Source organism: Hypanus sabinus, chromosome 28, assembly GCF_030144855.1.
Source record: "Hypanus sabinus isolate sHypSab1 chromosome 28, sHypSab1.hap1, whole genome shotgun sequence".
In the NCBI taxonomy this organism is placed as follows: domain Eukaryota; kingdom Metazoa; phylum Chordata; class Chondrichthyes; order Myliobatiformes; family Dasyatidae; genus Hypanus; species Hypanus sabinus.
In genome coordinates, this window is record NC_082733.1 from 43934293 (window position 1) to 44344978 (window position 410686).

At 41.2% G+C, this 410686-nt stretch overlaps 1 protein-coding gene across 1 annotated transcript; it reads left to right on the forward strand.

Annotated features, from left to right (window-relative positions):
- Positions 1-8297: 8297 nt before the first annotated feature.
- Positions 8298-406553, forward strand: megf11 (multiple EGF-like-domains 11). Its single transcript, XM_059953080.1, has 24 exons — positions 8298-8380; positions 66967-67089; positions 70936-71037; positions 72041-72141; positions 112597-112689; positions 273301-273547; positions 283103-283223; positions 284762-284898; positions 307838-308050; positions 316297-316471; positions 326524-326644; positions 328282-328445; positions 330043-330145; positions 356511-356657; positions 357402-357536; positions 377954-378082; positions 382205-382333; positions 384968-385096; positions 388522-388650; positions 389989-390222; positions 392473-392591; positions 394888-395002; positions 398368-398568; positions 402955-406553. Exons 2-24 carry the CDS (start codon positions 66977-66979, stop codon positions 403122-403124), a joined length of 3327 nt encoding a protein of 1108 aa, XP_059809063.1. The 5' UTR covers positions 8298-8380; positions 66967-66976; the 3' UTR covers positions 403125-406553.
- Positions 406554-410686: the final 4133 nt, after the last annotated feature.

Genomic DNA, 410686 nt, shown 5'->3' on the forward strand with positions numbered 1-410686 from the left:
TTACAACCCTATTTACCTGTGCGGCCATTTTCAATGAATTATGGACCTGTATTCCCAGATCCCTTTGTTCTACTGCACTCCTCAATGCCCTACTGTGTCAAATCTTCTACCACATTCCTCAGTGCTCTACTGTGTCCCTCTCCCGAGTAAACACAGATGCAAAAAATTCATTTAAGGTCTCCCCCTTCTCTTTTGGTTCCACACATGGATTACCATTCAGACCTCCCAGAGGACCAATTTTGTCCCTTGCAATCATTTTGTTCTTAACATATCTGTAGAATTCCTTAGGATTCTTCTTCACCTTGTCTGCTAGAGCGAATTAATGCCTTCTTTAGCCAGAGAATGGTAAATCTGTGGAATTCTTTGCCACAGGCAGCTGTGGAGGCCGTCTTTATGTATATTTAAGGCAGAGGTTGATAGATTCCTGGTTGCTCAGGGCACAAAGGGATACAGGGAGAAGTCAGGAGTGGGGTTAAGTGGAAAATTCGATCAGCCATGATGGGCCAAATGGCTTAATTCTGCTTCATTATCTTATGGTTTCATGGTCTTATGGTCTTTTACCCTTCTTGATTTTTTAAGTGTTCTCTTGCATTTCTTTCACTCCATAATTACCTCATTTGTTCCTAACTGTCTATACCTGCTATGCACCTCCTTTATTTTCTAAACCAGGGTCTTAATACTGCTTGAAAACCAAGGTTCCCTACACTTGTTATCTTTGCCTTTTATTCTGACAGGCACATATAAGCTTTGTACTTTCAACGTTTCATTTTTGAAGGCCTCCCACTTACCGAGTACACCTTGGCCAGAAAACAGCCTGTCCCGATCCACACTTGCCAGATAATTTCTGACACCATCAAAATTAGCCTTTCTCCAATTTAGAATCCCAACTCGCAGACCAGACCTATCTTTTTGCATATTTACTTTGAAATTAATGGCATTGTGGTCACTAGATGCAAAGTGTTCCCCTACACAAACTTCTGTCACCAGCTCTGTCTCATTCCCTAATAGCAGACCCAATAGCACACGTTGTCTCACTGGGACTTCAATGTGCTGATGAAGGATATTTTCCTATACACATTTGACAAACTCTATCCCATCTAGTTCTTCTACAGCATGGAAGTCCCAGACAATATGAGAACATTAAAATCACCTCATGTTTTATTCAGCAGGCTGTGATCTCTCTGTAAATTTGTTCCTCTAAATGCCTCAGACTGTTGGGTGATCTATAATATAGCTCCATTATCATGGTCGTACCTTTCTTATTCCTCAGTTCCACCCATAATGCTTCACCAGATGAGTTCTCCAATCTGTCCTGACTGAACACTGCTGTGACAATTTCCCTGACTAGGAACATTGGTCCTTCCCCTTTAACCCTTCTCATTCTGTCATGTCTAAAACAAAGGAACCCTGGAATATTGAGCTGCCAGTCCTGCCCCTCCTGCAACCAAGTCTCACTAATGTCTACAATATCATAATTCCATTTATTGATCCATGTCTTGAGCTCACCCAACTTCTCTAGAGTACTTCTTGCAGCTCAGGGTATTAGTTGCACCATGCTCAACCTTTTGATTCCTGACTTTGTTTGAGGTCTTACCAACATTTGTGTCCACAAACTCTCCACTAACCATTCTGGCACTCTGGTTCCCATCCTGCTGCAGCTCTAGTTTAACTCTTCACCCCCCCCCCCATGAAGCAACCCTTCCCACTAGGATATTAGTCCACTTCTAGTTCAGGTGCAAACCTTCTCTTCTGTATAGGTCCCACCTTACCTGGAAGAGTGTCCAATGAACCAAAAATCTGACACCCTCTCTCCTGCACCATCTCCTTCACCACATGTTAAACTGTATGATCTTCCTGTTTCTAGCCTCAAGCACATGGCAGTTCTAAGATCACAATCCTGGAGGCCCTTCCCTTTAACATTACACCCATCTCCCTGAACTCTCTTTGTAGGACCTCGTCAATCTTCCTACCCATGTCATGGACTGTGACCTTTGGCTGTTAAGAATGCTGAGGACTTGATCTGAGATATTCTGGACCCTGGCATCCCGGAGGCAACATAACATCTGGGAATCTCGTTGACATCCACAGAACCTTCTTTATATTCCCCTAATTAACAAATCCCCTATCACTACTTCTCCCCCATTCCCATCTGAGTCTACCGCTGTGACTGTCCCCAGCTAGATCACCCCCACCAACAATATCCAAAGTGATATACCTGTTGTGGAGGGGGTTGTCAGGGAAACCCTCACGGACTGTTTAACCCTTCCTGATTGTCACCCACTTTCCTGTGTCCTGCACCTTGGGTGTAACTACTGTCACTTACCCCGTGACCGGTTAAAGAACCAGCAGAAATGGAAAACGCATTGGAGTCTGGTATTGCTATAAACTAATAGTGTTTATTGGTAACCACGCAATACAGTACTATAAATGCAAATATATTGAACAGGTTAGCAATGATGTATATACACATAAGTGTGGAAATATGAACAAAACTAGGCTCTTTCAAACCTAGGGGTGGATGGATTTAGTCTTACGATGATGAAGAGGGTTCAGTTCAGTTCGAGGTAGTTAGTTGAGTAACATTGGAGAGAGAGAGAGAGAGAGAGAGGTGAGAGATGAGCTGATGTCGTCGACCTTCCTGTTGTTTTCCGAAATCCTGTTGTAGTCACCGACTATGACCATAACATGTACGACCGTTCTTCAGTGGTGGAATTATCACCCAGGTGAGGGTGGACACACAAATAATTCCCCACTGGTCGCACCTTTTCACACTGCTGGAGCCACTGATCGATTTCCCAGAATCGATTCTACAAAAACCCCACCTGCCTGTGGGTGGAACAAAGCTCGTTCAGTGCCCAAAACTGTGTGTCTGTCTGTGTCTCAGCGGACCTGGTTTTTATCTCCACATGTTGGACATCAGCTGTCCATCAACCTGCTCCACCCTCCTCTCTCTGAAAGAGTTTTACAAGTAGGCAAGTGTCCTTGTGGAAAGGTAAACAACTTATAGAGAAACCATAACATCAATCTTTCAAGCAGTTTCTGTCTCTCCCTCTACTCACTTAATAACAGCTCAAACAGTGTCCAAAAGCCAGTCTCATTCTCCCTACATTTTAAAGTAATTGTCCACAGAAAATATGAACCCTAGGGGTACATAACACACCTCTTTATACATCCTATCTGACATTCCCTCAGCCTCCTGCATGACCCGGAGTTCATCCAGTTCCAGCTCCAACTCCTTAATGCCGATTGTTAGAAGCTACAGCTGGATGCTCTTTTCACAGTTGCAGTCATCAGGGACACGGGAGGCCTCCCTGTCATAGAAACATAGAAAATAGGAGCAGGAGTAGGCCATTCGGCCCTTCAAGCCTGCACCACCATTCAGTATGATCATGGCTGATCATCCAACTCAGAACCCTGTCCTCTCCAACAGTGCCCTTCATATACTACAAAACCCCCACTCTAACACTGTCCTCTCCAACAGTGCCCCTTATGTACTTCAAAACCCCCACTCTAACACTACCCACTCCAACAGTGCCCCTCATATACTTCAAAACCCCCATTCTAACACTACCCACTCCAACAGTGCCCCTCATATACTACAAACCCCCACTCTAACACTACCCACTCCAACAGTGCCCCTCATATACTTCAAAACCCCCACTCTAACACTACCCACTCCAACAGTGCCCCTCATATACTACAAACCCCCCCTAACACTGTCCTCTCCAACAGTGCCCCTCATATACTTCAAAACCCCCCCTAACACTGTCCTCTCCAACAGTGCCCCTCATATACTTCAAAACCCCCCCTAACACTGTCCTCTCCAACAGTGCCCCTCATATACTTCAAAACCCCCCCTAACACTGTCCTCTCCAACAGTGCTCCTTATGTACTTCAAAACCCCCATTCTAACACTGTCCTCTCCAACAGTTCCCCTCATATACTTCAAAATCAATGAAGATGGGCATTTAAGATAAAAGTTAGTGCTGGTTCATTCTTTTCACTCACAGAAATTCTCATTGTGACAACTTTTCCCCACTTTAGTGGTCCTGCTGAGCAAAGTCAACATCAAAATCGGGTTTACCGTCTCAGGCACAGGTGCACTGAGAAGCCAATTCGCAACAACATCACAGGGTCAGAGCATCAGATAACCAGCATTCACACGGAAACATAAACGTACATTATACAACATTTTACAAGAAAGAACAATGTCCTTGTTTCTTTTTCCAGCAACTTTGTTTAATGTATCATTTCCTTCTGAATTTGCAATACTGCTCATAGAACATGGAACACAGAGAGTAGCGCCCAGGAACAAGCCCTTCTGTCTGACGAAGTTTAATCCCAATTTAAACCAGTTGATTCTGTCAGCACATGATCAATATTGTTCAATTCCCTGAATATGCATGTGCCTATCAAAAATTATTTATTCACACAGTCATGCAGCATGGACACAGGCCCTTCTGCCCAAATGGTCCATACTAACCATAATTCTGATCTGAGCTCATCTAATTTGTCGGCATTCCACCCATGTTGGGATCAGGTTTAATATCACTGGCATATGTCATGAAATTTGTTGCCTTTGTGGCAGCAGTATATTGCAATACATAATAATAGAGAAAAAACTGTGTGTTACAGTACTTATATATGTGTGTGTATGTATGTATGTATATATATATATATATAATAGTTAAATTAATGAAATAGTGCAAAAATAAAAATGAAAAAAGTAGTGAGATGGAATTCCTGGGTTCATTGTCCTTTCAGAAATCTGATGGCTGGGGGGGTGGGGTGGGAGGAAGCTGTTCCTGAATCATTGACTGTGTGTCTTCAGGCTCCTGTACCTCCTCCCTGATGGTGACAATGAGAAGAGGTTGTGCCCTGGGTGATGGGATCCTTATTGATGGATGCTGTTTTCCTGAGACATCATTCTGAATCTTTCCTATTCAGGTACCTGTCCAAATGTCTTTAAAATGTACTAATGTACCTGCCTCAACCACTTCCTCAGGCATATACAGACTATCCTCTGGCTGAAAAAGTTTGCCTCTCAGGTTTCTAGTAAAGATCTCCCCACACATTTTAAACACATCATCATTATCTCCATGACACTGGTGATCATGGTCTTTTGACACTGGTTCTTCTTGGCAAATTTTTCTACAGAAGTGGTTTGCCATTGCCTTCTTCTGGGTAATGTTTTTGCAAGACGGGTGACCCCAGTCTGCCTGGCGTCAATGGTCGCATAACCAGGACTTCATGTGACCCTGCTCAGTGGCTAAACAGGTGCTTCACCTTGCCCAAGGGAGACCTGCAGGCTAGCGGAGGGAAGGAGCGCCTCACACCTCCTTTGGGAGAGACATATCTCCACCCCACCACCTTATTAAACCCATGCCCTCGAGATTACCCAATCCTGGAAAAAGACTGCACATTCACTCTGCCGACGCCCCTGGTAGGCATTGTTCAATAAATAATCTGGCCACGATCGCTTTCCTTTTGCAATGATTACTTTTTTTTAGTCCATAATCGACTTCACCTTTTATGTTTCCGTTTCCCCTTTTGCCAATAGGAGATTTATTTATCCGCTGGTCTTCTCCTCATATTCTCCTTATGTCAGTTTGCTCCCCTTTTCCTTCCCCTTGACAAATCAGTTCAGTTTTATCGCACAAAACGCGTCCGGATATTCGACCGTTGTTGGACACCCCGGACCAAAGCGCAACCTGAAACAAGGGCTGCGCATTTAAAATCCCTTCGTGTTAACACAAAAGTCTCATTACAAACACAATACTGTACACCCTTAGGCTCAAGGGGCTCGGTTAGATACTACTTTACAAAGCGATAGAATAAAACACGGCAAAAACCGAAACGGCGGAATATTAAACATTGAGGCATATGCGTCTTACAAGCACAAAAGATTCTGCAGATGCTGGAAATCCAGAGGAACACACACAAAATGCTGTAGGAACTCAACAGGTCAGGCAGCATCTATGGAGAAGGAATAAACAGTCAACGTTTCGGGCCTAGACCCTTCTTAGTTTATTTGGACACTAGGTGGAATTTCTAGGGCAAGTCTTTGGAGCTTGGCGTGAACATTGACATCAAAGTCCAACAGCCGGCAGCCGCGTTCTGATGCACGAAACGTAATCAACCTACAAATGCATAAATTGAAATTGTCCAAGTTATTCCATCAAAGGAGCAACAAAAACCTTCCTTCCTTAAATAAATTTCCCAGTCAGTCGTGCTTTTCCCCCGAGACATGAGCGGGCTAAAGGCCTATTCCCGTCCACTGCGTTCCAGATGCGCGGGCAAGCGGCGTCCAACATCAGGGACCCCCACCACCCAGGTCATGCTCTCATCTCGCTGCTGCCACCAGAAAGAAGGTACAGGAGCCTCAGGACTCACACCGCCAGGTTCAGGAACCGTTATTAACCCTCAACCACCAGGAGGGATAACTTCACTCACCTCTACACTGAACTGTTTCCACAACCTATGGTCTCACTTTCAAGGAATCTTCACCTCGATATTGGTTGCTTGTTTGTTTATTATTTCCTTTTTTTCCTTTCTTTTTGTATTTTCACGGTTTGTGTCTTTTGCACACAGGTTGTCCGTCCCGTTAGTGCGGTCTTTCTTTGATTCGATTACGGTTATTGGATTTACCGCGTATGCCCGCAAGAAAACGAATCTCTGGTCGTATGTGGTGACATATGTGCATAATATTTGAACTTGGAATTTGAGATTGAGGAGAAATCGGAGCCGGGAAACAATCCTTCGGCATTATCTAGCTGCATTGTCTATGTGTGCTCAAGTGAACTATTTTATATCACGAGGTGGGAACTTCACTCCTTTCGTCCATTACACTGAATTACATTATTTAAGAGGCGCTGGGAGCTTTTCAGGAATGATTCTGGGAATGCAGATGTTAACACCTGAGGAGTGTGATGGTCTTTGCTGGGGTTTAGAAGAATGGGGGCGGGGTGGTGTCACTGAAATCTATCGAATATTGAAAGGCCTAGACAGAGTGGATGTGAAGAGGACGTCCAGTAGTCTAGGTACAGAGGGCACAGCCTCAGAATTTTCCTTTAGAGCAGAGATGGGGAGGAATTTCTTTAGGCAGAGCGTGGTGAATCTGTGGAATTCATTACCCGAGACGGCTGTGGAGAATGAGTCATTGGGTGAACGAAGCAGAGGTTGCAGGACGTCAAAAGTTATGGCGGGAAGGCAGGGAAATGGGGCTTAGAAGGATAATAAATCAGCAATGGTGGAATGGCGGAACTGACGCCATTGGCCGCAAGACCTAATGCTGCTCCTATGTCTAAAGGCTGAAGAAATTGCTCCTCAAATTGGTTCTAAGTGAATCCAGTTCAGATTTTTAGAATGTCCCCTGGTTCTAGGCTCAGTAGGTATTGGGACCCTCACGCCCCCACCCCAACCCTCGCCGAATCTAATCCTGGTAGAATTCCATAGGATTTTTATGAGATCCTCTTTCACTCTCACCATGAGGTCGCAGGTCTAATTGACTTAATCTTTCCTCGTACAGTCAGTAAATCCTCAGTGCCTACTCTGCTCCTATGTCTTATGGTTTTATTAAATTATTACAAAATATACGGGCTGCGGGATTGCTACCACTGCATGTTAAAAAAGTACTTTAAAGCAATTCGCATCAATGTTGTTTGGCAGATATTTGGGTTTACATTTAAATATCGATGCATTGATCATTCCCGCGCGGTAAGAGAAGAAAGGTTCTTTTTTTGACCAACCCCGAAGATGGATCGTGAGTCCAATTTTAACCTTTCTTTGCGAAAGAAAGCTTGGTGTAATCTGATGTTTAGCCGCGTGGGGGCGCTGAGTGCCCAGAATCGCGCAGCTCTGTCCAATACTAAAGTAAATCCGTTAAATCTAACTTCTATTTTTTTTCGGGAAAGTATTTGTTACAAAATCAGAATTGCAGGAGACTAAAAGAGAACTTGGGAAAGTAAGTTCTTCGTGTTCCGCGGTGGTAGAGTTTATGCTTGTCGGATGATACATTGAAACCACGCTGTATCCGCGCTGTGGTCCTTCTATTCTTGTCCGAAGCTTCAGAACGCAGTGCACTTTTTGAAAATCTTCAAAAAATACATATGATTTTCTCCTCATCCAACCAGAAGCTGACTAGATGGGCAAGTGCCAAGCACCAATAGGAACTCACTGCGACCAGTTCAATGGAAAATAATTCCCCGAGGCGTTTGCAGTGTAAGGAATTACATGCAGAATGTATAAATGCATCAATGCAATGGCCGCGGCATAGCGTCCAGGGACTGACATATATCCCGGACAAGCTTACAGTGGTAATATCAGGATCCTCTTCTGATTTCATCCAGTTTAGAAAAGCTATGAAGACGTGAAGTGGAGCGTGAGTACTATACTCTTACTTACTGTGTTTGTGTGCGCACCTCCCGTTCCTTCTGCTCCGCCTGGGAACTTTAAATCATATACGTCATTTCAAATAAGATAACTTTAAAGTAAAGGTAAAAGATCGATGTGTCTTTTTTTAAAGTTCAGATGTTCTTAGTGCACTATTGAACACCTCCGGGTTTATCTCGTGTTCGCCGCTGAAGATTCCTATAATTAATTCTATATTATCCTATATGAAGATGCAATAATGATCTCGAAGTGATTACAACAATTAAACTTACAACGTTTATAATTTTTGACCCGGGAACCATCGAATTATCTAGTTATTTCTGGAATAAGTGACCAGATACAGCGGGGCTGAACTACCTAACTCTACCTCAGAGTATGAGGTGAAGTGATAATTGTCGGTGAAAATCCCCCGAAGAAGTGACTTTTTCTGGATCGTTTTACTGTTAATTTCCAACACAAGGTACAGACTTACTAACTATTTTACTAACCTGCGTTGCTGCATACATTGGGACGTCCTGAATAGCGAAAGGCGCTAGTGAAATACAAATACGTTCGCATTTTTTCCTTGCAGCGTGTTGTGCTCGTTGGTATATAAAAGAAAAGGATGTTTTTATTTAGTAATATCTAAATCCATCAAAGGGTTGTGATCAAATATTGAAAATATAATCCGAAATTTTCAGCTGCAGCGTTCAACATGGTGCATTTGGCGGAGTGTTTTAAACTGGTGTATTGGATTACTATCGCCACATGCACAGTGAAAAACTTGTCTTGTCATCCCGTCTGCTCCATCACTCACTCATTATAATAGCGCGTCGAGATGGTTCACAGTATCTTACAGATTCTTCACAACTGCTCCACAAACAGACAGTGTAAGGGTTGCGCATACGGCGCCAGCGAAAGGTGCAGACGATCTCTGCTCTTTACCGCTCTGTCAGGCCTCTCACTGTTCATTGTACAGCGTTGCGCTGCTTACGCACCCCGCCAGCCTTCCTGACGGAGCAGTAATTCATTCTTTCCCACCAGTCACACGAATGTTCAACCTAGCGGGACGTTAGTGGCGGAGAGGGGTGCGTGGCCGATTAGAGATATGGAGGTTTAAATGAAGTTAACGGGAGATGTTAGAGGGGGGGGGGGGGAAGGTAAGAGATATAGAGGTTTAAATGAAGTTAACGGGAGATGTTAGAGGGGAAGGTAAGAGATATAGAGGTTTAAAAGAAGTTAACGGGAGATGTTAGAGGGGAAGGTAAGAGATATAGAGGTTTAAAAGAAGTTAACGGGAGATGTTAGAGGGGAAGGTAAGAGATATAGAGGTTTAAAAGAAGTTAACTGGAGATGTTAGAGGGGAAGGTAAGAGATATAGAGGTTTAAAAGAAGTTAACGGGAGATGTTAGAGGGGAAGGTAAGAGATATAGAGGTTTAAAAGAAGTTAACGGGAGATGTTAGAGGGGAAGGTAAGAGATATAGAGGTTTAAAAGAAGTTAACGGGAGATGTTAGAGGGGAAGGTAAGAGATATAGAGGTTTAAAAGAAGTTAACTGGAGATGTTAGAGGAGGGGAAGGTTAGAGATATAGAGGTTTAAATGAAGTTAACGGGAGATGTTAGAGGAGGGGAAGGTTAGAGATATAGAGGTTTAAATGAAGTTAACGGGAGATGTTAGAGGAGGGGAAGGTTAGAGATATAGAGGTTTAAAAGAAGTTAACGGGAGATGTTAGAGGAGGGGAAGGTAAGAGATATAGAGGTTTAAATGAAGTTAACGGGAGATGTTAGAGGAGGGGAAGGTTGTGTGGGCGATCAGAGAGCGCTTTGGAGGTTTCTATGAAGTTAACAGCGGATGCTAGTGGCGAGTTAACGGGAGAAGTCAGAAGCGGGGAGGGATGTGTGGCCGATCAGAGAGCGCTTTGGTGGTTTATATGTAAACTCAGAGCGAATTGGGATGGGTTGCGAGGCGTGAGACCGACTCCTGGTTCAAACTAAAACGAGCACAGGAAAAAGCGTAAATTCTGGAAGTTGGAAATTGAAGTGGATGGTGTTAAGAATGAACTTGAGTAAAGAATTGTTCACGTAAGGGAGCTCAAAAATGATACAGGCTTTGGGACAATTTTAAGTGGCACGAATATTGACAGATTGTGAATATTATAACGTTCAATATTTAACATAAAATGCAGCTGTAAGTGGGCCCAACACAAAACAACAGTTATAATTAACTGTATCACAGACAATAGTTCTATAAAGGTGACGAATAGGTGTTGAGGAACCGAAGGGGCCGATCGGAAGTATTGACGGAAACTCGCTCTAACAGACAGACCGCTCTTTCCAAGCGAGCCCTGTTGGTCTCGGCGCGAACCCTCTTTCGCGGAGTTACCAGTTTACATCCTCACCCAAAGAACACTCCATTGGATATTTAAGTAAATTGTGAAGAAGCGTGTTCCGTCACGATGCTCTCCATCCCTCACCTTCTTCAATGTAAACGGGCCAGGCCTGACGATGGGACGAAGCCGGTATTGAGGTTTGCTGCCTCTCGCGGTCCGGTGGTCGACAGCAGCTGGAGAAAGACCCAGGCCCCGGTCAAACGGCACCGTTGTCGTAGCACTCCTCGATAAAGTGAAAGGCGAACTTGTAGTAATTAGTAAGCAGTCTTGAGTGTTTGTGTAAAAGTGTGTTAGCAATAAGGGGGTGTGACAAATCTGAACATTTTAGACTTTGATGTGCGGCGCATTGATTCAACGCAAAAAACACTGGATTCTGTTCTCCCCCCCCTCCTTTGGACCTCGACCCGAAGCTTCCGCTGTTTTTTTCCCCTCCATAGATGCAGCCCGATCTGATGAGTTCCTCCAGCACTTTGAGTGCATTGCTCTAGATTTCAATACATTTCCTTGTCTAAATTCCAATTTAAAGATACGGAATGATTAAAACCACCTCTTCTCCAAAAGTACAATTACATGCAAATTGAGATAATAATGAAATTATCAACATGCTGATAATATCAACATTATCAACTATCGTTTGTGTTAAATACTGACTCCACTATCTCCGTTTCTGCAAGTAAAACCTGACAATGAAAGAATGTTTACTGGTACGTTGTAGATGCACAAAACGAGAGTCGAACACACAACATGCCGGAGGGGTACAGCAGGTCAGACAGTATCTATAGAAACGAGCATAGTCGACGTTTCGGGCCGAGATCCTCACTCCTGAAACGTCGACTGTAGTCTTTTCCATGGACGCTGCCTGGCCTGCTGAGTTCCTCCAGCATTTGTGTGTGTGTGTGTGTGTGTGTGTGTGTGTGTGTGTGTGTGTGTGTGTGTGTGTGTGTGTGTGTGTGTGTGTGTGTGTGTGTGTGTGTGTGTGTGTTGCTTGGATTTCCAGCAGCTGCAGATTTTCTCTTGTTTGTGATGGGTCCTAGCGCTGAACATTTTATTTTAATTAAATCTCCCAAACCATCCGAAAAGAAAACCAACATCAATGTCAATAATTCGGCCGTCGACTTCAGCAAAGTTGACTCAGTTACCGCCAGTTGGCTCGGCGTGGCAGCCAACCTGATTCGCAAACTCTACATCAGACACTCCAGTCCGAGCCCCGTCACTGGAGGTGATAGCCAATTGAGGAGAGGGAACGAAAGAGTTTACTTAAAAGTACGCGCTCTTTGTCTTTGGATATTGTTGCACAGTGGCCATCCAATGGGGAGGAAAATTCGAGATTCTCTGAGAACCTAGAGTCTGTAGCGAGAGGGTGGCGAACTTGTGGAATTTATTACCGCAGGCAGCTGTGGAGGCCAGATCGTTGGGGGCGTTTAAGACAGAGCTTGATAGGTTCTTGATTGGACACGGCATCAAAGGTTACGGGGAGAAGGGCGGGGAGTGGGGCTGAGGAGGGGAAAAAGAACGATCAGCCATGATTAAATGGAGGAGCAGACTCGATGGGCCAAAAGGCCTAATTCTACTCCTCGGTCTTAAGGAGAAGCCCATTGTCCACTGGCACCTCCTGTGGATGGGCTTGCCGTTTCCCCGGTGGACTTATCGGTCACTGTAATTGCAGCGAAAGGCAGATCTTCTCCGTCTGGGAGAATCGAGGAGCTGAAATATATTAATAGTTACTACTATCCTTCCTACAAGTTTTCCAAAAGTGAATGATTGTGACTTTCGGCCGCTGAAGACGCGGTTACGCGAAGTATCCCAGCGGGCCGAAGGGCGGCCGGCGCATGCGCACGGGTGAAGGGCGGGAGGGAACTCGCGAGGTCACGAGGTATCGGGGCTCTCGCGCTGCTGCCATTGGGTGAGAGCGAACCTCCATCACCCTCCTCCTCTCCCTCACCATCACCTGCCTTACCTACATCTCCCTCTCATTCTACCCACTCAACCTTCCCTCTCTCCCCACTCCCATTTCCCCACCCTACCTTCCCCACTCCATCTCCCCTTCCCACCCCATCCCCACATCTCCTGACCCCACCCCTTCCCCATCTCCACTCCCCAATCATCCCCACCCCATCCCAATCCTCCCCTACCCACTCAAACACGCCCTTATCCCCACTCAATCCCAACCCTCCCCTCCCCACCCCATTACAACCACCCTCCCCTCATTCCCACCCTATCCCAAACCTCCCCCTCTCCGCCCCATCCCAAACTCCTCAGCCCCATCCCATCCGAACCCCCTCATCCCCACCCCATCCCAAACCCCTCATCCCCATCCCCTCAAACCCCTCATCCCCATCCCATCCGAACCCCCTCATCCCCACCCCAATCCCTCACCCCCACCCCAACCCCTCACCCCCATCCCATCTCAAACCCCTCATCCCCACCCCATCTCAAACCCCTCATCCCCACCCCATCTCAAACCCCTCATCCCCACCCCATCCGAATCCCCTCATCCCCACCCCATCCCAAACCCCTCACCCCCACCCCATCCAAAACCCCTCACCCCATCCCATCTCAAACCCCTCATCCCCACCCCATCCGAACCCCCTCATCCCCATCCCATCTCAAACCCCCTCATCCCCATCCCATCCGAACCCCCCATCCCCACCCCATCCCAAATCCCTCACCCCATCCCATCTCAAACCCCTCATCCCCACCCCATCCGAACCCTCTCATCCCTATCCCATCTCAAACCCCTCATCCCCACCCCATCTCAAACCCCTCATCCCCATCCCATCCGAACCCCCTCATCCCCACCCCATCCCAAACCCCTCACCCCATCCCATCTCAAACCCCTCATCCCCACCCCATCCCAAACCCCTCACCCCATCCCCTCAAACCCCTCATCCCCACCCCATCCGAACCCCTCATCCCCACCCCATCCCAAACCCCTCACCCCCATCCCCTCATCCCCATCCCATCCCAAACCCCTCACCCCCATCCCCTCAAACCCCTCATCCCCACCCCATCCGAACCCTCTCACCCCCATCCCATCTCAAACCCCTCACCCCCATCCCATCTCAAACCCCTCATCCCCACCCCATCTCAAACCCCTCACCCCCATCCCCTCAAACCCCTCACCCCCATCCCCTCAAACCCCTCACCCCCATCCCCTCAAACCCCTCATCCCCACCCCATCCGAACCGCCTCATCCCCATCCCATCCGAACCCCTCATCCCCACTCCATCCGAACCCCCCATCCCCATCCCATCCCAAACCCCTCACCCCATCCCCATCCCATCCCAAACCCCTCACCCCACTCCATCCCAAACCCCTCATCCCCATCCCATCCGAACCCCTCATCCCCACTCCATCCCAAACCCCTTATGCCACCCCACCCTGTCCTGATATCCGAGGCGCCAGCAGCAGTGGATTTGCGGACGGGTCAGTGATGAAGTGCCTGTTGCGGGCCCGGGGCCGCAGTGTGCTCAGCCGGCTCGTTTCCCGGTGACTGTAACCGTCTGGAATTCGCACACCGCGTGTGTTCAGATCCAGCACTTCAATCTCTAACTCACAAAGCGACCGCTCCCCACTCTCACTACAGTTACCTCCCAAATGTGAGTACTAGTTAGCAATCGATGTATCGTACTGATGCTGTAATTAAAGATACAGTCAGGTGCCCGCAGGCAGGACATTGCGAAATACGTTCATTTAATTTTTCTTGACATCAGATGGAGGCGTCATTTATGTTGGTACTCTTTAGGTGTGGCATTGTGTAGACAAATTAAGAGAGCGTTGCAAAATAAAACAATTTTATTTTGTTCAATTATTCCATATTTAAAAAAAAATAAGAATAATCCCGTTGAAGGCTGGTCTTATGGATCTATCAGATGAAATCCACTACACACCGTCACCACTATCTTTCAATATCAGTTTATGAGATATGTTTGGGGGTGAGAGTGTGGGGAAATCAAGCTATCCTGCAAATTGACTGGCTCAGGAATACAGAATTGTGAAGTATATTACTCTTGAAATATCCAGGCACCTTAATGTTGCAAGTTGGAAGGCTGCCATTCTTTACTTGAGCTCTCATTGTAGCTACCGTTTGAATTTATGGGAATGTTCAATCGAAGGTTGTTAATTCAATTTAAACTGTGAGACAGCTTTTTCAAGGAACTCTGTTGATTGCCAAGAGCTCAGGGTTATTTTAGATGAGTCAAATACAGCAAGATGTAACTTTGTCACTCAACAAGGAAATTAGAAAGAAGATCTACAAAGGGCCAACAGGAAGGAAATTGAGTGGGATGGAGAGTGCTTTGTAACTAGTCATGTGTTATTCCCTCTTTATAGATTCATGGCATAAGCACTGTAGATAGATGCCCATGAGCTAGTTTATGTAATTTAAAATATTACAGTAAGTGCAGGAACCAAATAATAAATTGAGAAGGCGAGTTGAATATATCTGTTTTCTTGTAGTATGAGTGATGTTATTGTGTAATGAATAATCTTTATAGTGTTCTTGGAAGTCCGAAATAGACCCCTGTGATCCTGTGCTGTGCAGTGTTATAGGTTCACTTTGCATTATGAAAACGTCATGATAGGAATGAAATCCCATCATATTCAATTAATTCCAAAGTAATTGTAGCTAACACTATTTGTTTGACATTGATTGGGATTTATGTGTTGAATAAACTGCAGAATAATTTGTGCAAACTGTAAAAGATACATGAAAAATGTTTAAAAAGAAAAGTCGCATTGCTTAGAGGGAACTCAGTTATTGTCAAATGAAGGGTGTTAGGCTGAGTAAGATGTTAAAGATGTTGCATACAGTAATTTTAAGGTGCAGTCCAATGCTGCATTTAAATTATGGTAAATAGTTATTGTTACCTATTTTAGAAATTTTGTACTCTTCAGATTTCCTTTAATGTGTATTCTCAAGCAAAAAGGACAGTTATTATTCCAAAAAGAACAGAGTAGAATGGAAACGAGAAAATATGCAAAAGCAGGAAATCCAAATAACACACACAAAATGTAGCATCTATGGAAAAGAGTACAGTCGATGTTTTGGGGGTCCTGATGAAGGGTCTCAGCCTGAAACATTGACTGTACTCTTTTCCACAGATTGTGCCTGGCCTGCTGAGTTTCTCCAGTATTTTGTGAGAGTAGAATGGAAGTCAAGACAAATTCAAGTTTATTGTCGTTTGACTGTACATACATATAACCAAATGAAACAATGTTCCCCCGGACCACTGTGCAACTACTAAACGTATATCCACACCTAGCACATAAACCAAAATATTATCCCGAATAAGTTAATAAAATATAATTCAAAATCCATGTGAATTGCCCACCACAGGTAAATGTAGGCAATAAACAGTAAATGGTTCACTATCCTAGAGACAAATTTTCAATGGTGGGAAGGTATACATTAGTCTCTCAGCCTGAGGGTAGAAGTTGTTACCCAGTCCGGCGGTCCTAGTCCTGATGCTTCTGTACCTTCTTCCTGATTGTAGTAGGTCAAAGAGATTGTGGGATGGGTGGTAGACAAAGATTTTGCGGATATTGGCACACATCAATTACAGAAAATGTAGGACTTCCATTAACTTAAAGGAAAATTAGCTAGAGAATGAAAAAAAATTGCCTTTTCCGGCTGGTTCCTTGTTACAGTTTGGGACAAGCTCAGAGAGGTGTTTTGGTTGATATAGGCTATTTGGCCGAATTGCCTGTTTACATGCTCTGTAACCCAGTGACTCAATGAAGCAGTACGGTGAAGCTGAATTAAATTTGTACCATCATTAGGACAAAATTATGGACTGCCCTCATGTTGTTCGCTGCTGTCTTTTGTTACAACACAGCTGAGGTCCTGCTGGTTGATGCCTTTTGGTTGTGGGTGCTTGATTTATGCACAAATTCAGCTGCTTCAAAGTTGCTGGTTCACCAACACCACATAACGCTATCTTCAATTACTTCATCATTTGGTGTTTAAACAAGAGTACTTTCATCAAAAATATGTAAGTTTTTTTGGGTAGGCTTTTTTATTTTCTGAGCCAAAACATGAAAATACTGGAAGCACTCAGTAGTTCAAGCTGCATCTGTGGGAACAGTACAGAATTATTATTTTCAGATCAGGGACTGGAAAAATCAGCAAACAAAGGTGCTTTAAGTTGCAGGTGGAGGGAGAGATGTGGAGAACAGAAGGCATGTCTGTCATATGGGGCAGACCAAAATGGTCCAATAACAATTACTTTGAAGAATGCCAATCAGAGATGGAAAGGAAAAAAGTCATATATTGAAACAGAAAATTATAGCTACATGTTTGGAGGAAATAGATGGTTATCTGAAATTGATTATTTCAGTATTGGAGTTCAGAAGGTTGTAAGTTACCACAGAGAAGATCTATTTCTTGAGCTTGTTTTGGGTATTATTCGAGCTACATAGGAGGCAGAAGATATGAGTTCAGAATGGAAGTGGGATGAAGAGTTAAATGTGACAGGCGTCTGAAAGCTCAGCATTGCTTTTGTTCTAATTCTTTATTCTTTTCTTCCTTGTTTTGATAACTCTCCATGGAGCATTGTCAGTGAAGCGGATAAATTAAGTACCCGCTGTTAAGCTAATACTCTGCCACCTTCTGAACTAGTCTTCAAAAGATACAATTTTCCCATTATTTTTCTATTCTTATTGGCATGGGAAGCTCTTGATCTTTGCACATTGTGCTCCCTTAAGTGCAATGTTTAAAACTAGTAGTTCTGGATTGAAGGAGGTAATTGATGATTATAATGATACATTTCCATTTCTTTGGATTTGATTCTGAGTGATGGGATCAAATGGGCCCCTGAGATCGCTAACTGCAGTTAATTTACAGTGTACCAGTTTCAGTTACAAATTTCCCATAGTTAGCAGTGTAGTATTGTGAGATTTGTACTAAGGCAAATTTATACTGCTCCACAAGTACCATGATTTTTATGAAATTTTGAATACAGTAAGGTATGTCATCATCAAATTTGAATTATTATTCTGCAGCAAAATCAATTGACAATTCAGGACCAATCTACCTGAAATTAGTAAATTTATCATAAAGATTAAGAAATTTTTACTATGAAAGTGGAAATTCATGATGGTGTGGGAGGAAGTGTAATAGGTCAATTGAAGGTATTCTCTGATTTTGTGTGCTCAATATGGTTACTTTGTCCTAAAAGTGGGAAAAAATATTCTTCCTCAAATTAAAAGAAAGGCTAATTATGGGATTCACTGTTTATTTAGAAAATGGAACATTAAACAGTACAGTACTGTATGGGGCTTTTGGCCTGCAAATTTGTGCTGACCTATTCCACAATCAATCTAGCCTTTCCATCCTACACAGCCCATAACTCTTATTTTTTCTCATATTCTTGTGCCTATCTAAATGTCTCTATTGTATCAGCCTTTACCAACACACCCCAGCAGTGCAATCCAGTGTTACGATACGGCAACAAGGAATATAGAATTGAGACAGATTTTTTATAAACAAAGAAAACATTTATTAAACACTGCTCAATAAAAATGAAAAGTAAACAAACAACTAAGTTAACTGCTATACGTCAACTCGAACAGTTCTTAAAGTGACAAATGCAAACACAGTTCTTAAAGCAATAAGTGCGAACACAGTCTTAAATCATATGGACTTTTGCATTTATTGCTTTATACAGTCAATTAGGAGCAACTTTCCTGAAGTAAAAAATTCCTCGATGACGTGATGTTATTGCTGTTCCCAGCTGAAATATGGCTTGCCTGAAGGATTTATGACAAAGGAAATAAAAACGGCTTAAAGGAAATGACTTTTTCCTTTGCGAGTGAACACGGCAAACCCTTTCTGCTCTCACAAAGCAGGGGTTATCTCAGATACAGGTCTGAACAATCCTTCTGATTCAATAAGGTTGATTCTGTATTCTGTATTAATAAGGATTCAATAAGGTCGATCCTGTATTACCGATGGCAACACCAATTTTACTCGATCCTTTGGGTCTCCATATTTCAATAAATTCTTCACTCTCCGACTGGACTAAAACTGGCAGTGTTGTGGTGAAACTGCCAGCGATAACTTTTGAGACTTAAGATAGAATTTAAAACTCCACTTTAAAACAAAACTGTGTCATGAGACGAATACACAGCATAACGGAGTAACTGATGAATTAAATAACGAATTGACCTGCGTCACAACAAGGCTTTCCCGTTTTATACCTGTTGGAACAGGCCATCACATGATCTCCCACTGGTGGGAAAATTACATCATGTGACCTCACATTGACGGGAAATTACATCACCCCATTATCACAAGACCATTACATCATGCTCACCAGATACTCAATTACATCATGGTCATAAGATAGTCACAAGATACCCACAGGGTATGTAACACCAGGCATATACCTTCCTCAGACATCTCCCCTAAACTTACCTCCACTCACCTTAAATACATGTCCTCTCATAATGGACATCACCACTCTAGGAAAAAGGCACTGGTTGTCCTTTGTGCCTCTCATGATCTTATACACCTCTATCAAGACACCTCTTATTCACTATCGTTCCAAAGAAAGAAGGCCCTACCTCACTCAATTTATCCTCGTAAGACATGATCTGTAATCTAGTGAGCATTCTTTTACATAGAAAAGTTACTTCACAGAAGAAATGCATTCTTCCGGTTGACTGAATACCAGTACCATATGTGAGTAGTCTAGCTAGACCATCACAGAGGCTGGACTTGTTCCATGGATGGTGGGTTGGGAGTATGATGAGAGAGTGGGTAAACTGTGACTGTATTCTAAAATCGAATCAACTCTTCTTGGACTAGTATTGTTCTGAAGATTGAGAAACTATTTCAGTGAAATGGACAAAATTCTTAAAAGGTTTTAACAGGCTGATGCAGGGAAGGAGGTTTTTCCTTGTGGTGGTTTAACATCAGCATGCACCATTTCAGAAGTTAATTTTTTTGAGTGTGGTGTATCTTAGGAATTCTCCACCCCAAAAGGCTCAAATATTATTTTCATTTAAAACATGGATGAGTAAATTAGATCTGAAAGGGGTTTTCAGGAGAATGAGAAACATTCTTTAGCATTGAACATGGTGTCATTGTGCATTGTTATCTTAAGTATATTTCTCCACCACTTAGGATAATGAAGTTCATATAAAGGCATCATCTGTGATGTCTGTGGAGACACCTAGCAAACATTACACGATTTTGTCTAATGCATCTATCTATCTATTTATTTATTTATTTATTTTTACTTATTGAAATACATCATGGAGTAGTAGGTCCTTTTGGCCCTCCAGGCCGTGCCACCTAGCAAACCCTGATTTAACCCTAGCCTATTTACAGGGCAATTTATAATAACCAATTAACCTACTAACCAGTACTTCTTTGAACTGTGGGAGTTGTGGTGAGGCTTATACTTTGGTCATGAAAAGTAATCAATATTCTCTCTAATTAACTCTGTAGAATGAGAATATAGACTTCTAATAAAATGATTTCATTTACCCAAATCTTAAATTTAGCTCCATTCTGATAATGGGAATAGTTCATTTAAAATATTTTCTTTTACATTTAATTGCAGTTTCACACAGGAATCCATATTTTTTTGTTTTACCTGACAAGAATGTATTATCAAACTGTGCAATATGAGAAGAGGATAGATTTTGCCTGAGGTGAGAACTGGAGGGTTAGATATTCTGGATTAAAAAGACTCATTCCCTAATGCCATCATTTGACACATGGGACATTTTTGATGGACACAATATAAAATTTTCATGCATTTCACTTATGCAACATTCATAAAATATTTAAATTCACCAGATGTAATAATTAAGATTTGACAAAAATGATGATAGTGTATAATTTAATGTAATCTTCTATTCAGATAGTGCAAGAGATTTTATGTTTCCCCTGTATATTTGGAGCATGTTTGCTTTTTTGTTTAATTCTGATAGTTCCCTGAGAATGAGCTGCAAATTATTAAGTTGTACTACTTATTTCATAATTATTAGTCCTCAGCAAGGTTATTGTATCCTTTCCAATATTTGTTGCACATTTTATAAATTAACCTGTGGTTATTCTGCTTTAATTTTCATGTTCCTGTTCTGCAGTGCTGTGAATGAGGATGCATAGTCTGTACGTACAGCCTGGTGGGCCAGATTTATGGTGGTGGGGTGGCGGGTGGAATTAGAAGGTAAAGGGAAAGGTTTATGCATTTTATTTGTTAAAGTGCATGTTTGAAATTAGTTTTAAAAGTGTTTTTAATTTTTATTGACAATTTCTTTTTTACTTCAACTTTTTTTTTTGAAGTATATCTAGGCATTAGATCTATGACAGGAGATAAAACCCGTCCTCAGATTTAGGGATGAAGCTTTTGAACTATGTCGCCCATGATCTAATTGCTGTTTGGATTTGGCATTGGACTTGAGGATGCTCAGAGCCAGGAAATAAAGTCTTCTGCATCTTCTTCAAATAGTTATGACTGTGTTGATAATTCTGGAAAACTGGCCCAATCAATGTTTGCAGACCTATGAAATCGAGCCACTGATACCAGATGAAAGAATATCCCAGGCATGGGACGAAATGCACTGCATGGAAATAGTGAAGAGCTAGATGTCAGAGCTATTGATATGCAGAAAAAAATGACTTTCTGTTGACTGATTTGGGAGGAAGTTGAAAAGAGAGCTTCCAAAGTTAGCAATCCCTTGATTTACTCCCAATGTCACACATCATTGACAGTAGAAATACAATGTGCTGAGTTGATGAATAGCTGGAAATGTGAGTCAGCGACTTCACATTTCTGGTATATTGAGACCAGGCTTGTGCCAAGAGGGACCTGTTCATGATGGATGTGTTGCACCTGAATAGGGTTTAATATTTTTGCAGCAGGTTTATTTTGTTCTATAATATCTTTGAGGAGGAAGATTGTGCACCAGGATATTGTGGTAATAGCCCTACAGCAGATGTGGAGAGGCAAAAGTTAGAAATGATATGGAATTCAGGGGTTCTAGAAAATACAAAGAGGTCCAACTATCTTTAGGATGTTGGATAAATAACTGGAGATTTAAAAAGAAAAGACTGAGCAATGCGGAATATAGTTAGGCCTTGGAATGTGTTTAAGTAGATTGCCCAGTGGAAGAATTGTTTCAGACATGATGTACTTATGGCATCCTGAGCTGTATTCTGTTGTTTGATCATTTTAAGGGTATTTCACATAGTATTCTGAACTTTACAAAAGTATTACAGAATAGCTTTAGTAGCAACATTTCTTATATGAATACATATTGCTAGACTGATCTACTTGTTTTTTATAAGTTGGCCTGTAGTTAAAAACTAGTTTGCTAGTGTTGACCATTCCTGGATGGAAATAGAAGAATAAAAATTTCTATGATAAATATTGCAGTATTACTTTATCCCCATTGGGAAATTACCTTCTGGCATTTATACCTGTTTTAGTTGTTTATGTCAATAGCTGGATGCCACTTATGTCAGAATGCTATTTCTGGATTTCAGTTTGGCATTCAATACTATTGTCCCACAGACCTTGGTGAACAGACTCATAGTTTAAATACACCACTGTGCAACAGGATGTTAGACTTCCTAATGAACAAACCTCAGATAGTCAGGATGCACAACTGTTCCTCCCTCCCCATCATCCTCAACACGAGTGCCCTCCAGGGCTTTGAGCTGAGCCCATTGCTGTACACTTTGCTCACACATGCTGCATGGCCAAGCACCCAAACAGTCACATCGTCAATGTTCACTGATGACATGACAGTGGTTGGATTCATCACCAACAATGATGAGACAGCCTCCAGAGAGGAGGTGGAAGAGCTTGAGGCCTGGCTCTAGACAAATAATCTTTTCCTTAACGTTAACAAGACAAAGGAGATGGTTGTCGACTTCAGGAGAATTGGTACCACTTCCCCCCCCCCCCCCCCCTTTACATGGGTGGCACAGCAGTGGAAACTGCAAGCAGTTTCAAACTTCTGGAAGTGCACATCACACACAACCTCTCATGGTCCCAAAACACATCCTACCCAGTCAAGAAAGCTCAACAATGCCTCTACTTTCTGAGGTGGCTGAAGAGAACTGGACTTTGCACATCCATACTAGCCTCATTCTGCAGATGTGCAGTAGAGAGCATCCTGACAGGCTGCACGGTACGGAGACTGCACTGGGGCAGACAGGAACGTTCTATAGTGGGTAGTTAAAAACTGCCAAATGCATCACTGGCACGAGCCTACCCGCCATCAAGAATGTATATACAGAAAAGGGCCAGTAACATCATGAACAATCCCACTCACCCTCGTCATGGACTGGGAGCATCAAGGAGGAGGCTGTGTGGCACCCTGGCCAGGACTACCAGAATGAGAAACAGTTTCTTTCTCTAAGCAATAAGACTGATTAAGACTTCCACCCACTAACTCCACCATTAATTTATTATTTCCCATCATGTCACCTTATGTACAGCCTAGTGTCACTTTATGGGCATACAATCAATCTACAGTATGTCTATAATTTTTCATATATTTATATTTGTTGTATTTTATTATTAATATGTTTATTATCTTTTGTGGTTTTGTTTACACTGCATTGGATCCAGAGTAACAATTATTTCATCATCCTTACATTTGCTTGTAGGAAATTACATTAAACAATTTTGAATTCTTCCTAACAATTTAACCTAAATATGTTTCACAAAGTAATCTTTTTCAAGTCCTTACTTATAGTTTTCATACTAGCCAGTTGGTGCATTAGATATTTTCTTTGTAAGAATACATTGTAAGAGTTCATAGAAAGTTACAGTGTATTTGTGAGAAAGAATCATTGTTATCACCTCTGTTATGAACAGGGCAAAAACTGAGAAATTTATTATGTGATTTCAACTCTTCAATTAGATCGTTGCTTTGAAATAATTCCCTTGGTTTTTATATACTAAGTACAATATTTTATGTGGGTGTACCTAATTCCATTTGCTTTCGTTTTTGCCTGCTGCAGCTGTCATTGCTGACACTAGCTGGCAATATAGTATATGTTAGCTCTTGGTTCACTGCAAGGATTAATGACTGTGATATGATTACTCTAGTTTATCAAGAAATAATTTGCATCTAATTACCAGGAAATGGACGTTAGATATGATATAATGGAAGTAAACTATGAACAAAAAGATTGTGATTTTATCCAGTGTACTGGTTGATGGAATATATTATGTTGAAACTGCACTTGGGGGCGGGGTGCAGTAGAAGCTGAGAAACCTGAAGATAGAGTCTTGTTTTAATTCAGTGGAATTGAGACAAAAAAGCCTCCAGCTCAGCAAAACATTGATCTGTTTTTAGATTCTTATCTCTGAATAACCTTGTTGGTAAAAGTTATGGAAAATTATTATTTCAACATTCAACAGACACCATGACTGACATGAAGAATCACAAACATCACTGGTCATTTGACAATCCTGATTTATCTATTGCAAAACTGTATTATCTTGATCTTGTGTAAAATCTCAGTCTTGCGTGTTATTGAGACCATTGTGCGCATTAGAACGACACCTTGTTTTTTCTGTTCATCTGAGCAGACCTTTCTCATTGATTAGCACTATCTGTGTCATTACTGGGCTTGAAGAGAACGTGGCAGATTGAGTACAGGAACCTGTATCTGATGCTATTGTCGTGTGAGTTTGGAAAAGTTAACTAATTGTAGAATCTACTAGGAAACTGCATTAACCTAGTCCTTTCATACATCCTAGAATCTAAGATTGCATTTTTAAAAAGCGAACCGGGAAGCATAACATCTATAGTGTAATATAATGTAGAAATGGGAAGTTTTGTCCATTTCACTAGTGCTACGTCATTAAGTCAATTCATTTCATGTTTCTGAAGTTTATTTGAGCCACTGCCACCCCCACCCATAACTCTTCCCCCTTTATAAACATGTACAGTGAGTGGATTCCAGTTAATTGGGACACATCATCAATTGCACATCTTGGCCCAATTAAGCAACTGCCCAAATTAGCCAAAGTTTAATGGAAATAGTTGAAAAAAGAATAAAAAAAGACAAATTGATTAACAAATTAATTATCTAAGAAAAATATTAGAACTACAAATTGTACTACAGTAGTATAAATCTGTGTATCAGTTCCTAGAGTCATCTAGTGTACGCAAGGAACAAAATCAGCGCAGAGATCTAGTGCAGATAGTGGACTGTCTTCATACAATGCTATCGATGATTTCATCCTCCAAATCTTCATTTTCATAGTGACATTCTAGATGATGTTGATATCTTCAAATTCTTCATAGTTTCTAAATTGCTGAAGTAGTGAAATCGTTTCATTTTCACTCCAGGCCATTTCTGGGATCTCCAAGCCTGAATGCTGAAACCACAGTGAGCAAAATTGTTCTGAATTGTCTGACTGCTTATTTCTCACCAACTATCTGTGACAAAAATCACTGCTCTTTCAACACAAATGCTGACTATGGCCTATTTTTTTATTTGACAGAACCATTCCAGAATTGAGTGATATTTAAAAGATCATTATTAATGCCTCCATGATCTCTTCACCTCTTTCAGGACTTTGGAATGTCCACCATCTGGTCCAGGTGAGTTAGTAACCTTCAGGCCTTTCAGTTTCCCAAGAACCTTCTCCCTAGTTATGGTAACTTCACACACTTCATGCCCTCAGACACCTGGAATTTCCACCATACTGCTGGTGTCTTCCACAGTGACTGATGCAAAATACTTAGTTCATCTGCCATTTCATTGTCCCCCCATTACTACCTCTCCAGCATCGTTTTCCAGCAGTCTGAGATCCATTCTCCCCTCTTATACTTTATATATCTGAAGAAACTTTTGGAATCTTCCTTAGCATTATTAGCTAGCTTACCTTTGTATTCCATCTTTACCCTCTTAATGACTCTTTTAGTTGCCTTCTGTTGATTTTAATACATTTCCAGTCCTCTAACATCACACTAATTTTGCTCTATTATATGCCCTCTCTTTAGCTTTTATATTGGCTTTGACTTATTTTGTTAGCCATGGTTGTGCCCTTTTTCCTTTAGACTATTTCTTCCTCTTAGAGATGTATATATCCTGTGCTTCTGAATAGCTTCCAGAAATTCCAGCCATTGTAACTCTGTCGTCATCCAGTGTCCTTTTCTACTGAATTCTGGCCAACTCCTCTCTCATGCCTCTGTAATTCCCTTTACTCCACTGAAGTATTGATAGATCTGACTTTAGCTTCTCCTTCTCAAATTTCAGGGTGAATTCAATCATATTATGATCACTTGCTCCTAAGGGTTTTTTTTTTAGCTTAATCTAATCAATTTTGGTTCATTGCACAACACCCAATCCAAAATAGCTAATCCTTTTGGCTCAACCATGAGCTGCTCTAAAAAACCTTCTTGTAGGCACTCTGGAAATTCTCCCTCCTGTAATCCAGCACCAACCTCATTTTCCCAATCTACCCGCATATTGCAGTCCTCCATGACTATTGTAACATTTCCCTTTTGGCATGCATTTTCTGTCTCCCATTGTAATTTGTAGGCCACATCCTTAGTACTGTTTGGGGTCTGTATACAACTCCCATCAGGGGCTTTTTACCCTTGCAGTTCCTTAGCACTATCCACAATGATACCACCTTCCGACCCTATTTCACCACTTTTTAATGATTTAATTATATTTTTTACCAATAGAGCCTTCCAGCCTATCTTTTCACTACAATCTGTATTCTTGGACATCCAGCTATAATTTTTTAGCCATGATTCAGTGATGCCTACAATATTATACGTGCCAATCTGTAACTGTGCTGCAAGTTCATCTACCTTATCCCGTATACTGTGTGCATTCAAATGCAACATCTTCAGTCCTGTATTTACCCTTTTCAGTGTTGTCCTCCTTTTACGTTGCAGCTCATCCTGTGGACTACAATTTTGCCCTGTCAACAGCCTCTCCTTACAACACTTTGCCTCTGTTTGTAAACTAGCTACCTGATCTTCAGAACTATTATCATAGTTCCTGTGGTACTTCTTGCATTGAAATAAAGGCAGCTCTTACTATAATATTACTATACTATTACTATAATATTTGTATGGCTAGTTTGGTTTCTAGTCTATGGTGACCCTAAAAAAAGTAGAAAGCGAAGGTTTAAAACCACAATCAAAAAGCACTTTCATTGCACCTTTAAACTCAGCGCGCATCTTTAAGGTTTGGGGTGCAAAATCTTCCACAAAGCGAATGGTTGTATCCTGGAAAATAAAAGAACCTCTGCGACGTGCCTCTATGATCAGACGGTGTTTTACCTGGTATTGATGGAAGCACAAGATTACTGGTCGCGGGCGGTTGCCCAGAATTCCAGCGGGAACATGGACCCGGTGTGCCCGTTCGAGCTCAGGCGGGTTCGGGAGCAAATCTTTCCCGAATATCTCACAGAGAAGCTCGATCCCTGTTCGGTGGCCTCTGGCAATCCAAGAATTCTAAGATTGCAGCGTCAGCTGCGATTTTCGAGATCCACCATTTTGAAAAGGAGTTTGTTACACTTTTCCTCCAAGCTGGAACAGAGAGTCTCCAAGTATCGAACACGACTTTCTAAATCTTCAGAAGTCGAATCGATGCGAGATAAGTGTTGGGCATGTTTGCCCACCTTGTCGTTGATCTGATCAAGTTTGTCCTCCAACTGTTTGAAAGCGGTTTTGAATTCCTTTAAAATTTCGTCTCGGAGCTGACCGAGTGCAGCCAGGGTCTTGTCTGAGAGAGCCGGAGCTTCCTTTCTCCCGGATTTAGAGCTCTTGCTAGACATTGTAAGTTAGATGTGCTCACAGGCAAGTAAGAGGTACCGAAAAAGTTCCCAACTAAGGTTTAAAAAATGGAGACATTTAGTGCAAAGATAGCGAAAATAACGGAACAGAAGTTCGGAGCAGCTAAGCAATCGCCATCTTACCGGAAGTCCAACATTTCAGAGGATCTATCTTAGGCCCAACAACTTGATGCAGTCACGAAGAAGGCACGCCAGGACTTTGAGGAAATTTGGTATGTCACCAAAAACTCTAGCAAGTTTTTATAGATATAAGTGGAATGCAATCTGACTGGTTGCATCACCACCTGGTATGAAGCTGCCAATGCACAGATTTAAAGAGACTACAGAGGATTACAGACTTAGCCAGCTCCATCATGGGCACAACCCTCTCTACTATTGAGGACATCTGCTAAAGGCAGTATCCATCATTAAGGACCCTTACCATCTGGGACATGCCCCCTTCTCATTACTACCATTGGGAAGGAGGGTCAGGAGCCTGAAGATCCTCACTCAGTGTTTTAAGAACAGCTTCTTCCTGTCTGCCTTCAGGTTTCTGAATGGTTCAAAAAGATTACATTACCATTCCTCTTTTGCACTATTTATTTGTTTTTCATTGGAGCTTACAGTGACTTTTTACACTTTGCACTGTACTGTTGCCACAAAACAACACATTTCACGTATCATGTTGGTACGTTAGAAATATAAGGTTACGTTATCTTTAATGACTGCCTTACGGTGGCACTGACATCTAGCATCATGAGATGCTTTCAAGAGGCTGGATATGACATACATCATCTTTAACATCCCAGACAAAATAAACCTTCTACAATTCTACTGCCAAAACAAGTCCATAGTGGTCATCATCTGGCTGGCCCTACACTATCTCTGGGCATTTGGACAGTAAAGGCATCCAACTTAGACTGTTTATTGACTACAGCTCCATTTTCAATACTATAATGCCAAGCAAACTTATCTCTAATTTCTTAGACCTGAGGTTCAACACCTTCCTCTGCAACTGGGTCCTTAACTTCTTGACCAACAGACCACAATCTGTAAGGATATGTAGTAACACTTCTACTACAATTATTGTCAATACTGTTGCCCACAAGGCTGTGTCCTCAGCTCCTTGGTTACTCTCTATACACTTGCAACTGTGTGGCCAGATTCTGCTCTAACTCCATCTCCAACTTTGCAGATGATACCTTTGTAATGGGCCACGCAACACACAAAATGCTGGAGGAACTCAGTGGGCTAGGTAGCGTCTATGACGTTTCAGCCGAAACTTTTCAACAGGACTGGAAAAAGAAGCCAAAGAGTAGGTATAAAAGGTGGGGGGGGGGGGGAAGGGGAGAGAGGGCCACCAGCTCTTAGGTGAAACCTGGAGGGGGAGGGATGAATTACAGAACTGGGAAGTTGATTGGTGAGATGAGGTGAGAGAGGGAAAAGGGGATGGAAAATGGAGGGGGGGGGGGTTCAGGGTACATTACTGGAAGTTTGAGAAATCAATGACTGAACATCAAGTTGGAAGCTACCCAAACGGAATATAAGGTGTTGTTCCTCCAACTTAAGTGTGGCCTCATCACGACAGTGGAGGAGGCCATGGATAGACATGTCAGAATGGGAATGGGAAGTGCAATTAAAATGGATGGCCACTCCATTGATCCTGCTTGTTCTGGCAGACAAAGCATAGGTGCTCAGTGAAACGGTCTCCCTGTCTATGTCAGGTCTCACCGATGTACAGGAGGCCACACCGGGGGCACTGTACACAGTAAATGATCCCAACAGATTCAAAGGTGAAGTATCTCCTCACCTGGAAGGACTGTTTAGGGCCCTGAATGGTAGTGAGGGAGGAGGTGTAGGGGCAGTTTTAGCATTTGTTCCACTTGCAAGGAGAGGTGCTGGGGGGAGATCAGTGGGGAGGGACAAATCAGATTGGAGGAACAACACCTTATATTCGTTTGGGTCGTCTCCATCCTGATGGCATGGACATCGATTTCTTAAACTTACGATAATGCCCCCCACTTCATTTCCCTCTCTCACCTCATCTCACCAATCAACTTCCCAGCTCTGTAATTCATCCCTCCCCCTCCAGGTTTCACCTATCAGCTGGCGGCCCTCTCTCCCCTCCCCCCCCCCACCTTTTAAATCTACTCCTTAGCTTTTTTTCTCCAGTCCTGCTGAAGGGTTTCGGCTCGAAATGTTGACTGTATTTTTTTCTGTAGATGCTGTCTGGTCTGCTGAGTTCCTCCAGCATTTTGTATGTGTTGAACATAGTTGCATGGTGTCATGACAACAACCTTTACCTCAATGTCGGCAGAACACACACTCCTGTTTACGTCAAATTTTCAACCTTACTGAGGTTGAGAGGGTTGAAATCTTCAATTTCTGAGGAGTGAATATCACCAATAGTCTGTCCAAGTCCAACTGTGTAGGCACAGTGGTTAGCAAAGTGCACCAGTACCTCTTTTTTCAAATCAAATCAGATCAAGTTTAATTATCACTCAAACCATATGTAACCCTGAGGTTTGGCCAGCATGCATTTGTCCAGGGTAAGACAGCCTCTGGCCCAGCCAAACTGAGAAATCTCGTTTGTGTGGATGCTGCATGATGTGTTGTCCGGTTACAAATCTGAACCGCAAAATATCAGACAGTACACCGTATACAATTTAATGATTGAACTTTATAAATCTTAATCTGACTGTAGGGTTAGTAAAGACAATAAAAAGAAAAAGGGTTTCATTTTAATGAAACAGTCTAAAGGCACATTGGACCCCCATCGTTGACTGTCGGACCCTCGCTCCAAGCCCACTTTGTCCGGCGGTCTACCAACTCTTTCCATTCACATCTTCTCTCTTCATCTCTCACCTCCAAAGACTGCAAAATCCTTGCTCCCAGACCCACAAGAAAGAACGACATGCCTCTCATTGGCTAGCATACATTCCTTTTCTTTTTCAATCTTTTTATTAAATTTCATATACAAAGAAAAACATAACATAATATTAAATAGGTTATAAATGCACTAGGCTTGAAGTTAAATTAGTAATAAGATAACAATATCTTATTAAAATATCATCAAAAAAAATCGTACAATAATCAATCAAACCTATATTGATTATACATGAAAAAGAATAAGAATAGTCACCAAAAGAAAAAAAATATAAAAATGCAAGAAAAAATGTATATAAAAAAAATATATAAACCTAAACTAACATGGGCAATAATAACAGTTTATATGTACATGATAGTGTCAAAAACTCCGGAACTCCATACCAGAACAAGAATAAAAAGAGAAAAGGTCCGGAAGAGGCCAAATTAATTCATATGAAAGTGTCGAATGAACGGTCCCCAAGTTTCTTCAAATTTAATTGATGAATCAAAAATAGCACTTCTAATTTTTTCTAAGCTCAGACAAGAAATAGTTTGAGAGAACCACTGAAACGTGGTAGGAGGATTTACTTCTTTCCAATTTTGTAATATAGACCTTCTGGCCATTAATGTTGCAAAGGCAATCATTCGTCTAATTGAAGGGGAAAGTTGACTACCATCCTCATTTGGTATACCAAAAATTGCAGTGATAAAATGAGGTTGTAAATCAATATTCCAAATTGAGGAAATGGTAGTAAATATGTCCTTCCAATAGTTATGTAAGGTGGGACATGACCAAAACATGTGGGTCAATGAGGCCACATCTGAATGACATCTGTCACATTGAGGGTTAATATGAGAATAGAATCGAACAAGCTTATCTTTAGACATATGCGCTCTATGTACAATTTTAAATTGTATTAAAGCATGTTTAGCACATATAGAAGAAGAATTAACCATTTGTAGAATTTTTTCCCATTTTTCTGTTGATATATTATATTGAAGTTCTTTTTCCCACTCTTGTTTAATTCTACCTGATATTTCTGGTTGTATCTTCATAATCATATTATAAATAAAAGCCACTAATCCCTTCTGACAAGGATTCAAGGTAAAAATCATGTCTGAAAAATCTATCAAAGTTGAATTGGGAAAGGACGGTAGAACTTTATATAAAAAATTTCTGATTTGTAAATATCTAAAAAAATTAGATTTAGGTAACTTAAATTTGTTGGAAAGTTGGTCAAAAGACATCAAACTACCAGCATACATTCCAAAGCCACAGTTATGTGTAGTCATAACCCAAACACTGCTGCTACAGTTATCTTAGCAGTGAAACATTACAGAGAGGCCATTACATTAGCAGTGAAACCTTACAGTGTGTTACACATATATATAGATACAGCTGAACAAGACAGCATTTCTCTGGGGCCAAGGTACAAAACATACAAAATAGCAAGCAAACATTCAAAAATAGCGAGTAATGTAATTCAAAATATCAATCAAAGAAGTATATTCACTTGAAAAAATAATATAGTCTTAAGACCCTGAGTGACACTGTCCAGCAATCGATGGTACAGTCTTCTGGCAGTGTACAGATGCACGAAATCCAGCCTGTCATTCCACCGCTCGAACACAGGAGGGCAGCACCGACAGGAGAGCCCAGGACCCAGCTGAGCTCAACCACAATGTAACACTTCTGCTCTCACCTGGTCTGCAGTAGCAGGTAAACCCACAGCTTGAGGCCTAGTTCTTGCTACAGCTGAGGCTACACAACTCCCATATAGACTGTCCCTCCACCAGGCAAGGGTAACAGGACTGCAATACCTTATATTATCACTGTCCAACAGAGTCTTGTGATGACAAGTGAAATGTCTGGGATTATCTCCCATGGTTATACTGCTGCAATTTTGTTGCTTCCAAGAAACGAGCAGCAACACGGTCTGCAGCCAGTTCAGCTTCTTTGAACACAAACCAGCTCCACCTACACATTGGCGGACTCCTCCTGTATCCCAATGGGCTTCCCTGATATTCTGATGAGCTCCAACACCTCGGCCAGCTCCACCCTTGACACCAGTCCAGCTACTCTGATCAATGAGAAGTTCACTGATGGAGGAGCCCTGCACTACCTGATGTTCTTGGAATAGAATTGTCTGGATCGTAAAAAACAAATTTCACAGGAAAAATAGCACCTTTGGTTGGCTACTGAGAGGCCTCTGCAGTTGGAAGTGTTGCAAACTTTCCTCAAGAGGCTAATGAAATTTGGCATGACCCCTTTGACCCTCATCAATTGCTGCAGGTATTTCCTTTAAAGGGAAAAAATATTGCTTCGTGAATGCTGAACCATTAAAATCTCCCTTTTGTGAAAAAGAGAAAAGCAGACTAACCCAAGCATCACCAGAGGCTTTCCAATTCAAATGTGAATGCTGACTTATATTTGCAGCTTCTTTTATTATCCAGCATTAAAACTCTTTTTGGTGGCCACAGGCACTCTGGATTTGTAAAGCAGAAAAATAGACATAACAAGATGAATATTCTTTATTGATCTTAATGGAGTAAGGCTCACAAAAGTACAGGAAATCAATGGTCCTTTGACTTGGATCCCAGAGCCCTTTGAAGTTGAATAGGGTTTAAGTTAAACCAATGAATATCTTTTCCTTTTGGAAACCTCGAGGATTGGTACTTTTATAATGAAAGAAGAACATCATGAAAAACTCAATTATTACCTCTAAAGAATACAAACTGCAGGAATTTTTCATGCCCTTATAGTATGCTGGCAGGTGTACAAGTTTGACTCGATAGTCTTAATAAGGATTATCTGTCAAACTGTATTAGTGATAGAGGTTGGAAAATTCTGCAGGAAATAGAAACCAAGTCTTCAGATTTTGACTTTAACCTTGCCACTCATGACAAATTGACCCTGACTAAAGAGGCCTCCTGCAAAGTTACGAGCTGGAGGAAAGACTTTGGTATTAATTTTTTTCGAAAAGATTTTTCTCTTTGCTTCTCAGCATAAAATTACTTAACAGTACTTGAGGGAGTCCCAGGAAGTGGCACTCATCAGTATGAGATAAATGTCAGGTTGCTTGTTTGCTTGGCAACATGCAAAATGCTGGACAAACTCAAACAGGTCAGGCAGTATCTATCAAGGGAATAAGCAGTTGATGACTTGGGCCGAAAATCTTCAATAGGACTAATGAAGGGTCTTTGCTCAGAAAGGCAACTGTTTATTCCCCTCAACTGATGCTGCCTGACCTATTGAGTTCTTCCAACATTTTGTGTGTTGCTCTATATTTGCAGCATTTGTATCATCTCTTGTGCTCTTGATTGTTTGTATATGGTTCCCAAATTAAACACTTGGTTGTGGTGAGCTCGAGAACTCCCACACTTGAGTTGTCAATCTTCTTTTGAGTCTGGAGTTTCTGGGGGCAATTCGGAAGGTGCAGGACAGATGCATCCAAAATATGAAGATGTATTCTAATGAAAGGACAAGGGAAGTCAAAGAGCATAAAAGCAAAAGGGAGGGCATATAATATAGGAAAAAACTAGTGGGAAGTCAAAGTATTGGCAAGCTTTTGATAGACATGACCTACCATGCACAAAGCCATGTGGACTATCCTTTATCATTCCCTATCTATCCAAATACTTAGATATCTGGTCCCTTAGAATACCTTCCAATAACTTACACATTACTGATATCCATCCATCTATAACTCATCTATCTATAACTTTCCGACTTATTCTCAGAGCCTTTCTTAAACAACGGAACAATATTAGCTATCTTCCAATCCTCTGGCACCTCACCTGTTTCTTAGGACTTTATAAATTTCTCTCTAAGGCCCCTGAAATTTCTGCATTAGCCTCTCACAAGGTTGGAGGGATCACCTTGTCAGACCCTGGGAGTTTATCCACCCTAATTTACTTCAGGACAGCAAACACCTCATCCTCTGTAATCTTAATATATCTGTAGAAGTCCTTGGTATTCTCCTTCATCTTGTCTGCTAGAACAACCTCATGCCTTCTTTTAGCTTCTGAAATGTAAGTGTTCTCTGATATTTCTCATACTTCTCAATTACTTCATATGTTCCTGTCTGGCTATATCTGCTATGTACCTCCTTTTTCATAACCAAAGCTCCCTAAATCTGTTATCCTTGCCTTTTATTTTGACAGGAATATACAAACTCTGTACTCTTAAAATTTCACCGTTCTCCCACTTACCAAGCACACCTTTGCTAGAAAACAGCCTGTCACAATCCACACTTGCAAGATCCTTTCTGATACCATCAAAATTAGCCTTTCTCCAAATTAAAGTCTCAACCAAGGAGAAAGACCACAACTATTCTGTTACCTGTGGTAAAATTTAGAATAATAATTTGAGAGTAGTAAGCATATTCATTCTCTATTCATTGGAGCGTAGAAGGTTGCGGGGGGATTTGATCGAGGTATTTAAAATTTTGAGAGGGATAGATAGAGTTGACGTGAATAGGCTGTTTCCATTGAGAGTAGGGGAGATTCAAATGAGAGGACATGATTTGAGAGTTAGGGGGCAGAAGTTTAAGGGAAACACGAGGGAGTGTTTCTTTACTCAGAGAGTGATAGCTGTGTGGAATGAGCTTCCTGTAGAAGTAGTAGAGGCCAGTTCAGTTGTGTCATTTAAAGTAAAATTGGATAGGTATATGGGCAGGAAAGGAGTGGAGGGTTATGGGCTGAGTGCGGGTAGGTGGGACTAGGTGAGATTAAGAGTTCTGCACGGACTAGGAGGGCCGAGATGGCCTGTTTCCGTGCTGTGATTGTTATATGGTTATATGCAAATAAGGCAGAGATCTGATGTTTTGAATTTCAACTAAATAAATCTTTATATTGTAAAAAGCTGAGGGTGTGTTTATGCTGCAGATATTGTTGTTGCTTGACGATCAGAAAGCAATTTATTTACCCATTATTGTTAGCACAAAGTTATCGCAGAGGTTAGCAGCTTCTTTTACTTAGCTTAAGCAAATGATTTTGTAATCAATGCATGAGTCAGTAATATGAATTAAACACCACTTCACTAACAAGCTAGGATTTAGCTCCTTATAATTGAGTTCTCCAAGGTGCTTCATTGTAAATAATTGAGCAGTTTGTGACTGGGTAGATATGTTCAAACTAAGTATTCCAGTTAAAACACTGTTTAGCTTAACTTATTGCATTCTCTGGTATCCTACTTCAGACAACCAAGTCACGTCAAGTCAATTTTATTACCATTTAACTATATACACGTATACTGGCAAACAAAATAACGCTTCTCCTGACCAGGGTTTAAAGCACAGTAGTACACATAATACACAATAACTTTGAAAAGTAAGAATTAAATTTACAAATGGATTATGCATGGATAAACTAAGTAAAGTGCATAAATTAAATATTGTAGGGTACAGTGCAAATTATCAGTGACACTTCAAATGTACTGGGGTAGGAGTTCAGAAGCCTAATGGCCTGAAGGAAGAAGCTGTTTTCCATTCTGACTGTTCTTGTCTTTATGCACTGGAATCTGTTTGATGGTAAAATGTCAAAGAGGATACTGGATGGATGGGTGGGATCTTTGATAATACTAATGGTCCTACGTATGCAGCGCTCCTGATAAATGTCCCCAGTGGATGGTAGGGAGGCCTCTATGATCCTCTCAGCTGTTCTCACAGTCCTTTGTAGGGACTTCTGGTCTGATGTTCTGCTGTTCCCATACCAGATGGAGATGCAGCTTGTTAGGACATTCTCAATGGTGCTCCTGTAAAATTTAGTTATGATTGGCAGGAGATGGAGAGCTTTGCTTCCCTCAATCTCCTCAGGAAGTAGAGGAGTTGCTGTGTCTTCTTATTTAGGGAGGTAATATTGAGGGACCAAGTGAGGCCATCCGTGATGTGAATTCCCAAGAACTTGGTGCACTTCACTCTCTCTACGGAGGAGCCATGTTTGTACAGAGACGGATGGTTCATTTGCACCTTCCTAAAGTTCACAATCATTTTCTTGGTCTTGCGTTCAGACTTCTCACACCAGTCCATCAGCTGCTGTACTTCAACTCATTGTCATTGCCAATGAGGCCAACCACTTTTGTTTCATTTGGTGATGAACTTGATGATGTGGTTTGAGCTGAATCCTGCGACACAGTCACATGTCAGTAGTGTGAACAGCAGCGGGCAGAACATACAGCCCAGGGAAGCACCAGTTACTCAGCATAATGTGTCTGGAGATATTGCTGCCTACACAGTGAGTGTGGTCTTTCTGCCTACACAGTGAGTGTGGTCTTTCTGTTAAGAAGTCCAGAATCCAGTTATAGAGAAGTGCAACACAGAAACCAGGCCTTTGGCTCATTTAGTCCATGCCAAAACCATTTAAACTGCTTACTCCCAACAAACTGCACCTGGACCATAACTTCTCTTAAACATTGAAATTGAGCTCTCATGCACCACTTGTACTCGAAGCTCTCACCACCCTCTGAGTGAGGAAGTTGCCCCTCATGTTCCCCTTAAACTTTTCACCTTTCACATGTCAATTAACCTTCAAGCCACTGAGCAATTATTTACCTACCGCCAAAAGGATACGAGTGTTCTTTTGCTTTTGTTGACTGTGGGTATACTGAATCACAAACGAGAGAAAATCTGCAGATGCTAGAAATCCGAGTAACACGCACAAAATGCTGGAGGAACTCAGCAGGTCAGGCAGCATCTATGGAAAAGAGTACAGTTGACGTTTTGGGCTGAGACCCTTCAGCAGGACTGGAGAAAAAAAGCCGAGGAGTAGATTTGAAAGGTGGGGGGAGGGGCTCACCTCCCTCTGGTGCTTCTCCCCCTTTCTTCTTTTTCCATGGCCTTCTGTCTTTTACCAATCAACTTCTTTGCTTCATCCCTCCCCTCTAAGTTTCACCTGTCACCTGGCTTTTCTCTCTCCCTACCTCCACCTTTCAAATCTACTCCTCAGCCCAGTACTGCCGAAGGGTTTCGGCCCAAAACGTCGACTGTACTTTTTTCCATTGATGCTGCCTGGCCTGCTGAGTTCCTCCAGCATTTTGTGTGTGTTGGGTATACTGAATGTGGCTTATACAGTCCATCTGTTGGATCAGTACTGTTTTGCTTATCAGGGAAGTCACCAAATCGGAGGTGGACAAGGATTAATGACACCAGATGCTTACTGTTTTTACTTCTGGCATGGGTATGTGATGTACTTGGAACCATGATTTTCAATTTGCTGAATAGAACATTGTGTACGTTCACAGTCTGCTGAGTAGAACAAGCAATCAGCCCCTGTAACTCTTTCTGAAAAAACGTCACCTGGTCATTTTATTAGTATTAAAGAATGAAGTACTTTTATATTAAATGTTTATTTGGGTTCCAAAGCTTCTTAAGTTTAAAATTCTTTGCTGAAATAGGTTTTACTTACAACAAAATTTGATAGTGTTTGGTATCTATGTCCAAAATCAAGATCAGTTGTTGAAACATTTCCAATGAGACGTATTAACACTAGTGATTAAACTTTAGTCTTTTATCAAGAGGGTAATTATTTTCAATTGAATATTTTGTTGGAATCACAGTCAGTGAATTTATGTTGATAGAAGCCTAGAAGAGAAAAAATATTACTCTGTTTCAAAAGAGCAAATCCATTCCAAGTTTCAAACAAAAAAAAACACAATTAAGTGAAAGTAAATTCAGGAATCGGAATTGAATATCCTGAAGGTAACTCTCATGGGTAAATTATTTAATTTACAATATCATCCACAAGATGTCTAGGCCAGGACCAATAATAAGTTCCTTTGGGTCTGGGAAGGCAGGTTTCTGCATACTGTGCTTAAGTGCAGTGCAGAGACGTCTTCTCAAATTATAGTTTGTGGGGACAGCATCACCATTACTTCTGCTGAGTAGTAAATGAAATGCAGGGAGGTCTCAATGCCTGAGTCTTACAGTATATATAGTAGCTCTGAAGGATTGCAGATTGTTCTTCAGCGGCAATTCATGATGAATATAGCTGCAGCAAGAAAGAAGCCAAACATCTGAGGAAGCAGGTTCTGCACTTTTACTATGAAGGTTGAATTTTTTAGTGAACCAACGTTCTCCTTGGAAGTACTGCAAATGTATGACTGCAAGTTAGTGCTGTCTCAGCTGTACATAGATCCTGGGAGCAGGTGAGGAAGAAATTTGTTGGTCTCAGGAGGATTGCTCAAGTAAGGATTTGTTTAGGTTTACAATATTGCTTTAGCAAGCATGCTGCAGGTCATACAGGACCAATATATAGTAAATTGACAGCCAGTCATGTACTTTCACAATAAACAGGCCTGCCAGTTATATCAGGGACTTTGGATTTCTACCAATGACAATGCATGTGTTAAGTATTGCAATAAGTGTGACTAGCAGCAAATATTAAGCATAACTATTTGTAGAAGATAACCATTGTAAATAACTATTTGTAGATAGCCGTGGAGGCCAAATCATTGGGTATATTTAAAGTGGAGGTTTATAGGTTCTTGATTAGTCAGGGCGTCAGAGGTTACAGGGAGAAGGCAGAAAAATGGGGTTAAGAGGGAGCAAAATAAGTCAGCCAATATGGATTGGCGGAATTGACTTGATAGGTTGAATGGCCTAATTCTGCACCTATAGTCCAAGATGGATGCATGTGCATGCTATAAGTATATACAATGTGGTAAATAGGAGCAGGTCTGAAGTACTCTGGGTGAGTAATTTCTTTCTATTTTGTAGGTAGTGAATACTGCAGACACTGTGCACCAATCGTGGAGTGAATTCACACTTAGAATGACTGTATTCTGTTCACCTTATTATAAGAAGGATGTGGAAGCTTAAGAGAGGGTGCAAAGGAGAATTACAGGATGTTGCTTGGTTTAAAGAGTAAGTCATATGAGGAAAGGTTGACTGAGCTAGAGATTTTTTTGGAGCAAGGGAGGATGAGAGGTGACTTGATAGAAGTGTACAAGATGCTAAGACATATTGATTGAATGGATAGCCACTTTTTCCTAAGGCAGAAATGGCTAGTAAGAGGGGGCATAATTTTAAGATGATTGGAGGATATTATGGGGAGTGGGGTGTCAGTGGTAAAATTATTACACAGAGTGGTGGGTACATAGAACACACTGCCAGGAGCAGTGTTGGTGCAGATACAGTAAGAACATTGAAGAGATGTAGATAGGCACATGGATGAAAGAAAAATAGAGGGCTATGTACAAAGGAGAGGTTAGAATTATCTTAGAGTGGGTTAAAGTGTCAGCACAACATTGTGGGCTGAATGGCCCTGTGGTAAACTACATATACCTGTCTGGACACGCCCCCCCCCCCCCCCCCCCGGCTGACTGCTCCTGTGGTTCCTCCCACTGACCCCGGTATAAAGGCGATTGGGGACTCCGCCCCGGCCTCAGTCTCCAGGATGCAATGTGGTGGTCAACTGCTGCTTGTTCTTTCTTCCAGCCAGTAAAAGCCTTTATCTCGCCTCACGTCTCGGAGAGTTATTGATGGTGCATCAGGCCCGTACTGTGCTGTGGTGTTCTATGGTCCAAAAAATACTTAAAGTTGGTGGGTGAGGTAGCAATCGACCATCTGAGGCCCATCTGTTGGTTAGGGTCAACCATGGATGTTGTGTCCCAGCTATCAATATGATATGCAACTCAGGGCAGTATGATATGCAGAGCAAGCTGTTGCTCATGTAGCAAACTTCGCCTCTCCGCATAGCTGATGAATCCAAAGGAACGGCAGAGACCGGTACAGTTTGGCACCAGCAGAGTTGTCAGTCAGCGTTGAACTCAACATGGGACTACCTTAGGGACTGCAGTACAGGATTATTCCTTGGGATTTACTCCCGAAGCCTTCCCCTTGAGTTGGTATAGTTGCAAGGCAGTGGAAGTTTAAGATCAGAATTTTCTTTCTCTTGCAACCAAAGTATATAGAAAAGATCAGAATTTGTGTCCTCTTCTGAGGATTGATGCTTGACAACCTGTTAGTGACATCAGTATGGGCTTTGTTTTATTTACAAGCTGTTTATTATCAACATGTTTATCTTTCCCTGATGGGATGATACTGGAGGAGAAATGAACACTGGAAGTTAAATGCTCTTTTTACCATGAAATATAGAAAGACTATGGGAGTCGACATCAACTCCCTCACCCCAGCACAAAAATGAAGAAGAACGAAACTTGCAGACCCCAAAATCCCTCACCCCTCCCCTGTAGACAAAAACCCAGTGACAATAGTATCAGATCTCCTACCCCTCCCTGCAGAAAAAGCGATAACAATCCCCAACGTCCTCACTTGCAAAAAAACAGTGACAATAACAATCCCCGACCCTGTCAATTGCAGAACAAAACAGTGACAATGACAATCCCTGACCTTCTCACTCATAGAAAAGAACAGTGACAATAGCATCAAAACCCCCAACGTCACCCACTCACAAAAAATTAACAGATCACCCACCCATCAATTGGCCCTAAGAAAGGAAACACCAAAAACTGAAGGAAACCAGTGTACAGTCCAATAATCACATAAATCTCAAAATATAGGTAACATCTTTTCATCTGCGTACAGAGAGAGCGGCCGCATGAACTCAGTCCTTCCATAAAGAGTGACCGCCGACCCAAGTCTGAATGTGCCAATTTGGCTGCCAACCAACATGCATGGGGAGCCACCACTGACTCCTCTGCATTCACTTCAGTGTTTCAATCTTCCTTGCTGCTTTGAGTTAGAGTCATTCATGACCCTGTGCCTCCTCTCTGCTCTTTTCCAAGAGTCAGCTTGTGTTGTCATCTCTAATCTCCACAAGGCAGCTCTCTGGACACAGTGTAGCGCTGGATCCTTTGATCGAGTTCCAAACTATATGTCATAGGCTCCAACAGTTTCTGTAGCATAAACAAGACAAAAAGAACAAGCAGAAGGTGTAGACAAAGTGAAGTAATCTGTAAGATGTTGCCTGAGGACTCGTTATTCCCATGTGCTATCTTCACTGGAATCATTCATTCTCTTAACAGTAAACTCTATTGTTAAGGCTCATGCTTATCATGCCAAATAACTGGCAAGATCAGACTGATGTTCAGGAACAGCATATCCAGAAACTAATTGTTCTACCTAAGTGCTCTCGATGATGGTCAGAAGAGATAATATTATTGTTGTATTTTTCATTAACACAACAAAGTTGTGACATAATGTTTTAAAAGCTCTCTTTGCTTACTTTCAGGTTCTCTACAACAGCCTTACAAAGTTACTTGCATTGTTGTTGCACGAGATGGACTTTTGATCTCACAATCTAACTTGTTATGAGCTTGCACCTTATTATCTACCTGCACTGCACTTTCTCTAACACTTAATTCTGCACTCTGTCTACTATTATTTATCTTGTACTACCTTGGTTCCTTGTTGTAATAAGATTATAACACCATATGATTTAGAAGTAGAATTAGGCCATTCAGCCCTTCGAGTCTGCTCCACCATTCCATTGTGGCTGATCTGGATCCCACTCAACCCTGTACACCTGCCTTCTTGCCATATTCTCTGATGCCTTGACCGATCAGGAAACAGTCAACTTCTGCCTTAAATATACCCACAGTCTTGACCTCCATCACGGTTTGTGGCAGAGCATTCCATAGATTCACTACTCTAGCTAAAAAAAAATCCTCTTTACCTCTGTTCTAAAAGGTTGCCCCTCAATTTTGAGGCTGTGCCTTCTGGATCTGTATCCCCCATCATAGGAAACATCCTCTCCATACCCACCCTATCTAGTCCTTCCAACATTCACACAAAATGCTGGTGGAACACAGCAGGCCATTCAGCATCTATAGGGAGAAGCGCTGTTGATGTTTCAGGCCGAGACCCTTCGTCAGGATCAGAATCAGGCAACACACACAAAATGCTGGTGGAACACAGCAGGCCAGGCAGCATCTATAGGGAGAAGCGCTGTCGACGTTTTTGGCTGAGACCCTTCGTCAGTCCTGAAAAGTCGACAGCGCTTCTCCCTATAGATGCTGCCTGGCCTGCTGTGTTCCACCAGCATTTTGTGTGTGTTGCTTGATTTTCCAGCATCTGCAGATTTCCTCGTGTTTGCCTTTCAACATTTGGTTGATTTCAAAGAGATCCTTCCGCATTCTTCTAAATTCCAGTGAGTACAGGCCCAAAGCTGCCAAATGCTCCTCATGAATTATATTGTATGAATTTGAAAATCATCTTTTTAACACGTTTGCAATAGCATCAAGCTATTTATATCAAAAAATAGAGAATGCTGGAAACACTCAGCAAATCAGGTAGCATCTGCGAAAAGAGAAATTATTAATGATTCATTTCCAGGGTCACTTGTCAAAAATGGAAAAGAGAAAGCCATTAATTTTTTTGTCATAGTTTCTCGTTTCTGTAAGAAATTGCATAGTGCATGTACTCATCATTCTAATTTTCTCCCAATGGCAAAAGGACAAAACAAAATGGAGACTTGTAGTTTTTGGGAAGTATCTATACTTTGATATTTTTATCAATGAAAATGAACAATAATATCAATGTGATCAGTAGCTAGTGTTTGTTAACTTTTATCAAAACAATGTTTTTGCATAATTATGGTGTAATTGCAGGAGCATAAATTATTCAAGTCACAGGGGCTCCCAACCTGGGGTCACAAACCTCTCAGTTAATGGTAGGGGTCCATGGCATAAAAAAGTTTGGGAACCTTGTCCAATAATCTGATAAGCACATTTCAGGTAAATTTACAAGAAGAATTCTTTTAAATTTATTAAGTATCAGCAGTTATCATTCTAACATAAAAACCAAATAACTCCCAGAGACAGTGTATAAATTGAAACAGAAAATTGTTGGTGATACTCAACAAGTCAAGTAGCATCAATGGAAAGAGAAAAAGTTAACATTTCAAGTTGATGACTTTTCATCTGACAGAGGATGAGGTGGATTAGAGTTCTAATCAAATTCTGTACAAGTACTTGCAAGAAAATGTAGTCAGTTTATACAGTACTTTAGTTGTTCCTTCCAGAATGGTTTCTCTTTAGCTTTTGTAGAATGAAGGTAACTCTAAACAATTTTAACTAATAGTGCTAATTTCTTGATCCATTGAGGTAGCTTAGGAAGATAGCAGGGTTAAATGTTAACTCTGCCTTTCTTCATAGCTTTTGCTTCACCTGCTGACTGTTGTGGGTATTTTCTACTTTTCCTTTTGGCTAAAGCTTAACTCCTAATCTTGGATTCACATGATTGAAGTGCAAAAAATGACAACCTTGCTGATTCTGCTGTTAGAACATAGGACAGTACAATGCAGGAGCAGGGCTTTTAGCCCACAGTGTCTGCATTGACCATGGAGCCAATCTCAATTAATCCCATCAATATTTTTGATAGAGGGGAGGTGAAAGGTGGGCTGGAAATCTGTTTGGAAGAGGTGATTTTCCATTTAAATGTTATACTAATGTCTGCCGTTATTCGATAGGCTGCTGCATTTATCAAAAGCCTTGGGAAATCATTAGGTTCGAAGGAGTGAGGAGATGTCAGTCTGGAGGTAAATGCCTTCACAATACTGTACTGCTATAGGCCAAGTGGAGTAGAAGTGTTCTGCAGTCAACTGAGTTGCACAGTTACCATCCTGCTTCCCCCATAATGTACTGAATGTGCTCACTTTTCTGAATATACCACCCTACCCAGTCATATTATGGCATTGTCTGCTCCACCATCCTAACCTCTCCACCACTCTCCATGTTCTTATTCTATCCCAGTGGGCCAACTTGACTCCCTTGTCTGCAGCCTGGTGTGACAGGAGCTATGCCCAGTGCACCTCTACTCTGTCAAATGGGTTGACATGTGGATAGAAACTGACATGAATAAAAGTGTCCTGTAGTTTAAAAGAAACAGGATATGAGGAAATGATTTCCTGACCCCAAAAACCCACGTCACTGTTCCCCTCAACCCCAGATCCTGCATTCAGTTGAATGAGTATAGATGAATCAGCCATTTTCTGGCATTATTTACTCTGGACTTCTGTTTCAGCTCCTTAGTGTTTTCAAGTATGTGATTTACCACCATACACAAATCCAAGATTTTTAGCAGAGCTGGTCTGAATATCTATTCTGCTTCAATTTTTAATTTTTAAATGGACCCGTCATAAATTGGGGATCTGCTTTGTCAAGCACTACTGCTCCATCTGCCAAAGGAGGAACTTCCTGCTGGCCCAACACTTCAGTTCTGATTCCCATTCCCATTCCAACATCATGATGAGGCCACACTCAGGATGGAGGAGCAACACCTTATGTTCTGTCTGAGTAGCCACCAACCTGATAGCATGAATATCGATTGCTCATGGTAAAAGGTAAAAATATTTTCCCTCTTCATCCCCTCTTCTTCTATTCCCCACTCCTCCCCTTTCTCATTTTCTTCATCCCCTCTTCTTTAACCCTTTATCTTTCCCGCTCACCTGACCTATAACCTTCTAGTTATTCTCCTTCCCCTCCCCCATCTTTTTATTCTGGTTTCTTCCCTCTTCCTATCCAGTCCCGAAGAATGGTCTAGGCCTGAAATGTTGACTTTTTGTTTATTTCCATAGATCCTGCCTGACCTCCTGAATTCCTCCAGCATTTTGTGGGTGTTGCTCTGGATTTCCATCATTTACAGAATTTCTTGTGTATATCAATTTTTAATGTTTTTTAAATGCTATTTGATTCTTGGAGCCATAGAGTGATGGAACACTACAGCATAGAAACAAGCCCTTCAGCCCATCTAGGGTGCTGAACTATTAATCTGCTTAGTTGCATCAACCTGGACCTCCAAAAGCCCTCCATGCCCCTCCCATCTACATACCTATCCAAATTTCTTTTAATTGTTGAAATCAAATCCGCATCTACCACTTCCACTGACAGCTCGTTCCACACACTCAGCACTCTCTGAGTTACCCTTAAATATTTCACTTTTCACCCTTAAACCGTGACATCTAGTTCTAGTCTCACTCACTCTCAGTGGAAAAGGTCTGCTTGCATTTACCCTAACTACACCCCTCATTATTTTGTATACCTCCATCAAATCTCCTCTCATTCTCCTGTGCTCCAGGGAATAAAGTCCTAATTGTTTCAACCTTTTTCTATAACTCAGGTCCTTAAGTCCTGGCAACATTCTTGTAAATTTTCTCTGCATTTTTTCAATCTTGTTGATATCTTTCCTGTAGATATGTGACCAGAACTGAACACAATTAATTTTCACAAATGAAATAAGGCATTTTCCAGATTTCTTTTAGATTCACTTAAATGTGGTGGCAGAGTCAACAACTTTCAATCAGCATGTCAAATTTCATTGTATTCATCAGTAGGGAGTTTTTTTTACAATCCCTCTGCATGTGTATTGAGAAACAATGCTTGCCAATATTATTGACATGTACCTAGTATTTTTTTAGACCGTACACATATAGAGACATCAGTCATTCTGCTGTGGACTTATGGTTACTTGCCCAAGGGTTATAATGCTTGATACTGGAAACATTGCACCGGGGCCTCATAAAAATACGAGTTCTTATTTACTCTGTTACTATCTCAATTTTTTTTTCCCTTTAGTAGGTTATTCTTTTCATTAAGTCAACACACAGTCTTAGCAGGGATTATACTTTTAAGTAATTAAAATTTGCTTTTATAACATGAATAATTATGATTCAGATATGAAAATATTGTGCATGTGGAAAATTGTCAGTAGATGGGAATTAGTATGAATGATCTAACATGTAATTGTAGCAGTTACTGAGCTGGGAACAACAGCTTTGATTTTTCATGATCTTTCATGTAATTCCAAATATAAATACTTTATATGTTGCTTCAAAGAGAAAACCAAATCCCATCTTTTAATATTTCCTTTATTTGTTCTTATGGAGTTTTGTTAAAAAAAGTGTAAAAATTGATAATGTTTCTCATTCTGATAAGCGAGCTTTGTACAGAAAGCTGGCAGACTTGAAGGAAAATGAATGAGCTGAGTAGCCAATGTGCGTCATCCTTCCCATCTCAGTGTAACTTTCTTGTACCAGCCTAATGGCCTTTAATATCCTGAAATCTGTTGTTTCCTCTTTGGAACGAACTCTTTGACAGTTCCCAAAGTTTATCACCTTACAAATGCAGAAATTTTCATCATCACTATCCTAAATGGCCTACCCCTCAGACTGAGATTATGGTTATAGACTCCTCAGCAACTGAAAACCTGCTTCCTGCATCCACTCTGTCAAGCTCTATAAAAACTGTAGAATGCTGGCCCAGTCAGTTTCACCCCATACAGCACACTTGCCATTTCAGGGAGCAATCTTGTAAAACTTTGTGGGATTTAATGTGTAGGAAGCATGTCCTTTTTAGGTATCACAAATGAAATGATCCATATGATTGAAGTAATACATCTTTATGACTGTACTAGAATCCTCTCGTAATAAAGGCCAGTATACCATCCATATTCCTAAATGCTTTGTTTTGCTGACATTGAGTTTAAAGTTGTTGTCATGACACCATGTTACCAAGCTCTCCGTTTCTGTCCTGTACTCCAGTGCATCATTATTTGACATATAGCCCACTATAGTGGTATCACCTGCAAGCTTTTCGATGGGGTTAGAACAGGTCATAGAGTTATGAGTGTACAGGGAGTAGAGTAGGGTGCTGAAGACACAAACTTGTGATGCACTAGTGTTCAGGACAAGCGTGGTGGAAATGTTGCTACCTGTCCTTACTGAAGGGACAGTACAACAAACTGCTGTGCACCTTCATAACTCTGAGCATCCTCCATATACTTCCAAACTTCATTGACAAAAATCTATCCAACCATTGCAGATACATTAGTTTTCCACATGCTGTGTCTATTGGTACTGTCACCATTTCATCTACACTATGAAGCAGATTGCTTTCATGTTTTCAGTCAGCTTCATCTTCTAAATGATTCCAACTTTTACTCAGTTCCATCAACTTAACAATAAGTATGAAATCCTACTGCAATTTGCTTAACCATATGATCCCAAGATTCTTGTCTCATTCTCAATATGAAGTGATACATTTCCATCGAATACATTTCCAATATGAAGTAATACATTGGCAATGATGTTGATTGCGTTATGTTGATTAATGTTTGCTTATATTTATATTTTCTACTCTGTTGTTACTGTTGCATGAAGTTCTTCTCCCATGAAACCTTCCTTAAACTTTTGCCTTTTTATTTTGCCACCGTATTGTGCCTTGGGTTCTCTCTGAAAGAACCAACTTTGAAAACCTGTAACACAATGAATAGATTGAAAGGCATCAAATGTCTCATTCAACAATGGCTTTAATCAAATACAAGTCAGTGGTTAAGATCAAGCTCAGCAATAGCTGAAATTTAGATACAGGTGAATTTTATAATTTTGAGATTCCGGTGGCCCAGTCAACGGCGGGAGGAGTGCACAGTGAGGAGGTTACTTGCAGTTTGGCAGCACTTGTTTAAAAGGAGAGCTTCGTGGGTGTTCAATGTCATTCCAGCAGTCCAATCAGCGGTGGGAGCATTGCACAGCGAGGAGGTTTCTCGCAGGTAGGCGGTGCTTGTTTAAAAGGAGAGTTCAGCAGGCATCCTGTGTCATTCTGGCAGCCCAATCAGCAGCGGGAGCAATGCAGAGAGGAGTAAATAAAAAATAAAAAATAATAAAATAAAATAAAAAATAAAAAGTGGGGGCAAATAGTTTAAATGGCTGTTGTATGTTCTTCATATAGGATGTTGGAGTCTCCCAGGGAACTACATCTGCGCGAAGTGCATCCAGCTGCAGCTCCTTGAAGACTGTGTTAGGGATCTGGAGCAGCAGTTGGATGAACTTAGGCTTATATGGGAGCGTGAGGAGATCATCGATTGGAGTTACAGGGAAGTGGTCACCCCTAAGTTGCAGGAGGTGGGTAGCTGGGTGACTGTCAGGAGAAGGAATGGGACGGTGAATGGGTGGTTAGCACAGAGCACCCCTGTGGTCATTCCCCTCAGTAATAAGTATACCACTTTGGATACTATTATGGAGGATCACCTGCTAGGGGAATGCTAAGGAGACCAGGTTACTGGCAATGAGCATGGATCTGTGGTGCAGGAGGGAAAGGGGGAGAAGAGGGGAGTGGTAGTGAAAGGAAGCTCACTACTCAGAGGAACAGACTGGAGATTCTGTGGTTGTGAATGAGACAGCTGGATGGTATGTTGCCTCCCAGGTGCCAGGGTCAGGGACATCTCCAATCATGTCCACGGCATTTTGGAGGGTAAAGGAGAGCAGCCAGATGTCTTGGTACATATTGGTACCAATGACAGGAAGGAAAAACAAAGAGGTCCTGAAGTGAGAATTTAGAGAACTAGGCAGAAAGTTGTGAAGCAGGACCTCCAGGGTAGTAAATTCTGGATTGCTGCTGGTGCCACGAGCCAATGAGGGTAGAAACATGATGATTTAGCAGATAAATGAGTGGCTGAGAAGCTGGTGCAGGGGGCAGGGCTTCAGGTTCTTGGATCATTGGGCTCTCTTCTAGGGGAGGTATGAGCTGTACAAAAGGGACGAGTTGCATCTGAACCCAAGGGGACCAATATTCTTGCAGGCAGGTTTGTTAGAGCTGTTGGTGAGGGTTTAAACTAATTTGGCAGGGGAATAGGAACTGGAGTGAAGGCACTCAGGATAGGACAGATGGTAAAAAAGCAAAGGTAGTGTGCAGTCAGACTGTCAGGAAAGGTAAGGTGAGTTTCTTTGCATAAGTGATGCAGAATCTTAAAGGGTAGCAAATACAGTACTCAAAGTGTTATATCTCAATACATGGAGTATAAGAATTAAGGTGCGTGACTTTGTTGCACTTTTACAGATTGTTGAGTATGATGTTGTGGCCATCACTGAATCATGGCTGAAGGATAATTGCAGTTGGGAGCTGAATGTCCAAGATTACACATTGTATTGGAGGGATAGGAGGGTAGGCAGGTGGCTTGGCTCTGCTGGTAAAGATTGGCTTCAAATTATTAGAAAGTTACAACATAGGATTGGAAGATGTTGAATCCTTATGGGTTGAGTTAAGAAACTGCAAGGGTTAAAGAATCCTGATAGCAGTTATATACGGGCCTCCAAACAGTAGCTGGGATGTGGACCATAGGTTACAATTACGAAATAGAAAAGGTGTGTCAAAATGGCAATGTTATGATAGTCATGGGAGATTTTAACATGCAGGTAGATTGGGGAAATCAGGCTGGTAATTGACCTCAAGAGAATGAATTGGTAATGCCTACGAGATGACTTTTTAGAGCAGCTTGTGTCGTTTAGTCTACTAGGGGATCAACTATACTGGATTGGCTGTTATGTAATAAACTAGAGGTGGGTAGGAAGCTTAAGGTAAAGGAACCCCTAGGAGTCAGTGATCACAATATGATTGAGTCCAACTTGAAGTTTGATAAGGAAAAAGTGAAGTCTGATGTAGCAGTATTTTAGTGGAGTAATGGAAATGACAGTGGTATGAGAAAGGAGTTGGCCAAAGTAAATTGGAAGGATGCTGGCAGAAATGTCAGCAGAGGAACAATGGTGTGATTTTCTGTGAAAAAAGAGGAAGATGCAGGATAGATGTATTCCAAAAATGAAGAAATACTCAAATGGCAAAATAGTACAACCATGTATGACAAGGGTATTTAAAACTAATGTAAAAGCAAAAAAGAGGGCAAAAATTAGTGGGAAGATAGAAGATTGGGAAGCTTTTTAAAAACCTGCAGAAAGCAACTAAAGAATCAATGGCAGGGAAATGATAGAATATGAAAGCAAACTAGCAAACACTATCAAGGTGGATAGAAAAAAGCTTTTTCAAGTATATAAGAATAAAAGAGAGATGAGAGTGGATATAGGACCACTAGAAAATGAGCCTGGAAAAATAATAATGGGGAACAAGGAGATGGCAGATGAGCTAAATTAGTATTTTGCCTCACTCTTCACTGTGGAAGACATTAGCAGTGTGCCAGGTGTTGAAGAGTGTGACTGAAGAGAAGTGAGTGCAGTTACTATTACAAAGGAGAAGGTGCTCAAAAAGCTGAAAGAACTAAAGGTGCATAAGTCACCTGGACCGGATGAATTGTACCCTAGGGTTCTGAAAGTGGTAGCGGTAGAGATTGTGGGGACACAATCTCAGAAATGATCTTTTAAGAATCATTGAACTCTGACGTGGTTCTGGACGAATGGAAAATTGCAAATGTCACTCCATTCTTTAATAAAGGAATTTATAGACCAGTTAGCCTGACCTCAGTGGTTGGGAAGATGTTGGAGTGAATTGTTAAGGATGAGGTTATGGAGTACTTGGTGACATAGGATAAGATAGGACAAAGTCAGCATAGGTTTCCGTAAGGGAATATCTTGTCTGATGAACCTGTTGGAATTCTTTGAGGAGATTACAAGTAGGATCGATAAAGGGAATACAGTGGATGTTGTATATTTGGATTTTCAGAGGGCCTTTGACAAGGTGTCACATATGAGGCTACTTACCAAGTTAAGAGCCCATGGTATTACAGGGAAGTTACTGGCATGGTTAGAGCATTGCTGATTAGTAGGAGGCAGAGAGCGGGAATAAAGCAATCCTTTTCTGGTTGGCTGCCAGTGACTAGAGGTGTTTTGCAGAGGTTGGTGTTGGGACCACTTCTTTTTATGCTGTATATAAATGATTTAAATGATGGAAGAGACGGTTTTGTTTCCAAGTTTGCAGATATGACAAAGATTAGAGGAGGGGCAGGTAGTGTTGAGGAAACAGGCTACAGAAGGACTCAGACAAATTAGGACAATAGGCAAGAAAGTGGTAAATAAAATACAATGTTGGAAAATGCATGGCCATACAATTTGGTAGAAGAAATAAATGTATAGACTATTTTCCAAATGGGGAGAAAATCCAAAAATCTGAGATGCGAAGGGACTTGGGAGTAAAAGTTAACTTGCAGGTAGATAATGGTGTGGAAGATAAATGCAGTGTTAGCATTCATTTCAAGAAGTCTAGAATCGGATATAATGCTGTGGCTTAAAAGGCATTGGTGAGGGCTCACTTGCAGTATTGTGAACTGTTTGGTCTCCTTATCTAAGAAAAGATGTGCTGGCGTTGGAGAGGGTTCAGAGGAGGTTCACAAGGATGATTCCAGGAATGAAAGGTTTTTATATGAGGAATATTTGGTAGCTCTTGGTCTATACCTGCTGGAATTTAGAAGGATGGGGGGACAGGAATCTCATTGAAATCATTCGAATGTTGAAAGGCTGAGACAGAGCAGATGTGCAAAGGATGTTTCCCATGGTGGGGGAAGGTAGAACAAGAGGGCACTGCCTCAGGATAGAGGGGCATCCATTTAAAACAGCGATGTGGAGACATTTCTTTAGCCAGAGAGTGGTGAATTTGTGGAATTTGTTACCAAAGGAAACTGTGGAGGCCGGGTCATTGGATGTATTTAAGGCAGAGATTGATAGGTTCTTGATTGGCCACAGCACCAAAGATTACATGGAGAAGGTTGGGGAGTGAGGCTGATGAGGGGAAAAAATGATCGTCCATGATTGAATGGCAGAGCAGACTCGATGGGCCAAAGGGCCTAATTCTGCTCCTTTGTCTTATGGTCTTATGTAGATTAATCTTATTGTGTTGCTTACATAAAAGTGAAATAATATATAAGCTTTTGGTAGCCGAAGAGTACTATTTCATGACATTGTTTTTATTTAGTTGCTGGAGGGGTGTGATTAGCAACTAAATATTCCTGGATTTCGTTGCTTCATGTGTGATAGAATCGGAGGGGCAAGAGGAGGAGGTGTTGCATTGCTTGTCCGAGAAAATATTACAGCTGTGCTTTGGCAGGATAGATTAGGGGGCTCATCTAGGGAGGCTATTTGGGTGGAATTGTGGAATGGGAAAGGTGTACTAACACTAATAGGGGTGTATTATAGACCACCTAATGGGGAGTGAGAATTGGAGGAGCAAATTTGTAAGGAGATAGCAGATATTTGTAGTAAGCACAAAGTTGTGATTGTGGGAGATTTTAATTTTCTACACATAGACTGGGAAGCCCATTCTGTAAAAGGGCTGGATGGTTTGGAGTTTGTAAAATGTGAGCAGGATAGTTTTTTGCAGCAATACATAGAGGTACTGACTAGAGACGAGGCAGTGTTGGATCTCTTGTTAGGGAATGAGATAGATCAGGTGACGGACGTATATGCTGGGGAGCTCTTCGGGTCCAGTGATCACAATACCATTAGTTTCAATATAATTATGGAGAAGGATAGGACTGGACCCAGGGTTGAGGTTTTTGATTGGAGAAAGGCTAACTTTGAGGAGATGCGAAAGGACTTAGAAGGAGTGGATTGGGACAATTTGTTTTATGGGAAGGATGTAATAGAGAAATGGAGGTCATTTAAAGGTGAAATTTTGAGGGTACAGAATCTTTATGTTCCTGTTAGGTTGAAAGGAAAGGTTAAAAGTTTCAGAGAGCCATGGTTTTCAAGGGATATTGGAAACTTGGTTCGGAAAAAGAGGGAGATCTACAATAAATATAGGCAGCATGGAGTAAATGAGGTGTTTGAGGAATATAAAGAATGTAAAATGAATCTTAAGAAAGAAATTAGAAAAGCTAAAAGAAGATACGAGGGTGCTTTGGCAAGTAAGGTGAAAATAAATCTGAAAGGTTTCTATAGTTATATTAATAGCAAAAGGATAGTGAGGGATAAAATTGGTCCCTTAGAGAATCAGAGTAGACAGCTATGTGTGGAGCCGAAAGAGATGGGGGAGATTTTGAACAATTTCTTTTCTTCAGTATTCACGAAGAAGAAGGATATTGAATTATGTAAGGTAAGGGAAACAAGTAGGAAAGTTATGGAAACTATTACAATTAAAGAGGAGGAAGTACTGGCACTTTTAAGGAATATCAATGTGAATAAATCTCCGGGTCCTGACAGGCTATTCCCTAGGACCTTGAGGGAAGTTGGTGTAGAAATAGCAAGGGCTCTGACAGAAATATTTCAAATGTCATTAGAAACAGGGATTGTGCCGGAGGATTGGCGTATTGCTCATGTGGTGCCATTGTTTAAAAAGGGTTCTAAGAGTAAACCTAGCAATTATAGGCCTGTCAGTTTGACATCAGTGGTGGATAAATTAATGGAAAGTATTCTTAGAGATGGTATATATAATTATCTGGATAGACAGGGTCTGATTAGGAATAGTCAGCATGGATTTGTGTGTGGAAGGTCATGTTTGACAAATCTTTTTGAATTTTTTGAAGAGGTTACTAGGAAAGTTGACGAGGGTAAATCAGTGGACGTTGTCTATATGGACTTCAGTAAGGCCTTTGACAAGGTTCCACACGGAAGGTTAGTTAGGAAGGTTAAATCGTTAGGCATTAATATTGAAGTAGTAAAATGGATTCAACAGTGGCTAGATGGGAGATGCCAGAGAGTTGTGGTGGATAACTGTTTGTCAGGTTGGAGGCCGTTGACTAGTGGTGTGCCTCAGGGATCTGTACTGGGTACAATGTTGTTTGTCATATACATTAATGATCTGGATGATGGGGTGGTAAATTGGATTAGTAAGTATGCAGATGATACTAAGGTAGGTGGTGTTGTGGATAATGAAGTAGGTTTTCAAAGCTTGCAGAGAGATTTAGGCCAGTTAGAAGAGTGGGCTGAACGATGGCAGATGGAGTTTAATGCTGATAAGTGTGAGGGGCTACATTTTGGTAGGAATAATCCAAATAGGACATACATGGTAAATGGTAGGGCATTGAAGTATGCAGTAGAACAGAGTGATCTCGGAATAATGGTGCATAGTTCCCTGAAGGTGGAATCTCATTTGGATAGGGTGGTGAAGAAAGCTTTTGGTATGCTGGCCTTTATAAATCAGAGCATTGAGTATAGGAGTTGGCATGTAATGTTAAAATTGTATAAGGCATTGGTAAGGCCGAATTTGGAGTATTGTGTACAGTTCTGGTCACTGAATTATAGGAAAGATATCAACAAAATAGAGAGAGTACAGAGAAGATTTACTAGAATGTTACCTGGGTTTCAGCACCTAAGTTACAGGGAAAGGCTGAACAAGTTAGGTCTTTATTCTTTGGAGCGTAGAAGGTTGAGGGGGGACTTGATAGAGGTATTTAAAATAATGAGGGGGATAGATGGAGTTGACGTGTTAAGGCTTCTTCCATTGAGAGTAGGGGAGATTCCAACAAGAGGACATGAGTTGAGAGTTAGGGGGTAAAAGTTTAAGAGTAATGCAAGGTGGAATTTCTTTACTTAGAGAGTGGTAGCTGTGTGGAACGAGCTTCCAGTAGAAGTGGTAGAGGCAGGTTCGGTATTGTCATATAAAGTAAAATTGGATAGGTATATGGACAGGAAAGGAACGGAGGCTTATGGGCTGAGTGCAGGCCAGTGGGACTAGGTGAGAGTAAGCATTGGCATGGACTAGAAGGGCCGAGCTGGCCTGTTTCTGTGCTGTAATTTTAAATGGTTATATGGGTATTGTTTTTGGAATTCTTTCAAGGGATAAGAAAAGCAGTTTCTTCAGAATGTTGAGATTTTTATGTCAGGCTGATGGTGGTAATGCAGCAAACGAGATGCTGGAGGATCTTAGGGGGCCAGGCAGCATCTGTAGAGTGAAGTGGGCAGTTGACGTTTAGTGTTGAGGCCTTCATCTGGGCAGGGCCAGACCTGAAATGTTGACTGTCATTTTCTGATGATCTAGTGTTTATCAAGCACCATTTATTTGGTGAAATCAGAATGTAGTAAATCGGAATATGGTACAGTACTTGAATGTATTCTTGTTTTTACCACTGTTCTGTGGTTAATCACAGCTCCTAATTGTTCCACTCTGAGATAAGTTTTTGTATACTAGTGTCACTGAATAACACCTCAAGTAAATTTGTATATGTACAAATGCACCATTAATTAATCACTAATGCAAATTTATGCACCGTAAGAGGAGGCAAATCTTGAGGTATTTAAAAATACTTCCAGTTGCTAAATTTCTGCTAAGCAGGAAGATAAATTTAGCAATGCTTTATAGTACCCAATTAAACATGAGAAGTGTTGGTTGACACAGCCTTTAATGAATAAAATTACTTTTGTCTTGTATTCGATTTGGTCTCCAGAATTTGAGAATTTGCAATCCTAAATTGTCTGGGATGTTCTCAGTGTTTGCCCTGTCTGTGTGGAGATTTTATGTGTTGTGTGCTGCTTAACGTGGTGAACAAGTCAGCATAATTTACCATTAATCCATTGTGATCGCCTGGAAAAGATAAAATTATTGCTTTCTCTCATTGTCCTGCACCTGCACAGAGACATGGTTGACTCTAGTACCAGGCAGGTAGCATACTATCCTAGACACAAAGTACACTGCAGATGCTGTGGTCAAATCACCACATACAAAAGCTGGATGAACTCAGCAGGTCGGGCAGCATCCGTTGAAATGAGCAGTCAATGTGAAGGGTCTCGGCCTGATGCTGCCCGACCTGCTGAGTTCATCCAGCTTTTGTACGTGTTGATACTATCATAGAGTCTTGCTTGGAGCTATACAATTGCCTTTACCCTTGATTATTGAGTCCCTTGTCACTACTGATTGCCTCGACTTTGGCCTTCCCTGTGATATAACTGAGCCAGTTATGGTCACAGTGATTTGGTTCCTGGTCTTTATCACCTGAGGGGTTGGGGCTGTTTCCTTCTTTCATTCCCCCCCCCCCACCAAACTATTCAAAGCCACCGGGTTCTCCTGCAATGGCTGCTTGTCCCTTTTGGAAGCCTCCTACTTATCTGGCTGAACTTGCTATGTGATCATTTTCCTGAAATCCTCTTCATCCTCAATAAATCCAACATAAAACTCAAATCAGTAAACCTTAATTTGTTTAAAGACATGGCTCATGACAATTATTTTCAATGGTTTGATCTTAACAGTGCATTGTTCAAATAGTTGAGGATTTGAGTGATCTGTGAACGATCAGCATATAACTGCCTTTTCCCCATAATATGCAGAATTTTATTAACTGAAGACACCAAATTGAAAATTAACTGTTACCCCAAAATTCATTGCTAAAATGAAGTCCGTGGGCCAAATTGCAATTGCAGGGGGATACCTGAGGCAGATCCATTGTGACAGGTAAGTATTTACATAAAATAAACGTGATTGGACTCTGTGGCTTAATTAATGATAAAACAAGCATCAGGACAATTGTGAACACCTGTGAACCAAGCATGCATTATTCATAATCTTAGGTGACATATCCAGTCATGTATTGGACACCATCCAGACTCAAGATTCAAGATTGTTTAATGTAATTTCCAGTATACTTGTGTAAGGAGAACAAAATAATTGTTTCTCTGGATCCTATACAGCACAAAAACACACAGTAAGGTAAAGAACACAATAATAACAATAAAAACACACACAATAAATATATATACTGTACATAAGGTAGCTTATTATCTGTCAATAAGGTGATGCTAAGTACAGGAGTGTCTATACATAAGGTGATTCTGGTTAGAAATGATAAAGTAGTGGTGGGTGTTAATTGGCCTTGCTGCTTGGGGAAAATAACTGTTTTTAAGTCTGGTGGTCTGGGCATGGATGGCAAGCAGCCTCCTCCCTGATGGAAGTGTGGCAAACGGTCCATGAGCAGGAGGGATGGGATCCTTCATGATGTTGCTGCCTTGTCCCGGCACCTTTCTGTACACATGACCTTGATGGTGGATAGTCTGGTGCCAGTGATGCATTGGACAGTTTTGACTACCTATTGTAAAGCTTCCTGTCTGCTGCAGTGCAATCATATTCATTCAGATTTATTTATTCAAAGTACATTTATTATCACAGTATGTATGCAGGATACAACTCTGAGATTTATCCCACAGACAGCCATGGAACAAAGAACCATGGAACTCATTCAAAGAAAAAAAATTCAAACACCCCCTCCCAGCTACGTGCAAAAAATGAAGGCGTATCTCAGTTCAGCTCAGCGTTCATTATCTGCAGGCCGCTCCAATTCAAAATCACCCAAGCTAACAACAACAAAAGGAGCAACCAGAAAACTAGAACATATCAGAGTCAGAATCAGGTTTATTATCACCGGCATATAACCATATAACCATATAACAATCACAGCACGGAAACAGGCCATCTTGGCCCTCCTAGTCCATGCAGAACTCTTAATCTCACCTACTCCCACCTACCCGCACTCAGCCCAAAACCCTCCACTCATTTCCTGTCCATATACCTATCCAATTTTACCTTAAATGACACAACTGAACTGGCCTCTACTACTTCTACAGGAAGCTCATTTCACACAGCTATCACTCTCTGAGTAAAGAAATACCCCCTTGTGTTTCCCTTAAACTTCTGCCCCCTAACTCTCAAATCATGTCCTCTCGTTTGAATCTCCCCTACTCTCAATGGAAACAGCCTATTCACGTCAACTCTATCTATCCCTCTCAAAATTATAAATACCTCGATCAAATCCCCCCTCAACCTTCTATGCTCCAATGAATAGAGACCTAACTTGTTCAACCTTTCTCTGTAACTTAAGTGCTGAAACCCAGGTAACATCCTAGTAAATTGTCTCTGCACTCTCTCTAATTTATTGATATCTTTCCTATAATTCGGTGACCAGAACTACACACAATATTCCAAATTTGGCCTTACCAATGCCTTGTACAATTTTAACATTACATCCTAACTTCTGTACTCAATGCTTTGATTTATAAAGGCCGGCGTTCCAAAAGCCTTCTTCACCACCCTATCTACATGAGACTCCACCTTCAGGGAACTATGCACTGTTATTCCTAGATCTCTCTGTTCCTCTGCATTCCTCAATGCCCTACCATTTACCCTGTATGTTCTATTTGAATTATTCCTGCCAAAATGTAGAACCTCACACTTCTCAGCATTAAACTCCATCTGCCAACATTCAGCCCATTCTTCTAACCGGCATAAATCTACCTGCAAGCTTTGAAAACCCACCTCATTATCCACAACACCTCCTACCTTAGTATCATCAGCATACTTACTAATCCAAATTTACCACCCCATCATCCAGATCATTTATGTACATTACAAACAACATTGGGCCCAAAACAGATCCCTGAGGCATCCCGCTAGTCACCGGCCTCCATCCCGATAAACAATTATCCACCACTACTCTCTGGCAACTCCCATCTAGCCACTGTTGAATCCATTTTATTACTCCAGCATTAATACCTAACGACTGAACCTTCTTAACTAACCTTCCATGTGGAACTTTGTCAAAGGCTTTGCTGAAGTCCATATAGACTACATCCACTGCCTTACCCTCGTCAACATTCCTCATAACTTCTTCAAAAAATTCAATAAGGTTTGTCAAACATGACCTTCCACGCACAAATCCATGCTGGCAACTCCTAATCAGATCCTGTCTATCCAGATAATTATTAATACTATCTCTAAGAATACTTTCCATTAATTTACTCACCACTGATGTCAAACTGACAGGTCTATAATTGCTAGGCTTACTTCTAGAACCCTTTTTAAACAATGGAACCACATGAGCAATACGCCAATCCTCCGGCACAATCCCCATTTCTAATGACATCTTAAAGATCTCCGTCAGAGCTCCTGCTATTTCTACACAAACTTCCTCAAGGTCCTGGGGAATATCCTTTCAGGACCTGGAGATTTATCCACTTTTAAATTTCTTAAAAGCGCCAGTACTTCCACCTCTTTAATTGTCATAGGTTCCATAACTTCCTTACTTGTTTCCCACACCTTACACAATTCAATATCCTTCTCCTTAGTGAATACCGAAGAGAAGAAATCGTTCCAAATCTCTCCCATCTCCCTCAGCTCCACACATAGCTGACCACTCTGATTCTCTAAGGGGCCAATTTTATCCCTCACTCTCCTCTTGCTTTTAATATAACTGTAGAAACCTTTCGGATTTACTTTCATCTTATTTGCCAAACCAACCTCGTATCTTTTAGCTTTTCTAATCTCTTTCTTAAGATTCCTTTTACATTCTTTATATTCCTCGAGCAATTCCTTTACTCCATGCTGTCTATATCTATTGTAGACATCCCTCTTTTTCCGAACCAAATTTCTAATATCCCTTGAAAACCATGGTGCTTTCAAACCTTTAACCTTTCCTTTCAACCTAACAGGAACATAAAGATTCTGTACCCTCATAATTTCACCCTTAAATGACCTCCATTTCTCTATTACATCCTTCCCATAAAACAACTTGACCCAATCCACTCTCTCTAAATCCTTTCGCATCTCCTCAAAGTTAGCCTTTCTCCAATCAAAAATCTCAACTCTAGGTCCTGTCCTGTCCTTCTCCATAATTATATTGAAGCTAATGCTATTGTGATCACTGGACCCGAAATGCTCCCCAACACATGTGTCATGAAATTTGATAATTTAGCAGCAGCAGTTCAATGCAGTACATAATCTAGAAGAAATAATAATAATAAATAAGTAAATAAATTACAGTATACGTATATTCAATAGATTAAAAAATTGTGAAAAAAACCCAGAAATAATATATATTAAAAATGTGAGGTAGTGTTCAAGGGTTCAATGTCCATTTAGAAATTGAACAGCAGAAGGGAAGAAGCTGTTCCTGAATTGCTGAGTGTGTGGTTTCAGGCTTCTGTATCTCCTACCTGATGGTAGCAGTGAGAAAAGGGCATGCCCTGGGTGCTTGATAATGTTGACTGACCAAATCTCTTCAAACTTCTAATGACGTGTAATTGCTGTCTTGCCTTCTTTACAACTGCATCAATATTTTGGGACCAGGTTAGATCCTCAGAGATCTTGACACCCAGGAGCTTGAAACTGCTCACTCTCTTCACTTCTGATCCCTCTATGAGGATTGGTTTGTGTTCCTTCATCTTACCCTTCCTGAAGTTCACGATCAGCTCTTTCATCTTACTGACATTGAGTGCCAGGTTGTTGTTGCAACACTACTCCACTAGTTGGCATATCTCACTCCTGTATGCCCTCTCGTCACCACCTGAGATTCTACCAACAATGGTAGTATCATCAGCAAATTTATAGATGGTAGCCACACAGTCATGGCTATAGAGAGCGTAGAGCAGTGGGCTAAGCACACACCCCAGAGGTGCACCAGTGTTGATCGTCAGGACGAGATGTTATCACCAATCCATACAGACTGTGGTCTTCCAGTTAGGAAGTTGAGGATTCAATTGCAGATGGAGGTACAGAAGCCCAGGTTCTCAATGAGGATTGTGGGAATGATGGTATTAACTGCTAAGCTATAGTCGATGAACAGCATCCTGACATAGGTGTTTGTGTTGTTCAGGTGGTCTAAAGCTGTGTGAAGAGCCATTGAGATTGCATCTGCTGTTGACCTATTGTGGCGATAGGCCATTTGCAATGGGCCTAGGTGCTTGCTGAGGCAGGAGTTCAGTCTAGTGATGAACAACCTCTCAAAGCATTTCATCACTGCAGATATGAGTGCTACCAGGTGACAGTCATTAAGGCAGCTCACATTATTCTTCTGTTGCACTGGTATAATTGTTCCCCTTTTGAAGCAAGTGAGAACTTCTTCCCATAGCAGGGAGATGTTGAAAATTTCCTTGAATACTCCCGCCAGCTGGTTTGCAAAGGTTGTCAGAGCCTTACCAGGCACTCTATTAGGACCTTCACTCTCTTTAGAGACAGCCTAACATCAACCTCTGAGATAAAGATCACAGGGTCATCAGGTTCTACAGGGATCTTCACAGCTGATAGTTATAGTCTCCCTTTCAAAGTGGGCAAAAAAGGTGTTGAGTTTATCTGGTAGTGAAGCATCATTGCTATTCATGCTACTAGGTTATGCTTTGTAGGAAGTAATGTCTTGCAAACCCTACCAGAGTTGTCGTACATATGATGTCACCACCAACCTTGTTCAAAGATGTCTGTTTGCCCTAGAAATAGTCCTCCACAAATTATACCTGGTTTTCTGGTACAGGCCTGGGTCACCAGACTTGAATGCCATAGATCTAGCCTTCAGCAGACGACATGCCTCCTGGTTCATCCACAGCTTTTGGTTTGGGAATATACATTGTATGGGAATGTCTTTGTAGGCACACACTCATCCACACAGGTTTTAATGAAGTCAGTAACAACTGCAGCATACTCATCCAGATTCGAAGATGAATTCCTGAATACAGTCCAGTCCACTGATTCAAAGCAGTCCTGTAAACGTTTCTGTGCTTCCCTTGTCCATACCTTTTTGGTCCTCACTACTGGTGCTGCAGTCTTCACTCTCTGCCTATACTGAGGGAGTAGAAGTACAGCCAGATGATCAGACTTCCTAAAGTGAGGGCATGGAATAGAATGATAGGTATTCTTGATGGTTGTGTAACAGTGGTCCATTGTGTTGTTTCCTCTGGTATTGCAAGTGATTTGTTGATGGTAATAGCTTAGAGATTTTTTCAGACTGGCCTGGTTAAAATCCCCCAAAACAATGGTGACAGCGTGAGGATGCACTGTTTCATGCATGTTGGTCCCATTGCTCAGATCATCTAAAGCCTGATTGACATTGGCCTGAGGTGGAATGTATACTGCTATCAAAATGATCCCCAGAAATCTCCCGTGGTAGGTAAAAAGGACAGCACTTAACTGCCAGGTACTCCAGGTCTGGTGAGCAGAATTGGGACTGATATATTTGTGCACCAAGATGAGTTGAACATGAGGCATACTCCTCCATAAACATGAATTAGAGTCCACAAACCACATCAATACTCCGGTACCATCCTCTGACAGCATTGAGGGAGAGAGAGTGAGCATTTGAAAGCAAGGACCTTCTCTCGGCAGCTGCAAGAGGGAGACAATCACATGTAGATACCTTCCGCCAAGCAGGTGGATGACACTGAACACTTGCTTGCCTGTGCACCCACCTCAATAATTTCAATCTTTTTCAGGCTTTTGATTGGTGAGACTGGCAAGAGATCGAATCAATCATAGGCTTTCACCCTGTCTCCAGGCTTCTTGGCCTCCATGCCACATGCTTTGCTTGCAGCCTTGTGGTACAGTCACGGAAATGGCAAAGTGCCATATTGTCTGATTGGTCTGAAAACATAATGCCAGAATATAGACAACAAGCTCCAACGGTTATTGATCCACATCTGAAATAAAAACAAGATGTAATAGAAAAGAAAGGAATTGCTCTGTGACCTGTCTCGAGGATGTCGCCCTTGGTAGTGTAGTTCACTGGTGCCATCTTCTTGCGTGTTGCATGTCACATGTACATGGAAACATACAGTGAAATGTGTCATTTGTGTCAAACAACCAACATACCCAAGCATTTGCTGGGGGCAGCCTGTAAGCATCGCCACACATTCTGGCTTCAACATAGCATGCCCACAGTGCTCAGCAGGACAACACACAACAAAACAAAGCTGAACTCAGAAAGCAACAAAACAAGTCCTATTCTCCCACTCATGCACCCACCCACAAGCTCTGCCAGTCTTCCAACCCCAAGACCGGCCGTATCCAGCCTCCTGTAGACTCATCATGTTAGATGTGTTACGTACCCTGTAACTGGGTGTCTGACCAGCAGAGAAAGAAGAATCCGTTGGAGTCTGGTGGTACCAAACTAAAGGTGTTTATTTGTAAACTACACAATACAATATCAAAAATGCAAATATGCATCTATCACAAGTTAGCAATAATAAACCTAAAAGTGTAGGAATAATAATAATCAATAATAAACAAGTTCCATCGATGTCTAGGGGTAAATGAATTGTCATAGGAAAGTATAGAGTTCAGTTCATAAATGCTGAAGTAGTTATGGTTGTTGCGTTGAAATTGTTGGAGAGAGAGAGAGAGAGAGAGAGCGAGATGTAATAGCAACAGTTGCAGCAGGCAAACCTTTTTGTGGCTTTCTTAATCCGTCGTATCGTTCTGGTCATTCAGTTATGATCCCTCTGGTCTTCAGCTAGACTGTTCTTCTGTGGTGGACTCATCACTCTGGCATGAGTGGACACACACACAAGTCCCCACCGGCCCTGCTGTAACACTGTGAGCTTTACTGACCGATCTCCTGGTTCGGTCTCCGAAGCCCCCACCTTTCTGTGGGTTCCCAACACTCAGTCACTGTCCACTGGTGTGTCTGAAAGGTGTCTCTCCAGACCTGTCTTTTTATCTCCACTCACGGGGTCTCAGCTATCCATCAACTCTGAATGACCGTGTCCATCAAATCAGGCCACTCCTGCTATCTCCTGAGGAATGTTAACAAGCAAAGCAAAGTCCTTGTAGTGGAAAGTAAATAATCCAGGAAGAGTCAAAATACAGTAAATCAACAGTCTCTCTCCCCCTCTTATCTGTAGCAAATGTTCTTGCCTGGGCTTTATCTCTCTCTCATGAGCAACATAACAACAGCAATAGTTCGTAGTTCTCGGGGGGGGGGGGGGGTTGGGAATGGTTAACTCTGCACCCCATTGACCATCAGGTCTGTTCATCACTTATAACAGATGCATGGATGAACTGGAAGGAAAATTACTGACTTTGTGGAACACTCAATAAGTCTGCATTCTGAATTTTAAAAAATGAAACCGAAACTCATTTGCACAACATAAGGAAATCTGCAGATGCTTAAAATTCAAACAATACACACAAAATGCTGGTAGAACACAGCAGGCCAGGCAGCATCTATAAGGAGAAAGGTCCTGACGAAGGGTCTCGGCCCAAAACGTCGACAGTGCTTCTCCTTATAGATGCTGCCTGGCCTGCTGTGTTCCACCAGCATTTTGTGTGTCTCATTTGCACAAACTTGTATTCACTATGACTGCCTGCAAGGAAATGAATCTCAGTGTTGTATATGGTGACATACATGTACTTTCAAAATAGCTTTACTTTGAATCCTGAACTTTATGTATTACATGATAATTTTTATGTCACTATACAGTATTTGTAATCTCATGTAGTTGTCAGCCCAGAAGAAACAGTGTCATATTTTCATTTGGTTATTTAATGAAATGGTTTAAAAAATTTTATGAGGTTTGTGTGTTCACTGAAACCCCTTGATATTTGAATGAATGATGAAATAACTTTGTTATACATATGATCTGAGATACTACTTGCATCCGAATGTAAATCTTTCAATACATTTAAATATCAGAACTGATATTTCTAATATTTAGATCTGAATTATATGTAGATGACATCTTTGACCCCGAAATGAATTTGAGTAACTTTAATTCAGGAAAATGGTATCAGGAATTTTTAAAAGCCTGCTGTCAGTCTATATGATATGATAAGAAGTAGTTCCAGTGAGGAAGCACTGCTTTATTTGATGGAGCAGATTTGGTTTTTTTTTGTTTCAGAACAAATCCTAACACATTGAACATGCATCTTCTTTTTATTTAACCAACTCATACAAAATGTTGGAGGAGTTCAGCAGGCCAGGCTGTATGAATGGAAAAGAGTAAACAGTTGACGTTTCAGGCCGAGCCCCTTCATCAGGATTGGTAAAAAAGATGAGAAGTCAGAACAAGACGGTGGGGACAAGGGAGGAAGAAGTACAATGTGGCAGGTGATGGGTGAAACTGGGAGAGGGGGAGGGAGTGAAGTAAAGGCCTAGGAATTTGATAGGTAAAAGGGATAAAGGGCTAGATAAGGGAGAAGAGGGAATCTGACAGCTGAGGGTAGAAGACCATGGAAGAAAGGACAGAGGAGGAGCACCAGAGGGAGGTGATGGGCATGTAAGGAGATAAGGTGCAAGAGGGAAATAGGAATGGTGAAGGTGGGGATGGCACTTAGCGGAGTTCAAGAAATCGATTTTCATTCCATCAGGTTGGAGGCTGCACACCCTGAGTGTGGCCTCATCATGGCAGTAGAGGTGATCATGGACTGACATGTCAGAATGGGAATGGGAAGTGGAATTGTAATGGTTGACAGGATCCCATCATCAAGCACATCTTTCCTTCCGTTCCACTTTCCGCCTTTTGCAAGGATCGTTCTCTATATGACTCCCTTGTCCATTCCTCCCTCCTCACTGATCTCCCTCCCGCTACTCATCCTTGCAAGTGGAACACTCAAAAACTTCTATAGCTGCACCGTGGAGAGCATTCTGACAGACTGCATCACTGTCTGGTATGGAGGGGCTACTGCACAGGACCAAAAGAAGCTGCAGAAGGTTCTAAATCTAGTCAGCTCCATCTTGGGTACTAGCCTACAAAGTACCCAGGACATCTTTAGGGAGCAGTGTCTCAGAAAGGGCAGTCTGCATTATTGACCTCCAGCACCCAGGGCATGTCCTTTTCTCACTGTTGCTGTCAGGTAGGAGGTACAGAAGCCTGAAGGCGAACACTCAGTGATTCAGGAACAACTTCTTCCCCTCTGCCATCCGATTCCTAAAATGGACATTGAAGCTTTGGACACTACCTCACTTTTTTAAATATACAGTATTTCTGATTTTGCATAGTTTTCATAACGAATTCAATATATGTAATTGATTTACTTGTTTATTGATTATTAGTATGTTTTATTTTATTATTATTATTATTATTTTTCTCTCTCTCTGCTAGATTAAACTGCTGCTACTAAGTTAACAAATTTCACGTCACATGCTGGTGATAATAAACCTGATTCTGATTCTGAACAAGTGCCACTCCTGCCCCTACACCTCCTCCCTCACTCCTGTTCAGGGCTCCAAACAGTTCCCTCCAGGTGAGGCAACACTTCACCTGTGAGCCTGTTGGGGTCACCTACTGTGTCTGGTGGCCTCCTGTGTGTCGGTGAGACTTAACTTAGATTAGGAGACCACTTCGCCGAGCACCTATGCTCTTATCCACCAGAAAAACTTAGATCTCCTGGTGGCTACCTATTTCAATTCTACTTCCCATTCCCATTCAGATATGTCAGTCCATGTCTTCATCTACGGCTGCGTCGAGGCCACATTCAGATTAGAGGAACACCATCTTATATTCTGACTGGGAAGCCTACAATCTGATGGCATGAACATAGATTTCTTTATCTTCCAGTAATTGCTACCCCTCCCCCTTCACCATTCCCCATTCCTGTTTTGCTTTCTCACCTTATCTCCTTACCTGCACATCACTTCCCTCTGTGTAAGATACTTTGCTAAGTTGTGTTGAAATTTTCCACAATTGATGAATGTATTATAGCAGGTTACTTGTGGTGCTAGGCTTTTTTATGACAGGGTTGTGAGTTTTATTATACGGACACTAATAAAATACCTATCTTATAACTGCTGCCTGGGAAGATGGTGAAATCAGGAATGATAGCAACATTTGAGAGGTATTTAGACAAGCTCAGAAACAGGCAGAAAGTAGAGGACTTAGGCCTTTACAGGCAGAATTGATGGGCTGAATGGTGTAATCCTACTCCATTGTCTTACAGTCTTATAAAAGGTTCCCTTTCCACAGAAGATGATTGACCTACTGAGTTTCCAGAATTTTATATTTCAATTTCACTTTCCCAGCATCCAAAAATTTTAAAATTTTTATGTACATCTCCTGTTTCTATACATTGATTTCTAATACTTAATAATTTTTAGTGTTTCACAGGACCCTGATATGTGAAATATTCTCATTGATGTAGATACTTGCATGTGTACTGGATTTTAAGAATCACTTACAATGGATTTTAATTAATTCCTTGTTTTCTTTAGATTTGAGAGAATGGTTGGCGCTGTCCTGAGTTGGTGCCAATGGGTTTTTCTAATTTGTTACCTTGAAAGAGTGGTGTGGTGTTTAAACCCCGATGATCCTAATGTGTGCAGCCACTGGGAAAGGTAAATGCAATCCTTTTTTTGTTTATTCCTTCTTCTTTACTTTCATGGAATTTAGTAGAAACATTCATATTCAATTAGAAGCCTGTTTTTGAAGATGCTTGAATGTGGATTTTCTGGCCTGATCCTATGTATGTATTTGTTAAAATATTGGGGTGCAAATAGAACTAAAAAAACTGCAAATCATCAGGTGGTACTGAAAATCAAGCATGATGGTAGTTCCTCTGCAAAAAAAATCTTACTTTTGTTTTGGAAAAATATTTTAAAATGTTGATAGCAAGCTTCCTTGTAAAATGTACAGTATTGTAGAAAGATTTTGATAACATTTTCTTATGAAAGTCTCTGACTAGACTTGAGTAGTGGAAGAGATGTAGGATAAAAGTGCAAAAACACCTTTTCAATTAACCCAAAATAGGGTAACAGGAGTTTTCATGCCACACCATATCTGGTATGTAAAACAGTTTCTATTTCATTCACATCATATTAACTTAGTTTGTTGTTTCTATGGTAAAGATAATTTTGATTACCAGCTTGTAACAGGTAGCTCATTGATCAGTTACCCCATTGTGGTAACATACCTATATTTGGCACAAGGCATAACACAGCATTCCTTTCAGTCTGAGTCTTGTAATCTGTTACTTTTTGCTCCATCTCACTCATCAGCAAATGTACAATTGCATTCTTTTGTAGTTCTATAAGGTTATGAAACAATTTTAACTTAATGTCATTATTATTTACAAATTAGATTTTTAAAAAAATAGATGAATCAGAATCAGGTTTAATACCATTGGCATATGTTGTGAAATTTGTTTTTCTTTAATCCCAAATAAAATTATTGTGATTGTATGAATGAAATAAATTTATATGGTATCAATCCATTCTATAATGAATCTGTGGTTAAATAATTATGTGCTACAAAGAAAGGAAATATAACATTAATTAGGGACTATACAATGAGCATAATAAAAAGAATTTGAATATTGGATAAAGAAATATAAAAAATACTAATCTACTTTTAAAGTGACAAATTCAATTTTCTAACATGGCTGATGAGAAGTTTTAAATAAAAACAATTTTTTATCTGATATGGCAATTAATAAATCTAAGTTGCAATATTTATTATTTATAAGTTTAGTGTATCATCTCTTGTTTTACAAGGAGTGATTATATTATGTTAAGGAAAAAATCTGTTAAGATACAACTCAGTTTTACCCACATGGCTAGATGTTTCCATCAAACAAAAATTAGTATCCTCTATTTCCTGGTTAAACAGTTATTTGAAAAAAAGAGGAATAAAAATAAAAGACCTATAAGTAACAGAATGCAAAGTATGAGGTATATATTATAAACATAAAAGAACAAGGTCATTTAAAACAACCTTGTTAAAGTAGCAACACATTAATTATTAGAATGATTATTAAGGTTAATCAAGCAGCCAAACCTTCCTACTATTTTGATAAAAAGCATTTGCAAACCAAAAGCGCATCTCAAGCTATTGATTGAGCAAATTGGTATGAGTGCAACATTCTAATCAAGAGAAAAGCTAGATTAAATACTGGTATTGATTTGCTGTATATCGCATGATGACTTTGTCAAGTAGACATTAATAAATCACATAGCAATGGGGACTTGCAGTGAGTGGCCTTTACTGCCCTTTGGGATTAAATGTTGATTATTAAACAGTTACAGCTATGTGTCTGATTCCCTCAGAGAAATGTAGCAAACTTGGAATTTCATTGACAGAATCAAATGATTGATAAAAGTAGACATTGGAATGCTCCAATAGAAAATTGTAAGGTTTGTACTCATGAATCTTGAGTTCAGCCACAGTTATAAAGGAGTAAAGGACAGAATATTTCCTCTTCAGAAGGCAATTGACTTTTAGAAAGCAGGACCTTGAGCCCTGATGAAGGATCTGAGCCCAAAAAATTGACTATTTACGAGGGGTGATTGATAAGTTCGTGGCCTGAGGTAGAAGGTGATGAGTTATTAACTTCAAACTTTCTGCATTATCACTCAAAGAGTTGAACTGCACGTGCATGTAACGAGAGCGTCTTGGACCTCCAGGTGGTCCACAGCAGAGGTGATTGATGAGTTTGTGGCCTAAGGGAGAAGGAGATGAGTAATGCTGCTCTCATTACATGCACATGCAGTTCAACTCTTTGAACTCTTTGGCAGCAGTACAATGCAAGGCATAAAGAAGTTGGAATAAGAATCCAAGGAGAGCATGAAAGAGAAATAACAAGGTATTGTTCACAAACAAGAGAAAATTTGTAGATGCTGGAAATCCGAGCAACATCACAAAAGATGCTGGAGGAACTCAGCAGGCCAGGCAGCATCTGTGGAAAAAGAGTACAGTTGATGTTTTGGGCTGAGGACTGGAGAAAAATGGATGAGAAATCAGAGTTAGAAGGTGGGGGGGAAGAAACAGAAGGTGATAGGTGAAACCATGAGGGGAGGGGGATGAAGTAAAGAGCTGGTAAATTGATTGTTGAAAGACAAACTGGGCTGGAGAAGGGGAAATCTGATGGGAGAGGACGGAAGGCAATGGAAAAAAGAAAAGGGGGAGGAGCACCAGAGGGAGAGGATGGGGAGATAAGGTGAGAGAGAGAGAGATGGGAATTGGGAATGATGGGGGGGGGGGGCAGGGTGGTGCGTTACCAGAAGTTCGAAAAGCGATGTTAATGCCATCAGATTGGAGGCTCATTGACTGTTCAGAAATCTAAAGGTGGATAGGTAGAAGCTGTTCCTAAAATGTTGAGTGTGCATCTTTAAGCCCCTGTACCTCCTTCCTGATAGTAGTAAGGAAAAGAGGGTATATCCCAGTATGGGCATCCTTAATGATGGATGCCTCCTTCTTGAGGCATCATCTTTTGAAGATGTGCTCAATGGTGGGGAGTCCTATACTCATGATGGAGATGGCCGACAACTCTCTTTCAATTCTGTGTTCTGGAGTCTCCATACTAGGCTGTGATGCAACTGGTCAGAATGTGTCGACCATACATCTGTAAAAGCTTGCTAATTTCTGTTCAAATTATGGCACAAATTCCTCACTTGTGTATGATTGCCTATTATATTTGAACTATACCCTAACATTTCCATAAATTTAAAAGTCCACATACTGTATGTTTTTTGGAAGAAAGTGATGTGTAAACAAAAGCTATTAATATTTCAGTACATCAGTAATTGGCCTTGTCGTTATTATATACTCAATGGCCACATTATTAGGTATGTCCTGTACATAATAAGTAGCCACTGAGTGTATGTTCATTGTCTTCTGCTGCTGCAGCCCACCCACTTAAAGGTTCAATGTGTTGTGCATTCAGAGATGCTCTTCTGTACACCACTGTTGTAACATGTTTTTTTTTGCGTTATTGTCACCTTCCTGACAGGTTGAACCAATCTGGCCATTTTCTTTGACCTCTCTTATTAACAAGGTGTTTTTGCCCACAGACCTGCCACTCACTGGATCTTTCTTGTTTCTCGCATCATTCTCTGAAAACGCTAAAGAATGTTGTGTGTGAAAATCCCAGAAGATCTGGAGTTTCTGAAATACTCAAACCACCCCTTATGGTACCATTGATCAATCTATGATCAAAGTCACTTGGATCACATTTCTTTCCTGTTCTAATGTTAGGTCTGAACACCAGCTGAACCTCTTGACCACATCTGCATGTTTTTATGCTTGAGTTTCTGCCACATGATTGGCTGCTTAGATATTTATATTAATGAGCAGATGTACAGGTCTACCTAATAAAGTAGCCACTGAGTGTATATGTTTGTAATTTTGTTTGTTCTCATTTTCAGATAATTTGTGCATTAAAATTATTTTCTGTGTATTTTTTCCAGTTATGCTGTCACTGTTCAAGAATCATATGCGCATCCCTTTGACCAGGTCTACTATACTAGATGCACTGATATTCTCAATTGGTTTAAATGTACCAGACACAGGTTGGTTTGAAATAGAGCAACTATGTATTATCTAGATAAAAAAATATTATTTCTGAAGTAATTTAATAGTTTGCTGGTGCATTTCTTGTTCTTGGCAGCTACTGTGGTGACTGAAGCTGATCTTCAAGAAAAAAAATCTTTAAATGACACCCCATAGCATATAATTCTTAAATTAGTGCATACATTAGAATGGTAGTTATCTTATCAATTAGTTTAGGCCATGGTCATTAATCAGGAGAGGATTGTCATGATTTTATTTAAATCTCTAGAGGTACTGAATAGAAGTTAAAAAAAAATTTCAACGATCTATCTAAAACTTTGGACCATTCAGAGCTTTGTAATTTCTGCATGATAGCCTTTAACTTTCTCAACAAATTACTGGCTTTATATGTAGATACTTTCATATAGCCATTCCAAAAGAAAAAATATTTCTCAATTATTATTATATATTAATTTGTTTTCTGGTACCTCCTCTGAATGATAAGAGCAGTTTCACGGTTTCATAGATCGGACAGTGCTTTCACTGACAGGAACTTTAACTTTGGGCCTGAATCCAGTTTTCGTATTTGTCAACTAATTGTTTCCCATTTTGGACTCCTGGCATTTGTGAATTATTGGAAGCTTACAAAGAGTGGATAGGCCTACCATCACCCTCTCTGTGTTAAAATTTGATATTGCAGTTAATATTGAAGTTAATACTTCCAGATTATTTGAATTGCATTATTAATTAGTTTAACTATTTAAATACTTCAAGATGTTTCTATTAAACATATAAGTAAAAAAGATGTTTTTAAACAGATGTGTTAAGATTTTTTTATTAATTAACTGCACTTTTTACCACAGAACTTTAACCGTGTGAATTGCCCATTATATTTTAAATCAGTTGTTAGAACCTTCAAAAACTATATATTTATTTTGAACTTTATATCCATTTACAGAAAGTTATTGTAGGTGTGAGTTACACTAATCTTTAGATGCCAATAATAATAAATATTTCCTACAGAATCAGCTACAAAACGGCTTACCGTCGAGGCCTAAGAACAATGTACAGGCGAAGATCTCAGTGTTGTCCTGGGTACTATGAAAGTGAAGATCTTTGTGTCCGTAAGTATTGACTTTTAATTCAGTCTAGTCTGCTGGACTATTCATTGCTTGATGTACATTTTGTTTCTTTTCCTTGTGGGAGAGTGTCTACAATGTCATTGATCGTGGGAAGTCCTCATTTCATCAGTGCTGTATTCCAATCACAAACAAGAGAACATCTGCCACTTATCTGAAGCTTATTTTGTTATATTCTCTGTAAACTCTTAAGTTGCCTGTGTCTTTTAGTTGGAATCTGAACAATTGAATGTAGTAAAACAGTTATACTGAGTACTTTTGAAGTCATTTGACCAATGCTGATGCTGACTCGGTCTGCAACTGTGTTCAGAACCACCTGCATCATTACAAAGGGTCTGTAGACCTCAGGTTGGGAATCCCTGAGACATTCAAATATGGTTTTGCAAGAATAAGGGGAGGGTGTTCTCTTGTGCCTTTCCCAGCGCTTATTATCAATTCAAAACTATTTCTACTTGTGAGAACTTGTATTTATCTTTAATTGGGTCTAATACCCTCCAGTTGGATATTTGAACCTTCTGTTTCAGGCAGTAACCCTCTTCATATTAAAATAGAGATCTTATGAATGACTTGTGTTCTCAATTGTATTTTATTTAAAAGCTGCATAATGTAGGAACATTATTTTGATGACCCCCTCCAACACTAACCTGGGATCAGACTGCTCCTCAATATCACCCCTACACACACCACCAATCCACCTACTTCCACGGCACTTGTTGGTAAACTTCTGGTCTGCTTCCTCGAGATTAGGGTTATTTTGATGTGTTCTCATGAGATTAATAGCTACATTTAAACACCACAGCAAGATTGACACTAGCTTGGATCTAATCAATGTTGGAGCCCGTGGGTTGCTGCTGCTGTCTCGGTCACTTATTCACCTCCTGCTTCTGCAGTAATAATGGCTACAGTCTAGAAATAACTGTTTGAAAGTGAAATATTTTAGTATTTCATGAGGATGTCATACAGTGGAGTTTTGATTAACAAGTGTGGGCTTATTCTGCAAGGTTTTAAAAGACTGCATCTTAAATCACCATTTCTTTCAGGCTTGGAAACCTGCCTCCAGAGAATACAGTAGAATATTCACTAGTGACTACAGTTAGAACACTAATAGTGTTTTAAATTATTGCAGTACAATAATACATTGTTAAAGAGCAGTAAGTGCACATTAAAACTGATAATTCCTTTCAAACACCTCACTGTACCCTAAAAACACACTACAGTGTAAGTATGTCTGCAAATCAAAATGTTGCTTATAATATTGTGAAACTTGGTGTGCTTGAAAAAGATAACATTGAATCAACTTTCAAATAGAAGCATAACTGGCTGCTTTAGGAATTAAGTATTGAGCACCACATTGAGTTTTCAATGTGGTTTGAAGTGTTTTGCTCACTTCATATTTTTGAATTATTCTGATGGTACTCATTTCCATTACTTTGAACTACTGTGCGTCAACTGTAACACTTTTCCTTTTACAGAAGAAAGGGAATGCTTGTGCTTCCATTCTAGAACTGAGTCCATTAATCTACCATAATGTGAAGAATAGGGGCAAACTGGAAAATATAGAGATCTCAAAAGAAACTGTGACAGCTATTCAGAGTGATGTTTATTATTTAATTATTTGTGGTTTTATATTGCTATATTTCTACACTATTCTTGGTTGGTGCGGCTGTAACAAAACCCAATTTCCCTCGGGATCAATAAAGTATGTCTGTCTGTCTCTGTAATGATGAAGGCAGGAAGAATTGAAGATAGTATTAGGATGTTGATAGAAAAACGTTTTTAATAGCAGCAATTCTTAAAAGAATTTGTAAATGATAATTGTTAAAAATGAGCCTTTAATAATTTATCAGTGCTTAAATGGATTAACTAATGATAAATTGTGTTTGATTTTACCATTCTTTTAAAATTATTTTTATATAAGTGCAGAATTCTTTGCGGGGTTATTAACATTAAAATGCAATAGCTTGACTGAACCACATGTGCCATATAAGTGCCACTTAATTATGTTTGCAGTTAAGAGATTGTTGCTCAGAGTATTCAATATCTGTATTAACCTTTTGATCCCAATCACTTCAACACATTCGATAGCTTCTAGATTTTTGCAAATTTCTACCCCCCCTTCAATGTCATGATGTATTTTGTTTGTTCAAATGAGGTAGGCATTTAATACACAAAATGCTGGCAGAACTCAGCAGGCCAGACAGCATCTATGGGAGGAGGTAGTGATGACGTTTTGGGCCAAAACCCTTCATCAGGAGTGAAGTAACATGGAATGGTGGAGAGGGGATAAGAAGTTGGAGGAGGGATGAAGTAGAGAGCTGGAAAGTGATAGCCTGGAGGGAAATGGGCTAGGGAGAAGGTGGAGAATTATGGGAAATAAAAGAGAAAGAAAGGTAGGGCTGGGGGGAGATTATAGTGAGGGGGGAAAAAGAGAGAGAAAGAGAACCAGACTAAAATAATAGATAGGGATGTGGGTAAGGGTGGGGTGCAGGGGTATCAGCGGAGGTCTGTGAGTTGGATGTTCATGCCGGCAGGCAGGAGGCTACCTAGGCGGGAGATAAGGTATTGCTCCATCGACCTGCGTGTGGCCTCATCTTTACGGTAGAGGAGGCCATGGACTGACAGGTCGGAGTAGTAGTGGTCTGTAGAATTGAAGTGTGTGGCCACAGGGAGATTCCTCTACCATCAAGATGAGGCCACACACAGGTCGATGGAGCAATACCTTATCTCCCGCCTAGGTAGCCTCCTACCTGCCAGCATGAACGTCCAACTCACAGACCTCCGTTGATACGCCTACCCCACCTTACCCCTATCCCCATCTATTATTTTAGTCTGGTTCTCTTTCTCTCTCTTTTTCCCCCCTCACTATAATCTCCCCCCCAGCCTTACCTGTCTTTCTCTTTTATTTCCCATAATTCTCCACCTTTCCCCAGCCTATTTCCCTCCAGCCTATTACTTCCCAGCTCTCTACTTCATCCCTCCCCTCATTTCTTATCCCCCCCTCCACCATCCCATGTTACTTCACTCCTGATGAAGGGTTTCGGCCCAAAACGTCGTCACTACCTCCTCCCATAGATGCTGTCTGGCCTGCTGAGTTCTGCCAGCATTTTGTGTTTTTATTTATTTCCAGCATCTGCAGATTCACTCGTGTGCCTAGGCATTTAACACAGTGGATTTTTAGTAATATTATAAACACAAGAAAGTCTTCAGATGCTAGAAATCTAAAGCAGCACACACAAGATGCTGGAGGACGTTGGTTTGAAGTGCATTTGCCTGTCAACTTAATTCCCAATATAATTTCTTAAAAAGGAACAGTATTTTATGAACATTTACTTCATTGAATAAAACATTTAATTTCTGTATTATGAATTCTGGGACAGGCATTAAACCCACTTTCTTCTTAATCTGTTTAAATATAGTCAAATTATTTTATTGTACTGATAAAAGCAGCAAAAGTTTCAACAAGAGGGAAAGAGGGAAGCTTTGCATTTCATTCAGACCAGCTGCTAAAACAAAACTGGTGATGGTCTCTGCTATAGTGCTCTAAACATCACAACTGAATTCAGGCAATCTTGAATTTGAACTAATACTGAAATGTGTAAATTCTCCTAAGTAGTACTTCCATGACAGGAAATGAAGCTTTTCTTCTGTTCTATTTAAAGAAGTGGATAAGTTTGCCTAATTTTATACAAGAAACAAATTGCTGAAGGAAGTCAGCAGGTCAGGCAGCATTTGTGGAGGCAAAAGGATGGTTGCTCTTCTGAGTCATTACCTCACAGTGGAAAGAGGAAAGGTAGCCAGTATAGAGAAGTGAGTGGGATGGGTGAGAGATAAGCAACAAACAAAATGCTGGGTTAGCTCAGCAGGTTAGGCAGCATCTATGGATGTTTTGGGTTGAAATCCTTCATTTGGGTGAAAGGTGCCCAGCCTACAGATAAGGGGAAGGAGTGGAGTAAGAGCTGGCGAGCAGTAGGTAGGTCGAGGTGAGGAGGGTTAATGGACAGATGGAAGTGGGAAGGGTGGAAATGGCAACAAAGGCAGAGACAACATGGGCTGCAGGTAATTGTGTCTGATAAGAAAGAGTCTCCGTCCAAATAAGGGAAGTGAGTTGGTAGTTGGGAAAAGTAGGGGAGAGGTGTGTATCTGTGATGGGCAGATGGAGTGACTTGAGGATGGGAAAGAAAATGACTGACACAGTAGAGTCGGTGTAGGATGAACTGGATAGATCAGAAGATAAGAGAAAAGGGAATGAGAAGGAGCAGTTCACTTGAAATTGAGGAAAAATAGTGTGGTAGTGTTCATTCACAAATCTGATGGTAGAGGGGAAGAAGATGTTCCTGAAATGTTGAGTGTCTCTCTTCAGGCTCCTGTATCTCCTCTGATGGTGCAATGAGAAGAGGGCATGTCCAACTTGATGGAGGTCCTTAATGATGGATGCTTCCTTTTTGAGCTATCACCTTTTTGAGGTGTCCTGGGCACTGGGGAGGCTAGTGCCCCTGATGGAGCTGGCTGAGTTTACAACTTTCTGCAGCTTTTTTCTGATCCTGTGCAGAGGACAAACATGTTGGTGTGGGAATTGGGAGAGAAATTAAAATGGCGGCAACTGGGGCTCCAGAAGGCTGTAATAGATGGAGCGTGGGTACTCAGCAAAGTGGTCACGTAGTCTGTGCTTGCTCTTACTGATAGAGAGAGTGGAGGAGCATGTGAATCTCTGCCTCGCCTGGCAGAGCAGTTTAGGACTTGCCTGGCGGTGAGGAAGGAAATGTAGGGAGAGGAGTTGTGCCTCCTAATGTTGCAGGGAAGGTGCCTGGGGAGTGGGAGGGATGAGTGAACCCCATGGAAAGCAGAATGGGAAGGGAAAGATACGGCTGGTGGTGGAAGTGTCAAAGAATGAAATGGTAGATGTTTTGGTTGAATAAAAGGTAAAGACCAGGGGAATTCTATTCCTATTCTGTCTGGTGGTGGATTGTGAAGAAGTGAAGTAAGAGCAGAAGTGTAGGAACTAGAGGAGGTACGGGTGAGGACTCCAGTTAGAGTAGAGGGCAGGGGATGTCCTGGAGTGGAGTGCCTCATCTTGAGAACAGATGTGGTGAAGATTGAGGAATTTAGAGAAAAGAATGGCATCCTTACAAGATTGCAAAGTGGGAGGATGTGTTGTCATGGTAGATGTGGGAGTTAGTGGATTTGTAGTAAATCTTGGAGCTCAAGAAAGGGGTATTGAAAATAGACCAAGTGAAGACGGGTGGAAGTTGGTAGTAAATTTGAAGTAATTAATGAGTTCTGCCTGGGTGCAAGAGATCACACCAATGCTGTCATGTAATAGAACGAGTTGGGAAGAGTTGTCTGAGTAGAACACAGACTGTTCCACATAACCAAAACATTACCTTTGACTTATAGAAAATGGGAAGAATCAAAAGAGAAATTGGTCAATGTAAGCACAAGTTCTGCCAGACTGGTGTTAATGGAGGAAAACTGCTTGGGGGGACTGCTGTGGAAAGAAATGGAGAAGTCTTCCAGATGGAAGATGGAACTGTTCAGGGACTGGGTGTCCATGGTGAAGATGAGGGCAGAGAATTAGAAATTGCTAAAATGGTAGAACGCTGTGAGGTATCCTGATGTAGGTGGGAAGGGACTGGACATAGGAGGATAAGATGGAATCAAGGTATGAAGTGGTAAGTTTAGTCAGGTAAGGGAAGGTAGAAACAATGGGCCTACCAGGGCATTCTTATTTGTGAATCTTTGGTAGGAGATGGAAACAGGCAGTACAGGAATCAGGACCTATCAGGTTGCAGGCTGTGGAGGGGAGACTGAGGTGATGAGATCTGTGATAGGGAGACAGTGGCTTGGCGTCCTCACCAGAGGATCCAAGAGCTAAAAAGGGGCAGATGGAGCCAACCGGGGACGGAAGAGGGGCAGATTTAGAGTCCGAGGCTGGAAAGTGATGTGGAACTATAAAAAAGAGGGATGATGGACAGAAAGAATCAGATGGGGGAGGGGATAGGAAGTGTAGGTCAGGAAGGTGAAACTTGGGTGGATTTGTGTGAATGATGGACAGAAGGGAATGCTTAAGTGGAGCAATTTGAGAAAGTACCTAGGCAGACTGGTAGAAATGGGAAAGATTGTAATTTTATTTATTTTAAAATGCAACTTTACAAATGTGTTTTTGATTTAAAAAGCATATCTGATTCTCAGGCACATCACAAAGGCACAGTAGGCATGATTTATTTTTGGAACATTTTTAAAGTATTGCACAGTACTACTGCAAAACAGCAAATTTCATGAAACGCAGGTCTGATTCTGTGTAAGTAAACTCCTTTCAATCACTTACAGTACCAATAATATTAAAAAGCGATGTAAATGTTAAATTTACTGTGAATTTTACAGTCCTGAAATAGAAAATGCTGCAAGTGAATGGCTGATCAGTCAGGATTTAAAGAAGAAATAGTTTTATGTTAAGTGATTTTCTTTATTGCATCATGATAGTGATAAAAGAAGAAACTAATTCCTTTACTTTGGATCCAAGTAATCTATAATTTATACAGTGTAATTGACAATGGAGTTTACAACTGCACTGGAAAGAACCTTGAGAACATTGACACATTTGTAAAAAAGTAGTAAGATAAAATAAATAATCTTGCTTAGAAAGCTAATGAAGAGCAGCAACCTAAAACTTATTTCAATCTTCAAAAGGCATACTAACTGTGACAGAGGTGGTCCAGCAATTGTTTTATACATGGTTTTCTGTTGTGCATAAGACCCCTTGTGTTCAAGTTCAAGTTTGTCAGTCAACGGCACATATGCATACTGCCAAACAAGACAACGCTCCTCTGGACCAAGGTGCACACACGGTACATATAATTCACACACAACACATAAATAAATCAATAAAATACAAGAGGCATTTAAAATGTAAATGGTGTAACACTACTGAAGTTCGTGTGTGATGAAACAAGGGTGGTGGTAGGGAGTTGAGCAACTTCATAGCCTCAGGGAAGAAGCCAGTTCCAATCCTAACAGTTCTTGTCCTAATGTTACAGTGTCTCCTGCCTGATGGAAGGTGGTCAAAGAGATTGTTGGACGGATGGTTGGGATCATTGACAATGATAAGGGCCTTGCATATCTCTGATGGGAGGAAGAGTGACCACGATGATCCTCTCAGCGTTTCTTGCAATCCTTTGTAGGGGCTTGAGGTCAGATGCCTTGCAGTTCCCCTACCAGACAGTGATGCAGTTGGTCAGTTCACTCTCGATGGTGCTCCTGCAAAAATGATTTAGAATGAGAGGTGGGGGGGGGGGAGTGGGTGTTTAGAGCCTCACTCACCTCAATCTTCTCAGTAAGTGGAGATGCTTTGTGCGCAATAGATTGAGATATACATGTACAAACACACATCTACAACTGTAGAAGCATTTGAGAGGGATCCGGTTAACACAGACATGAGAGATTCTGTAAATGCTGGAAATCTTGAGCAACACACACAAAATTCTAGAGGAACACAGCAAGTCAGGCTACATGTATGGAGGGAATAAGCAGTCAATGTTTCACCCTGAAACCCTTCATCAGTCCTGTTCTTTTCCCATAAGAAAGGCAGATCCTCACATTTTTGAACTTTGATCAAAGTTGGAACATGTATTGAGAGAGCGCCTAGTAAACTACTTGGCATTCAAGGATTTATAATTGGAGATGAGGAGTACCAGAGCAGGTAGATGTGTTTTCATTTTGTAAAACACTGGCTGACTACAACTGGAATATTGCATCTATTGCTGGGTGTGGTGAACTACATATACCTGTTTGGACATGCCCCCCCCCCCCCCGCTAACTGCTCCTGTGGCTCCTCCCACAGACCCCTATATAAAGGCGATTGGAGGCACTGCTCCTCCCTCAGTCTCCAGGATGTTGTGTGATGGTCTCTCGCTGCTGATAGTGCTCTCTCTTCCAGCTAATAAAAGCCCATCTCTCGCCTCACGTCTCCGAGAGTTATTGATGGTGCATCACTGGTCACCATCCCTTAGAAAGGATCTGAAGATTCTAGAAAGGCTGCATAAAGATTTACAAAAATGGTTCCAAGAAACAAGAGGGTTCATTAATGTAAGCAGTGAAGTCAAGATTCAACATTCAAGATTGGCTAGTGTCATCACACCAAGAAAAATCTGCAGATGCTAGAAATCCAAGCAACACACACAAGATGCTAGAGGAACTCAGCAGGCCTGGTAGCATCTATAAAGAAGAGTACAGTTGACTTTTGGGCTGAGACTCTTCATCAGAACTGGAAAAAAGGATGGTATTTTGGTGAGACCTGATGCAGACTGGGAGACCGCTTCACCGAGCACCCATGCTCTGTCCACCAGAAAACACAGGATCTCCCATTGGCCACCCGTTTTAATTCCACCTCCCATTCCCATTCCATCACGTCAGTCAATGGCCTCCTCCACAGTCACTGGGATATCCCACTTTCTCTGGTGGATGGAGTGTGGGTGCTTGAGGTGGTCTCCCAGTCTGTGTGAGGTCTCATCGATATATTCCTCATCTTTTTCCCAGTCGTTGGATCTTGGTCCAAAACGTTGACTGTATCTTTTCCATACATGCAGCCTGGCCTGCGAGTTCCTCCAGCATTTTACCTGTGTTGCATGTCTAGTACCATTTTCAATACACAAGTGTAAAGGAGAACAAAATAATTGCACCTCTGGATCCAATGCAGCACAAAAAAAACCAATAAGATAAAGAACAAAATAGTAAAATAATGTAATAAATATATATGATAACTTATATACAGTACGCAGATTGAGTGTACATAAATTGACACAAGAGTGTCTGTACATATACTGACAGAAAATAATATGTAGTGGTGGTTGGAGGTGTGGAGGGATGGGTTAGTGTGTAGAGGTATTGATCAGCCTTACTGCATGGGGAAAGCGAAATGGTTTTGAGTCTGATGTGGATGCTGCGTAGCCTCCTTCTTCATGAGAGTCGATAAACAGTCCATCAGTGCAATACAACATCACTGTTCAGTAGCATCATTCTCTTAAGCACATGATTTAGAACAAATACCCAATTATGTTTATTTCACATGTATGTAGCATGCAAAAAATACATGAAAGATGATAGAATTTTGCTGAGAAATGGCAATGAAATAAATTCATTTTAGTTTCATTTTAGGCTGGCAGAGATATTTTGGGCAAATTGCCTTTTGTGCTACAAGTTTGTTTTTTGATGGATTTATAGTATTTGTGTGTATGTAGACCATTGGTAGTGGAATATTGTAGAACATAGAAATGTACAGGCACTTCACCCACAATGTTGTGCCTAACCAACTGAATTACTAATCAAATGGGCAACCTAACTAATCTGTTCTGGCTGCACAATGTCTGTGTCCCTTTGTTTTCCTATCTAATGCCTCTTAAAAGTCTCAAATTTATTTGCCTCTATCACCACCCCAAGCAGTGCATTCCACCACGCTATGCTTTAAAAAAAAACTTAACCCTCACATCTCCTTTGAAATTACCCCCTCACCTTAAACGTTTGGCATCTGGGATTAACCATTTAAACTGGGAAAAAACTAATTGTCTGTCTACTCCATCTGTGCCTCTCATAATCTTATGAAACCTCTATCAGATTGTCTCTCAGCCTCATGTGATTTGTTCATGCAAAATACAAAACCTGTTTCCCCAAGGAAGCAGAGATACAATGCCTTGAAAAAGTATTCAGCCCCCAATGCTTTTTTTTTGCATTAATGACAATTATAATCAGGGATTTTGATCAATTTAACTGAGTGTTTTATTTGTAAATCATGTGCTTGTTTTTTTCACAGTGGAATCCAAAAAACGGAAAATTACAAAACACGAAAAACTAAAAATTCAAAAACGGAAATGTCAGCACTTTGAAAGTGTTCATCCCCTTTTCAGCGGTTACAGTCAGTAGTCTTTTTGGATAAGTTTCTATTAGTTTTGCACAATGTGATGGAGCAAGATTTGCCCATTCCTTCTTGCAAAATTGCTTAAGCTGTGCCAAGTTAGTTGGGGAGTGGCGGTGGACAGCAATCTTGAGGTCTTGCCAGAAGTGTTCGATTGTGTTGAGGTCAGGATGCTGGGCCACCCAAGGACATCAATTTTCTTCATTTGAAACCACTCTACGGTTGCTCTAACAGTGTGTTTTGGGTTGTTCTCCTGCTGAAAGATGAAGCTCCTCCCCAGTTTAAGCTTTCTGACAGAGGCTAGCAGTTTCTTATCCAGGACCTCTCTGTGTTTACCAGCATTCATATTCCTATCAATCCTGACCAGATTTCCAGGCCCTGCTACTGAAGCATCCCTATAGAATTATGCTACCTCCACAACATTTTACAGCTGGGTTGGTATCACCTGGCTAATGCACAGTAGTTAGATTTATGTCACACATACTGCTTAGTTTTGAGGTCACAAGGTCTTCAAAATCTTTATAGCATCTTTCAGGTGGCACTTTGAAAAGTCTTTTCAGGGAAGGATATGCTTTTTTTTTAGCCAGTGTTTCTTACTTGCCCCTCTTCCATGAAGACCTTTTTTTGATGCAAGGATTGTGGAGCCATGAACTTCATCTCTGGATGCAGCCACTAATTTATGCAGCTCACTCAGAGTGACTGTTGTGTCACAGTTGTCTGTCTTGCAAGTGCCATTCTTCTCCAGTGACTAAGATTATAGAGGGCCAGTCTGACCTAGTCAGTGTGGCTGTGGTTTCATATTTTTTTCCACTTTTTCATGATGTACTGCTCTGAGCTCTGAAGTGTGTTCAGTGCCTTTGAGATGGTCTTGTACCCTTGCCCAGATTTGTTTCTCTTTTATCATTTCCCTGACTTGCCTTGAGTGCTCTTTTGTCTTCATTTTGATTTGGTTGATCTATTGGAAATTTTACCAGACTGTTGGACCTTACAGAGAGAGGGGCATTTATTCAGGTGGTCGTCCAGTTTTCTACATCAACAAATTGGGTGAGTTTGGTAAGGTAATGTACGGTCCCTACAAAAAGTATTCACCCACTTGGAGGTTTTCATGTTTTATTGTTTTACAGCATTGAATCACAGTGGATTTAACTTGGCTTTTTTGATACCGAAAAACAGAAAAGACTCTTTTGTGTGAAAGTGAAAACAACTTTCTACAAATTGGTCTGAATTTATTACAATTACTAAGCCCAAAAATACTTGATTACATAAGTATTCATCCCCTTCAAGTCAGTATTTAGTAGGTGCACCTTTGACAGCAATTACAGCCTTGAGTGGATAGGTCTCTTTGCACATCTGATTTCTAAATGGACATTGAACCCATGAACATTAGCTCACTTTAAAAATATATATTATTTCTGCTTTTTGCATGATTTTTAATCTATTCAAAATATGTATATTGTAATTTATTTACTTACTCTTCTTCTTCTTCCATATTATGTATTGCCTTGAACTGCTGCTGCTAAGTTAACAAATTTCATGGCAGATGCCAGTGATAATAAACCTGATTCTGATTTGGCCACTCCAGGACATAAACTTTGTTGTTTTTTTAGCCAGTGCTGTGTAGCTTTGGCTTTATGCTTAGAGTCATTGTCTTGCTGGAAAACAAATCTTCTCCTAAGTTGCAGTTCTCTTGCAGACTACATCAGGTTTTCCTTCAGGATTTCCCTGTATTTTGCTACATTCATTTTATCCTCTACCTTCCCGAGCCTTCCAGGGCCTGCTGCAGTGATGCAGTCACCACCGTGCTTCACGGTAGGAATGGTGTGTTTTGATGATGTGCGATGTTTGGCTTACATCAAACACAGCATTTAATTTGATGGTCAGAAAGCTCAATTTTGGTTTCATCAGCCCATTGAACCTTCTTGCAGCTGACTTCAGAGTCTCACGCATGCCTTCTGGCAAACTCTAGCCAAGATTTCATGTGATTTTCTTTCAATAGTGGCTTTCTTTTTGCCACTCTCCCATAAAGCTATGACTGGTGAAGCACCCGGGCAACAGTTGTTGTATGCACAGACTCTCCCATCTCAGCCACTGAAGCTTGTAACTCCTCCAGAGTTGTCACAGGTCTCTTGGTGGCATCCCTCACTAGCCTCCTTCAGTTTTTGAGGACAGCCTGTTCTAGGCAGATTTATAGCTGTGTCATATTCTTTCCATTTCTTGATGATTGACTTAACAGTACTCCAAGCGATATTCACTGACTTGGAATTTTTCTTGTATCTATCTTCGGACTTGTGCTTTTCAATAATCTTTTCGCGGAGTCGCTTGGAGTGTTCTTTTGTCTTCATGGTGTAGTTTTTTGCCAGGATACTGACTCACCAGCAGTGGGACCTTCCAGACACAGGTGTATTTTTTACTATAATCAATTGAAATACCTTGACTGCACACAATAATCAGTATTTAACTAATTATGTGACTTCTAAAACCAACTGGCTGCACCAATGATGATTTGGTGTGTCATATTAAATGGGTAAATAGGTACACAATCAGTTATTTTGTGTTTTATATTTGTAAATAATTTAGATCACTTTGTAGAAATCTGTCATCGCTGACATGGAAGTCTTTTTCTGTTGATCAGTGTCAAAAGACAAATCCACTGTGATTCAATGTTGTAAAACAATAAAACATGAAAACTTCTGAAGGGGTTGAATACTGTATTGCTGCTGAGGAAAGTAGTAACTGCAAAGGGGATGAATACTTCTTCAGCTTTGCAATTTTGGTTTTTAGTTTTTAGTAAATTGTTGATAGATGTTGAAATTTTTTTTGATTTGACATGATGCATGTTTTTATAGATCAGTTCAAAAAATCCAACTACAACGTATTTTAAATTTAGGAAACGAGACAGTAAAATGTGAAAAGAATTGTGGGCTGAATACTTTTCCAAGGCTGTGTAGTTGGAGAGTGAAAGGAGAAAGAAATTTCAGAAATACTGAATATCTTAACATGACGTTTCCGCTCTATAAATGCCAGTAATACATTTGATGCTAATTGGAACAGAAAAGCTAAAGATTTGTCAGTTGTGTCTATTGTACATTTACTGGGCTCTCTTTATTTATCTGTGGACGGATAGAGTAAAGAGTAAAAGCAGGTGCTGTTTAGACAGAGCGCCTTGAGACACATTATAGAAGTCTCTTTGTTGTTATTTCATTCCATCCGATGTGCATTTGGCACATCTACTCTCAGCAATGAATTACTTCAAGATACTAGAACTATTTCAAAGCATTCTATTGAGCACATCCATTCAATGAGGATGCTTCAACTAAAATAAAATCAAGAAATGCTTTTCAGTAAGATTACTTACTAGCTCTACAACACAATGACCATAAAAGAAGAATAAATTATAGGCACAAAATTTCAGTATACAGTTATAAAGAATAGTGTCTCTCTTTTTGAATAAATGTATAGTTTCCTTGCCTGATTATCTGGGACATCCAAAGCCATGCAATGAAGTGGGTTCATAGGAAATATACAATGGGTTTGTTATGTTTTGTAACTCCAAAGCAGTAAACTAATTGAATAGAAAACAAGAGAGTAGGGGGGATACGTCGTGTAGTTTGTGGTTACTTTAAACAAGCCACGCATGTATTACATAGTAGCATCGGAATCAGAATCAGGTTTAATATCACTGGCATATATCATGAAATTTGTTAACTTTATGGCAGCAGTACAATGAAATACATGACAAATATAGAGAAAACAACAGAATTACATTAAGTGTATATATGTCTATTAAATAGTTAAGTTAAAATAAGTAGTGCAAAAAAAGTAGTGAGATAGTGTTCTTGGGTTCAATGTCTATTTAGAAATTGGATGGCAGAGGATATCATGATGTATGCAGTTCACGTATTTTTACATATAACCACAATGAACAACTTATATAAACAACAAAGAATACTTAATCAAACAATATATTTACAATATTACTCAAATGTTACAGAAGTATTAAATACACAATGGGTTTCTGCCTATGTTACAATATGATTAGTTAATAGACAGTGCATGAGGAAGTGTAAGTAACTCTTAACGGGGTTCTTCGCTGAGCCTGGAGGTTCGGTCGCAAACACTTCGGCACAAGTCAAGGTGACATCATCAGTACGCAATTGAGTGTTGTTTCTGCCAAGTACTTGCGTTTATATTGGTCTGATTCATTATTCTGTTTGGTTGGCTGTGTGCTGGTTGCTAGTCTGTGCTGGATCCCAGCCAACCAGTTCACTGAGTGAGCTTTGCTGGCCTGTATCCCTGGTGATCAGTTGTTGTGATCGTTGGTTTCTCAGGTGTCTGTGGCACACCCCACAGCTCTGAATAGATAAGAAAGAGGCTAACACTACCATACCTCAGGAATATTTCTGAAATTATGGCAAGACTGTTCCAACCACATGGAATAATGGTAGCACACAAACCAAGCACAATCACCAGAATGCTCGTCTCGAGACCAAAAGATGCAACAGCCCACATGGAGAGAACAAACGTAATATACTAAATGCAATGTAGAGACTGACCCAGGCACCATGAAGGACAGACAGGGAGAAAACTATCCATGCAATTAGGGTTGTGATCTCAGGATTGCTACCCATCCCACATGCTAGTGAGGCCAGAACTAGGAAGATTATACAGTTTAATATGTGGCTAAGGAGTTGGTGTAAGAAGGAGGGCATAAGGTTATTTGATCCTTGGGCTCTCTTCTAGGGACGGTGGGACCTGCACAGAAGGGATGGTTTGTGCCTGAACTAATCTCCTAGTGGTAAGGTTTGTTAATGCTGCACAGTAGGGTTTAAACTAGAGTTGCAGGGGGAGGGGAACCACAGTGCCAGAACAGTTAATAGAGAATTTGTGGAGGCAGATGTTGGTAAAACCTCAGGCAAAGTTATGAATCAAATGGTTGAGCATGGTGTGAATAGTGTCTTGAGCTGCCTATATTTCAATGCAAGAAGTATCCTAGGAAAGATGGATGATAGAGGCAATGTGTAGTGAGGAGAGGACGTTGATCAAGCAAAATTGCAGCCAACAGGATGAATTGTAATGTAAAAGGTGGACAAAATTGAAAAGAGTGAATATACAACTGTTAAATTTGAAAGAGCGCAGTGTACGGAATAACGTAGATGAACTTGTAGCATAGTTGCAGATTGGCATGTATGATGTTGTAGGCATCACTGAATCATGGCTGAAAGGATTATTTCTGGAAGCTTAAAGTCCATGGATACACGTAATATCAGAAGGACAGGCAGGAAGGCAGAGGGGGTGGGTTTACTCTGTTGGTAAAAAAAAAATCAAATCAAATCTTTAGAAAGAGGTGACGTAGGTCAGAAGGTGTTAAATCATTGTGGACAGAATTGCAAGGGCAAAAAGATCCTGTTGGGAGTTGTATGTAGACACCCAAATAGTTGTAAGGGTGTGGTGAACAAATTACAATGGGAGATAGAAAATGCATGTCAAAAGGGCAATGTTACAATCGTTATGGGGGATTTCACTGTGCAGGTAGATTGGGAAAATCAGGTTGGTGCTGGATTCCAGGAGGGGAAATTTCTAGAGTGTCTACAAAATGGCTTTTTAGAGCAGCTCATAGTTGAGTCCACTAGGGGATCAGCTATTCTGGATTGGGTGTTGTGTATTGATTAAAACCAGTATTGATTAAAAGATTAAGGTAAAAGTACCCTTAGGGGTAAGAGATCATAATATGATCAAATTCACCCTGAAATTTGAGAAGGAGAAGCTAAAGTCAGATGTCTCAGTATTACAGTAGAGTAAAGGGAATTACAAAGGCATGAGAGAGGAGCTGGTCAGAATTACAGAGGCATGAGAGAGGAGCTGGTGAGAATTACAGAGGCATGAGAGAGGAGCTGGTCAGAATTACAGAGGCATGAGAGAGGAGCTGGTGAGAATTACAGAGGCATGAGAGAGGAGCTGGTCAGAATTACAGAGGCACGAGAGAGGAGCTGGTCAGAATTACAGAGGCATGAGAGGAGCTGGTCAGAATTACAGAGGCATGAGAGAGGAGCTGGTCAGAATTACAGAGGCTTGAGAGAGGAGCTGGTGAGAATTACAGAGGCATGAGAGAGGAGCTGGTCAGAATTACAGAGGCACGAGAGAGGAGCTGGTCAGAATTACAGAGGCATGAGAGGAGCTGGTCAGAATTACAGAGGCATGAGAGAGGAGCTGGTCAGAATTACAGAGGCATGAGAGAGGAGCTGGTCAGAATTACAGAGGCTTGAGAGAGGAGCTGGTCAGAATTACAGAGGCATGAGAGAGGAGCTGGTGAGAATTACAGAGGCTTGAGAGAGCAGTTGGTGAGAATTACAGAGGCTTGAGAGAGGAACTGGCCAGAATTGATTGGAAAAGAACACTGACAAGGATGATGGCAGAGCAGCAATGGCTGGAATTTCTGGAAGCATTTCAAAAGCACAGAATATATAGATCCCAAAGAGGAAGAAGTATTCTAAAGGAAAGACGACACAACTGTGGTGATTAAGAGAAGTCAAGGAAAGGGCATAGAGCAAAAACTTACTGTGAAGTTAGAGGATTAGGAAGCTTTTAAAAAGCAACAGAGGCAACTAAAAAGTCATTAAGAAGGTAAAGATGGAATACGAAAGCAAGCTAGTCAATAATATTAAAGAGGATGCCAAATGTTTCTTCAGTTACATAAAGTGTAAAAGAGAGGTGAGACTGGATATTGGACTGCTGGAAGACAATGCTGGAGAGGTAGTAATGGGGGACAATGAAATGGTGGATGAATGAATTAAGTATTTGCATTAGTCATCACTGTGAAAGGCACTAGCAGTATGGTGGAAGTTCTAGGTGTCTGGGGTCATGAAGTATGTGAAGGTACCATTACTAGAGAGATAGTTCTTGAGAAACTGAAAGATCTGAGATGAAGTTATCAGGGCCAGATGGTGTACATCCCAGGGTTCTGAAAGAGATGACTGAAGAGAATGTGGAGGCATTAGTAATCACTAAATTCTGAAATGGTTTCCGAAGACTAGAATAGTATAAATCAGAATCAGGTTTATTATCACTGGCATGTGTCATGAAATTTGTTAACTTAGAAGCAGCAGTTCAATGCAATACATAAGATAGAAGAAAAAATAAAATAATAATAAATAAGAAAATCAATTACAGTATACATATATGGAATAGATTAAAATAGTGCAAAATGTAGAAATAATATATATTAAAAAGGTGAGGTAACTTTCAAGGGTCAATGTCCATTTAGGAATCAGATGGCAGAGGGGAAGAAACTGTTCCTGAATCGCTGAGTGTGTGCCTTCAGGCTTCTGTACCTCCTACCTGATGGTAACAATGAGAAAAGGGCATGCCCTGGGCACTGGAGGTCCTTAATAATAATAACGTCACTGCACTCTTCAAGAAGGGAGAGAGGTGGAAGAAAGGCTGGTTAGTCTAACCTCAGTGGTTGGGAAGATGTTGGAATTAATTATTAAGGATGAGGTTTCCGGGTACTTGGAGGCACATGTTAAAATAGGCCAAAGTCAGCATGGTGTCTTCAAAGGAAAATCTTGCCTGACAAATCTGTTGGAATTCTTTGAAGAAATAACAAGCAGGATAGACAAAGGGGAAAGATTCTAGCATGGATAAAGCAGTGGCTGATTGGCAGGAGGCAAAGAGTGGGAATAAAGGGAACTTTTTCTGGCTGGCTGTTGATGACTAGTAATGTTCCACGGGGGTTTTTGTTGGGACCAATTATTTTTACGTTATATGTCAGTGAATTGGATGATGGAATTGATAGCTTTGTTGCAAAGTTTGCAGACAATATGAATATAAGTGGAGGGGCAGATAGTTTTGAGGAAGTACAGAGGCTACAGAAGGACTTGGGCAGATTAGGAGAATGGGCAAAGAAATGGCAGATGGAATACAGTCTCAGGAAGTGTATGGTCATGCATTTTGGGAGAAGAAATTGAAGGGTTGACTATTTTCTAAATAGAGAGAAAATACAAAAACTGAGGTGCAGGGAGTCTTGGGGGTCCTTGTGCAGGATTCCCAAAAGGTTAATTTGCAGGTTGAGTCTGTGGTGTGGAAGGAAAATGCAACGTTAGCATTCATTTCAGGAGGACTGGAGTCTAAAAGCAAAGATGTAATGTTGAGACTTTATAAAGCACTGGTGAGCCACACCTTGAGTATTGGATGAAATGGTGGAGCAGACTTGATGGGCCAAATGGCCTAATTCTGCTTCAATGTCTTGTGGGTCTTATGGACATGAACATCAGCGAGATGGAAAAAGACTCAATACTCTGTTGCTTATCTCAGTACATTAAGACCAAGATGGACACAAGTTAACCTGGGAAACTACAAAAATCCTGCCAGAAGCACGAAACAAGAAATCAAGAGAATTCTTAGAAGCTTGATTCTAAGACTCAATTAACAAGTATATTGAACTGGATGCAATTTACAAACCTATGCATCTGTGGGATCAAGGCTGAGAGGTGTGCCATAGACACACAAGGGACCAGTGCTCACAATAACTGATAACCAGAGATATGGGCCAGTGGAGGTCACCCTGTTATCTGGTTAGCTGGGACCCAGTGGAGATTAGCTGCCAGCACTGACAACCAATCAATCAGAACAATGAGTTGGACCAGTATACACGTGAGCAGTTGGCAGAAACAATGCTGAATTGCACACTGATTATGTCACCTCGACTGGTGACGAAATGTTTGCGACCTAACCTCTAGGCTTTGTGAATAATCATGCAAACAGACAGCCGCCCCAAGCTGATTTTCTCTTCACTTCAAACTCTAAATCTAATCAGGATTTTCATATTCTACGCAAGTATGCGTGAAATTTTACATAATTGAACAATAGATTAAACTTTGAAATGTCAGCTTCTATATTAACTCACTATCTGCATAAAATGAAATTATGTTTAATGTTAAGTTCATCATATTTGCTTACTATGTGCGTGAACTGTAAAAGTACTGTCGTTGAGAGCGTTTAAGAGTGACGCAAGGTTTCTGTGTGTATCCAGTTGCTTCCCGAATATCTTCCATCTTAAAAGAGACAGCCCTTAATGTTTTTGAACTTTGCCTGAAGTAGGAGCACATATTAAGAGAGCACCTAGCAAGGCCAATTGTATCCTAGGTTCATTAGTAAGGATAGAATAGAAGGGCAGGCAGATGTGCTTACCCTGTATAAAACATTAGTCATCTACAGTTTAATATTGCATTTATTGCTGGTCACCATACCTTACAATAGATGTGAAGATCTTAGCTAGGATGCATTGAGTCTATGCAGGTTCATCAGAGCAATTCTATTTTCCTGAAATATTTTCTCCCTATATTCCTAGCACTATTCCTCATTTTATACCACCCAGGAAGCAAGGATCTGTCAAATGGAGTATTAATGCAAGTGAATATTGAGCAAACCATGTAATTGAAATCTTTCTTGATCTTTCTGTTTCCATCTCTGGAGATGGCTTATCTACTGATATCTACTATAAGCCTACAGACTCTCACAGCTACCTGGACTATTCCTCTTCCCACCCTGTCTCTTGCAAAAAGGCTATCCCCTTCTCACAATTCCTCCGTCTCCGCCGCATCTGCTCTCAGGATGAGGCTTTTCATTCCAGGACCAAGGAAATGTCTTCCTCTTTTAAACAAAGGGGCTTCCCTTCTTCCACCATCAACTCTGCTCTCAAACACATCTCTCCTATTTCCTGCACATCTGCCCTCACCCCATCCGCCTGCCACCCCACTCAGGATAAGGTTCCCCTTGTCCTCACCTACCACCCCACCAGCCTCCAGGTCCAACATATAATTCTCCGTAACTTCTGTCACCTCCAATGGGATCCCACTACCAAGCACATCTTTCCTCCCCTCCCCCCTTTCTGCTTTCTCCAGGGATCGCTCCCTACATGACTCTCTTGTCCACTCATCCCCCCCATCCCTTCCCACCAATCTTCCTCCTGGCACTTACCCTTGTAAACGGAACAAGTGTTACATCTGCCCTTAAACTTCCTCCCTCACCACCATTCAGGGCCCTAGACAGTCCTTCCAGGTGAGGTGACACTTTACTTGTGAGTCGGCTGGTGTGGTATACTGCGTCTGGTGCTCCCAGTGTGGCCTTTTATACATTGGTGAGACCCGACGCAGACTGGGAGACCGTTTTGCTGAACACCTACACTCTGTCCGCCAGAGAAAGCTGGATCTCCCAGTGGCCACACATTTTAATTCCATGTCCCATTCCCATTCTGATATGTCTATCCATGGCCTCCTCTACTGTCAAGATGAATCCACACTCAGGTTGGAGGAACAGCACCTTATATACCAGCTGGGTAGCCTCCAACCTGATGGCATGAACATTGACTTCTCTAACTTTCGTTAATGCCCCTCCTCCCCTTCTTACCCCATTCCTGACATATTTAGTTGTTTGTTTTTTTCTCTCTCTCTGCCCATCACTCTGCCTGCTCTCCATCTCCCTCTGGTCCTCCCCCCTCCCCCTTTCTTTCTCCCTAGGCCTCCTGTCCCATGATCCTTTCCCTTCTCCAGCTCTGTATCACTTTTGCCAATCACTTTTCCAGCTCTTAGCTTCATCCCACCCCCTCTGGTCTTCTCCTATCATTTTGCATTTCCCTCTCCCCTACTTTCAAATCTCTTAGTATCTTTCCTTTCAGTTAGTCCTGACGAAGGGTCTCGGCCTGAAACGTCGACAGCGCTTCTCCCTAAAGATGCTACCTGGCCTGCTGTGTTCCACCAGCATTTTGTGTGTGTTAATTGAAATCTGTATTATCTCTCTACTGTGAGCCCACTAGTGCATTTATAAATCCATTGAACCACAACAGTTTACACAATTTGACTCTAAAGTATTTTGCAGATATGTATTAAAATGTGATATCACGTATAACCAGGGAGTATCTAATTATTAAGTACTATCTGCTTATTCACTGTAATGTTTTAATGCATTGATATGAAGGTTTTCGACTTGGGACAAGAATAAGCCGGTTGTCCACTTAAGCTTACACCACTATTTAGTAAGATTGTCACTGTGGGGCTCTCCACATTCTTGACTACTCTCAGTAACCTTTCATTTCTTCACTTATTGAGAGTCTATCTACTTCTCTGCTAAAATATTTTAAAGCTTTATTTAAGCTGTCCTTTGAAGAAGAGAGTAGTGCCAAAAACTAGCAGCCTCCTGAGAAAATCATTTTTGGCTTAGAACATAGAAAGTAGTTCAGTAGAGCACCATACAGGCCCTTTGGCTCACAATATTGTGCTGACCCTTTAACCTACCCTAAGATCAATCTAACTCTTCCCTCCCACATAGCTGATCATTTTTCTTTCATCTGTGTGCTTATCTTAGAGTCTCTTAAATGCCTTATGGGAAGGATTCTGTAATAAATGGGTGACCCCTATTTGTAAACAGTACCATACACCCAGCCTATGTTTTATTCATATCCCTTTCCACTCATCTGAACTCCAGCAAATCAGCAAACTTGTCCAAATTTTCCTTCTAAGTTAGTATGTCCATTCCAAGTATTAGTTTAGTAAGAATTGGAATTGTTTTCAAATGCATTTATGGTCTTCCTCAAATGAGATGATCAATTACGTACATAGTGCACCAGATAGGATCTCATCATTAAAGCATGTATCTCACATTGGCAAGCATAATCTCACTGTTTTTGTATTTAGTTTGTCCCATAATAGAAAATTATTCTATTAAGTTTCCTACCTGTTTGTTGAAGAGTACATACTAGCTTTTGTGTGAACAATGCACTGTGGCACCCATATTCCCATGTACCTCAGTGATCTGTAGTCTCTCACGAATGAGATAATATCCTTTGTTATTGTTTTGTCTCAAAATAGGCAATTACTGTTTGCCAAATCTTCTCTCACTCATTAACTTTCTTGTATTGTTTTTACAATGTACTTTTCTACTCATCTTTACATAATAAGTTTAACAACTGTACAATTAGTGTCTTCCTCTGAATTATTTGTATGAATTGAAAAACATTTAAGCCCAGCTGCAATCTGTGTGGCACATCATTCATTGACAACTAGATTTATGCCAGCTGTGGTTCCCGTTAGCTAACCAATCTTCTATCTACACTAATATGTTATCTCCTATATATGAGCTTTCATTTCCCTCAATATCTTTGTTACAGTACCTTATAAAATGCCTTCTGTAATCCACTGATTTGCCTTTATCTTGTGTAATTCCTCTAAAGAACAATGAATTGGTCAAATCTGATCTTTTGTTGACTTTGCTTGATTATCTTGAATTTTCTTGCTTCTATAACACCTTTAACAAAAGTTTCTAACATTTTGCCAGTGGCAATGACATATGGTGGTATCATCTACAAGTTGGAGTACAGGAAGAAGATAGAGGGACTAGTGGGATAGTGTCCTGACAATGTTTCACTCAATGTCAGTGAAAGAAGAGCTGGTTCTTGACTTCAAGAAGGGGGTGCCACACACACTCTTGTTTACATCATTCTGTCAATCCTGCTGAGGTCAAAAGAGTTGAAAGCTTCAAGTTCCTGGGGGAGATAACATCACCAATAGCTTGTACTGTTCCAAACATGTTAAGGCTATGGCTTAAAAGGGGACTCTACTGCCTGAACTTTCTCAGGAGGCTAAAGAAATTTGGCATGTTCCCTTTGACCCTCTTCAATTTTTATAGGTGCATCATATAAAGCATCCTATCTGGATGTATCTCAGCATGTAACTGCAAGAAAATGCGGAGAGTTGTGGACACAGCTTAGCCATGCAGCCTCCCCTCCATGGACTTGCCTCAACAAAGCAGGCCACCATGTAATCAGATATCCCACCCACCCTGGATATTCTCTCCTCCTTCCTCCCATCAGGCAGATGATACAAAAGCCTGAAAACATGTACCAGCAGGCTCAAGGACAGCTTCTATCCCACTGTTACAAGACCATGAAACATTTTCAAATTAGCTGTAAATATATGAAAGGAATAGATTTTCTGATCTATGGAAAGACCAGACGGAACAGGACTAGTTTGATTACTTTTTCATCAAGCTGGTATGGATTCTGAACAAATGGCCTCCTTCCTTCCTGTAACTATTGTGTGATTCAGTTCTTGTATCTGGAAAAATTGACTGCCATTAATATAGACTTTACATCCTCAATTATGCATTACACCATAACCTGCATATAATTTCTTACACTACATCTGAAAGAATAAACATTTTGTTCTTAGACTATGAACAGTTGGATTCATTTATAGAAGCTTATTAATGAATGGCATTTTGTTTGCCGGGCAGGTAGATTATCTGTATGGGACATTTGAAATCCAATTATATTATTGGTAAATTTCTAAAAACAAATAAGCAAAGCTAATGAACTCAAAGAAGATAAATTCCTTGCTCTGAACAGATTATATCCATGTATAACAATGATTGGGTACAAATGCAGACAGAGCAAAGGGTAAAGTTGTATCACAGAGGCAAAATTCATAAGGGCAAAGAATGCAGGACTAAAGGTCTGTACTTAAATGTACATAATATTTGGAATAAGGTGGACAAACTCGTGGCACAATTAGAGATTGGTCACTGATGTTGTGGGCATCACTGAGTCGTGGTTGAAAGAAGGCCATAGTTGGGAGTTTAACATCAAGGGATATACTTTGCATCAAAAGGACTGGCAGGAAGGAATAGACGCTGTTGTGACTCTGTTGGTAAGAGATGGAATTACATTTTTAGAAAAAAGTGACATAGGGTCAGAGAATGTTGAATCTTTTTGGGTGGAGTTAAAAAACCGCAAGGATAAAAAAAAACACTTTTATGGGAATCATAGATCATCTCCAAATACAAGCCAAAACGTGGGGTTGAGATTGCAAAGGGAGCTGGAAAGGGCATGTAATAAGGGTAATGTCACAATTGTAACGGAGAACTTCAATATGCAAGGGGATTGGGAAAATCAGGTGGGTGTCGGATCCCAGGAGAGGAAATTTGTTGAAAGCCTATGAGATGGCTTTTTAGAGCAGCTTGAGCTCAAGCCTACGAGGGGAAAGGCCATCTTAAACTGGATATTGTGTAATAACCTCAATTTTATCAGTCAGCTTAACGTAATGGAACCCTTAGAAAGCAGTATCATAATATGATTGAATTCATACTGCAATTTGAGGGAGAAGCACAAGTCACATGTATCAGTATCACGATGGAATAAGGGGAATTACAGAGGCATGAGAGAGGAGCTGGTCCAAGTGGATGGAGGGTTATACTGGTGGGGTTGACGACAGAACAGAGGTGGCGGATGTTTCTGGGAATAGTTCACAAGGCACAGGATAAATGTGTATTATGGAAGAAGTTCGCAAAAGGCAGGGCTAGGCAACCGTGGCTGACAAGGGGAAGTTAAGGACTGCATAGAGGCCAAGGAAGTAGCATATAAGGTAGAAGAAAGTAAGTAGGAAGTTGGATGATTGGGAAGCTTTTAAAATCCAACAAAAGGCAACTAAAAAAGCTATAAGAAAGGAAACGATGAAATATGAGGGCAAACTAGCCGATAATGCAGGATTCTAAAGATTTTTCACTTATATAAAGAATAAAAGACCACAAGACAAAGAAGCAGAATTGGGCCATTCAGCCCCTTGAGTCCATGCCGCCATTCTATCATGACTGATCCCGGATCCCACTCAACCCCATATACTTGCCCTCTCACCATATCCTTTGATGCTCCACCCCCCCAATGAGGAATCTATCAACTTCTGCTTTAAATATACCCATGGACTTAGCCTCAACCACAGTCTGTGGCAGAGCATTCCACAGATTCCACTACACTCTGGCTAAAAAATATTCCTCCTTACTTCTGTTCTAAAAAGTCACCCCTCAATTTTAAGGCTGTGCCCTCTTGTTCTGGATACCCCCACCAGAGGCAACATCCTCTCCACATCCATCTTATCTAGTCCTTTCAACATTCGGTAGGTTTCAATGAGAACCCTATGCATTCTTCTAAATTCCAGTGAGTACAGGCCCAAATCTCCCAAATGCTCCTCACATGTTAACCCCTTCATTCCCACAATCATCCTTGTGAACCTCCTCTGGACTCTCTCCAATGACAACACATCCTTACTGAGATAAGGGGCCCCAAAACCATTGAGAATCCTCCAAGTGCAGCCTGACTAGTGTCTTACAAAGCTTCAGCATTATCTCCTTGTTTCTATTCCCCTTGAAATAAATGCCAACATTGCATTTGCCTTCTTTACCACACACACAATCTGTGAATTAATTTTTCAGGAGTCTTGCAAGAGGACACCCAAGTCCCTTTGCACCTCTGATGTTTGAATTTTCTCCCCATTTAGTTAATAGTCTGCACTATTATTCCTTTTACCAAAATGCATTATCATACATTTCCCAAACTGTATTCCATCTGCCACTTTTTTGCCCATTCTTCCAGTTTGTCCAAGTCCTGCTGCAATCGCATTGCTTCCTCAGCACTACCTACCCCTCCACCTATCTTCATATCATCAGCAAACTTTGCCACAAAGCCATCAATTGCAGTATCCAAATTAGTGACAAACAATGTAAAAAGTAGCAGTTCCAATACTGACCCCTGAGGAACACCACTAGTCACTGGTAGCCAACCAGAAAAGACCACTTTTATTCCCACTCGCTGCCTTCTAGATGTCTATCCATACTAGTATATTTCCTGTAACACCATAGGATTTTATCTTGTTAAGCAGCCTCATGTCAGGTACCTTATCAAATGCCTTCTGAAAATCTAAGTAAATGATATCCACTGTCTCTCCATTGTCCACTCTGCTTGTTATTTAGAAACAGACAAACATAGAAAATCTACAGCAAAAAACAGGCCTGTCAGCCCATTATGCTGTGCTGAATGTGTACTTCCTTTAGAAATTAGCTCGTGTTGCCCATAGCCCTTTATTTTTTACACTCCATGTACCTGTCCAGGGGTCTCTTAAAAGACCCTATCGTATCCGCTTCCACCACTGCCGCCGGCAGCCCATTCCACGCACTCACCACTCTATGTAAAAGAACTTGCCCCTGACATCTCCTCTGTACCTGCTTCCAAGTACCTTAAAACTGTGTCCTCTCATGTTAAATATTTCAGCCCTAGGAGAAAGTCACTGACTATCCACACGATCAATGCCTCTCATCATGTAATAAACCTCCATCAGGTCACTTCTCATCTTCCATCGCTCCAAGGAGAAAAGGCCGAGTTCACTCAATCTATTCTCAGAGGGCATGCTCCCCAATCCAGGCAACATCCTTGTAAATTTCCTCTTCTCCCTTTCTACAGTTTCCACATTTTTCCTATAGTGAGGTGACCAGAACTGAGACTCCAAGTGGGGTCTGACCAGGATCCTATAAAGCTGTAACATTACCTCTCGGCTCCCAAGTTCAATTCCACTATGTTTCTATGAAGGCCAATACACCATATCCCTTCTTAACCACAGAGTCAACCTGCGCAGGTGCTTTGAGCGTCCTATGGACTCGGACCCCAAGATCCCTCTGATCTTCCACCCTGCTAAGAGTCTTACCATTAATACTATATTCTGCCTTCATATTTGACCTACAAAAATGAACCACCTCACACTTATCTAGGTTGAATTCCATCTGGCGCTTTACAGCCCAGTTTTGCATCCTATCGATGTCCCACTGTAATCTCTGACAGCTCTCCACACTATCCACAACACCCCCAACCTTTGTGTTGTTACGTCCGTAGCCCCCTCCTTTGTGAGAATCGCAAGATCACTGTTGGGTTGGGTCAAGGGGCCCAGGAAATGGGAGAAGAGACGTGCAGACTGTCATAGCTTTACATCCCCGGCGATGTAAAGCTATGGGACATGGCCATTGTCTCTTGGAGACCAATTTGTGGATTGAGATACTCTGCAATGTGAACGCCCTCAGGCAAAGTGGGCTGGTTGAGGGAGAGATTGCATCACCCCCAACCTGATTGACATCTACGACCTTGCGAGTCAGGATAAAAGAGGGTCTGTAGGAACAGCCCCTCAGACGCACCAGAAGAAACGTTAAGCGACCACATAACAGCAGGAAGTCATCTGAAGGAGGCCACATGCATTCAGTTCCGTTGCTGGAATTGGTGGCTGGAACCACGGAAAACAGCTTTTAGCTAACAATGGGGAAACCCACTCCCCTGACTCAAGGGATTGGCATCATAAAAGACCTGGGCAAGTTTAAACTGCCTCGCTCTTAAACCCAAAAACGCTGCAGCTTGAATGAACTAACAGTGACTGTTATCTTTCCATCAGACAATACATTATCCCCTAGACAACGATAGAGCTATTTCTTATTGGTTATTATTATACCTGCGCTTTAGATTTAGTATTGACGACGTATGTTATCTGTATGTTTGCATTAATCTTATATTTTGTGCCCTTTATCAATAAATACTTTTAAAAATAGTACCATCAGACTTCAACGGACCTCTCTATCGTTGCTGGTAAGTGATCCAGTTACGGGATTTCGTAACAGTGTCATCAGCAAATTTACTAACCCATCCCTCCACTTCCTCATCCAGGTCATTTATAATAATCACAAAGAGAAGGGGTCCCAGAACAGATCCCTGAGGCACACCACTGGTGACCAACCTCCATGCAGAATATGACCCGTCTGCAACTACTCTTTACCTTCTGTGGGCAAGCCAGTTCTGGATCCTCAAAGCAACGTCCCCATGGATCCCATGCCTCCTTACTTTCTCAATAAGCCTTGCATGGGGTATCTTGTCAAATGCCTTGCTGAAATCCATGTACACTACATCTACTGCTCTACCTTCATCAATGTGTTTAGTCACATCCTCAAAAAATTCACTCAGGCTTGTAAGGCATGATCTGTCTTTGACAAAGCCATGCTGACTATTTCTAATCATATTATGCCTCTCCAAATGTTCATAAATCCTGCCTCTCAGGATCTTCTCCATCAACTTACCAACCATTGAAGTAAGACTCATTGGTCTATAATTTCCTGGGCTATCTCTACTCCCTTTCTAGAATAAGGAAACAACATCTGCAACCCTCCAATCCTCTGGAACCACTCCCATCCCCATTGATGATGCAAAGACCATCGCCAGAGAATCAGCAATCTTCTCCTTCACCTCCCACAGTAGCCTGGGGTATAACTCGTCTGGTCCCGGTGACTTATCCAACTTGATGCATTCCAAAAACTCCAGCACATCCTCTTTCTTAATGTCTATATGCTCAAGCTTTTCAGTCCGCTGTAAGTCATTCCCACAATCACCAAGGTCTTTTTCAGTAGTGAATACTGAAGCAAAGTATTCATTAAGTACCTGATGCACCATCAATAACTCTTGGAGACTGGAAGAGAACGATAGGCTTAATTAGCAGCAAAAAAGGGAGCACAACATCTCGGAGACTGAGGGAGGAGCAGTGCCCCAATCGCCTTTATACAGGGGTCTGTGGGAGGAGCCACAGGAGCAGTCAGCAGAGGGGTGTGTCCAGACAGGTATACATAGTTTATCACAGCACCCCCGCTATCTCCTCCAGTCCTTTATTCCAAGAATTTCAACGGATTTGTCAGGCAAAATTTCACTTTCCAGAAACCATGCTGACTCTGACTTATTCTATCATTAGTACTTTGAAACCTTGAATAATGGACTCCAATGCTTTCCCAGCCACTGAGGTTAGGCTAGCTGGCCTATAATTTCCTCTCTTTGACTTCCTCACTTCTTAAAGTGTAGAGTAACATTTGTAATTTTCCAGTCCTCAAAGACCATGCCAAATCAAGTGATTCTTAAAAGGTCATGACCACTGTATCCATTATCTCATCAGTAACCTCTCTCAGGGCTCTGGAATGTCATTCATCTGGTCCAGGTGACTTATCCATTTTAAGACTTTTGAGTTGGCCTGGCACTTTTTCCTTTGTAATAGCAGTAGCACCCACTCCTGCTCCCTGACACACAGTGACTTCAGGCATACAGCTAGTGTCCTCCACGATAAAGACTGAAGCAAATTACTCATTAAGTTCATCTGCCACTTCTTTATCTCCCATTAGTACCTCACCAAGATAATTTTCCGGTGGTGCAATATCAACTCTCATGCCCCTTTTATTCTTTATATAACTGCAGAAACGTTTCGTATCCTGCTATATATTGTTGGCTAGTTTTCCTTTCTATTTCATCTTCTCCCTTCTTATAGCTTTTTTAGTTGCCTTTTTTTGGATTTTAAAAGCTTCCTAATCCTCCAACTTTCCACTCACTTTTTGCTACCTTATATGCCCTTTCCTTGGTTTTTATGCAGTCTTTAACATCCCCTTATCTACTCACTGTTGCCTACCTCTGCCATTTGAAAACAACAACTTCTGTGGGGCCTATCTATCCTGCACCTTGTGAACTATTCCCAGAAACTTCAGCCAACTTTGTTCTGCCATCATCCCTACCAAGGATTCTTAAGGATAGGATCTATGAGCATTTGGAGAAGTACAATCTACTCGAGGATAGCTAACATGGCTCTATGAAGGGAAGGTCATGTCTCACGATCCTGATTGAGTTTTTTGAAGAGTTAACAAAAGAAATTGATGAGGGTAGGGCGGTAGATGTGGTCTACATGGATTTTAGCAAGGTATTTGACCAGGTCCCTCATGAGAGTCTCATCCAGAAAGTCATGAGGCGTGCGATCAGTGGAACCTTGGCTGTTTGAATAAAAAATCGGCTTACAGGAAGAAAGCAGAGGGTAGTAGTGGAAGGAAAGTATTCTGCCTGGAGGTTGGTGGCGAGTGGAGTGCTGCAGGGATCTGTCCTGGGACCCCTGCTCTTTGTGATTTTCATAAATGACCTGGATGAAGAGGCAGAAGGATGGGTGAGTAAGTTTGCAGATGACACGAAGATTGGAGGAGTTGTGGATGGAGCTGTAGCTTGTCGAAGGTTATAAGAGGATATAGACAGGATGCAGAGTTGGGCAGAAAAGTGGCAGATGGAGTTCAATGCGGTTAAGTGTGAGGTGATGCATTTTGGAAGGACAAACCAGAAGGCTGAGTACAGGGTTAATGGTCGGTTACTTAAGAGTGTGGATGAACAGAGGGACCTTGGGATTCAAATCCATACATCCCTCAAGGTCGCTGTACAGGTTGATAGGGTAGTTAAGAAGGCCTATGGGATGCTAGGCTTCATTAAAAGGGGGATTGAGTTCAAGAGTAGAGAGGTCATGTTGCAACTCTACAAATCTCTGGTGAGACCACACTTAAGAGTATTGTGTTCAGTTCTGGTCACCTCATTATAGGAAGGTTATGGAGAGGGTGCAGAGGAGGTTTACCTGGATGTTGCCCGGATTGGAAAACAAGTCTTATGAGGCAAGGTTAGCAGATCTGGGACTTTTCTCTTTGGAGCATAGAAGGATGAGAGGGGACTTGATAGAGGTCTACAAGATTATGAGAGGCATAGATAGGGTGGATAGCAGTACCTGTTTCCCAGGGTACCAATAGCAAACACCAGAGGGCATATGTACAAAGTTAAGGGAGGGAAGTTTAGGGGAGACATCAGGGGTCAGTGTTTTACATGGAGGGTTGTGGGTGCAAGCAGATGGATGAAAGAAAAATAGAGGGTTATGGGGGTAGTGTGGGTTTAGTACTTCTTTTTAAGGAATATATGGGTCGGCACAACATCGAGGGCTGAAGGGCCTGTACTGTGCTGTAGTATTCTAGTGTCTAGTGCCAGTATTCCTGTCCAATCCACGTGGATAACCTCCTAATTCCCTTTATTCCATTGTGGTACTGATACATGTGCATTATGCTTCTCCCTCTCAAATAGTATGAATTCAATCATATTATGATCACAGCCTCCAAAGGCTTCCTTTATGTTAAACTCCGTAATATGATCTGGGTTATTACACAATGCACAATCTGCGATAGTCTTTCTCTGAGTAGCTCGAACACAAGCTGCTCTAAAAAGCCATCTCATAGGCATTCAACAAATTCCCCATTGTGATCTGACATCAACCTGATCTTCCCAATCCCCTTGTGTATTGAAGTCCTCCATTACAATCGTGTCATTACCCTAATTACATGCCCTTTCCTGCTCCATTTGCAATCTCAACCCTACATCTTGGCTTCTATTGGGGCCTATATATGATTCCCATAATGCTTTTTTTGCCCTTGCGGTTTCTTAACTTCACCCACAAGGATTCAGCATTCTCTGACCCTACGTCACCTCATCTAAAGATGTAATTCCATCTCTTACCAACAGAGCTACACCACCGCTCTGCCTTCCTGCCTGTCCTTTCAATACAAAGTATATCCCTTGATGTTAAACTCCCAACTGTGACTTTCTTCCAGCCATGACTCAGTGATGACCACAACATCATACCAACCAATCTCTAATCGTGCTTTGAGTTTGTCCACCTCATTTCGAATGCAACACAACAATTAAGTACAGACCTTCAGTCCTGCATTCTTCACCCTTATGAATTTTGCCGCTGTGATACAACTTAACTTTTTGTTTATTGGCTTGTCCTTCCTTACATTCAAATTACATATTACATCATCTACTTGTAAACCTTCTGGCTCATCTCCAGCTCTACGGTTCCCATCCCTGCCATATTAATTTAAACCACACCCAACAGTTCCAGCAAATCTACCCACGAGGATAGTGGTCCTCCTTGGATTCAAGTGCAGGTCACATCTGCTGCAGAAGAGGTCTCAATGATGCAGAAATACGAATCCCTGGCCCTGCTCAAATTCTTCAGCCATGCATTTACCTGCCAGAGGTCTTTTGATAAAATGCTTAGTCCAATGAATGAGCATATAAACTCATAGGAAATGTAGCACAAAAGCTGACAGACCTGATGCAAGTTAAATGTAGCCTTTTGGACTATCAGAGTACAGAGGTTGAGATCTGGTGAATCAGTGCAGGAACCAATATTAATTACATTCCTTGAAGGAAATTGACAGTAATAAAAGAACTTAATGCTATTGAACATACTGATACTAATATCACTGAATTCAACAATTCATATTAAATCATTTTTCTGTTCTATAGCAACTACAATTAGACTCTTGCTGATGCCAACAGTATATAAGATTGCAATGGATCTCTTTGTGCAGCCTCCAGAAGTGGCTAGCAGTATTCAATTTTATCCATGTGCAATGATCAGAAAGAAAGGATCAAACAAATAATTTATCAGGCAATCAATTGTAGTAACAAAAGGTTTTTTGTCATGCTCAACAAAAGAAAATAGAAAAGAAAATAGTTTTTTTGTGACGAATGGTGTTCAGTGACGTGTTTAGCTTTAAAATAGCTAATTTAGTCCATCCATTTATCACTCTGTGATATTGCTGACATTTGTCAGCATTTATATGTATGGGAAACGTATGGTAACTGAAAGGTCCTAAAGGTCAGCAGTTCTGAAGTTTAATCCTGTTGTTTTACAGTCATGGTCAGCAACACCAGATTACACCATGTAAATGAAAAGTTAACCACCCACATGGGTAAGTTAAGGAGGCAACTGTTGGTGAACTGTATGTGAACACTAGTGGACACTGTTTCATTTTGTCAAGTTACATTTACGAAGCCACATTATTGTTATTTTAAATTCACGAACATGCATGTTTTATGTGCCTTCATCTTAAATGATGTTTACCACAAAAGAAGTCTCAGAATGCACTTGAGTGACTCTGGATCTATTGTCATGAAGCGAGATATATAGAGACAGAGTGAATAAACGATTTCAGCCATCAGGAAATGCACAATTTAGCCGATTAAGAAATGTCCTTCAACTGTCACCCTTTGAAGAAACTAAATGGGTCATAGTTGACCATTTGACAACTATTCCATAGTTCAGAAATGTCTGTAATTTGGCAAAAACATAGCCACAAACAATACATTACAATAGCTTAAAATAACATTACATGCAATATAAAATTATATTTATCCTGCCCACACTCAGCTTGTGAACCTAGGAAAAATTAAAACTGAAGTTCCCCTCTGTTTTTCCACAGATGGATACTCTTCAATTCAATGCCAGTTTATTTTTAATGCCATGAGACTTATTTCACATTCCTGTAATTAGCCAGATGGAAAGAAATTAAATTTAGAGGTCAGATGGCATTGGTGGAGAACGAAACAAAATTAAGTGTTGTAGACTGATGTCTTTTCATCAGAACTAACTTACATACTGAAATGTTGATAACTTCTCTCTCCTTAGGTGCTGTCTGACTTGTTATGTTTAGCAGTCAGACTTAAAGCATTTGCAGTTATAGGTGGACCTCCCTGATGCCTGTAAACTGTATTCAGCCCTAAACCTATCCTGGAGTAGTTAAATGCAACATGAATCATAAATACACAACTTATAATTCTTTTTACATACATTATTGAAACTAAATAATGCAACTGTTGTTAGGTAACATGCTATGAGTAATACAAGATATTTGAAGAAACTACAGAGGAAATATATGATATAGGATTATAATAAATGATCACAGACTGCTGAAGCTTTTGCACTTATCAATTTTATACAGTTTTAAATCTGAAATAACCGTAATTCCAACTTCCATGTAAGTACCTCTGATTGTGAGTCTGAATACAACCCATCCTAGTGTTGCTCCCAGTTTATACAGGTTATTTCATTTCAAAACTGCCCAGGTTTCCTTTGAACTTCCCCTTTACGTTGTAGAAGAATCACACCCATGATAATTGGTTAATGAAAAGACTTCTTTTTCTGATTGTTCTTTCCCTTTCCACTTTATTCCTTATAAGGCCTCAGACCCTAACTCATTTAATCCTGTCATCGACTTTCACAAAAGTTTTATATTGAGTTAATCAGCACTTTAAAAAGTCCTGCTCTGGTGGAATTCTGCAAATAGTTTAGGTTATGGAGAAATACAGACAACATAAATTGTATCCTTGGGTTAATCTTGTGATTGGTTTTCCTTGTGCCTTTTACAATTTGCTTTTTTTCTGAGTTTCTTTTAACAAAGGCATCATGGTCTCAGTAGATATAGGAGGATTTTAATTTACTTTTGATGAACATTGGTGAATTAGGAGTTAAGTGCATGTCTTCTTGAAAGAACTGCCTAAACTATCACAGAAAACTGATTTAAAACAAACCAAAAATAGTTCCTAAGGTGTATGAACGAAAGGTTGCAATACCATTTTTTCTTCAAATGAAACAATGTTATTTCTCTTTTAAAAAGTTATTTAAAATATTATTATACAATTAAAATGTAGTGCTTCAGTAGCAATATCACAAGATCTTTGTAATTGTTTATCTTTCATACAAATATAGCAATAACTCTTTGAAGCATTTTTATTCATGCTGACAGTATAAATTCAGTTTCTTGTTTTTCAAACTTCCTTCAATGTAATGATAATTCAATTTTAGGATTGCTGCTGTTTAAAAATTGTAGGTTAATTCACCAGAAATACACTGCATTCTTTAAATTGATTATGTTTAAAATAACTTTGGGAATTGCTGAATCTGCTCCCTTTGCAATTACCCCCTGGACCTCTTATCCTCATGGGCATCTGCTTTTGTGCATTGATTAATCAATGAATCAACAAATCCACAGGCAATATCTTGATAAGTATTCCCAGACTGTCTGGCGTTGGAGATCAGTTGTGATACTTGTCCTCTATAGCTATCTATGTTGACAGTCTGAACTGAATTTTGCTTCATTATCTCAGGTCAAATCTCTTTAAAAACTAAATTGTTTAAAAATTGATTGTTGAGTTTGATTCATTTTGATAAGTGATGCTGATATTAAATGACCTAATTCTGCTCCTATGTGTTATGGTCTTATGGTCATAAGACATATCTACCATGAGATCCTGGCTTAATCTAGCAAGTTTGACAGTAATTTATTTATTACCATGATGCCTGGAACAGGAATTAATTCTCTAAACTGGATCTAAATTCTAAGGAGCTCTTTTGAGATGAGTTGAATAGCTTAAAATATTCTTCTTCTGATAGTGTGCTGGCTGAGGCACAAAGATTTCAGGTTGCTTTAAGGTCTGAGGAAAAGAATTATCTATTGTACTTCTCTGTGAAACTGGAAGTTCCGTTGAAGTAACAGCTTTGGAAACAGAGGACCTCATATTATGATAAAGTTGTGACTAAGTCAGGTGGTATTTGTTTCAATGAAGATGGCTTTTCTGAAAGGCAGACAAGTTATTTCTGGACCTCATCTCCTTGATGAGATCCAGGTAGAAAGATTATTCCAAGGACACATTCATTACAAGTTCAAAAGAGGCAGTTAATATATGGAGCTCTGGCTCTCTGTGTTGCCTGAACTCAGTGATTGAAGTCTTGGGTCTCCCCACTTTCCATAATTCTAATGGATGTTACCATTTTGGTGATTGCAGTGGCTCTTGATAATTGATAATTGTTTCTGGTTTCATTGGCTGCCATATGTGGACTCAGTTCCACACCTATATTATCTAAGCAGTGTGCAAAATTATGGCCTTACTTTTCAGATTACAGCATGAGACGAACCATTAATGATATTGTCAGTATGAGATTTCAGAATTTGCAGTGACACCAGTGAACACAAGAGATTTCTTGTCCATTTTACCTGCAGTTAATCTCCCAATTCTGTAACTGCATGAATAATTATTTAATTTTCCCTGATGTGAATGTTACTTTGAGTACAGAATTTTGAATAATTTAAATTGTAACTTCAACTTATTTGGGTACAATAGTATCAAACTTTAGGGGCAAAGATAGAGTCGACACAGCTTTTTTCCAAAGGCTAAAATGTCTAATACCAGAGGGCATACATTTAAGGTGAGAGGGAATAATTACAAAGGAGATATAAGGAGCAAGTTTTTTACATAGAGAGAGGTGGGTGCCTAGGATGATGGTAGAGGCAGAAACATTAGGGATTTTCAAGAGATATTTAGATAGGCACATGAATGTGGAGGAAAATGGAAGGATATGGACATTTTATAGGCAAAGGAGATTAATTGGTCATTTATTTTATAATTTAAAGGCCTGTTCCTTTGCTGTACTGTTCATCTTTATGCTATATGAATTAATTTAGTAGAACTTGAAATGTTTTAAGTGAAATGTTTTAAAATTTTTCATGCAGACGTATTTTTGCAAAATAGTTTTAACTGGCTGTTTGACCTTGGGAAGGCCAGAATAATTCATGCTAATCACATTACTACTGAGCTGGCATGGTTACAGGTTGCAATGTAGGTAATTTTTATTGCAGGCTTGAATGGAGCTAAATTTAGAACCATGCCAAGAATGCTAATATTATCAGATCAATGCAACTGACCATAGTTTTTCAATTAAACCAGTCAAACAAAACTAGTTTGTTAAAAAGTAGCATATGAAGTCTTCTGTACTATAATATCATTAAGTAATTGCACTCATATTTCAAACATTTGTTTTGTAGTAATCTAGCTTACATTTATGCCAATGATGCTTTGTTTTTGACAACACTTAAGATATATAAATACTTAATTTATCTTCCTAACTGAAAAGTGATGTGAATAGTGTTCTCATGATTTCAGTAGGTTTTGATAGATGCATTTAACGTCAGAAAAGTGCATACACTATACATCCTGAAATCCTTTTTCTTTGTAAACATCCACAAAAACAGAGGAGGGCCCCAAAGAATGAACAACAGTTAAACATTACAAACCCAAAGCCCCCCCAGTTCCCCCCCTCACGCGCAAGCAGCAGCAAGGCAGTGACCCTCCCACCCCCACCAGCAGGACAAGCATCAGCAGCCTCCACCGAGCACTCAAGCTAATGTTGAGTATTATCACAATCTGGATGACCTTGAAAAGAGGATCTAAGACCCCTGATGGAACTTGAGAGGTGAATTGTGGAGGCAAGAAGAAGAATCATACATGGATATGTAGTACCTGAAATTAAATGAGTGAGAGTAGAACCAAGTGAATTCTGTTGAGCTAGACTGTATAGATGATGGATGAGAGAAGGCCCGTGTTAAAATTTCCAGGGGGTGGTAGTTGTGGCTTTTGTATAAACCTGATTGAAAGGATTTAGACGTAACTGAAGGAAAGAAGGATGTAAATGTACTAGGCAACAATGTGTGATACAAACACTTTGGAAAATGAAGGAAGATTGGAGAAGAGGTCCTATTTTGCAAATACAGAAGAGTTTTGACAAGAGTCATTGTAGTATTTCTGGTCCAGAGGTGCAGGCTAAATTCTCCAAATATCTGAGTACAAATCCCACCAGGGTAGTGTAAAGAGGGTTTCTTCTTTTTTGTTAACTAGCAGGAATGCTAATTTACTGATAACGAGAATGGTATTCCTTTGTAAACCAAATGGGGATTAATGTTCTTTCTTCTGAGTCTGTAAGCTTTTGTTGACGGGCTTTTGGGCAGATCGGCGCGAGGGGGTCGAGAGAGAGGACGCAATGCTCTAAGCTGGGTGAGGATTGGACCCCAAAGGGGGGTCCGAGGCCGGGAGATTCTCCGAGAAGGGGGGGGGGATGAAGCTAGATGTGCTTGGTTGACCACTCGGAGGGTCCTGAGCTGTTTGGAGAGTCCGAGGAGTTCGGAGAGTCCTGAGCTGCGAGTCGAGGAGTTCGGAGGGGATCGAATGGTGGCCAGAAGACTTCAGTAATTGAGCTCCAACGGCTGTGCACGAAGTGGTTTGGACTTTGATAAGTTTGGCGCCTTTTCTTTGGTTTTCTCTTCATGTATGCTGTATCGTTATTAATCACTTGGTTGTGGTAACCTTTATAAATTGTACTCATTTAATCGCATATGGTGTACTGTCTGTTTTTGGGTGAGGCGGGGACATCACACAGCATCCACACCAGCTGATTACCCAGTTTGGCGGGGCTGAAGGCTGCTCCCCCTAGACAAGAACGAGCTGAGCGAGCCTGAGGCGACCCAGGGGGTTACAGTAGTATGAGATATTACATAATGATTAAATTTAAAAATCTGTAAAGTTTAATAGCTTTGAAAATTATATCTCTTAGCAAAAAAACAATCTGACTTGACTTATCCGGACCTGACTTGCACTAGCTTACTTTCCCTTTTCTATTTTCTAATTATGATTTATAATTTAAATTTTTATTATATTTAATTCGATTTTGTTACGTACCCTGTAACTGGGTTTACAGACCAGCAGAAATAGAAGAATCCGTTGGAGTCTGATGGTATTGAGAACTAAAAGTGTTTATTAGTAAACTACACAATACAATATCAAAATGCAAATATACATATAAAACAGGTTAGCAATAATAAACATAGAAGTGTAGGAATAATAATAAGCAATAATAAACAATCTCTATCAATGTCTAGGAGTAAATGAATTGTCATAGAAGAATATAGAGTTCAGTTCAGTTCATGTGTGCTGAGGTAGTTATGGTTGTGTTGCAATTGAGAGAGAGAGAGAGAGAGAGAGAGAGAGATGGGGTATCAGCCATCCATCAACTCAAAATGACCGTGTCCATCAAATCAGGCCACTCCTGCTGTCTCCTTAGGAATGTTAACGAGCAAAGTAACGTCCTTGCAGTGAAAGGATTGTTTACCTTTCCATCAGTGAAGAAGCCATAATACATAAATAAGTCGTCTCTCTCTCTCTTATCTGTAGCAGATGCCTTTACCTCTGTTCTTCAGCTCTCTCTCTCAATAGCAGCATAGTTCTCGGGGGGAGGGGGAATGGTTAACTCTTCACCCCATTTCCATCAGGTCTGTTCAGCACTCATAACAATTTGTACTTCAGGGAGCGTGAAGCACAGAATCAAATATCACTGTACGCACCAGTATCTATTGTTTGGTGACAATAAAGTAAACTAATCTGTCCTTTTGAAGGGTCTTAACTAGAAACATTGACTGTACTTTTTTCCATATATACTGCCCGGCCTTCTGAGTTCCTCCAGCATTTTGTGTGTGTTGCTTGAATTTCCAGCATCTACAGATTTTCTCTTGTTTGTCATGCTTATCCTGTCTGGTCAAAATGTAGTGGGAAGGAGACAAAGGGGTTGATTAGGAAGGGAAAATAGAGCAAGTGAGTAAGCTTGCAGAGAACATCAGAGCTGATTGTAAAAGTTTCTTCAGCTGTGTGATAAGGAAAAAGATTAGATAAGACAAATATACATCGATTACAGTTAGAAACAGAGGGACATAATGCAGAACAAAGAAATAGCATGCCAATTAAATTTGTACTTTGGTTCTATCTTCACAAAAGAGGAAACACAGGATCAAGTAAAAGAGAGGAATAAAATGAAACATGTCATAGAGTTGTACAGCATGGATACAGGCCTTTTGGTCTAACTCATCCATGTCAATTGAGATGCTGAGCAACATTAACCAAGAGAAAGATTTTGAAGATTTAGAACACAGAAAAGCAAACATGGGTTTTAAGAGTTATACAGTAGCCTGGAGGAAGCTTCAGCTACATATATGCATGTATCAATAATAAAAACAAGAAGGCAGATCATTATTTGAATAATGATAGATTGGAAAATGATGAGACATGAGTTTAGAAGGTTGAAAGGGAATCTCAACAAAGCCTTCAAAATTCTAACAAGACTGAACAAATTCAATGCAGGAAGGATGTCCCAGATCAGGAGCAGGAATCTCAGATCAAGAATAAGGACTAAGCCATTTGAGATTGAGATGAGAAGAAATTCCTTCTCATCCACTACCAGACAGCAGTGAATTTGTGTAATTCCTTACCACTGAAAGTAGTTGAAGTCAAATGATTAAATATATTCAAGAAAGAGTTTGGTATATTCCTAAGGACCAGATGGATCAAGGATATAGACAGAAATCTGGAACAGGCTGTAGAATTTGGATGATCGTGTTGAATCATGGAACAGGTTTGAAAGGCCAAATGGCCCACTCAAGCTTATATTTTTCTATATTTATCCAAGTTGCACCCTTGCTTAAATTATAATTTCAACGACTCATCAAAACTTTTGATGTAATTATATTTGCAATGTTTAGCAGTTGTAAAAATGTTTTTTTAAAATTAGCATTCTATTAATGAACTTGAATAATTTATTATTCTTTAATGTAAAGTCTATTCAATTGGCAAAGACCAGGTGCTGTTTTCAGGCCCACTTGACTAGAAAGAGATACCAAGGCCAAACAAAGTGGAAATTGTTAAGGTGCCATTACATATACCTAGTTGAAGTGACAAATCCAAAAAGTTATCTTTTACTGTTGTTCAGATTCTGTAAATTGGTACCAAACATTAACTGTGACCAGGTGCCTGCTTTTACAGTATGGGTTTAACAATGTAAGTACAACGATTCAAATGAAAACAAGTAAAAGAAATGGTCTAAATCTAAAGCAATATGGATTGATGATGTGTCAGCTATTAACTTACCTCATTTAGGAGCTCCTGACATCCACTTGCATTAGGGATATTATGGACATGTCCCATTAGAACTACACAGATATAACTCCAAAATAGGAAATCGATTTTTTTATTAATAGCAACTTTTACATAATCTTTACTTTTATAAAAACACTAATGATAGTAAATCTTTCAGATTTAATACAGTTAGAAGTTTAGATTCCCATTACAGATTTTAGATTAATCTTATTTAAACCATGTTAATATTAATACATTATGTATCCATTTTGTTTTGTAGCATTATGCACAGAAGAATGCATGCATGGCAAGTGTGTTTCCCCAGACACTTGTCAGTGTGAACCTGGCTGGGGAGGAACAGACTGCTCCAGTGGTGAGTGTGAATGTTAATGACAAACTTGCACATACGGTGTGATTTCTTTTAAAATAAATCGTATTACAAATGCTACCATCCACAGAATATGTGTAGGGTTGGCAACAAGCACAGCACTTTGAACACTGTTGAGGGGGAATGGCCTTTTAGGGGAAAGTTCCAGCAACAAGGTGACTGACTCTGTTGTACAACAAGAAAAGTCAAAACTCTCTGAGTAGTAGAGGTAGGAACTCAGTTGTCAGAGAGATACAGGTAAGCAGACAACAACCATGACTCCAAGATGGTGTGATGTTGCCAGCATCAAGGATGTCTCCAGACATACAGGAAATTCTGATGAGTCAAAGAACAACCAGGGATAGTTGTCAATATTGGTACTAATGACATAGGCAGGAAGAAGGGCGAGGTCCTGCAGACTGAATATTGGGAGTTAAAGCAGAAGATGAAAAAACTGGACCTTTAGGGTTGTAATCTCAGGATTATTCCGTGTTGCATGCTAGCAAGGGTAGGAATTGGAAGGTAAGGCAAAAGAATGTGTGGCTGAAGAGCTGTTGCAGGTGGAAGGGTTTCAGCCAATTTGACAACGGGGATCACTTCAGGATGAAGATAATCTGTATAAGGGATGAAGGAGTAGGTGTGATTTGCATAAAGCTGGATAATCTGCAGGGCTTCGCCAGGTGTGCCCACGACATTGTGGGAAGCAAGGGAAGAAATCGTTGAGACCCTGGTAGAAAATTTTGTATCTCCATCAGCCACAGGTGAGGTACCCAAAGATCAGAAGGTAGCTAATGCTGTGCCTTTACTTCAAAAGGGTGGCAGAATTAATCCTTACAAACTGGTGAGCCTTGCATCAGAGCTGGGAAAGTAATTGGATGATATTTTGAGGAATAGGATTTATTTGGATTTGGAACTGCAAGGAACAATTAGAAGTAGTTAGAATGGCTTTGTGTGTGGGAAATAATGACTTAAGAATGTGAAACTGAAGTGTTTACCAAGAGGTGTAAAAGTATTACACATTGCAGGATACCCAGGCTCTCATCTGTTCTTGTGTCCACAGTTTTTATCTGGCAGGTGCAGCTGAATTTTGGGTCATTAGTCTGGTACAGGCATCTGACCGCAAGCCCTACAAAAAATTGGGAGGACTGCTGAGAGGATCATTGGGGTCTCTCTTCCACCCATCAAAGATATATATCAGGAATGCAGAGTACACAGGTCTCTTAGTTTTGTCAGTGATCCCTCCTACACACTCAACAATCTCTTTGACTCCCTTCCCTCAGGCAGGAGGTACTGTAGCATTAGGACAGGAAATGTTAGGACAGAAAACAGCTTCTTCTCCCAGGCATTAAGATTACTGAACTCCCTACACCATGCAGGTCTCATCACACGTGAAGCACCAGTAATGTTATACTAATTACTTTTTAACGTATATTCTCCTTATTATTTGTTAATTAATTTGTGGTAGTATTACTTTGTGTTGTGTGTGAGTTATATGTACTGTGTTGTACACCTTGGTCCAGACAAATGTTGTCTCATTTGGCAGTATATGGCATTTATATGGTTGGAATGATAATAACATTGAACTGGAAGGTTATTGGTGACACAGTTGAAGATGGTTGGTCTGGGACACTGCTCCAAGGAGCTCCAGCAGCAATGTTCTGGCACAGGGATTATTGACTTTCAACCACTACAACTGTTTTCCTGGTGTAAACTTTGACTCCAATCATTGGGGTATTTTCCCTTAATACCCATTGATTAAATTTTAGCAGGGTTCCCCGAGGACATTCTATTACTTGCTGCCATGATGTTCAGGGCAGTTACTTTCACCTCACTTCCGAAGTTCAGCTGTGATATCTGGAGCTGAGCAGTCCTAATGAAACTCAGATTGTGAATTAGGTTCCAACTAGGGTTCTAACCCTAATGCAGGTTCAGAAGGAATCTGAGATGTATCATTCACTTAGCTTGTTGGTCTGAAAACACATACAAATGGTTCAGCCTTGTTTTTAGAACCTTTCCACTTCCCATTCGCTGTTTATTTGTCCATCACCATTCATAATTGGATGGGTTAGAATACCCAGGGAATGATATAACTGAATTATGCTATAAAACTACCTTTTCAATCACAACAATTAAAATAATTCCTCTATTAATTGTATAGGTAATTATACTTAACGCTTTAATTTTGAACTGTATTTTATTTTCTTCTGTTTGTTGATTCAAGCCTTCTTAAATTGATTTATGATGGATGTTGAATTAACTTCTGTATGTGCAGTTCGTAACTGGTATAATGCAGGGAGATTTTTTTTCTTCCCTCAGTAGTCCCTTGTCCCATTGAAGTATTCACCTTCTTGTGTCTCTTGCCATATTGAAGGGTGATCTTATGGAGTGTAGTTTGGTTGCTTGTCCTGATAATTTATTTATGTTGACAGATCTCATTAGTGTGAGATGATGTAATGAATGTGTTGCTGTGATTGCTTGCCTTAGGCAAACATAATTCTAACATTTTGTGAATAATGAAAGTTGCCTGTGAAGAACTGTCAAAAATATTTCTGGAAGTAGCCATGTATCATGAGGTTAAAGATATTAATTTGAAAGGGTGAATGGCCTTCACTTGTTTCAAAAGTAATGGATAGGTGGGTGGAGATATGAAAGGAGCAAACATGGGCTATACACTGTCTTCCATGAGAAACTGTCCATGGGAGACTATTTTAGAGGTAGAAGCTCTTTCAAGTTAACAGACAGACATACTTTATTGATCCTGAGGGAAATTGGGTTTCATTACAGCTGCACCAACCAAGAATAGTGAAGAAATATAGCAATATGAAACCATAAATAATTAAATAATTAACCATAAGCTCTTTGAAGTTTCAAGGAGTTATGGAAAGGGTTGAGGCTATTTGGGATTAACCAGTGGTGAATTAGGTTGATCTCAATACCATTAGACTGGACCTGGCAGAAGTAGACAGGAAACAACACTTGCAGATGTGTTCACATCATACAAAAGCGAGGTAATGACAATTCAGTAAATAACATATTCCAATGGGGTGAAAGCTATGGGCAGCAAGTCCAAGGAACCCTGGATATCAAAGGATACTGAGGGCCAGGGGAAAAAAGGCAGATATAGAGAAATGGGAACAGCTGAGGTTCTTCTGGAGCATAGAGAGTTTAAGGAGGGTAATGAAGAAAGAAATTAGGAACCCAAAGAGGGAGCATGAAATATTACTGGAAGACAAGATTAAGAACATATCTTGAAAGTTATAAAGCACTACAGAGCAGAAACTGACCTATAGGCCCATTTAATCCATGCCAGCCTGATTTTCTGCCTAATCCCATCAATCTGCACCTGAACCACAGTCTTCCATACCTCTTTCACTCAAGTACCTATCCAAACTTCTCTTAAATGTGAAATCAAACCCACAACCACAATTTCTGTTGGTAGCTCGTTCCACACTCTCACCACTCTCTGAGTGAGATTTCACTTTTCACCCAGAATTTATGACCTCTACTTCTCGTCTCATCCAAACTATGGAGAAAAAGCCTGTATACAGTTACCCTAGCGACTATAGTTTTGTACGTAGCTATAAGATCTCTCGTCATTGTCCTATGATCCCGGGAATAAAGTCCTAACCTATTCAACTAATCCTGTAATTCAGGTCCTCAAGTTCTGGCAATATTGTGTAAATTGTCTCTGCACTCTTTCAATCCTCTTTACACCTTTCCTGTAGGTAGGTGATCAGAACTGCACTCAATTCTCTAAATTTGGCCTCAACGTCTTATACAACTTCATCACAACATCCCAACTCCTGTACTCAGTACTTTGATTTATGAAAGACAATGTCTCAAGAGCTCTCTTTATGACCCTATCAACCTGTGATGCTACTTTCAAAGCATTATGGATCTGTATCTGTATTCCCAAATCCTTTTGTTCTATCACACATCTCAGTGCTTTACTATTCACTGGGTGTGTCTTACCCTGATTTGGTTCCTGCCCCCCCCCCCACCCCCGCCAAAGTGCAACATCTCACAATTAAATTCCATCTGCCTTTTTCAGCCTTCTTTCCCCACTGGTCAGATCCCTCAGATAGAGTATGCCAATTAGAAAACAAAATGGCAGTCTGTGCATAGAGCCAGAGGACGTACTGTTATTTTGCCTGATCACATTAATCTGCAACTGGACCATAGCCCTCATACCCTTCTCATCCATGTATGTAACCAAACAGTCGAGATTCTTCACAAGGACTTCTGAGTGCTGTGTACAGTTTCAATGGTCAGATTATAGAAAGGCTGAGATTTCACTGTAGAGGGTGCAAAGCCAATTCAGATTGTCTATACTTTAAGACCTCAACAAGGACTAACCCTATCCCTTTCCATTTTCTTTCAATTCTTCCATCTCTGCTGTATCTGCTCTCAGGATGAGGCATTTCATTCTAGAACTAAGGAGATGTCTGCCTCCTTTAAAGAAAGGGGCTTTCCTTCCTCCACCATCAATACTGCCCTCAACCGCACCTCTTCCATTTTGCACATGTCTACCCCTCACCCCATCCTCTCACCACCCCACCAGGGATAGAGTTCCTCTTATTTTCACCTACTACTCCACTAGCCTCTGTGTCCAGCATATAATTCTCTGTAATTCCTGCCATCTTAAGCAGGATCCCACCACCAAGCAATTTTTTCCCTCCACCCCACTTTCTGCTTTCCGTAGGGATCGCTCCCTACGCATCTCCCTTGTCCGTTCCTCCCTCCCCACTATCTCCCTCCTGACACTTATCCTTGCAAACAGAACAAGTGCTACATCTGCCCCTACACTTCCTCCCTCACGACCATCCGTTCCTCCCTCCCCAAGCAGTCCTTCCAGGTGAGGCGACACTTCACCTGTGAGTCTATTGGGGTCATTTATTGTGTCAAGTGCTCCTGTGTGGCCTCCTCTATATTGGTGAGACCCGATGCAGATTGGGAGACTGCTTTGCTGAGCACCTATGTTCTGCCCACCAGAAAAAGTGGAATCTCCCAGCGGCCACCCAATTTAATTCCACTTCCCATTCCCATTCTGACATGTCAGTCCTTGGTCTGTACTGCTGTGAGGAGCAATACCTTGTATTCTGTCTGCTAGCCTCCAACCTGATGGCATGAACATCAATATCTCAAACTTCTGGTAATGCCCTCCCACTTCACCATTCTCATTTCCCTCTCTCACCTACCTATCACCTCCCTCAGTTGCCCCTCCCCTTTTCTTTCTTCTACGGCCTTTTGTCCTTTCCTATCAGATGCTCCACTTTCCAGCCCTGTATCTTTTTCACCAATCAACTTCACAGCTCTTTACTTCACTCCTCTCCTGCCCCACCCCCCAATTTCACCTGTCACCTTGTTGTTCCATCTCCTCTCCCCCACTTTCTTACTCTGACTTCTGACCTCACACTCCTGATGAAGGATTTCAGTCTGAAACATCGACTGTACTCTTTTCCATAGATGTTGCCTGGCCTGCTGAATTCCTCCAGCATTTTCTGTGTGTTGCTTGGATTTCCTGCACCTGCAGAAATTCCCTTGTCCATAGCTACCTTGATACTTACAGAATTCCGGTTACAGTTCTTATAAAGTGTTTCCACACCAGCAGCACCACTTGTGTAGTTTCATTTCCTAAGATAAGTTTGAGTACTGCCCCGTCTCCAGAACGAGAGCCTCAAACAACTTTCTTGGGTGTACTTAACAAGTTCTTCCTCAAGTAAGCTGCAGGTGCTCAGGCAATCCCAATATTAGTTCATGGCACTGGAGAGCTCCTGAGAGGTCTTGCTTTTTAATTTTTTGCTGTCTCCTTGATTTCACTTTTCAGAACCTCATAAACATAAGAGTTTCTACAGATGCTGGAAATCCAGACCACCACATACAAAATGCTGGATGAACTCAGTAGGTTGGACAGCACCTGTGGAGAGGAATAAAGAGTCAATGTTTTGTGCTGAGACTCTTTATCAGGACTGGAAAGGAAGTGGGAAGAAGCCAGAATGAGGAGGAGGAGGGAGGGGAAGGAGTACAAGCTGGCAGGTGAAAGGTGGGACCAGGTGAGGGGGAACATGTGTAGGTAGTGGAGAGAGGTGATGAAGTGAGAAGGTGGGATGGGAGGTAGCGAGTTGAAGAAAGAGGAACCTGATAGGAAAGAAGAATGGATCATGGGAGAAATAGGAAGATGGAGAATTTCATCCCTCTGTCTACCTCTGTTGTTAATACTATTGTACACTATGACCACTTTGAGGACCTGAGTTATAATGAAAGGTTGAATAGGTTAGGACGTTATTCCCTAGAGCGTAAGAGAATGAGGGAAGAGTTTATGGATGTATACAAAATTTTAATGAGTGTAGATAGGGTAAATGGAAGTAGGCCTTTTCCACTGAGGTTGGGTGAGACTAGAACTAGAGGTCATGGGTTAAGGGTAAAAGGGGAAATGTTTAATGGAACCATAAGGGAAAATCTCTTCGCTCAGAGGGTGGTGAGATTGTGGAACGAGCTGCCAGTGGAAATAGTGGATTTGAGTTCGATTTCAGCATTTAAGAGAAATTTGGACAGGTATATGGATGGATGAGGTATGGAGGGCTATGTATAGGTCAATGGCACTAGGCAAGTTAATAGTCTGGCATCGACTGAATTGGCCGAAGGGCCTGTTTCTGTGTTGCAGTGTTTTATGACTCTATGCTGTCCTCCTCGCCCTTTAGAATGTACCCAATTCATAGAAGTCTACAACCCAAGAGCTGGTAAATAGGATTAGTATAGATGGTTGCTTTATGTTTGGCATAGTCTTTATGAGCAGAAGTGCCTGTTTTTGTGCTCTGTGATTCCATGAGTCTATGAGAATTGACCACAGACTCCCTCAGGATTTGTTATGTGCATCAATTTTATAGCTGACGCAGATGAAAAGTGTAGCCTTCCTCTACGCTAATGACCATGTAGCATTGTCAAATGTGCAGAGGTACACAGAGAGGCTGCTGCATGTCCTCCTGGCTGATGCAACGTAGCATGGCTTTGATGCACCATCAATAACTCTCTGAGACGGGAGGTGAGATATTGGCTTTATTGACTGGAAGAAAGAACAAGCAGCAATTGACCACCATGCTATATCCTGGAGACTGAGAGGCAGGGCTCAGGCCCCAATTGCCTTTATACCGGGGTCTGTGGGAGGAGCCACAGTCAGTGGGAGGAGCCACAGGAGCAGTCAGTGGGGGTGGGGGGGGCATGTCCAAACAGGTATATGTAGTTCACCACAGGCGTGTTCAAAAGTATGGAATGGGACAAAATGAAATAACATATAGAGTGAACAGAAGAATAATTTTAAAATATTTCAGTAAGTAATCTAATTTTAAACCATCATATATTTCATCACTCAGTAGGAATCTTTTTAAAAACTATTATGGAATAAATTATATTTATGATCACATCTTTGAGATTTTACTGAAAAGAAATAAACCTCATCAGAAAGGTTATTAAAACAAAATTAATTGAATGACTTTACAAGTGTAAGGGATTTTCTGTTCATTACTATTACTTGAGAACAATTACAGAATTTTTTGCTGGAGGGAAATGCAACCCATGTAATATCATTAGTCAGACCTCCGGATATCCATTCAAATTGTGTGTTTTCAATGACTAGGCAATTTCATAAATGCTTCCACAATCCTAAGTAAGAAAGATGCATAAATAAATTAAAAGTTTTCAGTTTATCACATGGAGCATTGTATTTTACTTTGGAAAGATAAAACTGTTCAGAATGATTTAATAGCTCACATTTTTAATAACTTTTATTTATATTCTGGGCTGCATTCCAACAAATTTTTTCCCCAGTTACAGTCTTTCATTTCTTAAAATTGGGATCAGGAGCCAACTTTTAAATTAAATCTGCCTTGTTAATTTTTATAAATGGCCCATCAAGACTTATTTTCAAAGTTAAATCTGCATTGTGCCAATATTGTTACAGAAATTTCATAACCAGCTTCTGTAATTTTAAGCATTTGCTAATGCTATTCCTTGGCTCTATATTAGCCTGTGAAATTTTCACTTATTAAGTATTTTCAGACATGATGAGCTTTTCGATTGCAACAATAAATTGATGTGCTACTGCAATGCAGATAAAGGTGAAACCTGTGTATTGGTTTAATCTTAATGTAGGAACAATGCAAGTGAACTCTGATGACCTAGTTCAGCACAGTGGCAAACTGATCTTTTAACTAATTGATTATTTGATTTACTGCATTTTTCTTTCCAACTCCAGGTGACCATGGGCTATAAATTAATTGTGTCCAAAGCATTCTCCCAGATATCTGCCAGTGTAGCTCTGGTCTGATTATGGCAGCTCCACAAAATGGATGTTTTTCCCTTTAGTTTAGTTCTCCATCCTCCAACTGAACATAGAATAAATTCAGAGTGGTTATTTCAGGCATGTTAAAGTGTTGGTTATATAAATGATCAGTGATCTGGATGAAAATATATATGGGGTGATCAATAAGTTTGTAGACGATATTACAATTGATCTAATTGCGGATAGTGAAGAAGGTTATCAAAATACTGCAGGTCATAGATATATTGCAGATATTGTGGAGAATTGGGATTTGGAGGCTAATCTGGAAAATCGTGATGGTGTTGCACTTTGGAAGATCAAACGTAAGAGGAAAGTGTACAGTAAATGGCAGGACCCTTGACATACACAGGAGTTTTGGGATGCAAGCCTATAGTTCCCTGTAGTTGACAACACAAGTAGATAGGATGTCTATGAAGGTTCCCAGTCACCTCGGTCACTGTATATCAAGCAGTACAAAGTCAAGGCAACTGGACTTGGTGTCTTGTCTAGAAGACGTTTTGCCACTCAACCAAGAGGCTTCTCCAGTTCTGATCCATGGTGGGTAGTTTTCCAGCTTATAAACTCTGTGATGTGTTTAAAGGTTTATAAGCTGGAAAGCTACCCTCCATGGATCGGAACTGTAGAAGCCTCTTAGATGAGCGGTGAAACATCTTGGACAACACAGCAAGTCCAATTGTCTTGATTTACTACCGTTTGATATAAGCAGATAGGATAGAAAATAAAGTGTATGGCATATTTTCCTTTTTTGGTCAGGGTATTGTGTATAAAAGTTGGGAAGTCACATTGTATAATGCTTTGTTTAGGCCAGAATCAGAATATTGTGTGCAGTTCTGTTTGCTGCGTTGCAGGAATGGGGGCTTTGGAGAGGGTACAAAAGTGGGTCACCTGGATATTTGTCAGGGTTGGAGTATTTGCTATAAGGGAGCGGTTGGACAAATCTAGATTTCTCTGTAGTATTAGCCTCTGTAGTATCAGGGCTATTACGATAGAAGTATATAAAGCCTTGACAGGTATAGATAGGGTTGATAGTCTTTTTTCCAAGGTAGAAATGCCAAATACTTGAGAGGATAGCTTTAAGGCAAGAGAGGGAAAGTTTAAAAGAGACGTACAAGGCACGATTTGTATACAGAAAGTGGCAGGTGTATGGAACACACTGCCGGGGGAAGTAGTGGAGACAGATGCAATAGGAACATCTTAGAGGAATTTGGATAGATACGTGAACAGACAGAAAATGGAGGAACATAGACCATGTACAGACAAATGGATTAGTTAAAATTGGCATCATGGTCAATACAGACATAATGGGCTGAAGGACCTGCTACTTCACTTTACTGTTTCTTGTGTGTTCTAAACAAGCCTGAGCTTCAGTACTGAATGAGACCCATCAGGTCATGTACCTAATTGATTATTTCATTATATAAACACTAACTACAGTGGATGCTGCAGATCTGAGTTCAGCCCTAGCTTATGTGGTGAATTCTGTTCTACTTAAATCTACTTGGGCTGAAAAACACAGACAGTTTTTATGCTAATTGATAAAATAATATCTTTCATTTCGCAGGCAATTGACATGAAAAGTCTGGTAATGCTTCTCAGCTGTTTCACTTGTCTTCATACCCCTACTTCAAAGATACTTAAACAATGTAACCAGAGGTTTTCATATTAATTACCCATGAGGAAGTGAGATATAAAAGTATTTATAGCTAGCACTGCTGGGAAAATGTCACGGCAGTGCTCAGGCAGGACAAATTGCAGAACTTGTCTACTGAGGCTTTATAGGTGAAGCTAAGAATAAGAAAGGGATGACCACTTTAATGAGTATATTATAGACCACCCAACACAATGTTCCCTCTAATTTGTAATACCCAGCATGCACAAAAGTTTTGTGCTGTGCAGTGTTTTGCCCAGTGACAACCACATGTGTGCACTGAATAATCTCTTCAATAAAAGCAGTATAAATAAGCCATTTCTAAAATCTACAGGCAAATCATTGCAAACTCCACATGGTCAATACCATCTGCATTAGAAGTTGGAAAAGGAAATGTGATTGTGTATGATAGTGAAATATACTAAACATCCAACGAGGTAGAGAGAGAGAACTTTTGAGCGCAATTTAAATTCATTTGTGCATTAGTTGCAAAAGGGGAAAGAGGTTAAGGAGCCAGTGCAGAGTACCCCTGTGGCCGTCCTCCTCAACAACAGGTATATCACTTTGTTGGTGGGGGGCGGGTGGGATGACCTAATAGAGGAAAGTCACTGTGGTCGGGTCTCTGGCATTGAGTCTGCCTCTGTGACTCAGAAGGGCAAGGTGGAGAAGAGGCACGCGGTGGTAATATGGTTTTGTTAGTTAGGGGAATGGGCAGGAGTTACTGTGAGTGAGAATGAGATTCCTGGATGGTATGTTGCCTCCTGGGTGCCAGTGTCTGGGATATCTTGGATTGAATCCTCAGCATTCTTAAGTGGGAGGGTGAACAGCCAGAGGTTGTGGTCGATGTAGGTATCAATGACATTGGAAGGACGAGTGATGAGCTTCTGCATAGGGAGTTCAGGGATTTAAGCAGTAAGTTAAAGGGCAGGACCTCCAGGGTTGTGATCTCTGTTATGCAAACCATTTGCCAGTGAGGCCAGATCTAGGAACATTATACAATTTAATATGTGGCTAAGGAGTTGATGTAGGAGGGAGGGCAAAAGATTTTTGGATCATTGGGCTCTCTTCCAGGAAAGGTGAGACCTGTACAGAAGGGATGATTTGCATCGGAACTGGAAGGCGGGAAAGCTTGTTAATATTGCATTGTGGGTTTTAAGTTAGAGTGGCCGGGGGATTGGAACCAGAGGGCCTGAACAGGATGTGTGTGCTGGTAAGACCTCAGACAAAGGTAGGAGTCAAAAGGTTCAGCATGGTGGGACTAGTGTCCTGAGCTGCATATATTTCAAAGCAAGAATTATTGTAGGAAAGGCGAATGATAGTGCGGAGGTGAGGTATCTAGTTTACAAACAGAGGCAATGTGTAGTAAGGAAAGGCTGTTGATAGGGCAAACATGCAGTCAACAGGGTGACTTGCAATGTAAAAGGCAGACAAAATCAAAAAGGGTGAATACAAGACTGAAGGAGTTGTATTTTTAGAGCAGCTGTGCTTGACCCTACTAGAGGAAAGGCTATCTTCTTAGATTGGGTGATGTGTAATAACCCGATATTATTAGATAGCTCAACGTAAAGGAAACCTTAGGAGTCATAATATGATTGAACTCATACTGCAATTTGACAGGGAGAAGCATAAGACACATCTATCAGTATTGCAATGGAATAAAGGGAATTACAGAGGCATGAGAGGGGAGCTTGCCCAGGTGGATTGAAGGGGGTATTGGCAGGGATGACGCAAGAACAGAGGTGGCTGAAGTTTCTGGGAATAGTTCACAAGGCGCAGGATAGATGTGTTCCACAAAGGAGGTAGTTCTCAAATGGCAGGGGTAGGCAACTGTGGCTGACAAGAGAAGTTAAGGACTTCATAAAGCCAAGGAAAGGGCATATAAAGTAGCAAAAGTGAGTGGGAGGTTGGATGATTGGGAAGCTTTTAAAATCCAACAAAAGGCAACTAAAAAAGCTACAAAAGATGAAATATGGGGCAAATGAGCCAATAATATAAAGTAAACATAAATGTTTTTACAGCTATATATAAAGAATAAAAGGGTGATGAGAATTAATATTGGACCACTGGAAAATTATGCTGGTGAGGTTGTATTGGGGGACAAAGAAATAGCAGGTGAACACCTGCAGATTCACTCGTGTTGAACTTAATAAGTACTTTGCTTCATTCTTCACCGTGGAAGACACTAGCAGTGTACCAGAGGTCCATGAGTGTCAAGGAGCAGGAGTGAGTGCCTTTGCTATTACAAAGAAAAAAAGTGCTAGGCAAACTCAAAGGTCTTAAGGTGGATAAGTCACATGGACCAGATGGACTACATCCCAGAGTCCTGTGAGAGGTTGCTGATGAGATAATGGATACATTGGTCATGATTTTTTAAGAATCACTTGATTCTGGCATGGTCCCTGAGGACTGGAAAATTGCAAATGTCACTCTACTCTTTAAGAAGGGAAGAAGACAAGAGAGAGGAAATTACAGGTCAGTTAGCCTAACCTCAGTAGTTGGGAAAGTGTTGGAGTCCATTATTAAGGATGAAGTTTTGGGGTACTTGGAGATTAGGGATAAATAAGTCAATGTCAGCATGGTTTCTGTAAAGGGAAATCTTGCCTGACAAATCTGTTAGAATTCTTCGAGGAAGTAACAAGCAGTGTGGACAAAAGAGAGGCAATGGATGTCATTTACTTGGATTTTCAGAAGGCATTTGATAAGATGCTTCACACGAGGCTGCTCAACAAGATAAAATCCCATGGCATTACAGGAAAGATACCGGCATGGATAGAGGAATGGCTGACAGGCAGGAGGCAGTGAGTGGGGGAATAAAAGGTCTTTTCTGGTTGGCTGCCAGTGACTGGTGATGTTCCTCAGGGGTCAGTATTGTACCGCTAGTTTTCACATTGTTTGTCAATGATTTAGATAATGGAATTAATGGCTTTGTGGCAAAGTTTGCGGATGGTACAATGATAGGTGGAGGGGTTGGTATTGCTGAGGAAGCAATGCAATTGCAGTAGGACTTAGACAAATTAGAAGAATGTGCAAAGAAGTGGCAGATGGAATGCAGTATTGGGAAATGTATGATAATGCATTTTGGTAAAAGGAACAATAGTGCAGACTGGGGAGAAAATTCAAACATCAGAAGGAGACTTAGGAATTCTCCTGCAATACTCCCAGAAGGTTCATTTGCAGGTTGTCTGTGGTAAAGAAGGCAAATGCGATGCTGGCATTTATTTCAAGGGGAATAGAATATATTAAAAAAAGAGGTAATGCTGCAGCTTTATAAGATGCTAGTTCGGCCAAACTGGGAATATTGTCAACAGTTTTGGGCTGCTTATCTCAGAAAGGATGTGTTGTCATTGGAGAGAGTCCAGAGGAGGTTCACGAGGATGATTGTGGCAATGAAGGGGTTAACAAATGAGGAGCGTTTGGGGGCTTTGGTCCTATGCTCACTGGAATTTAGAAGAATGTATGGGGTTCTCATTGAAATCTACTGAATGTTGAAAGGTGGATGTGGAGAGGATGATTCCTCTGCTGGGGGTATCCTGCACTCAAGGGCACAGGCTCAAAGTTGAGGGGCGACCTTTAAGAACAGAAGTAGGGAGGAATTTTTTTTTAGCCAAAGAGTGGTGAATCTGGATTGCCCTGCCACAGATTGTGGTGGAGGTCAAGTTTGTGGGTATATTCAAAGTGGAAGTTGGTAGTTTCCTGACTGGTTGGGGCATCAAGAGATATGGTAAGAGGGTAGGTGTATGGGGTTGAATGAGGTCCAGGATTAGCCATGATGAAATGGCAGAGCGGATTAATTGCATCCAATGCCTTATAATCTTATGGTATTTGAATGCACGCAGTATACGGACTAAGGTAGATGAACTTGCAGCACAGTTGCGGACTGGCAAGTATGATGTTGTAGGCTTCACTGAATCATGACTGAAAGATGAATATTGCTGGGTGTTTAGTGTCCAAGGATACACTTTGTATCGAAAGAACAGACACGGAAGCAAAGGGGCCAGCATTGCTCTGTTGGTAAAAAAATGAAATCAAAACAACAGAAAGAGGTGTCATAGGTTTGGAAGTTGTTGAAGTATGCATAGAGCTAAGGAATTACAAGGGTAAAAAGACCCTGATGGGAGCTGTTACAATAGTCCTGGGGGACTGCAATATGTAGGTAGGCTTCCAGGAAGGGGAATTTCTAGAGTACCTATAAGATGACTTTTTAGAACAATTCTTGTTCTAGGGGATTCACTAGGGATCAGCTATTCTGGACTGGGTGTTGTGCAATGAACCAGAATTGATTAGAGAGCTTAAGGTAAAAGAATCCTCAGGGGTAACTGATCATAATATGATCAAATTCACCCTGACATTTGAGAAGGGGAAGCTAAAGTCAGATGTCTCAATATTACAGTGGAGTAAAGGGAATTACAGAAGCATGAGAGAGGAGTTGGCTAGAATTGATTGGAAAAGAACACTGACAGGGATAAAGGCAGAACAGCAATTGCTGGAATTTCTGGAAACAATTTGGGAGGCAAAGGATTATATACATCCCAAGGAGGAAGATGACACACCCATGGTAAACAAGAGAAGTCAAAGCCAGTAGAAAAGTAAAGAGAGGACATATAATAGAGCAAAAATTAGTGGGAAGTTAAAGGATTGGGAAGCCTTTAAAAGCTGACAGAAGGAAACTAAAAAGGTCATCAAGAAGGTAAAGATGGAATACAAAAGTAAGCTAGCCAATATTATTAAAGAGGATACCAAAAGTTTCTTCAAATAAAACGTAAAAGAGACCAAGAGTGGATATCAGACTGCTGGACAACGAACTGGCGGATGAACTGGATAAGTATTTTGCATTAGCCTTCACTGTGGAAGACACTAGCAGTACGGTGGGAGTTCCAGGTATCCAGGTGGGGTTATGTAGTGTGCAAAGTAGTCAGCCTGGTTTCCTCAAGGGTACAGCTTACCTGACAAATTTGTTAGAATTCTTTGAAGAAATAACAAGTAGGATTGACAAAGGGGAATCATTTGATGTTGTGTACTTGGATTTTCAGAAGGCCTTTGATAAAGTGCCGTACCGAGGCTGCCTATGGTATTACAGGAAAGATTCTAGCATGGATAAAGCAGTGACTGATTGGCAGGAGGCGAAGAGTAGAAATAAAGGGAGCCTTTTCTGGCAGGCTGCTGGTGACGAGTGGTGTTCCACAGGGATCTATGTTGGGACTGATTCTTTTCACAGTCAGTGCTTTGGATAACAGAATTGATGGCTTTGTTGCAAAGTTTGCAGACAATAGGAAGATAGGTGGAGGGGTAGGTAGTTTTGAGGAAGTAGAGAGGCTGCAAAAAGACTTAAACAGATTGGGAGAATGGGCAAAGAAATGCCAGCTGGAATACATTATTGTGAAGTGTATGGTCATGCACTTCGGTAGAAGAAATGAAAGGGCTGACTAGTTTCTAAATGGAGAGAAAATACAAACTACTGAGGAGCAAAGGGACTTGGGAGTCCTTGTACAGGATTCCCTGAAGGTTAGTTTGCAGATTGAGTTTGTGGTAAGGAAGGCAAATGTAATGTTGGTGTTCATTTCAAGAGGATTAGAATATAAAAGCAAGGATGTGATGTTGAGACTTTATAAAGCACAGGTGAGGCCTCACTTGGAGTATTTTGAGCAGTTTTGGGCCCCTTACCTTAGAAAGGATGTGCTGAAACTGGAGAGAGTTCAAAGGAGGTTCACAAAAATGATTCCAAGATTGAACGGCTTGTCATATGAGGATCATTTGATGACTTGAGGCCTGTATTCACTAGTATTCAGAAGAATGCAGGGTGACCTTATTAAAACCTATTGAATGTTGAAAAGCCTTGAAAGAGTGGATGTGGAGAGTATGTTTCCTATGCTGGGAGAGTCTAAGACCAGAGGGCGCACCCCTAGAATAGAGGAACATCTTTTTATAACTGAAAGGATAAGGAATTTTTCAGCCAGAGAGTGGTGAATCTGTAGAATTCTTTGCCACAGGTAACTGCTGAGGCTAAATCTTTATGTATATTTAAGGCAAATGTTGATAGATTCTTGATTGATCAAGGGATTATGGGAAGAAGGCAGGGGACTGGGGCTGAGAGGAAAATTCAATTAGCCATGATGAAATGGTGGAGCAGACTTGATGGGCCAAGTGGCCTAACTCTGTTGCTATGGAGGGCTCTGGTCCAGGTGCAAGTTGATGGGATTAGCCAGATTAATAGCTCATCATGGACTAGATGGGCCAAAAAGCTTGTTTCTGTGCTGTAAGACTCTTACTTCTGCATCCATTTCCAAAAGTACCTGTTATCTGATTAACTAGTTGTAAACTAGTCTTCCCAGAAATTACAATGGCAAATCAAGAAAATGGCAGATCAAGTTATCTAATGAAATTTCTTAGTTTGTTTGAAGTTCCCTGTTAAGTTGCATTCTATTTTATTTAGAGATACAGAATAGTACCATGCCCTTCTGACCCAATGAGCCCACACTGCCCAGTCATAGCTATGCAACCAATTAACATACTAACCCATATGTCTTTGGAATGTGGGAGGAAAGTGAATTATTTGGAGGAAACCCACATGGTCACAGGAAGGATGTACAAACTACTTACAGACAGTTACGGGAATTGAACCCTGCTCACTGACATTATAATAGCATTAAGCTAACTACTACACTACTGTGCTATTCCATGGCAGTAAATTCCAGATTGAGCTATAATCTTATTTCTTTCTTGGTCTAATACAGACAATTCTCACGACTTATTTGCAAACCTCAGCATTGCTTAGATCACTGATCCCAGGGATCATTTGTCAACACACAAACTGAGAGATTCTGAGCTGCACAGAAGCAGTATTGACTCGAATAGTGAGTGGACTAGTTGGAAGTTTGGGATATTGGCAATAGGTATGCCCTCTACCAGGGCACCCATCTTCAGATCAAAAGAGGGCACAAATACTCACAGTAACTGCTTTCAGCAGGTTGGCAATTCAGTCCAGTGGGATTTTGAACTGTAGTTATGTGCTATAAATAACAGCTTGTGCACTGTTTAATGACAGTTTATGATTTTTATTGTATGTGGTTTGGGAGTAAAACATCTGTTTGCAATGTTCAATGATAAACCCTAATTTAATAACAGATTATTGAATATTTTTGATCATATTGAAGTATGGGTTATCCTACAGAACAAATTGTAAATATAGAGTAATGGGTAGCCGTGGTGGAGCTGTAATCCAATTCAGATGTTGCAAACCAATGTTATAATAGAAAAGAAATCCAAAGCTTTGAGATAAATCAGAGTTCAGATGCCAATAATAGAGCACTAGAGTGTAGTTTAAACAGTGTACAAGTGTCTCATTTCTGAGATCATATTGCAGTTTGGATAAAAAATAATTTAGTTGTGCTATTGACTTTTTAGTTTCTTCGCGGTATTAGAAAGATAGAGACAGAATGAGAACAAAATATAACTGGCAGAAGAGGTCAAGCTATGCCAAAAGTACTGAGTGGAGGAGATGTACGTATATGAGATAAAGTGAAGGTGAATGGACAGTGATCATCCAGAGAGGAGAGTGCACATGGAAGAAATCCAGGTGAGGAGCAGAACCAGGACAAGATTTAAAAGGCAATTACAGAAAATGGCTAAATAGGTGTGCTTAGATGCCTGGCTTTGCTAATACATATTTTTAATGAAGATGCCTATGTTTAAAATTGCAGAGGAGCTTCCATTTTGATGCAGCATTAGTCAGCAGGTAGACTTGGTAAAATTTATTTGGGGTCCAAACTCTGCTGAACTGCTCTGTAACTTGCTTCATGCATATATTTTTTTAGTGATTAAATTATTGGCATACATTTATAACAGAAGATCATTCCCTTGAAATTCAACTACATAATGTTATGTTTTCTCAAAGTGACAAACAGTAACCGCATTTTGGCCATTTGATGTCATTCTGGGAATCTGGCTTGGTATTTTCTGGTGTGAGTCTCCCTTGCAACCCAAGACCTTCCAAAGATTCAAAAAAAAGCTTCAAAGGTTCATTTGTTATCGAAGTATACAACTCTGAAATTAATTTTCTCAGTGTAGCCATGAAACCAAGGAAGAAAAACAGCATGATGATCAACCCAAATTTCAAAGTTTATTGTCTTTCCATGTACACTAGGTGGTCACTTTATTAGATACACCTGCTCGTTAATGCAAATGTCTAATCAGCCAATCATGTGGCAGCAACTCAATGTATAAAAGCATGCAGATGTGATCAAGGGGTTTTGTTTTTGTTCGGGTCAAATGTCAGAATGGGGAAGAAATGTGATCTATGTGACCTTGGCCATGGAATGATTGTTGATGCCAGATGGGGTGATTTGAGTATCTCAGAAACTGCTGATCTCTTGGGATTTTCCTACACAGCAGTCTCTAGAGTTTACAGAGAATGATGTGAGAAACAAGTTCTGTGGGGGGTTACATCTTGTTAATAGAGAATGGCCAGACTGGTGCAAACTGACAGGAATGCAACATTAACTCAAGTAACCACACATTACAACAGTGGTGTGCAGAAGAGCATCTCTGAACACTCAGCATGTCAAACCTTGTAGTGGATAGACTACAGCAGCAGAAGACCACAAACGTACAGGAGATACCTAATAAAGTGGCTGCTGATTGTTTAGCACTGCTTTTGGATCATTGTGGAGGGACTTGGACCGTTTTGCTTGAAAGAAACTGTTGTTGATTGTACCATTCACAACCTGGTTTTCCTAGCACAATCGCAGGTGGACTAACCTTCTTGGTAAGTGAATTGCTTAATAACACCGTTAACTACGTTACATAAGTATTCACCTCCTTCAAGTCAGTATTTAGTAGATGCACCTTTAGCAGTAATTACAGCTTTGAGTCAGTGTGGCTAGGATTCTATTGGCTTTGCAGGTTTGGACACTGCAATTTTTCTCCATTCTTCTTTACAAAACTGCTCAAGCTCTGTCAGATTGCATGGGAATCATGAGTGAACAGCCCTTTCGAAGACGAGCCACAAATTCTCATTTGGACTGAAGAATGGACTCTGACTTGGCCACTCCAGGGCATTAGCTTCACCTTGTGTTTCTGTCTCCCCTCACCCCACCTTTTAAATCTACTCATCCTTTTTTCTCCAGTCAAGCCAAAGGGCCTTTGCCTGAAACGTTGAATGTATTTTTTTCCAGAGATGCTGCCTGGCCTGCTGAGTTCCTTCAGCATTTTGCATGTGTTACAAGGACAATAACTTTATTGTTCTTAAGCCATTCCTGTGTGGCTTTGGCTTTATGCTTGGAGTCATTGTCTTGCTGGAAAACAAATCTCCCAAGTCACCGTTCTCTTGCAGACTGCATCAGGTTTTCCTGTATTTGGCTGCATTCATTTTACCCTTTACCTTCACAAGCCTGCTGCAGTGAAGCATCCCTATAGCATGATGCAGCCACCCCCCATACTTCACGGTAGAGATGGTGTGTTTTTGATGATGTGTGGTGTTTGGCCTACACCAAACATTGCGTTTAGTTTGATGGCCAAAAAGCTTGGTGGCCTTCCTCACTAGTCCCTTTCTTGCAGTTTTAGAGGATGACCTGCTCTAGGTAGATTTGCAGCTGTGCCATATCCTTTCCATTTCTTGATTATTGACAACTGTACCCCAAGGGATATTCAGCGACTTGGAAGTTTTCTTGTATCCTTCTGCTTTTCAATAACCTTTTTACGGAGTTGTTTGGAGTGTTCTTTTGTCTTCATGATGTAGTTTTTGCCAGGATACTGACTCACCAGCAGTTTGACCTTCCATATACAGGTGTATTTTTACTATAATCAATTGAATCTCCTTGACTGCATACAAGTCTCCAAAAACAGATCTCTCTTTAACTAATTATGTGACTTCTAAAACCAACTGACTGCACCAGTGCTGATTTGGTGTGCCATATTAAAGGGGGGGGGGGTGAATACTTATGTAATCAATTATTTTCTGTTTTATATTTGTAATTAATTTAGATTACTTTGTAGAGATTTTTGTTCACTTTGACATTAAAGAATCTTTTTCTGTCGATCAGTGTCAAATCCAATGTGATTCAATGTTGTGAAACAGATTGTATGTCCATAACGGAATAGGCACATGAGTGTCTGCGCATAGGTGACTCTGACAAGAAATGTTAAAATTGTGTTGGTGGGGTTATGGAGGGGTGGATTAGAGGGTGGAGGTGTTCGTCAGCCTTACTGCTTGGGGAAAATAAGTGTTTTTGAGTCGGGTGGTCCTGGCATGTATCTAAGTAGCCTCCTTGCTAAGTTGGACATACAGTCCATTAGCAGGGTGGGTGGGATCCTTGTTACTGGTCCATTTTCTGGCACCTTTCTATAAAAACTCTGTAAAGGTGGCTGGTGCTGGGGATGTGTCAGGCAGTTTTGATTAATCATTGTAGAGCCTTCCTCTCTGCCAGATTGATGCAGCATGTTAGGAGCTCTCTACTGCACATCTGTAAAAGAACATGAGTGTTGATGTGCATAGTCCAGCTCTCTTAGTCTTCTCAGAATGTAGAGGCATTTGTGAACTCTCTTGGTAGTGTAGAATGTATTCTGGGACCATGAGAGGTGATGTGAGATGTGCATTCACGGGAGTTTGAAACTACTTGTAGTTTCCTGGGCTGTGCTGTCGATGTAAAGAAGATTGTGAGAGGTGTCAGTTCTGTTACATATAGGTCAGATTTGTATGAATGATAGTTTCTTTTGCCGATGATAGTCATTTTTTAGACATGTACGTTAAAACTAGATCTCTATCTGTTGCCCTTCGGAACTTCCCACTTACCATGGCAACTTGTCTTGTGACGTTACTCCCATGGTATAAGTGAAGTTCCATGATAATAACCTGTTGTTGATAAAGGGCTAATAATATTCAATCATGTTAATCTGGTATGCAACTTAAAGAGAGAAACAAGGAAGAGAGCATTCTATATATCTGCTGCTGATGTCCTTCTAGTTTTAGATGTAAAGTTAATGCAAGAACTGATGAACAAATTTAGGAGAGTTATTGAAATGCATTCTTGCAGTAGAGCTCCTATGGGATAGTGCACAATTAAAATAATTTTGAAGTGCTAGGTTCTGTCAATAAGGTACTTAGGGTGAGGCAATTATAGTTATGGATTAGCCCCCAATTTTCTCTGTTTTGTTACCGGAACTTTGGAAATTCAGAGGAAATTCTAAAATTTAAGCAGACATGTGGCCAAATTGTGATCAGACACAAACTCTAAGTAAGTTTCAGGCCAATGGAGAATTTGGCAGAGAATTTAGGTAGTTAATATTTATATTGAAAAAATTGGTTGGATTATCTTACAAAGCATCTTTTACATTTACTGGCCCTGTTTTGATTACATCGACCATAGTATGGGATAGATGTATTTTTTGGTAGTTGAAAGTTTTGATAGTTTTGGTAGTCACATCCACAGTGATGAAGTGCTTTGAGAGGTTGGTCATGACTAGACTGAACTCCTGCCTGTGCAAGCACCTGGACCCATTGCAGTTTGCCTATTGCCACAATAGGTCAAAGGCAGACACAATCTCAATGGCTCTCCACATGGCTTTAGACCGCCTAGACAGCACAAACATCTAAGTCAGGATGCTGTTCATTGACTGTAGCTCAGCATTTAATACCATCATTCCCACAATCCTGATTGAGAAGTTGCAGAACCTGGGCCTCTGTACCTCCCTCTGCAATGGGATCCTCAACTTCCTAATTGGAAGACCACAGTCTGTGTGGATTGGTGATAACATATACTCCTCGCTGACGATCAACACTGGTGCACCTCAGGGTGTGTGCTTAGCCCACTCCTCTATTCTCTACACCCATGACTGTGTGGCTAGGCATAGCTCAGATACATCTATAAGTTTGCTGCTGATACAACCATTGTTGGTAGAATCTCAACAACAATCTGGCACTCAACGTCAGTAAGATGAAAGAGCTGATTGTGGACTTCAGGAAGGGTAATATGAAGGAACACATACCAATCTTCATAGAGGGACCAGAAGTGGAGAGTGTAAGCAGCTTCAAGTTCCTGGGTGTCAAGATCTCTAAGGATCTAACCTGGTCCCAATATATTGATGTAGTTATAAAGAAGGCAAGACAAAGGCTATACTTCATTAGGAGTTTGAAGAAATTTGGCATGTCAAACAAATATATTCAAAAACTTCTATAGATGAACCGTGGAGAGCATTCTGACAGGCTGCATCACTGTCTGGTATGGGGGGGGGGGGGAAGGTGTGGGAGGTGCTACTGTATAGGACTGAAAGAAGTTGCAGAGGATTGTAAATCTAGTCAGCTCCATCTTGGGTACTAGCCTACAAAGGACCCAGGACATCTTCAGGGAACAGTGTCTCAGAAAGGCAGCGTCCATTATTAAAGACCTCCAACACCCAGGGCATGCCCTTTTCTCACTGTTACCATCAGGTAGGAGGTACAGAAGCCTGACGGCACACACACAGCAATTCAGGAATAGCTTCTTCCCTTCTGCTATCCAATTCCTAAATGGACATTGAACCTTTGGACACTACCTCACATACAGTATTTGTTTTTTTGCATGTTTTTAATCTATTCAATATACTGTAATTGATTTACTTTATTTTTATTATTATTATTACTACAGGTATTTTATTTATTTATGTTTTTCTCTTCTGTATTACGTATTTCATTGAATTTCACGTCACATGCCAGTGATAAACATGATTCTGAATCTGAATAATGTCCTAAATACTGATAGAAGCCCACCACAATTGCCTTGGTATGTGACAAAGCCAGTATCAAAGTAATTGATCCTTAAATGATTCATGTTAATTGCAACTTCAGTAACTCCAAAATTAGCTTAATAATGGATCATATTAATTTTCCCGTCTGCATTTTTATACAAACATCTGTGCTGAAGTGAAGAGTAATGAGCCCTGAGTTACAGCATGGACAATTTGTCTGCCATGCTGAGCAATCAGGAACTACCTGTGATGGTACACAATGTTGTTGTGTAGCTAAACCTACATTTACAGATTAATAAAGTAAACTTATTACTGCCAGAGACAGTATGCTGACACCCACTAAATGTGGGCATGTGTGATATGTTGGCTAACACCACTTCTGTATACCTGGTAAGTCCCAAAAGCAGAAAGTAAAAGGCTCTGGCATTCAGCTAAGCTGAAAGAAGAGCCATTGTCAGTATTTGAAAGCTGTCATTATGTCCCTTGCACACTTAAATCAGAGGCCTACGATGCTGTTACAGGAAAAAGTAATTTTTCCCCCAGTCTTGCTTCATTGTGAATGATCTATAACAAAGACAGCTTTAACCAATTTTTCTTCCTTTTATGTGCTGCATTTTCATAACAAAAATTTATTGATCTTAAATTTGAAGGCTCCAATTATCCATGAGCATCAACAGTAATTTGGCAGCATGCCAACGTTTTCATTTGCGTTGGGATGAGATCCATTATTGAGCTAATTTTGGTGTTACTGAAGTTGCAATTTACATGAATCATTTGGGGATCAATTACTTCAAGATTTCATTCTCAAGTGACCTGGCTCTAATTTTCTGTAACTTTGTTCTGTATTTCCTTACTAGAGGAAACAGTTTCTTGCATCTAATCCTGCTGGATCACCCTTCGTTCTCCAAAGTGCAAGGAAGCACAATATAATTTGGTGTTAATTAAAGATGTTTAGTTTTAAGAATCAAAGATTCCAAGTACATTTATTATCAAAGTATGTATGCAGTATACACCTGAGATTTTTCTTCCCACAGACAGAAATGAAACAAAGAAACACTAATGAAACCTGTTCAAAGAAACCATCAAACACCCAATGCACAAAAAAAAAACAAATTGCGCAAATGGCAAAAAAGAGCTCAAAGCACACAGAATATAAAACATTAAAGAGTCCTTGAAACAGTCTTGGAATGTTCAGTTTAGTTCAGTTCAGTTCAATTTAGCGTTGTGTTGTTCATTGACTGCAAGCTTCAGAGCCAGTCTGCCCCATTCAATCACACAACATAACAATTAAAAAAGGAGCAACCAGAAATGCATATAACATGACCTGCCGAGTCCAATCCGTAAACCACATGAATTAAACCTTGTCTAAGACCCAAGGCTATGGAATCATCTTCTGGCAGCAGTGAGTGAGTGAGAAGGAGAGAGAGTGACTGTTTGACTCTCTCTCTGTTTGATGCTGAATACCTGCTTGCCTTCTACTCTCATCTTCGTTGATTTCAATCTTACTTGATGCTTAAATCAGTGAGATTGGTGAGAAATCTCCAGGTTTCTTAGCCTCCAGGTTGTTCACTCCAAATCTCACCAAGCGCTCTTAGAGACAGCAAAGTGCCAGATCACTCAATCAGCCTGAAACCATGTCATCAAAATTTTATATATCTATATTTCTACTTCGATTAATCCATTCCCTTTCCGTAAGTTGTATTTGTGATGCTTATAGGATATAGCAAAAATTTTGTCAAAATACTTATCTCACTAGAGTGGGGGTAGGGTGTAATTAACCTTGTGGCACAGAGAATCAGGAAGCAGGACCATACCTAAATTCAATATAAACACAAAGTACGCTGCAGTTGCTGTGGTCAAATCAACATGTACAACAAGCTGGAGGAACAGGTTGGGCAGCATCCATGGGTTTCGGCCCGAAACGTTGACTGCTCATTTCCACGGATGTTGCCTGACCTGCTGAGTTCCTCCAGCTTGTACATGTGTAAATTCAATATATATGCCTACTCTATCTCTCATTATTAGTTCTTAAAGTTTAAGAGAGTAGCCAATTGGATACAAAATTTTACTTGGTGGAAGGAGACAGAGGGTGGCTGTGGAGATTTGTTTTTTTAGATTGGAGGCCCGTAACTACCGGTATGCTATCAGGATTAGTGCTAGGTCCCCTGCTGTCTGTCATATATAATAAAGATTTGGATGAGAACGTTGGTGCTATGGTGGATAGTGAAGAAGGTTGTCCAGGGTTACAGTAGGATGTAGCTCAACTGGGAATGTAGGCAAAGGAATGTTAGATGGAAATTAACTCAGACAAATGCAAAGTGATACATCTTGGAAAGTTAAACCAGGTCAGAAATTGCACAGTAAATGTTAGGGTCCTAGGTAGTGTTTTAGAGCAGAGAGATCCTAGGACTACCAGTAATTGTTTCCTGAAAGTGCCAATACAGATTGAAAAGCTGGTGAAGAAAATGCATGGCACATGTGCCTTCAATGGATGGGGCACTGACTACAAGAGTTGAAATGTCACATTATTGTTGCATAGAACATTCGTGCAATCACATATAAAATATTGTGTACAATTCTGGTCGCGGTTCTATAGAAGAATGAGATTAAGCTGGAGAGACTGCAGAAGAGATTGTCAAGGAAATGAAGGGCTTGAGTTATAAGAAGAGACTGAATAGACTTGGACTATTTTCCCTGGAGTGAAGGATGCTGTGGTGTATAAAATCATGATGGGTAAAGATAAGGTGCGTGTCTAAGACAAGAGGATGTAGGTTTAAGGAAAGACTTAAAGGAGACTTGAAGGACAGCTTTTCCACACTGAGGGTGGTGAATGCATGGAATGAATTGCCAGAAGAAATGGTGGAAGCTGGTATAATTACAACACTTAAAAAGACATTTAGAGCAGTTTATTGATAGTGAAGGCTTAGTGGGAAATGGGCCAAATGCAGCTTAGGAAGGCACTCTCCTTGGCATGGATGAGTTGGGCTGAAGAGCCTGTTACTATGCTGTATAACTATGACTCCATTGTGTGTCTTACATGGGTCTTTGCTATCTTGTTTCAACAACCCATTAATCACTTTTTTTGCTGGGAGGCTAAATTACTGGTTTTGCAGAGCAAATGATTTATGGTTAATGTTGTTTTATCTTCCTTTGTTGGGCTAAAGCTCTAATACAGTTCTTGATCAGCATGTAACTGTAGGAAGTTGTACTGGAATGATTTGTTTTTGCTCAATTAGGTGGATTAATCAGTATGCTAACTTTATAATACATCACATAAAGCTGTTAAATGAGGCACAAAATGGAGTAATGATTCAGCAGAACTTCTAATTACTAGGTTTGGTGTGCTTTCATTAAGATGGGACCCCTTTTTGAACAGTTATGTCTATAATTTTCACTTCAGGATAGAGGGGAAAAGGTTTCTGACACAGGTTAGTGAGAGCAAGACAGGTTAGTAATCTCATTAAAGCACGAGCTACTGCTGAATATCTTGAGGAATAGAATTAAAATGTAGAGAAATTAGGCTAAGTTAGTATGAAATCTTGATTTGAGAATTCTTAAAAGTATTGTGAAATTTTCTAATCTCCATATTATGGAAAAAAAAAGAGGTCTTGAAAATTTTCAAAAGAAGTAGTAAGGGATAATGTACCAAAACTGAGAGAATATTCTATCAGGAAACATTGAACAGACTGAGACAGGTTTTGGTAGCAAAGGGAGACATTATGATGATTTTAAAGATTATAAAATGAGTAGATGTAGGAAAGCTGTTTCCACCTATGCTGGGACCACAGTTAGGAACTGTAAATAGAAATTTATTAGAGAAAGGCTGTGAGTGTTATTTGGATCTCACTAACTCAGGATGTAATTGGAGTGAATAACAGATACAACAAAGGGAAATCAAGTAAAAGAGAAAGGAAGAGAAGGTTATATTGGCATGGTTTGAGGAAAAGGAGGGAAAGCAGGCATCTGAGAAAGGGGCCATGGTTTATTTCTGAAAGTTTGTATGCAATATAAATTTGAGCCTAGATCAAGTGATCAGCCTGCGTCTGTTTCATGTAACATATTAAAACTGAAAATCCATGTTGGTGTTTTATCATATTTTATGTCTCTGTTCACTGCTTTGCATCTGGGCATGATGGGTGGCCAGCATTTATGGCCAATTTCTAAATGCTCTGGAGAAGATAGTGAGCTGTTATATAGGATCACAAAAATTGTCCTTTTGGCCCACTTTGTTCATGCCAACCATGGTGCTCATCTATGTCAACCTTATTTGCCTCCATTAGGCCTGTAACCACTTACATCCAAGTACCAAGGTTGAACAAGTTAGGTCTCTATTCATTGGAGCGTAGAAGGTTGAGGGGGGATTTGATCGAGGTATTTAAAATTTTGAGAGGGATAGATAGAGTTGACGTGAACAGGCTGTTTCCATTGAGCGTAGGGGAGATTCAAACTAGAGGACATGATTTGAGAGTTAGGGAGCAGAAGTTTAAGGGAAACACGAGGGGGTATTTCTTTTCTCAAAGAGTGATAGCTGTGTGGAATGAGCTTCCTGTAGAAGTAGTAGAGGCCAGTTCAGTTGTGTCATTTAAGGTAAAATTGGATAGGTATATGGACAGGAAAGGAGTGGAGGGTTATGGGCTGAGTGCGGGTAGGTGGGACTAGGTGAGATTAAGGGTTCGGCACGGACTAGGAGGGCCAAGATGGCCTGTTTCCGTGCTGTGATTGTTATATGGTTATATGGTTATATACCTGGCCCATTGTCTTTTTAAACATAGTACCTACCTTCACCACCTCCTCTGGCAGCTCGTTTTAGATGGCCACCACCCTCCCTGTTCAAACTCTTATAACATCTTCCCATCTCCCAATGAACCTGTGTCTTCTCGTTCTAGACTATCCTGCCCTGGAGAAAGGATAGTGACTTTCGATCCTATCTATGCCCTGCATCATATTCCAAGTGCCTACATAGATAACCCATTTGGTCCATGGGCCACTTACTTTCTTTAGACACTGTCTTGATTTTAATATAAAAGATTTTAGGATTCCCCTCAATCATACTTGCTACTGTAATTTCATGACCCTTTGATTAGAAAGCAGATAATGCATTGTCATCCTTTCTATCATAGAGAAGTTACATATATCTTTTAAATAACTGACAGCTTTCAGACAAAGAACTAGGGAAAGGCTAGATTAATTTTTTTTGATTTTATATGCCTTTTGTTAAAGAAAGAAAAGCCTGCTGTAAGTTTGTATCCTAAGCAATCAGAAGGGGAGACTCACTGCTTTGGTTAAAGTTAGTGGATTAGAAATGTTGATTTGCAAATTTAGGCTATCATGTTTAAAGAGCAAAGTTCTTTTAATTTTGTTGTCAGTAAAGGCAATGGAAAATTGATAAAACTAGTTGAGGATTATGTTCATTCATGTGCAAATAAACTTTTTTTATGGTTTAAGCATAATAAATACTTGAGGCTATGTGCAAGATTGTAGAATGTTATAACCCTTGGCATTCTTTAATATGTCTAGTTATTAAGTCTTAATTATAATAAGTATTACTCGGAAATAAATACAGTTATCATTGCAGGCCATCCTCATACAAAGAGGATGCAAATATCTTGTGGATGAGCTCAAGCTTAACCATGATTGTGGCTCAATGTTTCTTGATACTTTTATTGCAAGGAGGACTGGAGGAGGGAAGTTTGAAGCGATGTTGCAGGGTATACACCTGGGAGCACAGTTTTGATTTCCACATTTAAGGATGGAATCATAGAGCCATAGATTCATACACACAAAAACAGGCCTATGCCCTTCTATCCTTAATGAACCTTATTGCCTATCTGCAGCAATCCCTCTTGCTCCACTAGTTCCATTCTCTTCAAATGGATCCTACCACCAAACACATTTTACCTACCCCCCAGCCCTCTACTCTCTGCAGGGATTGCTCCCTCCACCATTCCCTTGTCCATTCATCCTTCACCACTAATCTCCCACCTGGCACATGTTCCTGTAAGTGACAGAGGTGCTACACCTGCTCATTCATCTCCTCCCTTAATCTTCATTCAGGATCCCAAATAGTCCTTCCAGGTGAGGCAATACACCACCTCCAAATCTGTTGGAGTTGTCTGTTGTTTCTGGTGCTCCCGATAGAGCCTCCCCTACATTGGTGAGACCTGATATAAATAGGGAGACCGCTTTGTCAAGCACTTCAACTTTATCTATGAAAAGTGGAATTTCCCAGTGGCCTACCATTTTAATTCCTATCCCCATTCCCATTGCAATATGTTGATCCATTGCCTTGTTTTTTGCCATAATGAGGCCATACTCAGGGTGGAGGAGCAACACTTCATATTCCATCTAGGTAGCCTCCAACCTGATGACATGAACATTGACTTATCTTTCCAGTAATGTTTTTCCCTTCCCCTTCCCTCTTCTTATAGTCCCTATTCTGACCTCCTCACCTGCCTATCATCTCCCTTGGTGCCCCTCCATTTTTCATTTTGTGAATGGTCCACTCTCCTCTGATCAGATTCCTTCTTTTCCCAGCCTTCTACCTTTCCAATAACTTCATCTATTACCTTCTAGTTTGTCCTCCTTCATCTCCCCTCATCTTTTTATTCTGGCTTCTTTCCCCCTTCCTTTCCAGTCTTGAAGAAGGGTCTTGGCTTCAAATGTTGACTGTTCATTTCCATGGATACTGCCTGACCTGCTGAGTTCCTCCAAGAATTTTGTGCATGTTGCCATATCCTTCTCTGCCTTTCCTTTAAGTGCCTGTCTAAATGTCTCCACACCTCCTCGGTGAGTTCCAGATATTAACCACTCTCTGTGTTAAAGACTTTACTCCCGCATCTCCTTCATAACTTCTTCCTCTCATCTTAAATCCATGTCATTTTGTTTTTGACACCCCTACCATAAAAAAAGATTCTATCTACCCTATCCATGCCTCTTAGAATTTTAAATATTACATCACTCCTTCTGCTTCTTTCCCTCCAGAGAAAACAAACAAACCTAACCTATCTATGTTCTCCCATAATTAAAGTTGTTCAATTCAAGAAGCATCTCTGCATTCTCTCCAGTGCCATTGTATCTTACAGTGCGGCGACAGCCCAAGCTGTACCAGGAGTGAAGGGCGAATGAAATGGGGTGAGTGTAAATAGGTGCACTCTGGTCTTGTTGGAATGCTGGACTCAATTATTATCAATTAACTGGGGTTCTGGTGATCAGATTTATAGCTGGACTATAAATACTGCGGCTACAAAAGTAGGCCAGGGGATGGGTTTGCTTAATAATGGTTTGACTTTTATTTATTTAAAGTTTAACTTTTTCTGTTTTAAATTGGAGTCACTTGTGGACTGAGTTAGACAGAAACTCAATAATTTATCTAGCGTAATTGCTGATGATATGCAGTTGGATGCAGAGCATGGTGAACTTTCTCTAATCCCTGTTTTAGCCTCAGTTAACATTCAGTAGGGTTCTGCTTTCACTCAAGATCCCAAGATGTCCTTGACCAGATAGTCAAAGAGAATGCATTAACATTCTCTAGAGTCCTACTTTTACTCAAGGTCCCGAGATGTTTAACCCAAGATTTAGTTTATAATCACTGCAAAATAAAATTACCTTCTGGGACATTACAAGGCAGCATTCTCCAACAAATCTTCTAAACATAGCTGAATTAACTTGCATCCTGCAAATGTCAATTAATTTGTAAAGAAACACTGCTACATTTGTTCCTATTGCATGCCACAAAATTAAACAATCTTCTTGTTTGTCATGATAATTGTTGTAAAATTTGAAGTGACTTGCATTACAGTATGTCATTTTCTTAGAAGTCAATGGATCAAGTGCGTACAGTTATTTCCTAGAGAAAATTAGAGCTCTACATTGATTTAAAAAAAAGCTTATTCTTGCCTTACTTAAAGAGACTTTAGAGGGAGTTGCATAGAATTATTCTGCAGTGAATGCAGGACTGGTATTGTTCTATTCTTCGTCAATGAAGGAATAAACTCGTAGAACAAGCCAAGCTTTTGGTTGACTTCAGCATTATGAGAATGAAGCAAGAGGGCCAATTAATTATGTTAACTTGCAGAGTCTTAGAATAATGTTGATGACAACCACTTTTAATTTGCTGTTGCATTAGTTTTAAATTATAGGGAATCATCGTCTGGAATTGTGCTCTTGCCAGTTACATTAAATCTGTTTCATGCCATGTGAAAACTAGGTTTCAATTTTCTAGCTAGAAGAATGGAATTTAATCATATAAACACAAAGTCATATTTGTACAGCCTCAGTCCTATTCCATCTATGAGACTCCTCACTGATCGGTCTGCTGTGATTCATAAATGTAGCCATCAGGAAAGATTTCATGATCGCTGGTGACCCAGAGTGTTGTTAATGTTCTGCTTGTTGGCCTAAAGTGGTACTTGGATTTGTGAGGTTTTGTGATGAAATAATTTATTTTGCAGAACTTGAAGATATGCAGTTGGATGCAGAGCATGGTGAACTTTCTCTAATCCCTGTTTTAGCCTCAGTTAACATAATACGGGAAGAATCTTGAGTTTACTTGATCAGTTATACTCAAACTACTTCTCTGTTCAACATTTTGTCCATCTTTGCATAATAAAAGCAGCACTGGCTGTCTAATCAGATCAAAAATAAAGGTTAAATATATCTTCCAGTTGATTAAACAAGAAATTTGTTCTCTTTAGTTACTTAACCTGAAGTTTTTCTTCACTGAGTACTGTAGAATCAAGAAAGATCATTTGCAAATTGGAAAAAAAAACATGAATCTATAATCTGCCAAGGAAAGATATCTTACAAGAGGGCTTCTTCTTAAGCCCATCACCCCTACTGGGGTATAGGCTGCTGACAGCAACTCATAAGAGTCCTCAGTTCTAGGCCAAAGGTTGATGGGTCCTGTGGCTTCTTCACGTGACTTCATACATCCTTTAGGCAAAGATCCTCCCTCTCTCAGGGACCTGGGAACTTCTGTTTTATTTCTGCGATCTGGGTAATTATGGAATGTTGCCAGCCCCTTGCCCAGCCTACCTCCTTTTACAGTTGGGCTTGGCTACGTCCATGGTTGAGTTATTGTAAAGTATATCATTTTGTAAAATATCATGTTACCATTTTAGGTTATCTTTCCCAATAGCTTAGCAGGGAAAAAAAAAGGAAAAGAAATTCTGTAATTGCTTGGTTCTGCTAAGACTCAACATGCTAATGTAAACGTCGATCAGAAATAAACTGGCTTTGAAACATAGTGGTCACAGTTTATTTCCATTTCTTTATGCTGGAAAGTAACTTAATGATACATCAAGAGCCAGAATTGCAGCAGTGTTTTCCCCTGTTGCTGCTTTTGAAATTGGAAGTAACATTTCCACAACCCTAGGGTATCTCAAACATCTCATAAACAATAGAGTATGTTTGAAGTGTACTGACAGTGTGATGTACGTAGATAATACAGCAGTTGTATTGCATACTCCCACAACAGCAATATGATATTAAGCAGTCTGTTTTTTTAAGTGCTTTTAGTAGAGGAGTGAATATTGGCTAGACTACTGGGGTGAAACTTGCTTCTTATAAATACCACTGTGACCATTCATGTTCAGCTGAGAGAACAGATCAGGCATGAGTTTAACAGTAAATTCAAAGAATATCATCCACAATAGCAAAAAGCTGCACTGTAGTGTCAGTCTCAATTCAATTCCCTCAAGTAGGTTTTGGAATCCACAACCTGATGTCATTGATAGGGCAAGTGACATCAGCTGGTCCAGGAATAAGATTTCTGAAGCTCTTACACATTTTTTGTTGTTGGAATTAGCACCTTCTGTAACACAAGAGGTCCAGCAGATGCTAGAAATCTTGAGCAACACTTACAAACTGCTGAAGAAACTCAGCAAGTCAGGCAGCAGTTATGGAAAGGAGTAAACAGTCGGTGTTTCAGGCTGTGACACTGCCAGAGTTTCCTGTAGCTCTTGCAGTGATGCATGAATATACAGTAAAAAGCAAGAATGGAAATAGAGCCACAAAAAATGGGAAACACATTACTGTGGGCACAGAATGGTTTCTGGAAATAAATGTGGCACATGAGAAGGCAGAAAGATTTTTTTTGTGAAATAACAGGAAAAAACTGGATTTTGTATTTACACATAATTATAGAGTAATACAGGATAGAAAGAGGTCTGTTGGCCCAACTCACCTGTGCTGATCAAAGTTCCTACCTAAGTTAGTCGCATTTGGCTGTGTTTGGCCCATCTAAACCTTTTTTATATGTAAACCTATCTAAGTGTGTTTTAACTTTTATTGTACCTGTCTCAATAACTTTCTCTGGCAGTTTGATCCATAACCCTCTGCATGAAGAAGTTGCTTCGCATGTCCCTTTTACATCTTTCCCCTCTCAGCTTAAGCCTATACCCTTATGATTTTACACACCTCCGTAAGGTTATCCTTTCAACTACTACACTGTAAGGAATAACTTCCTAGCCTGCCCAATCTCTCCCTATCATTCAGGCCCTCGAATTCTGGCAATGTTCTCATAAATCATCTTTGTATTCCTTCCAGCTTAATGAAAATCTTCTTAAAGCAGGGTTACCAAAATTGTCCATAATACTCCATATGTAGCCTCACCAACATCTTGTACAATGTTCCAATTCTTACTCTCACTCTCAATCACAAACAAGAGAAAATCTGCAGATGCTGGAAATCTGAGCAACACACATTAAATGCTGGAGGAATTCAGTGGACCAGCCAGCATCTACGGACAAGAGCACAGCTGATGATTTGTGCTGAGACTCTTTATCAGGATTGGAGAAAAGAAGTTGAGGAGTCAGAAGATGGGGGGGAGGGGAAGAAACACAAGGTGATAGGTGAAACCAAAAGTAGGGGTGGGGAAGGGTTGAAGTAAAGAGTTGGGGTTGATAGGTGAAAGAGTTCTGGAGAAGAGGCAATCTGTTGGGAGAAGACAGAAGGCCATGGAAGAAAGGAAAGGGGGAGGAGCACCAGAGGGAGGTGATGAGCAGGTAAGGAGATAAGGTGAGAGAAAGAAATGGGGAATGGTGAAGGGGGGGGGGCATTACCAGCAGCTCGAGAAATCAATGTTTATGCCATCAGGTTGGAGTATACCCAAACGGGATATAAGATGTTGCATCCCCAACTTGAGTGTGGCCTCATCAGTAGATAAACTGTCTTTTCCAATCACAAACAAGAGAAAATCTGAAGATCCAAGCAACATACGCAAAATGCTAGAGGAACCCATCAACTTTGCCCCCAACTTCCACCCTGCCTTCAAATTTACCTGGTCCTTTTCCGACACCTGCCTCTCATTTCTTGATCTATCTGTCTCTATCTTTGGAGACTGCTTAACTACTGATGTCTGTTATAAACCCACTGATTCTCACAGCTACCTGAATTATACCTCTACCCACCCTGTTACTTGTAAAAATGCCGGCCCCTTCTCTCAATTCCTCTGTCTCTGCCGCATCTGCTCACAGGATGAGGCGTTTCATTCCAGAGCTAAGGAGATGTTCTCTTCCTTCAAAGAAAAGGACTTCCCTTCCTCCACCACTCCATCAATGCTGCCCAACTGCATCTCTTTTATTTCATGCATATCTGCCCTCACCCCACCAGGGATAGGGTTTCTCTTGTCCTCACCTACCACCCCACCAGCCTCTGCATCCAGCAAATAATTCTCTAACTCCTCCATCTACAACTGGATCCCAGCCCTAAGCACAGCTCCCCCCACCCCACACTTTCTACTTTCCACAAAGATTGCTTCCTACACGCCTCCCTTGTCTATTCGTTCCTCCCCACTGATCTCCCTCCTGACACTTACCTTTGCAAGTGGAACGAGTGCAACACCTGCCCCTACACCACCTCCCTCACTACCATTCAAGGCCTCAAACAGTCCTTGCAGGTGAGGCGACACTACACCTGTGAGTCTGTTGGGGTTATCATTATATCCAGTGATCCCAGTGTGGCCTCCTGTATATCAGTGAGACCAAATGTAGATTGGGAGACCGCTTCGGCGAGCATCTAGGCTCAGTCCACCAGTGAAAGTGGGATCTCCCAGTGGCTACCCATTTTAATTCCACTGCCCATTCTGATTCCGACATAGCAGCCTGTGGCTCCCTCTACTGCCGCGATGAGGCCACACTCAGGTTGCAGCTACAACATCTTGGGTAGCCTCCAACCTGATGGCATGAACATTGATTTCTTAAACTTCATGTAATTTCCTTCCCCCTTCACCATTCCCCATTTCCATTTCCCTCTCTCACCTTATCTCCTTAACTGCCCATCACCTCCCACTGGTTCTCCTTACCCTTTTCTTTCTTCCTTAACCCTTTGTCCTTTCCTATTAGATTCCTCCTTCTCCAGCTCTGCATCTTTCACCAATTAGCTTCCCAGTGCTTTACTTCACTCCTCCCCTCCCTCCTGGTCTCACCTATTACCTCATCTTCTTCATCCCCTCTACCCACCTTCTTAATCAGATTCCTCATCTTTTTTTCTCCAGTTCTGATGAAGAGTTTCAGCCGAAATGCTGACTGTACTCTTTTCCATGGATGCTGACTGGCTTGCTGTCTTATTCTCAATGCTCTGACTGATGAAGGCCAGTATGTCAAATGCCTTCAGCACTCGTTTACCAATACCACCTCTTTCATTGAACTACATACTTATACTCATAGGTTCCTGTGTTCCACAGCACTCCCCAGGGATCTACCATTCATTGTATAAGTTCTACCTGAGTTTAAATTTCCAATATGTATTTTTTGGATTGATTGCCTTTTCATAATTCTCAGCTCACTTATCGATCTGATCAAAATACCCCTTTGATTTTTGATAACTTTCTTCACTGACTTCAATACAATCTCTATCATAAACCATAAGAGCAGAACTAGGCCACTTGGCCCATTGACTCTTCTCTGCCGTTTGATCATGGCTGATCCATTTGCCTCTCAACCCCATTCTCCTGCCTTCTCCCTTTCACGTCCCAACTTATCAAGAATCTGTCAGCCTCCACCTTAAGCAGACCCAATGACCTGGCATCTACAGCTACCTGTGGCAACTAAGTCCCCACATCCACTCTATCTAGGCTATTCAGTAATTATAGGTTTCAGTGAGATTCCCCCTCATTCTTCTAAATTTCAGTGAGTACAGGCCAAGAGCCATCAAACACTCCTCATATGATGAACCTTTTTAAAGTGCAATTTATTGTTTTGTGGAAAATCTAACTTTTAACTTTGGTGTGTAACAACAGTACGACAGTGACTTCTTAACGATAATCTTGTCATGTTTTCCAGGCTGATTTTCAATGCAGAAATAAATGTAGCACCCTCTTTTAAATTTACACAGTAGAATTCTGCTTGCAATCTACTTGCTTTGTCATGGAGATAGAACCATAACTAGCACACACAATGGGGTGGGGGGGGGGGGAGGAATCTCAGAGTGTAAAACATTTAGTGGCTACTTTATTAGATACACCTGTACACCTGCTTGTTAATGCAAATATTTAATCAGACAATCATGTGGCAGAAACTTAATACATAAAAGCAAGAGGTTCAATTGCTTAGATCAAGCATCAGAATGGGAAAGAAATGTGATCTAAGTGACTTTGATGATGGAATGATTGATTGTTGGTGCCAGACTGTGTAGTTTGAATATCTCAGAAACTACTGACCTCCTGGGATTTTCTCACATTCCAGTCTCTAGAATTTACAGAGAATGGTGTGAAAACAAACAAAAATATCCAGTGAGAGGCAGTTTGGTGGGCAAAAATGTCTAGTTAATGAGAGAGATCAGAGAACAATGTTGGCAGGAAGGTGACAGTAACTCAAATAACCACATGTTACTGCAGTGGTGTGCAGAAGAGCATCTCTGAATGTACAACACATCAGATCTGAAGTGGATGGGCTACAGCAGAGGAAGATGATGAATGTACACTTTATTAGTGGCTACTTTAATAGGTACAGGAACCTGTTTTGCTCTGTATGACAGTAAGTATGGAATACTTAATTCCACTGAAATTCCATGCTACATGCCTTGGGGAATTAAAACAACAATGTCCTAGATACATTTTGAGTATTGTGTACATTGCCAAGACATGGAGAAGTGCGCAGACTAAGAGACAGGGCTGAATCTTAGAGTCAAAGATCTGGGTTAAGGTGAAATTTGATCTATATCGATTAAGCTGAAAATTGGGGGAAGGTTGGGGTTCACAATTTTGATGTCACAAGGCAACCTAAGGCAACAGTACAGAGTGAAGTAATAGGCAAACTAAATAATATTTATGAAGAGGAATAAACAATCAATGTTTGGGCTGAGTCCCTTTATTTCTCTCTCCATAGATTCTGTCTGATCTGCTGAGTTCCTCCAGCATTTTGTGTTTGTTGCTCAGGATTTCCAGCGTCTGCAGAATCTCTTGTGTAAATAACATTTTGTTAGATTTTGATTTTGACATGGGCAAGGAACTATATATCCAAACTAAGCAAAGGCGAATTTAGAAAAGATAATTAGGAAATTCTTCATGTGAAGATGATGAATGCATGGAATGGACAACTAGGTTAAAGAGCAGAGAAGAAAATCCTGGAATCACTTTACAACTAATTGGATGCTACGGTGAGTGACTTTCGGGTTTGAATAAGTAAATTAAGATTAGATGATGGGAATGTATCGTAACACTGACTAAATTGCTGAATTGTTGATCTAGTGACACGAGTTTGAATCACACTGTGTAGCTAGGGAACATAAATGCAAGTAATTCAGTATTTCTGGAGTACAGAAGCCAACAAATCACAAAATGGTCACAAAATTCCACCTGATTCATCAATATTCATGGAAGAAAATCTGCCTTTCTTACCCAGTCTGGTCTTGGGAATCTTGGAATATTGTATATAGTTCCAGTAGCCACAGAACAGGAAAGATGTGGCTAAACTTGAGGCGGTGCAGAAAAGATTTGAGGGCTTAAGTTCCAAGAGGAAATTGACAAGTCTGGGTATCCCTGGAGCAAAGGAGGCTGAGAGTGATATAACAGGTATATAAAATGATGTGGGTCATGGGTAGAGTGGATAATCAAAGTCCTATTATTGTGGTCTCTAAAACTAGAGGGCTTAGGTTTAAAGTGAGAGGAAGAAGACCTGAGTAGTAATTTTTTTCATACAAAGAATAGTTGTTATTTGAATTGTCTGCCACAGGAGGTGGTGGAGGGAGAAGCTGAATCAACATTTAAGAATTTGGAAAGGTACTTGAATGGACAGAGTGTAGTGGTATAAAGTGCAGGGCATAGAGAGATGTAATGGTATTAGGATAGATAGTCTTGATGACTGGTGTAGATCAGATGGGTCAAAGGCCCTATTTCTACACTGTAATTATGACTACATGCAAACTTGGATCCACCATATTTGTTGGCTCTTAACTGTCCACTGAAATGGACAAACACACTACTCCTCTGAGGGGACACTAATTGTCACACACTGCTCCTCTGAGGGCACATTGAGGAGTGGACAAGCATTCTACTCCTCTGAGGGCATATTCAGGAGTGGGCAATACATGCTTGCTTGCTAACAATATTCTCAGCACATGAATGAACAAATCCGTGTTAGTAATCATCATGATTCCAGCAAAGGCATGTAATAGTTTATATCGAACAAGGGAAAAAATTACTCTCATTTGCTGCAATTTGAAGGCAAAAATAGCTGATATAGGAATGTTGAAAGGTACATTACAAGTGTTTTTAAAAAAATCACTAAAGGTTTAGGTTATTTATCAATGCATTTATCAATTGCTTTAAAGTGCTATTGAACCCAGATTCTGCCTTCAAGAGCAACTGTAAAGATAAAGATGGCAAGAAAATAAAATTTTAAATAGAATTTTAAAAGATTTTATTTTTTTAAAGGGCCTCTGCTTCTTTAGAAGTTTATAAAGTTTGTAACTTCCTTAGAAATTTAGAAGCATGACATCTAAAACTTTGACAAACTTCTATAGATGTGTGGTGGAGAGTACACTGACTGGCTGCATCATGATCTGGTATGGAAACACCAATAGCCTTGAACAGAAAATCCTACAAGAAGTAGTGGATATGGCTCAGTCCACCATGGGTAAAGCCCTCCCCACCATTGATCACATCTCCATTGAGCTTTGTCGCAGGAAAGCAGCCTCCATCATCAGGGACACCCACCATCCAGCAATGTTCTCTTCTTGCTGCTGCCATCAGAAAGAAGGAACAGGAGCCTCAGGACCCACATCACCTCAACCATTAGGCTGTTGAACCAGAGGGAATAGCTTCACTCAACTTCACTTGCCCCATCACTAAACTGTTCTCACAATATACAGACTCACTTTCAAGACTCTTCATCACATGTTCTCAATATTTATTGCTTATTTATTTATTGTTTATTTTTTTATTTTTGTATTTGCTCGGTCTGTTATCTATTGCGCATTGGTCGATTGTTCATCCTGTTGGGTGAGGTCTTTCTTTGATTGTTGTGTTTCTTGTATTTACTGTGAATGCTCACAAGGAAATGAATCTCAGGGTTGTATATAGTGACATATATGTACTTTGATAATAAATTTACTTTGAAATTTGACTATCAGAATGTGTAGGGTAGCAGTGATGACAAACTTATCTGCCCTCAACTCTTCCCTCCAGTAAGGTTCCCTGTTCAGTGAACTTGTCTGACATATTCCTGGTCTATGGATTGTTGGTGGATCAGCCAGAGCTCCTGATCCCGTTTGTATGCAGGAATCCTTCCCAGCAGTCAGTGTGTGTGTGAATACATAGAGAATTCAGCATCAGTTTCACATGTACAGTATGTACTTTGATAATAAATTTACTTTGAACTTTGAAGTTTCATAGGTTGCACCAGAACTTCATCAAACTCCTTTTAAGAGTGCAACACTCAAATGCATTATTAAATTTCCTAGAAAGCACCAACTGCTTAGATTTTAAATCTGAAGATTTTTATTTAGAGCCTTTGTTAATGGAACAGGGTTCTATCCCATTTCGCTGAGCTAAATCATATTAAGTTCTACAGAAAATACTTCATTTTGATAGGAGAACTTTGTAGTGAATTAACCTATCTTAAGCAATGAAATCTCAAAATTGGCATCTATGTTTCCTCATTTCAAAAAAGGGATCTAGTCATGGGCTATTAAACTTGCAAAAGGGTTAAACTCCAGTTCACTTAAGTGGGCTGGAGAGATTAAAAGCAAATTTAATGGTCCCCTCCCACCACTTACAACTGTTCATTTTTCTTACATCTGTGTTCCTATCCAAGTGTCTCCCTGTTTTATTACCCTCCACCACCACCTCTGGCAGTGTGTTCCAGACACCTGCGGCTCACTGTTTTAAAAAATTCCTACCTCTGCATTCTCTAAACTTACCTCCACTCATCTTAAATTGATGTCATCTGGTATTGGCGCTGCTGCAATGGGTAAAATGTGATGGCTGTCCACTCGATCTATGCCTCTTATCATCTTGTACATCTTTATCAAGTCGCCTCTCATCCTTCGCTCCAAAGAGAAAAGCCCTAGCTCACTTAATCTATCCTCGTATATGTATTCTTTAATCCAGGCAGCATCCTGGTAAATCTCCTGTACCTTTTGTAAAGCTTCCACATCCTTCCTATAATTGAACATCATAGTCCAAGTGTGATTTTATAGAGCTATAACATTATCTCGTGGTTCTTGAACTCACTCCCCTGACTAATGAAGGCCAGCACACCACACACGTTCTTAGCCACCTTATTAAATTGTGTAGCAACTTTGAGGAATCTGCTAAGAGTAAGATCCTCATTCTTTTTAAGACCATAAGACTATTAAGAATAACATACTGCTTAGTTTAATAAGGGGTTTAAGGTATACAGGATGAAGGCCAGAAAATGAGGTTGAAAAATCAGCCATGATTGAGTGGTGGAGCAGATGCAGTGGGGTGAATGGCCTAAATCTGCTCCTATATCTTACGGTTGCATGCTCGTCTAGTGTTGAAACAACTCATTGTTCTGTTATCATCCTGTTATTATCTGTAAATGGAACTGCCATAAGATAAAAATATTATTACAATGGATCGCAATGTTATTTTGACAACCAAAATTCAACTCCTCCATAATGAAATACTGTATAGCATGATTTAAAAAAAAGTATAAAGCACATCTAACATATGTGCCACCCATCTGCCTGCTAGTTTGACAGGAAATCAGTATCAAATGATGATTTTTTTTTCAATGGATTAAGTGTGTATAAATTTTATCAAATACCCCATTGACTTATTTCTTTTCCAGAAATACTTATGAAGAAGAATAAGCTGTACTGTCTCTTTTCTGGTCATAGCCAATATAGGCAGAAATGTGGTATTTTCAGAACAGGCCTTCCAAAAATTTGATTTTGTTACATTGTTCGTCTTAATTCAGCATGTGTTTGCAAGCACAGATCAATATTGCACCACAATTCTACTCAAGCAGAAGTGCACAATCCTGGAAATAATCATTGATGTACCAGAGTTTTGCTGATTCACAAGGTCATTGAAAGTAGATTTGCAATTTTGCTTTTCAGATTGTGATAACCTTTGCATATCAAATCTGATCAACTTTATGAACCACTAGATGAGCTTTAAGTACTAAGAATATTCTGGCTTCAGGGGGTTAAAGGTCCATTTATCTTTTAAAAAATTCCCATTGTATGTGTGACTGTTCTACTTTACAACCATGTTCAGTAAATATCAGTAAGTGTAGAGTGTGAAGAGGTAATAACTACACTTCATAAGCTCTCATGTTATGGGTCCCACTTTTCACCAGCCAATTGCTCACAATGCCCTAATATTATCAGCATCTTTATTTAGCTGGATTTCACTGTCCTTTAAGTATATACACTGCTTTGGACTTCCACCAGCTCTGAGCAATCTCAGTCTGGTGCCACGTTCTACCTCTTTTACCTTCATAGTCACTGTTGCAGAAGATGACACATAGAGTCCGAATCACATTTATTTGTCAGTGACATAAATCATGAAATTTGTTGTGTTGTTGCAGCAGTACGGAGCAGACTTAACAAGTTACCGTAAGCTACAATAAAAATAAGTAAAATAGTGTCAAAAGAGGAATAAAGTGGTCAATCATGTTCATGGGTTCAGATTTCCTCAAATAAACAGAACAAATCTAATCCAGCTATCAACCCATCATTGCCAGTAAAAATATCAGTGATAATGCTGTCAAGCTCAATTTACTCACCAATGCCCAGTTTGGCTTCACCAGGACCACTCAGCTGCAAGTCTCAACACAGCCCTTGTTCTAACAAAGTCTGAACAGATATATACTTAGATCTATTTAGGAACAGGTGGATATTATTTGTCAACTGGATTCTGTTCTCTTATTTGAAGAGATCATGGTTGTTCTGTGACTTAATTCCATACAGTTACATTTACCTAGTGTACCTTGAAGATGGACAAAAAGGCACCAATTTCAGGCAAAAAAACCCCAAATAGTTACTAATTGCTGTTGGTAGAAGAGAATTACAAATGTACCATGTGTGGAAATGTTTCCTATCTATTCCTGAACAAACTGCTTTAAATATTTAGCCTTTTTCCCCCCAACTCATATTTTAAGGTAGCATATGCCTACTCTCTCTTTTCTTTCTTTCTTTCTTTCTTTCCTTCCTTCCTTCCTTCCTTCCTTCCTTCCTTCCTTCCTTCCTTCCTTCCTTCCTTCCTTCCTTCCTTCCTTCCTTCCTTCCTTCCTTCCTTCCTTCCTTCCTTCCTTCCTTCCTTCCTTCCTTCCTTCCTTCCTTCCTTCCTTCCTTCCTTCCTTCCTTCCTTCCTTCCTTCCTTCCTTCCTTCCTTCCTTCCTTCCTTCCTTCCTTCCTTCCTTCCTTCCTTCCTTCCTTCCTTCCTTCCTTCCTTCCTTCCTTCCTTCCTTCCTTCCTTCCTTCCTTCCTTCCTTCCTTCCTTCCTTCCTTCCTTCCTTCCTTCCTTCCTTCCTTCCTTCCTTCCTTCCTTCCTTCCTTCCTTCCTTCCTTCCTTCCTTCCTTCCTTCCTTCCTTCCTTCCTTCCTTCCTTCCTTCCTTCCTTCCTTCCTTCCTTCCTTCCTTCCTTCCTTCCTTCCTTCCTTCCTTCCTTCCTTCCTTCCTTCCTTCCTTCCTTCCTTCCTTCCTTCCTTCCTTCCTTCCTTCCTTCCTTCCTTCCTTCCTTCCTTCCTTCCTTCCTTCCTTCCTTCCTTCCTTCCTTCCTTCCTTCCTTCCTTCCTTCCTTCCTTCCTTCCTTCCTTCCTTCCTTCCTTCCTTCCTTCCTTCCTTCCTTCCTTCCTTCCTTCCTTCCTTCCTTCCTTCCTTCCTTCCTTCCTTCCTTCCTTCCTTCCTTCCTTCCTTCCTTCCTATTATAAATAAATAAGTCTACCCTTAATGATCCTCTTGTTATCTGAAAAGATTGAATAAAACATCTGTTAATTCATACGGAGTGTTGTGTATTTTCCCTTTTTGTCTGGTCTTTGAATTTCAGGTGTAAAATCTGTACTCCACCTCTCCAAGGGCAGTGTATCCTTTCAACAGTGTGGTGCCCATAGCTCAACACATTACTCCAGCTGTTGTGTAGCTAGTGCTATATAAAGCTGTTGTGTGACCTTCCACTCGTTTATTCCAGTCTCCAAGGTATAAATACCAGCACTACATTCACTTTACTTTTTTTGGACCTGTTTATACAACTTCACCCACCATTTCTGACTCTTTGAAATCAGATCTGTCTATTTACTGTAGAGGATCTTGTATTTGCCAGTGTTAAAACCAAGTTGCAAGTCTGTTAAATTGATTATTTAGTCACTGCTTATAATTTAATACATCTATCTGCAGTGTCCATTTTTGTGTCACCATGTTTGGATATCTAGCTTCCTACCCTTCTTACTTATTAATGTAACACTCACTTCACCTAGCGGCTTAATATAGGGGGTGATAACCACTGCCCAGCCAAACTTAAGAAATCTCATTTGGGTGGATGCTGCACGATGTGTCCCCAGTTACAAATCAGTACCCCGAAATAACAAATAGTACACAATATGCGATTAAATGATTAAGCTTTACAATTCTTATTTTGACTATATGGTTAGTAGAAAAACAAAATATTGTATTGTATTCAGGCAACAATAAATATGAGTTAGGCAAGGGTTTATATAACAAATAACACGTTTATTAAACACTGAAAACAAACCCCCCAAAAGTAAACAAATCACTAACGTAACCGGAAATCAGCTGCTGTGCGGCAGCTTAAACAGTTCTTAAAGTGATGCAGCTCAAACAGTTCTTAAAGTGATGCAGCTCAAACAGTTCTTAAAGTGATGCAGCTCAAACAGTTCTTAAAGTGATGCAGCTCAAACAGTTCTTAAAGCGATGTTGCAAAAACAGTTCTTTAAAGTAGTATTGCCAAAAGTTGGAAATGCTCACAGTTTTAAGGGAGAGACTTTTTAAGACGATTTAAATTCTCTTTCACGTCGCTTCGCTTCAGTCTCTGAAGTCGAACTTTTTCCCACGAAGAATTTACGAGACGTAACGGCTTAAAGGCACTGACCTTTCCTTTATCACACTGTCCTCAATCTTTTCTGCTATCCCGCAGAGATTAACACGAGAACAGTCAACGAATTCCTTCCGAATAAGGATTAAACAAGGTCGAACCCATTTCACCATCGAAAATTGATTCTCCTCGATCTTTAACTCCCGAACTCCGATCTTCACTCTCCACTGATTCTCAACTAGCAGTATTGTAAAGAAACTGCTGGCAATGACCTTTTAAACTTTAGGCATTAGATAAAAACTTCATCCTTCAACTAAACTGCGTCATCACATTAAATCACGCAGCGGCATGAAGTCAACTTGGCAAATCCCACCACGAACTGCCCCTCCTCACAGGGTGGGGTCTTCCTTTTATAACCTGTAAAAAAAACCTGTCAGGTGATCTCTATTGGTGGGAAAATGACGTCACTCCACCATCACAAGACCATTACCTCAAGTCCAGTATAGCTTCAACCCCAGTCACGTGACAAGGGTACCACTGTCATGTGTCACAAATACGTAACACCTCCCTCCAAAAAAAACGTTTTTGGTCTGACAAGAACAAAAATTTTTAACAATTGCTTACAAGAAAAACAAATGTATAAATGTTATAACATACATAATATACAATACCATCATATAACAGCTTATAACTCACAATACAGTAGGAGTGTTACAATTGAAAAAAAACACTCCATAAAAAAAATTGCATTGTACATTCAACATCGAGATAGACAATCAGCAACCACATTATCTTTACCTTTAATATGAGTTATCACAATATTGTACTCTTGTAATATCAAACTCCAATTTAATAATCTTCTGTTTTTGTTTTTCATCTTACTCAGAAAAACTAACGGGTTATGATCAGTGTAAACAATAAGTGGTTTTTGAGTTGTACCAACATATACCTCAGAATATTCTAAAGCTAAAACAAGAGAGAACAATTCTTTCTCTATTGTCGAATAGTTTCTTTGATGCTTATTAAATTTCTTAGAAAAGTAAGCTACTGGATGATCAACCTCATCACCTTCATTCCTTTGCATTAATACTGCTCCCGCAGCCTCATCACTAGCATCTACAGCTAATGAAAAAGGTTTTTCAAAGTCAGGTGCCTAAAGCACAGTTTGTTGACATATCATTGTTTTCAATTTTTCAAATGCTTCTTGACAAGGCACTGTCCACACAAACTTCACATTCTTCTGCAGAAGGTTAGTTAATGGAAGGGCAACATTAGCAAAATTCTTACAAAATTTTCGATAATATCCTACCATTCCCAAAAATCTTCTGAGAGTTTTTTTTTCCCCGTTGGAGTGAGAATCTCTAAAATTGCCTGAACTTTTGCCTGAACAGGAGCTACCTTACCTTGACCCACAACATAACCAAGGTAAGTCACAGTGGCATGTCCAAATTCACTCTTAGCTAAATTAATAGTTAAGTTAGCTTTTGAAAGCCTTTCAAACAATTTCTCCACCGCAATAATGTGTGCTTCCCAAGTATCATTTCCTGTCACTAAATCATCAATATAAGCATCAGTATCTTTCAATCCCTGAATCACAGAGTTAATCATCCTCTGGAAAGTACCTGGGGCATTCTTCATCCCAAATGGAAGAACATTATACTCATATAACCCAGTTGGAGTTACAAATGCAGAAATCTCTCTACCTCTGTCCGTTAATGGAACACACCAATACCCTTTCAATAAATCAATCTTTGTAAGGAACTTTGCTTTTCCAACTTTATCTACTCTAGGAATTGGATATGCATCAGTCTTCGTTACAGCATTCACCTTCCTATAGTCCGTACAAAACCTAATACTACCATCTGGTTTTGGCACCATAACACATGGTGAACTCCAATTCGAGTTAGAATGTCTAAAGATATTATTCTCTAACATATATTCAATTTCTTTCTCAGCAAGTTCACATTTTTCTATTTTCATCCTATATGGATGTTGTTTAATAGGTTTGGCATCTCCAAAATCTTCATCATGTGAATCTATAGTAGTCCTTCTCGGAACATCTGGAAACAACTCCTTATATTTAAAAATTAATTCCTTCATTTGTTGTTTCTGCTCTAGCTGTAAATGTGCTAATTTCTCATCAATATTTTCCAGAATGGTTGAATTTGGTAACCTAACAGAAACAATGTTGGATTTAGAATGAAATTCAGATGAATCATCTATCATGTTCCTAGTTAAATCAAACTCATTCTCACTAACCACAACAGTCACAGTATCAGATTGTTTCTCATAATATGGTTTTATCATATTTATATGGCAAAGTTGTGTTGACCTTCTACGATCTGGAGTTTTTATCACGTAATCCCCATCATTGATTTTAGACACAATTTCATAAGGACCATGAAATCTAGCTTGTAAAGGATTTGTCTGCACTGGGAAAAGAACCAACACCTTATCTCCAGGCTTAAACATCCTCATCCTAGCTTCTTTATCATACCAAGTTTTCATTTTCTCCTGAGCCAACTTCAAATTTTCCGTGGCTAAGCTACAAGCTTTATGTAACCTGTCCTTAAATTTCAAAACATAGTCCAACAAATTAGTGTGTACTTCCTTACTAATTCACTGTTCTTTTAATAAAGCTAAAGGTCCTCTAACTCTATGCCCAAACACAAGTTCAAATGGACTAAAACCTAAAGATTCCTGTACTGATTCCCTTACTGCAAATAAAAGTAAGTTTATACCCTCATCCCAGTCACTTTCATTTTCCACACAATATGTCCTAATCATATTCTTGAGGGTAGAATGAAACCTCTCCAAGGCACCTTTCGACTCTGGATGGTATGCAGACGAAGTGATTTGCTTAGCTCCCAATTTATAAACTATCTGTTGAAACAATCCAGTCATAAAATTACTGCCTTGATCAGTTTGATTCTCCTTAGGTAATCCAAAATAAGTAAAGAATTTTATAAGAGCCTTTGTCACAGTTTTAGCTTTTATATTCCTAAGTGGTACCGCCTCTGGAAACCTAGACGAAGTACACATGATAGTCAACAAGTACTGATAACCAGTTTTTGTCTTTGGTAATGGACCAACACAATCTACAATAACTTTAGAAAACGGTTCACCAAATGCTGGAATATGTTGTAATGGAGCTACTGGTGTAACTTGATTTGGTTTACCCACAATTTGACAAGTATGGCATGTTTTACAAAACATCGCCACATCTTTTCTTCGACCAGGCCAGTAAAAATGTTTTAAAATCTTGTCCACAGTTTTCCTTACCCCTTGATGTCCACCTAAAGGCACACTATGAGCTAAAGTCAAAATCTCATTTTGATAAACTTTCGGGACAACTACCTGGTAAACAATATTCCATTCCTCACTTGCAGGAATTGTAGGCGATCTCCACTTCCTCATCAACACTCCTTTTTCCAAGTAATATCCTACTGGCACCTTCTCAATTTCACTACCTAGTAAAGCTTCTCTTAATTTTATAATCTCAGAGTCTCTATTCTGCTCTGCTATCATCTCCTTCCGAGACAGAGATAAATCTTCATAGTCAGACTTATTCCAAGAATCTTGTTCAAACAACGAAGGTAAGAAAGTCTCTGACACATCCTCAAAACTCGAATCCTGAGTTGAACAGTCATGAGTAACAACCTCATTCTGCGCATCAATCTTTTTAGCCATAGCTCTAGTCACAACACAGGAAGAATCTGTGTTAGAATTCAACTGTGGTTCCTCTGACTCCATTGTCAAATGCACTTCAGGAAAAACTTTTCCACCTGCCAAGTCATTACCTAACAATAAAGAAATACCCTTCACAGGTAAGCTATGCTGTAATCCTACTTCAACAAATCCTGTAACTAACCCTGACTTTAAATTTACTTTATGTAAATGTACAGGCATAAAATCACTCCCAACACGTCTTATGTAATTTACCTCACCAGTATCAGACTCTTCATTAAACTTCAACACACTGTCTAACATCAGTGATTGAGAAGCTCCAGTATCCCTAAGGATTTTTATTGGCACCAGAGTAGATCCTTCTTTCAAGGATACAAACCCTTCAGTTATAAAATGATCATATCCCTCTTTAACATGATCAGACTCTAACAAAGTCTCATTTGTGTTTAACAAACCCTGTAACTTTACAGGTGCTTCAGTATGTTGCACACAAGCATCTGGAACTGCTTCCTTCTCTTTCTTTTTCAATCTGAAACAGTTAGCTATTATATGGCCAGGCTTCTTACAATAGTTACAAATAAGACTAAACTGTCTTTCCTTCACAGGCTTTCCTTCCTCCTTACCTTTCTCATTAACTTCTGATTTAATTTTTGATTTACCTTGAGTCTCCGTGTTATTTTTCCTCTTAAAACTTCTGCCCTGAGGAAATTTATTCTTATGAATTAAAACAAACTCATCAGCTAATCTAGCACAGTCCTGCAATTTATCAGTAGCCCTCTCATTTAAGTAGGTCCTTACTTCAACAGGAATGCTTCTTTTAAATTCCTCCATTAAAATCAGCTCTCTCAATGTATCATAGTCCCCATTTACATTTTTAGAAGAAACCCATCTTTCAAAACACATAGCTTTATCATAGGCAAATTCCACATAAGTTTTTTCCACAGACTTTTTCAAACTTCTGAATCTTTCCCTATAAGCTTCTGGGACTAATTCGTATGCTTTTAGAATATGCATTTTCACAATATCTTAATCAAGTGCTTGTGCAGCAGTTAAAGCTGTGTAAACTTGTTGTGCTTTACCTTTAATTACACTCTGTAACAACACTGACCATTTATTTCTCGGCCACTCTGACATCCGAGCAATAGTTTCAACATGTTGAAAATATCTTTCTGCTTCTGTTTCACTAAATGGAGGGACCAATTTAATTTCTTGACTAGCAACAAACGGTTTTCTAGAACCAGAAGACTGATTCCCAGACCTTAATTCCGACATTGCATATTCAAATTCCCTCTTCTTTTGATCAGCTTCTAACTTACAACGCTCCAATTCTGCTTTACTTCCAATCTCATTTGTTCGATTTGCAACTGCATCTCCAGATTACTTATTGGAAACGACCCTAAAATCGATTAATCAAAAACACCCGAACCCACATAGTGTGACGCGATTTTTCTCTGTATAACAGCCTTAGATGTAGTCTGCAAAATACCTTTAAGTTGCAATTTACTAGCTACCTCAGACACCTCACCCTTTTTCGCCTTCGCTAACAACTCCGCATCTGGCGAAACCAGAAACTCATCAATATTCATTGTTGCCGAATACCACTCACAAGCCAAACAAAAGAAACGAGTATTCCCCTTATCCAAAACACTGATTCAAAAGTTAGCAAGCATTTAAAATCAAACGACCCAATCCGGACGCAGCCCCCATATTTATGTTACGTATTCAGGCAACAGTAAATATATGAGTTAGGCAAGGGTTTATATAACAAATAACATGTTTATTAAACACTGAAAACAAACCCCCCAAAAGTAAACAAATCACTAACGTAACCGGAAATCAGCTGCTGTGCGGCAGCTTAAACAGTTCTTAAAGTGATGCAGCTTAAACAGTTCTTAAAGTGATGCAGCTCAAACAGTTCTTAAAGTGATGCAGCTCAAACAGTTCTTAAAGCGATGTTGCAAAAACAGTTCTTTAAAGTAGTATTGCCAAAAGTTGGAAATGCTCACAGTTTTAAGGGAGAGACTTTTTAAGATGATTTAAATTCTCTTTCACGTCGCTTCGCTTCAGTCCCCAAAGTCGAACATTTTCCCACGAAGAATTTACGAGACGTAACGGCTTAAAGGCACTGACCTTTCCTTTATCACACTGTCCTCAATCTTTTCTGCTATCCCACAGAGATTAACATGAAAACAGTCAACGAATTCCTTCTGAATAAGGATTAAACAAGGTCGAACTCGTTTCACCGTCAAAAATCGATTCTCCTCGATCTTTAACTCCTGAACTCCGATCTTCACTCTCCACTGATTCTCAACTAGCAGTATTGTAAAGAAACTGCTGGCAATGACCTTTTAAACTTTAGGCATTAGAGAAAAACTTCATCCTTCAACTAAACTGCGTCATCACATTAAATCACACAGCGGCATGAAGTCAACATGGCAAATCCCACCACGAACTGCCCCTCCTCACAGGGTGGGGTCTTCCTTTTATAACCTGTAAAGAAAACCTGTCACATGATCTCTACTGCTGGGAAAGTGACATCACTCCACCATCACAAGACCATTACCTCAAGTCCAGTATAGCTTCAACCCCAGTCATGTGATAAGGATACCACTGTCATGTGTCACGAGTATGTAACTATATATATATATATATATAGGGCCCAAATCTTATTAAACATTCTGTGCACAAAGTTGCAGCTCACTCATAGGCCGATCGGTCCCCATCAACCTCCTCCAATCGTCGCTGCCCTTTGGACCCTCACCCCGAGTTCACTCCGTCCGGCGGTCTTCCAAATCTCTCCATTCCTGTCTTCTCTCTTCATCTCTCTCTCCCCTCACTGGCAAAAGCCTGCAAAAACACCTGCTTCCAGATTCACAAGACTGAGCAACAGTCTCTGATTGGCTTACATGCATCCACAGTCCTGTTATCTCCAGCCATAACCCAAACATTGCTGCTACAGAGAAACCATTACCTCAGCAGTGAACATTACAGAAAAACCATTGCATTAGCAGTGAAACCTTACAGTGCGTTACACTAATAAAGTTAATAAAGCCTTATTCTTAGCACTGGAGAACAGCACAAGACAGTACTCCATGATTATCCCCTTTCTCCATCACCTTCCCAAGTTTCCTAACAGGTCAATAATTTGTTCTGAATTATCTAGTTTCAGCAAACTGCCATATAAGGGATCTTTTAAATATCTCCTGGAAGTCATTGTAAGTGACATTGATGGCCCTCTATCATGTGTTCAACTATGCCATCTTTAATTGTGGACTCTAAAAAATAACTCTCACCAGTTTTTAAGTGAATCTGTCTATCATTCTTTTGTTTTTTTTCCACTGTTCTTGTGTAGCCTGGAAAATCACCTGAGACTTTTCTCTCTTCATTTTCACTTTTGCTATTGCCAGTGTTCACATTCATGAAATAGAAGTGTCATTACTTACAATCAATCTTCCCTGCCTTATTTTCTTCAGCAAAAGTTACCACATGGCATAATGTTTTGCATCAATGCCCTAAAGGTAGTCAGACCAAAAAAAAAATTAAATGTTCATTTTTCTACAATGTTTCAGTGGAGAACAAAATAATGTGCCAAATGATATTTGTCTTTTATTTAAATATCTAATCAAAAGTTTCCAAATGATTTTTGTTCATGATTCTGTGTTCTATATATCCACTCTTTCAAGTTCAAGGTTAGCTTTCATTCAGCCATGCACATGATCACAGTCAAATGAACAGGAATCCCACTGGGACCAAAGTGCAAAACACAGTACTGAACAGCCATGCACAGCACATGACACATACAGCACATATAATTATGGTATCAGTAAAACGTAGTAAAAAAAAAGCCCAAGCCCCTGAGTATCTTGGCCTGTAGATTGATAATACACAGAATGTTGTCCTGGAGCCACGTTTCTCCAAGAACAAGCCCGCAGCAGTTCCTCGTCATGTGCGAGTGTAGTCACAGACGAGCACTGCCCAGTTTGTCTTTCACTGAGCAAACACTGGAAGGCAGGGCCGATGGGAGAGACCAGCCCCCCCCACCACCCAATTGACCATGCCATGCCACTGCCTCCTGCACCTCCTGCAATAGGCGGCCCCTCCTGACAGAAACATAGAAAGCCTACAGCAGAATATAGGCCTCTCGGCCCACAAAGCTGTGCTAAACATGTCCTTAACTTAGAAATTACATAGGGTTACCCATAGCCCTCTATTTTTCCCAGCTCCATGTACCTGTCCAGGAGTCTCTTAAAAGACCCTATTGTATCTGCTTCCACCACCGTTGCCAGCAGTCCATTCCACGCACTCACCACTCTCTGCATAAATCCGGGCAACATCCTTATAAATCTCCTTTGCACCCTTTCTATGGTTTCCACATCCTACCTGTAGTGAGGCGACCAGAACTGAGCTCAGTACTCCAAGTGGGGTCTAACCAAGGTCAACAACATTACCCCTTGACTCCTAAACTCAATCCTATGGTTGATGAAGGCCAATGCACCGTTTGCTTTCTTAGCCACAAGGTCAACCTGTGCAGCATCTTTGAGTGTCCTATGGACTTGGACTCCAAGGTCCCTCTGATCATTCGCACTGCCAAGAGTCTTACTATTAATATTATATTCTGCCATCATATCTGACCTACCAAAATGAATAACCTCACACTTATCTGGGTTGAACTCCATCTGCCACTTCTCAGCCCAGTTATGCATCCTCTCAATGTCCCGCTGTAACCTCTGACAGCCCTCCACACTATCCACAACACCCCAACCTTTGTGTCATCGGAAAATTTACTAACACATCTCTCCACTTCCTCATACAGATCATTTACAAAAATCACAAAAAGTAGGGGTCCCAGAACAGATCCCTGAGGCACCAACTGGTGACTTACCTCCATGCAGAATATGACCGGTCTATAACCACTCTTTGCCTTCTGTGGCAAGCCAGTTCTGGATCCACAGAGCAATGTCCCCTTGGATCCCATGCCTCCTTAACTTCTCAATAAGCCTTACATGGAGTATCTTGTCAAATGCCTTGCTGAAATCCATATACACTACATCAACTGCTCTTCCTTCATCAATGTGTTTCATCACATCCTCAAAAAATTCAATCAGGCTCGTAAGGCACAACCTGCCTTTGACAAAGCCATGCTGACTATTCCTAATCATATTATGTCTCTGCAAATTTTCATAAATGCTGCTCTCAGGATCGTCTCCATCAACTTACCAACCACTGAAGTAAGACTCACTGGTCTATAATTTCCTGGGCTATCTCTACTCCCTTTCTTGAATAATGGAACAACATCTGTAACCCTCCAATCCTCCAGAACCTCTCCCATCCCCATTGATGATGCAAAGATCATCAATGCCAGAGGCTCAATAATCTTTTCCCTTGCCTCCCACAGTAGCCTGGGATACATCTCATCTGGTCCCGGTTACTTATCCAACTTTCAGTACCCTACCATCCTTACCCTGTCTCATTGAAACGTACCAATGCAGAGCTCCATGTAAATATCCCCTGAACATTTGCCACATTTCTTCCCTGAGAACATCTGTTTCCAATTTATGCTTCCAAGTTCCTGCCTGATAGCCTCATATTTCCCCTTACACCAATTAAATACTTTCCTAACTTGTCTGTTCCTATCCCTCTCCAATGCTATGGTAAAGGAGATAGCATTGTGATCCCTATCTCCAAAATGCTCTCCCACTGAGAGATCTGACACCTGACCAGGTTCATTTCCCAATACCAGATCAAGTCAGCCTCTCCTCTTGTAGCCTTATCTATGTGTTGTGTCAAGAACCTTCCTGAACACACCTAACAAACTCCACCCCATCTAAACCCCTTGTTCGAGGGAGATGCCAATCGATATTGGGGAAATTAAAATCTCCTGCCACGACAGCCTTGTTATTATTACACCTTTCTAGAATCTGTCTCCCTATCTGCTCCTCAATGTCCCTATTACTATTGGGTGGTCTATATAAAACACCCAGTAGTGTTATTGACCCCTCCCTGTTGCTAACTTCCACCCACAGAGACTCCATAGACAATCCCTCCATGTCTTCCTCCCTGCCATGTGATGAGGGCCAGGTCCACACAACAATGGATGCCATGCAGCTCTCATGCCGTTGGTCTTGCAAATGAACCAGTGAACTGGACTTGCAATATTCCACATTACCAATGCCTGACATTGTCTTGCAATCACAAGTGAGAAAGCAGTTTGAAAGACAGTGACTTGAAATACAGTGAAAAGGAGGACTAGTTAAACAAGAAATAATTTTTAAGAATAGGTTTATTCCTTTCCTTATGCTTTTCATGTATCAGTGTTCTGATTAACCTAACTATGAGTTTTGTAATTTTATGTTACTCCACAGCTTCCACTTCTCCAGAGAAAATGGTCCAAGTTTGTCTAATATGGGAATAGTCCTTTTGGAATACTGGACATGTGTGTAGTAGTAGAATTTCTTTGGAGGTGGTGAAAATTAAGGGATCTGATTGGCTAGGATCAAAGAGATGGAGCATGGAAACAAGGACATTGACCAGCAGCCGCCTACTCACCAAATCCACTTACACACCAGAGGCAATTTACAATAGCCAATGAACCAACTCACATGTTTTTGGAAGGACACTGGAGCAACCAGGGCAAACCAACATAGTCATGCAGAGAAACAATGAACTTAACCCTGGTCAGACCCCACTTGGAGTACTGAGCTCAGTTCTGGTCGCCTCACTACAGGAAGGATGTGGAAGCCATAGAAAGGATGCAGAGGAGATTTACAAGGATGTTGCCTGGATTGGGGAGCATGCCTAATGAGAATAGGTTGAGTGAACTCAGCCTTTTCTCCTTGGATTGACGGAGGATGAGAGGTGATCTGATGGAGGGGTATAAGATGATGAGAGGGATTGATCATGTGGATAGGCAGAGGCTTTTTCCCAGGGCTGAAATGGCTAGCAAGAGAGGGCACAGATTTAAGGTGCTGGGGGGTAGGTACAGAGGAGATGTCAGGGGTAAGTTTTTTTATGCAGAGAGTAGTGAGAGCGTGGAATGGACTGCCAGTGATGGTGGTGGAGGCGGTAATGATAGGGTCTTTTAAGAGACTCTTGGATAGGTACATGGAGCTTAGAAAAATAGAGGGCTATGGGTAACCCTCGGTAATTTCTGAGGTAGGGACATGTTCCGCTTAGCTTTATGGGCCGAAAGACTTGTATTGTGCTGCAGGTTTTCTATGTTTCTATGTTTAACACAGATAGCACCTGAAGTCAGAAACAAATCCAGGTCTCTGATGCTGGAGGTAGAGGTTTTACTAGCTCTGCAACACTGTGTCACCCTGTCTGTTGAATGTGGAGGCTCTTGGGGTAGAAATTTAAAGTAAAGGGAACCCTGTAGTCTGGGTAAGACCAGATATGGGAAACAAAAGAGAGGTGATTGAGAACTACTCAGCAGATGCAGCATTATTTGTGAAGAAAGAAAAAACTTAATATTTCAAGTCCTTTCACCAGAAATGGGAGAGATTAGAAAGTCTTGGACCTGAGACATTAATTCTTTCTCCCCACTGATACTGCCCGAACTACTGAGTTCTTTAAATATTTCTGTTATATTTCATATTTCCAGCAAGTGCTGATTTTTATAAAAATATTTAATGCATTGATTGAAGTTTTTCCTGATTCCATTTTGGCCTGGTTAATAGCTACTTAAAGAGGAATATCAGACCATAAGACAGGTGCAGAATTAGGTCATTCAGCCCATTGAGTCTGCTCCATCAAAGATCAGAATAAAGATTATAGAACCGGCCTTGGACAGAAAATTGTAGGTCACAGCTAAAGCCAGCTGGTTTAAAATGTAGGATAGTGCAGAAGCTAGTTGGTTTAAAATGTAGGACACAGCAGTAGCCAGTTGGGTTAAAATGTAGGACACAGTAAAAGCCAGTTGATTTAACTAACCAACAAAAATAAAGCATACATCTTCTTTCCTAGGGGGTTCTTTGTGCTTTGTGGCTAGCACCATTGTCAAAGTGGGGGCTTGTACACCATTAAGCAGCAACAAATACTGAGCAACAGCTCAGCTTTTATATGAGATATGAGGCTCTCCCTCCTGTGTTAACAGGTTATTATTGTTGTATCAACACTTTTGAAAAATTCCTCACTTGAGGTGCTGACTGTGTGCAGTTGGTACCTCTTCCCTGGGACTGCATGATTTTAGTTTCCTTCTCATCTTGCAGAGACGTGTGAGTTGGCCACTGTAACTTGTCCCTGCTATGTAGATGAGAGGTGGAATCAGGGGAACAGGGAAATGGTTGATGGGAATAAGGAGAGAATAAAATGGGATAGTATAGAAGGGACACTTGATCAATGAAGTGGATGGAAAGGTCTGTTTCTGTGCTTAAGACTCTGACTCTAACCACACTTACTTATGAAGTTAATTCTTCCAGACAGTTAATCTGATCAACCACTCAAATCACTGTTTATAATGTTGATAACATTGTAGCTACATGCTGCCATTTTTGTGTTTATGTCTGTTTTATTCTATATAGGTGTCTCCCCCCCCCCTTTATAAAGGTAGAGCATTCCTATGAAACCCTTCTTAAGCCGAAATGGCATAAAACGAAGAACCATTAATTTTTATGGGAAAAATTTTTGTAAAAGCAAAAATCCACTTTGTAATGTGAAAACAGATTACTAATGTAAGATTTTTGTAAAAGCGAAGCGGCGTAAAGTGAATATTCGTAAAGTGGGGGACACATCTGTATTTTTACTTTAACCTCTAGTTTTGTATGATGTTTTGTTCTTTATAATTGTTGCGTGTTGGTTGCATGCTGTGCTCTAACCAACTCATCACAGCAAATTCCTAATATAAATGCATATGGTGAATAAGTTTGATCCTAGAAATATCTCAAGGAGTTTCTTGGAAGTAAAATTTGAAATAGAATTATGTTCATGTATGTTGCTTTGAATGTGTTGGTTCAAGGTGCTTCCTTGAAAGGCAAAAGAGTTTAATTAGAAATAGAAAAAAATCCTCAAACCAGTCCATTGTATTCAATTATATTTGAAGTGGAATCTCTATCCCAATGTTGCTCCTTGCACTTCAGACCTAAATACAAATTCCTGGGTATGACACAGATATATTTCATTCCAAGGAAAGGAATCATTGGATTTAAAGGACAAAGCCAGAGATGGAGAAGAGAAATTGGGTGAAGGAAATGAAGCAGGAAATTTTCCAGTAGCATGTTTTCTGTGAAGACGTGGACTGTTTCTCTCTCCCTTGCCAAAAACATTATTTGCTGTTCCCTCCCACTCTGCTCTGGCAACCATCATTCTGAACAGCAAGCTACCTACCTCGTGCTGTTGCCCCCACTGATAGAAACAAGATTGGGCTATTAACATGTGGTGTTGCTTCAAGCAAATCACTGATGTGTCATTTTCACACATTTCCTTCCAAATTTGGCCCATAAATCAAGCATTTTAAAGAGGTCACATATTGGTGAGGTGGTGTAGTGGGTGGTTGGCGGAGGTTACGGTTGAGAGAAGAAATGGATTAAATTGAATTTAGCTCACAGTTTTGATCTGCATTTAGTGTTGTTAAATTTACATAAAACAAGTAAAATTTGCATAATCTGATTATCATAGTTGTAGTTAGAGATGGAGGATGATTATATAGGAAACTATTCATTAATTTATTGCATTGTCCATATTTAATTTTAATTAAGAATGGGAAATTGCCTATCTGAATTACATTTTCTCTGCAGCTTTAGCAGCATACTTCTATTTATTTATTTATCTATTTATTTATTCTTCCAGCCATTTATTTATTTATTAAAAACATAGTGCAGAAGAGGCCCTTCCGGCCCATTGAGCCTCACTGCCAGCAATCCACCGATTTAACCCTAGCCTAGTCACAGGATAATTTATAATTAACCTACTAATCGTAACTTTGGAGTGTGGGAGGAAACCAGAGCTCCCGGAGGAAACCCATGTGGTCACAGGGAGAATGTACAAACTCCTCACAGGCAGTAAGGAGTTGAACTGTAGCCAGGTCACTGGTACTGTAAAGCATTGAGCGCCTGGAGAAAACCCACGTATTTCGGGTGGAGAATCATAACAAGCCAATTTAACAAGCTGGGAATTGCATTTAGCAATATTATACAAAATGAAAATTTGGAACAGTTGACCTTTGAATTTTAATGGCAATTAAAACCGAGCTTGACTGAAGACTCCCCAATGTGATGTTATGAGATTTTGCTTAAGCTGTTAGTGGGGGGGTGGGGGGTGGTCTGGGAACAGACAAGTTCTACTTCCGGAAGCAAGCAAATGTGAGATTAAATTTTTGCAAATTTAGCTAAGTACTGCTTTACTAAAAGAGAGAAGAATCATGTACAGTTTTAATCTTGGATTTTTCTTGCCACTTTGTTACTTAAAAACAAATTGTAGTAAGATGCCTCCAGAAAATATTGTGATAATAAGAAGCAATCAATTTTGTTATGCAACCATTCCCCATTTAAATAACAAAAAAACTGTGCTTTGTCAGAAAACATCAGATTCATTATTAATTTCTTTCTTTAAAGGCAGTCTTGCCCCAGATCACTAGCTGTGTGCTTTGGATAATGCGTTATTTTATAAACAGCCACCCTGAGGGTTTGCTGGGTCCAAGTTATTTTTTTTTAGCTCAGTTAGATAATGTGGCTGCCTTCCAGAACAGGAAAGACTGGAGAAATGTATATGAGTTCAAAGAGAAAGGTAAAAAACTTAGCATAGATGTTGGTGAGAACGCACGTGGAATATGTGTGTATTTCTAGTCAGCACTCTACAGGGGAGATATCATTAAGCTAGAGAGGCTGCAGAAAAGATTTACAACAATGTTGCTGGGATTGGAGAGCATCAGTCGTAAGGAGATGCTACAACTGTTTTGCCTAGAGTGAAGGAGACTGAGGGGTAACATTATGAAAGTTATTAAAATTTTGAGAGCCATAGACAAGGCGGATGCTCCCAATCTTTTCCAAGGGTAGGGGATTTTAAAACTGGAGGGCATGGATTTAATGTAAGCAGTCAAAGGTTGAAAGGTTTGCGGGGCAGATTTTTAACGCGGAGAATGGTGGGTAGCTGGAATGAGCTGCCAGAGGAGGGTTCAGTTACAGAGGAGCAGCACGGTACTCTAGTGTAATACTATTACAGCACCAACACCCTCGCTTCAATACCGCCCCATTTCTAAGGAGCTCGTACGTTCTTCCCAAGCCGCATGTGTTTCCTCAATATTCCAAAGATGTAAGGTTTAGTAGGGCAGTTGGTCACATGGGTGTAATATTGTGGTGCGGGCTTGTTAGACTGGAAGGGTCTGTTACCATGCTGTGCCTCCAAATAAAAATAAAAATAATAAAGCATATGGACCAGTTCATGGATTGCATGTGTCACGAACAGATCCACGGATCAAATATGTCACGGATGGATCTGCAGATTGGACACGTTGTGGATGAATCTCCGGATCAGATGTGTCTCGGATAGATTCTGGATCGGATATGTCACGGACAGATCCATGGATTGGACACGTTGTGGATGAATCTCCGGATCAGATATATCACGGACAGATTCTGGATTGAATAAGTCTCTGACAGATTCTGGATTGAATAAGTCTCTGACAGATTCTGGATCAGATACGTCGTAGACGGATCCCTGTATCAGACACTCCACGGACAGATCCCCGTATCGGACACTCCGCGGACAGATCCCCATATCGGACACTCCGCGGACGGATCCCTGTATCGGACTCTCCGTGGACGGATCCCTGTATTGGACACTCCGCGGATGGATCCCCGTATCGGACACTCCGCAGACGGATCCCCGTATCGGACACTCCGCGGACGGATCCCCGTATCGGACACTCCACGGACGGATCCCCATATCGGACACGCCACGGATGGATCCCCATATCGGACACCACGGACAGATCCCCATATCGGACACCACGGACGGATCCCCGTATCGGACACCACGGACGGATCCCTGTATCGGACACGCCATGGATGGATCCCCGTATCGGACACTCCACGGATGGATCCCTGTATCGGACACGCCACAGATGGATCCCCGTATCGGACACTCCACGGACAGATCCCCGTATCGGACACCACGGACGGATCCCTGTATCGGACACGCCATGGATGGATCCCCATATCGGACACTCCGCGGATGGATCCCTGTATCGGACACACCATGGATGGATCCCCATATCGGACAATCCGCGGATGGGTCCCCGTATCGGACACGCCACGGATGGATCCCCATATTGGACACTCCGCGGATGGATCCCTGTATTGGACACTCCGCGGACGGATCCCCGTATTGGACACCACGGACGGATCCCCATATCGGACACACCATGGACGGCTCCACGAATCAGACACGCCGCAGATAGATTCTGGATCGGCTATGTGATTGATGGAGGTTAAACGTAGGTAGATGTGATGAGCTCCATAAGGCACTTTGGTTGGCACTGATTAGTTGGGCCTTAGGACCTGTTTCTGTTCTGTATAACAATGATTCTACAACTCTATGAACCACAGTGTATAGGAAGTAAATGGGTTCATTGTGTCTTAAGCAGAGACATTTGGAAAAAAATCTGCACAGTTGATGCTACTTCCCTACTCTTTCCCCCTGGACCATTATAATTTCTTTTTATAAGAGATTAATAGACTGAGCTTGTACATGTTAGAGTTTTGAATACTCATTGTAAAGCAGAATTTGGTGACCTCATTGAAAAGTACAAAACTTATTCAGGGTTAAATAGTGTAGATGCAGGGAGCATGCTTTATCTGGTTAGTTTTCTTGAATCAAGAATCTCAACATAAAGATTTGGCCTCTCAGAACTGATTAAAAATAACTTCTCCGTAGAGGGAATAGTGAATCTTTGAAAATCTCTGTCCAAGACTGAGGTCAGTTGATTTTTGAGTTTTAAGAGAATTCGAGGTATGAAGTTATTGATGGAAAAGTAGCAGAAGATGAGCTATAATTGAATGGCAAAAGGTTGAATAACTGACATCTATTTCTATTTCTATCTTTCAAAGTAATGGAGAAGTCTCAATTCATTTGCTACCATTACTTGAACTCTAAGAGCATCTACCCTTTGGAAATCCAGAGGAGCAGGCAGAGAACTTACAGGAAGCATGTTTGGGCAAAGAACATACAAAGTGCAGAGTAAAAGAGGAGTAATTTGCACTACAAAGTTTATTTTGTATTTCTTGTCATCATAATCCCAATAGTTTTTAACCTTCCTTTTACATTTGCAAATGGAGATTGTACGTAACTCTACCATTTTGATGTAACACCAACAATGATTAATAATTTCTTTTGTATGGGCATGCTACTGAATTCTCAGGACCATGAAGAATGAATGCTCTCATAACGTTTCTCCTGATCAATAAATTGTGAAGCATTAAATGAAGGCTACAATAAGGCTTGTGTATTGTGAACCCCTGAACAGTTGTGCATATGACACAACACGGAGAGTTGTTGTTATTGGGCCAGTGATGTATAGGTAATGATGTGTCTATGTTCTGCACTGTATCTGAATACCAACCTTTGTTTTGGGTGCTTTACAATTCATCTGGCAGCAGAGGGATGTCTTGCCTTCTGGTAAGAAAGCCTTCTCTCTTATTTAGAAGGTCTTGACTTCAATGGGCTTTCCTTGATCAATTATTAAATGCAGCTCCTTAGCAGATCGGAAACCTACTGCGCTGACAAAGTTTTGCAGAGAGAAGGAACTTCACAAAGAACCAAAATAAATGACCATGGACTAAAAACTGTAGCAAATTCCACAAATGCTGACAGGGCAAATTTTCTGCCAGGGATCAAAGAGCAGGGAATGTGAACCACAGTGGTTAGGTTGGACGATGCAGAGTTCAATGCAATGTACTCTGGTGAATCTGCAGTGTGTGTTTGAAAAGGGCAGCTAGAAGTTCACTCTAATGTCAGCCAGCTGTGGATTCCAGTTTGGCTTTGTGATAAAGCTCACTGGTTAGATCTTCCCAAAATATTGAACTGGTTCTATTTTTAAACTGACACATAGGCAAGTATTGGGATGGAGAACACTGAGTGTTCATTCTGACATCACATAAATTTGTGAAATAAAGTGTAAACACCCATCAGTCCTTGTTGATTAGGTCTTGTGGAGCCAGAAAGCTAATTGGAACACTTTGTTACAGGTGTAGTCCTTGCCAATTTTATCACTACACTTTTAAAATTAGGTTTTGTAACAAGGATGCAATGCTGAGGCTTTATTAGGCACTGGCGATACCTCACTTGGAGTATTGTGAGCAGTTTTGAGCCCCTTATCTAAGAAAGGATGTGCTGACATTGGAGAGGATACACAGGAGGTTCACGAAAATGATCCTGGGAATGAAAGCCTTATCATATGAGGACCACTTGATGGCTCTGGGTCTGCACTCACTGGAATTCAGAAGAATGACCGGAATCTCATTGAAATCTGTCAAATAGTGAAAGGCCTTGATAGAGTGGACATAAAGAGGATGTTTCTTATAATGGGGGAGTCTCGGGCCAGAGGGTACAACCTCAGAATAGAGGGATGTTCATTTAGAATGGAGATGAAGAATGTCTTTAGGAGGGTAATGAATCTATAGAACTCATTGCCACAGGCGACTGTGGAGGCTAGGTTGTTGAGGGTAATTAAGGTGGAGGTTGATAGATTCTTGATAAATCAGGGTATGAAAAATTATGGGGAGAAGGCAGGAGAATGGAGTTGAGAGGGAAATGGGTCAGACATGATGAAGTGTCAGAAGAGTCTCGATGGGCTGAATGGCACAATTCTGCTCCTGTGTCTAAGGTCTTACGGTAATCGAATATTCAAAGCCTTAAAAACTTTTTTTTTTGATGAACTCTGGCTCCTTCCTGGATCATGTGCAGGATATTGCAACTTAAAATGTTCTTTCAATAACCTGTTTATTGTTCTGGAGTCTAATGTGGCAAGATTTAATTTCTTTTATCTTTATTTTACTCACTTCGACTATTCATCATATCAGAAGATCAATCATATTTCTCCTCAATGTCTGGGCAAGGCAAGGAAAATCTGGGCAGCTGTGTTCCTGAAATATCATTCACCTCAACATGAACTATTATTCATCATGACATGCTGTTGCTGCTGAAACAATAAAACACATCTATTTCCTTTGGGGGACTTATCTTTATAGTCTTTTGTTTATTTGTCATGCAGGTACTCTACAAATTTTCAGAAGCACTGTTAGTTTGTATCCTCTTCTATGTCATGCCTGCTAAACTTCAATCTGTTTCCCAGTGAGCCTAAGCTGGGCCATGTTCCATGAGGCATGAATTCAGCACCTTCTGTTCTTCCACACTTCCTCCGATCGAACCCTCCACACTTTTACTAACTTTCAGAACTGTCTGTAACATTTTACCACATCAGTAATCAACAGTCAGGGTTCAATTCCTGCCACTGTCTGTAAGGTGTTTGTAAGTTCTCCCCATAACCGTGTGGGTTTCCTCTGTTTCCAGTTTCCAGTTTCCAGTTTCCTCCCACATTCCAAAGATGTGAAGTTTAGGGTTAGTAAGTTGTGGGCATGAAATGTTGGTGACATTTGCGGCTGCCCCCAGCACATACTTATAATATGTTGGTCATTGATGCAAATAATGTACTTCACAGTATGTTTCAATGTTTCGATGTATATGTGACAAATGAAGCGAATCTATAATCATTATTTTGAAAAATGTGTGAATTGTTGTTAAACCGCACACCCAAAAAGGCATTATTTGAAAGGGCTGACTCTAATTATGCAGTAATTAAACAAAATCTGTGAGCCTGCTGAGGTAATTGATTTTTAAATCATTGCAGTAATATTGACACAATTCAATTCTGGAAGTCAAGGTGACAATGAAAACAAAGCAGATATCTATGTGTAAGCTTCTTATTGTCGTTTTAATCTTTAGATCATAATTTGAAGCATTTAGTCCCAGACAGGAACATTTGCTAAGGCAATTATAGCCTAGACTTCCCAAGGCAGACGGTGTCAGGTGCTGTAGAATTCCCTCTCTCTCACTGTGTCAAAGGAAGGAAGAAGTTTATGGGTGATCAGGGGAAGAATTTTTTCATCCAGGTTGTGTTTGAAGTCTGGCGTACACAATCAGGAAAGTGGTGGCAGCAGATATTCTCAGAGCATTCAATAATCAGAATTGCCCAAATTGTCTGCTCCTACCCCTCTCCAGCGCTATAGTAAAGGAGATAGAGTTGTGATCACTACCTACAAAATGCTGTCCCACCAAGAGATCTGACAGCTGATCAGATTCATTTCCCAATGTCAGATCAAGTACTAGATGCTTTGTCTATATATTGCATCAGGAAACCTTCCTGTACACACCTAACAAACTCCACCCCATTCTAACACCTTGCTCCAAGGAGATGCCAGCCAATATTTGGAAGATTAAAATCATCTATCACAACCACCCTATTATTATTGCACTGTTCTAGAATCTGCCTCCCTATCTGTTCCTCGATGTCTCTGTTACAATTGGGGTGTCTCTACAAAACACCCAGTAGTTATTGCTTCCTTCCTGTTTCTGACTTCTACCCACAATGACTCAGTAGACAATTCCCCCATGACTTCCTCCTTTTCTGCAGCTGTGGTACTATCCCTGCTTAGCAATGCCACTCCCCCACCTCTTTAATCTCCCTCCCTGTCCTTGTAGAAACATCTAAAGCCCGGCACACTCAGCAGCCATTCCTGTCCCAAGATGTCCAAGTCTCTATAATGGCGCAACATCATACTTCCATGTATTGATCCACGCTCTAAGTTCAACCACCTTACTTATGATACTCCTTGTATTAAAATAGACACATCTCGACCCAACTGGTTGAGTGCATTTTTACTCTATCATCTGTCTGTCCTTCCTTACAAACTCCCTACAAGCTAATTCTACTTGGGTGCCAACCACCCCATCCTCTGCCTCTTCACATCGGTTCCCACACCCTGCATATCTAGTTTAAACCCTCCTCAATAGTGATTGCAAACCTCCCTCCCAGGATATTGGTTCCCCTCCAGTTCAGGTGCAACCCATCCCACTTGTACAGATCTCCCCTTCCCCAGAAAAGGTTTCAAAGGTGCATTTAATATCGGAGAAATGCATACAATATACATCCTGAAATGCTTTTTCTTCACAACCATCCATGAAAACAGAAGAGTGCCCTCAAAGAACGAATGACAATTAAATGTTAGAACTCCAAAGCTCCCCCCAGCTTCTCTTCCTTCCGCACATAAGCGGCAGCAATCAGTGATTTCCCCCCCTTCCCCTATCGGTAAAAAAAAGCATCCGCATCCACCACCGAGCACTCAAGCAAAGCAACAGCAAAGACAGAGACCTGCAGTACCCCAAAGACTACTCGTTCACCTGGTATTTGACATACCACAGGCTCTCTCTCTCCCTAATAAGGGAGAAAGAGAGGTCTTCATTCCAATGAACCAAGAACCTACACCATTTCCTCAGCCACTCATTCAAATGCCTATCTTCCTGTTCTGACCTTCCCTAGCTCGTGGCACAGGGTGCAATCTGGAGATTACCACTGTGGAGGTCCTGCTCTTCAGCCTCCTTCCTAACTCCCTAAATTTACTGCGCAGGACCTCTACCCCTTTCTTGCCTATGTGATTGATACCGACATGTGCCACAGACTCTATCTGCTCACCCTCCCCTTCAAGAATATTCTGCAACTGCTCAGAGACATCCTGGACCCTAGCACCTAGGAGGCAACACTGCCGTATTCTGGCTTTCCACTTCCATATCTGCCATCCTGTCTGCACTGTACAATGGGCAACCAGGAGCAAATCTTCTAACCGGTTTCTTTGGCCTCAGCCTCTTCTCGTCAAAGCCTGACTTACTTACTCTCACCGCTGCCTTACTCCCAACAATGGATGCCCCGCTTGCCCCTTCTGTACGTTTATTTATTTCACAGTGCTCCGCTCCTGACACTAATTGGGCCTCTGGAATGTCTGAACACCTGCAAAGTTCTCCTTTTATACAAGCTTCACCGACCAGCGAGTAACCTTTATGAAGTGCTCTGCTCCTGACGCCAATTGGGCTTCCTGTTCTGAACAGTGGTCTTTGGCCTCCTCTTGTGCCGCAATGAAACCACCCTCAGGGTAGAGAAGCAACACCTTGTATTCCATCTGGGTAGCCTTCAACCTGATGACATGAATATCGATTCCTTCTTCTAGTAAAAAAAAAGTGTTCCCTTTTCCCTCTTCTTTTCCACACTGAGTTCTTACCTCTTCTCACTTTCCTATCACATCCCTCTGGGTCCCCTCCTCCTTCCCTTTCTCCTATCAAATTCCTTCCTCTCCAGCACTTTATCTTTCATATCCACCTGGCTTCACTATCACCTTCCCCCCACCTTTTTATTCTGGTATCTTCCCCCTTCCTTTCTAGTCCTGAAGAAGGGTCTCAGCCCAAAACATTGTCTGCTCATTCGTTTTCATAGATGCTGAGTAACTCCTGCATTTCATGTATGTTGCTTTGGTTCTCCAGCATCTGCAGATTTTCTTGTGTTTTTAAAGAAAATGTGAACAAGCCCAAGAGAGTTCTGAGCCCATGCTGGGGAACCTCCAGTAAGGTAAGGCTGCACCAACGTGGCCACTGGTGAGAGCACCTATTGACTGGGTAGTGCTCTAGAAGAGAGTTGCATGGGAATATTGACATTTCACATCCACCTAATGTGGGCATCATATCCTTGAGATGTGTGCTCAAAAGTAACTAGGAAGGTTTATAGAGTAACATGATTCAACCAGAGAATTGACACCACCAAATTCCACATCAGGAGTTTATTTATTTATTTAGACATACTTAAAGTAACAGGCTCTTTTGACCCAATGAGAACACACTGCCCAATTACACCTATGTGACCAATTAACTTACTAACCTGTATGTCTTTGGAAACCGGAGCACCCAGAGGAAACCCATGCGGAGTCACAGGCAGAACATACAAACTCCTTACAGATAGCGGTGGGAATTGAACTCCGGTCAGTGGCGCTCTCGAGTGTTGTGCTAAACCCTAAACTATTGGTCCCCAACCACCGGGCTGCAAAGCATGTGCTACCAGGCCGTGAGGAAACAATATGGTTTGGCGATGTGAGTCAGCTGCACCTTTCCTCATTCCCTGTCACTCCCACTGTTGAACTCAAATGCACGCGAGATCATTACGCATGTGAAGTCATTACCTACACGAGGTCATCAGTTGCCTAAACGAAGTGATACCCTTGCGCCAGGGATCACTGGCTGGCTTTGGGTAACTGGCCACCTCATGCGGCCGGCGAGAAGTGCCGTTGCTACTGGCAAGAGTGTGGACAGATGGGCACCACCTCTAAACCTGTTTAGCACACCAAATGTTCGTGGTGAACCTGGTGCTAAAATATTCGCAGACGACCTCATTCGGGCTCAGGGATTCGTAAGTAGCAGAGCAGCTACCTCGCTGCGTTCTACTGAAAGTCATCCCTCAAGCCAAACTTTTGTCGGCCGATAGATCCTACCTACCTGTGGGGGGGGGGGAGCGGGCATGCACCCTGTCGCACTCCTTGCTCGGTCGGTCGCTCTTTCTGGACCGCGACCCTGGCGCGGGGACCTCCGGCCCTTACCTTGACCTCTCACTGGTGTGTTGCAATGATTTTATATGTTCATACGAGGAAAATATGTGCTGTGTGTTTAATATCCAAACGTTACTTACAATGTTATGATGCTATTGACTTATAAGTGAGTTATAATTGACTTATCACTATATTCATGCGAGGAAAATATGCGCTGTGTGTTTAATATTAAATTTGTTAGTTAAACCCTTTTAGAAACAAAATTGAGTGTATTAGCCACTTATAAGTGACTTATAGTTGACGGATATTCTGGTCGTGATTAATACCCACCCACCCCCACCCCTGTCGGCCGGTCCACAAGAATATTGCTAATATTAAACCGGTCCACGGTTTAAAAATGGTTGATGACCCCTGCCCTAAACTACCATGCCACCTCTATTATGGTCAATATGCTAAAAAAAAAATTGCACAAACAGATGCTGCAATTAGGTCATTTGCAAATTGAAGCAAAATTAGGCAAAACAAAACACCTTTAAAATTTGTCCTGATGGTATGTAATCTTACATTAAAATAACAGATCTTGAATGGTCCAACCTATATGGTGTAACTACAAAAGTATAATCTCCCTAATTTTGCATGCATTTCTTATTGGAATAAACAATAATGTCTTAATTTTCATAATTACTTGCTATGAACTATGTAATCTTTCATTGCTTTGATAAAATGCTCTTTCTATTTTTTGTGCCAAAATGGGCAATTTCATTTTTTCTCACATAATCTTGTACTTGCTAGGTCTTTGCCTGCTTTAGAGTAATAGTGCCATGGTTGTACAGCACACAAAAGGAGCCATCACATGTCCATGGACGCAGTCCAGTGGCTGCCTGCTCCTGTGGGAAGCCAGCTGAATGGCCAAATTCCACTGCTTTAGTAGTGTGTCGTGCTGACCTCTCTGACAGTCGCAAGTGGAGAAATGGCCAAGATCTGCTGTGGTTGCCTGGAATGCTGCTGTGAAAAGGAGGTCAAGAGTCAATTTGATGTTGATCTTAATGGAGAAGAAGAGCCTAGTATGAGAGTGTAGGCAAAGGGCTTTTTGCAAAATTTCTTTTGTCTTTATGTTGGCAAAATCAGGAAACCCGGCTTTGCAAAACTGTTGTTCATTAGAGGAATATAGTGTCTCTGAAGGCTTCTTAGAAGAAGATATTTCTGCCCTCATATTCCTGACATTCCTCATGGTCACATCAGTGACTCTGTAATAGATTGTTGCCAGCAGTGTCACCACTGAGTCACCTATCGAATGTGTTTCTCAGGATGTAAATGCTGGAGGGAGCTTACCATGTTATTTGCTGCACACTCTGTGGACTTTGGAAGATATTTGAGCAGCCTGCATTGAGTCATGAAGTTGATTAGTCTGGTCTAAGTGCAAGCAGAGTGTTATTTTAATTAATAAAGTTGAACTATGCTCCAATTTATACCAGTTATGTAGGACAGAAATGTTCATAGTGCACGTTGGTGACATTATTAGGAACCCAGATGAAGCTGGAAAGTGTCGGCTCCATGGGAGGGATAGTGCGAGAAGTATTTGGGCCAGTAACCTGATAGTCACTAATCAGCAAGGAAATGTTTTCTATGTATTTATTCAAGGGAGTTTTTAAGTTCAAATCAAGTGGAAAAAGATCAAATTCCCAGCTAGCAGATTGTTGTATTCAAAGGGAATGAAGAGTAATGGGAATTAGGTAGTAAGGTTGAATTGAAGCCAATAATTGAATCTGCAAACTGATAAGATGGTTAAGGATGTATATGGTGTGTTGGCCATCAATAGACAGGGCATTGAGTTCAAGAGCTGTGAGGTAATGTTTGACCTCTATAGATCCAGGTTAGACCACACTTAGAATGTTGTGTTCATTTCTCATTGCTGTATTATATATAGGAAGAACATGGAAGCTTCAGAGAGAGTGTAGAGGAGAATTACCAGAATTGAAGAACATGTCTTACAAGGATAGGTTGAGTCAGTTAGTTATCTAAGGAGAATGAGAGGTGACTTGACAGAGATGTACAAGATAAAAAATGAACGCATAGAACAGTGGATGGCCAGCAGCTTTTTTCTGAGTCTAGAATTGACTAATTTGAGGGGGGGGGCATAATTTTAAGTGATTGGAGGAAAGTATAGGGAGAATACCAGAGGTATGTTTTTTACACGGAGTGGTAGGTGCATGCAATGCCAGCCAGAGGTGATGGTAGAAGTAGATACATTAAGAGACTCTTAGATTTACACATGGATGAAAGAAAAGTGGAGGGCTATGTGGAAGGGAAGGGTTAAATAGATCTTAGAGTAGGTTAAAGCTCAGTACAACCTCATGGGCTGAAGGGCCTGTACTGTTCTGTATTCTAAATCTGACATTATGTTCCTGTGATGCTCCTGCGAGTATATTTTCCATTGCACCTGTGCACACAGGTATGTGGGCAGATGACAATAAACTCAGCTTTGGTTTTGTTGAATCGTGGTGCAGGCCCAGTTCCTGTTCCCACTCTGCTTTTTGATCACTGATTCACAATTGTAATTCTGGATCTCAGTCTAAACTGTCAACATACTGTATAGTCCGGATAACCACAATCCAGCTCCATCGCAGTGTGCTTCTAGTAAAGGAAAGTTGTCATCCAGTCAAATATTGAGTTTTGTGAACAAATCATTGTGCATAGAACGTGTTGCGTGATGAAGTGATAAGGTTGCCTCAGTGATTGTACATGCTGTTAAATTACTTACACACTTTGCTTTAAGTTCATACTTGAATAGAAATGGCACCAATGCCACTGCAGCATGAACACCAGACAGAACTCTCTCAATGAGGCTGGTCTACCCCATTACACCCTCTGTAAAACAAAGCTATCCAAAACCTTGTAATAGTGTCCTTCCTCAAATGGAGTCCTGTTTACCTGTTGTGTTCTGATCTGCACTGGCTACCAATTAAACTGCTCTTTGGTTTAAACCTTCTTCCATTTTTTCTGGCCTTAGGTTTCCTTATCTGTAAATTCTGTGATTCTACTGAGACATGTCTACTGTTCCTCTACATAATCTCTGAGGTATCTGTGCTCCTTCGTTTCTAGTCTCTTAACTATTCCTGATTTTAATCTCTTCATTATTGGTGAAATAACTACTTCATAAGGAAGTAATAAATGTAAACTGATGAGCGACTTCTGAAGCTTAGGACTTTGAGAGCCAGTAGACATAGAACGTAGAACATAGAAGAGTACAGCGTTATGGCCTATGGCCCACAGTTTTGTGCTGACTCTTTAATGTACTCCAAATGTTAGTTTGATCTTGGAGTAGGTTAAAGGGTTGTCACAGCATTGTGTGCCAAAGAGCCGTACTGTGCTGTACTGTTCTATGTTCTATGCCTACCAGCTCCTGAGATCCTAAACAAGAAATCCCTCATCAGATTTATTAGTTCCTTCTAAATAAACAGTTCCTTTTTATATTTTCTTTCAGCCTATCATATCTGTGCTGTTTCTCAGAGCAATCTCAATAATCACACTTCCCCATTTATTTCCCGGTGAGTTTTTCTCACACACGTGCCCATGAACAACCCTCTGATTCCCCTACCAACCACACTAGAGTCAGTTTACAGTAGCCAGTTACACACACCCTGCACGCTTCTGTGAATCCACAGGTCTACTGGAGGGTGGAGACAGCCCGTCCTGGGGCTGGAACACTGTGTGTGTGAGTGGGCAGGTGGATAGGAGGGAGGGAGAAAAGAGGACTGTTTTGCTGTTGACCTGCTGAGTTCCTCCAGCATTTTGTGTATGTTGCTTTGGATTTCCAGCAACTGCAGAATCTTTTCTGTTTTTGTTTTATTGCTGTTGTTTGGTTGTAATTGCTTATATTGTTTTGCTGAATGTTGTGAGCATGCTATGTTGGTACTGCAATGTGTGGTGACACTTGTGGGCTGCCCCCAGAGCATCCTGAAGTTGTGTTGGTTGTTAACACAAACAATGCTTTTCATTGTATATTTTGATGATAAATAATTGAATGAGTCTGAATTTGAATATGGAGGAGACCTGAAGAAAGCCCACACTGTCACAGGGAAGACATGAAGACACCTCACAGATAACATCTGTGGTCAGGATTGAACTTGGCATCACAACAGCTATGTGTTAGTTATTGTACTTTTCGTAGGATGCAGGAGGAAACCAGAGTAGCCAAGGTACATGAACTAAAACCCACCTAGTCACAGAGATAATATACAAACACTTTACAGCCAGCGGCAGGAATCAAACCCTGATTTGTGATCACTGGCGCTGTAAAGTGATTGCACTAACTGCTGTGCTATGGTTGTTGGCCTCCATTTACCCCTGCCCATCCAAAACTGCTTCCACAAGTTAGTAATCTTCAAAGGTTCAAAAGTCCAATTTAATGTCAGAGAAATGTATACAATATACATCCTGAAATGCTTTTTCTTTGCAATCACCCATGAAAACAGAGCAGTGCCCCAAAGAATTAATGACAGTTAAATGTTAGAACCCCAAGGTCTCCTCCCCCCAGCTCCCTATCCTCCTGTGGAAAGTGGCCAGTGAGTGAGTGGGCCAGTGAAGGAGTAGAGATTTCAGGCTTTGACTCGAGAGATTCTGGCAGTTTTGACAGTTGGACTGTGCAATCAAGTCAATCAAGATTTGAATTGCTCAGCAGAAAGCCATTGATTAGACAATCAAGATTTGAATAGCTCAGACTCAGCAGAAAGCAGCTAATTGGGCAATCGAGGCTTCGACGAGAAGAGGCTGAGGACGAGCTTCACTCCAAGTGAGGTAAGGCCGGGTAAGTTCCTTTCAAAGGAGAAAGTTTCAAAAGTTGAGGCAAGTATTGGGTAGGTCATGGCAGCTGAGATCGGTCCCGTGGTTTGTTCATCCTGCAGCATGTGGGAAATCAGGGATACTTCCAGTGTCCCTGACGACTATGTGTGCAGCAAGAGTGTCCAACTGCAGTTTCTGGCAGACTGCATTGAGCGTCTGGAGCTGCGATTGGATTCATACTGGAGCATCTATGATGCTGAGAAAGTCTTGACTAGCACGTTCAGTGAGTTGGCCACACCGCAGGTAAAGGCTACACAGGCAGAAAGGGAAGGGGTGGCCACTAGACAACGTAGCAGTAGGCAGGTAATGCAGGAGTCCCCTGAGGTCATCTCCCTCCTAAACAGATACACTGTTTTGGATACTGTTGGGGGAGATGTCTCATCAGGGGAAGGCAGCAGCAGCTGAGTTCATTGCACCATGGGTGGCTCTGTGGCACAGGAGGGAAGGAAAAGGAGTGGGAGGGCTATAGTAATAGGGGATTTGATTGTAAGGGGAATAGATAGGCATTTCTGCAGCCACAAACAAGACTCCAGGATGGTATGTTGCCTCCCTGGTACAAGGGTCAAGGATGTCTCTGAGCGGCTGCAGGACATTCTGAAATGAGAGGGTGAACAGCCAGTGGTCGTGGTGCACATAGGTACCAACGATATAGGTAAAAAATGGGATGAGGTCCTACAAGGTGAATTTAGGGAGTTAGGAGATAAACAAAAAAGTAGGACCACAAAGGTAATAATCTCTGGATTACTACCAGTGCCACGTGCTAGTCAGAGTAGAAATAGGAGGATATTTCAGTTGAATACGTGGCTTGAAAAATGGTGCAAGGGGGAGGAATTCTAATTTCTGGGGCATTGGAACCAGTTCTGGGGGAGGTGGGACCAGTATAAACAGGACAATCTGCACCTGGGCTGGACTGGAACTAATGTCCTAGGGGGAGCGTTTGCTACTGCTGTTCAGGAGGCTTTAAACTAGTGTCGCAGGGGGATGGGAACAAGTGCAGGGAGACAGAGAGGTGTAAAATGAGGGTAGAAGCAAAAAGTAGTAAGGTGAAAAGTAAAAGTGGCAGGCAGGCAAATCCAGGGCAAAAAGCAAAAAGAGCCACTTTTCAACATAATTGTATAAGGGCTAAGAGTGTTGTAAAAACAAGCCTGAAGGCTTTGTGTGCCAATGCGAGGAGCATTCATAACAAGGTGGATGAATTGAATGTGCAGATAGTTATTAATGAATATGATATAGTTGGGATCACAGAGACATGGCTCCAGGGCGACCACTGATGGGAGCTCAACATCCAGGGATATTCAATATTCAGGAGGGATAGACAGGAAAGAAAAGGAGGTGGGGTAGCATTGCTGGTTAGAGAGGAAATTAACGCAATAGAAAGGAAGGACGTTAGCCTGGAGGATGTGGAATCGATATGGGTAGAGCTGCATAACACTAAGGGGCAGAAAATGCTGATGGGAGTTGTGTACAGGTCACCTAACAGCAGTAGTGAGGTTGGGGATGGCATTAATCAGGAAACTAGAAATGCGTGCAATAAAGGAACAGTAGTTATAATGGGTGACTTCAAACTACATATAGATTGGGTGAACCAAATTGGTAAGGGTGCTGAGGAAGAGGATTTCTTGGAATGTATGCGGGATGGTTTTCTGAACCAACATGTTGAGGAACCAACTACAGAGCAGGCCATTCTAGATTGGGTATTGAGCAATGAGGAAGGGTTAGTTAGCAATCTTGTTGTGCGAGGCCCCTTGGGTAAGAGTGACCATAATATGGTGGAATTCTTCATTAAGAATGACATAGTTAATTCAGAAATAAAGGTTCTGAACTGAAAGAAGGGTAACTTTGAAGGTATGAGACGTGAATTAGCTAAGATAGACTGGCAAATGATACTTAAAGGGTTGACGGTGGATATGCAATGGCAAGCATTTAAAGATCGCATGGATGAACTACAATAATTGTTCATCCCAGTTTGGCAAACGAATAGACCAGGGAAGGTAGTGCACCCGTGGCTGACAAGGGAAATTAGGGATAGTATCAAGTCCAAAGAAGAAACATATAAATTAGCAAAAAAAAAGTGGCACACCTGAGGACTGGGAGAAATTCAGAGACCAGGAGAGGAGGACATAGGGCTTAATTAGGAAAGGGAAAAAAGATTGAGAGAAAGCTGGCAGGGAACATAAAAACTGACTGTAAAAGCTTTTATAGATACGTGAAAAGAAAAAGATTGGTCAAGACAAATATAGGTCCTTTACAGTCAGAAACAGGTGAATTGATCATAGGGAACAAAGACATGGTAGACCAATTGAATAACTACTTTGGTTCTGTCTTCACTAAGGAGGACATAAATAATCTTCCGGAAATAGTAAGGGACCGAGGGTCAAGTGAGATGGAGGAACTGAGGGAAATACATGTTAGTAGGGAAGTGGTGTTAGGTAAATTGAAGGGATTAAAGGCAGATAAATCCCCAGGACCAGATGGTCTGCATCCCAGAGTGCTTAAGGAAGTAGCCCAAGAAATAGTGGATGCATTAGTGATAATTTTTCAAAACCCCTTAGATTCTGGATTAGTTCCTGAGGATTGGAGGGTGGCTAATGTAACCCCACTTTTTAAAAAAGGAGGGAGAGAGAAACCGGGGAATTATAGACCGGTTAGTCTGACATCGGTGGTGGGGAAAATGCTAGAGTCGGTTATCAAAGATGTGATAACAGCACATTTGGAAAGAGGTGAAATCATCGGACAAAGTCAGCATGGATTTGTGAAAGGAAAATCATGTCTGATGAACCTTATAGAAATTTTTGAAGATCTGACTAGTAGAGTGGATAGGGAAGAGCCAGTGGATGTGGTATATTTAGATTTTCAAAAGGCTTTTGACAAGGTCCCACACAGGAGATTAGGAGATTAGTGTGCAAACTGAAAGCACACGGTATTGGGGGTATGGTATTAATGTGGATAGAGAATTGGTTGGCAGACAGGAAGCAAAGAGTGGGAGTAAATGGGACCTTTTCAGAATGGCTGGCAGTGACTAGTGGGGTACCGCAAGGCTCAGTGCTGGGACCCCAGTTGTTGACAATATATATTAATGATTTAGATGAGGGAATTAAATGCAGCATCTCCAAGTTTGCGGATGATACGAAACTGGGCAGCAGTGTTAGCTATGAGTGGGATGCTAAGAGGATGCAGGGTGACTTGGATAGGTGAGGTGAGTGGGCAAATTCATGGCAGATGCAATTTAATGTGGATAAATGTGAGGTTATCCATTTTGGTTGCAAGAACAGGAAAACAGATTATTATCTGAACGGTGGCCGATTAGGAAAAGGGGAGATGCAACGAGACCTGGGTGTCATTGTACACCAGTCATTGAAGGTGGGCATGCAGGTACACCAGGCGGTGAAAAAGGCAAATGGTATGTTGGCATTCATAGCAAAAGGATTTGAGTACAGGAGCAGGGAGGTTCTACTGCAGTTGTACAAGGCCTTGGTGAGACCACACCTAGAATATTGTGTGCAGTTTTGGTCCCCTAATCTGAGGAAAGACATTCTTGCCATAGAGGGAGTACAGAGAAGGTTCACCAGATTGATTCCTGGGATGGCAGGACTTTCATATGAAGAAAGACTGGATCGACTAGGCTTACACTCACTGGAATTTAGAAGATTGAGGGGGGATCTTATTGAAACGTATAAAATTCTAAAGGGATTGGACAGGCTAGATGCAGGAAGATTGTTTCCGATGTTGGGGAAGTCCAGAACGAGGGGTCACAGTTTAAGGATAAAGGGGAAGCCTTTTAGGACTGAGATGAGGAAAAGCTTCTTCACACAGAGAGTGGTGAATCTGTGGAATTCTCTGCCACAAGAAACAGTTGAGGCTGGTTCATTGGCTATATTTGAGAGGAAGTTAGATATGACCCTTGTGGTTAAAGGGATCAGGGGGTATGGAGAGAAAGTAGGTACAGGGTTCTGAGTTGGATGATCAGCCATGATCATACTGAATGGCAGTGCAGGCTCGAAGGGCTGAATGGTCTACTCCTGCACCTATTTTCTATGTTTCTATGCATGTAAGCGGCAGCAAGCAACAATCCCCCGTACCTCCACCAGCAAAAAAAAAGCACCTGCCAATGAGCACTCAAGCGTGAAAAAAGCAATAGCAAAGACACAGACTTGCAGTTACCCCAAAGCCTTCACGTTTCACCTGGTATACAACATACCGCAGGCTCTCTCTCTCTCCCTAATAAGGGAGGAGGTGTCTCTGTTTTCCCAGCAAGCAGAGAGACATAACAAATAACTCCCTGATTTACGATGTTACGAGTCCATTACGTGGCTTTTTCTTAAAGATCTTGGGTCTCCGGGCACAAAGCCCTCAGATATCCCAACTCCCCTGATGAACATGGGTCTCCTGCCGTGACACCGACCCTCGATCCACCCGTCTCCAGAGCCCCGAGATCCTCAGCTTCCAAATCTGAGCTGGACTCTTAGGCTGAGCCCTTGGCGTGCTGAACAACAACAGTCGATTACGAAACCCTGAGAGCGGGTCCCATTCCCGCAAAGAACCGAAGGCAGTGCTTAACTCCAGGTCAGGGTCTTCAAAGAACCCTGAAAAGGAAAAATAAAGATATTAAAGATGGAAATAGAGTTGTTTTTGAAAATGCAAGCAAAGGAGTCGTTGTTTAGTGCCATGATTACTCCACTTTGCCTCTTTCGGAGAGACCAGAAAGATAAGGTAGACCGTTAGATATAGGAGCTGAATTAAGACTGTTGGCTCATCTCGTCTACTCTACCATTTCATCACGGCTCATCCATTTCTCTCTCTGCCCCCAATCTCCTACCTTCTCTCTGTATCTCTTCATGCCCTAATTAACCAAGAATCTATCAGCCTCTGCCCTAAATATGCCAATGGCTTGGCCTTCACAGCCTCCTGTGTCAACGAATTCCACAGATTCACCACTCTCGGACCAAAGAAATTCCTCTATTCTCTGTTCTAAATGGACATCCCTCGATTCTGACGCTGTGTCCTCTCCATATCCACTCTATCAAAGCCTTTCAACATTTGATAGGTTTCAGTGAGATCCCCTTCATTCCTCTGAATTTGAGTGAGTAGAGACCCAGAGCCGTCAAACACTCCTCATGTGATAACCCCTTAATTCCCTAAATCATCCTTTGAACCCTCTCCAACGTAAGCACATCCTTTCTTAAATAAGGGGCCCAATACTGCTCACAATACTCCAAGTGAGGCTGCACCAGTGCCTTATAAAGCCTCAACATTATGTCCTTGCTTATATATTCTGGTCCTCTTGAAATGAATATTAACATTGCATTTGCCTTCCTTACCACCAACTCCCAAGTCCTTTTGCACCTCAAATTTTTGGATTTTCTCTCCATTCAGAAATAATCAACCTTTTCATTTCTTCTACCAAAGTACATGACCATACACTTCCTGACATTGTATTCCATCTGCCACTTCTTTGCCCATTTTTGTAATCTTTGTCTTTCAGTAGCCTCTCTACTTCCTGAAAATGACCTGGCTCTCCACCTATCTTTGTATCATCCACAAATATGGCCACAAAGCCAATGATTCTGGCATCCAAATCATTGATATATAACATAAAAAGAAGCAGCCCATCACAGATGCCTGTGGACCAGTCACCAGCAATCATCTAGAAAAGGCTCTCTTTATTCCCACTCTTTGCCTTCTGCCAATCAGCCAATGCTCTATCCATTCTGGTATCTTGCCTGTTATACCCTAGGCTCTTATCTTGTTTAGCAGCCTCATGTGTGGCACCTTGTCAAAGGCCTTCTGAAAATCCAAGTATTTAACATCCACTGATTCTCCTTTGTCTATCCCGCTTGTTATTTCTTCAAAGAATTCCAACAGGTTTGTAGGCAAGATTTTTCCTTGAGGAAACCATGCTGAGTATGGCCTATTTTATTATGGGCCTCCAAGAACTCAATATCTTCCCAATCACTGAGGTTAGACTAATTGGCCTATAATTTCCTTTCTTCTGCCTCTCTCCCTGATTGCAGAGTGGAGTGACATTTTCATTTTTCTTGTCCTTTGCTGGAATCTATTGATTCTTGAAAGATCATTACTAATGTTTCCACACTCTCTTCAGCCACCTCTTTCAGAACCCTGGAGTGTAGACTATCTGGTCCAGAGTTTAAATTAAATTTATTGTCAAAGTATATATACGTCATCATATACAACCCTGAGATTCATTTTCTTGTTTGCAGACTCAACAAATCAGTAATAACTGTAATGCTGATTCGTCGGACTTTAGATTCTCCTTTTCAAATTGCAGGGTGAAATCTATCATATTTTGATCATTTCTCCTCAGGGTTCCTTTACCTTAAGCTCACGAATCAATTCTGGATCATTGCAAAACACCCATTCCAGAGTAGCTGATCCCCTTGAGGGCTCAACCACAAATTGCTCTAAAGCACCATCTCTTAGGCATTATACAAATTCCTCCTCTTGGGATCCAGCGCCAACCTGACTTTAACAATCTACCTACCTTTTGAAATTCCCCGTGACTATCGTAATATTGCCCTTATGACATGCATTTTCTATCTCCTGTTGTAATTTGTAGACCACATCTTAGCTACTGTTCAGAGGTCTGTATATAACTCCCATAAGGGTCTTTTTATCCTTGCAGTTTCTTAGCTCTATCCATTAAGATTCGACACCTTCTGATCCTATGTCACTTCTTTCGAATGATCTGACTTCATTTTTTTCCAAAAGAGCTACCCACCCCTCAGCCTACCTGTTTGTCCTTTGATATAATGTTTTCTGGATTAAACAGGTTTACTATCACTGGCATATGTTGTAAATTTTTTTTGTCTTTGCAGAAGCAGTACAATGCAATACATAATAATAAAGAGGAAAAAACTGTGAACTACAGTAATTTATTTGAATAAGAAATGCAAATACAAAAATTTTTAAAAAGTCATGAGGTTCAATGTCCACTCAGATATTGGATGTTAGAGGGGGAAAAAGCTGTTCCTGAGTCACTGAATGTGTGTCTTCAGGCTCTGTACCTCCTTCCTGATGGTAGCATGTCCTGGGTGATGGGGATGATGGTTGCTGCCCTTTTGAGGCATCACTTCTTAAAGATGTCCTGAATACAATGGAGGCTGGTGCCCATGATAGAGCAGACTTAAGTTTACACCTCTCTGCAGCTTATTTTGATCCTGTGCAGTAGCTCCTCCCCTGCCATACCAGACGGTGATGCAGACAGTTGGAATACTATAGTACATCTATAGAAATTTGTTAGTGTCTTTGGTGACATACTAAATCTCTTCAAACTCCTAATGAACTATAGCCACAATCATGCCTTCTTTGTAGCTGCATTGATACATTGGATCCAGGTTCGATCCTCAGAGATGATGATCTCCCAGAAAGTTGAAATTGTTCACTCTTTCCACTTTTGATCCCTCTATGAGGACTGGTGTGTTCTCTTCTCTTACCCTTTCTGAAGTCCACAATCAGTTCTTTGGTCTTACTGATGTTAAGTGCAAGGTTGTTGCTGCGATACCACTCAAATGATATATCTCACTCCTGTACACTCTCTTGTCACCTTCTGAAATTCTGCCAACAATAGTGGTGTTGTCAACAAATTTATAAATGGCATTTGACTGTGTCTAACCATGCAGTCATGGCTGTAGAGAGAGTAGAGCAGTAGGCCAATGTTGATTGTCAGCGAGGTGGAGATGTTATTTCCAGTCTACACCAATTGTAGTCTTCTGGTTAGGAATTCAAGGATCTAGTTGCGGAGGGAGGTACAGAGGCCCAGGTTTTGGAGCTTTTTGAACAGAACTGTCGGAATGATTGTGTTAAACGCTCAACTGTAGTCAATAAACAGCATCTTGACGTAGGTATTAGTGTTGTCCAAGTTATCCAAGGCCACCTGAAGATTCAATGGGATTGCATTTGGCATAGATCTGTTGTGGTGATAGGCACATTGCAGTAGGTCCAGGTCCTGGCTGCGATAGGACTTAATTCTAGCCATAACCAACCTCTTAAAACACTTTATCACCGTAGATGTGAGTGCTACCAGATGATAATCATTAAGACAGCTCACTCTGCTCTTTTGGACACTGGTACAATTGTTGCCCTTTTGAAACAGGTGGGAACTTGGTACTGTAGCAATGAGAGATTGAAAATCTCTTTGAACAGTCTTGCCAGTTGGTTGGCACAGGTTTTAAGAGCCCGACCAGATAGTCCATTGGCCTGATCCCTTGGACATTAAACTCCCAGCTACAATCTTCTTTCAGCTACGATTCAGTATGCATATAATATTATACATGCCAATCCCATAGAAACAGCACCAAGCAAACATGTTCAAGAAGATCTTAGGAGGTTAAACATTACTGATCAAATCTAACACTTACATTACTTTTAAGATTTCTTTTAAAGCTCCTATGATTATACACTTTAGAATAAAAGAGAGTCCACTTTCTAAACCTAATCTAGTAACTGGGTAGGGCAAGCTCTCTTCTCGTTGCTGCCATTGGGAGGGTGGTACAGGAGCTTCAGGACCCACACCACCTCAACCATTAGATTCTTGAACCAAAGGGGATAACTTCACTCAAGTTCACTTGCCCCAGCATTGAAATGTTCCTACAACCAATGGACTCACTTTCAAAGACTCTTCATCTCATGTTCTCAATATTCAATGCTTATTTATTTATATTATTATTTCTTTCTTTATGCATTTGCACAGTTTGTTGTCTTCTGCATTCTGGTTGAATGCCCTAGTTGGCAGTCCTTCATTGATTCTGTTATAGTTATAATTCTATAGATTTGTTGAGTATGTCCACAAGAAAATGAATCTCAGGATTGTGCAGTATATGATGGCATATATGCACCTTGATAATAAACCCTTACTTTGAACTTTGAGTTCTGTGTCTTTTGACCAGAAGTCAATCAAACAACTTGTTTCCGAATATTTTCTATGGCCTCTATTATATCCTTTTTCTAGGTGCCAGAGTTGTTGCAGATTTTTTTCATGTGTATGAGGCTTTCTAAATCTTAAAAGAGATCAAAAGCAGGAGTAGTCCATTCAGTTTCTTGTGTCTGCTCTGCCATTCAGTATGATCAGGGTGGATCTTCCATTTCAGCACCTCTTTCTACCACCTTTTATCCTTTGTTTCTCTTAATATCCACAAATCGTTTGACCTTCTTGACTGAACATCCATAGCTGCCTTGGCTAGATAATTCCAAAGGTTCACTTCCCTTGATAAAATAACCTCTTCTCATCTGACTCCTGACAGCTCATTATGAGACTTCTAGATACACTAATCAGGGAAAATGTAAAGATAGAGCCTAGTGCCAGGTGTTGTCATGTTCCGGTGCCAATATAGCATGCCCACAACTTAATAGCCATCACCCATATTTCTTTGGAAGGTGGAAGGAAACTAGAACACCCAGAGGAAAACCAGGTGGTCACAGGGAGAATGTACAAAAACCTCACGGACAGCGGTGGCTTTTTCCCAGGGCTGAAATGGCTAGCATGAGAGGGCACAGTTTTAACGTGCTCGGAAGTAGGTATAGAGGAGATATCGGGTAAGTTTTTTATGCAGAGAGTGGTGAGAGCGTGGAATGGGCTGCCGGTGACGTTGGTGGCAGATATGATAGGGTCTTCTAAGAGACTCCTGGACAGGTACATGGAGCTCAGAAAAATAGAGGGCTATGGGTAACCCTAGGTAACTTCTCAGGTAAGGACATGTTTGGCACAGCTTTGTGGGCTGAAGCGCTTGTATTGTGCTGTAGGTTTTCTCTGATTCTATGTTTCTAAGTTGAACTCAGCTTGCTGGCACTGTTATGCTACCATTGCCATCCCTTTGCACAGAGAGTCATTGCAAATTGCACATGGTGAGACACTAGTCTAACTCATTCTCAGTGCTGAAGCTCACTTTGTGAAGGCGACATTTCTCTTCCAGTTGGTCCTTCCAGAAGAAGTTGCATCCATCACTTGGTATTGTACATGGCCACCTCCAGTCCTCTTTACCTCTAGTGTGCCGATGCCAGTGTCAATAATTATGAGTTCCCAAAGAATTATGTGGAGCGGTATTCATGTTATCCACAAAGCTTCTGACATTCCAGGCCCTGATCCTCATATTGTAGAGTGGCCACTACCAGTGTGTGATTTATTTGAATGCTTGGTAGCTGTTGCACACCAGTTCACACATGGGTTCACAGAGCAAAGTCTCCATCCAATAGCAAAAGATCCTGAGAGAACTGGAGAAAAGACTCTGCTGTTAGAGTATTAACAGTCACATATAAAGGCAGATGTTGTCTGGCTTCTTCATATTCTTTCAGATGGCGCAGCTAGTGCAGGAAGTTGGGGCTGTAGTTAGATGTGTAGCCAGTGACAGGTTTGGTGATTTTGGCTAGCTGTGAGGCTGGAGGTAGTGACTGACCGAGTCACAAGCTGATGACTAAGGAGCAAGGCACTTTTCAGCAGGGTTACCCATGTTAATGACCTAATAAATTCTCCAATTTCAAGCAGCTTGATAAAAATTTACCCTTTCCATGAGTTACCTTGAGATATAAGGATATTATATCTGACTGGAGGCCTGTGACTAGTGGAGTGCCGGAGGGATCAGTGCTGGGTTTGTTGTTGTTTGTCATCTATATCAATGAAAATGGATGATAATATAATTAACTGGATCAATAAATTTGTGGATGACACCAAGATTAGGGGTGGAGTGGACAGCGAGGAAGGCTATCATGGCTTGCAGTGGGATCTGGGCCAGCTAGAACTATGGGCTGAAAAATGGCAGCTGGAATTTAATGCAGACAAGTGTGAGATTTTGCACTCTCGTAGGACCAAGCAGAGTAGCCCTTACACAGTGAACGGTAGGGCACTGAAGAGTGTGGTAGATCAAAGGGATCTGGGAATACAGATCCATAATTCATTGAAAGTTGTGGCATGGGTAGATATGGTTGTAAAGAAAACTTTTAGAACATTGGCCTTCATAAATCAAAGTATTGAGTACAAGAGATTGGATGCTATGTTGAAGTTGTAAAAGATGTTGCTGAGGCCTAACCTGGAGTATTGTGTGTAGCTTTGGTCACCTTCCTGCAGGGAAGATGTAAATAAGGTTGAAAGAGTGCAGAGAAAATTCAAAAGGATGTTGCCTGGTCTGGAGCACCTGAATTATAAGGAAAGATTGAATAGGTTAGGATTTATTCCTTGGAACATAGAAGATTGAGAGGAGATGTGGTAGACTAAAACTATGAGGAGTATGATAGACTTTTTCCATTGAGGTTGGGTGGACTGCAATCAGAGGTAACACACACAAAATGCTGGAGGAACTCAGCAGGCCAGCAGCATCTATGGAAAAAAGTAAATAGTCGATGTTTTGGGCCGAGACCCTTCTTCAGGACTGGAAGGAAGGGGAGAAGTCAGAGTAAGAAGTTTGGATGAGGAGAGGACCACAACCAGAGGTCATGGATTAAGAGTGAAAGGTAAAAGATTTAAGGGAAACATGAGGGAAAGCTTCTTCACTCAGAGGGTCATGTGAGTGTGGAATGAGCTGCCAGTGCAAGTGGTGCACGTGAGCTCGATTTCAACATTTAAGTAAAGTTTGGATAAGTATGTAGATGGGAGGGCTATAGAGGGCTATGGTCCTGGTGCAGGCCCATGAGAGTAGCCAGTTTAAATGGTTCAGCATTGACTAGTAGGACCGAAGGGTCTTTTTCTATGCTGTACTTTTCTGTGACTCTGTGGCTCTATAATCAATTAATCACCTTGTATTCTTTCTCACATCTTGCCAGTAACTGAAATATATTAATGGGCTTTAATTATTAGTTTCTTGTGTAATATATTTTAAGGGCAGTTTTTCAAGTAGGAGGACTCTCTGCAGTTTACGTGAACAGTCTGAGAAATGAGTGAATAGAGCACTAAGGCCATTTCCTTGAGCACCCTGCGAGTCTGTTTGGAGAAAGTATGTTCTAAGCAGCGCTGTGCCTTTCTTCTACTTTCATCCCAGAGCATCATATCTACGACAGAATACTGGCAACACAAAGAACATAATTAACACAGAAGCATGCCTACAGTAAGACAATACCACATTAATAACAGACTAATGTTTCCTGTTTAATGAAGAAAACTATTGAACTTAAAGCCTGCTTAGCTGAAGATTGCAGAAAGAGGCTGGTCCCGCCGTTCTTGCTTGCCAGACATTAACACAATACATCATTAGATAATCAGCAGGCCTCCCATATGATGACATGGGCTGCTGATATTGTCCCTTGTCTGGGGCGCAATCTGACAGAAAAACAAATAACTCGGTCTGAACACAGTCAGATGTAATTCCATCTTGCCGTCAGGAATGTTGCCTGGTGAGAATTGTAAACTCTCTGCGGCATTTATGGCTGATCATTTAATGGCAATTATTGCAAAAAGGAACTGCTGTTAAATGATGAGCTGAAAACCACAGATTATAAAGAAGGTCTTCATTTTACATGTGCTAATACAATTGTAATATGAGAATGATCCTGATAATGACAGGGTTAATGTGTGAGAAGCACCTGATAGCTCTGGGCCTGTACCTCCACTCATTTAAAATGAGAGGGGTAACTCATTGAAACCTATTGTTATTGAAAGACCTTGATAGGGTGGATGTGGACAGGATGTTCCCCAATAGTGAGGCAGTCTAGGACCAGGGGGCACAGCCTTAGAATGGAGGGACATCTATTTAGAATGGAGATGAGGAGGATTTTTTTTAGTTGGTGTGGTGAATCTGTGGAATTCATTGCTACAGATGGATTGTGGAGGCCAAGTGAATGGGTATATTTAAAGCAGAGGTGATAGGTTCTTAAATAGTAAGAGTGTCAAAGGTTACTGGGAGAAAGTAGGAGAATGGGGTTGAAAAGGATATTAAGACAGCCTTGATCAAAAGGTGGAGTAGGTTCAATGGACTGAGTGGCCCTATTCTGCTCCTATATCTTACGGTCTTAGAAGTACCTCTCACAACATTGCATACTGGAATTAATACGAACAATTTTTCAGTTAACAATGAAATATTATCAGAACAAAGGCACTTCAAATCCTTCACTTACCCATATTTTTAGTTTGATGGGCTATGTGAGCTGTAGGATAGGGTTTTAAAAGAAATAGTTAAAGGTTTTAGTTTTTCAAAATTCTGTAGATTATTGAAAGGTTACATTATGTGAGAAAATAGTAAATGCATTTAGATGCAGAGGGAAACAAAGTGGAAAACTACTGCCCATTATTGCTTTACATCAATATAGAGAAAATGTTTGAAACTATTATTAACAGTGTTATAGCAGGCTTCGAAAAATTCAACGCCATCAGGCAAAATCAATGTAGCTTTGTGAAAGGGATTTACTGGAGTTCTTTGAAGAAGTACCATGTGCCCTGGTTGTACTTTCTCCTTTTGGTCAGATATGATAAGCCATGGGGATTGGTGATGGGACTTCAACTTCATACACTTCATGGATGAACAGAAAGTATGTTTGCTACATTTGACACAGATAGGCAGGAAAGGAAGTTGTGGAGAGCATATAAGGAGCTTATAGAGAAATATAGATAGGTTCAATGAATGAGTGGGCAGCTGGAGCATATTTTGGGGATATAATAATAATTAATAATGATAAATATTTTATTGATCCTGAGTGGGAAATTCTTTCATTACAGCAGCAACATTTAAAAACACTTAGCAGTGTGCAGGCTTAACTAATAATAAAGTACAGAATAATATACACAATAATTTACCAATGTGCAATAATAATTTATGAAATAATTTTAAAAAATCAGAGACTATTACACTGTGGTGTGTGTTCTCCAGTTGCACAGAGATGAACTGTTGTATGTGCTTACTGCATTTTGTAGGAAAGATTTTCTGTAAAGATCCTTATGACAGCAGAGCTGAATGAGTCTGTTCGAAAAGGGGCTCTGCTGCTTATTCAGTCGGTCATGGAGAGGATATGCCTGATTGTCCAAAATGGATAAAAGTTTGTTTAGTGACTCCTCTCCACCATTAACCCAAAAGAGTCTGGGTTGCAGCCTTTTTAATGAGTTTATTTAGTCTTTTTGCATCAGTAGCACTGATGCTGCTCCCCTAACAAAGCCACAAAGAAGACTGCAGTCACTACAACAGACTGGTAAAAGATCTCCAACATCCTGCTGCACACATTCAAGGATCTCAGCTTCCTTAGAAAATAGAGTCTGCTCATCTCCTTCTTGTAAACAGTCTTGGTATTGGTTTTACAGTCAAGTTAGTTGTTGAGGTGAACACCCAAGTATTTTCACTCCTCCACCACCGCAACTTTTCGCAGAATGTATACAGGAATATGTGAAGTTGTCCATTTTGACAGAGAAAAAAAATAAAAATAGAAATAAAGAAAAAATGTGTATTTAAAGGTTAGCATTATTTATCAGATGTACTGTGCATAGAATTATAGAAACATAAAGTGAAATGAGTAACTTGAGTCAAATCAAATCAGTGAGGATTATGCTTGGAAGCCCACTACTGTCACCATGCTTCTGGCGCAAACATAGCGCACCGCAACTCACTAATCCTAAGTGAACAATTTTAAAATGTGGAAGGAATCTTGAGCACCCAGAGGAAACTTAGGCAGGTCATGGGGAGAACATACCAAATCCTTTCAGGTAGCAGGAGGACTTGAATCCCGATCACTGGTGGTGTAGTGGCTAGCTAACCACTACGATACTGTGCTGCAAATCTTTCAGTTGAATATTAAGTACAATATCTAAATGTGAGTCTGTAGAGATCTGGCTATCCTAGAAAATTATTTCCAAAAGGCTTATTTGCAGTACTGCAGGTAACTAGGAAAGCTAACAACCGATGATATCAACTATTGTGAGGGGGATTGAATGCAAAAATAGGGAGTTGATGCTTCAGTTCTGTTGAGCACTACTGAGACCGCATCCTGTGTACAGTGGAAAGACTGGTCTTCTTTATTTATTTAGAGGTACAGTGTGGACTTGGCCCTTCGTGCTGCACCACTAGCATCTCTTGATTTAACCCCAGCCTAATCATGGGGCAGTTTACAATGACCAATTACCTATTAACCAGTATGTCTTTGAACTGTTGGGAGGAAACTGGAGCACCTGGAGGAAACTCATGCATTCCAGCAGGAGATTATACAAGCACCTTACAGTTGATGCCTGGATTGAAATCTGAATGCTGGTATCTTGAGCTGTATTAGCACTAACCACCATGCTACCATGGCCTTCTTAAAGGAAGAATGCAAATGCTTGGAAAGTAGTTCAGGAAAGGTTCATGAGGCTGATTTATTAGATTTACAAACAGAATAAGCAAGTTATGTTTGAGGGAGGTTGGATGAACAGTGCTGTGTGTGCTAGAACATAGAAGAGTGAGCTAGGATTTGACTGAATCATTAAAAATCCTAAGAGGTGTTGGCCTGGTGAATTCGGAGATGATGTTCCCTCTTATGGGAGAAGCTAAAACCAGAGGTCAATATTAAAAGTAAGATATAATTGGAATTTTTCTTCAAACTGTGATGAATGCATTTTTGAACTGGGAAGGGGCTAGTATGTTACTATGGGAAGGCAGGAATGAGGAGTTCAGATTACAGTCAAATTTCATTGAACGGATGTGAAGACTTAAGGGCTGAATGTTCTATTAGTGCTGGTTTTTTTTCTGCATCAAAATTCCCATCATTGATTGTCTAACTTCTGAGAGGATGATTGTTGGTGAGTTCTGACATCTGGCTTTGTTGAAGAGAGTTAAAGGCTGGATTTAAGTTTTAGGTGGTGAAGGAAAAGAAAGATATTTGCATACTTGGAGAGAAAATGAAATACTGTTTAACAGTGAGTGCAAGTGAAGTCTGTGAATAGACAGTGTCACCATTTCCCAATTCCTACCATTGGGAAGGAGTTACAGGAACCTTGGGTCCCACATCACCGGGTTCAGAATCAGAAACAGATTTAATATCAGCGGCATGTCTCATGAAATTCATTGTCTTTGAGGGAGTACAATGCCATATGTAATAATAGAAAATAACTATGAATTGCAGCAAGTATATATATATATTTTAAATAGTTAAATAAATAATGCAAAATAGAAAGAGCAAAAGTAGCGAGGTCGTGTTCATGGGTTCAATTTCAATAGAACATAAGAAATAAGAGCAAGAGTAGGCCATCTGGCCCGTCAAGTCTGCTCTACCATTCAATAAGTTCATGGGTAATCTGACCATGGACTCATCTCCACCAACCTGCTTTTTCCCCGTAATTCCTCCGACTATGTAAAAATCTATCCAACCTTTTCTTAAATATATTTACAGATGTAGCCTCCACTGCTTCATTGGGCAGAGAATTCCACAGATTCACCACTCTCTGGGAAAAGCAGCTCTTCCTCATCTCCATCCTAAATCTACACCCCGAATCCTGAGGTTATGTCCCCTAGTTCTAGTCCCACCTACCAGTGGAAACAATTTTCCTTCTATCTTATCCATCCCTTTCATAATTTGATATGTTTCTATAAGATCTCCTCTCATTCTTCTGAATTCTAGCGAGTACAGTCCCATGCAACTCAATCTTTCCTCATAGTCTAACCCCGTCATCTCTGGAATCAACTGGGTGAACTTCCTCTGCACCGCCTTCAAAGCCAGTTTATCCTTCCTCAAGTAAGGAAGCCAGAACAGCATGCAGTACTCCAGATGTGGCCTCAGCAGTACACTGTACCGTTGCAGCATAACCTCTCTACTCTTAAGTTCAATCCCTCTAGCAATGAAGGCCAACATTCCATTTGCCTTCTTGATAGCCTGCTGCACCTGCAAACCAACCTTTTGTGATTCATGCACAAGACCCTCTGCACAGCAGCATGCTGCAATCTTTCACAATTTAAATAATAATCTGCTCTTTCATTTTTCCTTCCAAAGTGGATGACTTCACATTTACCAACACTGTACTCCATCTGCCAGACCCTTGTCCACTCACTTAACCTATCTATATCTTTCTGCAGATTCTCTGTATCTTCTGCACATCTGCTTTTCCACTCAATTAGTGTAATCAGCAAACTTAGATACACTACACTTGGTCCTGTCTTCCAGATCATTAATGAATATTGTGAATAGTTGCAGGTCCAGCACTGACCCCACGGCACACCGCTCACCACTGACTGCCAACAAGAGTAACACCCATGTATCCCAACTCCTTGCTTTCTATTAGTTAACCAATCCTCTGTCCGTGCCAATACATCACCCCCAACTCTATGCATCCTTAACTTATGGATAAGTCTTTAATACGGTACCTTATTAAACACCTGGAAATCCAAGTAAATAATGTCCATTTGTTCCCCTCTATCCATTGTGCTTGTTATATCCTGAAAGAACTCCAGTAAATTTGTCAAACAGAACCTGCCTTTGCTGAATCCATACGCATCTGCCTGATGGATCCATTTCTTTCCAGATGCCTTGCTGTTTCTTCTTTAATGATAGCTTCAAGCATTTTACCAAGTGCAGATGACCTATAGTTACCTGCCTTTTTCCCACATCCGTTTTTGAACAGTGGCAAGGTAGAGGAACATATTGAGGTAGTGACCATAATACGATACATTTTAATCTACAATTTGAGAGGGAGACGGGAAAATCGGAAGTGTCAGTATTACAGTTGAACAAAGGGGACTATGGAGCCATGAGGGAGGAGCTGGCCAAAGTTGACTGGAAAGATACCCTAGCAGGGATGACAGTGGAACAACAATGGCAGGTATTTCTGGGAACAATACAGAAGGTGCAGGATCAGTTCATTCCAAAGAGGAAGAAAGATTCTAAGGGGAGTAAGGGGTGACTGTGCTGACAAGGGAAGTCAAGGACAGTCTAAATATAAAAGAGAAGAAATATAACATAGCAAAGATGAGTGGGAAGCCAGAGGATTGGGAAACTTTTAAAGAGCAACAGAAGATAACTAAAAAGGCAATATGGGGAGAAAAGATGGGGTACAAAGGTAAGCTAGCCAAGAATATAAAGGAGGATAGTAAAAGCTTCTTTAGGTATGTGAAGAGGAAAAAATTAGTTAAGACCAAAGTTGGGCCCTTGAAGACAGAAATGGGTGAATTTATTATGGGGAACAAGGAAATGGCAGACGAGTTGAACAGGTACTTTGGATCTGTCTTCACTAGGAAGACACAAACAATCTCCCAGATGTAATAGTGGCCAGAGGACCTACGGTAGTGGAGGAACTGTAGAAAATTCACATTAGGCAGAAAATGGTGTTGGGTAGACTGATGGGACTGAAGGATGATAAATCCCCAGGGCCTGATGGTCTGCATCGCAGGGTACTTAAGGAGGTGGCTCTAGAAATCGTGAACGCATTGGTAATCATTTTCCAATGTTCTGTAGATTCAGGATCAGTTCCTGTGGATTAGAGGGTAGATAATGTTATCCGACTTTTTAAGAAAGGAGGGAGAGAGAAAACAGGGAATTATAGACCAGTTAGCCTGACATCGGTGGTGGGGAAGATGCCGGAGTCAATTATAAAAGATGAAATAGTGGCACATTTGGGTAGCAGTAACAGGATCGGTCTGAGTCAGTATGGATTTACGAAGGGGAAATCATGCTTGACTAATCTTCTGGAATTTTTTGAGGATGTAACTATGAAAATGGACAAGGGAGAGCCAGTAGATGTAGTGTACCTGGACTTTCAGAAAGCCTTTGATAAGGTCCCACATAGGAGATTAGTGGGCAAAATTAGAGCACATGGTATTGGGTGTAGGGTACTGACATGGATAGAAAATTGGTTGGCAGACAGGAGTCAAAGAGTAGGGATTAACAGGTCCCTTTCGGAATGGCAGGCTGTGACCAGTGGGGTACTGCAAGGTTCGGTGCTGGGACTGCAGCTATTTACAATATACATTAATGATTTAGATGAAGGGATTATAAGTAACATTAGCAAATTTGCAGATGACTCAAAGCTGGGTGGCATGTGAGAAAGATGTTATGAGAATGCAGGGTGACTTGGACAGGTTGGGTGAGTGGGCAGATGCATGGCAGATGCAGTTTAATGTGGATCAATGTGAGGTTATCCACTTTGGTGGGAAGAACAGGAAGGCAGATTACTATCTAATTGCAGTCAAGTTAGGAAAAGGGGAAGTGCAACGAGATCTAGGTGTCCTTGTTCATCAGTCACTGAAAGTAAGCATGCAGGTACAGCAGGCAGTGAAGAAAGCTAATGGCATGTTGGCCTTCATAACAAGGGGAGTTGAGTAAAGGAGCAGAGAGGTCCTTCTGCAGTTGTACAGAGCCCTGGTGAGACCCTACCTGGAGTATTGTGTGCAATTTTGGTCTCCAAATTTGAAGAAGGACATTCTTACTATTGAGGGAGTGCAGCGTAGGTTCGCGAAGTTAATACCTGGGATGGCGGGACTGCCACATGTTGAAAGATTGGAGCAACTGGGCTTGTATACACTGGAATTTAGAAGGATAAGAGGGGATTTGATTGAAACATGTAAGGTTATTAAGGGATTGGACACACTAGAGGCAGGAAACATGTTCCCGATGTTGGGGGAGTCCAGAACCAGAGGCCACAGTTTAAGAATAAGGGGTAGGCCATTTAGAATGAAGTTGAGGAAAAACTTTTTCACCCAGAGAGTTGTGGGTCCGTGGAATGCTCTGCCTCAGAAGGCAGTGGAGGCCAATTCTCTTGGATGCTTTCAAGAAAGAGTTAGATAGATCCCTTAGAGATAGCAGAGTCAAGGGATATGGGGAGAAGGCAGGAACGGGGTATTGATTGTGGATGATCAGCCATGATCACAGTGAATGGCTGTGTTGGCTCAAAGGGCTGAATGGCCTACTCCTGCACCTATTGTCTATTTACCATCTTCCAATCTGCTGGGACCTTCCCAGAGTCCAGAGAATTTTTGTAAATTATCACCAAAGTCTCTACTATAACTTCTGCCATTTGTTTCAGTACCCTGGGATACATTCCATCAGGACTAGGGGACTTGTCTATCTTTAGGCCAATAAGTTTGCTCAGCATTATGAATTTCCATTCATAAATCTGATAGCAGAGGGGAAGAAGCTGTTCTAGAATCATTGAGTGTGTGCCTTCAGCCTCCCGTATCTCCTCCCTGGTGTTAACAATGAGAAGCAGACATGTCCTGGGTGATAGGGTCCTTAATGATGGATGTCACCTTTTTGAGGCATTGCTCCTTGAAGATGTCCTGGATACTACAGAGGCCAGTGCCCATGATGAAGCTGACTAGGTTTACACCTGTCTGCAGTGAGACCTTTCATCAGGATTGTCCCAAAACGTTGACAGTGCTTCTTCCTATAGATGCTGCCTGGCCTGCTGCGTTCCACCAGCATTTTGTGTGTGTTGCTTGAATTTCTAGCATCTGCAGGTTTCCTCGAGTTAGAATGCTCTCCATTGTACGTCTGTGGAAATTTGCGAGTTTATTTGGCGACATACCAAATCTTCTCAAACTCCTAATGAAATATTGGAATATTATTACCTTGCAATTATCAGGCTTTTGAACCAGTGTAGATAACTTCACTCAGCTGAATGCTGAACAGATTTCACAACCTATGGACTCACTTTCAAGGACTCTACAACTCATGTTCTCAGGATCATTTATTATTTATTATTTTGTTTTTCTTTTTCTATTTGCACAATTGCTTGTCATTTGCCCACTGGTAGTTTGTCCATATTTATTTGTGTCAAGTTTTTCATTGACTCTGTTGTGTTTCATTGGTTCTACTGTGAATGCCCGCAGGAAAATGAATCTCAGGATCGTAAATGGTGGCAATAAATGGTTAGTCTTACTGTTTGGTGATGGTAACTGTTTTTGAGCTGATGGTCCAGGTGTGGATGCTATGTAGCCTCCTCCCTGATGGGAGTGGGGCAAATAGTCAATAAGCCATGTGTCTGGGATTCTTCATGATGCTACTGGCCCTTTTCCAGCACCTTTCTGCATATATCTACTTCATGGGGGTTAGGCTGGTGCCAGTGATGCATTGGGCTGTTTTGATTACCTGTTGTAGAGCATTCCTGCCTGCAGTGCATTTTCCATACCAAGCAGCAATGCACTTGTTAGTGTGCTGTCTATTGCGCATCTGTGGAATGTCATGAGTATGGATGTGCAAAGTCCATCCAGCTCTCTTCAGCTTCCTCAGAAAGTAGAGGTGTTGGTGTCATGATATTTCAGACGTTAAGAGTTCCCTCTCCTTCCCTGCTGCTATCATCAATATTTACTTCATTTCACTCATGTGTAGGTGAGAAAAGCCTCATGTTTCAAGGAGAGTTACTGCATCACTTTTATTTCTCTTTCATGTTACTGTACAAATGTATAAGGTTTGATTTCAAGGCTAAAACTCTAATATAAATTTATTCAGCAACTTTAATGAGTTAAGTTTCCCAAGGTCGTTTATAGAAGTGTTCAACATTCTGCATTAGCATATGTTTGTTTGGATATATTGGGGACGATGAGCAGATGTTTGGTCAAGAAGGTAAGTTTTAAGGTGCATCATTAATGAGAGGAGGAGAGATTTAGGGAAGGGATTTTGAAGCTGAAACGCTTGACAAGTGAAGGGATGGCTGCCAATTATGCTACAGCCTGGAGTTCTGCATTTCCTCCATTTAACTTCCTTGGCTCTCTACTGCACACTCTTACTTTAAGCTGGTGTTTAAAACCTTCCAGTTTGAATCATAGAAATCTACAGCACTTTATAGGCCCTTATAGCCCACAATGTTGAGCCGACCATGTAACTAACTCTAGAAACTGCCTAGAATTACCCTACTGCATAGCCCTATATTTTTCTAAGCTCCATGTACCTATTGAAGACCCTATTGTATCTGCCTGTACCGCAGTTTCTGGTAGTGCATTCCACACACCCACCACTTTGTGTAAAAAAAAACTTTCCTCTGACATCCCCCTTGTACCTATTTCCAAGTACCTTAAAACTATGGCCCCTCGTGTAGCCATTTCAGCCCTGGGGAGAAAGCCTCTGGCTATCCACACGATCAAGTTGGGATGTAATGTTAAAATTGTACAAGGCATTGGTAAGGCGAAATTTGGAATATTGTGTACAGTTCTGGTCACTGAATTATAGGAAAGATATCAATAAATTAGAGAGAGTGCAGAGACGATTTACTAGGATGTTACCTGGGTTTCAGCACTTAAGTTACAGAGAAAGGTTGAACAAGTTGGGTCTCTATTCATTGGAGCGTAGAAGGTTGAGGGAGGATTTGATCGAGGTATTTAAAATTTTGAGAGGGATAAATAGAGTTGACGTGAATAGCCTGTTTCCATTGAGAGTAGGGGAGATTCAAACGAGAGGATGTGATTTGAGAGTTAGGGGGCAGAAGTTTAAGGGAAATTCGAGGGGATATTTCTTTACTCAGAGAGTGATCGCTGTGTGGAATGAGCTTCCTGTAGAAGTAGTAGAGGCCAGTTCAGTTGTGTCATTTAAGGTAAAATTGGATAGGTATATGGACAGGAAAGGAGTGGAGGGTTATGGGCTGAGTGCGGGTAGGTGGGACTAGGTGAGATTAAGAGTTCGGCACGGACTAGGAGGGCCGAGATGGCCTGTTTCTGTGCTGTGATTGTTATATGGTTATATGCTATATGGTTATATCAATGGCTCTTATCATCTTATACAACTCTATCAAGTCACCCATCATCCTCTGTTGCACCTAGAAAAGGCCAAGTTCACTCAACTTATTCTCAAAAGGCATGCTCTCCAATCCAGGTAACATCCTTGTAAATTTGCACTCTCTCCATAGTATCCACATCTCTTCCTGTAATGAGGAGACCAGAACTGAACACAATGCTCCAAGTGGGGTCTAAGGTCTTGTATATAGCTTTAACATTACCTTATAGCTCTTGAACTCAATCCCATGGTTGATGAAGGCCATCACACCATACGCTGCCTTAACAAAACTGTCAACCTACGCAGCAGCTTTGAGTTTCCTATGGACATGGACTCCAAGATCTCTCAGATCCTCCACACTGCCAAGAGTCTTGCCATTGCTATTACATTATGTCTTCAAATTCAAATCTACTGAAATAAACCACTTCACACTGGCCAAGTTTTTGATCATTGCCTTAATATAGCCTAATGTGGCTAAGTGTCAGAGTTTGTGTGATATTGTTTCTGTGAAACAGGGCATTTTGTTTTAAAGATTTTTTAAAAATTTTATTTAGAGATGCAGCACAGTAATGAGATACTGCAATTGCGATATTGGCATTAATTTCAAGAGGACTAGAATATAGAAGCAAAAGTGTAATGTTGAGACTTTATAAAGCACTCATGAGGGCTCACTTGGAGTATTGTGAGCAGTTTTGGGCCTCTTTGAAGGGATTGCTGAAACTGGAGAAGGTTCAAAGGAGGTTCACAAAAATTATTCCAGGATTTAATAGCTTGTCAGATTGCAAGTGTTTGATGGCTCTGGGCCTGTATTCACTGGAATTCAGAAGAATGAGGCGTGACCACATTGAAACCTATCGAATGGTGAAAGGGCTTGACAGAGTGTCTGTTTCCTATGGTGGGAGAGTCTAGGACCATAGGTCACAACCTCAGAATAGAGGGGCGTCCTTTTAGAACGGAGATGAGGAATTTCTTTAGCCAGAAAGTGGTGAATCTGTGGAATTCTTTGTCACAGTCAGCTGTGGAGGACAAATCTTCATGTATATTTAAGGCAGAAGTTGACAGGTTCTTGATTGATCAGGATATGAAGGGATACAGAGAGAAGGCAGGAGATTGAAACTGAGAGGAAAATTGGATCAGCCATGATGAAATGGTGGAGCAGACTTGATGGGCCAAATGGCTTAATTCTGCTCCTAAATCTTTTGGTCATATAGTAATAGACCAATCCAGCCCAAGGAGCTCACACCATCCAGTTACACCCATGTGACCAATTAACCTACCACCCATATGTCTTTGGAATGTAGGAGGAAGCCAGAGCAGCTGGAGGGAATTCACGTGGACACTGGGAGAACATACAAACTCCTTATATACAGCGGTGGAATTGAACCCTGGTTGCTGGCGTTGTAATGGCATTATGTTAACCTCTACACTACCGTGCCACCCCTATATATAACTCCATTATAGTTAAATGTATATTTATATAACTGCATTGTTTCTGTTCCTAATATTGATCTGGATCCCTTGTAGTGGTCTCTCTTCGTGCTCTTTAGACTTGCAGTGAACTTTCTCAAACAGCTGAAGCAATGCCTGACCACTCTATAATTGACCCTTAACATTTAAAATTAAAGGATTATCTCATGTGTGTTCTTCCCTGCATCTTCAGGTGAAGTTTTTTGATGTTTCTACTTTGAATTTTATTGAAGGTATGCTAATAAATACTTTGTTTTTGCAAGTCATTTTTGTTTTTCCAATTGTTCTGATTGGTATTAAGAGCTTAGAGAGCCCCTATTGCACCCACTTTATAATTGACCACTAGGAAATTATGCTTATATTGTGCAGTCTGCTCTGGGATTATCTGCCTATTGCTTATTTGCCACCCAACAAACAATGGCTGACAATCCGACATCTCGTAATGAATATTTCTGGTGTATGTATAAGCTTATTTTCAAATGTAGCTTTGTGATATTTACAGAATGATTTGTTTAACATTGATGAAACTGACAGTAGCATCCTTTAAGGTAATAAAATTAGAAATTCAAACTCCAATTAAAAATTTCTCTCACAAGTGTGTGTTTCTCCAGCTATTAGCATAGCATAGTGATGAATTAGCTAATTATCTATCTCTTGGCTCCAGTTTTCTTTAAAGCTACTAATACTATGGTAATCTGGCAAGCATTTCAGGACCAGATACACCACCATCCATTAGTATTCTGTAAATAGAGAAAACACATTAAACAATTTTGAGTCCAGTTATTGAAAAAGGTAATCTCCGTTATTACAAGATAATGAAGGAAAGGCATTTCCAGTTATTAGGCCTCGGGAGTGAAAGTGCTGCTTTAGCTCTTCGACAGGTCTGTGAGGTGCAGTGGGGACTGCCTAGTTATTAAAAGCCACTGTTAAATTTACAGTTATATTAATATTAATTGGGAACATTTTCTTTGGAGCAGATAGACTGGTGCCCATGATTTTGCAAATTAAACGTTTTCAGTGTCCAGCAGGAGGTACTGAGCATAAACTGGAACATTCCCTTAAGCATCAACAGCATCATTAAAGAGTCTTATCTTTCAGATGCTGCATCTTGGAACAGAACACTGAGCAGTTGTCAAAAATAAATTATAATTGACTTCTTTTTAGTAACCTCATTACTTTTCCTCAAAAATAAACCTTATTGTTTTGGAGTGGGCTTCTCACCTGATCTGTACAGATGTTTATGAAGAATGCACAGAAATACGGAAAAGATCCTGACACATTTGATCTAGAGTATAGAATGGGGCCCTTATGTGAAGGTATGGAAAACAGCTTGCTCCCAGCAGAGAAGCCCTTGCAGTAAAATTTTAGTGTAGCAGCAATAAAGGGAATATATCAATATTTTAAAATGTTTTCTTTCGACATATTTGTTGATAGTAGTTAGATGCAGTAGTTGCCAACTGGAATGCTGGTCCAGTATTTGGACTAATTAAAGTGTTAACAGAAATATAGTTTTAAAATTGTAATTTATGTATCATCTGCACAGTTTAATAATGTTTGATAGTATAGTGTATTCCATGTAGAATAATATAGAACTCTGCTATAGAATCTGTGTGGCTGTAAAGCACCATAACTGCTTTGATTTTGTTTCTTGGATAAATTGTGTACTTATTCATTTTAATTCCTCATGAATCCAGTTCAAAGTGTCTCTGTAAAGCTGCTTGATTGGCAGCATACTGAATACTCACTCAACATTTCAATACTCATCACACTAAAAAATTGCCATCAGTCATTATCTTTAAGGATTTATATTAGTTAGCAATTTCCTGTGTTGAATCTCTGTCTACCTTTGCACGGTTGTACTGTCTCAGGTTAGGAAATTTCAAGTTCAGAAGCAGGGTGGCTTTTACCTTCAGAACCTGAGACAGACTGATATTTTTTTCCTCTAGAAGGAATGAATAGAATTTATCCATTCCTCTTCAGCAACATTAACCATCAATCAAACTGGTGATTGTATCTGAGTTTCCTGCTTTCAGATTCATGGTTGAGAAATTCAATAATCCTGCCCGGCAGGCACTTCCCTGCACTGACAGCCAATTGCATGGTTCACAAGTAGCTGCAAGCTGCTTAACTGGTTGAGAAATATGCAAATCTAGTCGTTTTCTCATCCAAATATAAGAAGTCTGTTTATATAACATTTTCACACATTCTGACTTTCTAGCCGCTCATAAATACTCACCAATAGTCTGTTCAGTTCTCATAAAAAGGGTGTCATTTCTGTTTGATCCAGCAGACTGCTTCCATCTAAACTAAATAATCAGGTATAAATTTACTGCTCCCTGCAGTCTTCACCTGTCTGTACCCATCTACCTAAAGAACTCTGATATCATTATCACCTGGAGTGCATAACCTCAAACAATAAACTATAGCAGAACCCTGACACTAGAGCAAAGCAGCATTCCCAATATCACATCAGGTACATACAGTACTTCATTTCTGTTTGAAGCTGTTCAAAAATTCCTGTCGCTCATGTAAATGCATTCAGTATTTATCTGCATGTACAGTTTTCTACCATATTAAATAATCCCATATTTAGTGGTCATGAGTTTCGAAGGCATCCACTCAGACATTCTGAGGACTATTATAGAGGGTTTTGTTCATTGCTCAAGCTAAAGGTTGAACTGCACCTGTCACCAGGAGTTATGCTAAGTGCTACATATTTCCCTAAGGGCTGATGTGGTAGGATGAATTGCATGAGGGTGATGTTAGCAACTTCCAGTTGAAGACTGCTACCTGGATATTAATGGGCTGAGACTGATGCAACAGGACAAGCTCAGAACAGCAAATGATAGAACCCAAGTAGCAAGCCTGATTCCTCTCTTTAGAATGGTTGTACGTTAAGGAAATGGGTCATTTATAGAGCTTTTGATTTGTATAGCATGGAAACAAGTACAATTGGTTCATGCTGACCAAGGTACTCATCTAAACTATTCCCATTTGCCTGCATTTGGTTGATACCCCCTAATCTTTTCCTATCCACGTACCTGTCTGAGTACCTTTTAAATGTTCAAGTTCAAAGTAAATTTATTATCAAAATACATATCTGTTACCAACTATAACCCTAAAATTCATTTTCTTGTGGGCATTCAGAGTAAATACAAGAAACACAATAGAATCAATGAAAGAACGTCCACAACAGGACAAGCAGACGATGTGCAAAAGGCAACAAACTGTGTAAAAACAAAGGAGAAAAAATAAAATAATATATATTATGACCAATCAGTTATTACAGATAGGACAATTCATAATAACTGCCAGGATAAACAAGCAATAGATATTCAATAGATATTCCAAATATTCCAAATATATACAACTTACAGAAATCAATAAGTGAAAAACACCAGATATATACTGAACTAAAAGGGAAAAATGACAGACTTTGGAACATGAACAAGATATTCATTGTCCCGATAGTAATAGCTACAATTGGTATCATCCCATGGTTGCTACACAATAGTATTAAACAATTCGGGCTACACAGCAGTATTTACGTGGATCTTCAGAAAGCCACAATACTAAACACCACTAGAATAGTCTGAAAGTTCTCAGCAATTGACAAATTAGCATGCTTGGCTCTGCCCATACCTTAGGTTTTATCAGCTTTAGCTAACAAAAAAATAATAATGAATAAGCCATAAATATCGAGAACATGGGATTTCGAGTCCTTGGAAGTGAGTCCACTGGTTGTCGGATCAGTTCAGTCAGTGATGGGCTGAGTGAAATTGAGTGAAGTTATCCCCTCTGGTTCAGGTGCCTGATGGTTGAGGGGAATAACTGTTCCTGAACCTGGTGATGTGGGTACTGAGGCTCCTGTACCTTCTTCCTGGTGGCAGCAGTGAGAAAAGAACATGTCCTGGGTAGTGGGGATCCCTGATGATGGATGCTGCTTTCTTGCAACAGTGCTCTGTATAGATGTGCCCAATAGTGGGGATGGTTTTGCCTGTGATGGACTGTGCTGTATCCACTACTTTTTATAGGATTTTTTATTTAAGGGCATTGGTGTTTTCATACCTGGTAATGTTGCAACTGGTCAATATACTGTCCAGCACACAAATGGTGTCTGACCAGATACCAATCAGGAGATCAGAAACTTGGGAGGAGAGAGTTTCACTGTGGTCCACAAGTATAAAAGAGCAGCAACTCACCACAGTTTGTTTGGGCTTTGACCAGCGACCAATCGGTATTTGGGATTGATGAGCAAGAACAAGTTAAAAAAAAAGGCAGGGGCATCACAGAGATCATTGTGGTGATTTTGAGGCTTTAGCAAAGAGAGGCTTCTGTCAGAGAAAGCAAAAAAGAAAAGCTCGAAATAGTTGCTATGTAGGATAGTTGAATGCTCCTCTTGTGGGATGTAGGAAGGCAGAGAGATCTCCAGTGTTCCTGATGGCTACAACTCCGAGAAGTGCATCTAGCTGCAGCTTCTAATAGTCTGCGTTAAGGAGTTGGATGAACTCCAGATCAATTGGGAGGCTGAGGGGCTGATAGAACATATAGAGATAGTTAATCTTCAAAGTGCAGGACACAAGAAACTGAGTGAGAGTCAGGAAGGGGAAAGGGGTTAAAGAGCTAGTGAAGAGTACTCCTCTGGCCATCCCTCTCAACAATAGGTACTGTATATCACTTTGGAATTGCTGAGGGATGATCTAGCAGGAGAATGTCGCAGTGGCTGGGTCTCTGCCACTGTGACACAGGAAGGAAAGAGGGGAGAAGAAGTGTGCTGTGGTGATGGGGTATTTGTTAGTTAGGGGAACAGAAAGGAGCAGACAGAGGTTGTGGTCTATGTAGGTACCAATGACATGGCTAGGACAAGTGCTGAGGTTCTGCATAGGGAGTTAGGTGCAAAGTTAAAGGATAGGATCTTCAAGATTGTGATCTCAGGCCCCGTGTTAGTAAGGCCAGAATTAGGAAGATTATACAGTTTAACATGTGGCTAAGGAGTTGGTGTAAGAGGGAGGGCATAAGATTTTTGGATCATTAGGTTCTCTTCCAGGGAAGGTGGGGCCTGTATAAAAGGGACAGTTTGCACCTGAGTTAAAGGAGGACTAATATCTTAGCCAGAAGGTTTGCTAATTGATGCACCATCAATAACTCACTCTGAGACGTAAAGGCAAGATATCGGCTTTTATTGACTGGAAGAAGGAACCAGCAGTGAGTGACCACCATGCTACATCCTGGAGACTGAGAGGCCGGGCTCAGGCCTTGATCGCCTTTATACAGGGGTCTGTAGGAGGAGCCACAGGAGCAGTCAGCAGGGGGCATGTCCAGACAGGTATATGTAGTTCACCACACTAATGCTGCCCTGTGGGGTTTAAACTAGAGTTACGGGGGAGGGGGTTGGGAACCAGATTGACAGAACAGTTAGAGGAGAGGTTGTGGAGACAGATGTAGGTAAGAACTCAAACTAAAGAATTGAAAAGTTTAGTGTCCTGAGCTGTGTATATTTCAGTGTCAGGAGCACCATATCAGGGTATGGATCAACGCCTGGAATTATGACATTGTAGTCATTAGTGAGACTTGGTTGCGGGAGGGGCAGGACTGGCAGCTCAATATTCTGGGGTTCCGTTGTCTTAGATGTGACAGAGCAGAAGGGATTAAAGGACGAGAGGTGGTGTTACTAGTCAGGGAAAATGTCATGGCAGAGCTCTGACAGGACAGACAGGAAAACATATCTACTAAGGTATTATAGGTGGAGCTGAGAAATAAGAAAAGTATGACCACATTAATGGGGCTATATTACAGACCACCCAACAGTCCTAGGGATTTGAAGGAACAAATTTGTAAAGAGATCGCAGACTATTGCAAGCAACATAAGGTTATTATAGTAGGTGATTTTAAATTTCCACATATTGACTGGGAATCACATATTGTAAAAGAACCCAATAGGATAGAGATTGTCTGATGCATTTCGAAAAGTTTCCTTCATCAGCACATTGAAGTCCCAGTGAGAGAGCGTGTGATACTGGATCTGCTATTAGGAATGAGACAGAGCTGGTGACACAAGTTTGTGTAGGGGAACACTTTGCATCTAGTGACCACAATGCCATTAATTTCAAAGTAAGTACGCAAAAAGATAGGTCTGGTCTGCGGGTTAGGATTCTAAATTGGAGAAAGGCTAATTTTGATGGTGTCAGAAATTATCTGGCAAATGTGGATCGGGACAGGCTGTTTTCTGGCCAAGGTGTACTCGGTAAGTGGGAGGCCTTCAAAAATGAAATGTTGAAAGTACAGAGCTTATATGTGCCTGTCAGAATAAAAGGCAAAGATAACAAGTGTAGGGAACCTTGGTTTTTAAGAGATATTGAGGCCCTGGTAAAGAGAAGAAAGCTGAATAGCAGGTAGGATAAGGTGAAATCAGGAAGGCTAAAAGAAGGCATGAAATTGCTCTAGCAGACAAGGTGAAGGAGAATTATAAGGGATTCTACAGATATGTTAAGAGCAAGAAGTTTGCATGGGTCAAAATTGTTCCTCTGGAAGATCAGAATGTATATTCATATAAGGAGCCAAAACAGATAGGGGAGATCTTAACTAAACTCTTTGCATCTGTATTTACTCAGGAGTTGCTCAGGAGTTACTCAGAGTCTATAGACATGAGGCAAAGCAGCATCTACTTCATGGACCCTATACAGATTACAGCGGAGGAGGTGTTGGTTATCCTGAGGCAAATCAGGGAGTTAAATCCCCAGGGCCTAACAAGGTGTTCGTTTGGACCCTACGGGAGGCAAGTGCAGCAATTGCTGGAGCCTTAGCAGAGATATTTAAATCAGCCTTTGTGACAGGAGAGGTACCAGAGGATTGAAGGACAGCCAATGTTGTTTCACTGCTTAAAAAAGATTCTGAGCAGAAACCAGGGAATTATAGGCTGGTGAGTCTGACATCAGTTGTGGGAAAGAAACTGAAAGGTATTATAAGGGACCAGATATATAAGTACTTGGATTGACTTGGACTGATTAAGGATAGTCAGCATGGCTTTGCACATGGTAGGTCATGTCTAACCAAACTTATGGAGATTTTTGAGGAAATTACCAGGAAAGTGGGTGAAGGCAAGGCAGTGGATCAAAGGTTCATTTATTGTCAAAGTACACAACTCTGAAATTCTTCTTCTCCAGATAGCCACAAAACCAAGAGAGAAAAGAACGGCAGCCCCTAAAAATGAACAGGCACATTACTCTCAGATCCCTTCCCCTCACAACCACAAAAACAAGAATGATGGAGTGAAAAGCACAATATAAAAAACTGTAAGACTGAAAAAAAATGTCTGTAGCCCAAGTCCATATCCAAAATGCAGAAAACCTGGGTAACATTCTCTGGGCACAACGGCAGGCCTTTCCCTCTACTGGATGTTGTCTACCAGTGATCAAAAGGCAGGCAGCCAGCTCACCAACCGCATTCACCTTGATATTTCAATCTCCCTCATAGCTTTAATCAATGGGGCGCTAATTGGAAAATGGAGCCAAGCATCGGCTCACACCCTGCAGCCATCCCACAGTCTTCTCACCACAAGGTTCACAGCTTTGCCTCCTGGAATCCTCTTGGAGACTACAGAGTACTGAAACAACCAAACCATCTCCAAACTGAAAATCACAGGCTCCAACAATTCCAGAATCACATTCAAGCAAAAAAAAAATGTAAAAGACATAAAATAAGTGAAATAAATGGTTTCATGATTTATCCTGAAGATGGCGACTGAAGGAGAGTTGCATGCAGGTACCATCTTAACCGGAAATGGATGTTGTCTACATGGACTTCAGCAAGGGATTTGACAAAGTCCATCATGGGGGGTTGGTCAAGAAGGTTCAATTGCTCGGCATTCAGGATGAGGTAGTAAACTGGATTAGGCATTGTCTTTGGGAGAGAAGCCAGTGAGTGGTAGTAGAGGGTTGCCTCTCTGACTGGAGGCCTGTGACAAGTGGTGTGCTGTAGGGATCAGTTATTTGTCATATAGATCAGTGATGTGGTTAAACTGGATCAGCAGATTTGCAGATGACACCAAGATTGGGGGTGTAGTGAACAATGAGGAAGGTTATCATGGCTTGCAGAGAGATCTGCATCAGCTGGAAAAATGGCAGATGGAATTTAATGCAGACAAGTGCAAGGTTCTGCATTTCAGTAGGACCAGCCAGGGTGGGACTTACACAGTGAATGGTATGGCACTGAGGAGTGTGGTAGAACAAAGCGATCTGGGAATACAGGTCCATGATTCATTGAAAGAGGCGCCACAGTTAGATAGAATTGTAAAGAAAGCTTTTGGTACATTGATTAAGGTTGAAAGGTGAGAAGTTTAAGAGGAACATGAGGGGAAACCTCTCTCGGGGGGGGGGGGTCGTGAGTGTGTGGAATGAGCTGCTAGCATAAGTGACCCATGCAAGCTGGTTGTCAATGTTTATTAGAGGTTTGGATGGGTACATGGATGGTAGGGATATGGAGAGCTATAATCCCACTGTAGATCGAAGGGAGTAGGCAGTTTAAGTAGTTCTGGCATGGACTAGATGTGCTGAAGGGCCTGTTTCTGTGCTGTACTTCTCTATGACTCTATGGCTATAGAAGTTTGTCAAAGTTTCAGATGACATGTTGAATCTTTGCAAACTTCTAACAAAGTAGAGGTGCTGCGGTGCTTTCTTTTGCAATGGCATTCATATGCTGGACCCAAGATAGATCCTCTGAAATGATAACCCGATGGATTTCAAAGTTGCTGTCTTTCTCCGCCTCTGATCCCCCGATGAGAACTGGCTCATGGACTTCTGATTTCCTACTCTGAAGTCAATAATCAGCTGCTTTGTCTTTAACCACTACTCCGGCAGCTTGTTCCATATGTGGACACCTCAGCTGCCAGAGCAGTGGAAGGTAATTGTGAACAGATCCTACATGTGGCAATTTGCCTCTTTGGTGTAATGTTTTAGAGCAGTGATTCCCCTGAGTACTACGTATTGATCTGTTGTCTGCGCATGCGCATTTATCTATTGTCTATGCATGTGCATTGTTCTATCTCTGTCTCTGTCTCTATCTCCCATTTGTGTGTTTTTATTTTAATTCATATGTACTTGCACAGACTCAACAAATTGGCAATGAGTAGAAATTTGAATGTCAGAAAATATCATTAACTGCATCGACAGCTATGGGATGAAACAGCGAGAGAAAAGAGTTAAACAGTATGGAAATTTAAGGTGAACATAACATGGCGATAGCTTGAGTCGGGAAAGTTGACAAATTTGATAGGGCTAATGAAGGCTAGGAGTTGTACATCAAGAGGATAGAACTGTATAGTAACATGAACAATGTGGAGGAGCAAAAGCCCCCATGTTTCTTAGCTTAATGGGTCCTCGGATGTCCAGTCTCTTACGCAACTCAGTAACTTTGGAAAAGTCTGCAAACAAGACGTTTGATGAAATTGTTACCATTTTACAAAATCACTTGAGCCTTAAACTGCTGGTAATAGCTGAGATTTAGATTTTACAAAAGGAATCAATCAAAGGATGAAAGCCTTTCTGAATACATTGCAGAACTGTACAAACTTTCCCAGTACTGTGACTTCAGAGATGGACTTTCTGATGCATTAATGGACAGGCTTGTATGTGGCATGCATTAGCAAAGCACTCAAATGAGGCTACTGATTGAAAGAGACCTAACCTTAGAATGGGCATTGACCATTGCAATATCGTTAGAGACTGCAGCAAAGGATGCAGCAGAACTGCAGAAAAAGAAGTTAGAATGTGAAATACACAAAATGACCCTGAATGGTGCAAAAAAACTGAAAATATTATCGATGTGCAATTCCTCCCATGACTGTTGGTTCAAGGAAAGAGTTTGAACAGTGTCACAGACAAGGTCACATAGAGAGTGTGTGTAAAGCAGACAAAAAGCACAACTGAGTGAAAAGTTCCACACACACAACTAAGCAAATGCATAAAGTGACCAAATGTGTAACAGACAACACAGAGTCTGACAAATATGAACTGTCACGTCTAGAGCTGCACAGTATTACTGAAAAAGATCACGAGATCATCTGGATCACAATAGATGTGTCTGGTGTAAAACTGAAAATGGAGTTGGATACAGGGTCAGCTTTGTCTATAATTTCAGAGGCTGACTATAACAGACTATTTTAAGATACCATTAGAGAAGACGTCTGTAACGCTAAAAACCTACACAGGCGAAAAAGTGTTTCACAAAGGCAAACTGAAAGTAAATGTGATGCATGGAGACCGAATGCAGCAGTTAGAGCTTTATGTATTGAAAAGTGGAAGGGCAGCACTTTTCAGATGTGAATGATTGAGAAAAATCTAACTAGACTGGCATTCTATCAAAGCTCTCAATGTGTCATCAACAGGCAACGGCAGCCCAAGTGATAGCACTAACCATAGACTGTCACTGCAGCTTAATGCTAATAAGAAAGTGTTTGAGAAGGGTATTGGTAAACTCAAAGGTATGAAGGCCAGAACTGAACTGTATGAAGCAGCAACACCAATTTCCATAAAACTCTGATGCTCAACTTCAGAGCTTGAGATGTCTGGAATTCTCTCCCAAGGTTGAGTGGAGTGATTGGGCCATGTCCATTGTCCCAGTGATCAAGAAAGGAAAGGCTGGGGCCTTTCACATATGTGGGATTTCAGAGTGAGTACTCCCTGCCACGAATAGAAGACATTTTTGCATCTTTTGCGGTCAGGCATAGGTTTTCAAAGATTGATTTGTCTATCTGTAAATGGAGATTGAGGAGTCAAGCTGGAAGTTCCTCACAATCAACACTCACAAGGGACTGCTCCAGTATAATTGTCTCATCTTTGATGTTGGATCAGCTCCAGCAATTTGGCAAAGAGCAATGGACCAAGTGTTCCAAGATATCCCAGGAACACAACATTACCTTGATGACTGGGAAGAATGATGAAGAGCACCTCCAGAACCTCGATAAATCACGAACCAGGTTGAGTGAGTATGGTTTGCACACAAAGAGAGAGAAATGTGAGTTCATCAAGAATGAAATCTCATTGACAAGCATGGTTTACATAAGTCACAAGAGAAGAATGAAGCAATGCTACAGGAAATGTGTCACAATTCAACATACTTGGGCCTTGTAAACTCCTACAACTTTTTTCTCCCAAACATAGCACCACGGCTGAACCCATTGAATACACTATTGTGGACAGGGAATGGTCAGAGAGATGTGAAAAGCATTCAAGGAAACAAAGAGACTAATAACATCCAATGAACTGCTCACCCATTATGACCCATCACTGCCCATCAGACTAGTGTGTGATACATCTCCTTATGGCATTGCTGCTGTTTTGTCACACATTATGAAAAATGGATAGGAATGCTTAATTGCATTTGCTTCAAAGTTACTGATGAGTACAGAACACAACAATGCACAGATTGACTGAGAGGCCCTTAGTCTAGTATGGGGAATAAAGAAATTCTATCACTACCTCTACAGACAAAAGTTTACATTAGTGACAGATCACTAGCCCCTTCTGTTCATTCTCAATCCCAGGAAAGAAATTTCAGTGGTGACTCCTATCCAGTTACAACATTGGACACTATTCCTCGGAGCCCACTCTTATGACATAGAGTTCAAGGGTACCAAACAATGCTGATGACTTGTCATGTCTTCCACTGTTTGGAACTGAAAAAGAAAAGTCTTTGTACTGTGACCCAGCAGGGGTGTTCCACACCGCCTTGGTGGACCAGTTGCAGGTAACTAATTCTGAAATGCAAAGGGAGGCAAGGAATGACCTGACATTATCAAAGTCTATGAAATCACCATGCAAGGATGGCCAGCTCATGGTAACCCTATGCTTCCAGGGTTCTCAGGGAGACGAATTCAACTATCAGTATGTCAAAGAACGCTGATGTGTGGATCTTGTGTTGTTGTTCCCTCTAAACTGCATGCCAGAGTGTTCAAGAATCTTCATGAAGCACAGTCAAGATGAAGAGACTTGCCTGGAGTTGTGTAATGGCCAGATTGAAGACTTGGCTAAAAGCTGTTCAGGATGTCAAAAAGTTCAACCTTCGCCATCGGCACCGTTACACCCATGGGAGTGGCTGTTGTCACCATGGCAAAGAGAACATGATGGGCCATTCTTGGACTCCATGTTTCTGATTGCTATGGTGCTTATTCAAAGTGGCTGGAGGTTATACCAATGAAGTCAACCACCTTAGAAAAGACTATCTCCACCCTGAGGACTATCGTCAGCAGAAACAGCTTATCAGAACAAATTGTGAGTGATAACGGACCACAATACACATCAGAAGAATTCAGACTGTTCATGAAGTAAAATGGTATCAGACATTTCAAGTCAGTTCCTCGCCACCCAACAATGAATAGGTTAGTTGAAAGGTTTATCCAAACATTCAAGAAGTCCATTAAAGCGACAGACAAGAAGGACATTTCTCTACAGCACAAGGTGAACAACTTCCTTTTTGTGTATTGGAACTCTGTTCATACGACGACAAATCAAATGCCTTTAATGCTGTTCATGAGCAGGAATCTGAGATCTCGTATAATCCTCCTGGAACCAGATCTACGGAGGGAAGTGCAAAATAAATAGTCCTGTCAATTGCCAAATGAAGCAGCAGGGAGCTTCGAGTTTGGACAGTAAGTCCTAGCATGTGATTACCAAGAAGACAAGTGGACACCCGATAGGATAGTGGACCACTGATGTACACAGTGTATGTTGGAGATCAGACAAGGAGATGTAATGTGGACCAGATCCTGGATGCGCAACTGAAGAACACCACCTGAGTCATCTGTGTCCAACAAGACAGACACATTACCACCACTGGACTTACCTCTCAGTGATGGTCAGGTCACTGATAGCAATGTGACATGGGAAACAGAGTACGTTGTCATTGGGACCTGATGCCTCTCCACAGCTCTAGAGGTGCTATCCTGAAAGAAACAGAGTGTCACCCAAAAGACTGAAACTTTAGAACTATGAAGTTAGTTATGGACTGTTATTGCAAAAGCATGTTTACTTGAATATGGGTTGTGAAAGGGAAATTGAATGTTTTGTACATATACTGCTTTCTGTTGCATTAATCTAAAGGAGGAGGAAGTGTGATGTATGGATCTATTTCATTTAGAGCAATGACTCCTCTGATTGCTGTGTATTGATTTGCTGTCTACGCATGCGCATTGATCTGTTGTCTGTGCATGCACTTTGTTCTCTTCTTCTCTGTCTCACTGAAATGTGAATACACAAGTTAAAGCCATTTCCCACATGCATGCTTTTATTTTCATTGATATGTACACACACAATATTTAGAACATTGTTGAAGAATTTAAGCAAAATTATTGAGAGGAGCAGATATTACAGATATTGTTGGGAAAGCCATGCTTTTGCATCACTGCTCAACCTGCATTAGTGCTTAAAACAGCTTAAATACAGATCCATAATTCCTTGAAAGTGGTGCCACAGGTAGATATGGTCATAATGAGAGCTATTGGCACATTGGCCTTCATAAATCAAAATACTGAGTACAGGAGCTGAGATGTTAAAGTTGAAAAAGACATTGGTGAGACCTAATTTAGAAACACAGAAAATAGGTGCAGGAGTAGGCCATTCGGCCCTTCGAGCCTGCACCGCCATTCAGTATGATCATGGCTGATCATCCAACTCAGAATCCTGTACCTGCTTTCTCTCCATACCCCTGATCCCTTTAGCCACAAAGGCCATATCTAACTTCCTCTTAAATATAGCCAATGAACCAGCCTCAACTGTTTCTTGTGGCAGAGAATTCCACAGATTTACCACTCTCTGTGTGAAGAAGTTTTTCCTCATCTCAGTCCTAAAAGGCTTCCCCTTTATCCTTAAACTGTGACCCCTCGTTCTGGACTTCCCCAACATCGGAAACAATCTTCCTGCACCTAGCCTGTCCAACCCCTTTAGAATTTTATATGTTTCAATAAGATCCCCCCTCGATCTTCTAAATTCCAGTGAGTATAGGCCTAGTCGATCCAGTCTTTCTTCATATGAAAGTCCTGCCATCCCAGGAATCAATCTAATGAACCTTCTCTGTACTCCATCTACGGCAAGAATGTCTTTCCTCAGATTAAGGGGCCAAAACGGCACACAATACTCTTGGTGCGGTCTCACCAAGGCCTTGTACAACTGCAGTAGAACCTCCCTGCTCCTGTACTCAAATCCTTTTGCTGTGAATGCCAACATACCATTTGCCTTTTTCACCACCTGCTGTACCTGCATGCCCACCTTCAATGACTGGTGCACAAAGACACCCAGGTCTTGTTGCATCTCCCCTTTTCCAAATCGGCCACCGTTCAGATAATAATTTGTTTTCCTGTTCTTGCAACCAAAGTGGATAATCTCACATTATCTGCCATAATTGCATCTGCCATGAATTTGCCTACTCACCTAACCTATCCAAGTCACCCTGCATCCTCTTAGCATCCTCCCCACAGCTAACACCGCTGCCCAGCTTCATGTCATCCACAAACTTGGAGATGCTGCATTTAATTCCCTCATCTAAATCATTAATATAGATTGTAAACAACTGGGGTCCCAGCACTGAGCCTTGCGGTACCCCACTAGTCACTGCCTGCCATTCTGAAAAGGTCCCGTTTACTCCCACTCTTTGCTTCCTGTCTGCCAACCACTTCCCTATCCACATCAATACCATACCCCCAATACTGTGTGCTTTAAGTTTGCACACTAATCTCCTGTGTGTCTCCTTGTCAAAAGCCTTTTGAAAATCTAAATATACCACATCCACTGGCTCTCCCCTATCCACTCTACTAGTTACATCTTCAAAAAATTCTATAAGATTCGTCAGACATGATTTTCCTTTCACAAATCCATGCTGACTTCATCCGATGATTTCACCTCTTTCCAAATGTGCTGTTATCACATCTTTGATAACCGACTCTAGCATTTTCCCCACCACCGATGTCAGACTAACCGGTCTATAATTCCCCGGTTTCTCTCTCCCTCCTTTTTTAAAAAGTGGGGTTACATTAGCCACCCTCCAATCCTCAGGAACTAATCCAGAATCTAAGGCGTTTTGAAAAATTATCACTAATGCATCCACTATTTCTTGGGCTACTTCCTTAAGCACTCTGGGATGCAGACCATCTGGCCCTGGGGATTTATCTGCCTTTAACCCCTTCAATTTACCTAACACCACTTCCCTACTAACATGTATTTCCCTCAGTTCCTCCATCTCACTAGACCCTCGGTCCCTTACTATTTCCGGAAGATTATTTATGTCCTCCTTAGTGAAGACAGAACCAAAATAGTTATTCAATTGGTCTGCCATGTCTTTGTTCCCTATGATCAATTCACCTGTTTCTGACTGTAAAGGACCTACATTTGTCTTGACCAATCTTTTTCTTTTCACGTATCTATAAAAGCTTTTACAGTCAGTTTTTATGTTCCCTGCCAGCTTTCTCTCATAATCTTTTCTCCCTTTCTTAATTAAGCCCTTTGTCCTCCTCTGCTAGTCTCTGAATTTCTCCCAGTCCTCAGGTGTGCCGCTTTTTTTTGCTAATTTATATGTTTCTTCTTTGGACTTGATACTATCCCTAATTTCCCTTGTCAGCCACAGGTGCACTACCTTCCCTGGTTTATTCTTTTGCCAAACTGGGATGAGCAATTGTTGTAGTTCATCCATGCGATCTTTAAATGCTTGCCATTGCATATCCACCGTCAACCCTTTAAGTATCATTTGCCAGTCTATCTTAGCTAATTCACGTCTCATACCTTCAAAGTTACCCTTCTTTCAGTTCAGAACCTTTATTTCTGAATTAACTATGTCATTCTTAATGAAGAATTCCACCATATTATGGTCACTCTTACCCAAGGGGCCTCGCACGACAAGATTGCTAACTAACCCTTCCTCATTGCTCAATACCCAGTCTAGAATGGCCTGCTCTCTAGTTGATTCCTCGACATGTTGGTTCAGAAAACCATCCCGCATACATTCCAAGAAATCCTCTTCCTCAGCACCCTTACCAATTTGGTTCACCCAATCTATATGTAGATTGAAGTCACCAATTATAACTACTGTTCCTTTATTGCACGCATTTCTAATTTCCTGATTAATGCCATCCCCAACCTCACTACTACTGTTAGGTGGCCTATACACAACTCCCACGAGCGTTTTCTGCCCCTTAGTGTTATGCAGCTCTACCCATATTGATTCCACATCCTCCAGGCTAACGTCCTTCCTTTCTATTGCGTTAATTTCCTCTCTAACCAGCAATGCTACCCCACCTCCTTTTCTTTCCTGTCTATCCCTCCTGAATATTGAATATCCCTGGATGTTGAGCTCCCATCCGTGGTCACCCTGGACCCATGTCTCTGTGATCCCAACTATATCATATTCATTAATAACTATCTGCACATTCAATTCATCCACCTTGTTATGAATGCTCCTTGCATTGACACACAAAGCCTTCAGGCTTGGTTTTACAACACTCTTAGCCCTTATACAATTATGTTGAAAAGTGGCTCTTTTTGCTTTTTGCCCTGGATTTGCCAGCCTGCCACTTTTACTTTTCACCTTACTACTTTTTGATTCTACCCTCATTTTACACCTCTCTGTCTCCCTGCACTTGTTCCCATCCCCCTGCCACATTAGTTTAAAGCCTCCTGAACAGCAGTAGCAAATGCGTCCCCTAGGACATTGGTTCCAGTCCAGCCCAGGTGGAGATTGTCCTGTTTATACTGGTCCCACCTCCCCCAGAACTGGTTCCAAAGCCCCAGAAATTTGAATCCCTCCCCCTTGCACCATTTTTCAAGCCACGTATTCATCTGAAATATCCTCCTATTTCTACTCTGACTAATTTGGAGTACTGTGTGCAATTCTGGTCACCTACCTGCAGGGAAGATACCAAAAGGATTGAAAGAGTGGAGTGCAGAGAAAATTTACAAAAATGTTGTCAGGACTTAAGAATCTGAGTTATAGGGAAAGATTGAATAGGTTGGGACTTTATTCCCTGGAGTATAGGAGAATGAGGGGAGTTTTGATAGAGATATACAAAAGTTATGAGGGATATAGATAGGTGAATGTAAGTAGGCTTTTTCTACTGAAGGTGGGTGAGACCAGAACTAGAGGTTAAAGATTAATGGTAAAAGTTGAAATATTTAAGGTGATCCTGAAGGGGAATTTCTTCACTCAGGTGGTGAGAGTGTGGAACAAGCTGCTAGTAGAAGTGGTGGAAGATCTCTGAGGATCTAACCTGGTCCCAACATATTGATGTAGTCATAAAGAAGGAAAGACAGTGCCTATACTTTATTAGGAGTTTGAAGAGATTTGACATGTCAACAAATACACTCAAAAACTTCTATAGTTGTACCATGGAGAGCATTCTGACAGGCTGCACCACTGACTGGTTGGATAAGTATATGGATGGGAGGGGTATGGAGGGTTATGGCCCAAGTCTGGGTTGATGGGACTAGACAGAACACCACACCACAGACTAGATGGGGGAAAGGACCTGTTTCTACGCTGTAGTGCTCTGACTATATGAGATTGTGCATGGATAGTTTATGAGATGGTCCACCCCTTCTGCCATTTACACTGAGTTTCTACGTGGCCTGATGATGAGGTTCTCAAAACCATCTCGAATGCTCCATCTCTGCTGAGTGATCATACGCACAAGGTTCCTAGGAATCATTGAAAGCTTTGAGAACAACCTGAATCTTTCCCTGTCCACCAGGTAATGTCCTCTCAGAGAATTGGATGTGAGGCTTTTAAACGCTGTTGCCTGCCCACTTTCACCAACTGAGTATAACTCGACATGTTGGGTATGTTGACTGGGATATGATACTGATGTTGGTTCCTTGACTGCCTGAGGATTGATTGGATCTGTGGGAGGGGATGAAAGCACTCCAGCTCAGTGTTATCAACCCATGTAGATTCATAAATATTTTTTAAACTTGTCTGTATTTGCCAGCACATTAGCCCTAATCTCTGTTCCTTCAGAGACTTGGTAGGATTCATAAACGCTAAAAATTCTGCAGATGCTGGAAATCCAAAGTAGCATACACAGAACACTGGATGAACTCAGCAGATCAGGCAAATGAATGCAGAATCGACTTTTCAGGCCAAAATCCTTCTTCAGGACTGTAAAGGAAGGCCAAACATTTTAATTCCTATTCCCATTCCAACATGTCGGTCCATGGCCGCATCTTGTGCAAGGAGGAGCCTTCAACTCCTTGGTAGGAGTTGTTGGCTCTCACTGATGCTTCCCTCCTTTTGCTTTCTTCCCAAACCAGTGTTCTGATTTCAGACACTCCCAAATCCACCCATTCCACCAAGCCATAGATGTCCAAGTCCTCATCTCCCCAGATACCTCTTCACCACAGAACCATTTCATTCCTGTTCTGGATTCACCTGAGGTGCTCCTTGAGTTTTCTGCTGTGGGTTCACACTGAAATAGTTTTAGCGCACTGTGTAAAGATCCTCATGTGGTTTTACAAGTGAATATCTAAGGCAGGAGCATGAAAGGAAGTGAGATAATCCAGCTCTTCTCTTTAGCTATGCTATGAATGATATGCACCACTGATCTATTCATTCCCCTTGGTTTTATTTATCGTAATATTTTTACCTAATTTGTTCCATCTGTCTCAGTTTTGAAAGCACTACTTGTATGCCAACCTCCACAGACCTCTGAGGAAGAGTTTTGGACTTCGACCATGTTTGTACGGAAAACTGCATCTAATTTCATTCCTGAATGACTTTACTCTAATTCTTGGGTTTCTCTATCTGATGACACTATTAATTCATACCTCAGCTATCAAACAAAAATCTGTAAAAACTCAAACAGAAAGTGATTTAAATTGGAAAGCAACCTCAGGAGTTTGCACGCTAATCTATCCTCATCATTTAACTCTCAGCCCTGTATAATTAGGATAAGTCTGCACTCCACCACTAAGGCCCATACGTCCTCACTGAGATGCATTTCTCAAAATCAAACTTAGTGCCTGTCAGTGAAGTCTGACCAACTGAAGCAATAATTAATGGAATGAAGTAGTAGATTTTTTAAACATGAGAAAATCTGCAGATGCTGGAGATCCAAAGCAACACACACAAAATGCTGGAGGAATTCAGCAGGCCAGGCAGCATCTGTGGAGAAGAGTAAACAGTCAACATTTCAGGCCGAGACCCTTCCATCAGCCCGAAACATTGACTGTTTACTCTTTTCCATGCATGCTGCCTGGGCTACTGAGTTCCTCCAGCATTTTGTGTGTGTTGCTAATAGATTTCTTTTGTTACTTTTGCTGGTTTCTATTTCCAGCTTTGAATTTACATTCTTAATCCTCTTTGCTGTTCTGCTGTTTTCATTCTCTCACATTGAAAATCTCTCCATGAATGCAAGAGATTCTGCAGATGTTGGAAATCTTGAGCAACACACATAAAATGTGGGAGGAACCCAGCAAGTCAGGCAGCATTTATGGAGGGGAATAAACAGTCGATGTTTCTGGCTAAGACTCTTTATCAGGACTGATGAAGGGTTGACTGTTTGAAATTTTGACTGTTTATCCCCCTCCGTAGATGCTGTCTAGCTTTCTAAGAACTCTCCATTTACTTGTTTATTATTTTTGTCTAAAAAGTAGACCTTTTTTATAAAATTTCAAAATGCATAACAAGATATATTCTTATTAATGTAATATATTCACATTATATTAAGATGATTTAATTTTTCACCTTGGCAAACTATACACCCAGTCAAATAATTTACAGTTCCTCATTGATATTATGTTATTAACAATGAATTTTAATTGGTGTACGTATATATAGGAAGGTCTTGAGTGAATCGCATAAAAACTGTGTCAGTTAAGGCCGTGAGTTTCTCTGTGGGAGCCCATGAACAAGTTCCATCTCACCCAGTCCCATAAAGGAAATACTATCTGATGCATCATCAATAACTCTCGGTGACATGAGTCGAGATAGGCTTTTATTAACTGGAAGAAAGCACCGTCAGCAGCAAGAGACCACCACACAACATCCTGGAGACTGAGGGAGGAGCAGTGCCTCCAATCGCCTTTATACAGGGGTCTGTGGGAGGAGCCACAGGAGCAGTCAGCAGGGGGCGTGTCCAGACAGGTATATGTAGTTCACCACACTATCCCAACTTAGAGAGTCCCTTCATGCTCCCACTACTTCATTGGAAGTTTGTGGAGATTTCACTGTTGCTGCCCAAGTTAAAATCTGTCAAAAAACATTGGAAATTCTGAGACCATTGAATTTATTTTCTGTGTTTGAGATGCACTTTCTCCAGGGTAAGCTGGGTTAAAATTGCACTGCTTTGTTCTTGAGGATTTATCTCTCACTGAAGAGATGTTAGTGTCTGGAATAACAAAAAACGGTAATAATTGATAGGGTGAGGCAATTGCACCTTTCACTTTGGACAGGATTGGAAGGCGGCAACAGCTCTTTTGAGAGGATATGAGAGCAAATGTACCTGAAATGGATACAGCATTATGCATGGTGATATTCTGGAGGGGTTTAGTTCCCCGAGACTTGCTTCTCATGATTAAAGCAGATTGAAAACTAATTCTGTCGGATGGAGAGGTACCTGCAGGTGTCACCTCTCATTGTGAACTGGAGTGGTATTGGTGTCTGGTGGTTGTTTTGGAGCAGAACTCATTAGGATTAACATTATTGCATGTTACAAAGTGAGTATTCCTTGAAAGGCCCGAGTATGAACAGTGACGCCTAAGTTATCCGCAGAGTGAAATCTGCTCTCAAGTGAATGACATTGGATAAGTGAGCATGATTTGTTCATTGATCGCTGAGCCATATTTTTCCCATGTACATTTACTGAAAGAACCAGGTGTAGACCAGAGGAGGAAGCCAGCAACAGTGTTTTGTTTGTCTAGTTTTTGTGTTCTTGGCACCAGGCTGCTATGCTGACAGGAACTAACAGCAGTGTGAAGACTGAAGCGAGTCAATTTAGTTGGACAGTTAATCCATCTTCAGTCAGTTGCAGATGTGCAGGGAGTCAGCATGCTCAGCTTTCTGCTGACTTTAACACTCTGTCAGGGAAGCTAAGCATAGAAAAGGCTGGCAGACCTTGAATTAACAAATTAGTATACACGCACAAGCTTTCAGTCACAGTGATATTTTTAGAAAGACCACGCCAACTGATTTATGACCAGCCCATATTTAAATTGAAATCAATTTCATAACTGATAGAAGGTACACAGAGAAAAACAGACCTGAATATTGAAGCATTAGTGGATTCAGGAAAAGGTTATAATACTCAGGATCCTGCATGTTTGCCCACAGGCGAACTCTGTTCTAGAAGGGTATCAACTTGATTCAGTATGTTAAAGAAGAGGCTGATTGAAGGTAGGAAACAGCAGAAAGGAAATGGAATTCAAAGATTCAAGATACAAGATTGTTTCATGTCATTTCTAGTACAGAAGTGTAAAGGAGACCAAAGTAATTGTTCCTCCAGATCCAATGAAGCATAAAAAAACACAATAAGATATAAATAATTTTAAAATCTTATAAATACATAAGATAGCTTAGATACATATATTGATTGTATGCTCTAAGTGAGTCTGTACATAAAATGACTGATGGGAAATGATAAAATAGTGGTGGTGGGGGGTGTGCGGAGTGGATTAGTAGGTGGAGGTGTTGGTTACCCTTACTGCTTGAGGAAAGTACCTGTTTTTGAGTCTGGTGGTCCTGACGTGGATGCAAAGAGTCAATAATTTGAAGTTTCATGTACCTCTACTTGTATTATCTCACTTTCCCTCCCCAGTTCCTTCCTTCTCTCCATGTACCCAACAGCGGCAAGGCCCAAATTCCCACTTCAGTAAAAACCAGACTGTATTTCCTTTCTCAGCAGTGATTCAGTGACTCGGTGACTGATGCAGAGAGTGGAATCATAAACACTGGATGAGAGTCAGAATCAGATTTACTATCACTGTTTTAGATATGTGAAATATGAAACATAGAAACATAGAAAATAGGAGCAGGAGTAGGCCATTCGGCCCTTCGAGCCTGCACCGCCATTCAGTATGATCATGGCTGATCATGCAACTCAGAACCCTGTACCTGCTTTCTCTCCATACCCCCGATCCCTTTAGCCACAAGGGCCATATCTAACTCCCTCTTAAATATAGCCAATGAACCGGCCTCAACTGTTTCCTGTGGAATATGTTGTTTTAAGGCAGTAGTACAGTTCAAAGATATAAATTTACTCTAAATTACACAAATAAATAAATAAATAGTGCAGGGTTGGGGGGGGGGGGAAGAATACTGAGGTAGTCTTCATGAGTTCATGGACCATTCAGAAATGTAATACTCGAGAGTGGGAAGCTGTTCCTGAATCGTTGAGTGCGGGTCCTAGACCCTCTCTCGGATTTGGCTCAGTAAGAGATCCACATTTTTCAAATCACCTGCTGATGCCCACGCAGGTAAAAGGTAAAAGGTAAAAGGAAGCTTCGACCATCATGAAAACAGCAGCTTCAGTCAAAGAAAGGAGAAACTGAAGAAAAGCAGTTATCAGAGCGTCACCTTGTCAAATCAAGCATTGTTGAGAAAGACATTTTGTCTCCACCTCGGCAGTCCTTTTAAAGAATGCTGCATTGTATTTTCTCTGAATGCGTGCTAAGTAAGAGCTGTATAAGAAATACAAGTCAGCACAATTTTAAAAATGTGATGCACATGAGTATTTGATGTTCAGAATGCATTTCTTATGATTTAAGTGTCTGCATCCCTTTGGCTTTAATTGTGAAAGCCAGTCATGTTGGACTATTTGTAATGCTCATGAATGTCAGAAAGCTCTCATTTGACAGAAGCAGACTGTGCCACTATTTGAAATCTCTCTCAGTAGCTGCTTAATAAATTCCTCATGTCCCACAGAGGGGCATGGAGCCTTATCTCTGCACACCTGCGTGCCTGATAATCTGCCTTTTTACTGTATCTGTATGCAGTCACTCACAGTAAAAATATCATGAATGATGTCTCACTTTTGGCCTCCCAGAAATGGGTTCCCTTTTTCCCCTCGGACCACGTTAAATTATTCTGTGTAATTAACAGGAGACTTTCAGCAGTGGACTCTATTGTAATACAAATGTTCAGTGTGGATCACTGCAGGTTTTCACCGAAGGTTGCAAATGGATCCGAATGGAAAAAGAAATTGCTGTTGCCAAATGGAGTGAGTTGGATTAGGATTTCCTTTTCTAAATGCATTTCTTTTAAATTCCTTTCCTTAGTTTGCTGAGCACCATTCATTTCACAGAGAGCAGGCAGGTGGCCTTTTTAAATTACTTGTTATTTTTGAGATACTTTTCTTCTTCACTCTCAGGTTATTATCATTCAGCAGATGAAATAGCAAGCAGCTGACCCTATCCCAGGTCTCAGTATTAGGACGAGAGGCTGCAGCCAGTTAATGTCCCTACCTCTTCCTTCACTGCAGACTAGCATCCCTTCAATCATTATCTCCTCTGAATTAAATTGATTTATAGTTGAAGGTGAGTAGGGGGGAGTACGCCACAGACGGGAAATGAGTGAAGGGAGACAGAAGCAGTATGATTCTTGAGTACAATGGTAACGACATTTCACTGAAAGCAGTCTGCAATCATGCCCTCTTCAATCATTCTTTTAACAGCATTATGGAGAACTCTGCCAGTGTTTCCTTTCACAGTTAAGTAATATGGATGGCAGAATTATAATTTCTTGGCACAGTGAAAGTATATTTGCAAAGCCAAGGAATAGGATTTGTATTTGTAAACTACTATACATGAGAAGCAGACCGCAGCTCTGGCCAGGAATCAATCCAGATGCAGGTGGATGGGATCCTGGGAGCAAATCCATCAGTAAGCTACTCTTTCATAATTCACCTGATCTCTTCTAGATTCAAACCCAGTTCCAAGAGGTAGAAGGATTATATTCATACAGATTGCTTCAATGAGGTATGCCCATGTTGTCCCTCTAATTCAAAGCCAGCTCTTGTACCTGAAAGGCAGATTCCTTTCTGATATTTTCTGTGTTTTTTAGTCATTTCATGAATTTAGCAAAAATTCCCCCTGAATTACAGTAATCTTTTTATGTTAACAATATCATAATTCCTACAATCCATCAGCATAATAAGATATAGGAGCAGAATTCAGCCACGTAGCTCATCGTGTTCGCTCCGCCATTTCATCAGCTGCTCAGAGAACAGGATAAGGAACTGGAGGTGCAGCTTGCTGACATTCGGATCAGACTGAGGAAATGATAGATAGGAGCCAGAAGGAGGTAGTCACCCCGAGGTTGCAGGAGGCAGATAACTGGGTAGCTGTCAGGAGAAGGAAGGGAAATGGGAAGACAGTGCTGAGTACCCATGTGGCCATTCACCTCAATAAATAGCATACCATTTTGGATGCTGCTGAGGGGGACAACTTACCGGGGCGGGGGAGCCGCAGTGGCTGGGTCTCTGCTACTGAGTCTAGCGCTGCGGCTTAGAAGAGATGTGAAGGGACTGCAGTGTTGATGGGAGATTTCATAGGGATAAGAGACAAGATTCTGTGGATGTGGTAGAGACACCCGAATGGTATGTTGCCTCCCAGGTGCCAGAGTCAGGGATGTATTGGATCAGGTCCATGGCATTGTAAAGGGTGAGTAGCCAGAAGTCATATTGGCACCAGTGACATAGGTAGAAAAGATGAGGAGGTCCTGAGGAGAGATTTTAGGGAGCTATGTAGGAAGCTGAAAAGCAGTACTGCTAGGAGAGTAAACTCCAGATCACTGCCTGTACCATGTGCCACTGAAGATAAGAATAGAGTTAAGAAACTGTAAAGGTCAAAAGACCCCAAAGGGAGTTGTATACAGGCCTTCAAACAGTAGGAAAGATGTGGTCTGCAAATTACAATGTTAGAAAGAAAATGCATGTCATAAAGATAGTGTTACGAAAGTCATGGGGGAGTTCAATATGCAGGTAGACTGGGAAAATCAGGTTGGTACTAGATCCTAAGAGGAGGAATTTGTAGAATGCTTATGAAATGGCTTTTTAGAGCAGTTCATGGTTGAGCAGTCTAGGGGATCAGCTATTCTGGATTGGATCTTGTGCAATGAACTGGAATTGATTCGAGAGCTTAAGGTAAAGGAACCCTTTAATCTTTATCTATGTTATTGAATGCACTAAATTCATATCTATTGCATTAAGAATATATTCAGAAAAGAAATTAATACACAAGAGGAATCATTTTGATATTTTTACAAATTAAAAATGAAACTTTTATAATGTGCTACACGGCAATTTGCTTGTGCCATTTTCTCCTGAGATTGTTCTTCATTTTAACAAAGATTTGTCTGCCCTCCCCATTGAAGTTAGTGAAACCAGAGCTCAGGAGGAGGGTTCAACACTATTCAATACTGGCACAAGCAATCAATGACACATCTCATTTCAGGGCTCCTCGGAATATAACTAACCCTGAATGTTTAAAAATTAAGTTAATGAAGTAACAGTAGAAAGATAACTCTTCCTTTCTTAGAACTGTGTGGTTTTCTTCTCCTGTCAATTGGATCTTGACATGTGATATCCTGTAAGAGACAGATAAAGAAGCTTAGCTACCATCACTGGACTGAGTTGGACTACTTGAACATAAGAACAAAGCATGCCATAATATTGTAAACCAATACATTGCCTGGTGATGATAGAGGTAGAAGCATTAGGGGCATTTAAGAAACTCTTAGATAGACACATGGACGATAGAAAAATGGAGGACTATGGGGGAGGGAACGGTTAGATTAGGTTTGCTAATGCTATTGAGGGTTTAAACTAGATTTACTCTGGGGGAGTGAAACAAAGTGAAGAGGCAGAGGCTGGGGTGGTTGGCACACAAGTAGTGACAGCTTGTATGAAAAAGGACAGGCAGATGACAGAGCAAAGATGCACTCAGTCAGATGGCCTGAGGTGTTTATTTTGATGCAAGGTGTATCATGAGCAAGGCAGATGAACTTAGAGCGTGGATCAATTCATGGAACTATGATGTTGTGGCCATTGCAGTGACTTGGATGACTCAGTGGCAGGAAAGGCTGCTGAGTGTGCTGGGCTTTACATATTTCAAAAAGGCCAATGAGGGAGGCAAAAGAGGTGGGGGAGTGGCACTGCTAATCAGGGATAGTATCACGGCTGCAGAAAAGGAGGAAGTCATAGCGGGATTGACTACTTAGTCATTGAGGATGCAAGTCAGAAACAGAAAGGGAACAATAATTCTACTGGGCATTTTTATAGACCCCCCCCCCCCCCGATAGTAACAGAAACATCAAGGAGCAGATAGGGAGGCAGATTCTGGAATGGTGCAATAATAATAGGGTTGTTGTGATGGGCGATTTTAACTTTCCTAATATTGACTGGCATCTCCTTAGAGCAAGGAGTTTAGATAGGGTGGAGTTTGTAGGTGAGTTCAAGAAGGTTTCCTGAAGCAATATGTAGATAAGACAACTAGAGAAGAGGCTGTACTTGATCTGGTATTGGGAAATGAACCTGGTCAGGTGTCAGATCTCTCGGTGGGAAAGCATTTTGGAGGTAGTGATCATGACTCTTATCTTCTTTACCATAGCGCTGGAGAGAGATAAGAGCAGACAATTTGGGAAGATGTTTAATTAGGGTAGGGGGAAATATGAAGCTATCAGGCAGGAACTTTGGAACATAAATTGGGAGCAGATGTTCTCAGGGAAAGCAACAGCAGAAATGTGGCAAATGTTCAGGGAACATTCCCATGGTATTCTGAAGAGGTATGTTCCATTGAGACAGGGAATAAGATGGTAGGGTAGAAGCACCTTGGTGTACAAAAGATGTAGAAAATCTAGTTAAGAAGAAAAGAAAAGCTTACAAAAGGTTCAAGAAACTAGGTACTGTTAGAGCTCTAGAAAATTACAATGGTGCCAGGAAGGAGCTCAAGAATGAAATTAGGAGAGCTAGAAAAGGCCATGACAAGGCCTTGGCGAGCAGGATTAAGGAAAACCCCGAAGCATTCTGCAAGTATGTGAAGAGCAAGAGGATGAGCCGAGTGAGAATAGGACCAATCAGGAGTGAGAGTGGAAACCTGTGCGTGGAGCCAGAGAAGGTAGCAAAGGTACTTAATGAATACATTGCTTCAGTATTCACCACTGAAAAGGAATTGTGGGGATGACTTAAAGCAGACTGAAACACTTGAGTGTATTGACATCAAGAAAGAGGATGTGCTGGAGCTTTTGAAAGGTATTAAGTTAGATAAGTCACTGGGACCGGATGAGAATATACCTCTGGTTGCTGGGAGAAGAGAGGGAGAGGATTTCTGAGCTTCAGCTAATGATCTTTGCATCATCAATAGGGATGGGAGAAGTACCCAGAGGATTAGAAGGTTGCAAATGTTGTTTTCTTATTCAAGAAAGGGAATAGAAAAAGCCCAGGAAATTATAGACTAGTGAGTCTTACTTCAGTGGTGGGCAAGTTGTTGTAGAAGATCCTGAAAGGCAGGATTTTTGAGCATTTGGTGCAACATAATCTGATTAGGAATAGTCAACATGGCTTTGTCAAAAGCAGGTCGTGCCTTACGAAACTCATTGAATTCTTTGAGGATGTAACAAAATACATTGATGAAGGGAGAGTAGTGGATGTAAAGTATATGGATTTCAATAAGGCATTAGATAAAGTTCCCCATGTGAGGCTCATTCAGAAAGTAATGAGGCCCGGGTTCTAAGGAGACCTTACTTTGTGGATCCAGAATTGGTTTGCCCACAGAAGGCAAAGTGTGGTTGCAGATGGCTTGTATTCTGTATGGAGGATGGTGATCAGTGGTGTTCTGTAGGAATTTGTTCCAGGACCCCCCCTCATTGTGACTTTTATAAATGCCTTGGATGAAGAAGTAGAAGGGTGAGTTAGTAAGTCTGCTGATGACACAGAAATTGGGGGTGTTGTGGATAGTCTGGAGTATTGTCAAAGGCTACAGCAGGCCATCAATAGGATTCAGAACTGGGCTGAGAAGTGGCAATGGAGTTCAGATAAGTGTGAAGTGGTTCATTTCAGTAGGTGTAATTTGAAGACGGAATATCTTGCAGTCCATGTCCATAGGACACTCAAAGCTGCTGCGCAGGTTGGCAGTATTGTTAAGAAGGCGTATGGTGTGTTGGCATTTATCAACTATGGGATTGAGTTCAAGAGCCGTGAGGTAATGTTACAGTTATATCAGACCTTGGTTAGACCTCACTTGCAATACTGTGTTCAGTTCTGGTCATGTCATTACAGGAAGGATGTGGGTACTATAGAGAGAGTGCAGAGGAGATCTACAAGGTTGTTGCTTGGATTGGAGAGCATGCCTTATGAGAGTAGATTGAGTAATCTTGGCCTTTTCTTTTTGGAGCAATGGAGGATGAGAGGTGACCTGATAGAGGTGTACAAGATGATAAGAGGCATTGATTGTGTGGATAGCCAGAGGCTTTTTCCCAGGGCTGAAATGGCTAACACAAGAGGGCACAGTTTTAAGGTTCTTGTAAGAAAGTACAAGGGGAATGCCAGTGATGGTGGTTGTGATGAACTACATATACCTGTCTGGACATGCCCCCCCTGCTGACTGCTCCTGTGGCTCCTCCCACTGACCCCGGTATAAAGGCGATTGGAGGCATTGCTCCTCCCTCAGTCTCCAGGATGTTGTGTGATGGTCTCTTGCTGCTGACGGTGCTTTCTTCCAGCTAATAAAAGCTTATCTCGACTCATGTCTCTGAGAGTTATTGATGGTGCATCAGTGGTAGAGTTGGATACAACAGGGTCTTTTAAGAGACTCTTAGATGAAGCTTAGGAAAACAGAGGGCTATGTAGGAAAATTCTAGGCAGCTTCTAGAGTGGTTGGCACAACATTGTGTGCCGAAGGGCCTGTAATGTGCTGTAGATTTTCTATGTTTCTCTTTCTAAGTTTATCTCGGAGTATGCTAAAATATCAGCACAACATTGTGAACTGAAGCCCTGTTCTGTGTCAAACTATTCTATGTTCTATATACCCTGCATGTTTGAATGAGGTACCTCTCATTCTTCTAGATTCTGGTGGATAGAGGTCCATTTTACTCAATTTTGTCTCACATGATAGCCCTGTCATGTCAGGACTGATCTGGGCAATCTTTAATGCAGCCCTGCGTTCCCTCTGTAGCAAGTTTAATAGCTTTTAGGACAACGACACCAGAAGAGTACCTAACACTCCAGTTGTCACAACAAGCCCTTATCTAATTATAGCAAGATACCTTTACCTTCACCCACTATTTTGTGAACAAGTGGCTAGAGGTATTATGTAGGATTGAGATTTAGATTGCCAAAGCATGGGAGCTGGCCTGAGAAAGGAAGGACTTGTACAAGTCAATGCATTACACTCAGGGAATGTAATGAGACCTCGTGGGTTGAGGACAGGGAAATGTGGACAATAATTTTTATTTTTTTAAACTCTAGAGATACAGCACAGTAACAGGCCCTTCCAGTCCAACAAGCCTGCTTCGCCCAAATACAGCCAAGTGACCAATTAACCGACTAACTGCACACTTTTGGACTGTGGGGAAAAAACTGCAGTACCAGAGGAAAGCCATAGTCACAGGCAAACATACAAACTCCTTTCAGAGAGCGGGAGGAATTGAATCCTAGTCACTACTGCTGTAAAGTGTTATGCTAACTGTAAAGCTGCTGTACTGGCCCACATAATAAAAGACAGAAAATAGAAAACAAATGAGGAAGATGGGGGAAAGAAGGGAGAGAAGAAAATAGAACTAAAATAGACCCAATAGTTGGGGTTCATGCAAAGAGAGGTAGTAGAAAGAGAAAGTTAAGAGCTGCTCTGTCAAAGTGTACATTGTATCTGAAATAAAATGAATGAACAGCATAACTGGAGAATAAAGGGTATGACCTGATAACCATTATGGACACTTGGTTAAAGGAAGCTCAGAGCTAAGGCACCTCAAAGCTTGCTCTGCCGCTCAATTTGATCGTGACTGATTTTTTCATCTGTTTTCCATATCCCTCAATCATTCAAATATGTATCTATCCTCACCTTAAATATATGTAGTCATCTGGCCTTTACCACCTTTGAGGTAAGAGAATTCTAGGGATTCACTCCCCTCTGAGAAAAGAAAGTTCTAGAGATTTACCACCCTCTGAGAAATTTCAATGCACCTCAGTTTTAATGATCAGCCCCTTATTTTGTAGCAATATCTCCTTTTTCATGAATCTTCTGTTAGTAACTTGTTCATGACCTTTCCATTGCCCAAAACATCTCCACAACTAGCCTGTCTACATCCCTTGGGATTTTATATGTTTGAGTAAAGTCACCTCTCATTATTCTAAGCTGCAAGGAATACAAGCACAACTTTATAGCCTCTTTTGATAGGCTAATCCTCTCAACTGAGGAATTACTCAGGTGGATCTCCTTTTGACTGTCTCTACTGCTACCTTAGATAAAAGCACCGAAACTTTCCAGTAGTGAGTTGAAGCCTCACTAACTCACTGTACAACTGTAACAGAACCACCTTATTATTAAATTGAACCCTTTTGCAATATACTCCTACAGTACTGTAGAGGAGTTTTAGACAAATACATAATATGAGAGCGAGTGTGAGTGCGCTAGGGTGCCTAAGGCTTTTTCACAGCACTGTAGTACTGAACTTGTTGGACTAGCCTGATACAGTGTCAATGATGCACAAAGTTATCTAGATCCCTCTGAACTTCACTCATTTGCAATTTCTCTCCATTTTGATAATAATCTATCTTTTGATTCTTCTTACCAAAGTACATCACCTCACATTTCCCCACATTAAACTCAAATGGCAGCTTTTCATTACCTGCATCTTTATGTTGCAGAATCAAAGTATATTCATTCCAATTTCCTCTTCTGCCTCCTCTTCTCCCCAGTAAAACTGGAAATCTTACCTTTTGACAGACAGGAAGGAACAGCTGCTAATAAAAGATGAAGGAAGTATAGCTATTACACACAACATGGGCTTAAAAGATAGAGATATTATTTGGGTAAAGGTTATTAAAAATGCCAAGGACTTGTGTTGATGGTAATAGTAGTGTATAGTCACACTATAGTGACTTACACTACTCTTACCATCACAACAAACCACTACAGCAAATAGTAGTTATGCTGTTGAAAAGAAAGTAAATTGAGAAACAATGGATCCATGTAAAAAACTGCAGTGTGTTACTGTCGACTTAATTGATTCAATCAAATTGGAAACAGTATACACAAAAATTAATTCTTAGGACGTAGTTAGGTTACTTTGTTTAAAGCAAAATGTGATGGAACTCCAACCAGAGAACAGGCTTTTTTTGGATCTGATAATATGCAACGAGACAGGTTTAATAAATTATCAGTATAGTGATCACTGCTTGATAGTACTTAGCACTCAGCTTTAGAGTAAAAATCTTGGTTCTTCTACAACAGAGTTAAACTCAGATCAGAGAAATTACGGAGGAATGAGAAGTTACCTAAACTGGACTGGGCAAGTACCAGTAGATCCAATCACAAGCAAAAGAAAATCTGCAGATGCTGGAAATCCAAGCATCATACACAAAATGCTGGAGGAACTCAGCAGGCCAGGCAACATCTATGGAAAAAAGTACAGTTGACATTTCAGGCTGAGACTCTTCAGCAGCACTGGAGAGGGTTTCACTGAACTCCCGTTGAAAGGAAAATTTAAACTTCTTCAGGCTACTCCTCAGCCTCCCACCTTTTAAATCCACTCCTCAGCTTTTTTTCTCCAGTCCTGCCGAAGGGTCTCAGCCTGAAATATCGACTGTACTCTTTTCTATAGATGCTGCCTGACCTGCTGAGTTCCTCCAGCATTTTGTGGAAGAGGGAGAAGATTTACAGAGAGGGAAAACTAATGAGAAAAATAAAAACACCTTCATAAGAAGGAACTGAACATAAGCCCTCTAGACTGCTCGGGAAATGATTGTGGAGAATAAGAAAATGGCAGAAGAGTTTAATAGGTATTTTGCATGATTCTTTACAGTGGAAGAAACTTAACATCAAATCATACCAGAAAAAAGTCTAGGTAATTGTATTCGATTCCTTCCTTCAGAAGCAAACTAATGGGCTCAAAGATGATGATTTCCCTGGACCTGATGGGCTGCATCCTAGCATCCTTAAATTTCTAATTGGAGAGTTAGCAAATTCATGATACCCCAATTCAAAAAGGGGTGAAGGCAAAAAGTGGCACCTATTCTTTGGTGGACTATCAATGGAAATGTATTAGAATTAAATATCAGCGAGACAAAAGCAAAATTTCTGGAAAGTCATAATTGCTTAATATCTGACAAATGTGTCAGCTGCAGTAGAGGGAGGGGTAGATGCAATATCTTTGGAATTTCAAAAGAATCAACACACAGCCCATGTTAATGCATGTTATACATGAGCATGGATGTAGGATTGGTTAACTAGGAGGAAACAGCAAGATGTGGAGGACTGGTTAACTAGCAGAAAGCATCACTGAGATATGGAGCTGGTCATTCTCAGTGTGGCAGAATGACACATGAGTGGTGGGATCATAGCTGTTTACAAAATGTGTTAATGATGTTGGAGAAAGGAAGCAAATACACTGCAGTTAAATTTGTGGATGATACAAAAGTGAGGAAGAAAGCTGTTAGGAGTATACACTTACGGATTGAAAGATAGAGTATGTTTTAAGAAGTTTGCAAATGGAGTGTAAAGTGGGCAAATATTATTCACTTTGGAAAGAAGAATAATAAACTTGAATGAAGAAAGTTCCTCCAGCTCTTCTCTTCTGCCTGGTAGTATAGCAGCTAGCAAACTTCACAGAACCATTTGTAAGTTCAGGGCTCGATTCCTGCCACTGTCTGTAAAGAGTTTCTTCATTCTCACCGTGATTGTGTGGATTTCCTCCCACGTTCCAAAGACATACGGGTTAGGATTAGGACTAGTGGGCATGCTATGTTGGCATCGAAAGCATGGTGACATTTGTGGGCTGCCCCAGCATATCCCCATCGCAAGTAACACATTTCACTGCATGTGACAAGTAAAGTTAATTTAATCTAATCTAAAAACTGCAAGTGAAAGTAACAAAGCTACTAACATGTAACCAAATTACCAAGAGCTAGCTATTACATTTATATCACAATAAAATAAACTCACTCACTCTCACACACACTAAAGAAACTCCTTAGAGAACTGTGCTCAAACCACACTCTGATACCTAATATTCTGTATGTTATAAGGAAGATTAACATAGTTGGAAAGTATAAGACTGGAATATTACATTTATTAAGTTGCAGATTTGGAAAAGGGGCAAAGGTCCAATCTAATAAAAATAAATTGAAGACTGATAATCAGGAAATTTTTTGCACTGTTGTTACGAAATTAACTTTGAGGCAGAGTCAAGGAGGTAAGACGTCAGAAACTATATGAGATAATTAGGAGGTGAAAAGAGAGGAGCAAAGGGCCTTTCTGGGTCAGTACATTAAAATGAGTTGAAATCCTCCTTTGACCTGTGAGAATGTCTTAGTGTCTATACTTTGGGTGGTGGGGGGGGGAATGAACTTCACCAGTGTGTAATAATCATGTAAACAACATTTGCAAACAAAGACCCAAAAGTGAGGAACTGTTAGGGACATTAGTCAGTTGTGATTGACTTTTACTTCATGCTCTTATTGAGATGGGAAGTAGAAGGTCTGCCTTGGAATCTGGCAGCATTGCCTGGAGATAATGTGCCGGGAGAAGATCTTGCCCCACTAAAAGTCTCCCAAGAGCCTTGGCTAAACTGCTACTGAGCTTTGCACATTGTGAAGGTGACCTAAATTTAAAGTAATTTATCATTTTTGAAAAATTATTAAAATTGAAGTATTTAATTTACAGAACTAGAAAACATTAAATTTAGAAGTTAACTAAAACAAAATGATTGAAAGTATTAAAATAATGCAATATAATTTTGAAAATTTTTCTTTTAAATAATTAAAAAAAAATTTCGATTTTTTTTTAACTTTCTACACTACAACAGAAAAAAAGCGCCAACAAAATGGAGATTTATACAGTGCTAAACAAACGTGTCTAATATACAATTCATAACAATACAGAAAAATCACCCAAAATGAAGTTAGTATCCTCTCCACCCTCCCACTACAAAACTCCAAGCTAACCATTACAATTTAAAGAAAAGTTAATCAGAGCTTTCGTCACCACAGAGCTGTAAATATAAAAAAGTATAATGCCTACTATCTAAGCTATAATGTATTTCACAACAAAAAAACAGTAAAACTTAACCAGAGAAAAAAAAGCTGAAAGTAAGGGATTGTAGTACAAAAAAAGGATGAACCTTTAATCTAAAGAGGAATTATGAAAATATTCAAGAAACTGTCCCCACACCTTATGAAACTTTATGTCTGAATTAAGAAGTGAATAATGAATCTTTTCAAGATCTAAACAGGACATAATGTCTCTAAGCCATTGAGCATGAGTGGGTGGGGCAACATCTCTCCACCTGAGAAGAACTAACCGCCTAGCCAAAAAAGATACAAAAGATAATGTTTGACGTTTAGTCAGACTCAAACGCATTTCAACTTCACCCAAGGTGCCAAAAAGAGCAATCAAAGGGTTAGGTTCTAAATGGCAATTAAGAATATAAAATAAAGTTTAAAAAAAAAATCTATTCAAAATTTCTTCAAACTAGGACAGGCCCAATACATATGAATAAGAGAAGCCTTTACACTTATCACAAAAAGGACTAATATCAGGATAGAACTGCGATAATTTAGTTTTAGACATATGAGCCCTATGTACAACCTTGAACTGCAAAAGGCAGTGGTGAGCACATAAAGAGGTTGAGTTAACTGATTTAAGAATTGAATCCCAAATCTCATCAGACAGAGAAATATTTAAATCGTGCCCCCAGGCAGTTCTGATTTTGTCAAAGGGGGCATGCCTCAAGGTCACTAACTTATCACGAATAGTAGATATTAAACCTTTGCCCAATGGGTTTATACAAAGAAACAAGTCCACAATGTTTTCCTTGGGCATCTTGGGAAAGTTTGATATTAAAGGGTTAATAAAATGTCCAATTTGAAGATATCTAAAGAAATGAGTATTAGGTAGGTTAAACTTTGCAGACAGTTGCTCAAAAGTTGTAAAACGATTATTAATGAAAAGATCTTCAAAGCGCCTAATGCCCTTTCTGTACCAGTCATGGAACGTTAAGTCTTGCATAGAAGGTTGAAAAAGGTGGTTATGCAAAATAGGACTGGAAAGAGAGAAACCGTGAAGGCCATCATACCTTCTGAACTGAGCCCATATTCTCAGAGTATGTCTAATAAGAGGATTAACAATTAGTCTAGGCAAGTGACAAGGAAGTGCGGATCCAAGAAGTGCAGAGATGGAGAGATCCTTATTAGAGTTCAACTCCATTGCCACCCATTTTGGGCAGTCAGACTGATGATGAAAGAAAGACCAAAAAGTAAGACAACGAATATTGGCTGCCCAGTAATATAAATGAAAATTGCGCAAGGTCATGCCACCTTCCCTTTTAGTTTTTGAAGGTAAACTTTATTCAGTCTGGAACGTTTGCCCTTCCGTAGATAGGACGAAATACTAGAATCTAAAGGATCAAATAAAGCTTTAGAAATAAAATAAATAATTTTAAAAGAAGGAACTTTGCATCCTATTTATAGTTTTACAATCTTTTTGAAGTCACCTGGTTTGACCTGGTGGAGGTTGAAATGGGAATTATTCAGTGCAGTGATGGGTTGTCCCAGTAAAATGTTGCTTCAATACTGTAGAGTTTAATGCAAGGGTGAGAGAGACAGATTTTACCTTCAGAGCCTGTCACATCCCAGACACCTGTGTGTATGTATATACAAGGTAGGATGTGCACCATCAGGAGGATTATTTTCTTTGTGCGGTATCCAGAGTAACACCCAATGGTTCAAAGGTGGTTTTCCCCATGTACGTATTGAAAGGGTAGGTTACCTAGTCCCTTGTGTTTGCTCCACTATTTAAGTGGCACTAACACTACATTCCTCAAATTCCTTAACATCCAAAAATGTAGTGATCTCTTTCTTGAATGTATTCAGCAACTGACCATCCCAGCTCTCTTGCACAGAGGTCCACAGATTTACTACCCTCGAGATGAAGACGTTTCTCTTAATCTCAGTCCTGAATGTGATCTCTGGTTCTAGGCACCGTGGTTGAGGCACAAATCAACTTCACATCTGCCATGTGCAATTGTGTGCAACATATTGTGTGCAGTTTTGGTCTCCGAATTACAGGAAGGATATTAATAAGGTTGAAAGAGTGCAGAGAAGGTTTACAAGGATGTTGCTGGGACTTGAGAAACTGAGTTACAGAGAAAGGTTATGTAGGTTAGGACTTTATTCCCTGGAACATAGAAGAATGAGGGGAGATTTGATAGAGTATATAAAATTATGATGGGTATAGATAGAGTGAATGCAAGCAGGCTTTTTCCACTGAGGTTAGGGGAGAAAAAAACCAGAAGACATGGGTTAAGGGTGAAGGGGGAAAAGTTTAAAGAGAACTTTGGGGGGGGGGCTTCTTCACACAGAGAGTGGTGGGAGCGTGGAATGAGCTGCCAGATGAAGTGGTAAATGCGGGCTCACTTTAAACATTTAAGAAAAACTTGGACAGGTACGTGGATGAGAGGTGTATAGGGAGATACGGTCCAGGTGCAGGACAATGGGACTGGGCAAAAAAAATGGTTCGGCACAGTCAAGAAGGGCCAAAAGACCTGTTTCCGTGCTGTAATGTTCTATGGTTCTTTATTTTGCAAGTATTAATGAGATCACCCAGGTGGTGGGGTAGAGGTAAGTCTCTACCCAGACAGGGTGTAAGGAGCTCCTTCCCTCTGCTAGCCTGCAGATCACCCTCGGGCAAGGTGTAGCACCTGCTACCCTCCTGATCAGGGTCACATGAAGCCATGGAGCAGGTGGTGGATGGTCATATGAGCAGCTGATGCAGATCACAAGTCCTGGTTATGTGACCACTGACACCAGGCAGACAATCTCTGAAGGGCACTGATAATGGCTGGGGTTACCCGTTTTGTAAAGACACTGCCCAGAAAAGGGCAAGTGCAAACTACTTCTGTACAAAAATTTGCCAATAACAATCATTGTCATGAGACCATAACACATAATGACGATGATGTATAAAATCATCTCTGCTGCTAAACTCAAGGAATATAGGGCCAGTCTACTCATCTCTCCTAGTAGGGCAATACTGTCTTTGCTGCAATCCCTGTATCATACATATACAGTATCCTTCCTTCTGTTGGCAGACCAGACAGATGGAGTCTGACCAGGGCTCCATAATTGGAGCAAGATGCCTTTTCTCATGTAGTCACATTCCTTTGCCTTCCTAATTGCTTGCTGGGCCTGTATGGTAACTTTCTGCGACTTGTATGCCAAGAAACCCAGGTCTCTCTGATGACTGATAACTTTTTAAAAAATACACTACCTTTTTTCTGTTTTCTCCCCACTGGAGTGTTTGGCCTCACAATGTTTCTTATGCTCACCTCATTTACTTTGTCTGTATGCTCCTGAATCCTCCCTGCTTCCTTTTTACATCCCACATTGCTACCGGCACAGAATCATCAGCAGACATGGTCAGGTGATACTCAAACACCTCATATAAAGCATTGATGCAGTTTGTGAACAGATGAGACCCTCTGGTCACAATCTCCCAACCATAAGTGACCCACTTCTATCTGATAGCAGATTCTCTATCCAAGCCCATTTATTACCCCCAAAGTAACACCCTGAATTTTCTTTATTAACCCTTGCATGGCATCTCCAAGCTCCTAGGGTGATAAATCTTAGGGAATTTATCACCCTACAGTCTTTATCAGTGATAATTTATTTGCACAATTTATTTATTTTAAACCTATCGTCTTCCAAAATTTCCAGATTTTCTTTAAGATCTTCATGAAACATAGAAAATAGGTGCAGGAGTAGGCCATTCGGCCCTTCGAGCCTGCACTGCCATTCAGAATGATCATGGCTGATCATCCAACTCAAAACCCTGTACCTGCTTTCTCTCCATACCCCCTGATCCCTTTAGCCACAAGGGCCATATCTAACTTCCTCTTAAATATAGCCAATGAACCAGCCTCAACTGTTTCCTGTGGCAGAGAATTCCACAGATTCACCACTCTCTGTGTGAAGAAGTTTTTCCTCATCTCGGTCCTAAAAGGCTTCCCCTTTATCCTTAAACTGTGACCCCTCGTTTTGGACTTCCCCAACATCGGAAACAATCTTTCTGCATCTAGCCTGTCCAATCCCTTTAGAATTTTATACGTTTCAATAAGATCCCCCCTCAATCTTCTAAATTCCAGAGAGTATAAGCCTAGTCGATCCAGTCTTTCTTCATATGAAAGTCCTGCCATCCCAGGAATCAATCTGGGATGAAGGCAGATTCAAAGTATTTGTCTATTTGTTCTACTTAATACAGGTTATGGGAAAAGATTAAATAGGTTAGGACATTATTCCCTGGATCCGGGGAGAATGAGGGGAGATTTGACAGAAGTATGCATAATTATGAGGGGTTAGATAGGGTAAGTGCATGCAAGCTTTTTCCTCTGAGGTTGGGTGAAACTAGAACTAAAGGTCATAGACTAAGGGTGAAAGGTGAAATATTTAAAAGGAATCTGAGGAGGAGCTTCTTCACTCAGAAAATGATGCAAATATGGAATGAGCTGCCAGTGGAAGTGGTGACTACGGATCCAATTGCAACATTTAAGAGAAGTTTAGAAAGGTAAAATGCTTCTCCCAGAGAGTGGTGAATCTGTGGAATTCTCTGCCCAATGAAGCAGTGGAGGCTACCTTAGTAAATATATTTAAGTCAAGGTTGGATAGGTTTTTGCATAGTAGGGGAATTAAGGGTTATGGAGAAAAGGCAGGTTAGTGGAGATGAGTCCATGGTCAGATCAGCCATGATCTTATTGAATGGCGGGGCAGGCTCGATAGGTCAACTGGCCTATCCCTGTTCCTATTTTTTTAAATGATGGGAAGGGTATGGCGGGCTAAGGTCCTGGTGTGGGTCAAAGGTACTAGGCAGAATAACAGTTTGGGATATACTAAATGGGCTGAAGGTCCTGTTTCTGTGCTGTAATGCTCTATGAGTGTAGAAGGCAGAAAACGTATTATGACGTTTATAGGGTAAGCTGATATCGACACCTTGAGATCCAGTGCAATGAATTGGTTTTGCTTTATTATTGTCACATGTACCATGATGCAGTGAAAAGTTCGTCCTGTATACTGTTTGTACAGATCAAATCATTACACAGTACAAGGTAAAACAATAAAAGAATGCAGAATGAAGTGCAGCAGATTCAGAGAAAGTGCAGTGCAGGTAAGCAATAAAATGGAAGATCATAATGAGGTAGATTGAGAGGTCAAGAGTCCATCTGATTGTACGAGGGAGCCATTGAATAGTATGATAACAGCTGGATGGGAGCTGCCCTTCAGCTTGGTAATACACATTTTAAGGCTGTTCTATCTTCTGCCCAATGGGAGAAGGGAGATGAGAGAATGTTCAGGGTGAGTAGAGGTTTTGATTATGCTGGCTGCTTCACTCCATGAAGAAGTGGGAAGTATAGACAGAGTCCATGGAGGGGAGTCTGGTTTCTGGGATGTACTGAGATGTATTCTCAACTCTGTAGTTTCTTGTGGTCATGGACAGATCAGCTACCAAACCAGATCATGATGTATCATGATGCTTTCTATAGTGCATTGATAAAAATTGGTAAGGGTCAACAGGGAAAAGCCAAATTCTTTGGTCTCCTGAAGAAACAGAGGTCTTGGTGAGCTTTCTTGGCAATGACATTTATGTGGTTGGACCAGGACAGGCTGTTGGTGATATTCACTCCTAGGAACATAAAGCACTCAGCTCTCTCATCTTCCGCCTGTTGTAGTCAGGAGCATGTGCACAGCCCTTCCCTTCCTGAAGTTGATGACCAGCTCGTTAGTTTAGCTGACGTAGAGAGAAATGTTGTTGTGACATGATGTTATTGAGCTTTCTGTCTCCTTCCTGTACTCTGACTCATTGTATTTGACATAGAGTCCACTACAGTAGTATCTCTGCAAACTTGTCGTTGGAGTTAGAGAGAACCTGGCCACACATTCAGGCGGGTACAGGCAATAGAGTAGAGGGCTGACAATGTGACATTGTGGAGCACCAGTGTTTAGAATAAACACGGTGAAGGTGTTGCTGCCTGTCCTTACTGTATTGGTCAAGAAGTCGAGGATCTAGTTGCAGAGAGAGGTGTTGACTCCCAGATCTTGGAGTCTGGTAATGAGTTTCCTTGGAATTACAGTATTGAGAGAGAGCTGTAGACAATGAACAAGTCTAAAGTAGGCAACTTTACTGTCCAGATGCCCCAGAGATAATGTAGAGCCAGTGAGATGTCAAGTATGGACCTGTGTTAGCAATAGGTGAATTGCTGTGTGTTGAGGTTGTCTGGAAGACTGAAGTTAATTTGTGACATAACCAGCTTCTTGAAGCACTTTGTGATGGTAGAAGTCAGAGTCCAGTCTTAAAATAGGTGGGGAACCACAGTCTGAAGCTGGGAGAGGTTAAAATTCCTACAGATACAACCACCAGCTGATCTGCACAGGATGTAATGATATAGTCAGAGACATCATCTGGGCCTTTCCGTGGGTTCTCTCCGGAAGGTATCTGGAATGGTGACTATGGGTCTAGGTGCACCAGAGGCTATCAGGATGGGTGGTGTCATACTGTACCCCTTCTGTTTAAAATGAGCTGGAAAGATGGGCTATATCAAACTATGAGTTCATGCAGAGTATCTTGTTGTTCTAAGTGCTGAAATGGTGGGAGGTGGCACAGGGCAAAAGGGAAGTGGGGAGCTGAAATTCGTTCATGTTTGCTCATGCCAAAGAGCCACTATGTATTGGCTGCCTGGTGTATTTCCCTCCTGATGTTTAATTGCATTGACTTCAGTTGGGGGGCAGGACAATGGGTTGCTGGCAGCATACTGCCTGTTTAACACTAGAAAGCAATGAATTTGTGTCAAAGCTGGTTCAGAGATGAAAAGGAGAAAAACAAAAGACTTGGGAGTAACTCTCACTCTTCTGTAGACCGACTCGAGAGGGGTCAAATTGATTATAGTCCACTCATTTTTGATTCTTTCCCAGGGATATTTAAAAGGAAATAAGAAAAGAAATAACATTTATAATGTGTCAGGAAATGAGAGGATATTATTTGACTGCGCTCTCAGAACAATGGTATTAATCTCATTCAAATTTGCTGGAAAACCCCAGGTTAGTCTGAAACTATGATAATTATACACCAATTGTAGTAATTGAGAAAATTGAACTCTTGACAGTAAAAATATGGCTTCACTTTCCTTATCAATTCCCAGCTGTGTTGTACAGTGCAACATCCAGGAGAGTAATGGAATATAGTTACTGGAGCATGGATTTTCTGAATACATTTGCTGATTACGGATTGTATTCACAGTAATGTTTAGTTAAACTGTTCAATGTATTAAATTAACAATATTAACATCGATGTTATATTATATAGAGATTTATATGCAGCTATTTTCATGCACTGATCACGGAGCAGATACAGTGAATGACCTCGGTATAAGGCCAAGGGCTGCCAAGATCATTGCGTTTGTTCTTGCCTGTGGTCATACTAAGGATTTATCAATGGGGTACAGGCTCTGAGTTTATATTACTGATGGGGAAAGTTCGAATCACGACTCAATAAGGATGAATTCAGTGTTGGGTTTAGCATAATACGAATCATGGTAAGCTCTTCCATAAAATCCCTTCAGAAGACCATCAATTTCAATTAATCAATTGAATAATGTGAATTATGGTTAACTTAAATCCTTTTCATCAATCCAAAATTAAATTTGAAATAATTAGTATGCAATAATGATTTTATCCTGGAATATTTTCAGAGATGATGTTGCGAGAGCTAAATTAGCATCATTATCCTGAGCTGCTACTCCAGCTAGTCAGCTGTACACAACTAATTGTTATATCAAACGTCTGATGTGACCAGATTTTTAATTTGAAGATTTAAATATGCTTTTTTTTATATTCTGGAGGATTTAACTAACAGCCAGTATTTCTCTAAACAATAAAAAGAATAATCATGGTTCATTATATTCCTGGATGTTGACATTATGCTATTAAAATGACTAAAAGCACTTAAGAAGAAAGATTCTTGTCTGACAAACACATTGTGGCATTTTTGTGAAAAGGTGCAGTTTCCTTTGTTTAATTTGTAAGGTCAGGCTCTACTGTATGTGGGAATGCCTGGGTCTGGCTTAATCTGCACTGCTGGCAGGCAACAGGGCAAGTTGGTTCTGTTTTCTAATACGCTCAGCAGAAAATCAATAACTTCAGGTATGCAGAGATAATGGTGCTGCCACGATCAATACTGTACCATTGATCTACTTTGAGCTTTTGGCTAAATTTGCTGCATAATTAGAATTATTAATTAAAAATAGGAAATCAATCAACACAAATTACATGTCAGTGAAGTGTGTTTTAATTTCTTCGACATTGTCTCCGCAGCCCCCATTGTTGACTGTGTCAGAACTGATGCGCAAATGGACTTCTCTTTGTATTTGCATCACTGCTGTCTATTGGTTTACAGGCCTATTTTAAGGTGACAGTTTCAGTAGTGTTTTTCTTTATTCCTTCACACAGGTTAAATAGTGATAAGAGGAGGCGTACTGGGCACTTTGAGCAGTGCATTGAATTTTGCAAACCTTGTAAATTCAATACTTTACTATGGTTGCAAAAACTATTAAGCAGCTGGTATCCTACAGTGAGCAACTCAGTTCTTAACATCTTGAAGCCTTTCCACTATCAGTATCTTTAAGACTACACCATGACTGAACACTCCCCAGCAGTGTGAATGAGCATAATCCAACACTCATTAAACTTAACAACATTGCGACCATAACCATCACCCTAAATATTCACTCCCTTCACAATGGTGGGTACCGTTCACAAGATGGTTTGCAAACGTATATATAGAATATTCCGATCCATATTTATTTATCACAAGTACATTGAAACAGTGAAATGCATCGTTTGTGTTAACAACCAACACACGCAAGGATGCACTGGGGGCAGCCCGCAAGTGTCACCACACATTCTGGCACCAATGTAGCGTGCCTACAATGCTTGGCAGAACAACACAAATAACATCAACAGTAACAACACAATAAAACTGGACAGCAGCAGCAAAATAAGCCTGTTTCCCTATGGAGGGCAGTTCTCTCTCTCCCTCTCTCCCCCTCTTTCCCTCTCTCTCCCCACGAGGCAGTTGTACAAGACATTGGTGAGGCCGCATTTGGAATATGTGTTCAATATTGGTCTCTGTGCTACAGGAACAATGCCATTAAGCTGGAAGTAGTGCAGAGAAAGTTCATGAGGATGTTGCCAGAACTCGAGGGACAGAGTTATGGAGTGAGCTTGTGCAGGTTTGAACTATCTTCCTGGAGCATAGGAGAATGAGGAGTGATCTTATATAAAATTGTGAGGTTTATAGACAGGGTGATTATGCTGAATTATTTTCTCAGAACAAGAGGGTGAGGTGAGAGTAGAAATTTAATTGGAATCTGAGGGTGCAATGAGCTGGCAGAGGAAGTGGTTGAGGCAGGTACAAAAACAACATTTTAAAGCTATTTGGACTGTTACACAGATAGAAAGGGTTTAGAGAGATGTGAGCCAAACATAGGAAAATGGGACTGGCTTAGAAGGAATTTTGGTTGGCAAGGATTAGCTGGATCAAAGGGCCCTTTTCCATGCTGTATGACTAAGATCCTGGAAGAGGATTTCCTTTGTCTTTCTTGCACAGAAGAGTTGGCCATTATCCTTGTGTTGTCATCAATTAGGCAGTAACAGAAGGTTCACCTCAGATTGGGATGGTTCAAGTTCAATGTTATTGTTATCTGACTACATATATACAACCAAATGAAACAATGTTCCTCTGAACCACAAAACATATATCACTTGCAGCACAGAAGAAAAAACCCCAAATAAGTTAATAAAGTATAACTCAAAATGGATGTTGTGTGCAGCACAGGTAAACCATAAACATTACAGTTTATACAGGGTGCCCAGTATTAGGAGAGAAGCAGATTTACTAGCAAATCTCCTCTAAGAGATTGCTGAAGATTTGCATGCCAGTCCTTTAGATCATAACAGATTTTGTGGTACCTCCGTAGTGGAAGATTTTCACAATTGCACCTTCAGTTTCACATTTCTGAAAGAACTGGCTTGTTTGTTTAAGTATTCGGCAAAGACTGATATTAACAATGTCAGAATAATGTTCAAGATGCAGGTGTAGAAGGAGCTTTCCAGCTAGGTTTGTGAAATGTTTGGCATTGCTGTCAGATGCTGAACTTAAAAAAAAATTATGTCCGCTCAGAACAAAGAAAAAACATTAAGCGTTCTCATGAGTTTAGATATTTGACAGTCAGACTCAACTTCCAATCGTACAGCAAAGGAATCTCGGATCACAAGACCCTGCAGCGGATAGTGAGGTCAACTGAGAAGATCATCGGGGTCTCTCTTCCTGCCATCATGGACATTTACAGTACATGCTGCATCTGCAAAGGAAACAGCATTATGAAGGGCCCCATGCACCCCTCATACAATCTCTTCTTTCTCCTGCTGTCTGGGAAAAGGCTCTGAAGCATTCGGGCTCTCACGACCAGACTATGTAACAGTTTCTTTCCTCAAGCTATCAGATTCCTCAATACCCGAAGCCTGGACTAACATCTTGCTTTACTGTCCTGTTTATTATTTATTGTAATGCCTGCACTGTTTTTGTGCACTTTATGCAGTCCTGTGTAGGTCTGTAGTCTAGTGTAGCTTTCTCTGTGTTGTTTTTTTTATTACGTAGTTCAGTCTAGTTTTTTGTACTGTGTCATGCAACACCATGGTCCTGAAAAACGTTCTCTCATTTTTACTATGCACTGTACCAGCAGTTATGGTCAAAATGACAATAAAAGTTGACTTGACTTGACTTACCTATTAAAAACCATGGCTGAGTGAGGGTAGGAGCATCCAGCTCATGTGCCTGATGGACCAGGCTTAGGAGAAGTTGTGCCATCTTCCAGATTACATATATTCATGCACATCTCCGTGCTGGTGGGTCAAGACTCCAAAGACAAGGACTTCCTCTAAAATTGACAGTTAATACAGATAGCCTTCTACTGGTTGTGGTACTTTCTGACAGATAGCAAATGCCTATCACCTGCATCTCTCTTTCCCATCTGGTGCCTCTATGCTTGATGTATGAATGGTGGGTGATGAGTGCACCATGAAGTATCAAGGGTTTATAGATACCCTACAAAGTCTGATTCTGCCTGAATTTCTGACTTCTTTACAGTCCCTTGAAAATGAAGGTTTCAAATCCAACTTATGGTTATTGTCAAATTCCCTACCACAGCAGTGATTTGTAAAATGGTGATAAGCAATCTTATGGTGTTAAGTGAATTCTACACTATTTTTAAAAGTTACATGGTTTAATTTTGTAGAGTTGACATTAATTCCAAATGCTGTAAGCCAATTATTGGATTCCTCCATGTATGACGTGATCCAGTAGCATTGAGGTTAATCTGTGTCAGCAACTGGAGAACACATTTTCAATAACCTCTATAAAGCAGTGTTTTTGGATTCAGTCATTATTTGATGCATACGACAGTAAAACAACCCTTCATTTACCTTCTCTGTAACCACTCTGATGCCGTACTTTATGCAAAAAGAGGCACAAGAGTTTGTTGTAAACTGGATGATCCATCAGGAAGAAAAAAATTAATGAGACAGAATGTTTGAAAATGTAAAAAAAATGCCAAATACTGGAAATTGAGAGGAAAAAAAAAACAGAGAATGCTAGAAACATTTTAGAAACATGGAATTTAATGCAGCCGTGTGTGAGGTGTTGTACTTGGGGAGGACAAACCAGGGTAGGACTTGCTCAGTAAATGGTAGAGCAGTGAAAAGTGGGGTAAAACAGAAGGATTTGGGAATACAGATCCATAATTCCTTGAAAGTTGTATCATAGGTACATATGGTCATAATGAGAGCTTTTGGCACATTAGCCATCATAAATCAAAACACTGAGTACAGGAATTGGGATGTTATGGAAGGGGTATGGTGCAGGTTGACAGGCCAGCACCATACCCCAGTTCAGCATGGATTAGATGGACCAAAGGGCCTGTAACTATCACAAACAAGAGAAAATCAGCAAATCCAAGCAACACACAGAAAATGCTGGAGGAACTTAGCAGGCCAGGCAGCATCTTTGGAAAGGAGTAAACTCAATGTTTCGGGCTGAGACCCTTCATCAGGACTGGAGAAAAAAATAAGAGGAGTCAGATTAAGAAGGTGGGGAAAGGGGAGGAAGAAACACAAGGTGATCAGTGAAACCGGGAGGGGCTGGGGAATGTGAAGTAAAGAGCTGGGAAGTTGATTGGTGAAAGAGATGCAGGGCTGGAGAGGGGGAGTCTGATAGGAGAGAACAGAAGGCTATAGAAGGAAGAAAAGGGGGAGGAGCAGCAGCGGGAGGTGATGGGCAGGCAAGGAGATAAACTGAGAGAAGGAAAAGGGAATGGTGAAAGGGAGAGGTGGGATGCATTACCTGAAGCTTAAGAAATTGGAAGCTACCCAGGAGGACTATTAGGTGTTGCTTCTCCAACCTGGACTGTGGCCTGATCGTGACAGTAGAGGAGGCCATGGACTAACATGGCAGAATGGGAAGTGTTTCTGTTTCTGTGCTGTAGTGATCTGTAACTCTGTGACAACAGATTGAGCAGCCTCTCTGAAAGAAACATGTTTAATGTTGTTTCCATAAGGGGGGTCCTCGACCAAAGCATTACCTGTTTCTATTTCCCCATGAGCTGCCTGATCTACTGTGTGTTTGGGACAAATCATAAAGGTTATGCTGTATGTATCGGCTATAGTGTTCTGAAACGCTGCTTCATATTTTTACTGGTTTGCTCTGTTTTAGTAATCAGTGACTTTAGTGAAGTACTATCAGTGAATGTCATGGGAAAAGCAGATGAGCTCAGGGATCAACACCTGGAATTATGACATTGAAGTCATGAGTAAGACTTGGTTGCAGGAGGGGCAGAATCAGATGCTCAATAATCCGGGGTTCCGCTGTTTTTAATGAGGCAGAGCTGGAGAGATTAAAGGAGGAGGAGTGGTGTTACAAGTCAGGGAAAATGTCACGGCATCAGGACAGACTGGGGAACACGTTTAGTCAGGTGTTATGGGTGGAATTGAGAAATAAGAAAGATATGACCACGTTAATGGGGCTATATTACAGACCACCCAACAACTCTAGGGGTTTAGAGAAACAAATTTGTAAAGAGATCACAGACACAAAAAAATTATTGTAGAAGGTGATTATAACTTTCCACATATTGACTGAGAGTCCTGTACTGTAAAAGATGGGATAGAGTTTGTCAAATGTGTTCAGGAAAGTCTCCTTCATCAGTATGTAGAAGTCCCAAAGAGAGCATGCAATACTGGATCTGCTATTAGGGACAGAGGTTTTTTGTAGGTGCTTGCTGCTTTACATCCAGTGACCACAATGCCATTAGTTTCAAATTAGATACCCCAGGACCTGACAAAGTGTTCCCTCGGACCCTACAGGAAGCAAGTGCAGAAATTGCTGGGGCCCTAGCAGAGATATTTAAATCATCCTTGTCATCAGGAGAGATACCAGAGGATTGGAGGATAGCCAGTGTTGTTCTACTGTTTATAAAAAGCTTTAAAAGTTAACCAGTAGGTCTGTGAGTCTGACATCAGTTGTGGGAAGGTATTCTAAGACACCAGATATATAAGTATTTGGATAGGCATAGACTGGTTAGAAATAGTCAACATGGCTTCATGCATGGTAGATCATATCTAACCAATCTTAGGGGTATAGGCATGGTAAATACAAGCAGCTTTTTCCACTGAGGTTGGGTGGGACTGCAACCAGAGGTCATGGGTTAAGGGAGAAAGGTGAGAAGTTTCAGGGGAACATGAGGGAAAACTTCTCTCAGAGAGTTGTGAGTGTGTGGAATAAGCTGGTAGCACAAGTGGTGCACTCGAACTCAGTTTCAACATTTAAGAGAAGTTTGGGTAGGTATATGGATAGAAGGGATATGGAGAGCTATGGTCCCGGTGTAGGTCGAAGAGAGAAGGCAGTATAGATGGTTTTGGCATGGATTCTATAGGTTGAAGGGCTTGTTTCTCTTTTGTACTTCTCTATGACTCCGTGTCTAATACCAGAACAGAGCAAATAACTGAACCTCCATGCACTTTGGTGAAAGTTTATTGATTGTAAAAGATAGCAGGTGGTTTATTAAGAAGGGCTGAGTAGACTCAGCATTCCGCAGTGCTGGGTGGCCTCATTTTATATATTATTGCCCAGTCAGCAACAGTTCATGTTGCAAATCCTGTAAATTAATTAGCACTGTGCCACCAGATTTGCCCTTATTTAATTTTTTTTTTCCAGTTCTAAGACAATTATTGAGATGAAATGTGCCTAAAGTAATTACAAAGCCTTTAATTTGTCATGATTTTGTTCATAATTTGCTTACTTGTCACTTAGTAAAATGTTTCTTTTTCCTTGTGGAAGGTATTGACCATGAAAGGTAAAATGGTCACAAAGGAGGTAGAACTCAGAAGCAACACTCCTAATCCCAGGATAATTAAATTATCCAAAACAAATTTAAACATTTTGTGTATAAAGTATTTAAAATTTAGTTAATGAAGTATTCATTCATAAAATATAGTTAATGATGTATTCAGAATGAATAGATGATGGTACTGATTTGAGTATAAATATTACATATATTCTAAAACTCTTGAAATTTCATAGTTAGATATTTTGTATCTTCTAGATCCAGGAATTTCACATTAATGTGTAATCTTGAAGATGACACCCTTGACGATGCAGAATTCCCTCTATTCTGGACAGTGTCAGATTTAATTTTAAGATTGAGTCTCTGGAGTTGAATATGAAAACACAATCTTTGGCCAAGAGGGAAGAACGCTCCCAGTTGATACCCATGCATTTAGATAGGTTTAGAATGACGTCACCAAGACCTATGTAAATCATTCCCAAGAGAAATCATGCCTGTCTCAAGAGTTGTCTTCAATTCCAGAGACTTGAGCCATAGAAAAGAAGTTCTGCACTGTCGGGAGCATTAGCTTCTGATCTGCACATTAATGTAAGAATCTCACTCAGGTGGAAGTGGCACAGACTTGAAAGAAAAAGCAGGAGAATTCTTCAGGAAATTTTAATTCTCAACCATTGCAGTAACACACACAAAATGCTGAAGGAATTCAGCAGGCTAGGCAGCATCTATGGAAAAGAGTAAACATTTGACGTTTCAGACCGAGACCCTTCATCAGGACTGGAGAAGGGTCTCAGCCCGAAACATCAACTACCTATTCTTTCCCATAGATGCTGCCTGACTTGCTGAGTTCCTCCAACATTTTGTGTGTGTTGCTCTGGATTTTCCGCATCTGTAGATTTTCTCGTGTTTGTGCTCAACTATTGTATCTGGTTGATATTATGTTACTAACTAGACTGTGTTACTAACTATTATGTTACTAACTAAAATTGGCTGCACTTTTCCTATTTTATATTTCAGCAACACACAAATGTTCAGATGCTCAGTGAGTCAGGCAGCATCTATGGAGGGAAATGGACAATGTTTTGGGTTCAGGACTGAAAGACAAAGAGGAGATAGCCAGTAGCCCTCTGTAGCATTGAAAAGGTCCGGTCTCTTCTGATAGTGAAAATGTGTCATTTGAGAAGCAAAATTGAGCTTTCCGTAGCCTGGATATTCCCTTGCATTTGGACAAATTATTTTGATGGAAAGCTGATCGCACATTCTGTATGAAACTCTTTGCAAAAATGAGAATTTCAAAAGGAAATTGGAAAAAAAGGTGGAGAGAAGGAGTGTAGCAAGAGGTGGAATGTGATGGGTGGATCCAGCTGAAAGGGTGGGCAGATGGGTTGAATGGGGAGGGAGGGATGGCATGAATCCAAGCTTAAAATTTTAATAGAAAAACCTGCTTGAGCATAAAACATTCACATATTTATTCTTTTTAATGCTCAGCAGAGCAGATAAGATTAATTCACTGCCAAATATCGCTAAAACTCAGCAACAAATTTTGTAAGTATAATTACAATTGTGTAAAATATGTGTTAAATGTTTTCTCTTTACGCTCATTATCATTGAATGGATAATTAGCTAAGTTTAATCAGAATAATTTCTAAATTAATTGATTTTGTTCTTACAATAAAGTTCTGATTTCATGTAAACACAATGAGCAAGTTTGTTATATTTTTAAACACGAGGGATTCTGCAGGTGCTGGAAATCCTGAACAACGCACATAAAATGCTGAAGGATTTCAACAGGTCAAGAAGCATCTGTGGACGAGAATAAACAGCCAATGTTTTGGACCAAGACTCTTCATCAGGACTGGAAAGAAAGAGGGTAGAAGCTACAATAAGAAGGAGAGTGGGGAGGGGAAGGAGTACAAGCTGACCGGTGACAGTTGATGGGCAGGTGACAAGAACAGAGGAAGGAGGGAGCCAGAAAGGCGAATGGATAAAGAGAGAGTTGTGAGGGATGGAGAAAATACCTGAAGTTACCTGAGTATGGCCTCATCATAGCAGGACACTGGGAATGGGAAGTTGAAATGAAATGGGTGGCCACCAAGAAATCTTGCCTTTTGTGGTGGATGGAGCAAAGGTGCTCAACAAAGTGGTTCCCGCATCAGCTCACCGATGTCAGAGCAGGAGCACCAGATCCAATAGATGACCACACCATACTCACAGGTAAAGTGTCGCCTCAGCTGGAAGGACAGTTTGGGACCCTGAATGGTGGTGAGGGAGGAGGTTGTAGGAGCAGGTGTAACCATTGTCCCACTTGCAGGGTTGAGTGTCAGGAGGGAGATCAGTGGGGTGGGAGGAGTGGATAAGGGAGTCACGTAGAGAATGATCCCTGCATAAAGCAGTGATTGGGGCAGGGTAGGAGTGGTAGGGAAAGTTGTGCTTCGTGGTAGGATCACATTGTAGATACTCGTAGTTAACAGAGAATTATGTGCTGGTTAATCATCTATCCATTGTTTAGAGAGTAATGCCAAAACTAATGATTATGAAATAAAAAGAGAAAAATGTTAGAAACACTCAGCAGGTCAGGCATGGTCTGTGTGGAGAAAAACAGAGTTATCATTTCAGGTCAATGACCTTTGACCTGATCTGGGAACCAATGGAAATAAATATTGATCAAGACAAAAGAGGAGAAAACAGAGAGGCCTCTGATAGGATGGCTATCAATAGAAACTGAGTAACACATGCTGAAAGAAGATGGTAAAGTTATGGCTGGTAGAAGTGTAGGTAGGAGCATACAAATGGAATTTGGAATACTAGACAAGAGAAGAAAGAAATTGAATGTTGAAAATTATGATATTTAGATGGCTGGACTGCTGAAATTACTGAAATCAGTGTTGAACACTGTGAATGCAGAATAAAGTGCAACTGCTACAGAGAGTGCAGTGCTGGTAGACAATAAGATGCAAGATCATAACGAGGTAGATTGTGGGTGTATTTAAGGCAGAGATTGATAGGTTCTTGATTGGACATGGAAAAGGCCGGGAACTGGGATTGAGGAGGAGAAAAAAAAAGATCCACCATGATTTAATGGCGGAGCAGACTCAATGGACTAGATGGCCTAATTCTGCTTCTGTGTCTCATGGTCTTATCATGCTAGGGGGCCATTCAGTAGTCTTATAACAGTGTGGAATCAGAATCTGGTTTAATATCATTGACATATATTGTGAATTTTGTTGTTTTGCAGCAACAGTACAGTGTAATACTTCATAATAAAAACTATGTTCCAATAAGAAATATTATATATACTGTATAGAAAAAGAAAATTAAATTAAGTAAATAGTGTAAAAAGAGAGGAAAAAATACTGAGGTTGTGTCAATGGGGTCATTGTCCATTCAGAAATCTGATGGCAGAGAGAAAAAGATTAACTTTATTTGTTGCATGTACGTCAAACAGATATAGTGAATTGGGTCATTGGTATCAAATTAAATCAGCATTTTTCCCCCTAGGCCTGAGTCGACATAGTGGTAAATCAGCAAGAATTAGGTTGATAAGCCTGCAAGTGTTGTCATACATCCGTTGCCAGCATAGCACGCCCATAACTTACTGACCCTAACCTGTATGTCTTTGTAATTTGGGAGGAAACCAGAGGACCCGGAGGATACCCACATGCTCACTAGAAGAACGTTCAAATTCCTTACAGCCTGCAGTGGGAATCAAATGAACCTGGTGTCTCAGGGCTGGATGTGTCTGCACCCGCGTCACCCCCCTTCTCTGCCACCTGTCCCACACCCCTCCCGTGGCGCTCCACCCTCACCATTCCCAACATCCTTTGCTCCCACCAGATTTATGAACTCTCTCTTTACTCCACATTGACAAATACAGAACTGTGTAAAAGTCTTAGGCACCCTAGCTGTATATATAATGTGTGTGTGTGTGTGTGTGTGTGTGTGTGTGTCTAAGACTTTTGCACAGTACTGTGTGTATCAAACTTGATTGTTCATTTACATTTCCTTTACTTCTGTTTGTAACCTCCAAGCACAGGCAGTGACAAGTTAAAGAACACTTCATTTTCACTTTCTCCTCATTTTCTCTGGAAGAACACCTCTTAATACTGAATCCTCAATCTTGTTTGTTGATTCAGTTCAAGGCAATAATCTCACCTCTCAGAATGGTGCTTCTGCCTGAATGGAGCCTAGAAGAGTTATTTCTTTCTCATTGAGGAGGAGGAGGAGGAGGAGGAGCAGAGTGTTCTTCAATCCCACAAAAGCAATCAGGAATTGCTGCACAATTCCTCTTAGTAAATCTAAGCTGAACCTCCCTTTTCTGGAGTCAGGCCAGGGTGTTTCATCTCGAGTGATCCAGAACCAGAGAACATCCACAATAATCCCTCTTCTCACAATGGCCAGTCTTGTAGTCTCTGCTGGTCAGATTCCAGGTTAGTAATTATTTAAGGATACATACGAAAGCACAGCAGGAATTAAGGAATTAATGCGTGATAAATTCTGTTCATTGCAGACTTTTATAGTCATTAAGATACGAAGGTTTTTATTCCATTAGTCAGGACCAGGTATGAGCACAGGTCCAAGAGATGTAGGCTATTGACTGAACGTTTGTGAATATTAAAGAGGCATTCATTAGAAAGTAAAACAGGCTTTAAAATAAATCAAAATGAAAGTTTAAAAAAAGGAAAATACATCAGCTATTAGTTAATGTTACACCAAAATTGCTATCTGCAGCATTTTTGTTGGCACGTGGCATTGGGAAAGGAATGGCTAAGCACATTCTCCATATTAATACAGACATCAGTTGATTCATTTAACCACCCATGCCATCTTAATAACAATATTGCATCTCCTAAAATTGGAGATATTGCATTACTGGTCCTTTCATGTTTTTGCATATTTCTGGAATTGGTATTTTTTAGTTATTATGTAGTATGGAACCATTTCTAAGATGATCTAGTTGCTTTGTTCTGTTACAGATCAACGTGTACAAACATTGTCCCCTATCGTGAGAACTGACAAAGCTTGAAAATGTCTTAAATCATGAGAAAACAATGTGCATTTACCTCAATAAACATTCTAATGACATTTTTCTTTTCAACATAATGATATCAGATCAAAAGGATACAGAGACTCGCTTTTACTGACCCAACAATCCTGCATAATTTCCTTATGATCATCTATTACAAGTTGTTAAGCATCTTTCTTCTTGAGCTTGCTTTTGAGACAGTAAAATAAATCATTTGACTGCTACTTTCCTAAAGTTAGAAAATATTGGAAAAACTAGTGGTCAGCGGAGCAATTGTGCAAAAGGATAGGGTGAACGTATTGAATCAGTGGCTGACAAAGAGTCAACATCTGACATTTGATGGTTGCACTTTCCATAGGTGCCTTTTTGAGGTACAGTGTTTGGGATCTACTACTAACTGTATACTTTCTCATTTCATTTGACCTCCCAAAGAGTGGCATGGTAGTGTGGTGGCTAGCACAATGCTTTACAGAACCAGTGCTGCAGCCTGAAAGGCATTAGCATGTTCGCCTTGTGACTGCGTATGTCTCCTTCGGGTGCTCCAGTTTCCTCCCACAGTCCAAAGACATACTGATTGGTAGGTTAGTTGCTCATTGTAAATTGTCCTGTGATTAGGCTCGGATTAAATCAGGGAAGTGCTGGGTGATGCTGCTGAAAGGACCAGAAGGGCCTGTTCTACATGTATCTCAATAAATAATGAATAAGATGTACTGTCTGATCTGCTGAGATTTTCCAGCAGTTACTGTTGTTGCAGAATACCAGCATCTGCAGTTTTGTTTGATTTTCATCTATGTAAAAATAGTTTGCCTGCTCCTTCTCTTCATATTTACATAAACACGTATTGATATACTTGGTAAAAGAGCAGTTGAATTGCACTGAGTACCACTGCTCTTTTTGAAATCTACTATATTTCATTAGGAGCTTGTTGAAATTTGGGATGTCACCAAAAGCACTTGCAAATTTCTATGGATGTACCATGGAGAGCATTCTAACTAGTTGCATCACTGTCTGGTATGGGGGGTGGGGGCACTGCATAGGCACAAAATAAGCTGCAGAAAGTTGTAAACTCAGTTTGCTCCATCATGGGCACTAGCCTTACCAGCATCCAGGACACCTTCAAGGAGTGATGCCTCAAAAAGGCGGCATCTATCATTAAGGACCTCTACCACCCAGGATGTACCCTCTTTTCATTGTTACCATCAGGGAGGAGGTCCAGGACCTTGAAGGCACATACTCAACGATTCAGGAACAGATTTATGATTAGACATTGAACCCATGAACACTACCTCACTACTTATCTTTCTCTCTTTTTGCACTGTTTATTTAATTTAACTTCTTAAAACGTATATATACTTATTGTAAATTACAGTTCTTATTATCATGTATTGCAATGTACTGCTGCCGCATAACAACAAATTCACGACATATGCCAGAGATATTAAATCTGATTCTGATCCTGAATGATTAAAAAAACAATTTCAGTGAGACTTGCAAGTGTTAAGACTCAGCACATTTCAGCCAAAGTCTCTCTGTGACCTTTTCATGTACACTGAAGGAAAATTATAAATGTTTGATAGGATTGCATTAACACACGAAGCAGGGATTCCAACAGACTAACTGACCAGTGAAGAAAAGAAACAGTAGAAAAACTGTCATTAAATTTAAGAAAGGAGCTTTATTTTTTAATTTATCAATGCTTGTGAAATTAATTGCTTTAAAAACTGGACTTTTATTTCAGGAAATCTAGAGATTAACAAAGGGGAATGGGAAGAATTGTTTGATTGCCCATTACCTGAGGCAAATGGAATATTATATTAAATATAAATTTGTGCAGTCTGTCTTTATTACCATGAGGAATCACATGAAGGTTACTCATCTATTCATGGAAGACATTGTGAATTCTTCCATTTCTATTGTTTGATTTACTCAAACGTTATTGATTGCTGCCTGACTTTCCCCTCCTCCTTGTCTGGTGCAGTGCTACGGGGAGGGTGCTGATAGGAAGCCAAAGCCACCTCCAGAGACAAAATGAGAAATGTGTTGTCACTGAACTTGCATTCTATTGGGAAAGCATCAGAAGCGATAAAAGCCAAACTTTATTTTCTCTCATAACCTTTAGACAATTGTACATGCAGGTGAAGAGCAGAGTCATTTTTCTTTTAATTTAGAACTTTGAGTATCTGTGTGCTTATCACTGACAGTTCTAAAAGGTAAAAGTAGGCACTTCAATGATGACATCTAACATTTTTAGCAATTGTAAAAAAACACCATAAAATAGCTTGAATTAAACAAATTCATCTGAATTAAAATTAGAGTTAGAATTTCTTTTATTTCTTACATCCATTTCACAATATGAGGGAGTAAAAATCTTTGTTGTGTCTCTGTCGCAGTGTACAAGCAATAAATGTGGGAGGATATTCCCCAACACTAAGATTGTGTACATAATTGTTTTGTATGCATATACATACGTACAGTCAGGTACGCAATCCGGTCAATGGCCTGGTGAAAGAAGCTGTCCTGGAGCCTGTTGGTCCTACTGTTAACGCTGTGGTACCATTTGCCAGATGGAAGCAGCTGAAACAGTTTGTGGTTGGAGTGGCTGGAGCCCCTGATGACCCTCCGAGCTCTTTTTATGTACCTGCTGCTGTAAATATCCTGAATAGAGAAAAGTTCACATCCACAAATTCGCTGGGCTGTCTGTACCTCTGGTACACTTATGTCTATTGCCTGAAGCTTCAAATCTTACTGCCACACTACGAGAATATGCTCAGTGGACTGAATGAGACTGACCCAGGCTCGTCTGTCAGTGGATGGAGGCAGAGAATGGGGAGACAGGCATTTTATCTGCTTGAATTGATATGTAAACCTTCTCTGTTGATCTCTGCTAAGCTGCCACGTTACCCAGTCACTGTCGCTGCTCCTTCGGAGAAACCGCTGGAAGAAGTATTTGCAGCAAAGACAACAGTGAGAAAATGCATTGCTTTTTACATTTTCATTGTTCATCCAACCTATGTTGACATTGGAAACATGGTGAAACTTGCAGGCACTTCATTGGACTGTGGTACAAATGGCACATTTTTCTGTATGATTTGATGGTTCAATACATGTGTGATAAATAAATTTGAATTTTGAATCTTGTTACATTTTGTATTGTCCTTGCTTATCAATTTCATGATTGTTAAAACCAGTTAAATTGTATCTAACCGTGCTTCTTTCTGATTACTTCTTTACATGCTCAAACTGGCTACATCTTGTAAAGGTGGCTAAGTCACCGAGATGATGTTTCACCAACATTTTCTCAATGGATATGATTAAATATTCCTGTTTCAACCTGATACAGCTAAAAAGCACAACTGCTTCTAAGATCAGTACAGACAACAAGGATACCTTCATGCGTTTAAATAAACTACCATTGCTTAAAACTGACGGAAGCAACACCGATTGTAGTCGGAAGTGCCCGTAGGACACCTTGGAGGAAGCGCAGGTGCAGACCGGGGTTACAAGTGCGTTTAAGGAAAGGGGGTTTTAAGCTTCCTATACTGACTACCTTACTGGCGAAAGTGCAGTCTCTGGTGAATAAAATCGATGATCCCAGAGCCAGGGTGATGAATCAGAGGGACTTCCTTTGTTTCACGGAATCCTGGTTAACCCCTTCCGTACAGGATGCAGCGATTCACATCATCGGGTTTACTGTACACCATCAGGGTAGATTTACAGAGTGTCTCAAAAGCAGAGGTGGAGGAGTATGCCTCATAATCAGCTCTTCTTGGTGCACAAATATATCAGTGTTGCCCCAATTCTGCTCACCAGCATTGGTGGAATATCTAGCAGTTAAGTGCCACCCTTTTTACCTACCACAGGAATTCTCCAGGGTCATTTTGGTAACAGTTTACATTTCACTTCTGCCCAATGTCAAGCAGGCTTAAGATGATCTGAGCAATGGGATCAACATGTACAAAACAGCGCACCCTAATGCCCTCACCATCGTTTTGGGAGATTTTGACCAGGCCAGTCTGAAAAAAATCACTGAGCAATTAGCATCAACAGATCCCTTTCAATACCAGAGGAAACAACACACCAGGCAATTGCTAAACCACCATCAAGAATGCCTACTGTGCTATTCCACGCCCTCACTTCGGGAAGTCTGATCACCTGGCTGTACTTCTACTCCCTGAATATAGGCAAAGACTGAAGACTGCAGCACCAGTAGTGAGGACCAAGAAGGTTTGGACGAGGGAAGCACAGGAGCACCTACAGGACTGCTTTGAATCAGTGGACTGGACTGAATTCAGGGATTCACCTTTGAACCTGGATGAGTATGCTGCAGTTGTTACTGACTTCATTAAAAGCTGCGTGGACTTACTGTACATTCCCAAACCAAAGGCCGTGGATGAACCAGGAGGTACATTGTCCGCTGAAGGCTAGATCTGTGGCATTGAAGTCTGGCGAACCAGACCTGAACTAGAAAACCAGTTATGATTTGTGGAGGGCTATTTCAAGGGTGAAGAGACAATTTCGAATGAGGTTGGAGGCGACATTAGATGTACTACAACTCTGGCAGGGTTTGCAAGACAAAATGAAACCCAATAGTATGAATGGCAGTGATGCTTCACTACCAGATGAACTCAATGCCTTCTGTGCCCGCTTTGAAAGGGAGAACACAACTACAGCTGTGAAGATCCCTGCTGCACCTGATGACCCTGTGATCTCTGTCTCAGAGGCCGATGTTAGGCTGTCTTTAAAGAGAGTGAACCCTCACAAGGCAGAAGCTCCAGGTGAAGTACCTGGTCAGGCTCTGAAAACCTGTGCCAACCAACTAGCAGGTGTATTCAAGGACATTTTCAACCTTTCACTGCTATGGGCGGAAGTTCCCACTTGCTTCAAAAAGGCAACAATTATACCAATGCCTAAGGAGAATAATGTGAGCTGCCTTAATGACTATCGCCCGGTAGTACTCACATCTACAGTGATGAAATGCCTTGAGAGGTTGGTCATATAACCATATAACAATCACAGCACGGAAACAGGCCATCTTAGCCCTCCTAGTCCGTGCTGAACTCTTAATCTCACCTAGTCCCACCTACCCGCACTCAGCCCATAACCCTCCACTCCTTTCCTGTCCATATACCTATCCAATTTTACCTTAAATGACACAACCAAACTGACCTCTACTACTTCTACAGGAAGCTCATTCCACACAGCTATCACTCTCTGAGTAAAGAAATACCCCCTCGTGTTTCCCTTAAACTTCTGCCCCCTAACTCTCAAATCATGTCCTCTCGTTTGAATCTCCCCTACTCTCAATGGAAACAGCCTATTCACGTCAACTCTATCTATCCCTCTCAAAATTTTAAATACCTCGATCAAATCCCCCCTCGACCTTCTACGCTCCAATGAATAGAGACCTAACTTGTTCAACCTTTCTCTGTAACTTAAATGCTGAAACCCAGGTAACATCCTAGTAAATCGTCTCTGCACTCTCTCTAATTTATTGATATCTTTCCTATAATTCGGTGACCAGAACTGCACACAATATTCTAAATTTGGCTTTACCAATGCCTTGTACAATTTTAACATTACATCCCAACTTCTGTACTCAATGCTTTGATTTATAAAGGCCAGCATTCCAAAAGCCTTCTTCACCACCTTATCTACATGAGACTCCACCTTCAGGGAACTATGCACTGTTATTCCTAGATCTCTCTGTTCCTCTGCATTCCTCAATGCCCTACCATATACCCTGTATGTTCTATTTGAATTATTCCTGCCAAAAGGTAGAACCTCACACTTCTCAGCATTAAACTCCATCTGCCAACGTTCAGCCCATTCTTCTAACCCGCATAAATCTCCCTGCAAGCTTTGAAAACCCACCTCATTATCCACAACACCTCCTACCTTAGTATCATCAGCATACTTACTAATCCAATTTACCACCCCATCATCCAGATCATTTATGTATATTACAAACAACATTGGGCCCAAAACAGATCCCTGAGGCACCCCGCTAGTCACTGGCCTCCATCCCGATAAACAATTATCCACCACTACTCTCTGGCATCTCCCATCTAGCCACTGTTGAATCCATTTTATTACTCCAGCATTAATACCTAACGACTGAACCTTTTTAACTAACCTTCCATGTGGAACTTTGTCAAAGGCCTTGCTGAAGTCCATATAGACTACATCCACTGCCTTACCCTCGTCAACATTCCTCGTAACTTCTTCAAAAAATTCAATGAGGTTTGTCAAACATGACCTTCCACGCACAAATCCATGCTGGCTACTCCTAATCAGATCCTGTCTATCCAGATAATTATAAATACTACCTCTAAGAATACTTTCCATTAATTTACCCACCACTGATGTCAAATTGACGTCACTAGATGAATAGACTGAACTCCTGCCTCAGCAAGGACCTGGACCCACTGCAATTTGCCTATCGCCACAATAGGTCAATGGCAGATGCAATCTCAATGGCTCTTCACATGGCCTTAGACCACCCAGACAACACAAGCACCTATGTCAGGATGCTGTTTATCGACTATTGCTCACCATTCAACACCATCATTCCCACAATCCTGATTGAGAACCTGGGCTTCTGAACCTCCATCTGCAATTAGATCCTCAGCTTCCTAACCAGAAGACCACAATCTGTGTGGATTGGTGATAACATCTCCTCCTCACTGACAATCAACATTGGCGCACCTCAGGGGTGTGTGCTTAGCCCACTGCTCTACTCTCTATATACACATGACTGTGTGGCTAGGCATAGCTCATATCATCTATAAATTTGCTGACAATACAACCATTATTGGTAGAATCTCATGTGGTGACGAGAGGGTGTCCAGGAGTGAGATATGCCAACTAGTGGAGTGGTGTCACAGCAACAACCTGGCACTCAACATCAGTAAGATGAAAGAGCTGATTGTGAACTTCAGGAAGGGTAAGACGAAGGAACACGTACCAATCCTTATAGAGGGATCAGAAGTGGAGAGAGTGAGCAGTTTCAAATTCCTGGGTGTCAAGATCTCTAAGGATCAAACCTGGTCCCAACATATTGATGTAGTTATAAAAAAAAGCAAGACAGTGGCTATACTTCATTAGGAGTTTGAGAAGATTTGGCATGTCAACAAATACACTTAAAAACTTCTATAGATGTACCGTGGAGAGCACTCTGACAGGCTGCATCACCATCTGGTATGGAGGGGCTACTGCACAGGACTGAAAGAAATTACAGAAGGTTGTAAATCTAGTCAGCTCCATCTTGGGTACTAGCCTACAATGTACCCAGGACATCTCCAGGGAATGGTGTCTCAGAAAGGCAGCGTCTTTATTAAGGACCTCCAGCACCCTTTTCTCATTGTTACCATCAGGTAGGAGGTACAGAAGCCTGAAGGCACACACTCAGCGATTCAGGAACAGCTTCTTCTCTTCTGCCATCTGATTCCTCAATGAACATTGAATCCTTGAACACTACCTGACTTTTTTTAATATAAAGTATTTCTGTTTTTTGCACATTTTAATCTATTCAGTATAAGTATACTGTAATTGATTTATTTATTTTATTTTTTAATTTTATTTATATTTTTTCTCTTCTATATATGTATTGCATTGAACTACTGCTGCTAAGTTAACAAATTTCACATCACATTCCGGTGATAATAAACCTGATTCTGATTATATGTTTGAGCCTGAAATGCAGATTGTGATTATCCTAAGAACAAGGCATCTGTAAAGGAACTTATATTTCAACCCTAATGTAAAGGAACCCTTAGGAGGCAGTATCATAATATGACTGAATTCATACTACAATTTGAGAGGGAGAAGCACAAGTCACATGTGTCAGTATCACAATGGAACAAAGGGAATTACAGAGGCGTGAGAGGGGAGCTTGCCCAGGTGGATTGGAGGAGGATACTGGTGGGGATGACACGAGCAGAGATGGCTGAAGTTTTTCAAATAGCAGGGGTGGACAACCGTGGCAGACAAGGGAAGTTAAGGACTGAACAAAAGCCAAGGAAAGGACATTTAAAGTACCAAAATTCAGTGGGAAGTTGGATGATTGAAAAGCTTTTAAAATCCAAGAAAAGGCAACTAAGAAAGTTGTAAGAAAGGAAAAGATGAAATATGAGGACAAACTAGCCAATAATATAAATCAGGATACTGAAAGTTTTTTTCGGTTATATAAAGAGTAAAAGGGAGGTGAGAGTTGATAATGGACCACTGGAAAATGATGCTGGTGCGGTAGTAATGGGGGGGTGGGGTGGGGAGGAACAAACATGCCAGAAGAACTTAGTGAGAACTTTGCATCAGTCTTCGATGTGGAAGACTCTGGCAGTGTGCCAGAGGTCCGTCAATGTCGGGGAGAAGGAGTGAGTGCCATTGCTATGACAAAAGAAAAAGTGCCGGGCAAACTGAAAGGTCTTAAAGTGATTAGTCACCTGGACCAGATGGACTACATCCCAGAGTCCTGAGAGAGGTTGCTGAAGAGATAATAGAGTTCAATAAGGAGAGCAATGTTGTTAGTTGCTTTTTTACATTAGTTTCTCACTCTGGTTAAGCAGGTCTTTGGTTAGATCCCCTGGATTCTATCAGGTTACTTCGAGTTAAGCTAGTCATAGATAAGGCCTACAAACAAGTATTAGGTCAGTAATTTGTATAAACAAAGGATCTAAAGAGATTAGTGTCAAAGATGGGTGTGTTTGCTTCCTGCCAATATATTAGCTGCGGACTACTGGCCATATTGTAGTTTCAGTAGCCCAAGTATTGCCTGACGGGTGGTACTTGTCAGATCAAAGTAGAAAGATGTGTGAGAGGCTGAAATTAGCAAAGTTTGGCTTCCAGCATCTGTCAAAATAGAATCATTGTGTACGAGCGCTCCAGATTCATTCCTGCAGTGAATGAGTTCACTTTCATTAAACTAACACATAAAACATAAATCATTGCTTCTACATAGGCAGTTCTCAGTGTGGACTGATGCCACACAAGGTCTTTCTATTCTGTTCGCTCAGCCATAATGAGAAAATTGAATGAATTGTGAGCAGTGTATCGTTTCCACATATATATATATATGGACATTTATTACAATTTCTATGTCCTCTGATATAGATTTACAGATCCAAAGTTGTGGGGGAAATTTCTCACCTTGCTTTTCACACAAAAGAATTGGCAACTCTGCTTTAGTTTTATTTTGCTGATTACTAAAGCTGTTAAGCTATTTAAGTATCGAATAAGAACAGGAAAACATCTTCCTGAAACATCATTACAAATGCTTTGTTACACTTAAACTCTGTCTTGGCCACAGAAGCCAGGTTAGTAATGAAGGCGTTTAATTCTCATTGGAGGTCTGTGGCCATTGGTATTTCAAGGGTTTAGTGCTGAGACCTCTGTTGTTTGAGTGTTTATAAATATTATATTGTATAATATAATTTTCTGTAAATCTATTAGGGGAACGGTTAAATGGTTCAGTGTGTTTACTGTGCTGTACTTTTCAATGACTTTAATAAATAATATATATACACTAAGTGGCCACTTTATTAGGATAGGAGTGGAACTTGGTGTAGTCTTCTGCTGCTGGAGTTCATCTTCTTCAAGGTTTGACATGTGTGTTCAGAGATGCTCTTCTGCACACCATTGTTGGAATGTGGTTATCTGAGTTGCTGTCACCTTCCTGTCAGCTTGAGATGGTTCACCATTCTCCTCAGACCTCTCTCATTAACACGGCATTTTCACCAGTAGAACTGCCACTCACCGGATATGTTTTGCACTATTCTCTGTAAAATCTTGAGACTGTTGTGTGTGAAAATCCCAGAAAGGTCAGCAGTTTCTGAGATACTCAAACCTCCCCATCTGCCACCAACAATCATTCCACAGTCAAAGTCACTTAAATCACATTTCTTCTCCATTCTGATGTTTGATCTGAACAACAACTTAACCTCTTGACCATGTAACCTACTGAATGTTGAAAGGACTAGTGGTGGGGGTATCCAGAATTAGAGGGCCCAGCCTCAAAATTGAGGGGCAACCCTTTGGAACAGAGGTAAGGAGGAATTTTTTAAAGCCAAAGAGTAATAGAACTGTGGGATGCTCTGCCACAGGCTGCGGTGGATATATTTAAGATGGAAGTTGATCGTTTCCTGATCAGTCATGGAATCAAAGGATATGGCGAGAAGGCAGGCGATGGGGTTGTGTGGGGTCCAGGATCATCCACGATGGAATGGTGGAGCAGACTCAATGGGCTAAATGGCCTAATTCTGCTCTTATGTCTTCGGGTCTTATGTCCACCTGCTTTTATGCATTGAATTGCTGCCACATGATTGTCTGATTAGATATATACAATATAATATTACATATATATACAATGCTTTGGACTAAAATGTATGGATTCAGACCACGTACAGGCAGGTGATATTGATTCAATTTGACATCATGGTCAACACAGACATCGTAGTCCAAAAGGCCTTTTTCTGTGCTGGACTCTTATATATTCCATAGAAGTGAAATTATTTTTGTTTTCCAGTCCTACAGAGCAATGGTCCCCAACCACCATGGTTGGGGACCACTGCTATAGAATGCTGGGGCTTTTGTTGATTAACCCAGTCATGTTGCTGTACTAATGTAGTTCTTGCTATTTTAATGTTTTGTTTCTCCCCACTGTAGGCTGTGATAGTGAACACTGGGGACCACACTGCAGTAACCGGTGCCAGTGTCAGAACAGAGCCCTGTGTAATCCCATCACCGGGGCCTGTGTCTGTGCTGATGGCTATGAGGGATGGCGCTGTGAAGAGCGCTGTGACCAAGGATCTTATGGCAAAGGATGTCAATATAAGTGTCAGTGCCAAAATGCTGCTACTTGTGATCACGAGACTGGAGAATGCCACTGTCCTCCTGGTTATACTGGTGTCTTGTAAGTGCAAACTAAAGTTACACTTCCTCCCCAAGTTCATTGATTGTCTAATTTCAATCTTGTTTATGTTACATATATGTGCAGATAATGCAGTGAATATTTTATTCAGAAATCAATCTGCTGTGCTGGTCCAAAGATGATTTACTGTATGTTGACCATTGAGATTCACTGTTAAAATCTGTTATACATATGTAGCTTTATACTTTATTTAGGTCCTCCCACATATTTATAATTCACAATTTCCAAATGGCTCTTTCTTAAAAAGTTTTTCCAACTTCCAACTTTACATAGCTTTGCAGGCTACGCAATAATCACAGCACAGTTTATTTATAACTCACTTAAAAAGGAACAAAATGATGGTTAGTGTGAGAAATCAGTTTCACACTTCCAAAGCAACACACACAAAATGCTGGAGGAACTCAGCAAGTCCAGTAGCATCACCAGGCAGGGTCCTGATGAAGGGTCTCAGTCCAAAACTTTGACTGTTTATTCCTCTCCATAGTTGGTGCCTGACTTGCCAAATACCACCAGCATTTTGTATGTGTATTACCTCCTTTCCATAGATACTACCTAACCTGCTGAGTTCCTCCGACATTGTGTGTGTGTTGCTCTGGATTTCCAGCATCTGCACCATTTCTTGTGTTTATAATGCAAGGTAATTTGAAGAAAGTTGTTTATTGAATTTAATATTTGTCTGAAATGACAGTTGCCAAATTCGACTTGAATAATTTGATATTACTATATCAGTTCATTGTAATTAGTTTGTGTAATGATTTCTTACAGCCACATGATTGATGGACATACTCTTGTCAGCTTAAAGACTGGTTTGCAGATTTTGCAGAGGTTTTACTGCTTTCAATTCCTTGGTAGAAAAGATATTTTAGGATATTTTACAGTTTGAAAAAACCTGGGTAAGGTGGATTTTAGTATCGTAAGACTGTAGTGGCAGAGGCAGATTGGGAGCAATTGCTAGAGGGAAAGCAACAGTCGATATGTGGGAGATGTTTAACAATAAAAGTTCAAAGTCAGCTTGTCCTTGCAAGAGGCAATAATGGTAAATTTAGGTAACCTTGGTTTACAAAGGATATTATTAAGGGAAAAGAAGGACGCATATGGTATCAATAGGAAACATGTATAGAATGAGTCCTTTGGAGTTCATAGGAGATATAGGAGAAACTCAAGGAAAAAATAATGAGGACAGAAAGGGGCCCTAAACCCGCCTCCAGCTAAACATGAATACCAATGAACACAGTCAGCAGGGATTTTGGGTTTGATGCGCATGTTCCATTTTGTTCATTTTTTTGTGCGGGAGGAGGATCTGGGGGTTGATGTGCCTGTTCTGTTTTGTTTGTTTTTTTTTGTGCAGGGGAGAGATTTCGGGATCAATATGCCTGATCCATTTTGTTTGCTTTTTGTGCTGGGGAGAGATTTTGGGATCAATATGCCTGATCCATTTTGTTTGCTTTTTGTGCTGGGGAGAGATTTCGGGATCAATATGCCTGATCCATTTTGTTTGCTTTTTGTGCTGGGGAGAGATTTTGGGATCAATATGCCTGATCCATTTTGTTTGCTTTTTGTGCTGGGAGGAGTATTTGGGGTCAATGTGCCTGATCCATTTTTGTTCTTTTTTTGCGGTGAGGTGGGATTTGAGGAAGATAATTGTGCTGCCTTATTTTTTTCTTCCTCGATTTCATAGCTACCTGGAGAATTGAAGAATTTCAGAGTTGTATACTTTAATAATAAAATGAGCCTTTGAAATGAAAGAGCGTTCTTCCAGGGCCAAGATGCTAAACAGATTACTAACAGTCATACACAGCACAAGGCACATATAAGACAGCAGCAAAAGATAGTCACATAAAAATCATATAGTTCAAGTCCCTGGGTCTCTGAATGTTGCAGCAGTCTGCAGTCAAACACAATACAGCAGGTTTTCCACCGAGCGAACACCAGAGGGCAGCACACAGCCTCCAGCATCAACTCTGATGCTTCTATCCTTGGTGGCTGCAAACAGGCAACACTGAGGCTTGAGGCCTAAGGAGAATCTTGAAACCATTTATAAGTACAAGATTGTAACCAATAGGTCCCTTCAGGGACTAGAGGGTTAAACTGTGTGGGCAGCGAGGGGATAAAGTGAGATGTTAAATGACACGTATTATCAATATTAACCACAGAGGCTGGGGAATTAACGCAGGGTTATGCTGATATACTGGAGCATGTCTGTATTGGGAAAGAGGATGTACAAAGCCCAGTCTCCAGTGCTGGATGGGATCTTTCCCAAGATATCCCAATATTAACTTTCCTAGTATTGTCTGGCATCTCCTTAGAGTAACACACAAAATGCTGGTGGAACGCAGCAGGCCAGGCAGCATCTATAGCCTGGCCTGTTGCGTTCCACCAGCATTTTGTGTACGTTGCTTGAATTTCCAACATCTGCAGATTTTCTCCTGTTTGTGTTTTTAAAATCTGCTTAGACAATGGGTTTGGATGGGATGGAGTTTGTTAGGTGTGTTCAGGAAGGTTTCCTGACGCAATATGTAGATAAGCCAACTAGAGGAGAGGCTGTACTCGATCTAGTATTGCGAAATGAACCTGGTCAGGTGTCAGATCTTTCAATGGGAGAGCATTTTGGAAGTAGAACTCTATCTCCTTTACCATAGTACTGGAGAGGGATATGAGCAGACAGTTTGTGAAAGCATTTAAATGGGGTAGGGGGAAATATGATACTATTGGGCAGGAACTTGGGAACAGAAATTGGGAGCAGTTGTTTTCAGGGAATTGCATGGCAGAAATGTGGCAAATGTTCAGGGAATATTTGTATGGAGTTCTGTATAGGTATGTTCCATTGAGGCAGGGAAAGGATGGTAGAATAAAAGAACCATGGTGTACAAAGGATGTAGAACATTTAGTTAAGTAAAGAGAAGCTTATGAAAGGTTCAAGAAGCAAGATACTGTTAGAGCTCTAGAAAATTACAAGATTGCCAGGAAGGGGCTTAAGAATGGAATTAGGAGAGCTAGAAGGGGCCATGAGAAGGCCTTGGCGAGCAGGATTAAGGAAAGCCCCGAGGCATTCTATAAGTCTGTGAAGAGCAAGAGGTTGAGCCCTGTGATAATAGGACCAATCAGGAGTGAGAGAGGAAACGTGTGCGTGGAGTTGGAAAAGACAGCAGAGGTACTTACTGAATACTTTGCTTCAGTATTCACCAGGAAAGAGGACCTTGGCAGTTGTGGGGATGACTTACAGTGGACTGAAACGCTTGAGCATATAGACAGTAAGAAAGAGGATGTGCTGGAACTTTTGAAAAGCATTTAGATAAGTTGCCAGGTCCGGACAATGTATATCCCAGGGTACTGTGGGAAGCAAGGAAGGGGATTGCTGAGCCTCTAGCGATGATCAATAATAGGGATGGGAGTAGTACCAGAGGATTGAAGGGTTGCAAATGTTGTTCCCTTGTTCAAGAAATCAACCTTCAATCATGGGATTGAGTTCAAGAGCCATTATGGTAATGTTAAAGCTATATAGGACCTTAATTATACCCAATTCTGATAACCTCACTACAGGGGGGATGTGGATACTATAGAGAAAGTGAAGAGGAGATTTATAAGGATGTTGCCTGGACTGGGGAGCATGCCTTATGAGAATAAGTTGAGTGAACTTACCTTTTTCTCCTTGGAGTGACAGAGGATGAGAAGTGACCTGATAGAGGTGTATAAGATGATGAGAGGCATTGATCGTGTGGATAGTCAGAGGCTTTTTCCCAGGGCTGAAATGGCTAACATGAGGGGGCACAGTTTTAAGGTGTTTGCAAGTAGGTACAAGGGGGATGTCAGAGGTAAGTTTTTCACACAGAGTGGTGAGTGCATAAAATGCCCTGACAGTGGTGGTGGAGACAGATATAATAAAGTCTTTTAAGAGACTCTTAAATAGGTACATGGAGCTTAGAAAAATAGAGCGCTAAGCGGGAAGGAAATTCTAGGCAGTTTCTAGAGTAGGTTACATGGTCGGCTCAACATCGTGGGCCGAAGAGCCTGTAATGTGCTGTAGATTTCTATGTTCCTTGTTCTATGTTAAAATGCTCAGAGAAGCAAGGACAGAAATAGCTGTGGCTCTGTCAGAAATTTTTGCATCTTCATTTGCAGTAGATAAGGAATTGGAATATTAGAAGATAACTAATCTTGTCTGCTTGTTCAGAAAGAACATTAGAACTAAGCCTAGAAACTACAGGCCGATAAGCATTACATCAGAAGTAGAGAAGTCTTTGAAGATCTGAGGGGACAGGATTTGTGTTCACTTGGAAAGGCAGGAACTGGCTGGGAGGAGTCAGTGTGGTTTTGTGCAAGAGAGATCCTGTCTTACAAATCCAAATGAGCTTTTAATAATAACTAAAAAAAATGATGGAAGGCAGAATTGTAAATGTAGTTTATATGGATTTCAAACAGATCTTTTGACAAGGTCCTGCATAGTAGGTTGGTCCAGAATGTTAAGGCTGAATGATTCTGAGTTACGTTCACTAGTTTTAGGAGGCAGTAGGTAGTGGTGGATGGGTATTTTTCTGACTAGAAATCTGTAATGAGTAGTGTAGTACAGGGACTTTGCTTTTTGATGTGTATTGGATATGTATTTGGAGGTATGATCTTGTACTTTATCATTTATCTGCACTGCACTTTTTCAGTAGCTTTTACAACTTATTCTGTATTTTGTTCTTGCTTTACCTTGTTCTAGCTCAATGCACTGTGTAATGATTTGATCTGTATGAACAGGATGCAAGACAAGCTTTTCTCTGTATCTTAGTACATGTGACAATTATAAACCAGAAATGATTAATACGGTTGCAGATGGTCTGAAAACTGCTAATGCTGTTGATAGTGAGGAGTGTTAGTCTCAGGCTATAGAATGATCAGAGTGATGTTGATCATCTGGTAAACTGGGCAGGGCAGTGGCATATGGAGATTAATCAACATGAGTGTCAAGTGGTGCATTTTGGGGAGTCTAGTAAAGAAAGATGTGTACTATGTATTGTCGAGCCCTTGGGAGCGCTGAGGAAGAAAGGAGTGTTGATGGTCTAGAATGGGTTTAGTGTGGGTAGGATGTACACCATGTACTGCAGAGTCCTTGGGAGCGCTGAGGAGGAAAGAAGTGTTGACAGTTAAGTGCCAGGATTTCCCAGTGAGCAGGTCAGTGGAAATCACTTGGGGGTTGCTTGCATTTATTATCCATGCGTGGATTTCTATAAAGTCCTGCTGTTGCATGATCACTCTCAATCTGTGGAGCTGTGGATTTCTCACAGATATTGGCCACTCCATCCGTGCCCACACTCAACATATCATCCTGTCATAATCTTCAGTAAATATACCTCTTCCTTATCAGTACCTCAAAAGGCTTTTTCCTTCCATGACTTCCTGTTTCACTGTTCTATCTCCAACAACATCCACTTCTTTTCTCACTGCAGCTTTCCAAATAATACCTCCCCTTCCCCCCATGCAGAGGCCTAAGCATTTTTCTAATCTAGTGTATAGAAGCTAAAAACTGGGAAGATGTTTCACTCAAAAGATACACCTGGAGGAAAACTGTTTAAGATGGAGCTGTGCTACATGGGAGTGACCTTCACTGTGCCACAGAGAACAAGTAACAGTTATGAAAGGGGAGTCTGAACAATCAAAGGACCCAACCACAGCTACCACTTATTCGTGTCCAGACTGCCCAGAATATGTGGATCCCAGATTGGCCTCTGCAGCCACCGGAGAACTCAGCAATAGATAATCCCTTAGAAGAACATCATACTCGACTTGAGTGATTGCTCTATTACAGCATTCAGTGTTGACAAATAGTCTCTTCTACACTGGAGAAACTAAATTCAGATAGAGTTGCTGATTTGCAGAGAACCTCATTTCAGGTTTCAACAGTTACCCTGAGTTTTAGGCTGGGTGTCATTATCATTCTGCAGCAACCTCCCATATTGAGGTCTATTCCAGTGAAGTCCACTGGAAACTCAAGGAACAACATTTCATCTTGCGATTGACCATATTGCAGCTCTCAGAACATAATATTGCATTTAATAACTGAGCCCTTTCAGTTTGTATCAGAACAGGTCTGCTCTGATGAAAGAACCTGTCACATTTACTCAGTTCATATCTTTCTCCACAGATCCTACCTAATTCTCTATTAGTTTTGATTTCCAACATCAACAGGATTTTGTATCTCAGAATCTTAGCATTTTTATTTTTACTCTCTCCTCTGATGAAATTAATGTCATTCTACTCACATCTCCAGAAAGACCAGATGCATTTAACACACATTTACCACCGTTTGGGTTATTCAGGTTCTCCATAACTCTACTTTATCACAGGCATTTTCTTTGCTTTCTCTAAACTTAAAACTTCTCCCAATTCTAATGAAAGGCCATTGACCTGTTTCTCTCTCCATATTTGCTGACTGACCTACAGTGTATTTTCAGCATTTTCTGATTCCATTTCAATCTACAGTTTCTTTCGCAGTTGAATGGCTGAATTCAGTGTCCATTTCAGGAGCATCCTACCGTACCTCAAAACATAAGCTCACTAAGCACCTCTGCTGCCTCTCGGAGGAATTGCTTGGTTAATAACAGTAGTAGTGAAAAATTAGCAACAGCAGAATCTAACATAGAACATGGGACAGTACAACACAGTACAGGGCTTTTGGCCCACCACTTTGTGCCTACCTTCTAATCTACTCCAAGGTCAATCTAGCCCTTCCCTCCTGCATAGCCCTCCATTTTTCTAACATCCATGTGCCTATCAAAGAGTCTCTTAAATGTCTCTATTGTATCTACCTTTATCATCACTTCCTGGCAGCACATTTCATGCACCCAGTATTTTGTGTAAAAGAAAATTACCTCCAACATCCCCCCATATACATTCCTCCAATCATCTTAAAATTATGCCTCCTTGTTTTTGTCCTGCGCAAAAGTCTCTGGCTGTCCATTCTATATATGCTTCATCATCTTGTACACCGCTATCCAGTTACCGTTCATCACCTTCTCTAAAGATAATTTATAGCAAATATAGCCCCCTGTAGGCAATGCTGAAGAGATTCACAAAGATAAATTTTTGTTCAGTTCACACATAGCTTTATTCCAAGAGATATGCATCTTTCCTTTAGAATACTGATGTTCACAGCTCATATCTTACTGCATCATACTCATTTGAAACCAGCTTTTATGCATTCCTTATGTTTGTTAATGGGTGACAACATTTTTGACTCTAGAATTCAAAATGAAATCAGTGAACATAGTAGAATTATCACCAATGGAAAATTCAAATTACATATCACACAAAATGCTGGAGGGAATCAACAGATCAAGCAGCATCTTTAGGATGGAATAATTAGTCGACATTTTGGGTCATGATCCTTAATCAGGACTGGAAAGGAAAGACAGAATAGGAAGGCAGGTGATGGATGAGACCAGGTGAGATAGAAGGTGGGTGGGTTGAAGAGACAACCTGGAATTCTGGAGCACCATATATAATATACTAATTGATTCCGACAATTCCTCTCCCCTTCTTTCCCTCCACCTGTCCTGGAAGAGCACCCAGTGATGTCGCATCTGAATTCTAGCTCATTAGCCACAAATTCACCAGCATTGTCTTCCTATTTCTTGCCTCACTAGCACTTAGCACAAAGTCAGTTCCAAAATTAAAATTCTACTGATACTGATTTGAAACTTTTAACTTAATTCCCTAAATTCAATTTTCAAAACTTTCTCCTCCTTACTGTCTATGTCATTATGACTCATATGGACCATGACCTCTGGCTACACACCTTTCAGGACATCCTATGCCCACTCAGAGACCTCCTCAACAACAGAGCAGAGAAGCAATTCACCGTGCTGGAGTTGCTCCCAGTTTCACAGAGTGATCATGAGCTTCCTGTCTGATTATTGGTTCACTGTGTTGATGGAGAAGGAGTGTTGAGAGGGTCATTTCCTTGTATTAGCATCTATGATTTAGGGTTGAGAAGACACAATTCTCCATTTGGGATTCTGTGTGGACTATGTAGACTATGCTTTATCCTGTATCTGGGCTGAGCAGGGACACCCAGCGGCCCATTCTCCTTCCTGCTCCTCAGTCTCTCCGGGTTCTACCTCATGGCCCTTAGGCTCTTGATCTCATGCTGTTCCTCTGCTACCAGTTACTGTCAATGGTTTACAAGTTGGGCATGATGTCTCTGTACTGCTCGGCATAGACTGTAAAGCACCATGAACAGATGTAGGCTATGAATTTTAAGGAGATCATTAAGTCTTCTATTTCTGTTTTCAGACTTGTAGGGCTGTATCTGCTCAGCTGCTGGGGTTGGTGAGCGTACTGTATGAGAAGCTTTGAAAGTATAGGGTAGTACCCCAGGGTTTATGCTTCTTGATAGTGCTGATTACTGAAGCTGACTATAATTTGGACTTCCTCTGGAGGAAGGAGTCATGCATGCTTCCTAGAAATGTGACATTTATTATGACAAAGTTCTGCAATCCACATTCACCTAGACTTTTAGTGAGTGGAACCTTCCCTATTAACGAAAAGGTCAGGGTGGTGTCAGTCCAGATTTGGAATTATCTCAGAGAGATCACTAGTGTGGATAAAATTAACTTTTGTTGATTATAAAGCAACTTAAAAAGTGGATGTTATCTGATCCACTATCTGGTTCTTGTAGTCCTAAGAAATGGACTGTGTGAGGTACCATTGGTTCATTTTGGATAATACAGAGATTCCACCAGCAGTCAATTGCTTTTGAAAACAGGAAGAAAAATTTCAGTTTTGTACTTTTGAAGCTTTGTACATTTAGTTTCCAAAGGAGATTATTTACATAAATAAAAACAAAATATCAATTGAACACTGTGCAAATGATCTCAGAAGTGCCTTTCACCTTCTGTAGTTTCTTGTGGATTCTGACTTTAACAGTAGCATATAACATTGTGCATTGTAAAAACTGACTTCAATGGCTGATTCAGTCAAACTCAAGATTGTTTAACGTCATTTCTTGTACACAAGTGTAAAGAGAATGAAATAATTTTTACTCCAGATCCAATGCAGCACAAAAAACCCCACAAAAGTTAAAGAACAATAATAATACTAAAAAACACACAATAATATAAATACGTAAGATAGTTTACATATATAGATTATTTGAATGTCCATAAGGTGATACTAGGCTGTACATAAGGTGATTTTGACAACAACATTAAACACTAAATGCAAAAAATGTTTTTAATCATTGGAAAGTAAAAGAACTTTACGTTTCTTCAAATATTTAACAATATTTGGTTCCAATTGTGTTTCATTCTCTTAAAGTGTTGAGAAACACAAAGTAGCCTTGTGTTAACATCTCAGCAAACTGAATATTCATGTTAACGAATATAAGCACATAAAATGATCCAGTATTGATATTGTTAGTAATAGTAGAATTCACTGACAGTTGAATCAGCCCACAGAGAGATTCGTCAAATTAGATATAACTGAACAAGTGAAGTCTTGTACTGTTTGGGTTCAGTATTGCAATGACTAGCCATTTTACCCTCTATTAACCTGCAGCTGTGAAGAACGCTGTCCTCCTGGCAGTCATGGAGCCCAATGTGAGTCACGGTGCCCATGTCAGAATGGTGGGAAATGTCACCATATTACTGGAGAGTGCTCCTGTCCAGCTGGGTGGATGGTAAGCAAAAATTAAAATTCTCTCTCATTTTGGTATGATTATTTTGGCTTCAGGGTTCATTAACAATTATTAACTTAGATTAGCATATGAATATATCAGGTCAGTCTGCATGTGCAGAGAATAAAAATCCATTAACATTTCAGTTAGATACTATCCAGCATTGAATTTTTGTTCTGCCTTACATAGTGTATGTCAGTTCTGCCACACTTGTCCCAGACTCAGAACACTACTCGTGAAATCGTAGTTCAGAGCCCTCAGGTTGACATCTGGGCTGAAGTCCACCATGGCAGTGGTTCACAATCCCTCTTTGGATAACACATAAAATTATGTTGAAAACAAAATACACCAGCATCTCATCCTGAACAATGTAAAACTGATTTAGTTTTAGTGCAGAGCTGAAATGAATTCTGGAGTTAAATCTGAAGTGACAGTAAGGTGACCATGCTACTTGTCAGAAAGCAGTGAGAGAGAATGGAATTGCTCTACTAGAAAGTTGTTCAATTACATTTTAATTAATTTGTAATAAAAGCAGACAATGCTAGAAGTACACAGTACGTTGGAGAGGGAAGAAGAGGAAGGAGGGTGGCATGGTAGTGTAGCCGTTAGCACAGCTGCTTTACAACGATCACTGATCGGAGTTCAGTTCAGTTTCTCCCCATGACTGTATGGTTTTCCTCCAGGTCCAGAGATGTCTGGGCTGGGGCTAGTGAGTTGTAGGCATGGTACGTTGTCACCAGAAACATGACAACACCTGCGAGCTGACCCTAGCACAATCTTAACTGATTTGATTTGGCGCATTTTAGTGTATGTTTAGATGTACATATGACAAATAAAGCTAATCTTTAATAAAAAGTCCTGGTCAATGGCTTTTTATTAGAACTGATATACTGAGAATTTCCAGCATTTTTTCTTTACACTAAATTTTCAACATCTGCAATATAGGGCTTTTATGAACTTGATATAATAATGGCTTAGTGAAGGCAAATTCCTTTAACTCTACAACTGTAATAAAATAAAACATGACTGGAAGAGTTAGAATGCATTACATCTTGCTGCATAAGAACATTTCCATTTCTTGGTATAAACAGGGAAGGTTCTAGCAGGATTTTATCCTTGCCACAGGTCAAAACAATCATCAGATCTTAATTATTAAAATGAATAGCTTTCTTGCTAGTTTTCTTGTTCCACATTCTAAATGGGTTACATGAAAAAATCACAGCCAAAGGCACATCTGATAAACACTTGCTGTGAAAATTTCTTTTGGAAAGATTGTTGCATATTGCCACGCTGAATAACTCTAACCTTGGCACTCTAAACCCTCAAAATAAAATGAAACACTTTATTATCAGCAAAATGAGCCACACACAGAATTGTGTAAGTCACTTATACTTACACTATTGGGTTATTGTGTAAATTAACAGTAATCCACACCATTACTAGAAATGTATGGCGATTGGATTGAATTAGAATATTATCCCATCTGTACCAAGCAGATGAGTCTAACTATAACAGTGATTTTTACTTTATCCGATTTGTAGGGGTCAGTATGTGCACAACCATGTCCTTTTGGAAAGTTTGGGATCAATTGTACCCAAGAGTGTCCTTGCCATAATGGAGGGCGTTGTGACCATGTGACAGGCAGGTGCCATTGTACAGCTGGATATGCAGGTGACAGGTAAGAACATACCCAGCACAGCACACTGTTATATCCTGGTGTAAGAAAATCACAATGTAAAGAAAACAAATTTCACCAAATGCTAAGATAATGATGAACCTTTCTGCTCTCAGCACAAATTTGGCACTCGTGAGGGTTACCCGTACTCCATACAGAAAGAAATTGATGTGACTTCCTCCTGCACTCTATTGCTATATATCTCTACATGTTATCAGAAATACAGTGGTGTAATTGGATGGTTGTGCACTACTCCACATTCAGGGGCATTGATCCTTCTGAAAATCAGTTCATTTTCAATCTGTTTTTGGATCTCTGAGAAAATCATGGTCATAAACAGCATTGAAGTAATGGCCAAGAAGTAAACTTTATCTCTGATTGCATTGATTGAAACTTGACCAGTGTTGCCTTATTAATAAATGAACGATCTCATATGTAATCATAGAAACCCTACAGAACAATACAGGTCATTCGGCCCACAAAGTGTGCCGAACATGTCCCTACCTTAGAAATTACTAGGCTTACCCATAGCCCTCTAGTTTTTAAGCTCCATGTACCTATCCAAAAGTCTCTTAAAAGACCCTATCATATCCGCCTCCACCACCGTTGCCAACAGCCCATTCCACACACTCACCACTCTCTGAGTAACAAACTTACCCCTGATATCTCCTTCGTACCTACTTCCCAGCACCTTAAACCTGTGTCCTCTTGTGGCACCTATTTCAGCCCTGGGAAAAAGCCTCTGGCTATCCACACGATCAATGCCTCTCATCATCTTATACACCTCTACCAGGTCATCCCTCATCCTCCATCACTCCAAGAAGAAAAGGCCGAGTTTACTCAATCTATTCTCATAAGGCATGCTCCCCAATCCAGGCAACATCCTTGTAAATCTCTGCACCCTTTCTATGGCTTTCACCTCCTTCCTGTAGAGAGGTGACCAGAACTGAGCACAGTACTCCAAGTGGGGTCTGACCAGGGGTCCTATATAGTTGCAACATTACCTCTCAGTTCCTAAACTCAATCCCACAGTTGATGAAGGCTAATACGCTGTATGCCTTCTTAACCAGAGAGTCAACCTACGCAGCTGCTTTGAGTGTCCTATGGACTCAGACCCCAAGATCGCTCTGATCCTCCACACTGCCAGGAATCTTACCATTAATACTATATTCTGCTATCATATTTGACCTACTAAAATGAACCACTTCACACTTATCTGGGTTGAACTCCATCTGCCACTTCTCGGCCCAGTTTGGCATCCAGTGTCCCACTGTAACCTCTGACAGACCTCCACTATCCACAACACCTCCAACCTTTGTGTCATCAGCAAACTTACTAACCCATCCCTCAACTTCATTCAATCGTTTTGAGCAGGCAGTTTTGTCATATTAATAGCCACTCCTGGAGGAATTCTTACTCTCAAAAGAGTAAAACACATGCAGAATTAAAGACAAGTTCTGTTATGAAACAATAAAAATGACACACAGAATAATCTGTCCCACTCACCAGAAAGCTTCAGTAGCGGCACTCCATGTGAGGAGTTGTCTCTTCTAATTAAAAGATTAGCAAAGGTTTTATTCATTGGAATGGAGGAGAATGAGGGTAACGTTATAGATTCTGCATCTTCCCTTGCCAGTCCTGAAGATGGGACTGGGTCCAAAACATCAACAGTTTATTCATTTCCATAGATGCTGCTTAACCTGCTGAGCTCCTCCAGCATTTTGTGTGTGTGCTACATAATGTTTAAATTATGAGAGGCATGGATAAGGTGGACAGTAACAGTCACTTCTCCAGGATAGGAGAGTCCAAAACTAGACACATAGATTTACGTTGCAAGGGGAAAAAGTTTAAAAGGGACCTGAGAACAACTTATTCATGCAGAGGGTGGTGAGTATATGGGGTAAACTGCCAGAAGAAGTGGTTAGGGCATTTAAGAAGCACTTAGATGGGTGTAGGAAGGGGCAGGACCTAAACTGATGTAGGCCAAACACAAGAAATTGAGACTAAGTAGGTGGCACACGTCAGCATGGTGTGGTTGGGCTGAAGGGCCTGGTATTCATGCTGTAGTGCTCAATGACGATGAAAAAATGATGAAGAAGTATGGTTTAGTCATCAGAGAATGACATGTCACGGAGCACCTCGTTCACTCTTACTGTATATATACTTCTTCATTACCCATGAAAAATTGTGACAAGTCAGTTGTGCTATCTATCATGACATTCACAAGTCACTTAATACAGAATCTTTTGCCTCTTTTGAGTTCTGTGTATACCTACATAATACTTGGTGGAATATTTGCCAGCAATTTAGTGTTATTTATGTCAAAAATTTGACTAAAGAAAGGTTGTCATTCATTGTAGCTACCAGGAGACAGAGATGAGAGTGTGGGCTTAAATTGTGGGGAGATATGTGTGTAATGTAACCGCAACAGTGACTGAAAAATTATCCAGTCAGTTGAGTAAATATAATTTTGATTTCTGTGCTTCTGGGACCACATGTTTATAGATTAATGTCATTCTTCTGTTTCAGTCTTACTAAGAGAAGCAGAATTTATAACAATCTGAGATAAAATAGTTAATTATGAGTCATTGGAAATGTACAGGGATTGTAAAACTGAATAAATTGTTACAACATGTTCAAGAGGGATATTCTGAAAATGTAATTAAATTTAGTAGTTTTATAAGATCCTGTACATGCAATAATTTATTTGACTTTTTTCAGTAAGATATATCATCTGGTATTTAATATTTTCATAAATTGCCTCATTAATTTTGTGAGCACCAACAGAATTAACCCAGCTGGACTGATAATTATAGATTGCGCTAATATTCCCTGCTGGCAATAATCATGCTCTCAGCAGTTGGAAAACACCACCAGTGCAATCTCACAACTAAATGCAGCTACACGTAATCATATGTTTATAATGTAATTGAAATATATCTGGCCTCTAACACTGTTGCATAGATTTATGGTTTGTTTGGAAAAAGATATTTAACTCACTAACGGGGTCCCTCTGTGACTATTTGTGGTGTTTAGAGTGAACTAAATATTAGTAATCTGTTTGAATAAATGACTGCAAAGCCTTTAGCCGCGCAGGGAGAGGTAATGGGCTACTACAGATCATTTGTCATTCTCCTTATTTGTTTGTGCCTGCTGATTCTTTGCATTGTGATGGCAACGTTAGAGTTATCAGAAAATCCACGCAAAGGGAAGGAAGGATGAAAGCTTCCATTTCTCATTTCCATTTTTATTACAAGTAGTTTTAAAACCCAGAATACCTGAAATCCAGCCTGTACACACTGCATTTGAGAGGGATTGGGGGAAATTGCATTGAGACCTATCAACTATTGAAATCTTTAGCCCTTTGTCTCTTCCACCCATCGAATGGTGAAAGGCCTTACTAGAGTGGATATGGAGAGGCTGTTTCCTGTGGTGGGGGAGTCTAAGACCAGAGGACACAGCCTCAAAAAGGGGGGGCACTATTTTAGAACAGAGTTGAGGAGGACTTTCTTTAGTCAGAGAGTGTTAAATGTGTGGAATTTGTTGCCATAGGCGGCTGTGGAGGCCAAGCCATTGGGCATTTTTAAGGCAATGGTTGATAGATTCTTGATGGGTCATGGCATGAAGGGATAGGGGGGTATTCTGTTCCTCTGCCTTATGGTCTATCACCTCCCAGCTTCTCACTTCATCCTCCCTCCCCCACCTGCTTTCACCCATCACCTCGTACTCAGCTCGTACTCCTTCCTTTTCCCCCACCTTCTTATTCTGGCTTCATCCCCCTTCCTTTCCAGTCCTGATGATGGGCTTCGGCCCGAAACATCGACTGTTTTTTCCCCTCCAAAGATGCTGCCTCACCTGCTGAGTTCCTCCAGCATTTTGTATGTGTTGCCTTAAATTTCACCTCTTTGATAACATACAGTATCCACACCTATCTTTTTTTTACAATTGATCCTTGCCAACAGGGATGATTGACTGGATGTCATATCAAGAAATCTAATACTATTTTAGTCAACCAGAGTGAGAAGAAACACCATCAGTTATCTTTCTAAATTTAGAATTCTTTAAAGCAGACTAGCAAGTGCTGTTTTTCCAAGTTCCTATGGATGCAACTTTTTACACTGCAAAGGTAAAAGTCAAGTTCATAGTACGCAGTACTACCAGCTCTGCTTCTGACAAGGGTGATTGTAGACATCCTCTGGATCTTCTGCAGTCCACCAGCAGAAGATCAAATGAGATTTTTTTCCCCTTGCAGCAACCCCAATGTAATTTCATTTCATTGCCCTGAGTCAGGACTTGGAATAAATACATAAAGATTGAGCAAGATCCCCGCTGTCAGGAGGAGCGTTGGATCAGAAGTTTCATGAATGTTACGCTTCAGACTATCACTAGTGAGTGAAAGGTCAATGTTTAGAGCCTTTGCACACTATCTGAGGGGCTAATGCACCAGGAAAATCAGATAGAATGCCATTGAGCTCACTCTGCTCCCTGTTATTTACATACAGGTTGCGAATGTTAGGAGGCTATCAATCCAATTTTCTTTGATATCAGAAAGGACAACTAAAGAAAATCCTATTTTATGTTTCTGAGTGAATTTTCTGCTGTAATTAGTTTGGGAAATTAGGTGAAATGCTAACTGTCCATTGGGTGCAAGTTAAAAAGACCAATTGAATAAAACCTTCCTCCTTTCCTAAGTCTAACGGTCCACTCTGAAGTGGCTATGATGAGTCACACTTACTCCTCAAAATTGCAGCCTTAGCCAGGGAGATTCGAAGTCCTTAGGACAAGAAAATAGAACAGGTCAGACCTTCAGCCCAGGATCTTTTCCACTGAATAGCCCTCCATTTCTTTATAATCCATGTGTCTATCCGAGAGACTCATAAACATTCTGGTGTTTCTGCCTCTACCACCACCCCAGGCAGAGCATTCCACGCACCCACCACTCTGTAAAGCACCGGCCTCTGGTAAAAACAGGATTATAAACACTTTTGTAAAACTGTGTTACAGCAAGGTTTGGGAACAAAGTGTTCAGTAGTGTTCAGCCAACCCATCACACCACAATAGTTCAGCAAACCCATCACACCACAGTAGTGTTCAGCCAACACGTCACACCACAATAGTGTTCAGCCAAACCCTCACATCCACAATAGTGTTCAGCAAACCCATCACACCACAGTAGTGTTCAGCCAACCCATCACACCACAATAGTTCAGCAAACCCATCACACCACAGTGGTGTTCAGCCAACCCACCACACCACAATAGTGTTCAGCCAACACGTCACACCACAATAGTGTTCAGCCAACCCATCACACCACAATAGTGTTCAGCCAAACCCTCACATCCACAATAGTATTTTGTATGCCATGGTGGAACTACATGCTAGATCAGAGCTCATCTTGATTCAGACCTCACCGTTGACTCACAGAGAACAATATTGTTATCCAAACCTCACCGTGGATACACTGAGAACAATATTATTATCCAAACCTCACCGTGGACTCACCGAGAACAATATTATTATCCAAACCTCACCGTGGATACACTGAGAACAATATTATTATCCAGACCTCACCGTGGACTCACTGAGAACAATATTATTATCCAAACCTCATCATGGATACACTGAGAACAATATTATTATCCCAACCTCACCGTGGACTCACTGAGAACAATATTATTATCCAAACATCACCGTGGATACACTGAGAACAATATTATTATCCAACCCTCACCGTGGACTCACTGAGAACAATATTATTATCCCAACCTCACCGTGGACTCACTGAGAACAATATTATTATCCAAACATCACCGTGGATACACTGAGAACAATATTATTATCCAGACCTCACCGTGGAATCACTGAGAACAATATTATTATCCAGACCTCACCGTGGACTCACTGAGAACAATATTATTATCCAGACCTCACCGTGGATACACTGAGAACAATATTATTATCCAGACCTCACCGTGGAATCACTGAGAACAATATTATTATCCAGACCTCACCGTGGACTCACTGAGAACAATATTATTATCCAGACCTCACCGTGGACTCACTGAGAACAATATTATTATCCAGACCTCACCGTGGATACACAGAGAACAATATTATTATCCAGACCTCACAGTGGAATCACTGAGAACAATATTATTATCCAGACCTCACCGTGGACTCACCGAGAACAATATTATTATCCAGACCTCACCGTGGACTCACTGAGAACAATATTATTATCCAGACCTCACCATGGACTCACTGAGAACAATATTATTATCCAGACCTCACCGTGGATACACAGAGAACAATATTATTATCCAGACCTCACAGTGGACTCACTGAGAACAATATTATTATCCAAACCTCACCGTGGACTCACTGAGAACAATATTATTATCCAAACCTCACCGTGGATACACTGAGAACAATATTATTATCCAAACATCACCGTGGACTCACTGAGAACAATATTATTATCCAAACCTCACCGTGGACTCACTGAGAACAATATTATTATCCAGACCTCACCGTGGACTCACCGAGAACAATAATATTATCCAGACCTCACCGTGGATACACTGAGAACAATATTATTATCCAGACCTCACCGTGGAATCACTGAGAACAATATTATTATCCAGACCTCACCGTGGACTCACTGAGAACAATATTATTATCCAGACCTCACCGTGGACTCACTGAGAACAATATTATTATCCAGACCTCACCGTGGATACACTGAGAACAATATTATTATCCAGACCTCACAGTGGACTCACTGAGAACAATATTATTATCCAAACCTCACCGTGGACTCACTGAGAACAATATTATTATCCAGACCTCACCGTGGATACACAGAGAACAATATTATTATCCAGACCTCACAGTGGACTCACTGAGAACAATATTATTATCCAAACCTCACCGTGGACTCACTGAGAACAATATTATTATCCAAACCTCACCGTGGATACACTGAGAACAATATTATTATCCACACCTCACCGTGGATACACTGAGAACAATATTATTATCCAGACCTCACCGTGGACTCACTGAGAACAATATTATTAATCAGACCTCACCGTGGGCTCACAGAGAACAATATTATTATCCGGACCTCTCCGTGGATACACTGAGAACAATATTATTATCCACACCTCACCGTGGATACACTGAGAACAATATTATTATCCAGACCTCACCGTGGACTCACTGAGAACAATATTATTATCCAGACCTCACCGTGGGCTCACAGAGAACAATATTATTATCCAGACCTCACCGTGGATACACTGAGAACAATATTATTATCCAGACCTCACCGTGGATACACTGAGAACAATATTATTATCCAGACCTCACCGTGGATACACTGAGAACAATATTATTATCCAAACCTCACTGTGGACTCACTGAGAACAATATTATTATCCAAACCTCACTGTGGACTCACTGAGACCAGAGTTATTATTTAAACCTCACAGTGGATACATTCAGACCAATATTATTACTGATAGTTTTTGTCAATTTTTTATCTCTATTCACCATTTGTTTGTCACAACCCCTCTCTGGAAATTAGATTGTTTACAATAAACTTTAATGAAAACTCAATAATCAACAAAATTATAGATGCTGATTACTCAACACCTACCAGATGTTTCTGTACAGTCAGCTGTGGACTTTTAGTCAATAAAATTGCAGAGAAAACAACCATGCCTTTGAAATTAAATCATGAGTCACTGCTATTTGTGAATGGGCTATTGAATTTTACCAAAAATCCAATTGTTTTCTTTAGGTGAAGTTTTCTGAGTGAAGTTAGTTCTAGGCTTTCTGTACATAAGATTCACCCATGTTTAGAGGCTGACCCAAAATGATATACAATAACATTTTGATGTTACTGTGAACATTGTGAACTCACCTAGAAACAAGCCTTAAGCAGACAGTTTATCGTTTAAAGAGTCCAGCCCATGGCTGTTGAGTCCAATGAGTAGACTCTGGCCTTTCATTGCCAATGTGATTCAGGCCTCCAGAACTATACACCACCCAATTGTGTTCCTGACGCACCACATCATTTGCAATAATCCCATCCCAACCACGTTCCCAATCCACAAATTCCTATTACACCCAACCATTTGCATCCCATTATTTTTCCCTCTCTCCTGTTCTAGCCACACCTACCTCCTGGCTGACCCTTGGTTGGCCCTACCAAAATGGCAGGCTACCATTTTCATAATTAAGACCTGATCCCATTGCCTTGTAGCTAGAGAGCAGGGGTTTGCCACCTTTGTTATGCCATAGTATCTTACAGTTAACTGAGGGGTCCATGGACTCGAGGGTAGAACTACCTGTTAAAGGGTAGGGCATTGGGGGTGAAGATATCCAACACAAAACTAGCATGGCCACCAGTACCCCCGCTTCTTCCCCACCTTCCACTGACCTGAGCACTACCAGCTTCATGCTTTCATTTACAGGCCTCTATGTTTAGTTTTCAAAGCCAGTGATTATTAAACAGTACTTACTTAGAAAGGAGTCTTCAGCAAAGTTCTGCAGCATTTGTTCCCATCTTTCTGCTAGCTGAAGTATTTACAACTGAAGTAGAATGTTTGACCAAAATTACATTATTAAATTTGCCAGTGACACAGTGAAGATAACAAGTAAAAATGGGACTTGCAATTTGCATCATGCATGTAGTAAGCAGCAGATGGATTTTAAAGTGGATATACGATGCACATAGCATCACTGGCCAGAAGGAACTTACATTGTGATAGATTAAATCTTCAAGGACAAGCGAACTCAGCCCTCCGAGGAGAAAATCAGAAGCTTTCCTTAAGGATGATGCAAGGATCTTGGCAAACTTTTACTAATATTAGCTAAAAAGACTTAAATCAGTCTCTTGCTCCACAGTGTGAGAGTGGAAGATGATTGTGGCTGAGCACTGATCAGAATTGTGAGCTCTGGGTAGGTCACCTGCAACTTAACTTTTAGGGAATACTGCAAAAGGTCTCCCAAATCCTTTGCATCTCTGATTTTTGAATTTTTTCTCTGTTTAGTCCACACCTTTATTCTTTAAATCATCTGTTTATTCCCATCCATAGATGCTGCCTGACTTGCTTAGCTCCTCCAGCATTTTGTGTGTGTTGCTCTATATTCCATCTATTATGTATTTAGTATTTTAATAGTATTTGAGCAATCGTGTGTATATATTAGTTGATTAAGTATTCTTCTTTGTTTAAATTATTAATTATGGGTTATATGTAAAAATACATCAATTGCATACTTCATCACCCTACCACATGATATGTACATGCCTTGCTTAAAGTAAACTTAAAGTTAGACTAACATTTGAACTCCAGTGTCTTGCTTTGAATGGGTTTAATGTTTTGAAGTTACAAGACATAACACCATCTGCCACTTCTTTGCCCGTTCTCTTAATCTGTCCAAGCCTTCCTGTTTCCTCAACACTACCTGCCCCTCCACCTATCTTAGTATTGTCTGCAAACTTCACCACAAAGCCATTAATTCTGTCACACAAATTGTTGACATATAACATGAAAAAAAGCCATCACAATACCGACCCCTGTGGACCCCACTAATCACCAGCAGCCAACTAGAATAGGCCCTCTTTAACCAGAATAGGTTCTTTGCTTCCTGTCAGGCAGCCAATCTTCTATCCATGTCAGTACCTTTCTGTAATACCATAGGTTCTTATCTTGTTAAACAGTCTCATGTGCAGCACCTTGTCAAAGGCCTTCTGACAATCCAAGTAAACAACATCCACTGATTCTCCTTTGTCCATCTGCCTGTTATTTCCTCAAAGAATTCCAACAGATTTGTCAAGCAAGATTTACCCTTAAGGAAACCATGCTGATTTTGGCCTACTTTATCAAGCACCTCCAAATACCCAAAACTTCATCCTTAATAATAGACTCCAACATCTTCCCAACTACTGAAGTCAGGCTAATTGGCCTAAAATTTCCTTTCTTCTGCCTCCCTCCCTTCTTATGGAGTGGAGTGAATGTGCAATTTTCTTATCCTTCAGAACCATTCCACAATCTAGTGATTCTTGAAAGATCATTACTAATGCTTTTACAATCTCTTCAGCTACCTTTTTCAGAACCCTGGGGTGTAGTCCCTCTGATCCAGGTAACTTATTTACCTTCAGATCTTTCAGCTTCCCAAGCACTTTGTCCTTATTAATAACAACTACACTCACTTCTGCCTGCTGACATAGTACTAGTGTCTTCCACAGTGCAGACTGACACAAAATCCTTATTAAGATCATATGCCATTTCTTTTTTCCCCATTACCACTGCTCCAGCATCATTCTCCAGTAGTCCAATATCCACTCTCATCTCTCTTTTACTCTTTATATATCTGAAAAAATTTCTGGTATCTTCTTTGATATTATTGGCTGACTTTCCTGCATATTTAATCTTTTCTCTCCTATTTTTAGTTGCATTCTGTTTGTTTTAAAATCTTCTCAATAGTCTAACCGCAGTAATCTTTTCTATATTATGTGCCTTCTCTTTTGCTTTTATGCTGTTTTTGACTTGCCTTCTCATAGGGAATAAACTTTAAGAGCTTTAAGAATGGAACAAAAAAGTGCAGGGCACGGATTGCGTGTGGGCAGAAGTTTAATTTGGCTTTGTGTTCTACACAGAACATGGTGGTCCAAATAGCCTGTTTCTGCGTTGTACTATTCCAAGTAATGATAGGGAGAATGGGATTTATGGGACTATGGCCCATTGGCCAAATGGGTTTATCTTCTGTATTGTTTATTCCACCTTATTCATTGTATTATTTAACTTGGACTGTAATGTAGTTCACACAACATAGGTCAATAAAATGCTGACCTATTTCAGTCTTGTTTCGTTATTTTAGTCTCATCTCCCATCATTTTGCTCTTTCCTGGAAAATACTGACTTTTATGTAAGGGATAGGGCTGAAGGTGGGGCAGTTTGTAGACAGCTAGATGCAGTGTGTAGTGAGACTGTGAGGAAAGGCAGGCAGATGATAGGGAAAATTGCACTCAGTGGATGAGTTAAAGTGTAACGGGGACAAATCAAATTAATACAGTACTAAAGGTGTTACAGTATATTTGAATGTACACAGTATATGGAATAGGGTAGATGATCATGTAGCACAGTTAGTGATTGGCAGGCATGATGATGCATCTCTCAGTCATAGCTGAAAGAAGATAATAGTTGGAAGCTAACATCCAAGGATACACATTGTATCAAAAGGACAGACAAGTAAGCAGAAAGGGTGAGGTGGCTCTGTTGGTAAAAAATTAAATTAAATCCTTGGAAAGAGGTGACATCGGAGTGGAAGATGTAGAATCCCTATAGAAAGAGTTAGGAAACTGCAGGAGTGAAATGGACCCTAATGGGAGTTATGTACAGGCTTCCAAATTACAAATTACAACAGGAGATTGAAAAGACGTGTTAAAAGGGCAATATTGCTATAATCTTGGGTGATTTTAATATGCAGGTAGATTGGGAAAATCCAGTTGATTCTGGATCCCAGATCCCAAGAGAGGGAATTTTTAGAATGCCTTCAAGATGGCTTTTTAGTGCAGATTATGGTTGAGCCTGCTAGGGGGGTGGCAATGCTGGACTGGGTGTAATGTAATGACCCAGATTTGATTAGGAAGCTTAAGGAAAAGGAAACCTTAGGAGGCATTGATCATAATGTGATCAAATTCACCTTACAGTTTGAGAAAAAGAAGATAAAATCCAATGTTATTACAGTGGAGTATAGGGCATCACAGGAGCATGAGAGAGGAGCTGGCCAAAGTTGAATGGATGAGGACACTAGCAGGGATGATGCAGAACAGCAATGGCTGTTTTTTTTGAGAGAAATTCAGAAGGTGCAGGAAAGTTACATCCCAAAGATGAAAAAGTATTCTAAAGGAAGGATGAGGCAACTGTGGCTGACAAGGGAAGTCAAAGACGGCATAAAAGCAAAAATTAGTGGGAAGGTAGGGGATTGAAAAGCTTTTACAAACCAACTTAAAAACCCATAATGAGAGAAAAGATAAAGTTTGAGGGAAGCTAGCCAATAATGTAAAAGAAGACACAAAAAGTTTTTTCGGATATACAGTATAATAGTAAAAGAGAGACGAGAGTGATTATCAGACTGCTGTAAAATGATACTGGGGAGGTAGGATGGAGGACAAAAAATTGGTGGAGGAACTTAATAAGTATTTTGCATCAGTCTTCACTGTGGAAGACACTAGCAAAATGCCAAAAATGCAAGAGCATTAGGGGGCAGAAGTGAGTGTATTGCTTTTATTAAGGAGAAAATACCTGGGAAGCTGAAAAGCCTGAAGGCAATAAGTCACAAAGTCACTTGGACCAGATGGACTATACTCTAGGATTCTGAAAGAGGTAGCTGCAGAGATTGTGGAGGTATTAGTAAGAATATTTAGATTCTGGATTGGTACCTGAGGACTAGAAAATTGCAAGTGTCACTCCATGTTTTAAGAAGGGAGGGAAGCAAAAGAAAGTAAATTCCAAGTCAGATAGCCTAACTTCCATGGTTCAAAAGATGTTGAAGTCCATTATTTGTAATGAAGCTTCAGGGTACTTGGCGGCACATGATAAAATAGGTTAAAGTCAGCATGGTTTTCGAAAGGAAAATCTTGTCTGACAAACTGTTGGAAATTTTTTAAGGAGGTAACAGACAGAATAGACAAAGGATAGTCAGCAGATGTTATTTATTTAGATATTCAGAAGGCCTTTGTCAAGGCACCACACATAAGGCTGCTTAACAAGATAAGAGCCCATGATATTACAGGGAAGGTATTAGCATGGATAGAAGATTGACTGACTGGTAAGAGGGAAAGAGTTGGAATAAAGGAGGCCTTTATGATTTGGATTAACAAACTGATGGCTTTGCGGCCAAGCTTGCAGACAATACGAAGATAGGTGAAGTGGCAGGTAGTGTTAATAGACAATAGACAATAGACAGTAGGTGCCGGAGTGGGCCATTCGGCCCTTCTAGCCAGCACCGCCATTCACTGTGATCATACACAATCAGTACCCCGTTCCTGCCCTCTCCCCATATCCCTTGACCCCATTGTCTATAAGAGCTCTATCTAACTCTCTCTTGAATGCATCCAGAGACTTGGCCTCCACTGCCTTCTGGGGCAGAGCATTCCACATATCCACCACTCTCTGGGTAAAAAAGTTTTTCCGCATCTCTGTTCCAAATGGCCTACCCCTTATTCTTAAACTGTGTCCTCTAGCTCTGGACTCACCCATCAGCGGGAACATGCTTCCTGCCTCCAGGGTGTCCAATCCCTTAATAATCTTATATGTTTCAATCAGATCCCCTCTCATCCTAAATTCCAATGTATACAAGCCCAGTCGCTCCAATCTTTCAACATATGACTGTCCCGCCATTCCGGAAATTAACCTTGTGAACCTACGCTGCACTCCCTCAATAGCAAGAATGTCTTTCCTCAAATTTGGAAACCAAAACTGTACACAATACTCCAGGTGGGGTCACACCAGGGCCCTGTACAGCTGCAGAAGGACCTATACTCAATTCCTCTTATTATAAAGGCCAGCATGCCATTAGCTTTCTTCACTGCCTGCTAGATCTCGTTGTACTTCCCCTTTTCCTAATTTGACTCCATTTAGATAGTAATCTGCCTTCCTGTTTTTGCCACCAAAGTGGATAACCTCACATTTATCCACATTAAACTGCATCTGCCATACATTTGCCCACTCACCTAGCCTGTCCAAGTCACTCTGCATTCTCATAACATTCTCCTGACATTTCACATGCCACCCAGCTTTGTGTCATCGGCAAATTTGCTAATGTTACTTTTAATCCTTAATCTAAATCATTAATGTATATTGTAAACAGCTGCAGTTCCAGCACCGAACCTTGCGGTATCCCTCTGGTCACAGCCTGCCATTCCGAAAGGGACCCATTAATCACTATTCTTTGTTTCCTGTCAGCCAACCAATTTTCTATCCATGTCAGTACTCTGCCCCCAATACCATGTGCCCTAATTTTACCCTCTAATCTCCTATGTGGGACTTTATCAAAAGCTTTCTGGAAGTCCAGGTACACTACATCCACTGGCTCTCCCTTGTCCATTTTCATAGTTACATCCTCAAAAAACTCCAGAAGATTAGTCAAGCATGATTTTCCCTTCATAAATCCATGCTGACTCGGACTGATCCTTCTACTGCTATCCAAATGTGTCATAATTTCCTCTTTTATAATTGACTCCAGCATCTTTTCCATCACTGACGTCAGGCTAACCAGTCTATAATTCCCTGTTTTCTCTCTCCCTCCTTTCTTGAAAAGTGGGACAACATTAGCCACCCTCCAATCAGCAGGAACTGTTCCTGAATCTATAGAACATTGGAAAATGATTTCTAGAGCCACCTCTTTAAGTACCCTGGGATGCAGACCATCAGGTCCCGGGGACTTGTCAGCCTTCAGACTCAACAGTCTATCCAACACCGTTTCTTAACTAATATAAATTTCCTTCAGTTCATCCTTTACCCTAGTTCCTTTGGCCACTATTACATCTGGAAGATTGTTTGTGTCTTCCCTAGTGAAGACAGATCCAAAGTACCTGTTCAACTCATCTGCCATTTCCTTGTTCCCCATAATAAATTCACCCGTTTCTGTCTTCAATGGCCCAATTTTGGTCTTAACTATTCTTTTGCTATTCACATACCTAAAGAAGATTTTACTATCCTCCTTTATATTCTTGGCTAGTTTACATTCGTACCTCATTTTTTCTTGGCGTATTGCCTTTTTTGTTATCTTCTGTTGCTCTTTAAAAGCTTCCCAGTCCTCCGGTTTCCCGCTCATCTTTGCTATGTTATACTTCTCTTTTATTTTTATACTGCCCTTTACTTCCCTCGTTAGCCATGGCCACCCCTTACTCCCCCTAGGATCTTCCTTCCTCTTTGGAATGAACCAATCCTGCACCTTCTGCATTATTCCCAGAAATACTTGCCATTGTTGTTCCATTGAACTTTGGCCAGCTCCTCCCTCATAGCTCCATAGTTCCCTTTGTTCAATTGTAATACTGACACATCCGATTTTCCCTTCTCCTTCTCAAATTGTAGGTTAAAACATATCATATTATGGTCACTACCTCCTAATGGTTCCTTTACCTCGAGGTCCCTGATCAAATCCAGTTCATTGCACAACACTAAATCTAGAATTGCCTTCTCCCTGGTAGGCTCCAGTACAAGCTGTTCTAAGAATCCATCTCGGAGGCACTCCACAAACTCCCTTTCTTGGGGTCCAGTACCATTTTGATTCTCCCAGTCTACCTGCATGTTGAAATCCCCCATGACAACTGTGTCATTACCTCTGCGACATGCCAATTTTAACTCTTCATCCTACATCCAGACTGCTGTTTGGGGGCCTATAGATAACTCCCATTAGGGTCTTTCTACCCTTAGAATTTATCAGTTCTATCCATATTCTATGATTCTATGTCCTCCCTCGCAAGGGACTGAATATCATTCCTCACCAACAGAGCCACCCCACGCCCTCTGCCAGTCAGTCTGTCCTTTCGATAAGATGTATATACTTGAATATTCATTTCCCAGGCCCTGTCCGCTTGAAGCCTTGTCTCTGTTATTCCCACAACATCGTACTTGCCAATTTCCAACTGAGCCTCAAGCTCATCTACTTTATTCCTTATACTTTGTGCATTCATATATAATACTTTTAATTCGGTACTCCCCTCTCCTTTTATATCAATTCCTATTTCACTTAGCCATACTGTATGATCTCTTCTTGAGCTTTCTACTCCATTGATTCTGTTGTCCTTTTTAACTTTTCTTATTTTCACTTTCCCTTTAACTCCATCCTTATATTTCCAGTTCATCCCCTCCCCCCCACTACTTAGTTTAAACAGATCCGTGTTGCAGTGGCAAACCTGTCTGCCAGAATGCTGGTCCCCTGCTTATTAAGGTGCAACCCGTCCCTTTTGTACAATTCATCCCTACCCCAAAACAGATCCCAGTGGTCCAAGAATGTAAATCCTTGCTTCCTGCACCAGTTCCTCAGCCACACATTCAGATCCATTATCTCCCTGTTCCTGCCCTCTCCAGCATGAGGAACTGGAAGCAAACCAGAGATAACCACCCTGGAAGTCCTGCTTTTCAGACTTCTTCCGAGTTCTCTGAAGTCCCGCTGCAGAATGTCCCTCCTCTTCTTCCCGATGTCATTTGTGCCGACATGCACTACCACTTACGGCTGTTCACCTTCACCCTTGAGGATTCCCTGCAATCGGTCCATGATGTCCTGGATCCTAGCTCCAGGGAGGCAACACACCATCCTTAAATCTTGCCTGTTGCCGCAGAAACCCCTTTCCGTACCTATGGAGTCCCCTACTACCACAGCTCTTCCTGATGTCCGACTCCTCGGCTCTGCTTCTGCACCAATTTTCAGCTCGCAGACCTGTCCGCCTCTCAGACTGGCAGTATCTTCTGTCCTAACAGCTTCCAAGAGGGTGAACCTGTTTACGAGAGGTACATCCCCTGGGGTCTCCTGTACTTCAAGCATCCTTTCCTTCATCATCGTCGCCCCCTTTCTCTCTTCCAGTATCCTCGGTGTAACGACCTCACTGTAGGTCCTGTCCAGAAAACCTTAAGGAAGCAGAGTGACTACAGAGGGACTTAAGCAGATTGGGGGATTGGACAAGGAAGTTGCAGATGGAATATAATGCAAGGAAGTGCATGGTCATGCAGTTTGGCAGAAGAAATAAAGGCTATTTTCTAAATTCAGAAATCAGAGGTACAGAGGGACTTGGGAGTACTCGTGCAGGATTCTCTGAAGGTTAGCTGGCAGATTGAATCAGTGGCAAGGCAAACAAATGCAACATTAGCACTCATTTTGAGAGGGCAAAAATACAAAGGCAAGGCTGTAATGCCAAGGCTTTATAAGGCACTGGTCAGATTGCACCTGGACTATTGTGAACAGTTTTGGGCCCCTATCTAAGAAAAGATGGGCTGGTGTTGTAGAGGGTCTAGCAGATGTTCACAAGAATGCAGTTTAGAAGAATGAGGGGGGATCTCATTACAACCTATCGAATACTGAAAGGCCTAGATAGAGTGGATGTGGAGAGCACGTTTCCTATAGTGGGTGAGTCTAGGACCAGAGGACACAGATAGAGTGGATGTGGAGAGCACGTTTCCTATAGTGGGTGAGTCCAGGACCAGAGGACACAGATAGAGTGGATCTGGAGAGCACGTTTCCTATAGTGGGTGAGTCCAAGACCAGAGGACACAGATAGAGTGGATCTGGAGAGCACGTTTCCTATAGTGGGGGAGTCTAGGACCAGAGGGCATAGCCTCAATAGAGAGATGTTCATTCAGAGCAGGGATGAGAAAGAATTTCTTTAGTCAGAGGGTAGTGAATCTGTGCAGGCCTAGTCATTGAGTATATTTAAGGTGGAGGTTCTTGATTAGTCAGGGCATCAAAAGTTACTGGAAGAAGGCAGAAAAATATAATTGGCAAATTTTGCCACACAGCCAACAATTCCATTATCTAAATCATTGACAAACAATGTGAAAGGCAGCAGTCCCAATACTGACTGCTGAGAAAAACCACTATTCACTGGTAGCCAACCAGAAAAGGCCCCCTTTATTCCCATATGCTGCCTCCTGCTTGTCAGCCATTCCCCTTTCCACGCCAGTACCTTTCCAGTATTGCCGCAGGATTTTATCTTGTTCAGCACTCATGTGTGGCACCTTACCTTTGCCTTCTGAAAATCCAAGTAAATGACATCCATTGCCTCACCTTTGTCCACCCTGCTTGTTACTTCCTTGAAAAACTCTAACAGATTTGTCAGGCAAGATTTCCCTTTACAGAAACCATGCTAACTTTAACTTATTTTATCATTAATCTCCAAGTACCCTGAAACTTCATCCTTAAAAATTGACTCCAACACTTTCCCGACCACTGAGGTTAAGCTAACTGGCCTGTAAATTTCCTTTCTTTTGCCTTCCTCCTTTCTTAGAGTGAAATAACATTTGCAATTTTCTACTTCTCCAGGACCATGCCAGAATCAAGTGATTCTCCATTATCTCTTCGGTAACCTCTGTCAGGACTCTGGAATATAGTCCATCTGGTCCAGGTGTCTTATCCAACTTAAGACCTTTGAATTTGCCTAGCACAGTTTCCTTTGTAATAGCAATGGTATTTACTTCTTCTCCCTGACACTCATAGAGCTCTGGCACACTGCTAGTGTCTTCCACAGTGAAGACAGATGCAAAGTACTCATTAAGTTTATCTGCTATTTCTTTGTCCCCCATTTCTTCCTCACCAGCATCATTTTCCAATGATCCAGTATCAACTCTCTTTTCCCTTTTACTATTTATATAACTGAAGAAACTTTCAATATCCCACTTTGTATTATTGGCTAGTTTGCCCTCATATTTCATCTTTTCCCTTCATATACCATTTTTAGTTGTCTTTTGTTGGATTTTAAAAGCTTCCAAAACATTCAACTTTCCACTCACTTTTTGATACCTTATATGCCACTTCCTTGGCTTTTATGCAGTCTTTAATTTCCCTTGTTAGCCACGGTTGCCTACTCCTGCCATTTGAGAGCTTCCTCTTTTGTGGGACATATCTATCCTGTGCCTTGTGAACTATTCCCAGAAACTTCAATCACCTTTGCTCTGCCATCATCCCTGCCCGTGTCCCTCTCCAATCCACCTGGGTAATCTCCTCTCTCATGCCTCTATAATTCCCTTTATTCCATTGTGATACTGATACATGTGACTTTTGCTTCTTCCTCTCAAATTGCAGTATGAATTCAATCATATTATGATCACTGCTTCCTAAGGGTCCCTTTACGTTAAGTTCCCTAATAAGATTTGGGTTATTACAAACCCCCAATCTAAGATGGCCTTTCCCCTAGTAGGCTCAAGCACAAGCTCCTTTCAAAATCCATGGGCATTTAACAAACTCCCTCTCTTGCGATCTGACACTAACCTGATTTTCCCAATCCCTTTGCATATTGAAATCCCCCATTACAATTGTGACATTATCCTTATTACATGCTTTTCTTCCTCTCCAATCTTCACATCTTGGCTACTGTTTGGAGGCCTATATATGATTCCCATAATGGTGTTTTTACACTTGCCAGATCATTTCTGATACCATCAAAATTGACCTTCCTCCAATTTGGAATTTCAAACCACAGACCAGACCTATTTTTTGCATATCTATTTTGAAACTAATGGCGTCGTGGTAACTAGATGCAAAGTGTTCCCCTACACAAATTTCTGTTACCTGCCCTGTTTTATTCCCTAGTAGCAGATCAGGAATTGCATGCTCTCTCACTGGGTCTTCTATGTACCGATGAAGGAAATTTGCCAGAACATATTTGACAAACTCTATCCCATCTAGTCCTTTTACAGTATGGGATTCCCAGTCAATATGTGAAATGTTTAAAATCACCTACTATAACAACTTTATGTTCCTTGAAACAGTCTGCGATCTCTCCACAAAGTTGTTCCCCTAAATCCATCAGTCTGTCCTGATGGAGCACTGCTGTGACATTTTTCCTGACATGTACTGCCTTCCCTCCTCTTTTATTCCCTCCCACTCTGTCAAGTCTAAAACAATGAAACCCCGAAATAATGAACTACCACTCCTGCAACCAAGTCTCACTCGTGGCTACAATGTCATAATTCCAGGTGCTGATCTGTGCCCTGAGCTCATCTGCCTTTCCTACGATACTTCTTGCATTGAAGTATGCGCAGTTCAGGACACAAGTCGCACTGTGCTTAACCTTTTGATTCTTGCCTTTGTCTGTGGTCTTACCAACATCAGTCTCCCACAACCTTGCCACTGACTGTTCTGGCACTCTGGTTCCCATCCCTCTGTAACTCTAGTTTAAACCCCACAGTGCAGCATTAGCAAATGATTATTAGCAAAGTGTTGATTACTTATTTGTAGTATGAGAAGTCCTTACGTTCAGCTTTTGCCAAAGTGTCAACAGCTACACAGAGATGGAAAGAGAAAAGCACTTTTTAGAAATGATGGTCTGTGTAAGATGATCCTGGTCAAATCCCTGACCCTTTGTTAGAAGTTAATGTAATTAAGATAAGAATCTTACACTCAGAACTGAACAGTTATGGTGTACAGTTCTCTTGTGTCGTGAGATGCCCATTGGTGGTATTCCATCAGAAGTATAAAAGGGAGAAGACAATGCCTACTCATTAGGAAGTGTCTTTTGTGCTAGGCTTGAGGTCTTTCTCTTCAAGCACCCATTTTGTTAGATACCTAAAGGCTGTGCTGGCTCAATGAAGGCAACTAACAATGAGTCCAAATGAAGAACCAAGCAAGAGGATGTTACCACAGGGCCATTGCCTCTTACTTCATGCAGCACGTACAGCCTTGTCTGATTTTGACTTCGGCAGACAGATGAACTTTCCTGACAAAATGAGCATAGGAGAATGAGGGGAGATTTGATTGAGGTATACAAAATTACGAGGGATATAGGTAAGGTAAATGCAAGCTGGCTTTTTGTACTGAGGTTGTAGGAGACTTGAACTAGAGGTCATGGGTTAAGGGTGAAAGGTGAAATGTTGAAGGGGAACCTGAGGAGGTAGTTCTTCGCTCAGAGGGTGGTGAGAGTGCGGAAGGAGCTGCCAGCAGAAGTGATGGATGAGGCTTTGGTTTCAATATTTAAGGGAAATTTGGACAAGTATACAGATGGAAGTGTATGGAGGGTTTTGGCCTGCATGCAGGTCAATGGGACTAGGCAGATTGACAGATGATCTGAAGGGCTGTTTCTGTGCTGTTGTGTTCTATGACTCTGACCCTAAAAGAAGAAAGGTAATTTGAATCTGATGACTACCCAAGCTGATAATGTTCCTATCCTATATGTCCCATTATAACCCAAGTAAAGTTACTTCTTCTTACCTCAGTCTCAGTAGTCTAACCCTTATTCTCAGACAGTGCCCCGTGCTCTTAAACAGCTCAGTCAGGTAAAGTACCTTCCCTACATTTAATGACGTTTAGAAAATTTTGCAGGTTTCATTGAGATCTCTTATTCTTCTAAATTCTAAAGCATAGATCCTCAATCGGTCCTCACATATACTTCCCCAGGAACCAATCTAAATCACACCTCTTCTATGGCAAGATTATCTTTTCTTCAGTACAGAAACCAAAATTGTTTGTAGTACTCTAGGTGCATTCATCAAAGCCCTGTACAGTTGCAATGATATCTCTTGTAATCAATAAAAGCACAAAATGCTGGCAGAACTCAGCAGGCCAAACAGCATCTATGGGAGGAGGTAGTGACGATGTTTCGGGCCGAAACCCTTCATTTTCAGCCTGAAATGTTGTCACTACCTCCTCCCATAGATGCTGTCTGGCCTGCTGAGTTCTGCCAGCATTTTGTGTTTTTATTTATTTCCAGCATCTGCAGATACATTTGTGTTCTCTTGTAATTAAACCTTCTTAGAGTAAACAATCTAAATGGCTGCAGCACCTGCTGTTGACATTCAGTGATGTGTTCACAATAACACCCTGATCCCTTTGAACAGCAGCATAACCTAATGTCTTGCTACTTGTCAAATGCTCTGTTCGGTTCATCACACTGAAGACCTTTATCTTTCTACATGATTTTCCACCTGCCCTGGTCACGTTTACTCATTCTGCTTGTCTCCTCACATCCTCCAACTTGCCTGCAGTCTCACCTTGTTTTATAATCAGCACCTCAGTTAGTGTAAGTGGGGGGAATGCACCATCTCCCAAATTCCAGCCAAACCCCCAGGCTCCTCCTGCCTCACCAGCTGCAGAATCTGTAGGGCCCACATTTCCCAGAGAAATGAAGTGGAAGCAAGTCTTGAAATCAGAAGAAGATTATTCTTGGAATTGCATCATCTGATGAGGATGAAGTATTTCAAGTTCATAGATCTCAAGTTTGAGTTTATTATCATTTCATCTGTATACATGTAAATTGCCAAACAAGACAACGTTCCTCCAGACCAAGGAGCACACATAACACATAAAGTAATAATACCACAAATGAATTAACACATAATAATGTGCATTTATGACACAATTTAAAAATTACACAGTACAATCTTACTGGCACTTTATATGTGATAAGACCTGGGTGGTGGCAGTGAGTTCAGTAGTCTCGAGGCCTGGGAGAAGAAGCTGTTTTCCACCCTAACAGTAATTGTCCTCATGCTTCAGTACCTGCTTCCTCATGGTGGTGAAAGAGCTTGTTGGACAAATGGGAGGGATCATTGATATTGCTAAGGGCCCTGTGTACACAATGCCCCTGGTCTTGGATGGGTGGAAAATACTCACCTTCAAGGACTCTTCATGTCATGTTCTCAATATTTATTGCTTATTTATTACTATTATTTCTTTCTTTTAGTATTTGCACAGTTTGTTGTCTTTTGCACACTGGTTGAATGCCCAAGCTGATGCAGTCTTTTATTATTTCTATTATATTCAGTACGCCTGCAAGAAAATGAACTATAACGTTGAACCCATGAACACCACCTTATTACTTTCTTCCCTCTTTTTGCTTTAATTATTTAGTTTAACATTTTTAACATACCTGTAATTTACAGTTTTTATTGTTCTGTATTGCAATGTACTGCTGCCACATAACAAGTTTCATGACATATGCCTGATTCTGATATGTACTTTGATAATAAATTTACTTTGAACTTTGAAGAGAGACCCCATTGATCCTCTTAGCAGTCTTCACAATCCTTTGTAGGGTCTTATGGTCTGTGTATTGATAATGATTGTTTGAACAGAGATCAAACAGCCAGTAGAATAATCTTACATAATTTCTGATCTTGTGTTCATAATCTGATATGAAATAACCTGTATGCATTGAATGTGTTGAAAAAGGGACCTTCATCTTATCATGACTTTCCACATGTTTTGCTTCGTATAGGTGTCAGGAGGAGTGCCCCATCGGCAGTTATGGCTTGCAATGTGCCCAAGCGTGTGAGTGCCTGAATGCAGCTGAATGTTACCATGTTAATGGAGCATGTCTTTGCAAACCAGGATTTACTGGTGACCGCTGCCAAGACAGAATGTGTCCAGATGGACTGTATGGACTGAAGTGCAATAAACGATGTCCTTGCAATGGCAAACACACCCAGAGGTAATGACCCCTTAAATAGAACAACGTGCTGATTTCTTATATTGGTTAATTTCTTTAACTAAATTGTTTTCCATGCTGCAAGATGTAGTCAGTCAATTTATGTTTTTGTACATAAATCCAACTCAGATTTTCTGTCATATTCTGCCTACTTTTGGAGAGAGAATCAAGCAACCAGGTTTTAAAATGAGACCAACACAGCCTTTATTCCATTTTAGATCACGTTTGCATTATTTCATAGCTGTACCACACAGAACTGGTGGCTTGGCTTCTGAGGTGCTGAAGTAGTAGGGAACAAAATGAAAAATATCTATTTGATTTCCCCTTTTCCCATCTCTGGATGTCACACAGCCAGTGAAGCACCAGTTTCAGAATCAGAATCAGGGTTATTATCACTGGCATATGTCATGAAGTTTGTTTTGCGACAGCAGTACAGTGTAGTACCTTAAAAAAACCCTATAAATGGTAACAAATATATCTTTTTAAAAATTAAATTGAATATGTAGTGCAAATAGAGAGGAAAATAGTGAGGTACATTGTCAGTTCAGAAATCTGATGGTGGAGGGGAAGAGACTGTTCCTAAAACATTGAGTGTGGGGCTTCAGTCTCCTTTACCATCTTCCTGATGGCAGCAATGAGAAACTGTTGACCTGGGTGATGGGGATCCTTAATGAAGGATGACACCTTTTTGAGGCACCATCTTTTGGAGATGTCATCGATGCTGGGAAGACTAGTGCCCATGATGGACCTGGCTGAGTTTGACATGATTATAACATGAAAGTGAATTAGGAGTAAACTTGCTCACATAATAATGGAAATGGGTAAAATACTGGATGTTGTGTTAAAATTAAACATTTAAAATGGAGCTGGTATCTTTCTGTTAGAAAAGAGTACTGAAGGGTGGGAAGCAAAGTACTGTATTATGAATTGTATTTCAGATCAGCACTGTAATCAGGAGAGCAGTCCTGAGTTGAATGGCTTCCTCCTGTTGCTTTGTTATGGGGAAGCCCAACTGGTGAGAATTTTCAACATCATTTATGCAGAGAACATGGAGTATCTCTGCGAGAGCCCATAAAACCTTGTCTGCTTTCAGAGGTGAGGAAGACTGATTGTTATGTTGTAATGGCTGAGTACCACCTGCTGTCACTGTTGGATTCTGGTGTTTCAGTCCAAGGTTCTTTCAGAAGTCAGGAAAAAGGCACAAAACTTGTTGCCTCACGATCATTTTATTGAGAGTTGTTGGAGCAAAGGAAAGTGGAACAGCGACAGAGGTCTATTGAGCAAGGAGAGACTAAAGAACTAAGATGGCGTCAGGATAGAACAGCTACTTTTATACCACAGTGGTAAGAAAAATTCCATTCAAATTTATAGATAAGAATTAACCAACTAGAAAGCTATTAGTGAAACACTGCAGTACCAGGTTTACCTATGAGAAAGCACTCATTCACCTAATGCAGAACTAAGGTGCTTCCAGAATTTTTAAGAATTATACTTTGTATGGCTACTAGAGGCATATAAAACTGTCAGATGTGTATAAGGACTACTTAAAATATAGGCAGATAATTAATTGTTAAACTGCAAAGAAAGTAACAATTAAACAGTCTAATCTAAGAATTAAACAGTTAGATCCAACATCACCACACCCTGCCAGCTCACTCTGCTGACATTAGTTAACATTACAATGAATTCAGAAGCTACATAGCTTCAAGTCATATATTTTAAGTTATATAGAATATTACATATATTTCCATTAATACCAACTTTAAATTCATATTTCATAGAACTTCATAAACATTGAAATTATTGACACAAATACAATGAAAATATATTTATTATTTGTGGTTCCATATCTGAAAAATGGTTTGAAGTCCCCCTAGTAAGTTCAGCAGTTGCTGAATTAACTTGAAATTAGCAACAATTACAGACAGTGAGGGGAACTCGAAAGAGCTTGTGATAAAATTCATGGAAAAAACAGGTCAAGTAGCTTCTGCGGAGAAAGAAACAGAGTCAATAGACAATAGACAGTAGGTGCAGGAGTAGGCCATTCGGCCCTTCTAGCCAGCACCGCCATTCACTGTGATCATGGCTGATCATCAACAGTCAGTACCCCGTTCCTGCCCTCTCCCCATATCCCTTGACCCCACTATCTATAAGAGCTCTATCTAACGCTCTCTTGAATGCATCCAGAGACTTGGCCTCCACTGCCTTCTGGGGCAGAGCATTCCACATATCCACCACTCTCTGGGTGAAAAAGTTTTTCCGCATCTCTGTTCTGAATGGCCTACCCCTTATTCTTAAACTGTGGCCTCTAGTTCTGGACTCACCCATCAGCAGAAACATGCTTCCTGCCTCCAGTGTGTTCAATCCCTTAATAATCTTATATGTTTTAATCAGATTCCCTCTCATCCTTCTAAATTCCAGTGTATACAAGCCCAGTTGCTCCAATCTTTCAACATATGACAGTCCCACCATTCCAGGAATTAACCTTGTGAACCTACACTGCACTCCCTCAATAGCAAGAATGTCCTTCCTCAAATTTGGAGACCAAAACTGCACACAATACTCCAGGTGGGGTCTCACCAGGGCCCTGTACAGCTGCAGAAGGACCTTTACTCCTATACTCAATTCCTCTTGTTATAAAAGCCAGCATGCCATTAGCTTTCTTCACTGCCTGCTGTACCTGCATGCTTGCTTTCATTGACTGATGTACAAGAACACCTAGATCTCGTTGTACTTCCCCCTTTCCTAACTTGACTCCATTTAGATAGTAATCTGCCTTCCTGTTCTTGCCACCAAAGAGGATAACCTCACATTTATCCACATTAAACTGCATCTGCCATACATTTGCCCACTCACCCACCCTGTCCAAGTCACCCTGCATTCTTATAACTTCCTCCTGACATTTCACACTGCCAATGTTTCCACCCGAACTGAAAAAAGCTTATAGAGTTATAGCAGGTTTTAGTAAGAATAGGTTTATGATCAACCATATGCTGTGAAATTTATTGTTCTGCGGCAGCAGTACAGTGCAATATAAATTGAGAGGGGATCTGATTGAAACGTTTAAGATAATTAAAGGATTTGATAGGATTGAGGCAGGAAATATGTTCCAGATGTTGGGAGAGTCCAGTACCAGAGGGCATGGATTGAGAATAAGAGGTCAGTTATTTAAAACAGAGTTGAGGAAGAGCTTCTTCTCCCAGAGAGTTGTGGAGGTGTGGAATGCACTGCCTCGGAAGACGGTGGAGGCCAATTCTCTGGATGCTTTCAAGAAGGAGCTGGATAGATATCTGATGGATAGGGGAATCAAGGGATATGGGGACAAGGCAGGGACTGGGTATTGATAGTGAATGCTCAGCCATGATCTCAGAATGGCGGTGCAGACTCGAGGGGCCGAATGGTCTACTTCTGCACCTATTGTCTATTGTCTATAAAATACACTAAAACTTATAATAGGATCAAGAAATATATAGAGGAAAAATAAATAAATAGTGTATAAAGGGCAAATATAATGAGGTAGTGTTCATGGACTGTTCAGAAATTTGATGGCAGAGAGAAAAAAGGTGTTTCTAAAATGTTGAGTGTGTGTGTTCAGGTTCCTGTACATCCTCTCTAATAGTAATAATGAGAAGAGAGCATGTTCTGTGGTGAAGATCGTTATCAACGGATGCTGCCATCTTGTGGCATTGCCTTTTGAAGATGTTTGTGATGGTGAGGAGGCTAGTGCCATGGTGGAGATGGCTGAATTTACAGCCCTCTGGAGCTTTTTCTGATCCTGTGCAGGGCCCCCTCCATACCAGATGGTGATGCAACCAGTTAGAATGTGCTCCAGGATACATCTGTAGAAATTTGCTGGACTCTTTAGTGACATACCAGATCTCTTCAAAGGGGAAAGGAGACAAGAAAAGATCAAAAGCCGAGTGATTTCATGAGTGTATTTAATGACAGGTGATACAGGTTAAAATTGCCTTGATGAATGGCATGACTTGCTGAAGTAAGGTGCTTTTTGAAGGAGACAAAGGAAATTAGCAGCTTATAAGTACACTGCTTAATAATTCATGTGGGGGGGAGGTAACAGAGAAAGTTAATAGGATACAAGGTTAAAGCAGTTCACACTCTTCTTCTTAAACCCAATACCACTTCTGGAACATAGGCTGCAGAGAGCAGCTCACCAGAGTCCTCTGTTCTGGGCCATACTTTCAAGTCATCTCCAGATGTAGCCCACCTTCTCCCTCCTCTCACGGGTGTTTCTGTAGCTCTAGGTTTTACAGCTTGCCCCTGTACAACACTCTTCCTTCCTCAGCTGGGCTTGGCATTATCTATGGCTGACTTTAGTTCACACTGACAAACCAATTTAACAAGATGGCTGCAATGGTGGTATAATATAGAAACTACTGTATGTATAACAAGATAGCAAACTCTTTCTCATCCAAAGTGACCAGAAATACATTCTAGAAGGACATCAGAGTAGGTAAAGATGTGGCCCTAGAATTAGTGAAAGCATTGGTAGTCATTTTGTGACATACTCTAGTCTCCGGAATTGTTCCTACGGATTGAAGCTAATGCTACAGGTAACTCCAGTATTTACAAATCAGGGAATTATTGCCCAGGTAGCCTCACATCAATGACAAATGCCCTGGAATTTTTAGCGAATATAGTTAGCTGAACTGATGAATGAGAACCAATGGATGTGGACTTTCAGAGAGGTTTTTACAAAGTCCATTGATCCTGCTCACTTAAGGAAGGTGAAGAGTCTCCCATAGCCTCTCCCTTTTCAGGTGTAATGATCACCGCAGAACCACTGATTGGTTTCCCATGCAGCGGGTCACTCACATATGGCCTCTCTTACACCACTGTGCCTCCATGTGGTGTCCCCGTTCTTACTAAGTTTGCTACGCCATGGCACGACCAAGACTCCAGCAGTGTAACTGGGTGGGCAAACTGGGCTCATCATCCTTGGTTGGCAGAGTGCCTAGCAGAAGGACAGCTCTGATTCAAAACCCAGGTAGATGGGACTCACTAGCCTCGCCAGGCAGTCTGTCCAGCAGAAGGACAGCTCTGATTCAAAACCCAGGTAGATGGGACTCACTAGCCTCGCCAGGCAGTCTGTCTAGCAGAAGGACAGCTCTGATTCAAAACCCAGGTAGATGGGACTCACTAGCCTCGCCAGGCAGTCTGTCCAGCAGAAGGACAGCTCTGATTCAAAACCCAGGTAGATGGGACTCACTAGCCTCGCCAGGCAGTCTGTCCAGCAGAAGGACAGCTCTGATTCAAAACCCAGGTAGATGGGACTCACTAGCCTCGCCAGGCAGTCTGTCCAGCAGAAGGACAGCTCTGATTCAAAACCCAGGTAGATGGGACTCACTAGCCTCGCCAGGCAGTCTGTCCAGCAGAAGGACAGCTCTGATTCAAAACCCAGGTAGATGGGACTCACTAGCCTCGCCAGGCAGTCTGTCCAGCAGAAGGACAGCTCTGATTCAAAACCCAGGTAGATGGGACTCACTAGCCTCGCCAGGCAGTCTGTCCAGCAGAAGGACAGCTCTGATTCAAAACCCAGGTAGATGGGACTCACTAGCCTCGCCAGGCAGTCTGTCCAGCAGAAGGACAGCTCTGATTCAAAACCCAGGTAGATGGGACTCACTAGCCTCGCCAGGCAGTCTGTCCAGCAGAAGGACAGCTCTGATTCAAAACCCAGGTAGATGGGACTCACTAGCCTCGCCAGGCAGTCTGTCCAGCAGAAGGAAGACTCCGATATTCAACCTGCCGACTTGATGCCGCAATTGTGGAACGCCCCCCAGCCTAAAGTGTGGCATCTGTCTACGCTCACTGATCCTCACTGTAAACCTACGCAACGCAGGTGGGAAGAAAAGTCGTACAATGATTCCCACCTGATCTTTGCAAGTGAAGAACTAGCCACCATCATCACATAGTGCAAAAAGAGATGAAAAAAACAGTGAGGTAATGTTTCTGGGTAGTGTCCATTTTGTTGGCATTAGCAGGAAGGCGGACTATCTGATTGGTTATAGATTGGGAAAGGGCAGGGTACAATCAGATGCTGAAGGAAAGGTTGTCACTGCAGCAGGCAAAAAAGCTAATGTTATGCTGCTCTTCATAATGAGAGAATTCGCATATAGGAACATGGATGTACAGCTGCACTTGTACATAGAAACCTACAAAATTCTAATAGAACTGGATGAAGGATGATGGCCGTAGTTGAAGGATAATTGGTAAACCATTTAGAACTGAGATGACAAGAAATATCTTCATTGTGGTGAATCTGTAGACCTCTCTATCACAGAAAGCACTTGAAGCCAAATCATTACAGGTTTACAAACACCTGACTTACAGACCCCCTGTATGTATGAAGCAGTGTTTGGGAGAGCAATGGGTTGGATTAGAATGGATGTGAAACAGAATGGAACCTCTTTGTAAGCTGTCAACTGCCAGTAAACATATTGAAGAAAGAGTTAGATATTTTCCCAGGGATTGGAGGGATCAAATAATATGGGGAGCAGCAACAAGGAATTGAATTTGGACAATCAGCCATGATCAGTCTCCAAAGATCAAATGGCCAACTCGTGCAGCTAAAGCAGCAAAATACGATTAAGATGTTTAATGTTTGTTGGTCTAAGGCTTAATCATATGTTGCAAATTAAAAGTTTCCTGAAATATAATTTTTGCAAAATAACTGCAGTATATATAGTTAAGCAATTTATTGTCTTTACTGCAGAGTATAGTGAAGTGCAAATATTACACAATATCACTTGGTATAACTTTGTGTTTATTAATCTTATTACCTGAGTACAATGTTCTATGTTCCTACAGTAACAGTCATTAGGGTCTCAGCCTGAAACATTGACTATTTATTCTTCTCCATAGATACTGCCTGACCTGCTGAGTTCCTCCAGTATTTTGTGTGTGTTAGTCTTGTAATAGCTCTACCAGGCTCATGAATTACTGTGAAGTTTAATAACTTTTCTCTAGCATCATTCATTGTGTGCCATATTAAAAGTCTAGGTTAGGTAGTGTCTACAACATCTTTCTATAAGTCTGCCAGCACCTTCATAGAACATAAAACAGTACAGTACAGGAACAGACCATTCAGCCCACAATGTTGTGCCAAACCAATTAAATTTGTAATCAAATGCCCAACTAAACTAATCTCTTCTGCTTTCACAATGTGCATATCCTTTCACCATTTTTCTCGCATTCATGTGCCTATCTAAACATCTTTTAAAAGTCTCTAATGTTTCTGCTTCCACCTCCACTCCTACCCCAGGCACCCACCACTGTCTGTGTAAAAAAAACTTGCTCCTAACATCTCCTTTGTAATTATTCCCTCTCACAAATGCATGCCCTGTGGTATTAGACATTTCAACTCTGGGAAAAAGTACTGTCTGTCTACTCTATCAATGCCTCCCATAATCTTATAACCTCTATCAGATCTCCCCTCAGCCTCCGCTACTCCAGAGAAAGCAGCCCTTGTTTGTCCAACCTCTCGCTATAGCACATGTCCTCTAATGTGCGAGAGTGACTAGAATGTGAATCATTTCTCCCAGCAGGACAAACCTGACTTGTTCTGCCCCTCCCTCCCAACACAGCAAAGACGGAGAGCTCATTACATCAGAAAGCAGTGATACTGACTCACATGCTTTCAGCCTTCTGTTGTTTATGCCTTTGCACCATGGTGTGCTCCCTAATGTTATTTTTAAACAATAAAACTGCATCAATCCACTCCTGAGGTATCATAACGTCAGACAGTCAATTTAAGGCAATAACCTCCTTTAATACTTGGATCAGTAGCTTGATATGTACGTAATGAGATTATGGGAACTTTTTAGAAAAATGACCAAGTCTCGAGGAAAAGAGCTGAACCAAGGCGTGTGAAGTATGGCCGTGCTCAGGACATTCTGAAAGCTTTGTTATTTCAATTGTTCACTCAGCTTCTAGCCTGATGCTCATTCCACCGTGCCTGCTTCTATGCCTGATGTGGCTTTGGTTATTGCAGTTCCAAGTAAAATACTTAAAATATCAGCAGTGCTAGCTTAACAGTTGTAATTTCTTATAAGCACCCTCTGGATGTTGGATATTGGTCCAGTGATTATCATTAACCCCGCATTAATCAAGATTTGGGTTGGTCTTTATTGATATTCTCTTTGATTGTTTTATTAAATAAAACATTTTTTTTGTTTTGTGATCAGTTAGTAAAATTGAGGATTATCTGGTTGGCTCTTTCATGTTTCTTTCAGCTGCCACCCATTGTTTGGTGAGTGCTTGTGCAGAGCAGGCTGGACTGGACAGGACTGCAATGAGACGTGTCCCCCTGGCTTTTACGGAGAGGCCTGCCAGCAAATCTGCAACTGTCAGAATGGAGCTAACTGTGACAGCATCACTGGCAAGTGTGTCTGTGCTCCTGGGTATAAAGTGAGTATTGCATTTTTTTCATTAGAGACAATAGTTCTTTGATTTGAATATTGGAGGAGCCGTGCTCTGGCTCCTCTACGCTACCTGTAACTTAAAGCCTTTGATTTGCTCACTGCTCACCTACCATGTCAGTCAACCAGTAGGAAGCAATTACTCTGAGTAAGGAGAGAATATTACAATCTTCCTATCACCAGCTTCCTAGTACTTGACCCAAGACAGGCAAAGATGGAGATCTGGAAATCAGTTGCTGACCTAGTTACTAGGTGCTTACTGCAATAGTATTCAAATAAATTGTATGAACTACAGGACATGGTGATGCACCATCAATAACTCTCGGAGACAGGAGGCGAATGATAGGCTTTTATTAGCTGTAAGAGACCACGATTAGCAGCAAGAGACCACCACACAACATCCTGGAGACTGAGGGAGGAGCAGTGCCTCCAATCGCCTTTATACCGGGGTCTGTGGGAGGAGCCACAGGAGCAGTCAGCAGAGGGGCGTGTCCAGACAGGTATATGTAGTTCACCACACGTGGATCATATTCTCATGCACAATGCACTAAATAGTGTGATTGCTGTAAACACGAAGAGAGTGCAGATCATTAAATTTGTAGAAGTAAACTTTGATATTTAAAAGAATGTCAAGCATTTTTCAAATCTGGGATTGTTGTCAAGATTGTTGTCTATTGTTGATGAAGGTGGTGGTGAGCTGCCTTCTTTCAGTGCTGAAGGTACTACAATATCACAGTTAGACTTGGTGATGAAGGATTGCTAATATATTTCCACGTCAGGGTGCTGCTCAGCTTGGAGGCATCAATGTTCCTCTGGGCTCAATGCTCTTGTCCTCCTTGGTGGTTGAAGTTAGTGGTTTAGAAGGGGCTTTCAGAGTTACCATTGTGCATTTTGTGTATGGTACATATGGTGCATCAATAGTGGAGGAAATTGGAATTGATTTATTACTGTCATGTACTGAGATACAGTAAAAAGCTTGTCTTGCATACTGTTCATACAGATCAAGTTATTACACGGTGCATCGAGGTAGAACAAGATAAAACAACAAGAGAGTGGAATAAAGTGTTACAGTTAGAGTAAGTGCAGTGCAAAGTTCAAGGTGAATTTATTATCAAAGTATATCACCATATACAACCCTCAGATTCACTTTTTTGTGGGCTTACTCAATAAATTCAATAACTATAATAGAATCAATGAAAGATTGCACCAACATTCTGGAGGCCCAATCAGTGGCGGGAGCAGAGCACTTCGAGAAGGTTTCTCTCAGGTCACCGAAGTTTGTATGAAAGGAGAGCTTCGTGGGTATTCGGACATTCCGGAGGCTTATTCAGTGATGGGAGCAGAACACTATGAATAAGTAAAAGTACAGAAGGGACAAGTAGGGCAGCCATTGTTGGGAGTAGGCCAGTGGTGAGAGTAGGAGGGTCAGGCTTTGACTCAAGAGGCTTCAACAAAAAGAGGCTGAAGCCTAAGAAACAGGTTAAAAGGGTTCGTTTTTTCCTTTCATTATCAGTGATTTGCTCTTGGTTGTCCATTGGACAGTGCAGGCAGGATGGTAGATACGGCTGTGGTATGCTCATCCTGTAGGATGTGGGAATTCATGGAACCTGATGACTACACCTGTGAGAAGTGGAGCCAACTCCATCTCCTGAAAGACCACATTAAGGAGCTGGAGTTGGATAAACTAAGAATCATCTGGGAGGCAGAGCAATTGATAGATAAGACTTTTGAGCAGGTGGTTACACCCAGAGTGCAGAATTCAGAGAATACTGTAGTTGGGTGAACACTGAAGGAGAAAGAAGGCAGTGCAGAGACTCCCTGCAGCCATTCCCCTCAGCAGCAGGTATACACCTCTGGATACTGATGAGGGGGATGACCTATCCGGGCAAGGCAGCAGCAGCCAAACCAATAGCACAGTGGTTGGGTCTGAGCCTCAGAAGGGTAGGGTGAAGTCAGGCCGAGCAAGTCATGGGGATTCAATAGAAAGGGGAACAGATGGGAGATTCTGTGGCCGCAAAAGAAATACCAGGACAGTGTGTTGCCTCCCAGGTGTGAGGGCCCAGGATGCCTTTGAGCAGTTGCAAAATATTCTTGAAGGGAAGGGTGAGCAGCTAGAAGTCGTGGTACATATTGGACCAATGACATAGGCAGGAGAGGAGCAGAGGTCCTTTGCAGTAAGTTTAGGGAGTTAGGAAGGAGCCTGAAGTTAAGGACCTCCAAGGTGGTCATCTCTGGATTACTCCTGGTGCAACGAGCTAGGGAAGGTCAGAACAGGAAGATAGCACAGACAAATGAGTGACTGAGGAGACTGCAGGGGGCAGGGTTTCAGGTTCTTGGATCATTGGGACCTTTTCTGGGGAAGGGGTGACCTGAATATATGGGATGGGTTGTACCAGAGCTGGAGGGGAACCAATATCCAGGGAGGGAGGCTTGCTAGTGCTATTGAGGAGGGTTTAAACTAGAATTGCAAGGGAGGAGCATGGATCAGTACGTGAAACTGTGACGTTGTAGCCATTACAGAGACTTGGATGTCTCCGAGGCAGGAATGGCTGTGAATGGCTTTAGATGTTTCAAAAAGGACAAGGAGGGAGGCAAAAGAGGTGGTGGAGGGACATTGCGAATCGGGGATAGTATCACAGCTGCAGAAAAGGAGGAAGTCATAGAGGGATTGTCTATTGAATCATTGTGGGTGGAAGTCAGAAACAGGAAGGGGGCAATAACTTTACTGGGTGTTTTGATAGACCCCTCCCAATAGTAACAGAAACATCAAGGAGCAGATAGGGAGGCAGATTCTGGAATGGTGCAATAATAATAGGGTTGTTGTGATGGGAGATTTTAACTTACCTAACATTGACTGGCATCTCCTTAGAGCAAGGGGTTTAGATAGGGTGGAGTTTGTAGGTATGTTCAAGAAGGTTTCCTGATGCAATATGTAGATAAGACAACTAGAGAAGAGGCTGTAATTGATCTGGTATTGGGAAATGAACCTGGTCAGGTGTCAGATGTCTCGGTGGAAGAGCATTTTGGAGGTAGTGATCTTTACCATAGCCCTGGAGAGAGATAAGAGCAGACAATTTGGGCAAACATTTAATTGGTGTAGGGGGAAATATGATGCTATTAGGCAGGAACTTGGGAACATAAATTGGGAGCAGATGTTCTCAGGGAAAAGCACAGCAGAATGTGGCAAATGTTCAGGGAACATGGCATTCTGCATAGGTATGTTCCATTGAGGCAGGGAAAGGATGGTAGCGTTAAAGAACCATGATGTAAAAATGATGTAGGAATTCTAACTAAGAAGAAAAGAAAAGCTTACAAAAGGTTCAAGAAACTAGTACTGTTAGAGCTCTAGAAAATTACAATGGTGCCAGGAAGGAGTTCAAGAATTAAGTTAGGAGAGCCAGAGGAGGCCATGAGAAGGCCTTGGCGAGCAGTATTAAGGAAAACTCTAAGGCATTCTACAAGTATGAGGAGAGCAAGAGGATGACCTGTGTGAGAGTGATGGTGGAGACTTATGCATGGAGTCAGAGGAGGTAGCAGAGGTACTTAATGAATACTTTGTTTCAGTATTCACCAGTAAAAAGGACCTTGACAATTGTGGAGATGACTTACAGTGGACTGAAACGCTTGAGAATATAGATGTCAAGAAAAAGAATGAGCTGGAGCTTTTGAAAGGTATTAAGGTAGATAAGTCACTGGGACTGTACGAGATATACACCAGGCTACTGAGGGAAGCAAGAGAGGAGATTGCTGAGCCTCTGGCAATGATCTTTGCATCATCAACAGGGAAGGAAGAAATACCAGAGGATTGGAAGGTTGCAAGTGTTGTTCCCTTGTTCAAGAAAGGGAGTAGAGACAACCTAGGAGGCAGTGAGTGGGAATAAAAGGATCCTTTTCTGGTTGGCTGCCAGTAACTAATGGTATTCCACAGGGGTTCATGTTGGGACCACTTCTTTTTAAGCTGTATATAAATGATTTAGATGTTGGAATAGATGGTTTTGTTGACAAGTTTTCAAATGATATTAAGATTAGTGGAGAGGCCAGTTGTGTTGAGAAAATAGGAAGGTTGTAGAAGGACTAGGAGAACAGGCAAGAAAGTGGCAAATGAAATACAATGTTGGAAAATGCATGGTCATGAACTTTGGTAGAAGAAACAAATATACAGACTATTTTCTAAATGAGGAGGAATTCCAAAAATCTGAGATGTGAAAGGTCTTCAGAGCCTTTGTGCAGAACACCCTAAAGATTAACTTGCAGGTTGAGTCAGTGATGAGGAAGGCAAATGCCATGTTAGCATTCATTTCAAGAGGTCTAAAGTACTGGAGCAGGGATGTGATGCTAAGGCTTTATAAGGCACTGGTGAGACCTCACCTTGAGTACTGTGAACAGCTTTGGACTCCTCATCTAAGAAAAGATGTGCTGGCATTGGAGAGGGTTCAGAGAAGGTTCACAAGGATGATTCCGGAATGAAAAGGTTATCATACAAGGAACGTTTGATAGCTCTGGGTCTGTACTCGCTGGAATTTAGATTATAACCTTATATAACCTTTCGAGTTGAAAGACCTAGACAGAGTAGATGTGGAAAGGCTGTTTCCCATGGTGGGGGAGCCTAGGGCAAGAGGGCACAGCCTCAGGATAGAGGGGTGTCCATTTAAAACAGAGATGTGGAGAAATTTCTTTAGCCAGAGGGTGGTGAATTTGTAGATTTTATCACCATAGGTAGCTGTGGAGGCCAGGTCGTTGGGTAAATTTAAGGCCGATTTGATTGGTTCTTGATTGGACATGGCATCAAAGGTACGGGGAGAAAGCTGGGGAGTGGGAATGAGGAAAAAGGAAAAAGGATCAGCCATAATTGAATGGCAGAACAGACTTGATGAGCCAAATAGCCTAATTCTGCTCCTATGTCTTTTGGTGTTATGGACTGGGTGGTTAACACAAAAAAATTATTGGAAGTACATGTTAAAAGGCCAACAAATACAAGATGATAAACACCGAAAATGCCAAGAAAGAACAGATATAATCCAACACATTACAGGACCCTGTCACAGTTTAACTCAATCTAATTACTTACATAGACACAATCAAGTCAGAAACATCATTCACCAAAATCTTGCTTTAAGGCATTGAGTTCAAAAGTCAGAAGGTTTTGTTGCAACTTTATAAACTCTGGTTTGGCCACATCTGGAGTAGTGTGTGCAGTTCTGGTTACCCCACTGTAGGAAGGATGTTGGAGCTTTGGAGAGGGTGCAGAAGAGGTTTTCCAGGGTGTTGCCTAATTAAAGGGCATGTGCTATCAGGAGAGACGAGATAAACCTGGGTTGGAGGCTGAGGGGGGAGATCTGATAGAGGTTTACAAGATTATGAGAGGCATAGATAGAGAGGACAGAGAGTTCCTGCTTCATCCCAAAGTCACTACACAATAGCATTAAACAATTGGATGTACACAGCAATATCTACTTTATGTAAATCTCCAGAAAGCCACAATACTAAAAACCACTAGAATAGCCCAAAAGTTCCTAGCAAGTGAGAGATCAGTGTGCTTGGCTATGCCCGTGCCTCGGGTTTACAGCTTGAGATGAGAATGAATAAGTGAACAAACAAATAAGCAATAAATAGAGAACATGAGCTGACGAATCATTGAAAGTGAGTCCATTGGTTGTAAGAACCGTTCGGTGATGGGACAAGTCAAATTGAGTGAAGCTATCCCCTTTGGTTCGGGAAACTGATGGTTGAACTGTTTCCAAACCTGGTGGTGTGGGACCTGTGGCTCCTGTACCTTCTTCCTGATGGGAGCAGCAAGAAGTGGGTGTCTGATGATGGATGTTGCTTTTCTGCAACAACACCCTGTGAAGATGTGCTCAATGGTGGGGAGGCTATATCCACTGATTTTTGTAGCATTTTCCATTCAAGGGTATTGATGTTTCCATCCCAGTCTGTGGTGCAGCCAGTCAATATACTCTCCACTTCACATCATTCGAAGTTTATCTGAGTTTTAGATGTCATATCAGAACTTCACAAACCCCTAAGAAAGTAGAGGTGCTGTTGTCCTTTCTTCATAATTGCACTTGTGTGCTTGGCCAGGACAGGTCCTCTGAAATGATAACACTGAGGAATTTAAAGTTGTTGATCCTCTCCACCTCTAATCTGCCAATGAAGACTGGCTCATGGGCCTCTGCTTTTCTCTTCCTGAAGTCAATAATCAGCTCCTTAGTCTTGCTGACAATGAGTGAGGGGTTGTTGTTGTGGCACCATTCAGCCAGATTTTCAATCTCCTACCTATATACTGACCTGGCACCACCTTTGATTTGGTTTCAGACAGTGGTGTCATCATCAAACTTAAATATGGCACTGGAGCTGTGGTTAGCCTGCTGTCATAAGTGTAAAGCAAGTAGAGCGGGAATGGGGGGAGCCCACAGCACACAGCCTTTTGGTGCAGGTAAGCAGTAAGGTGCAAGTTCATAATGAGGTAGGTTGTGAGGCCGAGCCCATCTCATCATCCTAGGGCACCATTCAGCAGTGGGGTAGAAGCGGCGTTTGAGCCTGGAGATATACGTTCTCAGTCTTTTGTATCTTCTGCCCAATGGGAGAAGGGAGAAGAGAGGATGCCTGGGGCATGGGGGATCTTTGATTATGGTGGCTGCCTTACTGAGGAATTAAGAAATATAGACTGAGTCCTTGGAGGGAGTCTGGTTTCTGTGATAAGTTGAGCTGTGTCCGCAGTTCGCTGCATCTTCTTGGGGTTACCTCAGAGCAGTTGCTGTAGGAAGATGTTATGTATCCAGATAGGGTGCTTTCTGTGGTGCACTGATTTTTTTTAAAAAATGGTGAGGTCATTAGAGACGTGCCTCCTGAGGAAGTGGGTGATGGTGAACTTTCTTGGTGTTGGTATCTTCAGGGTTAGACTGGGAACAGAACTAGTGTACTTTACATCTTTGCATCCTTCATTTCTCATATTCTGCTTATCTACAATTCAAATGCTTAGAGGAAGTAACAGTGAGGTTATGCTCAAGGGAGTTCTAAGATAAAATAAGAAAACTGCACATGCTGGAAATCCGAAATACCCAGTACATCAAGAAACAGCTGTTAACATTTCTGTCTGAGATTGTTTCCCTTTCCACAGTTGCCACTTGGCCATTCAGTTCTTCATGTGGCTTAGCTCTGCATGGTAGACAAATTATTTGAAAGAGGGGGAAATATAATTATGAACATCTCCTGGCTGATTTGGAGTTAGACGGAGGGTCATTAGCAAAGAAAATCATGCCTGCCAAGTCCAGAGGTTACCACATGGCTTTGGTAAGAAATCCCATGTTCAGCGTTGCCTGTTTATAGAGAGTGATCAAATCTTCACACACATTACAGTTTTTAAGAAAGCATTGGAAAGGGCACAGCCATTAATTAGATAATAATTAACACCAGCTTACAGTCGTTCACAGGGAAAAGTGCTATTGAATAACAAATATCATGACACCTGAGAAAATTAAATCAGAGCAATGGAACAGATTCTGCCATGCATCATTGCACATGTCATTTTTCATGCCCAAGTCCCTATCTTTTACTTAAGGAAAGTGTAACTGGCATTTAATAATTACAGGCATGGAGATTTGTTTCAGTAACAAAATGCTGTTTCAGCTAGAGGTGCTCTTGCTGTATTGAGTCATCTTGTACTCAACTCAGATATACTCGCATCATCTCGTACAGCTCTATCAAGTCATCTCTCTTCCTCCTTCACTCCAAAGAGAAAAGCCCTAGCTTGCACAGCCTATCTTCATAATGTATGCTCTCTAATCCAGGCACCATCCTAGTAAATCTCCTCTGCACCCTCTCTAAAGCTCCCACATCCTTCTTATAATGAGGCAAGCAGACTGTACACAATATTCCAAGTGTGGTCTAACCAGGGTTTTATAGAGCTGTAACATGACTTTACAGCATTTGTACTTAGACCTTTGAATAATAAAGACCAACACAACACCACCATCTTAACAACCCTATCAAATTGCACAGCAACTTTGAGGGACCTATGGACATGTACCCCATGATCTTCTGTTCTGCCACACTGCTACGAATCATGCCACTAACCTGTACTCTGCCTTCAAATTTGATCTTCCAAGGTGAATCACTTCACACTGAACTCCATCCGATACTTCTCAATTATGGTTCTTGGACTTACTGAGCATAAAGGAGGTGTATTTATTTGGGTTACCCACAGAAAACGGTGGTAGCAGAACATTGCATTCGCAATGGCCATAGGATTGACTTCGATGGCACAAAGCTACTGCACCATGCCAGTGGCTTTTGGAACTGCCTGATGAAGGAAGCCATTGAAATAAAACTGGAGGAAAAGAATTTTAACAAAGATGAAGGTCTTGCTCTAATTAAGAATTTAGATTGAGACCTTCAATCAGGAATTTGATTGTAAACAAGCTGGGACAGTGGAAGCCTGGTTGGTTGAGGACTAATCAATCAGGAAGGATGGACAACAGGGGTATAAATGCCACTGGACTAGACATGCCCAGGCATCATCCCTGATGAAGGTAGCAAAGTTTGTTATCAAAACGTTGGTTACAATCAATACCTGTACCCAGCTTATTTGTTTACTGAGTATGTCCTGCAAGAAAATGAATCTTTGGGTTGTATGTGGTGGCATGGATGTACTTCAATAATAAATTTACTTTGAACTTTGGAATAAATCAAAGATGAAACATGCCCCACCCTTCCTCTGATTGCAGCTATGGTAGGAGATTGCCAAAGTTCATATTCCTCCAGTGGTACCCAATTAAGGATTCATTTTCCTATCACTCCATAAGACAACAGTGATCAGCCACAGAAGTTGCGATTTCCGCATAAGAACCTCAAACTCTAGCTACAAAAATCTGTCAGCTTTTTTTTTGTGGAAATTCAGCTAAGACTATTGTAAACAATATTTGTAATTAACAGCATTTAATGACGATAACAGAGCACAGCAATTGAAAGATAACAACAATGAAAATGTATTAAACTTTAGGATTTAGGTGAAGCAGTTGGACAACAGAAGGTGTTGGGAGCCTTCAAGCTGTACTCAAATGTGCTCATTTCTGTTGGCAGCATTCCCTTGTTCCTTGCTCCCTGCTAGTAATTGAAAGATAAATATTTAGCAAATATTTACTGCTGAATGACTTGGATTTCACACTTTGTTGACTGCAGCTATTGCAGAAAGTGGGGGGTTGCGTTTCATATTTCAGCACTTGTGAGTGTAGGTTGAATGGCATCAATAAAAATACCGGGATTGTCCAGAATTCCTCCTGGGTACCTGCACTTCAGAACTGGATAGGAGACCCGGGAAACACTGGGGTGTCACATTACATGCAGTGTCTGAACATAATGGAGAATAGTTGTATTGAAGTAAATGGGGAATTTATTGTCACATGCACCGAGGTACGAGTCAAAGCTTGTCTTGCATTCTGTTTATACAGATCAATTCATTGCACAGTACATTGCAGTAGCGCAAGGAAAACAATAACAGGAATAAATTAATAATAAATTGTAACAGATAGAGAAAGTGCATTGCAGTTAGGCAGTAAGATGCAATAATGAGGTATACTGTGAGGTCAGGAGAGCATCTCATTGTACCAAGAAGCAATTCAATAATCTTATAACGGCGAGATAGAAACTGTTCTTGAGCATAGGTATGTATTCTATGGTTTTTGTATCCTCTCCCCAGTGGGAGGAGGGAGCAAAGAAAATGTCTGGGGCGAGTGGGGTCTTGATTCTGCTGCTTTCTTTACTGAGGCATCAAGAAGTACAGACAAGAGTCCATGGAGGGAGTCTGGTTGTTGTGACGTACTGACCTGTGTCCATTACTCTCCGCAGTTTCTTGCAGTCACAGGCAGAGCAGTTGCCATGATGCTTCCAAACAGGAAGATCAACAAAAATTGCCAAGTGCTGATGGGGACATTCCAAATTTGTTTAGCCTCCTGAAGAAGTAGAGGCATTGGTGATAAACATTGTTTGTGATGATAGTCAATATCAATCCGATCTCCAGTGAAATATTTTTCTTTTTTATTGCAGGGGGAAGACTGCTCTTTTTCATGTCCTCCTGGGAAATATGGGCCTAACTGTTCATCTACTTGTAACTGCAATCACGGCAGTACCTGTTCTCCTGTCGATGGTACCTGTATTTGTAAAGAAGGTACAAACAGCAGCTTTTCATTTCTTTAACTTTGTAAAGGTTCTTTCTCTACTTGATGAGATGAGGAATGTCATTCAAGGGGGGAAATGCTTTCCCCTGTGGTCTCTATGTTAGAGGAACAGCATACACTTTGCTGGTAACACTTGAATCTTTCTACAGTTATTGTAGGTGGACATGACTCCCTGTTATGTCAGCCAAAATGCTAGAAAGATTAGGAAAGAATTCATAAGGAACTCTCCAGTATTAAGAGCAATAATATCAAAAATATGCCAAATTGTTTTCCAATAATGTGAAAAAGATGGGTATTGCGAAGAGCCTATGAACATTTTATTAGAAAGATCAATGGAATTTAAAGGGATGGTTTATAAATTTTGTGAGAAAAGAAGAAACTTAGGGAGCTTCCAAATACATTGCCTGTTCATTGGATGGGAGTGAAGTGGGTGGGAGTTGCGATCTGGAAGTTGGGGCAGGTTGTGGTTAGAGACCAGAATGTAGTGATGAATATAGGAATGATTTAAAGCTTTGCAGATTGCAGAGATAGGGTGGGGTGAAGTCATACAAAGAGTGAGATAGAAGTTTAATTAATGGTGAGAGACTGGAAACCAATATAGTTCAAAAAGACGCATTAAGACCATGACATAGAAGCAGAATAAGGCCATTCTGGTCATTTGATCATGACTGATGTATTTTCCTTCCCATCCCTATTCTCTGAATATTTGATGCCTTTACTAATGAAGTACCCACCAACTTCCTCTTTAAATATACCCAATATCCACAGCTGTCTGTGGCAATGAATTACTCAGATTCACCACCCTCTGGCTAAATAAATTCCTCCTCATCTCTTTTCTAAAGGGATGTCCTATTCTGAGGTTGAGCTCTCAGGTCCTAGACTCCGGCTATTGGGAACATCCCCGCCACACCCACTCTATCCTGGCCTTTCAGTATGTTTCAATGAGAATGCTCTCCCTCATTCTTCTAAAGTCCAGTGATTACAGGCCAGAGCCATCAACCTACCAATGGACCCTCTCAAACGTCAGCATATCTTTCCTTAGAAATAAAGCCCAAAACTGCTCACAGTACTCCAAACGTGGTCCAACCAATGCCTTATAATGTCTCAGCATTACATCCTTGCTGAATTCCTTTTCCCTGGCTTACTCCTGACTCAACCTGCAAGTTAACCTTTAGGGAATTCTGGACTAAGAATCCCAAGTCCTTTTGTATCTCTGATCTCTGAAATTGTTCCCCATTTAGAAAGTAGTCAACACCTTTATTCAGTCTACCGAAGTGTATGACCATAAATTTCCTTACGCTGTATTCCATCTGCTAGTTCTTTGCCCATTCTCCTAGACTGTTCAATGAGCAATCAGCAGAGACCCGAGGTGGAGTGTCCGCTGACTTAGTTAGCAGAATTCTAAAGCCAGTTGGAGCAACACTTGCAGCCCATTTCACAATCTCTGAACGATTTACTGACCAACACCTTATAGAGCCTCAGCATTTATATTCTAGTACTCTGGAAGTGAATGCATTGTTTTCCTTAGCATGGGATATTTGTAAGAGTTTCTCCTGTGATTTAGTGTTGGTAGATGGCAGGACATTTGGAAGTTGCCTTGACTTGAACCATGGTGATTGTCTTTTAGGGTGGCAGGGAGTGGACTGCTCTCTCCCTTGTTCTCGTGGTACCTGGGGTCTTAACTGTCAAAACAACTGCCGCTGTGCCAATGGAGCAGCTTGTAGCCCAGAGGACGGCTCGTGTACATGCACTGCGGGCTGGCGTGGCAAGCACTGCATCCAGCCATGTCCAGTAAGTTCTGATGTAAATCTCTGCATTACCTTCGAGATGTGCTACATTCTGTAAAAGGCTTCTAAAACAACCACCCTAGCCCCCTTGAATGTGCCAGCGCCTTGTAACAGTTTGGCTTCAATATCTGTACAACCAATGACCTGACAAGACTGTTAGTCTGTGTAATTTCTAGCCAAAGTAGTTATAGGAACAGCTTCTTCCCCTCCACCATTAGATTTCTGAACAATGAACCTATTATTTTTGATCTCTTTTTGCACTTATTTAGTTTTATATATACAATGGATTCTGGTTAATTGGAACATATCAGGAGCAGTGCATTTCAGCCCAGTTAAGTGGCTGCCCCAATTAGCCAAAGTTTCATGGAAATATTTAAAAAGGTATAAAAAGACAACCTACCATTTAACTGAGTAACAAATGATGTATTTAAGTGAAATATAGAACAAGTTAAAACACTATCAATACTACTATAGTACTATAAAACTGTGTATTAGTTCCTAATAGTTATTGACAGAGGAACTCATCCAGTGTACGCTGCCATGCTCTTTTGATTGACTGTAAATTAACAAAATCAGTGCAGACACCTAGTGTAGATAATTGACTGCCTTCATAAAATACTGTCAACAAGTGCATCTTCCAAATCTTCATTTTCATTGTAACATTCAAGATGATTGCCTATACCTTCAAATTCTTTGTAGTTCCTAAGTTGCTGAATTAGTGAAATCAGTTCATTTTTACTCCTGGTCATTTGTGGAATCTCCAAGCTTGAATGCTTGAAACGACAATGAACGAAACAGTTCTGAATTGTCCTATTGCTTATTTCTCACTATCAATAACAAATATCACTGCTTACTGAGACAAACACACGCAACTGATACTATTTAAAAACTATACACTCTTAACAAATTGCAGTGTCACAATATGCACATGACTGATGCTTTGGCAAGTGTCCTGCCCCAATTAAGCAGCGTATTGTCCCAAATAAACAAAGGGAATCCTGGCTATTTTCTCGATTTGTTTTTGTTCTTTAAGGGTTGTTCCAAATAAACAGCTGCCCCAATTAACTGGAATCCGCTAATAAATTTGATACTGTTTCTATACTGGCTAACATATTTAGCTCAGCTAGTTAATTACAGTTTGCATCTGATTTGATGGCCACGCATTGGGGTTAGGGTTAATGCACTACACTGTTTAAATCCATTTTTTAAAAGTCATAAAGGAAATTCTGGAAATTCCATAGGTTGCAGAGAATCCACAGTACTCCTTCTGGAGGCACCCAGACATGCGCAGTTGCACCCAATAGCATCCTTGTGTATCACAAGTCACTCACACTTTCACAATACTCCTATAGTTCCAGCATACAGAGTCCTGAGCTGGGAAGCCACCTCATGCACTCATAACGGCCTTCTTTACATTGAGTATTGTGGTGACTAACACTCTGGTTCCTCATCACCTCCCACTCCTTCCTTGGTCACAAGCTTGAACCACCTTAGCCCTCTCGCTTCCATCTCTAGGTGCTACATCAGTGGAAATTGTTGCAGAAAAGACTGATGGATGCTGAGCTGAGCCTTTCCACCCTGTTTTTCCTTCTCCATTCTAGGATGGGACTTACGGCTTGAACTGCAGTGAACAGTGTGATTGCTGTCACGCAGATGGTTGCGATCCAGTCACTGGATTTTGCCGCTGTGTGTCAGGCTGGACTGGTAAGTATCAAAAACTTCAGGCATTTTAGAGTACTATTCTGATGTTGACATGCATTTACACTCATTGGCCACTATATTAGGTACCTTCGTGGTCTTCTGCTGCTGTAGCCCTTCCAATTCAAAGTTCAACTTGTTGACCATTCAAAGTTTTCTCTTCAGCACGCCACTGTTGTAACATGTGTTTATCTGAGTTACTATCAGCTTGAGTCAGTCTGGCCATTCTCCTCTGATCTCTTACTAACAAGGTGTTTTCAGCCACAGAACTGCCGCTCACTGGGTGTTCTTTTGTTTTTCTCACCATTCTCGGTAAGCTCTAGAGATTGTGTGTGAAAATCCCAGGACGTCAGCAGTTTCTAAAATACACATATTACTGCATCTGGCACCAACAATCATTCTACATTCAAAGTCACTTAGGTCATATTTCTTCTCCATTCTGATGTTTGGTCTGACAACAACTGATCCTCTTGACCATGCCTGCATGCTTTTACGCATTGAGTTGCTGCCACATGATTGGCTGATTAGGTATTTGCATATACAATCAGGTGTACCAAATAAAGTGGCCACAGTTAATTCTGCGACTTGTTTGCACTTGTACTGATCACAGGGCTGGAAGTGTAATCAGACCTGTAACAAGTCATTATAGTATAATGTTGCCAGGCAGTACTTCCATTCAAGTCTTGCTTCAGAACACCAGTCTAAAATACCTGTTGACACCTTTCACAGTGAGAGTGGTGGGTGCATGGAATGCACTGCTGGTCGTGGTGGTGGTGGGTGGATACAATAGGGTTTTTTAAGAGCTTCTTAGATAGGTACATGGAACTTAGAAAAATAGAGGGCTATACGCTAGGGAAATTCATAGGCAGTTTCTAGAGTAGGTTACATGGTCGGCACAACATTGTGGGCTGAAGGGCCTGTAATGTGCTGTAGATTTCTGTGTTCTATGTCCTATGTTCAGGAAGCTGCTGGAGAATCGTAAACCATCCTGTGCAACAGTAATGGTCTGCATTATGATTAGAAGCAACAATAGACGTTTGGTATTGATCAACAGGATCTTATGTGTTTGAGTTTACTAAAGAAGTTCTTTCTCAGATTTACCCCGTTGAGTTCAGGACTTCACTATATGATGAAAGGTAACTCCTGGGAACAAAGATTTGTGGTTGTATTGTTACGCACTTCTGCGTTGTGCTTGTACTGGTGCAGTGGACTGCAGCCCTATTGTGTGCACTATTTGGAAGAGAAAGAAGTTTGGTTTGAAGTGTTCTTTTGTTCTGTTTAAACTGCTCTGTTTTAAATTTTGGACGGTGGCTTACATAACTTGTGTTTGGTTGCCTTACAAGGGACCACAAAGGAATTTTTTTCCCGGCCTATCCCTTATTTTGGGCGGCCATATTTTTTTTAAGCTTTTGCATAAGCAGTTTGCTAGTGCTAATGACAGACAGACAGACATACTTTATTGATCCCGAGAGAAATTGGGTTTTGTTACAGTCTTCCTGATTCCTGATAATAGAGGTGCTTGCCATGTTTTCTACAAAAAAGCGAGCCGATAATTAGACAGTGGGAAAGTTGGTGTAGGCCTAGCAAGGGGTTTACCAAGAGTCACTTTGCAGTATAGTTTACCAGCAGAGAAAATGAGTTAATCAGGGTACGCAAATCTAGAAAGTCCAGAATCAGAATCAGGAAGGTCGTAGCACATGATAGGCATTAGGCGCTATCTGGTACATTGAGACCAAAGAAGAAATAGTAGTATAACAGTAGTTTACTACTAAGAATTTAAACAAATACAGTCACTTAATCAGTAGTTCTATCACCCAAGTATAATTCAATGTCAGTCTTGCCTTATGTTTGGATTCACAGGAAATTGTTCCTCTGGAGAGTTCATGTGTGAGCAATGTCAGTTAATCCAACATCTTGGGAATGAGGTGGCTGAACTTGAGGAGGAGGTAGCTGACCTGTGATGTTGTAGAGAATTGGCAGATGTGCTTCAGATGTCCTTTAGAGAGATAGTGTGAACCCCCAAGAGTGTCATGGGCTGAGACTCCAGACCAGAAAGAAAGAGACAGGTGGGTGACTGTGGGAAGGAAGCGAGGGCAAAGGGGTACACACTGTCTGAGCTTTAACCCAGTGTTGGAAGTGTCCAACCATTTTGAACAGTTAGCGATGCTTGACGATGACCATGAAACCTCTGACATAGTAGGCAGACAGAGGATCCCCACAGAACTGGGGTGGATCCAATAATCATTATACACATTGGGATAAATGACATAGGTAAGGACAGACTGTCAGTTCTGCAAGACAAATTTAAAGAGTTAGATGGGAAGTTAGGACTGACAAGGTGATCGCCTCAGAAGTTATGCCTGTGCCACGTGTCAGTCCAGTTAAGATGGAGGAGATTAGAAGATTTAATGTGTGGTTCAAATCATGGTGTAGGTTAGAGGGGCAATGGGTTTATGGGACATTGGGGCACCTTTTGGAGCAGATGGAACCGGTACCACTGGGATAGGTTGCATTTGAATGGGAGGGGCACTAATGTATTGGGTAGGTTTATGCTTCAGTTAGTTGAGGGCTGTTTAAACTAAGGAGTGGGTGGGTGTAGGGAACTTCGAACAGGCCAGGCTCAACTGTTTAAACATCACAGTGGAGAATAACATATTAGGACATAAGCTGATTATAGTCTTCAAAAATATAAAAATAGATTGGAATAGGATGAAATTCATCAGTAAGAGACTAAGGGTGGTCTGTATAAATGCACAAGTGTTAAGAATAAAATAAACGAGCTGGAATTATATGCATGCATATAAGTCTGATGTAGCAATAACTGCAACCTGACTGACCTCAAAATATGGTGATGAATATAGTATTGAAGATATACTTTATTTAGGAAAGATAGGCAAGATCGTAAAGGTGGGGGAGTAGCCATATATATAAGAAAGAATTTAAACATGAGGGTGCTTGAAATAGGAGATGAATCAAGACTTAGTGAAGATATCTGGGTGAGAATTGAAAGCTATAAGGATAAAGGAATAACATTGGGTGTATGTTATAAACCCCCTAATGCTGATAGTGATTTTAATAAACAACTCTATCAGAACATTTGAAAAGCAAGCTCTGAGGTGATGTTATAATGATAGGAGAATTTAATTTCCCAAATTTTGAGTGGGAGAACCCAGTGACTAATGAATTGGGGAAAAATTAATTAATTGAGTTATTGAATGATTGTTTTTGACACAGAATGTAAATACACCAACAAGAGGGGTGGCCTGTCTAGATTTGATATTCTATAACAATCAAAACAGAATTTTGAGTACAGAAGCTATTGAGCCTTTAGGAACAAGCAATCATAACATTGTCAGTTTTTTGGGAGAGTATATCAGTAAAATCCAAAGCCATTAAATTAAATTTCAGAAAGGCAAAGTTTGTGCAGGTTCGGCAAAGACTTCAGAAGATAATCTGGAAGAAACTGTTTGACGTTGAGGAAGAATGGGATTGATTTAAAACAGTAATACATGCAGTGCAGGAAATGCTCATATCTGAGGTGAGGAGAACCAATAAAAGCAATACATCAACTGGATGAATAAAGATATACATTAAAAATTATTGAAGAAAATACAGCTACATAAGGAATACAGAAAAGATAGTAATAATGTTAACCGTAGGGCATATGAAAATATGGGAGCTTTATTCAAGAGGGGATTTGGATTGTGAAAGGGCAGGTTGAGAAGGATATTGCTGATAATGTTAAGATTGACCCCAAGAGATAATTTCAATACTTCTGTAGTATAAGTTAAGGTCGAAGTTAAGTGGATTAGGAATAATATTGGGGTGATAAATTATGCAGAGAAGGATATAGCGGATACCTCCCATTTTGCTAAAGTATTCACCAGTGAAGATGTCAGCAATACGCCAGTGTGTAGAAAAAATAAGGTTGGTTTAGATGACTTGAAGATCTTAGAAAGTGAGATCCTGCTTCAGCTGAAAAGGCTGCAAGTTCATAAATCTCCAAGGCTAGACAACATATATCCAAAGTTACTTCAAGACATCTGTGATTATGTATACAAACCCCTAACAATTATTTTTCAAAAGTCAGTGAGGACTGGTGAAATCCCTGAGGATTGGAAATAGGCTAACGTTGTCTCTGTATATAAGAAGGGTGACTACACTGACCCTGGTAGCTATAGGACAGTATGCTGGTATCGAAGGTAAGATAATGGAAACATTAATAAAAAATGAGAGGGCAGTGTTGGATCTCCTGTTAGGGAATGCGATAGGTCAGCTGACAGATGTATGTGTTGGGGAACTCTTCGGGTCCAGTGATCACAATAGCATTAGCTTCATTATAATTATGGAGAAGGACAGGACAGGACCTAGAGTTGAGATTTTTGATTGGAGAAAGGCTAACTTTGAGGAGATGCGAAGGGATTTAGAGAGAGTGGATTGGGTCAAGTTGTTTTATGGGAAGGATGTAATAGAGAAATGGAGGTCATTTAAGGGTGAAATTATGAGGGTACAGAATCGTTATGTTCCTGTTAGATTGAAAGGAAAGGTTAAAGGTTTGAAAGCACCATGGTTTTCAAGGGATATTAGAAATTTAGTTCGGAAAAAGAGGGATGTCTACAATAGATATAGGCAGCATGGAGTAAAGGAATTGCTCGAGGAATATAAAGAATGTAAAAGGAATCTTAAGAAAGAGATTAGAAAAGCTAAAAGAAGATACGAGGTTGGTTTGGCAAATAAGGTGAAAGTAAATCTGAAAGGTTTCTACAGTTATATTAAAAGCAAGAGGATAGTGAGGGATAAAATTGGCCCCTTAGAGAATCAGAGTGGTCAGCTATGTGTGGAGCCGAGGGAGATGGGAGAGATTTTGAACGATTTCTTCTCTTCGGTATTCACTAAGGAGAAGGATATTGAATTGTGTAAGGTGTGGGAAACAAGTAAGGAAGTTATGGAACCTATGACAATTAAAGAGGTGGAAGTACTGGCGCTTTTAAGAAATTTAAAAGTGGATAAATCTCCGGGTCCTGACAGGATATTCCCCAGGACCTTGAGGGAAGTTTGTGTAGAGATAGCAGGAGCTCTGACGGAGATCTTTAAGATGTCATTAGAAACGGGGATTGTGCCGGAGGATTGGCATATTGCTCATGTGGTTCCATTGTTTAAAAAGGGTTCTAGAAGTAAGCCTAGCAATTATAGACCTGTGACACCAGTGGTGGGTAAATTAATGGAAAGTATTCTTAGAGATAGTATTAATAATTATCTGGATAGACAGGATCTGATTAGGAGTAGCCAGCATGGATTTGTGCGTGGAAGGTCATGTTTGACAAACCTTATTGAATTTTTTGAAGAAGTTAAGAGGAATGTTGACGAGGGTAAGGCAGTGGATGTAGTCTATATGGACTTCAGCAAAGCCTTTGACAAAGTTCCACATGGAAGGTTAGTTAAGAAGGTTCAGTCGTTAGGTATTAACGCTGGAGTAATAAAATGGATTCAACAGTGGCTAGATGGGAGATGCCAGAGAGTAGTGGTGGATAATTGTTTATCGGGATGGAGGCCGGTGACTAGTGGGGTGCCTCAGGGATCTGTTTTGGGTCCAATGTTGTTTGTAATATACATAAATGATCTGGATGATGGGGTGGTAAATTGGATTAGTAAGTATGTCGATGAGACTAAGGTAGGAGGTGTTGTGGATAATGAGGTGGGTTTTCAAAGCTTGCAGGGAGATTTATGCCAGTTAGAAGAATGGGCTGAACGTTGGCAGATGGAGTTTAATGCTGAGAAGTGTGAGGTTCTACATTTTGGCAGGAATAATCCAAATAGAACATACAGGGTAAATGGTAGGGCATTGAGGAATGCAGAGGAACAGAGAGATCTAGGAATAACAGTGCATAGTTCCCTGAAGGTGGAGTCTCATGTAGATAGGGTGGTGAAGAAGGCTTTTGGAACGCTGGCCTTTATAAATCAAAGCATTGAGTACAGAAGTTGGGATGTAACATTAAAATTGTACAAGGCATTGGTAAGGCCAAATTTAGAATATTGTGTGCAGTTCTGGTCACCGAATTATAGGAAAGATAGCAATAAATTAGAGAGAGTGCAGAGACGATTTACTAGGATGTTACCTGGGTTTCAGCACTTAAGTTACAGAGAAAGGTTGAACAAGTTAGGTCTCTATTCATTGGAGCGTAGAAGGTTGAGGGGGAATTTGATCGAGGTATTTAAAATTTTGAGAGGGATAGATAGAGTTGACGTGAATAGGCTGTTTCCATTGAGAGTAGGGGAGATTCAAACAAGAGGACATGATTTGAGAGTTAGGGGGCAGAAGTTTAAGGGAAACACGAGGGGGTATTTATTTACTCAGAGAGTGATAGCTGTGTGGAATGAGCTTCCTGTAGAAGTAGTAGAGGCCAGTTCAGTTGTGTCATTAAAGGTAAAATTGGATAGGTATATGGACAGGAAAGGAGTGGAGGGTTATGGGCTGAGTGCGGGTAGGTGGGACTAGGTGAGATTAAGAGTTCGGCACGGACTAGGAGGGCCGAGATGGCCTGTTTCCGTGCTGTGATTGTTATATGGTTATATGTTATATGGAAAAACAGATGATAAGAACAGGAACGTTAGCAGAAAACCAGTATGGGTTCAGAAAGTGAAAATTTTATTCTACCAATATGCTGGAATTCTATGAAGAGACAACCAAAATTTATGATAACAATAGAGAAGTTGATATCATTTACTTGAAGTTTTAGAAGGCTTTTGACAAGATACCCCATGAGATGTTAATAATCAAATTACAAGAGATAGCGATTCAGGGTAAGGTGTGCAAGATTGGCTCAAAAATTGAAAACAACGAGTTATGGTTAGAGGATCATTTTCATACCTAGATGATGTTAAAAATGGGGTTCTGCAGGGATCGGTTTTGGGGCTGCTGCTGTTTTCAGTTTATATTAATGATTTGGATAAGCACATGACAAATAAACTAGTCAAATTTGCAGATGAAACAAAATTGGGGGACAAGCAGATAACATTCAGACAGCAATTAGATCTAAACAAAATCCAGATGTGGGTAACTAAATGGCCGACGAAATTTAATGTAAGTAAATTTAAAGTGTTACAAATAGGCAGTAGAAATATTAGATATAAATATACAATGGGGGGGAGGGTTGAGTTAGAAAGTGCACTGTATGAGAAGGATTTGGGTGTCCTAGTAGACTCATCACTGTCAACATCCAGACAATGCACAGAAGTGATTAGGAAGGCTAATAGAATGTTTGTGTATATAATTGCTCAGTGGAGTTCAAGTCAAGAGACGTTCTCCTTAAGCTGTATTATTGGCTTGTGAGGCCACACCTGAGTACTGTGTAAATTTTGGTCTCCGTATTTTGTGAGGGATGTGAAGGCCCTGGAGAGAGTTCAGAGAACGGCAGTGGGACACGTTCTAGGTCTGCCGGGTACGAATTATGAAAAAAAAAGAAAGAATTAAGTCTTTTTAGCCTAAGTAGACCTAGAACGTGAGGAGAGATGATAGGAGTGTTCAAAATCATTAAGGGTTTCAGAAAGGTGGATGCCAGCTGTTAACTTCAAAAATTAATCCATCAACGAGGACATGGGCCATAGATGGAGGCTGGTTAAAGGAAGATTTCAAGACTAACATTAGGATGCATTTCTTTATACAGCAAGTTGTGGACTGACACATGGACCAAACTACCTATTTGTGTAGTTGAGAGGAGTGCGTAGAGACTTTCAAATCTAAACGCGATAGTTATTTCTGCACACTTGAAATTTGGTAAGCTTTGTTGGGCCGAATGGCCTGCTCTTGTCAAAACCTTTCTCATGTTTCTAATGTTCTAACATGAACATAGAAATTAAAACAAGAGGAGCCCTCAGCCCCTCAAACCTCCCACACCTTTTAATAACGTTATGGCAGATCTGATTATAACTTCAGTTCTGATTTCCTGCTTTCCTCTCACCACTTGCTTGTCAAGAATCTAAATAGTGCTGCCTTAAAAATATTCAAAGTTCCTGCCACCAGAGGAAGAGAGTTACAGAGACTCATGACAATCTTTCAAAAAGAAAATTCAAAGTTCAGAATTGTGAAAACCTTACCGAAGATGCAAAGAAGGTTAATAAAATAATTCCAGAAATAGACTGGAGAAGCTGCATTTTTCTTCTCCTTGAAGCAAGAACAGTAGAGATGAGATTTGACAATAAATCATAAACACAAGAGATTTTACCAATGCTGCCAATCCAGAGGAACACACACAAAATGCTGGAGGAGATCAGCAGGTCAAGCAGCATCTATGGAAGTGAACAAACAGTTGACATTTCGGGCTGAGACCTATCGTCAGGACTGGATAGGAAGGGGGTTGAGTGAGAATAAGAAGTTGGGAGGAGGGGTACAAATTAGCAGGTTATAAGTGAAACCAAATTTTTGATGGACTGCAAAGGCTAGATAGAGGGAGACTGTCTGGATAGCAGATAGAACAATACAGGACCGGAACCGGCACTTTGCAGTTCAAAGAGAAGGAATCTTACATTTATGGGGCAGGTTAAAATATGTCAGTCTGTGTGTGTTTATAGTACAGAGTGAAGGTGATCCTGAGCTGGACAATTCAACACAATATTGACTTGGTGGTAGGGGTTAGAGGGTGGTAATAGAGATCCAAATGGTGCTGTGCAGAGATTAGTACCAGATCCCCTCATTCTCATCTAGACTAATGTTAGCATGGTTACTAAGTTTGGGATAACAGCAAACTGGTGGTGGTGTTGATGGCTGTTTTAAGACTGCAGCAGGAATGAGGTCAACTGGGAAAGTTGTACAGGGAATGGCAGATGGATCTACCACTTCACCTCTCACAGTAGATGGCAGGGCGCTGGGGAGAACAGAGAGACCTCGGGACACAGCACAAAGAAACTGTCTGGCACTTGCTGTCATTAGTCAGGGCGTTGAGTACAGGAGTTGGGCGTCATTTTACAGCTGTGAGACTGGACAGAGCGCTGTGATCACCAGTCATGCAGCTGTAGGAAGTATGTGATTAATCTGAGCAGCTACAGAAGATTCACAAGGATGTTGGTATATAATTTTTTTTCAGTGACACATTGGAGGCTGAGGGGTCACCTTAAAGAGATAGATAAATTCATGAACGACATGAATAAGGTAAATTCTCAGTCTTTCCCAGGACAGGGGAATTGGTTCAGATAGGAAGGGAAAGATTTAAATAGGACTTGAGAGGCAACATTTTCCTCAGAGAGGGTGGTTCATTGTAGAAGGAGCTGTGAGTGGAAGTGGTAGTGATGAGTTCAATTACAAAGTTTAAAAGACTTTTGAACTAGCACTTGGACAGGAAGGATGTGGTAAATACAGGCAGATGAGACTGACTCAGGTAGGTTTGGTCAGCATGGACGGATTTTGCCAAAGGGCCTGTTTGCATGTTCTATAGCTATATGATTCTATAACACGTCAAGATGTCTGTTCTTTTCTGTTTCTGTTCTCTCACTCACCTTCTGATTTGATTGCTCTGCCATCGACAAGGCCACGAGCTCTGGACAATCTTCTCTAAAGCTCTCAGCCTCCACCACAACACTCCTCCACATTAAAAACTTGCAATTTTAACATTGCTCCATCATTTTTTTCAAATGACAATGCTCCTGTGCAGTGCTTTGATTTTTTATGATATTAATGGTGCTGGACAAATGGAAGATATGCAAGAGGGGATGAGTGACTGGAGAGACTGGCCTGAGGAGCTGACCATGTGCAGAATCCCAGGTGCAGACGTGTCCCCTGCTGTTCCGTGTAATGGCAGGTGCTCTGCCATCTGCCACATGGGTCCTTTGCATAATATTGCACCATCTAAAACCATGTTATTAGAAGAAAAAAGATGACCTGAGGGTTGAAATATAGTTTTCTGCTTCACTCTACAGACAAACATTTTAATGATATTTGCTGTACAGATTTTAAAAGGGAAACTTGCATGCTTGACAAGATGTTTCTGCAAAGAAGTTCTGGATCACTACAACTGAAGCTGATTTTCTGAAAATCGGATTCCTTTCTATGTTTTTGAGGCTGGATCATGCAATTGTACAATAAGCTCGGTGTAAAACTGACTTCACTCTCACACCTCAATAAACTTAAGCTGGTGATTAATTTGTTTTATTGATGCAGCACACTAAAACATTTCCTTAATGAAAAAGTAACTCATTCTGGATTTCATAGTGGCATAGACAGATAGGAACTGCAAGGTAGGGCTGAGATAGGGAAGTGAGACCAGAACTCAGTCACAGACTTACTTGTGATAATAGATTGCCTGTATTGATCCAGAAGATAAAATAAAGAATTGGCCAGCAAGGAAGCTGAGAGGTTAACGTAACGCTATTAGAGCACCGGCGATCTGGGTTTAATCACTGCCACTATCTGAAAGGAGTTTGTAACTACTTCCCATGACCATGTGGGGTTCATCTGCGTGCCTGGGCTTTCTCCTACATTCAAAAAGCATACAGATTAGGTTAATTGGACATGTGAAGTGTATTTGAAGAGTACAGCGTGTTGGGCCAAAAGGGTCCGTTACCAAGCTGTATCTCCAAAAATTAAAATTAAAAATGAACTGTGCTTTGTGCAACAACGAAGACTTGATGCAGGAACTCAGCAGGTCAGGCAGAAGTGAGAGAAACAACTGAGCCACCGGACACTGAGAATTTGGACACAGACTGATCGGACACTGAGAGTTCAGACACTGAGAGATCGGACACTGAGAGTTCAGACACTGAGCCACCGGACACTGAGAGTTTGGACACAGTCCGATTGGACACTGAGAGTTCGGACACTGAGAATTTGGACACAGACCGATCGGACACTGAGAGTTCAGACACTGAGAGTTCGGACACTGAGAGATCGGACACTGAGAGTTCAGACACTGAGCCACCGGACACTGATAGTTTGGACACTGAGAGTTCGGACACTGAGATTTTGGACACAGACCGATCGGACACTGAATGTTCGGACACTGAGCGTTCGGACACTCACAGTGTTCGGACATTGAGCCACCGGACACTGTGAGTTCGGACACTGAGAGCTCGGACACTGAGAATTTGGACACTGAGAGTTCGGACACTGAGAGCTTGGACACTGAGAGTTCGGACACTGAGAGTTTGGACACTGAGAGTTCGGACACAGAGTTCGGACACTGAGGGTTCGGACACTGAGGGTTTGGACACTGAGAGTTCGGACACTGAGAATTTGGACACAGACCGATCGGACAGTGAGAGTTCAGACACTGAGAGTTCGGACACTGAGAGTTCGGACACTGAGAGTTCGGACACTGAGCGTTCGGACACTGAGCGTTCGGACACTGAGGGTTCGGACAGAGTTCGGACACTGAGCGTTCGGACACTGAGAGTTCGGACACTGAGAGTTCGGACACTGAGTGTTCGGACACTGAGAGTTCAGACACTGAGGGTTCGGACACTGAGATTTCGGACACTGAGCGTTCGGACACTGAGAGTTCGGACACAGAGTTCGGACACTGAGAGCTCGGACACTGAGAGTTCGGACACTGAGAGTTTGGACACTGAGAGTTCGGACACAGAGTTCGGACACTGAGGGTTCGGACACTGAGGGTTTGGACACTGAGAGTTCGGACACTGAGAATTTGGACACAGACCGATCGGACAGTGAGAGTTCAGACACTGAGAGTTCGGACACTGAGAGTTCGGACACTGAGAGTTCGGACACTGAGCGTTCGGACACTGAGCGTTCGGACACTGAGGGTTCGGACAGAGTTCGGACACTGAGCGTTCGGACACTGAGAGTTCGGACACTGAGAGTTCGGACACTGAGCGTTCGGACACTGAGAGTTCGGACACTGAGTGTTCGGACACTGAGAGTTTGGACACTGAGCATTCGGACACTGAGCATTCGGACACTGAGTTGTTGAGACTGGCCATCAACCACTGAACTGTTGGCCACTGCTACATGGGAATTGTTAGAGGTTATCATATTTCCAGCTTTTGTAGATTGAATCAGGATGTAAAAATGAAAGGCCTAGAGGGAATCTTAATGACTAACATTTGGGGGTTACAAAATTCAAGGTTCAAAGTAAATTTATTATCAAAATACATATATATCACCATGTGCTAATCTGAGTTTCATTTTCTTGTGGGCATTCACAGTAAATACAGTACATAATAGAATCAAAGGAAATCTGTGCACATTAGTGACAGAGAACCAACCAATGTGCGAAAGACAACAAACTATACAAATACAAAACAACCAATATAATATTAATAAATAAATAAATAACACATAAATGTTGAGAATATGAGTCGTAGAGTCCGTTAAATAGAGTCCAAAATTTGTGGGCTCAGTTCAGTGTCAGAGTGAATGAAGCTATCTGCTCTGGGTCAGGAGCCTGACAGCCAAGGTGTAATATCTGTTTCTGAATCTGGTGGTGTGGGTCCTGAGGCTCCTGTACCTGCTTCCCGATGCAAGCAGAGAGAAGAGAGCAAGTCCTGGATGGTGGGCGCCCTTGATGATGGATGCTTCTTTCCTGTGACAATGCTTCTTGTAGATGTGTTTTATGGTGGGGAGGATTTTTCCTGGGATGTACTAAGCATATCCAGCACTTTTTAGTAGGCTTTTCTGTTCATTCAGGAGATCATTAACTGAAGGAAGTAAAGATGACTTGTTGGTATGGTGGAGGCATTATTGAGTTGGGAGTTTGAGCAATCAGTGCTCGGTAGCAGAAGCAAAAACTGTCAGATTTCTTGGGAGTGTGGAGCCCAGAATGAATTGAAGTGACACGTGGGAAAGCTGCTCTTTGTCAGTTTCAACACTTTATTTAGTTCTACTCACTGATTAGAGGCCAGCCACTCACTCGTGAAAGGAGAAAGGCTTTGGCATGATGCAGGCTGTAAATAACTTCTAATCAATATGTTACCAGTGTGTGTCAGGCTGCTGATTAATCGGCTAATCCTTTTCATGGTGAATTTTCAGATCTGAACCATCATGTCTGAGGGAATCCCCAATCTGAATCCAGATGGTATCCTGTAGAATGTGGAATGAAGATGGAAAATGCAATTCTGTTCCCTGATTGTGCCCATCACTGTTTCCTTTACTGCCATCCAATGTTCCCTGAAATGAAAATAGGAGTTTAATATACTAACATTTAAAATGATGGAAAAACATTATTGCTTCTTTGTTATCACAGAGAAAATGTACTAAAATGTAAGCATTAAGGTTAAAGGATCACAACCTGCTTTAAGAGCTGAAACTGTCAGGGACCTGAAGTAAATGTGCTGCCCATTATTTCAGTGTGCCTGCTAGTGATAAAAGCCGCTGAGTCTGAGGAGAGCGTCCCAGATCCGCAGCATATACAGTTTCACGCTACTGAAATAGAATAAATCACCTTAGCATTTGCTCTGTTAATGTGACTTGAAAAAGAAATGAATCCGGCACCTCACAACTTTATATTATAATCTCTTTCCATCAGCTCTACTTAGAAGCACATTCCTCAAAGAAAGCATAATGTTGAATATAGAAATTCATCAAAGGTGTGGGACAGAGGGTTCCTAGAACTTAATTAAAGAAAACGCCAGTTTTCTCTACTTCACATTTAATGGATAACTTTAAATGCATGATATCGGGCTATAAGAGGTCTTTGGATTACTGTTGTCAGTGACGGTGAATGTGTATGCAGATATTTCTGCTGTAATCTATTCTTTAAACTTACTCTAAAGAAATGTGCTTACCTGCACTAATAATATCAGGTAGACTGCCTTTCCCAACCATGTTTAAGAAGATGCTACAGAGCAGAGGAATTTCTACCTCCAAATGGAGGTGAATTTAAACCTTCACATTCCAGGGCATCACAGTCTCGAACAGAGCGGAGTCTAACTACCTACCATTGATATTCACCATTATGATCACCACATCTCCTACCGTCAACATGCAGGAGATTGCCACCAACTAGATATTTGATTGATCCAACCACTTAAACTCTGCTTCTGGCTTTCCAAAACCTTTCAACCATTTTCAGTGCAAGTAAGATAATGGAATAATCTTCTGTTGCTTGTTAGCACTAACAACATTGAACATCCTTAACACCATCCAGATTAGAACAAGCTTGATTGCTCCTTTATTATGCAGAATACAGGGTTAATGACAGAACTGTGCAGAGGATCAGAGGGATCTTGGGGTCCACGTCCATAGATCACACTAAGTTATTACATAGCTTGATAGGCTGTTTAAGAAGGCATTGGCCTTCATTAGTTGGAAGATTGAGTTCAAGGGCCACAAGGTAATGTTGCAGCTCTATAAAACCCTGGTTAAACCACCCTTGGAGAATTGTGTTCCATTCTAGTTGCCTCATTTTTGAAAGGATGTGGAATCTTTAGCGAGATTGCAGAGGAGATTTACCATGATGTTGCCTGGATTAGAGAGCATGTTTTATGAGCATAGGTTAAGCAAGCTGGGGTTTTTTGCTTTGGAGCAACTGAGGATGAGGAGTGACTTGATAGAGGCGTACAAGATGATAGAAGACATAGATGAAGTGGAAAGCCATTTTTCAAGGGCAGAAATGGCTGATACAAGTGGACAATTTTAAGGTGATTGGGGGATATCAGAGATAGTTTTTTTCACACAGAGAGTGGTGGGTGTGTAGAACATTAGGGACATTTAGGAGACTCTTAGACAGGCACATGGAGGACAGGAAAATGGAGGGCTGCGTGGTGGGAAGGGTTAGATTGATTTTAGAGTAGTTTACAAGATCAGCATATCTTTGTGGGCCAAAGGGCCTGTATTGTGCTGTAGTGTTCTATGTTATCTGTTTATTCAGCACCTTAAACATACATTCCCTTCCCCATTCAAATCACCATGGCAATAATGTGTGCATCTATGGATGGGAATAAAGTATCAATGTTTCAGGCTGAGACCTTTCATCGGGAATGGGAAGGAAGGGGGCAGAAGCTAGAATAAGAAGGTGGGGGCGGGTGAGGAGGAAAGTGAGTGGGAGGGGCAGGGGATGAAGTAAACTGGGAGGAGATAAGTGGAAAAGGTAAAGGACTGGAGAAGAAGGAATCTGTTGGAGAGGGCTGTGGGCCATGGGAGAAGATGAATGAGGAGAGACATCAGAGGGAGGTGAGGAGAAGGCAAGAGTTAAGAGGGGAGCCAGAGTGAGGGGTGGAAAATGAGAGAAAGGAGAAATTACTGGAAGTTTGAGAAAGACTATTCTGATAACATCTTAGAACCTCAGTCTCCTCCGGTAGAAGGACAAAGGTTTCGGGGAACATCAGGACCCCTGCAGATTCCTCTCCAAGTACATACCATCCTAACTTGGAAATGCATCACTGCTCTTTCATTAACGCAGAGTCTAAATCCTGCAACTTTTTTTCCATCAATACTGTGGGAGCACTCCCAGCACACAGACACCACCTTCTCAAGAGCAATTAACAGTGGCCTTGCTGGTGGCAGTAACATCTCTTAAGGTGTCATGGAATGGTAAAATCATTCCATGCAAATATTTTCCCAACATTATTTGCAAATGAGCAGATCTGTGGCAGATGGCATTGATTGTAAGTAAGGCTACAGAGTTGTATTGTGAAAAGCAATGCCAATAACCCAATGAATGCTGTCAAAGCAGCCAAGAAAGATTAGAGGCAACAATGCTATCTGGTTATTGTACATCAGGAACACAGCAAGCAGAATGTTTTATTGGTCTATGGAACTGGAGCTGTATAAGCTCTGGTCACAGTGTACCTTGAATAATGTGATCATTTCTGGTCAACAAGGCACAAGGGAAACATCATGTCTTGGAATTGATGTACAGAAAGCCCACAGGACCAAGTCTGGCTGTCAGAAAAGTGAGTGATGAGGAATTGTGTTAGCAACTAGAACTCTAAATCCTGGATGAGACAGAAAATGTTTTAGAGGTATATAGGGTTTATATCACTTTGAAAAGGTTAATATTGAACATTATTTCCTGACTCTAGGGCAAGTGGTATAGGTACCAACCATTAAAAACCAAGGTTAGGACTAATGGCAGGAAGCATACCTTCATGCAGAGAAATATCATTAACTGAATGTTTGGTCTCCTGGGTAGAGGACTGAAGCTGGAGTTTGTGGGCTGTTGAGCAATTGGTGAGAAGTTAAGGTACGCTTCATCAATCATTACTTCTTTGAAGGCTTCAGTAGATTGAGTGGATTTCAATTCACAATGATAAAGGTACACCTTTGATAATATAATTGGTTCCAATTAACAAGGCATAATATTCAAATCCTGGAAATGATGTAAAATTCTTTATAGATAGGTAAGATACTAATTTACATTAAGGTTCATCAAACTCGAAACCACCTTTTCTGCTGTTTGTCATAAGAATTCAGTTTGTACTTCCCCACACAGTGATGGTAAAAGGACGTGAATCAGAGATGCTTTCAGTACCTGTTAGAGGTAAAGTGGGAATGATATCTTTTTGTCTCCCAGTCAGGGACAAAATGATATGAACATTTTTCAAGGTAGGATATCTTCTTTGAATAATTATTTTTCTTAGGGGAGTTAGATTTGTGTTTTTTTTCCAATTCATCAGAGCTTTTAGCATAAACACAGACCCCTCTCCACATGGAAACTCCTGGCAGTATTTGAGAAAGGGAATGTAATGTAAATGAAGTTCTAGTGGTTCAGGTGTTGTACCATTTCTATTGGATGGTTGGTATTGGGTGGCACTTTCAGTCATCAGGTATAGAGAGTGAACGAAGAAAGGTTAAAGATAAAGATTAGCCTTATTTGTCACACGTACATCGAAACCTACAGTGAAATGCATCATTTGCGTAAAGTCAATCCAGAGGATTGTGCTGGGACAACCCACAAGTGTTGCCATGCTTTTAGTACCAACATAGCATGCCCACAATTCGCAGACCCGAACCCATACGTCTTTGGAATGTGGAGGAAACTGGAGCACCCAGAGGAAATGCACGCAGCCACAGGGAGAACATGCAAACTCCTTATAGACAGCAGCCGGAACAGAACCCTGATCTTACAGCTGTGCTGTAAAGCATTTCGCTGAATGCTGTGCCATCAGGTCACCCTTTCTGATTGCTTCAGTTCCCACTAGTTCTGCTCACTTGCCAGATCCACAGCAGCCTTACAGAACTTCACCCCTATACGTTGTAACATCTGCACTGGATGCAATGATTTTATGCTGTTATTAACACTGGGAGAAATCAGTTTATACCGGGGGACAGAACACATTGTTTAGGCAGCAGGAGAAACATTGGCTTGTTTCTTTATTTTCTCTGTCACTACAGGTGTGTTCAGTCATGATGTCTCATCAGTTTTATCATAAATAGGAGGCTACTGAACACAAAGCCAGCCTTTATAGTCCCACTTGACATTAGACCATTGGGCACAGGAGCAGAATTAGTCCATTCGGCCCATCAGGTCTGCTTCATCATTCCATCACGGCTTATTTATTTTCCTTCTCAACCCCATTCTTCTGTCTTCTCCCCATAACCTTTGACGCCCTTACTAATCAAGAACCTACCAGCCTCCACTTTAAATATAAATGACTTGGTTTCACAGCCACCTGTGGCAATGTATTCCACAGATTCACCACCCTCTGGCTAAAATTGGTAATGTATTAGTAGCCTATTAAACCCTTGTGCCAAGGGAAAACTCTTGCCAAGTAACTTATAGGAAGTCATAACATACATGGAGACAGGCAATTGGCAACCTCCTCATGTATCTCCACTAAAACCACCATTTAGCTTGGTGACTCTTACAGTAACACATTTGAATATTTCTTAAATGTGAGAGCACCTACCACAGACGTATGGGTTGGTGTGGGTTTAAGGAGAGGTAATGGGGAGGGAGAATGGAAAAGCTGTGCATCATCCAACAATGGAATCTAAATGGATGTAATAAAAGGGTTGGAATCTTGACAAAAATAGGTTTTATGGAACATAAAACTGTGGCACAGGAACAGACCCTTTGAAATTCAAAATAAAATCTATTATCAGAGTATATGCGTGTCACCACATACAACCCTGAGAGTTTTATTCTTAACAAACCTATAGAACAGTAATTGTAAACAATTGTGCAATGCAGATAATAAATAAATAGCAATAAATAATGAGCATGAAATAACAAGATTAAAGAGTTCTTAAATGAGTGTAGTTATCCCCTTTTCTTCAGGAGCCTTATAGTTGAGAGGTTATAACTGTTTTGAACTTGATGGTGTAAGTCCTGAGGCCCCACCAGCCTCCACTTTAAATATACCTAATGACTTGGCAGCAGTGAGAAAAGATCATTCTGATTTTGGTCTGAATAGCAACTAAATCTCTTGACCATGTCTCCATTGAGTTTCTGCCACATGACTTCTGGATTAGGGATTTACATTAACAAGCAGGTGTACAGGTGTAACTCAGAATGCTGCTCACCTTCGTTACTAGCCTACCTACTTTACTGCCACTTTCAGTGAGCTATGGACTAGTAGCCTATGATCCCTCTGACCATCAATGTAAATCAATTCATTTGACCTCCCAGAGTGCATCATCTTCCCCAGACTGTGAAACGAGTGACATCTCTCTGTCTCTTGGTAGTGAGAGGTAGAGCCTGTGGCATGTTGAACTGTCAGGCAAACAAAAGTAACACACACACAATGTTGATCAGGCCAGGCAGAAGAGTAAACTGTTGATGTTTCGGGCCAAGACCCTTCATCAGGACAGGAAAATGGAGATAAAAATCAGAGTAAGAGGGTGGGGGTGGAGAGGAGATAGTGGGTGATAGGTGAAACCAGGGGAGGGGGAGGTGAAGTGAAGAGCTGGGAAGTTGTTTGGTGAAAGAGATAGTTTTTGTTGACGGCAGACCATGATCTCTCTCTGGGAGTTTTGCTAGTGCTTGGGCAGGGGGTGATGCTTCCTGCTGAAATGGGGGCAGGGGGAGATTGATGCTTTTCTCTTGGTTGTGCGTGGGGGAGGGGGGCTTTGGGGGTTCTAACGCTTTTCTGTTGTTCATTCTTTTGGGATTCTCTTCTGTTTATCGTGGATGTCTGTGAAGAGTAAGAATTTCAAGTTGTATACTGTGCACAGTCTCTGTTATTAAAATGGATCTATTTGATGAAACTTCACCTGCCATTTCTGCACCCAATTCCCAACCAATCTATTTCCTACTACAGTCGGCCCTCCATATTCGCGGGTTCCACGTCCGCGGATTCAACCAACCTCAGAACGAAAATATCGGGGGGAAAATTCCAGAAGGTTCCAAAAAGCAAAATTTGAATTTGCCGCGCGCCAAGTGCTATGCTGAATCTACGCGAATGAAGTGATGTATAGGCATACCCTGCTGTAGCCTCCCACCATTTCTCAGATCCTCAGTCTCTCTCCAGCTCTTGTTGTTTGAGCATTGTTCGCCTCGTGTCTTGTTTGTTCACTACTTGTGTTGTGAGCACGAGGAAGGAGTTTAAGACTAATAAGGGATGGCTGGCTAGCTATGTAAAGCGCTACAGTCTCAAGAACTTAAAGATCACAGGAGAATCGGCATTGTCTGTACTGAACACGTACAGACTTTTTTCTTGTCATTACTCCCTAAACAATGCAGTATAACAACTATTTACATAGCATTTACATTGTATCAGATATTATAAGTAATCTAGAGATGACTTAAAGTATACAGGAAGATGTGCGTAGGTTATATGCAAATACTACGCCATTTTATATAAAGGACTGGAGCATCGGCAGATTTTGCTATCCGCGGGGGGTCCTGGAACCAATCCCCCGTGGATACCAAGGGATGACTGTATATGCTTTGACAACCTTCCTCACTATCCACAACTCGGCCAATTTTCATGCTGTCAGCAAACTTACAAATCAGACCATTTACATTTTCACCAAGCCATTTATATGAGAGATCCCAGCATGAATTCCAAGTATTTTTAACCTTTCCCCCGGCCATCTCTATTATAGAAACTTAGAAAATTTACTGCACAATACAGGCCCTTCAGCCCACAAAGCTGTACTGAACATGTCCTTTCCTTAGAAATTACCTCGAGTTACCCACAGCCCTCTATTTTTCTGAGCTATCGTATCCGCCTCCACCACCGTTGCCGGCAGCTCATTCCACGCACTCACCACTCTCTGAGTAAAAAACATTCCCCTGACATCTCCTCTGTACCTACTTCCAAGCACCTTAAAACTGTGCCCTGTCGTGTTAGCCATTTCAGCCCCGGGAAAAAGCCTCTGACTACCCACACGATCAATGCCTCTCATCTTATGTTATGTTTTGTAACTCCAGAAAGTAATCGAAAGAAAACACTGGAGCACTTTAGTCCCTTTTCTTTAGTGAGGCGCTCACTGGTGTAACGACACACACCATTCACATACTTCTTACATATAACCAGAATGAATAATTTCAACACACAAAGAACGCTTCATCAAATACATACAATATTATTCAAATATTACTGAAATACTGAATACACAACATTCCTCCCTGCTTAGCTATAAACTCCAACTAAATACAGAATGTATCTCAACTCAAATATGTTATTTGCTGTATTCAATAAACAAACACAATACACTTACTGTGTGTAATACAATCAATATATAGACATCTACAGCATAGTAAATTTTAAATTGAACCTTTCAGGTCTAAAGATTTAATTGCTGTGGAGGATTTCTTACTCTTGTGGGATGATATCTTTCCTTACAGGTTGGGGGGGAGCAGGTGAGACTTCTGGCTGTGAAACTATCTCAGGTTCTGGGGCCTCTTGCAGGAGTTGACTCTGGGACTACAGGAAGTGGTGCTGACAGCTCTAGCCTCCTTACTTCTCTAACGATTGACTCTGATCTCCTCAACTCCAGATAACATCAGACACAATCTCCACTGTGTAAGAGAGTGTTCCAGTTCTGTCTTTAATCTTTCCAAGATGCTCACTTTTGATCATCTCTGTAGTCCCTCACCAGGACTGCTTGCCCAAGAGTGAAACTAGAAAACTGTTTGTTTAATGAGTCCTCAATTAGTCTCAGCTTTTTGTCCTGCGTGCTCCTTCTGAGATTGGGTTTGACTAGATCCAAGCACGAGTGCAAAGAATGACACAGGAACAACACAGCTGGTTGTGGAGTGTGTTGCATACTGATACGCAAGGAGGAAATTGGCAAACTTCTGATTCAGTGTTGGTGTAGTGTGTTCTGCTGACATTGCTCGCAGTGAGTTATTTAGACTCTGGACAAACCTTTCCACCAAGCGCTTCGTAGCCGAGTGGTAAGAGCAGATGTAGTATGTCTTATCCATTCATTTTCAGGAATGACTGAAACTGTTCTGCAGCAAACTGTGGTCCATTGTCACTGATTCAGTGTTCTGGACAATGGTCCTTAAGAAGAAGCTTCTCAACACATCAACAGAGGCTGTAGTGGAAGCTCTTGGGGACATTTCTGGCCACTTTGTAGCTGCATCCACTACTACCAAGAAATTTGTACCCATGAATGGTCCAGGAAAATCAACATGAATCCTCTGCCAGGGTATTGCAGACCATTCCCAGGGATGCACAGGCATTGTTCTTGACATCTTCTGGGTGTGTTGGCAACCTGCTTGATCTGCTGATCTATTCCAGGACACGAGATAAAGCTTTGAGCCAACACTTTAATTTTGACCATGTCTAAACTGCAATTTCTGCTGCACATTCTAGCTGTTTTGGGTTGCCATGTAGACCTGAGATAGCGTGGAGTCTTTCCAGTTTCCCTTTGGATCATCTCCGCCATAGTAGGGAGGCCTCTGATTTGCATTAGGGAGAATGTGTCAGGAGGAGTACACTTTTGTAAATTTTTCAGGTATTTCCTTTTCCAAGGGTAAATAGGACAATCCATCAGCATTTCCATGATTAGTCGTCCTCCAAGAAACAGAGCCCATCTCTTCATTTGTGTTGTTGAGGTTAGTGGAACACCCTTCTGTGGACTGAAAATGGACACTAGTGGTTGACGATCAGTAATGAGGATAAACTTCTTCCATACAACATAAGTTGCTAGAGGAACTCAGCAGGGGAGGCAGCATCTATGGAAAAGAGTGCTGTCGATGTTTTGGGCCAAGACATTGACTATACTCTTTTCTGTAGATGCTGCCTGGCCTGCTGAGTTCCTCCAGCATTTTGTGGCTGTTACTTGGATTTCTAGCATCAGCAGATTTTCTCCTGTTTTCTCCCATACAAGCACAAGTTGAAACGTTTTACGCTCAAACCAGCCTCAAGGCCTCTCGGTCAATGTGTGTGTAGATTTTCTCTGCACTAGTAAGGGAAAGTGATGCAAAGGCAATGGGTGTTCCCCTCCATCACCTATACCAAGAGGTGAGGCATGACAGTTAAGCTTTACTGGACAATGTGGGTAATAATGTGAGTACAGTGTCTGGCATCACTATTTCCTTTACCTTTTGAAAACCACCTCACACTGCTTTGTCAGTTGCTATTTCTTCCCAATCTGTAGTAATAAATTCAAGGGGTGGAGCACAGTAGCCAGATTTAGCAGGAACCCATTATAGTAACTGACAGACCCCAAGAAAGACCATAAGTGTGACACGTTGTTTGGCCTTGGGCCTTGGGGCCTTGGGGCCTTGGGGCCTTGGGGCCTTGGGGCATCTATCACTGCTTGAATTTTCTCAGCACACTTGTGTAATTCTTGTGCATCAATGGCGTGACCACTGTTAGTGATGCTTGGTTTAAAGAATGTGGTGTGCTCTGAGTCCATAATCTTCTATTTTTTTAATAATTTCTTGAGATTTTGGAGATGTCCTCCTCACTGGTAATAATGATGTCCTCCAGTTAATACTGAGTGACTGGGCAGCTGATCCATCCCCTTCTACCAGACTGCAGGTGTTGATGTTCTAAGCCTAATATGGTGATAAAGTGCTTTGTGAGTGTTTATAGTAAGATACACTTTGGACTCTTCTTCCATCACCATCTATAGGTAGGCCTAAATCCACTTTGCTGGTATTTTCCTCAGGAAAGGTTTGTAAATCTATCCTCTTTCCTGAGAAGAGGATATTGATCTATTTTCAGTAAAATAATTAAAATCACCAGAGATCCTGACAGACCCGCTCGTCATTGCTACTGGAACCACCGGTGTTGCCCATGGGTTCCACTCAACCTTGGAAAGAATTCCTTCAACTTCCGTGTGATCTAGCTCACTGGCTACTTTATCATGGATGGAAGTAGGAACAGTATAGGCTTTGTAACATATGGGTGTTGCATTTTCATTTAACCCTATTTTACCCTTGATATATTTGAGTTTTCAAATGCCGTCCTTGAACACTGCTGTGGCATCATCCAATACCTTTCTTAATTTGATTTAAGTTGACTCTTTTGCAGAGGATGTGGCATGCAAATGATGGATGAATTTCCAATCAACTTATAGTTGTCTCTGCCTGGCCTTCCTGTTTTTACCACATGCAAGGTCAATGTGACTTGCTGGTTGTTGTATTTCACTGTTACCAATGTCATTCCCACAGGACTTACCTTTTCTCCAGTATAAGTCCTTAGTTGGATATCTGCGGCTTCAGTTCACAGTCTTTAAATTGCTATTCAAATTCATTTATGGAATGACTGAAACAGCTGAGCCAGTATCCAATTCAACTTTAATTGATTTGCCGTTCATTTCAAGTGTAAGCCACATTGCTTCTCTATGTTTAGTTTACTCATTGGAAATCTCAAGACTACCCAGTTCTATCAAGACCTTTCACCATTGAAATCTATTGCATGGTGAAAGGCCTTGATAGAATGGATGTGGTGAGGATGTTTCCTATAGTGGGAGAGTCTAAGACCAGAGGACACAGCCTCAGAATAGAGGGCTGCCTTTTTAGAATGGAGATGAGGAGGAATTTCTTTAGCTAAAGAGTGGTGAACCTGTGGAATTCTTTGCAGGCCAAATCTTTACATATATTTAAGGCAGAGTTTGATAGATCATCGATTGGTCAGACATGAAGGGATACAGAGAGAAGACAGGAGGTAGGAGCTGAGAGGAAAATTGGATCAGCCATGATTGAATGGCAGAGCAGACTCCTCCATTTTGCTTTTATCTCTTACCCCTAAACAAACCTCCCCTCACCCTCCCTCCCCGAACATACCATGGCAGCTAATGTATTTACAATACAACAATTCACAAATACAAGTACAGACATTTCACTGCCATACCCCCACACTACTTCAAGACGAAGGCCCACACACATCCACAACATGTCAGATGATCCAGAGTACACTCATCTTACAATTCATCAACCACTCTGTGGGGTAAACCATATGCGTGTTAAAAGAGAGGCAACTTCTCAACTACAATCAGATGCCCTCAACTAGTAGGTAATTCCTTAAGACTCCCAAAATATGACAAGAAAGGTCCCCATTTCAAATAGAACTTTTTCACAGACCCCCTCAAAGTGAATTTAATCTTTTCTAATTTCAGAAGAAACATTCCGTCCTCTAACCCAGCACCAGCAGATGGGGGAGTGGCAGATTTCCAGACCAGCAAGATTCTCCTACAGGCCAAAAGCGATGTAAATGCAACGATATCCGACTGGTTTGCATTTAAACTCAAAGCATCATCCGCCACACCAAATACAGCTACAAGCGGGCAAGGTCTCAGTGTCACCCCCAAAACCTCACCAATAAGTTTAAAAACTAGTGCCCAATAGCCATCAAGCTGAGGGCAAGACCAAAATACATGCCGGAGAGAAGGAACACCTGTCATAGCCAGCGTCTGCCCTGGGATATATGTCAGCACACCTGGCTTTACTTAGATGTACCCTGTGTAAAACTTTAAATTGTATGAGGCTCAGTCTAGCACATGATGATGAGGAATAGCGGAGCAGACTCAATGGGCCTAATGGCTTAATTCTGCTCCTATATCTTATGGTCTTATAGGCATGTGTCACTCAACATTACCTGATTTTTCATCAGCAGCACAAAGATTTGTGCATTTTTTGAAACTATAACTTGACTTTTTATGTTTGTCTTTTCCTTATGCAGTCTATTCATTCTTGTCTATCCAACATGCTCTATGTGCCCTACTTTGTTGCATTTTCTGCAAGTTTCGCCTTTAAATCTGCATTGATCTGGTGTATGTGAGGTCCTGCGACAATGGTAACACAATTTGTTTGGCCAGGCCAGTTTCTGTTTCAATATTGCAGTTAAGTTCACACTCATTTTCATTCTAGACCGCAACTCAATTGCATCTCTAGCTGCTGTTTCCATTGATACTGCAATTTTAAATGCTCTTTTAAATATGAGTTGTGCATCATTTAGGAGCCATTTCTGAATGTTTTCTTGTAAAATTTCATAAATGAAATGATCTCTCATTAAGCCCATCACTGAACTGAGAATGCTCAGACAGCTTCTTCAATTCAGCTACGTATGCTGAAGTGGACTCCCCTTCCTTTACATTACACTTATGAAACCTAAAGGGTGCGAATTAACGGTGTTTTGGTTCTAAATGGTCCTGCATTACTATCATGATGTCAGCAAAGTTCATTTTGGCTGGTTTTGTTGGAGCAGTTAAATGTCTAAGCAAACTATATGCTTTTTAATCTATTGCACTCAATAACTCTGGTACACACTTTGCATCAATTTGTTCAGTATAAATCATCAAGTTACCTGGCATGCAATGGAACGTGTCTGTCTTTCCATGCAGCTGGCCATTTCTCCTTTTTAAAAAAAATATTATCATCCGGTACTCGCAGTTAATGAACCCGTAAATTTAGTCCGTTTTCTGACTTGTTTTTTAACTTGAATGTCTCTCTCCACTTCCTGCTGCACTTCAACAAGTAGGTAATTGTCTGGGGTTTGCTTTAGAACTTCCTCATCACTGCTGTTATGTCTTATAACTCCAGAAACTAACCAGAAGAAAAGCACAGCAGTCAGAATCCTTGTGTTCTTCAGTGAGATGCTCACTGATGATGCTGTTCATGTACTTCATAAATGTAACCATGATGAATTAGGTAAACAAAGAATGTATTTGCAATATTACTGAAGTATTGAATACACTACAACTTTGTGCTCCATCAGGTTCAGATTCATTTATTTATCACATGGATAGGCAGCGAAATGTGTTGTTTGCGTTAACAACCAACACAACCCAAGGATGTGCTGGGGGGGCCACAAGGGTTGCCACTCATTCTGGTGCCAACATGGCATGTCTGCAGTGTTCAGCAGAACAAGGCTAGCAACAAGAACAACAAAACAAACCAGAGAAAATCTGCAGATGCTGAACATCCAAGCCACACACACAATTCAAACCTCCTTCCTTCCCTCTCTCTCTCACACACACACACACTCCCTCCAACCCCCCCACCATTATCTGGTCCAGACATTGGATTTCAGCTATACGTCTATGCTGTGTTTAAGTGTGTTCTGTTTGTCTCCCCAGGAATTCGCTGTGATAATATCTGTCTACAGGGACGTTGGGGTCCAAACTGTTCCATTTCTTGTAACTGTGACAATGGGGGCTCCTGCTCTCCCGAGGACGGAACTTGTATGTGTGCACCTGGATATCGTGGAGCCACGTGCCAGAGGAGTAAGTACAAAGCCTAATCCTGATCACAGTGTTTATGGGTCTCCAGTCTGTTTCCCTTTCACTCACTTTACCCGTAGCAGAGGGAAGGACATCATTCTAGCTCAAAGACCAACACACTAGAAAATGCTGGAGCATCTCAGCCGGTCAGGAAGCTTCTATGGAGGGGAATAAACTGCTGACATTTCAGGCCAAAGCCCTTCATCAGGATTGGAAAGGAAACCAGAATAAGGTGGGGGGAGAGGAGCAGTGCAACCTGGCAAGTGATAGGGGAAACCAGGTGAAGGGGAAGGTGGGTGGGGTTGGGAGGGGTTTAAAGTAAGAAGCTAGGAGGTGATTAGTGGAAAAGGTAAGGGGCTGAAGAAGAAGGAATTTGAGAGGAAAGGACAACAGACTGTGGAAGAAAGGGAAGGATAAAGGGAATGAAAGGGAGATGATGGGCAGGAGAGGGGAATCAGAATGGGGAATGGAAAAGCAGACAGTACAGGAAGTTAGAAAAATCAATGTATCTCAAAGATAGTTAACAAATTTCATGACACATGCCGGTGATAATAAACCTGATTCTGAGATACCTTTATGTGGAGGTAATTTTCCTCTGGTACATCACTGATTCTCACCAGTCATCGGCTGGCGGTTTTGAGCACCTGAGCTCTGGATTTCCTTTCAGTGTTTGATAATCTGTTGATCAGTATGTTATAAAGAAGCTGAATAATTGTTTACTCTGGAAGCTTTTTGCTTTTCCTTCAGTCTGTTCTCCTGGATTTTATGGACATCACTGCAGCCAAGCTTGTCCCCAGTGCGTGCACAGTAATGGACCCTGTCATCATGTCACTGGCCACTGTGAGTGCTTGCCAGGCTTCACTGGTCCCCTCTGCGACCAAGGTAAGGAGCATGTTAGGCTCAGAAATATTCAGTGGGAACTACTGAAGCAAGTCTCTCCATGAACACAAAACAGAACTGGCTCTCTGTGAAGTCTCTGAACTGTAGAACGTCTCAGGCCTGGTGGTCCAGTGGGTGAGGCCCTCTCCCCACTTCCTGACTCAGCGGGTACTTTGTGGCACGTAGAATTTAGTCAGGACTGTAAATTGCTTTTCTCCATTATGTTCAAAATTTCTAAAATTTATTATTTTATCAGAATCAGATAGAATCATTGAATCTTACAGCACAAAACCAGGTCATCTGGCTAGCTCTTTGAAGAAACAGATAATTAGTCCGTTCGCCTACTCTTTTTATAATTTACCTGGATGGAAGTGATTAGAATGCTGGCTGTAAGCTTAATAAAGGACAGAATATGACATTAAAGCTTCATTTATGTGTAGGATACAGTTTGAAACACATTTCAATTTCTGATAATACTGCTGACCAGCCTTTCTTCAAGATTAAACAGTACTGACCAGGAGGTCAGCCCCTCAGCTTTAGACCACCATCTGTACACGAGGTTTATCAAATGCAATACCATTTTAGCTAACAGACTCCTTGGCAAGGAAAGGCAAAAATAAGAAATTCTCAGCAAACAATGTAGTCAGGCAATTTAGTGGCAGGTTTAGTGCGTATTAAACGCAGAGAACCTCTCTTCATCAGAGCTTTGACAGTGGATATCTCCAGACCTGCATTCACAGTGCTTCTGAAAGCTGTAATAGCAAATGTAATTAATGATTTTGTTTTGTGTAATGCTAAGGGTTGTGGGTATAGTGTAACCAACCAATTGCTACTTGTTCTGAACTTTTAGATAAACCTTCTATTATTATTTCCATTGACCAGTACAAACAGATATTGATTATAAATTAACTCCAGTCACGTTTATTGTCTGTGCACAGGTATGGAGAGGTATGGTACAATCAGAAGCTTGTTTGCAGCCAGAATCTCAGGTACATAGGTACAGACAACATTCAGAATATAAGTAATACATAAACAATATATAGAATCATACCACACAGTGAAAAAAGACTGATATATAACAGTCCATAAATTCTCATTGTCTCTTACACAGCTTTTCTTCTGATATCGTCTACATGTAGCACAAACCTCTCCCTTTTCCCATAACTGTTCTCTGTCTATTCCTTCTGTCACTTACGTATATATCGCACTGTTATTTTTGGTGCATTTCTTTTATATATACCAGTCTTAACCTCTATCTATCCCATTGTTCACTATTTAAAATTCTTTATTGATTCCACACCACCTCAGTGTGAATCCTCTCTGTACTCCGTGACCTTAATGCTTATTCACCACATGTCCCACCTTTCTCAATGTGAATTTCGTATCAATCTCTGCCAGTAATTCCTCTGCATATCCCACTGTATAATCCTGTGTGCATTCCTAGTGGTACCAGCCTATCAGATGCTCTGTTTTGCCTGTGAATTTCCCAACATCATTTCAAATCAGTTTGTTCTAGGCATTATGCAGTACTGTAACACATTTCCCAGAAATCCTGCTGTGTTTGATGGGTGGGTGGGAACAATATTCCCTTGAAGGCATGCGTGTGTGCGCGTGCACTCATCTTTTGCTACTAGTGCACAAAAGAATTTAAACTGCGCACAAAAAACGTCACCCTCTACCTCGCTGGCATGTGGAATATATTTCACAATTACATTTCCTTTTCCGTTTTCTGATGCGGACAGTGTTGACAACATGGGATTTGCAATGATTTGTCCACAGATTTTAGAACTGGCTTATTTATACTGTTGGTAAACTTGACTTTTTAAAGCATCATTTAGCATGCAAATCACACTTGGAAGGCATGCAAAAGCTCTGGCGAGAAAATCCTTCGTTATCCACTGCAGGCCTGTTATGTTTTGTGAGAGTGCAGATGAACGAGAGCAAAAAGGATCAAACCTAGAGGAGATCAAAGTTCTTATTGACAGTGTTTTGCTAGCTGTTAAAATGAATACCTCTCTATGTAAAATTCATTGTGCATATGTTGTTGTCACTGGGCAAAAAACTGCACAGCACAAGATTTTTGTACATACTGGTCATTACAAATTGGAGGGAACATTGGTTGGGAGAAAGGGTTCGGGGGGGGGGAGGGATGGTGGGAAGGTTGGGCCCTGAGGGGGATGGAGGGAGAGAGGGAGGGGATTGGGGCCCTGGGGTTTGGAAGGAGGGAAGAACATGGGTCCCTGGAGGTCTGAAGGGAGGGAAGGAGATGGGGCTCTAGGAGAGTTTGGTGGAAGGAAGGGAGGTGGAACTCGGGGGGGGGGGGGTGTTGGAGGGAGAGAGGTGGGGCTCTGGTGGTGGAGGGAGGGGGAGGGAGGTGTGGCCCTGGGGGAGGAGACCATAAGAATTATGAGCAGAATTAGCCCATTCAGTTCATCAAATCTGCTCCGCTATTCCATCATGGCTGATCTTGGATTGCACTCAACCCCATGGCCTTCGTGCCATATCTTTTGATGCCCTGACTAATTAAGAAACTATCAACTTCCGTCTGAAATATACCCACGGACTTGGCCTCCACCACAGCCTGTGGCAAAGCATTCCACAGATTCACTACTCTCTGGTTAAAAAAATTCCTGCTTACCTCTGTTCTAAAAGGTCACCCTTCAATTTTGAGGCTGTGCCCTCTAGTTTTGGATACCCCCACCGGAGAAAACATCCTCTCCACAACCACCCTATCTAGTCCTTTTAACATTCAGTAGGTTCAATGCAATCCCCCTACTTTCTTCTAAATTCCAGTGAGTACAGGCCCAAAGCTGCCAAACGCTCCTCATATTGTTAACCCCTTCATTCCCAGAATCATCCTCATGGACCTTTGGACTCTCTCCAATGACAACACATCCTTTCTGAGATATGGGGCCTAAAACTGTTGACAATACTCCAAGTGCAACCTGACTAGTGCCTTATAAAAGCTCAGCATTATCTCCTTATTTTTATGTTCTATTCCCCTTGAAATAAATGCCAATATTACATTTGCCTTCTTTACCACAGACCTGTAAATTAGTCTTCCGGGAGTCTTGCACAAGGACTCCTAAGTTCCTTTGTGCCTGTGATATTTGAACCTTATCCCCATTTAGATATTAGTCTGCACTATTGTTCCTTTTACCAAAATGCATTATCATACATTTCCCAACACTGTATTCCGTCTGCCCCTTTCCCCCCATTCTTTCAATTTGCCTAAGTCCTGCTGCATTTGCATTACTATCTCAGCACTACCTACCCCTGTACCTCTTGGGGGCTCTGGGGTGTGGATGGAGCTGAGGTCTGGGTGGTTTGAAGGGAGGGGGAGAGATGAGGGTTTGGAAGGAGTGAGGAAGGTGGGGCACTGGGGAGTTTGGAGTGAAGCAGGGAGGTGGGGCTCTGGGGGTTTTGGAGGTAGGTGGCAGGAGGTGAAGGTTTGGAGGAGGGGGGAAGTGGGGCTCTGGGAGGGTTTGGGGGAAGTGAGACATGTGAAGCCCTCGGGAGTGGAGAGAGGTGGGTCTCTGGAGGTTTGGAGGGAGAGAGGGAGGTGGGGCCCTGGTGAGTTTGAAGGGAGGGCAGCTGACATCACCTGGTGATACAGATGTGGAACCACTGGGATTTCGGACTAGTCGCACAACAGATTAATGGAGTTTTACTGTATATTCTACATACTATCTTGGATAGTATACATCATACTGTATAAATATATAGATATATAGCTAGAGTGACATTACTGTATTGGCAGTAATGCAACAGTGTGGATGCCAACTGCCGTAAAAACTCAAGGAAGAAGAAGACATTACTGTATATTGATTAAAATAGGAAAGTGGTTGAGAAACAGAAATAAAAATGAGTACTTAGCTTTGTATAAGTTCATTTGTGTTAAGTTTTATTTGTAAACTGGAAAGACATAAGATACTGTGCCTTGCAAAAATCCTACACACCCTGGCTATATATTTATGTGCCGAATACATTTGTACAGAACTGTCTTCTCCATAACCATATGTGTTTTGACTAAATATGCAAGAGTGTCCTCTGTGTATTTAGTTTCTCCATGGTCCCAATTATATCCCATCTTGTAACTTATCCATTGCTTTTTTAAGATTGAAAATGTTCAAATGGAATTCCTTTGGGTTTAGGGTCTTTTAACATAAAATGGTGCATGACGACTGATTATTCAGTTGCTTCACAACGTTATCTGCACTCTTAACATCGACATTCTCCAGATATTTCCTCCCTGGTACCAGTGTTTTTTCAGGGTGTACTTGAGAAGACTTTTCATATCTCTAAGCTGTCTGTGATAGAGTAAGGAAAGGGGACGATATGGTAGAGTAGCTGTTAGCATAACACGTTACAGTGCAGCAGTAAGATCAGGTTTAGTTCCCACTGCTGCCTGTAAGCAATTTGTACAATTTCTATGTGCATGTGTGGGTTTCCTCCAATATGGGTTTGGGCTTGCAAGGCTGGCACCAGAAGCGTAGTGACATGTGCAGGCTGCCCCACAGCACACCCTCTAAAGAGAGGATGCATTTTCCCATCAGTTTTAATGTACATGTGACAAATAAAGTTAATCTTTAAAAGGGTATGACACAGGAAAGATAGCAGAGTCCTGCTGAACATGTGTAAAACCATTCCTTATAGAGTGGATTTCCTTAAAGTGTAGTTGAAGAACATGTCCTGGTTATCCTTCCTGTCAGCTGTGTGCCTGCTTCATCAGTCCCTAGACCCAACAGATATCTTGCAGAGTATTGCTGCAGTACCAGTGGGGTTTGGGAATTACCGAGATCCTCAGGTTCTCATCAGGTTCATCATCAGGTTAATTTGATGCCTTTCTTCATTTCATTTTATTTTACTTATTTAGAAATACAGTGGGGACTAGACTGTCCTGACTCTTTGAGCCGTATCACCCAGCGATCCCCCATTTAACCCGAGCCTAATCACAGGACAATTTTGCAATGGCCAATTAACCAACTAACCAGTCCATCTTTAGACTGTGGGAGGAAACTGGAGCACCTGGAGAAAACCCATGTATTCTACAGGGAGTACTTACAGACTCCTCAAAGAAGATGCCAAAATTTAACTCCAACTTCGACACCCTGAGTTATAATAACGTTGCACTGACTGCTTTTGTGGTGCCCATGGTGTGTCCCTGCTCCACTCAAGCAGAGGCAGTTTGTTTCATCATGATGAGGTGTCTCAGTGTGGTGGCATTGCTTGGAATCAGTAGCCCTGGAGCTGCTGGAGGACTATGTTATAAGGCATCCCATCTGTGGGGCTTCTGAAGGAATGCTGAGACACAGCAGTTTGTGCCAGGATGATTTGGTTGCAGTTCTTTGTAGGTTCCATAATTTTCTTGTGTTGGTAACCATTGACAAGGTTATTAGTTCGATTTGACTGTGTCAACCCAATCCTCAGTTCAAGTAAGCCTGATTAATACGAAGGCATTGTGACCTCTACTCGGAAGTGGGTATAATGTGCATCTGGCCCACTGCTTATTGATGGAGTCAGCTGTGATTTGTTCACACAGACCGCCGTGCCTGTGGAGCTGAGCAAACCAGCCCCAGTACGGTGGCAGACCCTGCCGAGTGGTAAGCTTAGGGTACATTGCAATGCTGTGTTGCACTTCAGATCCTATCAAACAGTGTCAATTATCTCTGGACAGTTTGCAGAGGCTGGGTTCCTTCATTATTGCTAGGTGCCTGGGCAATACAACGGGATCTTCCAAGTACAAACTAAATGTGTCACTGGTTCATCACTTGCTGCAACCTATAAGTTGCTGTTACATAAGCTCTGCCTTCTCTTGATTCTCTACACTCCAACAGGTTCTTATAAAATGGAAACAAGGCCACTGTTTAGAAGTTGGAGGGTGATGGTAATGATGTAACCCTGTTCCTAACTAATGAGATGTTGCACTGGCACCATGCAGGCTTATCCCTTTGATTTTCCTCTGAAAGAGTCTTCGTAATCCCATGGCACTTTACCTGAAATAAGTGCTGAGCTTGTTAGCAACTTTAATTTTAAGTTTCTAATGAATGCCCAACTTTTTGTCCAAATAGTTTATTTGCCCAACTTCATAAAGTTTTTATGCACAGTAATTAAATATTGATTGAGTATAGATTAATATGATAAATTCCCAGTACATTAAGAAGCCGCAGTATACCATCAAAGAGATCATCTAAAGGAAGATTTGGTTTGCTGAATGTCAGTCATGTGCAACTTAAAACAAGTAGAGTCTCTAATTGACTGAAAGCTTAATCTGCCAAATGAGTGGTCTGAGGTCGATATCATTGTTTGATCAAAAGGATTAGAAGGGTTATGTGTAGCCCCAAGGCTGGAACCTGATTAACTAAAATTAAGTTTGGGGGGGGGAAAAGTTATCTGCAAGTTGTAAAATATTTGTGATAGTAAGTATGAAATAACCTACAAAAGTGGTTTTATTTCCTTAAAATTTGCATGGTGACGATCAGTGAGTAATCCACATGGTGAGAGCTTTGGAAATGTTATTCCTGTGTGCATGGCAGAGGCGGGGGGGGGGGGAATATTTTAATTAAACAAGAGGATTGTATATTTCAGGAATTCAGTTTATATGAATAGATTACCTAACTCATGGACACATGGACACAAGTTGAAACAAAAGATTCACCTGAGAATTGTCTAATTTTTTTAAATTTTTTCTTCATTTTCCCATCTCCTGAAACAAGACTCAAAAACAGTTACTTTCCCCAAGCAGCAAGGCTGATCAACACCTCCACCCACAAACCCATCCCCACTACTTTATCATTTCCTGTCAGAGTCGCCTCACGTACAGACACTCCTGTGCCTAGTGTCACTCTTTGACCCTAAATTCTATATTACATCTGTATTCATATGTATTCTTTTTATTATTATGTTCTTTATCTTCTGTGTTTTACTTTGTGCTACATTGGAGCTGGAATAGCAATGATTTTGTTCTCCTTTACACTTATATACTGGAAATAACATTAAACCATCTTGAATCTTGAATTCTGCAGGCATCAACTCCTCCACTGGGGTACAGTTCCAGAAACATTAGGCACCCAAGTATATGCCATGCAAGTAATTGCCAGCAAGATGCCAGCTGTGCAAGACATTGCTGGTGAGACAGATGCTGAATTTTCTGAGTATTCACACACACTGACTGCGGGAAAGGATTCCTGCATACGAACGAGATCAGGAGCTCTGGCTGATCCACAAACAGTCCATAGACCAGGAAGATGTCAGACAAGTTCACTGAACTAGAGGGAAGAGTTGAGGGCAGATATGTTTGTCATCACTGCTACCCTACACATTCTGATAGTCAAATTTCAAAGTAAATTTATTATCAAAGTACATATATGTCAATATGTATAACCCTGAGATTCATTTTTTGTGGGCATTCACAGTAAGTAAAGAGACACAATAGAATCAATGAAAGACCACACCCAACAGTATGGACAAACAGCCTGTGTGCAAAAGACAACAAACTGTGCAAATACAAAAAGAAAAACAAAAGAAATAAATAATATTGATAAATAAATTAACAATAAATATCAAGAACAAGAGATGAAGAGTCCTTGAAATTAAATCTATAGGTTGTTGAAACAATTCAGTGATAAGCAAGTTAAGTGGAGAGAAATTATCCTCTCTGATTCAAGAGCTAATGGTTGAGGAGTAATAACTGTTCTTGAACATGATGGTGTGAGTCTTGAGGCTCCTGTACCTTCTTCCTAAAGACAGCAATGAGAAGAGAGCATTGTCCAGTTGCACAAGGAGGTATTGAGGCCAAGATCTTGAAGCTTATTGATTAGCTTTGAGGAGAAGATAGTATTGAATGCTGAGCTATAGACAATGAAGAGCATTCTGATGCATGCATCTTTGCTGTCCAGATGTTCCAGGGTTGAGTGAAGAGCCAATGAAATGACATCTGCTGTTGATCTCACAGATTCAGACACAGTTCCAGATTCTGAGCAGTAGTGTAGATTTTCCTTTATAGTCTTTTAACCGTGAAAGTACAGTTATATGATTACTCCTTTCACCTACAAAGAGTAGTGGATATGGCCCAGTCCATCATGGGTAAAGCCTTCCCCACCATTGATCACATCTACACAGAGCCCTGTTGCAGGAAAGCAGCATCATTAAGAACTCCCACCAGCCAGGCCATGCTCTCTTCTCACTGCTGCCATCAGGAAGAGGGTACAGAAGGCTCAGGACTCATATCACCAGGTTCAGGAACAGTTACTACCCCTCAACCATCAGGATCTTGAATGAGTGGGGATGACTTCACTCGCCCCATCGCTGAACTAGACTCACTTTCAAGGACTCTTCTCATATTCTCAGTATTTATTATCATTATTATTATTATTACTATTATATTTTTTATTTCTTTTTTACATTTGCATAGTTATTTTTTCTTTATACATTGGTTGGTCATCCTGTTGGATACAGTCTTCCATTGATCCTATTGTGTTTCTTGTATTTATTGGGAATGCCCACAAGGAAATGAATCTCGGGGTTGTATATGGTGACATATATGTAGTTTGATAATAAATTTACTCTGAACTTTTAAGTTAGAACTTCTAACCTTCAGCCAACCTAATCCTTTCAAATAGATCGGCCAGCCCTCTCCCCTTCTCACCTTTACACAGATGAAGACTGACAACACAGCTCCTCCAAAGGTCACAATGGAGAAACACAGTCAGATAGTCTAGAATCTGTCAGCAAAGTACACACGAGAGCCCGTTGACAACTCTGTCCTCGTTGGACAAAATGGCCTCTGGTCTAATGCCTCTACCAGCTCTTTATGTACACTCTTGCTGGTTCTGACACTCACAGTAAGTGGCCAAGTATGTTTTCAGTCTCCTGCAGCACCTTTTGGCAGCAGATTCTTGTCCCCATGCTATGCTCTGTATCAACTCCTTTCTGACCCTTCTACAAATGGATTTAAGACAACGTTCTCTCGGTACTGACCTCTGTACTAGGATGCTTGCTTCTCCTTTTTCATCAAAGTCAGGTTTATTATCACTGACATACCTGTAAGTTGTGAAATTTGTTGTTTTGTCATGGCAGAACCAGGCAATACATAAAATACACTATAAATTACAAGATCAAGATTCAAGTTTATTTGCTATATAATGCAAAATATATATACTACATAAAAACAGACCTCACTGTCTTGACAATCATTCAGAGTCAGATTTATTTATCACATGTACACGGAATAAAACTGTGAAATGTTTTGTGTGCATTAACAACCAACACAACATGAGGATATTCTGGAGGCAGCCTGCAAGCATTGCCACACATTCCATCAACAACATAGCACACCCACTATGTTCAGCAAATCAACACCCAGCACAGCCATCTTTGATTAGTGCTGTAATCTTCAAAGCCTGGCAAGATCTTCATAAATTTTCCTTGAATACTCTGCAGCACAGTCACATTCTTTCTGCAGTGTGGAACTGCATCAGAATCCTCAATATAGCCCAACTAACGTTTCTTTAGTATGACTTACATACATTTGCATTCAATACCTTGGCCAATAAAGGCTCACAACCTATGTACCATCTTAACCACCTTATCCAACCTGCCAAATCCCTTTCAATGTGTAGGCGCACTCTCCAATATCCCTCCTTGCTTGGTATCCTACTGTTTATACTCCTGTTATATCTGTCCTCACAATTCTTGGGCCTGAATTCCACTTGCCACTTCTTTGCCCACCTAACCAGCCCTTCAACACCTTCTCTTTGCCTAATACTCCTTTCCTCACTTGCATTTGTTGTTAACTCTGATGGTGTGGCCCAGTCTTTAATCCCTAGACCAAGGAGGAATCCTGTGGAACCCAAAGACTAAAAGTGTGCTGATCACTATCCTCTGTTTCCTCTCACTCAGACAATTTTTATCCCAACTTGACACTTCCCCTTGGATCCCATGGGCTTTACTATTCCCTTTCAATTTGCCATGTGTCAAACATGTCACTAAAACTTGCAGACTCCATCAGCTGTTCTATCCTCAGCAAAGATAATCATTTGCCCTCCTTGTCCCTCTTTAAACCACAGAACCACACCAGCAACACTCCATTCTTTCACCACTATGCTTTTAACCAAAAAGGGTTGGAAATTATTGTCAAAGCCTGTGCTGTTTCCTCCCTTGCTGTTTGTGGTACGATTTATCCTGACAGGGTGGTTACTGATCTTGGTGGTTTTTCTTGATTTTACCCTGCTGTTCTCTTTCCAAGCACCATCTTTCTCTTCCCAATTTCAGCTCAGCACCTTAAACTCTGAGAGTCCAGGACCGAGGACTGGTGGCCTGGAGGCAGGAGTGTGAGTGTGAGTGTGAGAGTGAGAGTGAGAGTGAGAGTGAGAGTGAGAGTGAGTGTGAGAGAGAGAGAGAGAGAGAGAGAGTGTGAGAAGTTTGTTTTGCTGCTGTTGTTTTGGTTCGTTGCCATTATTGTTGCTTGTGTTGTTCTGCTGAACATTGTGGGCTTGCTATGTTGGCACCAGAATGTGCATTGGCACTTGTAGGCTGCCCCCAGCACGTCCTTAGGTCGTGTTGGTTGTTCACGCAAACGAAACATTTCACTGCATGTTTCGATGTACCTGTGATAAATAAATAAATCTGAATCAGGCTTACAGCTGTGCCTGCTGCAGCTCCCAGATGTGTGCTCCAACTGCCATTACAACGATGTAAAGCGTCCAGTTAAGACCCACCTCTGAGTAAATGCAAATGAACACTGAAGAAGTGAAAGCTCCTTATAGCAGTGAGACAATTAACGAGATTGGGTTGGAACGGATGAAACAAATTCTTTCAAGTGCTGCTAAATTTTAATCTGCTCTCTGGTGGAATCAGTAAGCTGTGGGGAAGCCACAATTAGAAGTCGTGGGATAAATTGAAGTAAAGTCATCTCGCAGACAGTACTGTACAACATGTTCACAGTACTGTGTAACGTTTAGCAATCTGGTCGCCTCTATAGGAAGGATGTGGAAGTTATGGAGATTTTCCAGAATGCTGCCTGAATTAGAGAGCATGTCTTATGAGGATGGGTTAAGCAAGTAGGGACTATTGTCTTTGGAGATAAGGAGGATGAGACGTGACTTGACAGAGGTGTACAAGACGATAAGAGGCAAAGATAGAGTAGACAGCCAGCATCTCTTACCCAGGGTGGAAATGGCAAATACAAGGGGGCAACATTTTGAGGTGATTGGGGAACGTATAGAGGGGATGTTAGAGGTAGTTTTTTTTGTACACAGAGAGTTGTGAGAGCGTGGAATGCGCTGCAGGGATGATGATAGAGGCAGATACATTGGGGACATTTAAGAAACTCTTTTCCCAGTCTTTTCCAGGATAGTAGAATCTAAAAGCGGAGAGCAAATGTTTCAGATGAGAGGGGAACAATCTAAAATGGATCTGTGAGGTAGCTTTTTCACACAGTTGATGGCCATTGTATCAAAGTCAGGTTAAATATCTCTGTCATATGTCAAGAAATTTGTCAACTTTGCACCAGCAGTTCAATGCAATACATAATATATTAAAGAAAACTGAATTACAGTTATCTTAAATAGCTAAGTTAAAGTAAGTCATGAAAAAACAGAAATTTTAAAAGAAGTATTAAGGTGGTGTTCATGGGTCCAATGTCCATTTAGGAATTGGGTAGCAGAGGGGAAGCAGCTGTTTCTGAATTGCTGAGTGTGTGCCTTCAGGCTTCTGAATCTCCTACCTGGTGGTAACAGTGAGAAAAGGGCATGCCCTGGGGGCTGGAGGTCCTTAATGATGGACATCGCCTTGCTGAGGCACCACTCCTTGAAGATGTCTTGGATACTACAGAGGGCTAGTACCCATGATAGAGCTGACTAATTTTCCAACTTTCTGCAACTTACTTTGACCCAATGCAGTGGCCCCCTCACTCCCCTTACCAGAGAGTGATGCAGCCAGTCAGATGGTGCATCTGTAGAAGTGTTCAAGTATTTTAGGTGACAAACCAAATTTCCTCAATCTCCTAATAAAACATAACCACTGTCTTGCCCTCTTTATAGCTGCATTAATATGTTGCATCCAGGTTAGGTCCCCAGAGATATTGACACCCATGAACTTGAAATTGCTCACTCTCTCCACTTCTGATCCCTCTTTGAGGATTGGTTTGTGTTTCCTTGTCTCACCCTTCCTGAAGCCCACTATCAGCCCTTTAGTCTTACTGATGTCAAGTGCAATGTTGTTGCTATGACACCACTCAACTAGTTGGTATATCTCACTCATGTACGCCCATTCATCACCTTCTGAGGTTCTGCCAACAATAGTTGTAACACCGGTAAACTTATAGATGGCATTTGAGCTTTACCTAGCCAAGCACACATCCTTGTATATGGTACAAACTGTTTGAGGAAGTGGTAAAGGCAGATTATAAGATTAGCTTTTTATTTGTCACATGTATATCAAAACATTGAAACATTCAGTGAAATACGTCATTTTTGTCAACGTCACATACAGTCCGAGGATGTACTAGGGTAACCTGCAAGTGTCACCGATGCCTGGTGTCAGCATAGCATGCTCACAATTTACTGACCATAACCCACATGTCTTTGAAATGTGGAAGGAAGTCGAGTACCCAAAGGAAACACACGTGATCACAGGGAGAATGTACAAACTCCTTATAGACGGCAGCAAGAATTGAACGCCGATTGCTGATCGTTGTCACTTTTAAAGCATTACTCTAATCACTGTGCTGCTCTGCCAGCACACAGTACATATGAATAGGTGCATGGATAGGAAAGGGATACAGGACAAATGCAGTCACACGGTACTAGTTCAGGAAGGTCAGCATGGACAAGTTGGCCAAATGGCCTATTTTTGTGCTGTGTACTGTATGTACAGTATAAGACATTTATATGCTTGAACGAAATCACTTCTCATTCTTCTAAGCTCAAGAAATTCTAGTCTTAGTCTTTGAATACCCTGACAGAGCACCCAGGCCCTCTGAACATTAATGCTTTTCAGTCTCACACTGTATAAAATATATTTTGCCTTTCTATTTCTGCTTCCAAGTGGATGTGGTCAGATCTATCCACAGTGTGCTGTATTCCATCTGCCGTTTTCTAAACCACTTGTCTATATTCCCCAAAGCCCTCTGCATCCTCTTCAAATCCAGTTTGGTAATATCGGCACATTTGAATGTATTGATCCCCTCAGCCAAACCATTAATGTGGGCTGTGAAACTCAGAGGTTTGTGATTGTAATGCCCCCAGGTCACTGCATTAGAATGAGGTTCCCAACCTCTTTTATGCCATGGACCCCTACCATTAACCGAGGGGTCTATGGACCCCAGGCTGGAACCCCCTGCACATCCCTGCAGATGGGTCAGCCCCACACACCTCATGCTGTTGTAATGTCAGAAAGTTTTCAGCAAATTGTATGTCCAAAAGGGCTGAGCACAGAAATAAGATTCAGCAGGAGATGTAGGTCTAATCATTTAAGTGGAGGTTATGGGGTGTGTGTCCAGTGTGGAGATAGTAGTAACATCTAACAATGAGTTAGAGAGAAGGGAAGAAAATTGCCAGCTGGATAGTTGGAGTGAGAAGGCAGCTGAAGAGTTAAAACACAGACTGAACCAAAGCCCAGTGTCGTAGTTTCAGGTAACGCAACATACTGAGGTTACTGCAATCACTCATTTCTCTTTGTTTTCACTGAGGCTGTTCCTCGATACCGGATGGCAGCTGCTGAGGCTGCAGAACTTGTATGATTGCATTTGTTGAATTTCTCAGACAAACTGCCCTCACTTGCCCCTTGTCCACTTTATTGCACTGCGTTTCCTCAGGGATTCATGAGCTGGCTGATCAGTCCTGTGGTGTGCTCTGAAATGCCTTTATTACACCTACAGATGTCCTTGACGGTCAAAGGCAGAGGCTCATGTGGATGTAGTTTTCCATAATACACGATGGCATGGCATTCTCCATGCTGCTTTGTATTGTAGAGTCAGGTTGCCAGTGCTAAAGACATGAAATTTGTATCCTTATCCTCACAGTGATGGCTTGGCACATTTTAACCCCCTCACTCTTTGCCAGTCTCATGAACAAGAGATAAAGATAAAGCTTAGTTTTATTTGCCATATGTGCATCGAAACATCAAGACATAGACAATAGGGTCTTTTAAGAGACTTTTGGATAGGTACATGGAGCTTAGTAAAATAGAAGGCTATGGGTAAGCCTAGTAATTTCTAAGGTAAGGACATATTCGGCACAACTTTGTGGGCTGAAGGGCCTGTATTGTGCTGTAAGTTTTCTATGTTTCTATACAGTGAAATGTGTTGTTTGCATCAACGACCAGCTGTGCAGTCCGCAAGTGTTAACACACTTCTGATGCCGACATAACATGCCCACAACTTACTAACCCAGAGGGAACCTGCGCACTCACAGAAAGAGGATACAAACTCTTTCTGGACAGCAGAGGGAATTTATCCCTGGTTGCTGGCACTGTGAAACATTATGCTAACTGTCTACTCCAATGCTACCACACTGCCTGTGTACAACAAGGGTACATTAGAATGCATTACTCTAGATTTTGTAGGCAGAGCAGAGTAGCAGTGACCAGGGCTGGAAAGCTTTGGCTAGATGGTCTGTGCTGCAGAGAAATGAGAAAGGCCATAAGACATAGGAACAGAATTACGCCATTCTGCCCAGCAAGTCTGCTCCACCATTCCATTATGGCTAAATTATTATCCCCCTCAACCCCATTCTAGTGCCTTCTCCCCAAGAACTTCACACCCTGACTAACCAAGAACATATCAACCCCCACTTTAAATATACTCAATGACCTGACCTCCATACACCCCTGGCAAACAATTCCACAGATCCTCCACCCTCTGGTGAAAGAAACCCTTTCTCATCCCTGTCCTGAATTGATGTGTTGTGTACTTAATGTTTCAGTAATATTATATACAAGTATGCAAATGGCAAACGTGTGCCTTGCTTGAAATAAAACCAAAGTTAGACTCACATTCCCAGCTCCTTTGTTTTCCTATCAATTAGTTTTTATGTTTTAGAGTTACAAACCATAATAGTGGTGATGAGGACATTGTAAACGAACCCCAGCAACCTCCTACCTGTTGAAGCACAGTGAGACCTTTGAGTTTAAAAAAAAAGTGCAGCAAGAAACAGTCGAGTTTTTTTTTTAAAAGCAATGCACGTCTTTTTTCCCCTTTGAAGCAGCAAAAGGAAAGATGGATGAGTTTTTTTAAAAAGGCAGGAAATCAGAAGAATTCTCAGTTTATAGACAGTGAGTACCAGGTGATAATAGTCTTAAAAAAAAAAGCAGGAAAGGCTGGTTACATCAGAAAGATTGACATGTTTGATTGCACAAGAGGTAACTGTACTGAACAGATTGAGTAGTATTTTAAAGCAAATGGAGTAGCCAATGAGAAGTGGGTACCAGTTTTGCTGAGTGTGTTGGATTTAAAGGTATACAGTTTGCTTAGGTGTTTGACAGCTCCTACCAAGCTAGCTGAAATGAGCTTTTCTGATATTGTGAAAGTAATGCAGGAGCAGTTAGAACTAAAACCATTGTTAATTGCAGAATGCTTTAGGTTTCATAAGTTGGATCAAAAGGGACTGGAGTCCTTTTCAGCATAGTGCCTGAATTGAAGAAGTTGTCTGAGCATTGTTAGTTCAATGATGAGCTTAATGATGCCCTGAGGGATTGTTTAGTTTGTAGGATCTTCAAGAAAGCATTCAAAAACAGCTCCTAACCGAAGCATAAATTACGTTTCAAAGAGCAGTTAAAATAGCTACGTCAATGGAAACTGCAGAGAGAGATGCAATTGAGTTATAGTCAGGAATTAAAGTGGATCACATGGAGGCTAAAAGAATTATTTCCAAGATTGAGTGGAGCCCATGGGCAATGCCAGTGGTCCCAATAGCAAAGAAGAATGGACCTATCAGGATCTGTGGTGATTTTAAGGTCACCATCAACCCAGTACTGAAAGTAGATCAATACCTTCTGCCCAGCATAGAGGATAGTTTTGCAAACCTTTCTGTGGAAAACACTTAAGCTAAATGAACTTAACTGAGGCCTACTGCAGATGGAGATGGAAGAAGAATCCAAAGTGCTTCTCACTATAAATGCTCACTATAATAGGATCATTTTTGAAGTGGCATCTGCACCTGCACTCTGGCAGGAAGTTATGGACCAGGTGCTGCAAAGTTGCCAGAGCACTCAGCGTTACCTGGATGACATCATTGTTACTGGTGAGGATGGCACGGAACATCTCCAAAATCTCAAGACAGTGTTAAAAGGACTAGGAGATTATGGACTCAGACAACGGCCAACCAAGCATCACTTACTGTGGTCATGCCATTGATGCACAAGAATTACACGAGTGTGCTGAGAAAATGCAAGCAATGGTAGATGCTGCAAGGCCAATGTACGTGCCACAGTTGTGGTTCTTTTTAGGGCTTATCAATTACCGTAACAGGTTACTGCCAAACCTGGCAAATATGTTCTGTCCCTTGAACTGACTACTGAAGAAGTGACAATGGACAAAGTAGTATGAGGAGACTTTCCAAAAGGTAAAGGAGATCTGGCACTGTACTCACACATTATGATCAACATCGTCCAGTGAAGCTTGTGTGTGACACCTCACCTTACGGGATAGGTGCAGTCATATCAAATGTTATGAGTGATGGATGGGACACCCCATAGCCTTTGCAGCACATTCCCTTACCGCTGCAGAGAAAAGTTTTGCACAGATGGACGGAGAGGCCTCGAGTCTGGTTTGGCTGTAAAATGTTACAACCAGTACTTGTATGGGAGGGAGTTTACCCTCAATACTCATCATCAACCATTAGTTCCATTTTCAATCCACAGAAGGCTGTTCCACTGACTGCAGCAGCATGAATGCAGAGATGGGCTCTGTTTCTTGGAGGACAGAATTACAAGATCAAATTCAAGAGGATGACTAATCGTGGAAATCCATTTACCCTTGGAAAAAGAAATACTGGAAAACTTTACAGAAGAGGATACTCCTCGGCATATTCTCCCTAATACGAATCAAAATTCTCCTTATTACTGCAGTAAGGAAACCAGAGAAGACCCCATACTGTCTCAGGTCTACATGGCCACACAAAATGGCTGAAATGAGTATCAGAAACTCCAGTTCACCCATTTTTACCAGCGCCACGATGAACCTGCCCTTGATGGAGTTTGCCTTCAGTGGGGTTTGGGAATTGTTGTACCATCCAAGCTGAGAGCTAAGTGTTGGATAAACTACATGCCAGAAATACATCTACATATGGTCAAAATGTTAGTGTTGGCTCAAAGCTTAGTCTGGTGTCCTGGGATAGATCAACAGATCAGCAACTCTCTTCAAGATGCCAAGAGAAGTGCCTGTCCACCCATGGGAATGGCCTGCATTACCTTGGCAGAGAATTCATTTGGATTTTCCTGGACCATTCATGCACACAGATTTCTTGGTAGTAGTGGATGCAGCTACAAAGGGGGCCAGAAGTTTTCCCAAGAGCCTCCACTACAGCCTCACACACTGTTGATGCATTGAGAAGCCTCTTCCCAAGGACTGGTTTCCAGAACACTCAGTCAGTGACAATGGACCACCGTTCGTTGCAGAACAGTTTCAGTCATTCCTGAAAATGAATGGAATAAGACATATTGCATATGCACCATGCCACCCAAATGACTTGGTGGAAAAATCTGTCCAGTGTCTTAAAGAATTCACGGTAAGTAATGTCAGCAGAGTACACTACACTTACACTGAATCAGAAGCTTGATAATTTCCTCCTTCCGCACTGCAATGCAGCACACTCCACAGCCAATAACTCACTAGCTATCCTGTTCCTAGTCATCCTTTGTGTTCACGCTTGGATCTCCTCAAGCCCAATCTCGGAAGGAGTATGTGGGACAAACAGCTGAGTCAAATAGAAGGCTGTTCAAGCAAGGAGGTTCTATGTTTCACTCCTGGACAAACGGTCCAGGTGAGAGACTAGAGATGATCAAAAGTGGGTACTCAGAACTGGACCACTTTCCTGCACAGTGGAGATTGTGGCTGATGTCATCTGGAGATGACATCGATCAGCTGGAGAAGACCAGGGTCAATTGTTAGAGAAGAAAGGTGGCCAGTGCTGTCAGAACCACTTTTTGCAGTCCCAGAGTCAACTCCTACAACTACCATGGAAGAGGCCCTAGAACCTGAGATCGTTTCACAGCCACAAGGCTCACTTGCCAAGCAGAGTGATCCCCCTTGTTAGGAAAGACTTTATCCTAAAAGAGAAAGAAATCCTCCACAGTTATTAAATCTTTAGATCTGAATGGGACAATTTAAAATTTACTATGCTGTGGATGTCATTTTCAACCTCTTGTTACTATGGTCAGAAGTTCCCATCTGCTTCAAAACGGCAACAATTATACCAGTGTCCAAGAAGAGCAGGGTAAGCTGCATTAATGACTATAGCCCAGTAGCACACAATCTACGGTGATGAAGTGCTTTGAGAGGTTGGTCATGGCTAGAATAAACTCCTGTCTCAGCAAGGACCTGGACCAACTGCAATTTGCCTTTCGCCACAACAGTGGATGCGATCTCATTGGCTCTTCATGCTGCCTTGGGCCACCTGGATGCTGTTTATTGACCACAGCTCAGCATTTAACACATTCATTCCTACAGTTCTGGTAGAAAAGCTCGAGATGTGGGCCTCTGTACCTCCCTCTGCAAATGGATTCTTGACTTCTTAACCGAAGACCATAATCTGTGTGGATTGGAAATAACATCTTCACCTCACGGACAGTCAACACTGGTGCACCCCAGGGGTGTGTGCTTAACCCACTGCTCTACTCTCCCTACACCTATGACTGTGTGGCTAGGCACAGTTCTTATACCATCTATAAATATGCTGATGATACAACCATTTTGGCAGAATTTCAGATGGTGATGAGAGGGCGTACGGAAGAAAGATATGTTAGTTAGTGGAGTGGTGTCACAGCAGCAACCTTACACTCAACATCAGTAAGACCAAAGAACTGATTGCAGACTTCAGAAAGGCTAAGATGACGGATGAGGGAACACACACCAGTCCTCATAGGAAGGATCAGAAATAGCAAGAGTGAAAAATTTGAAGTTCCTGAAGTTCTTGAAGTTTTTGAGGAGATTTGTTATGTCACAAAAGACACTCACTAGTTTCTACAGATGTATCATGGAGACTCTTCTAACTAGCTGCATCGCTGTTTGATATGGGGGAGGTGGGTCTACTGCACAGGATCATGATAAGTTGCAGATAGTTGTAAACTTAGCCAGCTCCATCATAGGCACTAACATCAGTAGTATCCAGGACATCTTCAAGGGGTGATGCCTCAAAAAGATGGCATACATCATTAAGGACCCCCATCACCCAGGACATGCCCTCTTCTCATTGCTGCCATAAGGAAAGAAGTACAGAAGCTTGAAGGTACGCACTCAATGATACAGGAACACTTCTTCCGCTCTGCCATCCAATTTCTGAATGGACATTGAACCCATGAACACTACCTCACTACTTTTAAAATAATCAGTGTGAAAATAGAAATAAAATTTAACTATGTTATATATAAATATATTATTCTGTAATTCATGTTTTTTCTATTATTATGTATCACATTGTACTGCTGCTGCAAAGACAACAAATTTCACGACATATGTCAGTGATATTAAATCTGATTCTGATTCTATATGTAAAGCCTTGGTTAAGATTTCTACTGCTGTGCTGTAATTATTTCATATTTAGCTGTTTTCAACAAAACTATTGTGTCCCGCTGGTAGAATATTTTGGTTTCAATTAAAGGCAAGAAGCCATGTGTTCAACTTAGGAACGTTGTTTCAGCCAGTCAGGATGGTGGGATCGGGGGAATGTTCTGGAGGGAGATTTGTGACAGACAGTAATCTGGTTTGGGGTCTTTTGGCGGGAGCTGCAGAGTGCAGTATGAGGGAAGATGCTGCAGAATGCTGTTGGAATAGAGTCCCTGTTGCAAGAAGTGCATTGTGCAGGTGAATGGCTCTAAGGAGGAAGGGCCAATACTCTTGACGGAGTATATGGCATACGATCTGTTATTTCTTGATGACCGACAATTGTGTATGGGCCGTATTTACATGGCATTAACTCAAATCAAGGTTCCTTTAATCAGAACATCACGATGTTCCTGTTTGGTTGAATCCCAAATCATACCGACCCTAGACATATATTGTTTATGAAAGGTGGCCTCCTCACCGCTGAGTCATGAGGCTGTTAGTGGAGTCAGCTAACAAGTCAAGTTTGTATATGAGCCCCAGTGAGAGGAGCATAGTAGCATCCCAAGGAGACTTTTAATGTATGACTTTACCAAACAAAAAGTCCTGTGTGTCTACACCTCATTAATGAATATGGTCTGCGTTGTGTTTCTTTCTGCAGTCTGTTCAAGTGGGACGTTTGGAAAGAGCTGCTCTGGCACTTGCTACTGCTCTAATAATGGCACTTGCAACCCTATCGATGGCTCCTGCCAGTGTTACCCAGGCTGGATTGGACGAGATTGTTCACAGAGTAAGTGATGGGAAGACACTCATTTATCTAGCACCTCGCAAGCTGTCCACTGTCTTTCTACAGACAGTCAATTACTCCACATCTGATGATTTGCCACCAAATGTCACAATTGGATGAAAAAAGTGTTAGATTCATAATTATACTTTATATAATATACATAATATATATTTTATATATTCCATTCCATTAACCTTGCTAGTTTTCTTGAACTCCTCTTCTGATTAAAGCACATCCTGGTTAAAGTGCAGCACCAAGATTAGAATTAGGGTTATTATCACTGACAGATGCTGTGATCTGAAATTTGTTGTTTTATGACAGTGGTATGGTGCAAGCCATAAAAATTGCTGAATTTTAAATAAAATAAATAACGTAAAAGAGGAATAGTGAGGTAGTGTTCATGGCCCATTCAGAAATCTGATGGTGAAGGGGGAAAAACCTGTACCTCCTCCCTGATGGTGACAGTGGGAAGAGGGCCTGGCCCAGATGGTGAGGATGTGTAATGATGGATGCCACTTTCTTAAAGTCCTGCCTTTTAAAGATGTCCTCGACAGTGATTGATGGAGGTACCCCAATGCTGGTGAACTGAGACTAATGAGACTAACGAGATAACATTTTCAAAATTCAGCACTGACTTTGCAAGTTAAATGGAACAGGAGAGAAACAGAGTATATACTGGAGGAAATCAGCAGCTCAGCCAGCATCTATGAAGATCCTGATGAAGAGTCTCAGACGTTGACTGTTTATTTCCCTCCATAGATGCTACCTGACCTGTTGAATTCCTCCAGCATTTTGTGTGAGTTGCAAAATCTCGAGTCTTGGATTTTCCTGGTGTGCTTTGAAAATGTTAACTCATCTGTCTTGTTACTCTCAGTCCCCAGAACCTGTAAATTTATCTTTTTCACCTTTAAAAGTTGTTGTTGGATCTGCATCCACCTCCCATCACACCTGCACTTCAGGATGAGGAACCCTTGTATTAAACCCAACTCATCTCCCATCTGGAGTTTTTCCCAATTATCCTGATCTTCCCCAAAGGTGAGGAGAAGAGTGAAATGAATGAAAACAATTTTAAGGTGAAATTCTCTGCTTTCTGAATTTCATAACTCTGTGATGAATGTAAAGTATCGTCAGATCATGTTTTTTACTGAACCCACAAAGAATCGTTCAAGAATCCCTTGGCCAAGAGTTGCAGGGCATCACTGCATAACAATGTTAGGTACTCTGAGCTGGAACTGTCTTGGAAGAAGGTGTTAAGGAGAGGTAGATCCCATATTTTGCCAAGTCAACACTCAGAGATATAGGGGAATTTGCATGAAGGCATGTCTGACACCAGCAATTTGTTTGTTGCTTGTGAGGATATATTTCATGTGAAGGGGCGCCATGGTAGCATAGCGATTAGTGTGACGCTATTACAGCTCAGTGCGTCAGAGTTCGGAGTTCAATTTTGATGCCATTTGTACCTCCTCTCTGTGAATGTGTTCGGTTTCCTCCCACAAGTCCTAAGACTTACTCGTTAGTAGGTTGATTGGTCATTGTAAATTGTCCTGTGATTAGGCTGGTGATAAATCAGTGAGTTTCTGGGCTACGTGGCTTGTTGGCCTGAAAGAGCCTGTTCTGCACTGTGTCTCTAAATAACTAAATAAACAAGTTAGGTGGGTGAACTTGTCCTAACTCTGGGTTACCTTGTAGAGTGAGATAGCTCTTTCAGAACACCCCTGTGGTCCAAATAAACGATAAACACACATGAAATTTGAGACCATGGAAGGAATTTTTTAAATTCTCTATTGATGCCTTATTGGATTATTTTGTGTTTTAAGTGCTGATATTTGAAGTTGTTACTTCTGTTTTTAATTAATGTCTATTTGAGATTTTCTTAAGGGACAACTCCTCTCTTTGTTAAAGCTGTCTTTTCTCTGCCATTCTTTTTGAGCTATTCATTAGGATATGCAGAGAACTGATTTATGGTTTGTCGTAGCCATGCGAGGTTGATGCCTCCCTCCTGGCCATGTGCCTGATCAAAGAGTGCTGTGTTTTGACACGAGCGGCCATGCGCACAGTCCCTTCCCCATACTGTGGCGGCTCGCAGATGCACATACTCATTATGCCATCCTTGTTTTGGTAACGGGCTTGGGAATGTCATATACAAATCATCGCATGGCAAGACGTAACCAGGAGGAAATGCTTCACTTGGTGAAACTGAGAATTAAAATGTTCCACTTACCTTCCAGACATAGTTTTTATGCGTTTACCGCCACTGGGTCATGCTGGCTGGCTTCTGGATGCAGTCTATTATGTGATAGCAGTAAGACAAAGGGTTGGAATGATTGACAGAGAGTGATAGATGTCATCTGCAGAAAACATTGAGCCAACAGATAGCTCCATGTTGGGATGATTAGCATTTACTGCACACATGGGGGAAAAACGTGGGTGAAATTGGTCACATTCATTCACTGCAGCTTCAGCATATCCCTGTGGCCCAGCATTTCTTCTGCCAAAATTGAGCAATTCTGAACTTTTCTTTTATGGTGCATTGAGATTTTTCCTGTAGGAGAGCTCAAAGCGACCCTGTCCCACTCAGGACGCCAGCTCCAGGAACCAGCAAGGATGATAGTAAGCCCAAGAATACTTCACACCACATGTTAGATTTGCACTAACACTCTTTCCTTTTTAAGTACATATTTGGGAGCCATCATTGAATTATGATGTCCAAACCATTGTATTTTCCTTCAGTTTTCACTGCTGTATTTCACAACTTTGATTTGATTGTATTTTTTAGGAGATAATGAAGATGGTTTGTGAGGTTGAGGCAGTTGATGGTGTCAATATGGACTTCATTAAAGCATTTGACAGAGACCTTCGTGGTCAGTTAGTCCAGGAGATTAGGTCACTTGGATGTATGTTGTAGAGTCTACAAACATTGGATTGACTTGGTCATAGATGACAGAGGGTAGTGGTGCACTGGTGTTATTTTAAAATGAAAGTCTGTGACCGCTGCTGTTTTACAAGGATCAGCACTGGTGATGCTTTGGATGAAAGTGTAGACGGTCTGGTTAGTAGGTTTGTAAACAACATGATAATAGAGAGTAGGAATATTGTTAGTTATAGATCAGTTGAAAATTTGGGTGAAGAAAAGGCAGATTAAACTAGACAAGTGGAAGGTAATGCACGTTGGTGCATCAAATGCAAGCAGAAAGTATGAAGTGGGTACAAGTCTGTAGCTCCCTGACAGTGGTAAACAGGTGAAATGGGTAGTAGGGAAGGTATTCTGAAGGCTTGCCTCCATAGCTGAGACATTGAGTATAAACATTGCTGATTCATTACGTAGCTGTTTAAAACCTTGTTAGGCCACATTTCTCTGCAGCCCTAGTCACCGTAATCTAGGACAGGAGTTTCCAACCCGAAATCCATGGACCCCTCGGTTAATGGTAGGGGTCCATGGCATAAAAAAGGTTGCTCTACCAAGATGTGGAAACTTTGAAGAAGGTGCAGATGAGATTCCCTGAGACGTTGCCTGGATTGGAGAGCATTTACTAGAAGGAAATGTTGAGCAAACTTATATTGTTTTCCCTGAAGTGTCAGAGGCAGTGGAGATATGATAGAATGAAGTAAAATAATCAGAGGCTTAGTTAGGGTAGAGTGAGAGTCTTTCTCCCAGGGTAGAGATGTCAAATACTAGAGGTTTAAGGAAGGGGAAAGTGATGTGTGAAGAAGGAGATGAACAAGGTTTCGTCCACAGACAGTGTCTGGGATGCGCTGCTAGGGGAGGTGGTAGAAATGGATATGATAGCATTTGTAAGAGGCATTTAAACATAGACTTGAAAAGGCAAGAGTGAGAGGGTTATGGACCATGTGCAGGTTGATGGAGATAGTTTAATCAGATCATGGTAAACACACACAAATTCCTATGCTGTAACATTCTGTGTTCTCACCAAAATATTTTCTAATCAAAATGATGATGAATTGAAATAAGAACTAATTCGAGATCAATCCAGTTCCATGTGTGCACTAAATGCTGAGGCCTGGGGAGACATAACTCATTTGCCAGTGTTTGCAATAACCATTCTGCTACTCTCATGCAAAGTTTTCTTTCTCTTCCTTTATCCATCGGTTTCTCATTCTGTTCAGCTTGCCATTCAGGCTTCTGGGGTCCCAACTGCATCCACACATGTAACTGCCATAACGGAGCAGTGTGCAGTGTTTATGATGGAGAGTGTCGATGTGCACAGGGCTGGACTGGCATGTATTGCACGCAGAGTGAGTAACTGTTTCAGTTCCAACAATCTAGGGTGAGCCTGCCACCGTGTGGGGGAACAGCACACTCTTCATTTACACATTCATTAATCTTAATTCCTTTAGTTAAAAATAGATTGATCAGGTCATTGTTCTGTAATACACATTTTGCTGATGTTTTATTAACTTTTTAATGGCATTGAGACTTAGATCAATAAATCAAATTGTTACAACTAATTATGGGATCTCCAGATGCCAGGGGTCAATATTCTGAGAATGGGATTTAAAAAGAAATCAAAGCTTTCACAGACAGGGAGATCGGAAAAGTCTTCCCATGAGGTTCCTTCCTGCACTCTCTTACCTCTGGTGCTGTGCCTCATCCCCCCCACCCCTTCTCCAGTGTTCAATTGGGTGCTTCTCTATGCTGCCTTTTTTCAGTCATCAGCTAGGTCATCCCCTTCCCGTTTATTCCCTTTCCCATTTAACCCCTTCCTACACCCCTTCCCACCTATCGGTTAATCTCAAGCCAGTGTGATGCAAACATAAAATGGAGACAATGTCAGATTTGATGAGGATGTTCCACCGATCTTCCCAGATGCTGAACGAAAGGCTTTAGAGAGGCTGGAAAAGAACCGGGTTAAGTGACTGCTGCTGTTGTTTGAACTCTTCTTGCAGTTGTCCCTGGGTAAAGATTGTACCTTTCGTCCTTGTACAGGGACAGAATCCACACTGTTATTCATGCTGGTCTTCCATGATACAGTTGGTTCAAAGGTCAAAGTAAATTTATTATCCAAGTACATACCTATCACCATATACAACCCTGAGATTCATTTTCTTGTGGGCATACTCAATAAGTCCAATAACCATAATAGAATCAGTGAAAGACCACACTAACTGGCTGGACAACCAGAATGCAAAAGACAAGTAACTGTACAAATACAAAAAGAAACAAAAGAAATAATAATAATAAACAAGCAATAAATATCGAGAACATGAGATGAAGAGTCTTCCTGAATCTGGTGGTGTGGGTCCTGAGGCCCCTGTATCTTCTTCCTAATGGCAGCAGCAGGAAGAGAGTGTAGCCTGGGTGGTGTGGGGTCATCCCTGATGATGGATGCTGCTTTCCTGCGACAATGCTTCATTGTCGCTTGAGTAGCAGCTGTTCAGGGGGCAGTTGTGAAGGGGTCTGGTAATGTTTCCATAAGGCAGACTACAATATTACCAGTCAGGTGTCTCTTTTCTTGAAGATGATCATGATTTCAGCATCTCTGAGGTGCCCCGATAAAATCTCCCTTCCCAAACATGGATGATAAAGTTGTGAATTTGTGACACCATGTTAACAGCACTTGTTGCTATCAATGTGGTTTTGTCAACAGGGCAAAACCAGAGCAGCGGGTGAAACCTTTCAAATTCCTGCACCTGAGCCGGCAGTTAGCTGCAGCTTAATTCTCTATCCCATTCCCACTCAGCCCTGTCCGCCCCACTCCAGGCCTGTCCACTCCTCTTCCCAGTGGATACTTCACAGCCATTCACACACATCTACCACCCATTATAAAATTCTGCTATACCCATTTCTGACATACCCTGACCTGTCTCGTTTACAAGGAACTGTACATCAAAGATCAGGCCCTTCAGCCCACAGACCTCCTGTCAGAAAAAACATCCCTCTACTACCGCCCTCCATCTTCAAAGTCCAACCCAGTCTTCATGGACCCCATGTGCCTACAACATTGCGATGTATCTAACCTGCGTCCACCCCCTGCACAGAAACATGCTAACTCTCCTTAATAAGCCTGTGTATTTCCAGAAGTGAGTAGATCCAGTCACGAAGAATCTTCTCCAATTGATTCCCTACCACTGATGTAAGACTGGCTAGTTTAAAGTTTTCTGGTTTGTCTCGACTGTCTTCCATAAATAAAGGAACAACAATGGCTATTCTCCAGCTCTCTGGAACCTCACCTGTCACTAAAGATCTTCGTCAAGGCCCAAACAATCTCCTTTCTTTCCTCATTAATAACCTGGGATAAATCTCATCAGACATTCAGGATTTAAACAGTGACACTGGTTCCAGATATCCCCACAAAAGAAAACATCCTCTCAACACCCACCTGTTCAGACCTATCAAGATCTTGTTTCAGTCAAATCTCCTCTCCTTCTTCTAAACTCCAGTAGGTATAAATTAGCCCGTTCAACCTTTCATAAGACAATCGAGGTACTGAACCAGCAAATCTTCCAACAACCATCTCCAACAAATTTCCACCTCCGTTTCACTTTGCACGATCAGCCCTTTTGTGGTTGCCTGTTGGCTGCCAGCTGTTCCCCTTTAATCTTTCCTCATTTTCCTCTTTACCCTGGCCTTGCAACTACAGAAAACCTGTTTGACCGTTTCTTAAAGAAATGCTTATTGGCTGATATGAAGGTTTCCAGTGTTTCTATTTCTCTGTCCAGGCTCCTCTTTCTCCCTTTTTTTCTCACCATCATTCTGCACAAATCCCTGTTTGTGATCCCTGTAAAGCTCTAGAGCTGCTGATAATCTGGGAGCTGGAGGTTGGTCCCCTTGGAACTAATTGTCGTCCTCAAACCTTCCTCTTCCATAATGGTTGGGAATGCAGTAATGGAAAACACGGTGCTCTTTCTAACAAAGAATGTGTCTTTCAGGGTGTCCAATGGGATTTTTTGGAAAAGATTGCATCCAACTCTGCAGGTGTCAGAATGGAGCAGACTGTGACCATGTGACAGGGGAATGCAAGTGTCGAACAGGATTCTTTGGGAAACATTGCGAGCAGAGTGAGTAAAACAGAGGCCGAGGGGAGTGTCCCACCAACGTGTGCACGCACACACGCACACACTTCTTGCCACATTATACATGGGGGATTACAAGATTTACCACTCATATTTATCTGTCTGCTGACTGCATTATCCAGTTTCCCTGTGTCACTGTTAATTAGTTATGCAACCCAGTTGGGAGTATGAAACACCTGATAGTAAAATTCCTGATCACTTGTTTCCTGTTACCTTTAGAAAGCAAGCCGGGACTTTCTTGTAATTAAAATTCCACTGGATTTACTTTTTTTAGCCCTTGGTTGGGAACAGATGATGTGAAATTTCCCTGCTTTGATTCCAAGGAGGGTTCCAAAAGGGCTGGGTGTTTGATTCCTATATAACCATATAACAATTACAGCACGGAAACAGGCCATCTTGGCCCTTCTAGTCCATGCCGAACGCTTACTCTCACCTAGTCCCACCGATCTGCACTCAGCCCATAACCCTCCATTCCTTTCCCGTCCTGTCCTCATGTATATATTAACAAGAGAACCTGTCACTAATGCAGGAAGCCTTGGACAGGTAGATGTTTTCAGGCACGGGGTAGGCACTGGAACTTTCCAGTTGTGGGATCCTGTTGTGATGGAAAATAACTGGTTCTTCGAGTCTCAACAGTAGAGGCCTGGACACACCCAGTTTTAATAATAAGGAATTTATTTACAAGGGGAAGTCGGGTCAACACAAGCAACAACAATACACAGGAAGCGGTGTGGGGACAGGGTACGGTTACACAAACAAAGAACAAGGGAAAAGCACTACATCAGCTATCCCCCTTGACCTTGGATAGCTGCAGCTCCCTTACCAGGACAAACGATAGACCTTCCCAAACATAAATCAATGCACTTACCTCCAATGTGGTGGTCTGTAAGAGAGGGCTAGCCAAGGGCAAGTCTCACCTTTTAAAGCATGGGGCTGGGCGAGATAATCCAATTAAGGTGACCAATAATTTAGGTGTGCATTGATTAGTTGGGAGGGACCAAATGTTGATTGGTATGTGGTGTGTCCTCCGACCAGCCAGGTGGCAGTGCATCTGTCATGTGGCCGGTATCTCTGGATACAGACCCTGTTGCCTCACCAGCACACAGACATGCCTCTCAGTGAGCTGACATGAGACAATGTTTAAAAATGTTTCTGTGGTGCAGCAGCCACATGTCACACATGCAGAGATTGTAACATGGGCACACAATAGGATAAACAGAATATAGTCATTGCATTTGTTGTCCCACACCCATTCCAATTAATGTACAGCCAACTCATTGTAATTACATATCCACCTGTCTCCATGGAATGTGTTGCCTGGTTGTAGCTATGCAGTGAAGATTGGTTCTCCCTTCATAACAGAACACCACCAAATCCTGTCAGTTATTCATATCCCTTCATTGCAGAGTTTAGTCCTGTGATGCAGATTGAGAACAGTCTTTCCTGTGGTGGAGAAATCTTTTTTTCTCTCACGCTTCTGTTAGGGACGCAAAGCAGTGACACAGAGCAGGTCTGCTCAAGTTCTTAGGCACACAGCATCATCCATACTCTCACACATTAGCCTGGTTAGAAATTGAGTCATTAATGAACAAGTGATGTTAGAGGAATAAGATTCAACAGTGCGTGTATTGATTCACTTTATTCTTATAGCCTCAGGGCAACACATACAAATTTGCTGAAGTTTCCTGCCTTCCAGATGACAGCAGTTATGCACACAGATTAGTGTTTGATTGATTGTCAGTGCTGCATAGAGTCACAGAACACTATAGCACAGAAACAGGCCCTTCAGCCCATCCGGTCCATGCCGAACCATTAATCTGCCTAGTCTCATCAACCTGCACTGCAGCCATAGCCCTCCATACCCCTCCCATCCATGTACTTATCTAAACTTTTCTTAAATCAAACCCACATCCACCACTTTTGCTGACAGCTTATCCAACATTCTCACCACCTTCTGAGTGAAGACGTTTCTCCTCGAGCTCCCCTTAAGTATTTCACCTTTCATCCCTAATCTGCAACCGCTAGCTCTAGACTCACCCAGCCTCAGTGGAAAATGCCTGCTAGCTATCTATACCCCTGATAGTTTTAGATAACTCTATCGAATCTCCCCTCATTCTCCTCCACTCTAAAGAACACAGGAGCATTGATTTCCTGCTGATGCATTGCCAGATGGAACTGGAGCAGTTCTTTCTGAGCTAATCAACTCACTGCTCTTTATCTCCCCCCACTTATCCAATGGTGCCAGCACAGATTCCCTTGGTAGATGAGCCGGTACGGAATCTGTGACATGGGAAAGATTTTGTCCTTTCCACCCTAGCTACCCAGCCTGCTAGTTCTGTGACTAGTGGATAGCAAGTGGTTGAAGCATAGTTAATAACATTTAAGAAGCCTCTGGATGTGTCCTTGGTCACATAGGTATAGAGAGGTTGGACCATGTGTTGAGAGGTGGGATGTGATCATCGAGGTGCTATACCTCTGTGACTCTGACTCTGTGAAGGGATTTTCCATGGATTCCAGCCTCAGTATGCAGTGCTGAATGGATTTAAATTGTGACCTTTCTTCTCAGGGCCTTTGGCTGGCTGCTAAGGTATGGATCACAGTACCTGCCAATAACGGGACATCAAACTCCAGGCCTCGTCAATTTGCTTACCTAGGAGGTCACTGAGCGTTGTGCTTCCTGACCACCTAGACCTGCCCAACTGTTGGTGGGGAGGCAGCACTCGTTAACTGGGACACCACTGGTCTTTGTCCACAGCACTTGCTGGCCCAATATCCACCCATGGATGTCTTTCGTAACACATCCACATTACTGGCCTTCGTTAAGGGAGCTAGAATCTGGCCTGACATCTGACTCCCCCATATCCCTGACCCTAAACCCTAACCTGACCTCGAACTCCACTCTCTGCATCCAGAGCCAAGACGAACCACACTGCACCTTTCACTACATCTGTCCAGCTTCAGCAAAGGCAAATCTCAGCCTGTATCCTCCAGCTGTGCAAGCTCACTTATCCAACATCCAAAATATAACCTGAAGATGACATCGTGGTCACCTGACTCTGCGTGACAAGCGATCGACTAGTTTAGAATGACGTACTTCAGTGGTAATGAACAAGATATCTATATAGGCTGTCTCTTTTATAAATGAGGACAGAGCATTTATAATGGAGAGGATTGATGGAACATGGGGTAAGAATTTAATAGGTTTTGGACCCCAGAAAACTTAAGTGAATCCACCCATTCAGTGTAATAATTTCTTATACAGGAAAAACAAATGGAACATTACTTATAGAACAATTCCAAAAGGAACAGTAAATTCAGATGCTCACTGTTTCAAATAGCTGTAATGCTTAATGTTACTGATTGATTGACCGCAGGAGCTCCTTAACTGCATTGTTCCCACTGTATTCCAGAGTGTCCTCCTGGTACATTTGGCTACAGCTGTCAGCAGCTGTGTGAGTGTTTGAATAATGCCACTTGTGATCATGTGACTGGGACTTGCTACTGTTCACCTGGTTTCAAAGGCATTCGGTGTGACCAAGGTAGGTGGAAAGCACTTGTCGGGCAGAATCTGACTCATTGCGATGCCTTGATCCTGTTCACTGAGGATTTGCATGTACCGTTTAAACACACCTTGGTCAGTAAAGTGAAGAGAAATTCAGCAAGTAAAATTCAAAGTAAATTTATTTTCGAAGTACATCTATGTCACCATATACAAGCCTGAGATTCATTTTCTTGCAGGCATTTACAGGAAAATTTATGAAGAACTATACATAAATACACTGATAAAGAATTAATGTGCAAAAGAAGATAAATTGTGCAAATAAATAAGTAAATAAATAATAGAGAACTCAAGTTGTAGTTTTTGAAAGTAAGTCTATAGGTTGTGGAATTGTTTCAGCATTGAGGTGAGTGAGGTATCCATGCTGGGCAGGCAGGCAGCATCAGTGGAGGGGAATAAACATTCAGTGTGTAGAGAGAACAAGTCTCGTGTCCGTGCAACTTGAACTTCTTTTCTGCCGGAATTGGGGAGAATTTTAATGAACACTGCAAAAGCTTCTGGGTCAGTGAACAAAAATCACAGAATAACTTATTGTACTTTTGTTTTCACACCTTTTCCTCTTCTGAAAGTAAAATTCCCCACATACCAGGTGGTTCCAAGTTTTCTTCATGTTGAAGGACCATCAGCAGTCACTAGTAAGACCATGTCTGGAACGTTGTGTGCAGGTCTGGTGTCCCTACCCTAGAAAGTTGTGCTCAGGGGAATTTGGCAAAGGATATCAGATAGATTCCTGAAATGCATTTTTATCACATGAGAGAGATTACGCCAGCTGGGCCTGTACTGTCTGGAGTTTAGAGGAATGAGAAGTGACGTCATCAAAATGTATAACATTCTTTCACAGAAGTCTGTCCCCTGACCGGGCTGTCTAGAAGCGGGGATCTTCAATTCAAAAGAAGGAATAGCCACTTTGGACTGAGGGGAGAAGAAATCTTTTCACCAGAAGATGTTATCTCTTTGCAATACTCTACGTGATAGGCTCTGGCGGTTCAGGCACTGAGTATGGTGATAGATCTTTAGGGATGAAGATTATAGAGGGATATGGGGTTAGGGGCAGGAAAGTGGTCTGTGGTGAATGATCAGTGATATTCTTACTGAATGGCTGATCAGTCATGATGTGACCATGACCACCTCCAGCCTCTGGCTCTGATGTCCAGGGTGCGCAGGAGCAGTACGTGAGGGATATGTGATGAGACTCGTGGTGGTGTAAACATTGACATTGATACGAAGACCTGAAAGGCCAGCTTTTGTGCTGGCAATTCTCTGTAATTCCATATCATCTAGTATAATTCTGATCCAATGATTGTATTCCCTCACACAGCTGCCCTGGTAATGGATGAACTGAACCCGTATACAAGGATCAGCCCGGCTCTAGCATCGGACAGGCACTCTGTTGGAGCTGTCACTGGGATCATCATTCTTCTCCTGATTATAGTGATGATGCTGACTCTCTTCCTCTGGTACAAATGCAAGCAGAAAGGGAAAGGGCACAACATGCCCAGTGTCTCCTACACCCCTGCCATGCGGATTACCAATACAGACTATTCCCTCTCAGGTAAGAACAACAGCAGAGCATCATGTTGCAGCGGCAAAGTAAACTGCTCAAAGGTTCATTTTATTGTCAAACTGTGATATTCATCTTCTTCACGTAGCCACGAAGTACAAAATAAACCATGGGAGCTGATGAAGGGAAAGGCATCAACTCCCCCCAGTGGCATGAAAATAAAAGAAACAAAGCTCAGACCCCAAACTTGCCCTCCCTGCAGCAAAAAACAGCCACAATAACAATCACCGACCCCCCTCACTTGTAGAAAACAACAGCAACAATAACAGTCCCTGCCCCCCCCCACAGAAAGGAACAAACCTCCAACACCCCACTTTTATACACAAAAGTTAACAGATTAACAGATCATCCACTCACCAACTGTTCACAAGAAAGAAAACACGGAAAATCTGAAGGAAACCAATATAAAATCCAGTCCAATAATCATAAAAATCTCAGAAAATAGAAAACGTCTTTTTGTTTGCATTCAATGACAGCAGCTGCACGAATTCAGTCCTTTTGTAAAGAGTGACCGCCATCCCGGGTCTGAATGGTCAACTGGTCCTTAGGGCAGAACCATTAAGTGGAATATGCACTCTTTCATTTCTTTAAACTGAACACACATCGACAGGTGGAATTTGAGTAGGGATGCAGGGGTATGAGTTGAAGTTGGAGACTGAACATGAAAATCAAAAATCTCTGCAGATGTTTTAATATCTACTGTAGAAAATCAAAGTACTGGAAACATTCAGCCAGTCAGGCAGCATCTGTGGAGAGAGATACAGCTTATGATTCAGGTCAAAGACCTGACTGAAGTTCTGCTGAAAGCTCAAAATGTGTTTCTATTTCACACTGTTGCTTTGTGTCCATAGTGATGTACTCCTTGCCTTCTTAAAAAAACCTATTCTGACCTGGTGTGATTTTTGCAGTGACTTCTGTAAGTCACTGATGTTCCTTCAAACCCTAGGTGTTCTTCCCAAAGACTTGCTGTGTCCTGGTGCATGTCGGTCTCTGCAACATACTTCTATATCTGCTCATGGTTCAGATATAATGTGGTGAGGTGCAATGTACTTTTCATTTGTCTTATTTGAAAACCTTAAGAGCAAAACTGTGTCCACAGGCACTTTATAGCAGAGGATACAGGGATTATAATGGTACTGGGAGTGATTAATCTCTCATTGATTTCCTGTCTCAAACTGTTTCCCTTTTTATTCTCCTTTCTTCTTTGCAGACTTATCGTTTGGAATTTCTGCATTTCCTGCTCTGCCTCAGTTTCTGCCTCTCCCTCTGTTTTAGGTACACAGAGGACTCCAGTTAATTGGGACACAACAGGACCAGGGCATTTTGACCCAATTAAGCATCTGCCCCAGTTTCATGGAAATGGTTAAAAAGTCAAACTGAGTAACAAATTATGCATTTAAATGAAATAAAGAACAAATTAGAACACTCCCTACAATACTACAGTACTATATAACTGTGCACTAGTTCCTAATACTTATCAATGGAGGAATTTGTCTGCATCACTTTCTTTTGATAGTAGATGAACAAAATCAGCACAGACACCTAGTGTGGATAATGGACTGGCATCAAACAATGCTGACAAAGATTGTATCCCCAAATCTTAATTTTAGAAACATAGAAAACCTACAGCACAATACAGGCCCTTCGGCCCACAATGCTGTGCCGAACATGTCCTTACCATAGAAATTACCTAGGGTTACCCATAGCCCTCTATTTTCCTAAGCTCCATGTACCTATCCAGGAGTCTCTTAAAAGACCCTACCATTTTCACTGTAACATTCAAGGTGATAGTTGATACTTTCAGATTCTTTGTCTTGTGGAGGTAGTGAGATGGTTCAGATTTCACTCCTAGCTCTTTGTGGCATCTCCAAGGCTGTCGTAGTACTTATTCCTCACCAACGACCAGTGACAAAGTTCACTGCTTTGAACGCAAACACACACAACTGATGCTACAGTATTTAAAAACTGTTCATTCTAAGTACGGTGTTGTATCTAATAACTACGCTTGTGACTGACGCTGGTTAGAAACGGTTCAGCAACAGTCTTCTGCCTCAATTAAGTGGTATAGTGTCCCAAATAAGCAAAGGGAATCCTGTTATTTTCTCTATTAATTTTTGTTCTTTACAATTTGCCCCAAGTAGGTAGCTGTCTTGAATTAACCAATGGCCCAATTAACTGGAATCCACTGTATTTATATTTGCTCAATGTGCATACATTTTGTGCTAACTTATCTTTCCTTAGATACATCTCAGAGTTCCAGCACCCTTCACTGTTTCACCAACCCTAGTTACCACACTCTGCCCCAGTGTGGCCAACTCACCCGTTTTATCAGAAATGCAGATGAAGACTGTCACATCAAGGTATGTATCTGTACAATATTCCTCTAAACTGCAGCGGCTCTTCCAGCACTCGCAGTCTTATTGTGACCAAAAGCCACAAACACTGCAAAACTAGCTATAAAAACACCAGTAAAATTGCACAAGCACTGAAACCAGTCTCAATTGTTAAAAACTCTGCACCAAGCTTTCATTTGCAACTGACAGTTTAAATGATGTTTCTCCCAAGGCAGACATTGAAGTGAGCACTTTGCATAAAACACAACCACAGGCACTGTAGGACCAGCTTATGAAAGCAGCTACGTTGCAGATCACCGTGGAGCTGTGCTGTAGCCTGGCTTCCCTACACACAGAAAACCACAGAGGAAGCCCACACAAATGCTGGAGGAACTCAGATCAGGCAGCATCGATGGGAATGAATAAATAGTTGATGTTTCAAACAGAAACCCTTCATCGGTATTGTCTCAACCTGAAGCATTGATTGTTTATTTTCTCCACAGATGCTGCCTGACCTGCTTTTCCTCCAGCATCTTGTGTGCGCTGCTCAGCATTTCTAGCATCTGCAGAATCTCTGGTGTTTCTGGGAACTCAGCCACTGAGCTGTTGGCTCACATGTTCTGACATCGTGCTCAGAGAGATGGAGACAAGTGCACACTGTCCAATCTCAAAGCTACATCTAATGCTGAGAGACTGGAGAGTGGATGGTGGTTCCATCCAAAACGAGATGTTTACTTATCCCAGCACTAATAATCACACTTGAGGCACAGATTAGGATTTGCTCACTGTGATCTAAGCAGTTACGAATCTTAAGTTACTTATCCAAACAGCTACTGACCCAACAAGTTACAGAGAACAGAGAAATTTACAGCTCAGTACAGCCCCTTTGTCCCACAATGTTGTGCTGACCTTTTAACCTGCTCTAAGATCACAGAGCCCACCATTTTTCTAGCAGCCATGTGCCTAACTAAGAGTCTTTTCAATGGTAATAATGTCCCTGCCTCTTCCACCAGCCCTGGCAAGGCGCTCCACACACCCACCACAGTCTGTGTGAAGTACTCAGCCTCTAACTGCCCCCTATACTTTCCTCCAATTTCCTTAAAATTATGCCCTCTTGTATCTACCATTTCCACCCTGGGAAGAATGAATGCTGTAAGCTGTTAGTGATATGAGGTGCCGGGATCTCGGTTTTTAATGTGCATCGTATTTTTGTGACTGGGTGGGATTTTCATTGGCTCCATTGTTTGAGTTCAGTACAGAAGAAAAGGCATTTTCTTCAAAGTTAGATATTTTCAGGTAAATAATATATTTGGCAGTAACGGTGTTACTGTTATTATGTCAGGAAGCTCTGCTACACAATGACAGAGTTTTGTAAACAACTAAACGTACCGAATGTGTTGTTTCATCAACGACCAACACAGTCCAAGGATTGTGCTGGGAAGCCTGCAAGTATTGCCACGCTTCTGTTGCCAACATAGTATGCCCACAACTTACTAACCCTAGCGGGTATGTCTTTAGAATGTGGGAGGGAACCGTAGCACCAGGAAGAAACTGACATGGTCTCAGGGAGAACATATAAACTCCTTACAGACAGTGGCAGGAATTGAACTTTGATCATTAACACCGTAGTGTGTTACACTACCATCCATCCTGTAGTTAAGGCCTGCACTGCCACAATGGAGATATTGTCTTGAGGAAACAGAATACTAGTTGTAAACTGGCAGCTGGCAGAAGGGGAAAGATCCCTAACACAAGGTGATGCTGATTGGATCTGAATTATAGAACATAGAACAAGACAGCACAGTACAGGGTCTTCAGCCCACAACGTTGGACCAACCGTTAAACCCTGTCTCCCATATAACCCCCCCACCTTAAATTCCTCCATATACCTGTCTAGTAGTCTCTTAAGTTTGACTAGTGTATCTGCCTCCACCACTGACTGAGGCAATGCATTACTTTCCTCTAATATCCCCCTTGAACTTTCCACCCCTTACCTTAAAGCCATGTCCTCTAGTACTGAGCAGTGGTGCCCTGGGGAAGAGGCGCTGGCTGTCCACTCTGTCTATTCCTCTTAATTGGCCATGAGCTTGGCACCTGTCACACTGAAGCACCCAAGGACATACAGCAGTAGTTAAAAAAAACACATTCTGAATGTTATACGATCTGTTCCATGGTCTGAATCAGAGATATTTGTAATCATTTACCTGAGCCTGGTCACACTGAACCATTACATTGTGTAAAATGGGCTTTAATATTGAAGTGTCATTTTGCATGTGTTAAAAGTTGGCCCTTTTAACTAAACTTTAATCTTTTATCAATTTAGAAACAGACCAAAAAACAGCTTTTGTCAAGTCTCCAGAGTATAGAGCTTTCTGGGCAAGATATCAACAACTCATTGTGTCCTGAATGGCAATACCACAGTAACTTGAATGGCTTAGGTCAGTAAACCCTCAACATGGTTTTACTTCGAAATGTTTCAGGCTAAAATATCATCCATGAACCTGCCCTCCCTTGTAGCAAAGTGAATGCTCACTGTTACTGTCCTACCCTCTCCCCTTGGTGACTCCCACAGAATCAGGGTGCTGGCAAAGAACTGCACAACCTCTACTTTGGTTAATTGTGCCCTTATTGGGAATCTGTGGGCCAACACCCTGATGAAGATCTCATACATAATTGTTTAATTTCATTTCTAGTACACAACAAAACAGTTGTTATTTTGGATCCAATGCAGTGCAGAAAAATGCACAATAAGATAAAGAATACATAATAATAATAATAAATACAATAAATGTAAATACATAAGATTTTATATACATAGATTGGTTAATGTCCATAAAGTGATGCTAGGCGCAGGAGAGTCTGTACATAAAATGATTCTGATGGTAAATGAGTGGTGGTTGGGGGTGTGGAGGGGTGGTTTAGTGGGTGGAGGTGTGGATCAGCCTCACTGCTTGGTAAACGTAACTGGTTTTGAACTGGTGGTCCTGGTGTGGATGCTACGCAGCCTCCTGATGGGAGTGGGACAAGCAGTCCTTGTGCAGGGGTGGGTGGGATCTTTCATGATGTTACTGGCCCTTTTCTGACACTAGCTTGGACAGAAGCTCCATGTGATTCTTTAGCTTGATGTGTGATTATCAGTGTATGAGAGCTATGGTATGAGGAATCCCTCTTACTGTATTGCAATGCAGCTATAGGCAGCCGTGCAGTCGTACAATTGCATCTGTAATTCAAGAAACCTGGGCATACAGACTGCTGTCCACATTTTCCTGATGTAAGTCAACTCCAGACCTCTGGAAATTGGCTGTGCCAATCCAAGCTCACTCAACATAGGAGTTTGGCAAAGAATTCAGCTCCTTAAAGAAAGGAAGTATTTACCCATTCCATTCCCAAGTGTGGAGGGAAAAGATCCATGGATCAGTGCAAGCTCTCTAAGGGAAGGAAGTATTTACTGTGTGGTTAACCCAACCCCTTCCCTTCTCAAGTGTGGAGGGAAAAAGCCCATGGATCAGTGTCAATCATGGTGATGTGAGCCAGATTAGTGACCCTGCTGCAGCACAGGTTCCAGCTGATGACTCTGTCCAGAGGATGCATGACCTGGGAGAATGTATGGTGTCACTGAGTCAATAAGCTCATTCATATTCCCGGACATCTGTGGATCGCTAAGTGAGAGGAACATAGTGGAACTGAAAGCCAGAGGCACAAAGTGTCAGTGTAAAACTTTCTAAACTGTCCATTACACTCATTGATAGATGAAAGTTACTCCAGAAATCTACAACCTACAGACTCACTTTCAACCACTCTTTACAACTCATGTTCTCAGTATTAATTTTTATTTGCAGAGTTTGTCATGTTATGCACATTGTGTATAGGTTTTCATAAATTCTGGTGTATTTATTTACTTGTAAATGTCTGCAAGAAAAAGAATCTAAAGGTAATATCTGGTAACATATGTGAACTCTGATGATAATTTTTATTTTAACTTTAAGTTCACCAAAGTAATTTCTTTCTGTGAATTGATGCTTTGGTAAACCTTTCCATTTACAACAACACAACTCCGAATGATTGTGACTATTTGCCCCCTAATTACCATCAAATTAATGTGCTTTGTAAATGTTAAATTTATTCCAAGTTTTCTCTCTGTCAGTTCAATCATAAAATATTCACCTCAGCAATAATACTTTTCATAATTCTGGAATCCTAGAAGTGCGACATAGAAAAACATGATGACAATGTTACACACAGCAAAACCAATAATCCAGCAGCAAGAGAGGGAATTGGTTAGTTACTCTTTGGAAAGAAAAAGCTGTGAAATGGGAGCAGGAGTTGTCATGCTCTGATTCCTCCAATGACCTTGTGGGAAGGGATTTCCGAAGACTCACACCCTCTGAGTGAAGGAGCCTCCTCTAATCTCTGTCCCGTATGGAGATGGTGAATCTACCTGCCTGCACTGTCAAGTGCATAAGAAAGGGAACCTCTATTTGTAGGACTTTGGGACCTGCTTGTCTTTGAAATAATGCAGTGGGGTACATTGTAATCAGCCTGTGGTGTAGAAAAGATCTGCAAGGCAGCCTTCCTCTATAAATACACAAGATCAGCTTGGTAGACAGAGGGAAAAAGGACAGTCCTGTTGCGTAGGGTCTCTTCACCATGTCTTCACATCTCGCCGTCTCTTCACATCTCAACTCGTCTTCACATCTCACCATCTCTTCACTGTTCACCATGTTTTCACGCTTCTTTGCAACTGCAACACCCTAACACATCATATCTCTGTACAGATGCCGTTTGCACTGTTGTGTTCACGGGACTACAGAACCTCACAGCACACAGAGGCAATGGACTGTTATGTCTATGCCTGCTCTGTGAAAGAGCATCCACTACTCAACATTTTCCCCATTTCCCTCTAATTTTTTCCAAAAACATTTGTCGGCCTTTCCAGCTTCTGCAGGTTTTAGTTCAGGGAATGCAACAGCCAGTCCTGGTATTTGACTGAGTTCCATGACTTTGCTACACTACATCACTGTAAGCTGGACCAGGCCTGCCTCAGTTATAAAGTACCAGAAGCCTTTGGCATTATACACAGTGAAGGAGGGCTACAGGAAGTGGAAGAGGTCACTGCAGTGTAAATCTCCAGGGCCGGTTTGTCTTGGCCTGTATGAGTAAGCCCTTGGTCCCTGCATTGTGAAACTGGCCCTTCCCTTCAGGGAGCTGCTCTCTGGACCCATGGCCAAGTGAAAATAAGGGAGCCTGATGCTGGGAACAGCTACAGCTATGTCATGCGCCGAACAAAACAAGGTAAATCAAGTTTCGACTTTATTCTCCATATACATTTACATGGATTAGGAATTTGCTGTCTTGTGTTGGTCAGGGTGAGACATGCAACAAAAACAACATTCAACAATTAATTAAGTACAGTTATAAAAATAAAGTTTGAGATTAAGGATGGATATAGAATAAATGTGCTTAAATACATCAATACTCCTGTATTTGACCAATGGTGGATGCAGTGAGATGTCCGTCATTCTTCCATTAACCACGTTTTTCTTTTCCGTAGATTTGCCGTTTCTGGAGCTCGGAGGAACTTGCAGCCAGGTTACTGTCAGTGGTAGAGGCTGCTGGAGGGATGGGTTGGATCTCTAACCCTCTCTTATTCTCTACACGTTACTTGTTAAGGTCATTTTGTGAACATATGAATTATTACAGCTGTCACTCAGACATTCCTGTATGCCAGCGGACTATTTTGTGGAGGATTTTGCTTTCTCAAAGGAAAATGGAGTATGTAATTTACCTTTTGTTCTTTCTCCAGATTACATGAAGAGTTCAGTCTGCAGCTCCAGCACATGTTCCCTGAACAGCAGTGAGAATCCATACGCTACCATCAAAGACCCGCCGGCGCTGACCTGCAAACATTCCGAAAGCAGCTACGTGGAGATGAAGTCCCCTGTCCGCAGGGACCCTCTCTACACAGAGAGTGAGACCACCAAAAACAGGAACATCTATGAAGTTGGCAAGTGCATATCAGGAACCTCACAATATTCTTAGAAAAATGCTTGAAATGTTGACTTTATATCATGCCGCACGCCATAACTCCGAGGAATGGTTATATAACCACCAAGAGTTTATTTTGCATGCTTGTTCCCACTGCCTTCATTCCAGTGCCAACACACTCACGGTCCTGGAGACCCTGCCTCATTATCTGACTTCTTGCTTCATGTCAATTCTCTCAGATCAGGCTTCTGTATTGGACCTGTCATTTATTGAGTTCTTGCAGATGCCAGAGTCTTGACTCAGAATTAGTTACTCGATTATCTCACCCTTGGTTGAACTCGGTCCCCAGGCCAGGATACCAACAGGATTAAGGCTTGGTACTGGACACACCCTTGGATCAACTTTCCAATCAATTTCCAGTGACTTCTCCATGTGGAAATGTCAGGAGAATGATGCAGGGTCTCATTCACTGCTCTGTACAGATGCCTGATTTTTTACACTGAATGTTGAGTGCATCTGATTAATCATCGTGGTGATAGGGATATGGTGGAGGCTCTGGCCTTCTCCATTCACTTCAGTAGTCAGAACATAGCTGAATGTGTGGCCTCCTTCCTACTTCTCCCAGTCCAAAGTGGCTATTGAGTCAACACATTAATCTAGTCTAGTAAAAATTAAGAATCAGAATTGGGATGATTATCACTGACGTATATTGTGAAATTTGTTGTTTTGCAGCAGCAGTACAGTGCAATACATAAAGTATACTATAAATTATAATAAATATATTTTAAAAATTAAATAAGTAGTGCAGAAAGAGTGCAAAAATAGTGAGGTGGTGTACATGGGTTCATAGTGCATTCAGAAATCTGACGGCAGAGGAGATAAAGCTATCCTAAAGCACTGAGTGTGTCACCTGTTTAAGAATCTGTGGCAGCTTAGAACTCTTAAAGGCAATTCACGTGATGACCAAGTGATGTAAAATGGAGATATCTGGGGTACTTACTTTGGAGAAGACAAGGTCTGTGTTTTCTTCTGTGTGTGGAATGTGAGAATTTTGGGAGACTTCCAGCCTCCCGGATAACCACATCTGCACCGAGCTGCAGCTCCTCAGAGAATGTGTGAAAGAACTGGAGCTGCTGCTCGATGACCTTCGACTCAGAGAAACTGAGGAGATGATAGATAGTCACCCCTAGGTTGTAGGAGAGAGGTGAAAGGGTGGCTGCCTAGAGAGGGAAGGGAAATAGACAACCAGTACAGAATACCCTTGTAGCCATTCCCCTCAATAACAAGCATACCACTTTGGGGTGGGGGGAGGTAAGAAGACACACTAGAGAGGTGCTAAACAACTGGGTTTCTGATACTGAGTCTAGCACTGTGGCTCAGAAGGGAAGGGGGCAGAGGAGAAATGCAGTGGTGAGAGGAGATTCCATCGTTAGAGGATAAGAGATTCTGTGGACACGATACAGAGACCCAAATGGTATGTTGGGTGGGGGAAGGTGGTTTTGACATACCATGGGTAAGCTGCAGTGACTGGGTCTCTGGCATCGAGTCTAGCACTGTGGCTCAGAAGGGAAAGGGGTAAAGAGTGGGAATAAAGGGATCCGTTTCAGATTGGCCGCCAGTATGTATTGGGACCGCTTCTTTTTATGCTGAGCAATGAAATTGATGGCTTTGTGCCCACGTTTGCAGACGATATGAAGTGGAGGAGCAGGTATTGTTGAGGAAGCAAAGAGGTTGCAGAAGGATTTAGACTAGGAGAATAGGCAAAGAGGCGACAGATGCAGTTTTGGAAAGTGTATGGTCATGGACTTTGGCAGAAGAAATAAAAGCATAGACTATTTTCTAAACAGAAAAAATTTAAAAATCCAAGGTGCAAATGGATTTGAGTTCTTGTGCAGGGTCACCTAAAGGTTAATTTGCAGGTAGATCAGTAGTGAGGAAGGCAAATGCAATGTTAGTATTCATTTCAAGAGGACTAGAATATAAAAGCAGGGATGTAATGCTGATGCTCTGAAAGGCACTGGTGATGCCTCACTTGAAGTATTGTGATCAGTTTTAGATCCCCTATTTAAGAAAGGATGTCCTGACGTTGGAGAAGGTTTAAAGGTGGTTCATGGGAATGATTCTGGGAATGAAAGGGTTATTATATGGGCAGCGATTGAAGTGGGCCTGTACTCACTGGAATTTAGAAAAATGAAGGGGAATTCCATTGAAACCGTTTGAATATTGAAAGGCCTAGATAGAGTGATTGTTTCCTTTGGTGGGGGAGTCTAGGACCAGAGGGCAAAGCCTCAGAATAGAGGGACAGCCATTTAGATCAGAGATGAGAAGGAAGTTTTCCCACCAGGAGGTGGTAAACTTGTGGAATTAGTTGCCACACTCAGCTGTGGAAGCCAGGTCACTGGGTGCATTTAAGGTGGGGTTTGATAGGTTCTTGATTAGTCAGGATGTCAAAGGATAAGGGTAAAAGGCAGAGGAATGAGGACAAACTGGCAGAACAGACCCGATAGGTCCAATGGCTTAATTCTGCTCTGTCCTCTGAGTATTAGCTGGCAGGTGATAGATGAGGTGGGTCGGTGGGGGAGGGAGATGAAGTAAGAAGCTGGCAGGTGATAGGTGGAAGAGGTAAAGGGCTGAGGAAGGAGTTTGATATGAGAAGAGAGCGAATCTTGGGAGAAAGCAAAGGCACCAGAGAGAGGCGATGAGCAGGGAGGAGAAGGGGTAAGGGTGGAACCAGAATGAGGAATGGAAAAAGAGAGAAGGGGGAGGGGAGAAATTAATTCAAGTTAGAAAAATCTATGTTCATGCCCTCAGGTTGGAGGCTACCCAGATGGCATATGAGGTGTTGCTCTTAAACCTGAATTTGGCCTCATCACGGCAGTAGCAGAGACCATGGACCAACATATCGGAATGGGAAGTTGAATTGAAATGAGTGGCCACTGGAAGTAGAGATAACCAAGGAAATTATAGACCAGTGAGTCTGACTTCAGTGGTGGGCAAGTTGTTGGAGAAGATCCTGGGAGGCAGGATTTATGAGCATTTGGAGAGACATAATCTGATTAGGGATAGTTAGCATGGCTTTGTCAAGGGCAGGTCATGCCTTATGAACCTGATTGAATTCTTTGAGGATGTAACAAAACACATTGATGAAGGTAAAGCAGTGGATGTAGTGTATATGAATTTCAGTAAGGCATTTGATAAGGTTTCCCATGCAAGGTTCATTCAAAAAGTGAGGAGGTATGGGATCCAAGGATACCTTGCTTTATGGATCCAGAATTGACTTGCCCACAGAAGGCAAAGGGTGGTTGTAGATGGTTCGTATTCTGCATGGAGGTTGGTGACCAGTAGTATTCTGCAGGGATCTGTTCTGGGACCCATCCTCTTTGTGCTTTATATAAATGACCTGGATGAAGAAGTAGAAGGATGGGTTAGTAAATTTGTGGATGACACAAAGCTTGGGGGTACTGTGGGGTATCAATAAGATACAGAACTGGGCTATGTGGCAGATGGAGTTCAACCCAGGTAAGTGTGAAGTTGGTAATTTTGGTAGGTCAAATTTGAAGACAGAATATAGGATTAATGATAAGACTCTTGGCAGTGTGGAGGATCAGAGAGATCTTTGGTCCATGTCCTTATGACACTCAAAGCTGCTGCACAGGTTGAGTATTGTTCAGAAGGTGTCTGGTGTGTTGGCATTCATCAACCAAGGGATTGAGTTCAAGAGCCGTGAGGTAATGTTACAGCTATATAAGACCTTGATCAGACCCCACTTGGAGTACTATGTTCAGTTCTGATCACCTCACTACAGGAAGGAAGTGGATACTATAGAGAGAGTGCAGAGGAGATTTACAAGGATGTTGCCTGGATTGGAGGATTTACCTTATGAGAATAGGTTGAGTGAACTTGGCCTTTTCTCCTTGGAGTGATGGAGGATGAGAGGTGGCCTGATAGAGGTGTATAAGATGACGTGAGCCATTGAACGTGTAGATAGCCAGAGGCTTTTTCCCAGGGCTGAAATGGTTAACACGAGTGGGTACAGTTTTAATGTGCAAGGAAGTAGGTACAGTGGGGATGTCAGGGGTAAGATTTTCAGAGAATGGTGGGTGCGTGGAATAACTGCTGGTGAAGGTGATAGAGGCAGATACAATAGGGTCTTTTAAAGAGACTCTTAGTTAGGTACATGGAGCTTAGAAAAATAGAGGGCTATGCAGTAGGCTAGTTCTAGGCAGTTTCTCAAGTAGTCTGCATGGGTGGCACAATATTGTGGGCTAAAGAACCTGTAATGTGCTGTAGATTTCTATGTTCTATAGGAAATTCCACCTTTTGTGGCAGAAGGAGGAAAGTTACTCAATGAACTGGTCCCCAAATCTGCCTCGGGTAACAAGCGATTTTTGTTTCTCCTCTCTAGAGCCAACTGTCAGTGTGGTCCAGGGTGGTCAGGCTCTTGCCCCAAGCTGCGGTCAGAATCCCTATGACCTCCCGAAGAACAGCCACATCCCAAGTCACTACGACCTGTTGCCAGTGAGGCACAGCCCAGTGCATGTCTCTGCAGATAAACACCAGCCAATCAAAGAATGACTATGTCAGCTCACCTAACATCAGCATCTATTTGCTTGCGTCGAGAGGTGGCAGAGAAGACAATCTTTTTGCCCTAACATATGCTGAAATTCAAAGATGACTTGAAAATAAATTGATTATGAACTTGACACTGGCACTCAGCCAGCCTCCTGGGACTTTCTGCATGATTTCAAGGAAAGATATTTAATTTAATCAAATGAAAAGGCTCATATCCAAACCAGATATTGACTTTTGTTCCTGAAATAAAAGTTTGCTGTCACTGCTAAGTTCAGGGTTAAACTAACTCTAAGGTGAGGTGAGGGAAACGATTAAAACCGACAGCAATAAACTGAGCATCAGACGTACAAATTCATTATTGGTAGAAGTTCAGAACAAAATTTGGCAAACATTGCTCTAACTTTAATTAAATATTTTATTGCCATAATTCTAATGACATTGAACTAGTGCCAAGGTTTAATAGGATTAGACGAGTGTGGCCTGTGTAACTCACTATTCTGGTTCTGTACTTACAGATGTGGTAGGGTCTTCCCTAAAGGACTGCATGAAATGTGTGCCAGGTTAAATCATTTAATAACATACTGAAGGAGAAACGAAGGTGAGAGGTTTCCACCTGTATTTTTCGTGTTCTGAGTACCATGGGCAAGGTTTCATTGTAAATCAGTGGTCTGGAGATGTTGCGGTTTGAAGATTCAGGGGAGTTAAATTTCAGAACCTCACTGACATTCATGTTTGGATGGCTCACGAGGATTAATCTGCCTGCCAGTTTCATCTGTGATCTGTCTTATCCACCTGCCTGGATAACTTTGAGTAGATATTGTGCTGAAACAAACATCACACATAGAGGGAGTCCTGAGCAGATGTGGCACACATCTTATCCACTATTGAAGGCATGAGGAATAATTACTAGGGGAATTTCAGTGAAGGTTGTAACATTCACTGACAAACCACGTATAGGAACAGTTAGAAGCTCCACAATAAAGTGTGTTTCTAGTCACATCTTCCACAGGGAGAGTCTCAGAGATCAATGAGAGGTTTTGGCTATAGCCACCATTCAGTTTCTCATTTTAAGTGGTTACAATGCCTCTCTCAGGAAGCTGACCTGTCTTTTTGCCGAGGTAGGGGTGTGGGTGTGCATACAAAACAAAGAAAGAGACCACGATTAGTTGGCAAATGAGAGTTTTGTAAAGCAGCCATAAATGGCGTGGTCTTGGTCCTTGTAGCTATAGAAGAGACTGAGAAAGTCGTGGTACCAATACAACTGCTGCTGCACCATCAACATTCTTTGGGAGGAACTTTTCCCATAGAGCAATAAAATGTGATCACTATATATTTAAAAAATCTACAGACTGACACTGACGTTAATACAATGTTCAGGTTGAGTCATGTTAACATGGTGTACATTTGGGATTCCCCAGTTGGAGGTCTAAAAATAATGAAAAAAGAATGTTTCCAGTTAGAGAGGGAAAACAGATTTCATGCAGCCCAATTGTATGATTACAGTAACAATTCAAGGTCCTTGAAACAGAGACTTATCTAAAACGTTCAGAGGATACATGCATGGTTTGTGATTTTATAAGTTAGTGATTATTTTGCTATTGTCTGGCTTTGCAGATCTGTGATTGAACAGCAAACCATTGCAGCAGGGTAGTCAAATCATTTTACACTTCAATATTTCCATTGTTCTCTGTTTATTATACTATTTTTGGATGAGGTTTATTAAAACTAAAATATTCCCATTAAATATTGGTCTGGGTTTGATAGTACTAAAACGTGACACTTGATTTTTTTTTTTAAATCACCTGCCGTGTGAAGTATTCCTCCCCAACTGTTACTTTATATGAAGTTGTAAAAGCTGGTTGGATGAAATGGGTTAAATTAACTCCTGAGGAGGAAAAAGAGATCTCTAAAAAAGTTACAAAACAGAGAATTTACTGTAGTAATGCCCAGCTGAGATTCAAGGGAACAGCTAGCAGAATGGGAAATACAGAAAAAAAGAGAAAGACTCCTGTGAGGAAAATTGGCAAGTGGAGTTTTGAAACTTTAAACTGAGTTTCAGTGATTCTTGTCACAGAGTTATTCTGTTGTTACAAGATGGTTACACGTCACTCACTAACTTCATTTATCAGGAACTTCAGCTTAAGTTTACAGTATTTTTCCCCATTGCAATAAAATATTTAGGATTTAAGTTCTTAAAACTTTACACCAGACTCTAGTTTTGAATAAAGCAGAAGTTCCCACCCTGGGGTCCACAGATACCTTACTTAATGGTATTGGCTCATGACATAATAAAGGTTGGGAACCCCAGTTATAGAAACTAAACATTTTGCACCTTGAAAAATGTTGGGAGGAGAAAACACGGAACAAAAATCAAATCAGTTGTTGCTGTCAGTTAATCCCTCCAAAGTCCTGGTGAGGATAAAGCAAAATGACAGGATTAAATCAGTGTAATCACATCACATCAAATAAAGAGTTGTGGAAATCAAGGAATTGTTATCTACAAAAAGTGCACAGAGGAGTAATTGATTAGTTGATGAGTTATTTTCAATAAAGGTTAGGAGAAATTATGCAGAAGTGAGATGAACGCAGGATCTGTGTAGAAAGGAGGTTGGTGTGCAGCAATGGCCATCGCCAAACAGTTACCACTTCCGGTTCAATGTTTTGTAGTAGATACAATTTTCAATTAGAAAAGGAGCAGTAATCATGGGGTTAAAGTAGTTTATGTTTAAAGAATAGCTGGCTACAAAGACGAGTGTTGAACAAAATTAATTCATAAGAACAAGGAAGAAGTAGGGTTTAGTTGTGTCAGAAAACAGCTGGGTGAAAGTTCCATATGGTGTTTCTGGGCCCTTCAGTTCACCGCTGTGCAACTCTGAAGCTAACCACAACGAAAACCCCGATAGTCAGCTAGTATTAGCATGACTGGCTGCCTATTTGCCCAGGAACGGTGTATCTATCAATATGAAACCACAAATTACTTCAGAAAGAAAAGTAAAGGAAGACTTTCATTTCAACTGCCATTGGGGCCATTCCAAAGTCTCTGCATCTTAATATTCCAGTTCATTTGAAAGATTTTGTTTGGGCAGATCCTAACAGCAATTTGGAGTTCAAAATTAGCAATGTTCTTTTCCATTTAAAATTGAGGAACAACCAGCAACTTATCAGTAGATTATGATTCCCAATGTACAGAAGTGTGAAAGTCACCTATGAATTTGAGCAGCTTTTAACATACTGCCCTTTGTGATAGCTGCTTGAATCTCAGCCTTTGACTGATGCTCACGTTATTTTTCTTTAACCAAAACAGGTATATAGAGGTGAGCGGTGCCAGCTCCATGAACAGAACAGGTGGCACAATAATTCCATTGTTTAAAGAACCACTTTGTCAAACATTTGCTGTTGTCACATTAAAAATAAATATTACTTTCACCAGAACTATATTTTATGCTTTTTTTATTTATAATTACTTTATTCTATCCCTTCAGGACAGTGTGTGTGGTGGGGATGGTCAGATCTACGGAGGTAGTTGTTGCACTGTCCATAATCCCCTGAAGATCACTTCCTGGTTTTACCGTTGGGAAGGAGTCAATCCAATAGATTGCTACTTTTGTCAAAAACTGATTACAAAAAACTGTCCATTTCAAAATTGACTTCATGAAAGAGATTAGAAGGTATAACCACAAGGCTCAGTACTAGGCTCCTTGCTTTTCTTGACATATTGAGACCTCACACAAAAGTATATGAAATACGAAGCTAGCAATATGGTTATCGGGGAAAAAGTTCAAATCTGCTGCCTCAGATCAAGTAAGCACAAAAGTACAAATGAAATTCAATCTCTAGAATTGTGAAGCAATGAGTTTTTTTTGGGGGGGGGGTCTTTAAACAGTGCAGGGGGGAGGTACATAATAAAGGCAATAGAGGAAGAGGAGAAAACTAGAGATTCTTCAATCTAGCAGGACAAAAAAATTTAAGAGTGTATTAGATATAATGCTAGAACTGTATGAACTAGAATCCTGCATACAGTTCTAGTCACAGTACCAGAGCATTAAATAGCAAAGGGACACAAGGATATAGGAGCATTTAGGAGAGACTGGATTTGCTTTGCTTCAAGCAAAGGAGGCCAAGGAGAGCGATGATTAGCAAAGCCTTTGTCAAAGTTCTCACATAGCTGACCAGTCTGGAAGGTTAAGATCGCATGGAATCCTATGAGATCTAGTCAGCAGAGTACAAAATCCTATATGATTGATGGGGTGTTGTAGGGATCAGTGGTGTGCCCTGGGGATCGGATTGGAGGTCAGTGACAGGTGGTGTGCCATCGGGTCAGTTCTGGATTTTGCAGCAGCAATGCATTGTAATAAATAATATCTATAAAAAATTAATATGTAGTGCAAAAAGAAAAAATGGTAAAATAGTGTACATGGGGTCATTGTCCATTCAGAAATCTGATAGTGGAGAAGCTGCTCCCGAAACATTGGATGTGTGTCTTCGGCTCCTGTACCTCCTCCCTGCTGATTACAATGAGAAGCCAGCACATCCTGGGTGAATGACGCAGGCCACTTTTTGAGGCATTATCTTTTGAAGATGTCCTTGATGCTGCGGAGTCCAGTGCCCATGATGGAGCTGGCTGAGTTTACAACTTTCTGCAGCTGTTTCCAACCTGAGCATTTGCCCCTCCAATCCAGACGGTGATGCAACTGGTTAAAATGCTCTCCATGGTGCATCTGCAGAAATTTGCGAGTCTTTGCTGAGTCTCCTCAAACTCATAACGAATTACAGCCGCTGGCATGCCTTCTTTGTAATTGCATCAATATGTTGGTCTCAGAAAAGACACATAGGAACTTGAAACTGCTCACCCTTTCCACTGCTGATCCCTCAATGAAGACTGGTGTGCGTTCCCTCACCTTCCCCTTTCTGAAGTCCACAATCAATTCCATGTTCTTACTGACGCTGAGTGCAAGGCTTTTGTTGTGACATCACCCAACCAGTGGATCTGACTCACTCCTGTATGCCTCATCACCATCTGAGACTCTGCCAATAGTTACATCATTGGCAAATTTATGGATGGCATTTGAGGTGTGCCTAGCCACACAGTCATGGGTGTAGAGAGAATTAAGCAGTGGGCTAAGCACATATCTTTGTATTGTGCCAGAGTTGATTGTCAGCAAAATTTTGCTTCCAATCCACACCGACTGTGGTCTCCTGGTGAGGATCCAGTTGCAGAGGGAGGTAGAAAGGCCCAGATTTTGGAGCTTGTTGATAAGATCTGAGGGTATGATGGTGTTGAACACTGAGCTGTCATCAAGAAACTGCAGCTTGATGTGGGTATTGCCATTGTTCTGGTGATCCAAAGCCGAGTGGAGAGCCAGTGAGTTTGCATCCATTGTAAATTTATTGTGGTGATAGGCAAATTGCAGCAGGTCCAGATCCTTGCTTAGGCAGGAGCTGGTTCTGGCATAACAAACCTCTAGCACTTCATTATAGTAGATACGAGTGCAATTGTGCAATAATCGTTGCGACATCTCACCCTGCTCTTCTTGGGACTGGTACGATTGCTGCCCTTTACTGGCAGGTGGGAGCCTCCAACTGCAGCAGTGAGAGACTGAAGCTGTTTACCACCAGTTAGTTGGCACACCAGGTGTGCCTTACCAGGTGCACCATCAGGACCCGACACCTTGTGAGGGCTCATCCTCTTGAAGATGTTCTCCAAGTCAAGTCACAGGGTCACCAGATGATGCAAGGACTCACACAGTTATAGTTTCAAAGTGTGCATAAAAGGCTTTGAGCTCGTCAGAGAGTGAAGCATCACAGCCATTCACAATGTTAGGCTGCACTTTGTAGGAATCAATGGCCTACAAACCCTGATAGAGCAGACATCCATTTGATCCCATTTCTAACCTCCACTGGAATTGTGTTTTCATCCATCGGTCATACCTGCCCTTCTTGTCTAGTTCTGGATCACCAGTCTTGAATGCCACAGGTCCAGCCCTCAGCAGACTATGAACCTCTTGGTTTATCCACAGCTTTTGGTTTGAGTCTGTCCAGTATGTCGGTACACTCAGCTTTAGAGGTCTTAATAAAGTTGGTGACAACTGTGGCATATTCATTCAGATATGAAGATGAATTCCTGAATATTGCCCAGTTCACTGACTCAAAGCAGTTCTGCAAACACTGCTCTCCCTCCCTTGACCATATGTTTTCAGACCTCACCATCAGCACTGTGCTCTTTAGTTTCTGCCTTTACACTGGAAGTAAATGAACACGCAAGTGATCAGGCTTTCCAAAATCAGAGTGGGGACAGCATGGCAAGTGTCCTTGATAGTGCTGAAGTGTCACATACAAAATGCTGGAAGCATCCGCAGGCCAGAGAAAAGTAAACAGTCAACGTTTCGGGCCAAGAATGTCAGAGCAAGAAGGTGGAGAGAGGAGAAGTACAAGCTGAGAGGTGAAACCAGGAGAGGGCAAGGGGCTGAAGTAGAGAGCTCGGAAGTTGATTGGTGAAAGATGAGGGCTGGCAAGGGGGTAATCTGATAGGCAAGGGTAGGAGACCATGGAAGAAAGGGGAGGAGGGATGAGATGGGCTAAAGGGTGTAGATCTGTGCTGAAGAATTCCATGACAACTATGACAGATACACAAAATTATTAACAGCATAGATAGCAAATACAGATTTCCCCTGCTATTTGAAGGTAGAGCATTCCTATGAAATGGTTCGTAAGCTGGAATGTTGTAAAGTAAAGAAGCAATTACCATTTTTTTTATATGGGAAACATTTGTGAGCATTTGCAGACCCAAAAAATAACCTACCAAATAATGCCAAATAACACATAAGACCTAAAATAACAGTAACATATAGTAAAAGCAGGAATGATCTGATAAATACAGACTATATAATGTAGGAATACTTTTCTACAATTATTGCAGCACTGTCCACCGCAGCAAAAATCTCACGCAAGCGCTCCCAGCAGAAGCACTCTTTCCAGTAACCTTTAAGCTATGAAGCTACCAAATAAACATAAAAATACACAGCCTATATAAAGTTTCACTTACCGGAATCAGGAAGACAGTGAGCACACAGATGATGGTGTGTTCGGCCAAGTCGTTGAGGTTGGGGTGGTGAGACACTGGGGTGTCATCTTATCGTCGTCTCTTTCCATCAGGGCAGGCAGGTCACCTTCTTCTATGTCTGCCTGTCTCAATGTCGTGGGTCGAGTTTCGTCGTCTGCTGTGGCTGAATTGGAAGTTTTGAAAAACAACAGTATGCTTGACATTTTTCTATCATACACTTCTTTGTAAGCACTCAAACCATCCTACAAATATGCCCTGAACCTACATACCCTTTCAAAATTAAATCACACTTTTCTGCAGCATTGTCAATCGCAGCGAAAATCTCACACAATTGCTTCCCGTTCAGTTCCTGGACAACTTCACTTTCGGGCCGTTCACTACTGCGCTCGGTTTCAATTGTTATCCTTTCCTCTTCATCTGTCAGTTCTTGGTCATGGAATGCCAAAACCTCTTCAACATCATCTTCGTCAACTTCACAAACCCTTAGCCAAACTCACTATGTCCT

Bases quoted from the DNA above. Each gene is read 5' to 3' on its own strand.
- megf11 (XM_059953080.1), top strand. From the start codon at position 66,977: ATGGTTGGCGCTGTCCTGAGTTGGTGCCAATGGGTTTTTCTAATTTGT. The intron at 67,090-70,935 runs GTAAATGCAATC...TATTTTTTCCAG, and splicing joins GTGTGCAGCCACTGGGAAAG to TTATGCTGTCACTGTTCAAG. The intron at 283,224-284,761 runs GTAAGCAAAAAT...TCCGATTTGTAG, and splicing joins CCTGTCCAGCTGGGTGGATG to GGGTCAGTATGTGCACAACC.